This window comes from Marmota monax, unplaced genomic scaffold, assembly GCF_021218885.2.
Source record: "Marmota monax isolate L192 unplaced genomic scaffold, Marmota_monax_Labrador192_F-V1.1 WCK01_AAM20220418_F8-fsc00077, whole genome shotgun sequence".
Classification (NCBI taxonomy): domain Eukaryota; kingdom Metazoa; phylum Chordata; class Mammalia; order Rodentia; family Sciuridae; genus Marmota; species Marmota monax.
The window spans coordinates 5783739-6259777 of record NW_026694610.1 but is presented as its reverse complement, the minus strand read 5'-3'; the positions used below and the strand labels follow the sequence as shown (position 1 = coordinate 6259777).

General features: G+C 42.3%; 2 protein-coding genes and 1 long non-coding RNA gene across 16 annotated transcripts; 1 reads left to right on the top strand and 2 right to left on the bottom strand.

Moving 5' to 3' along the window:
- The first annotated feature begins 63150 nt into the window (after positions 1-63150).
- Pdzd2 (PDZ domain containing 2) lies at positions 63151-428924 on the top strand. 14 transcript variants are annotated; one of them, XM_058572096.1, is made up of 26 exons: positions 63156-63438; positions 166223-166273; positions 193996-194830; positions 327317-327818; positions 337955-338097; positions 341106-341238; positions 345848-346003; positions 369762-369873; positions 376506-376648; positions 380032-380151; positions 381281-381395; positions 385074-385147; positions 385295-385520; positions 386258-386375; positions 389014-389146; positions 394846-394927; positions 396401-396435; positions 397173-397329; positions 398046-398848; positions 401857-402001; positions 407527-411568; positions 412415-412532; positions 415995-416096; positions 416738-417008; positions 419390-419524; positions 426090-428924. In XM_058572096.1, exons 3-26 carry the CDS (start codon positions 194355-194357, stop codon positions 426251-426253), a joined length of 8505 nt encoding a protein of 2834 aa, XP_058428079.1. In that variant the 5' UTR covers positions 63156-63438; positions 166223-166273; positions 193996-194354; the 3' UTR covers positions 426254-428924. The 14 variants fall into 14 exon arrangements, with proteins under 14 accessions (XP_058428080.1, XP_058428079.1, XP_058428076.1 ...); XM_058572093.1 differs by lacking the exon at positions 166223-166273 and adding an exon at positions 143239-143362; XM_058572091.1 differs by lacking the exon at positions 166223-166273 and adding an exon at positions 143239-143632.
- On the bottom strand, positions 198698-200423 carry LOC124077793 (uncharacterized). Its single transcript, XR_006846722.2, has 2 exons — positions 200135-200423; positions 198698-199009 (listed from the first exon to the last, which is right to left on the bottom strand). It is a non-coding gene; the product is annotated as an uncharacterized LOC124077793 (long non-coding RNA).
- Positions 428925-439025: 10101 nt separating the features above from the next.
- Positions 439026-472758, bottom strand: Golph3 (golgi phosphoprotein 3). Its single transcript, XM_046422304.2, has 4 exons — positions 472248-472758; positions 451412-451543; positions 447899-448013; positions 439026-440970 (listed from the first exon to the last, which is right to left on the bottom strand). The coding sequence occupies exons 1-4, from the start codon at positions 472470-472472 to the stop codon at positions 440546-440548; spliced, it is 897 nt and encodes a 298-aa protein (XP_046278260.1). The 5' UTR covers positions 472473-472758; the 3' UTR covers positions 439026-440545.
- Between the last annotated feature and the right edge of the window lie 3281 nt (positions 472759-476039).

Here is a 476039-nt window from a genome sequence, read left to right as displayed (position 1 = left end):
AGTCCTGGATCACTGGCAGTTGATCCATTTTACTGCCAATTGTTCACTGTCAGTTTCAGGTGTGTGCATACAAAATTCTTTTCATGCACTATGTATTTTTTTTTTTTACCTTTTATTTTGTTTATTTGTTTTTATGTGGTGCTGAGGATCGAACTCAGGGCCTTGCACATGCCAGGCAAGCACTTCACCGCTGAGCCACAACCCCAGCCCTGCACTATGTATTTTAAGAGAAAGTGCTTTTGTGAAATTCAAGTAGGTTTTGTTGGACTTCTTTCAGAAATACATTTTTCTTATATATTTAGGGCATACAATATGTTCTTACATATATACATAGTGAAATGATAAGTGTAACGAAGTAAATTAATATGACTACTCACATAGTGTTCGTGGTGGGGGCGGATGGTAAGAGCACCTAAAATTACTCATCCAGCAAAAATCCCAAATATTATTTTAACTAAGTCCTCACGTTGTATATTAGATCTCATCCTGCACACCTGCAATTCTGGATCCTTTAACCTAAACCTCTCCATTTTCTCCTCTCCCCTGCTCCCTGCTTATGATAACCACCGTTTACCATTTTTCTGTACCCCACTCACTGTTCACCTTTCTTCTTTTGGATTCCACATATAAGCAAGAGGATGAGCTTTATAAATCCCACTGTGCCCTGCACCCTTGCCCCCTTCAGTGGTAGCACTTCTGTTGTGCTGGTTCCTCAGCTCCTTTTCCTAGATTGCCTCTGTACTTTCATAGTTCTGGTTGCATTCGTAGGACTACAGACAGCAGCACCAGACTTTCCCTTTACTCTCACTTGAGTTCAACAGATGAAGTTATGATGACAAAGGAGGTTTCCATGAACATTGAATTTTAGAAGTTCTCTGAGCAGTGAATATTCTGATTATATACTAGAAGGATGTGTCTATATTTCTGTAAATTAGTTAGCTGGCATTCTGCAAATTAGTACTTGGAAGTTTGGTTCCTATAATTCAAAAACAGGTTAAGACAAGGCTGAGGCAACACGATTTCACTTCTTTTGAGAGCCTTCCCCAAATAACCAGCCTACAGCTACTTCTATCAGGTAGAGCATCCCTACCATGACTTCTAATTTCAGTACCACTCTTCCACAGCAGTAAGCTCTTTGAAGCCTACTGAGCAGCCTTCAGCACTGCTTAGAGGCCATGGTACTCATTTAAGGTGAGTTATGGCCAGATCTAGCCAAGTAAGACACTTCATGATAGAAATATAAATACAATAGAGCATAGTAGCATAGAGGCCAACTCCTGATTCCAGTGCCCCCTTCTCTTTGTTCTAGCTGTGAGACCTCTTTAAGTTTCAGCTGTCCCCCACCTTTTTTTTTTCCACCAGTACTGGGGATTGAATTCAGGGATGCTTTGCCACTGAGCTACATCCCCAGCCCTTTTTATTTTGAGACAAGATCTCACTAAGTTACCCAGGATGGCCTTAAACTTGCAATCCATCTGCCTCAGCCTCCTGAGTTACTGGGTTTTCAGGAGTATGCCACCATGCCCAGCTTCAGTTTCCCCAATACAACTTCACCCATCAGGATAGTGTGAAGAAGAATGCACATAGAGCCCCTCACACAGGAATCTTTCAGTAAACACTAGCTATTTACAAATTCAGCCCTACATAGAATACCCTGTGATGTCTGTACCAGGTCCCAGCTGCTCTTCTCATATCTCTCCTCTGAATACTAATTTCTTAAATCCCCCCAGGAGTTATCATGATAGTTCTATGAATAGCAGAATTTCAGGAGGTAGACCCTTTCTCATAAGGAAAGAAGTAACAGAGGGCTTTAAGCAGAGTTATTCATAATTTAAAACTTTCTCTTTCATTTGGTGCAAGCAAACCATTTACTCACAATTTTTAATCTTTTTAAATATTTTTTTAGTTGTTGAACCTTTATTTTTTATTTATTTATATGCGGTGCTGAGAATTGAACCCAGTACGTTACACATTCCAGGCAAGCGCTCTACCACTGAGCCACAACCCCAGCCCATGATTTTTAATCTTTATTTATGTAGTCAGAGAGGGTCAGGTGTTCATGATGTTATCTCTTATGGATTAGGTAAGACCTAATAGGAACCATGTTTCACAATACTGTGTAAGCATGACCCAAAAATACACTTAGTTTGAATTTCTGCCTAAAATTTAAAATCTAACATTAGATACTAATATCCAAAAAAACTGTGTATATATAGTTTTGATTCCTAAAAATATATAAGGGAGTGACACTTATTCCTCTCTTTTGAGAGGAATAGAAATACCTTCTGTTATACCTCAGCCTTGTCTGCACTTATACACCTTCCTGGGCAAGGAAGAATAAAAGAGAATTTCAGGATGCCTTCTTGTAGAAGTACGCATTCTCCCAGGCCGCAGGTTTTCGAGGGCCGACACCGTGGAAGAGGCTTACAGTTGCTCAGTGGTGCCAGTGGATGACAGTCTCTAGGTTGCAGCATTAGGAAGCTGTTGATGACAGACTTAAGCCATATTCTCTAACATCAGTTTTATTATTAATGAGGATATACATGTATCTCCATCTGCCTAAATGTGCCAAGTTCTAAGTTATTTAGAAACTTAGTGGAGAATATTGATGATGTCCATTGAGCTTCATTCAACCTCAACATGACCATATTTGCTTGTTAAATACTTTCTAAATTTTTGCAATAGTTTATAAGCTGGTTTTAAAGCATTTTAAAAAGTTTATAAATTTAACAGCTCTTTGGAATCCTAATGAAAAAGGAGAAAATGCTTTGACTGAATTACTCCAGAACAACAAATCTCCCCTAAATAATTTGTTTTTCTGCTATGCGATATAGATATTTTTTAAACTTTTAAGATTTTTTTGCTTTTAAGTGTTTTTCTTGGATGTCAGACTCATCATTTAATTTTTGTTTGACATCATTCTAAGACAACACAGCATCCTAGCAGGATTACTATATAAACAACAACCAGTTATAAAATATCATAGAAAGAAGATTTATTTTGAAGACTTAAAAAAGTCTTTAAAAAAAGATAACTGAATAAACTAACTAGACTGTATAAATAAAACTTTATAGTAAAGTTGGTAAAGATTGTAAACGAAGAAAAAAACTTGACTATGGAAAGATATTTTGTTCCTGTGTAAGAATTAATATTGATTGTAAAGATGTCAATGCTACCTATATCAAACTCTACATGTAATTTCAGTAAATAAACCAAGGAGGTCTTTTTTGTTGTTATTTTGTTGTTTAGGCAGTGGTGGGGATTAAACCTAGAGGTTCTTCCTAGCTACACCCCCTGCCTACTTATTTTATTTTTGTTGTTATTCCATTTAATTATTTCATCATTTTATTTTATTTGTGTTATGTTATGACAAGATCTTCTTCTTAAGTTGCCCAGGCTGACCTTGAATTTGCAGCCTGCCAAGTTTCCAGGATTATAGGCATGTGCCTGCCACTACAGCCAGCTGGCGATTGTATTTTAACTAATGAAACTGATTGTAAAGTTCAGATGAAAAAATGATGCAAGGAGAACCAGAAAAAAAATTTAAAATACCAGTTAATAAAGGGATTAGCACCACTAGGGAGTAAAATACATTATGAAATTATATTAATTAAAGCAGGATAGTACTGGCAGATGAGCAAACATGAATGAAAAAGAACAGGATCCAGAAATAGGCCTAAATTAGTTAAAGTAAGGACAGCTGGCTTAACAAAAATGAAACAACAGCTCATACAAAATGAAAATTATTTCTCATTTTCAAAAAGTCTAATATGTGTCTCTGCTCAGCAGACTCTCCTCTAAGCAATAATTCTGGACTCTTTGAATCTTTGGCTCTGCCATTCTCAACATGTAGTTTCCAAGGTTTTCCTAGAGGACACTTCATCTCACCTAGCATAAAGGTGAAAAGGATGGAGGATTACCTTTGGGAGGCCAGCATGTGCCTGGCCCATCAATTCCTCACTGCAAGGGAAATGGAAATGCACCCTGTTAACGTGCCCAGAAAAAGAAGGGACAGATTTGGTAAACACCTAGCACTCTCTTCCACAAAACCCAACTATATAGTAAAATTTTATATATAACAAAAGTGGCATTTTATATCAGGGGAGAAAGATAAATTATTTCATAAATGATGCTGAAGAACTAAAGCTGGGGCTACAGCTCAATGATAGTGCATTTGCCTAGTATGTGTGAGGTCCTTGGTTCAATCCCTAATTCTGGGGGTGAGGAGGACTAATTGTCCCAGTTGTCCTAGAAAAAAATTAAAAATAGAATTGAACTCCCAATCCTGTCCTTACAACAAAATCAATTACAATTGAATCAAGTTTGAATAAAATGAAAAGTAAGACGGAAACTATTATGAGCCGCAGGGGAGAAAAGGGAAGACCTTTTATAAATAAGCATGCCTTTTCATTTAATTTTCTTTGAAGATTCAAAGGAATATGGGGTTCAAGATTATTTAAAATATAACTCTCCTAGGTTTCACAATCCTACTGCTTCCCTTTTAGTATTGTGACATTACTAACATTTTTATGATTATGTTCTGAGGCTAACAGGCAGCATAGTCCACCCTCCTACAGCAAGAAATGAGGGGCTAATTAAAATTGGCCGTGAAACCTTCTTAGCATTCAAAGCATACCCTGAGTTGGTAATTGCCTGGTGTGCCCTCTAGGAAAGTTCACAAATGTCAGCAACCTCCACAATCCTTCCCGAGGCCAGTGCTTTCCCCTTCTGCTTGTACTTCCTCCTAGATCCTCAGGTGAAAGTTTTGTGGTTTAGATGTGAGGTGTCCCCCAAAGGTCATGTGTGAGACAACTTAAGAAAGTTTAGAGGTAAAACAATTGGGTTATGAGAGCTTGTTAAGTCTAATCAGTGCATTTATCTACCGAACGGATTAACCGGTTGGTAACTATAGGCTGGTGGAGTTTGGCTTAGAGGAGGTAGGTCACTGGAAGCGTACCTTTGGGGTTTATATTTTGTCCCTGTGAGGGAGCACTCTCCCTGCTTCCTGATTGTCATATCTTGAGCTGCTTTCCTCCACCACACCCTTCCACCATGATGTTCTGCCTCACCTCAGACCCAGAGCAATGGACTGAGACCTCTGGAACTGTGAGCACCAAATGAACTTTTCCTAAAATTGTTCTTGTCAGGTCTTTTGTTCACAGTGGAGAAAAACTGACTAAATCATCTTAGTCAATGAGCTGTCACAGCAAGCCATAGGTTATTAGCATCCCTCTTAGACCAGCACGAAGTTACTGTTGCCCCCTGACCAGGTCGTGAGCAAATTTTAAAATCCCATCCTGAGAATCTACTTTCTAATACCATCTCTGGTGCCATCTAAAAACAGACACTGAGGCAAGGAAGGATCTGAGTGCATGTAGTGTACTTGGGAGATGATATCAGGAAGTGAGAGAATGACATTGAGATAGGAAGGTAGCAAAGGGGTAGGTCAATGGTAGAGCACTTTCCTAGCATTAGTGAAGCCCAAAGTTTACTCCCAGCACCACAATAAATAAATCAAAGGTAAATTTAAAAAGGTATATTAATAAGATTAACTGAGCTCTAGTCAGCAGAAGCTCGGTTCTACTAAGGACTCTTGAAGAATTGGCAAGGACATGCCATGTGTTCAGTCAGCTATTCAGGTTGAAGTCTATCAGTGGTAAAAGCTAGACTATTCAAGAAATAGTATTAGGATAATTAGCCATGCATTTCGGAGAAAAGTTGATCTTTTCCTCACACTATGAATAAAAATTACATCTGTATTAAATATCAAAAATAAAAGTATTTTAAGACTGTATTTATGATTCTGGGAGTAGGAAAACCTTAAATAAGAAAAGTTACAAGGAGAGAGATTAAATTTTAAATACGTTTAAATTTAAAACTTCTGTAAAAACTCCCAAACATGAAAAGTTAAACTATAAGTATAGAAAAGAACAAACTGAAAAAAAATATGTGGTAAAGCACTTGCCTAGCATGGACAAGGCCCTGGGTTCCATCCTCAGCACTGCAAAAAATAAGAAAAAGCATCTTCTAGATAGCTGAACACATGGAGGTTCCTGTAGAGTGTCAGGCTACAGAGGACATGGAAGCTCCTCGTCCCTTCTCAATACCTAACCCTGTGCATCTCTTCATCTGTATCCTTTATTAAAAATCAGTAAATATGCCAAAGAATTTAGAGTGTCATTTTTTCATGGAGTATGCAAGAGTTCAAATTCCATTTGTTGTCTCTTTTACCAAAGTAAAAAGGGGGCATCAACCATCAACTTTGTGATAGGTGAGGAAAATATTTTTCTTTTTCTCCTTTACAAAAGAAAAACTCAGTCATACTACTGACCAAGATGACAAAAACTTCAATGTTATATATAATGCTAATGCCACATTCAATGTCAAGTCAAAGAGAAAATCTAAGATTGGCAAGGAGTCAATTCACAATTTTTCTAAGCATGGAACCTGATGTGATTATGAACCTTACCGCCAATATCACAATAGATGCCAAACAAAGACTACAGAATTCCTGATAACCTTAAAAAGAGATGACACTAAGAAATGAATAAAATATGAACAATGAGACTATGGCAAATAACTTTTAAGTTGTTGAGGTTACCCTAATAAAACTGTAGATCACTACATGAGACAGAGACAACGGTGGTCAATTTTATCATCAGATAAGGAAAATACTCCTCATTTAATAAATGGTACCATTTTTTAAAAGTGCATGCATATAAAATTAGGCAGCATCTGATGCATAGTAATTATTCAATAAGTGAAAGCTATTATTTAAAAAAGAAGAACAAAAACCTAAGATTAGGAGCTAAACCCATAAAATCTTTAAGGAAAAATCTTTCTGACATTGTATTTAGTAATCATTTTTGGGGAATAAGAAAAACAAGAGTAATAAAGTAAAAATAGAAAAGTTGGACTTCATCAAAATTAAAAACTTTTGTACATCAAAGGACACCTGCAGTAAGGTTCTCCAGAGAAACAGAGCCAGTAAGTTAACATATAAAACACTATTAAAAGAGTTAAAATACAATCCACAGAATGGGAGAAAATATTTGTAAATCTTATGTCTGATAAAGAAGTAATATCCAAATGATGTAGCCACTGTGCAGAACAATTTGGCAGTTCCTCAAAAAGTTAAAAATGGAATTGCCATATGATATAGCAATTCTACTTCTCTGTATATACCCCCAAAGAATTGAAAATAGCAACTGAAACAATACTTGTATTCTAACGTTCATAGTAGCATTATTCACTGTAGTCAAAAGGTGGAAACAAACCAAGATGTCCATTAACAGATGAATGGGTGAACAAAATGTAATGTACATATACATTGGGATATTATTCTTCCAAAATAAAAAGAAATGAAATTCTGATACATGCTACAACCTAATGAACCTTAAAGACATTCTGCTAATGATAGGCAAGCATTCTACAACTCTGAGCTATCTCCAGCCTTTTTTGTTTTATTTTGAAATAGAGTCTCACTAAGTTGCCAAGGCTGGCCTAGAACTTGCAATCCATCTGCCTCAGCCTTCTGAGTCATTGAGATTACAGGTGTGCACTGCCATATCCAGTATAGAATCTGTACTTCTTAAGAAGGTCAGAAGTTATTTGGTGATATCCTAAAATTGTGGGGGGAAAGGTTTTCTTCGATACTAAACTACTGTCAGTTCGGCAAAAGTACTTATGAAGGTTTGTGTGTGTGCATGTATGGTGATAGGGATTGAACTCAGGGCTTCAAGCATGGGAGGCTGGTCTTCTCATGTAAACATTTTAGTGTCTCTACTTACCACATCTTCAGATGAGTTAACCAAGCCTTTCAGACAACAGAAAATATCTCATCTCCCCGAATCAGAGTCTCTGCCTTATGGTGCCCTATTTGCTCCCATTGTGATCCCTTGGTCTTGAGCGTGGAATACTTCTACACTTGCCTCATAACAGTATACATAGAGTGCACTTGAGCAAATAAATTAATTCATGAAAACAGATCAAACCATACATTAAAAAACATTGTGCTAAGTAAAATAAGCAAAACACAAATATTGTATGATTCCACTTATATGAAATACCTAAAATAGTCCAAGTTATTCTACAGAAAATAGAGGTTGCCAAGGCCTGGGGAAAAGGGGTAATGGGGAGTTACTGTTTCATGGGTGCAGAGTTTCTGTTGGGGATGACAAAAAAGTTTTGGAAATAGGTATGATGGCAGCACAACATTGTGAATGCATTTGATGCCACTGAACTGTACACTTAAAAATGGTCAAAGGGCTCAGGGTGTGGTTCAGTGGTAGAGTGGTAGAGGACCTGGATTCAAACCCCAGCTCTGCAAAAAAAGGAAAAAAAGAAAGAAAAAAATTAAGAAGTTAAAATAGTAAACTTTCTGTTTAATATGCGTATATGTGATATGTGTTAATGTCCATATACCAACAAAAACTCAACATAAAATTTCACTTGAAATATATATGTATTATCATAGTCATTAGCACTTATAAGTAGATGTTTGTTTTTATCTCCCCAAGTTTTCTTATTGTAGTCACCCAAAACACATTGTGAGGAACCCATCATGGAGGAAATGAAGGGTCACCTAGATTGTCTGCCTTATTTGGGTGTGTGTGATGTGTGGGCAATGAGAAAGAAAAAAAGAAGAGGGTTCTAGCCTTGCTATACCAACATGTCATCTTTTTTGCTCTTTGTGGGGAAAAGGAGCACTGCCACAAAATACTTTTGGGAATTCTGCACGCTGATCAGGAAAACAATGAAGGGAAAGTACATATTACCAGCATCAAAAGTGAAGCGGGAGGTGCGGAAGGTGCAGTGGCACACACCTGTAATCCTAGCATCTCAAATGGCTGCGGCAGAAGGATCAAAAGTTAAAACCAGCCTCAGCAACTTATCGAGACCCTGTCTCAAAAATTAAAAAATAAAAAAGGCTGGAGATGTGGCTCAGTGGTTAAGCACCCCTGGTTCAATTTCTGGTACCAAAAAAAGAAAAAGAAGGACATCACTACAGATGGACCTTATACATGTTAACTTCATGCCAATGAACTTGACAAGTTAGATGAAAAGAAAGAGTTCCTTGAAAAACACAATTTACCAAATTGACACAAAAGAAATTGAAAGTCAGAATAACTGCATTAATTCTAAAAGTTAAATTGACAATCGAAAGCCTTCCCTCAAAGCAAACTTCAAGCCCAGATGGTTACCCTTGGGAATTCTACCAAACACTGAAGAAAGAAATAATATTAATCTTACACAGACTACTTTAGAAGATAGAAACTGTTTCCAAGTCATTTTATGAAGCCAATATAACCCTGCCCAAACTTGACAAAGACAAAGCCGGCAAAGAAATTTGGAGACCAACATGTCTCAAGATGCAAAAATCCTTGACAAAATGTTAGCAAGTTGAAAGCAGCAGTACATAAAAAGGGAGGCTAATACATCATAATTATGGTTTATTCCAGGGAGTCAAGCTTGCCTTAACATTTAAAATCAACTGATGCTATTTACTACATTAACGGAATAAAGAAGAAAAATCATATAACCATCTCAATAAATGCAAAGATGCCTGTGACAAAATTCAATACCTTTCATGACTTAAAAACAAAAACTTCTTAATAAACTAGGACTAGAAGGGAAATTTTTACCTATAATATTTTATTTTTCTTTTTTTCTATTTATATATGACAGCGGAATGCATTATAATTCTTATTACATATATAGAGCACAACTTTTCATATCTCTGGTTGTATACATAGTATATTCACATCAATTTGTGTCTTCATACCTGTAGTTTGGATAATAATAATCATAACATTTCACAATCATTAATTACCTCATGCCTCCTCCCTACCCCTTCTCTCCTCTTTTAACCCCTTCAGGAGTTTCTAATTTTGAATTTTTGTGAATTTAATTCTGACTGGATTTGGAATGCCCAGTAACCAAACAAACAAAAGAACTTTACTTGTATATTTTATATATTATCAAGCAATATTTGAGTTTACATCTGCATTTGTTAAATTGAAATGATTTTAAGATTCACTTTGCATTATTTTTACATTCAGTGGGTTTTCTAGCTGAGATCAGTAAACTGTGAGGATTTCTAAACACTTAGTTAATTTTTTAGACATTGGCGAAAGTGATGTTTCTTTTTCTGTTCATCAGTTGCAAGTTACAAATAAGTTTGATTTAATGCCTCTTTATGTAATAAAGAAAAAAAGTAGCATACTTGCCCCTAGAAAAAAATTAACAGACTCTGTGATTGACAGATTAATAATATCCCTCCCCTCATAGGTGCAGTTGGCCTGGATTCCAAATAGCTGTTACATGGCAAGAGGGAATTGCAACTAATCCACTGACTTCGAGATAAGGAGTATCCTAGGTTATCCAGATGGGCCCAGTGGGGTCACGAGGGCTCTTGTGAAGACCATATATGATGCGAAGACAGCCAACTATGGCTGGCTCTAGGACTTTAGGGGCCACCAGCCAAAGGATGAAGGCACGTCCACAGGTGCAAAAGGCAAAGAAACATTCTCCTCTGGGGCCTTTAAAGGAGAGGAATGAAGCCCTGCTGACACCTTGATTTTAGACCCATTTCAAACTTAAGACCACAGAATTATAAAATAATAAATTTGTGTTGTTTTAAGCCACCGAGTTCAGTAACTTACTACAGCAGTGTTGAGGCTCTGGAAACACCACCACAAAAGATAGCATTTGGACATGCTGAGCACTTTGAACTAAAGGAAATTGGAAATTGGAAGGCCTAAGAAGCTGGTCCCTCTGATCTTCCCTTGTTTCCCTTTCCCACAGTGCAGGGAGAAGCTTTTCTCTGAAGTTCCCTTATCTACCTAAAGACAGGATCTACCAAAAAGGAACACAATTGGCTTCAATCCTCTTACTGAAATTTCATTAGCCAAGCAAGATTAAACTCATCAGAGGAAGAGACTGCAAATCAAACATCACACCTAGAGCCCAGCAAAATTTGTTCCAGGCAATTGTCTGTTGTCCAGATCTATTCATCTTCTCTAAAAATAATTTACTACCCCAATACACTGCCTATACCACCTCCCTTATTTTGTATTCCCCTTTGAAGACAGGAATATAAGTTTCTGAATCTCTTTGAGTTACTAGGTACTCACCTTCCTGTGCTGCCCTGTACACATAAGTAAATTGGTATGCTTTTCCCCTGATTAACCTGTCTATAAACCAGTTTGTTTCAGCAGATTTAAAAGACTTGAACCTTCAGAGGGATAGATTCCCTTTGCCCTATAGGAAACTAACACAGAACCTTTGTGACTAAGCTACATAATTGAGTAGTTTGAACACAAGATGGCAATAGACTACTAGATTTATCAAAGGAATTCTTGAGTTTTGTGACATTGATATATCATAGAGGGCAATGATTTAAGTTACTTATAATAAAAATGTTTTTAATAATTCTATCACATTTGCATCTAAGTTTTCTTCAGTCTTATTGATCAGTCACTTAAATTAGCCTTGCCAGATTTTTAAACTGATTTCTGATAATGATTTTTTAATGAACTATGAATAAAAGTCACTAGAATATGTGTCACAAGGATAGAATGTTATTTGTTTCCAGTGCCTTAAACACAAACAACATCCTATAGCAGACACCCAATAAATAATTGAATGAAAGAACATCTTGTGTCCAATTTGCATGTATAAATTGTCAAGTCTTTTCTCACACTAACCTGAATAATCTGGAACTTGAAAATCCTTTTATCCTGGGGCTGGGGATATAGTTCATTTGGTAGAGTGCTTGCCTAGCATACACAAGGCTCTGGGTTCAATCCCTAGTACCACCAAAAAAAAAAAAAAAAAAAGAAAGAAAAGAAAATCCTTTTATCCCAGATTTTCCAATTTAGCACCATTCTTAGATTACTCATTTATTCAAATGTGCTTACAACGCATTCTTCTTTGTGCCAGACACAGCCATTTCTTGTAATATAGAGCCCGTTGTGCCTTCCACCCAGGTGTGTCCAATTCAAACTCAATATCCCAGGCTCACTATTCACCACCCACCATGGGTGATTTGGAGGGATTGTGTGGTTGGGGCCACAATGGCCCAGATGTTAAACATGTTGGGATGCAGAGCCTCTCAGTGCTCCTCCTCTTTCTCTGTACTGTCTGGGCTCTTGGATGCTTTGCACTAGCTGCTCCCTGTCATGGGGCAGGAGGCCTTCTCCCATCACCTGTCAAGCCCTCCAATCACAGAAAACATCCTCTCTGAAGAGCTCTTGCCAGTTGCAAGGAAGGAAAATGATTTTGTCTCTACCCTTCGTAGCTCTAAACTGGACTACCCCGTAACAAAAGAGATCATCAAGAGAAAAGCAAACAGAAGTTTATTCAAAGGAATAACAAGAAATGAGTAAATTGCTAGGGTAGAGCTCAAAAAAAAAAGTCAAGTTTTTAAACATCAGAGTTAAATCCCATCAGTCTTTGAAACAAAGACGTGAATAAGGAATTGTCCAGTCAAGACAAGATGGCCAGGAAGAACATCATAAAGGTAAGACTTTTATGCAGATTTAATTTTTTAAAAATAATTCTGTGATTCAAACCCAGGGCCTTGCACATGTGCTAGGCAAGTGCTCTAACACTGAGCTCCATCCCCAGCCTGGTCTCCCTTTTCTTCCTGGTGAAGAGTGTGAGACACTCTTACAAATGGAATATTTTTTTTTATTTTTAATTTTTTATTGTGGGTTGTTCAAAACATTACAAATTTCTTGACATATCATATTCCACACTTTGATTCAAGTGGGTTATGAACTCCCACCTTCACCCCATACACAGATTGCAGAATCACATCAGTTACACATCCATTGATTTACATATTGCCATACTAGTGTCTGTTGTGCTCCGCTGCCTTACCCATCCTCCCCCCTCCCCCCTCCCCACCTCTCCCCTCCCCTCCTCTCTCTCTACCCCCTCCACTGTATAACCCTGAGGGTCTCTTTCCATTACCATGCAATTTCCCTTCTCTCTCCCTTTCCCTCCCACCTCTCATCCCTGTTAAATGTTAATCTTCTTCTCCTGCTCTTCGTCCCTACTCTGATCTTAGTTACTCTCCTTATATCAAAGAAGACATTTGGCATTTGTTTTTTAGGGATTGGCTAGCTTCACTTAGCATAATCTGCTCTAATGCCATCCATTTCCCTGTAAATTCTATGATTTTGTCATTTTTTAATGCAGAGTAATACTCCATTGTGTATAAATGCCACATTTTTTTTATCCATTCGTCTATTGAAGGGCATCTAGGTTGGTTCCACAGTCTTGCTATTGTGAACTGTGCTGCTATGAACATCGATGTAGCAGTGTCCCTGTAGCATGCTCTTTTTAGGTCTTTAGGGAATAGACCAAGAAGGGGAATAGCTGGGTCAAATGGTGGCTCCATTCCCAGCTTTCCAAGAAATCTCCATACTGCTTTCCAAATTGGCTGCACCAATTTGCAGTCCCACCAGCAATGAACAAGTGTACCCTTTTCCCCACATCCTCGCCAGCACTTGTTGTTGTTTGACTTCAGAATGGCTGCCAATCCTACTGGAGTGAGATGGTATCTTAGGGTGGTTTTGATTTGCATATCTCTGACTGCTAGAGATGGTGAGCATTTTTTCATGTACTTGTTGATTGATTGTATGTCCTCCTCTGAGAAGTCTCTGTTCAGGTCCTTGGCCCATTTGTTGATTGGGTTATTTGTTCTCTTATTGTCTAATTTTTTGAGTTCTTTGTATACTCTGGATATTAGGGCTCTATCTGAAGTGTGAGGAGTAAAGATTTGTTCCCAGGGTGTCGGCTCCCTATTTACCTCTCTTATTGTTTCTTTTGCTGAGAAAAAACTTTTTAGTTTGAGTAAGTCCCATTTGTTGATTCTAGTTATTAAATTTTGTGCTATGGGTGTCCTATTGAGGAATTTGGAGCCCGACCCCACCGACTGTATATCGTAGCCAACTTTTTTTTCTATCAGACGGCGAGTCTCTGATTTGATATCAAGCTCCTTGATCCATTTTGAATTCACTTTTGTGCATGGCGAGAGAAAGGGATTCAGTTTCATTTTGTTACATATGGATTTCCAGTTTTCCCAGCACCATTTGTTGAAGATGCTATCCTTCCTCCATTGCATGCTTTTAGCCCCTTTATCAAATATAAGATAGTTGTAGTTTTGTGGATTGGTTTCTGTGTCCTCTATTCTGTACCATTGGTCCACCCGCCTGTTTTGGTACCAGTACCATGCTGTTTTTGTTACTATTGCTCTGTAGTATAGTTTGAAGTCTGGTATCGCTATACCGCCTGATTCACACTTCCTGCTTAGCATTGTTTTTGCTATTCTGGGTCTTTTATTTTACCATATGAATTTCATGATTGCTTTCTCTATTTCTACAAGAAATGCCGTTGGGATTTTGATTGGCATTGTATTAAACCTATAGAGAACTTTTGGTAATATCGCCATTTTGATGATGTTAGTTCTGCCTATCCATGAACAGGGTATATTTTTCCATCTTCTAAGATCTTCTTCTATTTCTCTCTTTAGGGTTCTGTAGTTTTCATTGTATAAGTCTTTCACCTCTTTTGTTAGGTTGATTCCCAAGTATTTTATTTTTTTTGAAGATATTGTGAATGGAGTGGTTGTCCTCACTTCCATTTCAGAGGTTTGTCGCTGATATACAGGAATGCCTTTGATTTATGCGTGTTGATTTTATATCCTGCCACTTTGCTGAATTCATTTATTAGCTCTAATAGTTTCTTTGTAGAGCCTTTTGGGTCTGCTAGGTATAGAATCATATCATCTGCAAATAGTGATAATTTAAGTTCTTCTTTTCCTATTTTGATGCCTTTAATTTCTTTTGTCTGTCTAATTGCTCTGGCCAGTGTTTCGAGAACTATGTTGAAGAGAAGTGGAGAGAGAGGGCATCCCTGTCTTGTTCCAGATTTTAGAGGGAATGCCTTCAGTTTTTCTCCATTCAGAATGATGCTAGCCTGAGGCTTAGCATAGATTGCTTTTACAATATTGAGGTATGTTCCTGTTATCCCTAGTTTTTCTAGAGTTTTGAACATAAAGGGATGCTGTACTTTGTCGAATGCTTTTTCTGCATCTATCGAGATGATCATATGGTTCTTATTTTTAAGTCTATTGATGTGGTGAATAACATTTATTGATTTCCGTATATTGAACCAGCCTTGCATCCCAGGGATGAATCCTACTTGATCATGGTGTACAATTTTTTTGATATGTTTTTGTATCCGATTCGCCAGAATTTTATTGAGGATTTTTGCATCTAGGTTCATTAGAGATATTGGTCTGTAGTTTTCTTTCTTTGAAGTGTCTTTGTCTGGTTTAGGTATCAGGGTGATGTTGGCCTCATAGAATGAATTTGGAAGTTCTCCCTCCTTTTCTATTTCCTGAAGTAGCTTGAAAAGTATTGGTATTAGTTCTTCTTTAAAGGTTTTGTAAAATTCTGCTGTATACCCATCCGGACCTGGGCTTTTCTTAGTTGGTAGTCTTTTTATGGTTTCTTCTATTTCCTCAATTGATATTGGTCTGTTTAGGTTTTCTATATCCTCCTGACTCAATCTGGGCAGATCATATGACTTAAGAAATTTATCTATGCCTTCACTATCTTCTAATTTATTGTAGTATAAGGATTCAAAATAGTTTTTGATTATCTTCTGTATTTCTGAAGTGTCTGTTGTGATATTGCCTTTTTCATCCCGTATGCTAGTAATTTGAGTTCTCTCTCTTCTTCTCTTCGCTAGCATCGCTAAGGGTCTGTCGATTTTGTTTATTTTTTCAAAGAACCAACTTTTAGTTTTGTCAATTTTTTCAATTGTTTCTTTTGTTTCGATTTCATTAATTTCAGCTGATTTTAATTATTTCTTGCCTTCTACTTCTTTTGCTGTTGTTTTGCTCTTCTTTTTCAAGGATTTTGAGATGAAGTATGAGATCATTTATTTGTTGGTTTTTTCTTTTTTTAAGGAATGAACTCCAAGCAATGAATTTTCCTCTTAGAACTGCTTTCAATGTGTCCCATAGATTCCGATATGTTGTGTCTGTGTTTTCATTTATCACTAAGAATTTTTTAATTTCCTCCTTGATGTCTTCTATAACCCATTGATCATTCAGTAACCTATTGTTCATTCTCCAAGTGATGTATGCTTTTTCCTTCCTTCTTTCATCGTTGATTTTCAGTTTCATTCCATTATGATCAGATAAGATGCATGGTATTATCTCTACTCTTTATATTGTCTAAGAGTTGCCCTGTGACATAATATATGATCTATTTTTGAGAAGGATCCATGTGCTGCTGAGAAAAAAGTGTAACTGCTTGATGTTGGGTGGTATACTCTATATATGTCAATTAGGTCTAGGTTATTAATAGTGTTATTGAGTTCTATAGTTTCCTTATTCAACTTTTGTTTGGAAGATCTGTCCAGTGGCGAGAGAGATGTGTTGAAGTCTCCCATGATAATGGTATGGTGGTCTATTAGACTCTTGAACTTGAGAAGAGTTTGTTTGATGAACATAGCTGCACCATTGTTTGGGGCATAAATATTTATGATTGTTATGTCTTGTTGGTGTATGGTTCCCTTAAGCAGTATGTAGTGTCCCTCTTTATCCCTTTTGATTAACTTTGGCTTGAAATCTATTTTATTTGATATGAGTATGGACACTCCTGCTTGTTTCCGAAGTCCATATGAGTGATATGATTTTTCCCAACCTTTCACCTTCAACCTATGTATATCTTTTCCTATCAAATGCGTCTCCTGTAGGCAGCATATTGTTGGGTCTTGTTTTGTGATCCATTCTACTAGCCTGTGTCTCTTAATTGGTGAGTTTAAGCCATTAACATTTAGGGTTATTATTGAGATATGGGTTGTTCTTCCAGCCATATTTGTTTATTTCTGTTACTAAACATGGTTTGTTTTCCTCTTTGATTATTTTCCCCCCCTTTACTGTCCTACCTCCCACTGTTGGTTTTCATTGTTATTTTCCATTTCCTCTTCCTGTAATGCTTTGGCGAGGATGTTTTGAAGAGATGGTTTTCTAGCTGCGAATTCTTTAAACTTTTGTTTATCGTGGAAGGTTTTAATTTCATCTTCCATCCTGAAGCTTAATTTCGCTGGATACACAATTCTTGGTTGGAACCCATTTTCTTTCAGTGTTTGAAATATGTTATTCCAGGATCTTCTAGCTTTCAGAGTCTGTGTTGAAAGATCAGCTGTTATCCTGATTGGCTTACCCCTAAATGTAATCTGCTTCCTTTCTCTTGTAGCTTTTAAAATTCTCTCCTTATTCTGTATGTTGGGCATCTTCATTATAATGTGTCTAGGTGTGGATCTCTTATGATTTTGCACATTCGGCGTCCTGTAGGCTTCTAGGATTTGGGATTCTGTCTCATTCTTCAAGTCTGGGAAGTTTTCTCGTATTATTTCATTGAATAGACTGCTCATTCCTTTGGTTTGGAGCTCTGTACCTTCCTGTATCCCAATGACTCTTAAGTTTGGTCTCTTAATGTTATCCCATATTTCTTGGATGTTCTGCTCATGGTTTCTTAACAGTCTTGCTGAGCTGTCTATGTTCTTTTCCAGTTGAAATACTTTGTCTTCATTGTCTGACGTTCTATCTTCTAAGTGTTCTACTCTGCTGGTAGTATTCTCCATTGAGTTTTTAAGTTGGTTTATTGCTTCCTGCATTTCTAGGATTTCTGTTTGTTTGTTTTTTATAACCTCTATCTCCCTGTATAGTTGATCCTTTGCTTCCTGGATTTGTTTGCGTAATTCATTGTCGAAGTGATCTTTCATTGTCTGATTTTGCTGTTTAATGTCTTCCTTGATACTCCAGATCATCTGAAGCATGTATATCCTGAATTCTTTATCTGACATTCCATCTGCTGCAGCTGTTACCTCTTCTAAAGTTGCGTTGACCTGCATTGCTTGTGGTCCTTTTTTTCCTTGTCTTTTCATACTGCTTGCGTATCTTTCCTGCAGGTGCGGGCGGCGGCTCTGCTCTCTCCTTATTCCAATTGGGGTGTCGTGGCTACCACGCCGGCAGGTCACTGGGCCTGTTCTGGGCGCTGGCGGTGGCTCTGTTCTGCCGCTACTCCAATTGGGGTGACAAGTGTACCACGCCGGCAGGCCACCAGGCCTGATCCGCCGGTCGGTTGCAGGTTTGCCTACCCTGCAGGCGCGGGCGGCGGCTCTACTCTGCCCCTACTCCAAATGGGGTGACGTGTCTGTCGTACCGGCAGGCCACTGGGCCTGTCCCGCTGGTCGGTTGCAGATCTGCCCACCTTTCGGGCACAGGTGGAGGCTCTGCTCTGCCCCTACTCCAATTGGGGTGTCGTGACTACCCCGCCTGCAGGACGCTGGGCCTGTTCCTGGCACGGGTGGTGACTCTGCTCTGCCCCTACTCCAATTAGAGTGGTGTGTGTACCACACTGGCAGGCTCCTGGGCCTGATCCGCTGGTCTGTTGCAGGTCTGCCTACCTTGGAGGCACGGGCGGCGGATCTGCCCTGCCCCTCCTACCACGCCCATGTACCACTGGGTCGCGGGTCTGCCCACCTTGCGGGTGCGGGTGGCGGCTCTGCTCCGCCCCCTCTCCAATTGGGGTCACGCGGTCACCACGCTGGCGAGCCGCTGGGCCTGCTCCGGGCGCTGGCGGCGGCCCGTCTCCTCCCCTCTGGCTTGACGACAAATTGAGGAGACTCGGGTGTCTGTGCCTCACCCCCCCTACCAGGAGACCAACTGTTTATGTTGCCGCTGGTATTGATGAAGTTCTCTCCTCTGCCGCTTTCTGATGACATCAGATCTCTGCCATGTTGGTATCCTATGCGAATGGCAGCATTTCGTTCCCCTTGCCGGGCAACCAAAGCAACGGGTGAGTCCTGACCGGCCCTCAGCAGGACCCGGACCGAGAAGCAGTTTCCGCGGGCTCCTAGCCCCGGGCCAGGGAAGTTCCGGGAGCCAGAACTCGGCTTCTCCGTGCTCGGTGTAAGCTCCTATAAGTGTAGGCTCCAAGAAGCAGTCCCCGCGGGTTCAGTTCCGGGAGCCGGAATTCGGCCGCTTAGTGCTTGGTGTATGCTCTGATAGGAGCAGGGTCCAAGAAGCAGCCTCCGCAGGCTCCGCAGCCCTGGGCCAGGGCGGTTCCGGGACGGTTCCGGGAGCCGGAACTTGGCTGCCCCGCGCTCAGTGTTCGCTCCGATAAGATCAGGTTCTAAGAAGCACCCAGGCACTGAACCCTAGCAATCTGTCTGCAAGCCGCAGGCGAATTGCTGCCTGAAATTACCTGTTCTATGGCTGAATGAGCTGCGGTCAGTCGAAAACAGGTATGGTGACGTCAGCTTTCCAACATGGTGGCTGCTGGCCTCCTCTGTGGTCTGACCGGTGTGGAGAACCGAGATGGACCGCTTCCTTCCCCCGTCTCGAACCCAGAATTCAGCCCTGAGTACGGTGCTTGCACGGCTGGCAGAAACTGCAGCACTGTATCCCTGCGTCGCTATCTCCTCGTTTCCCAGCGCGCGCTGCAGACCACAAATGGAATATTTTTTATAAGTAATTTTTATTTACTTACTTACTTAGTACTGGGAATACTATAGTCCCTCCACTTAACCACAACCACAGCACTTTCTTTCATTTTGAGACAGTGTCTTGCTAAGTTGCCCAGGTTGGCCTCAAACTTTCAATCATCCTGCTTCAGCCTCATGAGTCGCTGGGATTACAGTCATGTGCCATCAAGCCCAGGTTATAGATGAACTCTTTGCAGCTACTTCTGCATCTGCAATTTCTCAAAATAGCCAGGTGGAAATAATACCACAAGGAGGCATATTTAGGGGGTGGCATATTCTGGTTTCCTATGGTCATATTTTAGGGTGTTATATCCTGAGCCCCACCACAGTATACTCACTCCCTGGACATCTGGTAAAATCTGATTCTTTTGTTTTCTTCCTTTTAATGTTGTTTCACAGTTAGTTGTATGAAGTGGCAGGAGATTGTCATTTCCCTGTATTTTTTTTTCCTTTTTTGTATTCCCAGCACCAGTAAATATTGGGAACATAGTAAATGCTGCTGGAAGGAAGGAGGGAGGAATAAATGAATGAAGGAAGAAAGGGGGAGGAATGAAGGAAAGGCTGGGCCTCAGAAAATGATACCCCAAAGTATGGCACTCTACTATGCTGATTACTTCAAAACCTTGAAGAACTTAGAAAGCAGCAAATGCAGAAAGATGTTTTCTCCAAGTTCCCCTATCTGACTAAGGGAAGTTCATCCAGAAGGGATGCAATTGTCCCCGGCCTCAGAATTTCATCAAATTAAGAATATTAACTCACAGGAAAGGAGACTAAAGGTCTCTATCTCCTTACACTAAACACTCCATTTATTCTGAAGACTGCTGCCTGAGGTATCTTATTCACATAGCAAAATATCCTTTGTTCACTCTGTATTTCCTCCCCTCACCATGCCATGGCCCATGCATCCCTCTGGAGGCACCAGGTCCATATTCTTTCCTGTCACCACTTCCTCTCAAAAAGACTATGCCCCTACTTTCTGTAGCTCAGAATGCTATTTAAGCTGCAACCATCTGGCCCTTCTTTGAGTCTCATATTTTGTGTAGCACCCATACTCAAGCACATAAATAAAATAAATTTGTATGCTTTTTTTTTTCCTGTTAATTTGTTCCAAGTACCAGTTTATTTCCGTGAAATCAATTATCAAACCTTCAGAGGGCAGAGGCAAAGTTCTTTTCATCACAACAGAAGGAAGTAAGCAGGGCAGGAGGGCTGTGCCAACACTGAACTCAGGCTGCAGATGGTAAAATAGCCATTGCTGATTTCTTGATATTTAAATATGGACTTATGCATATATTTTTAACCCAGAAAAAAAAAAGAAGAAACAGGGTTATGTTCACTTGGGTATAAATTTCATTTGCAAATTTTGGGATAATAAACATAATGAGACCTAAAATCAATGTTGGTCTTCCTCTTTTAAAAAGATAAGGAAGGATTTAGAATCCAACTTGTAATATTTTTCTTCAAAAGAGAGTGATTTGCCACTCTTTAATTTGATAGTTTTTTTATGCTTCAAATACAGATTCAGACTTTAAATATTAATAAACCTCAGAAAGCAGGAATCAAATTCTCAACTCTTATGAATTAATTATCACAATTTTAAAACTCTAGTTTTACAAAGCATATCACCAAGTGCAAAACTGCTTTTTCAAATCATGTCTTCGTTTTGGTATTAATGCATGATTAAATGAAATTTTATGTGTGTTAAATTGAGTAGTACTACTGTTATTTGAAGCTTCCTGTTTCTTGGTATTGTATAATTGCAACTGTACATTTTGCATTCAGTGATTATAATAATTATTATTTGGGGGCTGGGGGTACGGTCAGTGGTAGAGCACTTGCCTAGCATGTATAAGGCCCTAGGTCTCATCCCCAGCACTGCAAAAAATAAAAAAGAATAAGAATAAGCTTTTATTTGTATCAAAGTGCTATATTTGAATACTGAAAAATATCAAATATTGTTAAATGTGATTTTAAAAAACACTTCCCTTCAGCCCCCACTCACCCCCACCATTCACCAAATAACAAGGTTTTTTTTCAGCTGTTTTCACTGATTTTACTCTCATTTCTAAATGTGTACACTGCTATCTCTTGATTCATCTCTATCTATTGATTTCCAGTTACAGATAATACAGATTTTAGCTCACTTAAATTCTTTTTCTCCTTTTCATCATGTTTGGTGCTTTCACAATTTTAATTGTGTACGTGCTCATATATGCACATGTAGTTTGCTTTTGAGCCAAGTAGCATGATTATATGTCCTTTCTTGCATAATGTTAGCGTTTTTTTCTGGACTTAATAATTGCCTCATTTTAAGATATTTTACTAATTTTTCTTAACCTCTGACTAAATATTTACACCCTTCACATCTCTGTAAAATGCCTTTTAATTAAATTTTAGAAGACATATTAGGTAATTGAAAATCCCACCTTTACCCTCCTGTCAGTCCCAGACTTTTCCTCCAATTCCCTATTCCAATCTGAGGGGTTTCATTGTGGGCTTGTTGCTTGGTTGGTGTATTGGAACTTCCATTTGCCTTCTTCCTGATAATTCTCTTTGTCTCTGTTGGATCCTCTGTTTCCACCATTCCATGTATTTCAAAATCCCAGTATTCTGCCTCTTAACAGAGTTCCTTAGTGTGAGAGTGGGTATGTGCCCAGCCTAGGCATGTATGTCTACACTTGGGCACACCCTCAAATATCTTCCTAAGAAAGGTGATTGGGAGGTAGATATTTTTGAAGACTTGTATGCCTAAATGTATCTTTTTTTAAACCCTTTTACTTGAGGGAGAGTTTGACTGAATACAGAATTCTTGGTTTTTAAAAAATCATTTTCCTTGGAAAATCTGAAGGCATAGCTCTATCCTTTTCTAAGTCTTCTCATTAATTACCTATCTCCCCTGCTCCCTACTCCCATCTGCAGCTTTTAGAATCTTCTGTTCTCCCCAGAGTTTAAAATTTCTTGATAATCAGCTTTCTGTTGTTGCTTTTATTATTTGTCAAAATTTTTGTTTGTGTGTTCTCATTTTTATTCATTGGGCTTGATTAACGCCCAAAAGGCTTTTTTTTTTTTTTTTTTTTTTTTTTTTGATACCAGGGACTGAACCCAGGAGCACTTAACCACTTAGCCACATCCTGCTGCCTCAGCCTCCAGAGCTGCTGGGATTACAGGTGTGTACCACCATACCCAGCCCCAAAAGGCTTTTTTGAGAAGGAATTCCTGTTCCTTGGCTCTGGAAAGTTCTCTAATTTTATCAATACTTTTCTCTACCACTCTTTCTGATGCTTCTGTTAACTAGCTGTTAGGCCTCCTAGATTGATCATCTAATTTTTGTGTTTTCTTTTATTGTTCAATTATTCACCATCTTGCTCTATGTTTATATATCCTTCACTTTTCTCTTGAGTTTTCCATTTCTGTCATCTAATATTTATTTTCTTGGTGATTAGTTGTTGATATCCAAATATTCTTCTTTTTAAAACTACCATCTTAGTTGTTTTAGGGATATATAATCTTCCCTTACATCTCTGAAAATGGTATATGATTAGTTTTTGTCTATTTCTCTTCTCTGTTCAGTCTTCTCTATTGAATTTTCTGAGTTCTTTTTTAAACTAATTTATTGGAATATAGCTATGTGATAAAATTCACCCATTTAAAAATTCCAGCTTGGCACAGTGGCACACACCCATAATCCAGCAGCTGAGAAGCCTGAGGCAGGAGGACCGTTCAAAGCCAGTCTTGGCAATTTAGCAAAGCCCTAAGTAACCTAGCGAGACCCTGTCTCAAAATAAAAAATAAAAAGGGCTAGGGATATGGCTCAGTGTTTAAGCACCCCTGGGTTCAACACCCAGTACCAAAAAGAAAAGAAAGAAATAATTGTTGTAAATATATTTTTTGAATTGTGCAACCATCATCACAATCCAGCTTTAGAATATTTTTATCACTTCAAAAGATCATGTGACCTCCATTCCCAACACCAGTCCCAATCTACCTGTATTCTGCTTTCTATTTGTGTACATTTGCCTTTTCTAGACATATCACTTAAACTGGATCATACAAAAACGTGTTCTGATTTCTTTCACTTCAAATAATATCTTCAAAGGCCATCTCTGCCGCAGCATTTATCAGCAGGAATTGTTGAAGGCTGTTTCATCGTATGCTTACAGCACATTTTGTTGTATCACTCACCAGTTGACTAGACATTTGGGTTATTTCCACTTTGGGACAATAATGAACATCGTTGTGTCATTTTAATGTTTTATTTTCAACTCTATTTCGCACATTAAAAGGTTTTCCCCAGATGTATGCTATTTTGGCAGACTGCTCATACTTAGCAAGAGAGACCCCAAAAGTTCTTCACATCTATGAGTATAGATGTGAAGGAAGGGAGCTAGTGACATTGAGGCTTCATTATGATTCTTTGGGTAAGAACCTCATGTGAGGTTTTTTGTTTTGTTTTTTTAATCATTTTCTCTTGGGATGATCTAAGTTTTTAGAGAGGATTCCTCCAGTGTCTTTACTAGAGGCTATAATCCTGGTTTCTGGTATTCTAGGAGCCAAGAGGAATTGGAAGGCTAAGATGTCATTAATTCTAGTACATAAAATTTTTGTTAACCGTCCTGTTTTCTAGAAAACCTCTACCTCCTTCAACTGTGTGATATGCCCTCAAGACCAGAGACCTCAGTTTTATTTTCTTCTACTGGGGTAGCTACATGGAAGAGAGAAGATACAGAGATATTATTTCAATAGACTGCAGGCGATCCCTGTATTTCCAGCCCTACAATTATTTGCTCCTCCTGTTCCATTTTTAGAGTTTTCTGGTGCCAATTTCTGAGCCTTTGGGCTTCTGCAGTATAAAGTATGTTACCTCTCTACTTTTCCCACTGCCAGTTTAGGATTAGTTTTCTTGGATCCAGTAATCCATTTACCACTTTCCATCTACTTTTCTGTGTCCAAAATTTTTACTATTATTTTCTTTCCAGTTCTCACTATGGGCTTATGCTTTCATAAAAAATCCTATAGTAGAGCCAGGCACAGTGGCACACGCCTGTAGTCACAGCCACACTGTAAGATCATAAGTTCAAGGCCAGTCTGAGCAATATAGAGAAAACCCCATCTCAAAACAAAACAAAAGCCTTTTACTCTTGTTTTTGTAGAATTTTTGGAAGTATTAGAGTATTTCTTTAACCACTTTTAATAAAAATCTCAAATTAATTCTTAAATGAAAAATAAACTTTTCGATTCCAAATAATTTATGTAAATAAACTACCCTCCAGGAAGTATAACATAGCTCCACGCTTCTTAAACATCTGCTGTATGTAGTGACTTCCTTCCAAGAATACAAATGGGAAGGGATGGGGGTGGGAGGGATAACATCAGAACCAGGGAACTTAACACACATTCTCATCCAGCTCAAGTGAACATCAGTAGCAGATCACAGTGATAGTGCTATCTCTGATCTGATGTGAGGAGAGGGGCACCCCATCCCTGTAGTCTCCTTTCCCCAAACCCACAGCTCCAGACTAATCATGAGAACATGAGGCAAAACCAATAGAGGAACAATCTACAAAGTACCTAAACAGCACTACTCAGAACTGTCAAGGTCATCACAAGTAAGAGAAGTCCAGGAGGAGTCTAGGGAGACATGAGGAATCAATGCAAAGAGGAGTCCTAAATGGGATGCCAGAACAGGAAAAGGATCATTAGGTAAAAACTAAGGAAATCCAAATAGTTAATTAGATTTAGCTAGAAGTAATGTTTCAAAATTAGTTTGTTCATTTGTGACAAATATGCCATAGTAATGGAGAGACTGGCTAGGGGCATGCAAGTACTCTTTATTATCTTTGCAACTTTTCTGTAAACCTAAAATTATTATTTTAAAAAGTTTATTTAAAAGAGAGCCTCTGAACTGGGTGCAGGCATGCACTCCTGTAATCCCTTCAAGTCACGAGGCTAAGGCAGGAGGATTACAAATTGGAGGCCAGCTTGGACAACTTAGCGAGACCTTGTCTATAATTAAAAAATTTAAAGAAAAGGTCTGGGGGTGTAACTCAGTGGTAAAGTGCTGCTGGAGTAAATCCCCAGTAAACCCTACCACCACCTCCACACACACATACAAAAAACAGAGAGAGAAGAACCTCTGCTATTTATCCTTCAACTATATTTTGTTATATTAGTAGCTTTTTAACAAAACAGTAACTCTGTAATATTGATATCTGTAAGAAGCAGAGCCTTCATGTTGGGCTTCTTCAAAAGATGTGGCTCAAGCGGTAGCACGCTCGCCTGGCGTGCGCAGGGCGCTGGGTTCAATACTCAGCACCACATAAAAAAATAAAAATAAAGATATTGTGTCCACCTAAAACTAAAAAATAAATATTAAAAAAAAACTATGTTGGTGAGCCTTTGCTCTTCTATATGAATTTTAGGGACATTATTTCAAGTTTCCTGAACTTGGTATTTTGGTTGCTGTAACTTTGGCTTTATCGATTTATTTGAAGGAATTGACATCTTTATGATATTGAATCTTCCATCTAGCAATATGATATAACTATCCAGTGGGTTCAAGATGGCCGCAAATTCTTTGCATCTCCTGCTATTAATAGGTGTAGTCTAGTCACCCACCTCTTGGATCTGGACTGACTTTGCTATTTGCTTTATCTAAAAGAATGTGACAGAGTGAATTTTGCAGGTTCCAGAGCTTGGGACACATGAAGTGACATAGGTTTTGTCTTTATTCTCTTGCAATGCTGCCTTTAAGCCCCCATACTATGATGAATCCCAGGATAAAAGGCCACATGGAGAGAAACCAAGCCATCCCTGCTGTCCCAGCTAAATTCAGCACCAGCCAATTGCCCTGTCAGCTGAATGCATCTGCATCAATGAGCACAAGTGAAACAGCAGAGAGCTACTGATCAACCCTTAGAACTACACGATATGACGAAGTATTGTTGTTTAAAGCTACTAAGTTCCAGGATGTTTTATCCCACAACAATGACTAACTGAAAGAGAAATTGGTACCTAAGAGTGGGATGCTGCTATAATAAATGTCATCATATGGAGTGTTGGCTTTGGGACTGGGCAGTAGCAGTAGATAGACTCTGGAACAGTAGCAAGGAGACTGTTGTGGGATCTGGAAAATCAGTGAGGAAATTATTACTGAAGTTTGGAAAGATGGTAAATCACATTTTGCACTAGTGAAAAAACTCAGCAAAACTGTTGTCTGAGTGACTCAAATGTAGAAAGTGTAGCATATCATGGTAACTCTGACTTGACTAGTCCTTAGGTGAGAAAAGATTTCTCACCTAGCATGAGTTTTGTGGCTAAGGCCTCTCTAACACAGATTGATTGACAAGAGAACTTGGTACTGCCAAGGTTTGGATGTTTGTCCCCTCTAAAACTCTTACTGAAATTTAATTGTCTATGTAACAGTATTAACCAGGGGTGGGGGGGACAGGGGAGGTAGTTCAGTGGTAGAGCACATGCTTGGCATACACGAGGCCCTGGATTCAATCTCCAGCATCCTGTCCTCCCACAAAAAAAAAAAAAAAAGTGAGGCTTTTCAGAGGTAATTAGGCCCTGAGGCTCTGAATGATACTGTTACTGTGGGAATAGGTTCATTATAAAAGGGAGAGTTCCAGTCCTTTTCTCTTGTGCCTATTCTCTTTGCCCTTCTGCCATGTGATGCCTTTGTCATATTATAATGTAGCAAATGGCACATATGTTGCAGGGCATGGTGGCACACACCTGCCTGCTTGGGAGGCTGAGGCAAGAGGATCACAAGTTCGAGGCCAGCCTAGGTAACTTAGATGCTTAGGCAACTTTGTGTGACTCAAAGAATAAAAAGAGCTGGGATGTAACTCAGGGTAAGGCACCTCTGGGTTCAATCGTCACTACTAAACAAAAACAAAAATGGTATATATGTTATGGTGTAGCATGAGGTCTTTGCCTGATGCTGGCACCTTGATGTTGAAGTTCCCAGACGCCAAATCCATGAAAAATAATTTTTTTGTCCAGTATCTAGCCAGGTGCGGTGGCACACACCTGTAATCCCAGCAACTCAGGAGGCTGAGGCAGGAGGATCACAAGTTTGAGGCCAGCATGGGCAATTTAGGAAGATCCTATCTCAAAATAAATAAAAATAAAAAGTGTTGGGGACAAAACTTAGAGGTAGAATGTTTCTGGATTTAATCCCTAGTAAAACACACACACAAACTTGTTTAGTCTCTGGTATTCTGCTATAGTAGTGCAAAAAGGACTGAGATATAGACAAAATCATTTTAAGTTTTCTGAGTCTTGACACAAAGAAACAGGAAAATGTGTGTATTTATACAACAGTGATACAAAAATTTGATTGGAAGACAAAAATATATAACCTAGTGGTAATAAAAAGGAGGAAACTTGGGAAGGTCTATTTGTTCAAGTTCTTCTTGGTGTCTCCATATTCTTTCCTCTGGGGATAGATTAACTTTAGGGGAAGATCAGCTAAGTTTTATGAACTGCTTTAGGGGAAAATGGCCAGGGGAGGTCAGAGAGCCCTTTCTATTTCTGCTGTTTTCTCTAAGGCCAAAGTGCCACACTGGGGTATGATGTACTAACCTCAGGCAGTCACCAATAACCTCGCCTCTCAGTACCTCCTTCATCGAAGCCAGCAACCGTGACCCAAGCAAAGGCGTGATAAGCACTTGCCCATTGTGACTGGTGGCTTTTTCTTTGGGGATCTAAGCCATTGTGTTTTGAGGAATCAGAGCAGCAGTGTGAAGAGGTCTACATGGAAAAGAAGAAGAACCAGTGGCAGCATCCATTCCCAGGGATGGGAGTGAGGTAGTTTCAAATTTTCCAGCCACCCTAGAGCCACAACCAACACCACCAGAAGCAGAGATATTTGGCCAGCTCAGAGAATCAAGAGAAATAATGACTCATTGTTGTTGCATTAAGACAGGAGGTTTGGGGTGGTTTAATAGATAGTTGAAACATTAACAAATATGTGAATTTGTTATTGAAATGTGTTCCCTCAAAGTTCATATGTTGAAACCTTAACCCCCAATGTGACTATATTTGGACATAAGATTTCTGGAGAGGGAATTAAGGTTAAATGAATTCATAAGTGTGGGACCTTTATCTAATAAGACTGGTGTCCTTATAAGAAGAGAGAGAGACACACAAAGGTCTTTCTCTCTGCATGCTCACCTGCAGAAAAAGCAACGTGAAGACACAGGGAGAGGAAAGTCATGTACAAGAAAGGAAGAGTCTTCACCAGAAACCTTCCTCAATGGCTCCTTGATCTTGAACTTCTTATAGACTCCAGAGCTGTGGGAAAATACATTCCTGTTATTTAAGCCAGGCTATGGCATTGAGTTATGGCAGCATGTGCTGACAAACATACTGACTAAGGAGATTTCCAGGCAGAATGTTTAGTGTGTTCATTAATTTTAATTTTAACTGTATATGATAAATATAGGAAGAGTTGAATTAAAGAAGCAACAGTTTACAAGCAGAATTTATGAGAAATAAGAAATCCCATGCAGGCACAATGGCAGTTGCTTGTAATCCCAATCAATTCAGGAGGCTGAGGCAGGAGGATCACAAGTTCAAGGTCAGCCTTAGTAACTTAGCAAGGCCCTACACAACTTAGTGAGAACATGTCTCAAGATAAAAAATAAAAAAGGGTTGGGAATGTAGCTCAGTATAAAGTACCCCTGGGTTGAATCCAAAGAAGGAGGAGGAGGAAGAGGAGGGGGAGGAGGGGAAGGAGGAACAGCTAAGGAGCTTCATCCATATTTGGATCAGATCAACAGATGCTGAACTCTGATCCTAAAACTATGTTGGATGACGGTTTTGAGACTCTTAGGTGTATTCTGCATGAGAGTATGAGTTTGAACTGTTCCTGGAATCACCCTCTTTCTGACACCCACTACAAGGTCAGAGTCCTTCTCAAAATCACCTTAGATTTGACAATTCACTGGAAGAGTTCAAAGAAATCACTGAGCACTGTTGTACTCATGGTTACAGTTTATTATAGGAAAGGGTGCAGATTAACATGAGCTAAAGGAATAGGGAAGAGCTAGAGAAAGTAGTTAATGCAGAACTTCCCTTGTCTTCTCTCTAGGAGTCAGGATATGTTACTTTCCCTAGCATCTGTGTGTGATGATATGTATGGAATTTTGATAACCAAGGAAGCTTACCCAAACCTTCAAGTTCAAATATTTTATTGGGGCTCGATTGCATAGACATGATTTATTTCCATGTAGTCAATCTCAGTCTTTAGCCCCTCAGGGAGTGACCCAAATCCCCCAACCTCACATTGTTGATCTTTCTGATGTGGTAAGCCCCATACCATAGCACTATTGCATGTGGTCAGCCACCACCCTAAATCACATGTTGCTCTTTGGCTAACACAGGGCCCAAAGAGAAAGATAAACCTTAAAGGAAACTTCCCAGATGTTAAGGGCAAAGCCAAAACTTTTTCTGAGCAAAGTTAAGTTCTACTACTCAGAGAGGAATGTAAATAGTTATATAGAGGATGAGCTGTGAGAGGTTAAATATTTCCACAAATTCTTCACAGAAACTCCCATTAAGAATCTGGACTGACAGCATACCAGATATGAGGCATACATACTCATGTTTATAGCAGCACAATTCCCAATAGTCAAGTTATGGAACCAGCCTAAGTGTCCATCAGCAGATGAATAGATGAAGAAAATGTGGTATATATACACCATAGAGTTTTACTCAGCTATAAAGAAGAATGGAAATTATGTCATTTGCTGGAAAATGGATGGAGCTATAGAACATAATGCTGAATGAAATAAGCCAAACTCAGAAAGTCAAGAGTCATGTGTTTTCTTTCATATGTGAAAACTAGAGAGAGAGAGAGAAAAAAAGACAAAAAAAAAAAAAGTTTGTGTGGGGGGATCTCATGAAAATAGAAGAGAGACCAGTTGAGTAGAGGAAGGGGCCAGGGAGAGTGAGAAGCGGGAAGTGGGGAAATGGCTATTATCTCAGAGAACCCACCAAGGCCAAAAATGTGAAGGTCTTTTCTCCAGGACCATGCAACTTATGCTCAGAAAAAGCCTGTCATTTCTTGCTACCTGGTAGATACCTTGTTGCTGGCCTCCTGAGAGAGAGAGAGAGAGAAAGGGTGGAGATGGGAAAACCAATAGCCATCTTCTTTCTTAATCATCCTAATGCAAAGTCACTGGATAATCTTTTCAATGCCTCATTTAAAATATGAACAGAGGCCCTAAGCAATTTAATGAGACCCTGTCTCAAAATTTAAAAGTAGGGGGCTTTGGGGATGTGGCTCATTTGTTAAGCACCCATGGGTTCAATCCCTGGTACCAAAAAAATTAAAAATATGAATAGAGGCTGGGGAGGGAAGGGATGGAGGGTTGATTGATGAGTTAAAAAGTTATAGTTGGATAGGCGGAATAAGTTCTGGGGTTCTATTACACAGTAGGGTGACTAGAGATAACAATAGTGTATTTTCAAAATAACTAGAAGAGAGAATTTAAAATATTTTCACCACAATGAAATCATCAATGTCAGAAAGGAAAGATATATTAATTGCCCTGGTTTGATCATTAGGAAATGTATTTATGTATCAAAATATTACACTGAACCTATAAATATCTACAATTATATATCAATAAAGAATAAAACAAGATGAAATCAACCCAGATGCCCATCAAGAAATTGTGGAATTTATATACAATGGGAGTTCTACTCATCCATAAAAAAGAATGAAATTATGGTATTTGCTGGTAAATGGATGGAAATGGAGAATATCATGCTAAGTGAAATAAGCTAAACTCAGAAACTCAAAGGTCAAATGTTTTCTATCAAACGTGGGAGCTAAAGTAAAATAAAGGAAAGTGAGAGGGAAGGTAGGATAACATAAAGAACCAATCAAATATATATTAATAGAGGAGCAAAAGGAAGTCTAGTAGTGTTGTAGGGACAAGGCACCAAGACAGCAGGAAACAGTTTTATTTGGCTGCAGCCAGGTTCAGAAGGCACAGCTTTTGCTGTAATCGATCAATCCCCTGAACCCCGAGTTCAGGTAGTTTCAGAGTTTTATACCCAGCGTGTAAGGGGAGAGGCTCAGAAGTTCACAGTCTGCAGAAGTTCACATAAAAGCAGCTTTTCCTTTCACTGTTTTGGGCAAGTTAACCCTTCAAGGACAACACCTGAGAAGGGGAGAGCTTCTTCTCTCTCCTCTTTCCTCCCTCTGCCAGCTGTTACATGAAGCCCAATTGGTAATTTATCTTAAAAATGTAGACATCTCTGTGAAGCCCAGCTCAAGGCCAGAGGCCTTGTTTGTTCATTTCTACAAAGTACTATACTGGATTCGTTTGTGAAAAACTAGTAAGGGGATGTCCAGCACCTGGAGTGCTGGTATCTTCCCTGTTTTACTTGGCCGGCCAGTGGCCAAGTAAAACAGGGCAACATGAAAATAGGAAGTTTATCTGCACTGAACTCTTTTGCAGAGACTTTTTTGCTGACAGTACTAAAATCAGCCATGGTGAAGATTTCTGGAGAAGCCCAGTTAAGATTTTTCTGTGGAGAAGGGAGGTGCCCCTTCAGTAGAGTACAGGAAGGAGAATGGGAGAGGAGAGGGAGGAGGAGAGGGAAAAGAGAGGGTCATGAACTGAAATTAATTGCCATGCATGTGAGAATTGTCAGAGTGAACCCATCTATTATGTATAACTATAAAACTCTAAAGAAAAAAGCAAAAGAATAAAAAAAAATTAAATAATATGAAAATACCTCAGTGAACAATCCTGCTAAAAATATGAAAAAACCTTAGTGAAAAATCCTTCTAAATGCTTAATTCTTTTGTCTTATTTCAAAGGTGAATACAACACTGACCAATATAGGTGTTTTTTGCAGACAGTATTTTATTGGGTATTATTTTTTAATCATTTGTGCAATCTCTACCTTTTAGTTGCTCTGTTAAGTGCATTTACACTTAATGTAATTATTACTATGGTTGGCTTTAAGTATATTATCTTCTTAATTTTTTTTTCCTTTTTGTTGCCTTCTTTCTTTCTTTTTTCCTCTTTCATGCCTCCTTTTTTTCCTTCAGGATCGAATCAGGGCAGGCATGTTCTCTACCTCTGAGCCACCTCCCTAGCCTTCTATTTGATTGAATACTTTTTAGTATTCAATTTCATCTTTTCTATTGTCTGTTAGTTGTAACTTTGTTTTTCTGTTTTTAGTAGTTGCTGTAGGGTTTATAATATACATCTCTACTTTACCATGGTCTATCTTGAAATGGTATTATTTCCTCCATATAAAATGCAAGTGTGCTTTAATTTCCACCTTTTTGTCCTTTGTTGTCAAATTTCTACTTCCATCTACCTTATAAACACCACAATATATTGTTATTAGTTTTGCTTTATATAGTCAAAAAATCCTCTAAAGAAATTTAAAATAAGAGGTAAAAGGCTTTTATATTTACCCACTTTAAACGTTACCATTATTTCCCTTTTTTGCTCCTTTGTATAATTCCAAGTTCTCCCATACCTGGTGGAACATGTTCCTTAATTATTCGAAAAAAATATTTAAGTTTTTGTTTAACAGAAAAATACTTTTATTTTGCTTTCGTTTTGAAGAATATTTTTATTGATTTTTTTTTCCTTTAGGACTTTGAAGCTGTTGATCCTCTGTCTGCTGGCTTTTATAATTTCACTTTAAGATTTTCTTCCTACTTTTAAATTTGAGCCACTTGACCAGTTCGATAACAATGTGCACAGTGTAGGTTTCTTTGTGCTTATTCTACTTGGGGTTCACTAAAATCCTTGGATTTGAATTTGTGAGTGGATGTTTTTCATCAAATTTTCTTTTCAAATATTTCTGGACCATTTTCTCTCTTTTTCTAGGTTTTCTGTTGTAACAGGATTCTGAGATTTTAATTTTTTAATATTTCTAGTTTTTACGTCTTTGTCTTTAAATTCATTGATCTTTACTTCTACAGAATCTACTCTACTGCTAATACTATCCAATGAACGTTTCAGATACTACTTCAATGTTTGTGGGGGACTCAAATTTCTAGTGATCTTGTATACCTATTTACACTCAAGAATGGGACACACACACACAAAAAAAAAATGCTGACTGGGAGCTCTGTATTTGTGAACTAGTTTGTTGACTTTGTCATATAGCAGTCATGCGAGGCAATGATCATTATCTCAGGGAACCCACACAGACAAAAGTGGGACAATAAATTTATTTCTCTAAGACAATAAATTTATTCAGGGAAGAAGTCTCTAATTTCTTGCCTACTTATAGATACCTTGAGGCTGGCCCTTTGAGAAAGAGAAAGGGGTGGAGATGAAAAGCCCAATAACCATCCCAGGGCAAAGAAAAGTCATGAGTCCTGATGACAGACCCAGACTTCCAGATCATCTTTTCAGTGCCTCATTTAAATATATGAGCAGATAATCAAGAATTACCAGTTATCTGCTTTTCCATCAGTGTTATCTTCAGTGTCAGCCTTCTGTCCATTATAACAAGTACCTAAAATAATCAAACTATAATTCTTCTGTGAGAAATTTTATTTTGATTCACTATTTTAATTTCTGCCCATGATGGATTGGCCCCATTGCTTTGGACCTGCGGCAGCACATGGTGGTGGAATTGTGGAGCAGAACAGAACTGCACACCTCATGGCCAGGAAGCAAAAGAGAGAGGGAGGAAGGAGCCGGAGTTCCACAATCCCCTTCAAGGGCACAACCCCAGTGACCCGCAGTCCTCCCAGGAGTCCCTACCTCTTAAACGTTTCACTACCTCCAATACTGCCAGGCTGGGAACCAATCCTTTGGGGAACATTCCAGATCTAAATTCCCACAGCTCTACGTCTCATACCTGTCCATCCATGTGTGTCCAAGTGTTTGATCCCAAAGTTCTCCAAGGCTCTGTCAGTCAAATAATCTTTCTTCTTGCCCAAACTGTCCTCTAGAAACCCTGTATGCTTTGCCTCCCTTTGCCTCTCCATCAGTGAGCACTCCTCTGTGCAGGTTGCATCATATTGCATTGGGGTTTTTGTTTTTGAGGTGGTGAGGACTGAACCCCTGGGCACTCTGACACTGAGCTACATCTGCAGTTCCACTTTTTTCTTCTTCTTCTTCTTCTTTTTTTTTTTTACTTATCAGCTATGATTATAGAGGAGTCTCAAGATAAAAATAAGAATAAACAAGTAGATCAACTATTTTTAATGAAAAGTGTTTGGGCACAGTAAGATCTTTTTCGCAGAGGGTCAAAAGCATCTTAAGATTATAGTTAAATCAAAGACAAATAATTTGCAATAATGTAAGAAAGCAATATTCTATATGAAATCTTATGTGCTAAGTTATTAATTCTTTCTTTACCATCTGCTAGTTATATGATTCAGGACAAATTATTTGATCCCTCAGAGCCTCAGTTTCCTCTCTCTTAAATGTGATTATTAAATGTTAAGAGCACATACAGTGTGTTCCATTTTTGCTTTGAAATGAATAAGCAAAAGATAGCAAGTAGTGAATTTTCATTAAGTCTGGTCTTCTTTGATATAAGTAATGTTGCAGAGAAAATTGGGGACCATTTTACTTAATGACATCTTATTTATTAGGGGGATCTATTGCAAAGAAAAGAGCATTTTCTTTTTCATGGGCTTTAGTCTATTGTCTGGTTAAGTTTTGTCTTTTAAAACCTATTATTTCTTTCTCTTCTCAAGAATTTTCTCCTTTCTTCTTTCTGCTTCACAAGCCTTACTTTTTTGAAAAGAAGGTAAATGAAGCATGTCAGCCATGGTCCCAGCAGGAAGCTGACTTCACTTCAACAAGTTCCAAAGAAGGGACTTTAGTAAGGAACTTCCTTCAGAGGTGTGGATAGGGAACAAACAAAGGCTATTGAGATACTCAGAGTCTAGCAATAGAGGCAGGCCATTACCACATCAAGGGCAAAAGAGACAAGGGGGAGGGAAGAGAATTCCTGGAGATCAGTGACAATAAAGTGTGGAGGAGCCATCCAGCAGAATCTATTGTGGGGGGATGCAGCGGCAATCAGAGACTTAACAAAAGAGAGTAAGGTGGAAAGAAATAACCCAATAGAAAGCCACCTTCTGATCTCCTACGAGGGCTTCCCATTGGTTACTGGAAGCCAGTTGTCAAGGGAACCTGGGAGATGTAGTCCATAGTGGCCAGGATCCCAGGGGCCCTCAGCAGTGCCCAGAGAACATCTCACAGGACAAAAGAAGAATGAGCAATAAAATTCTAAGAAATATCTGTTGCAAAACTTGGGCGGGGGGGGGGGGCAGGTGAAATCAAGATGTGTGAAGAGTCTAAACATTCTCAAAGATATAAAGTGACTAAAATAAAAAGCCAAAAGCCATCTTGTGAAAAAAAAAAGTTCTTTACTTTTTATGCTTATCATATGTAGAAATAGATGAGAATGGAAATGTAAGCATTTCCAATTATAAAATAAGATTATTTCATATTGCATACTTCATGCCTTCAGGTAACTCCTAACTTATCACCTCAGTGATGGAACCAGTTGCCACTGGGCGGGGATGGGGAGCAGGAGCGAAACATCTCTGAACTAGTAGAACTGACCAAGCTTAGGCACTAAGCAACAGTATCTACTCTACTGCTAATCCTATCCAATGAATGTTTCTTTTCAGATACTATCTTCAATGTTTATGGAGGACTCAAATTTTTCAATGTGTGCATGTGTGCAATTCCAGCAGATGTCCCTTCCTTGTCATGGATGCCTCTAAGGATTTACTTAAAAATTCAGATGCCATGGATTTATTCAGTGTCTGCTGAGAAATCCACTGTGCCTTTAGTTACAAGTTCGAGATGACACTTAGTTTAACATATCCTGGAAGTGAGACAATTTACTCTTCACATTTACTTAAAGCTTAATGGAATGCCAGGATGTTTTCTCCTTTGTCAATATAAAAGACGTATTATATAGTATTTTATCCAAAAATCTGTCCCACTTTACAAAGTTGTGGCTGACATTTTGGTGCTTTATATCCAGTATCAATGTCTATTAAGTAGTGTATCTATGGCTTCTTCCAGAAATCAATAGATGGGATTCAGAAGGTTGTGAAAATCCTAAAATAGACTGTAAAATGTTTGGTGTTCATGCACTTTTATGAGAGAAAAAAAAAACCCTACTATTCCCATAATTATCCAAAAGCTGTGTCTTCCTCTGCCTCTAAATCAATTAGCACTCCTCTACCTCCTTTTCATCCATGGACAGCCTTTCTATCTTTTATTTCATCATTTCAGATTATATGTTCTTCATTACTTTTCATTACAAAAAAGTCTCAAGGGAAAAAAAGATAAACAAGTGTGATCAACAGTTTCTAATGTTAAGGACCATGGCTGGATATAAATGTTCCAAAAGTAATACACAGGTGAAAAATGAAAGAGCTGATAAAAGGGTTTTTTTTTTTCTAAATATAAAATTAAATGTATAACAAAGATGCCCTCCCTGGCAGACCTGATGGCTGGCCTTATGTTGCTTTTGGTGAGAGAGTTTTGGTTATAAAAAAGGACAAAGCAAGATAATATTTTTCTAGAATATAATGGTTTGTCCTCAAAAAGGATGATCTCATGATCCTGGATTTTGACCCTTTCTCGTATTGAGAGTTTCATCCTAATTATTCACCATTTACATGATTGTAGGACCATACTCTTCAGTCTGCCAAGATGATCACAGGCAGTCATTTTTATTCTTATTTGTTCTAATTAGTTATACATGACAGTAGAATATACTTTGACACATCATACATAAATGGAGTATAACTTCTCATTCTTCGGTTGTACATGGTGTAGAATCATACCAGTCGTGTAGTCATATATGCACATAGAGTAATACTGTTCAATTCATTCTACTATCCTTCCTACCCCTATACCCCCTCCCCTCCCTTCATTCCCCTCTTCCCAATCCAGAGTAACTCTCTTCTTCCCTAGCCTGCCCCCCTTATTGTAAATTAGCATCCACATATCAGAGAAAACATTAGGCCTTTGTTTGGGGGGATTGGCTTATTTCACTTAGCATGATATTTTTCAGCTCCATTATTTACTAGTGAATGCCATAATTTCATTCTTCTTTAAAATTGAGTAATATTCTATTGTGTATATATACCACACTTTCTTTATCCAGTCATCTGTTGAAGGGGATCTAGATTGATTCCACAGTTGAGCTATTGTGAGTTGAGCTGCTATAAATATTGATGTGACTGCATCACTATAGTATGCTGATTTGCGGGGGGCACCAGGGATTGAACTCAGGGGCACTCAACCACTGAGCCACATCCATAGCCCTATTTTGTATTTTTTTATTTAGAGATAAGGTCTTACCGAGTTGCTAAGCGCCTCGGCATTGCTGAGTCTGGCTTTGAATTCTCGATCCTCCTGCCTCAGGCTCCCAAGCCGCTGGGATTCCAGGTATGTGCTACCATGCCCAGCTAGTATGCTGATTTTAAATCTTTTGATTTTAAGTCTGAGGAGTGGAATAACTGGGTCAAATTGTGGTTCCATTCCAAGTTTTTTGAGGAATCTCCATACCACTTTCCATAGTGGTTGTACCTATTTGTAGGTCCATAAGCAATGTATGAGCGTACCTTCCCCACCCCATCCTTGCCAACATTTATTGTTTCTTGTATTCTTGGTAATTGTTACAGGCAGTCTTATTGATAAAAGAGTGATACAGCATCCTAGGTGCATTGATAAGAAGTAATCATTTCCTGATTTGGCAAGTATTGCATAGACACGAAGTAAGGAACACAATTGCCTATTAGAAGGGCCAGGCATGGTGGAGCACACCATGCTAATCCCAGCTACTTGAGAGGCTGTGGCAGGAGGATTGCAAGTTCAAGGCCAGCCTGGGCAATTTATTATGACCCTTTCTCAAAATAAAAAACAAAAGAAGGGACTGTGTAGCTCAGTGGTAGAGCACTTGACTCTGGATTCAATCCCCAGAACTGAAAAAGAAAACAACAACAACAAACCCTACTGGAAGTCAATGCCCCTATGAGGCAAGCAAGTAGTATTGAACCAAAGAAATCACACTCCATCTGAAGGGGGCAGCCTTTCTCAACTCTACTTTTTGGATAAAAAATTACAATTTGTAGAAGTTGGCAACTAATTCAAAACATTTTAAAACACTACATGAGATGAACATATGTTTTGAGGGTGTATTTGGCCCAAGGGATGCCGGTTTGGGGTTCTGTGTAAAGTAGTCGTTCCCAAGCCTGGCTGCAGATCAGAATCATCTGTGGAGCTTAAAAAACACAGATGCCCAGTCCCCTCTAGACTTGCTGAATCAAATCTCTGAGTGTGATGCTGATGCGCAGCCAGGTTTGAGAATCATGAAAGAGAAGAACTGGTTGATGAAATAGCATTTACCATCCATAAAACTACAAAACTCAAAACACGATCGCAGGGAAGGAAGTCAGAAGACGAAGGGACAAACTGCCCCTCTGGAAGAGCAACTATGGTGAAGACTTATAGGAATGTCTTTATGATGATGAAGAGTAGCTATGGTGAAGACTTATAGGAATGCCTTTTCACACATCCTCTCACACTTCAAATTCTGGTTTTCTGACCATTTTGCAGAGCTGCACTTTCCAATATGGTAGCCATGAGTTATATGCGGCTACTTAAATTTAAATGAAAATTAAAAATTAGGGCTGTGTATATAGTTCTGTGGTATAGCATTTGCCTAGTATGTATAAAACACTGGGTTTGATCCTTTACATTGAAAAAAAATTAAAATTTTTTCAGTTCCTTAGTTGCAGGAGTCACATTTCAAGTTCTAAGCCACCCCATGTGGCTGGTGACTCCCATATGGGACAATATGGATATAAAACATGTCCAGCATTACAGGAAGTTCTGTTAGACATCCCAGGTATAGAGAATATATGTGAAAATCAAGAAAACTTTCAAGCCATTCATGTGGGATTCTGCTATTTCATAGGAATGGTCATTTCTGATGCAACATAGAACATTTTAAAATTAGCCACATAGGCTTAGGTCATTACACAGAGTGATGCTTACCCAAAGGCAGATTAATTAGTAAGAAATGGAGATTTTTTTTTTAAGCAAAAAAGTATTTGTGCAATCACTGGACAAATGTTTATCCAGTACTTTCTAAATACCAAGCATTCTGTTCTTTGTGCTTTAAATTATCCGTGGAATCAAGTAAGGTTTAAAAATTGGCTTAGGTAGCTTCCAAGAGTTATCTTTCAAGGTCTGTTGAAAACCCTTAGTTTTCAGTTTAATTTTTCCTTTAATTCTATGGAATTTCCCTTAATACAACAGCTATTATCAGGTCAAGACATGTTATCTGGTATATGTTTTGTAGCTTAACGGTTAAAGGAAAGAAAAGAGGGCAGCAATGGCTTACAGCAAAGCTTTCTCTTTGTCAAAAAGTCTAACTTGAGGGCTGGGAATGTAGCTCAGTGGTAGAGCAGTTACCTCCCATGCATGAGGCCCTGGGTTCAATCACTGGTACTGGGAAGAAAAACAGTGTAACTTGCCTGGTGAGTTCTGGTCACCCATAACTAGTTGTAGAACATAACTTTCTTCCTAGCAGGGACCGTCAATACATACATCCTACTCTTAGCCAAAACTGTACTCAGTGGGATTAAAATATCCCAAAAGACAAAAGACAGGAAGAACTCTTTTGTTAAGGGCTTTGGATCTTGAGGTTAAGTATAAACTTTTAAATTTGTACAAAAAGCTGGACTCTGGGGAAGTAGAATATCCTAAATTTAAAAAGCAGAGTTTGGGGTACCCCCCCAAATAAAAATATTTTGGAGAAAGCATTGTTGAGTAATGTTAAGAAATGTTAACATTAACACATCTTTATGGAGATTCTGATTAAGGTAAGACTATGCTGAGTGATACATAGTTGTGGGACATGGGGTGAGAATAAAGGGGACACTGCAGGAGTGAAATGGCTTGGTGCCTGGAAGTCTCTTCTCCAGTCATGAACACTTAATGAATTCTTCAGGGGCATATGGATTAAATTTTAAAATGGCTCAACACGGTAAAATATTTTTTGTCTGTATTATAAATCTGATTGAGTATTTTATAGTCTCCATGTGGCTCTTGGGATGATAATAAAGGCTGGGGCTGCTTCTGGAATGCAGTAAATACTTGAGTCTTTATCTTTGTTTGTCTCTGATCAGGTTAAGGAGTCACTACTAAGGGACTTAATTCTGGTAATTTTGCTGATAGTCTCCTTTTATATTAGAAAGCGTGGTTATCTAATCTTAATCTAATAGTATGAGCTATCTCCTTTATAGGAATATTGGCCACGTCTATTGGCTCACCATCATCAATGAGTGTGTCACACTAAATAAGTGTGTGTAGTGACTTGAGTCTCTCTCTCTCTCTCTCTCTCTCTCTCTCTCTCTCTCTCTCTCTCTCTGTACAGGGGATTGAACCCAGGGTACATTACCACTGAGCCCTTTTTATTTTTTATTTTGGGTCTCACTAAGTTGCTTAGGGCCTCTCTAAGTTGCCCCAACTGGCCTTGAACTTTTGATTCTTCTGCCTCAGGCTCCAAGTTACTGAGATTACAGGCTATGACCATAGCCCCCAGCTTGAGTCACTCTTTTACACACACTTACACACATGCATACACACATCTATCTATATCTGTAACATTTGACACATCAGATCCTGTGTTAGGTGATGGGAGCAAGAGATCAATAAGGTGTAGACTTTGCCGTCGAGGAACTCATATTCTCAAAGGGGAATCCTGTGCGTGAATAAATAATGACAATACGAGGAGGCACAAGATCAAGGGATAACATCAGTACAGACAGGTGGAGATTGTGGAAAGTAAGTTCTCTGTGTTGACTTCACAAGAGAGAGAGAAAGAACAAGGATAAAGAGTAGAGCGTGTGGTTAAATCCAAGGCAGCACTTGAAATGGGCTGAAGAAAGAACCTGAAATGAAGCCAGAAAAGAAGTAAATAGTGAATGGAAAGTAGATGCTCACACCCAGAAGTGCCTAGGATATAAAACCTGAAGAGGTGAGTTGAGGATTCTGTGTGGGTGAGAGAGGGCCGTCCTGGGCAATAGGGAACAGGATGCCCGCCACAAAGAAGAACCTAGGCTCCATGTCAGGAGCCTGTCTCTCACACTGGCAAGTGGGTAGCTAACTGGTGAATTGGGAGAAGTGATGTGGAACAGCCCAAAATGCAGCAAGATTCCTTAAAGAAATGGAGAAATAGAAACTCAGAGCAGTGGTTGAGGGGAAAGCCAGGAACAAGAGACAGGCAAGTGAGAAATGAAAGATGGAGACCAGGCAGAGATACACGCGAGAGTTTATTTGTCAGAGCTGACAAAGAAAGGGCTGGGGTTCTGGGACTTTTGTGGGGCAGGCTCAGGAATCAGAGCCGGGCAGGTCCTAAGGCGGTGGTTAAAGGTGGGGTTGGTATGAGGAGTGGTGAGCCTCTCTCAGAAAGGCCCTCAGGCGGGAAAGCGAAACTTTTTTCTTAAAACCCAGTCTGTCACTTAAGATGGCCCTCCAGATGCTAAGCAAGGACCTTAGAGTTGTTCATGCCTGTAATTCCAGCTACTCAGGAGGCTGAGGCAGGAGGAGTTGCCAGCCTCAGCAACTTAGCAAGACCTCTCTCAAAAAAATCTATTAATTGATTAAATTAAATAATCGGCTGGGATGACTCTATTAATCGATTAAATTAAATAAAGGGCTGAGGGTATAGCTTAGTGGTAAACTGCCCCTAGGCTCAATATCCAGAACACCCCCCCACCACAAAAAGAAAAGGGAGAGAAAGACAGAGAGAGGGACGGTGGGAGGGAGGGAGGGAGAGAAATAGAAGCAAAATCCTGCATTTTTTGGCTAAACTGCTTAGTGACATTTGTGACAGGTATATCTGGCCATGGGCAAATAGTCATCTTTGTATCAATACTACAAAAAGCAGTGATATTGGTAGTAATTGCAAAATACCATTGTGGGTAGGGTAATAAGCTTAAATAAATCTTTAATATCTGAAAGTATCCTAAGCACTCTGGTTATTTATTCTCATGTGGAAAGCAAGAACTCTTGCTGAGAACTGTTTATTCCCTGTGTGGTCTGTCCCCACTACAGTTCATTTGGCTTTATGATATTGTCTAAGATGAAGAGTTCTCCAAAGTAGAACTTGTCCTTCAGGTGTAGTACTCACCTTTTAATATCCCAATGTGAGTCCTTTTATCTGTTTAACTGGCAGCATTCAGGCAGTGTGCCTTGGCACTGTGCTTAAGCAGGGTGAGTTCTGATTCGTGGGTGTACTTCCTGTGTAACCCTGCTGTATTGAGAATAGGTTGGGATGTACACAGAGTGGAAGAATAAAATAAGGCAACTAAGTTTAACAGACATAAATTTGTGCTTTCAAGTTGACAAACTTTAAAATAGTCTTCTTGGATGACTATTCTAAAAACAACTTTAAATGCTTTCCATCAGATGTTTCTGGAGGAAAAAAGATTCACTTGGATATATAAGTTATGAACAGATTGTTAAGAAATCATCGGGAGCCTGGCACATGGTAAGTGCACACCTGTAATCTCAGCAGCTCAGGAGGCTGAGGCAGGAGGATCATGAGTTCAAAGGCAGCCTTAGCGACTCAGAGAGGCCCTAAGCAACTTAGTAAGACCATCACTCTAAATAAAAAATAAAAAGGGCTGGGGATGTGGCTCAGTGGTTAAGTGCCCCTGGGTTCAATCCCTGGTACCAAAAAAAGAAAAGAAAAAGAAATCATCCCGAGTATTTCAAGGTGTTCTTGCGCCAGGTCTTGCATTATTAGACCATGGTCAGATAGTGTTAGAATAATCAAATATCTTTCTTTTGAACTGTGCCCCCTCCCCCTAGAGATGGAAAACAGGGCACACATAGTGACAATGTTAAGGTACACCTAAATATAAGCACAAAATCATAACAAAATAAACCCTGGAAGAGCTGAAAGCATGTTATTTTATAGCTTTGTGCTGGGGCAGTCCTGTTTGTGGTTGATGAGAAAAACCTAAGAAGCTGCCCTCATTTTCTCTCTGCTAGGTCAGGTGAAATGCGTCATGAGTGTCTGAACTCATCTTGCTTTCTGGGAAAGCAAGCATGAACCCCATCAAGTGAGGGGCAAGGAAAAATATTTAAAACTCTAGTAATGAAGGCTTCCTGACCTGTCTGCCCTTGGTATTTGCCTTTGTGGAAAAATGCTATGAAAAGTGTTTGTCCATGAACCAGACATGTATTAAATGACAGGCTCTATTCATCTGATGGATTTAGATCTGTGCAAAACTGTGGGTAGCTATACAGCACTTAGTTTTCAAAAAATACTTTTCTACGTACTATCTCAGTATAGGACCCAGGATATCCACCCCGGTACCCCTCACCCCGGTTTTTAGATGATAAAACTTTATTATGATTAATGGTAGTTAAGGGATTTTATTCATGGTCACACATTCAGGGCAGAATTGAGGTCAGACCCAGGTCCCTCGCCTCTCAGTAGTTCTACACCATTCACAGTAATGAGTCAGGCTTCATGGACAAAGCAGGTCCAACGTCAGGGTCCATCAGTTCATGTGGCTGGTTCTGTACTCAGTCTGTGGCTACCCTGGCAGCCAGCCGAGCTGTCCTGGGAAATGGAAGATTCCCACTTGGGCCTATGGGGCTATTACCCATCCTCTTGCAGAGTCAGAATTTAGGGCCTTCTTGGCATGTACCCAAGTTTCTAGTGATGCGCCTGCACACAGAAAGCACCCTATGGATGTCTGAACAAAAAACGAAAATACTGCCAGGGCAGAAAGAAGACAGCTGGCCCAGCTTCTGGGCCACCAGGATTGTAGTCCTCAGCTGTTACCACTATAGCTAGACCTGCCTTCTGCCTGCTCAAGAGGCTGGAAGAATTCTTGGACATGCATGAAGGAGAATAGTTTTTCTCATTAGCCCAATGAGAGTAATTTTGACCGGTCTGATTGCTGCACAAGTACTACCAGTCATGTGGGAAATGAAGGGCATCCATGATGGAAATTTTCATTCATTTAAAACTTTGGCTTTGTTTTGTCATTCCCAAGAGTCTGACTGTAAAGGTGAGATTAGAGAGCAAGGCCCTGCCAAGAAATTGATTTACAGTAGACTGCCTGCATGGTTGGGCCTGGAGTTAGCCCTCACCCTCATGGGACAGCCCACCTGGAGGCTATGGGTGGTGTCTGCATCACCCACTCCACTAACAGGACTCGTCAAGGCATGTCTCCTCAGGGAAAGAGCTCACTGCAGCAGGAGGATTCTCCACCCCACCTCAGTTCTACTTCCCTTGTAACTTGCTGCTCCACTGTGCTACCTCATCCCTGGACCACCACCTGCCAAGCCATCTTGATAAAATATGCCCACGCCAATCACCCAGCTTTACCCCGTATAAGCAGAAAATTGCTCTGGAAGAAAAGCTGAAATACAGGGTAATTTCCAAGTTGCAAAGAGTTCTTTGACAGTTCTTCTCTAACTTCAAGATGGGACCCCCGCACACACACACCTTTTATGTGGCATAGATAATTCTTCTTATAAATTCTTTTAGCTATGCAGGCATTATAATTTGTATCTTTTAAACTGCAACAATTCTTAGTAGACTCCTGGCATACAGTGATTGATTCGTGCATTCCAGCATAGGTCAATCTTTTCCTTTTTTCTTTCTTTAAAATTCCCTATGGAATGCTTCTGTGGATCCCATAAGAAGCATTTTGAAGGGCTGTTAGAAAATGGTCAGGTAGAGGAGGAAGGAGAAATTGTGCTTTTAAAAAAAAAAAATTCTTCATTTCTCACTGTGCTCATCTTAATTTCTAGGTCAGTGGATTTCCTTCAGGGAGTTTTGATTTTTAATTAAGAGAAAAAGCGTAAGCCTTACCCAAGGCCCCTAGTTCATGTATGATCCACTGTGGGAAGATCCCATGAAAATCAGTGTCATTTGAACCTCATAAGGCACCAGGCCACAAGAATACTACAACAACAAAACCTAGTTCTTTGTTGGGCCAGCAACCCCGGCCTGGTGGTGTGGGCAGGCCAGAAGTGGCTTCCATGCATGCCTCTGGCTCAGCCACATTAGCTCCAGCGGCTGTTCTTTTCTACTTTTCTACCAGTATTTTTTTTCCTTGAAAAACTGGGAAGCATTTGTGACTGAGTGTTTGTGTTTTGCACCTTGGCCTTGGTGGAGAGTTGTGGGAAGATTTCTTGGGACAGCATGCTGCTCACAGACCTGCACTGGCCAAGGAAGATACATTTATTTACCTTTGTGTATCACACAGGAAAAAGTGCTCAGGGGGCTCCCAACCCCCCCCCCCCCCAGAAGGAGTGTGGAATGCCCCCTCTGTTTCCAGCAGCAAGAACTAGAGCGTAGGGCGGAACACCTTGTGTTTGAGACTGTTGCTCCCTATGCCAACCAGGAACTGTGAATAGCTGGCAACGGGAGTGAGGCTGCTCATAACAAGCACCTTGTCTGGAGCCTGGAAGGCCTGTGGGTCTCTTTGTTTTTAGGGAGCCTCTGAGGAGTTGCCCACATTTAGTAGAATTCCTCAGGGGCTCTGGAAAAAAGAAAGAAAGAAACTCTGTTTTGTGCCCAGGGTTTGTGGCTTTGGTTTAGTGAACCACCTGACCTGGCCTACACTTTATCTTGTTCCCATCCTTTTATCCCCTCTCCCTCTGGGCCATCCACCTACAGAACTTTCTTTCCCACTTCTCTGCTCAGTGGCTCCCCTCACCTGCCCCTTCTGCACAGAGGCTGCCCTCACCTCCCCTCTGCTCAGAGGCAATCTAGCTCCTTCTGCTCAGTTTCCCTCCCACCAACGCTGTCACTCCTCCTCCCAGAGTTTCATACCCTGAGCTGACTCTGGATCCATACGTCTCCCTGGCCACTGTTGGCTCTCTACTTTCTATTTCCATGGGAGTGGACGCTCACATCACAGCACGGCTGCCCCTCCCTTCTACTCCAGTGCCCCTCCAAGTGCCAGCAACCTTTTTTCTTCACATGCAGTCCAGTACAGAGGTGCTTGCTGTGCCCACCTAATATTGCTGCTAGGTGGGTAGCAAAGCATCTTGGCCAAAGCCAGGCATTAGAAGCTGCCTATGACTTCCGCCCAGGAATGACCAAAGTCAGGATATCCTGCCTTGTGGTATAAGCTAGTTCTGGAGTGAGTTAGGCTGCTAGAAAGAGAGAGGCTCACATTGGCCTTATTCCTTCCCAGGCACTGCCCCTCTTAGCCTGACCCCTGGGAAGCTGCAGGTGAGGGTGGACATGGATAGGTATGGTGAGAGCAGGCGGAACCCTTCTTCCCTTTGGCAGAGTGAGGTGGCTAATCATGCATAGAGGGAAGCGAAACTTTTCCCTGGGAACTGGAGATCAAAGTAATTATGGACCCTGAGTCAGGGAGACGGAAAAGTTGAAATAGATAGGAAACAGAAAGCCTGCTTGGAGTGATTGGGGAAAAGAGGGCTTCACATAGGCTATGCAGAAAGGTAAAGTGGAGAAGGAAGCGCATCCTGAACCCAGTCCTCCAAGAGGCAGACTTGAAGATTGACACTTGGTGAGTTGGTCAGGGAATGTTGCTGCAGTCAAATGTGGAAGAATTGGGCAGAGGGAGGAGCTGGGGTGAGAGGCAATCTCAGCAGAGGCCTCTCAATCTCATGGGGTGTCTGCAGCTGGGCTAACTCTTCAGAGTCCTCTTGAGTTGGATCTGTAGCCTGCCTCAGGAAGAGGCTGTGTCCTCAAGTAAGGCAGCTCTTCCTAGCTAAGGCCATTCCCACAGAGGGCTGGCAGCCGAGTGGTATCTCTAAGAGGGGATCATAGCGTAGCAAGTGAGAATACACCACACTATAGAATTCAAGGAATCACCACAGCCAGAACACTCAGAAAAAGGGTTATAAAGAATTAACACACACACACAGAGAGAGAGAGAGAGAGAGAGAGAGAGAGAGAGAGAGAGAGAGAGAGAGAACTAACAAAGAACTGTAGGGCCAGACAAGAAAAGATCGCCTCTGCCATGTTCCCTTTTTCTCCTTGGAAATGGTGACCACAGTGTTGTAGGTGGGAGGAGAGTGGTCTCACCAGGATTTTAACCCACTAGGGACAACAGAATGGAACCAAATTTCTCTTGTAACCTCAGGAAAATGAACAGATCAGACCACAAAGAAGTCTTAGACTTTATGATATGCTGATACAGGGAGCCACTACGTATTACCCAGGTTCCTGGCATTGGCTTGGTCCCAACCCCTTTTTCTCCAGCTGTCTGCACAACAGGTTCCTGGAAGATTGGCCACTTTCCAATTGTTTGAGGATCATTTGGGGATAAAGACGAATCTGAATGGAACCTGAATGAACCCTTATAACACCCAGCTCTCAAGTGCTGGGATGTGAGTACAGAGAAAGCCATCTGCCCTGATTGATCCCCATTCTCTCCAAGGAAACTCCCGACCTCAGGTGTGATAAGGGAAAGGGCTGGACTGATGACTTGTCATATTATATTTTAATAATTGCCTCATTAATATCATCTAAGTTTCTGGCTTCTCTTGCCCATGCAATCTCCTTACCATATTCATCTCTGCATGTCATTCCCTGCTGATAGTTTCATATGTGAGAAGCTCCTTTCTGGATCTATATTTCCTTTTTTTAGTCTTCCTAGCCTCTTCAAGTCTTACCTTTAAATGTCACAGGTCACCATTTTGAATGCTTGAAGCATTTTTTAATGATTGCATTGTCTTAGGTTTGGTTTCTGAGGCAGGAGTCAGTGAGTTAACTTAAAAATGAATGTTATGTGAAGATCTGCTGGGTCTTGGAGAGCCAAAGGGTGGATATTTCACAGATGCCATACAGACATGACTGGTGAAGTTCATGGGCACATTGACTTCCATTCTTTTCCTTGTCTTCCACTTATTTATGGTTGTCCTCAAAAAATTTAGAGTGTGGAAGAAGGCATCCCTCACAAAAAGCGTGGAACTTGTTTTGGATGATTGGAAGAAATTTGATCAGGTGACAAAACAAAGAGGAGCCCCCACTTGGGGTCACCAGGACAGTAGTTCAGAACCTGGGCTGGAGGGTCAGATTACTTAGTCCTGGCTCTCCCATAACTGAGGCTGAAACAGATCAATTATAGTCTAGCCATTGGAAATGGATTAAAATTTCAAGTAGGGCCAGGTATGGTGGTACAGACCTGTAATCCCAATGACTTGGGAGGTTGAGGCAAGAGGATTGCAAGTTGGGGGCCAGCTTTAGCACATTAGTGAGGCCCTAAGCAACTTAGGGAGACCCTGTCTCAAAAGAAAAAAAGGCTGAATGTGGCTCAGTAGTTAAGCACCAGGGATTCAATCCTCAGTATCCTCCCTCCCAAAAAATTAAACTAAATTAAATTTCAAGTAGAGAAGTTCTTTATTGTAATTATTATCACATATTAATTATATAAAATAATGTGTTTCATTTTGATAATTTTACACAGGCATGCAATATACTTTTATTGTATGTACCCTCTCTATCACCCCCTCTTTAATGTTGTCTCCCTCCCCCACAACTAGATTCCACATATGAAAGAAAACATTTAATACTTGTCTTTCTGAGTCTGGCTTATTTTGCTTAACATAATCATCTCCAGTTCTATCCATTTTCCTGAAAATGACATGATTGTGTTGTTCTTTACAGCTGACTACAACTCCATTGTGTACCTATACCACATTTTCTTTATCCATTCATCCATTCATGGTCATCTAGGCTGACTCTATAGCTTCCTGTTGTAAACAATGCCACAGTAAACATGGGTTTGCAGGTGTCTGTTTTGTATGCTGATTTTATTTCCCCCAGTTATATACCCAGGAGCGATATAGCCAGATAACATGGTAGTTTTATTTATAGATTTTTGAGGAACCTCTATACTGTTTTCCAAGGTGACTGTACTAAATTACATTCCCTCCAACAGTGCATAACAGTTCCTTTTACTCTGCATCCTTGGCAGCACTTATTATTTTTGTTTTCTTGATAATAGCCATTCTAACTGAGATGAGATGGAATTTCAATGTAGTCTTAACTTGCATTTCCCTGATGGTCAAAGATGTTGAACATTTTTCCACATGTTTATTGGCCATTTATATTTCCTTTGAGAAGTATCTGTTCAGCTCATTTGTCTTTTTATTGGTTGGGTTACTTATTTTTGTTAAAATTTTTTAGTTCTCTATATATTCTGAATATTGATCCTCTATTAGATGGACATATGGCAACATATTTTCTCCCGTTCTGTTGGCCGTCTCTTCATTCCATTAATTCTTTCCTTTGCTGTGCAGAAGCTTTTTAATTTCATGTAATCCCCTTTGTCAATTCTTATTATTATTCTTGAGTTTTTGGAATTTTTTTCAGGAAATCATTGAATCTACCTGTGTCTTAAAGTGTTTTCCTCTCATTGTTTCAAAGTTTCAGGTCTTACGTTAAGGTCTTTGAATCATTTTGAGTTGATTTTTGCAAAGGACAAGAGAGAGGGATCTGGTTTTAATCTACAGTGGATGTCCAGGTTTCCCAGCACCACTGATTGAAGAGGTTATCTTTTCTCCAACATACGTTTTTGGCTCCTTTGTCAAGAATCAGATGACTGGATATGTGGGCTTAGTCATAAGTCCTTTATTCTATTTCAAAAGGAAGGTTATTTTTAATAAAAAGTGAAGCTACAAATTATGAAAATAAAATTTATCTCATGCAATAAAACATAGGTTATATATAATTGTAACTGTGTGATCATTCTTAGAATGAACAAAAATAAATGTCATTTGGATTTTTTGGCATAACTTTTAAAGTAAAATTGGATAATAGCTGGGCACAGTTGGCACATGCCTTTAATCCCAGCCACTATGGAGACTGAGGCAGAAGGATCACAAGTTTAAGGTCAACATGGACAAGTAAGACCCTGTCTCAAAAATTTAAAAAGTAAATGAATAAAAGGAGCTGAGGATGTAACCGTGGTGCAGTGCCCCTAGGTTCAATCTCTGATACAAAAAAAAAAAAAAAGTTATGTAATAGCATGATACAATAGCAGAAATTTTTGGCAAACACCTTTAAGAACATCATTCATTTTTCCAAGGAGCTCTCATATATATATTTAGCACTAGGAATTAAACCCAGGGTTGCTTTACCATTGAGCTACCTCCCTAGTTCTTTTTTTATTGGATATTGCCAAATTGCTGATTGTCTACATTGCTGAAGCTGGCCTTGATCTTGTGATCCTCCTGCCTCAGCCTCCTGAATCCCTGGGATTACAGAAGGGCAGCACACCATGCCCAGCTAATCTTGCTTTTTTTTTTTTTTTTTTAAACAATTCACTCTTGCAGGAACTAACTAATGCTCAAGACTAGCATTAATCCCTTCTCAGGGCAGAGCCCCCAGTGACCTAATTACTAAGCTCCACCTCTGAAAAATTCCACCACCTCTTGATATCACCATACCTAGGACAAAGTTTCCCTTGGGGGACACACTCAAAGCATATCCATATCATAGCTGTAGCCCGTGTTTGTGACTCACATCACATTTCTATAGGATAGCACTGCCATAAGGACTTAACAATGAACTCTTATGCCTATCTCCTAGGATTATTGTGAGACTTAAATGAAAATGTTACATAAGGTGTTTAGCATAGTGCCCAACATTAAGTACTAAATGAAAATTGGCCATTGCTGTAGAGGTATACGACCTCTTGACTGTCCTCAGGGGAACTGAAATGTTCTCTTTAAGAAAATCAGGACTTCCCTTAGAAGGAGAGGGACTGCTACAGACACTGAGCAGCATGCTCCTCAGACCTGGAGAGCTTGGGTTTTGTTGAGGGCCAGCAGAGAAAACCCGAAGCTTACATGTGGAAAGCTGGGTGGGTCATTGATTTCCAATGGGAAATTGAAGAAGACAAGCGAGGACAGGGAGGAGCACAAGTTACGCAGGCTGTGGAACAGATGCCTGTGTCAGAGAACCTCTGTGTGCAGGGGGTGAGGAATCAGAGTGGGTCTTCAGTTAGCAGTGTGGGCGTCTGGGAGAGAGGCATCTCCTCATGTCAGGCCACCTGGAGCTCACCCACCCCTTCTCTGGGCTAGTTTGCAAGGCCGAGTCCAAGTCTGTGTATTGCAATGTGCTTTCCCTACTATTCGCATCCCAGGTATATGTTCTTCCTTATGACAGCCAAGATAAAAAAACCAAATTACCTTCATCTAACAATTGGCAGTGTTCACAAAGCTTCCTAGGATCTGTTATTTCACCTTAGAAGTTACTTTGGCAACAGGTAAAAGGTGATGAAAAACCATGGAATTATCAACATTCCAGATGTGTCTGTCTAACCATACAAGGAGGACTATTGAAATAAAAATTTTACTCAACCATTGGTATAGTCTATTGCATAGGAGGCATTGTTCGAAGTGCTTTTCTTGTAACAACTCATTTAATCTCCATATCAACCCTATGAGGTAGATACTACCACCCCATTTCATAGATAAGGAAACAGAGGCACAGAGAAATTAAATTACTGACCCAATATCACACAGCTAGGTAGTGACAGAACCGGGATTCAAACCCAGGTAGTCTGGTTTCAGAGTCCACGTTCTTAACCTCAATTCATCCTGCCTCTCTATGGGAGCTTCATCTTGCCCAAAAAGAGAAGATAAATCAACATTAATTTTGCATTTGAGTTGTTTCAATTGATGCTTTTGGAGATTTTTACTCATTTTAATGTGTGATTGATCCCTTTTTTGAACCAACGATCAGAGTACCATTTTTCAAGGGGAAATTTGAGACATAAAATTTAAAAATAGGATATGTGTGATCTACTTAAAATCTTGAGCAGTCATTTTTAAAAAGGACAATTGATTCATTAAGAGAACAGAGGACCTTCCAGGCTGGCTATCCCTTGGCTTTAAAGAGTGAATTAGTTCAGCTGGATGGATTTGTCTCTCTCTAGTCCTCTGGCTGCCTGTGTTCTGCATGCTATCATTTGCTAAAGATATGACAATGTGCTCTTTGCTTGCATTTGCAGCTAGGAGACCTATGTGTGTTTCTCCACCTCCCCAAGGAATGCAGCCAGAGAAAGGAATGGCATCCAGGAGCCATCTGGGAATGCTTCCCAGACCTGCTCTAAATTGGGGCACAAAGCCATCGGAACATTCACAAGCTTCAGAGTTCACCTGGATTAGACTCCCTGCAAAGGGCTTTATCACCAAGAATGATTTATCTGAATCCCAGCTGTCCAGCTTCCGGTGAGTGGTCCTCTGAGAGGGGAGGGACTGAGATCAAAGCTCTCAGTTCAGTGGGTGAAGGTCAGAGCTGAGGTGCACCTTTGGCTTTGCAACTGCTGAGTTCTGGAAATGTGGCTAGTCACTGACTTTGATTGCTTTCAGATGCCATTGCCCACTTGAGAATTGGGAATAATAACACCTAACCACAGGTAACATCCACTGAGCTTGCAGAATTGCTTAGAGGTAGGAGAGAGATCTACAGAAGCATGTGAGAACCACTTGAAATATTTTCATGATATTTATTTAGGCAATGGAATTGTATGAGTCAGAATCCAATCAGAACAACAGCACACTCAAGTAGGAGTAACTGAGGAGAGTTTAATTGATAAGGGTGTGGATAAGTTAAGGGAAACCCAAAGGGATGGTGAAGCATGCCAAAACTAGCAAGAGCAGGGAGCTATAACCACCCCAGGCCAGAATAATAAGAATAAGCAAGAGAAAGGAATACCTACAGACAGAGGGCCCCAAGAGAAGAGCAGATTAGAAAAGGCCCCTGAGAGCCAGGCATGGTGGCAACCGTGGCTTGGGAGGCTGAGGCGGAGGATCATAAGTTCAAAGCCAGCCTCAGCAAAAACAAGGCTCTACGCAACTCAGTGAGACCCTGTCTCTAAATAAAACACAAAAATAAAGGGCTGGGGAGGGGGCTGGGGTTATAGCTCAGTGGTAGAGCACTTGCCTCGAATATTTCAGGAACTGGGTTTGATCCTCAGTGCCACAAAATAATTAAAAAAATAAACAAGTAAAGATATTGTGTCCATCTTAAAAAAAAAAATTAAAATAAAAGGGCTGGGGATGTGGCTCAGTGGTCAAGTGCCCCTGAGTTCAATCCCTGGAACCAAACAAGATTAAAAAAAGAAAAGACCCCTGAGAGAGCCCAGGGAAAGTAGCAGAATTATTGTGAACCTGCAGCCCAGAGGAGGAGCCCAGGGATTAATGCCTTCCCCCTGCTTTCCTTTTGCCTCCAGTCTCCAGCCAGTGGTGCCCATTGGTCATAGCCACCCAGGAGGCAGAAGTCAAAGGAGCACAACAGGTCAACCTCTGAGGCCTGAGCAGAGCAGAGGAAGGTAGAATTCCAGCAGAGGAATCACATGTTTGTATGAGTCTAGGCTTCTGGGTACATTGGTTTAAAAAAAAAAAAAAATATATATATATATATATATATATATATATATATATATATATATATATATATATATATATAGTAGGTGAACACAATACCTTTATTTTTTATTTTTGTAGTGCCGAGGATCAAACCCAATGCCTCACGTGTGCTAGGTGAGCACTCTACCACTGAGCCACAACCCCAGCCCTACATTGACTTTTTAAAGGTCTTATATTATGAAAAAAACAGATATGCTTCTTATAGACCACCACACAGAAGGAATCAACTGAAGAACAATTCATGCTACATATGATGAGAATAAATTGCTTTTGAGATGCCCTATTTTTTTTTTTTTTTTTGCCAAATCAAGAATCCCAGAATTAATTAAAAGAAAGAGTACAATGATAAAATACAAATGTTATCTAACTCTTGCCAGTACCAGGCAATGAACTAAGTGGTATGTGTATATTGCCCCCATTATCCTCACCACAGTCCTGTGATATTATTGCTAATCACCCATTTATTCAACAAATGTTTTCTGAGTAGCTATCATGTGCCAGACACCAACCATGCCAGGTCCTGAAAATTACTTCTCTAAACCAGATAAATGAAAATTTTCTATCAGGAAGCTTGTACTGTATCTAAAAAAGCAAATAGTAAACAGATGATTTCACATAGAATTAAGGGCAGTAGAGATAAGAACTTGAAAATAAAAGTACATAGAGTCATGGAACAGGGAACTTAACCTAATCTGGGAGAAAGAGAAGGAAATTAGGTTGAAGCAGAGGCTTGACCAATAAGTAGAAATTGAATGAAGGATATGTTGAAGGAGAAAAACAGCCTCTCCTGCAAAGGAAACAAGAATCTCCAGAGTCTGTGGAATGCAAGAACACCGTGTGCTCGAGGAGCCAAAGGTAGACAGCACTACTTGAGACAAAGGGACAGAGGCACAGTGGAGGGTGGAGTGACAGACAGGGCCAATCATATGGGGCCAAGGAGGCTGGGCTAAGGACAATGCATGCTATCCCAAGCACGAAATTTATGCTTTGAAGGGTTCCAAACATGGTGATAAAGCATTTTTAAAAGATGACCAACTATACAAGCTATGAAGAATGCGTCAGAGAACAAAGCATGAAACTCAGGTGCAGAGGGCATTTGGAAGATTTTTGCAATAATGTAGATCAAGGGTTAAGTGAACAAAATTGTCCTGTAATAGACCAAGTAGTAAATATTTTCAGCCATGTGGGCTGTATGTTCTCTATCACAAGTACTCAATTCAACCTTTTAGTAAAAGTAGCCATAGATAATCCATAAATGAATGAGCATATCTATGTTCCAAGAAAACTTGTTTGATGTAGACAAAAGATGAAGAGAGCTTGGACTAGAGTGGTCAACCCTACTATTACTTGAGAAAGAGCTGATTAGCATACATTTTTGGATTGGAGAGGTGAGCAACGCTGGAGCTTTTAGTTTGGACAACTAGGAGTATTAAGTTCTATTTACTAGGATGGCTAAAGACAGAGTCTAAGTTTTGAGAAAGAGATCATGAATTCAGTTTGTACTTATGTAGTTTGAGGCTACTAAGGGATATCTAAGTGGAGAGATGCCAACTCCAGGAAGGAAGAAAAGGTGGGTCTGATTCAGGAAAGACCTCTCAACCTAAAGGTAGAAAGTTAAAGGAGCTCCTATTTCAAAACTTTTATTAAAAAGAATTAAAAAGCCAGGTCCTGGGTGTCAGAAACTTGAATATGCTGAAGAAAGTTTGAAATACTTATTGCACAAATGGGAGAGTGGGTCAGCCAGAGAAATAAGTACTGGACACTGTCATGAGCCACTAAGATGGGCAACCAGGAATTCACCATCTACCCAAATTTCTATTATTTTCCATCAGTGCTTCAGCTGAGAGGTATAAACCCAGGGAATGCCAGGTTTCATCTTGAAGTTTTCTATGGAGATGCAATCCAGGCACAAGTATCCCAATAAATGTGTGCTGGAAGTGACAGGCTACAGAGTATAAACACGGGAGTCCCTCACACCACTCCTGACCTTGATAGTGGAGTCCAAAGACTCCACTAAAGCGAGCTGTATTTTCAGTGGAACATGAAAGTCTGGAGATGGACAGGAATGTTCAGAGAAGCAGCTGATGAAATGGGGACACCTTTTCATTCTGGAGGGGCATACTCCTTGGCACTGTGGTTGGGAGGCAATGTGGAAGAGGAAACCGCATTGAGGTCCAGACAGGGTATGATGGGGATGAGCGCATGGTAAATGGTGGTTAACCAAAGGCTTACATGAGCAGGGATCAGTGAAAAAGTGAAGAAAGAGCTATCATTCAAGTTTCCAACGTCTCCCAGGCTGCTGAGCCCCCCGCCTACCCGAATTTAATTGATGTGTAGAAAATAGAAAGCATGGATGTGGTGGTGCCAGCCCAGCTCTGGTAATAATCTGTGAAGTGTTGACAGTTGTGCTTACTGTGTGTGTGGTCATCTATGAAGGAACAGAGGAAACCAGGGTGGAGACAGGCAGGGCAGGGCAGAGCAGGGCTGGGCACCAAAGCATTGCTTCATGAAGTTTGATGTCTGAACCCAGCTTGTCCAAGGTCACCCCTGAAGTTGTTGGCAAAGCCTACAAAGTCTCTTACACTTGTGCTATTTATTTATTTATTTAGTAGTAGAGATTGAATCCAGGAACACTTTACCACTGAACTCCATCTTGGGTCTTTTTTATTTTTCTATTTTGAGGCCAGGCTAAGGTTGCTAAGGTTGACCTCCAATTTGTGGACCTCCTGCTGCCAACATCACTGGGATTAGAAACATAAGGCCACTTCATCCAGAGACACTTGTGCTAGTAATCACTATTGCTGTGCTTACCTCTGCTGATTAGCATCCAAACCTTCCAAGGTATCTTCTGCATTCAGTGTTCCTTCAGAGAACTGGGACCAGTACAAGGGAGAGGCAGCAAATTTAAGGAGACACTCAGTCCTGATGTTATGCATCCATTCACAGGGCTGTGTCTGCTCCTGCAAGTAGGTGCCTCCTTAAATATTGTGCCCTAGCACCTCTGTTGCCTCACCCAAGTTCTGACCCAGTGGAAAACTGTAATATGCAGTGTTATCCATGGGACTATTCACTCTGATTTTGAATAAAGTTTTGTCAATTAACAATCTGGGGGCAGGGGATTGGTTTTGGGATAACTTATGAGCCCTTATCAGAAAAAAAATATTTATGCATCTACAATAAAGCAAGTTTGATAAACATTGCTACACAACATTCTGCATTATCACATTTCTGTGAATTCTTTTGATCTCTAAAAGCACTTTTTTTGCAGATTCATGCTGGAGATACAATATTGATAAGCTCCATGACATTCTGACTGATAGCGGACATTTCAAAAGATTTTAATAAGAAAAACAACATTCTTTGAGGAGCATTTGGAATTTATCATAAGGAATTAATTTATAAGTCTGCTGCCTTCACTAGAGAATATTTCCTCTCCTAGGGCATGAAACAGATATGTGTGCACCCTTCAATGACAGGGAACATGAATGACCTCGGTCCTTGATATCAGTCTCCATCTTCAGAGTCTTCAGCCCTGAGACTCAGCATCTGGATTGTGAAAATCAGGTGTTATATATTATGCAGTAGTAGAATTAGCATTGCCAAAATGATGGGCAAAATAGAGGTCACTTGACTATCTTCACAGCCTTTCTGAAGTGTGAGCTGTGTCCCCTTCAGGAGTGCTTTCTAAGTAAGTCACAGAACTGCAGTAGGCAAGTTGATTCCCAAGGTGACTCCTGCAGGTTCTAGAATCCCATGATTTTTATCTTGTGTTGACTTTCCTTCTTTTGTTTCTTTCTTCTTTATTTCCAGGTGGTCTAATTATTCCAGATTATGCTAGCAAATTATTTACTTAAAGCAGTTATTTGCTTTGTTGTAAGTATATAATAAGGGGAAAAGATGATTTATTTCTCCCCGAAGTCATGAAAAATTTAACAAAAACAGGAAATGGACATCAAACATTGTGTGTGTGTGTGTGTGGGAAGGTGGGTATTCTATTAACCAGAAATGAGATAGACTCCTGAATTAAATAAAGGCCAACCAAGAACTTGATCCTCTGGATTCATTTCAAGCAGCAACCTATAGGGAAACTACCCTGATAGCCAGATGGGGAGAGGGAGGTGGCTGTTAGCATTTGCTAAAACAAAATAAGTAAATAGACAATGATTTTTTTTTTTTTTTACCAAATCTAGCTTTTCCAAGGTTCTACTTTCTATGGACTTCGTTGACTGGTTCTCTAGGACACAGAAAGAGGAAAAATGCATTTTCTATGCTTGGCCTACTATTCAGACATCATGCAAAGAAATTGTGAATGGTCATTTATCAATGGCCTTATCAAGCTTGTGGCGATTCCTGCTGTACCACAGCAGTTGAGATGAAATGTAAGTTATTCAGGTATATTTCATGACAAACTGAATTTGCCATTCAAAAAATGGCAGCTGTTGTCAAAGTTTCTCATTTGAAGAGTACTTTAATTTTTTTTCTAAGTACTTTCATACTTATGATCTCATTGAGACCTAACATCCTAATGAGACCTTTGAAGGTGGGTAACATTATCTCCATTTTGGAGAAATTCACCCACATTTACACACACCCTGCAGAACATGGCTATTGATCTCTGTTGCTCTTTTGAGCTGGGTATCATTTACCTAACTTTAATTTCTGTGTTCATAGTAGTTGTACCAGTAAAAACAGGTCCTAAGATTGGCAAAAGAGATAAGGAAGTATAAATAAAGAACAAAGAAAACAAAACAGACAATATATTTGTAATTACTTTTTTTAGGTTATTCACTGAGGCTCTCTGGAGGTAGAAGTATCTGAAGGAGTAAATAGCACATTATGACTTAAAATGATGCTGTTTCAAAATGAGTGGTTCAGAGCAGAATGATCAGTAGGCAAGACAGGAAGTAGGAATGAGGATGTGTTACATACAAATAGCTAAATAGTCTTCAAATTTAGATACAGGGCAATTTGACTGAATTGCAGCAGTGTGGGAACAGGGAATAAGAAAGGACGCAAGGGTCTCAATTTCTGGAGAACACAACAGTGCCAAGGCGATAAAAGCCAGGAGCCCCAAGAAGACACTTTCAAGTCCTATCTCTTGTGCAAACATAAAGACAATAGCAAATTATAAGATAAAACCTATATGTCCTGTATAATAACTTATTTTTGATATGTTGTTTGCCAAGTACTGGTTATGCTAATAAAACTGAACCTCCCCCTGCTTTTTAAAAGAATTTAAACTTTATTTATTTGTTTTTAATGTGGTGCTGAGAATCGAACTGAGGGCCTTACCCATGCTAGGCAAGCACTGTAAAGCTATAACCCCATCCTTGAACCTCACCTTTTCTCTCTCATATTCTAATTTTTAGCAGCATTGATGTGCTGGTTCCCTAAATCTGTGGAACATGTAAGCTCAGAGGTGAGCCAAATGTCACTATAGTTCATGACAATTCACTTGAACTTTTACTCTATTCTTATATGGCTTTTACAGAATGATCCAATCATCTATATACATTGTAAAAGTAGTAAGTACTATCTGTTCTTGCTAGTGTATAATTTATTTTTTAAAATATTTTTTTAGTTGTAGATGGACACAATATCTTTATTTTATTTATGCATTTTTATGTGATGCTATAGATTGAACTCAGTGTGTCACATGTGCTAGGCAGCTGATCTACCACTGAGCCACAACCCCAGCCCACAACTTAGTCTTCTTCTCATTTTTATAAGTCACTCTACTTCTGAGCTTCTCCAAGTGTGCTCTGTGGGCCACCCAAACTGCAGTCACTGGGGTTAGGGTAAGAATGCAGCATTAAGACCCCATCCCAAAGACCCAGGGCATGGTGGTGTCGGGGTGAAGGGCTGGGATATCTGAATATTCCAATCTCCTGGGAATCCTTAAGTACAGTCCCGACTTAAATCCACTGAATTCATGTTTTACTGTCATTGCTACTTATTCTTCTTAAGACCCTCTTTGGCGGGGGGGGGGGGGGGGGGGGGAGGCAGGGAGGTGGCTCATTCCAAAGTGAAGTCATGAATGGAAGATTCAGTGGCCAGGAATTTGTGGAAGAAAGAAAGGAGGGTAATGACCTAGGTAAACAGGAAGCTAGAATCTGTTTTGGAGATAAAATGAACCCACAGAGATTGGGGAGAGAAAGGGAATTGAGCCAGTTGTTGACTGAGTCTCCTTCTCCTCCTCCCTAAAAACATACTAGGAAGAGCCCCTGAGGAGGGCAGGTAGAAAGCTGTCTTTTTAAGAGTTAATGAAACTACCAGTTTCAGTTCCAGCAGCCTGGTGGGGAGATTCTTCTTCATAAAGGGAGAAAGCTCAAGGTAAACCAAATGCTATTGCAGTCCATGTGAATCTATGTAACTCACCTAAAGGACACTACATTCTTTTACCTGTCACCAATATACTGTAGCCCAGGATAATAGATTTTTTTCTTTGTTCATTATTTTTATTTTCTTCTCATTCTTAATACTTAGCTTTTGTGTATACAACTTCCTCTTCCATATCATGTATATTCTGAGCAATAAATTAAAATGGCAACCTGGACAGAAATACTAATCTGTGACTAAATATTTAACAAGGGGGCAGAAAGGATTTGCCTTTTGATCTCCAAACACTGGAAAATAAATGCCTTCAGTTGCCAGCTTTCCAAATTGACAAGACTGCAAGGGCAAAACAAAATTTCCATGCATTTGAATGACCCCTTGTGAGTTGAGCTATTATTAGCAAGCAAGAACTTACCAAAAAATAACTGGGAAATATTAGAGAAAAAGTGATTGAAATGAGAAGTATTTTAATCAGGTTAACAGGACAATGTCTGAAGGAGAAAGATAAAATTGTACATCTGCATCTATTATTTTTATAGATAATGTGTAACACATACCCATATATATTTAGCAATTTGTTTTAATTCAGCAAATATTTAGTGAGTAGCTACTGGGTTGGACACTAGGCTTTAGAAACACAAACAAGATCTAATCAGGAAGAAGACCAAAATCAGAAAGAAGACACCTGATTTTGGTGCTAGTGATCAGAGAAGCCTTCCCAGAAGAAATTACATTGAATTCTGAGATTTTAGCAGATACAAAATGGTGAAAATGTCATTCTGGCAGAGGAAACATAATTTACAGGTTAGAAGTATAGGCCTGGAAGCTAAGATCTGTGGCACATGCCTGAAATCCCACTGTCTTAAAATGGGTTCAATCCCATAGCAAGACAAAAAAGAAAAAATGTACATGGATGGAGTGAAAAGCTTTGAATGGGGTAGGTAAGAAATAACAGAGTATGGTTTGAGTGATAAGCCATGTGCATATTCATTTATTCAGCAAACTTTCAATGGGTGCTGAAGTATGGAGGAGGCCTGTGCTGAGAAGACATGGGTTGCCCCTTTGTGGCTCCTGTGATTGGGAGAGAGGGGTGGAAGATGAACCTGGGACTGTGAAATAAGCAGAAAACACCAGTCCTGAACAATCGTGGAAAGATTTTTTGGTGTGGTATCCCAATAACACTTTTCTAGACAATAGTTACCATTTTACTGAGCCCTTCCTAAGTGCAGCACAGAATAGCTGGGCTACTGCTGACCTTTTCAGCAATCCTGCATGGTAGGTGATCTCTGCATTTGCAGATAGGGAGAGAAACTCTGGGTGCCGGAGATTGCAAAACTCCTAATACATGATGCTCGGATTTGTGCAGGCATCAATCTCAAGTAGCCTGGTAATTCTAAAAGCTGAAGAAGCAGCCAGGTGCTGTGGGCTGGCCTGTAATCCCAGCAACCCCGGTAGGCTGAAGCAAAAGGATTGCAAATTCAAAGTCAGTTTGGGCAAATTAGCAAGAGCTGTCCCAAAATAAAAAGAGGGCTGAGGATATGGCTTAGTGGTAGAGTACCCTTGGGTTTGATCGCCAGTAGTGCAGGGTGGGTGGGGGAAAAAGCGGAAGGAGAGCTGAATCCAAGTGCTTCCTCAACCCCAAAGCCTGCTGGAAATACCATATCCAAAAGCCTTCAGACTATTCTGGCTTCTAAGGCTGTTGGGCAGCTCTGTGAAGTCTGTGCAGGTGATTTATGTCTATCTGCTTTTCCAAGAAACCAGAGCCTATTGCCTTGCTGGGCAGAGCCGCTGCCCAACAGTGTCCATCCCCATCCCCATCCCCATCCCCCTCAAAGCAAAGATTTCCAATTATTGCTCTGCAGAAAATGTCAAAAGCATTATTCAACTATTCATTATCCCAGGTTTTGTAATTTTTTATATGTTTTTACTCTTATCTCCTAGCACTTGAAAAAGACCAGCTTTTTCCTCTTAAGAGAGCTTAATTTGCAGAGCTGTGCAGTCTTGCTATTATGTTCTTATCATCCTCTCCCTGTGGTAGGCAGAATGACAAGGATGACAAAAAAAGAACCAAATATATTTGAAGGCCTTCCTGAAAATCACGGAAACCAAGAATCCGAAAGCCTGGGGCTCCTGTTCTTCGAGTGACCTGGAACAAGGCCAAGAGCGACTGGCATTAGCTCTTACAATCCACTCAGCAGGAGTTCCTGTCTAGTGCTCACAAGGTCCCAAACCGCCACCCGGGGGCCCTGGGATTTCCCTCAGGGGCTTAACTGGGGGATTAAGCAGCTCTGAAGTGCCAAGAGGTCCCCTCTCCTGAAATTCTCATACCAATGCGAAATTAACTTTGGTATCCTAAGAACTAGAGGTCAAGGGTAACTTGGGATGGGTGAATATCTCTTCCCATCTCCTTTGGCCTCTCCACCGCATTCTGTGATAAGGCAATTGGCATTTCGATGCTATGTGAAGCAACTTCAAGATCCACGGCTCACACTCATCCACATAGATGGCGCCCCAAGCCCTGCCTGTATGGAAATTATGAGCTGCTGTCTCCCTGGATCTTTTCCTCCCAGGATCCCCAGGTTTCTGAAGCCGGAGCCCGAGGACTGCTGGTTCATCCGGAGAGACTACCTGCCCGCGAGGGGCTTGCCAGGTGGGGTGCGGGGAGGGGGGAATCCCCGCCCACCCTGTCATTCCTACAGGGGAATCCCCGCCCCCCGTCTCTGTCACTCCAGGAAGGGAGTTCCCGCCCCTCGAATCAACCAGAGGGAGGGAATCCCCGCCCATCCTGGAGGCTCGGCGGATCCCCAGCGCTGCGAGGAGCCGACTCCCAGATCCAGTGCGTGCTGGCCCCGGGCTGGGGACGCGGCAGGACTGCTGCTGCAGGCACCCACCGCGCCGCAGGCCGAGCCGAAGGTGCCGGGGATTGAGCCTCACGCGGCTTGCTGCAAACCGCGGCGCTGCAGCTCTGCACCCGCTCGGCGTCGGCGCTGGTGGTAGCAGCCGCGGAGGCTCTGCGCCGGGACCGCCGGGCGGCGCCTGGGTCTAAAAGCGAGAGGAGTAGCGGGAGCCTCAGCCGAGCCGCGAGCAGGTGAAGCGACCGTCCCGCTGCTGACGGGACTTAGGGCTCCGGTTGGGCGTGCGGGGTCGGGGGGGAGCCTGGCACCCCAGAAAGTTCAGTGACAAATCGGGTAAGGAAATCCCAGCCCCAGGTAGGCGGTGAGTCGGGGTCCCCAACCGGGGTCCCACGTTAGGTGGTCCAAACTCCTCTCCCCTCCAGTCGAGGGCATGGGGGTCGCGGTGGAGAGGAGAGGGCTGGACAGAGCGGGATTGCAACATTAGGACCACCGGAGTCGTACTGCTGGGGACACTGAGGACATGGCCAGGAGTCCTTTTCCCATAGCAACCACATGGAGCGGAGGGATTGGGGTCTGTCTCCCGGACCATCCTCCAGCGCTTCTTCCCCCTCTGACCAGAGAAGAGGCGAAGAGTGGAGGGGGCTCCTGAAGAGCAAGGGCATGTGTGGAGCGGTTATTGGCATCTGCTAGGGAGACGGGAACATTCCAATATGGAAATCTTTCTCTCCTTCCTAAGCTCAGTTCAGACCCTAAAATCTGGTGTGTGTCTGCCCCCATCCCTCCTCTCGGATTTGCAAAATACCTTTTACGTCTTCGGCTGCTCCTTTTTTTTTTTTTTTTTTTTTTTGGTATAATCCATTAAAGCGCAGATTTGAGTTGAGCAGGGGAAGGGTCCAGAAGCCTGCCCTCATTAACCCTGATCTGTGCAGGGTTAATGATAAGGGACACTGAGGTGAGAAGAACACAAGGTCTGGAGTGGACTGGTCGCAGAGACTGGAGACAGGCACCAGGGCAGAGTCCAGATCTATTTGGGACTGGAGATTGGCCAGTGCTGGGAGATAGAGCTGGGTCTAGTTCTATCACTTGTAGCTGGCTGCAGCCTCTTCCTCCCCCCACAGGTGGGGTCTGTTGGGTTCATGTGTTTACCTTGATAAATTGTGATAAAGCTACTGGAGGTGGTTGATGAGCAGCTGCAGAAAATGACTCACCCTTGCAGACCTTGCCTCGGACCTTCAGGACTCCTTCCAGGGGAAGTCTCCCACACTCAGCCTGCTCTGGGCTTGGGCTTGGGTATTTCTACTGGGCCAGCTTTTCTGGTCTGTGACTTCTGGGTGGGAGTCAAGTAGGTACAAGTTGGCAGGTGTGGTGTGGGAGGGCTGCTTGTGGGGGTGGAATAGAATGTCTCAGAACACACCCCTGGCTGTAGGTGGTTTTTCTGGCTTCATCAATTCCTTCTTCCATTAGAATGGGCCAAGAACTGCTGCTTCTTCCATAAAAGCTGTATAGTGGTGTGCCTTCATGTGTTGTGGAGGCAGGGGTAGGGGGCCGGGGCAGGTGTTGGAAAGGAAGAATGAGAGCCATGCAAAGTATGTAAATGCATCTCCCTTGACATAGTTAATATGCTCCTGGAAAAATATTGAATCATACTTTAAATCTATCACTGAAATTGATTTTGCATGCACTTACGGCAGTTTACTATTTAAGGAAACTTATGATAATTTCTCTATTCATTTCAATCATTTTATTTTTGGAGTACCTGTGGTTTGCTGGGCTTAGAGTTTCCAGGGGATGTGCATAGATGAAAGAGGCACCCTCCCTACTGTCAGAGTTTTAGTCTAAAAGAGAAGTCTAGAGATAGCTGTGATGCAAACCAGTGCATTTTCGGCATGTAGTAGATGCCCTATGTTTACTGGATGAAGTAATGAAGGGATAAATGAATGAGTAAAGTAACTAAAGTGTGGTCCAAATAAAACATTTTGGCAGCTGGGCAAGGTGACACATGCCTGTAATCCCAGCTACTAGGAAGACAGGAGAATCACAAGTTCAAGACCACCTTGGGCAACTTAGTGAGATCTTGTTTCCAAATAAAAAATAAAAAGGGCTCAGGATGTGGCTCAGTGGTAAAGCATCCCAGTACCAGAAAATGAAAAAACAACATTTTGGGAATATGGAAGAGAAGTCACTTCTGACTGAAGGGATCTAAAAGGCTTTGTGGGGAGGTCTAGGAGGAAGGGGTATGTGCTGAAAAGTTGATCCTGAATTAGGACTAGGCCCTTAGGGATACAGTGGAGGAAGAGGCTGAGATAAGGACTTCAGGAACTTAGTTTTCTAGCCATTGGGGAATGTTTGGGATTTTTGAGCAAGAAACTATCATGATCAGATATGTGCCTTTGGGTGATTAATCTCTTGCAGAAAAAAATTGGGGCTGGAGGAAGATGAGAGGCAGGGAACCGAGAGAAGTTTCGGTAATAAGATGGTGGGGGGAAGCTGTGAAGGTCCGAGTTGGTGGGTGGCAGTGCTAAGAAGAAAAGAAGATTTGTCAGACGTGAAGTGTGGGCACTGTAGGATTTGGAGAGAAGAAACAATGATCCCCTGCAGGTTATGAGAACAAGTACACAGGGGCTGAAATCTGAAGTGTTAACATTTGACAAACCAGAAGCCTGGAGAACTCTTTCCAGCCTTCTCTTTCTTCTACCTCTCCTTGTGAAACCTTTTGTGGCTCTCGGGTCCCATGGGATAAATTCCAGATCCTTTGTGACTCTTCAGACTTCTTACTTGCTGTGTCCCCCAACACACACACACACACACACACACACACACACACACACACGGGTGTAGAACTCCTGACCTGTCATGGCTCCGCCTTTACAAAGCTGTTTTTCTTCAGTGGCAGTGATAGGGTGGTCCCTGGAGTATTCTTTCTTCACTGATCCTCCTAATAAACTTCTTCAAGTCCAGCTCAAGGGCGTCTCTGTGATTTCAGCTGCTCTCTCCAGAAGGCGCTGAGTAGTCCTTTACATGTACCCCTCAGCTCCTACAAAGCCCTATAAGTGTTCATCAGGTTGCCCTCAGCCTGCTTCTTTAGGACCTTATCTTATTCATGCCCAGATAAGGCCTGGAACAGGCCAACTTCCTCAGGCTAGACAGGGAGAGAAATAGAGGGACATCAATTGTACTGTAGGTGCCTCTCAGCTGTGACTTGAAAGCTCCAGGCCTGGTGGACTGGCAAGACAAACTGAGCTGTGGATACTCCCTTGCCCTAGGTTGCATAGGCCTAAGTGACTCAGACCATGACGGTCGGTGGCATCCCTACTGGGAGGTGGTCCCGGGTCCCTACTACACCAATCACAAAGGGAAAAATTCCCAGGAAGATGAATTCACCAAAGGTCAGGACCAAACCCAGAGAGGCTGAATCTCTTAGAGAACATAGATTTGGAGACTCAGCACTTTTAACTTTTTTTTCTGTTTTCAGAGTTATCTCCACAGTGCCAACATGATGCTGAGGACAGTTGTTTCAAGGGTAGGAAGAGCTAGGCAGACAGGTAGACAGGCAGAAAAGTGTGAGAAGGACCACCACTCAGAAGGAGGAAAAAGACACAGATAGAGACGGAGAACAGTGGCAGTGAAGGCTGACCGCGGGGCCAGGGTGCAAGGGATGAAGGAGAAAATGATTGGCAAGACATCAACACTGCATGCAGAGTGTGCAGGTTGCAAATAATCCAGAGTATTTTGAGGTGATGCCACCATTGAAGAAAGGCTTTTCAGGAGAGTTCCCAGATTCCCCTCCCAGTCATTTTTGGTAAGCAAAAGAGAATGGGGAGAGAATAGAGAAGCCATGTAAGTGGTTTTGGGAGGGAAGAGGCCAGAGACAATAAAGTGCAGGGAAAGAAGAAAGCTCGTTTATGCTGTCCCTAGAAAGTGGGAGAGAAGCAGAGGGGGGTGAGGGAGCCTGCAATGTGAGGGGTGGGTAGCTGGGGGGACAGGGAGTGGAGTCTTCTCAGTGAAACAGGAGGGCATCTGCTGAGAGCTAGGAGGCATTGGTGAGGCTGGGGGGCTTGGAGGAAGGATCTGCATTACTGCTGTTGGCCAGGGGAGGTGAACCTGGTGCCTGGCACCTTGTGGGCTGGCCAGGAGGGAAAGGAAGGGTGACTGAATTGGAATCAGAGACTTAACTAGAATCCCGGTAGTGCAGAGAACTTCTTGCCAGCCAGGGCACTGGAATTTCGAAGCCTCTGCTGGCTCATGTGTAAAGATGGTGCAATGGCTGCTTCTCAGAGTTGTTCTTAGGCAGTATGCAGAGAGATACCGAGGTGTGTATGCAGGCCCCTCAATGACAGCATCTGGGTCTTTTGGAACAGTGCATCAAGAGAGGAATAAACCTCTCACCAAAGTCGGCGAGAGCCCAGCTGAATATAGAAGTCAGGGCTTTTGAGAGGTTTTGAACCAAAAGCTTTGGACTGTTCTGAGCAGCCTGGCCTCCTTGTTCCCACCTTAAGGAATTTTTAGGATCTCTCTCTCTCTCTCTCTCTCTCTCTCTCTCTCTCTTCAAATCTGTTGGCTTATAGCAGTGGCTACACCTGTATTTCACTTCCCTCTTATGTAAAGATGTTACGGGGCTGAAAGGGACAGCCTGGGTGACATCCATGTCCTCTGTGGTTTGGAAGGAGGAAAAGCACTCAAACTTGCCTTTGAGGAAGCTAAGGCCCAGAAAAGCAGAGAACTTGCCACATTCAACAACTGGAACTAGAACTGCAGACTGCACTTGCTTATCTGAGGGACTGGTGTCTCAATTGTGCAGGGTGGGTGAGGGCAGATTAAACACCTGCATCTCCTGGGCTTTATCAATGGGTCTTTGATTACACATAGAAAGATTAAATAAATATTCTCACTTGTTAGTGAAGGTGGGGGGAAAGGAGCTCTTAAATTTATTTAGTAACACACTCAATACATGTGTTCAAAATTAAATGAAATTTCGGAGAAACGTTAAGAATTTTTTTTTTTTAAGAAAATTGAGGTATAGAAAACAATTCTCAAATTATTTTTTATTTTTCCACCCAGATAATTTTTGTCTAGATTATGTTGTCCTTTGGGACTCTGCATATGTTGTATATAAAGTGATAGATCCTTTTATGGCATTTCAAACTTTGAAAGTCTTGATCTCATAATATTCATCTTCCAGAAATAGAAAAAAAAAGAATGGAATTGGGAAGGTAAATGTTTCTTATGGGTTCTGAGCAGGGGGATTTGAAGCCAGATAGGGTATTTGATTCAGTCTGTCTGTGAGCTCAAGAGTTCTGCATTCTGTTGACAAATATGTTCAAGAAAACACTGGATCATTTATGGATTGAAAACTCAGTGGGTGAAGAGGCCCTCTGTGATGTGATGGGCAGCTGAGCCAAGAGATGTTTTGTTAAAGCACCAAATATGTGGAGAAGACATCTTCATCTGTGGAGTCTCTTCACCTCTGGGAAGAGGCCTCCCCTGGCCTGGCTTCTCAGATGTCAATAGCACCTTCTCTACCTTACACCCAGTCCCCATCCTTAGAGGACCTACTATACTATGCTTGCCTTGCCCACATGAATACACTGTGAGTGAAATGGCTAGGCTATCAATTTGTAGAAAATCAGAAACTTAAGATTCTTAACTCTCTTTATGATACAGTCTAGTGAAACTAGATAGTAATGAACATCTCGCTGATGAAGTCTTCTTGGATTATTTGTTTTTAGGTTATTGAGTGTTTCGTTGCCTCTTCAAGCCCTCTAGGACACACAAAGATGTTTTGAAGAAGCAGGCTTAGGGGAACTGACTTTGCAGCAAAGTAAACTTATTTTGAACACAAAATTGTTGCAAACTTTGAATGAAATAATAGCAAGAAGGTAGAGGAAATTCTGTTGTGAGAAGCAGCCTGAAATGCCTAGATATTCATAGGAGGATAAAAGAAATCACGGACTCTTAGGAATCTGTGAATCCTTGAAAGAGCATAATCCAATTCTTTGCCTTCAGGTTGCAGTAAATGTAGCTCTTTCCAGATAGGATCTGTGCTGTTTTAACAGCTTCCTGAGGAGAGGCTTCCACGGTATATTTGCACTTAACAGAATGCTGCCCCAGACAGAGTCCTTTGAGGTATTCTGGCAGGAGTGGAAATGAGTTTGGGCTGAACCACTCCTGCTCTCATTTTTATCAATACTTGGACACCTCTAGTACTTGGCTTTGCAAGCACTAGACTTGTACTCTGCTACCTCAACCCACTCGTTCAAGATAAAACACACACACCCTGTTGTCCTGAAGTCTGAGGACTGATCATCCTGCTTTGCTAAAAATAAAGATGGCATTCATACAATGCAGGATAGGATTCCTGTCTGAGCAGGGACACACTTGGTGCTGTGGAAATCCAAAGTCAGTTCCCTGGCTGGGACCTGCCCCCTGAGGCAGTAGGATTTGAGCTGGGAACAGGGTAGGAGAAAGAGCAATTGGGGATCACGGCATACACACGGTAGGGGAGAGAGGAAGGGAACTGGGTTGCAGTGGGGAGGGTTCTGGCCATCCAGAGGAAGCTGGTGGGAGGCCAGAGAGGACCAGGGAGCTTTACACTCCTGGAGTCCTTTCTGACCAAGGAGATTTGGAGATTCCTAAAGGGGAAGATAGAATAAACAGCAACTCTTGTCCCTTTCACAGAAGGCCAGCCTGGCCCTCCTGTTTAAACATTATGAGATGTTATTGCAATTCTGATACTCTATAAGACTGTTCTGAAGAGCAGAGAGACAAGTGTGTCAGCTATGATATCTTGGGGTGACACACACAAGCTTGAACACTCAGTAATGCAACTCACCTGGGAAGAGTTCCAGTGACTTAGCCACCAGAAGTGTCTTCAACAACTCGATCCCTCTGTGCAGTGAACATTAAGTGGTTCTTGAGACTACTGAGGTTTGCATGCAGGTGATCAAAAACAATCCTGAACTCTCTTCCAGTATTCCAACATTCCATTTTCTGCACCTAAGAAGACGAGAAGAGAGCCAACTTGAATAAAACAAGACGTCAATAAACTCTGCATTTTTTGTGAGTTGGCCAATGACACATAAAATGTCTGATTTCAGCTGTTTCAAAACAGACGCCTCCCCCTCTTTTTTGGCACAGTTTATTTTATAGAGATTTGGGTAAAACTAGATTGTGCTATAATGGGTCTCCTGGTGAAGAAAATTAACTTCCAAGGATAAAGCAGCCATGCAAATATTATTACAAAATCACTCAGCATACAAAATTGGCATAGCTTTCCTCCACAGTTTGCTACTGCCCACTCTTCACTCCTACCCCACCCTGGTCACTGTTATTCCCAATATCATTAGGCTAAAAGAAGAGACAGCTGTCCCTAAAAAATGTGCACCGCGTGTCCCCATCTGCATAGCTTCTCATGAGAGAGCAAGCAGTGAGGTGGTGAGATGAGAGGAAGATACTGGAAAGGTTTGTGTTAACCCCTCCCTGCACCTCGTCCTCATCTCTGAAAACCTGAGCAGATGTGAGGATGATTGATTTATTTGCTGGTGAATGCTGTGAAGCATTGGTCAGCAATTTGGGGCAAAGGGAAATGCATATGACACCTGAGCACTCTTCCTATATTCTAGTTCCTCACCTGCTTGTTTTCAGAGGGCCATCTTTATCTGGAGCATCTCTGAAGATGAGCTGTCTTTCCCCTCTGTTCTTCAGGATCCAGTACAATGTCCAGTCATGGGTAGAACTGAAAATGGTTTCAGTGTTCACCGTTCGGCAGCCACTGTTCTAGACACCTTATGTGAATCGACTCATCCAGTTCTCATAACAACCCAATGAGGTAGAGACTATTATTCCTCCTAGGGCTGCCATAACAAAGCAGCCCAAATTTGGTGGCTTAGAACAAGAGAAAGTTATTCCCTCTCAGTTGTGGAGGTCAGAAGACTAAATCAAGGCTGTTAGCCGGGCCGGGCTGCCTCACAAGGCTCTAGGGGAGAATCCTTCCTGGTGTCTTCCAGCTTCTGGTAGCTGTTGACATTCCTGTGACTCTCACTCCCGTCTCTGCCTCTGCCTTCACATTGCCTTCTCTGGGTGTCCGTGTCTTCTCCTGTCATGTCTGCATGGCTCTACTTTGTCTGTTCTAAGGACATTGGATTTGGGGATTGCCAGATAATCCAAGATGATCCCATCTCAAACTCCTTTATTTAATTACATCCTCAAAGACCCTTATACATATCTTTGTGGGAGCCATTATTTAATCCACTACATACCTGTTTGCAGATGGAGAAACGGTGGGGCAGAGGGCTTAAGCAGATTCTCTTAGGTTGTACAGGTCTGAGTTGGAGGGACTGGATTTAAATACAGCAGCCTGCCTCTAGAGCTTAAATTCTGCATTCTTCTTGGAGGGGGTTGCGGGGGCTTCTGGGATTGAACCCAGGGGTGCTTAACTACAGAGCCATATCCCCAGCTCTTTTTTAAATTTTATTTTAAAAATTTGAAACAGGATCTTGCTAAATTGTTGAGGCTGGCCTCAAACTTATGATCCTCCTGCGTCAGTGAACCAAGTTGCTGCTCAGTGATTGTTTATGATATGAAAGGATGGCAGGATGAGAGTAGATAGATGATTTTAAAAAATGCTGATGGCTATAGCTAGTTAACATTCTTCCTCCCAATGTATTGAAAATAACTAATATCCATTGTTTTATGATGTTGTCCAGGGAGATTCCAACTATCTCAAGAGTTTTGCCTTCCAAATTTATGTTTCTATCCTTGTCTTCTCCACTGAATCCCAGACTCATGTGCACTACCTGCCCCTTTAATATTCCCATATGGGTATGTCACATGCATCTCAAAGCAAACATGACCAAAATGATGTTTCTCCTTCAAGCTAGTTCTTTTCCTACTATCTCCGTAAATGGCACCCACCCCCAGACTCACCCCCCTCAATCCAGAAACCATTCTTTATTATTCTTTTTTCCCCACACCCTACATTCAGATCTGTAAGTGGCAGTCCTTTCCTCTAATATCCACCTTCTTCTCCCCATCCACGGCAGCCACATGGTTAAGGTCACTGTCATTCTGTCCCTGGATCCCTGCTGCAGGTGCTTCCTAACCAGGACTCCTGAGGACACTTTTGATGTCCCAACGGGACCTTTCTCCTCAAAGCAGTCAGAGGGTTTTGTTGTTTTGTTTTTTTTTTCTCCAAAGACTTTAGTGTAGTTTTAGGTTCACTGCTAAATTGAGAGTAACTGTGTTAGTCAAGTTTTTATCCCTCTGACTAAAATACCTGACAAGAACAACTTAAAAGAGGAAAGATTTATTTTGACTTTTGGTTTCAGAGGTCTCAATCCATGGTCAGCCAGTTTTATTGCAGAAACATGATGGCAGAAGGGCATCGTGGAGGAAAGCTACTCAGCTCATGGCACCTAGGGAGCCAAGAGAAATAGGAGCCAGGGACAAAATATAGTCTCCAAAGGCATACCCCCGGTGACCTACCTTCTCCAGCCACGCCCACCTGATAGTCCATTCAAATTATTAATCCATCAAATGGTTAGTCCCCTGATGAAGTTATAGCCTTCACTATTCAATCATTGCCTTACATTACCTCCGAACCTTGTTGCATTGGGGACCATACAACACATGAGTTTGGGGGGTCAATCCATATCCAAACCATAAGAGTAACATTCAGAGATTTCCCATATACCATTTACCCCCACACATGCACGGCCTCCCCCATTATCAACATCCTCCACCAGGGTGATACATTATCACACCTGATGAGTCTACACAGACAATGATGTTATCATCAAAGTCTATAGTTTACATTAGGGTTCATCCTGCTATGGCACATTCTGTTTGGACAAACGAATAAAGACATGAATCCACCATTACAGTATCAGATAAGGTGGTTTCACTGCCATAAAAATTCCCTGTGTTCTACCTAGTCATCTCTTACTCACCTCTGTCTCAGAGGGGGTTTATAAAAATCTCTGTTCAAATCATGTCACTCCCGAGCTTAAAACTGGGCCATTCTCATTGTCATTTGGCCCACCTCTCTTACCACTTAGTCTCTTCCCTCTGTGCCCTGACACATCATCACTCCATTCTGCAACAAAAGTTCTATCTCACAAGTGCCCTTCTCTGGGATCCTCCAAGGCATCTTGTCTACAAACCTATAACCTAAATTATAGGTTTGGTAGCACCTCCTGGGGTGCTATCACTGACTGATTCCTTACTGAAATAAAGTCTTTGATTTATTAATTTATTTTCTATCTCACATGTTAGAATGTAAGCTTAATTAAAGCAAAGACCTTGTGTTGCTCTTGTATCTCAAGTGCCTACAACAGTACCTGGTATAAAGCAGACATTAAATAGATAGTGTTTGAACAAATCGAGCACTTTATTTTGGGCCCTGTTCCCAATTACCCTTATTTTTTGGATGAAAAATTGTACTTTCAGAAAGGTTAACCAACTTCCCTGAAGTACTTATCTATTCAGAGCAAGAATATGAATCCAGATCTGTTTGGCCAGTCTCTATTCTCAACAAGTGTCCCATACATAATCTCTAAGAAGCAATAACTGCCCAGGAACCCTGAAGTCTCTACAGAGTTCTGAGCTTTCTAACTCCTTTTCCTACTTATAAATCCAGGACACAGGTAACACAGAGAGAAGAAATATACTTCCTGGACTGTCCAGTGTATTATTTCTCTGAAAAGTTGACCTAGGACTTAAGCTTTGAGAAGTTAAGAGTTAATTTTGCTTTTTCTCTACTTTGGGACTTTTTACGATTCATCTTGAGATTTGATGAATTAAACCCTCTTCCTTGAATGCTTAAAGGAAAGGCAGAGATGGCCTCTTCCTCCTCCTGACTTTTGGTACACATGAGCACGTTTTTGTGGGTTGGTCTTTTCTGACTCCATATCTCTTTTCAGTTGATTGAGCCCTAGAGCAAGAACATGGACTTCACTGTCACTAGATTGGTTGGTAGCAAGACCCTCTCCATTGGGACTTGCTCAAAGACTGGACCATTTTTCTGGCACCAACTTTGGGTCAGTTATGGAAGAGGCCAAAGACAGGTTCTTTCCAGATATGGAGCTTCGAGGCTGTAGATTGGAAGAATGAAAAAGCATCTTCTTCTTGTTGAACCATTTTTTTAAGGGTTCTCTTGTTGCCCACAGTGGCCTCAGACTCTGGATTCAAGCAATTTTCCTGCTTCAGCACCCTGAGTAGCTGAAATTGCAGGTGCACATCACCATGCCTGACTTAGACCCCCTTTTAAAAATCAGGTCCATCTTGGGAATTCCATTAGCATCCTGGTAAGTAAACATTAGATATGAACCTACTCTTTCAGGCAAATAGAAATTGAGAGGTTGTCTAAGATCTTCAAGTGTTGGTTGGGTTTTTATTCATAGGAAGGGCTATGGCAATTGATTATTGCATCTGGCAAATATAGCTGCTTTCTTGCAGGAAGGCAGACTCTGGCCATTGGATATGTCATGCGCTCCACCTCTGCTGTCATGAGTGGGGTTTGCTATGGTAACCAGAGCTTTGCCTGAGGGTTGTGCATGTAAAGTGTCATTCATTGGTAGTACCTTTTATTTTTAGCATAAACCAAAGAGGAGCTGCTCATTGTTCCTGCTAACAGGCAGGTGGGTAGTCATAATGGAGGCTGGGATGAATTGATATGCTGTTCTCCTGTGAATATCAGCACCCACCACAGTCCTCATTTGTTGGATCGTGATGTACTTCTGGAATTCTATTGGTTAAAATCCTTGCTGGAACCCCCACAGTAGGATAGTTGGACTTACTATATTTTAACAACTCTTTGTCAACTGCTGTTCCCATCTCCATCCTGACACAGCATGTAGGTTTTGCTAATAATGGTGATCTTGCAGATAGGAGGAGGGTAGCTTCCTGTAAAGCCATTGAAAGCTGAGAAAGCTCAGCAAACATTTGAAGGAGGTAGTATTTTCCCTCTCAACATGATGCTCAGTTCTCTCCTAGAGCTTTTACTTTGTCCTCAGTGCTCTCAAAAAACATTTTTTTTTCTTTTTCGTTCAACTAATATTTATGTGTTACATGCCTTGTAAAGAAAGTATACATACACTTCTTATTCTGTGCATGGGGAATAAAAATAAAATTTTGACTTTCTTGAAGTATTATTCATATCAAATTGTCTGTTGTCTGGGCCAGGAGTAGGGAAAATGGTGAAATATTGTTTCAAGAAAAAGTGAGTCACCTGAACCTCAGTTTTGTTGAGGGCTTGGAGCTGGCTGAGAACCCCCTCAGCATATTTGCTGATACAGTTTTAGGGTTGAGTGGATCTGGGGCCATTGTGCTCCATTACCTGTTCACCCAAGAATGCAAACTATCATCTGAAGCAACACTGGAGTCACATCTCGAGGTGATATCAGCTAAGGTCAGAAACCGTAGACTAGAAGGTTCTTTCATGGATAGACTATATCCTATGGGATGGATGCTGTGAGTCAAATGCCCAGTGCAGTACTGGACCACAGTAGCCCCATCATGAAGTTTTTTTTTTTTAAATGAATGAAATCAGGTTCAACTGGCATGTCTAGGTGGGAGAGAAGAACCTGGGCTATACTTCAGGTCATACTTACAGCCAATACCTGAGGATCCCCAAAGGCTGATGAAGTCCAACCCTTCACAGCATATAGTCTTGAGAGAGATAGGAAATGCAGAGCTAATTAGGATTTGGGATCTATGGGAAGGTGAATCTTCTGATAAATTCATATGGAGGGTAGTCCTTCCATCAAAAATGTTTTTCCAAACAGATTCCCATTTTACACACTAATCATTTTACTTATTTATTTTGGTACTGGAGATTCAATCCAGGGGTGCTCTACTCTATCCTTGAGCTACATCCCCAGCCCTTTTTATATTTTATTTTGTAACAGGGTCTTGCTAAGTTGCTTGGGCCTCACTAAGTTGCAGAGGCTGGCTTTGAACTTGAAATCCTCCTGCCTCAGCTTCCCAAGTCTCTAGGGTTATAGATATGTGCACTGCTCCCAGCTACACACTAATCATTTAGATGTTGTCATGAGCTACCAATTGAACATGCTTGCTCAGCCCTGTGCATTCATTCTGTAAATCGAATATTTGAGACCTACCATGTGTTAGACGCCTATATTCTAGTAAGGAAGGCAAACATTCAATATGTTTTAAGCTGAGTCCAAAAGAACATGACACCCTAGAGATGTTCTCCAGCCCACTACACTTTGCAAACTATTCTTACAGAGGTCACTAATGAGGTCCACATTTGCTAAATCCAGGATTATTTCAGAGCCTCTTATTAGATCCCTCAAAGCCTTTGGTATTCACAGTCCATCCCTCTTTTCTCCTTGAACGCTCCTTCCTGGCTCTTGAGCAATGGGCTCCCCAGGTGTTCCTCCTTGTGTAACAGCCAGCATTTCTTCTAGTTTGTTTGGCTGCCAGCTCTTCTCTCTGACCCCTGCAGGGCCCAAGACTCAATGCTTGGACTTCTTATCTGTCTTTCTGTGACTGCTGTCTGTGATGTCAGTCGTCCTGGCTTTAAATACTATCTGTAAGCCAAGAACTCTCACCAGTCTCCCTCTATCTTGTACTGCTTGGACACATAAGGACATACTCCACAACTCTGCTGAATGGCTAAGGGTCATCCCAAACTTCAGCATCCAAAACCAGGTTCCTGATTCCCACCCTGACCTTTCTGGATGCTTGTCTCTGGTTAGTCCTTGAAAATATATCTAGAATCCAGACTGTAAAACCTCAGTGGTAAAATGCTTTGCCTAGCATGCATGAGGCCATGGGTTCCATCCCCAGCACCAATGTAATAATAATATTACTATATATCCCTATAATCCAGTCGTTATTAATCACTTCTCATCTCTCAGACCCTTTCAGGACTCTCCTAATTGCTGCTGTTCCCTTTCCCCTCATGGTTTATTCTCAACAGGGCAGCCAGAACGAGTCTAGTAAAATGTAAAGCATTTCATGACACTTCTCTGCTCAGACCTTCCCAATACATCCCGTCTCACTTAGAGTAAAAGCCAAACTCATCACCTAGCCCACCAGGCGCTTACTGAGCTCTGTCTTTCCTGTGCCCTTCCCTATCTGCCTCCACCTCTGCCACTGTCCCACAGCTCCAGCTTTACCAGCTTGCTTCTGCCTCAGGGCCATCACCCCTGCTGTTCCCTTTGCCTGGAATGATCTTCCTTCAGGTCTTGTCGCCTGGTTCTCCCTCACTTCCTTCAGATCTTGATTCAAAGGCTCCCCTTGGTGAAGTCTTTTGTGCCACCTTCCTCTGGTCTAAGATTTCATAGCTCCCTTCTCAGCTTTATTTTCTCCTTAGCACATTGTCAGTCTTTTGATATATATTTTACTGACTTAATTTGCTGTTCCGCTTGCTTCAGATTGAATGTAAAACTGACGGTGGTATTTTTGAGGGGTTCTATTTGGTTCACTGTTCCATCACCGATATTTAGAGTAATGCCTGGCTTATCGTAGACATTCAGGAAATATTTGTTGAGAGAATGAATTAGAATCATGGGTATCTTTAACTTAAATCCGATGCCCCAGGGAGTGTGATCTAATTGGCACGAGGCACAGCCCAAGCACTGGTATTTTTTGACACCTTCCCAGGTTATTCTAATGTGAAGCCAGAATTGCAAACCACTGATTTGTCATCTGAACTCTCTGTTATTGTTCTCCTTCTTGGAAGTTTACCTCCCGTGGCATATGTTGTTGCTTTTCCTAGAAAATCCATTAGTTTTAAATTTTAAATTGCAGTGGATGGTTTTAATGGAATTTGTGCTGTGTGTGATAGCGTATTAGGGTTTTAATTGGAGCATCTTGTTAGAGTGAATACAATGGACATTCATCTCTCTAACACCTTGGCTGAACTTGGATGGGGAGGACAAGTGTGTTCTTTGTTAATTCCCCAGTTGAGCGTCAGACTTTTGTTTTTTATTTGAAAAGTGAGAGGAGATTTGAATCTGGCTAATTGTAAACTTCATTTGCCTAAATGGGCTATTCACATCTATTCTATCTCCCCCAAATGTCCACCTGCCCGCTGTCTAAATTCTATCCCTCCCTCGGGGCCCAGGTAAAGTCTCATTCCCTTTGAAAAGTGTACCCTGCTCCCCTAACCCACAGCCTCTCCCAGAACCCGGGCACATTCACTTGGCATCAAGCCCCAGTGGCTTTGTTTGGCAAACTCTGTGCCTAAAGTATCTTTTTTGTACCCTTCTCAGACTAGACTATAACCTCTCTGAGGGCACGGGGCCATCTTTTTTACCTCTTTATGTTCCCAGCAGCAAGGAATAAACAGATGTTGATGGATTAGTTAAACCATTCTTGTTTAATGCATTGGCAGCATCCACTAAGGACTTTGCCTGGGGAAGAGGACGCCTTGCTCGTCATAATTAGGGATTGAACACCTTGGTGTTTTTCCACCCTGGTTTGATCTGTGTTTCTTTCTCTCTCTCTCTCCCTCCCTCCCTCCCCACCCCCCCCCTCTCTCTCTCTCTCTCTCTATATATATATATATATACACACACACACACACACACATATTTAAAAAAAAGCAACTGAAACAGCTTGCAAGACTTAAGACCCCTAGTTTTCAATACCCTACTTGAAAATGATGTAGTCAAGAAAGCTCAGCTAAAATCACATTTGGCTTTATTCTGAAAATCAGATTTAAAGAATTTTAAATTAAACTGCATTTTAGGACTGCAGAGAGGAAGCTCCAAGACAGGGTAATGGGGCACTTTTTAGGTCTCTTTCTATTTGAAGTAGGGACTTTTCTATTATGTTGTCATTATCAAGTTAACATTCTTTCATTTCAATAGCCTGGGGGAGATCAGGTAACCTGATACATTGGTTTGAAAACTAGGTTCTTAACACCTTTGTGGCCTTTTGAAGGTCTTGGCTTAGAGAAAAGTGATGTCATGGTGAGACAGGAAATGTTATAAAGCTGTAAAATGTCATAAACTGATTTCCATCTGGTCGTAGGTGTATGAGATATAGCAAAGAAAAAAGTGCAGGGTAAGGTTACTAGACCTGTGTATCATAGGAAAGCTGTTGACCTTCCATGTCCACACTTCTCAGCAAGTTGTTTGGATGGTCCTTTGTTTTTTGTTTTGTTTTGTTTTTTTTTTTTGGTACTAGGGATTAAATTCAGAGGCACTTGACCACTAACCACATCCCCAGCCCTCTTTTGTATTTTATTTAGAGACAGGGTCTCACTGAGTTGCTTAGTGCCTCGCTTTTTGCTGAGGCTGGCTTTGTACTTGTGATTCTCCTGCCTCAGCCTCCTGCTGACATCCCTGTAGGTAAGATGGAGAAATATGGATCAGGCAGCAGAGCAGCAGCGCATGGATTGACAGCCATCCAAAGGGGCTGATGGATTGGGGGCCATGAGGGCAGAGTGAGAGTCAGAGTGCAAAGAGTGAGAGTCAGGCACAGTTCTGCCATTGGCATTATCCTGCTCCTTTTCAACATTTTTACCAACAATCTGAATAAAGGCATGGGTGACATGTTTATCCCATTTGCTCATGACCCAGATCTGGGAAGCATAGTGACCTCATTTCACAGCAGAAGCAGATTCTAAATAGACCTACAGGGGAGGCCAAGTCTTGCAGAAGTCAGCCAACGGGCTCAAGTGAAGATCCTGTGCTTAAGTCTGAAAAAGCCAACTTCACTTATTACGGGATGATCAGAAGCCTGTTTTAACAGCAGCCTTTGTGGAAAGGATTTAGGCAGTTCCTTGGTCCACGTGCACCAACACTGTGGTATGACTCTTAATAAATTACTCCCAGGTGTGAGGGGCCCCAAAACAGAGTGCTGAGCTCTGCACTAGGTCCCACATGTCGACACTGTTGTGTGCCACTCTGGGCAAACATGTAGTATAAAGTGACATCTCCAGAGGCAAAGACCCAAGATGGAGAGTCATTTGCAGGAAAGATGGTGGCTGCCTCCAAGTTCTTCCTTTCCAGCTGGTACCCATAAGGGGCATCACTTTATCTGCTCTTTGCTAATGAGCTCCCCATCTCCTTTCCTTTAGCTGCCCCACCTTCCCAAGTCTCTGCATCAAATAAGTTCAACCACCTACATTTTCAGCCACTGTGTCCTGGCTGCTTAATGTTTTTATGAAAGGAAAACCACTCACCATCAGCTCTTTGGATTGGTGTAACTGCAGCGTGATGGTCTCTAAATTCATCAGAATTTAGAGTCTCCCTTATAGGACTGCAGTCATACAAAGGGAAGAAAATCCCCCAGTGTCTATCCTAACTCCTTTGTCCTAAATCCGTAACAATCACGTTACTTAAAAAATTGGTCTCTCCTGGCTGCTTTCACTTTTTAAATCTCTCATTAACTTCTCAATGGACTGTGCAGTCAGATTTCCACTCCCATCCTCTAGAGAAATTACCTGGGGGTCCACCTGTGGGCCCCTACCGCTAATCCACTGGGAGCTTTTCAACACTAACTTCAGTTGACGTGTGACAGTCCCCCTCTCATGAGACCCTACTCTCCTGGCTTCTCTGACACCATCTCCCTCCTAAAGCTCCTCCCACCTCTTTAGTGTACACAGTCTCATCTCTGAGCTCCTCTCCATAGAGCCTGTCAAGTAATTTTTTAGCAACAAACTTTATAACCCCTCTATTTTTTAAATTAGGTTCTGTTTTTGCCTCATAACAATTTATGTTCTCATCTCCCCTGGGCAATTGGAGCCAAATCTGCAACTTCAGCCACCCCCTATGTACTGATCATTCCAAATCTGTAACTTTAGTCCTAACCTCCTCCTGAGCTCTGGACTCACATATCTACCTAAAATCTCCATCTGGGCAACTGAGCTCTTCCAAAGCAACATATCCCAACTGAGCTTATCACCTTCACCCCACACACCTTGCCCTCTTCCTCTTTCCCTAGGTTGGCCAATGGCATCCCCAGCTGTCCCCCAATGAGAAATCTGTAGTCATCCCTGCCTCTCTATGGTTGCCTCTACTTGCACCTGAGAGATTTGCAACTACAATTCATTGCATGACCAAATCAAAAAATATTTCAATGATTTTCTTGAGGCTGCCAAGACTTATTTTTGATCCAAAAGCCTGAACAAGGGCCAAAGTGCCAAAGTTAAGGGCAAGAGAAGCAGTCTCATGTTAGGAACTATCCTTTTATCCCTCTCTCAAGATTACATAGATTGCAGTGAGAGCTTGTGAGCTTCCTTTTACTGCAGACATCAAACAGGGGATAGAGGACTGATGTTGCAAGATTAGGCTGGGAGACTTCTAATGCCTCTACCAACTTGAGATTTAATTCAGTAGCTAATCAGCCCCTTCTCTATAATATGCCTACATAATTTCATTTAGGCTTCGTAATAGTTTATTAGCTCCATTTATGGATGAGGAGCCAGGAGCTCAGAGGGTCAAGTAATTTTTCTATGGTGATGCCGCTGGGTAGTCAAACTTCCATGGGGAGCCTGGTATCCCCCAAAGCCCACTGTTTTTAGTAAGCCGCTACCTTCCTTTTGGCGCTAGACATAAACTTCAATTCAAAATTGAATGCAGTCAGCTGAATATCCTCATCGGTAGCATTAAACATTTGAGGCTAATAAAAAGAAATAATTCTTTGATTCAGAGCTTAAATTCTGAGCCTAAGTTCTCTTTCAAAATGCACCGTATTTATTGGCATGTCACCCTCCCCTTTATTTCTACAAATGCCAAATGCAATTTTCTTTATGACCATCACCTCCAGTTTCCAGAAGCTTGGAAAGACATGAGAAAGAGTTAACTCTTCCCTTTACTTAGAACAGCTTTTAATTAAATGCAGGTCCTAGCTTCAGATGTTCCTGGCTGGAATAAGAGCCTGTTCCATCGTAGGTTTTCCTTTACAAACTGGAAAGAAAAGAGAGGTGCCATTTACAGGGGGAACTTGAACTCTAAAAATAATATATATGCAGATATTTACTTCATTTTAATTTTTGTCTCTAATACTTTGTCCTGGAAGGAACCAGGGGTCTGGTTAAAACTGTAGATAAGCTTCAACATGGGAGGCAGTCAGTGCAGGACTGGATAGGAGAAAGGAGTCCAAGGGGACAGTTGAATCAAGATCTGAAATCCAAGCTGCAGAGACTCGACTTGCAGATAATCTGTGATGGTTATTTTTATAGCACTCGTTGGCGGCCATTCTCAGAGCTCTGAGAGCTTATCCTCTTATACACTCACAGGTAGACAATTGCCTTCTCTCTTTCACCTGATCCCAACCTCACCGTTCAGAGAGCTTGCTCAGCCTGTGTGCCTGAGGGGTGAGCAGTGTCTGAGTAATTAAAATGCAGCAGTACTGCCCACGCCTAAGACAGATAGGAATAACCAGCAGCACCATCGTCTTTTTTCATGTTGAAACTGTACAAGGTGCACAGTGGGAGAGGGGAGAGGAGAGGTATGAAGAAAAGACGGGCAGCCCAGCAGCCAGCCCTGGGCTCAGATCCGATATGTGTCTCTCTAGCCGTGGGACCAAGGCAAGGGGGCTGGCTTTGTGGAGTCCTGGTTTCTTGACACTTAGAAGGAAGCAGTTGCAGTTAATAATTCCTACAGTCTTTTTTATCTCTAAAAGAAGAAAATGTCCTAACATACAGTTGGAGCGTCATAATCCACATATTGCCTGTCTCAGTCCTTTTGGGCTGCTATTACAAAAATACCATAAACTGGGTGGCTTGTAAACAACAGAAATTTATTTCTGTTCTGGAAGCTGGGAAGCCCAAGATGGAGGTGCCAGCAGATTCTGTTTCTGGTGAGGGCTTTTTCTCTCTGGCTCCTCCGTGGTGCCTTCTTGCTGGGTCCTCACATGGTGGAAGGGCAAGGCAGCCCTCTGGGACCTCTATTACAAGAGCACCAATCCCAATAGGGAAGACTCCACCCTTTATGACCCCATCGCCTCCCCAAAGGTCCCACCTCCTAATACCATCACCTTGGAGCCTGGATTTCAGCATAAGGATTTTGGGGTGAGGGGCAGGATATTTAGGCCATAGTACTGCCTGTCACTTGAGAGTGATCATCCCTTTTTTGCCTCACTAAAGACCACTCACATGCCCTCACATGCCCAGTGGCTTGGACCTCACCTTCTGACCTGGATGAATAAACTCCTCTAAATTAAGCTACTTGTTAAAAAAAAAAAAAAAACTGTTTCTGTTAGGAATAAGTTCCATGAATATTAAAAGACTTGTCAGGCATACAAAAATTGGTTTTTCCCTCCATTAAAAGTGATTTCTTCTTTAGACTTTTAGAGATCATCTGTGGTCATCTCATATTTTATAGATAAGCAGATCTAGGCCCAGAGAGCAGAAGCAGCTCTTCAAGGGTCACACAGTAAAAAGACTCTCTTGTAGGACTTTTTGCCATTTCCCTACATGCCAAGAAAAAGGTACCTGGCATTCACTGTTTAAAAGAAAATTATAATTTAATTTCCAAGAGAGCTATTTTTAAACAGGACGCTGTTTCACCTTGGAATTTTTTTTTTTTTGGAAAAAAAATAAACAAGTGTACTAGATTTGTCCTTTTAAGCCAATTTAAGAAGTGTGCCTTCCCTGTGCTGTTGAAATTGGCAGGCCAACATCTTGCAGACAGACTGTTCTGGTCTACTCGGTTAGTTGTTATCCCAAATGCAAATCTGACTCACGGGTGAGATCATGAGAAATCTGGACTATTTTTCTTGATGACTTTTTCTTTCCTGCTCCAATTTTCTTTTGCGGTGTTTGGCTCTCTGTGTGATATCCATGCTGGGCAACAGAACCTTGAAAGGATTGGTCTGAAGATGGTCTCTGCTGCTGCATGAATCACAAGACAGCGGGAGCAGGTTTGGCCATGAGCTGTATGTGACTTTGGTGCATGTGCATGGAGTGGTGTGTGTGTGTGTGTGTGTGATGCATGGCCTTCTGGCAAAGTAAAGATTTCTGTTTAGTGGGATTGGAGCCCTCTTTTTAACAACACAGACTATTTTCATTCTACAAATGTTTGTTGAATAGTCACCTTTTGCTAGGTGTTGATGATAGAACAGGGACTCCTCCCATCTAGAGAAGGTCACCTACAATTAAATAAATTTTACTTGGTCTAGGTGACCATTGGATCTCCAAGTTTTAGTGGAGTTTTATGTTGATTTAACGTAACAAAAAAAATGATTTCTCTGTCACATAACAGCCTCATGCAGGAGTTCTTGGTCAGCAGGTGGGTCTCTTCCACATGGTGGCTCAGGGATGCAGGCCTTGTGCTACCGCAATTTCCTAGGGCTACAAGTACTCTGCCTGCAGCGAGGAAGGGAAGAGAGAGTGGGGAAAAGGCATGTCTACTTCTGAGATGCCTTGGCTTGATGTGTGGTGCTGCCTCTCATATTCCATGGGTGAGAATTCACCATATTTTCCTGGTCACAAGCAAAGGGGGCTGGGAAGTATAGCCCAGGATGAGCCTACACTAGATGGAAGGGAACATCTGGAACTTGGGGAATATATGGAATTTTGGCTACTGGGTCTGCTAATGTACTTCACTGGGATCATCTTTGGATGCTACTTAGGCATGTAAGAGAGGTACCTAACCTAGATATCACGTCTTCCTTCCTTCCCCTCTCTTCCTGAGCTTGATTTCAGCTCTCCAACCTGCCCTGCTCCACCACTTCACACACACACACCATGGCACATTCTCTTGCCTCCCTTGGAACATTTCTTCCACTCCACCCCTTCCTCTGGTTGACTAAATATTTCATCAAGGACAAAAGTCAAAGGCATTTTCTAGGTAGCTTTTCCTGAACCCATAAATCCAGGTTGCAGGTATGTGTTCTGCCTCTCTATGAAGGCAAAGCAAGATTTTATCTATTGGGGTTTGAGAGCCCACAGGAAGGTACTTCTGCTAATCAAATGGGAATTTCATGTTCTAAAGTTTACATGTTAACATTTAGAGAGCACAGAGAGGCAAGAGGACCACAAGAACTGGGGGAGTAAGGAAGGGGTCTTTGCACCTTCCAGTAGCTAGAAGGAGAGCAATCCAGCCCTTTGCGTGTGGAGAGGCTGCCCGGGGGCCCCAGGCCACTTCAATTCAGGAGCCTACACTTCCATCAGAGAATAATTTTCCACATGCTTGTTAAGGAATGAAATATCCAAATGGGGGCAGATGCTTTCCTTGGCTACAGTGTCCTCTTCATCCAGGGAAGAGAAGGAGATGGTTATCCAGCCACCCTTGGACTTAAAGCTGAAGCTGGAGGGCAGAGTGTGGAATCCTCGAGGGTCACAGCAATCATGGAATGCACCTTCCTATTCCAACAGGGTCTTATAAAGGAGCATCAGGTTTTAATTTGAGGGTATACGAAATGAGCATGTTTCTCCTGCAGCTGAATTTATCTCCTTATTCAAAAAATATTTTCTTACTAATTATTTTTAATGATCTCCAGGAAAAGTACCTTGTGTGATTATTTTGACAAGTTCATACATGCAAGGGGCCTGCTGACCTGCATTTACGAGGTGATGACTGTTTCTTCTGTTTAGGTTACCATTAGAGTCACCTAAAAATAGACCAGTGAACTGGGTACTCAGAAAAAACTCAGTAGGATGGATTAGGAAGAAGACCATGTGAAGCCCATTGGCTCTCTGCAGCATGTTGGCCATTTCTTCTTCCCCACTGAAGCAGGGGCTGGGCTAATGAGAAAATCATTTTGCCATGAAAATAAACAGAGATGCAAACTGAAGACAAAGTATTCAAGATAAGGGATTCATTTTTAAGGTCAGTGGATCCCTTCTCAATTAGTAGCCTTTTAGGAGCCTTCAGTCTCTCAGGCACCCAAGTATTTCTTGTGATCTCTCAGCCCAAGCCCAGACATCCATCCTTTCAGTCACCTAATAGTGATAGAGACCTACTGCGTTCCTTCTAGCACTAGGGATTCGGGGATTAGCAGGACACTCAGAACCCCCTTCCCACATGGTGTTCCCATTCCAGGAGAAAGGCACAAGAACAAGTCAATTTCAGTACCTGCCTTGTAACTTCAGGAGAGCCAAGTGCTTCTTGAAGAAAAATAGAGCCATTTAAGGGTCAGGGAATGTTTTAGTCAGTTTTTTTTTTTCTTCTCTGCTATGTCTAAAGGAGCTGACCAGAACAACTATAGAGGAGAAAAAGTTTGTGAGGGCTCACAATTTCAGAGGTCTGAGTCCACAGAAGGCCAGTTCCATTCCTCAGGGCTCAAGGTGAGGCTGAACACCATGGCAGGAGAGGGTGGCAGAGGGAAGCAGCTCACATCACGGTGATCAGGAAGCAGAGAGAAAAATCCAATGGACAGATACAAATATATACCCAAAGCCACATCCCAATTCCCACCTCCTCCAGCCACACCCTAACATTCAGTTCCCACTCAGTTGATCCCTATCAGAGGATTAAATCACTGATTGGGTTAAGACTCTTACAACCCAATCATTTCTCCTTGTTCTTGCATTGTCTCACACGTGAGCTTTTGGGGGATACCTCACATCGAAACCATAGCAGAGAGTGATGCCCCAGTCTTCACTCGTGTGAGTCCAGAGGCTGCTCTGGGACAGTGACGTTTGAGCAGAGTCCTGGACCATGGGATGGAGGTGGCCCCTAATTTCAGGGAGGGGGAGCTGCTGAAAGAGGTCCAGCAAGTGCAAGGACCTGGATGGGGGTGACAAGCAGGGCCAATGGGAGAGAGAAGGATGTGCCTTTACAGGATCGGTAGTCCTCCCCATCACCACCGCTGTCCTCCCCGCCACTGCAGGAGTCCTCCCTGTCATGGCTCCTCTCTGAAGGCCAGTGATGGCATCTGTGACCCCAGATCCAGAAGACAGGAGACAGTGGGGCTGGGGCTACTTGAGAACTGATGCTGACCTCTGCTCCAGGAGGTGGAAGGAGGCGTGTGGAGAGAGCGGAGTTCCTTGACAGATTAATTCTTTTCTTTAGTCTACACATGTGGCTATGGAGGTCTGATGTCTGGACTTTACACTTTGGTATAAAGGGACGAATTGATGGTGATAGTCACTACCCTGTTCAGAGAAGTCCACTTGGAAGTTGGTAGAGCATCAAACTGCTTCTTTCTGTTCCTCCAATCATGGTGCCGTGTACCCGCAGGCAAGCCCTTGGCCCCTGAGGGTGTTCTGACTTTCAGCAGAGAACTCTGGTCTCATGTCCCACTCACCCTTGACCATTGCCTGTAAAATCCTCTGATCTTTCCAGTTAACAGCCGCTCCATTGCTAATAAGTCCTATGCAATCTTCTGCCTTCATTGAGTTTTATGACATATTTGCATGTCAGGATCATTTTGGGTTTTGGAGTTTGTGTCTCCTGCTGTTCCTAATGTCATAAGTGGTTAGTGATAACCCAGGAGGGGGTTATGTTCTGGGCTTATGAGTAGATGAGCTTTAAAAAACATCAATCTTATTTGCAGGCAAATATGGCTAATGATAGACTGGGGAAAACAAAATAATTCTAATTCTGCAGTGAATGCTTGGTTGTTTCCAGAGTGCCTGCTTTTTAATGGAGTGCAGTAGAGAATGAAGGACGAGAGGGAAAGGATAGAAATAGCTAGAGAAAAAGGTAGAAAGTGGTAGGTGTTTCTTCTTATTTATTTATCTATTTATTTTTGCTGTTGTTGCTGTTCTAATAAAAATGAAAACGGAGCGACCAAAGCGAAGGACCAGCATTGGCTCACCCCTGTGTGGGACTAGGGCTGGACCCAGGGCTCCTATCTGCCTGTGGCTTACCTCTAGTGTAGGGGTTCTTCACTGGGGTGATTTTGTCACTGAGTGTGCTGGAGACACCTCGTGAGTGAACATGCTGCTTAATATCCAGCCATGCACAAACAGCCTGCCGTGACAACAAGTGACCAGCCTCTAAAGTCAGTCGTGGGGCGGCTGAGCCGCAGCTCACTGGCTTCTCCTGTTCTGCCTCACCTCCTGTGTGGACTGGCTCTCCTTGCCCAGGGGATCTCTTATCTCTAAGTGAAGGCCTAGAGGGGCCTAGAAATGATCTAACCCTGATCCAGCTTTTACAGGTGGGACTTCAGACAGATTGTGACATTCCTAAGTTCACACAGCTTTTTAGTAATAGAGGTGGGATCAATTAACAGGAAAAAAAATTGGAAAGAACTTTTGCAAAATAAGAGGGTTTTGTCAGGTTTTTTTTTGTGTGTGTGTGTGTGTGTGTGTTCTACTTTTGGATTATCACTTTGTTCATTCAGTAATAATTGGTTGGGCGTCTATTATATAATTGGCACTCTGCTCTCATTCATCACCTGAAAAAACATGAAGACTGCTTAAAATGGGTAATGAAATAATAATGATGCTAATAATAACATTGAAAACATTTATTGAAAGTTTATTCTGGCCGGATGCAGTGGTGCTGTAATCCCAGCGCTCAGAAGGCTGAGGCAGGAGGATTGCGAGTTCAAAGCCAGCTTCAGCAGAGGCGGGGTGCTGAGCAACTCAGTAAGACCCTGTCTCTAAATAAAATACAAAATAGGGCTGGGGATGTGGCTCAGTGGCTGAGTGCACCTGAGTTTAATTTATAGTACCCCCCTCCCCCCCAAAAAAAGGAAGTTTGTTCTGGGTCAGCACTATAATAAATCCTTTTTAACTCCTTTCTCTCATGGAATCTTCTTCACAACCCTGAAAGCAGGGTACAGTTTTATTCCCATTTTATAGGTGACAATACTGAAGCTGGAGGAGATAAGGAAGTAGCAGGGCTAGGAATTCCAGCTTTGTTCTTCTGGATTCCAGAGCCTTCCTCTTTTCCTGCATGATTATTAGATATTTAAGGGTTGCTGTAGGTGGGGACTATTTTTTTTTAAGGAGTTTTGGTTTATTTTTGTAGTGCTTAAGATGGAACCTAGGGCCTCACACATGCTAAGCAAGTGTTCTACCACCCAGTGACATCCCCAGTCCCTTTAGAGTATTTTGACCAAAACTCAAAGAGAAGAAATGCAGTTATTCTGCTGGTTTCCATCACACCAGCCATCAAAGGGTTTTTGCTAGTTTTTTGATTGCTGTTGTTTTAGGATTTTCAAAGCATACTAGGACTTTTTTTTTTTAGTTGTAGTTGGACACAATACCTTTATTTTATTTATTTTTATGTGGTGCTGAGGATCGAACCCAGGACCTCGCACGTGTGAGGCGAGCTCTTTACCATTGAGCCACAACCCCAGTTCCTATATTAGGACTTTTAATACTTTTTAAAATACTGTGTGTGTGTGTGTGTGTGTGTGTGTGTGTGTTGCTACTATGTCAGGGAGGGGGCTAAATACTGGGGATTCAGCAATGAACAAAATACTTGTCTTAGTTTGAGTCCCTGCAAAGCAGACCCTGGCCAGGGATTTGGTGCAGACACTGTGGTGCGGAATGGGGAGGTGGGGGAAGAAGGGATGAAGCTGATAAGGCACTGCTGATGAGATGACTGCAAGTCAGCCAGGGTGCCCTCCCTCTGTGGATCTAGGAGTCTGTGGGGCCCACACCTCAGAATGGCCTCACTAAGATTTGTGGTCTCTGGTTATCCAGCCACAGGCTCCCCCCTGTTCCTTCATTGCATGCACATTGCTTCTGAGGACATTCATTCCCTGGCACCTCCCCAGCCAGAGACCATCCCCAGGCAGAGACAGAAGAACCTCAGGTCAAGTTTGAGAAGTGTCCTTAGGAGATCTCCAGGGAGGGTGACTAGGACCACCACATCTGTCACTGTCCAGCTCCCGCCCTTGAGGAACTCTCAGTCCTGTGGGGCAGGAAGACCACCAGAATTCACAGTACCGTAGGACCAGGGGAAGGTGAGCCCCAGGAATGAAGAAGAACAACACAAGGAGATGCCTTCATCGGGGGACATTAAGAAGGCTTTACGTCTTCCTTGTTCTCATCACTAGGACACAACATCGAACACTGTGGAGTGTTGCCCTTGTTGCCTGAGTGCATTTAGTTCTTTCCCGTGCATTGTCATGCCAGGATACCCTTGTGATCAGCATCAGGACTAGGAACCTGGCATGCTGTGCTCACAGCATGGCACCTCTCTGCCATTGTCCTTGAAGTCGTGTAGTGAAGAGCGTGGTGCCAGCCCCGTGGCCCTGCCTGTCCTCTAGAGCCAACGCTTCTTCAGATCCAGATCTTCATTGTTATCAGTGTGAAACTTGGGCAAGTGGCCGACCTGGGGGAGCCTGAGCTTTGTGATGGCTGTCAGAGGACAGGCCCTCATGGCCTATGCTAATGTTTCTCTGTGCAAAATCTAGAAGCACAGAAATATGCATGCATGCAGATCACACGGAGAGCTTGTTAAAATACATTCCTGAGGCCACCTCCAGGGGTTGTGGTTCAATAGCTGCTGGGCTTCAGGATAACTCCTTCTCTCCTGGCTGTGTCCACCTGCATCAGGGTTTCTCAGCCTGGGCATTTTTGTTATCCGGGGCTGAATAATCATTTGTTATGGGCTGCCTGTGCCTTTAGTCACATCCCTGGGCTCAACCCAGTAGATACCAGCAGTACCTTCTATAATGACAACCCAGGATGTCAGCTGCCACCCGCCCCCTAGGAGGCAAAACTTGACCCCTGACCTAGATGTTCTAGAAGACTGCTTTCCAGACCTCTGAGTACATGTGAATCAGCAGGGGATTTGTTGAAATGCCCATTCAGCAGGTCTGGGGAGGGGCCTGAGTCTATTTCTGTTGCCTTCCAGGTAATGCTGATGCTGCCAGTGGGTGGATACTTTGAGCAGGCACAGTCCACCCTCCAGTGAGTGGAGAAATTTGGTTGAACTCAAGTCACGAAGTTGTCCCTGCAAGTGCTGGTAACTGGGTCAGTCCCTCTGGTTACCTCTGATTCCCAAGGTTGATTAAGTCTGTGGCTGCTGCTTCCCTCCCTTCCCCTCCCCTACCAGGCCCTCCTCCAGCTGTGTTCCTACCCTGCTTGTCCAGGGAGGAGTGATCTTTCCTCTGGGAGAGACAGCAAACCTGTTTTCCCTTGGTAGGTACAGGGATCTCACCGGGACATTCTCGGTCCCCAGAGAGCCCACTTAAACTTCTGAGTCTTGCATTTTTTTTTTTAAAATGAGTTTTAAAGGTGTAAAATAAAAGGAAGGAGCCTCGAAGGTCAGAAGCACAGGTGTGCCAACCTGAAACTCTGGAGGTCTTAGGGAGTCTCTGGGGACCTGAGGAGGGGGTGATTCTCACAGCCAAAGCAGAAGCTGCAATTATGGAGCAGAACCAGGAAGGCCTGAGGCAGATGGGGCTGGAGGTGGGGCTCCCTTTACACATCACTAAACCCCAGGAGTTATTCTAGTAATGAAACTCTTCTTTGCAGACTTCTAGAAATGCTGTCACTTTGCCCATTGTTATTTTTAGCCCTTGTCTGTTTCCTATTGTTAGGAACAGTAAAAATTCTTAGGAGACCTTTTCTGCCAGTGCTTTGGTGAGAAGGTTTGAGATAGTGAGGTGAAAGAAAAGTGGCTACTCTCTGGCAAAGTCCCCCAAAGAAGGTATCCTGGTAAGGGGAGAGGAGAAGGAGCAGCAGGTCTCTACAGGCGAGTGCTGGTGTTCACTATGGGACATCTCAAGTGGAATAAAGTCTCTGAGGTGTGGCCACTGTTTCAGTAGGGTCCTTAGGACAGGCCTGTGTTCTCTACAGTACAGGGTGTGTTGGGGGTGGAGGGAAAACATTCCAGTTTCTAAAATGCAAACTGCTACTTTGAGGACTCCCACTGGCTGGACCTGGGACACTGTGTTTGACGAGCCCTACGCTTAACAACAGAATATGACCCCTTGGTTTTCCAGTAGGAAGGATGTGCACATACGGTGAGTTCTATGAAGATTTATGTGGGATAGAGAGCAGGGAGGTCAGGCAGTGTTAGGGACTGAATTTTGTGTCCTCCAAAATTCATATTGAACCCTAATCTCCAATATGAGGGTATTTGGAGAAAGGGCCATTGGGAGGTGATTAGGACATGGAGGTCGAGCCCCCACGATGACATGAGTGCCCATGGAGAGGAGCACACCAGAGAGATTGTTTCCTCTCTGTCTCTCTCTCCACCATGTGAGGACATAGCCAGGAAGAGGTCCTTCACCAGGGACTGAATCTGCTGGCAGATTGATCTTGGACTTGCAGCCTCCAGAAGTGTGAGCACCAAACCTAGTTTATGGCAGTACTTTTACAAAGCAGCTTGAATGGACTAAGACAGTCTAGAAAACGACCTAGACCCTCAGGCTTCCAAGTGCTGTCTGTGAACAGATACTTACTCAGGGTGAAAATTTTATTCTAGCAAAAAATGAGGGGAGTAAGGTCAATACAGTGAGTTTTTCTTAAAGCTAAACGTATTCATTTTAAAGAATAAGCTTTGTGCTACACATATAGCCTTCCTGCTTTGGAAGAGGTTAAACTGTCTTGTCATTAATGAAAGTATGGTGTTTCTCAGTTATATTTATTTATTTGGTATCTTTTACTGGCAAAAAAAAAGTTTGAAATAGTTTTGTTCCAGCAATAATTTATAAAACTTTTATTGGTCTTTGAAATCCAGATGTCTAGAAACCACTGAATTGGGCAATTAGAAAAGTGGAGGCCAGAAATGGTAATGTCTGCACTTGGCTGGTAGCTGTAGGAGGGGAAGGGATTGAAGGAGGACAGGACAGAGCTTTGTGGCTGGCTTTTTGGATGCCTCTGCATCTGGGCAACTCAGTGACAATGGGAACTTTTACAGAATGCAGAAGTTGGAGAGGGAGAGAGTCTGGGGATAGATGGAACATTTGGAAGTCATAATCATAAAAACATTAATGTCTGCTGTTTGTTGAGGGTACATTTCTGTGAGCTCCATTCCCATGATTTCATTTAACCCATGTGACAGCCATGTGACATTGGTACTGTTGCTACTTCAAGATTACAAATGCGAGTAGAGAGAGGGGAGAACTGCCCTTTGGCACACAGCAAGCCAGTGTGGAGGATTCAAATGTGGGACATTAGCAGCCTAAAGCCCAAGAAGGCACCAAGGCCCTGTTCTGTTGCTCCACCATCTGTGTGGGACCTGGGTGCTATGGCCTGAGAGAAGATGATGGAAAGGGAAGGGGCAGAACAGGGATAAAGAGGAATTTGGTCAGGGGACCCAGAAACCCTCAGATCCCATCTCCTACCAGCCAGTCCCCCTGAAAGAAAAGACTGTATGCAGAGGGCTCTGGCTGGCCACCAGGCACCATTTTTTCTGGTAGCGTTAGCCCTATATTACATTGTACAGTTGTGTCTGGGCTGGAGGTGAACTGAAGCCCGGAAGCTGGTGTCCTCCTTCCTGGCCTCACCCCCACTTCCCAAGTTTACCCCTGAGGTTTGCCTCTCATACTCTGATGGGGAGGAAAGGCTGTGCAGGGCATGCCCACCACCAGGAAGAAGCACTGTGGTGTGTGCTAACCTCTGCCTCTGCCTTCATGGGTTCTAATCAAAGGAATCATAATAACAGGATCAATGATTGGGAGCCGGGCATTGTTCCAAGGACTTTATGTGGAATAGAAAATATACTCCAAAAAGGGAATGAGCCAAAAGAACAGTTGTTCCAATGTAGGTGTCCCTTCCACTAAGGCCTTGCCCTCTCGAAACGTGGTCCATTTGGTGGCTTGAATTCTATCCACTTTCTTATGCCTGGAAGAACTTTGAATTCCTTATCCACAAAAACTTAGGTGAGAAGATATTCCATGTGTACTCAGCTCATCAAAGGAAGGGAAAATGGCCTGTTATGTGCCAAGTTCACCCTTTGAACAAATGTCAGACTGGCTGTGACTTAGCCTTAAGGATTTTTTATTTCATTTATGAATTTATTCACTTAGCAGGAGCTAATCAATCACTCACTGTAAATTTGTAGCACAGAGGATGAAACAAAGTCATTCGTAACTCAACCTCCTCGAAAAGTCAGAACCTGGGATCAATAGAGTGTTCTTGTGTGCACACCAAAGGCCTCAAAGGTCCAGAAGGAGCAATCTGCACAAGAAGGACCGAGGGAGGTAGGTAGCGTGGACTTGAAACAGACGTGAAGGCCAAATAGATGAGTGTACAGCTGAGGTCGGGGGCAGCGTGGGACCTGAAATGAAGGTGAGTGGGAGTAAAGAGAAAGGAACTTACAGAGAAATTCAAGTGACTCTTTGAAGGCATGTGACTTCCCCAGGGGAGGTTAAAAAACAAGCAAATAAAAAGGGCTTGACTTTGATAACTCTTTTCAAAAAGCCCAGAGGCGCAGCTTGGATCTTCTTCCTGCCATAGTTCTGGCCTTCCTATATCCTCAGTGAGGGCCCAACCTGTTTGTATGAAGAACAAAATGAGCTGTGCTCTACTTGGGGAGCAGAGTGGAAAGTGGTTTGGCGCATCCTCCAGTTGGGTTGCTGATGAGAGCCTAATGCTTTCAAAGCTTCAGTGCTAGGAAGGGCTGGGTTACTGTCAAGCCCACGACAGCCCGGGCAGTTGGGAGTGATGACCATGTCCTGCCCTCTCTGGTTTTGTGTCAGGCTTTGGGGAACAATTTCGAGAAAACCATGCAGGAGGTACATCCATGAATGGAATACTACTCAGTAATACAAAGAAATGCAATGGGATGAGTGAATCTCAGAGAACTTACGCTGAGTGAAAAGGAGCCAAATGAAATGAAGACATACTGTATGCATCCATTCATAAGAAACTCTGGAAAGTGCAGGCTCACATTTTGGTGGAGGGTGGGTACTGGGAATGGATCCTAGGGGCACCTTACCACTGAGCCATGTCCCCAGCCTTTTTTAATTTTTTACTTTTGACCAAATATCACTAAGTTTCTTAGGCCCTGGCTAAATTGCTGAGTTTGACCTTGAATTTGAAATCCTCCTGCTTCAGCCTCCTGAGCTGCTGGGATTATGGCATGTGCCACCACACCCAGCTCAGGCTCATCTTTTTTTTATTTCCAAATAAATTATATCTTTAATGTGCTCAAAGAAATAATCGACAAAGCAGAATCCTGTACCCACCAAAAATGTCTCTCTCTCTCTCTCTCTTTTTCCAAATTTTTTATTTTAACTTGATCTGTGACAGCAGGCTCATCTTGAAGAGCAGAAAGCTGACCAGTATTTTCTGGGGGGCTGGGGAGGCTGGGTGGGCAATGGCACAGAGGGGAGGGAGCGAGGGATTATAAAGGGATGCAAGAGAACTTTGGGGGTTAGTGGGTTTGCTCATTATCTAAATTGCAGTGATGGTTTCATGGATATATACTTATGTTAAAAGTAACAAAATGTGTGCTATAAATAAGTTAAATGATACCTCAGTAAAGCTTTTTGTTACAAATGTGTTGGCCAGACGAGCGTTCCCCAGGGCCTGTGTGTGTTGCTGGTAGGGTTCCAACAGGTGGATGTTCCCAGAGGAAGTTCCTGGGAGGACGGTCATGGTCTGACCTCACAGAGAGGGGCAGGCGGTGAGACTGAGCAGAGGGAGAAACGGGGCTGCAAAGTGTCAGCCAACCCTCTGGGACCCCTTAAGAGTTGTCCCGAGATGTGCCCTGGGAACCTGTCCTTCACACTGCCACCTGGGTAGAAGCTCGGGGGCAGTTCCCCCGAGTGCTGGCAGTGAAGGGCTGGGTGACATGATGCTTCTGAGCTGGAGTTCATCCCAGCACCCTCTAGAGGGGTTCATCCCAGCAACTGGGCATCCTAAAGTATATTTCTTATTTTTGCTTTTTGCTGCAAAGGGACAATTAGCCAGGTCCTGTCCTCAGTATGTAATCCCCAGTCCTATTTTGAGGCCCTTGGTGATAAAATGTTTTGCCCTGCCAGACTTTTGGGGAAGGGTGATGTGGGCAAGATGGTTGTCTCCGGCTTCAGAGCCTCCCTCTGTTGAACTAATTAAGGGCTCTCTTGTTTTGTGTGGGAGACAGAGAGTATTTCCCGTATCTGCTGTTTCACTTTCTGTGGTTTCCGTTACCCGTGGTCAACCTGGTTCTGAAAATATTAGTATTTGACATGAGTCTTTTTTTTTTTTTTTTTCCTTTGGTGCCAGAAATTGAACCCAGGGGCACTTTACCACTGAGCCACATCCCCAGCCCTTTTTTGCTTTTTATTTAGAGACAGGGTCTCGATAAGTTGCTTAGGGTCTCGATAAGTTGCTTAGGGCCTCACTAAGTTGTAGAGGCTGACTTTGAATCTGTGATCCTCCTGCTCAGTCTCTAGAGCTACTAGGATTACAGGTGTGCACCACTGTACCTGACCTTGACTTGAGTCTTTTAAGAGAGAGAAACCACATTCATGCAACTTTGATTGTAATACATTGCTATCGTTCTATTTTAGTATTAGTTATTGTTAATTTTTTGCTATCCCCAATTTAGAGATTAGACTATGTTACAGATATGTATATAGAGGAAAAATTACATTCAATATATAGGCATTGTTACTATCTGCAGTTTCAGGAATCCCCTGGGGGTCTTGGAACTAATGCCCTACAGATAGGGGGGATGACTGTGTTTCTCAGAGTGCCATCCTCCTATTTAGATGACTTGCTCTTGACTGAAAGATGCACAGTGAATTGGCAGATTTCACATTTTCTGATGGAAAGCAAAATATTTTTTCACTTTTGCAAAGTAGCTTATGCTTTAAGTTTAAGTTCCAATAGCTCATGCTGTCAAAAGTTTTCCTCTAAAATATTGAGGATTTTCAAAAGTGTGTTAAGGCAGCTGTGTCTTTCACCTGAGAGATATTGTCTCTGAGAAGGACACCAAAGTTGTTCCCAGGTATCTTGTGGGATACCTTGTTGTCACCTGAAAAGATACTCGTCATTGTACTGTATTGTACAATATCCACCTGGACCTAGGGATGCTCTGCCACTGAGCTACCACCCCAGCCCTTTTTAATTTTTATTTGGAGAAAGGGTCTCACTTAGATCCTAAGGCTGACCTCTAACTTACAATCCTCCTGCCTTGGCCTCCTGAGTTGCTGGCATGTACCACCACACCCAGATCCAACCATGTTTTTAATGTAACAAACACTTAGGCCATGCTTACAGTATGCCAGGTACTGTTCCCCATGCTTTATAAATATTAGCTAATTTAACTTACTCCCTCTAGCAGCTGATGAAATAAGTACCTTTTCACAAATGAGAAAACAGATATGTCTAACCTCTAGCAAATGGGCTGTAGACTTAGAGTCATATACTTATGTCTACTTACCCATTTTTAATCTATTTCCTCCCCTGAATGAGTATCAGAGTTTTGAAAATTCCCCTTCTGATTAATTCTCTTAGATCCTATAAATACAGTGACTATATAAACCAAGGATCATTAAACTCATCTTCAAGCTTTCAAAGCAGAGTTTATAGAATTTTGTCAAATTTTGCCTTACCACAATCCCCCAAATATTCAGCTCCAGAAGTTTAAATATATCTTTTACACTTTCTTGCTTAGATGTTAGACATAGAATTATTTTATGTTTATTTTGGGGTTCATGAAATGATTGAGAAACGTGTGAAGTCCTCATTCATTCATTCATTCATTCATTCATTCACAAGTAGATGTGACTGAAGAACTAGCTAGTGGGTGGACCTGGAGAGGACAAGGTCCTCTGCTGACTGACTGCTTATATGAGCCTGTTTTCTGTTACTATAATGAAGTACCTGAGGCTGGATACCTTTATAAGTAAAATGGTTTATTTAGCCAAAAGTCTGGCATTGACTGAGCTTTAGTGAGGGTCTCATAGTACTTGGTATCACGATGATAGGAGTACTTATTAGAGAAAGTGATCACATGGTGAGACACAAAGCCACAACATGACCTAGGGACAAGGCTTACACTTTTATAAAAATTTGCTCTCACAAAAACTAACTCAGAGTCCCATGAAAACTTTAATTCCTTCCAATGACAGCACTCTCAGTGACCTCAGGACCTCCCACTAGGCCCCACCCCTTAAAGGTTACAGGGCCTCTTAACATTACCACACTGAGACCCAAGCTTCCAACACACAAACCTTTGAACATTGCCCACCGCCAGGATCTGCTAGGATCCTAGGGGACACATCTGATGGTGACTCTAGTTTCCCTTTACAGCACAGGCTCTTGCCAATGGAATAGAGTAGGTTTTGAGAAGAAGGCAAACCTTTGCTTTGTAGACATCACACAAAAAGACTTCCTCAGATCCGAGAAGAAGGAAGACTAGATCTGGATAGGAATAAAATCAGGTATATGGATGTGAACAAAGCAGTTGCTAATGGGAGGTAAGAATGGGCTGGCTGTGGGATTTGGCCTCTTGAGAGTTGGGGAGGAACTTTGCACTTGACAAGCCAAATGAAAAAGTCTCCTCATTCATGCCACCTCAGGAAGGTAATCCTTCCTGTGCTGCTGGGAGGAGCTGGAATCACCCTGCACGTGGCTCCGCCTCTGCAGCCAGAGGCTGGTGGGGAACACACGCAGGCCGCCGGGAGCAGGCCTGTGGCTCCACAGCCTGGCCGGCCAGGTTTCTCATCTGGACACATGAGCTCAATTACTCTGCTGCTCTCTGGAAAGCAGGCTGGCTCGACCTTGAATCCCTGACCCAGCGCCAGGGCCTGCCGGGTTTGTAAATGCCGCCTCTTGTGGGTGCAGAGAGCCTTTGCCCAGCTGGGCAGCTTGCTTCCTGCCATTCAGAGAGATGCCCCTTAGCGACTGGTCTAGCTTGAGCTGCTCTGACCGGCTTCACAGACAATGATTGACTATTGACACCCGTCCTGGGCATTGGCCAAATCTGAATTCCTTCTCAGGACTCCCTCATGCTTCTTGTCCTCAAGGTCAACACCTGTAAAATGATTATCACCATATCTGCAAATACTTTGGCTTTTTCCATGAATGGAGACCATTGCCAGATTACCACTAAATGTTTCCAAGCTGCCACTTGGGTGGAAAATTACTTCTGTTTCCTTCCTCAGCATGTGATAAACATTAAAGGCTTAAAAATGTTGGATTATCAATACCTAACATCTGTTTTATTTGTAATGAACTTTTGATTCTGGAATTATTTTAGATTTACAGAAAATTTATGAATTAGGGTTCGCCCTCTTTCTCCCATTTTTTGTAGAGGGGGTACTGAAGATCAACCTTAGGGCCTTACACATGGTAGACAGTCACCCTACCACCAGGCCACATCCCCCGTCCCTGCTGTTATATAACCTGGTACATTTGTCAGAATGAAGAAACCCTAATGGCACATTTCCACTAACTCAACTCCACATTTTATTCAGATTTCGCGAATGTCCTTGTGTGTTCCAGGAGTCAATTCAGGATACACCAGTGCATTTAGTAACATCACTGCTTGGTATCAGAGTGTCTTACTTAGCTCAGGACATTATAAAAGCAAGAAAGAGCCAGGTAAGGTGGTTCAAACGTGTAATCCCAGGCACTTGGGAGGCTGAGGCAGGAGAATCTCAAGTTCAAGGCTAGCTTCAGCAAATAGACTTACTCACAAAATAAAAAGAAGGGTTGAGAATGTAGCTCAGTGATTAAGAATGCCTGGGCTCAATCCCCAGATTGAAAAAAAAAGGGAGGAAGAGGAGGAGGAGGAGGAGGAGAAAGAGAAAGAAAGAAAGCAAAGAAAAGAAAGAAAGAAAGAAAGAAAGAACAATATTGATTTTGGGGAAGTTGTCTTACAGGGAATACATTTTCTTTTCTAATAACAACCAAAACTTGGCTGACATCCATCATCTTGGGCTGTGAACAGCAGTTGTTATTCATTTATTATTGATGTCATAGATTTTTCCATAGAGCTAATTATTCAACTTGAATTTGAATCCTTCTATTTATTAGCTTTTGTTCTTCATAGAGTGTACACATGGATATACATACACATGTTTCTCACACATATGCACATTATGTGTGTGTAACACACAAACATATGTGTCTGTATGTGCCTCTGTTTCTCTGCCTGTCCACAAACACCTTTCCTGCCATATTCAATTCCAAAGGCTATGCAGAGAGTTTTCACAACTATCATCTTTTCAGAAATTAGTTTTTATAACAAAAGGTTTACCTTTTTAAAAAGTTAGATTCGATGTTGTTTTAAGACATTTACAAGTTGATCTTGGCAACCGTTATTGCTCCCAGGGTGTGTGATGCTTTTGGTAAATGTAGAAACTTCATTTAAAAACCCCATCTCACAAGAGCTAGTTTCCCCCAAAGAAGGGAATAATATATTTTAAAGAAGGAATGCTGGAGAGGTGTTTATTCCAACTAAATATATTATAGTAGCACAGTTTAGACTCCTTTGCCAGTGACAGAAAATGCATAGTATAGGACCAAAAGAAGGGTATAATTTTTTTTTGGAACACCACATTCTTTCTTCTCCCTAAGACCCACAGAGATAATTATATGATTGGAAAATTAGACCCAAGAGGGAAATTTAAAGGAACTGGGACGGGCTACATGAGGTGAGTGAGGGCAGAGAGGATGGTCTGCATTTCCTATAGCACCAGGGGGAGGGAGGGAAAGCCACCCAGCTTGGCCAGGGGCCTGGGACAGACTTGGCCATGAAGGGGTTAGTATTTGCTTGGGAAGCTCTCACATCTGTGGCCACATTTCAGGTGGGTGTGTGAGGCCAATGCCAATCCCTCTGTTTGTTCCAAGGTCCCAGGTCCATAGTTGGGGCCTAACTGCATCTCGGGGGATGCAGCTGGTGAAACTGCCTTGGTGGTACACGCTTTCTTCCAATTCAAAAAAGACTTCATTACGACCAGTGAGGCTAGTACCAACTGGTACTATTAACGTTGTAATTTAAAAGGGCACATACTTATAAAGCCTAAAGAAATGTGAAAATCAAGGCTAATTGGGTACCTTCCTTCCCCATTTAAAATTCTTAATAACCATGTAATTAAATCTTGTTTTTCCTTCTCCAAGGTTAAATAGAACTAGCATGTTCTCCGTCTTTGGGGTGTATATGTGCCTGTGTGTGCACAGGTGTGTTTGTATGTACATGTGGGCATGGTTCAGACATTTTGGGATTTCAGGATGACTAAACCTTAAAAACCCCCTCAGGTGAATTTTTGCATGGGCTGAGACAGTCCATTTCCACCACAAGCTGCCCCACTCCTTTTGCACCCTCCGCCATTCCTTGCCCCTTACTTTCAAGCCGAGGTAGGAAGACTCCCAATAGGGCAGGAGTGTGTGAGTCAGCGGTGTGAACCCAGGACACTCTCCCCACCCCGCCCCCATCGGGTGGGAGTCATTTATCTTTCTCTGGACCCAACCAAGGCTCTGACTTTATCTCTTTGAGGCCATCTCCTGTCTGACCCCTGCCATCTGGTGTTTGCTAATAATTTGCTTTCGACCCTTAAGTTTTGCTCATTAAATCCCCTCCTTGGCAGCTCTGTAGCTCCCCTGCAACTTTACAGCTTGGCCTTGGGTACAGGCTGCATCCAACAGAGCCTGAAGGTACAAAATCTCAGTTAGATCAGAACATTAAAAAACAAAACCCCAAGAATTAGAAAAGAAGGTCATAAGATTTTCAAGCAGATTTAAGGTGCTGTGTCCACAGTGTTAGGGAGTAGCACGTGGAACCATACATATTATTCAAAAAATTTTTTTTCTTCTAAGGGTGCTTTAAAAAAACCCAAAAGATGGCTAATAATTTCATTATTCAGATCATTCTTATTGGTCCATTTTCAAATGAAAAATATATACATGATTACAAAATTCAAACAATGCAGACTGATTAAAAATGCAAACTTGAAAGTCTCAGTACACAGACTCACATATTTACATAGAAGAATACGAAGCACAAGAGGTTTTGTTTGCTGTTCTCCACTCAATGTGCCTTGGAGATAGTTTGATATCAGCACATAAAGGTTTCTTCCATTTTCTATCATGTGTAAAGTAGTCCATCTTATGGACATATGATCATTAACCTAGCCAGTCCCCTATTGAAGCACACTTTGCTTGCCCTCTCATTTTTTTGCTGTAGTGAATCTGTGGCAGACATCCTTGTACCTATGTCCCAGGAAATTTCTGCATATGCATCTGTTGTATAAATTAATACACGTAGTAGGATTACTGGAATAAAGTAAACATACATTTTAAATTTGATAATAAAAATACCATGTTATCCTAAAGAAAGGTTGCGTGAATTGAGATCCGTACAAGAGCCATTTGCCACATATGCTCAGGTTTTGGTTTTTGTTTGCTTTGTTTTTTATTCATTTAGAAGTTGTTTTGCTCTAAGCTTGAATTTGGAATTCAAGAGTTTTGGGTTTTTTACCAAATGCAAAATCAATTACCCCAATATTGAACAATCTCTATTTTCCCTAGAGATCTGAAATCTACCCTCATCATGAGTCTGTGCCAATGACTGTCAAATATATATTTCCACAGTAAGCTCCTCCTCACGTAGCAGCCACCTGTCTACTAGAGCAGCCACCACGTAGCAGGCACCTGCCTGCTGACAGCTGTACTCGGATAGGTGTCTCCAGTGATGGATGGATATGATAGAGAGTCTTTGGTTTATTACTCCCACTGACAAACCTGTTCTTGCTCATCTTCTTCCGTTAATGGTGCCAGCTCATCTAACCAGTTACTCAGACCAAAGCACCAGGAGCTATCCTTGATTCCTTTCTTTTTCCCCTCTTTATTTCTAACCAACCAACAACTATGTCAAGACCGTAGCCCACATCAGACTTGCCAACATAATCACTTAATCACTTCCTCCTCAGTGATACCAGCATCACCTTTTGGATGAACCATTGCAGGTGATAGTCTTAGTTTATTTTGTATTGGTACAACAGAATACCTGAGACTTGGTCATTTGTGAAATAAATAAATAAATTGAGTTCTCACAGGTCTGGAGACTGGGAAGTCTAAGACTGAGGATCTGCCTCTGGCAAGGGCCTTCTGACTGCATCATAATATGGTGGCAGAAGGCACCACATGGCGAGAGAGCAGGAGCGAGCAAACTCAGGCCTCTTCATCTTCTAGACTGTTAATCTCATTATGGGGGCCCACCCCCAGGACCTCATGTCATCCTAATTACCTCCCAAAGGCTCCTATCCCACATACTCTCAACCTATAAACTTGGGGATCAAGTTTCCAACACATGAACTTGGGACGACACATTCAAACTGTATCACAGGGGGAACCGGAATTGCATTTCTCTTGTCTTCACGATCCTTCTCTCTTCATAGTAGCTAAAGTCATTGTTTTAAAAAATGTGTAACAGATACAGGGCTCTACAGACTAAAGCCTTTGAGTGATTTTTCCATCTCAATTAGATCAAAATCCAGAGTCCCCATCAGTCCCGCCCTCACCTGCCTTCCTAGATTCCTCTCCTGTCCTCTGTGGCCACCTTTCTGTCATGCACACAGCTCCTTCCAACCTGGGGGTCTCGGTTGGTACCCTTACTTTTGCTGGAATGCTCTTTTTGGTGGCCTGTTCCTAAGGTCTCAACTCAAATGTCACCCTCCTTACACTTATTGCCTTGTTTCGTGCTGTCAACACTTAACACTTTATGGATTTTGTAAGCGTACTTATTTAAGGGTTAGGATCTTTGTCCATTCTGTTAGGTGCCCAATCAGCATCTTCAACAGGGCCCGACACGCAGTGGGCACTTGAACTTTTTTTCTGGAATTTTATTTTGTACCATTGCCCTGTCTATTGGTTCTTCATTGCTAATTTCCTTATATTATTGTAGCTTCATAATAAGTTTTCATGCTTGTAAGAACAGGCTTTCTCTGCCCGATGCCCCACAACCTCCTTTTCTTTCATAATTTTCCTGGCCATTATGTGTTTCCTTTTCCAGAGGAATTTTCTAAAAGTACGCCTTGCTGGCATTTTAATTGGGCTCACGTTGAATTTATGGATTAATTTGGAGAGGGGAAAAAAATCACTGAACCTTTTAATCTAAAAACAAGTTAGACCTTTCTCTTAATTTAAAATTTTTTCTGGTTCCTAAGTAGAATTTTTAAAACTTTCTAATATAGAGAATTGAGAACATACACAAAGGTAGGAAAGTAAAATGAACCTTGCTATATCCTTCAAACAGCCCCTACGTCATCAGTTTCTGGCCATGTTTCTCTCATCTGTACCCTACATGCTCCCTCTCATACAGTTCTCAAACAAACCCCAGACATCCATCTTATTGTTTCATCTGTAAATGTTTCACTATGTAGAAACGATAAAGATCCATCCTTCCTTCCTTCCTTCCATTTTTTTTTTCTTTTTTATACTGGTGATTGAACCCAGGGGTACTCTACCACTGAGCTTCATCCATAGCCCTTTTTATTTTTTATTTTAAGTCAGGGTCTCATTTAATTGCTGAGGCTGGCCTCAAACTTGCCATCCTCCTGTCTTGACCTCCACATCATGAGCCACTGGGATTACAGGTGTGTGCTATCACACTGGGCAGGTTATTTCTTAAATATAATCATAACAGCATTATTATACCAAAAAATCAACAATATTTTCTTATCAGTAGTTCTAAAGTCTTCTTCTTCATGCATGTTTCTTATTGGCTGTCAATATGTATTTGTATATATAAATCTGTATTTCTTATTGAATACTGGTGTGTTGGAAATTTTGATATATTGATATTAGCAAAGCTGTAAGTATTTTAAATTTCTATGGCAAATAGGAATATTTGTTTTCCATTACATTTTTCAAACTGTTATTTTTTATAATATTAAAACTAACAATGTTCATATATTGGCTTTATAATCTGTGTCATTCAATTTTCCTATTGTTTCTAGACTTTTCTAGTTTTCTCACACCTGTAGTTGCAGGGTTCTGGAATAAGTGTGACAAGGGCCTAAACCCCCAGAATCTTTGCACACCTGCAATACACACAGAGTTGTGGAGTTGGTGCAATGGTGCTAGAAGGGACCCAGAACGGATATTAGATACCAGAGGGAATTTTATTAATCTGGGGTAGGACATAAAGTGATACATTTGTGCCAGGTGTGTGGTACATACCCATACTTCCAGCTGCTTGGAAGGTGGAGGCAGGAGGATTACAAGTTCAAATTCAGCCTCAGCAACTTAGCAAGACCCTAAGTAGCTAAACACCTCTGGGATCAATCCATCAGCACCACTACCAAAAAAAAAAAAAAAAAAAGATACATTTACATAATGCAAAAGAAGTTCATTCATGAGTTCAAAGTAAGTCACCAAGTTTCAAGGAAGGGGTGTTCCCAGCAAGATCACATTAATCAGTAAAAGCTCCCAGTTGGTGATGGCCCAAGTCTGGCAGAAAAACACAGGAGCGTGTATCAGCCTGCTCAGGCTACCCATGACAAAATGCAGATCAGCCAACTTCTTTCTGATGAGGATTGCCTTCCCTATATTCCTCGTTTCTATCTGAGATTTCACTAGAATCATCTTTAACATCCATATTTATCACTAACCTTCTTTTTTATGGCAATCAAGCCTTTTCCAGCATGCACCTTAAAACTTTTCAAGCCTCTGCCCATTACCCACTCCCATGTTTTTAGCTATTTGATACAGCAGTACCCTACTTCTTGTTATCAGAATCTGTATTTGTCAGCTCAAACTGCCCGGTGGCTTAAACAACAGAAAGGTGTTTTCTCACAGTTCTGGAGGCTTGAATTCTGAGGTGGTGGTGCCAGCATGATCAGGTTCTAGAGAAAGCCCTCTTGTGTAGTGCCTGCTCCCTGTGTCCTCACGTGACAGAGAAAGAGAGCGAGCCCAGTGTCTCTTCCTCTTTTCACAAGGACACCAGTTCTATGGGATCAGCCACCTCCTTCTCACCATCTTGTTGACTTCATTTGATCCCAATCACTTCTTTAAATGCTGCATTTTATTGTAGTCAAATGGGGTTGGGGCTTCAACATATGAATGGAGGGGGCACAGTTCAGTTCACAACGTGACATCTAACCTTGAGCGTTATATATCACAATTCCTTATTGGAAATCCTTGGAACCAGATGTGTCTAGAACTCATCTTTTTGGCAATATTTAAGAAGGTCACTCAGTACTTCCTAAGGGGTCCGGAGTAGCACCTGTCATCTAATGAATTAAAATTTCAGCAGCCCAATGTCCGACTATTACAAGAGCAGGATGAATAAGGACTGCAAATGGCCTTGGCAGCTCAGATCAGGCAAAGCTTTGCTATCACATGCCTTACAAAACCCAGTAGGGAAAGCTTTTGGATTAGGGAGTTGCAGACAGGATCTGTGCATGTGAGTAAGCAAAGGCCCTGGTGGGACTAAATGCATCTTCCAGGGAGTTGAAAAAGAGATAAGCAGGCCCCTTTCCCATTGTATTGGCTCCCACTGAGTGTCCACTTAGAGCACCCCAGCACCTTAGGCACCACACTCCTTACTGCCCCTGTGGCAATGTCCCAAAGAGTCATCTTCTGAGCCTCTTTCCCACTTCCCCTCCCAGCTCCCAGGGGACCCTGGGTAGGAGCTGGCTACAGCAGTGCCGACACACAGCTTGGGTGCCGAGGGGGATGGCCCAGCTGTCTCCTCACTCTGGAAAGCTGTGGAAAACCACTTCAAGGTGTTGATTACCTCCCAGGGAGCTTCTCTTTCTTTTTTCCTCAATCAAGATTGAATGAATATATGGCAGTGTTGATTTAATATTTGCTCTGCTTGAGAAAATTGGGTTTCTTTAAGCAGGGGGTAGTTAGCCGGGTCCCAATAGGGAGGAACTATTCCTTCAGTGCTTTGCCTTGTGTTGAGTTTACAGATATCCCTGGGAGTAATTAGCATTTTTAGTTACCTAAGCAGCAGCAGCATCAAAGAAAGTATCACAAGAATGTTGCTGTGTATTTGGGGACCAGCAGGACCTGGGAGCTGAATGACCTGGTATCAGGATAGACTAGTCCAGACTCTATTTCCAGATGAAGCCACATCTGGCCATAAGGTGTTTTGTAGAGCAAGTGAAACTATAGGTCCAGCCAGCCAGCCCTTCATGTATACGTGGGCCATCTAATAAGGCAAGTTAAAATATTGGTGTTAGCTGGATACAGTGCGTATACCTATAATCCCAGCTACTTGGGAGACTGAGGCAGGAAGACTGCAAATTTGATAGTAGCCTAGGCAACATAACAAGACCCTGTTTCAAAAATGTGTGTGTGTGTGTGTTAAATTTAATTCCTATGACTGCTCCTCCTGCCCCCTCCACCATACACACACTGACTAGATTCTGCTGAGCCCTGTCTTGATTGATTATATCTTTAGATTCCTGACTGGGTCCAACACTGACAAAGATTCTCCTCTGTTGCCAGAAAAGTTTCAGGAATCTTCTCTGGTGCACTGCTTTCTGGGTCAGAGAGACTTCTAGAAGGTTATGATGCTATCCTTGTAAGCCCAATTTATCATAATCTCTGTTCAAAAAGAGGCCAATGTACGGTGCTATTTTTCTGCTCTGATAGTCAATGCCAAGGCATCTCTGGGTGGGGGTCTTGGCTTCAAAGTCCTTCCTTAGGAAGGAGAAAGATAAATTTCCACAGGCCCATCAGAGCTATTTGGGTGCTGGCAAAACCCTCGAAAAACGCCACTCAGGTCATTTGAGACATTGTCTCCGGTCCCCACAGTTAGTCATTCCCTGACTTTTAGAGCAAGCTAAGCCTCAGAGATAAGTCTGGTAAAAATATCATTTAGGATTGAAAAATCAGTTCAAGTCCTATGTGCAAATTCTTGAGGTGGCTGCAAAGAAGTAGGACACTGTCCATGTGGTCATGGTCATCTAACTGGAGAACAGTCCTGTAGGGCTGTTCCAGCTGCATCCCAAGCCTGGCAGCTCCTCACCCAGCTTCAGTTTGTTCGTCTGATAAATGGAAATAACTCATGCAGTTGCTAGATAACCCTGCACGCTGCCTGGGCCTGGACCACACTGGGTATGCTCAGAATATCCCTCCTCATCACATGCTGAGGATGCTCAGGATGGCACTCAGCGTCTTCCTGGAGCTGCTGGAACAAATAAACCAGGTGACTTCAACCAATAGACACTTCTTTTCTCCTAGTTTTGAAGGCCCACAACCCCAAATCAAAGTGTCAGCAGGACTGCACTGTCTCTGAAGGGCCTGAGGAGGACATTCTTTTTCTCTTCTAGCTTTGGTGGCCACACACATTCATCAGCGATGGTGTGTCCCTCCAGTCTCCTCTGCCCTCCTCTTCTCTGTGTGCTCTGCCTAGTCTCTCTGCACATCTGGAACATTTGGACGATCCAGGATGAGCACCTTCTTTCAAGATCCTGACTTCATCACTTCTGCAGAGACCCTTCTCCCAAATAAGGTGACATTCGCAGGTTTCAGGAATTAGAATGTGGAATTAGGGGGAGGCACCATCCAGCTCACTACACTCAGTAAATAGCACCTGTGACGACAATGATGGTGATAACAAGTGTCACCTGTGATTGTGATAATGGAGTTGAGACCATGATGACGATGATGATGACAATGTAAAACAAAAAAGCAGCAGAGGGGAGCCTGAGATGGCACAAGTATCAGGACCAGGCTCTGGCCTGACTCATTGCCTGCCATTCACTTGCGTTCACTCCTGCTTCTTCAGCTTTGCCCCTTGGGGCTTTCTACCCCCAAGACTAGTAGGTCAACTCCTATCAGCCAGAATGTAGAGGGCCCGTGCTGTTCTGCAGGCCAGTGGCCTCCTGTGTGTTGTAGTTGGTCTACAGAAGTCCAACAGGCCCATTTGATCCAGCCAGGCCCATGGCCAGCAGCTGAGAGGATCTGTGGTGCTGCCCAGGATCCAGCACTTTCATCCAGCTGGCCACCAGCCACTGCCCAGGCTTTCAGGAGGACACCCTGCCATCCAGGCCCTGGAGAGTCAGCGACTCCCTGAGGCTGTGGGTGGAACAGCTTTCCCTTCCAGCTGTGAACGCTGCTGTCCAGATGGCCACTGCTTGGCGTAGGTTTGGTGCCTTGTTTGTTTAACAACTTCAGGGTGGGAAGAGCCAGCTTTTGGATTTGGCAAGGCCCTTGGTGTGCAAAGTGAAATCCCTGGCGGAGAGAATGCAGCGGGGCGGGGGAGGGGGGGTGGCTGCTGTGCAGCTAGTGATCAGATAGAGGCTTTTGGGCCCTCTGCCTGCTCAGGCCTGCAGGTGGTGTTGGGGGCGGCGAAGATCAGCAAAACTCTTTTCTATCTCCTTTACTAATGAAGATTTGGGGCTGGGCCTTCTCCTAGAACCCCCACGAGGTTGCTCAGAATGATGCTCAGTGTCTGTGTGCATTCAGAGCCTCTGAGGATCAGCTTGAAGTCCGAGTTGCTTTCTTATCAAAGTTTACATGGCACTGGAGGAGATCTGCTCTCCGGTTCACTTGTTCATTTCCCATCCACATATCAATGGAGGGGCAGTGGATTTCTGGCCCAGAGTTTGGAGATTTGGAGTCTAGTTCCAGTTCTGTCCTTAACTTTAAGGAAGTCATTTAAACACCAAGTTTCAGATGCCTCACCTGGACAATGAGGTGGGGGAGATCTTAACCCAGCCTGCTGCCCATGCTTAGGAGAGGTGCAAATGGCATTTTCTCTCTTAGAGCTCTTTGGAAATGAATCATCCCTACAAAACTGCACAGGATTAAATATAGTTTTTAGAGAAAATGATAATAATGTGGGCAACTCCTAACTAAAGTGCTTTTGCAATGATAGTGAGTGGCTTTGAAATGTCAAAGACAACAATACTCATAGAATGTTAAAAGCCAGAAATGACTGTAGGGCTGTCTTCAGCCATGGGGTATCTGGGCCTGACATGCATTCTTAGGGGGCATTAGCTCATGTTTTTGAATCCATGCTAACTGGTATGTAGGAGGTGCTCCGGGAAATGCTGAGTGACTCAGTGGTCACCTGGGTCCTCCTACTACATCACTTGTAAGGAAGGAAACCTTGGAGTTGAAATGATACTGGGTGCTCCATTTACACTCTGTAGGTGATTCTTTCCTGAGTGTGTCATGTTCTCCCCACCCCTGCATTGGCTGTGCCCTTGGCCCAGATGACATCTATGTATATATTTATTTATGCACTGTTGTATTTATTTTTGCATGTGTTAGATTATATTTATTCTTCAGAATCTACCTTGAATGTTGCTGGGTCCTCAGAGAAGCCTTTTCCAGCCTCTGAGGCTAAGTTGGTCCTCTGTTCCTACCTCCTCCAGTCCTAGGTGCTCCATCAGGGCTGGGCTGGGAAGAGGAGAACTAGTCACAAAAACTCGGGTTAAATAACTTCAAAAGTTATTTGAAGGCCCATAGTCACAAAACCCATCAAGGTTAATGATATTTCAGTGGCATATTTTTTTAAAAATCACAGTAAATGCCAACAAATCTACATGGAACCTAATATAGATATCTATTAAAATACAGACCCGCTCTCACCCTACAGTTGAATGACTCAGCCTCACCTCCACATATCCCAGCCCTGTCCGTGGACCTGTCTTTATCTAAAATGTTGATATTTTGCTCATCATGCATTTTTGCATTTACTTTGATTTAGTAAAAGGCTGATTTAAGATATTGGTTATCTTGGTGACTGAGTTGTTTTTTTGTTGTTGTTGTTTTGTTTTGTTTTTCCTGTGTTTCTTCTATTTTGTGCCCAAGGCTCCTTCTGACTTGCTTCTTGGCATATACTCCCTTAGGTGCTTATTTATTTTCAGGGTTTCCCGTGAGCTCTGAGGGCAGGGACAGCCACTTTATATTTGGGTGTAATAAAGGTCTGACTGGGCCTCCTTGGCCAGCCCTTGTTTTCCCCTCCTCCTCCTCATCTTGAGTACAGAAATAGCTCTTCCTTGTGTCCTGCCCAGGCCAACCTCAAAAGCGTTTGGTGACGGCTGTGTATTCTATGGAAGGTTCAATGGGGGAGGCAGAGGAGCATAACATCTTTAAAATTCTACCTTACGCATCTTTTAATTCTCTTCTCCAAAGTTCTTCACTCCCACCAGCTGTCCTATCTCCCCCATCCTTCTTTTCATTCCTACAGCCTCTAAGAAAGAAAGAAAGAAAGAAAAGAAAAAACCCAGCATTCCAGTTTCTGTCCTCAGCTTGTACACCCACTGAGCAAAACAAATGCCCAACCATTTATCCTGGAGATTTCAAGTCTTAAATCTTATTCCTTAAGGGGGAAGTGTTTTAGTCAGCTTTTTCACTGCGGTGACTAAAAGACCTAACCAGAAAAATTGTAGAGGAGAAAAAGTTATTTGAAGAGTCATAGTTTCAGAGGTCTCAGTCCATTCCTCGGGCTCAAGGTGAGGCAGGACATCATGGCCGAAAAGTGTGGCAGAGAGAAGCAGCTTACATCTTGATCAGAAAGCAGAGAGAGAGTCCACTCTCCAGACAAATATATACCCAAAGCTAAGCCCCAATCCCTACCTCCTCCAGCCACACCCTACCACGTTAGTTCCCACTCAGTTAATCCCTATCGGGGGATTAAATCACAGATTGGGTTAAGACCCTTACAGTCCATTCATTTTTCCTCTGAACCTTCTTACACCATCTCACACATGAGCTTAGGGGACACCTCACATCCAAACCATAACAGGATGGAGATTGTGGGAGGTGGTCTTGGTGAATCACCACCCAGGGATGCAGTGCTGCCTCTTAGAGGGGCTCAGTGAGTGACTGATAAATGAATGGATTCATGAAGAAAGGAAGGAGGCCTAGGTACAGGAAGTGGGGGACCAGGGGAGGAACTTATAACATTTCTTTCAGGAGATATTCGAGGGGCTTAGGCAACTTGCAGTGGTATCCTTACTGCTTTCTATCAGCAATACATAAATTCATGAGAAGCCTATCCTATAGCCATATGAAGAATTTTCTGTGCCCCTCACCCTTTCTGTTCACTGCTGTTCCTAGTTCTAGGTACCTTTACCCATAAGCACTGGCCAACAGGGACAACTAAAAGAACCTGAATGAGCCCATCCTATGCTAGGGACAGAGTGTTCAGCTCACCTTTTGAAGGCTCTGTGATTTTCTTGGTGGCCCACGAGGGTTCTGTGTCGTCGATGCATCCTTGACTCTCAGGCCACAGAGTTCCTACTTTCTTGCATAGAGATTCCAGAACCAGACTTGGCTGTAGCCAAGACCTGCTCCCAGTCTGTGAGGGGTCAAGGAGTCTGGTCCTTCATGAAGTATGACCCAGGCATTCTAAGTGTTGTCAGGCAGTAAGTAGAAGCAGTTCACAGTAGGAAGCTTAGAAATAAGAATAGAAGGAAAATGAAAAGTCACCTGGAATCTTGCCCCAGGAGATAACCTCAGCTAGGCAGCTCCTCACATTCTCTTTAGGCTTTCTTCCATGTCTCTGCAGAAAGTGGTGATTTTGCAAGAGGAAAGAGCCTATTGCTTGCTCTGCTTCCGATGTAGCCCTCTAGCACTGAACCAGGAGGCTGGGGCAGGGACACATTGGCATGAAACCTCTGCAGCTGCCCCCTTGAGTATAGAGAGGCCTGTGAGATCCCTGTTCCAAGTCAAGGAGCCTGGGGACTTGATGCTGGCAGGATGCTCTGGGTAGTGGCCTTGTGCCTCCAGGGCCTTAGCCCAGGATGCAAGTCTTCGCCTCCTTCCTTATTCCTTTACATCACCTCTCACCAGGCGGGAGGTGCTGATGTCAGTTGTGGACACAGGTTTTATTAGGCTGTGACTCTGTTTTGGTAACACTGGAAGAAAGAGAGAGAGAAGCAGCACCGAGTGTCCACTAAGGGCTAACAGCTTTCCACACATAACTGCATGTGCTCCTCACAACTTATGATGTGGATCATGTTCCCCATATTATAGATGAGGAAACCAAGGCTGGGGAAGTCAAGCAGCTGCCTCAGGGTGACACAAGAAGTACCTGCAGTCCTGTGTGGGTGCACCTTCAGAGGTTTGTCATCTTACTGTGGTTTGTGGCAGGGCTGGAGGTCAAAAAGGGTTTGCCTTTGCTTGTGGTGTTTCCTTTCTCTCAGCAGTGAAGAACACTCCTGATCATTGATGTGCTTTGGGGTTTGATGTTGTTTATTGCACACAAGGCTGCTGGTTTTCATTGACTCATTCCACAGATATTTGTAATGTGCTCCAAGCACTGAGCTGTCATTAGTGATAGGAAGTGAGGTAATCCTTCAATGAATTTGTGTTTTGGTGGAGTAGAAAGATATGTACACAACCCTTGTCTTTCACATGGTAAGTGCAGTGGTAGAGTATAGGAGAGGAATACAGAACCATCTAAAGAAAGTGGATGTGGGGCAGGCTAGGGGATCACATCCCAGAGGAAGCACTTTTTGATCTGAGTTTTGAAGGCAGAGAGGTGTGAAGCAGAGTGTCTAGGAAACCACACAAAGTTCATGATGGCTGAAATTGAGGGGGCAGAAGGCAGCCTGGATGTCTTAGGAGTGCCTGATTAGAAAGGAAACTGAGTGATAACACTAAGGTGTCCAATGGCAGTAATCCCCCCTCATCTGTGCTTTTGTGTTTTGTTGTTCATTACCTTCAGTCACCTGCAGTGGGAAAATATTAAATGGAAAATTCCAGAAATAAACAATGCATGAGTTTTAAATTGCACATCATTCTGAGAAGCAGGACAAAATCTCATGCTGTCTGTTGTTTCCCACCCAGGACGTGAATCATCTGGTTGTCCAGTGTACCCACGCAGTTTACACCACCTGCCCGTCAGTCCCCTGTTGGTTGTGTGACCAGATCCAATGTTGCAGTATTGCTTGCTTACTTGTGTTCTAAGAGTAGTGACGCCAGCAATTCAAATGAGTGAACACAGTAAAAGACATCTTGAGGGAAAGAGAGATCACATTCACATAGCTTTTATTAGTGTATTTTACTTGTTTTATCTTAATATTAGTTATATGTTGATCTCTCACTATAAAAACTAATTTATAAATTAAACTTTATCATAGGTATATTGGTATAGAGAAAAAAACAGTACACACCTGCACATACACACACGAGAGACAGAGAGAGAGAGAGAGAGAGAGAGAGAGAGAGAGAGAGAGAGAGAGAGAGTTCAGTACCTTCATAGTCTTAAGCATCCACCGGGAATCTTGGAATGAATCCCCTGTGGGTAAGAGGAGATGTTTGTGGTCCCAGAGCTTGGGGAGCTACTGAAGGATTTTAAGGATCAGCTCCACATGATAGAAAGACCACCCTTTGGTTTCTGAGTGCAGGATGGCGTGGGTGGGACAGACAAAGAAGAGTCCACTGCAGTGGAGAAGTGATTTGTCCTGGGACAGCTGGGCAGAGGCCATGGGCACAGATGTGAGGAGGCAAGATGTGAGAAAGAGCAAGAGGAGGACTCCGTGCTATGAGAAGGGGAGTTGGGCCCAGAGGGAGCAGCAGAGTAAGAAAACAAAGGCCATACCTGCTTGTGGACTGAGGCCAGCAGTGCATGGTGGGGCCTTTCAGGAGATGGGGGACAGAGGGAGAGGTGAGGCCTTGGAGGGAGTTTGCATAGGCGAGGGCTGGTAGACCAGTTGGAGGAGGATGAGCATGAAGGACATGTGAGTGGAGGGATGGTTCTAGGTGTAAACTGTGAGGACTGTGCTTTATCCCACAACCCTTTTCCCTTCCTATGTCTCTGCTCCCTCCCCCCAGTCTCGTGCTGCCAGTCCTTTCAGTTAGGTGGCCCCTGCCTTATCCCTTTGTGCACTTTGCTCGGGCCTGGGAGGCACACGCCCTGCAAGGCCCTGCTGTTATTCCCAGGAAGGTAGTTTTGCATCTTTCCATTTTACAGACTGAGGCAAAATGTGTAAGCTCTTCTACATGTTTTGTCCATTGAGGGATGGACATTTTCTGACCAGAGAGAAGAAGGGAAGTGGGGGGTATTGTAAGTTGGCCAAGACTGGCCTTGTTTTAGCATTGGAAGTCCCACATCCCAATAAATTCTTTAGGCAAGCTGGTCACCTTAGACTTTGTGGGGAAAGGGGGTGGGGGGGAATCTTCCTGAAGAACCAGGAGTGCTCTGAGCTTCGACTCCCATCTCCCAGGGGTGCTACCTTGCTACAGGTTCCCAATCCCTTTGTCCCTGGGACACAGTTGCCGGGTTTTATAGAGGCTGCCTCTGGCTGTGTCCTAGCGGGGGACAGGCCTGCATGTTAAGAGACCTGAGTCCCAGTCTCCAGGGATTGAGCACATAATGGATCCACCACATTTATCCAGCAACCTAGGTTTCACAAGGAAAAGGGGTGAAGTGGAAGCCTGAATAAGTCTTTCCCCTGACCTCTTCAACAGCTGACCTCTAGCCATACACACAGGTGTCTCTACTTACAATCCCTTCTGCAGACCCAGACCTGATGGCTTCCTGTTTTATTTAGAAAATCCAATACGCATTCTAACTTCCCAAAGCCCACACTCTGCACAGGGCTGCCAGTGCCCGGAGCAGCTTTGATGTCACACATTTGCATCTGGGAACATAACTCTCGTCCTCTCTTGCATTCAGAAACCATGGGGATGATGAGCAGATGTTTTTCTAATAATGAGAAGATGTGCAGGCGCCGACACACGAGAATAGTTTCCAGTCCGTAAGTTAATTAGCAAGCTGGGGAGCCCAGATAAATAAAGCTCTCTGTTTCCTTTCCTGCAGTTTAAAATATCAAATCTGGAGGTTCCCTCCCTGCTCTCTCCTCCACCCCAAGCATCAGGATTTGAGGGGAAGCATTTAGATACTTGGTAATTGGCGCGCATGGAACTGGCTTCCTGGCAGCCACAGGGCCTGTGTGCCTACAGAAGCGCCAGCTCAACCTAGAGTCAATTCTCAGTTTATCATTGGTTGATTTTCTATCTCCACCCCACCCCTAGCCTTGCCTTAGTTGTTCTTCATTTTTACTTTCTTGAGAGCTTTCTAGCGGCGTTACTGGGATAGAGAAGAGGTGGGAGTTATGGGGCTTTGGTGCCAAGTCCTCTGGGAGCACTTTTTTTTGTCTCCTACAATCGTTAAGCAGCTCCATTTTAGGGGCATTGTTGCCTTTCCCCATTGTACAGATGGCAAAACCAAGGCTCAGACAAGCAACTTCAGCTGTCCCCAAATCTTCTCCTTTTTGAAAAGTCCTAAATAAGACCCATACCTGGTTAGGGACTTCTCATGGGACCCTTGCACAGAGAGGAACTTCCCCTTGGACAACAATTGGCTGTTTGGAGATCTAAGAGGTCAGTCTCCAACTCTGGGAGTCCACTTTGCCTCCTCCTCCTCATCCCATCTCACTTCTAAAATTCTGCCCTAATGCTCTTCCCTGTTCCCCCTGAGAAACGGTCAAAAAGTGTTTCCAAGCAGGTTGAATGATCTTCTCTAGAAGTCAAAGAGAAAGAAAGCCTGAGAAATTCTCGATACTTATTCCAGCCCAGAAGAGCCCGTGTTTCTTCTATAAAAATATAATCCTCTGAATTTGAGACTTGGAGTTGAATGAGTGTGTTCCCCTGGTGGATGGTGTGTTTACTGAAAATCCGTGTCTGTTGCTAACCATGCTTTGAAACAAGAGACATGTGTTTTTAATAGAATTGCAAGTTTTATGCCTTGTTAAAAATACCCACATGGACGCTGGCTTGGAGGATGCAGGCGGGATGTTGCAGAGGGGCCATGAATTCCATTCCCAGCCTGCTGGGACCCGGGAGAGGAAGCAGGGAAGGATGGCCTGTGCCCTTGCAGTATTGGATTCTGTGGAGCCTCCCTGTTTTCTTTTGGAAGTGACCACTGGCCGCCAGCTGGCCTTCTCAGCCCCACCCGACGTGGAACAACAACGGGTTTTCTCCTCCCCAAGTGGAAAGGACAAGGGACTCAGTTTTTTGCTTCCAGAGCAGCTTTTGCCCTAATTGCGAAGAGCGTCCATTGGATTTTGTGGAAAGCCTGAATAACAGGGTGCTTTAAAGGAAATGCAGCCCTTATGACTTAAAGGAGCAGGGGTAAGAGCCACACCCCACACAAGATGACTGGTAATACTCATGGTCCCCAACATAGTGCCTGTCCCCAAAGGGATGCCTCAAAGTCATTCTTGGACTTCAGTTGTCAACACAATATGTGTTCTTTTTTTCTGATTATAGAAGAAATAGCTATATAAAAATGAAGTCGATTTTCATTAATAATTTTACACCCATAGATGCTGTTCATTTCTAAGACATTTCTTCTCAATTTTTTCCCGTGTGTATGTATATATGTAAATAGAATGCTAACACAATTGGGATCATACCAACATAACGGTACGTTGTGTGCATATTCCAATTTCACTAAGGAGACTTTAAAATGTGTTTCTTAAAAAAAAAATGAATATGTAATACTCCATCCAGAGGGTACCCCACCCGTGATTGAACTAGTCCTCTTTTTCTCAAGTGCTTTGAATGCAGATTTTTCCTATTATAGAAAATATTGTAATATTCTTCCCTTTACTCTTAATTATGTGAAATGTTTCTTTTGTTTGAAGTATCCTTGCTTTTTTTCCCATGGTAAATGATGGATGTATTTTAGCAATGAAAATCAGGAGAACTTTCCTTACCCTAGTTAAGGAACCATGTATTGTTTTGTTAAGAGGGTCAGATTTTAAAATTAAAATAGTGAGCGCAAAGGAGAGGAAGAATATTTGCACATTCTCTTGCATAACCTAGATTGTATTGTGTGAATTGAGAATACACGGTAGGTATGTGCTACATTCCCTCCCAGAGTTTACTGTCTGCCCCCAAAGAAGCCTGATTTGTACACTAGTAAGAATTAGAGAATAATACTACAAGGTAAAAGAACACTACAAGGTTTCCAACTTTGGTGGATGAATATGTACTAAGAGAAGACTGATAGGAGGAAATCCTTGCATTTTCTGGCACCATTAAAGACTTCTGCAGAGAGATGGGATTTGTAGTTGATCTTAAAGAATATCTGGGCTTTAGGAAGATGGAAAACTACCTTGTATTGAGCACCTACCATGTGTTTTTTGCTTTATACATATCACCTCATTTATTCCCCGCAATCGCCCTACCTATTTATTGTTAAAGACCAATTAAACTCTTAGAAAAATATGGTGTTTAATAAGATTATAGATTTATAAAGCATAAATTTGGAAATATTTGTGAGTACAATGTGATTGAAATAGACACAGAAAGATAATTTTTTTTTTTTAAAAAAAGAAGAAATCAGGGCATAGGGAAAATATGAATAGTAAGAACGAGATAGAGACAATGTAGGATTTCTGCTGGTTTTGTTCACTGATCCCACACAACCGGATTGATGACTGCATGTAGTAGGTATTAATACATATTTGTGGCATGAAAGAACAGATGAATGAAAGGGGTGGTTAAGATGTTTGCCATGTGGTCATATATACATTGCTGGTGGTTAGATGCATTTTTGACTTTGAGCTTTCTTATAGTCAGCACAAAGGGTAACATGTTCCAAAATGACCTCAGTTTGTAAGTAAGGAACCGGTTTAACAGTGTGGAGACAGGATTTAACCTGGTGGCATGTGGGAGAAAGTGGGATTGGATTCCAAGGAGAGGGACAGCTACCGGCGGGGTTTGAAGGGGTGGCTGGGAAGTATAGGAAAGCAGAGAAGTCTGTTTAGCACTTAGGCATGTGGAGGGTGGGGAGCAGCCTCCTTTCTTGGGTAGAAAGCAGACTTATTTAAAAGCAAAGTGGTCCCATCATTTCCTTCCCAGATCTTTACCCTCTGTTAGGAACTAAATGGTGCCCTGGCCCCTGCAAACTTCATGTGCTAACTCACTAACACCCAGTCTGACTGTTCTGGAAGATTATGCCTTTAAGAAGGAAATTCAGGTTAAATGAGACAAGAAGGATGGAGCCCTGGCCCAAAAGGAAGAGTCACTAAACACCTCTATTTTTCCAAGCATGCATCTGTACATAGAAGCAAAGCCCAGCACCTTGATCTTGCACTTCCAGCCTCCAGAACTGAGAGCGAATAAATATTTTCCCTGTTGTTCAAACCATCCAATCTGTGGTGTTTTTGTTAAGGCAGCCGAGCAAATGAACACACCCTCTGCAGAAACACGGAAGACAGATTCACACCGAGCTGTAGACTACTGGAAATGTCACATTTAGTCCCAGAAGCCCAAACATCACAGAGTTGTTCATTTTTTACAAGAGTCTTGAAACAGGATCGATTCCTTTTTCTGTTCCTGCATATCTGGGAGCTGCCTCATCTCCTCTGCAGTAGTAACAGCAGCTCACGGAGGCCTTCATTCTCAAAGGGATGCAACAATACCAGACTAAGGGTGGCAGGAAAGGCCATGCCCATGCAGAGTGGACTGATGGATCTCAGTCTCTTCAATTTTGGTCTGGCATTTTCCACTCTATCTTTTGCAACCTTTTTATCTAAATCCCTAGCCCCTGGTGGCCCATCCCTGCTCCACTCTGATCACAGATATGACTCACCCACAATTATAAATTCAAATTGTATATCATGGGAGTAGATGGTAGGGGGACAACTATGGTCACTGCATACCCCTCACTTATGGCATCTGCTCCCAACCATAAATGCCCATGGGAAACTGGTGTCCCTGGGGTGGGGCCACATGGCAGGAGCCTGGGCGTTTGTTTTACTTTTGCTGTCTTCTGGGTTTGGTTTATACTATTCTTTTCCATCTGGCTTCTAGAACCCCCAAAGCTATTTTTAAAGCAAAATTGTGGCTTCTGTTTTGACATAAGAGGAAAGGCCGTCTCCAAAGATCATTCATTATTTGTTGGTAAAGTTTGTACAGCATGTGCCCTGATCGATTCAGGGGAGTAGGACTCACCAAGTCTACATCACACGTCTGCTAGAATTGTGCAACACCATGGACCTGAATCTGGACTTATGACCCTGTATCGGGTCAGGGTCAGTTTAGGGTCACCCATAGCCCAGGCCTAATCTCATGCTGTTTTTATAAATCATTAAGAAAAGTCCCCAGCTTTAGTCTTCTCCTTTCAACTCCTGTTCTAAACCTCTTCGAGCCTCAACTTCCTCATCCTTAAAGAATTGAGTAGAGCCCCACCCTATCAGGTCATTGTGGGGACCCATGTGCAAAGCACCTAGTATAGCATTTGGCATGCAGCAAGTTGTCATTTGTAATTTTTTAAAAAGTGCAAATTTCCACAAGTTCCAGTGATACCATCTGAGAATAAATGAGATTTGAGGAGTGCTTTTGATCTGCTGAGTGTCTTTGAGATGCCTCCAAGTCTTAGTATTCAGGCCAGGGTCAGAACTCTCAAGGCTTGTCCAGATGCCAGGTCCATCCATGCAGGATGCTCATCAGTGAATGGATCTTGGTAGGAGAATCTGGGCTGCCCTTTTGCTAAAACAAAACCAGAAAAGCTTATCTCTTGTGGCTTTGCACTAGAATATGCAATCCAACCTAATTAAAGAGCAGAGGGTACACATGCATACCACTAAACCAGAAAATGTACTATAATCTGAGCTACTGTGCGTGTGTGTGTTTGTGAGTGTGTGTGTGTGCGTGCGCTAGAGGATAGAAAGGAGGGCTTAAAATAGAGTAGAGGATCCATTTTTCCTGGAGTGAGGTTTTCAATGAGATTTTGCATAGAGAACTGTATTAGTCAGTTTTGCATTACTACAACAAAATACCCAAGGCAACTAACTTAATAAAAAGAAATGGTTTACTTATGTTTTTGGAGGTTCAGTTCCAAGATGGAGTGGCCCAATTGGTTTGGGCCTCTGGCAAGTATGCCAAATGGCAATGGCAAGGTTCACATCAAAGCAAATAGTCACATATCAAGCCATAGTGTAGAGATAGAAAGAATGGGGTCCTATAATCCCCACTGAGGTCATGCCCCCAGGGACCTAAGGACCTCCCATTAGCTTTCATGTCTTAAAACTCTACAGCATCTCCCAATGAGGACACTCCCCAAGTCAAACCACAGCCAGACCCCAGAGCAGAAGCAAACCTGTGCTTAATTGTGTCTACCTGCCCTACACCGAGGGGACCCTAAAAGACACACACAAACCACAGTATATGCAGGGAGCCTAGGGTGAAGTTTTCATGAAGCTTTCCTAAGAGCTCTCCACCTCCATGCCCCTCCTCACAGGGAGGTAGAGGACCCAGGTCACTTCTTATCTGTGACTTATCTGAGGGTGTCTGACTGCAGACCTCACCAATTCCTCTTTGAATCTGAATCCTATGTACAAGTCTCAGGGCTCTCATGTAAAACAAGATGGTTGACCCCTGTGAGCTTAGGGCGACCCCAAGTTTCATCAGCCAGGCACATTCTCGGTGTACCCCGTGGCTGAGGCAGCATGGGGGCATCCACAGTAGCCTTGCAGGCTTTTCTTGGTGGATTAAACCAGTGCTCTCTCCAGTCCCCAGCCCAAGCACTGGCTGCAAGTCTCAAGGGCACCAGCCTCAGAAGGAGGAGATCTTTGCCCTTTGTATCTCTTAAAAATAGAATAACAAATAGACAACCCATGGAAAATTTGTGTCTTGAAGTCAGTAATTAACTTGGGTTCTTGAGAAATTGTACATGTCAACTCAAAGGAGAAAAGTTGGCAGTGAGCCGAGACCAAGGCTGTGGGTGATCAGAAGTGTGGTGTCTTGGTTCAGAATGCAGGTTCCCAGCCTGTCCTGGATGTGGGAAGGCCCTGGGGACTTGCAGGGATCAGCATAAGAACACAGAGCCCAGAGAAGTACTTGCAGTCAAGTGGAGTGGGCGGGGCATGTACACAGACAACGGGGTTAGCCACGCCACAGTACAATCCACCCCAAACTTAGTGGGTTAAGAGAAGAGTCAATGTATTGCTCGTGATTCTTTGGGCCAGGAATCTGGGCAATATTTGGCTAAGCAGTTTTCTGCTTCATGTGGCATTGACTTAAGTCCCTCGACAGGATCCAACTTGTGTCTGGACTGGTCCAGAGGGTCCAGGAAGACTTTGCTCTCAGGTCAAAGGCTAAGCAAGGAGGAGCAGGAAGGCTGAGTATAGCAGGCTTACTTTGTTGTGTGGCCAAGACTCTCTGTCTCTCTCTCTCTCTCTTTTTCTCCCTGTGGTCACAGGGCCTCTTCCTTTCCATTGGGTCTCTCCATCTGGTCTGTTTAGCCAGGTCACCAGATTTTTGCATGGCAGCTCAGCGCTCCCAAAAGAGAGGAAGAAACTGCTAATCTTGTTAAAGGTGAGAAACACACTGGCATAGTGTCCCTGCTGCCATATTTCAATGATGGAGCAGTCACAGAGCAGCTCAGGTTCAAAGAGGCCACCTCAATAGGGAAGTGACATGTGTGCACAGGAAGGAAAGGCATTGCAACTGTCACCTTTGGGGATGAGCTACTACAGGGATCCTTTGGAAGAATGGGAAAGATTCAAAGCCCAGGGCCACTTCCAGGGTAGTCAAGGGCAATGAAGCCACAGTGCCTTTGATGGTGCAAGGGTATCCGCCTACTACAGTACAAGATCGGTATTCCTCTGACTCCAGGAATGAGATAGAGCAACATGAACTTCCCTTGCTTCCCAACCTGGACACATTCAGCCCCAGAGTTACTTGCCAGCTTACTTCATTTTCTCCCAGGGAAAGCAATGATTTTCATCAGGAGTGTCACTCGAGTATTGGTGGCTACCTGGAGCACAGTGTGGAAGATTCTAAGGCCACATCAAGCCTCAGTGCCGTGATGTATTGGCCATGTCTCCCTGGGATATGGAATTGAGGAGGGGCATCACGTGTACCATTCAGATTTGTTCTAAGTCCAACCATGCTATACTCTTACCAGAAGGGAGACAGTTATATTTATTGGCCCCCAAACTTGCCTTGTGATTTCCCACATTCTCCATTTGCATTTCTTTCTGTGATTGCCTGCAGCCTGCCTGGCCTGCAAAGTCAGCCTACTCCTCCAAGCTTTGCAGAGCCACCCAGCTTCTAGATTTCTATAGCTTTAGGCTGAGTGACTTTCCACCATTAGACACTACCAGCATTGTTAATTATCTTTTCATCTGCATGCTACACATTCCCAATTAGGTTGTTGGATATTTGAAGTCAAAGACACATCTTGATACTCATTCTTCCAACTCCAGGTAAGTAGGCTTTTCTCCTGATAGTAATGACTTGAACATCAGAGGAAGTTTTGAATATATGAAATCTACCCCTTCAGACAGGCATCAGTGGTAGAAATGGGTTTATATTCACAGGCTGGGCTCAATAGGGCTTGCCTGGATTGGAAATAGGGTGATCCTATTGGGTCAGCGTCCCCCTGTAATGGACCTGGCTGAGGTGGTTGGGCAGCCAGTGCTGATGCTTTTGCAATTCCTGATGACATGTCCATGAGTTCACGAGTGTCCAGGACCCCACTGTTTCTATTTCCTGTTGTTTGAATTACCTGTCTGAAAATGCTTGAGTCAATATCCTGGTAGATGTTCAAAGACACCAGAGGGGGAAATTGTGTGATCAGGGAGAGGAGAGAGACTTTTGAAGGTCCTGTGGAATGGGAAAGACTGCTTCTTTCTGTCTCTGGAGGGTGGTAGTTTATTGGGTGCTTATACCCCTAAATCTGGAACTCAAGAAAGCGGATTTGGCAGAATTCCTTTGAATCATCTGTTTCTGTATTTGGGTTCAACACTTGGAGCATATAAAACCCCTGGAGAGAAATATGAAGAAACACATCAAAATTTATGTTTCTTTATTCCTAATAATTAAAATGCCTGACTCTGTGGAACCTGGTAGACCCATGGTGGGGGGGGGCAAGGAAGAAGAATCAACATCCAGGTGGGGGCAGGCCTCTCAGACACCCGTTTTCTGTGTATTGCTCTCAGGTCCCTATAGAGAAGGACTTGATAGCATTGCTGCAACATGAAATTGGTTCTTCCCTGGAGATGTACATGGCTGACATGGCTGGGTAGGGTCAGCACTTTGGATGCTCTATGTCATGTTTCTTCCTGGTCCTATGACTCTATGGGTCACCTGATGTCCCCATTGAATCACTAGTGCACATTCAGGAACCAAATAGAATCAGGATATGTTTTATGATCATGACGATACAGAGACAATCAATGTTATTCACAAACATCAGAAGCTGGATGACATCTTACAATGTATTCAGAATCATCCGAGGAAGATGAAATTATATGTAGCCCAGCCATAATGCTGAATGAATTTCATTTTTGATAATAGGTCATTCAAAGATGTTTACTAGAAATGCCACTTAGAGAATCTGCTCACCAATCACTAAGAACAGCAATAACAGGTCTAATTTGTTGTGTTCCCTTGTTGAGTGTTCGCAGACATTGTGGTCACGTGTTTTCTGTAACTGTGATCTCATTTTATCATTCTGGGTTAATGGGAGCTTCTAATGCCACCATTAAGACATAAACAACATAAGAGGGATGCTTCCTTCATCATTAGTTTAGTAGGTTTGTGTGAATTTAATTAATTCATTCCTGAAAAAGGAGATTCCTGACTTTGATACAGAAAGCATTGACTGGATCATCCCACATTTTCCTGGCAAAGGCTAGGAAAAGCAAGGACTTTTCCCAGCAAGGGCTCTTCATTCTTGTTTCCAACCCATGATCTCTCATGAGCTTGGGGACTGAGAGCATACGCATTTGGCCCATCTTCTCCCCACGCTGACTTCTCCTCTAACTTCATTCAATTTTAACATAAAGCAAGATAGAACTAACACCTCCCCTCTCTCTCGTGAAGATGTACTTTGCACTGCTTAGAAGGAGTCATTTGTGAATTTACAGTTACTGAATGCTTATTCACATTTAACCATCTGTTTAAAAAAAAAGTATCCATGATTTGTTTTAGTCGAGTGTGACAGATGTGACTGTCATGAAGGAAGAAGTTTACAATATATATATATGTGTTTACTTATTTATTTTTTGCAGTGCTGTGGATTGAACTAGGGCCTTACAAATGCTACGCAAGCACTGGCCCTGGGAAGAAGTTTCTACTTAATAGGTTTTCTAGAAACAGGAGGCACAGCATGCAGGATGGCATGGGGGAAGCATCAGGGTTGGTCAGGAAGCAAAAGGAAAAAATGTGGGTCAAAGTCTTTCTGTGGTTTCCAAGGGAAGGAATGGGCAAGGCAGGAAATGGGTTTGTGTTGGTTGGTTTGAATAAATTCAGTGGGCTCTGGGGTATAGGGTCTGTCTCTAGTTGTCTCTCCCTGACTGTGGGGTAATTAGGACAGGAGGTGACTGTGTCAGAGAGTTCAATAAAGGTGGTAGCTGATGGTGAGGAGGGACATGGCCCCTTGATTGATCAGGTTGCCTATGAAAGGTGTGCTGAAGGCAAGTGGCTTGCTGAGGACTGGTTAGACCTGGAAGGAAGAGTCTCTCCAGTCAGCAAGGCCCCAGATGCCAGAAAATCAAGAATACAGAGAAGAAGAAAACAAGTTAATATACTATCCTTTCAAATATTTACCCAAAGACAGTAAAAGTGTATCGAGTGCCAAGTATGGTCTGGCCTTGCAATTCTAGTTCCAGTCCTGGGCTCGAAGGAGGCTCTCAGGGAGAGCTTAGTGCTGAATGCATGTTCCACACACCTGGCTTGACCACAGAGCTGTGCCTGAAACACTGGCTCTACCTTCAAGGAGCATGTGGCCCATTCTGAGAAAGAGATGCACAAATATATTTATTATAACTTGGATAACTGCCATTAAAAAAAAGAAAAACCCAAACCTATCATTATTACCACCTTGGGTCCTGTTAGAATGGCCTTTGGTTCTACCTACAGCAGGTAAGTGATCATCACTCCTCATTGTCCCTGCTTCTCTCCTTAACCCCCAAACCATCAAGTCTGGGACCTTTTGCCATGGCCAAGTTTGTCACTACTTCCCCATCTCTACTGGCTATTCAGAAAGAAAGAGATGGCCTCCCCTCTGCCCCGCAGGCCTCTCTAGCAGCCTGGTTAGACAGGATGCCCATCCCTCTTGTCCTTTGTTAGTCTGCAGAGCCCTGAGCGCTAATCCACAGCAGCTGTGCACCAGGCGCTGGTGGGCATCGGGGAGGGGAGCGGTGTGGGAGGGGTGCCTGGCAGGGTAAGGCTGGAGCCCTCCCAGGGGCTGAACCACCCACAGAGCCTCTTTTCAAATGCTTTCTTGTCCCTAGAAACGGCTGTCTCTGGAAGAGGCCAGGAGCCAGCACAAGGCCCAGAGACAATCTTGAGGTAGACCATTTGTCTCAGGCCCCTCCCGCCGCCTCTTGTGTGTGTCTTCTCCTAATTTCCCTTCTGGGCCTTCCAAAGGGGTCTGGTGCATGCTGACTGTGCTGTCAGCCGTTCCGGATAACTCATTCACATTAGTGGAATTTAAAGGTCACTCTTCCCAATGGTATTTGTGCCAGAAAAGAGCCTAAGAAGGAGGTCACAGCGCATAAGCATAAAGAAATGACTTTCTAATGGGGATGGCTGAGCTGGGAATTAGCTGATGCAAAGAGGATGTGTGTGTGTGTGTGTGTGTGTGTGAGCACGCGTACGTACATGCTCGCAAGCCCCAGATCATCAGAATCTGTTCCTCCACCTTTCCAGCCAGGGATGCGGAGAACAAACTGGGGCAGGAGCCCTACCTGGGGCAAGGAGATCAGGTAACTGGAAGCTCCAGCTCAGCCTCCAAGGCCTGTGTCTGCAGGCTCTGATTGGAGGCTGGGAGGCCTCAGGGGAAGGTGTCTCACTGAGTCTGCTCTAGTTGCCACAACCAAGGACCACAGACAACATGGCTTCACAGAAACTTGTTTTCTCACAGTTTCAGAGATTCAAAATCAAGGTGCTGGCAGGGTCGGCCGCTTCTGAGGCCTCTCCGTGGCTCTCAGATGGCACCTTCACACCGTGTCCTCACATTGTTCCTTCCCCGTGTGTGAACAACTTTTCGTGCCAGATTTCCCCTTCTTCTAAGGACAGCAGTCAGACTGGATTGGGGTGCACCCACCAGCCTCATTTTAACTGAATCTCTTCTTTAAAGGTACCATCTCCAAATACAGCCACATTTTGAGGTACTGGGGGTTAGAGTTTCAACATATAAGGGTTTTGGGGGGGGCAGGGGTGGGGGTCACACAATTCAACCTATAAATGAAGGATAGCATATGGTGGGAACTCAGAGCTGCAGTTCTCAAAAAATGCTTGTTTTAGTTAGCTTTTTTGTTGCTGTGACCAAAATACCAACAAGAACAACTTAGAAGAGGAAAAGTTTATTTTGGTTCATGGTGTTCAGATGTTCAGTCCTTGGTTGACCAACTCCACAGCTCTGGGCTCAAGGGGAGGCAGAACATCATGGCGGAAGGGCGTGGCAACCAGGAAGCAAAGAGAGTGCTCTGCTCACTAGGGACAAAATATAAACCCCAGATTCACCTCCTAGCCCATGATCTACTTCCTCCAGCCATACCCCACCTGCCTACAATTACCACCTAGTTAATCCATATCAGTGGATTAATCCACTGATTAGGTTACCTGTCTCCTAATTTGATTATTTTTCATCTCTGAACATTGTTGCATTGTCTTGCACCTGAGCCTTTGGGGAACAACTCATATCTAAACCATAACAATGTTCCAGTGGCTAAGAGTTGGTAAGCTAGGGGCGTTGATTCAATAATAGTTGAATCATTGGATTCCATTATAAGAACTAGGAACAACTTTAATAGCAGAAAATAGGATGCTGTGTTAAGTGTGCAATCTCAGATTCCAGTGAGCAAAATAGGCACAGGGAGAGGAAAACTGTTGAACTAAGCAGACTTGCGGTTTTGAATTTTTGCTACAATATTTGCTTACTTGCACAGTTATTTTTTCATCCATGGCACTTGCTGACAAAACAATAGCAGGTGCCACAGATTTTAAAAGTTTCTGAGAGAAAAACCTGAAACAGACAAAATGCCAAGCTTGTATTAAATAAATTCTGTGTATTTGGGGAAACTCACTATTATTCAGTTTTAGTAACGGGTCTATCATCGGTGTTCTAAAAGAACATAGTTTGAGAATCATGATGGAAAGCAAGGTCCTGTCTTCTAAAATCTAAAAAGTATATATTTTTCTCTCTTTTTGGTACTAGGGGTTGAACCCAGGGGTGCTCTACCACTGAGCCATATCCCTTGCCCTTTTTACTTTTATTGTGAGGGTCTAAGTTGCCCAGGCTGGTCTTGAACTTGTGATCCTCCTGCATGACTAAGACTACAGATATATCCCACCTCACCTGGCCTCCGCATCTGTTTTTTCATTTATTCAACATAATTGATTTGAGTGTCTTCAAAAACGCATACCACTCCTCCAGACATTGGTGAGAGAGAAAGCATGAGATTCTGATCCTTCCTTGAGACCCTGAATTATCAATTCAGAATTTTGGTTGAGGGGCTGGGCAAGTAGCTCAGGTGATCGAGTGCTTGCCCAGTATGTATGAGCCTTGGGCCTGCCCCCCTGCACTGCATAAAAAGAAAAGGAAAAAAAAAATTTGGTCACAAACCACAGAATTCACTGCAGCTGGTTTAAGCCGAGGAGTAATTTACTGAAGAGGCTCCAGCAGAGGAAGAACTAACTAGGAAGCAAAACAGCTGCTGTAGTTAGATCTGAAATGTCTCCCAAAGGCCTGTGTGTTAAACACTTGGTCCCCTGCCAGTGGTGATAGAACCTTCAGGAGGCGGGGCCTAGTGGAAGGAAATTGTGTCACTGGGGCTGTGCCCTTGGAAGGAATATTGGGACACTGGCCCCTTACTTTCTTTTTTACTTCCCAGTTGCCATGAGGTGAACCAACTTTTGGGTCTGACTCACCACAGACCCAAAAGCAATAGGCTAACCAACTGTGGACTGCATCTTCTGAAACCAAGAGCCAAAATAAACCTTTCCTCCCTTTACATTGATTTATCTCAGGTATTTTATTACAGCAGTGGAAAGCTGACTCACATAAAAGCAAATGCAGGCAAAAGCACTGTTCTAGTGGAAACCTTCCTGAGCTCATTGACACCTAGCCAACAATGTTTGATGCTGAGTACAAGACAGCATTTTAAGATGTCTTAGTCTGTTTTTTGTTGCTATAACAGAACACTTGAGATTGGGTCATTTATAAAGAAAATTTTATTTTGGCTGGATGGCCCTGGAGGTGCAAAAGCATGGCTTCAACATATGTTTGCTTCTGGTAAGGGCCCCGTGCTGCTTCAACTCAGGCAAGAAATTAGAAGGTAAGTAGGCAAGTGCAAAGAGAAGTCACATGATGAGAGAGGAAGCAAGAGAAAGCCAAGGTGGCCAACTAACTTTATATGAGTATATATGTATGAGCCTTGGGCCTGACCCCCTCCACTGAATGGTAACTAATCCAATTCCTATGAGAGGGAGAACTCACTCACACAAAATTGCATTAATATTCACGGGAGCTCCACCCCCATGACCCAAACACCTTCCTCTAGGCCCCACCTCCAACACTGCCATCTTGATGAATTAAGCCTCAGTGAGTTTTGGTGGGGACAAACTATATTCAGACCATAGCAAAGATCCTTTGTTGCCCCTGTCTCAGAAAGGTGGATACCTCCAGCCACCTTTGCCAAAATGGCGTCCAAAGACAGCCACTGCTTTGTGCCTTTCACTTCTGATTGGCAGAGTCCAGGCCACATGACTGTACCATAGCTTCAAGAGAAGGCAGGAGAGCAAGTTTCTGATTTCTGTCTTAAAGATCTATGGGATCATAAGATGGGAAATTCTGCAAACAGAGTGGGGAAATGCTATTATTGATAACATGCTTAGGCATGGTGGGGACCAGGACAGGGACCGCTAACAGCATGGGATAATGAGGGAAGACTTCCTGGAGGAGGTGATTGATGATTGAGCTCATGTTGATGGATAAACCAAAGGGGGACATCTTGGAGTTAAATTAGACCCCCCACTGTCTGACTAACATGCCTCTACTGTGAGTGTGCCAAGTTCAGAAAATGGGAACTGATGAAGCAAGAAGAAAAGGCGGGTTGGAATCTGCATATGTTTATGGGGGACCCATGTAGGAGCTCCCTGGAAAGTGCTCGGGGCATCCTCTGCTGGACTATCTGAGCAACTGACTTGGGTTCTGTCTTTTTTCCTCCCAACTGTGCTCCCTTCAGGTGTCCTAATAGGTTATGGCTTCCATTAGGAAGTGTGCAGTGTGTTTTCAGAAGGGCTTTTTGGAAATACAAAACTTGACTCCAAAGGAGTGCTTCTGTTTTATCTCTTCCTTCTTTTTGTTATTTTTCTTTCTTTTTAAGTTAAGTGTAAATGGAAAATACAAATCTATCCATAACTAGCACCTGTTTTATACTTTATCTTTTAAAAAGACCTCTAATGCAATCAAGTTATGCCTACCATTTTGTGATTTTTTTTTTTTCTGATTTCTTTATCTTAAATTCCCTAAAAAGTGAGTCTTAGTAGCAGTTCTTTGAAATTGTATTTGGTCAATAAATACTTTTTTTCCCATACTAGGGATTGATCCTAGGGTGCTCTACCTCTGAGCTGTACCCCCAATCCTTTATATATTTTTATTTTGAGACTGGGTCTTGTTGAGTTGTTCAGGCTGGCCTCCAAGTTGTGATCCTCCTGCCTCAGCCTCCTGAGTAGCTTGGATTACAGGTGTGCACTGTGCTGCCCTGCTAGAATGATAATATGAGTCTGAGGTTGGCTTAGAGAGTAGGAATAGGGGCTAACCTTCCCCCTAAATCTGTTTCTCAGGCTTGGTAAATGCTATCACTTTGTGATTACCTTAAGTCACAGCCTTTGCTCCCCTCTCTTACCCCCTGGACATCAGCAAGTCCACAGGCTCTGCTTGCAGTTCACCTGGAATTTGTCTCCTCCTCCCCAAGTTCACTACCCCGTCCTTATGCAGGGCCCCTGCCCCAGCCTGAACACTCCCCATTACTGGTCTCCTTAAGGCCACTTCTCTCACTATAGCCAAGTGAGACTTACAAACAGAAGCTTGTCTGTTGCATCTGACTCCCCAGTGCTGGTTTCTCATTGCTTTTAGACAAAACAAGGCCTTTCGCAAGGTGGCCCTGACCACATTGTTTGGTGGTCCCCTCCCTCTCACTCTTGGCCAGCTAGCAGCCACAGGTGGCCTTCCAGCCTTGCCTCAGGCGTGCTGTGGGCTCTGACTATTCCATCCTCTGCTCTGCACAGCTGGGTTCTTCTTAGCTATTAGGCCTCTGCTTAAATGTCATTTCCTCTGAGAGCATCTCTCATCTTTTGTCTATATAGTGCCCTGCTCTCCCCTAAACTGGTATTTTCTTATTGTAGCCCCCTGTTTATTTCTCTTCTGGCATTTAACACAATAATCCGTATATTTTTGGTTTACTTATTATGTACCTCTCCTTCTAGAATCTGTGTTCTGAGGAGGTGGAGATCTTATCAGCCTGTACCCACAGCATCTGGCCTGAAAGTGCTCAGCAAGTATTTCTGGAAGGAGCGAAGCAATTCAGGACCTCCAAGCCCTCTGCCAGACCTCTCCCTGCTCCCCTTGGAGGGGGACTTTAGCTGGGGAGGTTACCACTGGCCTCTCAGAGTTCTCACAGGCTGCAACCCTCCCAACAGCAGACCCCAGGGTGTCCCCAGGCTCTGAGCTGCCCCTACCCCCTGCTCAGTGATGGCAGCCATGTTCAGATGACCCACATTTCATCCAACCATGTCTCAGCCAGCCTGTCTCACTGGATGCTTCCCAGCTGTCTGGGTCTCCACTCCCTGCTGCGTGGGTAGTAGAGGTGAAGCAGGCTCTCCTGGGTCTTCCCTGCAGGTGTGTAATGCAGTGGAAAGAGCACTGAACTTGGAGGCTGGGATGCAGCTTTGGAGTTCCTTCCTCCCCTGAGCTATATAAATTCAGGAAATTCACTCTGTCCTGAGCCTCCCTTTCCTAATTTACAGAATGTTAGCTGAGGTCCCTGCTCTAGGTTATCTTTCAGGGTTGCCAAATTGATGTTCGTGGCTGTCTGTGGCCAACTATAAGTACGTAGTAGAGGCATTGCCCAACATGCCATAGCTTCATTTGGAAAGAGGAAGGTTAACTTGAACATGAGGAAGCCAGATCAAAAACATTGCCTGGCAAGGATGTGGGAGAAAAGGCACACTCATACGCTGCCGGTGGGCTGCAGATTGGTGCAGCCAATATGGAAAGCAGTATGGAGAATCCTTGGAAAACTTGTAATGGAACCACCATTCGACCCAACTATCCCACTCCTCGGTTTATACCCAAAGAACATAAAATCAGCATACTATAGTGACACAGCCACATCAATGTTTATAGCAGCTCAATTCACAATATCTAAAATAGGGAACCAACCTAGGTGCTCTACAACAGATGAGTGGATAAAGAAAATGTGGTATATATACAGTGGAATGTTACTCAGCCATAAAGAAGAGTGAAATTATGGCATTTGCTGGTAAACAGATGGGACTGGAGATTATCATGCTGAGTGAAATAAGCCAATCCCTCAAAACCAAAGGCCGAATGTTCTCTCTGATATGTGAATGCTAACACACAATGAGTGGGATAGAAGTGCATTGGATTAGACACCGGGAATGAAGGGAAGGGATGGAATAGGAAAGACAGCAGAATGAATCAGACATAGCTTTCCTATGTTCATATATGAATACATGACCAGTGTAACTCCACATCATGTTCAACCACAAAAATGGGATCCTAAATAGAATAACTTATACTCCATGTATGTATAATATGTCAAAACACATGTCTATGTAAAAAGAACACGTTTTTTAAAAAGAAAAAAAAATGTTGCCTGAAAAAAGTTTTTATTCCTTTCAGCAGAAGACTTCCCCAGGGGAAGACTGGGGGGTAGGCAGGGAAGGCTGGATGCTGAGCCTGGGAGTGACCATTCTGTATAAGGCTTTGCCCTGCCCACTGCACTGTGGTCTGAAGCACATGCTTGGTCCAGAAAGCTATCTATCATTCAAATAGTGAGGAGCCAAGGGAGGACTGCCTTGCAGAGGACAGGCGCTGAGTTGTGCATTTTGGTGAGATGTCTTTTGGGTCACTCTGAGAGTGCGGTTGGTTGAAATTCTTTCCTGCAGTAACATCTCCCACTGCAGATACTCAGGCCAGCATCCCATGATCAACTAGGAGGCAGTTACTGAATGTCTATGGGTCGAAGAAATCTGATTCCATCTCTACCCCTACAGCAGGATTTTTTTTTAACTTCAGTACTAGTAACATTTTGGGTGGGATAATTCTTTGCTGTGGGGGCAGTGGACTGTCCTGTCCATTTGGCAGCATCTTCTGGCTTCCACCCACCAGGTACCAATAGCACAGCAACCCCCGACTCCATGATTCTGAGATACATGAATATGCATGCACACACACACACACACACAGACACATGCTCATGATGACTGAATACATCTGCAGACATTGCCCAATGTCCCCTGGGAGCAAAATCCATGCCCTATGCACACACCTCTTAAGAAAAACTGCCCTAACAGAAATAATAAACAGGATAGGTACAAAGAATTCAGAGGAGGAGGACAGGGAAGAGTACTTCAAGTACTTCAAGCTAAATACAAAACACAAATGCATTTATGCAAGTCATCTGACTGCCCAAATATTGGAGAGCCTTGTTTCTGGACATTCCTTGGGTGGGACAAAGATTATTGTGACCACATTAATATGATGCTTCTTTGTAGCATTTATCTAGCCTGGGAAAATTCAGAGATTTATATACTTCTTGGTTGCAAAGATTAGTTTACCTTAACAAAGTCATTGTCCATGAAATGAGACTGCATTTGATAAGGTGGTTGTTGTGGGGATCAAGATAGTGTATGCAGCAGCCTCAGCCTCCAGTCCATGGCAATTTTTATGAATTCTTGCTTTATTTCTATATCATTTGGTATTATCTCATACCTATTATGCAATGTGCATCTTCTCTGGTCTATTTAGATATCTAATTTGATTTATATATGCTAACATGTAATTATATATATTTATATATTAATATATAGCATTAGGTCTTATTTGATGCTCACAAGCACCCTGCAAAATAAGTGGCTTGACACCCATTTTACAGATGGAAAAGTGAGATTTGCAAAGGTATAGCATCTTATCAGGGTCACATAGTCTGCACAGGTTAGAGATGGTGTTTGGACTTGGCCTGTCCACCTACAGGAGCTGCTTTGGGCACTGTACTGAAGGAGTGTGAGGTTAGAAGTTAGAGGTCTGTCCCCAGCTCTTTTCATACCCCTATCAATGTAAGAGCAATTGCTCTTCACCTGAGGGTTGCATCTACAAAACAGAGAGGTCTGTTTTTAATAGACATGTCTTCACCCAAAGAGATGCTAGATTCGAAGTCGACAGAGGGTGTGTCTTGACACCCTTGGCACCTCCAGTGTCATACCCAGAGGTGTTGGATAATAACTATTTGCAGTTTGATTTTCCTCGACTCCAGTGTACTTCTGGCAAGGTTTAGTGTTTGAGGAGGAGTGAAAACTCTTCATTCCTCTTAAGGAATGGAAATTCTATCTTACATCTTAGCTGCAGGGATGAATTATTTCTCATTGTCCTCTAATTTTAGACCCCACGAGGAGCAGCTGTTTAAAGAGTTGCTTGAGTCAGTATCGGCATTTTGTGCATGCACCCTGCTCTTTCTGCAGGACCTGATTGGATCAGCATGTGACTCTGACATGAAGTGCATCTCTCTTGAGTTGGGATGCAGGAGAGGGGCAGCTCACTGCTCTGCTGAAGCCAAGGGAGAAAAATCTATTCCAGGAAAACAAATTCTCAGTTTTTTGTGTGTGAGTGTGTGTGAGTGTGTGTGTGTGTGTGTGTGTGTGTTGTGAGAAAGGGGATGGGATTGGTGAAAAATCTATACCTGGGAGTCCTTACATATGATAGACCTAGAGAATCGGTATTTGGGGGAAGGAGAGGTCCTCACAGGAGTCATAAAATGAGAAAGTCTTCAGCTGTGTCATGATGTGGACCATGAAGTTATTTATACTTGAAAAACATTTTAGACCATTCAATGTGGGCTGGAGATCTAGCTCAGAAGTAGAGCACTTGCCTAGAACACTTGAGGCCCTGGGTTTAAGCCCCAATACTGCAAAACAAAAACAACAAAAAATATTCAATGCATGCTTGCTTTGAAAGGAGAAAGAAACTTTGAGGAAAGGAACAAAAGGGTGGATAATTGGGTGATAGTCCTACTGACAATAATTGTCATGAGCCAGCAATTGCTGATTCTGCCTAAATGAAGTAGCTGGTTGTGAGGCCTTCAAACGCTGGTGTGTCTTCTCAAGGTTGTGTATATCATAATTGGTCTAAAGTGAATTTCTTTGTTTGTTTGTTTGTTTTTTTCTGGTCTAAGGGAAAATATCTGTCTTGCATGTTTGAGCTCCCAAGGTATTTTCAAGCCTAAACTGCCCAGCCTTTTGGCTTGCGTATGACTGATTTATATCTCCTCTTTCTAGTCTGCATGTTGTATTCAAGAGCATTTTCAGGGTAGCTACTGTTTTTGTTGAAGTTGTGGTTTTGCTTTTGTTTTAAATTTCCAAATTCAAAAAATGGCTATAGATTGGGCATGCCTGGTTAAGAGGCCTGAAATGATAAGGCCCCAGATTTGCTGGGTCTCCTAGGTACCCACGGCAGCATAGGGCATGCTCACTGGGCATTGGCTTTATTTATGTATTTTTTTTATTGAGGTAAAATTAACCATCTTGAAGTGTACAAGTCAGTGGCATTGAGTACTTTCACAACATTGTACAACTGTCACCTCTGGTTCCAAAACATCTTCATCATCCCCTAAAGAGACCCCCACTTGTTTCCCACTTGCTGTTCTCCCCAGCCCCTGGCAGCCACTAATCTGCTCTCTGCCTCCGTAAACTTAAGTGTCCTGGATAATTCACAGAAGTGGAATCACACCTTATGTGACCTTTCATGTCTGGCTTCTTTCACTTCGCATAATGTTTTTGTCTATGCTGCAGCCTGTATCAGACCTCCATTTCTTTCTAAGGCTGAATCCTACTCTCTCTTGTATGTATACACCACATTTTGTTTATCCATTTATCTGTTAATGGACATTTGTGTTATTTTTACTTTAGGGCTGTTACAAACAGTGCTACTATAAGCATTCAAATACATGTGTTTGTTTGCATACCTGTTTTTAGTTTGCGGGGGGGGGGGGGGGGGGATATACTTAGGAATAAAATTACCCAGTTGTGTGGTTCTTCTGTGTTAACCTTGTGAGGAATCAGCATTGGTTTTAATGATTTAGCTCCCAGGCTGCTGTTAGGACCATGAGAGGGATTTTGCTAGAATCATGAAATGCAGGTGGTAGAAAAAGCCCTTCATCTTCTCATTCATTTCAGGAAGCCTGTCTGTAACAAAACTTAAGAGAAGCCCTTCCATCCTCTACCTGTACAATTCCCATGTGGAGGAATCTCCACCTCCCAAGGACAGCCATTCATTCCATTGATGGGCAGCCCTACCTGATGGCTTGCTCTGTTTCTGCCCTATTCCTCTACCTGGAATCCATAGACTCTCAGATGAGCTTCAGTGTGGAGAGGTGGTGAAAGAACAGGTAATTATTATTATTATTATTATTATTATTTTGGTGGGCTCCCAAGGATTGAACCCAGGGGTACTTAATCACTGAGCCACGTCCCCAGCCTGTTTTATATTTTATTTTGAGTCAGAGTCTCGCTAAGTTGCTCAGGGCCTTGCTAAGTTGCTGAGGCTGGCTTTGAACTTGTGATCCTTCTGCCTTAGCCTCCCAAGCCTCTAGATTACAGGCATGTGCTGGCACTATTTAAGGAGTTCCTAAATCGTGTTCTGGAGTAATCCAATGATGTCATCTTTCTCTTCTACCCCTGAGTCTTCAAAGATTTTCTGGAAGACCATTGCTTGATTGACACCTGCCCTCTGCTTGCCTCTGACATACAGATGCAAAGACCAGGAAAGGGTAACATTTTCCCAAATGCCTACCTAAGAGAGCAGAGGTGGGGCTGGAAGGCTGTGAGGGAGGAGGTGGGAGGCAAAATAAACAACAACAACAAAAAACATGGCAAGCCCCTCACAGGGGCCCCATTGTCCATGACCTTGGCAGACTGCGGTTCACTGCAGATAGTGGGAGAATTTGCTATCTAGAAATTGTTTCATCTGGAGGGAAGGCCATTTTTGAGAAAGCTGAGGAAGTCCTTGAAAGTTGCACAATTTATGATGTTGATAGGGTACGAAAATATTCGGAGCAACTCTTTTTTAAAGTAAGTCATTTATTGAAGTATAATAGACATACAGAAAAGCATCTATCACAAAATAGAGCCTATTGTATAGTTCTGTTTATATAAAATTCAACAAAAGGCGGGATATTGGCTACTTTTAGATAGTACACACCTAGAAGGGATCTCGCCGGCTACCCTGCAGGTGCTGGTCATGTTCTGATCCTTGATCGGGAGCCACTCTTTGTGACTTAAAAGAGTTTCAAATATTATTTGTTATACATCAAACTGAGGAAGGAGAAATGCTGGGGGTTAAGTTGGATACCCTAAGCCTTGTGTTTGGGGTGTCTTTGGTTTCTGTCTCCCTGGCATCTTCTCCCCCTTCTTTGGCTATAGAGCACATCCCTCCTCACTCTTGGGGCATGTTCTGTGTGGGGTCTGATGTACCCTCTACTCCCAGAGCAGGCACGTGTCAGGGACTGGTTAAGCAATAGGCACGTGACTCAAGTCAGACAAGGCCTCTAACCTGAGATTTTTCCTAGAACCACTGGGGAAAAGGCACTGGATCTCAGCTGGGATATCTAAGTTGTTAGGACAGGAGTTTGGGGCTATTGGTGGGTGTTTTTGCTACTGTGTGGGTCAAATGGGAATGACACCAGCACCGAAGACAGAGAAGTCAAGATTCCTGGTGGAGAATACGTGGATCCCACTGTTCTGAGAGCTACCTCCAGTCCTGTGATGCAGGAAAAACAAATGAACTATTTTCTCCTGCTATGTTCTCATTCGGCAGAACAATGGAACACTTCAGTGACCAAGTGTAAGTTTCTTAATATGAATGACATCAACTGAGTGCCCTACATTTCAATTCTGTTAGCATCAGGCCCCACAGTTGGAGCACTTGGTCTCACAGAACTACTTCAGATGCCTTCACCAGCCTCAGGTTCTTACCAGTACTTCTGACTCTCTGTCTATAAGTCTGGGATCCCCGTGACTTCCTGTTTAGATTCATAATTTGCCAGGATGGCTCACAGAACTCAGGGAAATATTTGCTTCTGTTTACCAGTTTATTTTATTATGAAAGATATGATAAAGGATACAGATGAACAGCAAGATAAAGAGATGGGTAGGATAAGATGGGCATACCTTCCTGGGGTGCACCCCCTCTTAGAACTTCCACATTTGAAGCAACACAGAAGTTCTTCAAACCCTGTCCTTTGGGGGTTTTAGGGAGGTTTCATTGTATAGGAATGATTGAATAAATCATTGGCCACTTGTGATCAACTCAACCCTCAGCCCCTCTCCCTTCCCCAGAGATTGGTTCTCAGAGCCATCCCTCCCGCCATGGCCACCCAGGATCCAGGCATCTCCTTAGTCTGCAAAAAGACACTGACTGTGAAAACTCAAGGGTTTTGTGGAGCTGTGTGCCAGGAAACAGGGAAAACAGCAAAAATATATTTCTTCTAACAAATCCCACTATCACTATTCCTCCTGGGCCTCTCCGTTCACACGCATGAGTAAATCCCCTTTTCTGCTCTGCTCTTCAGGTCGGGTTTCTATCCGTTGCCTCCAAGGGCTCTGAGTGATTAAAATAGGTCAGCTGGACCTGTTTGGCCAGGTCAGTTGGAACCATCAGATATATTTAGATGTAGCTCTCAGTCTCTCTGTGAGCACTGGTGGAAGGGCATGGAGACAGCTCCAAAGTAGGAGGAGGGCTGGGAGGGGGTGGGGGGCTGTCAAAGTGGCCACTGGACTGGAGGGATGGGCTGAGGGACTAGTTCTGAACTTGTCCTGGCATAGCTCAAGCACTGTTTTTGCCTAGTGTCCTCATTTGGGAAGGCATGATAGGGACATTTAGTGCTCTCACTTTCCTCCCTTCTCCTGGTACATAGATAGATCTTGATGCTTTTTTAAGTCCAGTACTTCTGACTCGCTGAAGTACAAGCAATAAGAGCATATAGCTTGATGGAGGCTTACCAGCCTGCTGGAAATAACCAGGAAGAGCCCAGTAATGACCTTCCATTACCCATTTAATATAAACTCTGTGTTTTAAAAAAAAAAAAAAAAATCCCAAGTTGTAAAGCACACAAAGTTGCTCCAAAGTGGCAGTTTCAGGAAAGAAATTGTTAAGGTGCTCCATTCTGGTGAGTGGAATGTACTAAATCAAATCATCGAAAACGGAGATGTTGATAGGATCTTGTGTTTTGCTATTTGGGTCGTTAGTTATTTACTAGATAGAAAATACTCTTCAACAAAACATTTAGTGATTTTTGATAAGTTTGTAAGTCAAAACAAGATAATATCATTAAAATAATCAATAGACTTCCTTGCTTTTGGCTTATCTTTCTATTGTTGCTCATCTTCTGCCTGAAAGTCCGTGGAGGGCTGGTGGGTGCCACATTAAGGTAAGAGAAGCTGTTCAGGAGATGCCTGGGACTCAACCTCACTTGATGCAAGATTTTTGCACTGAATCCCACAAGTCTACTGCAGCCTTACAACCTTGTTTCATTTTACTGTTTAACCTTCTTGGATTCATCAACTCACCTTGAAGTGAACAACTGCAAAGAGACTTGTACAAGATTTACAGGGGAAAATATTTTAGATCTCAAAATTGCTTTAAGGATAGCACCACATACAATCACATGATTGAAAAGAAGTTTAGGGATGACCTCTAATTCTGTCATCTTATTTTATCACAAAGGGGAAATTATAAAATTTGGCAGAATAAGACTAGACCTAGGTCTATGGTGCTAAGCCAATGGTATGGTCACCTTCACCTTAGGGCTAGGATGGACTGACCTATTTCATGGAACTTCAGGGCAGCCTTCCTTATTGGAATAGAGGAAAATAGGGTCCAGAGAATCCTGCAGCTGTAAGTTCACAGTAAGGTATGCCCTTTGTATGGCACATATCCTCTGAAAGATGCTAAATGGGACCTGGAATAACCACAGGTCATTCAATAATATCATTTTTAGCTACTGTTATAAATTCCTCCTCCCCTTCTGTGACTTATAGGAAAGGCTAAAATAATGCAGATGCATCTCTTTAGATTTCATCTCGGTTTTTTTTTCTCTTCCTCTTGGCGGGGGGGGGGGGGTTAGAAAGCAGTGGTATCCAGAAGGGAAGTGTGTTGATAATTTATAGCTGGATAAATCTGCTTTTGAACTATACCATGACCATGCAAATTAAAATTAGCATTTGCTCTTTTTAGACCAGGTGTTCTGATCACTGTTTTATATAGATCATTTCATTTAATTCTCTCAAAACCCATGAGAGGCAGACATTGGTTGAGGCCCCACTTTTTCTGATGAGAAAACCGAGGCTCAGAGCCACCAGGTCTACTAAGTACAATCTTCAATCACCATGGAAGACAGCAGTCTTGAAGATCAGCCACAAAAATCACATTTTTTAGAATGTTGCCAAGATTTCAAGGTATGAAATCCATGATGCATTTAGATCATGGGAATGTGTCCTAGAACCATTTTGTTCCAGAGAGCTCAGAAAAGGATAGTCCTCCTCTCCACAGATGGGGTCCTCAGCTTTAACCTCAAACTTTCTCACGTCTGCAGGGTCTGATAACAGAAATTTTTTACCTGCAGTAAGTAAACACCTTGACGATCCTTGCAGGGGCATTTGGGCAGAGGTGTGTCCTTGTTCAGTTGAGGTTTTTGCTTTGTTTCAGGGGAGGGAGTGCTGGATTTATCAGTGCAGAAGATGCAGGGGCTCCAGGAGGCTTCTGAAGCTGCAGGCGGATTCCTGGGGAGAGGGTGACACTGACGTGCCAGTTCTCCTTACAGTCTGGTTCTGCACTTTCTAAAAATACTCGTGACAAACAGCTAATGGGCATTTTGGCCACACAGCTCTAAACCGCTGCTGCCATTTCAAATGGAATGCTTCTCCTTCAGGCCCGTTCGCCTTGATTTATATGACTGGGATAAGCTCAGCCGTTTCACAGAACTTCACAACAGCCCACTCACCAGAGGCTCTTTAAAAACAAGAAAGTGCATTTCTGCCTCTCTTAGCAAGTGTTGCATGTTTATTTGTTCATCAAAAATGAAATGAAAGCTTCTTTGGGAAGGACACATCTGCAGCCATTGCTTAAGTGTTGTTTAGTGACACAAAGGGAGAGAACCCCATCCCTTCAGAAGAGCTGTTGGCTCTGAAGTTAAAGGAGAATAAGGGACAAATGTTTTTTAAAATTATGCAATTTTAGTGTGAAATGCTGCAACCTTTTTGGAAACGTGTTTGTAGTATGTACCAAGGAACACCTACTAGTCACCTACTAATTCAATTTCTATAAATACATGTTTAAGAACCAATCCGAGGGCTGGGGATATAGCTCAGTTGGTAGAGTGCTTGCCTTGCATGCACAAGGCCCTGGGTTCAATACCCAGCACCAAAAAAAAAAAAAAAAAATCAATCCAAAATAAAGACAGTTTTATATTCATTGAGTTATCATTTATGATTATAAAAAATGAATCATAACCTAAATTCCCAGCAACAGACAATTAATAAATACGGTGGTCTGTTTGTCATAGCATTATAAAGTTATTAAGATGTTAGACTTTGAAGAATTATAATGATGTAATAAAATGCTTAAGATAAAAGAAGTGAAAATACAAGCTTAAATATTGCATACATAAAATGATCTTAATTGAGCATAAAATACTACACACATACTCATACACACTTCAGAAAAAGATTAAAGAAATCTAAAATTATGGTCATCTCTGGTTGGTGAGATTATGGGCAACTTTATTTTCCTTATGTATTTCTCTATTTTGCACAGTTTTTTTTTTCCTTTTGGAAATGGAAATTGATTTATTTAGTTAGGAGGATTCCCTCCTCCTCTTCTCCTTCCCCCTATCTACCCAGGCCACCCTGTGTTTGTGTGTGTGTGGGTATGAGAGAGAGAGAGAGAGAGAGAGAGAGAGAGAGAAAGAGACAGAGAGAGACTGAGAATTGAACCCAGAGGCCCTCTTCCACGAAGCTCCATCCACAGCCCTTATTATTTTATTTTGAGATAGTGTCTCTTTAAGTTGCCCCGGCTGACCTTGAACTTGTGATCTTCCTGCCTCAGCCTCCTGAGTCACTGGGATTACAGGTCTGTGCCACTACACCAGCTCTCCACCCCCACCCCCTTCCAGAAAAAAAGCTCCTCTCAGAATTTTCATAAGGTTCTTGTACATGGGCACCAATAGCTCCATAGTGAATTTGAATCCAGAGCCGGAAAGGTCTAACTGAACAGGTGTGAGCTTTGGTTTGTCGTGGTAAACAAGGGCTTGGCCCACAATAAAAAAGACATGGAGTCAGAGAATCCAGCATCCACCCAACCTTCCCTCTCTTACTGCCTGGGAGCTTTGGGGAAACCACTGGGCAGTCCAAGTCCCACTCATTGCTGAGTCTCTCAGGAAAAGAACAGACCCACCAGGGCCAGTTCTTGGCAAACTCTTGACACACAGTGCATTGCCTTTGCTTCCTTTAGGTGCTTGCTCTCCCCTTGGAGTGCTGCCCAACCTCGGTGCCATTCTTGTGCTATCTGCAACACTCTCTTGGGGAAGGTTGCTCTCAGAAGGATCTGGTTCATTCTTTCAGACACACATTCATTAAATATGAGGTGCATCAATCAGTGAATGCTGAACCCATGACCCTGCCTAGGGAGGGCTACTTTCTTCAGGAAAAAGAAGCATCCTATAGGTTAAAGGACAGCTTTCTCCAGCAAACTGCAAGGGGCAGGGCTCTGTCCAATGTCTGGTGGGGCTCAGGTAGCCCAGCTTTGCTCCCAAGGGCTTGGAATCGACTTTTTTTTTTCCTTATAAGTAAGTGCATTTGCGGAAAGTCATTTATTCTGAAATCATAGGTTCTGCGTCCATACACCAGACCTCCTGAAGCTTCTTTCACGGGGGTGTTGTGAAATGTGAAGTAACGCGAATGAAATGATCCTTGGCGAAGCATAAGGCAGAGGTTGCCCTTGGGAAGCACATGGGCTAAGCTTGTGGCAGATGGTTCTGTTGGGTTTGAAGTGTGGTTCCTTTTTATATTTTGACTGAATTTATTGTCAATATTTGAAAATCAAGGAATTTCACAGTTAAAAGGGTTTTTTTTTTTTTTTTTTTAGGGATTTTTAAAAAATGTGCCTGCCTTCTTGTGTTACGACCTGGCACTGGTTTGCTGGAGCCCAGTAATTGCTGTTTACTATCAAGGGAGTTGGGCCTCTGCGCTGCTGTGCCCCCTGCACTCAGGTCTGTCCCAGGAGGAAATGGTAAAGGGCTGGGGCTGAGGAGTCCCTGCTGTACCACTTCCTGGTTATGTGACTTTTGCCAACACACTGAACTTTAAAGCCTTAACTTGCCTGGGACTCTCTTTCTTCACCTGTCCAATGGGATAATATTGTCTCTCCTTAGAGGATTGTGGCAAGGACTAAGTAAAGCATATATGTGATATGAGCAGGGCCTGCCACAGAGGCTGTTGATCAGAGTTACCCACTTGGTCTCTGAAGGCGTCTGCAAGAGGTGAGTCAAAAGACAGCCATTGTTTCTATTATCTCTCTATCCATCCATCTAATAATTTCTCTGCCATGTTATTTGGTAGTTCTGGATGAAAAAGTAGGCTTCTAAGTAAATTCAGGAACTCTTTCAAATATTCTTTTAGATTAACCAGTCCATCCTTTCCTTGGGAGAATGTTATATGAATAGTATTAGTACTCTTTTCCCCTGGGTAAGTTTTATATTTATTGATCTAGACCTCTTCTGAATCCCTTTAGCTTCAATCTATCTATTTTTTTCTGTTTGTATGTTTGGCAGTACAGGGGGCTCCAACCAGGGCCTCATGCATGCTAGGCAGGCACTTGATCACTGAGCTATATCCTCAGTCCTTTGATATACTTTCATATTTGATTCTATCCTGCTGCTATTGCCACCTACCTTTTCTTTTCAACTTGTGTGATCTCTGTCTTCGTTTTCTGTTATGTATCCTACATGATGCCTAACCTATTGAAAATAATCAAAATATTTCTCATGGAAATAGCAAAAGTTATTGCTTTAAAAACCAGTGAAAGGCTCATTTGGAAACAGGCATGGCGGCCTCCAGGTTTTTTAGGACATCTAGTTCATTCGCCTGTCCCTTCAGCCATCCGTCACCGCATTTTGAAAGGCTGTAGGCAAGAAAATGATATAAATATTTCTAGACTCAGTTAATTGGCTCTAGCTATATGAACTGTGGAGCTTTCTGTCCTGGTTATCTCGTTTTTTTCCCTTTAATTGTGGCTGTTTTATGACCCTTAGCACAGACAACAAGGCACTAATGTGGCCTCAAGCAATAAGAAGGGCTGATCTCCAGAGCCCATGGAACTGGATTTGCCTGGAACTTTCTGAGGCAGTTCCTTTTTAAAGAGCTTATTTTTTCTTTGCCATAGTTAAACCGTGAAGAATGGTCCTTTTAAGGGCTATGGTTTTGTTGTCCACTTGACCCTGTTCTGATCTTGTTTCCACTTTAAGGTCTCCATTTCTAAGTCTTGCATATGTGCTGGAACTTTGAGATTCAGGTGAAGTTGTAAGCTGGGCTTCTTTCAAACCTAGGGTAGTACTTGTCCTACCCATATTTACTGGCCAGAGGAGGGTCAGGAGTAAGTCTGTCATATCCTCACTAGGTTAAAAAAAAAATCTTTCTATCATAGCTGGTGTCCAAGAGAGGATCTCAGTTCATTTCCAAAGCGGGCAGAGGAGGAAAGGAAAGAATGCCTTTGATATTGATATCATTGAAATGAGTCATGCAAGTCTTTTTACTTTTGACATTTATTCTCTCTTCCAATATTATCTTGATGCTAATTCTGAAAAAAAAAAGTTTTTCTCCTTTGTAATTTGAACAGGAAAAGATCCTATTGTAAAAACACTGTATTCTCTTTCTCCTTTTTTTGTATGTATAATTATTAAGGCTAAGGATAGATTAAAATTATTCCAGAGGGTTTTAACGAACTTACTAAAAAAGCTTAATAGTGGTTAAATTCTCCTTCAGGTAGAAGCTCCATGTTACAGGAAGCAGCAGATCGTGAGCCATTTCTGTTTCTAGCTCCCTTTTACCTGGGATACTTTCAGGTCCATGGTCACTGGGGGAGGAGAGCATACCAGGTAACTTATCCCCGAGTTCACTGGACTATGAACCTAGGAGCACTCTACCACTCACATCCCCATCCCTTTTTTATTTTTCACATTGAGAAGGGTCTTGTTCAGTTGTTTAGGGCCTCACTAAGTTGCTGAGGCTAGCCTTGAACTTGTGATCCTCCTGCCTCAGTCTCCTGAGTCACTGGGATTATAGGCATGAGCCACCATGCCCGGCTCCACCTTCATAATTTGACTGATTAGATACTGAAAGTCCTAGAGATGTTCATTGTTTCACATATTTCAGTTCCATCTTTTAAAAGTATTTATTAATACTTAAATAGTTAAATATTGAATCATTTTAATAATATTCATATTAATAAATTTTACTGTATAAAAATTAGAAAATATAGATGGATCCAAAGGGGGTAAAGACCAATAATAATTCTGCCACCCAAATAAAAACACTATTAACGCCTCTGTGTGGATACATGTGTGTCTGTTTCATTTCTGTCTATTCTGTTAGTTGTTTCATCCCAGCTTCTAGATTAATACCTCAAACACAGTAAGTACTCAAAGTTTGTTGAAAAAGCTGGATGGATTCAAGCAGAGGTTGTAAGTCTCCTGCTCCAGGAAGTGCTCTCTCACCACCGGGGGACCTCCTTTTCCAGCTGTCAATAACTGTGCAGTCCAAACCACACTCACTCATGAGGGAAGGCCGTCATGCTCCCCGCCTCCCAGCCTTCCACACTCACACCCATCTTAGTGTCTTGTGCACTTATGGAAAAGTGTGCTATGTTAGTCAACAACTTTTCATTGCTGTGACGAAAATACCCAACGAGAACAATTTGGAGGAGGCAAGGTTTATGGTGGCTCACAGTTTCTGAGGGTTCAGTCTGTGATCAGCTGGCTCCCTTTTTCTGGGCTTGAGTTGAGGTGAAACATCATGGTGGCAGGTCATGGTGGAGGAGCTCCCCAGTTTCTGGCAGCCAGGAAGCAGAGAGAGGAAGGGGCCAGGGAGAAGATAAATTCTTCCAGGGCAGACCCCCAGTGTCCCACCTCTTCCAACTAGACCTCACCTCCCAGTAGTCCATTCAGCTATTAATGGATAAATCCATCAACAAGGTTAATCCCTCTTGATCCAACCTTTGCCTAAAAGTTCCCTCTAAATCTTGCTGCATTGGGAATCATGCATTCAACACATGAGCTTTTGGGGGACATTCCAGATCCAACCATAAATCATGCTACTAGCCTTTTAGCTTTCATGTTTGAGCACCTCTCCCCTCACCTCCTTGAAGGTGAGGAGTTTTTTGTAAGGTCAAATGTCTTCTGTTGCAAGTTAGAGCCTCTATCGCTATATCCTATCTGGGCAAAAATATTCAGTGTTTGTTGTATACTTTTGTAATAATATGTTTTCTAACCTATGTAAATGAACTTTCCCCTCTAATATCTAATACAATAAAGTTCTAGGAAGTAGCATGTGAAATTTAAGCAGAATGTGTCTCAATTGTGCCTTCTTCCATTGCGAGAATCTGAGGGAGGGGGAAGCTAGTGAAATGTGGTCCATAAAGCCAAGTGAAGGGAACTAGAATTACAGCAAGCCACTGCATAGATTGTTCCTTAGAGCAATATAAACAACCAAACATAGGCCTCTAAATAGAACTGTGGTGCTCTGGCTGGTTTGGTCTGATTGGAAGTCAGGGACTTACTGGTTAGATTCTGGTCATCCTGGGTGGGAGCCACTGCCAATCCCCAAAGGAATGAGAGAATAGTCTTAGCTTTGGCCAACACAAATGCCTTGGTGCAACCAGCATAGGGTTTTTATGGCTTGCCCACATGTCCTCAGACAGTTGAAGGCTTCTTGAGTAGCTTCCTGAACAGATGAAGTGTGGATCAAAGAGGGCAAAGCAGTGTCAACTCATGAGGCAACTTATTTTCTTAACTAACTGGAGAAGAGTCATGAGAAGATTCTATGGCTTCATCTAGCATCAGGGGAAAGGGAGCCATGATCCATTGATAGCATCTGTTGTGGGTACAGAAGTGGGAATTAGACTCGTGTGCAAGGTATGTATCATTGTTGGTGCACACCAGACAATATGGTCAAAAAATAGTATTTTAAATCATCACCCCTAGAATAAAATACATTTCAAAAGGCCCTATGACTAGGGTGGCCATATGATTTTTCATCAAATTAGTATATTTTTGACCGTGAAAGGGGGAGCTATTGTCTGAGAACAACAGGAGAAATTAAGTACCTGGAATACTTTGTTCATTGCAGAAAACCCTCAACCTTGCAGTGTTATCCTCACCCCAAATTTCAGGGTCTACTTGGTCAAGATCTCTTCTACAATGCTCTGTACTCTTCCCAGGGGCCCTTTGATTTGAGTGAGTTTGTCTCGTAGAGGGTCCTTTCTTATCCATCTTAGGTCCATGGATGAGGCCCCTACAGCAAAAGACAGATGAGTAAGAGACTAGTCTACAAATTTATTTAATAAAAGTTTTATGTGTTTCCCAATACAGATAAACTTGTGCATCTTGATGAAGAGCCATAGTCAGAAAAACAGAATTGGACCAAGGGGCCACAATGTAATGATATAAATGGGGTAGAGAAGGCTAGCAAGGCCTGTTTGTTCAGATTCTTCTCTGTGTCTGTGTCAAAGGTAAAGATGTCCTTTGCCCTGGGAGTGGGAAGGCACCACGTGAATGAGGGAGGGCCTTGGGCCTTGCTTCCAGGGAGAAAAGCAAGGGGAGGGTGAGCGTGGCCTACCTGTTTTCTCAGATGCCAAGGTGCCTCACCTTGGGGTAGCGTGTCCTCGATCTCATCGCTATTCACCCCCCAACTTGACCCAAGTGTCCACCTTTTGTCCTCAACATGCTAGATTAAGGGGTTCACATTGAGAGCTCCCTGGCTTGGTGACTTTTCTGCCAATGCTGGCAGGCTTCCTGGGCAAATTCAGCATTGACTTCAGCTCCCCCTGGTGGCAGAACCATCAACTACTGCACTCGTTCTGTGTTTTCCAACTACCTGTTGGAAGGAAGAGAGACGGTTAACTAGAGCGAGTGGCTGCACAGTCCCACCTCAGAGAGCTATATTCCCAAAATTCCAGGCCCATTATCCAGCCCTGAGACCGGTTGGTATCATTTTCTACCAGGGCAGAGCACTCCTGCCTGGCCCACAGCCATGAACGAATGATTGCAGAAGCCGATTAGCCGACTGTGAGCAGGTGGGGAATTCCCTGGGTATTTATTTATTCTTCTTTGTTACAACATTGAGGATATATATATATATATATACACACACACACATATATATATACACACACATATATATTTATATGTGTATATATATATATATATATTCACATCTCCAAGAAGTGCCCATTTCTTATTCTTAGATTACCACAAATAAGCACAAGCTGTATGGGACTGAAGTCACCAACTAAAAATGCTGCAATGGGTAGCCAACCCTTAATGGCAGAGATTCCTTCTGAAACTGCCTAGTTGGTGGTATTCCGAATAAGTGTGTTGGCCCTGCTCAGATAAACCACCTGAGGTCATTCCCAGACTGGACAGCAAAATATTTGATCAGGCAATAACGTCTTTGACCTGCCATAATGCCCATTTCTTTTTGTGGTTGTTACTTGGTTTAGTTTTCATATTGACATGAGCATGTGGGAGTCTGGAGATGCTGGAACTGGCTCTCTCACACAATCTGACTCCCGGCTTGTCACTACCCCTACTCACAACTCATCCTGCATCTGGAAAGCAGCTGTGTGGGCCAGAACAGTGGTCATCGAGCTGTTTCAGAAATGGTAGTCCTTTTCAAAATACTGCACATAATCACAACATCAAAACCAAAGCTGCCCTGATTAAACCCAAGGTTTCTCTTCAGAGGAAGCAGGAGGGGTCTTTCAGACTCCCCCAGCAGTGGACTCTGTGATGTCCCTTTCCCGCTGCCTGCCTTCTGGCCATCTTTCTGGGAAGGATGTTCCCTGATGTAGGCACTCCTGGCAGTGGGGGGGGGGGGGGGGAATTAGAAGGAGAAAAAATTTAAATCTCTCCAGTTTGCTACTTGTGCTTGGTTGGGGCAGAGGTTGAAACTAAAGACTCAGAAAAGGTTTTAGGTTATCTATCTATGCATTGAAATTCCAGGTATGAGGTTATCTATGCATTGCAATTCCAGGTGTGAGGTTATTTGTGCATTGCAGTGACAGATTTTCTGTTATCTATGCATTACAATTCTGGTGGGGCTGAGATTGCTGTTGCCAGGAGTGGGTAGTATGTGTGGATGTCCTGTTCTGTATCTCACCTTAACACTGTCCTCTAGGAAGTGGCTACCAGGTCTGGAATGACACTTGGAAGAAACCTGATCCTGGAATACACTAGACCCTTGTCAGCTTTTATTAAAATTAGAAGCAGCCCTAAGCAAGCAAGTGAGACAGAAGTGACTTCATCGACTCACTATTTTATGTGGGTCCCTTGGTTTAAATCCACTTCTTAAATCCCTAAAACACTCTGTGAGATAGAGGTAGGGTTTCTTATTTTTTTGGTTTTTGTTTGTTTGTTTTTTAGTCGTAGATGAACACAGTAACTGTATTTCATTTATTTGTTTTTATGGGGTGCTGAGGGTCAAACCCAGTGCCTCACGTGTGCTAGGCAAGTGCTCTACCCCTGAGCCGCGACCCCAGTCCCGGTGTTTCTTATTTTGAAGTCGTTTCCTTATCTGTCTCCTGGTGGAACCTAACATGGCTTAGGTGGCAGGATGATGTACTATTCGGGCATCTTGGGGCCTGGATCAGTGGCACATAGGAGGCTCACAGATCTTTGTTTTCCATGAGTTGCCCAGGTGAGTGAGAAAGGAGACGGAGCTGAGAAGGTCAGGTAATCAGCTTGCCTATAAGTATGGGATGGACATCTGTCTCCATTATTCCCTCGTCCCCAGTTGATCCCAGAGTGATGAGGGTGACGGTATGATCCTAGTTCTTCCTCTTGCTGGTGCTTCCCTGCATTGCTGGGTGCCCTCCCCCAGGAGCCCCTGGGTTGTCCTGCAAGCTTTTTCCACCCCCCTCCCACTCCCCCCCGTCCCCAGGACTACTCCTCCCCACAACTGAGTTGTCCCGGTCTCCCCCTTCTCAGTGAGGCTCTCAGCAAGAATTACAGTGTTTCTTAGGAAAGTGGCATCCTGCTGTGACATCATCTGTCTCTGGGCTTACACACCCCCTATACAGTGGCTCACAGCCCTGTTAGAGCTACAGATTCCCTGGCCATCCAGGCTGCTGACTCAGGGTTTCTGGAGATGGCAGGTGACGTTTAAAGCAACCAGCTCTTGGAAATCATGACAGCGGATCCTGCCCTGACTATCCAATGTCATCGTCTGCCAAGAGTCCCCAGAAAATGACCTTTGGGTCACATGGGCCAATTTACCCCTACCACGCTAAATCCCACTTCTATTCTTCCAGTCATGGCTTTTCTCACATGTAAAGATACTTGCTCTCGTCCTCTTTGGTAACCTTAAGTGGCCTTGGAAACCCAGCTCATGCCTTCCGACTCCGCCTGACCACCTTCAGCTCACCCATCCATCCCCTTTTCTGAATTCTGCTATTTCCTTCAGGCAGGGCCCTGCAGATTAGTCCATATATCAGTCCTTCAGTAAATGGTGAGCAGCAGTGGTATGTCAAGCACTCATAAGATGCAGAGACACTGCAGTAAGTGAAATAGATGAAAGCCCTGTCCCCGTGAGGTTTGTGTTCTAATGGAGGAGACAGACAATAAACATAATGCATAATTTCTGTGCCGCAGTCTGGCTGGGCACAATCAGGAGCCACTTGTCAAAAGAAACTAACTTTATTTTTAGAACCACACACGCCAAACAAAACAGCCTCTCAGAAAAAACCCTCAGAGCCTCAACTGCCACCACCGGCTTTCCACAAGCCTCTCTCTCCCCCCACAAGCTTCTCTCCACCTCCCACAATCCTCCTGCTCTTGAGGCTGATTGGCTGGGTCACGTGGGCGGAGCCAAAAAAGTCCCCCAATGAGCAGCTCCGTGGTCTGAAAGGGCAGGGAAACAGCCCAATGAGCATCACCGCAGAGGAGCCAATCAGCTAGATGTTGCTGGGGCCGCTGTGAGCCAATCATCAGCCGGCAGCTGGAAGTTTGCTGGCAGCTGGAAGTTTGCTGGGGCCCCTTTGGCTGTGGCTCTCAACATAATTTCTGCTAAGGCTAGGGCTAGGAGGCAACCAAAGGGGGATGAAGAGCTGTGTAATGAGGGGTGCAATTCTAGGTAGGGGATTTGGGAAGGCCTGAACAGCGTGAGGGGAAGATCCGTGGTTTCAGGTACAGGCAACACCCAGTACAAAGGGCCTGAGGCCGGAGCATCTTCATTGCACTTGATCAAGAACAAGGGTCCATTGATTCTACTGTTTTCCTAGCAGCAGGAGGGACTGCTGGGCTCTTGGTAGACACCAGGGAAGTACCTGAATGCTGTGGCTAGAATGAAGCGACTGGGATGGGGTGGGAGAAAGGGAGTCAGGGGCAAGCTGTTCAGCACTTTGAAAGTCACTATGAAGACAACCTCAGATTTTATGCTAAGTTAGACGTGATGCCATCTGGTGGCCTTGAGTAGGAGGGTAAGGTGATGAAATTGGCCTTTTCTCCATTGTGAGGAACAGACCATGGGCACTAGGGCAGCTGGGGGTTAGGGCAGAGGTCCCAGTGGGAGATGACGGGGCCTTGGGCTAAGCTGACAGCAATGAAGATACTGAGCAGATTGGCTCAGGATGCATTCTGAAGGCAGAGGAGAGGGTTTTTGAGGATGGGCTAAATGGGGAGCCACAGCTGGACAGGGCTTTTCACATCAGCACCTGTATGCAAAGATGATGCTAAAACCATGCGCTAGCTCTTTTCCTGCTTGTGAGTTTCCTTTATGAGGACAAGGACCATGTCTCATACTGAGGCATACCCCAAGAAACTGGTCCTAGTCATTGCTGCCTTAAACACCAGGATCCGTGAGCAGCCAGCACTATGGAGTGGTAGCATTGAGTTTCACCACTCCATGGCATCAGCATACCAGGAGGGGGTTTGGGTGCTCTTGTGTTTGAGATCTTTGTGAGGGTGGCTCTGTGAGACACACAGCAGTCACCAGGTAGTTAAGATGCCACCTCTGCCTATCTGAAGCTGGGCTCGGGGAGGAGGTGGGAACAGAACCCAACGTTCCACTACCTAGCCTCTCCCTTCCCAAGTCTATCAGTCTTTAGGGCAGGGTTACTCACTGTTCCCTGCACACCCCAGTGCTTCTCTGCCTCTGCACATGTTCCCCCCCACTCTCTGTCTCTCTCCAGCAGATTTCTCTTGCTTTCCTCCTCTACTTGTCAAAATACCACCCGTTCTTCGAAGCGAGTTCCAAATACTATTTCTTCCATGTAGCTATTCCTGATGTCCCAGCCAGATGTGGTTTCTGCCTCCTCTGCATCTCATGGTGGTTTGTGCCTTTCTTATGACATCATCTTCTCCAGTGTCGTACCCAATCTTCTGAGCTGAAATGCCCACAGTGAAAGCAACGGTCCTCCATTATCCTTGAGCCCCTCCCCAGTGCCAGCCTAGCCTCTTAACCCCAGTAGGCACTTGATGATGGTTATTTGGATTGAAATGGACTTTCTTTATGACTGATATTTGTTAGCAGCTACAGGAAACTTGTCTCCTAAAGGAGATTTGGATCAGAAATCAAATAGACAAATGTCCAAGATGTATTTGGTGGAATAACATAAATAAATGCAAGCCGGATAAATATAAGAAAAGCAGAGTTACCATTATAAGAAAAATCTCACTTTCTTCATAAGGTTCAATAAGCATGAGGATAAAGGGCATAGATGTAGGTTCTCTGTGTCAAGAGACAGTAGGGAGTGGTGGAGATTGGGTGAACAGAGACTGCATGCCCATCCATTTGTCTCAAGTTGACATCCAAGTCTTGGCTCCAGCCACTGCCACCATGTTGCTGGGTAACTGCTTTGTCAAGAGCAGCTTCAAATTCAGACTTTTTGCATGGAAAATCCTGATTTCAAGATGCTAGCAAGTGATTCCATTCTTTTAATTTTGTCTGCTTGTTTGTTTTATTTCTCCAGACAGCACCATAGGGAGGGCCTGGCTACCAGTGTGAGACTTGATTTACATGGAGGTATTAGGCTTTCTCCCCTTTGAGAAAAATCAGTAAATTAATTTTGAAATCCCTCTAGATGGTTTTTGGTAAAAGGAGATGTTTGCATCTTGTTTTATGCTCTAGCATTTGTGCCTCATTGTCCTGCTTCCGTCTGAGTGGGAACCCCAGGGTTACTATTATCAATGTGTGCCCAAATCTCAGCTTCATGTGGCACAGTGCTTCTGTCGCTTGCCTTGAACTCTGCATCACAGGCTTTTTATTTTCCTCCAGGAGTGGTTTAAATGCGGGCTGCAGTCTTCTGCAAAGTATAATTGGTTTTAAATTGTAGGTTTAATAATAATGATGCTGGGCTTAATGCAGTGCCTTTCAGCCTCAGCTTGCAACCCTTGGCAACCAGGAACTCACTGATCCTCACACTCTCCTCAGGAGGGGACAGCTGTTAGGGACCTCAATCCCCAACCCCATCCGGATAATAGTGATGGTAATGGGGATGGGTGGTGAGGGATGGAATGCTCCTCTGTAGCCAAGAACCATTGGATGAGGAGGCTGATGGGAACCCCTTGGTGCCCCTAAGGGTGGGGGTCCAAGGCTAGATTTTCAAGGTTCTTGGTTGCCTCTTTCCTTTCTTTCTTCACTCTGGTCTCTGCGTAGCTCATTAGGAATTCTACTAGAAGATAAACAGAGAGACTCCAATTCCATGATTCTGTTAATTGGAAGAGCACATTAACCTAATTGGCTATCGTCAGCCTCCTGGCTTTTTGTATTTTAAGGAAGTTTTTCTCATTTTCTTTTACCACAGCCAGTAAAGCATGCCTTTAAAAGATTAGATCTTGTTCTTTGGTCTCTCCGTGAAAAGAGCTCCAGTTCTGAAGTCAGAGAACCTGGATTCTGATTATGAATCTTTCTGGAATGATCTGCACATACTTTAGTAGGGTACTCACTCACCTTTCCTGACCTCATTTCCTCACTGGATAGATGAGTAGGTTACATTACACGACCACAAAAGTCCTTTCCTGGGCTCGCAATGGATGACTTAAGTGTTTCTGCAAAAGGACACCAAACTCCTCCTTGAACAACAGTTGGTGTGTTTCAAAAGTCAATCAAAATGCCAGTCTACATATGTTATACACAGACTAACCAATGCTTGGACAAGTGAGGGCTTGTTCAGCAAAATCTCAGCATTTATGTTATAAAAAGCACAGAGAAGGATGTGGATGTTGTGTGATGTGGGGCGTCCTGCTTGAAAATTACAGGCAGCAGAGTCAATGACAGGGTAGCAGCGGTCCACAGCCGACTGGGGGCCGCCTTCTGTAGGTTTCCCAGGGTACACCCTCAGGACAAACCACAGATGTTCAGAAATTGCAGTCTGGTTCACCATCAATGACAAGCAGCTCCTCATTTGTGTTGGTTTCTGAGCTGCCTTTACTGCCACCACTGTTTCTGGATGGTTTTTGGTTTTTGCTGTAGATAGGAGCAAATTATAATGCAAGAAGAATGGGTGGGGGTCAATACAGAAACACTGAGCTTGAAGAAGTTTCTGTGGCCTTGGAAGTCTGCAGTGGCTGCTGTCATCAGCATCTGGGGGGATGTGGATCTTGCAGAGTTGAAGTTAACATTCATAGGATATCCTGTTTTGTACGAGCATTGACTAGATAAAGCTCATCAGGTGCTGAGTTCTCTTCTGCTTTTGACTCTCCTTCTAAAAGCACACTTTGTTCCTGAAGGCTCCCAGTCTGTGCATCGGTACATCTTAGCTATCGACATCACTTTTACTTCATAAAATCATTAGGTGGTGCCTTGCATTTTTTTTCAGAGGAACATGAACAACAGAATTTAATAGATCTTACCCTTTCAAAGTAAATATTCTCAAAAAGGACTGAGCCTAACATAAGGGATTCGGACACTGGGAAGGGAAAGCATGACCTTTTTCCAGAAACAATTTGCCCATCTCTCTGTGAAATGGATTCACAGCTTCTAAAAGGCAGACATCCAGCAGCTGATGAGATGGCCTTGCCCAGCTGTGCCATGCAAGAGGAGAGAGGAGCATAGGCTGAGCAGCCTGGAGTAGTGGCTGTGCAGTTATGGCTCTCGGGAGTTAGAATTGGCCATATACAGCAGCTCATGGTGCCTCCAAAGCTGACAATTTAGGTCAACATTTTTGGGTCTAGATCTTAGCTACAGAAGCCTATTGTCTTCATATTTCTTAAGGCAGCTTTAAAAGCTGATGGCTGCTAATGTGTGAGAGTTGTTGCATTTTAGACCTTCAGAAATGCCCCCAGGCTGCAGAGGAATGTGACACACAAGGGGACAGGCAGAGGATGGATCCAGGCAAAGTCTGCAGGCCCAGGCTGATATCTGCTGCACCATGTGTGGCTTGAGGCCATGCATTCACCTCTGACATCACAGACCCTGGAGAATAAGGCCTGGAGTGAAGATGAGGTGGAGAGAACTTAGGATTTTTCTACAGGCCAATTGTGCTCTCTGAGAAGAGCCAGAGGAAATCTCCTTTTTCAAGATAAGCACCATTGCCAGACTGTTCATTACCACATCCCCAAGGCCTACCAACAAATATTATTAGTTGTTAATATTTGGTAAATTATTAAAGAAAGGGCGGGAACCGGAGAAGACCTTGCACCGGTGCTGACCAGCCATTCTCTCGAGCACATGTGGAGTCCTGTAGCCAATGGGGGGGTCTGTGGCAGAATCAGATCAGGGGACTCGCTGGTACCCAGTGGAGTAACAGGCCTCCTCTGGATACTTAATGCAGAAAAAGAATGTAGTAGAAGGATACTGAGCAGCCCTTGAGGCCAAGAGGGAGACTGCATATATAAGAAGGTACGTACCAAGCAGAGGTAGGTGGCTGCAGGATGACAGCCAGGGTCACTTGCAGAGATGGTCTTGGGGACACCACTGACCTGATACCCATGCACTGCCAGGACTGCCGGTTGCCATCACCACTTCTCACATGGGGAGCTTTCTTCCATGTTGGCAGGGAATAGTGACCAAGCAAGGACCCATGTACCCTGGGGACAGGACTTGGAAGGGTCCTCAGTGCCATGAGAAATCCAATTAATGAAGCAAATACAGAGAAAGGAAATTGAAATACCACTGCATACATATTAGAACTTTATTTTGTGTCAAATCAGACTGGACCAGGCCAGTAGGTTATAGGATATAAAAAAGAATGTGAATGGAGGTGCCCAGGGCTTCCAGCTTAGTGCCCAGGGCTTCCAGATTAGTGCCCGAGGTGACATTCCTCAGTTGCTCAGCACATTCTTTAGGAAGAATCTCCCCACAAAACAGAATGGTCAAGGTGGTTTTGCTATCAGCTCAAGTCAAGGCAGATCCCTAGAGTCAGTCTCCCTGTCCAGGCTGTGATTTGCCACTTAGGGGATCAGTGCCCACTCTGTCCCCTTTCTATCCCCAAAGCCACCAGCTGTGCCTGGCTGTTGCCTTTCTGTGGGCCCTAGGTCAGGAGGAGGAGTCAGCCAGGCTTGTCAGCCTCGCCTTGTGCCCAGTAAAGTGCTCTGGCTTCTGAGGGTGAGTTAGCTCTGTTTTTATTGTACTGTTAATTCCAGCTCCTGTCTGTCTCCCTAATTCATTCCACATGTCTGGTCCCTTCTGCCCATAGTAGGCCAGGGCCTGTCCATTTTGTCCTTCTTGTCCAGCAGGCTCTGGGGGCTCCATATGGGAGCTCTCGAGCTTCTCAGGCACCTCCGTCAGGTGCTGTCTCCTCTTGCTCTCGACCTCACCAGTCTAACCCTCTCCAGGGCTCGGACCTTAACTTTGTATTTTATACTTCTCTGAATCTGACACTCAGGTTTGAATGATTCAAAGCGCCTTGGAAGACCTTCACCTTAAGACGTGCCAGCCACCCTCACAAAGAGCATGCTTGACTGAAGTCATCCTGGCTCGGAGAGGAGCAGTTAGGTCATATAACCTCCATGAAGGAACACCCCACAGCATAGCAGATGCACATAGATCAAGAAATAGACTGTGGAGGAGCAGGCCCATACTCCACCTTGCAGTGGGCGGCACACTTGGGGTGATGCAGGCTCCTGGGCTGGGAGGTCATCACCCACCTTTAGGGGGTGGTGATAGGCCCTGAGAGGCTTTCCCTCTAACACTCAGGCCCTGGACAGGCTCCCCTGATATAATCCCAAAATCATGTGCTTTCTTCAAGTAGGAAAGGACCTTAGAAATCCTCTAATTGCAAGTTTTCCAAAATTCAATCCCTGGAGAGACATCCTTTCTCCCATATTCTCTCTCCTTCTCTTCTTCCCTCCCTCCCTCTCTCCCTTTATCATCTTAATCTACTTTTTCCATCTTCCCTTCCCAAAAGTGAAAGGATAAAGAAACATCCCAAGGTTAAATGTGTCTGTTTTAGAATCTAGCCATTCCCTCCCAAAATATGGAAAGTATATAGCCTCTGCCTTAAAAGCGAAATGGTAGCCTAAGAAAGTGTCAGAGATCAAGAGTGCTCCTGCCCCTCACCTGCCTCCCCAAGTCCTCTCGTGACAGTATGTTCCTGTCCCACTTGACTGATTCCCACTCCTTCCTCCTCCTCCTCCACCTCAGTCTCCAACAGGTGCTTACCCCCGTGTGCCATTAACTTTGCCCCAATTTTAACCCCATTAGCAAGACTCTCAGAACCCATCAGCAGTGAACACCCCCTACGCCAGCACTTCTCACCAGCAGCCCCCACTTCCCTGGCTGCACCCACCCGCCCCCCACCTTCATGCTCTATCATTTCCATTGTTGTTATTTCTGGGTGCCTGGGAGGGAACAGCGTGCATGAGCTGCTGCAGGATCACAGTGTATTGTGACCACCCTACTCATAACCACCCTGTGCTTTGAAAAGGATACATTCCAGCAGCTCTTGGTGCACACACACCAGACTCTTTCAGGAGACTCGGGGGGATCAAAGCTTCCTGGTGAGAAATGAAAAGATCAATTCTTTATTCCTTCATCCAAAACTTTGCTTTAGCCTGATTTGCTGGCTCTCTCATTGGAGTCTACAGTCTGATCTGTGGCCTGGAGCGTTGTTAGGTGATTCTCAGAAATGGAGGTGGGTGGGTGGGTGGGTATAATCTGGGAAATCGCAGTTCAACAAACAATCCTAAAATCCCTTTACTAAGGGACTTCTCAGAATTTTAAGAGGCTCAGTTTGTGGAGGGCAGGAACTGGGTCTCTATTGTTCATCCCAATGCCTGAAAGTAAAAGATGATTTTTTAAAATGAGTAAATGCCTTATGAATTCCTAAAAGAGTGTGGCTCACAGCACTTTCCAAATGCAGGACTCTGCAGCTGAAAAACATCTCGGAGGTGAGGCTTGAGGATGTAGAAGGATAGGAACAGTGTTTGCTGTCACCTCTTTAAAGAAGTCAACAAAGAGGAAGAGGAGGAGGAAGGTTATCCTTTTAGTGGATCAAGTGGCCCTTGGGTTGGTGGTTGTGGTGGTGAACAGAGACACAATTGCTCTACAACCTGTTTTTGCTGAGCTTGTGCAGGCTACATGCTGGGTGCCTGAACAACAGAACCAAACACAGCTCCTGATGTGAAATAACTTCAGGAGTTTCATGAAACAAGCCTAGAGGAATAATCAGAGAACAAGTCAAGTCAATACGATGCCAACAGTAAGTGCTATGAACAGCAAAAATAAGGGAGAAATTGGCATGCCTGACATTGCCATGCAGATATTTGGAGGAAGGTGGATCTAGAGGTGGATGTCGAAGAACAACATGGACACGGATCATACAGCAATCAAAGGCAAGCATCCCAAGGGAAAGGCTTTGTGCACTCCTGTATTCTAAGCACTCACCCCTCAGCACAGAGTAGCTACCATGTGCACTGGCTGATAGAGGGAGAAAGAATATTCCAGAAGTCAGCAGTTGAAAAGAAGCTCTGGGGTAGGAATGTACTTACTGCATGTGAGTAGGGTGAGCAGTAGTGGGGTGAGATTGCGGGATGGGGTGGTGGTGTTCAGACGCCTTAGGGCGGAAAAGTAAGGTCCAATTACAAAGAAGTCAGAATACCAGGATGGAAAATTCAAATACGGTGCTGTAGGCTCTGGATTTAGGAGATAACATGGGAAAGCAACGACAATAAAAAGCCAACAACACAGAAAAATAGAAACAGCAGCAGTGTTTTAGTCTGGACTATTAGTCCGGAGACTGCAGGATGACAGAAGAACTAGACTTTTCCATATGGGGTATCGGCAGCGGGAAGAGAGAGGATAAAAGGATCTGAGAGGCATTTCTTTTGTATCTGGCTTCTTTGACTTGGTTCATAATGCTTTCAGGGTTCGTCTGTGTTATAGCATGTATCAGGATAATATTTCTATGGTTGAATAATAGCCTACTACATGGATATTTCATGTTTTGCTTATCCATGTATCATTTGATGGACGTTTGGGTTGTTTCCACCTTTTGGCTACTGTGAACAGTGCTGCTATGAACTTTCATGGACAAGTATTTGTTGACACCCTTGTTTTCAATGCTTTGGTGTGTGAACCTGAGAGTAGAGTTGCTGCGTCATGTGATAATTCTATTCTAACTTCTGGGGTCTTGCAGCCCTGTGCCTGTTTGAGGGGCAGGGGCTAACCCCAATGGCCATCAATGGAGAGAGCAATTTTCCTCCCGATGCTTCATGTCGTTCACCTTCATCACTACCCAGCAGTTACCTTCCTGTTCAGTCACTCCTTATGCCTTCCTTGCCTTCCAAAGCTCCAGAAACCACAAATGAGAAAGTATTACAGGGACTTCTCATGCCAGAATGGGCCTTGCCTTTTCTTTGCTGTGACGGGTCAACACTGAAACCAGTTCATAGTTGCACATGGACTTTGATGAGAGCCATGTGTCATAGTGGCTGTGGAGTGAAGTTGGCTGAGTGCAGCAACAGGCCACAGATCTGAAGTCTTCGTGGGGAAGCATTAAATAATATCAGGGTTGGGGAGGGAGGAGATCTTCAATGGAGTGTTCAATCCAAGATCTAATCTGGTCGGCCTTCCTTAGTCCCTTCCCCAGCTGGAGGGCTCCCTTCAGCTGTTTAAAGTCAGCCTGACATTTATAAGCATATTTTAGCCACAATCCTGTCCCCGCCTCCCCCCACCAGCCCTCTACCACACACTTCCCCTCAGCAATGAGCACTCTGGGAATAATTTGAGTTGAAGTCAAGGTGGAGTTCAGTAGAGCGAGTAATTAAGAATGCGATTTTTAAAAAGTGCTTAGAGGGTTATTTGAAATCGGAAATGTCTTTTTTTGTTCGAGTAAGAGTTCATGGTATATGAGGGCAGTGACTGAGACATCATTGTCCTTGTTCTCAGAAGCTGAGGGACTCTGACTAGCCCTCAGTAGCTTTTAGCATCAGGGTGAAGCTTGTCAGAGTCAGCATGCCCCCAGTTTCTGCCCAGAGAGAACCTCCGTGCCAGGGCCTGCAGCCCCAACTGGTTCCCGGGGACCAGCCTGTCAGGCTGACGCGCTTCCTAAGGGAAACTTTCCCCCTCTGCATACTGCACACTGTCTCCTTCAGCCATGGAGTTGTGCCCTAAATGGCTGTGCGGTTTCTTGATTAGACCAGAGCAAAAAGAAAGACAGAAACTCATGAACCCCAACCAAACAACAACCGACCACAAAGAGCAAATGATGTTTACGAGCTGCACCGAAGGGAGAGAACTCAGAAGGAAAGAACCACTTTGGCAAATTCTTCATATAAATTTTAATGACATGTGTGTGTTCTTAAATATAACTTGAAAATCAGGAGCATGGAAACTTTGAGAAGTGGAGACTGAGTGGGAGTGACGTCAGCAAGACGGGAGACTAGGTAGCCCCACATCCTCCTTCCCCAGTGGAGACTTCCAGTCAACAACAATACACAGACCAAGGCCCTTGGAAGAGACGCAGAAACCAGTGAGGAGGCCCCTGGGCCTCGGGCGGGCTCCTCACCAGCCACATCCAAGCCAGTCATCTGACTACAAGTTGCAAACGGCCAACCACACGCAGTTGTCAAGGAATTTGAAAATAAAGGACAGGAGGCAGCCCACTGACAGTAAAAGACAAGCTCAACCCATGAAAGGTTGCAGTGGAGAACTCGAACCTCTGAGGGGGTGACTCAGGCGCCGGCTTGACCAAATGCATCAAAGTCAAGTGGAGGGTCTGGTGTTGGAACCCCAAGGAGAGCACCACCTGCTGCCCACCTGAATGCCAATCGCCCCCGCTGGGAGGAGCACGGGGGCTCCCGGGACCCAGTGCCTTTCCACATGCTTCTATCTGTCTCTCACCTTTCACTTCTCTGGTCCACCTGAGGGCCGCATTACTTATGATAAAGTAAGCATGACTCTGATCTCTCAAAACGTCATCATGGGAAGGAGATTCTTTACTTTTTCCTCCCTGAAGACTTGAAAATAATTCGGGGACTCCAGCTGATTATTTTTCCATGCCAATTTCTAGTTTTCCTCCCTCGTTTATTTCTTCCTGCCAGACCTTTAGGATGATCTCCTAGATCCCCTAGGAAACTCACCTCCCAGGGCGAGGGCCCCTCCTATACATGTTAAAGATGAACAGACCAAACCTTCTTCATCTTCTTTAGGAGTTTTCTGGGAATCTGAAGGCAGAGGGGACTCTAGTTTCCTCTGTGAGAAAATATACCTTCCTGGGAAGAAGCATCCCCTCATGCCAAAATGCCCTCTTCAGACTCATGTTCTGGATTTTTTTTGCCCTCCCCATTTTTCATTGCATGTTCCTTCAGCAAACACCAATTCCAGAAGCACCATGGTAAGATTGTCACCACTGCTTCAGGACTGCCTGAGGACAGAGTGCAGAGACTAGTACCCTGGCCTGAGCTGAGGGCTCCTCTCCTCCCTGCCTTCTCTAGGCTCAGCCATCACCCTGTCCACACAGCCACACCTGAGGGCCGCTGGCCTTCCCACCACACTGCTGCTAATGGTGCCCGGATTATCAGAGCCCCCGAGGGGACACTGCACCTGCTTGTCCATGGACAATGCTTCCCCTCTCTCCCAAGTTCCTCTGATTCCAGCCTCAGCCTTCAACCTTCAGCCCAAAAGTTACCATTGGGAAAGGATTTATTGTGTTAGGTGAAGGGTTTTAAAGATGATAATCAAGTTTATAATGAAGATTAAAAAAAAAAAATTCCTGCGCATGCGCTCTCTCGCTCTCTCGCTCTCTCTCTCTCTCTCTCTCTGGCTCTCTCGCTCTCTCGCTCTCTCGCTCTCTCTCTCTCTCTCTCTCTCTCCCCTTCTTCTTCCTGCTCTATTCCCTGAAAAAAAAATGTGGTTTGAGAAAATATGACCCTGGGGAATAATGGATGTGAGAAAGCTGTGTAGCTTGAGCCACAAAGCAATTAGTTGTCCCCGTGCAGGCAGAGGCCATCCCTGCGCTAGGGAGATGTCACCATGATTTAGTTCTGTGTTGGCTGGTTTGCTGACAGCATGCTGTGTGTTCTGGGGCCCCAGGAGAAGTAGCTGGCAAAGACTGAGGTCCCGCTTGCGTTTTAGACACCCAAGAGTCAGTGGGTAAGAAAAAGAAGACCAAGGTGGATCTAGACGTGAGCTGTTGCTCAGGTTTAAAAATGGTACATTAAGAGCTTTCCACAAATTAGAACTAATTAGTTAATTATTTTTAAAAAGAGTCTTTCTGCTTTTTGATTTTTGCTGATCCCTTCTTTGTGTTTAAAAAAACAAAACAAAAACTCGCCTTAGTAGTATTTCCCACAATGTGAAACCCAGATATGCACATCTGAGAAATGCTAATAGATAAATATAAAAACAATTTTATAGCCAAATAAGCATCAGAAGCTCTGGTTTAAACCTTGAAGGAGCTTTCTACTGTATGGGACTTCCCAGACACTTCCATAGGAAGGGGGACTCAAGAAGACTATGCAGTGGAGAGCTGTTCTCACAGGTGGCTGATGACAGGAACCCTCCTTCAATACAGTAGCTCTTGGAACTTATTCTGTAGAAAATGTTTTGCTGCTGTCCACCAGTTGCTCTATCCCAAGACCTGCATTTTCCTGCTGATGGTTCAAGCTAGCTGACTCAATGCCTTGTATTCACTTCTATTACAAAGTGAATATTTTGAACAAACCTGCCCATTTCAACCATGTCTTAGAAAAGATCAGTGCATCAACTCAAAGTAAGAAGAGGATTATTTCAAGTTTCAGACGGCCTTATCATCTGCCACATGAGGAAACCGAGGCCCAGTGAGATGAAGCACTTGCCTGTGGTCATGCTACTGGCCAGGAAGTGCAGGGCTGAGTTAAGCAGCCAGGTTACCTGACCGCTAGCTCAGTGTCCTTCCTATGGCCTCACTTTTTCCATGTAGGATTTCCTTTGAACCTGAGGACGTGTCCCCCGGGCTGTTCTTTATTTTGTTTTGTTTATTTATTTACAGTTGTCGATGGGCCTTCATTTTATTAATTTATATGCGGTTCTGAGAATCAAACCCAGGGCCTCACACATGCTAAGCAAGTGCTCTACCACTGAGGCACAACCCCAGCCCCCCTCCAGGTTTTTCTTGATCCCTGCTCCTTGAGAGGATTTATACTGGTCTCTTATGCCAGCTGTAGTTTAGACATTTTTACTTTGCCCCATTTTGAGTAGGGAGATTCCTCAACAAATATTTTTTTTGGAAACTTTTTGAGGGCAAAGTAATATGTTAGGAACAACGGGGCTCTGCAACGGCCTCCTCCTTGCAAGCCTTCCCTTTCACCTGCGGGTCAGCTCTTCCTTCCAGGGCTGTCACCACATCTTGGCGAGACAATGGCGTGTGTAGGGAATGACATGGTGTGGACTGCAGTAAGGTCTCTCCGCAATGGCGGGTGGGCAACATTGCATCTCAAAGGGTCCAGCAACGGCACTGGTCCATCCGTCTCCAAAGGCTGATGGAACTCAGTGAAGGGAAGGCCAGGCAGCTTGGGACACGCTCCAGCCATCAGTTCAAGGGACAGGGTGATGTTCCAGATTCTCTTACGGGAACCGACATGAGAAAGAGGAGACTTCAGTGGTTAGAACTAGGACCGGGATGAGGACTTCAGCATTGATGAGGCTAAATTGATGCAGAGTCCAAGGGCATGACTGAGCAACTCTTCAGTCTTCTCTGCCTAAGGTCACAACTGCACCAAAGATGACCACAGTGCGGAGCAGAGACGAGGCTAAGGTGGCTGAGGAGATGACATGTAGGGAGAGGGGAAGGCAGAGGCTGGGAACCAAGAGCACCCTCTATTTTCCCTATTGCAACACCTCAGTGCCCCATCTTCACTCACAATTTCTCTAGAGGTCGGGATGCTGTTGTGCTCATTTTTGTATTGCCTGTGCTGAGCACAGTGCTGTCCCCCAGTCACCAGCAAACAGTTTGGAACGAATGAGTGAATGATGTGAGCTATTTAACTGCAGTGGGGATGGAATGAAGTTTGCAAGGGAGGCAATGCTCGGGAAGTTGGAGGCCCACATCTTCATGTTGCTGAGGGCAGAGTCATCTGGTGAGCCCCACTCCGACACAGTGGCTTTCTGGGGCCCCGGGGCCTACTGTTTCAGTCAGTGCTGACCAGACAGGCTGGCAGGAAGCTCAACTAACCTAGATAGAGGCAAATACAGCTGGATCCCAAGGCTGCAAGTCTGTTTCTTTTGAATAATTTGTCTGGTAAACATTTAGCAGACTCTGTTTCACCTCACTGAGGATAAGAGAAGCTTTGGGTCAGAATCCTAGTGCCAGAGTTTCTGGCTAGCAATGACATTTCTAAAGTCACCAAGCAAATGTTTCCCAATTACCACTTGTAATGGGAGCTTCAATGTCAGAAAAGGACAGCAGAACAAACATTAAAAATGCACAGCCTCCAAGGTAAAAATAGGAGGAAATGTCAATAACTTAATTTTGACTAATAGAGCCGGGTTTCCACCCAAACTGGGTGCTTGGCTTTTATTTTTAAATTGTTCCTCCTGATCCTTTAAAACCGTGATGTGCTCTGAGTCATTGAAAAGTTGGGAGAAGTCAATCTTTAATGCAAAATGCAGAGTTTGGAAGTTCCTGAGTGGGTTTGGGAGTGTGTCAGAATTCCAGGCCTAGGCCACAGAGTCTCTCCTTACAGGTCTTGGGCTGATTTGAGGAACTATAGCATCACTTGGCTAATCCATAATGTTTCGAGCCAAGCATGGTAGTACACTCCTATAATCCCAGTGGCCAGGGAGACTGAGGCAGGAGAATGGCAAGTTCAAAGCCAGCTTCAGCAACAACTAAGGTGCTAAGTGACTCATTGAGACTCTGTCTCTAAATAAAATACAAAATAGGGCTGGGGATGTGGTTCAGTGGCCGAGTGTTCCTGAGTTCAAAAAGACAATAACAACAAAAAATGGTACTCCCTCCAAAATAATAATAATAATAATAATGTCTTGATTCTTGTTGATGAAAACTTTCAGATTAAATGCAGTTTGCCTCCAAGGGGCCAGATCTGGATTTTGTTCTTGTTTTGTTTTGTTTCCTCATGCTAGGCCAAAGTCCCTTATAGGTCCCCGAGTGAAGTCTTGGTAACTCCTCCACCCTCCTGGTCATCACCAAGACTTACACGCTCAGGCAAGAGGATGTGAACTCTTCTTTTCCAAAAGCTGAAAAGCTTGTCACTGAAAATATTAGTCAGGCTGAAGACAAAGCTTTGCAAGTTCTGCATAATCAGAGAGCAAGGGAAAGTAGGTCACATTCGGAGCTTGTTCTGTTTAGGGAAGAAAAGAAAAGGGGATGAAGAAGGAAATGTCAGATAATCCAGCTTTATCACAGCTTTTTTATGCCAAACTGGAGGTGGTAGAGACCTGAGATCTGACGCCATCACTCTCTCTTGCGTCTCCCACAGGTTTAAATAAAACCTTCCTGAGCTCAGAGATACCCGACATTGGAAGCCAAGGTAACCATTGAACAGGATCCCCCAACCCCCACCCCAGCTCTGGACTTCGAGGAAAATTTCCATTGCTGCTGAATTGGGAGACAGTATCTGGGGGCTTCTCTGGGGTAGGATAACTCATCTGGAGTTGTGTCATCCTAATCCCAGGTCATCCCCAGCTCCTAGTTCCCAGTTCAATGGCTGCTATGTTACTGGGGGTCAGGGATGGTAAACAGAACCGGAATTCTCATCAGGTTCAGAATCTAACTCCTCTAGTCTTTAGGGTTGTGGGATCTCTTGGACCAGGCCACATTCCTTGAGGAGGATGTTAAGAGCATGCGATGACCACCTCAGAATAGCCTGATCTTAACGGAACCCAGCATTGATCCCCACACTCAGGGGTTTGGAGGGATGCTTGATTTTTCGTAGCACCAAACCAGGGCAGTTTCTGTGCTGTAGCTATAGCTCACTTAGAGCCATAACTTGACAAAAATCATCAAGATGCCATGAATGTCCTTAGCTCTAGGTTTTGCCTTCTTTTTCATTTCTTTCTCTTATTTTTTTTTTCATTTTTAAGTGCACATCATTTTTTTTTGTTTTGTTTTCTTTTTTGTTTTTGCAGGAACTATGATGTGGCAAATTTGCATGCTTTTTTTTCTTTCTTTTTTCTTTTTGTAAAGAAGCATGTATGATTGAATCCTTAGGGAGGATTGCTATTTATGGAAACACTGCAGTGATACAATTTGTAAAGGAACAAATCCTTTGGTTGTGCAAATGAGAACGATTTAAGACACTGCTTGGGGATAAGTCTAATGTATTTGCTGTTCATAAACTGGGAACCTCTGTGACAACACATATAGTTCTGCTACTCTGTATTTGGCAAAAGAGGAAATAGAAAATGATATAGGGACCATCAACGGCTATTTTAAAATCCACTTTAACTACTGAGAACTCTCTGGGGATCTCAGTCTGTGCGTGGCTATTGCAATCTGTCTTGGTGTTTATCTCATGCACAGCCCTCCAGTCATCCTTGAACTTATCTCAGCATCACCAGTAATGTGGAGTCCGTGTACATCAGACCCCGGGCACTGAGTCGAATGTAGTCTACCACATCCTGGGCTGATGGGGGTATTTTGGCAGGACCAGGGCCACCAAAGTTGATTGTCGATTTGCATGGTGTAGAGTGAAGAGGGCCTGGCAAGTCTGCTGTTGGACTGGCCAGGGTCCATGAACAGGACCTCTAAGCCAGCAAGTGGGCGAGCACAGGTAGTGGAGCCAGGTCCAGAGCTGGAAACTATGAGATCATTTCCTCACTGGCAAGAACAAGAGCAGCAGCTCACGAGGCTGAGGCCAAGTGCCTGCCAAGTTAAAGCACAGTGAGGGCAAGAGTGACCATGGCCTTCGTAGGAAGACCTGGTTCCTTCACTCACTGCGTGAACTTCACCTCCCTGAGCCTCCCGTGCTTCAATCTTTTAAATAAGATGCTTAGATTAGAGGAATGTTTTTCAAACTTACTGTTTGTTAGGTACTGGAATCCTGTCTTAAACCAAAGTTTTTTTAAGGAAGTCCAGTGTATAAATCAATAAAGGTGAGTGGGCCCCCATTCGGTTGGCACTACAGGGAGGATCAGGATTAGGCACCTGAGCCCCAACTATGTTGGTCTCTCTCTTACACATCAAGGTGGTCCCCTAATCTTGACGGAGCAGCATTAGAAGATAGTAGATTGGATAAAATTTTAAAACCCCTCCTATTCTAGAAGGTTGGTCGATAAGTCTTTGGGATTAGTGTTGCCTTTTTTCATGGTTTCCTAGACACTTCAACCTGGAGGACCTTCTCTTATTTTTAGAAGGGCCACATCTTCACAGAGTCAGGCCTCTTTGTCACTCGCACATGAGCCAGAAGTTTCCGCAGGCCAGCTGAACAACCAGAGACAGGAGGTCATGGCATGGACCTGTGTGCTGTCCGCTGTCTGTTGGAGAAGGCTCTGGAGTGCTGGACAGCCCTTCCTGTCTCAGCCTTCTCGTGACTGGGAACAGGACTTTGGAGGCAACAGGTAGGCCTTGAGATTCACGGATTAGGAAGTGAAAGCTGTTGAGAAGCCGCCAGGCAGTAACACCAAATCCACCCCACACTCATAAAGTCTCCCACCCAAGCAATATGTAGGAAGGAGGAAAAAATAAGGTGGGAATTTCACATACCTTCCTGCAGAGACCATAAACTGGTTCCAAAACCAAATCAAAATGGGGTTAGTAGCCCCCTTAGGCTTAGTCATGAGACAAGGGGAAATGATTTTATTCTAACAATACAGTGGCAAAGTTGAGATCTCAAGACACATTCAGTCCAGTCTAGTGGGGGGAAAAAAACCCTCCGAAATTCGGTCTTAATACCTAAATCGCTGTCCCAACTCTAAGTTGCTTGGGCTTCCTGTGCCTAGGTTTACATGTCTGCTCTACTGGGAGAGCACCCCACTGTGGCGAGGATGCAATGAGATCATGTGATGTTGAGAGTGGGCATCCTGCTCCACAACTGACAGGAATACAGCTGATGAAAGTGGATACCTGGGGGACACCACCGAGCCCCAAGGGCCACCCTGTGTCAGATTCCTGTTATCCTTAGTGGGTCATCCCTCCTTTCTTCAATCTCCAATAGCAGCCACGTGCCCAGGGCAGTCGGAAGCTAGCTCTCTCCAGCTGCTGCCTGGTGCGGGCTATTTGGGCTCTGTGAGCTTGAAGTCTGCTCTCTCGTGACACGGATGCCTGCAATCCTGCTTGGCCTGCAGGTAGGGGAGTCGTTTGTATTTCAGCACCACCCTACGCAGAGAAGAAAAACCAGCAAGCCCGGCCAGCAGGAGATTAAAGAGGAAGCCTGAGGAGAGGAAAGGGTGAGTCAGAGACCTCAGGAGGGAAAGAAAGGGCTCCCTCTCCCCTCTGCCAAAAGATTGGTTATTACATAAAGAATGCATACTCGTTGTAGGAAAAAATACAGGAAGTAAAAGAAAATAAAAACTACTTGTTAGTCTCACCTCACCTCCAGAATTAAGTGGCTAATGTGTTAGCTCCTTCCTGACTTTTTACATGCACATCAATTCAACTATACATAGACTTTTAAAAATGAAAAGAGATCAGACTGGGTTGAACGCTGTTAAATGTTTAACACTGACTGGAGGGAAGGGACCGCCCTGACTGGTAGCACTCACCAATGTCCCTGGGGTTAAGTTTCCACCATCACTGATTTCAAACTATCAACATGAGACGTTGGGACTATAGCTCAGTGACAGAGCGCTTGCCTCGCAGGTATGAGGCCCTGGGTTCAATCCTCAGCACCACATAAAATAAATAAACAAATAGAGATATTGTGTCCATCTATAACTAAAAAATAAATATAAATAAATAAATAAAAAATACCAACATGATTTCAACCAACTTGCAGACTTCCTGAAAATCAAACAGGTAGCTCTTGAACCAGCAAGAATCAATTCCAACACACTGCCAAGTAAATTTTTTTTAAGAGAGAGAATCTTTTAATATTTATTATTCAGTTTTCGGTGGACACAACATCTTTATTTTATTTTTATGTGGTGCTGAGGATCGAACCCAGAGCCCCCGCGCATGCCAGGTGAGCACATTACCACTTGAACCACATCCCCAGCCCCTAAATTTTCTTTTCTAATTAGTCTTTCTCCCTCACAATATAGTGCAAAAAAAGGTCTTTTTTGCCTAAATTTTGGAAAATTGTCATCTTTATCAGGTTACTTTTTTTGAGTCAATATTATTTCCTTTGGGAATTTGGAACTGAGTCACAGTCTATTCAACCAATTTTAAATAGTATCCTTTAGTTAGAATACGCCTATTTTTTATGTTCCATAGATCCTTACGTGAGTGGGGAGTGGACCCATACATTTTTATTAGGTGGCAGGAATAGAAATGTAGTTGGGAAAAAAAATCAGATTAATGAGATCAAGCAAAAGAGTGTGGCATTCTCTAACCCATTATCTAAGGACACCTTTGACTTAATCAGACAGTTTTCTCCTTTGCAGTCCTTCTCCTTGGCTCAGCCAGCTCAGTTCTAAAATTGTCACTCATTTTCTTTGGCTTGTCCAATGGAAATTGGCCCCTTCTCTAGCCTGTCTGCTGAGAATAGGGTTGCAACTGTTTGGCCCAAGCGAGGCCTCCTAATCAAATCCACGTTTTCCTTTGTCAAATGGGAGCTTCAGGAGATTGGATGGGATAGGGGGAGGGAAGAGCTGTGCTCCCAAAGCAGTGTGCATGTGGAGCTGTCTCCCTGTGGGCTCTGGAGCAGGTGCACCATTAGGTCTGTGGTCAGGTCTGCTAGGTAGAAGAAGTGGTTGGTACCAGAGGTCTCTCACAGAGGTTTTTCTTGCCCGAAAAGAGCTTCATGAGCTTCCAATAATGAACCTGGCTGTTGCAAGCCCAGTGAGTTTGGGTAGAATTTCAGACTCAGACCTCATGGATGTGGAGAGCAGTGTGCTGAGGGTGGTCTTTGGGGAGGCAGTGAGCTCCTGCCATGTAAGAAGGAGAGACTTGGCCTCTCCCTCTGCTGGGATCACCCGTGTGAACAGAGGAAGGCATGGAGTCTGGTTTGGAAGACCTGACAAGAGGGCCATATGAAGACTTCCAAAGTGTCAGAGACAAAATGTCAGAGCTAGTGTGATAAGATGCCTTTCACTGGGTGGGCCCCTAGGTCTCTCTGGTCCCCTGGGTCATCTTTGACTTCTCCTTCCCCACCAACCTAAGTGGTCCCCAAGACTGGTCAGCTCTGCCTCTGAAGTGGCCAAGAAGCCACCCCTTCTCATGGATCTTAATGCCACTCCCTAGTCCATGCAGAGAGCTCCAGAGCTCTGAGGAGTGTCCCCCACCAGGACTCGCCACCGTCTGGTCCCACTCAGTCCAGAGACTTCCCAACAGCATCCTGACCCCATTGCCCACACTACTAACTAAAAAATCAGTTAACCAATATATGTTCACAAGCATCTGGAAAATCCAAAAGTGGGGAGATGAGAAACCACTCATGAACTAACTTATCTGAGATGAAAACAGTTATTTCAGTGAATATCGTTCCAAGAGATTGTTTACACTTGTAAACAAAACTGACATGCAACCAGAACTACTTTGTTACGATGGTGAACCTTTCCCCATATTCATACTTTTCTGAAATGAAATCTCGACTCTGGCTATAACATTCTCCTGCTTATAAATAAAACCATCACCAACCCACACCCATTGTCTACGTGAGGAAAGTCAAACTCTCGGAAAGGTCAAACTCCAGATGTCACCTGCCCCTACCTACAGCTTCATGGTCACCCTCTGTGCTATTACATGGTGCCTGTCCCAGGAAGTCACCACCTACGTGTTCACTAGGACAAGGCCATGCCAACTGAGCTTGTGTAAAGATGCCAACCACCCTGGTTTCCAGAGCATGAAACTTTTTTATCCTTTAAGGTTCATCTTAAGGAATTTATGTCTGTCCCTAGGAAAATCAGAAATTTCCTGAAGGCAAAAAGAATGTTTTCATTTTTTACTTTTAGCAATTGTGTAATGCCTGGCACCAGGTCCTAGGCACTCAGCAAATATTTATGGAATGAATTGGCCTCAATTTGGTGTGTCTGTTTTCATCCTTTTGCTGGTTTCTCATGTTTGTTTTCATCAGGGTCCATGATTGATCTGTATTACATATCTTTTCCTCCTTTCCTGCCTTGCTCTGCAGGGCTAAGAGCCTCTAACTCAGGGCCATGCATCACTTGGCTGTGTCTCTGCTGGTGGGTTGGAGAAGTTATTGATTTCTATTGGCTTTGCCATGGCGTTTCGAAGCTCTGAGAAGCAAGTTCACTTTTCCAGAGTCAACAGACCAGAGTCAGGCCACCAACTATCTTTAGAAGAGTTGATTTAGAGGCTTTACTGAAACGCTAGAAGGTAGAAAGTTTTCAGAGTGGGAGTTCCAGCCTCAGAGCCAGGGGCCAGACCAGTAGTCCCTGTAGGAGAAGTGAGCAGCAAAAAATGCTGAGAGTGTGTGGGTAGCGTGGGTGCTGAGGGCCCAGGGTTCTGCCCATGGCTTGTGGGATTCCGTGTCTTAAGAATGCCCTCAGGACTCTGGCCTCTGCCTGTTCCTGTGTTCTACCAAAACATGCATAACACAGTTCAGACTCCATGAGATGTGTGTGTGTGTGTGTGTGTGTGTGTGTGTGTGTGTGGTTTTGAGGATGTTTAAATATGGAGGTTTTGCCAGAGGGAGGAATAAATTTATCTCCCATATTTCATCAACATTAAAGCAGAGCTATTTTTTTTTATTCAAGCTCAAAGAAAGGAAAAAGTTAGTGTCTGCAGAGAAATCAGATGAACACTTTATTTCTGCCCTCTGGAATAGAAATAAAGGCAGGTAGATCTGACTTTATTGCTATGAATCTCAGAAGTTTAAATTTGCATCTCTGACTTAGACATTCCCATTTAATGGAAGCTCCAAGCACACAGCCACAAAAATAACAGGATGTTTTCTGGATGCAAGTTATTGAAATTTAACCTTAACTAGCTTCAGCAGAAAAGATACTAAGTGGTTCCTCAATGTCCTCATGTCATCAAATCCTAATTTCATCTTCTCTCCCCCTGCACTAGCCTCAGCATTAAGCTTCATCTTGGGCTGGTAACCAGAGGCAGCAGCAATTCCAGGCACCCCACTCAGATCCAATGACATCCAGAGCAAGAAGAGAGACCATGGCTTCTGGGTGCTTTCTCTTAGGAGTGAGGCAAGGTCCTCCAGAACACCCCCAGAAGTTAACCAATATATGTTCACAAGCATCTGGAAAATCCTCCCCTCGGGACTCCTTAGCCAGCATGGGTCACTTGTGCACTGCTGAAACCTTCACTGGCAAGGTCAGGGCATTAACATTGATCACAGAGGCCCAGCTCTCAAGCTGAGGCACCCACTGTGTGGAAGAGGATGACCGGTACAGGGTAAATGGTTTGAATTGGCCAGGAAGGCAATCCGCGGCATTCTCTACAACTCAAAATCAGCTTTCATAGAATTGGTTGCCAACTGTATTCTCCATTGGTTTTTAGTGTTTTAACTGCTTAACCTCATGCAAATAAAATCTTGCCCCAAAGAATAAGCAAATGAAACCAACCAAATCAGCACATCTGCTGAAGTTGAAAACCTGTGGAACACTGAAGTTTGAAAATTGCTTTAGATAACTTCTTTGGTTACTTCAAACAGTTTCCTATAATCTCCTTTCATCTATGACAGAGTTGTATTATGTGGGACAGACATGTCCTTGTGTCAAGGGCTATTCCAAGAGATCAGCTGACCATAGGGGACCAGTATTTACAGGGTTTGGGCAAATAGGGGCATTCAGGGAAGGCAGCTGGGCTGGGATAGCAGATGAGACCAAAAGCTGAGGTGACAGGGAGCCAGGAAGAGAAGTCCCTCTGCGTGGGGTGGGGAGCTGTGACCTCGGAGCTGACTCACTTGCTCTCTGCCTGTGCAATGTGGGTGGCCTGGCCCTGGGTGATACTGACTTCCAGGAGGAAGTGAAGACCGGCTTTGCCAGGGCAGAGACTCTTCCATATGTCACACAGGGCAAACAAAGCAGGCAGGTCAAAAGCTCTAAGAGCTTCATTTTAGCATGGAGAGGGTGTGGATTGCCACATAAAATAACAGATACCCAGTTAAAATTTGAATTCCAGATAAATGAATAATATTTTAGTACATGTATGTTTTGAATATTTCAAGGATAATATTTGCAATATTGAAGAAATGCTGTAATATTTGGGACACACTTATATTAAAACATTTTTGTTATTAATCTAAAATTCATATTTAACTGGGCACCATGTGCTCTTATTTGTGAAATCCATCACTCCTACCTGGTGGGTAATGAAATATCTCCTGAGCCAGTAGGAAGTGAGAACTGACTTTCTTCTTGTGGTCCCAGTGTCAGTCCAAAATCATGGCATTTCCAGAACCTCCCATTCCACCTGACCAATAGTTTCCAGGATCCGGTCACATCAGTTACTCAAAACGCTCATTAAAAATAAAGATATGTAGTATGGAGATTCCTCAGAAAATTTGGAATAGAACCACCATTTGACCCAGTCATCCCACTCCTAGGTTTATACCCAAAGGATTTTAAATCAGCATACTACAGTGATGCAGCCACATCGATGTTTATAGAAGCTCAATTCATAGTAGCTAAACTCTGGAACCAAACTAGGTGCCTTTCAACAGATGAGTGGATAGAGAAGTTGTGGTGTATATTCACAATGGAATATTGCTCAGCCTTAAAGGAGAATGAAATTACCAGCACCTGCTGGCAAATGGATAAAACTGGAGAACATCATGCTAAGCTAAATAAGCTAATCCCAAGAACCAAAGGCTGAATGTTTTCTCTGTTATGCAAATGCTAATTCACAAAAAGATGGGGGAGGGGTAGAATAGAGATACTTTGTACTAGACAGAGGGGAGTGGAGGGAGGGGAGAAGGCATGGAATGAGAGAATGACTCGGACATTAGTACCCTATGTGCACATATAATCACATGACCTCTGTAACGCTGCATCACGTACAACCAAGAGAATGAGAACTTACTCCATTTATATATGATGTGTCAAAATATATTCTGCTGTCATGTATAGCTAACTATAACAAATAAAAATTTTTAAAAAGTACAGATATCTGCATGACACCACATCTCCCAATTCTTGTGAATCAGAATCTCTGAAGAGCAGATCTGGCCTGTCTTGAATAGACTCAGGTGATTCTGAGGCTCAGCCGGCTTGGGACACCCCTTCAGATTTTAAATTCCCGAGGTCTTGAAGATGTTGCTTTACTTACTGCACTCAGTAAATATTTGCTGAATGAAGGAATGATTCCTTGCCATCTTAACCAGTGTTTATCTTGGAGAATCTGGGAAGACCTGAAGCACAGGCCTCTTCAGTTCCATTTCTTTTCTGGCCTTGAGACACTTGGGAAAGGATTGGGGGGGAAGGTGTAATGGAGAGTCTTGGAGAACAGTGGATAAAGACAGGATAACAACAGGACTGAGCAGGAGAGAGAGAACCTGGGCCTGCCAGGCAAGGGGGCAAGAGCATCTATGTTGGGACACAGGCCAAGATTTTAATCACCTCCTCAGGCAAAAAGACTTGGGATTTCAAGTTGAGAACAAGTCTTCTGTTATTTTCACATGATTCCTTTAGAATCAGACTTGGCACAGTGCACATGCTCAGGACCACAAGGAGAATGCTGCTGAACTTGGAGTCATCTAACCAGGGTGCTTACAGCATGTTGGAAGTGCTTCCACGGGACTTGGTGGGTGGCAGGTAATGGCCACTTTGCTCATCTCAGTAATTCCCCAGAGCACCAGGGAGCAGCCATCTCTCTGTAGGGTTCTGCAATGGCCAGACAGCCTCCATCCTGAAACTGAAACCCAGAACCTACCACTGCCCATGTTCTGTGGAAAAAAAACGTGCCCCCGTGCCTATATTTTCTTAATACCAGAACTAAAAAGGTTTTCGGTTTTTAAATTTTTGATTTCCCATTTTCCTGGAGGGAGACTTTGCCTAATGGACAAGAACCTGCCTTTTATCTGAAGAGAGTGTTTGCCAAGTGACGTCATGGGCACATGGGGCTCTGTCAGTGGCATCTAGGGTCCCCTCTCAGTGTGTTCCCCCATCTGTGCAACAGGGATGCTGAGCTCTGGGAAATGCTGGAGATGTCTGGAGTTTCAGCAGCATAAGTTTCCTCAGTGGGACACTGGGTCAGGAGCAGAAAAGAGAACATAGATTCCCTTGGCTTTTCTTTTGTGACTCTAGTTCTGTCCCTCCTGTCCTCACCTCCTTCAGGCACTCATGCGCACCATTCTGAGCAGATCAAAACAGCTGGCACGTGCCCACTGGGAGACTGCTTTGTGGTCCCCTGTAGTTATGTCCCCTGTAGTTAGGCCTCCTCTGCCCATCTGTGCTCCTGGTTCTGAAGTTTGTCCTCTGCATCCTGCCCTCAGGGAGTGCAGGCATTGATTGGGTCAATGCAAACATTATGCCCACTTAATAATTGTGTTCCTGATTGAAAATCAATGATTGATTGAAAGATGTTTGAAAGATTGAAAGATGCCTATCTTAGTCCCTTGTGCTGCTATCACAAAATACCTGAGACTGGGTCATTTATAAAGAAAATTTAGTTTTCATGATTCTGAAAACTATAAGTCCAATATCAAAGTGCCAACAAGGTTCCTGTCTGGTGAGGGCTGCTCTCTGCCTCCAAGATGGTGTCTATTTGGGGCATCCTCTGGATGAGATGACTGCTGTGTCCAAATAACAGAAGAGCAAGAGGCCTAAGTTAGTTCCCTCTAACCCATTTATAACACACCAATTCATTCACGAGGACAGAACCCTCTTAATCAACTTCCCAAACCAACTTAATCACTTCCCAAACCACCCCACCTCTTAATACTACCACAGGGGGATTAAGTTTCAACACAGGAATTGGCAGCCACATTCAGACCATTAGTACTTGGGAGCAACAGTGAGACCACCTCCTCACCACCCAGAATGCAGAAATAAATAAGACATGCTTCTATTTTGAGAATTAAACTGGTAAATACAACATCCATGATTAAAAAGCCAGCCTTGGAAAGACCCAAAGTAAAAACAACTGTACATGAAAACACAGAATCCAAAACCGAAGTCACAGTAGTCTTGAAGAGGATGGGCCGAAATGCAATCGTGCCTATAATTCAGAGAAGAGAAATTGGTCTTTATTGATGTCAAGGTGGGCAATGTGGAGAAAGTGCATGGGAATAGAAGGGGGTGATTAATACAGAGGACAGGAAAGAAAACCTGTAGGAGCCAGGGTTGTCTGTAATAAAGGGGAGTCTTGGCTATGCAGACAGTTTCTTTTGCAAAGTGCAGCCTATCTATGGTGGGGGGGGGGGAGAGGCTACTTAATCTGGGAGGCCTCCTCTGCCCATCTGTGCTCCTGGTTCTGAAGTTTGTCCTCTGCATCCTGCCCTCAGGGAATTCAGGCATTCATGGGGTCAATGTAAACATCATGCCCACTTAATAATTGTGTTCCTGATTGAAAATCAATGATTGAGCTCTCTTGCTGGTAACAAGAGAGTGGATACTTTTTCAACGTGCTAACAGAATTCATGATTCTAAGCCCAGAATCCTAAAGATAGGAATGATGGGAAACTTACCAAGATCAAGGTCACCTTATAGCATCTTTCTGTGTACCAATGGCTTTCCCCAGCAATATTGCCCCTCACCTCTAACCCCCAGTACTGGGTCATTGAATCCAGGGGCCCTTTTTATTTTTTATTTTGAGACAGAGTCTCTCTAAGTTGTTAGCCTCAAACTTGTGATCCTCCTGCCTCAGCCTCCCAAATAACTTGGATTACAGGTATGCACCACCACACCCAGCTCCCAGCCATATCTTGTAGCTGTGCACATGCCTCTGCAAAGCAGGATCTTAAATGATGATAGTCCAACCTCCTCCTTTCCCACAGATCCCTCTTGAGGGCAATGTGGAACACCCAGAGTAGAACTTACTTAGGTCATTTTCAGTTTAGTTCGTCTCTGCAATGCCATTCTTGTTTCCTTCTCTGTACTTCATTTGTTTCCCACCCCTATGAAGGACCAAGAGGGTGTCTGAGTAGCTGTGGGGCTCCTGAGGGAGTCAGGGCTAGTGTATCTCAACCCTTCGCGGTCATTTCTTCTCCTTAACTCTGAGTTCATGAATGGAAGAGGTCAAGTGAGGACTCTTCTTTCTCTCACTCCCATGGACTTTGACATGCTTTCTCATTGTCTGAGTCTTTCCCACAGGAAGGATGGGAAAGGGGAGTCTCCCAGAGAGGCACATGGTTGAACCTTTGTGCTCTGTGATCTTGCCTTTTCCTCTGAGGATTCTCTCTGCACCAGGAGCTCTGGCCAGAGCCCTGGAACCCTGTGGTCCGGCCGAGGCAGGGAGGGGCTGGAGCCTGGTCTCCACACCATTTAGGTCCTTGCCAAGTTGGAGAGTGGATGGGGCCTCGGAGGAGACACCAGATTTCCTACATACCCCACCCTCCAGGCAAGCTCCTCCCACTTCATGAAACTTTGGTTCTTTCTGCTGCTCCAAAGAGTCTTTATTTACGAGGATATATTTCTTCTTTTCTTCCAAAGAGCTGGACTAGGGTTATAAGCACATGAATGTAAAACCACCCCTGGGGCTCCCCTCCTCCCTTTGTCTTGGCAGATACTCAATATCTGATAAAGCAATTTGGCCCATCTCCTCTGCAGTTTAAAACATCCATGTGTTGTGTGTGTGCTTCTTAAGGAGGCCAGTAACTCCATCCCTGACTCACTAACTCAGCTCTGAAGTCCGAGAGAATGCCGGAGCTGGAAGGAAACTTTGTAAAACCACCTCATTTGGCAGATAAGGAAACTGAGTCTCAAAGATTTTAAAGGACTTGCCTGGAGACCTATAGCTAGCTAATAGTAAAGGGCATTCCTGACTATTATACATATTTAAGTTTTGTTATTAATAATGAGGTCAGATCTTGTACAGTTATATCCAAAGAATTTAAATACAGTAACTAGATTAGGTACCAAAAAGTCTACACACAGAAACATCTGAACAGCATGATCACTCTAAAAGGATTTGTGCAAGAACCATTCTTTGTTATTGTTGTTGTTTTAACATCATTCCAGGGTAATGGAAACAGAACTTATTAATGCATGCTCTAAGTTGAGAGTGTGATCTACAGGGTTGTAGATGACAGGTTGGTGGCATCATGGCTGCCCAGTCTGTTCAAGGTGGACAGGACAGTCTGATTACAGTAGTGTGTCACAGTGAGCTCATGGATGTCTGGCAATTAACACTGCTGCTGTCATTGTTCTCAGCCATTCAGCAGAGAGCAGCTGTCTCGAGGTGTGGGATGGCCATTGTATAGATGTACACCTGCCATCGATGCCCTTTCCACAGTTATTATGCAAGATCTTTCAGAATCCACATACCTGAGCTCCAGAAATAGTACTAACCTGGAACATGCCAAATCCTGACATTTCAAGTAAATGATCTTAAACTGCAGGTTCATAAACGTGTTTCAGTATTTGAAGTCACAGCAAATATATTTTAGAAGTGGATGGGGAACCGAAATTACTTCTAATATTCATTTTGATTATCTGGACCCAAACCATTTTCTTGCACTCAGCTTATTTGAGAGGAAGCACTCATAAACCTACCTGCAATTTCCATTCATTCCCATTTTTTGTTATTTGGACAAATGGTTCATTTTTTGAAGATATACAGTATTTGCAAATAGTAGAATCTCAAAACAGCTGCCAAGTTGGGATTTTTTTTTTCATTTTATTCATTTTTCCTCCTTTCCTCTATTCTTCAAGGGTCATTGGACCCAAGCACCAAAGGAACTCAGGCCTGTCTTGAATGAGTCAGATGAGTATGCTTCTCATCTGTAAAATTAAAGGCCAGATGGGGTAATTCCTGAAGTCCTTCCTAGGTCCTCACCTTCTATCATTTATCTGGGAAACATCTCTCATCCCAGCAGCCCCTGAAAAACCATGCTTCCCAAATCCATCATGCATCCTCAAATGCACCTTTCATGACCCTTACCATACTTCGCTGTAACTGCTTCTTTTATAGTCTCTTTCTGGTGGAGCTCAGCCAACCTGGGTCTGCCCAGCCTCACACAGCACCTGGCACAATCAATAGTGGTTGCATGAAATAAAGTGGTGATCAGATCCTTCTCCTGTCTCTTGGGCGCATCCTCCAGTTAGTGGCCAGTCAGCCATGTAGAGAGATAAAAACCAGCCAGTACTTTGATCCTCCAAAACAAGCCCACTTCAGGGAGTCATGAGGGTTTGTATTTGCAATGTTTCTCAATTTCTTGTAAGTTTGTCATAACACCTGGGGCTTCACAATGGTGCTGACAAAACATTGGAAGAATTCATGTGTGATTTCAGCTCTTATTTTATTTGTTTTGGATTCTGGTTGTTTTTGGTGGTTTTTGTTTTGGTGTGGTTTAGTTTGGTTTTTGGTGTCCCAAAATCAAAATAGTAACTCAACTACTATGAATAAAGTAGCAGGGCTAAAGTTGAAAGACTCAGGATTATATTCTAGGTCTTGAATCTAAGGGTAAAGAGGGAATTAAAATAATGAATTTATTAAGGGTTTTATTCAACTGTAACAGAATGTCTAATTAACAAGGCTTTAATAAGGTACATTTTTTTATTGGTTGTTCAAAACATTACAAAGCTCTTGACATATCATATTTCATACATTAGATTCAAGTGGGTTATGAACTCCCATTTTTACCCCAAATACAGATTGCAGAATCACATCGGTTACACATCCACATTTTTACATAATGCCATATTAGTAACTGTCGTATTCTACTACCTTTCCTATCCTCTACTATCCCCCTCCCCTCCCCTCCCATCTTCTCTCTCTACCCCATCTACTGTAATTCATTTATCTCCTTGTTTTTTTTCCCATTCCCCTCATAACCTCTTATATGTAATTTTGTATAACAATGAGGGTGTCCTTCCATTTCCATGCAATTTCCCTTTCCTCTACCTTTCCCTCCCACCTCATGTCTCTGTTTAATGTTAATCTTTTCCTCCTGCTCTTCCTCCCTGCTCTGTTCTTAGTTGCTCTCATTATATCAAAGAAGACATTTGGCATTTGTTTTTTAGGGATTGGCTAGCTTCACTTAGCATAATCTGCTCTAGTGCCATCCATTTCCCTGCGAATTCCATGATTTTGTCATTTTTTAGTGCTGCGTAATACTCCACTGTGTTGCAGTAATTCACTTGCAGGTCAGCATGGGAAAAGAAAGAAGAAGCAGAGCAAGCAAAGCAGCAGCAGAAAAAAAGTCCTTTATTGTGTACAAGCAATCTTTTTATAGTATTGTGAACAAAGAAGTCAGCCTTCCAACATCAATAAATCAGGTCTTTCAGCTAATTAAACATAGCATACAGAAGTTTTACTTTCTAATCAGAAGTGACCCGCTTCTCATGGCTAATCTATTCTCGGCCGGGAGTATGTTGAGCTCTGCTCTTTGTTAAGAACAGATAATAAAATTTTTCTCAGCGCCCTCCTAGCCCACTTGGCAGAACATCCCGTTTGCAGGTAAGTCCTCCCAAGGACAGCAGACACCTTGTTTTCAAGCATGTCCACAGTTACCTTATCTAAACCTTGAAGGAGCCTCTCGTTTGCAAGTAGGCCCTCCCAAGGACAGCAGACACCTCGTTTTCAAGCATGTCCACTGTTACCTATCTATACCTTGACAGAATATCTTGTTTGCAGGCAGACTCCATCAAGGACAGTAATAGTAACGCAGTTACATCTGATTCTCTACACACTGTGTATAAATGCCGCATTTTTTTTATCCATTCATCTATTGAAGGGCATCTGGGTTGGTTCCACAGTCTAGTTATTGTGAATTATGCTGCTATGAACATCGATGTGGCAGTGTCCCTGTAGTACGCTCTTTTAAGGCCTTCAGGGAATAGTCCGAGAAGGGCAATAGCTGGGTCAAATAGTGGTTCCATTCCCAGCTTTCCCAGGAATCTCCATACTGCTTTCCAAATTGGCCGCACCAATTTGCAGTCCCACCAGCAATGTACAAGAGTACCCTTTTCCCCACGTCCTCGCCAGCACTTGTTGTTGTTTGACTTCATAATGGCTGCCAATCTTACTGGAGTGAGATGGTATCTTAGGGTGGTTTTGATTTGCATTTCTCTGACTGCTAGAGATGGTGAGCATTTTTTCATGTACTTGTTGATTGATTGTATGTCCTCCTCTGAGAAGTGTCTGTTCAGGTCCTTGGCCCATTTGTTGATTGGGTTATTTATTATCTTATTGTTTAATTTTTTGAGTTCTTTGTATACTCTGGATATTAGGGCTCTATCTGAAGTGTGAGGAGTAAAAATTTGTTCCCAGGATGTAGGCTCCCTATTTACCTCTCTTATTGTTTCTTTAGCTGAGAAAAAAACTTTTTAGTTTAAGTAAGTCCCATTTGTTGATTCTTGTTATTAACTCTTGTGCTATGGGTGTCCTATTAAGGAATTTGGAGCCCGACCCCACAATATATAGATCGTAGCCAACTTTTTCTTCTATCAGACGCAGAGTCTCTGATTTGATATCAAGCTCCTTGATCCATTTTGAGTTAACTTTTGTGCATGGCGAGAGGAGGGGATTCAGTTTCATTTTGTTGCATATGGATTTCCAGTTTTCCCAGCACCATTTATTGAAGATGCTATCCTTCCTCCATTGCATGCTTTTAGCCCCTTTATCAAATATAAGATAGTTGTAACTTTGTCGATTAGTCTCTGTGTCCTCTATTCTGTACCATTGGTCTACCCGCCTGTTTTGGTACCAGTACCATGCTGTTTTTGTTACTATTGCTCTGTAATATAGTTTGAAATCTGGTATCGCTATACTGCCTGATTCACACTTCCTGCTTAGAGTTGCTTTTGCTATTCTGGGTCTTTTATTTTTCCATATGAATTTCATGATTGCTTTATCTATTTCTACAAGAAATGCCGTTGGGATTTTGATTGGCATTGCATTAAACCTATAGAGAACTTTTGGTAATATCACCATTTTGATGATGTTAGTTCTGCCTATCCATGAACAGGGTATATTTTTCCATCTTCTAAGATCTTCTTCTATTTATCTCTTTAGGGTTCTGTAGTTTTCATTGTATAAATCTTTCACCTCTTTTGTTAGGTTGATTCCCAAGTATTTTATTTTTTTGAGGATATTGTGAATGGGGTGTTTTTCCTCATTTCCGTTTCAGAAGTTTTGTCACTGATATACAGAAATGCCTTTGATTTATGCGTGTTGATTTTATATCCTGCCACTTTGCTGAATTCATTTATTTGTTCTAGTAGTTTTTTTGTAGACCCTTTTGGGTCTTCTAGGTATAGAATCATGTCATCCGCATATAGTGATAATTTAAGTTCTTCTTTTCCTATTTTTATGCCTTTAATTTCTTTCATCTGTCTAATTGCTCTGGCCAGTGTTTCGAGAACTATATTGAATAGAAGTGGTGATAGAGGGCATCCCTGTCTTGTTCCAGATTTTAGAGGGAATGCCTTCAATTTTTCTCCATTCAGAATGATGCTAGCCTGAGGCTTAGCAAAGATAGCTTTTACAATGTTGAGGTATGTTCCTGTTATCCCTAGTTCTTCTAATGTTTTGAACATAAAGGGATGCTGTACTTTGTTGAATGCTTTTTCTGCATCTATTGAGATGATCATATGGTTCTTATCTTTAAGTCTATTGATGTGGTGAATAACATTTATTGATTTCTGTATGTTGAACCATCCTTGCGTCCCAGGGATGAATCCTACTTGATCATGGTGCACAATCTTTTTGATATGTTTTTGTATCCGATTCGCCAGAATTTTATTGAGGATTTTTGCATCTAGGTTCAGTAGAGATATTGGTCTGTAGTTTTCTTTCTTTGAGGTGTCTTTGTCTGGTTTCAGAATCAGGGTGATGTTGGCCTCATAGAATGAATTTGGAAGAGCTCCCTCTTTTTGTATTTCCTGAAATAACTTGAAAAGTATTGGTATTAATTCTTCTTTAAACGTTTTGTAAAACTCTGCTGTATACCCATCCGGTCCTGGGCTTTTCTTGGTTGGTAGTCTTTTGATGGCTTCTTCTAGTTCATCCATTGATATTGGTCTGTTCAAATTGTGTGTATCCTCCTGACTCAGTCTGGGCAAATCATATGACTTAAGAAATTTATCGATGTCTTCACTATCTTCTATTTTATTGGAATATAGGTTTTCAAAATAATTCCTAATTATCTTCTGTATTTCTGTAGTATCTGTTGTGATGTTGCCTTTTTCATCCCATATGTTAGTAATTTGAGTTCTCTCTCTTCTTCTCTTCGTTAGCATGGCTAAGGGTCTGTTGATCTTATATATTTTTTTGAAGAACCAACTTTTAGTTTTGTCAATTTTTTCAATAGTTTCTTTTGTTTCCATTTCATTGATTTCCGCTTTGAATTTAATTATTTCTTGCCTTCTGCTACATTTGCTGTTGTTTTGCTCTTCCTTTTCTAGGGCTTTGAGATGAAGTGTGAGCTCATTTATTTGTTGTTTTTTTCTTTTTTTGAGGAATGGCCTCCAGGCGATGAATTTCCCTCTTAAAACTGCTTTCATTGTGTCCCATAGATTCCGATATGTTGTGGCTGTATTTTCATTTATCTCTAAGAATTTTTTTGATTTCCTCCTTTATGTCTTCTGTAACCCACTGATCATTCAGTAACATATTGTTCATTTTCCATGTGATGTAGGATTTTTCCTTCCTTCTTTTATCATTGATTTCCAGTTTCATTCCATTATGATCAGATAAAATGCATGGTATTATCTCCACCCCTTTATATTTACTGAGGGTTGCCCTATGGCATAATATATGGTCTATTTTTGAGAAGGATCCATGTGCTGCTGAGAAAAAAGTATATCCACTTGATGATGGTTTATATATTCTATATATGTCAGTTAAGTCTAGGTTATTGATTGTGATATTGAGTTCTATAGTTTCTTTATTCAGCTTTTGTTTGGAGGATCTGTCCAATGGTGAGAGAGGTGTGTTGAAGTCACCCATAATTATTGTGTTGTGGTCTATTTGATTCTTGAACTTGAGGAGAATTTGTTTTATGAACGTCGCAGCACCATTATTTGGTGCATAAATATTGATAATTGTTATGTATTGTTGGTGAATGGTTCCATTTAACAGTATATAATGTCCTTCCTTATCCCTTTTGATTAACTTAGTCTTGAAGTCGATTTTATTCGATATGAGGATGGCCATCCCTGCTTGCTTACGAGGACCGTGTGCGTGGTATATTTTTTCCCAAACTTTCACCTTCAGCCTGTGTATGTCTTTTCCAATCAGATGTGTCTCCTGGAGGCAGCATATTGTTGGATTTGTTTTTTTAATCCATGTTACCAGCCTATGTCGCTTTATTGGAGAGTTTAGGCCATTAACGTTTAGAGTTACTATTGATAGATGGTTTGTACTTCCAGCCATGTTTGATTATTTATCTTTTTTTTTTTAATTTAGTTTGTTTCTCCATGATTAGCTTTCCCCCCGCCCTCTGTCTTTACTGAGGCACTTCCCACTGATGGTTTTGGTTATTGTTTTTCATTTCTTCCTCGTGTAGTGTTTTGCTCAAGATGCTTTGCAATGCTGGTTTTCTGGCTGCAAATTCTTTTAACTTTTGTTTATCATGAAAGATTTTTATTTCGTTGTTGTACCTGAAACTTAATTTTGCTGGATACAAGATTCTTGGTTGGCATCCATTGTCTTTCAGTGTTTGAAATACGTTGTTCCAGGATCTTCTTGCTTTCAGCGTCTGTGATGAAAAATCCGTTGTTAACCTTATTGGTTTACCCCTGAATGTAATCTGCCTCCTTTCTCTTGTAGCTTTTAATATTTTCTCTTTGTTCTGTATATTGGATATCTTCATAACAATGTGTCTTGGCGTTGGTCTACTGTGATTTTGTATGCTCGGTGTCCTGTATGCATCTACAATTTGTATATACATTTCCTTTTTTATTTCTGGAAAGTTTTCTATAATTATTTCATTCAGCAGGTTACTCATTCCCTTGGTTTGAACCTCTATACCTTCCTCTATCCCGATGACTCTTAAGTTTGGTTTTTTTTTTATGTTATCCCATATCTCTTGGATGTTTTTCTCGTGATTTTTGAACCAGCCTTTCTGAGTTGGCTAGACTCTTTTCAAGATGATATATTTTGTCTTCATTATCTGACGTTCTGGCTTCTACTTGCTCCACTCTGTTAGTGATACTCTCATTTGAGTTTTTAATTTGGTTTATAGTTTCCTTCATTTCTAGAATTATTGTTTGATTTTTTTATAATCTCTATCTATCTCCTGATAAAGATGCTTAATTTCTTCTTTTATCTGTTTATGTAATTCATTTTTAATGTGTTCTTTCACTGTTTGAATTTGCTGTCTCATATCCTCTTTGAGGTTACATTCCATCTGTCTAAGGTATTCCTTGAGTTCTTTATTTGACCATTTTCTGATGCCTCTAGGTCCTCCTGAATATTTAGGCTGTCCTGCATTGTTTGTACTCCTTTTCTTCCTTGCTTTTTCATGCTGCTCATGTTACTTCTTGTTCTGTTTGACTGCTGAGTTACTGTTTATTCCTATAAATTTATTTGATGCTTGGGAGGAAAGGTATTAGAAGGGAAGGGAAGAAGTCACTAAAGAGAATGAGAGTAGGCAGGTAGAATCAAGGAAGGGGGAATAAGGAAATTGAAAAGAAATGAAAAGACAAAAGAAAAAATAGAAAATAAAATAAATTTAAAAAATAATTTAAAAAATTTTTTTTAAAAATTTAAAAAACAACAAAAAAATGAAAATGAAAAAAACCCAAATTAAAAAAAAATTAATTAATGCAGTCTTAGAGTTTGATTAACTTCTCTTCCAGTAGGTGGAGCTGTTCCCACCGGGCCAAGATTCTCCTCTCAATACGCGGGAACCAATCACTGTGCCGCAGCTACTCCTCCCAGACTGGGCGGGTCTCCAATCCTGAGTGCCTAGGGCCTTCTCTTGTGTCTAGTCACTTCCCCACTTTTCCTCAAGCCAGGCCCCGCTCACCAGTGACACTCACCACAATACTGGCTACACGCCAGGTCTGCTGCTCCCGGGAGCCCTGTTTTCATGAACGACTGGGCACACTCTCCCTGTTTGCCATTCCCTCAGACCCTCAGTTTGTAGAGCTTGGGGCTGAGAACCCTCAGCGAATTTTGCTAGCCCTCCGGTAGCCACGCCCCCGGTAGCTGGTGCAAGAGACCTCAGTTGTCAGCACTGGAGGGAGCGGTAGCCAGGAGTTCCACACCGCAGGTCCCGAGCCACTCCTGATTCCCTCCGTCTGGCTATCGCGCTCACCTGAGAGCTGGGAGGGGCCCTTAAGGTTTCCCCACTGTGTGGAGAGGGAAGGCTAGGGGTTACACACCTGTTGCCGCTGGTTTCAATGGAGTTATCTCCTCCGCTGCATTCTGGTGACGTCAGTTCTCTGCCATGGTGGTATCCCATGCAAATGGCAACAGTTTGTTCCCTTTGCCAGGTGACCAATGCAATGGGTGGGTCCTGACTGGCTCTCCCAAGTCCTGTTTCAATCCTGTGGCCACTGCCTATGAAGGCTCGGTTGGCATTAACCTACGTAGGTTCAGAAGGGCCCACCAGTTGTTTCAGCGGGATCGTTTAGTGCTGAGTCACAGCAGTTTGTCTGCAAGAAGCAGGCGAACGGGAGCTTGAATTCAGCCGATCCGGGCTCGGTGTGTGTTCTGAGAGGCCCAGACTGTTCACCCCAGATCCACGTCAGCTCAGCATTGCCTAGTGATCCTGAGCAAACAGCATTTAGACGGTTTACGACTCCCTATGCCTGCACAGCTGAAGAGGTCAGAGACTTGATCTCTCTGCGCCCACCGCCATGTTGGATCCCAGGTACATTTTTTTTAACCTCACATAACCTGGAGGTAGAATGGCTGGGTTTGGCACAGCTGCTAAAGAACACCAGACCTTTGCCTTATCACAAGATGGTTACCAAAAGCACCAGTCATCATGTATGCACTTTAAGCAAGAGAAAAGGCAAAAGAGCTTGCATTTATTTTTATTTTTTTTTTAAATATTTTTTAGTTATAGATGGGCACAATACCTTTATTTATTCATCTTTATCTGGTGCTGAGGATGGAGCCCAGGTCCTCACCCATGCTTGGCGAGCATTCTACTGCTGAGCCACAATCCCAGCCCCAAAGAGCTTTCATTTAAAGGAACTTTCCTGGAAACCCTACAGACAACTTAATGGGCTAGGACTCTATCTATGGTTTCCACTCTCTCAAGCAAGAAGCAGATCTTTGGCTAGATACTTCCTCCTCAAACACAAATTGGTTTCTAATAGGAAAGGGATAGACGGGATGATGGGTAGGTACTAGCAGTCTCTGCCTCAGTCCCCTTGTTTGGTTTCCAACATAGCTGACTTTCCATGCCTGAAATAGACTCCCCATTCCCAGTGGAGATAGCACCCAGGCCTATTGAGTCAGCATACCCAGATGAGAGCCCTGGGTGTCTGGTGGTGTGTGGCCCTCTCCCTCAGTCCTAGATCTCACTCCCTACAACAAGCCCCAAAGCACTCAACAGACACTTCTGGGAAAACATAGAATGACTACAAAATGAACCTGCCTTTACAAAAGAAGGGATGGAGAAGACAGCAGTCACTGTGGGTAGCAATGGCTACAACCTCCAATAACAGTGAGAGTCCACAGGCTGGCCAGGCAGCAGCCCTTGCTCTGGTGAAAGGAGCGCTGTCCATTGCCCTCTGTGGCCCTTGCCTCTGACTGGCAGGTTATTCCTCCTTCATTAACCTCTATGGTCTCCTCTTTCCCAGGCTATGAATTTCAGGGGAGAAAGTTTCAAGGTTTCTAAAGGAATTGAACCACCCACCCCAGGCTGTTGCAAACCAGGTTTGGGGTGCTTCAGGCAGAACAATTCCCTCAAGTGTAGTAGGTGTCTAGTCTACGTGTTTCTGGTCAGTTCCTGATGATGTGTAGCTTCACTTTCTAACTCAGGGGCTGTGCCCTCTCCCTGCATTATAACTTCACACCTGCTACTTACTGAATGTATGCTGCAGGGGACAGTTGAAACAATGGTATTTGGTGCATTTTTCCAGGAGATAACCAAATCCCAAACCCATTACTCCAGACTCATTTCCTTCTGATAAAACTGGTTTTGTAGTACTCCAAGGTCTGTAATGCAGGTCTCTTGGGCAGTTTAGATTTCAGGCTGGATGTCCAGAGTGCCTTCCTTAAGAAAGTGGTACTTCTCTCCATCTCTGAGTAACTTCAGAACTGAGGCTCTAGATTCTGCTTCAAGAGACAAAGTACCTACCAAAAATCTAATTTTTCCCTGCCATTTTCCCTAAGTCCATGACCTCAGTTGACACATATATGACTTTCCAGGGTACAGTTGGCAGTGTGACCGAGTACTTCACATCACATTGCCAGGTCACCACTTTCCAATCTGCAAACCCAAGTTCTTTACATCTGCTTCCTAACTTCCCCTGCTCAGCCAATTCCATGTTTTAGATTCTGTTACTTTTAGTTCTCCCACTTCCAGCTACCAGATTCTGTATTTATTTGAGGCCTCATTGAGCTAATTGATTAGATTTAGAAAAATCCAGGGAAAAGTGAGTTAAAGAAGATGGGGGTGATTTTTTTCTTTCATTTCTGTCTTATTCTCTAAGGAGTGTTGGTGTAAGCCCCACCCCAAAATTTCACTTTCATCTCATTGACTAGAAATTTTCTGTATAACTAACTCTACCTGCAAGAGAAGCTGTGTTTTAGTTGAAACATTGCCACTCCCACAAAATGAAGGAGGAGGGTTGGGTATCTGGTGGTCTGTCACAAACTTCTGGCATAAACTGTGTGTTTATTTATCATATGAGGCCCATGGGAGCCACCAAGCTGGGAAGGTGGTAAGTAGGTCAAGAGGGTGAGATCAGAAGCAGGCAGGATGCTGATGGAGAAGAGCAAGGCCAGGACAGTCCCCATCAGTATGCCATCCACTCACATCCAACCTGGCAGCTGTGTGTGAAAAGACCCCTTGGAAGGTTGCAGGAGGTTCTGAATGTGTTGAAGACTTCACATTCCTAGAAGTTAAGATCTGTGTTTATTTGCCTTGATCAGCCTAACTATACACCCAGGAGGACTCTTCATTCCAGAAATAATCCTGGATAATGCTAACCAAAGGAGAAAGCACCAAGTAACTCCACAGGGAGATTCACTGTGTCCTAGGGCATCCCCAATCCTAAGGTGACTCCTGGTTCCCATCTTGATCATGTCGATTTGGAGGGAATTGTGAACCTTTGCCTCCTACATTTAGTCTCCTCTCTCCTTTTCCTGTGGTAAATTGTTGAAACCAACCAATGTTTTTAGGCTAACCCCAAAGTTATCTTCTCCAGAGAAACATTTTTCCGAAGGTCTGGGTAAGAAGACATGGCCCTTCCTTTACCTACCTTGTGATACCACCCATCAGCCCGTGTGGCCAGCTGTGGCAGGTGTGTCTCCCAAACACAGCCTGAGCCATATGCCCTGAGTTCTGCCCCGTGTCTGGCACAAAATAATTCCCCAGTGAAAGGTTCATTGAATCAAATTGCCAACCAGCCTTCTCCATCAAAGAAAGCTTTCGCCTCCGTTCTCCATAAATATAGAAAAATGATCCCTTTCACTCTCCTCTCTGAATTTCACTCTCTCCCAGAGAAAGTCAATATAAACCATGCCATCCAAGGTGGAAAACATTCTCCAGCCTGCTCAGGAAGTGATTTATTTAACAAGGAATAATAACACATGGGCCAAGTGTCAGAAGCCCTGTCAGTAATAAATGACCTTATTACTCAGACACCAAAAAGATATTTCCAATAGAGTGTGTTTTGAGTTTCCAAAGAACTTGAATGTCAACTATTAATTGGTTCCAAATAAATCAAAAGCTTAGCAAATACCTACATAATTATACAGCACTTAAAAAGAAATGCAAGATCAAAAAAAAGATAATTCATGTATGTGCAAAGATTGAATGTCTCCTTTGGCCAAAATAAGTAACACCTCTCACTGAAAAATAACTTTACTCACAGATATATTAAAATCTTATGAACAAATCAAAACATTTTCATCAGGTCTAACGGCTCTTATGAGTCTCCTTTTTCTCATCTGTACAATGATCCGTGAGGTCTCTCAGACCCAGCAAGGTTTCCTTGAATACAGGGATACTATCTTCTTCTTCAGCAGCGTGTTCCCTTCCTCAGCTTAGCACCTATCACATTGTAGACGATCAATAATTTAGAAAAAAACATTCTGAAGGTCCTTTAAATTAAATGTTTAATGTCTTGAGATTCAAGGTGCTAGTCACAATTCAGATGATTCCATACATAGAAAACAGGTGTAAATATCATGGGCAAGCTGCTCTTTAAATAGGTCTGAGGAAAACCAAACTTAAGAGTAGTAGAGAATTTCTTTTTCCTAGTGTCAATTTGTGTTCACACATCCATTCATTCACCAAGTATTTATAGAACATACATGAATAACCAGGCCTTGAATGTGTCACTGTGAGTGTGCTATCAATATGGCAAATGTCTTACCCTGGAGGAATTCGTGATATAGCGGAAGCACAAATAAATGGAAATTATAGGCTGGAGGTGTAATTCAGTGGTCATATACTTAGCATATACTCAGCCTAGGGTTCAAACTCCATAACCCCCCCCAAAATCTTAGAATAAATGAAAATTAGTATATAATATATATGACAACCCTCAGCAGAATCAAGAAGTTGCTGGGTGCCAAGTTCAAATAATAATGCACACCCGCGCGCACATCAGTTCATGAGTCCATGTCCATTGGTCCCCAGCTGGGTATCTCATCAAAGCTGGGACAGAGTTCTTCCTTGAAAATCGTGTGCAGAGACTCAGAAGGTCCTACTGCAGGTGGTAAACACTTTTGAGTGTTTGGATGCTCTGAATGGCAATATTCCTGCCTGCTGTGTGCACTGAGATGCAAAGAAATCATCCTGCCAAGAAATAAGGTCAATCCCTGGAGTGCAGCGGTGCAAGGCTGGGGAGAGAAAGCACCCTGGCACCCCCCAGCATTCCTGTTCTTAGCTTCAGGAGCCTGGATGAGGCTGCCTTGCTGCCCTCCCCCTCAGCCTGAAAAAATGCATCAAACTTTACCTTACATTACATTTTAAAATCAAACTACTACAAAGAAAAAGAAAAACAAAACTTTAAGTGAACCTAGAGTTAAATAGACTGGAGTCAGTTTCTGATCTTGGAGGTGAGCAAAGCCGATTGGCTCAGCTTAGACCAGTTGCCCATCTGTAGTCCAATCAGCTTTGGCCAAGGAAGTGCAATCAAAGATGACAACTCTGCTGAGAGTCCAAGCTCCGACTCTGAGAAGTGGTGAAGACAGGGAAGCCGTTTTCAGGAGAGGAAAAATTGTTGAAGCGCAGGACATCCTCACAGTCTTATTCTTATGTAGGTGTTCATAGGCTCCATAATCTTTCAGTTCCATGCCTATAATTGAGAATTTTCCAGTAGTTCTTCTAGTCCTTTATTCTATGTACTCATTTTTCTGGGTTTTTCTATTAACTAGAGAAGTAGAGGGGCCTCATTCACTTGCAACGATTTGAGATGATTCAGGGCACAAGAAAAGTCTGATGATTTCACAATACAGGTGGAGCATCCCTAATTCAAACATCTGAAATCATCCAGAATCTGAAGCTTTTAGAGCACTAATGCGATGCCACAAGTGGAAAATTCCACACCATGAAACTTTGTTTCATTTCAAAATTTATTACAATCGTCTGTAAAGTTACCTTCATCCATATATAAAAGGTACATAGGACACAGAAGTGAATTTAATTTTAGACTTGGATCCCAACCATAAAATATCTCAATATATACTCAACCTGTACTATGAAAAGAGTCATTCTTCAAAAACATCTAATGAAACATCCCAGTAAGCAAAATGTTGACCCTGAGAAGACAGAGACCACAAACCTGAATTTAAAAATATGGATGTCCTCCCATGACTGATCTGTGCAAAGATCTACAAGTTCTCTGGGTTAGTCAGTTTTTTGTCACTGACACAAACAACTTAGAGGAGGAAAATTTTATTTCGGCTCAGAGCTTTCAGTCTATGGTTGGCTGGTTCCATAGCTCTGGGCGTGAGGTGAGGCAGAACGTCATGGTGGAAGAGCATGGTGAAGGAAAGCTCAGGACAGCTGGGAAGCAGAGACAGACAAAGGAAGGGACTAGGGACAAGATATAGTCCCCAAGGGCATGCCCCAGTGATCTTCTTCCTCCAACCATGCTTTGCCTACCCGTGGTTTCCACCCCCTCCCAGTGGTCTGTTCAGCTATTTGTGGGTTAGTTCACTGATAAGATCAGAATCCTCATGATCCAATCTCTTCCCAAAGCTCCACCTCTGGATATTGCTGCGTTGGGGACCAAGCCTTCAACACATGAGTTTTTGGGGGACATTTCATATCCTAACTGTCATAGTCTTCCAAATACAGTTCATTTCATTTGTGAGCAGAACTCTGGCCACTGAGGCCCACTGTGGCAGTCCAATCTATCACATGCAATTCTCCAATTAGATTCCCATCTCAAACAAATAGCCATGGTAATTTAAATCAGTTTTGAGTAGCTTGAAGCTGACAGCCTTAGCATTCAAAATAGATGCTTTGGTTACTGAGGTAATCTATTACCACACTGTTGAAATCTACCAGCTTTCTTGGATCTTCTTTCAGCTCAGTCATGCATCTTCAGGAGAGGTGACATTATTGTCAACAGAGTGGACACTGGTCCAGAACTCTCTGTGACCTTCCAGGGGAGCTTTCCACACTGCCTTCCAGTTGGTTGTGAGTTAGATGGTATGTTGGTGGGGGTTGATGTAGCAAAAAGCATCTCACTTCTTTGCTGATCAGGGACACTTCCTAGAGAAGGTCAGGGTTCCAGAAGCTTCTGCCTGAAAGAAGTGTGTGTTTGCATGGGTGTGGAGGGAGCCACACTGGGGGATGGAGAGAGGCCTTAGGTTCCAACTCGAAAAGCAAACATGGTCCTCCCAAAGCCCAGGGGCCTTGTGTCCTGTGCCACCAGGCTCACTATTTTGATTTTTTGTTTGTTTGTTTGTTTCCTCTTCCTTTCCTAGATGCCAATGAGCCCAGGAAAGGACACACTGTTGCTGCTGCAGGAATACCCAGCTTCCATGGGACGTGTATGGACCCTGCTGTGAAATGAACTCAGCAAGGACTTGTTGGCTATGTCCTCCCTTCCCCTGAGGAGCACCCAGAGCCATCGTTCCTGGGTTTTCCTAATTGTGTCCTGTCCTCTTCTTGCCAAGGTCAACGGGCCAGTCTTGAGTAGGCGTCCCTAGGCTCATCTGCCAGCCTCAACATGCACACAGGCACAGCTGATGACAGCCAGGGTTCCCAAGGGACGTGGGGCCCCACGGGGTCCGGCCCCCAGCCGCAGGACCTTTCATGATGCGGGTGTCCGGGAGTGAGCACCATGCCCATCACCCAGGACAATGCCGTGCTGCACCTGCCCCTCCTCTACCAGTGGCTGCAGAACAGCCTGCGGGAGGGCGGGGACGGGCCCGAGCAGCGGCTCTGCCACGCGGCCATCCAGAAACTGCAGGAGTACATCCAGCTGAACTTGGCCGTGGATGAGAGTGCGGTGCCCCCCGACCTCAGCCCTCCAGAAATGGAGATCTGTACTGTGTACCTCACCAAGCAGCTGGGGGACACAGAGACCGTCGGCCTCAGTTTTGGGAACATCCCTGTTTTCGGGGACTACGGTGAAAAGCGCAGAGGAGGCAAGAAGAGGAAGACCCACCAGGGCCCCGTGCTGGACGTGGGCTGTATCTGGGTGACAGAGCTGAGGAAGAACAGCCCCGCGGGCAAGAGCGGGAAGGTCCGGCTGCGGGACGAGATTCTCTCCCTCAACGGGCAGCTGATGGTCGGAGTGGACGTGAGCGGGGCCAGGTGAGTGGGCGCGGCCCCGGCCGGCGCAGGGGCTGGACCGACCCGTGGTCCGCTTGGGTCTGAAGGGCAAGTCTGCAGCTGCAGCCGTGGGCCCTGTATTCTTCCTCTAAGGGAAGAATACACTGAGTCCAAGTTTCTCTGTATTTCTTTGTTCTCTTTCTTCACTTATTCATGGTATTTCTGTTTTCCCCTGTAACTTGGGATAAGAAAGAGAAGGAACAGGATGTGAAAGGAGTATGAGAAAAGCCACATTGAGTTAGAAGAGGAGGGGACAAGATTGATTCTTTTTCAAGGTTCACTTCTTAGCTCTCTTGAATAATTATGAGATAACATTTATTGAGCTGGGTCTACTGCAGTGGGCATCTGCCAGCCAGTATCTCACTTCATACCCACCTCCAGAGGACAGCTTAGATGAGAAAACTCAGCTTCATGTATCTTGTTCAAGGTCACTGAAGTAAGAGACCAAAACAGACTTGAACCAGTGTCTGCACCACAGTCTGTGCTCCTGACCACTGAGCTATACTTTGTTGTTTTGTGGCCTGTGCACAATTTCATGGATGGTTTATAGCTGCACCAAATACCTCCTTAGCATAATTGCAGACATCAGCAAGGAAATTACTAGAACAAATTAATAAGGCTTCCATCTACCCCCCCAAAAAAGGAAAACAGAAGCCATTTATCAAAGGAAATTCAAATTTTTATACACACCCTGTATTAGGCCAGTCATGGTAGCACACACCTGTGATCCTAGCTACTCAGGAGTTTGAGACAAGAGGATCACAAGTTCAAGGTTAGCCTGTGCAATTTAGACCCCATCTCAAATTTAAAAGTAGAAAGGTGGTAGTGCACATCTAGGTTCAATCCCCAGTACTTCGGGGGGGGGGGGAACTGTTAGTTTAATTTACATTACTATAATTGAAATATCTGACAGAGACTACTTATGAAGAAAAGAGTTTATTTAGTTAAAAGTTCTGAAAGTCCAAGATTGGACAGTCCATTGGTTCAGATTCTGGTGAGGGCCTAATGGTAGATGGTGTCATGACAGGAACAGATAGGTGAGGGGGAAAAGCATGCCACCAGATGGGAAGCAGGAAAGAGACTGGAGTCCCACAGTCACCCCAATCCCAACCTCCCACTAGGCCCCCACCTGTTAATAGTCCACACCCCCTCCCAACATTGCCATACTAGGGATCAAAGCTTCAACACATAACTCTTTGGGGGACAAACCACATCCAAAGCAAGCAGAATCCCTTTGGCAAATTACATCTAGCTTTAGGGTAGAATCTCTTTGAGATTTGGGTACAGTTGTTCCTCCTTTTCTGATGGATATTGGTTCCAGGACCCCCAGTGTATTCTAAAATCCAAGAATTCTCAAGTCCTTTACATACAGTGGTGTCATATTTGCATAATTTCTATAAACTTTAAATAATTTTTGTTTACTTATAATACCTAACAGAATGGAAATGGCATATAGTGGTTCTTCTGTACTCTATAGGGTATAATAACAAGAAAAAAGACTGGCCAGGTGTGGCCTGTAATCCCAGATATTCTGGAGGCTGAGGCAGGAGGATGGCGAATTAGAAGCCAGCCTCAGCAACTTAACAAGACCTTATCTCAAAATAAAATCAAAAGGGCTGGGGATGTGACTCAGTTTGTAAAGCACCCCTCAGTGCAATCCCTTGTTCCAGACACACACACACACACACACACACACACACACACTGCCTGTTCATGCTCTTTTCCTTTTAATATTTTGGATCCACAGTTGGTAGAATCCTCATGAATAAGGAAGACAAATTGTAGTGGGGAGTTTAAAGTGTTTGAAATGTTCTCAAAATGTTTCTTTTTCAATCATTGTAACTGACTGTTTCTATCAACACCAGAATTTCCAACTACCCATGTGGATTTTATCTTAAAAGAGTGGTGATCAGAAATTGGGGTTTTGTAGGGACCCAAGGTATTTCCCTGCTCCTCAGCCAACAGCCCCCTCAGCCTCTTCATCATTATTTGTAAGCAACAAATTTCAGGGGCCAACACACCGACTCCTTGCCCACACTGCCAATCTGATGAAATCATCTATAACATGAGGCATTCTTTTGGGCAATTTGGTCTGTTCCCTCTCTTGAATTTGATTTTAAGTTCAGAATTATCTTCGATGATATTATCAGTTATCCCCCAAAATTCGTATGTCAAAGTCCAAATCCTCAGAACCTCAGAAGGCAACCTTGTCAGGAAGTAGCTCCGTAGCAGATGTGATGAGTTAAGATGAGGTCATACTAGAGTAGGGTGGCCCCTAATGCAATCTGACTGGTGTCATTATAAAAGGCACATTTGGACACAGACACAAGGAGAATGCTAAGTGAAGACTGAAGTTCTGCTGCTGCATGACAGAGAATTACCAGAAGCCGGGAAAGAGCCCTGGAACAGATCTTTCCCTGCACCAGGGGAGTATGGCCCTGCTGTATCCTTGATCTTGGACTTCAAGACTCTAGAACTATGAAATAACACATTTCTGTTTCTTAGGCCACCCCATTTGTGGTGCTTTGTTATGGTGTTAGAGTTAAAGCTTCGTCCCAGGGTTTCATAAACTGACTTCCAGACCACTCCGTATAATCGAATCAAGCCTTTATTGAAGCACACCGGTGGCGGCTGACCAGAACATAAAGCTGTTCCCCTGATCAGCCCCGAACAATTGCAAGGGCACTCGTTATAAGCCTGAAAACCTCAAAAGGGATGTTCAGGGGGTCTAGCCAATGCAAGCAAGCCAGGTTGCAGAAGCGGAACAGTGCAGTCAAGTGGAGGGAAGCCTAACCAATCACAGTTAGCCCAATCACCCCAGTTACAGAGTCCCGTTACCCTAGTTACAGAAACAATGCCCCATTAGGTAGTTCCGTGTTCTTAAAGGTTTCTATAGCAAAAGGAAATGAACATCTTGCCCCAGTCATGACTCTTCTACTTGGCATGGTTGTTTTACAGGATGAAGTCATAAAACAAAATGGAGTCACATTTGCTCCTACTATCACAACGGCAGCCTTAGGAAACTGACACAGGAGATACTTTGACCAGTCACCTTATATCAAGTCAAGTTCCAATTTTCTCCCTGCCACAGGTTCCTTTAGAGCACTGTGTGTTTTTGGAAAGGACACTGAGAATTACGTGTGCTCAGCGTGGGAGGATCAGGTGCACCATGTGCAAGATGAGGTCATGGATTGCTTCTTTCAAAAATTAGTTTAGATCAATTTGGAATGTCCACCTCTGAGGAAAGAACAGGAAATTCATAGACATGGGTGGGTTCGACAGCCTTCTGTGCCCCAGACCCTTAGGAGAACTGAATCCATAACTGCCCCTGAATTACAGGCACTATTCCTGCCTTCTCAACTGGCCCACACGCCTGAGGACCACAGCTGGGTGCTAGGCTCCCGGAGGACTTCTGGGAGGTCCTTGTTCCATATCAGTGATAATGACTTTATCCTGGTGTGAACTTCCAGAGAACTTTCTAGGATGGGGGAAGGACATCAGTTGTGTTTGATGTCACACACCCCATCTTGCAGCCATAGCCCATAACACATCCGAAGAAGGTTCTGTTTGTGAGCTCTATCACCACCCTCTGAGGCAGATAGTGTTTTCTGGAATGTTCTATTTACCTCTGTTTGGTGCAAAAGAACTGCAAAGGTTTTTAGCTTAGTTCCTACAAGGAATACTTTGTAATCCCAGTTACTCCCTCCGCTAGCTTTCTATAAGTAAACCAGATCTGTTCCCTGAGGACAGATTGTTCCAATTGGTAACGAAATGTGGAATTAATTAAAATGAAACCCACACACCAAAACCAAAACAAATAGACTTTTCTAAAAAATAGAAGGGCCCACGTTTCACTTTTAGAATTTATTTATTTTTTTTCAGAATGTGAACTTTGGGCATTTTCATACATTAATAAACATGAACAGAGCAGAGTGCAGAGGACTCAGGCCCGAGAGAGATGGCTCCGGCTTCCAGAACTGCTTGTTGGCCGTGTGACTGTGGAGGTGGATTCCGTTTCCTTAATAGGGCCGTGTAGTGGACGAGCAAAGATGATTTACTCGATGTACTGAGTACAGCATCTGGCACACGGTAGATGTTCAGTCAAAATAGCTTTTCACACCCACCCAGTGGACCTCAGGCAACCTGAACCCAGAGCACATCCTGCAAATGAGAAAAGGCCTTTGAGTTTTGAAAAAGAGAAAAAGCCTCAAACTCTGCCAGTCAGTTCACAGAGAGACAAAGAAAAAGCTTCTGTCACCAAACTGGGGAGATAATCAAATTACAGTAGTCCCCCTTCATCCATGGGGTGCATTCTAAGACCCTCGGTGGATGCCTGAAACCACGGGTAGTACTGAACCCTGTACATACTATGCTTTGTCCTATAGGTACCAATGACAAAGTTTTAAATTAGGCACAGTAAGAGATTAGCCACCATAAGTAATGATCAAATAGAATAATTATAACAATTTACTATAATAAAAGTTATGTGAATGTGGTCTCTCCCTCTCTCAAAATATCTTACTGTACTGAACTGTATTTTGGGATCGTGGTTGGCCACAAATAACTGAAACTATGGGTAAGGGCACTACTGTTTTGCACAACTGGTGTGGCATGGCACCAACCACTTGGAAAGGACCCTGGCATTTGTAGAAACAGTGTCCCTGAGCCCACTAGCCAGAGAGTACTGGAGTGTGAGGAGTGTGTGGTCCTAGAAGAGCCAGGTTCAGGGGCAGGCAGGGGGTCAGAGGGACAAGCTGCCTGGCCCACAAGAGTTCCATGCTGGAAGGACTAGCCGAGTATCAGCCCTGGCCAGAAGTAACCTTCAGCACGGTTCCCCCGTTGCCTTGAAATTGTGTGTAAAATTAAATTTAGGGTTGTTTCCAGCTTAGACTCCGGTTACCCATGGCAACCTAGAGTTCTGTCTGGATTATAGCAGATTTGAAACAGAGTTTCAAGAGGCTGCAAGAAGGTGTTACTTGGAGAAATGACACAGAGAGTGATATAGGCAACAGAGAGGAAGAGTGGTCAGTTAGAGCTTTATTCTAGTCTCTGGGGCCTGCCCACCTGAATGTGCCCAGAGTACCTGATATTCCACGAAGCACTATACAGGTGTAAGAGATGGTCATCCTGATGACCCAGGGACATTAAGGAAAGGCTAAATTATACTCAGCATACTGTTTAAAAAGCCAAAGAAGCGTGTAATACACTTTAGAAAGATTTCCATTACAGAAGGTTAAAAGAAAAACAAGCTTCAGCATTTAAAATTCAATTATCTGGAAAACTCACCATGTGGAACAGCCCATTCCCCGAGGACGTGGTGTAAATGAAGCATTGCAGGACCGTACATTTGCACCCTACTTCATTCTTTTCCGCTTGCTCTCTCCTCATGCTATTTTGTTTCATGCCTGGGTTTCTGGAGGGTGTCCCAGAGTTCACCCAAGTCCTGTTTTCTCATTGTGGCAAGGAGGAAATCGAGGCTTGGGGAAGTGGCTTCCTGAGGTCAAGTGTCTTCGTAGAGAAGAGCAAGGACTGGAATTCATGCCCTCTGACTTGGATTCCAGAACTTTCTCCTTAACACTGTAAATAGGAACCAATAAAATTAGGAGATTTTTTTTGTATAGTTTATTATTTATAATGAAAACAGAAATCAGTTTGCTTTATATGTTCTGTGAGTGGGTGGGGATTGCATCTAGAACCTTCCATTCTTAACAAGAGTTTTGCATATAGCAACTTCATGAAAGGTGTAACTGAGAGCTGGAAGTCACGGCTGGAGCTGGCACTACTCTGGCTCTGAGTGCCACCAGGGCAAGGCTGCAGAGGATCAGAGGATCAGAGGGCCATCGCCTGCCACCTTGTGGTGGAAATCAAGCACAGTGCTTGGGAAAGTGCTGGGAGTTGAGGTCAGGAGTGTGATTCATTGAACGGTGTGTGCTTCACAACTGTGCCATTACAGTGATGCTTTTGGCCTTCACGTCTCTCCCTAGAATGGCAACTTCTTAGCCATCTGCAGGCGCCATGCCCTCCTCTGACTGATGTTCTCGTGTTGCCCAGGAAGTCGCTCCATCCCTCCTAACACACCCTGGTCCTGAGGTCCCCCCACTGGTAGTAGATGAGGAGTGATCCAACAAGCTCTTTGTGGCTGATGGAATTAATTAAAATGAAACTTACCTGGTTTCTCTAACTCGAGCCTCGGGAATCAGGGAGTTTCCAGGGAAAGTGTGAGTGGCAGCAACTAACAGGATGCCAGTCAATGGGTGGTGGGGGGGGGTCTGTTAGAAAACTGGCAGTGTTGGCACACCAAGATCATTGTCACAGCCCAGATCATCATCCCAGCCACTTACAGAGAGGTTTCTGAGGGCCCACTTATGATGGGATAGTTTACATTAAAAGGATAGACTTCTCATTATTTAAGGGTGGAAGTTCAGGGCTACATCCACAGATGCTCTTTGATTTTTATTCCAGTGACCTGTTTCTCTGATGGTACCCAGTCAGAGCTGAATGGGGCATTGCAGCCACCGCTAGGTGACAGACTCCTGCCCTGGAAGGTGGAAAACCAAATATCTCACTTAAGACACTCACTTTTAAAGGGTTAATATTACTTCCACAAATCATAATTGTAAACCATAGAGAGAAAAAAAGATCAAAGTGTCTTAGTGTGATTATGGTGTTAGCTCTGGCTTCAGAACCTTCTGTTTATGGGTACCCCTGGGCCGTTTTCAGGAATCTTGACTTCTACCTCACCTTTCATGTCCAGGTATTAAATAAGTTACAAGCATTTTTATTCTCTCATTTGAGTACCAAATGCCCCCTCATGACTCTCAAGCTTTTTTTTTCCCCCAAAAGAGCTTTGAATTCCAAGCTTTGGCACTGGTTCACCTCTGGTCTGTCCCTTCCGAAGTGGAGGTAACCACATCGCTTGGCTTTGCTTTCATCCTACCCCGACTTGCCAACACAGAAATAAAATGACTTGAGCCCCTGTCTTCTGTTGTTCAGCTGAGGGTGGCTGCCTTCTGGAGAGCAATAAAACCTGATGCCTTAAGGGCCCAAATATATATCACTTGATATAATTTAAAATAAAACAAAGGCCGGGATCTAGTTCAGCGGTAGAGTACTAGCCTGGCATGTGAGAGGCCCTTGATTTGGTCCCCAGGACTGTATAAAATAAAATATAGGTTTTAAGCCAGGTGCAGTGGTGCACCACTATAATCCCAACTACATGGGAGGCTGAGGCAGGAGGATCACAAGTTCAAGGCCAGCCTGGGCAACTTAGACCCTGTCTCAAAATTAAAAAAAAAAAAATTAAAGGGCTGGGGGTGTGGCTCAGTAGTAGAGTACCTCATTCCCAATACCATGAGAAGGAGAAGGAGAAGGAGTTGTTTTTATATAGTTTGATTTCTCCATGAGATTCTTCTTTGAAATGTGATCTTCCTCCAAAGATTTTGAGGACGTGAGTTTAAATCATGCTAATTTAAAATGTTCATGGAGACATAACTACTAGTAGCTTTTAGGGGGACGTCATAACAATGTTGAAATGCACAGAGTAGTACACAAAGGTGTTGCGTATCTTGTGGATTCTGCCATCTTTGATTCTTAGACTCAGATGCCAACCCTATTACATTGGTCTAACAGCCAACTCATCCCACAGGTGCCTATGCAGGGTTTTCTTCACCAAGGAAACAGGAAACGATGACTCTGTCATTTATAATGTCCCTTGGCCTTAAAATGAGCCTTTTCCCTTTGGGGAGAGAGAAGAAGACAAAGTCTGGGTTATTTCCAAGGCTGGAATACAAGGTCTAAGATCAGATGGTTTAAATGGGACTGGGATTTTATTAAGACGCTCTTGACCCGTGGGATCCCAGATGTGTATTCTCAAATGTCCCCGAAAGATGTTCTAACTATCCTGGGGTAGGAGATGGAAAGTGTGTATCCCTAAAACTTCCACTTGGAAAGTACAAGCCTCTGTCGAATTGCGTGGCAGTTCTTGTTTTTCCCGACTCCTGGGTTTTCAGAAGTCCAAGTGTACTTTTCTGCAGTCCTTTTCTAACCCAGCAATGTAGACAGAAAGGACTTCCATGGTGGTCCACCTAAAAATGGCTCATGCCCTAGCACAGAGATTGCCAAAGTGGAAAGCCCAAGAAGATCCATGGGGAAGCAGAAAAAATATTTGCATCCTGAAGTATATTTTTTATCTTAAAAAAATAAGAAATTGAGCTCGACTAATATTTTCAGTATGGATTGACGACAACCTCCTTATTCAATGGGTACATCAGAAGGTCCCTTGTCCTGTATGACCTGTGATGTATTGTGAGGAAAGGGGGAGAGATCCACAAAAGGCCATCACTGCTTAATTCACTTCTGACTTATTTCAAAGGACTGTAGTTGATGTAGGTCCACTCAGTGAAGTAGGTTTATGGATTAAATGACTTTGTTTTAACTTATCAACCTTCACAAAATGGGCAGATAAAATAAAGAAATTCTAGAATGGAAAAAGAGGATTAAAAAGAATGCAATGAATGCAGACACAAGCAAACAATAAGAACATGGCTTAGTTAACTAACACTTCTCTTTCTGCCAGTATGTCCTTGGCCACATTATGAAATGAAACAGCCTGTTCATATTGCCAAGAAGTCAGACAAAAAGATAACATTGGGAGCTAGCAAGCGTCTATATGAAGTACAAATTTATAACCACTATCATTAAAGAAAAAGTTCCGCCTATATATAGATTATGTATTGAGATACTACTTAGTGATGGTATGAGGCCATCATGAATAGCAAGATATTTAAAATCTAAATATGCACAACAGGGATGCAAATAGTTTAAAATATTCTAGCAATGTTTAAAATTATGCAATACTAAATCTAGTCCAGAATTTTACTAAACTGAATATTTAAGAGCCTGTCATGAGGGTGTTGTTTTTTTTTTTAACTTAATTGCTTATCACAAAAAGCCACATACCATCAGGAAAACACTCATTCTTCCTGGTGTGGTAAAATAGCTAGACTAATACATGGAAAACAATATAGGTACAAAATAAACTGCATGGTTTTGTTGTCAGCAATTTCTTTTGGAAGATGCTCAGAAACATCACTGAAGTTTTAAAGAGAGAGTGCTGCAGTGTTGGGAATTTGCTGTGCAGTTGGGCAAAAGTACTGCTGATTTTCATGTGAAGTAGGTTTATGGATTACATGATTTAAGGGAATGTGCTTGGTTCTGTTTCAGTAATGAAATAGAGCTACTTATCCATGAGTCACTAAAAAGGTACCAAAAATAAGGGCTACGAAAGAGAAGTCTCCTTAATTCACACTCCCACTCTCTTGTCCCTATCAATTACTGCACCCCAAAGCAACACTCTTACTGGTTTTAGAGTTCCTTTTCAAGAATTCTCTAAGCATATACAAGTGCATATTGGCTATATTTTCTCTAGTGAGAGCACACTGTCATACTGTTCTGCATCTTAACTATTTTAACTTAAAAACCTATTTTAGAGATTGTTTCAAGTCAGAAGATCATTCTGTTTTGTCTTTCACTTTTGAACAGCTATATAATAGTCCACTAAAGGTTGCCAATGTGATTTTAATCAGTCACCAATTAATGGGTGTTGTATTGTACAGTTTTCTTTTGCAGTTTTAACAAGTCTGCAGTCAATTTTATGTTCACATGTACAAATGTATGTGAAGGATAAATTCTAGAAGTGGGATCCTCAAACAGATCACTTGTTAAATTTATTACTCACATTGCAAATTGCATCCCAACTGACTTTATATATAAAAAGTACTGCTTTCCCTCATAGCTTCCCCAACACTCTAGTATCTTTAAAATATGGGATCATGCTACATGCAGAATTCTGTTTGATCCTTTTTTCACTTAACACATTTAAACATGTTCCTCCTAATTAAATGGTCTCAAGGTATGCTCTTCAATAATCTAGGCGAGCATGCTCTTTCTGTCACTGCCAGTCTTTCAATATTATACTTAACATTGCATCTAAAATGTTTGTACCATGGCCTTTTCCCCCTTTGACCGTCCTTTTTAGACACATTTCTTGGAATGACGTTATTGTGTCAAAAGGACATTTTTGTCAAATTGCTTTTCATAAATTGTTTTTACCAGATTATTCCACTACCAATAATGTTTGAGCAGCAGTATACTGAGCCATTTCCAGATTGGACATCACAAATTTACATTTATGTATGATTTTTTTAAAAAAATCTGTACTTAGTTGATCAAGGAGTTTGGTTATTTCCCCCTAAGGGTTCTCTTGTTTGTTTGCTGGAGGAAAGTAAATGTCCCCATCGTGAGCAACAGATGGAAGGATGCAGCCTCGGAGCAGAGAGCAGTTCCTGGCTGGCATCTGGCAAGGAAACTGAGACCTCAGTCCCACAACTCAAAGAACCAAACCCTGCCAACAGCTGGTGAGCTTGGAAGAGGTCCCTGAGCCCCAGATGAGATTATTGGCAGCCCAGGCTAACACCTCATGCCAGTCTTAGCAATACTGAGCCGAGAGCCCAGGCAGTCTGTGGCTGCTCCTCACCTGCGGAATTCAGAGCTAATAAGCGGGGGAAGCCCCAAAGTCTGTGCATTTATGGCACTTTGTTGTGCAGCAGGAGAAAACTAATAAAATGGAAACAGACAATAAAGTACTTAATCCCTCTCATGTCATTTACTCCTTGATTCACATGTGGAAATCTTGTCTCCCTTAGCCAGATTATAACCTCCCTGAGAACAAGACTAGTTGTGATGTTTCTCCTGCGCCAGCCCCATTATCTGCCTGCCATAGGGTCTACACTTGGGGGAGACAGGGGTCAGTGGGAGTAGCCTAACTATTCCCTGCCTCGGCTTAAACCTTGACTCAACCTGTCTAAACTTTGGTTCCCTCATCTTTAAAATGCGAATAGAATGCATCAGAAAAATCATTGGAAAAATATGCAAATGTGACCAGCAGTCACTTCTGAAAGTGGGCAGTGACAGAATCAAATTCCACAGGAGATTTGTGGGGATCAAATGAGACAATTTTAAAGCCCTTAGTGGAGTTCATCGTGGTACATGGTTGGTAGAAAAAGGCCATTTGTTTGGTATCATGTTACTCCAGCCCTTTTTCCCTACACGCACACACGCACACCCAATAGCCCCAACAGCCCCGCTTCCACCCACTGGCCATCAATCAGAGGTAGATAACCTAAATCCAGCCTTTGGCACTATTGGCAATCAGTTTTATCTCCTGGGAATTTGGAGCAACCATGCTGAAAGTTCAAGTGGAACGGGGTCCAAAATCTGGTCCAGAAAGAGCCAGAGCCACATGCACACACTAGAGTTAAAGAAGGACAGACATCAGGAGGAAACCTATTCCTTTAGAGGAACATAGAGAGATTCAGGATCAAGAGAATGTCCCCAGGTAAAAAGTATGGGATAGTGCTTCCAGGGGCCAGGGGACTTGCAGTTCCCAGCACAGGTTCCCACAGTGCCTACCCGGACTTGATTCCATGAGACTTGTGTGTGCTCACAATGTATCCTTGTAAACAGATAAACCTGGCCAAAAGGTTGCTGGTGGGGGACAAATCAGACAGCTGGTCAGGTTCTAATAAGCCCTAGCACACCAAGCCCAAGTGAGTGCTGATTCCACATAAATCTTTAAAAGAAAACTAAATTGTGTTTCTCTTCCTCCAGACCGTCCTTCATCTGTCAGCAGATGAATTCCCAGTGGCCTCTGGAGGGCACTATTCAATTAAGTTTATTGCATGGTAGCGAGCAGAGCACTGTACCGACGGAGCATTTTAGGAAGTGGGTGTTTGAAGGAATCATTACCATTTATTGAATCCCTGCAATGCGCTTGCTGGGTGCTCTGTATATATTACAGCTGAAACAATTACAATTCCTCTTTCCACCCACCAATTGTAGATTCTTTTCTAGCTTTGTTTCTTGTTTCTATAGACATGTCATTAACAGGTATCAGGCAAAAATGAAAGCTTTTATTTTTCCTTTTAATGAACAGGAAGACCTGAGGTTACTGCTTCTGTTGGGAACCGGTTCAGGTTCAGTTGGCCTTCAATTACTTGATGTACTTGGACATCATTTGCATTTTTATGGGCATGTGCTCCTTTTTAATTAGAAAAACAAGGAATTAAATGTAGCACCACTATAAAACAGAAAGAAAAAGTATTCTGCTGACATGGGTATAATTGGCTGTGACCTTCTCTCTCAAGAGGAGGTGAGGTGCTTCCTGTCTCATCTCTTTTATCCTCCCAGAGACTTGGCTGCTGGGGTGTGGGAACTGGGCAGGGCGGGGGGGGGGGTGCTTTCTCCACTTTGCCCAATACCACGGCAAACAACCACAAACCTATCTCCATCTTTTTCTTTTTCATTTCTTTTTAGTCTTTAATTGAGATATTTGGGAAACTTATCTATTCATTAGATAGTATCAATTTAATTGTTTATAAATATTGACCACAAAATTTGATCCCCAGAACCCCCCACCCCCCCACACAAATATACACACACACACACACACACACACATACACATACCTGTTGTTCACAGGAAACATCTATTACAGGTACTTTTCTCATTTAATTTTTACAACAACCCTATGAGGAAGGAGGTAAGTATTAGTTTTTTTGAATTGGCACATAATAATTGGACATACTTATGAGGTACCATATGACCTGTATACATTTTATAATAATTGTATACATTATATACAATAATTTGAACATTATATTATGATTATAATGTTCAAATCAGGTTAAACATATATATCTCATCTGCCACTTCCTAGTGATGAGAATATTTGCAATCCTTTTTTCTGGCTTCTTTTGAAGTGTGCAGTACATTAGTGTTATCTGTAGTCTCCGACTGTGCACACCAGAACTTCCTGCTCCTATCTACCTAATATAGTACCCTGCTCAACCTTTCCTCCATCCCCCTTCCCCCTCTGTCCCTGGTCTCTGGTCACCACCATTCTACTCTCAACTTCTGTGAGATGAACTTTTTAGATTCCACATATGAATGAGATCATGCAGTGTCTGTTCTTGTGCCTGCTCATTTCGTTCAGCATGTCCTCCAGCTCCATCCACGTTGTCACGAATGACAGGATTCCACCTTTTCTGTGGCTGATTAGCATTCCACCACGCACATACCAAGAGGGAAGCATTTCCGTATTATTGTCTACATGCTTCAGTGGGAAAGTGCAGGCTGAGACAGATGGACAAACCTACCAGGTTGCTAAGGGGGGGAGCCTGGGATCAAGCTCAGGTTTACCTGCCTCTAAGACCTGAGTCTTTTATGGCCAGGATGCTCTATGTACTGCTATCCATCCCACAAACAGCATATCTGTCCCAACAGAGGGCACATCCATACAAGTAACAGCATGTCAGTCCCCAGTAAGGAGCATGAGAATTCTGTAAATTTATCCTGATCCAGGCACCTCACTCCTTATTTTTGACATCACTGTCTTTCACACGTAACCACAGTAGAAGAGAAGAACCCCAAATCAAGAGGTCTGGGTTCTGAGACGCTTCTTAATATATTTATATTCTTATTCACATAAGGATATTTATTGATCACCTACTATGTTTTAGCTGTGATGCTTCCTCTCAGAGGAATACTAATGCACAAAACGTAGCAGGTCCCCTGTTGTCTGGAGCTTGCAATCTAGGCCTTGAGGAACTGCCTTCCTTTTGTAGGAGTAATTGTGACTAATAAGGATATGAAGGACTTTTTAAAGTAAACTTTCTTATAAGAGCTTTACTTAGATATAGTTCACATATTGATCAAATTTGTCCTTTAAAATGTACAAGTGGTGCTGTACATTCACAGAGTGAAATATCACCAACCGCTAAGTTTAGGATGTTCTTCTTTTTCAAAAGAAGTCCCAGCCCATTGCCAGTCGTTTCTCATGCCCTTCTTCTCCAGGCCCTGAACCACCAATCTCCTTTCTGTCTGTTAGAGATTTGCAATCCATTCTGTGCATTTCGGTTGTGATCTTCGGTCACGGGCTCCCTTCATCTAGCCTGATGCAGTCCATGTTCACTCATTTTGCAGCCTGTCTTATTAGAACTTTGCTCCTTTGTGTTGCCAAACAGTGTTCAGAGGATGTTTAGCCACAGTTGTTTGTCATCTATCAGTTGAAGGACATTGGGGTCATTTCCTCTTTTTGACTGTAACAAATAATGCTGTGAACCTTGGTGCATGCTCTCTTTTGGATGTGGTTTGTCTCTCAAGGGTTCATGTGCTGGAAGCTTGGTGCCCAAGGTGTTGGGATGGTGGAGGAACCTTTAAAAGAAGCAGTCTAGTGGGAGGTCCTTAGGTCATTAAGGGTCCTGCTCTTAGGAGGAATTAAAGTAGTTCTCATGGGACTTCTTGGAGGTCCTTTCAAGAGGATTGTTACAGAAGCCTGAGCCTGGCCCCAGCCAGCTCTCTGCCTTCCTGGATCAAAAAGAGATCTCTCACCCCCCCCCCACACACGGTCCTACAGTGATGTGATGCTATCACCAGAGGCCAAACCAGTGGGGCCATCCGAACGTGGGCTTTGAACCTCCAAAACTGTGAGTTAAATATACCTCCTTTTCTTTATAAGTAGCCTGTCTCAGGTATTTTATTATAGTAATAAAAATCTGATGAATAAAACTTACAAGTTTTCATGTGAGCATGTATTTTCCATTTTCTTGGGTGCATACCTAGGAATGGCATTGATAGTTATGATAACTTTACAGGTAACCTTTTGAGGAGCTGCCAAATTGTTTTCCAGAATGTCTGTACCATTCCCACCAGCAATATTTAAAGGTTCTAATTTCTCCCTGTGCAGATGTCTTTTCTTCCCCTGACCAAGGTTTCCCAACAATGTAGAGCCTTTGTTGACCCAGCCCAGTCACAGGATGGAGGCCTTCCTTGGGGTGATTTATGAGGTACAGAGACCCAACTCCCTTCCACTGTTTTTCCTTATCATGGATCATTAACCAGTAGAAAGAGAGATGTTCGAGGGGGATTAAACTAGATATAGTAGTGACAGTAACGTGGACATTTAAGAGTGATTGCTTGAGAAGTAAAAAGGGGTCACAGTAGTTGAATTTAGTGGTACAAAGACTAACCAAAGGGCGGGAAGAACTGTAAACTGAATAAAACTTTGGGCAAAGATAAGGGACTCCAAATAACTAACAAAAATCACTAGGAACCAATTCTGCCTTTTAAAGGAATTTGTCATTATAATAGGAGATAACTTGCCTTAAAATATAACAAAGGCCAAAATTTTCAGAGTCCAAACTAATATACTATATAAACATTTTCAAAATTTTAAAAATTATTTATTTTTTAGATTTTTTAACCTTCATTTTATTTTTATGTGGTGCTGAGGATCGAACCCAGTGCCTCACATATGCTAGGCGATCACTCTACCTCTGAGCCACAACTCCAGCCCTATTTTTTACATTTGTTCTACAACTTTTTACCATGAATAGCAAGGAAAATGAAGTGTGCAAGATGGTATTCTCTAAAACTTAAATGTAGAATTACCATATGATCTAGCAATTCTAATTCCAGGTATATATACCACCCCAAACTGAAACAAGAACTTGAACAGATATCTATACCCATGTCCATAGTTGAATTATTCACATTAGCCAAAAGGTGGAAGCAACTCAAATATCTATTGATGGATGAATGGATAAACAAAGCTGTGGAATATACATTCATATTTTTTCAGCCTTAAAAAGTGTATTAGGGCTTCCAAGAATCACAGAGGGGAGTTCAGAAATTTATTTTCTCTCAATCCTAGAGGTTGCAGGTCCAAGAGCTAGATGGGTTTCTTCTGAGGCCTTGCTGCTTGGCTACCTTTGTGCTGTGTCCTTACATGGTCCTCTGTGTGTATGTATATGTGTGTGAGTGTGTGTGTGTGTGTGTGTGTAATAAGCCACCTATGAAAGATAAGCATGTATGATTTCACTTATGTAAGGATCCTTGAAGAGCCAAATACAGAGAGAACATGGAATGGAGGTTACCGGGGGCTGGGAGTCTGGAGTTGCTACCTAATGGAAGCTGAACTAGTTTCAGAACTAGATGATGAAAAAGTGGTGGGGTTGTACTGTGCTGACGGTTGCGCGACACCATGAATGTTGTGCCTTTAAGAAAAATTAAAGTGGTGAATATTATGGGATGTATATTTTACCACAATTTTGAAAACGTACAGTAAGTACGAACTTAGTTGTGTGAGGACAGGTCTGGGTCAGAGGTCTGAGGAATGTCAGGGTCTTATAGGTCTTCCCTTGTCCCTCCACTCTACCCTCAACTCCTATACGCAGGTCTTAACCAACCCAGTGCCAGGGTGTTGCTAACACTCTTGGTTCTAGTTAACCAGTAGCCATGTCTGTACCTGGTTGATTAATAGGACAGTACAAGGCTTCCTCCCCAAGCTGGGGAAATGAGACAAATATCAAAGGTCAAGACATTTGTTGTATGCATCTTGAAAGTGACCACTGGGAGCAAAGGTGGAGGAGGAAATGTGGATACTTTCTGATTTCCTGGAACTTCTAGACACCCTGAGAAGCTGTTAGAGGAGAGCTTTCCATCTTTCCTCCTGAGCAGGGAAGCAGCACATGGGCTGGGATACCCTGATGAGACCTCAGCTGGGACCCTGGGAGCCACACTAACCTGGCTCACACTCCCCATGTGTGGACCGTGGCCATGCAGTGATGTCTGGGCCAGCCAATGCACACTGGGCCTGCATGGCCCTGCAGGGCAGGGAGAGGACAGGTAAGCTGTCTGTGGGTAGCAATGCCAAAGCAGTGGGGGTGCCTCAAAGGAAGAAGGTTCTACGGGGTGCCCACTATTTCTCCTCTGATGCACCATCCATTGTGATGGCTGGACATTTATAGGACATTTTCCAGGATGGTAAGTTTCATTTAATACAAAGTAACTTCAGGAACAAGCAGCACCAGGAGCTAAGCCAGGTTTCATTGCCAAGAAGAGGAAAGAAACAGCTCTAAGGATCTCCCTGGCCCATTGGTCCTTCTCTGTGGGTCTCCAGGTCTGGAGAAGCATGTGACCAGTTGGAGCGACTGCCCACCACTCCTCCATCACTATCTGACCACCAGTCCACCTGTCCCAGAGCTTCTTCTTGAACAGGACTCCTAGAAGCACACGTGATTTCATGACAACTAGCAACAGCACAAAGATGAAGCAGCAAAAGTTTTCTTGAGTTTATGGATACTCTTTAAAACAAATTTTGGACTACACAATAGAAATTAAAGCTAGAAAAATGGCTCTAAGCTGTGACTTTCTGGTGACATCTCTGTGTGTATCTTTCTGCTACCTAGAACATTATGTGGTACTCAACCCTGGTGACTTTTCACTTTGACATCTCAAGCCTGAAAGGGAGTAGATGGCCTCAGCTTGTAGAGGATCCAAAAAGGTGACCAGGAAGCACATCTTGAAAGATTTCTCTCACTCTGTTATTAATTGAAGGAATGATTAAAAAGAAAGATCCTGAACTTCTCAGGAATATCTATTGGTGTTTCCTAACCCTTCCCAGTCAAGAGGACTCCACCATTGATGCTTTTGAGTTAAAGAACATTCTGTGTGTCACAGTAAGACACTCCAAGACAAATATGTACACATTTTTGTGTACGTAATCCAAGGATAATGATATTAGAATTGTCATCACTGGTGTGTGGATATTATTGGTTGGATTGTTGTTACATGAGATTGCTGCAAGCTACCATCCCTCAATATCTTCTATGCCTTTTTTCTATGTGCTGTGTCACTCTATTTAAAGTTTTTATGAGTTTATGTTATAGCCTCCAGGATCCTGCCTTTTGTAAGAAGGTAAGGGTTCATCTAGGTACAGTTATATAAACTGTCTTCTTTCAATAATTTCTGGAGCTGATATTTTTTCATCATTTATACTTGGAAAATAAGAGCTTCCTTGTCTTGGACCACCATATATACCACACACATAACACATAATGAAAGCTTAGCAAGCATGTGTTGAATAAAATAAATGTTCCTTCTTAAGATGAAAGTGTGTTAATCAGCTTTCTATTGCTATAACAAATACCTAAGATAATCAAGTTATAAAGAGAAAAGGTTTATTTTGGTTCAGTTGTACAAGTTTTAGTCCGTGATCCATTAGGTCTGTCGTGGCACATCATGGTAGGACATATGGTAGAGCAAAACCACCCAACTTACAGCTGGGCAGCAGGAAAAAAAGAGAAAGAGAGCAGGGTCGCACAATCCTCTTTGAGAGTATGCCCCCAGTGACCTGCAGACCTCCTACTAGATCCCACCTCTTAAATTTCACAATCCCTCGCAACAGCGCCACACTGGGGAAACAAGCCTTTAGCACATAAGTCTTTGGGTACCATTTCAGATCCAAACCCAGAGCAAAAAGTCTTGGGTTTGTCCATTTCTATAACTGGTGCTGAGTCAGTTCCATTATTTCTGGCAGACACATCAGTCACTGAGAATGTCTTCTTAAACCCTGGAGGGTCCCAGATTGGAACTTCCATAATTGTCCACCTAAAAATAAACAGAAGTGTTGTATGTTATGTGCTTTATAATCTGCTGTGTTTGCAAAAGGGGAGGGGGCGTTTTACATTGGTGTTCCCAATTTACCAATCTGACTTGTATGTTTTAAAATAGGATAAAAGCTATTATAAAAAATAGCACACGGATGGTATTTGTGTGTGTGTATTTCTTTGATTCTATAAAGTAGGGTTAATTTTATTGTTTCTGTGTGGGGAGGAATGACTTTTACAATTTCTACAACTCAATCTAACTCCTTCCTTCTTTTGCAACCTCTGCTACCCAGGTGGCTTGGTACCCCAGTGACAAAACGTGAGGGGCAGGTGAAAAGGCTTCTGTGATCATCTCTAGAAACCTCATTTAGAGAAGGAGGCCTAATCGGTCCAAGCTTGTTTTAAAAAGCCATGCATACTAATCCACTTTTGGAAGAAGAGGAAAAGTACACTGAAGTAAATTCTCATTGTGTGATAAGAATCTGTATTGGATTTTTAAAGCAGAATACAGGAGCATAGGTCCCTCCCCACAGAATTCAGGCTCAGGTGCCTGGGTGTGCATTCTTCATGGTGAGCTAGGCAGACCCGCTTGTTATACTGATGAGAAGCTCCCAGCCTAGGAGGTGAAGGGACTCCCTCTAGATCTCAGGGAACTGATGGCAGAGCCAGTCAAAGCCACCAGGTCTCCAGACGCCACCAGCACCTTCTCGCCAGGGGGTAGCAACTCCCACCTGCCAGCTAAGAATGGTTTTTACATTTTTAAAAGGTCACAAAGAGTATGAGACAGAAACCATATGTGGCCGGCAAAGCCCAAAATACTTAATCTCTGGCCCTTTTACAGAAAAGGTTTGACAATCCCTGCTCTGTCCTTTGTTAGAGATAAAAATTTTCATAGCTTTTCTCTGGGTCGGAGGCCCTAAAAGCCCTTGATTAGAAGCTGGATAGTGAAGCTGGAGGCTAGGGTGGGTTGGTTTTGTGTTGAATTGACCAAGCCTATAATGCTTTTCCCCCGAAGTCCCTCCCTGGCACATTTCCAGGTTGGTGTGGGCCACAGGAGGTGTTTGGGTGAGATGTGGAATGTGGGAGTAAAGCAGCAGCCACACTCTCTGTGCCCAGAAGGGCAATGTGACAATGTGATGTAACTTACTTTTGGGAGTAGAGCAGCAGCTGTCTGAGCTCCTTCCCTGTCTCCGTCCTCAGCTCCCCTGGCTCTGGCCAGGGCAGAGGGTGAGGTTCCTGGGGCAATGGCTGGGCCTGCAGCCCCTACTGCCCCTGGTCTCCTTTAGCTACTCTGATTCCCAGACCAGAAGCTCCACAGATGTTCAGTTCCTTGATGATGGACACCAGCTAACCCAGTGGGTCAGCAGAATTATCCAGGCTGGAGGCTAGAGGCAGGGAGAGGGTGCCTGGCCCCTCTCTTGGTTCTGGCTCATTTTTACACATTTCGGCTTCTTCTGACTCTCCGCCCCTTGACTTCTGGATTCCCTTCCCAGTTGCCCACCTGGCTGGCCTTAAAGGTACTGCCGAATACAGACTATTTACCCAGTTCCATTCATTGACAGGGTCTCACTAGTTTGCTTATCTAGTGAGTTGCTAAGTCACTGAGGCTGGCTTTGAACTTGCAATCCTCCTGCCTCAGCCCCCTGAGCCATTGGGAGTACAGGCGTGTGCCAATGTATCCAGCCCTATAACATTAAACATTAAATTCTGTGTTTCCAGACTCTCCAGGCCTCAGGAGACCTGTAGATCTGGAAACACTACCTGTAGAGAGCTGTACAAGCCTCACTCTAGAATCAGAGTCTGGAAGACTTTGAAAACTAACCTCTTTTTGAAAAAGAAAATTGCCCAAATTCGAAGAGCTAAACACTCATGCAAATGTGCAGGTGGATTTTTAAAAATGTGTCTGGAGGCACTGTTCTCTGAAAATGGATTAAATAGGGACAAAGACTCAGCCAAGAAGTCTCTCCTTTAAAGTGTCTCTTATTCTTCAAAAGTTCATGGTTTCTCAGCAGTGGTTTTTCATTGACTTAGTAGTTCAATATCACTGTAAATTTGACTAGACCTCCCTGCCGTCCTCATGCGACAGCCCAGTCAGGGCATCCCACCCTGTTGCAGAAATCCAGCTCTGGGGCATTCACAGGACCTCAGGCCTGTGAACACAATCTGGGCCTCCCTGAGTGGAATGTAGCTGAACTCCCAGCCATTGCTGTCCCGAGTGCCCTTTACCTTCATCTTCCAAGTGGTCTCTATGGTCTGGAAGGGAGGCACAGCCTCTGCATTGCCAGCCTCTAACTTGACTTGTCTGCACACCTCCTCCAGCCCCCAGATCATCTGACTTAGGGGGACCCATAGAGCTCTCAGGGGTCCCCGCAGAGAGCAAAACAAGCATCTCTTTCTTACCTCCTCCTGCATTGTTACAAACTGCAGGAAAACAGGAAAAGGTCATTGCTTTTGAGTTCCTTCGATTTGCTTTCGATTCCCTTACTCCCTCCCAGAGGTCATCTTTGAAGACCAGCTCTGTTTATAGGGGGCGTGGAATCTTAATTTATCATTGCGGTTCTCCTGGAACCGCAGGGTTTGGAGCAAACAGTTAAGACAAATGTTTGCTTTGGTGATCCTTCATCATTTTAACCTTAGTAATGACCATGGAAGAGAAAGAGTTTGTTCCTCAATGATAAATAATCATGCAAAGGGAAAATGTGATCAACAAAGAAAACAGATTTTAGGAACTCGTTGCTGATGTTACAGAGTACATAACTTGCAGATCTTTGGGTCAGTAATGCTCATGCTCAAATTGTGAATACATTCAAAGTTTAGAACTCAGATCTACCACCCCAAAGACTGAGCTAATAGAACCTGAGCTTTTAGGCCACAGGGAGGATATAATCTTAATTTTCAAGAAGTTCATTTTATTCTGAAGGTTTCTCTGGGGTGGGGAAGGGGTACCGGAAAGTTTAGTTATAATGGTCCTTGAAAATGCTACATCTGACATATCATATTTCATACATTTGATTGAAGCAGATTATGAACTCCTATATTTACCCTGTATACATACTGCAGATTCACATTGGTATATGATATGTCAAGAGGTTTGTAATGTTTTGAACAACTAATAATAATAAAAAAAAAAAAGAAAATGCTACATCTGTGTCTTTCCACCCTGCCCCTACTGCTGTCCACTGTGGACTAGCTATTCTCATTTTTAGGAGCCTAATTTTGACTTATTTTTTAAAGTTTTCTATCAAAATGAAAAACATTTTTAAACTGTAGAACATGCACATTCAGTTCAGTAAGGCATAAAGAAGAATGTAAACGTCACCTGTCAGCCCACCATCCGGTGGTGACAACTATAGCTGCCAGGTAAATTTTCCTCTAAACTGAACATACACACACCATAGAAGCATCTGCAAGAATGGTTTGATTGGGCTTCAAGTGGCTAAGAGCAGGAACTTGCTGCATCCTGATCCTACTACTTGAGAAATGTGTGACTGTGGGCAATTTCTTAACCCCACTAAGCCAAGGTTTGCCTAACTGTAGGATGGAGTAAAGAAAAATCCATAATTCACAGAGTGATGAGAGACTAAAGGAGGATGTGCATGTGAGGGTTTATCACAGGGCCTGACACACAGCACTTAAAAAGTGAGCCATGCTGCTGTGGCACCTGCCTGTAATCCCAGCTGCTGGGGAGGCTGAGGCAGGAAGATCAGGAGTTCAAAGCCAGCCTCAGCAAAAGTGAGACACTAAGCAATTCAGTGAGACCCTGTCTCTAAATAAAATACAAAACAGGCCTGGGGATGTGGCTCAGCAGAAGAGTGCCCTTGAGTTCAATCCCTGGTTTTAAAAAAAAAAAAAAAAGCCAATATTAATTTGTAACTTTCTGTTGTCATTTAAAAAAAATGTTATAACTTGGTAAGCCTTGTGGTAGCTTTAGAAAACTACCAGTTCCCCTCCATTTCATCCTGATTTCAGTGGAATTTGCATATATTTGAACTCTTCTACACAGTTAGGTTCCTGAACCTACAATTATAGTCATTGTTCAAATAATGTTTATACACATTCACAGTTACGTGCCAGCACTTGATACATGCCAGCTCATTATAGCTCACAACACCTCTGCAAGGTAATTGTCCTTATCCTCAGTTATAGATGAGAGAATCCAGGCTGATAAAGAAGAGCTCAGATCCAAACCCAAGTCTCCCAACTCCAAGGCCTTCCCTTACTGGGCTGCTCGCCTGACACTGCCCAGTCCCCAATCAATAGCACATCCTTCCAGGGACATTGGAATAAATCTTAAAGCAGCTTTCTGGCCAGGGTCCAGCCAGTTCCCAAAAGAGCTAACAACTTTGTGCCAGGAAAGGAGGACATACCCTGGAACAGAAGTCAAGACACCTGGGTTCCAAGGTGGGAGGATCACAAGTTCTAGGCCAATCTGGGCAACTTGGCGAGACCCGGTCTCAAAATAAAAGGCTGAGGATGTAGCTCAGTGATCTTGCATGCGCAAGGGTTCAATTCCTAGCACAAAAGTAAGAAGAAAAAGAAAACCTGGGTTCCTGAAATTTTTATATCCTTCAGAGGCATTTCCATCTGTGGAGTGGGTACAATCATATCTATCTTTCCTTCCTTGTGGAATGAAGTGATATCCAGATAAAAATACAATACCTTTTTATCACAAATTTCTAATGCTTTTATGACTACTTACTAATACTTTCATTACAAATTGCAAAGTATTAACAGCAACTTATTAAGTTGCTAAGTATTAGTAATAGCAACTTACCATCTTTACCACCGTGACTGTGTTTAATGATGTCATTCATGACTCTAGTAATTCAAAATGCATACCGCCCCCTACCATCAATCCTTACACTAACAACTTTCTCTTAATCTCATTAATGTCCTTCCTTCAAGGCCCAGGCTGGCCTTGAATCTGCAGTCCTCTGCCCAGCCTCCCAAGTAGCTATGACTACAGGCATGCACTGCCACATCCAGGAACAATATGGACTTAAAGGTTGAGATGCCCCGGGGGCCTACAGAGGAAGCCAGCTTTATTCATTTCTGAGAAAATTACTGGAGGCTTTGCCTGGTCCTTTGTTTTTCCAACTAGGAGCTTCTCTAGCTGATGAAGAGTAGTGGAGAACAGATCAGAACTGAGGTCAGAGACCTGAGTGACTTTTCTGGAAGGATTTCTTGGAGTTGGAAAGTGTGGAGTAATTAGGAATAGGAATGCAATCCTTGAGGTCAGTTTGGAAGAATTGGGGCTAGACTATACCTGCTCGGTATTTCCTTAATGTGGTTCATTGACTTGTAAAGAGGAGACATTTTGATATAGCATCAGAAGAGAGCAAGTCAAGGTGAAGCACTCAGTGGAATGGTAATTGCTTGGGAAGGGAAGAGGGTCAAAGTGGTTGAACTTAATGATGCAGAAAAAGTGATCATGGAAAGAGAATTATAAACGGAGTGAGAAAGGTTAGGCAAAGGTGAGGGACTTGAAGTCAGCTATAAAGAAAATGATTAAAAGCCTCTCCTTGTAAGAAGACATCCATCAGTGAGGGACAGGGACCACAAAGAATGTTTTCAAGGGTCCCAAGTTCTGACCAGGTGATATGTTCTATTTTCTCTGTATTTACCCATTAATGAGTATAGAAGGGATTTTTTTTAATAAAGGCAAAGTATAAGTACAAATTAAGATTGTCAGATTTAGCAAATAAAATTTTTCATGTGCTATTTGGGACTTACTAGAATAAAAATTTATTCATTTTTCATCTGTAATTCAAATTTAACTGCATTTCCTGTATTTTGTCTGGCAACATGAGCCGGAACCTGTGTAGGGAAGGGTACCAGCCATGCTAGATGAAAGTTTGTAAGGAAAAGAATAGCCTCTGGGAGACTCTCCAGATTTAAATCTCCTTAAGAGTTTATTGTAGGACCTTCTGGATAACACAGTGCTCATTATTATAAAACCATCTGGTAGGGCCAGTGTGGGCTAGGCCTAGAGAGAGGTAGACAGTGGCTACATTGGATTTTCTGCTCCTAGGTTCATGGTGTCCAATGCCCAGTTCTCAGGGGCAGATTAAAGCCAAAGACTTCTGTGAGCTGGAACAAGTTTTTTTGGTCCAGGAAACAAAGAAGGAGGAGCTTGAGTATTTGGTACAGACCAGAGAGGGAGAGACGAGGATTTGGATCTGTAATGCCCTGATATTATTTCCTGGGAAAGCAAACACTGAAAAAACATCAAATCATATGCAATTGACAGGACCACGTATTAATGGGATTAAGGTTGGGTAAGATTCTGAATCAGGTTAGTTGGAGTTCATGAATGCTTCTTGCAGATGGGAGACTGTTTTATTTTACACTTAATATGTAATGAAATGGACGCAGGATATCTGAAGGGAGGCAGAGGCAACTCCACTTAAATGGGATTACCACTGGAAAACTTGCTAGGTGGTAGAAGAGGGACCTCTTACAGCTGGGGCCTGTATGGAGTCTTGACAAGATGAACTAGTAGAATGAGCTGGGCCTCAGTGAAGAAAAAGTCAGCATAGGGTATTTAGGGGACTACGAAGACTAGAATCACGTCTTCCTATGGAAGGAAGTAGAGTCACTCTATACCTTGGAACATCTAAATGTAAAAAAGAGTATAGTAATGGGTGAAGAGAGGTTTTTTTCAGGCAGAGAAGATGGAAGTAAGGGTGGAGTGAGGTTAGGGGCCCCGGTGATGAGGGATTAACAAAAGTAAATCATTTTGCACATAAAAAATTCTGACATTCAACATGCACAAACAACCCTTTACTAAAGGTTTTACCACCTGTGGCCACTGAGGCTCCAGCAATGAGTAGAACAGTCCCCCCTAATCTGTGGTCTTGCTTTCAGAGGTTTCAGCTACCTGCAGTCAGTCATGGTTTGAGAATATTAAATTAAAAATTCTAGAAATAAAAATTTCATAAGCTTTAAATTGCATGCCATTCCGAGTAGCAGGATGAAATCTCATGCTGTCCTGCCCCATCCCTCTCAGTACATAATTGTCCCTTTGCCCAGTGTATCCACACTGTATATGCTACCTGCCCATTAGTCACTTAGTAACCATCTCAGTTATCAGATCAGTTGTTGCAGTACTGCAGTACTTGTGTTAAAATTCATTATTTTACTTAACAAGGACCACAAAGTGCAAGAATAGTAATGCTGAAAATTCATAGATGACCAAAAAAAAAAAAAGCCATAAAGTGCTTCCTTTAAATGCAAAGGTGAAGATTCTTGACTTAAGGGAAGAAAACGTGTGCTAAAATTACTAAGATCTGCTATAAGAATAAATCTTCTATCTATAATATTATAGAGAAGGAAAAAGAAATTTGTGTTAGTTTTTCTGTCATACTTGAAACTGCCAATGTTATAGCCACCATGCATGATAATTGCCTACTTCAGATGGAGAAGGCACTAAAGTTTATATATATAAGAAAAACTGAGTACCTATAGGGCTTGGTACTATCTGTAGTTGCAGGCATCCACTAGGGTCTTGGAACATATCCCCTAAAGATAAGGGGATACTACCATAAAGTCCGAAGTCTGTCCCTAAGAGACTGCCAGTCTAGTGGAAAGGGGGAGCCTATAAATAGTGCAATGCCGGAGTGTCATTCCACACACCAGGGAAGCTTAGGCCAGGCTCCATCTTTCCTTGCCTGGTTTCTTATGGCAACATCCTCACCCCTCTTGCTGCCTCTGCCCAGGATATTCTCCTAAGATATTCTCCTCCTTGAAGCCCATGTGATCTTTCCAACTGGAGAATCTGTCCATACCGCTCTCCTGCTAAAAGCCCTTCAAGGATGAAGCCCAAACCACGGCCTTGTGGGCTCTACCTCTCAGCCCCTGTTCAGTTTCCACTCTCCTAACACCAGCCCCAGGCCAACCAAATTTGCAGCCAGTGTGCATTTTCTAAGGCCACAGAACATGACCTCTCCTGTCTTGGCATGAACCTTGGCACTTGCCATTTCTACTTCCTGGACTCTTTTCTTTACGGTTCATCTCATATTCACTTGTTCTAGAAGCCTTCCCTTAGCCTTTCAGGTCTAATTAGCAGCCCCTAATGGGATTCTGCCAGCTCCCTGGATTTAACATTATCCCTTAATCTCTGCCTGTCACTTCATTTGCCCACCTCGGCCTCTAAGCTTATGTTGCTCATTGGCGCCTCCTCACCTAGCATGGCACCTGGGTCAATAAAACATATTCTAAAATAAATTCCTAGTAAATTAGAATTTTTCAGGGTGCACGAAGAGACCTGCCCATGTTTTCATAGCCAATTGGGGTTCGTAAGAAAGATCTCAGAAGAAGCCATTTGGGCAACTCTCAGAGATCCCAAAAGGAGGTGATTTATCAAGAAAGCCTTCACAGTAGGGGGGATTTTTGAGCCCAGTGTTGAAAGATGAATGGATGTTTGCCTAGCCAGGGAAGGGGACCCACCTGAGCTGCCTGCTCAACAGTTGTCAGGTTCTTTTGTTCAGCATTAATAGCCTTAAATTATCAGGAAAGATTGAGAACTACCTGTCCCCTGACCATAACCTTACTACCAGGTGGAAGGTTACCAGGAATGCAAATCCTTGACTCTGGCCATATGAAGAGTATTAGTGACCAGTCACAGAAATAACCCTACCTCCTTTGTAAGTCTGGAGATATCACCAATCAGCCCCTTCCCAGCAGGTTCACTCTGAAGCTCATGCAATAGCCCCCTGAAGGAAGAATCAGCTGACCTTATCATCAGAATCCTGCCTTACTGGGGGACGCTGGTCTCATCGCCACAGCTGAAGTCAACACTAAGAAGTATGAGGAAGCTGGTTCCCTGATTCTCACAGCCCAGCAGGCAGGGACAGGGGTGTTTGTATGAACTTTCCTAACCAAATTACCTTGAAAATTTTCATGCCACAAATGAGAAAAATTTGTTTCCAACTTCCATTTTGTTATCTACAGAACCTGCTGTAGATGTAGATAATGGTATTTCAAGAATTTGATGCAACCGTGGAATGTAGACTCCTGACAAATGTCCTTCACACGTCAGTTCACAGTCTCTAAAGTGTGGAGTGTGGTTGACACTGCTTGACATCACACAGCGTGCATCAAAATATTTTAAAGTAGATTTCAAACAAGATGAAGAGTGAGTAGGGACACTCTAGGCAAGGTGATAGCCACCAGCAAAGCACGGGAGTGAATTCATGGGTAAACTTGTCTTAGCTGGTGTGAGTTAAACCCATGTATGTAGAGCTCTGAAAACTTAAATGTTAGAGATTTGTTTACATTAAGGTCCATGTGAATGACTTTCTTCATGTGTACAGTAGGAATAATAATAGTACCTGCCATATGGGTTTGGGGAGGAGGATTACAAGAAAAAAAAAAAGAGAAGAATTCAACATGATGCCTGGTACCTAGGAAATGCCCAGTAATCATTAGCCATGGTTCTTTTTTATCACCATCGTCATTGTTAATATTAGGGTAGTAATAGTTGTTCTCCCAGTGCCTACCCCTGTACCTGGTTCACAGTAAGCACTCAATAAGTAGTTGCAGGAATGAATGCATTTGGAAGTCTCCTGGCTTATACTCATTCATTTGGCAACTATTTCCTGGGCAGCTGTATGTGCCAGACACAATTCTAGGCCCTGAGAATAAAACAGTAAGCAAGGCCACATGACCTTCCCCTAAAAAAGCTGCTAGTCTACAAGGGTTACAAACAAGTGCACAGGCAGCAAGGCTGCTATGGGGTCTGAAGAAGAGCCCTGAATATATTCAAGAGGAAGGTCAAGATGGGCCCCCTGACTTGGGCATGGGAAGGTGGTTAGAGTAGGGAGAACAGCCCCAGCCCAATGTGTACAGAGGCCCCAGGGAAGAAAGAACTTAACTTGCTTTCACCAGCTCTGGGCAGGCAGTTAAATATCTCCCCGAGAGGCTTAAGAATGACTGGAGACTAAGGTTTTAAGTTCTCTCATATACAGCTGTACCAAAACCACCTGTGTTTTCTGACTGTAAAAGATACATCTAGAAGATATGGTCTTCAAATCTAGAGAATGGGGGATGCAAGAATGGGGGATTCTCTCTCTTCCCCTCCCTCCACACCCCCTTTAGTCTTCTGGTTAATGTAGTGTGATTTGTGCTCTATCTAAGAATGTTGGCCTTTAATCTTAAGTTTCCAGGTCTCTGACCCCATTTCACTGACCCTGTTGAAATCTACAGGTCATGACTGGACCATCTTGCTGCTCCCACATGTTTTCCCATCAGCAGCAGGAGAGTTCTTTGGCTTGAGGCTGCTGGAGGCTCCAGGTTGTGTGGTTGTGGTTGGAGTGGGTGGTGGACAAGGGCTGAGAGATTGAACAAATCCCTCCATGACCTTCTGGCTCTTTTGCTATATTTGTTCTTTGAAGCTGGGTGAAAATCAGCTGGGGAAGTTTTCACAGCTTAATAGTGCGTCACTGCAGATGCCACCAATAAGGAGGAGCTGACCTTTGCCCAAGTGTGTCAGTTCTCCTAGGATCAACTTCGACATCCCTTGCATTGGGCTCAGGCTCCCAGTGTGAGATTGGGTTCATTTCAGAATTCCCTTCTGGGCACTGGGTATTGGACGGTTCTGGTATAGATAAATTAACTCCCACCCAATGCCCTGCCATCACAAGACCACCCTCAATTAAGTGTTTCCTGCAAAGGATCCTGGGAGTGGCAGTCATTCAGCCCTTTCTTTCATGTTTACTCAACCAGTATTTACTGAATTCCTACTAGAAGCTTGGTGCTGTAAGAAAAGAGAAAGAAGATGGGAATTTACATTTTTAATAGATTTTTAAGAGCTTTTAGCGGTTTCTCCACCTCTGCATATTTACATTTCGAACTGGATAATCCTTTGGGAGGCTGTCCTGTGCTTTATAGAATAAGAAGGGTTTTGTGGGAAGTTCGTAGGTCAATGGGGTTGTGAGATCCCATCCTGTTCCTCTCTTTTTCCTTCCTTTCTATAAGGTGAGCAGTTTGTCCACCACACACTCCCCACCATTGTCATCTGGCACCCCCACCAAAATCCTAAAAGCAATGGGTCCCCTCAGTCATGGACTGAAACCTTTAAACCATGAGCCAAAATAAATCTTTTCTCTTTATGATTCATTCTCTCAAGCATTTTGTTACAGTGACAAAAATCTGACTAACATACACTCTTAAGATTGTAATAAGGATTTATTGAGGAATAGATGAGTGATGTGGCACACACCTATAATCCCAGCTACTTGAGAGGCCAAGGCAAAAGGATCCCAAGTTCCAGGCCAACCTCAGCAACTTAGTGTGACCCTGTCTCAAAATGCAAAATATAAAGAGTGGGGAATGTAGCTTAGTTGTAGTGTGTCTCTGGGTTCAATCCCCAGGACCACGAATAAAATGAAATAAAAATTAAAATGTAAAGAGCCTAGGGAAGAATTTGGCTTCCAGCAAGTCGTCAGTAGATGTTAACTATTTTGTACTTGATTCTGTTGGACTTCAGAGTTTAGAATCTATACTATTAATAATAGTGACTTTTGAATCAAAGCCTGCAACTCCTCCTCCTGTATTTATGGCAAAAACACAGTAGGTATCTTTGGGTTGGAAACCAACCTCTGGTCCCATGCACTGTTTCCAGGGTACCAGTGTCAAATGGCTCAGCCCCTGTTGGAGCTGTGGGCTGTGCAGCATTGATGACATCTTCCCAACCTAGATTCAAAGGGGCAAAGAGGAGGCACCAGCATCTGTTGAGACATCTGCACACTCATCCATCCCTTCAACCAACTTTACCAAAGATCTTTTTGATTCTGGGCATCATGTTTCTATTAAGTGCATCTGGAATGCCAGTAAGTCACCACTCTGTCCATGTGTTAACTGAAAGTTTATTGGGTAGAAATGTCATTGTTTAGTTTCAGGACAATTCGAACTTATTTATGTGGATTGTGTCAAAATACTGAGGTTTCTTTTCGTGCTTTGCTTGATGTCACAGTTGGGCTTTGTATGTATGGAGATCCCATGGCCTGGATGTGGTTGGGGATCTCCTGGGAATTTCCGCTTTCTTCCTCTCTCCAGCTTTTTATAGCTACATAAGGTTCAGATCTATTAACAAACACTTTTATAATTACGCCCTTCTCTGTTTATGGACTCAGGATAAATCGTCTTGATGGGAAAATATCTATCCTTTGGAGTAATTTAGATCAAGACTTTTTAGTTTTTGTTTGCATGTGGTTCATTTGCCCTTCTAAAAATCATTTTGATGTCTGTTTCGTGAATCATCTACTGTGGATAAATTACAGTATTCAATAAGCCTCATTAAAAATCTCGTCTTGACCTAAAAGTAGTTGGCATAAAGAAAATATGTGACCCATCCATATGCTTTCTCATGGAGCTAAATCAAAAGAAATAGTTGAGGGCCGGAGTTGTGGCTCAGTGGTAGAGCGCTTGCCTAGCATGCGTTTGATCCCCGGCACATAAACAAATAAAATAAAGGTATTGTGTTCATCTACAACTAAAAAATATATATATTAAAAGAGAAACAGTTGAGTTTTAAGATTCTTAGGGGACACCCATAGGGGACTCCCTGGAAATGATCAACCAGGGCCTTGGCCACCAGCGTGTTGGAAAAGTTTAGTTCAGCTCAGTTTGTTTTGAGCATCACAGTCAGAATACACTTGTATTCATAAATTCAACAGTCACAGAACCATTATATGCAAGGTGAGACTATTTATGGATAAATTTTTCTATATGTTACTAAATTTCAATTTTACTAAAACAGACGTGACTCTCATTTGGATTTTTCAGCCCTGTGGAAGACAGGCATACACCCTCTGAATCAGAAGGTCAATTCCATCCTTCTCTGTTATACTGGGAAAAATTGACTGTGTTCCTCCAGTAATATAAACATGTAGAAGACTTGACTTTTAGTCCACTTGGGCCAAGAAGCACGAATTATTTCCCCAGTGTTTCCTCCCTCTGAATAGCTAAAAATGTTTAATGATGGGAGGCAGTGTTTTAATTAAGTACACCCTTTTGAGTCAGACTAAATGTGTTTGAATCGGGACTCCCAACATTTACCAGCTGGGTTTCTTAACCTCTTGGTGACTCAGTTTCTTTGTGTTAGAATAAAGCTAATAATTATTTCCACTTCACAGAGCTACTGCAAGAAAATAAATGAGAAAGGTAGCCTACATGAAATAGATTGGGCACTGTGCCCAACATAATTATAGTAAGAGCTTAATAATTCATAGCTATTATTATCATTATCATCATCAACTAATATTTCTTTGCCCACACAAAAAGCAATGCTTCCTGTATACTGAAACATAAATTTGAGAGTGTATCTATGAGATCTTCTTATCATCTATCCAGTATGTGAAGTTGGGCATATTTTTAGAGGTACCCATTCCAATAAAGACACAGGCTCAGTTTGGAGATCATTACATTCTTGGGGCACCTTGTTTGTGAGTTAGGAACACAGAGATTCAAGGTCCTTGCTCCTACATGGATGGAATAACTATCATTCAAGAAGGGGATAGAGGTTTTTCTTTAGCATAACTTCTGCATAAACAGGCAAGACTCAGATGACATCTACATGAGGTCTGCAAAGGAATGGCAAATGAGACTGTTCTGATGTCAAGTCAGTTACCATTAGGACAAGCAAGATAAATCTGACCCAGATTTAAAGTGGTATTTTGAGTCTCTTACCTCTTCTGTCCTCTGGAGAGATGAAGAACAGCTGGTCGGTATCCTCTGTATAATAACCCTTCAAATAGAAGACTGAGTTTGCCTTTAGGTACTTTTCCTCTCCAGACTAAACAACTCCAAGTCCTCTAACCTTTCCTCATAGATTCTATTTTCTGTCTCTTTAATCATTTAGGTTCTCCTTTGGAAACTTTCCAGTGTCTCACATCTTCCTTAAAACAAGGTACCTCAAAAGGGACATACCTCCTCATAAGATTCTGTCTGCTACCAAATTCTTTATGACAGGATAGGGAGCAGTGGGGTATTTCCCTTCCGTGTCACCAGTGTGAACACCCCAGTGTTGGGTTGCCTGTTTCTTATCAATATGGGGTGCAGATTCCCATTTCATGCATGATCTTCCATGATCCCCATGATCCTCACCACTTTGTCTGTTTTCCTTGAATGTAGATATTAAGCCTCATTTGAGCCCGTCCCGCTGATTATCACCCCCGAGGATACTACTTTGTAATCAGCCATCATGCTGAATTCTAAACTGTCTTTAATGAACCATTCCTTAATGTGTTGAAGCCACTTTGGATTCTCTTAACATATTAGCAGTTCCAACCTAAATTCCTGTTGTTTGTAGAGTCTGGGTGTGCATGGAGCAATTTCAAGTATTATTTAAACCAGACCCAGGATGAAATCTTAGAGTACATTTTAAGCACTACTTTGTTTACTGAGCCATTGATTTCTTTTCCAGGCAGCAGTGAAGCCTGGGTAGGGAAAAGACAGACCCGATCCTATCTTTCTGACCTGCTGATGAGAATGGCATATGCTTTTTAAAGCCTTCCTGAAGCTAAGATATTACACAGATGTGGTTAGATTTTTTTAATTCCCAGCAATACACACACTAAAGTGATATTAAGCAACAAAGATGGAGTGGCGGGGGGGGGGGAGGGGGGGGCAGGATATTTATTTACATTATACTTAAAGCCCCTGATTTACTTTAAAAGGAACTGATTTACACATCATAATTACACACTGGATTGAAAGAATAAAGAAGCAACAGCATTAGGAAATCATCAGTGGAAAAGGCTCTCAGAAAGGAAGAAAAGGAACACTTCTGGAATTATTTAAAAAATTATTCAATTTGAACATGGTTCCCATAAAACTTATCAAATACTGATTTGCCACATAAAAGGATGCTCATGAATCTGCTTAGAACTTCCACCCTATGTCAGGAGAGCTGGAAAAGGGGAGGGAGGAGGAGCTAGCATTCATTTTAATATGTGAAAGCCAGATACTTTGCATTGGCATCATGATACATTTGGCTTTTTTTCTGAAGTCATCAGCCTCTAACTTGCCTTGACCCAGGAATTGCAGTCTTCTGGGGACTGGCTGGCAAAGCTTGTCTCCCTGGACATGCATAGAGTTCTCCTCAATTCCATGAGGTTGCAGTACACACACCTCCTTGAGACAGATTTTATCCTGAGGTTTTGTTTCCTTCCAGTACTTCTAAAGGAGGAATGCCACAGCCTGGCACTCCTGCCTGTTTCCGGTTTCCTCTTGCACTGGCCTGAATGAAGCAACTGGAGGTAGCAGTTCCAGGACTGGTAATTATGATGAGTATTTACCGAGTGCTCTTGGGATGCTTCTCAGAATGGGCAGATTTCCAGCCCGGGCTTGACATGGGCTGGCCCCTCCTAGGCTCTAATTACCTATTCCAGTGTCAGTAATGGTACTGGGAATTGAAGCCTTCCCTGGCCTCCTCCATTTTAATTAATTGCTTTGAATTCCACCAGATCTGTCCATTGCAAAGTTCATTTGCTTTTAGGGGCTGCTAGATGCCTAGGGAAAAAAAAAATAGCTTAGAGACACAGGGGCAGGTTGGAAACCCGGCAAGATTTCGGTGCAAACCCCAAGGAGAGGGGAGGGTGTGTACCTGTCCATGCAAGTCCCCGGAAGGACTCACGGGGCTGGAGTGAGTTTATTTGTGCCATTTAACCCCAGGCGCTCTCCATACCTCCAGCTCAGCTTCCCCTGGGAGCTCCAACTTGGAGCCCTCCCCAAGCCAGGTGAAAATGTGTTTTGAGCAGAAGTTCCTTAATGGTTTGAGGTTTGGCACAGCAGTGCTCTTACTTTTCAACAAATGTTAGAAGTGTAAAAATGGAATAAATTTACAACTGAAGTTTTGAAAAAGCAATGAAAAGCGACTCCCCCCTGCGCCCAAACCCCTCTCCTACTTTTGAGAAAAGCAAACACTCTTTTCCTGTCTTATTTGTATTACCATTAATTTAAGACAGGAAGCCCTCAGTGGGTGTGATGTAAACAATTGGGCCTCGTGGGTCGGGCTTCCTCATCAGTTTGCAGCTGGAGAGATGGTTGTGCAGCCCAAGCCCATTCGGGCCTCTCAAGGGGTTGACTTGCTGACTGAACCCGCTGAAGGTGGGAGGGGCAGGCGAGCAGGCGAAGGTATAAAGGAAATGCTTGAGTCGTGCAGTCACGGGCAATTGTAATTCAGGGGTGGTAAATTTGGTTACTACTGCAGAGAGGATCTGACTGGTGATTTCTGGAAAGTTCCCTGACATCCCACCCTGTGTGATAGTTGTGATTTTAGTACCCCCCCCCCAAAAAAAAAAACACCCATGCTTCTGCTGATTATGAAACTGAGTGGTTATGAAATGAATGATGTTAGGGAGGTGGAGCCTCTTTTAGGGTGGCTCTGAGAGAAAACTTCGAAGCTGGGTGAGGGTATCAGGGTACCGGGAGGGCGTTTTCTCCTTCAATCCTGCTCCCAGTTTGCAGCAGGAAGCTCCTGAGCACTTGACATAAACAAAATCGTCTGCCTAAGAAACCCCAAACTCCTTGCAATCCTTCCCGGGGCGGTTTCCTTTTCCCTGCAAGAGGAGGGGAGTGTCGGGGAAGGGATTCTGGAATGCTGTGGAGTTTTGACAAGTGAGCCCGGGAGTGACGAGCCGCGTTAGGATTACATTACAGTCTTTTCATAACCTCCTCAACCGGGGCCCGAGGAGGGAGGGAGGGGGTCCTCCCACAGATCTGTAGCCAGCCGAGGGGAGCGTTCGGGAAGTCCTGCACGGATCCTGCTCCTGGACTGCCCGCCGCCGTCGGGACCTCGGGAGGGCGGCGGCCTGGGGCGGGGAACCCGCCTCTCGCCCGCCCCTCCCGACTGCCAGCAGGTGATTAGGCTAATGACCGGCCCCTGGGGGTTGCTAAACCCGGCCCCGACGGATTACCCGAGGCCAGCTGCTCTGGACGCAGTCTCCAAGGAAGCTGCGGGAAGGGGTCGGAGAGAAAGCCTCCAGAGGTGACTTCAGAACTGGAGGTAGGAATCTGCCTGGAAAACCCTCCCGCTCACCGATCTGATCCCGGCTGCGGTGCAGATGGAGGCTGGATCCCTCAGCCTGGGAATTTAGCCACAGAAGGCACGAAACCGAGCAGCCGCACGCTCGCCTTCTCCCAGATCGCTTGAGTGTTTGGTATTCCACCTGGGGAATTGCGTGTTTAGAGGTGGTTTGTGTTCCTCGGGAGGAGTGATTTGGAGCTCGTTTGTCAATTACTGGACGGAAGGAGGCGCCCTGTGTGTGTGTGTGTGTGTGTGTGATGGGCAGGGAGGGGGCGCGCACCAGGAGGAACCCCAGGGGCTCCCGAGCCACAGTCCTTTCCTACTACACCTTTTGTGAGAATGCTGATGAAGCCCCAGAGGGGCGGTGAGGAGGTTGCAGCCCAGGCACCTGTCCTTATCCCTTGCTTCTCACTTTGGCTAGCAGGCCAGCAAATCTGGGGCCGAACAAAGCTGTGGTCTCTATTGCAGGGAGCTGTGTTTTTGACCCCACAAGAGGTCACAGTCTCATTTGGGACAGATCTTTGCCCCAAACTACTGAACATCCTGCTTGGACAACAGCCCCTCCACTGATTCATGAAATGTTTTGATTAGAGTATCCACTAATGAAAAGATCTTTTAAAGATGAAAGATGTTTGGAAAGATAATGGCATTTTCTATCATGTAGCTTCTCTCTATTAGAGTTTATAAATACTAGGAGTGAAATGAAGTCAATTTTCTCTCATGACATGAAGGGAAAGGAGGAGGTAACTTAAGCTGTCATTCTGGGAGAAAATATTTTTTTGAATGTAAACAATAAATGCTTTTCATAAAAATAGGTCAAGCTGTTTGATATAAGGGGATAGCGTAGACTCTAATATGGAAGTACCTTAAAATACACAAAATATAGAAGTATGGGTGTTTTTGCAAGTGTAAATTCACATTGCAGATGAATTTTTAAAATATAGTTAAATTTTTTAAAATGTAGCAGGGCACAGTGGTACACACCTGTAATCCAGCAACTCAGGAGGCTGAGTCAGGAGTATTACAAGTTCAAAGCCAGCCCCAGCAAATTGTCTCCAAAAGAAATGAGGACCCGAGGCTCACTCCACTTGCTCCCAGGCTTGTGCTTTGAGGCTGCACAGCCAGGCATAACTGTCCAGGAGGTGCATTCAGCATCCCCCCCACCTCTGGCCCCATCCAGGGTGAAAGGGAGAAGGCGCAAAGCTGCAGAATTACTAAGCACTGCCTTTCAGTTTGCCTTCTTGCTTCCATAAATTACCCAATGCCGTGCCTGGCATGGAGTTGAGCTTCCTTTCAGCCTGTTCCTGCTGATTCCATATGCTCCAGCAGGTCACACTTGGGAATTGTTTCCTTGAAGGGACCCCACTCCACCCTGACTCCTGGGACCTCCAGGTGTCGACTCTGCCGCCATGGTACTTGGCTGGTCGTCTTCATCAAGGCTTCTGTTTCCCAGGGCATTCAGTACTCAGGCACCTGTGCTCTGCCTTCTAGAGAGTGGGCGCTCCAGGGTGCTGCTTGGGAATCTTTCTGATTCTTACTCTCAATCTGAAACCCAATTCCTAGTCTGACCTTCTCTTCTTTCCCTCTTATATGTGTATCAAAAGGACACATATACATACTTTTAAAAGTGATATGTTTCTATAAGACTTATAACTAGGGACCCCTCACCAACCGCAACATCTATGCCCCAGAGACAATCACTTTTCAAGTTTCTGTGCATTTCTTAGTGCCACATGTATCCTGTCCTCTGGTTCACCTCTTGTCCTCCGGTTCTACTCTGGATTTGCTGTCTGCACAGACACTATCATGGGATGTCCTTTCTGTATCATACTAGGGAGGCATTTTGTCTCTTTCTCAGGTGGCATCCCCTGTCTTCTAAACCTCACGACTTTCTTCTTATATTCACTTTCTGAAAAACACATCTTCCGGAAAGAAGGTCCTGACAAAAACCACATGTGAGGTGATTTTTTGAGATCCTCCAAGGTTAACGGACAGTTTGTATGGGATATGGATTCTATATTGGGGATCCCTTTCCCTTTGAATTGGGGAAGCACTACTCTTCCAGATTTAATACGGTTCAGATGTCTGATGTCATTCTAAGACCTGAGGCTTTGAATGTATTTCTCTGAAGGTTTTTAGGGTTTCCTCTTTGTCCCTCGTAATATTCCTTTCTCTTTGTAATGAGACTTCATTGTATCTCGGTGGTACTCTTTTTTCATCACATTACTGGGCTTCCAGTGGCTTTTCTCTCTGGAAGCTCTGCCCTTTTGTTCTGAACAGTTTTCTAGAGTTTTAAAAACTAAAATTTCCATTCCTCTCTTCTGTACCACTTATTGATTGGAAGGAAACTCTTATGGACTGACTCCCTTTCTTTTTCTATTAATTTTTCTATCTCCTTTAAAAAATATTCTACTTCCAACTGTGCTTGGTGGTCCTGGTGGTCATGAGTGTAATCCCAGCTACTCAGGAGGCTGAGACAGCAAAAGGATCGCAAGTTCAAGGCCAGCCTAGGCAATTCAGCTCTTTTTTTTTTTTCTTCACCTTTCCTCAACAAGACTCTGTCCCAAATAATAGTCTAAAAAGGGTTGGGGACACAGCTTATTTGTAGTGGTAGAGCCTTTGCATAGCATGAGTGAGGCCCTGGGTTCAATCCTCAGTATCACGCACATACAAAAAAAAAAGTACAGAAATACTTTCTGGGAAATCTCTTCATTTTATCTTCCAACCCATATATTCCTTTTTTTATGTCTGCCATCAAATTTCTAATTCCCAAGAGCTCCTTAAAGATCTGTGATTTTCTTACAGCCTCCTGTTATTGTTTCATGGATGAAAAGCTGCTCAACTCTGCAGATCTCATTACAGCTTCTTTGAAGTATTTCTCTCCTCCCTGCATTGTTTCTGTTTCCTCTGATTTCCTCTTAGTTTTGTTTTTGTTTTTTAATCTCCTCCATGTAAAGACTTTCCTCACTTGTCCGATGACCCCTACTGACTACTGAAACCCTAACTGTAATGTCTGAGAGGATGGAACTTGCACCCAGAAATAGCTCCCTTCCAAGAAGGCGACCCAGGAAAATCTCAGAATCCAGAACAATGCCTGGCACACAGTAACTTCCCAGGGACATTTGCAGAGTAATGGAATGACGTATGATCTTGCTAGGTCCCAGGTGGTGGTGATTATTAATTAAGAGTTCTGCAGGTGACTTGAATGCACAGCTAGTGTGGAGGACCTCTGCTGTAGAATTAGCTCGCTGGTGGTTTTACTGGAGGACTCTCATTAGGGGAGGATCTTGTATCTGGAGAAACTATCCAGGTAAAGAGAAATTTCAAGACACAGAAGAGTTGATTGGTTGTAGCATTATGGAAGCCAGATGGAAAGAAGACTAGGAGTCTAACCATTTGGTATGGAGACTTTCTCTTATTCTGCTGTATTTAGAGTGGTATGCCTTCCACAAGGTTGGTGTCTCCAATCCATAGCTGTCCCGACTCAGCAGAGCAAACAGGTCACAGAATGCAAGCCCTTACCAGGGATCAACAATTAAAAGAGGGGTGTGGCAGTCTGATGGCTTCATATTCAGATCTTCAGCGTGCCCTCCTGCTTTGGGTGGGTCCCCTGCTTCTTCAGTGCCTGGTGCTCACAATTCCAGAGCCTCTCTGGAGTTCTGGCTGTGAATCTCAGACTTCCCACACTGCTAGGCTAGGTTTTGGCTTTCTCTCATCTACAAAGTCAGTTATCACTAGTTTGTGTGCTTTCCAGCAGCCAAAATTTTGTTGCAATCATTGTTTCTCTTGTTCTCTTTATTTTTGAGAGTTTAGTGCTCCTCCCTTCCCCAGGCTTTTAAAAAATCCTATACTCTCCTTTTACTCCATCATGCTTACTGGCAAGAGTCTTCCTGCCTGGGACCCCGCTTTGACTTGGAACCCTCCTCTCAGTTCTTTCTTCAACATTTATACCCTGATACTGCAGGTGCCCACTTGGCATGACTATGCAAATAGGCCACCACCCCATACTGAGGGATTGCCCCCAGGGGTACAGTACAACTGAGCTACATCCCCAGCCCTTTTTATTTTTTTAATTTTGAGATAGTCTTGCTAAATTTCCCAGGATGGTCTTGAATTTTCAATCCTCCTGCCTCAGCCTTCCAAGTAGCTGGGATTACAAATATGGGCCACTGTGTCTGCCTAGACCATGTTATACTTTGATCTCAGCCAGTAGTGCTTAAAATTGCCCCAACAGGGTGGTTGTTGAGCATTTATATTGATGTGCCGGAGAATTCTCCTTTTGGTCATTATGCCGCTGCTTATGGATAAAGTATCAGGCAGAGGGCATTTGATCCTGTGGCTTATCAGGGCTCCGTTTGAGAGAATAGCTGTACAGCATGTTAACTTCTTTGAATTAGGGTCATGCTTATTTCCCTCTTTGGTCTTCACCAGCAGCCCCTTGGTGGGTGGAGTGGATTTGAACTGGGAAGCATTGTTCTCTGAGATGATTAGCCCATTCCGGTCTGGTGCCTCCATGCCACACCCAAGACACAAGTGTAGGAAAGTGCCTGCCACACAATTCTGGCAGTGGAGTGTGAAGACCTCCAATCTGTTGGGGAGTTTTTAGGGAAGGTTTGCTCATTCCTAAGAAGGACACAAATGGGTGGTCTCTTTGCTTCCTCTGCATGTTGCCATCTTGAACTGCTAACAGGTCTTGCTTCCCTCTTGGGATGAAGCCAGTGTGCAGGAGAAAGCAGGTTGTAGAAAGCCCCAGAGAAGCCCCTCGAGCCCCTCCCCATGCCCCCTCTCTTCCGGTCTTATGAGATGGTTCAGTTCCTCCCTGTTTAAGCCATTTGGAGTCAGGGTTTGGTATCATTTGCTGCCAGACTGATACAGGTGGAGATTTATTTATGCCTCGCCTTATCTCCAAAAAGAATTAAGGAGACGGTGGGCTCACTCCGATTTGAGCAGTCCGATTCCTTATTTGATTCTTATTTTGATTCCATATGAGATTCCTCTCGACTCTGCTGTTTTCTAGGCAGATGAAAGTAATTTTACTCTCTCTTCCAACTTCAAAGGTAGGAATGACTATGAGACATTTGGGGGTAAAAAGGTTTCTTTGCTTTGGAGCTTGCTAGCCAGTCCCCATGTGAGAACGTCCCAGGCTGTCTTGGCAGTGGAGACTGTTTTAAAATGACATGGCACTGCTGGAGTGAAAAGCCAAACGGTGGCTCTGACTCACCCCTGCCTGCACACTGGCCATTGTTCCCTCTGCCTTCCATCCTTTGTGCATGTCAGCCTCTGGGAAGCCTTGAAGATGAAATAAACTCCGGAAGTGCTCAGTGGCGTCAGGAAGACCAGAATGCAGGAGAAAGTGGACTGTTCATTTCTGTGTTTTCCGGTTGGGCTCAAGTGCAGTGATGCCCTCTTTTTTTTTTATGAATGAAAGGCCTATTGGAGCCATTCCATTCCTCCTAGAACGTTGGTGTGAAAGGAAGTTCTTAATTGCACTTAGCATTGTACCATCATTTTCCTGTTTATATCTGTCTCCTACTAGACCCAAATTTTAGGAATGCAATTTTTATATTATAGCCAAATTTTGTTGAGCACTTACTACTTACCAGGTACTGTTAGGCTCATATATTTGATGCTTCTATCTCATCCTCATGAGGATTCTGTGAGCAGAGATTCAAATATCAGCTGCTGTAATCCCAGCAGCTCGGAAGGCTGAGGCAAGAGGATTGCAAGTTCACATCCAGCTATAGCAATTTAGTGAGGCCCTAAGCAACTCAGAGAGACCCTGTCTCTAAATAAAATATTTTTAAAAATGGCTGAGGATGTGGCTCAGTGGTTAATTACCCCTCGGTTCAATCCCTGATATAAAAAAAAAAAAAATCTGGTTCTGGAGCCTACTAAATACTATATAATGTGTATACTTTTCACTATGTAATTCATTATTTTATCCTGAACACCTTTATACCATTGGTGGTATATAACAGGAATTCAGATGTTATTGTGAATGAATAACACCAGGATTTTTCATCGTATTATAGACACTCATTAATTGTAATGGTAGTGAATTTTCCCACAGAGGCAAAGGACCGTAATATGGGCAAGTCTCCTCCAGATCTGACATATAAGTAGCATGGGCTATAAGAGCTGAGACTGTCCTGAGAAATCTCAAACACACAATCACTAATTGGGAGATGACCAAGAGGTATTTTATTTTTAATTCAGCTTTTCCTTCTCTTCCCTCGTGTTACCTTTCACCCGCTAAACCTCCACCCCTAGAAGGGGCGCTAATCCCAGTTCCAGATTTCCATTGCCATCAGTAGAATCCTGCACAAAAGCAGATGGCATTTTGGAGACACTAATATTTTGGAATCTTTTTCCAGGGGAGCCTGTTAAAGGTTAGCATTAGTTGGCAGAGAATTGCCCTGTGAAAGTCAGATCCCTGAAATGCTGCCTGCTGAGTGCCGTTTTCCAGGTGGTTTCTCATAACATGTCTTATTACACTTTGGAATCAAGAGATAATATATGACTTTCATTCGTTATTTAAGACTTTTGGCTGACCTCCGAGATTCTTATTTCAATTGCCAACCGATAAAATATATAAATGGAAAAATGCATTAGTATGCAAACTTTGGAGTTGGTTTTATCATTTGAAATTGGGGGGAGGCCTCTGTGGATAGATAAAAGAATACTTGTGAACCAATTTTGTCTGGTTAGGAAGCTGTCTTCTGAACAGTTTCACTTTTTAGGTCCTTTGGAAACAAATACACTATGTCTTAAACAATACAAATGTCCTGAAGAAGTTATTTGCACTTCAAGAAGTTCCCATTTTAATAAATTAACTATATCAGATATTCTAGAAGACCTTTATGTTTCCCTTTAGATCGATTCTATGGTGGGAGCCATTTTGCAGAACAAATTATTTTTTTGAAAACTCAAAAATGTATTTGTCCTCCATACAGCATAATTATGGACATGTTCTTGTTCCTTCCGGTCCCCAAGGTCAATTGCCGCCTTCCTCTATGCCATGTGGATCACTTGTATGACCTGCAGCATCTAGGTTCTCTTGCCTTCTCTTTCTGCTTGGGTTCAAACAGTGTGATCTGTCAGTGGGAGGCAAGAGGAGAGAGCATCAAGGTATTTATCATTCCCCTCACTGTCCTGCCCGCCCAGCTGAGGTTCTGACAATGGCTGACTTCTTCCAAGTTCTTGAGGGGCAGCTCACTTTCATGGCTCCAGCTCCCACACAGACCACTACCAATGCTTCCTTCCCTTGCCTTTCAGATCTAGAGGTAGCAACCATTTCCCATGGTTGCTGGCCTCTGTGTGCTGCGCCCTGCCTGACACTTCTGTAAACAGTCCCCTTTAATTAAACCTTTCTGATTGTGCCTTTGGATTCCTGCTAGACCCTGACTGACAGCACACCACGTCCATCTCTTTCTCATTTATAGTCTTAATTGTCAAGTCTGGCTCTAAGATGCCAGTTACATTTACCACATTTGAATTGGAATCGTACCTTGTCTGAGATTTGTCATCTTCTGCCTTTTTTGGTTTGCTAGTCCCAGGTTGCTGTGGCAAGTGAGGAAGATTATTCTACCCTCTCCCTACAATGTCTAGCACACTGCCTGACCAAGGTCATAACACTTTGCAACTCTTGAAGTAAAATAACACATCTGGGAATGTGTATATGTGAATGAATATGGTGCACTGTATCTGTTAAAGAATTTTCTTTTTTAAAAAATGTATTTCTAGTTGTAGATGAACACAATACCTTTATTTTATTCATTTATTTTTTATGTGGTGCTAAGGATCAAACCCAGTGCCTCACATGTGCTAGGCAAGCACTCTGCTGCTGAGCCTCAGCCCCAGTCCCTGTTAATGAATTTCCATAGGCTTCCTTTATATCCTTAGCAGCATTGGTTCATTCATTTATGCAGAGAGCAATTATCCAGCACCACTGAGAGGCAACAAGCTATGCTAGATATTAGCATTCATGTTTCATCAGTCAGGGGGTCTCTCTCTCTTAAAGGACCAAACTACTAGAATTTTCAAGCTAAAAGGGATCTCAGAGCACATCTAATCCAATTTCACTCTCTCGAGGTAAAGTTCAGGCTGAGAAGTTCAGGGCTTCATCTGGAGCACATTTGGTAGACGGTAGGGATGATACCAGAACTTGTGTTCTGACTCCTCCTGGGGTCCTTTCCCCATCTTCCTCCAGCCACACTGCCTGGTCATCTTCGAGGTGCCTTCTGGTGCAACAAACTTCCACCAGGTGTCTTTTAAATAGCCCTTCTGCTGCTCCTTATTGCTTCCCTCTGTGCCCCAAATGCAAACCAGACAGTCATGCCCTGAGCTCATAAATGGGCCTAATGGGATGCAGATGGTGGATTCCAACCCAGGCTCCAACATTAGCCCCAAGTGTAGACAGCGGGGGATCATTCAGAGCAACCCACAGTCACTCTTGGAGATGCCTCTCCACCAACTTTAAACTTGGAGCAACAATTTATGTCGGGGAATGAGGTGCTGGGGTTGGGTTGAAGGAGTTCGTTAGAGTTTCTGTGGTTACAGGAGCCAGAGGCTTTGCTCTCATCTGCAGATGTGGTCTCCTTCAAGCCAGCCCAGGGCTGCTGGTGAGCCTTTGGGGGACAGGGGTGGAGAGTGTTGCTGTAGAGGGATCAGTGCTGCTGCTGTCATGGTGGATTTTCATGGGTCCATTTAGCACAAGGATCACAGTATAAGGTGTTCCCTACAAAACCCAAAGTCTCTGTCTCCACTAATTCGCAGCTTAAAGTTGGCTTAAGATGGACGGGAAAAACATTTTTCCTTAATGAATAGAAACAAAGCAAATTAGATAGACCGCTGAGAGCAAGATTAGGTCTTTGCATGATGAGATGATTGCCCAGTTAGTGTTCCAGGCTCGGTCTCTCCTGTGTCCCGATGAATCCTTACCCCATACCTGTGGGACTTATGTTCAGAAGATTAGGGAAAGCAGGGAGGGTTGGTGGCCTTTCCTGAGCCCCTGTTCTTTGTCAGGTTTTGTGCTGAGGTTTTTAACTAAAGGATCTCATGCTTGGATAGCTCAGTGTTGTCCTTGTTTTGCAGCCTTGGACCTTAGGCTCAGAAGGACAGTGCCCTACAGAGTTACACAGATAGTGTAAAGTGGTGTTATGGCTTAGATATGAGGGGGCCCCCCAAAGCTCACGTGTGAGATAATGCAAGAAAGTTTAGAGGTGAAACAGTTGGGTCATGAGAGCCTTAACCTCATCAGTGCATTAATCCCCTGGTAGGGATTAACTGAGTGGTAGCCACAGGCAGGTAGGGAGTGGCTGGAGGAGGTGGGTCACAGCCAGCATGGCTTTGGGGTTTCTGTTTTGTCATTGGTGAGGGGAGGAGTCTCTCCCCTCCCAGCTTCCTGGTGCCGCGTTCCCAGGTGCTTTCCTCTGCCACACACTTTGGTGTGATTTTTGTCCTCATCTCAGACCCCAAAGAATGGAGTCGGCCATCTATGGACTGAGACCTTGGAAACCATGAGCCCTAAATAAACTTTTCTTCCTCGAATTGTGCTTGTCACATCTTTCAGTCACACCAGGGAAATAGGGGACTAAAACAGGTGGCATAGCACATACTCAGTTCTTTTTTTGTTTTGTTTTGTTTTGTTATTATTTATTTTTTTTTTATTTTTATTATTGGTTGTTCAAAACATTACAAAGCTCTTGACATATCGTATTTCATACATTTGATTCAAGTGGGTTATGAACTCCCATTTTTACCCCGTATACAGATTGCAGAATCACATCGGTTACACATCCACGTTTTTACATACTGCCACACTAGTGTTTGTTTGTTTTTTTGATACTGGGGATTGATCGCAGGGCTGTGCACATGCTACGCAAATGCTCTATCAGAGAGCTCTATCCCCAGCCCTTTGTATTTTTTATTTTGAGATACGGTCTGAGTTGCCCAGAATGACCTCCAGCTTGTGATCCTCTTGCCTCAGCCTCTCAAGTAGCTGGGATTACAGGTGTGCACCCTGCGCCCGGCCACATACTCAGTTCTAGCTCTCTTGTAAATGAAGTACTGACTTTCCAAGCCCAGTTGGTCCACGTGACTTTGGGGAAAATTAGTTTTGCCTTGGTTTTCTTGACTATAAAGTGGGGATGAGGTTTGCCTCTCCCTCATAAATTAGTGCTAAGTATTAAGTGTTCAATACTATGCTGGGCACATAAGCTTTTTATTTAAAAAAAAAAATAGACCCTTGAGCTGAGCTTTCTGCTTCTCCTTTCTCCAGTGTTCTTTGTCACTTTGGAGCCCACTGTTAAGGTCCCTGAATTAGTTTCCATGTTCATCAAATGAAACGTGGGTTAAAGATCAGTTTTCCTAATGGGGAAAACACCAAGGAGAATTAATCAAATCTATGTTTTCCATATTATAACTATGAAACTTCCTGATGTGCCTGGTCCATATGTTACTTTGGGACCTTATTCATTCATGTCTACTGTGAGAATCTAGACTTTGTCAGTTACCCTGCAGGAACCCTTTGTGTCTCTAGCTGTCTCAGTCTGTATTCTGTTGCTATAACAAAATATCTAAGATTTGATAATTTATAAAGAAAAGAAGTTTATTTTGGCTTATGGTTCTAGTGGCTGGGAAGCCCAAACTCAAGTGGCCACATGGAGCAAGGACCTTGGGCTGCTTCAACTCATGGTAGAAAGTGGAAAAGCCAGTGCGCATGTGAAGGGGGGAGAGAGAACCTGAGGGGAGGAGCTGCTTTATAAAAATGCACACTTGTACCTAATATAGTCCTGTGAGAGTGAGATCTCACTGCAATGAAAAGGGCATTGATCATTGATCCACTCCTGAGGTTCTTCCTTGACTCAGACACCTGCCACTAGGCCCCACCTCCCATCACTGCAGCAGTGGGATCCAGCCTCCACATTAATTTTAGTGGGAACAAACCATATGTAAACCATACCACTGGGTAAATCCCAGCAGCACTCAATTCTTTTATTTTTATTTATCTATTTTTTTTTGGTACCGGGAATTGAACCCAGGTATGCTTTACCACTGAGCCACATCCCCAGCCTTTTAATTTTTTATTTTGAGACAGAATCTCATGAAGTTGCTTAGGGCCTTGCTAAATTGCTGGGTCTGGCCTCAAAGTTATGATCCTTCTGCCTCAGCCTCCTCAGTCTCTGGGATTACAGGTGTGGGCCACCATGCCCAGCACTCCTCAGTTCTTACTGCTTAGGTTTTTTTCTCCTTTATGACTTACTGTCCTTGCCGATACCCATTTGTCATTGTTATCAGCCTCCTTTATTCCTCCTCTTCTCCCTTCCATTTGAAAAGAAACGTATTGGTTGTATTGAGCCTTGTTTACAGCTTGGAATGCTATCCATTCTTTCTTTCCACTTCAGTCAGTGGTGACATAGGTAATAGGCTGGATAGGTCTCCAGTGAAGCTCCCAAGAAAGTTAGGCCCTTCTTGAGAATGTTCCAGAAAATTCTCCATATCTCTTACACACAGCCTCCCTGGCTCATGTTGCTGTTGGCAGTGCCTCTGGCAGTGCTGCAGCTGAGCTCAGATTCTCACTTCTGATGCTGTGCGCTGGGGCATCTGAGGGCAGGAAGGGTGGGTCTAGCCCCTTCAGAAAATAGTGATGGCATCCGGGAGTATTCATGGCCACACAGCTGCTGCCCAGGAGCCTGCCCCCAGCAGATACTTCCTGCCATCCTTAAAGGCGTCTTGCCACACTGCACAAATCACTTTAAAAGGAAAAAGGAAGAAAGACAAGTCGAGACAGAAATCCAGTGGCCCTTCCAATGCGTCTCAGATGGCAGTACCCATCTGCACTGTGAAAGAGGCACCTGTTTCTGGATCCTCTGCACCCAAAATTTTGGATTCCTCTGGAGTTCCCAGAGCCTCTCTGAGAGAGTCCACTTATGTTTTGTGCCATGTTGCCATGGCTACCTGCTGGGGAAAAGAGGCAGAGAGGAGAGGAAATGTGGGAAATGAAGTTATAATTTACCTCATATACTCAGATATAAGGCAGGGTACCCCAAAAAAAGTTACCAGAAACGAGAGATTTGGCTGAGCACAGCGGCACACACATGTTCTCCCAGCTACTTGGGAGGCTGAGGAGGGAGGATCACAAGTTTGAGGCCAATCTGGTTGACTTAGCAAGACCCTGTCTCAAAATAAAGAGGGCTGGAGATGTGGCTCAGTGGTAGAGTGCCCGTCTGGCATGGCATGTGTGAGGCCCTGGATTCAATCTCCAGTACCAACAGGGAGGGGAGGGGAGAGAGCAATGCCTTATGTTTAAATCTTAATGAATCTCTCATGTTGTGGGAAGATCTTGCAATTATTTTATTTTGGAAATCAGAGTCTTATTTAGGGAACACCCATTAGCCTGAAATGACCTTAGTGCTGGTTTTGGCTGTTTATGAAAGTCAACTGAGAAAATCATATTTTTAAATGAGGGAAGTGTTAAAAAAAAAATCTAGTAACATTACAGGGCATCTGACCTCACAGTAAGAAGTGTTGGATTTCTTTGTCAACAACACTTTTAAAGATCCTCTGTAAATGGAACCAGTTAAGAACCTTATTCAAATAACTTAGCACAAAGTGAAAAGGGTATGTTCTGGAAAATTCAGAATGAAGTTGTAATCACAGAAACAGGTGTAAACTTGCCACTGACACAGAAGAACTGAATAAACGTCTCCTAAAGTGTGGGAGCCAGAGGTGGAGGAAGCCAGAAAGCTTCTAAATTAGCAATAACTTCTATCATGTTGACATGCTATTTGTACATGCATAATTCTGTATATTGCTATTTTGAGATCTTCAAGTAAATATCTTAAATGTAGCATATTTTAATATCTTAAATAGAACATTTATATCTATGAATACAAATTCTTTCATTTATATCATTTATGTTTGTCTAATCAAATTGTCCATAAAACATTTTCAGTTATCATCTGATTGGGACAGTTGATGATCACTTATATTTGGAGTCACCTTATGATCCAGTGAAGGGGTCTTTAATTTACCCCTCATTGTAAAGGAAGTGAAATTTGGTGTCAAGTATTTATATGAGACATATTGTCACCTTGAATCACTGCATCAGTAACTCCATTCTTGTTTCTTACTTGAGATTTTTTTGGTGTGCAAGAGGCAAATCAAAAAAAAAAAAAAAAGAAAATGAACAGAAATGCAGAAAATTAAAAAGACTCAAACATATTTTTTTCTAAAATCAATAAGGACTCCAGCTGGGCATGGTGGCACACACCTGTAATCCCAGCAGCTCGAGAGGCTGAAGCAGGAGGATCGCGAGTTCAAAGCCAGCCTTGGCAAAATCGAGGTGCTAAGCAACTCAGTGAGACCCTGTCTCTGAATAAAATACAAAATAGGGATGGGGATGTGGCTCAGGGGTCAAGTGCCCCTGAGTTCAATCCATGGTACCAAATAAATGAATAAATAAGGACCCTATTCTAGGAAAGGGGTACCAGCTTATATTTGGGGGTGGTGTGGTTTAGATATGAATATCCTCCAAAGTGTTAAAGGCCTGGTCTTCAGTGCAGCAGTGTTCAGAGGTGATTGGGGAAGTGATTGGATTATGAGGACTCTGACTTTGTCAGTGGATTAATCCATTGATAGCTGGGCAGTGGTAGAGAATGTCCTCAGTGGGACCTAGCTGGAGAAGGTAGGTCATTGCAGGCAACCCTGGAAGGGTATTTCTTGTCACTGGTTTGTCTGTCTGTCTGACTGTCTGTGTCTCTCCTGGCTGTCATGAGCTGAGAAGCTTTTCTCCTCCAGACCCTTTGCCATGATATTCTGTCTCACCTTAGGCCCAAAGTAATGGAACCAGCCCACCATGGAATAAAACCACTGATACTAACCCAAAATAAATCTTTCCTACTCTAAGTTGTTTTTCTGAAGACTTCATCACAGCAACAAAAAGCTAATAACACAGGGGGTCACTTTGTACCCAGGATATGTGGCATTTGGAGCTGCATTAGGCAGATTATTTTCGGTTGTGTGCGGCCAACCCACTTGACGTATTTGATAACAATATGAGCAAAACAGAGTGCCATCTGCAGGAGAATCTGTCTCCAGAGAGTAATCATCCTCAGACAGCATGTCAACCTGTGGTTTTGTTGAAGCAAGCATGGAGAGTCCCCTGTGGAAGCCTCCTAGGGACAGGAAGGACGGACCTCCCTTCTCCAGCTCTTCTTCACCCCACATGGGGGTGTGGACTTCTGTGCTCCCCACAAGGCATCTTGCCAATAAGTCATCACAGGTGGAGAGAAATTTCCACCATGGGGAAAAAAAAAAAAACCCATATCCAACAAGAAGCCACCTCTCCAAGAGCTTTATATTCTCATGAGATATATATTCTTCCAGAAAATAAATGCAAGATGTGTTACATCCCAGTGTGTCAGTGTTAACTGGACTATCATTGGCCCTCCCTCCCACAAAGCATGTTTTTCTACCCTTGGCAGTGTTACAAAAATTGTGCGCCATTTTAGTTGTTGAGAGACCATGGCTGCCCCAAAACTTGCAATGTTGGTGTATTAGTCAGGGTTCTCTAGAGAAGCAGAACTGAGAGGGTATGTATATCTGTGTATATTGTGTACATGTGGAGAGAGAGATTGAAATTTATTTTTTGAAAATTGGCTTGGAGTCCAAATGGCAGATATTAAGAATACAAACAACAATAAGTGTTGGTGAGGATGTGGGGTAAAAAGGTACACTCATACACTGCTGGTGGGACTGCAAATTGGTGCAGCCAATGTGGAAAGCAGTATGGAGATTCCTTGGAAAATTGGAATGGAACCACCATTTGACCCAGCTATCCCTCTCCTCGGTCTATACCAAAAGGACTTAAAAACAGCATACTACAGGGTCACAGCCACATCAATGTTTATAGGAGCACAATTCACATTAGCTAAACTGTAGAACCAACCTAGATGCCCTTCAGTAGATGAATAGATAAAAGAAAATGTGGTGTATATATACACAATGGATATTACTCAGCATTAAAAGAGAATAAAATCATGGCATTTGCAGGTAAATGGATGAAGTTGAAGAATGTCATGCTAAGAGAAGTTAGCCAATCCCCCAAATCCTAATGCTGAATGATTTCTCTGCCTTAAGGATGCTGATTCATAATGTGGTGGTGGGGGGCAGGGGGCATGGGAGGATTAGATGAACTCTAGATCGGACAGAGGGGAAAGGGGGAAGAAGGGGAAAAAGGGGGCATGGGGGTAGGAAAGACGGTGGAATGACATGGACGTCATTCCCCTAAGTACATGTATGAAGACACGAATGGTGTGACTCTACTTTGTGTACAACCAGAGATATGAAAAGTTGTGCTCTATACGTGTAATATGAATTGTCATGCATTCTGCTGTCATATATAACAAATTTTTAAAAATGGGGAAAAAAAAGAAAAGAAACTGTCTTAGGGCTGGGGCTGTAGCTCTCAGTGGTGGAGCGATTGCCTCACTTGTGTGAGGCACTGGGTTCGATCCTCAGCCCCACATAAAAATAAACAAATAAGTAAATAAAGATATTGTATCCATCCACAACTAAAAAAATATTTAAAATAAAAACAAACCAAAAAACTGGCTTGTCCATGTGATTGTGGGGCTGGTAATTCCAGTATCTATGGAACAGGCCAAGAGGCTAGAAATCAAGGGAAGAGTTGATGTTCCAACCTTCAGTGAATTCCACAGGGATGTCTGTGGGTGTCTGTGTTGAAACCTCGAGGACAACTCTGTGTCCTTTGGGAAACCTTAATCTTATCTCTCAAGGTCTTCAGCTGCTTAGATGAGGCCCACACACATTTTAGAAGGTGATTTGTTTTGCTCAGAATCTGCTGATTGAAATGTTAATCACATCTAAAATCCACCTTGATAACAATATCTGGGCTGGTGTTTGATGGAGCAACTGATCACCGTAGCCAGCCATGAAGACATATAACATTAGGTATCACAGCTGGGATCTGCACTGTTTATATTTTATATTTTGAAGTGAGAATGAGATTATAAATAATCGAGAAAATACTCTGTGGGTTGATAGAGAAGTTGATGGAGAAACACTAGATTTGATGATTGTGTTTTTGAAGATTCTTTTAAAAACTTAAAACGTGACAAACTGCAAAAAATAATCTAGCAAACATCCATATTCCTGCCACTAGGATTTAGAAGCCATTAGTATTTTGTCATGTCCGTTTTTAGGTTTTATTTATTTAAGCAGAGAATTATTTGGTTTTAACCAAAGTCTCTATTTTTGTTTTTAAAAATATCTTTATTTTGTTTGTTTATTTTCATGTGGTGCTAAGGATCGAACCCAGTGCCTCCCATGTGCCTGCAAGCACTCTACCACTGAGCTATAACCCCAGCCCCCAAAGTCTTTTTTAATCCTGGGGAACCTAGCTCCATCTCACCCCAGTTTAGTGCATATCTTCCAGTCTAGATTTTAGATGGATAAATATTATATGTTACCTAAAAGTAAATATATGCATTTTTTTGTGTATTTTAATTTATGTAAATGCTATTGAATTGCATCTTAATTTTTATATATAACATCTTTTTGAAATCTGGCTATGTTAATGAAGTCATTAATTAATTAATTGATTAATTAGTTTTTATAGTATAGAGGATTGAACTTAGGGCATTTTACCATTAAGCAACATCCCCAGTCCTTTTTATTTTTTATTTTGAGACAGGTTCTTGCTAAGTTGCTGAGACTGGCCTCCAACTTGTAATCCTCCTGCCTCAGCCTCCCGAGTAGCAGGGATAACAGGTGTGCACTACCACAGACCACTTGGAGTCATTCATTTTAACTATCTTTTCTGTTTTAAGAAAATCCTCTACCCTCTATATTTTTCCTTCAGCAGTTTTTCAAATTTAGGGGAGATCTTTTGGCTTTCATGTGGAAAATATATAATTAGACACTTAACTCACTCTGAAGAGAAAAACAAATTTAAAATGGACTAAAAATAAATTTCAAATGGATTAAAAATCATTACAGTGATTAACATGTTCTCACTCCACATATATCATGTAATCCCTAAAATATATATAGGTCTCCTAAATACATATATAGATAGGGCTCCTATTCCCTTCTGATAATTCATCTAATCCTGCATTAATATCACCTTGTCTTAATTACTATAGTTTTCTAATGTATTTTAATGTCTGACAGAGGGAGTGCATCCTTTTGCATTCCTTTTTTTTAATGTTATTGTATTTTTATACCTTTATTTAATTATTTCTATGTGGTGCTAAGGATTGAATCCATTGCCTCACACATGCTAGGCAAGTGCTCTACCACTGAGCCTCAATCCCAGCCCCCTTTTGTACTTGTTTTTTGGAATGGTCTTATTCTTGGTTCTATACTGCCCTACATAGTTAATAAATTTTTTCAAGTTTTCTAAAGATTATTGTTGAGAGATTTGTGAAAATTTCACCAAAGATAATCGATTAATCGGGGAATATTGGACATTTAAAATATCTCTTCTCTCCATAAATAAGGCTTATCACCCCATTAATCAAAATCTTCTTTTATATCCTTCAATAAAGTATTATAATTTCTCACTAAAGTTGCTTTAGAATTTTGCCTTTGTGCTGGGTGCAATGATGCACACCAGTGATCTAGTGTCTTAAGTGATTTGGGAGGCTGAAGCAGGAGGATCAGAAGTTCAAGGCCAGCCTCAGCAACTTAGTAAGCCCCTGTCTCAAAATAAAAAAAAAATAAAATAAAAATGATGGGGATGTAGTTCAGTGGTAGAGCATCTCAGGTTCAATTGTCCAGTGCCACCAAAATAAAAAAGACTTGTGCCTACATAATTTACAGTTTTGGCTACTATGGCAGCCAATTTTTTTCTTATATCATCTGGTTGCTGCTGGTATAACATAATGCAACTGATTTTTTAATTTGAATTTTTGTTTTCAGCAATCTTGCGGCATCCTCCTAATTGCTTAGAGGTTAGTCTTGGTAATTAAGCATGAACAACTGACTGCAGGTCTAAAGTACCTTTTTAAATTATAAACTCTGTAATTACATTGTCATCTGTAATCACACAAATTTCCCTGAGCCTAACACAGCACAGAGAGCATTGCCTCCGGAGCCCAGAGGTGTGCCAGGGCACACACAGGCAAGATCAGTGGAGCTCCAATTGTCATGGCCTCAGATTCTGTTAACAAAACTGCAATGTCTGTGCAGCTCTTCAGACCACTGGGTCCTATGCCACCCTGCCCAGTTTTCACATTTTCACAGGAAATGGTCTATGTCTCAGATTTTCTTTTTTCTGTAAAATGCTGCTAATAATAATATCTCCTCATAAAGGACTATGAGGAATCAATGAGTTATTGCATGGACCTGGCCCAGTTTAAGCTTTCAACAAATGTTAACTATTATTTTAGGAGAACATTACTGCATTTTTAAAATTTCAGCTATTTTAGTAGGGCTGGGGATATAGCTCAATAGTAAAATGCTTGCCTAGCATTCACAAGGCCCTGGGTTCAATTCCCAGCACCAAGAAAAAAAAAATCAGCTGTTTCAAAACCTCTCTTGAGTAGCATAGGATTGTTAGTAGTTTAGACTTACAAGTGCGTTATCAGAAAACCAACCTTTTCCCTTTCATAACTTGTTTTAAAGTGCTGTGCTTTGTTCTTTTGTAATCACATCATTTCTGATAAGATCATGCCTGGTACCCTCCACACAAGTCTAAAGGAAAATCACTTCACAGAAGTTTGCTTTGCAAACGTTGCTGAAAGGCTCCTTGTTTTGTTGTTGAAGATATCTCACAGCTCTGTATTAATTGGCTCTGTCATAGTGCCTGAATAAAATGATAAACTAGAGTCCAGAGATTTGAAGTAATTTGCATTTTAGTTTCTGAGACAAGAAGGAAAATCCCATGACAGTGATCTGTATGCTCGGCAGCCAGAACTGCACATGCTCAGATTGCTTACGATTGTGACAGCCCATGCCTGGAAGAGCTGCCCTGGCCCCCTCTCCATTCACTGAAAGTACGCCTATATCTCCCTTAGTGACTTTGTTCTGGGTCCCAAACAACGGACGGATGCCATCCCTTCCTATTGTCCCCTGTCAACCAACCTGTCTTCTTCTAAGAATTTGGATTCAAAAGCACTAATCTTCTTTTCTGAACCTCAGAAGAACAATCCCAAGACCCTGAATGGCACAGGTTGCTGTGAAGTTCCCTGGCCTCTTGTTCTAAGGGCCACAGCAAGGGAAGAGGGGAGAAGTGCTTCAAAAGGTGCAGCTCTTATTCTCCAACATGCATCCCCCCAACCCCCACCCATGGTGCCAGGGATTGCACCCAGGGCCTTGTGCTTGCAAGGCAAGTGCTCTACCACTGAGTCACACCCCCAGTCCAGGTCATTTTGTCATGGTTGAATGAATGTGATTGATTTTGGAATTTGATAGAAGTTAGCTAACATAGTATTTAAGTGTCTGTTATTATACATCCCTCAATCCTATCGGCAAACTATGTAGACATGGCACCATCTAACAATGAAGGTGTCAGACAATGTCAGTAGTCTGGCTATGACATTGATGTGGTCTTTCTTTGAGGGTAGCCCAATATATATTCCAAATCTTCTCAGTGTTGGATTATTCAAATGGATATTGAAATTTGACATTTCTTCTCTAGTATGACCCAGTAAGTTGTCACACACTCTTGTTTTTTAGAGTAGAGTTTGAGACTAGGAACAACTCTAGTTTTCCTGATCACTGTTTCCTGAGACCCTTCTCAGCAGGAGAGGCAGCATCCAATGTTGGTTCTAGGGGTTAAATCCAGGGCCATGGACTTGCTAGGTAGGCTCTTCCCATAAGCTGTACCCACCAGCCCCATGTAGATTTTGTACATTTCTTTTCCTGCCTACATTTTACTTTCCCTCTCCTTTTCTTCTTTCGATGCAATCTTCAGAGCTCTGTAAGGATTGAGATATTTTTCCCCCTTTCCTTTTGAAGCAAATTTTAAAATGGTTTCCTTACTATCTGTCTTCGTGCCTTCAATATCTGTTAGGTTAAAAACAAATCCTTCTGGTATGAACAGAAGGGTGCCTTTAGCGACCAAACAGATCCCCAGTTCAACCCCAGATGGGATTTTGGCTATGCTGTTGATGGGGTTCTGAAACTCCTCACAATTTTTCTCGTAACATCTGTTTTAAAAGACCAGAGTGACGATAGACCTTTTGGCTGATGCTTTATGCTAAAATTCATGAAGATATTTCATATTTGGTCAACTTGAAGACACTAACTTTTCACTTATTTGAAATTATCACCATACATGGATCCCCTGTGTTTCAACCACCTGGAACCATCTCTGAATGGACAGAAGCAAAAGTGTTCAAAATTCTGTGGACAGAATGTTCTCTCTCCTTTGCTTCTCCAGAGTGACTGTAGCTTTTATCCTCATTTGCAGAGATCAAATCTGGTCCTCAGGAACCCTATTTGTATTGGCCGTTGGGCCCTCATACCTCTGTAACTAAATACCAATATATGAAATAGTTATTGTTCCCTGGAGTGAGGGCCCTGGCCAAAAAACATTCCTTGTGATTTTAAGGAAGCCAAATGGAAGCTGTAAATGTCCTGGCAACCAAATCGGGTTAACATGAGCTCCTCTAGCCTCAGACACAGAGATAGGAAGGTGACTTTGGGGCTGTGGTTCAGGACTAGGATCTCTGGTCAGCAGGTTGGCATTTAACTGAAGCTTCCCCATCAACCTTCCCCTCTGCTGTACGAAATCTAAGACTTAACGACTAATATCTGCCATTAGGATTGGATTTGACTTACTTTGTAAATTAGAAGTATTTTCTCAGGAATGTATTTTTAATGATGTTGGTTCATCCTGACCCATTTTGCCATATTGACCGTATTTTGATGAGTCCATTCTCTGATTCTAGGCCTGTAAAAACTCCTCCTGAAAGTTGACAGCTCTGCGGACTGTCTTTCCTGAGCCAACCAAATAAACTCCAGTGATTTCATTCTTGTGGCATTATGCTAAGCAATACCCTACGAGGAGCAGAGCCTATTATTGAGTCCCCTTGACAGAGGAAGGACCTGACACAAAAACCCCACAATTAGCTAAGTTCCCACAGTTGGGAGATGGAGCTACTCCAGGTGAGAGGAGGATCTCAACCAGAAGCACACTGACTCAGGCTGTCCCGGCTCCCTGGGGATTTTGCCAAGGGGCCCTCAAGTGCCAGATTCCTGTACAGCACAGGCATAAGGATCAGAAGACTGGGGAATTCCATAAAGAAGGAGGAGGAGGAGAGGCAGCCATGTGTCTTCAGCACTGTCACTCTCTCTTCCATGTGGGTTATCCAGACTGACTGGTTCCCCCCACCCCCTGCATTCCACATTTTAGGCCACTCATTCATGGATAGCTAGTCTAGCAAAGGCTATATTGGTACTTGCAGAGAATTTTTTTTTTAAAGAAAAAGGCAAAGTGCATCATTTTTTGATTATTTTCAGCTTTGTGAATGGTTTTAAAAGTAATGACTGGTGTTATCATTCAGCACCCATTCACCGAGACCAGTCATTACATGGGTCCAGCTCTGGGTCTTGGGAGCACAAGAAAGAAATAAAAGAAAGGAAAAAAAAAAAGACAAGGATTCTCTGCTCTTTTCTCATTTAGCTTAAAATCTAGTATAGAGAAAGAGAAAGTTAACATGTTGGTAAATAATTAGACAGCAATGATAAATGCATATTTCAATGAGTTGTTTTTTTTTTTTTTAGTGAAATTATCAGTTAGTTTCTTTTTCTTTGATGAGAGAAAAGTACATGAATCAGACGCAGACTTGCCAAGTTTTGTTTTCAGGTCAAATCTCAAATCATCTCCCCCGAGCAATTTAAATATCGGGCTGGCCCACAGACACAAAGTGGAGACCTGGGCCCTGACTGGTCCTGTCTCTGTTCGGAGGCCTCAGGCTCGCCTCTCCAGCCCCTCTCTTCTTGGATGTCATTTGTTGCCTGAGGGAGCTCTATCACTCTGTGGTTCCAAAGTCTGCTCCTGGGAGCCCCAAAGGTCCTTTCAGAATCAAGAAGGGGAAGTTGATGGGACTCAGGACACCCACTCGACCTCTGCCAGAACAATTGTGCCGTTGTCTGTTGGCTGTTGAGGATTTTCTTGCATTGGAGAAATAATTCTGCTACTGGAAAGAACCGTTTGGCAGCCAATGAGTTGTACGTGAGAAACTGCCTTTATCCTTTGTGGGAAAATGCCATGACTCAAGTTTTTAAAAGTAATAGACTGAGAGTTATATCAATAATTGCTCCCCATCATCCAATCTGGACAATGTGAAGGTTAAGTTCAGGCTTAGGTAAAAATGGACAATGGATTAATAGCTCATATAAAAACCTATGAAGTAATGAAATAACATGGGAGAATCCAGAAAAGGGCAGAATACAGTTGTCTCTTGGTATCTGCAGGGAATTGATTCCTTACAATGCAAACGCCATTTAAGTAGTTGTTAGGCTGTATGGTTTAGGGAATAATGACAAAGTCTGTACATACTCATTAAAGATGCATCCCCCCCCACCGTGCCCCCAAGTATTTTTGATCTGGTTGAATGAATCCATAGGTACAGAACCCACCAGTATGGAGGGCTGACTCTATTGGAGATGGTAAGTCAGAAAAGAGAACATGCAAATGCCCAAAAAACGTTTCTAAAAAAATGCATTTTTGTCACTGTGACTAAAATACTTGACAGAAACAACTTTAACGAGGAGGAAAAGTTTATGTTGGGTCAGAGTTTCAGAGGTTTCAGTTCATGATTGGCTGACTCCATTGCTTTGGGCCTGAGACAAGGCAGAGCATCATGGTGGAAGAGTGTGGCACAGGAAAACTTCTCAACTCCTGGCAGCAAGAAGCAGAGATAGAGAGGGAGCAGGGGAAGGGATAGGCCTGGGACAAGATATCGTTTCCAAGGATGCATTTATAGTGACCTACTTCCTCCAACCAGGCCCTACCTGCCTGCAGTTTCCACCACCTCCTAGTAGTCCATTTAGCTATCAGTTGGGTTATCCACCTCTGGATACTACTGCATTGGGAACCAAGTCTTTCACACAGGAGCTTTTTGACATTCCAGATACAAACCACAAGAACTCAGATCATCAGGAAAATGCAAATCAAATTTGTTGCTTTTTTTCCCTACTGCTCTCCATCATCCGATCTGGACAATGTGAAGGTTAAGGTCAGGCTTAGGTAAAAAGGAAAAAGGAACATTGAATCAAGTCTAGTTAGATTAGGGAAATGGGTATGTGCATGCTATCAATGGGAGTAAAACTTGTCACAGGTATTTTGTCACTGTCTATTAATATTTAAATTGCACATATTCTTTGACCCTGGAATTGCACTCTAGTTAAATTCTTGCACGTGAACACACATTCACTCCAAAAGTGTTTGAATGGGGAAACATGAAAATTAAACATTTATCAGTGTAGAAGAATGAATGAATAAAATATGGCAAGTCTGCATTTTACAATACTATGTGGCTGTTTTCAAAGAATGAAGTGGATCTCTGAATGGAATGATCTCTAAAACTTATTGTTAGGTGAAAAGAAGTAAGTACAACATGTGGCCATTTAAAGTAAAGGCATGCATTCCCCCCGCCCCCAATGAATCTAAGAGTAGGTAAATGCTGCGTCCAGAAGATCTAGATGAAAAAAGAAAACAGTGGTTTGGTGGGGGAGAGGAGAGTAGAATTAAGGAGGAGATTAAGCACTCTCTCTCTGGTTTGAATAGAGCACTGAAGGAATGTCTGGGTACAGATCTTCAGCAATTAATGATACATTTGTTAACGCATGCTCTACCCCAGAGGAGCTCCAAGATGGTCACAGCTCAGAGGTCTGATTGCCCAGCTGTTTATCTGCCTGCAATAGGCCCCTTCCTTCCCTGCCTCTCCTCCTTCCTCTGGCTTGCTGAGTCCACTGCCCTGACTCCCTTCCTCTCTCCTCCCCATTGAGGATCTGCCAGCTGGAGACATTCTTCCCTTGGCCTTCCACCCTTCTGAGAACTGTGGGTTGGCAAGGGCCCAGCAAACTCCCTGAAGGAAACTGCTTCTGTGACGGATGCTGTGAAATACAGGCCCTTTGCCATGTCCGGGGACCTCTCCTTGGCCCTCCTGCCTTGGTGCCCAGGGTAGATTTCAGTTCTTACCTTGGGACCCAGTGACTCCCTTAGGCAGAGCCCGGAGGCAATTAGGCACACAGCAGGTTCTGTAAATGTCTTTTGAGTACTTATGGTGTACAAAATCCGGTGACTGGAGCCTTACAAGTACTTGGATCAGCATATCCCTTCTGTCTGAATCCTTAACATTTTGATATGGGCAGGACTCGTGCTTACAGTGGATTTTTGTATAACCATCACTCTGATAAGTTCTAAAAACCCTGCAAAGTGGATAGTTTTAAGTAGGGGCTTGATAGTCAAAAACAGATCACATACACAAATTATGGTCTGAAAGGAGCCGCAGGGACAGAGAGGCATTGTTAGGAAATTGACTCTGGTCACAGAAATGCATGTGCCCCGGGGTACACGCTCTGGAGGAGGGACAGGACTTAGGGTGTCAGCAAAGACCACCCACACTCTATTTTGTTTCATTTTGCTTTTTGCGATTGAGAAGTAGTCCCGCAGGTGAGGATGGCAGCTTTTCCAATGAGAACCTTTTCAACAGCAGGAAAGGGCCGTTCCTGAGATCTGCAGAATCTGCTTCCCCTGTACCTCTGTCCTTACTATCAGTTACCCTTGGAACAATGGAGCTAATTTGGGGGGGCTAGGAATCTGACAAAATTTAGTGTAACTTTACAGAGACCTGCCAATTAGGGGGATAGAGTGGAGAATAGCCAAGGACAGATGCAGAGGGTGGCCTGCACAGACACTCTGTTCTGAACCTATCCCCTCTTTGGTTTCAGTCATTAATTTTGTATTTTTTTTTAATTACTTTATTCTAAGGGAAAAATGAAATGGATTGGCCTACTGGGGGCCACACATAGCTTTGAAAGTTTGCTTAGTTGAAAGGCACTGAGAGTAGGGAGGGGGCCGTTCAGCACTGTTAAGTTCAAACACACACTGAGTATTTGGGGGCACATCAGAGAGAAACAAGCTTGGTTTCCAGGGGTGCAGTTGTTTCGGCCCATTGAGAGCAGTGGAATTTGGCTGGAGCAGATGATGCCCAGAGAAGCTTTCTAAACAAGAATATGGGGTCGGGTTGGTCAGGACTGTTCTAGGATTTGTGAGGTGGTGAACTCCTTGTGGGCTTAGCTGTTAATTTGGTGGTTTATACTCTACAATGCATGTTAAGTGAATGTGGGGGTGGGAGGGCAGGAGGGCTGCTTATCCACCCGTTACTTTAATGCCTCACACGCAGGGGGAAGTCGGTAGCCAACTGTTGGCCATGCAGCTTTTCTTAACACTAAATCACTCCCTGAGAGAAGCCAATGAGCTTGACTGATTTAACTACCTGCTACTTAGAAAAATTCTTATGCTGAACACCAGGAGGGGTAGGAAGTCAGTCCGCCTAGGATCTCACCATTTGGGAGAGTGGTCCCATTCATTGATAGATAAACAAATGTTTGGGTGGAAATATTCAAAATGGAGAGACCCTAACATCCCGAGCCAGGAAGAACTTGAGCCCAACCTCCGTGTTCAAATTTTCCTTTTTTCAGCTTGCTTGACCCTCCTCCCCGTCTCCCTCAATCGCACACATTTTACAAGTTGTTCTATTGTTTGTCTTTGAAAAGATTGATTTATACATCTGCACAGAAAATACCAGAGCCTTTTCCTCTTAATGCTATAAAGTTGCCATTTAATGAGGCGTTTGGAAGGCCACCCAGCCACTTGAAATCTGAAGTGTCACGCTGAGGGATTGTTACCAACAAGTATTTACGTTGGAACCAGGGCTCTAACTCTCTTTTGGCAATTGATTAATTTACTGCAAGAGCCAATAAATCGTTGGACAGATGAGGAACAGATTGGAGGGGCGGAGCTTCTGTTTGAGGTCATTTTCTTTTGGAATGCTTTTAACACTTGGCCCATGGAGGATTCTGCTCTTTTGTTTTGTTAAATAGTTCAAGTTGACCATTGGGTGGGTGCTACGCAGAAAGACCTGCCAGGCCAGCAGGAGGGAAGTGACTGGGGTGTCCTGGGCCCGGGCTTTGCATGGACCTGACACTTCTATGGAGAGAATATTTCAAAATGCATTTCCTTAAAAGTAGGACTGTATAAATTATAGATCAGGTCTGAGAGGGTGATCTGAGTGGAGCAGGCTGTAGGAGCCGTGGGAGAAGAGCCCCTCGCTTGCCAATGCTATTTTATGTGATGGGAAAAAAAAAAAACTGCTGCTTTCTTTGAAAAATTTGGAAGAGGTCCTGGTTGTGGCCCTGGCATGTCACTGTGAAGGACTTTTCTCTTTGCAGTCATTAAAACACATGTGGCGCATGGCCTCCTGAGTGTTGATAGGGCTGGGGCGTTCAAGCTTTTGAAGAGAGGAATCCAAGGGAAGCTCTAGAGCCACATTGTGCAGTAGAACTTTCTGGATGGTGGCAATGTTCTCTTTTTGAGGTGACCCAAATGGCAGACACTAGCCCTGTGTGGAAGGTGACTAGTGTGATAGAATTTCTTCTTTTCCTGTGGTGCTGGTGATGGAATCCAGGGCCTTGCACTTGCTAGGCAAGTACTCTATTGTCGAGTTACACCCACAGCTCAGTAATTGAATTTTTAAATTTAGGTTTAAATAGCCACATGTGGGGAGTAGATATCAGATTGGCCAGTGTGTTCTGGAGGGCTTTATGCTTTTTCTAAAGAACTCTAAGTTAATCTTTGATTTTCACACTGCTGGTGAGGAATGGAGGTTTGGTAGATAGTCTGCTCCCAGTAGGGAAAAAAAATGAAGAAACCAAGACCCAGAAAGCCAAATGAATGGCTCAAACCGTGGACTAATTTATACAGTGGAGCCAGGACTAGAGCCAAGGCCCCTTCTGCCCGGACTCCCACCTCTTCCAGTCTTCAGAGCCTGGCTTTAGATGTTAATTAGACGTACTACTTAGCAGGGGACCCCAATCACAAAGTGAAGGCTTGCTTAACATCTGGAATCTTGGCTGTGGGCCATGTATTTAATCTTCTGCTTTAAAATCAAACAGGCTTAATGAGCAGCGAGAGTTGGGAAATCCCTCTGGGCCCTTAAATCCAAGGAGGGGTTTCTGGGGAACCAGAGGAAGTGGGCCAGACAGGTGGAGTAACTCCCCTCCTCTTCAGCCTCTTTCACATGGCCCTGTCTGTGGCCATTCCAAGCAGGGAAGGACCTGTGTTGATTTGTGGTCCTAGTTTCCTATCCTTAATTTGCTACAAAAAGACCAGACCCCAGGACAAATGGCATACACTCAGATAATCCTGATTTTATCAGCGCTTCTGGCGACTATGTATCAGTGTGCTTTTAGCAACAATATAAAACCAGAACCCTCAACCTCCAGGGCTTTAATTGGCTCCAGCTCTTTCCTCGCCTTCCCTCATTCTTTCTGCTCCATCTCATGCTTGAGAACATAAGAAAAGCTGAGAGATTTTTCCATTTCTAAAGGGTACCTGTAGCCCCTTAGAGGATGACTCTGGGGCAGGACACTTAGCCTGGGAGCAGAGAGGTCTGGGTGGCAACAGTGAACACTAGCCATCGCTGTGGAATTCTCAGTAATCCTGGTGTAGGTTTAATGCTGGACTGGTTTTCCCCAGTGCCACCAGCATGTGTTTACCCTTGCCAGCCTCACTCACTGCCCAGATTAGTCCAGTGTGCTCAGAGGAGCAAAAGCAAGGCAAGATTGATACTGCTATTAAAGGATTGGCCAGATAATCTGGGAAAGGGAGGGGAAATCTGCTGAGACAATTCAAACCACCATCATGCTTTCAAATTCTTAACAAAATTCTGTATTACAAATCCGCAGAGTCTGTCTACCAATCTCCGTACCTACCTACAAAAATCAGAGCAGTTAATGGGAACATGACCTTAAAAACAAATTTCATAAAACCCAAAGCCACATTCGTTCACTGTTTATTGACCGGATAGTTGTAGAATTTATCGTACATACCAGGCCACTTCTGAGAGTGAAGAGAGGTATCAATAATTACACTAGAATGACCAGTTTAAACTAGGGTGAACCAAGAATAACAGGGCAAGGTGAGCTTCTGCTGAGGGCCAGGCTGTGTTTGAGTTGGGGATACACAGGCGCAGAAAGCTTTGCGTATTCTCTTAAGAAACTTACAAATGGCAGTAGAGACAGGTGTCTAAGCACAGGCAGTGCTACGGCTGAGTATGGAAATATGGATCTCAACAAGATGGTGGAGTGGGAAGATAATGGGGAGGGGAAAAGAGGGGGAAAAGAGGCAAATTGTCCTGGGGACTATTAAACTTGCGTTCACTGATCAGAAGGGAACTTTCAACCTCATCCTTTTCAGGGTTATTTGTGTAGAACTTGGTGAAGACCATATATATATATACCAAGAGTCATCCTTGAATGTTCAAGGATGTTCTACAACGTTCAATCCAACATTAACTGTGGTTCATGGGGAGGGGAATACTCTACATATATGAGTAATGAAATTTAAAGGGTGCAGATGACTTTCCATTGGTGAATGTAAAGTGATCAGTTTGGCCTGAAGTGTGTCTTATGGTGTAAGTCAGGTCATGTAGGTTCTTTGTCTCTCCTCCTCCTTATACTAAAGACTGCCTAGTTCCATAGCAGAGATGCAGGTGCATCTGCGTGTGTTCATCTGTGTGCTGTTGCTGCTACAAACTTCAATCTGGTTTTTTTTTTTTTTTTTTTTTTTTTTTGGGGGGGGGGAGGAGGTTTATGCATTTGTTGGAATGAAGTTAGTTAGACCAGAAATTCTCAGATCTAGTTTGAGATAAGTATTTTAAAGGTGTTCCATAGGATTGGAATTTGCACTGAAGTTCTGACCAGAAGAAATTGAGTCTTTGGTCTTTCATTCCTGGAATCTCTGGACTCTGTGGGCTGCAGCTACATCTGGCCTGTTCTTCAGTGGATTGAAAGCCAGGCATGGTGTAGTGTGTGATTTCAACAGCAATCTTGGGCCAAAGGCTCCTAAGGCTAAGAGGCATGGATAGGATTGGACTGGGCCTGACTTGATATGTTTTTCCCTTCTCAACTTTTACATAGTACACTACTGAGATCATAATAATGTAAAAAATATTTTAAGGGGAAAATTCTCAGTCCTACTCTCCAATGCATAACCACTGTATTTTGTTCTTCCAAGCTTTTCCAGACCTCTGTCTGCATGCACACTCTTAAGAAGTGGTTATATAATGGTGTATCCTGATTTTATTTTCTTCTGGTTTTTCCATAAAATGAGATTAAGTTTGGGGTGAGCTGGTGTGACCCAAAAGATTGAAAGATAATGTCCTAAGTGTGGTCCTGTCTTCATCCCAATGATTCCTTAATGATGATTGAGGGAGATATCCCAGAAAGTGAACTGATGGGTTATTCAAATGCTGATAGTGTTTCTGGAATTTATTGCCTCATTTTCTCAATCTGGCCCCTTTTTTCCTTTTTGCCAAGTGCAATGGAACGTGTGTTTATGTTCCCCTAAAATCCCTATGTTAAAATCCTAACCCTGAAGGTAATGGTATTTGGAGGTGGGGACCTTTGGAGTGACTAGGTATGAGGGTGGACTTCTTCATTAATGGGATTAGTGTCCTTATGAGAGAGTTCTCATCCCCTCTACCATGTGAGGACACAGCAAAAAGACAGCCATGTATGAAGAAGGCCCTTACCAAGCACATTAGCCCTTGATCTCAGACTTCCCAGCCTCCAGAGCTGTGAGAAATACATTTCAGTTGTTTGTAAGCCACCTGATTCGTGGCATTTTGTTATAGCCACCAAAACGGAATATGACACCAAGTGACTTTTAGTTCACTGACGTGTCTTCTGTACAACTCGTCAGAAAGAGGATTTTCTGTTTTAGCTGGGCCAAGGGAATGACTTAATTCCACCTGGAATCTTACATGAACATGTCGTGCATCTTCTTCCTCTTTTTCACTCAGCGTACCTCTGGCACAAAGGCCTCTCTACCTTTTCCTTTCCTCACTCCGTCTGCTCCCACCCATCCCAAAGACTGCTGTGTTCATACCTGAGCAGGAAGCCCTGGCTGAGGGCCCTTTTCACCTTGGCTTTCTCCTCCGTTCTTGACTGTGGATCATAAGCTCCACGTTCCTGCCTCTGCTAGGGATCTCGTGCCGTGAAACACCAACCATGCCTCAAGAGCTTCTGCCTACACTTGCCGCAGCCCTTCCAGAAGCTCTGTGAGATAGCTATTTGTTCCATTTTACTAATGAGGAGACTGCAAGTTGGAATTGAGGAAATGTGCCCGAGGACACAGACTCAGTACTGGTAGGATCCGTAACTGGCTCACTGAACCCGTCATTTTCCACTGGGCCATGGTTGCCTCTGGCCCTCGTTGACACCTCCCAGGTACTGTGACAGAAAGGAAAACACTTGCACAGAGAGTTTGGCAGAATGTCATCCGCTGGGCAGAGAAGGGATTGAATAGGGTGCATCAGCTAGTTTCCTGGTGGTAACCATTGGCGGAGTTGGCCCATCCCAGGTGTTTGATTGCCTCATCAAATTCCTATTTGATACCCTCATGTGATCCTTAAATCCAACTGCTTGGAGTCACAGTTCAGTGCCTGCTTCAGCTTGCCCACCTCAGCCATGTTTTATACTCTGGACTTGACCTAGCTCCTTTTCCCAAATGAATTCATCTATCTAAAAAATGTTTACTGCCCTCTTTCCATGCACAACGCCCATTGAATAGATTACAGTTAAGTTTCTCAAACAAGGACTTCTGAGTCTTTAGAGATGCATAGGAATTTTTAAAACTGTATTATTACCATTATATTTTTTTAAAAAAAAATTCACGGATTACTAAGAAATAGCTTCCTCTTTTAGAGCAATAATTTATAACTGAAAAGAGCGATAAAATAAGATTTCATTTTCTTAAGTCAGTGTTATTCAAAATGAAGTCTGAATATACAGTGGGGGTCTGATAAGACTGTCTTTATAACGCATCATAGGATGGGGATGTGGCTCAGTGGTAAAGCACATGTCTAGTATGCACAAGGCTCTGGGTTCCATCCCCAGTATTATTCTTCTTACTTCGTTAAAATAAAATAGTCAATACTTTACTCATGTGAAAAATAAAAGGTTAAAATATTTTTCCTCCTGCAGAAACATATTTCTGTTTTACGATACATTCCGAAATAGCACCTAAACCCATGGAAGAGCTCAAATCTTTGAATTCAGGGCCCCAGAACGTATTGGCTAATGAAAAGCTGTTTCTAGAAAGTGAGCCCTTGGTGTCCCGTCACAACATGGAAGCTGTGTTCCTGCCTTGTGAAAATCTATAGGCACATGGCCACTCTCTATTCTTTGTGGTGCTTTCTCAGCTACCCAGTATGGTCCCTCTGTCCTCTCAGCCCTCAGGGGTTGTACTCACTTCTGATCTCACTCCTCTACTTTGTCTGGTCTTCAGATATAAGTCAAGAGTGATATGCGTTCAGAAGTATCACTGGCTGTAGTTGCATAGAGATCACAACTGTGATGACTTTGACACTCCTTCCCTTCCCCAGTGTCAGCAAGACAGTGCCTTCTATTGCCACAAAAACAAGGCAGGTAGAGAACTGTTGCATGCAGAAAGTCCCAGCAACCAGCAAATCACCATCTAGCTGGGTACAGAAAAATTGCACATGAAACATTCAGGCCATGCAAGGTCTCATTTTGCTTGACCACTGTTTTGTCTTCACCCTTGGACACTCTTCATCATTCATTTCCTCTCTGGAGTTGACTAAGTATTATGAACATTGTGTTTACTGATGAACTAAAATGAATCATACCCAGAAAAGTATGGGGTCTGGTAAGATCCAGACCTGCTTTGAAACCATTGGCCCTTGCTTGTCTGTAGAATTACCTGCTTCTATCAATTTATCAAGAAATCGCACCTAATATACGGTTGATGATAGAAGTGATAATAGACAATGAGCCCTTAGTGGCAAGACTCTGGGAAGGAGCAGTGGCAAACTAGACTCTTCCAGCCAGTGGCCAGGGACAAAGGACAGTGATGGGTTAAGTAAAATACTGACAGTCCAGCTCCAGTACAGGCTGTTGACAGAGGGTGGAGGCTTGGTGGGTTCAGTGCAGAAAGCTTTCCAAAGCTGCTCCGCCACCTTTTCCTTTGGAGCTGAGCCTCTCACCTTCTGCCCTGCTTCTATGAGCTCTGCTCTTGGCAGCCCTAAGAGACTCACACCCCTGGTATGTGTGGTGTAAATTGTGCTCCCCTCACCTGGGAGAAGATGTCCACACGCACAGGTGGTCTCAGAGCTTCCTCCAGCTAAGCCTTTCCTAGCTCTCTGTTTCCTTAAATGTGTGGGCACTCGCTGGGCTGGTCACCCAGGATGGCCTCAGGGTCAGGCTCAGGGATGGATGGAGCCTCTTTTGCACAAGAGGAGAAGCACTGGACTTCCAGCACTGTCCTGGCATGTTAGAATCTCCCACCTTCTGCATCTAAATATTTTAGCTTCAAGGTCCTGGTATCACATTACCAAGTTCAACCATGTCCTAATCATGTAGCCTTAGGTGAGTTAATTAGACGCCTCAGTGTATTTGCTATGGTCGGAATGTTTGTGCCTCCAAATTCATATGTCAAAATACTTTCTTATCCCCAAGGTGACGGTATTGGGAGGTGGGCCTTTTGGGGGATGACCAGGTCATGAGGTGGAACCCTCATCAATGGAATTGGTGCTCTTATTAGAGTGAATGAAGGGAGCTCATTTGCATCTTCCATCATATAAGGACATGGTTACAAGGTCCCAACTGTGAACCAGAAAATGACCCTCCCCAGACACTGAGTCTGCTGATGCCTTGATCTTAGACCCAGCCTCCAGAACTATAAGAAATAAATCTCTTGTTTATCGGCCACCCTCCTCAAGTGGTGTTATAGTACCCTGAACAAATTAAGTGTTTATCTATAAATTGAAAGTAACGACTGTGCCTCCCACTCAGAAACATGGTGGGCTGGAATGGAAGAATGCGTGTGAACGGCTGACTTGGCTGTGGACTAGCACACAGGTGAAAATGGCAGAGGGCGCATTTGGGACCCGTGGTTGTGCACTTTCTGGTGTGTTCCCTCTGGCTCCTCCTCTTGGCTCCAGATTCCAGAAAAGCATAGATAGCGCCACATTCAACCTCACCTGGTCTTGGGCCAGGTCAGGCAGTCAGGAAAAGCTCATGAACAAGTGTGATCTCGACTGATTTAGGCATGATGTGCCGGCTCTTACCCTTACTCCCGAGGAGGTCACCTTCCTGTAAACAGAATTATAAACAGCTCACTGTTGACACCTTCCTTAACAGAAGGAGATGGGCAGAGGACTTTGGGCCTGGCAGGAGGTGAGTTCCAGGTTTCCCAAGGCCAGCTCTTCTCCTGGAGAAGGGGGAGGACCGCCTCGGGCTGCTGTGGAGGTCGGGCCAGCCATCAGCACCCACCATTCCTACTGTCAAGCATCTGTCTGAGGAATGGCCTTGGCCTGAGGAAGCAAGGTCCTGCCAAGAGGAAATGAGGAGACGGGAGATCAAAAGAGGGACTCTCACGTGTAAAATGTGTTTAGTTATTTCTTATGGCGGAGGGGACAGAAGGATTTGAGCCCCTAGCAGTCCTGAAGCTCGCTCTCTCTTTTATCACCCTGATACTTCCCTGAATTTTTGGTACTTTATGTAATAGACTTGTTGTGTCAGCTCCTTGGAATAAGGAAACGAAAACCTCTCTTCTTTTCAGGGCCCCAGGTTTGTGTGGGGTCATCGGGGAAAGAAGGAACTACCCAGCAAGAATGCTTAGATTATTTTATTTATTTACTTTCTTTAAAACACATCTTCATCAATCTGAGTAGATACTTTTCTTTTTAAAATGTAGATTTCTTTTTCTCCCTAGTTTTGTCTGACCACTGTGTGTTGCTGGTTTAGAAAAGAGGAAGGCAAAGCAAAAAAATGACCTTCCTGAGAACTTTCTTCTTGATGAGCATTTAAATATGCATTTAGGCCAATGGCTATAGGAAAGGGGGACTTGAAGTGAGATAGTATTAGTGGATCTTGACTTTTGCCTGTTTCAAATTCAAGAAGTAAATATTTCTTCTTCATCAATCAATTCTCAGTACCTAGTAAGAGACAGATAATCTTAGGGAATCCACATCTGTCCTCCTAGGATATTTCTTAATAACTTTGTTGATATAAAATTATTATACGTACAATTTATGCACTGAAAGTCTTCAATTAAGTGTCTTTTAATATAGTCACAGTTATGCAAACATATAACTATTAATTTTGGAACATTTATATCATCCCCAAAAGAAACCCTACATATTAGCAGCATGTATTAGTTAGCTTTCTATCAGTATAACAAAAGAGTGCTACGTGCAGAGTAATGAGAGGCTTATTCTGGTTCATGGTTCTGGAGACTCAGGTGTATAATTGGGCAGCCCCTTTAGTTTGAGCCTCTGGCAAGGTGGCACATCATGTCAGGAGCATGTAGCTAAGCAAATGGCTCATATCATGAGTCAGGAGGCAGAGGATTGACCAAGGTCCCATCATTCCCTTTGGATCATGTCCCCAGTACCCAAGGGCCTCCCACAAGGTCCCACCCACCCATAGTAGCACCCTCGGGACCAAACCTTTAATTCACAGGCCTTTGGGGGACATTACACAACCAGACAATAGCACAGGTGTTCCCTATTTCTCCCCAAGCTTCCCCTTCCTGGCAACCACCAATCTACTTTCTGTTGCTTTTTCTTTTCTGGACAGTTCATATAAATTAAATCACACAATATGTGGTGTTTTGTGACTGACTGCTTTTCAAGGTTCACCCATGTTGGAGTATATATCAGTACTTCATTTCTTTTGATCACCAAATAATTGTCTAATGTCTGAATATAGCACATTTTATTTATATTCTCATCCATGATCAGTATTTGGGTTGTTTCTACTTTGGGGCTATTACGGATGATTCTGCTATGAACATTCATTTACAAGTTTTTGTGGGGACATATGCTTTTGTTTCTCTTGGGTGTATATTACAGTCTCACCTGCAATGCACAGGGATTTCAGTTTCTCTACATCTTCACCCGCACTTGTTAAAATCTACCCTTTTAAATTATGGTCACCCTAGTGGGTGGGAAGTGGTATCTCATTGTAGATTTAGTATGCAATTTCCTAAAGACCAATAATGTTGAGTATCTTTCTATGTGCTTGTTGTCAGTCTGTCTCCTTGGAAAAACATCTGTTCAAATCCTTAGCCTATTTTGAAGGTTGTCTGTTGATTATTGAGAACATTGAGTTATTAGAGTCTTTAAATATATATTTAGTACTGGGGATTGAACCCAGGAATACTTAACCACTGAACCACAACCCTAGGCCTTTTTATATCTTATTTTGAGACAGGGTGTAAGTTGCTCGGGGCCTCACCAAATTGCTGAGGCTGACTTTGAACTTTCAATCCTCCTACCTTGGCCTCCCGAGACTCTGGGATTACAGGCATGCACTACTGCACCCAGCTAAATATATTCTTGATGTGATTCCCTCATCAGATATGATTTGCAAATATTTTATTCCACCCTATGGGTTGCCTTTTTCTCTTTCTTGATGATATCCCTTGAAGAACAAGTTTTTAATTTTGATGAAGTCCAACTTATTTTTTTGTCACTTGTTTTGTTTTTGTATCTAAGAGGCTTTTGTATAACTTAAGGTCATGGAGATTTACCTTTATGTTTTCTTCTAAAGGTTTTATAGTTTTAGCTCTTACATTTAGGTATGATCCATTTTGTGTTAATTTTTACATATGGTGTGAGGAAGGGCTCCAACTTCATTCCTTTACGTGGGAATTTCCAGTTGTTCCAGCAATATTTGTGAAAAGGATAAGACAAACTATTTGCAAACCATGCATTGATTAGGAATTTGCATTCAGGGGGAGAAAACTCCTACAACTCAATAATTAATATCATACAATTTAAATGTGTGTATTTTAATGAGTCAAATGCAAGTAAAATCAAATCAGCAAAATGCAGCCAAGTAATAACCAATAAGTCTTTATCATGATATATTGATTCAGCATTGAGTTATGCCATTTCTTACAAGCTTAATTATTAATAAGAACTTACCATATCTACAAATTACAAATTCATCTGGGCTGGTTTGAATAAATCAGCCACAAATGTTAAAAATTTACAAAAAGAAGTTTATTTAGTCAGTAGTCATTCAATAAACAAACATTTATTGAGTGCTTGCTGTAGGCGAGATTGATCATGGTTCATGCCAAGGAAATAAAATAGATCTCTGTCTTCCTAGGACCTTTAAAATGAACCCGTGTTTGTAAACATGCCAATATATCCCCTGGGAAAACAATAAATATTACCGTTGTCAGAACCTAGTAGGTGAGATATGGAAACTTGAGTCCAGATAGTTTAACACAAGGTCTGGAGGGTGCATATCATTGGAAAGGTGCAGATAAGGAATTCTGGGAACAATCACACGGAATAAGGCTGAAGTTATAATTAGGCATTGGAAAAGAAGCAGCCCATTTAAATGTTGCTGCTTGTCTTTCAAATTAACCTATAAAATGATGCAAGTGAGTCTGCTTTTGCCTAAGGGGACAGGCTGGTGATTAGGCAGCAAACCTTTCTTGCATCTTTCTTTAACAGTTGAAGCAATGCAGAGCCAACCTTTTACTCCCTTGCAGTGTTCTCACTTAAGCTTACGTGGTTTATTAATCTCTTTCCCCTTCTCTATTCAAAACCAGAGGACTCTGGGATTGCTTTCTTCTAAGTCAGCTAATGGGATCTTCCTCCTTTGGGGTTGAATCCAGTCTGCCGCTGGAAGATGTTTGCATCTGCCAACCCAGTCCCCAGCTAGACACCACGAAATACAGTGCAGATGGCTTCACGCTGGCCATGTGCATTTTCTTCTTACTCGGAGGAAAAGTATCTCATCGGGACAGAGTTTTGCCTTCCTGCTGAGAACTTCCCAGGCAGAGGAAGGGTGCCCTCTGTGAAGTGGAATTGTGGCAGCATTGATCCGTCCCATTTCAGGTGACTTGAAAAGCTGGGGACAAGGCATTCATCGACTGGAGGCCATGACACATCTGCCACAGGTTGACAACCTTCCTCCCTGGACTTGGGAAGGGTAGGGAAAGTTTGTTTATTGTTATCTATAATTAGCTTTCCTCAGGAGAATGCCGTTATATACATCGCCCCCCTCTTTTAAATCAGTTCCCCTTCCCCAGTTCTTGGCTAAGTTCAGCGATTCTTCTTCATTTTTAAAATTGAGGGAATTTTTACTGAGATTCCACGCGTCAAATATTCCTCATGTTATCAGTGTCTTATTAGTTTGGTTTTCCCAATGATTTCAGAAATGTATTAAGAGGTTACTGACAATATCTAGAACAGAGACAGGCGTGGTGGCGCACACCTGTAATCCCAACAGCTTGGGAGGCTAAGGCACAAGGATCAGGAGTTCAAAGCCAGCCTCAGCAACGTGACAAGACCCTAAGCAACTTAGCAAGACCCTGTCTCAAAATAAAATTAAAAACAAAAGGGAGTATGAGAGCCATGCTGAGGATGTGGCTCAGTGTTTAAGCCCCACTATAAAAAAAAAAATTAAAAATACCTAGAACAGAATGTTTGGACTTCTTTTTTCACGTTTATATACTGCCATGTGTAGTAAGAATTATATTGTTCTTAAGTCTAGCTTGAGTGTGGAACCAACCCTCAAATTCTGGGCAGAATTTTGGATTAGTGCAAGTTTATAATCATAAAGAAAACTGAGAAAAGACCAACATCAAAGGGTGATTTTGTTACAGTGGATGATTGTTCTGTTGGCAGTTTGGTGATGATGACCTCTTAACGTTTTAAGTGGCCTTGCTCCTTACCTGTCTTAGCTTCAGCTACCCTAACAAAATACTCTAGAAAGCATGCCTGAAACAACAGAAAGTTCTAGAAGCTGGGAGTTCCAAGATCAAGGTGTCAGCATGGCAAGTTTACAATGAATCTCTTCCTGGCTGTGGAGGAGACCTTCTCACTGTGTCCTCACATGGGAGGGAGGGAGGGAGGGAGCAAACCACCTCTCCAGGATCTGTTCCTACAAGGGCACCAATCCCATCCTGAGGGCCCCACCCTCCTGACCTCATCTAAACTTAGTTACCCCTTAAAGGTCCCATCTCCAAACACCATTACCCTAGAAGTCAGAGTTTCATCATGGGGGACGCAGTCCACAGTGCTACCTGTCGGGTTCTCCTGGTCGCCAATGTTGTTGGGGTTGTAGTCAATGTGCCAGAGTTATGGTTCATTTCCTTCAGGAAACCTATTCAAAGCCACATGGTATGGAACATCAGGCTGAATTCATCCATTTCCAGTGAGGAGGAAATGAGATAAGATATTGTGAAATATAATATTCTCTGTGCCTAATGTTCCATGCTTTATGAAGGAAGAACATCTTGTTCATTTAGTTGGATTTCATTACTTAACCCTGCCCCCACTCCCAATATTGAAGGCATAAAATAGGGTTATCAGGTAAAAACAATTGAGTGACAGTCTTAGCCTTTTTGAAGATTGATATACATTGACGACACATGAAGATTTTCTGTATTTCTCTCCATTTTATTTTACTTTGGTTTGATCTTTATTACCATTTAAATCTAAGTAAAAATCAGGAATGAGAGTTGTAAGCGTGCTAATTTAGGGAGCAGAGGCATATGGTTTGAGATGCTTCTTGATACCAGTTTGATTTTTCTATGCAGATTTAAAAGAATAAGGATATTTTCTTTTACCATATGTAGTGGAATATAAGCCCCATACCTAAGCAAGAAGAGCCACAAAAAGGTTTTGTCCAACATAAATACAAGTGAAATAATGCATCTAGTATACAGATAAGATATAATCTGGTGTCCCAATAATGACACAAAGATATACATGAAATAGTCACGTCCGTCTTTACTATTTGTTTTGTTAATTTAATTCACATGCATGTGTGAAATCACATTTAAATTTTAAATATAATTAATTTTGAATATTTCTTTGCCTACTCATGTAGGCTATGAAACAAATTCATTCAAACTCAGGGCTATATTTTGAACATTTTTCCAGGCATATCACCTCCACTTCCACCTTTATTATTTGAAAGACAGCAGTTTTCACATCCTTGTTCATTGGGCTTTTTATCCAAGGCCACATGTATCCATTCACATAGCTCTTGCATCATTCCCCATCCTTCATTCTATAATTGCAAATAGCTTACATACATTTATGTATATATTTATTATGTGTCAAACATTGCCATAGATGATTTTCACGCACGAAGTGATTTACTCCTCAAGGAACTTCATGAGAAAGATTCCTTTATTGTCTCATTTTACTGAGGAAATTCAGGTCCAGAGAGGTCAAGAAACTTGCTCCAAGTCACACAGCTCATGAAAGAGCCAAGATTTGAACACAGATAGGGAGCTCCAGTATTCCTGCTTTTAACCACCATGCTCTCTGCCACAAGGAAATCCAGCACTTAAGATTATGAGATCATTTCCCCTAGCAGTTATTGTTAAATTTAACATTAAATTCATTTCCTGCCTTTATTTTAAACCAATTCTAAGCATCTAAAAGTTGCATTGATTGACTCTGAGATAATTGTATCTTCTCCAAACAGTAGCTCATCATCCAAATTGAGAGGTTCATTGTGTAATTTGTGCAGATTTAAATATAAAATAATCCCTTTCTTATGAAAATAATTTTAGAGAAGAAAAAATATAACCTTATGCTTTTGTCTGAAAAGGCCTAAGGGCACAGTCAGTTGATGAAGGCTTCATAGGAAAACTGTACTGTTTCTGGACCAGCTACTGGTCCCGAGGTGCAGCATTAAGTGGTTTGCATACATCACCTGGCTTTGTTTTCTCCATACCCTATAAGGAAAGTAGCCTTGTCCCAGTCTTGTAGATGAGTAAATTCAAGCTCGGAGAATGAGAAAATTGCCCAGTTCAGATTTAGAGTCTGCACAGCAGCCTGGAGATTTCAGCCTTTGTGTAGCCAACTCTGAAGCTCGTGCTCTGCAGAGGACACCATATGGACTCCTGGGCATAAAGCACTGGGTTTAGAAGGCTCTGCCTTACAGCATGTGGGCACTGCATTACCCACACCAGCTGGCGTCCACTGGCCTACTTCTTTTCATTTCTCTGCTTTCTTCCCTGCTGATCCTGCCCAGGGCTTTTGGCTGCAAACAGCAGAAATTCCCGTAGCTAGTTTAAACAGAAAGGGGTATGTTAAGGGATATTAATTTGGTGGCTCACAGAATTTCTGGGAAAGACCAAGGATCAGACTCAAATGTTATGGAGCCAGGAAAAGAGCCCCAGATCAGACTGGGGGACTATTCTAGCAGAAAAACCACACTACCTCTACTTGGGTCTTCAGGGAAGAAATGCCTCAACTGGGCCTCCTATCCACAGTGCTGGTCAGAAGGCCTGTGTCCCGCCTGCCTCCTGTCACTCACCTCTGCATCCAGGCCCTGCTCATAGTCACGACTGGTGACTATGAGCTCACCTGCCAGTATCCTGGCCACAGGGAGTATGGGAAAGGTGGGGTTGTGTGTGGGGGGGCGATTTTTGGTTTGTGTTTCAGATTTTCCACTAAATGGGGATCGAGTAAAGCAGTTTTCAGTGTCTCCCACAATGAACCCTGGTCCTAGCCCCAACCTTGGCTCTACCACATGAAATCCAAAAGTGTTTTAGTTCATTTGGGCAGCTGTGAGAATAAACCCAGGGGTTTATAAATGAGAGAAATTTCTCAGAGCTCTGGAGGCTGGGAAGTTCACAGTCAAGACACCAACAGATTTGGTGTCTAGGCCTATTTCCTGTTTCAGATATAGCACTTCCTGCTCTGCCCTCACAGGGTGGAGGGGCCACGTGGCTCATCTGTAAGGACCCCAGTTCCATTCCTGAGGGTTCCACCATGATGACCAAATCACCTCTCAAAGGCCCATCTCCTGATATCATCTCCTGGGGTTTACAATTTCAACACCTGAATTTTTTTTTGGGGGGGGGGCGGGGCGGGTGACACAAATATTCTACCACAATAAATGGCTAGTATGGTGCCTCGATGTCCTTGGTGAATACAGAATGAACTGCCGAGTGACACATTTGTCCAGCCTCCACAATTCACGCGCTAGGAAAGGTCTCCCTTGCTCTCCTTCTGCTGTCGCTGGTACAGGCCACACTGAGGCCAACCGGATGGTCCTACCTAGCAAACTACTTAACTACTCAGAGGAGACTCGCCCCATGGAGGTGCCTCTCTGACATGACAGTATTTTCTGAAGTTATATTTTGTTTTAATGGAGGAAGTCTTTCTTCTGAAGCCTGGTGTAACAAATTGGAGTTCATTCAGTGAGGACCATAAGTTTTCATTGCTGAATTTCTCTCTTGAAGTTTTATCTTCTGGGTCCCACATCCTGAGCACAAAAAGCAAAAGTTACAACCAAGCAACATTTTAGCATCTTTCTTATTTATAAGAAAAACATTGAGTCCTTTAGCCTTTGGCTTTTCAATTGCTTTTGAGAAGGGTATCAGGTATAGACCTGTATCAGTCAGTTTTTTCTGTGTGACCAAAGTGCCTGATCAGAACAACTTGGAGGAAGAAAGTTTTATTTTGGCTCAGTTTCATGGGTCTCAGTCCACAGGAAGGCAAATCCATTGCTCTAGGCCAAAAGTGAGGCAGAACATCATGGCAGAAGGGCATGGGGAAGGAAGCTGCTCAGAGAGGTGTGGGGAGCCAGGTGGGCAAGATACAAATCCTTAAGGGCATACTTAACCCAAAGATCTACTTCCTCAGCCATGCCCTACCTGGCCACAGGTACCACCCAGTTCAGTAGTTTTTTCAAGTTATCAATCCATCAAATGGGCCAATCCACTGATTAGGTTACAGTTCTCATAATCACTTCGCCTCTGCAATAATGTAGGAAATTGGGGGGGACACCTCGTATCCAAACCAAAACAAAATACAAGATCTGAAAATAATAGACTTTAAGGAAATATGTTGATTAGAAGACTAGAGAAAAGAGAAAGGAGCATGAACCTAAGATTTGGCCAATGGTCTGCCTATTGACTGGGTGACTTCAGACAAATAAATTCATGCCGGACTCATTACCTACTCTATAAAACAGGAAAAAAAATACAAGACCCTAAGAGTTACTGTAAGAATTAAATACTCAAACTCTGGCCAGTGTCTAGTGCATAATTTTATAACATTAACCTCTTGACCTTTTGAGAAATCACAATCCCCCCGGGTTGGGGCCATTCCCACCTTAGCTCTTACTGCTAACTCTGGTTCCTGTCTTTCCTAGGTTGATAATTTACAAGGGTAGTTTGCAGCGTCAGGTGAATAAGCAGATCAAAGTTTAAATAATTCAAAATAGGTAGGGGAAGAAACAGGTCTGTTTCTTTAACATCCTTGTTCATTATGACTGGAGTTCAGAGCTTTTACAATATTAGAAATAAAGTCATTAGGAAGGATTATAGTTGGCAATTTTTTTTTTTTCTGATTACCTTATAGTCTTGATTTTGCCCAGAGCTTGCAATATATGTCTGAATTTTCCTTCAGGGTTCATTTAGCAGCAACAAGGAGTGAAGTCATTTGCATTTTAATTGGGTCACTCTCCATCCTCTCCCCCCACTCCAGCCTTCTCTCTCTCTACCACTGAGAGCTGGTGCCAGATGTCACTCCCTGCATCTCTGTGACTTGAATGTAAATGTCTGTGACTCTACAGTGGCTACCATCCCAGGCACCGGGTGCCTTGATGAACCTCTCCAAAGCCCCACAACTCCAAAATTAAAGAGCTAGGACAGTCCTCAGTTCAAGTGGCACGTGCCCATGCAGCTCCGACACAGGAAAAGCTCGGAGTTCTTGAAGTTTAGAATTACTAGTAGCAAAAGTTTATTGCATTTTGATTCCCAGTAAGTCATCCTCAAGACTCTTCTTAAGGATCTTGTGTTGAAAAAGAGAGTTTTACAAGTCGATGGTATGTGTCTCGGAGGACACCTTTGAAACGTTTGGAGGACAAACGTAAATATAAGAAAGGTGACACCTGGTACCATGGCCTATCCTTAGATGAAGAAACCGAGGCAGCAATCTATGGCAAAGGTGGCTTCTTTCTCTCCAGCTGGAGTTTCTATTGAAATTGAGGCTACGCTGTGCACACAGCCACTTCGCAGCCCAGAACTGACACAGAAAGCTGGTGAAGCAGACCTGAATTCAGTCCAGCAGCCTCCGCGACTCTGACATTACTGTGCTCGTAGGGAGCAGAGGCAGCATGAAATATTTACAGGAAGCCGGACGGGGATGAGTGCCTCCAGAGGTCGAGTTCAGCAGAATGTAGGACGTGGAGAAAGCCGGACGTGGTGAACACTTACCTAGTTGTCCCCCAAAGAGGCACAGTCTTTGCGATGAACGCTCTCTCTCTTGGAAGCTCTGGGGGTGGGGAAAGCAAGGGTTTTCATTCCATACCTTTACCTTCTCCCCAAAAAGGAAGCAGGTGTTGGATGTTGCAGTGACAGGAACATTGGGGGACAGTTGGTGCCCATCTTCCTGTGACTTGTGTACTCTGGGGGAAACGTCTCTCACCTGAATTCACCAGCTGCTGTTAGATCGCGGCTGTCACATCCAGCCAAAGGCAGTGGTGATGCCCTGTCACCTACCCTTGGTCCTCACTGGGTCAGATTTACCTGATGGCCTCCCCTAGATTGTGCTTATCCTTGGTGAGCCAGTCACAGACCTCCTGTGCTGGATAGTGTTCCCACAGAGGCAATGCACCCCTAGACCTGTGGTCTCCCATACTCCCTGCTACTGGTCCCCTGGGCTCTGGGCCAAGGTAACCATCTTTGTTTTGTATCCAGACAGTTCAGCCTGGAAGCCGGGAAACTCTGCCCCCAAGAGGAGGCCGTTTCTGGGCGTGTCTGAAAACACCCCCGGAGACTCTGAGGACGCTACAGGCCAGAGGGTTTCAGAGATCCTGAGGCCAAGGATGTGAGAGGAAGGGAATTCTGATGGTGTGTTAGTTATTTGTTGTTCTTGTTACTTCGACATTTATCCTGTTAGAGACAATATTCTTCTCAGGTTTTTGTGCAGATGAGTTAATGAGCGCTTGGCCCTTCTTTCTCTGAGCCTGTCCTGTGTTCATTCGTCCGTGGGGAAGATTTCCTTTTTAGGGTGCACCCTCAAGGGCTTTGCTCACAATCCCTTCACGTGGAGCCGCTTGTTTTTGAGGAAGCATTTATTGCAGGTCAATTTGGCAGGGGCTGTGGTTGTCAAGACATGAATGTTTTGGGGGACCGTGGGAGAGAGCATGTGGGGTATGGGGCTTCCTATGCACTCAACAAATGTTCAGGAGATCAAAATACTAAATCCATCGAAGGCAGACAACTGTTTGGATCTTTTTAATGCTAGAATTTTGTGGTCCTCCCCCCTTTCCTCCTAGACATGTTTTTAGATTTAGAGTGCTATTTTGCAAAATACAAGGCCTTTAGTGCTTCCTAGAGCAGTCACTGGAATCTGTTGTTGCCCTCTTTGGGACAAGCCCATCCCACTGTCTATCACTCAGAGGAAGCTGGTCGTATTGAAGGGTTGGCTTCCACGCTCTAGCTGCAATTGTGTGAAGCAGGCGCTCTAGTCCCAGGGAGAGTCCCTTTACGTGCCCTCCTAATTCAGGCCTGAGCTCTCCTCCCATGGAGTTCTGATTGCCTTTGAGCCTGAGGCCAGTTAGTACACCTGTGTGTCCTAATGTTGCCACATACGTGGGGATGCAGGTGTCCCAACCCGGTGAACGAGACCAGGTGAGCTAGGCGTGGTGATGTTTGCCTTCTGAAACTGTCCTATGTCCCAACTCAGGTGCATCTATTTTTAGGACGGGCTTGCCCTCATTGGAGGGTCACTTTTACAAGGCCATGAGCTGTACCTGTGCTGTTGTTTCCTTTAAGGATCCCTATGTGTTCACTTATTGTGATCAGAGGCCTTAGTATCCACAAAGTGCTAGTGTAGAAACCACTTGCTTGGCTGCCCCTGGGCCAGAGCGTTTCATTCAGCCAGAGATGAGAGTTAGTGTCCAGGTGTTTGGGGAAGGGAGGGGCTACAGGAATGATGGGGGCCATTTACTGGAGTGTGAGCTGGGAAAGAGATGTGAGCCTCTTACCAACATCTCAGAATTGACTGAGGGCCTTGCGCTAATTGTCAAGTAGCAGACCTGGGGCATTGTTTGTGGGTAGCTATTTATACACTCTATAGCACTGGATGTAAATGTGGGGAGCTGAGAGCCGCCAAGGGTGGAAGGCCGTGACTGAAGACCGCATGGATGCTTGAACAAGGAGGGCACAGAGGTCTGACATGGGAGATGGAGAAAACTCGGTAACCTGGAAAGGAAGACAGGTCAGCAGGTTGAAGAGTTTGGACATAGGATTGGGACACTGATTGCCTCTGGATCCTGCCAGGTGGAGAGCACTGAAAACCTGTGTCCATGGAGAGTGGAAAGGAAATAAAATAAGGTCCTTTCCACTGGAGGGTATAGAAAGAAGAGATTCTGGTGGGGTTTCTCGAGAGCTCAGATTGGAGGTGCCCGTGAGGCAGAGGGGTTGCCTTGGGGAAAGAAAGGGTGTTGAGCTGGGTGAAGGTCCTGGGCACATTCTGTTGGAAAGGTCAGCTCCCTGCAGATAACCTGGAACAATGAGGGTTGCGGGGGAAAGGGCTTCCAGGATTGAAAGGTTAAGATGGAGAAAAACTTGGGGCTGGGGTTGTGGCTCAGTGGTAGAGCACTCACCTCGCATGTGTGAGGCACTGGGTTCAATTCTCAGCTCCACGTATAAACAAATAAATAAAGATCCATCAATAACTAATAAAACATTTTTTAAAACAAGTTTATAAGAAGATGGAGAAAAACACCTGGAAACCATTCCTGGCTCTCTTCTGGGTGTTCAGGACCACCACCCCCCTCCAGGGTACTACATTCAGCACCTGGATAGCACCAGGAAAGGTGTGGGGTTCTCCCAGGTTATCCGAGATCTGCTTTCTTTAAAAATAGCATAGTTAATCATGCTAGTTCAGCCCTCTTTTTGATCTTTAGGGTAGCCTTAGTAATTATACTTCTTTTTCCTCTATTTATCAGTTAAAAAAGAGGGGGGTGAGAAATAAGCCTGGGCTCCTCTCTGAGAAATAATTTAGGAAGTAAAAAAAAAGATGAAGTTCATGGAGCAGTTCCCATCCAAGGGGGAGCCCTGGACCTGGTTGGTGGCAGGACTCCTACCCAGAAAATGACCAAGATGTCTTTCGGTGAGACTCCAGAGAGTGTTTAGTGTAGCTTTTCCTGGAAAATGCCGGGTGGCTTATGGTTCTGCTCCCCGCCCTCGTCAGGTAACGGGTGCCTGATTGGAGCTGGCAGCCCCTTTGGGGACTGCTCCGTGCTGACTTCAGAGTCTTTTAACACAGCTGCTCCCACGGCACTCTATTTTCCTTTCCCAGTTTCCCCTTTGTCACTTTCAATTAAACCAGGAACTTTTGGAACCAGGACAAGCCATGCATAATTTGGCCAGTGATGTCAGTAAGCTAAACGTCGGAGGGGGACCTGAGACATGAAGACACAGGGGTGGAGCAAGGAGTCTCTACTCAGAGTCACTGTAAACCTTGGTTGATCAAATGTCTCCTGTACAGTCGGTGCTGAGACGGTCCAGAACATTCTCTTAGCCCAAACTCTACAGATGCATTACATTCTGTCAGATGAGGAAACTGAGGTTTAGAAATAATATTTACTAAGCATTCACATAGCTGGTAAGCAGAGAATGCTGTAGTCCATGATTGCCTGGCAAAAGCTCTTTTTCCTTTTTTTAAGGAAAATTTTTAAAGAGAAGTTTTAAGTTCATAGCCAAATTAACCAAAAGATATAGGTAGTTCCTATCTACCCTCTTTCCCCACACATGCATAGCATACCCTATTTCCAACACCTCCCAAACACCAGCATTTTCATTGGTTATACCCAGTGGCCTGCTAGGAGGACGATAGACTCTTATGTTGCTGGTGAGACTGCAAATTGGTGCAACTACTCTGGAAAGGAGTATGGCGATTTCTCAGAAAACTTGAAATGGAACCACCATTTGACCCAGTTATCCCTTCCTCAGTTAATACCCAAAGTACTTAAAATCAGCATACTACATTGATACAGCCACATCACTGTTCACAGCAGCTCAATACACAATAGCTAAGCTATGGAATCAACCTAGGTGCCTTCTACAGATGAATGGATAAAGAAAACATGGTATATATTCACGATAGAATACTAGTCAGCCATAAAAAAGAATGAAATTATGGCATTTTCCAGTAAATAGATGGAACTGGAAAGTATCATCTAAGTAAAATAAGCCAATCCCCCCAAACCAAAGGCTGAATATCCTTACTTGCAGATGCTAATACACAATAGGAGGGGGGAGAATAGAAGTTTATTGGATTAGACAATGGGGAATGAAGGGGAGGGAAGAGGGATAGGATTAGGAAAGACAGTAGAATGAATCGGACATAACTCTTCTCTGTTCATATATGAATACACAACCAGTGAAACTCCACATCGTGTACAACTACAAGAATGGGATCCTAATTAGGATAAGTTACACTCCATGTATGTATAATGTGTCAAAATACGCTCTGCTGTCAGGTATATCTAAAAAGAACAAATAAAAAGTAAGTAAATTTTAGCTGGGCATGGTGGTGCATCCTATAATCCCAGCAACTTGGGAGGCTGAGGCAGGAGGATCCCAAGTTCAAAGCCAGCCTCAGCAAAAGTGAGGCACTAAGCAACTCAGTGAGACCCTGCCTCTAAATAAAATTAAAAATAGGGGTGAGGATTTGGCCCAGTGGTAAAGTGCCCCTGAGTTCAATACCCAGTACCAAAAAAAAAAAAGTAAATAAATTTTAAAAAAAGAACAAACCATACAGGCATTACCTCAGTACTCAAAGTACTAAAAAATACTAGCAGTACTCTGAGTACTAGAAGTACTCTAAGTTTCACACCTCAGCTGCTGTTCTTATTGCCAGAATTTGCATTGTTACAGGCTAACCAGGCACATTCTTGGGTCTTTTGTTTCTAAATTGTTTTAGAAAAAGTTTAAGACCTGGAAGTCACTGTTGCCTGATTCCCATGGGAAATCTCCTCCAATTATTTAAAGAAATTCTTGTGGGAAAAAAAAAGGGGGAGGGAACAAATAACTGATTGTTTGGAGACCCATAGAAAGAAATTTCCATATACAACCCAATTTCCTCGACAACATTTCTGAAAGCTGTGGTTTTGTAAAGCCAGTTCCTACCACCACAGAACTGAACGTGATTCCAAGAGAAGATTTCTTCTTGGTAAAGATGAGAAATACCTTGAAAATACAGCTCTGAGCCCAAACATGTCATTGAGCATTATGTGGTTTTTGATAGACTCTTTTCCTCCAAGGACTTGACTCCACCCTTCCTCACTTGAATGAGAAAGGCTCTCATAATTTTTAAGTGTAACGGAGACTTGGTAAACTTAGAGTGGGCTGAGATCTGGAAATTACAGACCAGCTGCAATGAACTCTGAAAACTCTGTGCTTCAGGGGCTGGGGTTGTGGCTCAGTGGTAGAACACATGCCTAGCATGTGTGAGGCACTAGGTTCGTTCCCCAACACCACATAAACAAATAAATAGACATAATACCTTTATTTTATTTATCTACAACTTAAAAAAAAAAAAAAAAGCTGCACTCCACCAGGAACTAAGCATTGGCTCTGTTGGGTTTACAGAAGAGCAAGGAAGAGACGGTGAGGGTAGGAATGTACTAGTCGCAGAAACTACTCTGAAATAAATCCCATTTCCAGTTCACAGAAGTTTCACTAGCCCTTCTCAATCACACCTGCAGGCAAGTGACTGGGCTGCAGGATTTGCATAACCTCAGTGCCTGCCCTGCACCTGTTTAAGTGGGGCCATGGTGGAGCCCCTTTAAGTTTCTGAGAACTGAATGAATGGCAATGCTTTCGCTATTGGACACTGTCATTGTAGTAAAAATAAAGCGGAAAGGGTTGGAGTTTCCAAACTCCCCCACCGTTTTTGCTTCCTCCTACGAAGCTTTAGTGGAATTATGACAGTGACCTTCATTGTGCTTTTCCACATCTGGGCTCCAAGATTCATGGGCAGCAACCTGGTTGGCCATGCCCTTCGCAGGGTGTCTGTGCAAGAAGCTGCTTTTTGCTTGTTCCATGCCCTGAGGTGCTGTGCCAGGTGAAGAGCTGGAGCCAGAATGCCCTGGTCTCCAGGGGAGCAGCCATGAGAGGAGCCTCCTGTCCTTTCATAAGTAAAGGGGAGAGCTCAGAGCTGGGAATGTATCAAAACTGAGAACCAGCCTTTAAGATTTTCCTTAAGACCCACTTCCTCTGAAGTCACTTCCATTTTCCCAGCTGTGGGGACACCTCCCTGTGGAAATCCTGGAGCTTCCCCCACCGTTATCCATCCTGTCACATTTCACGTGCATCGCCTTATGGTGGCAGGAATTTTCATATGTGTAGGGTCTCATCTGCCCTGCAAGTCTGCATAGCCCGTGTGATTGGAGGAGACCCTCATTAATCATCAGCCCCTGATTTGGGGCTCCAGTGGGATCCTGTGCTGAAGCTCTGGGGGAATGGATATCTCCATAGGGATGTTGACAAAACTGACTTCTTAGAGATCCCAGAGCCTTGAGTGGCACTGGAGAGAATTCTGTACCTGAAGGTGGCTGGTGACATTGGCTCAGGAAATTACTCATTCCCCCTGTGCTACTAATTATGAGTTTTCACTGACCCCTGGAGCCTGTCCCTGGGGGCCATCAAGTGTATGGCAGGATTTCTCAGAGTACATTCAAGTCTTGATAGAGCTGGATTTAGTTTCTAAAACCCAAACTGTCTCCATTTCTGTGAAGGAAAAAAAAACTACCCCCAATTCAAAGGACTAACTGGACTGACTAGCCAGGCTGGGAAGTGGGGACCGAGTGGCTATCTGGTAACTGAGATGACCAACTGGTAGGTCTAAGCAGTCTGTCCTTCTCCAGGGACCAAGGAGGCACAGGCTGGGCCAGTCCAGCTTTCTCTGTGGACTGCAGCAGGCAGGTATTCAGAGGACCTGTGGACTGTCTGCCCCTCTGAAGTTAGACTTTCTTTTCCCAAAAGTGATTGATCCTTTGCTTCAACTATGTCTGGAAGAAATATGCTTTTTAAATGAAATTGACCTAATCCTCGTTAATGGAACTTCATTCTGAAAAGTTGGCTGGAGGTGACCGATGGCCCTACAGACACATCTGTCCCAGCCCCTTGGGGTACCCTGATTATAGTTCTTCTGTTTGGCCACATGCCCTTTCCCAAGAGGACCCTCTCTGCTCCCTCCATCTTTAGCCACGATGGCTCCTTCCTGAGGTTAACTGAGCCATTTCAAAATGCCTATGTGAGGAGGGAAGACAGGCGGATGAGTACAGGTGAGGAGAGAAGAGGTCCCTAGTGGAGGGGTGGGGACTGAGGGACAGGGAGAGAGCTGGTACTTTTTTGCACACAAATGGAAGTTTAAACTGAGAGCACTCCGTAGCAAAGGGAGAATAAATCAAAACAGCCAAGGAGAATGCTTCAAAGTATATTTCAAAGTCCTCAAAGTACTTGCTCCACAAATATTAAGAAATTACACTATGAAAAAGGCTGGGGTGGGAACTCCGATACAATCCGACCTGGACATAGCAGTGGAAGGAAGAACTAGTAAGGGACTTATTTGACCATGGAGTCTTTTTTCCATAGAGCATCTCCCCAGAATGATATTTTATGGGATGTATTTTTAGAAAAACTAGATTAAGGATCACTAGAAAAATTACAGAGAAAGAGACCTAGAGAAGAAGATTCAAAAGGATAGCAAAACCGTATTAAGGGTCTGAGATGAAGAGGGTTTCATCCTATTTTTTCCATTTATTTACTAGAACTTAGGAGTCTTCTGGGCTCTGAAGGGAAATATAAGAGAGGACTTTTCAATAAATATTGATCCGATACTTCCAATAAAGTGTGTGCCAGAGAGGAAAACAATCCCCAACCCTTGCCCAGGAGCCCCGTTCAAGCTATAAACCAGGTCTCTTGCTGCGTGATTGAGCTCAGTGTTTTTAGAGTCTTGAGACTGAATGCTTTGGAAGGGCATTCTGCTCCAGTCCCCAACATCCCCCTATTGCTTTGCTTTACCTTTCCTCTCATTCATATAATTTTTTTTTGCACCCTGCCAACATCTATGCTTGCAGCCCCTAGAGCAGGAAGCAGTCGTGGTAATTATAAATACAGTATACTGTAGCATTCTAAGAACCCATCTGGTGCATACTATCGATGATTCTTGGTCGTGGGGCCCTGTCTTGTGCAGAAGTGTTTACAGCATCTCTGTCCTCTACCACTAGATGCTAGCAGCAAATCCCCACCCCCACCCATCCCCATTTTGACAACTAAAAATGTCTGCAAATGTTGCAAGTGTCTGCTGTGGGGTCAGAACTTTTCAGTAAGGATCTCTGGTTCATGTAAAAGCAGATACATGAAGAAGAGCAGCAATCATGTATGTGTGTGCAGTGGGTTTTTTGGTGAGGGCACTGGGGCTGGACCAAGAATGGTCTTAGAACCATCCAGGGATGCTTAGGCTCTGTCTTTGGGGCCAAGGAGACATTGCTAGACAGTGCTAGACAGCACTTGAGCACTTGAAGCAGATTTTCTGTATTTGCCATGGGAAACCTCAGTGTGCAGGGTAGACAGCTGAGGAAGTGAGAAAAGTTAGGAATCAAAGCCCTGAAATCAACATAGGGGAGGGGAAAGGTGCGAGAGTCGACAAGACCTGAACTTCTAGGGAGGGAGGAGTCAAGGACGACTCATTTGTGCTTGGGTGACTAAGGACTGGCATTCATTGGAAGAGGAAGTCCCGGAGGAAGAACGTGTTCCAGGGAGAGCATAACTGGCTTCATTTCAAGGCATGCTGAGTTTGAGGTATCTGCAGACATCCAGCTGAATCCGGGTAGGGGGTAGGCAGAGGTCTGTGTCTGAAGCTCAGAAGAAGGATGGTGACTGAGGGTTGGTGGCTCTTACATGGTTATTATAGCCATGGAAATAGAGGGCATCACCCAGAGAACAGGAGAGAGAGGGTGAGGGGGAGAAGCAGGTGCCCATCCACATCCCTGCCTGGCCTGGCAGGGGGAAGGAGGCTGAGAAGAGCTGGTCAGAGAGCTGGAGGTACCTCTGTCCCCCAGAGGCTTATGGCCTAATTGGGCAGATTTGACAGCTAAGAGACAGATCTGTGTACAATTAAATACCAAAAAGCACTCTGACCTCAGCATATGCTGCCAGAGCTGCGAGGCGAGTGGCATTGCAAGCTCTAAGGGGACTTGGTGGAGGAGAGAGGCAGGCCACAGCTTTCTTGGAGGTGCTCGTGAACTCTCTGCAATGGCTGGCCAGGGCTCTCCTAGCTTGCAAAATCCACAGGGTGTTCCCCGTCAGCACTGATACTCCATCTCCCGTCACAGAACAGGAACACACACTGAGCACCCTGTTTGCTTTCATGACTGTGACTCGTGTGGAGTGGGGCATGAGGAAACGGAAGGGGGAAACCTTCGTGCTTCCTCTTATTTCCAAGGTCATTTAGGAGTTTTATTTAATGGCGTGTGATAGCCTTTACATTTTGCAACTTTGATAATGAGACGCATAATAGCCATCGAGGTAGGCGAAGGGAAATTATAAAGAAAATCCAAGTTCCATTGGCTTTTTAGAAAATAATATACATACTATAAAAATTAGCATTTTGACTATTTTTAAGTATACAGTGTTGTGGCATTCACATTGCTGTGCGAACCATCACCACCGTCCTTCTCCAGAACCTTTTTCCTCTTTCAAAACTGAAGCTCTATACCCAGTAACCCCACCCACACCTCCGCTGCTGGCAACCACCGTTCTACTTGCTGTCTGTATGAATTTGACTAAGTTCTTCACATGAGTACAATAATGCAACACTTGTCCCTTTGCAACTGGCATATCGTCTTAGCATGTCTGTTCGGGGCTCATCCACGCTGTAGCATGTATCCAAATTCCCTTCCTTTTTACAGCTGAATAATATTCCGTCGTATGTTTATACCACATTTTGTTTATTCACTCATCCATCAGTGGAAACCTGGGTTGCTGCCACCTTTTGACTTTCTGAATAGTGCTGCTGTCAACATGGGTGTGTAAAAGCCTTTGTGTTCCTGCTCTCAGTTCTTGTGTATACACCCAAGAATGTCCATTGGCTTTGGTGGTTTAGTTCATCCCCCTTCCCTGCTGGGGACTGCTGGAATCGCTCCGTAGCCACCTGTCCTCCTCACACTCCCCACGTTACTGTTCTGCTTTTGCTGTTAGGAGAGTCTTAGGTATATCCCTAGGCTGGGCTTTGGAACCAGCTGGAGAGCCATAACTGAGCTCCTGCCTGTAGCTCTTGACTACAAGATTCACATCTCATCCAACTGGCCTTAGCATGCAAGTTAGCACATGACTCTAACCTTCACTAATATGCTCTGTGACCTTGGCAAGATTCCTCATCTCTCTTGGGGTCTTGTTTCCACATCCCCACAGTGGGAGGTGGAACTAAGTGTACCACTCGACCCTTACCAGCTCAGAGAGGTGCACACTGGTGTCCTACGCCTGGGGACCAAGGGGGACAATCAGAGGGCAGAGCTCCTAACTGCTACCATGGACAGCTTTCCAGAAACTCCCCAGAAACCTCAGGTGGAGAGATGGCTTATGTACTTCCTGCATTCTAGTATGTGCTACGTGGCTAATGTGGGTAGTCAGCAGCAGTTCCCCTTAAAGCAAAAATTTATGTTCTATATTATCCACCCTTTGTTTGAGAAAACAGGACAAAGACAGGTAGAATAACTGGTTTTACCATAGATTTTTGGCAGATGTCACACTAACACTGAAGAGAATATTCTATAGGCAGATTTTACCTCTTGCTAGGACTGCAGTTTGGTCATGGGCCAAGAAAATTTTAACCCTCACTTTGCCTCTTCTTCTTTAAAAAAAAAAATAGACTTCCTTCTCTTGCCTTTTTTTTTGGGGGGTGGGGGTCCCAGGGATTGAACTCAGGGGCACTCAACCACTGAGCCACATACCCAGCCCTATTTTATATTTTATTTGGAGACAGGTTCTCACTGAGTTGCTTAGCACCTCGCCATTGCTGAGGCTGGGTTTGAGCTCACCATCCTCCTGCCTCAGCCTCCAGAGCAGCTGGGATTGCATTCTCCTTGCCTTTAACTCAGCAGAGTCCACTCCCTCCTGAAATAGGAAGGGAAGTCCCAGGAAGCCTCTTGCACTGCATGTGAAAATTCAAATGGGTCTGGGGTTCCCTGAGTGGTTGGAGCCTAGGTGCTCATCTTCCTTTCAGTTCACTCTTGCTCCACCACATACACTATGCCTCTGTATCTTCCCTGTCTCTGCCATAAAACATAAATCACCTGTTTTCTTTCTTTCCTTCTTTATTTTTAAATTTTCTTCCAAAGATGTTGCGTTGGGGTGTCAGGATGAAGGGAACCCATTTAGAGCATATGCGAAAATGTATAAGTTTCTTCTTAGGAGATATGGTAACCATCTAATAACAACAACCAAAAAACCAAGACGAGTCCAGCTACCAATCTATCAGAAAATGAAATAATTTGGGGGTGATTGGAGCTAGGATATGACAATATGGAGTTCACAGAAGGAAAGTCTGTATCAGATAAAATTCCAAAATAAATGGATAGATTTAAAAAGACAGTAATCTGGGAGTCCTGATTTTTCTGCAAGCATGACCTGAGAATGGCTGCAATAAGGAGAAAGTGTTGGTGCCTCTTTTGTCCCTCCCAAATGTACATTGGAATTATTTTTAACGGTGTCTGCTTCTTGATAATGTCGTACAGAAACCAAATCGGTCTTTGTAATTGTTGACATTGTGGTAGGATTAAGTGTTCTCACGCGTTGACAGATCATCTCTGGTTTTGCTGGTAGTGGTCTTAATAGAAGATGGGAGCTCAGTTGGATTTGAAAAGTTGTAGATTTGGTGTTATGGCGACAAGTAGCTCTTATTCACCAATGAATTTATTACAAAATAAACGCTCCATTCTTGTACCCATTTGAATGCAATAGAAAAAAAAAATGGCCCGTTAATAGGTGTGAAATATTTTGAATTCAATGTGAAGTGTCAGGTCACTGGGTGGAAAGTTTCTTGGCATTGTCCTGGCTTTGCCTTTTTAGTATATGTGAAATATACACTTTGGTATATTTTTAGTTGTCTCATGCCCGAACTCTTCAGTCCACCTCCTGGCCTGTACCTGTATTACAAAGCTGTTGTGCTTCTATTGCCAAGGTGCATGTCCTTTGCTGATGGAAGAGCTGATTTGCAGATACCTGTAAGAGGAGGTCACGGGTGACTTCTGCCAGGGTCTCGTTTTCCTCTGTACTCCCAGAAAATTAAAGCTGTTTTTAGCAGCACAGATCCAGTAGGTTGGCAGAGCAAGGATTGGCTCATTCTCTTACATGCACGGAGTAGCTGGATGCACTCATAAATGAAAAATGATCTGAGTGCTGAGGGTGGGTGGGGCTCTGGAGCTCAAGAGGTGAGATGGGAGGAGAGAGAGAAAATCTGTTCTATGCCCAGCAGAGCATGGGGCGCTGGCAGGAAGTCGGAACACACACTGGCATGGCTCACGTTTTTGTTGATAGTCAATAACCCACTACTTTAAAGAAACTGAATGGAGAAGGGAAAGAAAGCCTAACAAACTTTGGAGTGTGTCCTGTGTAAGTGGCTACGGAAGCCCAGCGGAGGACATTCACCCGATCAGCTCATGAAGCAGGTAGGAGAGACATGCGCAGCACAGAGAATCATATCTTCTCTCTAAACACAACTTTTGCCTTCGGAAAGTTTATTCTTTTTTTAAAAAAAAAGTGTATGGAAAATGAGCAGATAATATTGACATAAGAAACAGACGTAGCCTGCATTGTGCTGATATCTGCCTGAACAAGAGTTTTTCTCAGCCACTAATTTGATAACCAAATGTCAGTTTTATATTCTGAGGGTTGCTTTAAAAAGAAAAACACAGAAAATCATGCAGAATTTTAGTTAAAAGCAATTTTTAAGCTGGCAGATGATAAATGAACCGTAGACATTCTGTTTTAGAACAAATACTTTGAAGAGAATTGACCAGAAACTGATTTTCTGACTTGATTATTGCTACATTTTCATATTTCAGAGCCAATGAGGGGCTTGCTAATTTTTGCTGGCTCTTGTAAGAAAAGAGGTGGATGTCTAGCAGCTGTGAAATGTACAGCAATTGACTGGGATCCACAGTGAAGCCCAAATGCACTAATGTTTTCTCCATTAAGGTAGGCAGCCTCTGCCCAGTCTCCAAGTCAGGGAATTGAAAAGTAGGGAGAAAATACGGTGTGGATCCTGAATATGTGTCATGGAGTGGGTTGGAAATTGTCACAGTGATGTAATTGCGCTCAGCAGCAGAGAATAATCGGGGAAGACCATGGTTGCAGCCATATACAAGGATAATTTAAAAACCAACTCATAGCTCCGGTGATTGTAGCCGAGTCTCAGAGCACACTTTCTGTGTCAAGGCTTGGCGTTTGTGATAAGAGAAGCAGAACAGAATAAAGACCATCTTAGCCTGAGGTTCAGAACCATTTCCAGCTGACTTCTCCCAGGCGTTGGGGTAATTTGACATGCTTCCCCCTCCACTGACATGGTCAGAGCACTATAGAATTGAGCTGATGGGAAGAAGGTTGGAAATGGTGTGTTCCGGGGAGGGGGGGACATCAGAGGTAGGTGGAGAACTGTGTTTTAGTTAGAATATTGCATCCTGAATATAAAACTCCTTGATTTGAGCTCTTTGAGGAAGAGTTAGCCTTAGGGCTGTGTCTGTGCATGCAGATGTGGGAGTTTGGGTTACTGTTTACTGGCCAGTTATCACCCTTGTCCTGCAGTGGCCAGCTCTTGGGGCTTTGCACTTTAGGACAGGAAGGCTGGAGAATGGTTGTGCACAGTCAAGGCAAGCTACCTGGCTGCTGTCTTTTCCTCTGTATAATTTCTTTCCTCTGTTTAGCATTCCACAGCTAAACTTCTGTGTCACACCCTTGCTCTTGCCTACTGTCCACCTGTTCACCCTTTGTCTCCCATCCTTCAGACTGAGCTGTCCCAGATCACCGCTGTCTGCAGTGAATTAAGCTGAACTGAGAGACAGGATCCTTTTCAGGGTCCATTCTGGAAACAGTCAGAGGTCAGCAAACTGGCCCAAGACCAAATCCAACCTAACCTAGACTGTTTTGTATGGCCCAGGAGCTAAGAATGTGTTTTGCTTTTTAAAAAGCTGAAGAAACAAGGCAGAATATAAGATAGAGGCATCTGTGGTCTATGAAGCCCAAACTATTGACCATCTGACCTTTTAGAAAAAAATGTTTGTTGTGAGTAGTGTGAACAGTGGGTCAACACAGCTCATAAGGTGCCCAGCAGTTTGAATAGACTGTGGTTTGAGGAACTGCTTTTGGTTTCTTGTCTGTACTAAATGGCACTATTACCTCCAAAAGGTTAGGTTTGGAAGTCAGAATGTTGACATTTTTCTTCAGGGTTCAAACAGTGGTGAACAAGTATCAGATGAAGTGTGTGCCTGTGCTGGATTTTCACCCTGTCCCCTGATTTGTGAACCCACATGACACCAACCATATGCCCCACTGAAGGAACCCAGTGGAGAATAAAACTCTGCTAACATGACACAAAAATCACTCACTTCCCTCTTTCTCGATGGACTGAATGCTAGCCAGACTTCCACAATCTCTGAGTGATTGGTGTTGTCACTTTGAAAAGGTATTTTCTGTAATAAAAAAAAGACAGAATGTTAACTGAATATCATATTTTCTTGTATTTAAAACAATGTTTCTTTATGGCTCTCTAAGAAAGCTTACTGCAAGTCTGCCAACCTTACCCCTGAACATAGTTCTCTACCCAGCACAGTATTTCATTGTTAATGTCATTTCCAATAAGGGAAGAGGAAAATCTGGTGACCTTGTTTATGTTTAACTTGTGTCAAAACTGCAGGCCTGGATATAGAGCTGACTTGTGTAAGGAGCTTATTGTCCATTGCAGAAAGTTGGGAAAGCTTCTCACAAGGAGGCTGTCGTTGGAAAAGGAGAATAAAGTGGCTGAGGCTAAATTATTTTCTCCAGGACATTTTAGCCATCTATCCTCCTGTATTTGGAAATTGGATGCTGTCAGTAGAGAAGGAGGAGGGAGGGGCTTAACTTGATGGTGGAAAACAAGGGAGGAAGGATGAAGATAGGAACAGTATGGCGCCTTGTGGGAGGTAAAGCCTGAACAACAAGATGGCGCCTGTACTGTTGAGGAGTCGGGTTGTCAGCGCGGGAGGGTGGGTCCTTTAACCTACCATGAGAGCCAGGCAGTGCCTGGTCTGTATTTAGCAAAGGGGTTGGCTCTGAATTTAGAGATTAAGCAACCTGCTGTTCCTGTATGCACTGGAATTTCAGACACAGTCAGAAACCTAATTTGCGTAACTGCTGAAACTCAACTGGAAGCCAACCAGACTGAGGCTGGACTCCCCAAGTGAGGGGAGGTAAGGACTCTGAGCTGGAGCTTATGAAGGAATTCACTGAGTTTACCCAAGAGGTAGTGTTGCTGCGTGGCCAGGCTCGGTAGGGCAGACTCTGGGGCAAAGAGTCAGCTTGGGTTCCCAGAAGACCTTGAGTAGAGCAGCAGTGACAGCTTTCTCTGAGAGTTGACGGTGCATATGCCAGAGCTCTAGAACTTCCCAGTGTCTCAGGGTAATGAGGAGCCCTTTCACTTCCTCGCCAGGCAGCCAGGTTGGGTAAAGACACAGAAACACCAGGCAGTAAGAATCCGACCCCTAGAGTGCAAGCCATGCACAATCATCATGAGCCAGCTCACTTTCACAGCCTTGGGAGGGCTAAGTGTTTGGCTTAAAGCAGGAGCATCTGCCCCTTCCCTCTGGCTGTTGAACAGGGCTGGAGTCTGACATCTATTAGTCAAGTTTTTTATGGCAGTGAATGGAATAAAATACCAAACTAGATGTGCATATTATATGTGCAAAAGTGTGTAAATCTAGAGGAAAGGAATAGCCTATGATTCTGACTTAGAGAAAACCCTCAATATGTCCTTGAAGGGGAATCAATAATTTCACAGCCAGCGGCTAGCAGGCAGTGTTTTGCCAGGTTTTGTGTTCCCACACAAGTCATGCCCCCTTAAGGACTTCTTTAGATAACACATTCTCCCACTTCCAAACATGCTCTCTCTACATTTCCTGCAGTGGGGACGGAGAAGCATAGGTCTACTCCTGCATCAGTGGTTGGAGAACAAGATGTCATCTTAACGTGGTATCTGCTCGTGTAGCAGAGCAGGAAGAGATGGAGTGTGTGCCACCATAAGGTCTTCTGTTGGCTTTGCTGCCTCCTGCAAAGGTTTGTTAAACCCAGGAGTGCCTGGGTGCAAGGCCACACTGTGACTCCACAGGTAGCCCGGGTAGGGCATGGTGTGAGCTCCCAGTCTCTGTTTAAATACAAGGTCCCTGTGCAACGAACGAGTCAGGCCAAGGAAGTGGGTGACCTGGGAGTCTGGGTCTGCCCTCCATATCATGATCTCTTCCTGAAGAATCAGGACACCTGTATTTTTCATGTGCCAGTGGAGCAGCACTGAGAGGGACCAAGAGTGACTCATTTGCTAAAAAAGAAGGCTCAACCCATAGTCCATACTTTTTATAATTTCATGATTTGGAGGCTATCAGACAGGCTGAAAGCCAGATGCAGTTGGACCATCATTTTACCTTTCTAATTTCACACTCATTTTCTTCCCAAATTAGAAGTAGAAACCAAGTTGGAAATTGGCAGAACGGAGGCTCTGAAGGAGGCATGGGGAGGCCTGGAGAATCCACTTGGTGATAAGCCTCCATTTCAGCGAGACTCCTCAGACCATGGGTTTGCAGGTTTGCAGGCTGCTCCTTTTAAAGAGAGCAAGTGGTCTTGTGTTCTAGTTTTGCAGGACGTGCCCTCACAACAAAAACTTGGAGCAATGTTCTTACAAACTCTCCTCCCCACCTCCCAAAAGAGTGGCCCTGCAGAGAACAAGTTAGAATTCCTATGTAAATCAGAACATGAATGGGGAGCCAAGCCAGTGGGGAGCAAGAGGGAATTCGAATGCTGCACCCTTGGCCTTCCTTTGAGCTCAGGAGTCCCATGCGGTGCTCATAATGGGACAGCAACCTTTCACTCATGCCTTTTGCTCCTATTTCTGCCTCTTTGGCCAAAGTGTTCATATTTTTCCCTGCTGGCCGACTCCCTCAGCCAGAGGAGGCCAGCCTCCCAAGACACCTCCCATTTGACTTGCAACTTGCCAAATTCCACCTTCGCTTTCTGCTTGCAACACTTAGACAAGTTCCCCAACTGCTGCCTGTGGGGTAGCCCGTGGACTGTTGGCGGTAAGCTGCTGGCTTTGGAAAACATCACAGGTATTTTATTGTAACAGAGCAAGATAGTTTTGGCAGGGGAGCAATAAAGACCTGGAGGGGAAACAGAAAATTACCTCTAAGTGCTGCAGGAAAAAAGGTAGTAGAAATAAAGGATGCAGTTTGGATTTGTAACGCTAAGCCCTTTGCACAATCCATTTACAGGCTAGAACTTGCTTGACTTCAGTTTATCCCTCAAAGGAGTCCAAGAACACTGAAGCTGAGGAACTTACTTGGGGAGATCTTGGTGCATGAGGATTATATTGGGATCCCACTACCCTGACCAGACTTTGGTGGACATCCTGCTGCTTTCATGATACTAAGACATTAGACACACTTAATGAATTTGTTAGGGTAGCAAAAATGTAACATTGCATCTTAAAAGTGAGCCGAGAATTACCAGTCAGCTCTACAGTGTTCTGGTGGCTTAATTAATTACATTTGTTGCCGTTGGGATTTCAGAATAGGAAGAGAATCTGCTAGTTCCAGTGGTTTTTTTCTCCCCCTATGGGTTCTTTATCCATTCTAGAAGTAATCTCAAAGCTGAGATACCAAAGCTTGCAAATAGTCACCTTTCTAAGCCAGTGACAGTAAATAAAACGGTGCCAATTTTACTGTGATGTGATTTGCTGCGATACGTTCTTTTTACTCACAGGCTGACTCTTAAGTCTGTGAGGTTTCCTCTGCTTCCACCTTATGACCACATCTTAGGTTATGTATTAATCAGAACCAATCGAATACGTATGAGGGGATTTATTAGATTGACTCATACCATCAGAAGCTGAAAAATCCCACCATGACTGTCTGCAGGCCAAAGAGCCTGCAACCCAAAAAGCCAGAAGCCTCAAAGCAAGAAATAGAGAAGCCAGTGATGAAACCCTCATCTGAGACCCAAAGCCCAAAAGTCCCCAGAGACCCACTGGTGCAAGTCCATGTTCAAAGGCTGGAGAACCTGAATCTGGTGTTGATGGCAACAGAAGCTCCAGGAGGGGTATGCAAGCTGGAGCAAACGGCTCCCTTGTTCCAGGTTTTTGTCCTGTCTGAGGCTCCATCCCGTTGCATGATGCCGCCCACATCCAGGACAATCTTCTTGTCTAAGTTTCCTTATGCATACACCAGTCTTCTATAGATACGTCCTCTGCGACACACCAAGAGTATGCTCTACCAATTCTCTGAGCATCCCTCAATCCAATCAACTTAACAACCAAAATCAACCATCATGGATTATTAGCCCTGGAATCGTGGTAGATGCAGAACTAGATAAAGATAATGCAACTAAATAATGACACGATGTTTGGACCATTACGGTTAGAAATCTACTTTTCTGGTGAGCAAACTTAGGTGAGGAAAATGTGAGTGTGAGTGCTCTCATGCTGTGCACGTGTGCTTTCATGAATATGTGCACATACACACTTACTAGGAAAGTACAAGGGCTATGGCTGGCTATTTCATGGATCTGGGACATAGCTGGGACATTTTTGTGTAAAGCCACGTGTCTCCATTTGTAGTTCTTTTCTTTGTAAACACCTGGTCCAAACACACTGGCGTGATTTGTTTTCTCACAGAAATGCCTCCTTGGTAGCAGCTATCCTGTGAGAGTCCACACCGAGAGTCAGATGAACCTCCAAAGGTGGTGTGCCCAGTTCATTTTGTTTTCATGGTACCTTGATGACTAGGAGGGGAAAAATAGCTTCAGAGCGATGAAGATGGGTGGACAATTCTGAAACCCAGAGACAAATCTATTTTGGCTTTCCCTGGAAATGAATATGATTTTGAAGGCCACAGTTGATAAGGCTGTGGGAAGTTTTGCTTTCTCTTGGCACCAAAACTACCCAGGAAAGGTGCTTTTGATCCAAAAGGCAGGGAGCCTGCTCCAGGTGTTGGGCAGAACAGGGATACCATTCAGCACTTGATGTCAGTGATTATTAAAGTCGCATTTGAGAAGAAGCACCTATGCGGATAGAGAGGGCAACTTCCTTACAAAAACGAGAGGATTTTAGTTTCCCTGGGCAATGGTATTCAGAGTGCAGTGTGACAGGTCTGTTTCAGAAATATTTAGAATCCAACCTGAAGAGTTTGATCCCCAGTACTTGTTACACATCCAAGTGCTTATCTAGTGTGAGGATCTTGTGCGGATGCTGGGTGACAGAAACTGACAAGGTAAGAGCGGGAGTAATCAGAGAAGGAAGTGATTTGATCAGTTCATGCTCAAATTAAGATTAGACCAAGAGACAGAGCACAACATTCTTTTCATTCCTCTTACATAAAATCTTTAAGCATCTCTTCCTTTTATTATAGATTCTATTAAGAGATTTTAGGGGGCCGCGAACTGGGATGTGAAGAAAACATAATGTTTATTGTCACTCTAGTTCAATTTTTGTGTTTTCTTCAGCTGTTGATGTAGGCAACAAAGTACAATGATATTAGCAGTCGCTCTTTGTGGCCAGAAGAAAATGATGCATGTGATTTGTGGCATTTGTCTCCTAACTTCATACTTGCTCATTACTACTGTGAAAACATGCCAGCTAGAAAACTTGTTGCTAGATCTTGGAATTTAATGTGGTAACAAAGAAGCACACGTAGGTTACAATATTAAGCATTTAAAATATTTAGGATATCATATTTCAGCCTAATTGGTTTTCCTTGTAATTCTATTTATCTTATGCATTTTAAAATACTATTTTGAGCCTCCACCAGATCGCTAGAGAACTTTATGGTACAAAATAGTAACAAAGAAACAGACTCCCTGACCTTAAAGGCTATTAGTACTCAGATTTTCATTTGCCAGGAGGAAAAAAAAAAATTACCCAGGATATTGTGGTATGTTCTGGCCTGTGAATCACCTGGGAATTTTAATAAAATTCAGGTTCTTATATAGTAGACCTGGGGTGGGGCTTGAGATTTCTGCTTTTCTAACAAATTCAGATTAGCCAGGCTGTAGACTGTAACAACCCCAAATAAAGGCCTGTGCTTTCCAAATTCACTTCCCAAATGTTCATAAATCTTAGGTGTAAGTAATAGCTTAACTATTCTAATACTTGGTTAGGGGAAGACTTGTCCCAGGAGGGGAAAATTGAGAAAACCCCCAAAGACAACTTCACCTGTTTCTAAGTACATATGTTGCTTCGTTTGGAACTCACAGTTACTGCCAGGTTGGGAAATTAACTGGATGGAAGCTCAGCCCCTGGGAGAGAGTGCCATGTGAAGGGTGGGGTAGCAGAGTAGCACGTGTCTCCTGGTGTGACATACATTCCCTGGGAAGCCACTGCAGCTGAAGCCTCTGAGGGGCCGTTTCCTGAGCTCTGGGGCAGGTGTGAACCAGGTGAGCTGTGCACAGCCGGCAACAGCTGCCTGTCTGCAGCCAATTACCTCCGCCAGTCTCAGACTGGAGGAAGACAGGATTACCATCCGATCCCTGGACATGTGTGTGGTGGATGTTCTGCACTGAGGAGCACTGCATGAGGCGTTTTTCTTTCCCAAAGTATATTTTGATAAGTGTATTCTTAGATGATGATGCAAGTTGTATATCTTTGTAAGGTTTTTTGGGTTTTGTTTTTGTTATTTTGCAGTACTGGGGATTGAAGCAGGGGCACTCTACCACTGAGCTACATCCCCAGCCCTTTTTATTTTATCTTGAGCTAGGGTCTCAGTAAGTTTTTCAGCCTGGCCTCAAACTTGGGATCCTTCTGTCTCAGCCTCCCGAGTTACTGATATTACAGGCGAGTGCCTCTGCTCCCTTCTATCTCTGTAAAAAATTTTATAGATATTTGTTAATTAGAGTAAAGTCCTTTGGCATAGGATGGCAGTGGTGAGGAGGGGTAGGCACTGTACCTAAGCCACTCTCTTTAACTATTCCAGAGCCCCCAGTCCTGACCAATATTTCCTAATAGTATGCTATTGACCTTGGTCAAACCACTGTCACACAGCCAGCTGTGGCTTCAGGGTGGCCACAGAGGTCCAGATAACCTCAGGCATATAGACAGCATTGGATATCAGTTGCTTGGAGACTGACTTACGCTAATTTAACTCCCGGGAGACTGGCACCAACCAATCCAAACCCCAATTATTTATTAATTCCTAGTGGTGGGATCCTTCCAGTGTGACCAGATATGCTACTGCCACTTTTCTTTCTTTCTTTCTTCTTTCTTGTTTGTCTCTATCATCTTAGTCCTATATTCCCCAGAGAGAGGTAGTGGAATATAAAAGACATGTTCACATGGAATGAATCTTAAGGAATGTTCTAGAAATCTAGACTTAGTGTCTTCTCTCATATATAGGACTGAGGAATCACACCAGAATTTTCAGTCTTTGGGCTGCCTTTATTGAGACCCTCCCTCCCTTGTTTTCCCTATTCTGTGGGGAACCCCCACCCCCAGATATTCGGCTGAGCCTTCCATATTTCCAGGCTCTGCCTTCCTGAGACCAAAGCTAGCTGCTCCAGTGGACTGAGTCCAGATGTCTCCTGGGTCTCCTCACCCACACACCCACCCACTGGTGTGCAGGTTGTCTCTGAGAGGAAGGATGTAAGGATGGGGTCAGGCACAGAGCCATTGCAGGGCAACCCTGACTCCTTCTACTATTCCTACTCTCTTTCTTAGTTTAAAAACAAAAGCAAAAATCTTCCCACTGTTTTCTACTGTGGGGTCAATTCCCTGTCTCCCCAATTGGGTCAGTTCCAGCCCTGAGGAACATAGGTAGCACCTTGTGCCTGAAGAGTTCTCCCAGACAGAGGTGCTGCACACATAGCAACATTTTATCAACAACAGATACAATGGGGTCCCATAGATTATACTGCATAGTTATAGCAGAGCCATATAGTTAGTTTATGTACACTCTATGATATTCTTATAAGAATGAGTGTGTCATGGAGCTGGGGTTGTAGCTCAGTGGTAGACTGCTTACCTAGCGTGTGTGAGGCACTGGGTTTGATTCTCAGCACCACATACAAATAAATAAAATAAAGGTCCATTGACAACTAAATATTAAAAAATAATAATAATGAATGCATCACAAAATGCTGCATCTCTCAGAACAGATCCCTGTTGATAAATGACTACCGATTTCCACAGGAAGCATGCTTAAGAATCATCTATTCCCCCAGTTCCTAAATACCGTTCCCGGGAGACAGGATGCCTCACAAGAGACATTCTATGAAACATGAATTGCTGGGCCCCATCTCATGGGTCTGCATGATATCCAGAGTCACATCTGCAAAACATTCGTCAGGAGCAGAGGAGTCCTTGATGGTGGCCACCTGTTTCAGAATAGTTTTGTAGCACTGCCGTCAACAGTTATGGGTTCATTGGCAACCACTTATCTTATTTATGCTTCTCTGTTTTGCTTAAATCTTTTACATGATGAACATGTATCAACTTACAGTCTTTTTCCCCCCTTCTTCAAATAAAAGACTCTCCAGATTTTTCTTTTAATCAGCCAAATTTGGAAACCACTGCTGTGGATCTGTTACCTCAAGCCCACAGCCCTCATTTTAGGAACAAGGAAAGTGAGGCTACAAGATGAACTGGCTAACTAGCATGGGGGTTCCAGGACTGAACAGTTTGGAAACTAGTAGGTGAAGAATATGAAAACCACACTCAAGATATACTCCTTTCTTCTTGACTAGACTCATGGTTCTAAGCCCCAAGGGGCTTTGTTTTGTGGTGATTGCATTAGACTATGATGATCAAGTGCCCCAATATGTAGGGTGCTGGGACAGATTCAACCCAAGCCTCATCCCTTCATTCTAGACTAAAACATGAGTGACATAAACCATCCCGATGCTTCACAGCTGATGAACTAGAGCCCCCAGAATAGCCAGGGTGCTCTTCATTAGACCCCTTCATCCTTCAGTGCCTCAACTTCTCTGTAAAAGGAGGATGCATCTATCTGCACTGATTCCCTTAAAAAGTTGGTGTGAAAATCAAGTGAAATTCCGTAGAAGGATTTGGGAAAGAAAGTACCAGCCAAGTATGTCATTTCAAGGTGGTCTCAGCAGCATCAATATTATTATATTATCTCCCAAATCATTTACATATCTTCTGAGTGACTTAAAGTGAAATCATTACAGGTAGAAGAAATGCCTTACCAAACAAATGAAGGACTACTGGGGACACATAGAGGAATCAGGATTCTCATAGAAATATATCATTTCTGTATTTCCTGATTACAGTAGCTCTGATGACCCATTACTGAATCATTTTCTGCCCTCTGCCCATTTCATAGCCACTTCCTGTCTAAACTCTAGAGCCAGGAATCCTTTGGGTGAGCAAGTTGGTACAAGTAAGTCAGAGGATGTTGTTCTGTCTGCTGAAAGGCAGTAACTGTCTTTCGTGCTTCTGCTGTTCTGGGTGGTGACATACTTTCAAGATCTGTCATTTTGAGAATGGCAGGGTTCTCGACCTTGTGTTCCAGCCTACGTTAAGAACCAGACAGATCTGAATATCTGTCGAAAGTTTCTGCAACTGTTCCAACAAAGACTTATCCCCAAATGGATGAAGTCTTATTTTCTCTCCAGAAAATGATATTGCTTGACAACAAAGGAACTTAGTCATGATAATTAACTTTGATGTTAAGCATCAACTATGTCTTCTTGGAATTGCTTAAGGAAAATGTGCAGATTTGGAGAGACATGGAATACAAATACAGAGAACATTTACATAGAATGTAAAATTAATCAGTATGTGATTCAATGACATGATAACGGATGCACATGCTTACTTACTAGAGGGTGCTTCTATCTCTGATCATATAATTCTCTGCATGGCCTGAGGTTGCAATTGTTAGGAAAGAGTTCATGGAAAAAGCTGTTCTTAAATAGGACCTTGATTCAAAAGCAGGATCTGTATAGGCAGAGCAAATGTGAAGTATATTCCCAGACAGCACAGGTAGAACAGAGGAAGCAGGTGAGTGGGATGGGGTGGTTTCATGTGACAGCAGGCTGACAAGGAGAAGTGGGAAAGGAAATGCTGTCGATGCTTGTAGGCTGGTCAAGTTTGGTCTAAAAAGAAAAATAGAAGGTTGAAAAAAAAAAAAAACCTTAGTAAAATGGTGCAAAAAGATTTTAGTAAAATTCAACACAGAGACATTGTGTAAAATGGTATCAGTCATTTTTCTTTGCTTAGGAACCCCATTTGCCAATGCTCAACTCCTAAAAGTCTGTGTTAGAATTACCTGGAACTTTAAAAGAGAGAAAAAAAAATGTGCTTCAGGCTTTTTCTCACCCTCGCCCCCAGATTTATTCTTTCTGAATTTTGGGAACAATTGGAGGAGGTAGGGGTAAAATTAGGAAAGAGAACTTCATTTTTTAAACAAGTTGTCCAAATGGAAGCAACATTAGGAACTATGGATTTTTCTAAAAATTTCACCCTCATGTATGACTAAGGACAATGCAAAATAGCAATTAAAACCCCAGTTCTCCAATCCTAACAGGATTTTCAGGTTACAAGGAACAGAAAACAGTTCTGGCTCATTTAAGCTAAACAAGAAACTTAGTGACAGAATACAGCAAAGCTCACAGAAGCCACCAGGAGTGTTGAGTCTGGACTTGAAAAAAGGGACAAAAAGCGGGCTGGGGTTGTGACTCAGTGGTAGAGCGCTTGCCTAGCACATGTGAGGCCCTGGGTTCTATCCTCAGTACCACATAAAAATAAATAAAATAAAGGTATTATAAATAAATAAATTTAAAAATTAAATAAATAAAAAAAAGACAAAACCTAAGGGAGACGAGATGGCCAAAGACACCAATCATGTCACAGACACCCCTCCTCCATTGTTAGACTCTTAGGTCTAGTTTTGTCTGTCCCTGTCTCTTGCTATCACCCTCTCATGGGTCATAGTGCCAGCCAGGGTCCTCCAGTGGGACAAATCTAAGTCATGTGCCTGTGGACAATTGCTTGGGAGTCGGGAGAGAGGACAATGGCCTTCTCCACCACCTGTCACACAGTGGGGACTTACACAGCTCCGACAGGTGAATAACCACAAAAATGTCCACCTCCCTACCACCTGGGCCAAGTGAGTTGGAGAGACTGGGCTCCTCTTCTCCTCCATCTTCCCACGCATAGGGAAATGCCCTTCCTCTTCTCCTTCTATGCCTTTCCCAGACGCCCAGCCCCTCATAGGCTTGGCTTTGCTGACCCACCACTGAGCTCAGTGTGGTTGGCTTACTCTTGGGCATTTTTCTTCATGTTAGTCCTTTCACCCAGCCTCCTACTAAATCAGAAACCCTGGTGGCAGCATCTCTGGTGGCCTCCCTACCTCGGATGGCAGCCATTCCATCAAGTGACAGTGCCAGATGTGTGAAAAGTCTTATTTTTTTTAAGTCTTTTATAAACCCAAATGTCTTCCACCATTTATCTTTTTCCTGTTGGTATCAATTCTATAATCTGTGCCGCACCGAAGTGGCCTGCCCCTTTCTTCATGTAACCCTGCCTGTATTTGTGTGTGAGATCATCCTCTCCCTCCCAATACTCATGATCCTCCTGCATTCTCTTCTCCAGAATAAGCAAGTTTAGTCCTTTCACGGTTCATGGTAAGATAGAATTGCCATTTTGAAATTTTGGTGCCAGAACTGAGTCAATTTCTCTATATGCAGTCTTACCCGGAACAGGATTATCACCTTCTCTGGTGACATGGACAGTTTGCTTCCCTTAATGCAGTGAAGGATTACAGTACTTTTGTAGTTGGTTCACTCATGAAATTGTTCACGGAAGCCCCTTGGTTTTGCCTAAATCTATATGAATCTTATTTAAAACATCCTATGGGATCAGAATCGGGAGCCTGTAGCTGCCATTAGCTGCAGCATTAACACAGTTAACTTGATTCACTTGAGAGAACATCCCCCATGGATCTGTGGGAGAACTGAGCAGTGAGATCTAGGTGGCTAGAAAAATGAAGAACACTAGCTAGGTGCAGTGGTGCTATAATCCCAGGTACTGGAGAGACTGAGGCAGGAGGATCATAATTCAAGACTAGCCTGGGCGACACAGTGAGACTCCATCTCAAAAAAATAAAAATAAAAAAATAAAAAATAAATGAACAGCATTAACCTATGAGCAAGACTCAATTGAGTATACTTTATTTCCATGAAGTGGATCTTCATATATAAGCAAATAAGTAACTGATATGCTATTGATGGATGGATGGATGGATGATGTTAGGAGAAAATGGGGTGAAGGTTTAGTTTGCAAGAGTGTTTTTTATCATTTTTTTATTAAGCCAAGTTCATTGATGTATAATTTGTGTATGTTCTTTAGCATAATGAATTTTAATTTTCCCCAATTCCAGAAAAGAATAAATGGAATACACTTATATTATAATATGCTAACATAAGAACTAAAGGAAGACTTTTCTTATTGTACCATCTATAAATTCTGACCAATACAAGTCATGTGAATTTGCTACCACACTTGACAGACAGCCATTCTGTCACCCTTAAAAGTGTCCCCCCAAAGTGAACGCCTCACCTCACTCTGGCAACCACTGATATGTACTCTGTCCCTATTGTTTTGTCTTTTTCAAAATGCCATATATATTTTTTTAAAAAGCCATATAAATGGAGTGTCTTAGTATGTTTGGGCTGCTATAACAAAATATCTTAGATAGTAATGTGTAAACAACAGAAATGTATCCCTCCTAGTTCTAGAAACGTTAAGTCCAAGATCAAAGTGCCAACAAATTCTGTGTCTAGTGATGGCTGTCTTCCTCAGAGAAGGTGACTTCCTGCAGCATCCTTCACTGCAGGAGGAGCAAACAAATTCCCTTGAGCCCCTTAGACCAGGGCACCTCTCCCGCTCATGAGGGTTCTACCCTCATCCCCTAATCACCTCTCAGAGGTTTTTTTGATATTTTGTTTTTTAGTTATATGGACATAATATGTTTATTTTATTTTTATGTGGTGCTGAGGATCAAGCCCAGCGCCCCACAGGTGCTAGGCTAGCGCTCTACCACTGAGCTCCAGCCCCAGCGCCAAAGGTTCTAGCTCTTAATACTATGGCCTTAGCGATCAAGCTTCACCGTATGAATTTCTGGAGTCACAGACATTCCGACCCACAGGAGAATCATACTGAATGTAGCCATTTGAATCTCCCTTGACCTAGCCCAATACATTAGAGACTGTCCATTTCATCTGTGTTGATGGTCCACTCCTTTTACTGTTGGTAGTATTCTCTTGTGCAGACGTGGAGCAGCAGGTTTGACATTTGCATCTCGAATGTTCTGTTACATCAGGAGGCAATCCACATAAGATCTAATGGAGGGGGTCTCTGTGCACCTTCTCTTCTCAGACCTGTGTGGTCTGTTGGACAGTTGTGCTGTCCTTTGTGATCTCTGCACGTAGTCATGCTAGACTGTCATTTTCTTAATATCTCCTGAAACACTGAAAAAAAAATATGAAAAGTCAAGTATTCAGATGGAGTAGGTATGTTTTCTTTTGCTTTGCCCGCAAGCATCAGCACTGGGATTTTTGTCTATTTTGAATACAGATCTTATTTCTATATCTTATTACACTTTGGAACAAGTTTAAACCCTTCTTGGATTTTGTTTATTTATTCTTTTTAAAGAAAGATCAGGTCAGTATCTTTAAGGGAAATCAGTCAATGTTCTAATATTATAGCTTTTTTTATTAAATTGTAATTATTACATGAACAGGGATGCCAGAATTTAAAATCTCTTTTAAAGTGCTGTTTTCAGTTTAAAATTGGACTTGGTCCACGGAATGTCTAAGGTAATAATTTTGGGATATCTGTGCCAAGAGACATAGTTATACCATAAACACTGCAGTCAGTCTGAAACTCAGGTTCGAGAAGGTTATCATAGAATAGGATGATGTGAAGTAACTATGAGAGGGCAATGTCTGAATTTGTAACCTCTGCATGCCTTTGATTTATGATCTGGTAAACACAACATTTAAAGAAAGCCTTCTTGAATTTCACAATCTCAATTGAAAATTTGTGGGCTGCTGATTACAGCATAGAGATTCACTCTAAAGATTCAAAACTGGCCACGGAGTGAATTAGCTGTTGCTTTTTAATGGGGCGACTTTAACTTATTGCCTCCTTAAGTGAAGAACATTTGTTCAGGTTATGTATCTACACCCCCAGTTCTTGTAAGTAGTAAGTAGACTCTGTAGACATTTTGAAGACACCAGATTCTGCTATCTTCTTTTTCTATCTATAAATAAGAGCAGTTTCCATCAAAATCTGAAAAGAATTATTTTGGAACTTAAACAGGTGAATTATAGGTCATCCGGAAAGAGGAGAAGTGATTCAATAGCTGAGCAATTCTTGAAAAATAAGAACAATGGGGGTGGGGAGAGGTATGTTCTTACCAGAGAGCAAACTATACTCTGAAGCACTAGTAATTAAAACAGTGTGGCCCAGGAACTGACAACAGAGCAGCCAAACAGAGCAGGAATCCAAATAGACACATATGTATCAGAAAATGCTGTGCATGAAAAGGAGGTATTTCAAAACAAGTATAAATGGCAGTCTGTTGAGTAAATCTTATTGAAATAATTAACATTTTAGGGGGAAAAAAAGTATAAAGTTACATCCCACACAAAAGCAAATTCCAGATGGGATGAAAATCTAAACATAAAGAAATCTGTGGCAGTAATAGAAGAATATAGGATAATATTTTTATTATCTAGGGTGGGGAAGCTTTCTGAAGTGAGACTATAAATGCAGGAAGTCACAAAGGAAACAAAAATACACTGAACTCTTACATATGATGGTGTACCTTCAAAGTTGAAAGTCAAGTTTTTGGGATGATGGAAAGAAGTGATTTTCCCATTCTACTTGATATACTTCTCCACCATATGAGTATATTTACAAGAATGTGTTCACAAATTGCATAATTTTCTCAATGTGCTTGCCACAGTGTGTGGACTGTAGTAAACACTCATATAAATTATAGCAGCTATTACTATTTTTAAGTTTCTTTCCTCACAATGATTCACATTTAGAAAATGTGGTTCCCTGTCTAAATGTATTTTTTAAATTCTCTCACGTTTGGAAAGCATTGCCTCTCTGTTGTTACTGAGTGAATTTTTCTACCATTTGTCATTATTGCCCAATGCAGAAGGTAAAAGATTTAATTCTGTTATTAAATGCATGATGGCTGTTGGCTTACAGTGTGCCTAGGAGTATTCTGCATACTGGGGGAGGATGCACAGACAGGAGGTTGTCAAAGGACCACAAACCCTCCTCGAGGTGTATAGTCTTATTGATTGACATGATGGACATATAAAAGCCACCAGAGAGCAAGTTGAGAAGGTTTTATCTAAAGTGCTGAACTGAGTGTAATCAGCCCAGCGTTGGGCACTGAGGAAGCCTAAAACTTTTGCCCTGTGGAACTTCTCCCCAAGACCTGACTCTCCAGGAGTCGGGAACATTTGGACTCAGGTACACAAACACTCATGGAAACTTTCCCAGTCCTCTCTGTCCTTTTAAGTAGGCTTCTTTCTAGATGCACCTGTGCTCTGATACTGAGGTGATTCACATGTGCCATAATGCCAAGTTAGAAGGTGGATTTTCTTGGGGGGATGGGGGGTACACATCCTTTCAGGGCTGCGGTGGATGCATGGGTGCAGGCTATGTGCTGGAATCCAGCTGCCCAGCATTTTCATCTTCTCCATGTGGGATTTCATTCCTTCCCTTCACTGGGGGTGGGGGGGGCGGGGTAATATGTCTTTGACTTCTCTCCATGTGTAGATCCATAGGCTTAGATGAAGTCATCGTTACATTTCTTAAGTATTGCAATGTTATGCCTTGTGCTTTGTGTCTAGATATCATTTAGTTCTCATAGCAATCCATTTCAGAGGAAGAAACTCAAGCAAAGAAAGATAAAAAAAAAAAAACCTCTTGTTTCATTAAACTTTTCTATTATTTTTCTAATCTATATGTCACTAATTTCTGCTCCAATTGTTGACATTTCCTTCCTTCCACTGATGTTGGACTTAGATTGCTCTGTTTTCAGTTCCATAGGCAGAAAGTTAGGTGATTTGTTTGAGATCTGACTGTTTCTGGACGTAGGCAGTTATCACTCTACACTTTCCCCTTAGAATTGCTGTTGCTGTATCCCATAAGTTTGGGAATGATGTGTATCCATTTTCAAGATATTTTTTGTTCATACTTTTGATATTTTTTTTACTCTGATTCAAAATGTGTTACTTTTTACATATTTGTGAGTTTTTAAATTTTCTTTATTATTGACTTCTAGTTTCACACCTTTGTGGTTGGAAAAGATACTTGATAGGGTTTCAGTCTTTTTAAGTGCACTAAGACTTGTTTGGGACCTAACATATGATCTCTCCTGGACAGAGTTCCATGTGTGTGCTTGAGGAGGGTCTGTGTCCTGCTGTTGGAGGGAACACTGTGTAAGATCTGCTAGGTCCATTTGGTCCGTAAGGGTTGCTCAGGTCTGCTATTTTCTCATTGGTTTTCTGTCTGGATGATCTATCCATCATTGAATGTGGCATATTGAAGTCCCAACTATTATTGTATTGCTTCCTATTTCTTCCTTCAGTTCTGTTAATATATGTTTTATATGTTTAGGTGCTCTGATATTGGGCAAAAAAAAATCATAGAAATGAAACTAAGAGTCTAGATAAAGGCTTGTTAAAAAAAACCCTGACTTAAAGAAGAGTGAGAAAAGATTCAAATAAATATAATTATAATTGGAAGAGGAGACATTATAGCTTATAATACAAAGACTGCTATGAACCATTGTATACCACCAAACTGGAAATTAATGTTTTGAAGAGATTTTATACTCCCATATTTATTCCAGAATTATTCACGGTAGCCAAGGTACAGAATCAACCTAAGTGTCTGTCATCAAATGAATGGGTAAAGGCAATGCTGTAGATATACACAATGGAATATACTCAGCCTTTAAAAAGATGGAAATCCTATCATTTATGACATGGATGGACTTGGAGGACATTATGCTAAGGAAAATAAGCTAGACACAGAAAGACAAATACCACACAATTTCATTTGTATGTGGAACCTTAGAAAGTTGAGCCCATGGAAGCAGAGAGTAGGATAGTGGTTGTTGCTGAGAACAGGATTGGGGAGATGTTGATCAAAAGGTGCAAAATTTCAGTTAGATACAACAAATACATTTCAGAGATCTGGGGCTGGGATTGTGGCTCAGCGGTAGAGCGCTCGTCTAGCACGTGTGAAGCCTTGGGTTCGAACCTCAGCACCACATAAAAATAAATAAACAAAATAAAGGTATTGTGTCCAACTACTTCTAAAAAATAAATATTAAAAAAAATCCATAGACCTATTTTATAACTTGATGACTATAGCTAATAATGTATTTTATAACTGAAAATTGTTGAGGAAGTAGATCATAAATGTTCTATCCACAGAGATAAGTATGTGAAGAGATAAACAGTTTAATTAGCTTGGTTTAATCACTTCACAGTGTGTACAGACATGCAAACATGTTGTACGTTACAGGCACAATTTTATTTATCAATTATGCCTTAATAAAGTTGGGGGAAGAAATAACAATATAACTAATCACAAAAAAAATGCATGATTTGCTTTCAGGCCACTCAGTTGGTAAGTGATGGAACATGGATTCAATTCAGGTCTCCAAGTTCTAAAGCCTGTATTCTGTCCAACAGGCTGCTGGATCTAGCCTGGTCCCTTCTTAGGGAATATTGCACACTTCCTGCAGCACAAGGAGAAATCTGGAAGATCTTCCTGGCCAGAGTCCAGCTAGTTCCTAAAATAGTAGCTGCTATCTTTTAACCCTCTCTACGGGGGGAGGAAGGAGCCTAGAGTACAAATGAGCTGCATGAAGCTCTTTCATTTCTACTCCTGAATCTTGTCACTTATAGACCAGAGAAAACACGTCGTCTTACCTATCTCACATTTGCAGCGGTCAGATGATGATGATACTACTACCGACAGTGACTCGCAGGAGATGAAGAGACTTCTGTTAAAGTAGGGCAGGACTAACAATAGCAGTGAGATCTAAACTTTCCTGTCTCATGTGTCAGCCTAGCAGTTCTGATTGAGATTTTATCCTTCTGCTGATACACCTTGCCCAGGACTGTCCTTCTGACAGTTTCCTTAACTCTCTCCTAAAGATAAGACCTTGAGTAACAAATCCAGACCTCCTTGTATAAGGAAGGGAAAAGAGCCTTGTAGATGAAGGTGCCCATTAGAAATGCGGACATGTCTTCAATATGCACGTGGCCTCCTCCTTTCATGAGACCTTTTGAGTGAGGCCTCGGCAGAGCAGGTGTCCAGTCTTTTATTCTGTTATGTAACAGGTCTGTCCATGCTTAGTTAACAAGATTAGCATTTCTTGTGCTACAGCAAAATGAGGGAGTTGCTACTGGGTTAACATGGGCTGAATAACTTTTTGAAGTACAACTAGGACAGAGGACAAAGAGGAAATGGACCATCCCAAAGCGTAAGCTCCTTTAGCAACCTGTGCAAAGTCTGGGCAATAGACTCTGACATCCTCATTGGGTTCGTTCGCCTCCTCAACAAGCTCTGACAGGTGCTCGGTGATAAGACAGGTTGAAGCAACAGCACAGTTATGCCCACTGGTTCTTCAACCCAGGGGAGGTCACCAGTCACTTGGTTCTTTGAGCTCTGGGCAGCTTACTCCACCACAAGATCTCCCCCCCTGGGCAGGAGTTCGCACATCACAAACTGAGGGCTGGGAGATCACCAGGGGTGGGCCCAGGGCACTCCTGAGGCTCATGGCATAAAGGTGAGTGGTAATGAGTCACTTCAACATATCACCGAAAATCAGAAGATAAAATAATTGTTTAAATATTTTCCTTCTACAACAGAAAGGGGTGAGTCTCGAAGCAGGTGCTGGATGAGAGAACAGCTGGTGTCTTATTGATGCTGCTGGTTATTGGTGATGAGTTCTGCTTCCACACATGTTGAAGTTTGAACCTTAGAGAAGCCCGCCCAGGCAAGCATATGAAGCAGGGTTCATTTTAAAAGGGGTTAGACTTCTCCTGGAAGGGAGAGGGAGGCCACAGCTGGTGTCCTGGTATCCCCAGAAGCCAGGTGTTCTGCCCTTTTTGTATGTCTTAGGCTTCCTTTGTTCTCCTTCTCTCTTCCCCAGGACAGAGCAGCCCAGGACATATTAATTAACCTTACGGCTCCCCGTGGGGAGGGGCAATTCCTGGAACAGGTTACCTCAGCAACAGGTTGGAGCAGGGAAGAAGTTCTTGATAAGGGTGGAGGAAGGGCTCTGAAGGAAGTAACATTTCAATCTCTCAGGGGACAGTCTCCAACTTCCTGGACTCATTCAAAATTAGCCTTATCCTTGATCTGACCTGACTTGATTTACCTATTTATACTGACTGCATTATTACCGACCCTCAGTTCATCCCAACCATCAGCTCTGTGAGGGCTTTGCCCATGTTGTGATCTTAAATGACTTCCTCCACTTGGTAACATCTTAATGAACCCATAAGAGACCATTGGTTAAGACAAGAAGTGAAAGGGACACTGATGATTCAAGTTAATGAGGGCCATGGTATGATGATTCTCTACATCTCTCTCACTGTCTTCCCCAGACCTTTAAGTTAGAGTCATCCAATCAAAATGTTTATATAACAGCTGTCTCTTATTCTGTCCCAGGTAGCTTCTGTTGGTTGAGGTAAAGACTGTTCATCCCTACAGTATGGTAGTTTCCCCTTATCTGAAGAGTATATGTTCCAAGACCCCAATGTATGCTTGAGCCCACAGATAGCACTGAACCTTAATAGACTATGTTTTTCCCACATGTGAATACACAGGTTTCATGCTTTTTTCATCTTAACTAAGCATTTATCATGCATTGTGGTTGAACCAGCTTCAGGTTTAACAGAGGACTAGCACGGATTTCTTCTTCCTTCTTTGTAATTACATGGATGGAACAGGTTTTGGAGTATATTCATAGATAATCTAATATGTCAATATGATTTCATTCTTAACATTGGTCTTAGCAACCTTAGCATACAATTTTTTTTTGCTAAGTTGAGAATTTTTATCTTTTCACTTAAAAGAAGCACTTTATGGCTTTTCTTTAGCATGTCCCAATTGCTAGCATTGTTCCCCTTGTGCTTTGAGGCCTCATTAAGTAAAATAGGAGTTACTTGAACATAGTGCTGCAGTACCACAAAAGTCAATCTGATAACTAAGCTGCCAAGTAACAAATAGCATATACAGTGTGGATACACTGGACAAAGGGATGATTCTCTTCCTGGGCAGGACAGAAGAAGGTAGCCAGAGATTTCATCATGCTACTCAGAACAGCAAGTGGTATAAAACGTATGAGTTCTTTATTTCTGAAATTTTCCATTTCATATTTTCAGACCCTGGTTGAGTGTGGATATCTGAAACTGCAGAGAGTGAAATCATGAGTAAGGAGGGCTAATACATATAGTTTGAGAAATGATTACAAATCATAGCTGGAACACTTCCTTCTCATCTTGTCATTTAGACAGTAAACATCATACTTTTAAAAATAAACTAGGAGATTTTATACAACTCAAATGCAGAAATTCCTAACATACAAAAAGACTTAAGGCATCAGGATTGAGGGTTTTTTTCCCCCCACCTCCAATTCCTGCTGTAGCACATAAGTAATTTTTTTCTAACTTTTAAAGTATATATTTTTAATATATTTAAGTGATATATATTCAAATTCTATCAGTAAATCGTCTTCACTCTTATAGATTAATGTGAACTAGCCAGGCTCAGTAGTACACACTTGTGAAAAAATCTCAGCTAATTTGGAAGGCCAAGGCAAGAGGATTGCAAGTCCAAGGGCAGCCTGGGCAACTTAGCAAGACTCTGTCTCGTAATAATATAAGAAGACTGGGAACGTGGCTCAGTGTAGAGCTGTTGCCTAGCATATGCTAGGCCCTGGGTTCAATCCCCAGTACCAGGGGAACAAACTCAATGAAACAACATTTGTCATTTATGAAACAGGGAAAATAATCTTTTATTTTAAAGATTATATTCAAACAGATTTTAAAATACATTCATAGAGAATCTAAAATATTAATATGACTTTGTTTTCATGCAAAACATGATAAAAATCATTTTAACAGTCTTAGGGATTTTACAAGATTACATCTTATTGTAAAAGTTCAAGAGGCTTCCGGGCATGGTGGCACATGCCTATAATCCCAGCGGTTTGGGAGACTGAGGCAGGAGGATCACAAGAAAGCCATCCTCAGCGACTTTTGGAGGCCCTGTCTCTAAATAAAAAGTGAAAAAAGAGTTTGGGATGTGGCTCAGTGGTTAAGTACCCCTGGATTCAATCCCTGATACCAAATATAAGTTCAAGAGGCACCAAAGGCTTGGAAAAAGACTTTGTTTCCTAACAAAGCACCACAGACTGTATGGCTTACAACAACAGAAGCTTAGTCTCTCTCAGTTCTGGAGGCTGGAAGTCTGAAATCAAGTTGTCAGGCGGTTTCCCTTTTAGGAGCTTCTAAAGCCAACTGTTTCTATTGGATTATTCATATAATTAATATAATTTTAAAATTTACATAATAAAAAGTTTATTTATTATGGCCTAACATACAATATTTAATAGCTATTGTCTTATAAATAGATAAGTTTACATTTAATATAATTTATATAATTAATCAATCTCTTAGGAGTTAATACTGACTGTGAGTCAATGAGGGCAGGAACCGCCTGCCATATTCTCTGCCTTGTACCAATATTGAGCCTCTGGCATCTGTTCAGTTTTTGAATGTTATGTATTTATATCCTCTTTTTATTTTTCAGAGAAAATATTCTAGGTCTGCTGCTGCCTGCACCCCCAGGAATTGCCCTTGGTGGGTGGGGCCTGAGGGAGTTGCCTGAGGTCCAATGAAGCAGGGAAGAAAAGGCCTCCTATTGGGTTTGGTGTTGTCTGGGGGAAGCATACATTGTCTTGAAATCTGAGGTGGGGCAGGTGCATCTGAATTAGTTAATCCTGTTGAGATTTAAGAAAGATTTAATGAAATCTGAAAGCTCACTTTTCTAACTTATCCTTCCTCTCAGTTGTTTTATTTTTATTTTTTTAATCTTCCCTCCCCCCACTGTGGCCTCAGGTAAATCAGGTCATCTTAACATTAAAAGACAGCCAGGTGAGGTGGCACCAACCTATAATCCTCAACCACTTGGGAGACGGAGGTAGGAGAATTGCAATTTCAAGGCCAGCCTGCACTCAAAATAAAAAGGACAGGGGATATGAGATGAGAGAGAGAGAGAGATTTGCCTAGCATATATGAGGCCAAGGCCCTGGGTCCAACCCCAATACAGGAAAAAAATTTTTTTTTCTTTAGACAAAACAGTTAGGATCTTTGATTTGGAACTTTAGCCATTTGCAAGGATCTTATAAAAAGGTCTCCTTGGACTTAGTCAAGTATCTTTTTTTCCAGTACTGGGGATCAAACCAGGGTCTCATGCATGCTAAGCAAATGCTCTACCGTGGTGCTACATGCCTAACCCACACATTTATGTGATTCCAGTGAAACTGGATCTTATAAACTTTGTTTCTGACAATTTAAAGAACACTCCTTTTCAGTTCTTTAAGAGACAACATAGTGGGCTAGGGCTGGGGCTCAGTGGCAGAGCGCTTGCCTGGTACTCATGAGGCACTGGGTTCGATCCCCAGCAACCCCATAAAAAAATAAATAAATAAAGGTATTGTGTCTACCTACAACTAAAAAAAAAAAATAGTTTTTAAAAAAGAGACAATATGGTGTAGTATTTATACCATACTTTTAATCATTAAGTTAAAGTATACACCTACTTATTTTGAAAAATGTTCACTGTAGCACAGTATGCCATGCAATGCCAGCCCCAGCCTTGTAGTCCCCTGTTCTCTGTGTCTCTCAGTTCCATCAGGAGGCCGCCCTGATCGGTGGCCTTCCACCATCTAGGCCTGAGTAAGTGCACGCTATGATGTTCACACTACCATGAAATTGCCCAGCCATGCATTTCTCAGAATACATCTAATTTCAAATGTGACTAATTTCAAAAGACCACAATCAGTCTCGTTAGGAGGAAACCTCTGAAGAGGACTTGGAACGTACAGTGTTAAGACAACAACTAACCCCGTTGTTGAGTGTTGCCCTGACCCTGCAATACTGTGTCCTGGGTCTGCCCCAGAGCCCAGGTCCCGCCCTTTAAGCAGCTGATATATTGTGTATCCCCACCTTGAACGGGGACTGCTGCCATCCTCATCAAGTGCCAGTCTGTGTGAGGAATGAGCGCAGTTTGCCCTGAGCCTGGGGAGCCGGAGCCAGCTCAGATGCCTGTGAGAAACATCTGTGAGTGTAAATGGAAAGCTGCCGCCACGGAAAGCGCTCTGTGTTTGCCCCCAGAGGTTCAAGAAGGTCCTCTGGTCAAATGCTTTTTGTTTCTCTTCCCACTTCCAGATTCTCCCAGGTCACACTCTTCCTGGTGTGCAGTGCAAGACATAACTTTTCAGAGCATTTGTTTTTTTCCAGGCAGCCCAGGGTTTTGGTTTTGTTTGTGGGTGCTTTCCGTTTGCTCTAAGGAGGGTTGCAAGGCTGGTGTTCGCCTGCCAGCTATTTCCTGCTGAGAACACTTGGTAACCAGGCGAGTCCCTAAGCACTCGAAAACACACCGGCAACTCAAACCCCCTCACCTGCTTGTACCTGTGAAGCCAAGCCAGAGCAGAGGCTGCCGTTCATGCTGGGGTGGCAGGGTTCTCCTGGTTGACATCTGATGTCTGCAGCTCTAAATGCTTGAATAACATTTTACTACAGACTCTCTATTTGTGTTGTCATCTGTTGAAATATTTAATGTGAGAACAACTGAGTTTTTGAAACTCTTGCTTTATAAAAGTGGAAAAGCCCTTTTAAAGGAGGCCAAAGAACCCAAAGGGAAGCTTATCATCCAAGTATTCACGAACAGTGAAGGGAAGATAAAAACAGTTGCTCTGGCTACAGGTCAGAGCGGGGTGGACGCCAGGAGAGGCAGTGGCTCTCCTGTTCACTTGTGCATCTGATTTATCTGTGGCCATTGTTTGTATCGGTGTGAATGGCCCATGTATTTTACAGAATAGTCGGGGGTCAGCTCATCTTGCAGCCTGACGGGATGGACAGCCTCCAGACTGTGCCTTAAGTCCTGGGACAAGTTTAGGACCTCTGGGACCCACCTCAGAGTTCAGATCGGGCCAGAAATCTTGCAGTTTCTCTGGGAGCTGGGAGTCTGCTCCTGACCAGATGGACACAGAAGTGAAACAAAAGGCCACCACTGGTCTGCGTTTTGGGAGCTATCTGTCTCATCTGTCTCTGGAGGAGAACGCGACCTGCAGCTAGCCATACTCTGGCTGCTATCTACACTAGTCTGATCTCCTCCCACAGATGTGCACACGAACCCCTCCTCAGCACAATGACTTAGGTCATGTAGTCCCCCAAACGCCTCTGTGCCTCAAGGGTGCCTTCATCTCTAAGGCCTTTTAGGTCTTTGGTTTTAGTATCCATTTTTTTACTCTCTTCCTGTCCAAGTGAATTTGATTTTTCCAGAAATTCTTTTCCCCTAACTTAACTTAGCTCCCTTTGCCCCATTCCTATTACAGAATCAGGTCTTGACCTTCCCCTTGGTGAGTTCACCTTCAGTGGGATTCTATCCAGGATAGTAGCAGCAGATAAGTTTAACTAGTTGACCTATGATTACCTAGTTAGTTTCTGAAAGGGAAACAGACTAACATTTATTGACATTTACTATGCGCCAGGCAGGAAACCAGCTATCTTGGTCCGTTATCCCATTTAATCCCCCCACCAACCCCACAAGTAGATGATACTGAGGAACGAGTCTCTGAGGTTGGTGTCTTGCCCACATGGCAATACTGGAACGTGAGCCAAGGTAATCTTAGTTAATAGTTGATATTCAGGTGAATTTTGACAAAGTTCTTTAGTTATTAATTCAAGAGAGTCCCAATCAGATGGAGCTTTTCGCTGTTGGGTTTTTGTTGTTTTGTTTTGTTTTGTTGGTACCAGCGGTTAAACTCGGGGGCACTAGACCACTGAGCCACATCCCCAGCCCCATTTTATATTTTATTTAGAGACAGGGTCTCACTGAGTTGCTTAGCACCTCAATTTTGCTGAGGTTGGCTTTGAACTCATGATCCTCCTGCCTCAGCCTCCTGAGCCACTGGGATTACAAGTGTGCACCACTGCGTCTGGCTGCTATTGTTTTTTTATGCTACCAACCAAAAGATTGAAGGGAAATCCTTGTGAACACCATTCATCTGACCTGATTTGTCAAAAATGCCTTTGGGGCTTCTTTTACACCCAGATTAGCTGAGTCCTGTCCATTCTCTTTCTGACTATCCCGTCCTCTCCTTTTGGGGAGATACCTTGTTATCCTCATCATACACTCTCTTACATTGGGCTCTCTAGGAAGCAGATACTGCGTTGGAGTGAAGAGTGGGAATGTTTGTTGGAACTGTGCCAGTAAAAGAAAAGGGAGAAGCAGGACCCAGTGGGACTGGCACCCCATGAAACAGACCTGACCCACAGGGAGCTCAGGGATGAGGCTGGGCATGGGGGGACATGCCTTATATCCTGGCCTTTCACACCCATTACCCAGGTGTCACCCCAGAAGAGCATGACCTTGACTTAAAAGCTGAGGTGGACCCTGAAGAAGCCGACAGCTGGAGGTCAGGAGCTGACCACCCTGGTCACCACTCGGAAGCAGAGCCTTCCTTGAAGGGGATCTGAGTGGTGTGTTTGTGTCAGCCACACATCCCAGGGATTGGCCTGCTCCTCCCTTGTTCTGACTTCTCTTGGCCCATCACCACCTGGCACATCAGCCTTCACGAGAATCCATAAGAAAAATGAATATGGTGTTGAGGTGCTCTACAGGTGTGCGTAGACTGTATACAATCAGAAAGGACCTTTATTTCAGAGGGAGAGATCTCCAGTACATGTATTGTTTGAGAGGGGCCACGTTGGGAGGTGCAGGAAAGAGAGGAGGTGACTGGGTGTCCCTGAGGGAAGAGGCCAGCCTTGGAAGGGCATATCCTGTGGGTCCATTTGCTTGGCCTTGGCTAGAGATTGGGTTCTTAGTCAGATGGATTGGTAGTCCTCTGAGTCTAGGTGATCTGAACCAGTATTGCTACAATAAGGATTTAGAAGTTGCTTTTTCTAAAAACCCTGACTCTTTATTACAAATGTAAAAAATATATATATTGCCTAAATATGTAAAAAAAAAAATTAGCATCTATTCCTCCATTTTACATCTGTCTCGTTTCTGCATCATCTGGGATTCCAGGAACAGCAAGTCTGATTGATAAACCCTGTGTGAGTCAAAACGACCCCACCCCCAGGCAACAGCAACTTTCTTTTTTTCTGTCTTCTTATCACCAATAAAGCCCCACCTGACCAATCCCGAGATGATGGTCACCTAGACCACAGCTTGACCAAGACTGCTAAGCATATTCTGAGCCCCTTGTCTGTAGAATCTGAGAGCTCCTATCAGTACCCTCAAAGACAGGGCTGGAAATGCTGTTCCCTTGTCTTCCCATTATAGTTAGTTCCTTTCCTGCTTTTCACCATTGCTTTCTTCATTTGGTTTTGGAGGAAAGTGGCCAAACCTGACTTGTCGGGACCCCCAGAGTTGGGCCCTTTGCCTAGTAACAATGCCTCCATTTGTTCTAGCATTCTTGGGGACTAATGCAATCTCATTATTGAAAGACGGAATGGAGAAGTCCACTTCCACCCATACCCTGAGAAACCACTTGACCTCCTCCTGCCCCATGGGCCTGCCTGAAAATACCTCTTGTCTTCTCTGAGGCCCCTTTCTTATGGTTCAAGGCATACTTGGGGTGTTAACATACCACTAAAATGAAATTCCTTATAATGCTAATGTAGGTGGAGGCCTTTCAGGCTATCAGAAGGTACAGACTTTATCCAAACCTAGTCTCATGAACCACAATTGGATGGACCTTTGCCTTGAATTCCAAGGTCACTTCCAGGGTTTGTTTGGAATCAGAGGAGGACTTGAATCATAGCTCCACCCTAACCAGTTTTATGAACTTTGACATCTCTGAAAGTTGGATCATAATGCATACTTTAATCAGGTTATTTAGGTTGAAATGAGATGATATGTGCATGCACGTAACACAGTAAACAGCATATGGGTAAGACTTAATATTGGTATCCATCCCCTTGTCTATTATAAAACTCACATTCATTTTGGGAACTTCTACTACAAACACACCATTAAAAGGAAACTCTTCAGTTTCAGTGTTTGTACTTATACATTGATTTTTTTTTTTTTTTTTTAGTTTTTAATGCTTCACTTGAAGTTATTTAAGATTTCTAGTAGAGAAATACAAGTGCTTCTTCATTTTCCTAAGAACTAAGAATTAGGGGACTCGGAGAGCTCAAAGATATATGTTTGTTGGAACCATGTTACAACTGGTCAACAGACACAGGAAGAGTGCCCAGATTGGCAGCCAAAATTTGAAAAGTTGTTCTGTCCACATCTGTGAAAACTTGCTCTATCTGCTTTTCTAGGCTAATGTTCTATTGATTTGGCTTTCTTGTAATGAAATTCCTCTGAACCAAAAAGAGTCCTTCCTAAAGAATCATGAGGAGGCACAAACAATTGGGGGGAATATCCAACATTTTCTTCAGCTTCTAAACTGCACCCTTTCCTGAGGATGGAGGGTTACAAAACTTAGTCTGCTTGAACCTTAGTAGGTTATGAGGCCCCTCTAGCCCAGCCATACCTGCAAAGGAAGAAAGAAAGAAATCAGATTAAAAAAAAATCCTTGGTAAAAGAATAGTATATGACATTAGCTAGAACACGTGGCTGGGGATAGTCATCTTGCCATTTCTCCAGAATCTTTTTCTCTGCTGATTTCAAAATAGTAAGAGCAATTTGGAAAAGAGGACCACTATTTTGACGGAAGCTGTTTTGACATAAGTGAAACCAGGCTTAGCACAAGACAGGGGCAGGATCCAGCCAAGCCAATGGAATGGACCCTGGAAGGATTGAGGAGAGCTGGGGAAATTGTTTCAAGATGGAGCTGGATCCACTTGAAAGGGCAGGAAAGTGGAGGGTACAGACATTCCGTCAATGTCTGAGGTGGTATGTGAGAAGCATCCTGCGCCTTCTGAGATTCATGGATCCACAGGAATCTCCTTTCTCATAGAGTCACCTCTGAGGAAGGGAAAGGGGGTGGCCCACTCCTTTTGAATGGAGCACTGTTGGGGAGTGAGGATTCCCCTCTGGTTGTGAACCTTTGGGTTTGGCTGCTTGAGGGAAGGGTAACCAAAAAAGGAGAGTGTGTGTTCTAACTTTTATAGCTTCTAGCAGCTTCCACATGGGGAACATGGAAGATGTAGTAGGGGCAATATGGAAGTCCATCCTTGGGTCATCTTGAACACATTACTTAGGGCTTGATGCCCCCTAAATATACATCTGTCTTCTTATCCTTGAGAATTGATAGTAGCCTCTTGCAAGGCAGGCCAAGGGCAACAACACAGGTGAGAAAACACAGGCATTGCTGTAAGCTAAGATTATATCAGGCCAGAATCAAAATTTCTTGACTACCCTGATTCATCACTTGTATTTCCCTATCCAAATTTTATGATAAAATTAATTAAATTCATATGATAAAATTAATTAAATCCATACATTTTTATAACAGATCATACTCGCTTTTCCACTTTCTCTTCTCTTGGTTACAGATAAGGGAGAGGAGAGAAATGTTAATGAGCCCCAAAATTCAATGACTCCCCATTTCCTATTAAAGTCTTTATGGAAACATACAAGGCTTTGTAGGAACTGGTCTGATACCTCACCCGTTTCCTCTTCACTCCTTTCCAGCCAGAAAGCCCTCCTTGCTGTTTCCCCAACCCTCCAAGTATGCTTCCAATTTACCCCTTTGGCACTTGCTATTCCCTCTGTCTGGACCATTCTTCTCCCAGGCAACTCTATGGCCAACTCTTAAGCTTCTTCATGTCTTTGCTCAATGGAGTCTTCCCAGTGGGGCTAACTTACCCACAGAATTTAAAATTCATCCTGGCTTTTCAACTCTTAGCATACTTAAGGTTCTTTCTTATGCTATGTTTTCTATTTTCCATAGCACATCTCACCCTCTAACGTGCTGTATAGTTGGACACACATTTCAATAGGTCTCTTATTTGTTACTTGTTTGTCCCATCTAGATTGTAAGCTAGACTCCACAAAGACAGGAATCTTTACTTTATTCAATGCTGTACTCCCAGGTGCCTAGAGGAGTACCTGGCACATAGTAAATAACTATTTGTTTAACGATTGAATGAACAAATGGAGAAATCTGTAATGAGCAAGTAGTAATTTTATAAAAGAAAAAGAAATAGCACTGGGTCACAAGAAAAAAAATTTAAGTAAAAAGCATTTCCAGGTACATTGTCTGAAGCTCGTCAATTCCCTGATGAGGTGAGATTTAACTCTTTCATGTACAACAAAGTCTGACTTTATAGCATTCCAGTAAAGTCTTCCCCAATCTCCTAAACCAGGAAAATATGTTCCATCATATCAGGAACAGTGGGCAGAGTTATGTGACTGCAGTTCTAATTAGATTTCCTATAGACTGCAGGTTTCCCCCATGTGATTTTAAGAAACATTGATCTGCTCATAGTAACCTAATAATGAAATGCCATCCATTGCAACTAGAAAGCTAGAGATTCTCTGCAGGGTCAGTATCTCTGTAGTATATTTTATAAGATCAGTTCTCATTGTTGATCAGGAATATTCTATTTGTTTCAGCTTGTGAATTCCTATTTCCAACAGGTGTATGAGTTCTTTAAAAAGCTTTTCTTGACTCATGCAGAAATGAGGTGCATGAAAACCTTTGAGGAAAACAACCTTCACATAAGCCTACTGCTCGATGATAGGAGGGACCATACTTATGTTTCCTTCCTGTGTCGTTCTCTTCTTATTGAAAATGTGTGATGCATTCTAGTGTTAAATTTGCCATAAGGGCTGTGAATTGGAGTCAACCTTGTTAGTTTGAGTTGTGAGCTTTCAATATAAATATGACAATCAGTGATACCTTGTTGCATGGAAATCATAATAGTTGATCCTGTGATTTAGCTACTTTTTACCTAGTGTTTCTCTATGTTGTCCCCTCCTCCACCCTTTTGTACCCAGAAGCTCTTAGCAGGAGACAGAAAAGAGAACCAGCTCTGCTTCAGCACAGAAGGGCTATCAGGCTGGTGGTCTAGTGGTTGCAGGAGATGGAGCTGAAGCAGGAAAAAGACAGAAGGTGTTTGTTTAATGCCAACAGACACAAATGTAGCCGTCATCTTAAAGGCTGATACTCTGAATTTTATCAGAGAATTGTGGACTCACAATTCTTATTCTCTTTGGTATAATTCTACCTCTCTTTCACTTTACCTAAAAGAAAAATCTATTCAATATTGGCAGGATTCAAGATGTGTCTTGGTTTACATTTGTAGTTACTGGCTTTAAGAATAAAATTTTAAGCTCCTTTTTTAAAGTTTGATATTGGGGAACAAGTCCAATTTTAAACTGAGTTATTCTGTGTATTATCCTACTATATGTCAAGAGCTGTGATTTTACTCTGCTGGTAAGCTACCAAGTTAGCCTGCCATAGTTTCATGGACACGGTCAGAGATTTGAAACTCTTGGGTCAGAGATGAAAAATAGTTCATTATTCACTCCCCCTTTATGCTCAGTCTCTTTTTTTGAATTTTTACTTACTGACCATCTATATCAGTCTAAGACTATTAAGTAGGGAAAAAAAATCCAGAAATAAGTAATTCAGACATTTTAAATTGCACACTATTCTGAGTGGCATGATGAAAATGAGTTCCATCCCACTCTACCTCTCCGGAGACGTGAATCATCCCTTTGTCTGGTGTAGTCATGGTGTCTATACTACCACCTGCTGCCTAGTTTACCATTTGGTTTTTCAGATTGACCATCCTGATATAGTAGTGATTATTTCAAGAAACCCCTATTTTACTTAATAATGTTCCCAAAGCATCAGAGTAGTGATGTTGGTGTTTCCTTTAAGTGAAAAGTGAATATGTATATGTAGGAAAAGAACAGAGTATTTAGGTTCAGTACTGTTTTTAAATTATACGTTCATTGGGGGTCTTGGAACATAGCCTCCCTGGATGATGGAAAGCCACTATGGCCAGAGTATCAGTTCCAAGCCCTCATTCCCTGAGGGTAACATGGACCTCTGTGCTGATAGTCAGATAGGTATGATTTACATTTCACTGCTAGACTATGGCAGTGGTTCACAGTCTGTTGCTGATAATTTGGATTTTTAAATGGCTAAGATTATATCATAGAACCAAAATTTCCTTAAATATCCTGACTTATTATTCTCAACTTGTGTTCCCCTCTCCAAGTGTCATGATAAAATTAATTAAGTCCACATATTTCATAACGAACCTAATATATTCATTTATTCATTTTCCCTTCTTGATTCCAGATAAAGGAAAGAGAAAGAGTTGGTGAACCCAGCCATTTCTGCTCCGTAGAGGAAGTTCGGTAGTGGAAATTGGCTTCCTCAGTCTGTCTCTTCAGCTCACACTTGGAATACAGTGTTGTAGTCAGGTCTACTTCCAAGCCCAGCTGAGACCTACTTTCAGAGCCTCTTGGTGCCTAAACCCATCTTCCTCCACCTAGTCAAGACTTTCTTTCCAGAGTAGCAAAGCAGTACATTGATTTCTCTTCAGAGAGGGCCTATGAGCACAGGAAGAATGTTACTCTTGTCATCATAATATTTAGGGAAAAAAATTCTACCTTCAGAGTCCCCCAAGGATAATTTGACTCTTACTAGGAAAAGCTGTGGAATCCGTGAGGACTGTCTCCAAAATTCCAAGATAACTAGGAGGCAATGCCTGAGAGAGACTGTCCTCGGACAACCAGATCCCATCCCCTTTTATGAAGATGTTCAAACTTGTCTCCTCTGTTTCCCAGCCACGCCTTTATTAGGAAATTAGTCTCTATATATTTAACAGTTCTTCTCAACCTACAGACTCACAGCCCCAGACAGCCCTCTGGAGTCATTACGCCTCACAGGTTTTCAAAGGTCTACAAACAGCTTTTGGATTTCTCATTACATATTAGGGGAGAAAAAAATCATGGGGAAGAATAATTGACCTCCGTTGGTCCTGTGTGCTAGACAGGGTAGCTATTAGCAGTTGGTCCTGTTCTATAAAACTCCTACCCAGTCATGATAACTCATCTATAAACATCCTCTTGCAGTCAGTGTTTATGCTCTTGTTGTCTGTACCAAAGGCCTGACATACTCAAATGAAGTAGGAATGTCTGCTTTGGTGAAAAGTCTGAGTTCCAGAATTGTTTTGTGTGTTCTTGAGTTAGACAGTATTTTTATGGCATTGTGTTGCAGGCCAGTGCCCGGGTGACAATCCAAGTTGCTTTGAATCACACACACATATATACCCCTGGTTCAGCTTGGCAGCACCCCTCTGTGAGGTTATACTGTGTGCCAGCCGTCACCAGTGGTTGGCTGAATGCCCAAGATGATCTTCAGAGGCACCTGGAGATGGTTCCTTCCAAGGATTTAGGCAGAACCATCAAAATATCAAAATTGTACAGCTGCCTCAAGCCCTGTTTTGATAGAATCGGGACATAGATAAGTGATGTGTGTCTTTGGCTTTCTAATCCCTTCCTGTATCTGCCCTCTCTATTCTTCTATTTATTTGTTGTTTTTCAGTCTCAGATATCTTTATCCTTCCAGCTTTTCCAGACATCCAGCGTCACCTGCCAACTCCTTCCCAGTCCTCCTACGCCTGGAGGGTGCAAACTCCAGAATTATGACAGTAGCAAGGAGCAAAAGAGATACTCAGAACTTCCCTTTGGATAAGACCTTGTGATGTGTGTGTGGGGTGGGGGGTGGAAGAGAGAGGAGATGAGCTCAGAAAAGGCTGAGGGAAATAAAGAACTACGACAAGTTTCAAAGGAAAAGTTCTAGGCTAATGAGTTGGTCTTTCTTCTTAAGGTCATCTTAGGAAGGTTAAAATCAACTAAATTTTAATTGAATTAATAATTTCACTTGCCAGAGGACAATCTCAAATTTGGGGGGAAAAATAATTATCTGGGTTCAGTGGCACACCTGTAATCCCAGCTACTTGGAAAGCTGGTCCAGGAGGATTGCAAGTTGGAGGTCAGCTTGGGCAATTTTGCAAGAAGGTCTCTATTTTTTTTTTTAAATTTTAAAAGGTATGGGATTTTAGCCCAGTGGTAGGAGAGCCCCCAAGTTCAATCCCCAGTACCCCCAACACACACAAATAAATTCTACATAGAGAAGCTTTTAAAAAGCTAATCGTTGTTATAAAAAGGAAGCTTACTATTTTTCTAAATCACATGATTTAGAAAATTATCTTTTTCAAATATTCTGTTATGCTTTGAATATGGTTTATTCCAACCAAAACTCATGTTGAGACAGTGTCTCCAATGCAACAGTGTTGGGAGATGGGGCCTGGTGGGAGCATTTGGGACTTGGAGGAGGAGCCCTCATGAGTGGATTTGTGCCTTTTTCATCTGACTAAGTTCTCATTTTCGTGGGACTGGATTTTGTACTTTGAGAACTGACTGTTAACAAGTAAGTCCACAGTTTGTATTCTTGCTCTTCCACATGCACCCACTTTCCCTTCTGCTTTCTACCATGAGATAAAGCAGATGTTGGGCTTCCCAGCCTCTTGAACCATGAACCAACATGAACCTTTTTTTCTGTATAAATTCCCCAGTCTCATATATTCTGTCCTACCATAGAAAATTGACTGTGTCATACTGACTTTAAATTTTAGTGTAAAGATTATAATATCAGGGGCTGAGGTTGTGGCTTAGTGGTAGAACGTTTGTCTAGCACATGCAAGGCCATGGGTTTGATCCTCAACACAACATAAAAATAAATAAAATAAATATTTTTAAAAAATTATAATATCAGGGCTGGGGCTAGGACTCAGTGGTAGCGCACTTGCCTGACATTTGTGAGGCACTGGGTTCGAGTCTCAGCACCACATATAAAAAAATATAATAAAGGTCTATCAACAACTAAAGAAATATATTTTTTAAATTATAATATCAAATAAGAATTCTACTGAACAAAAAAAGTGGGGGGGCTTGGGGATACAATTAGCCAGAAGGTACTGGAAAAGTTAGGTAAATCATTTGAATGCAGATGGATACAGATTATGGAGTGATTAGGTTGAAAGTAATTTGAATAATTCTAAGAAAATTACTCTGTACCCCAAAAATCTCTTTCTCTCCATCTTGCTACAGTGTCCATAGTTCATTCATTACCCTTTGTCTTTGGAATGACCTCAGAAAATTCCAATCCAGGAAGGAATAAAATAACTTGTCATATAGTTCCTTTAAGGTGTCAGGATCTTATTTATGGCTAGGAAGCCAGGAGAGGGCAGGGAGATGGTACTGAACTAAAGATAAACTCGTCTTGGCTCTGTAGTTTTGCCAAGTATGAACCCTGCAAAAATACAATATTGTCTCAACCATAGGCACCTTCAAAGATTCTTGGCACTTTCCATGAGAATGCATATTTAAAATCTTATACTCCAAATCAGCTAGCCTTTTTGTTACCAAAAAGGTATTATTTCTCTGCAAATAATACATCAAATTGTTCAGACTTTTTTTGTATGAAAGGTAGGTTTCCAAAAGCAATTTTAAATGAAATGACTCTGTACTAAATCCTTTTGCATTCAATGTTAAGTATCCAAGGGACCTGTATTAGTCAGCTTTCTGTTGCTATAACAAATGCCTGAGATAATCAACTTAAAAAGAGGAGAGGTTTATTTTGGCTCAGGTTTCCATCCATGGTTTCTTGGCACCATTGTCTCTAGGCCTATGGCAACACTGTGCATCATGGCAGGAACTCATCGTAAAGAAAGCTCTATTACCTCATGGGATAGGGAAACAAGAAGACAGGAAAGGGTAGAGTCCTGACATCCCCTTCCAGGGCATGTGCCCTTCTACTGGACCCAACCTCTTAAAAGTTCCACCACCTACCATTAGTGCCACAGGCTGGTGACCAAGTCTTTAGCATGTGGGCTTTTGGGGAACACTTATCCAAACCACAGCAAGGCCTAAGACAGTTTGGACACAGAGTGGATATTTTGTTTTTCATTTGTGTTTTGTCCTCAGCACTGCACCAAGACCATTGAGATGACTTGATTCTTTATCCCCAGAACCCTGCCTGGGAAACTAGCACTCACAATTATTAGAATGTGAAAGCAACATAGAGAGGACCCATTTCAACACCCTCGCTTTACAGATGAGGAAACCAAAGCACGGAGTTGGGAATGACAGCAGAATTGCACAGCATGAATAGTGTGGGCTTTGGAATTGGATAGAATTAGTCCTGCCTCTTAGGAGCTCTGGGAACTTGGGCAAGCTAATTAGTATTTCTGAGCTGCAGTTTCTTCTAAGACAGTTAGTTCATAGGGAAATGGGGTCTGTCAAGCACCTACTCAAAGAATAAACTCAAAACTTGCCCAGATTATTACATATTTGCTACTTTTTAAAAACCAAGGTAGAATTCATGCCATAGTTTGAATAAGTGTCCCCCAAGGCCCATACATGAAAGCTTTGGTTCTTAGTGTGGCATTAGTAGAAGGTGGTAGAACCTTTAAGAGGCTTGGAGACTGGTGGGAGGTCTTCTGGTCACTGGGAGCATGTCCTTAAATGAGATAGTGTGTCACCAGCCCTTTCCTCTTCTCTCTTCTGTGTCCTAGTCATGAGGTGGATGGTTTTGCCATACACTGCCACCATGATGTGTGGTCTCACCACAGGCCCAAAACCAACAGGTGGTTGAAACCTCCAAAACTGTGAGCCAAAATAAAACTTTTTTCTTCATAAGGTGATTCTCTCAGGCATTTGTGACAGTAACTGAAAGCTAACACTATTGCTATAACAAATTCACCATTTTAAAGTGGGCAACTCAGTAGGCTTTAGTATATGTCTAACCATCACCAATGTCTAATTGCAGAACATTTCTATTCCCTGCCAATTTAGTCCCAATACTCCTGTCTCCTAGCTCCTGAAATAACTCCTCTTTTAGTCTTCATGTGTTTATGTCTTCCAGATATGTTATGTAAAGGAATCACGTCACACAGGGCCTGTTGTGGTCTGAGTCCTTTCACTTAGCCCAGTGACTCCAAGTTTCACTCAGGATATGGCATATGTCATTTCTTTTTATTACCAAATAATATCCCATTATATGGATGTGCCACAATTTATTTATTCATTCATCCATTGGTGGAAATGCTGTACATTTGTCATTGTTTTAAATGGTTGGGCCAAAGCCAGAATGAGAACTTGGGTATCCAACTCTTCACCTGGTCCTGTTTTTACTCCCCCACCCTTTTTTTTCATAACAATTGAACATGCATGTTATTTTAAATGGCACTGGTCAGCTAAGAGAAACCCTTATAACCTGGCTACCTAATTTTAGGATTTTACACCTTTTTTCCTTTTATGTAAAGTTTTTATTTATATATGACAGTAGAATGCATTACAATTCTTATTACATATATAGAGCACAATTTTTCATATTTCTGGCTGTATACAAAGCACATTCACACGAATTCGTGTCTTTATACATAAACTTTGGATAATAATGATTATCACATTCTTCGTTAATAACCCCATGCCCCCTCCCTTCCCCCTCCCACCCCTCTGCCCTATCTAGAGTTCGTCTGTTCCTCCCATGCTCCCGCTCCTTATCCCACTATGAATCGGCCTCCTTATATCAAAGAAAACATTCAGCATTTGTCACACCATTTCAAGAGTTTTTTTTAGGCGAGGGGAAAATACACACAATCCAAAGAAATGAAATTTAAACATCGTAGGGCAATTGTGCCGAGAACCAGGTTTAATTGCTATTTTTCTGCCTCCTTCACCCTCCTGCCTTTTACAGAATCACCTGAGATCTGTACAGTGTCTTTTTTCTACTTGTTTTATGTGTGGCTTCACTACCACGATTTATAGCTCAGGATCAAAGAAAGTTTTTATTAGATTTAGTTGCTGTTTGAAGAACTTTCTCTCTTGTTCGCTGTGACAAAGATGGAGAAATATTCCCTCCTTTAGTCATTCACTGTTGCTGCACTATCTGCCGATTAGGCCTGGGGAATATGTGCCTCTGGGCCAGAATCCAGTGCATTTCAAACACAGCCGTCACCTCTTCTCCCCTCCCATTGCCCACTACCTGAGGGAAAGCTCATGGTGAGATGAGAGAGGACCTCAGTGACCTGGCCTGTTTCCCACATGCTGGCTGCCCCAGCTCTCAGATCTGGTTTTCCCTGGTGACAAGATCACAGAAGGGCACCTTAATGTCTGTTTACCTGCAGTCCTCCTTTCTTTAGAGTCAGCCTCATGCCGGGGGCTGGGGAGCAGCTGGCTTGCTACACTTGGAAAGGTTCTGTTTCTCGCTTACTGAAGATGTAGGCAGCGCAGCCCCAGGCCTTCTCTTTGTAGGTGTAGGAAAACCGGAAGCAGGCCCAAATTGTGAAGGATTTGGTTGTTGACACTCTTTGTTTGGGAACCTGTGAGCTGTAGGATGCGGCAAGATTCCAGCTGGGAGGAATCTCCCTGGGTTCTGCGAGGATGTGTGCTTCTTGATCTCCCATGGCACGCGGAGGGTGGGGCCCAGCCTCGCTTCCTGACTGCAGCAGGTATTTTCTTTGTTGAAGCTTTAATGACCTGAAATCCTGACTGCAGCTAATTACTCACTTTATTCAGTGTTCTATCTTCTTCATATTCTTGAAGCTCTGGAGCATTCTTGCATATTATACTATACATACATACTGCATTTATATTATTTTCTGTTTCTCAATATTTGCCCATCCTCAAATATATAAAAAAAAAAAAACTGACCCTGACCCTGTCTTCTCTGCTGAATGTCCCTCATTCCCCTGACTCCTCCTGGTTGACATAGTTTCCAGCATCCTTCCTTTTCCTGGTCTTCTATGTGCTTTCCACTTTGTTCGGTGATCCTCTTAAAATGATGCCCAAATTGGGCATGACTGTCCTTGTGTGCTATGAACAGCTCACATTAGGACCATACTAAGAAATGAACCTGATACTCATTCTGTGCAGCACATGGCTGCTAATGCTTCCTTAGCGTCTTCATATTAGTCTGGCCCCTATCCAGTATTGGAGCTTTTTGGTACACTTGGAAAGGTTCTATTTCTTATTGAAGATGTAGGCAGCATAGCCCCAGGCCTTTTCTTTGTAAGCGTAGGAAGACTAGAAGCAGGTCAGATTTGTGAAAGACTCAGTTGTCATCACTCTTTGCTTGGGAACCAGTTGCTGTAGGGCAGAAGCTCCTAATGTGCAGTTAATCTTTTTGATCCTAGAAACAAAAGTTAACATTTCCCCCAATCCACGCTCTCTATTCTTTCTTTACCCGGGGGACTCAATATCATTCCTTCAGCAATATATGGATGGCAGTCTGGCTTAATGCCAATGTCAGATGTTCTTGAAGGAGTAAAGAGAGTAAAGAAAAAAAGTTCTTAATTTTTATTCACCCACTTCTTTTATTAATCATAGTTAGCCTATTGTGCTGGAGAACATTTGAAGTTTTTAAAAATATTATTAATTGACATATAAGTATATTATGTGTGTCAATTATGTGATGAAATGTGACATTTCAATGCATGTACACAATGTGTAATGATCAAGATAGTTGGCATACTGTCACCATAGACATTTGTCATTTCTTTGTGTTGGGGTTATTCAAAATCCTCTCTACCACCTATTTAGAAATAGACAATTAAATGTTGCAACCACAGTTACCCTACTATACTATAGAACATTCGATATTATCCCTCCTATAAGAATTTTATTTCATTTCAGTGACTGGGGATATAATTCAGTGACAGAGCATTTACTTAATTTGCATGTGGCCCTCGGTTCAATCACCAGAACTGAAAAAAAAGTTTATTTTTTAATATGTTAGGATTGGCTCTGTCAGTAGAAAAACCCTTCTCTGACTCCTAATGCTAGGGGACTTAAATTAGTAATTTCTAGTTCATGAGGTTTTTTGTTTATTTGAGGGCTTGGGGATCATTTATCAATTATATAAACAATTATATAAAAAATATAATATTAACAATTATATAAATTTAAAAAGTTGAATGGTGAGCTCTCTAGAAAGCTCAAAAGTACGTCAGTATGTTGGCCAGGGTTTTCATCACCAGGTCCCGTGAGGTTTGTCCAAACTGGGTGTTAAGAAGGGCGTTGGCGGCTCTAACAGGCACCTCTGTTTTTGCAGTTACCTGGCTGAGCAGTGCTGGAATGGCGGCTTCATCTACCTGATCATGCTGCGGCGCTTCAAGCACAAAACCCAGTCTACTTATAATGGCAACAGTGGCAACAGCTCTGAACCAGGAGAGACACCTACCTTGGAGCTGGGTGACCGAACTTCAAAAAAGGGGAAAAGAGCAAGAAAGTTTGGGGTCATTTCCAAACCTCCCACCAGCAAGTCCCCGGAGGAATCCAGGAGCAGCGCCAGCTGTGAGTTGGCCGATGACACCAGCACTGAGCTGGAGAACGGCACTGACCCTGAACTTGGAAACGGGCATGCCTATGAGCTAGAAAATGGCCCGCATTCCCTCAAGGAGGTGGCTGGACCCCATCTCGAGAGATCAGAAGTAGACAGAGGAACGGAGAACAGAACTCCAAAGACAGATGCTCCTCTGACCACAAGCAATGACAAACGTCGCATCTCAAAAGCTGGAAAGACGGACTTTCAGTCAAGTGACTGCCTGGCTCGGGTAAGGCTCCATTTGCTTATAGAACCTACATTTTTTTTTAAAAAAAATATTTTTTCAGTTGCTTTTTAAATATAGAAAATATGTCTAAGATGACCTTGTACTTAGAAGCCAACAAATTTATCAAGATAAATGATCAGAGCACATAACAACAGCAACCATGAAAAGATTCAAGTCATTTTATCCCATTTAAATAAAGAGCTAGTCAAGTGATCATAAGTGGAAAAATTCAAGCCTTCTCTGGTAAAGTGTGTGTCTTGAGCTGTGTCATTATTTATCATTGCTGTCACAGTGAAATGGTCACTCCAGGGCCAGGAATTCCTGGTGGTATTTGAGAACACAAACATCCCATCTTCAGTCTTACACAGGAAAGGAAGCAGCTGCCTTTATTTTTAACAATTCAAAACCAGTGGTATTTTCATGGGATCATATTCTTGCATTGGTAAGTTCCAGTGAAATGGGAAGTTTCACAGAAATCTCTGACACTGTGATATTCAGTTGCGATGGTCAAGGTTGGTCTTACCTAAAAGCAGAACAGATGTGAATATTCTGACAGGTGATGGGTGAGCTTCTCGCCTTGATTGTCTCCTTCATTATAACCAACATTCTTTCATAGCCGAGTTACATTTCTCTAAGGTAAACATGTCAGTCCCAAGAATCCCCTGGCAGATGTTTTGATGAACCCTAAATGAAACAATAGCTTCCTAGGTGAGTGCTGATTGGTGTCTTCTTTAGTCAGGAGACACCATCTATAGAGATGGAAAGGTGGGAAAGGACACAAAAGAATCATGTTCAGTTTTGCATTGAGAAAGGGGTGCCCTGGGAGTGAAAAAAAATTTCTCAAAAGGCTATTTGATGCAATTATTTCTATAATTTCAGCCAATCTACATGATGAATTGAATCAAAATAATACTTCTCTCAAGGGATTGTTTTCCTTCATTTTAGGAGTTAAATGATCCCCATAAAGCCAGAGGAGGCATTATTTATAAATGGGATATGTAAACAAACGAGAAGGGAAACCTTGTGTCTTTATCAGTGATTTTCCTACCAATTTTATGGGATTCCCCCCAAATTAAAAGCAATGAAAATACTATATGCTCCTTATCAGGGACTCTGTCTTGCTATGATTTTTCTTCTAATGATTGGATTACAAATACCCAGAAAGTCTAAGGTGAAAAATAGAAAGTAGGGTGTGTTTCTTCCTTAATAATTTTGAAGGTTCGGGCACCAAAAGAGGGTGAATCTTGCTTATAATCCAAAGAACAGGCTTTGATTTGGCCTAGGACACAATGGAGATAATTTGAAATGATAGTAAAAGAAAAAATGAAAAATGCCACCAAACTTTGAAGAGTACCCCTCCTCCACTCATCTTAATTAAAATAATTGATATTATTTTTTGGATTTGGGTATCTGAAGACTACACACATGTCAGAGTGTCTTTACCCAATCTTTAAAAATTTTTATTTGTTCTTTTTTAGCTATGCATGACCGTGGAATATATTTTGACATATTATACATACCTGGAGTATGACTTCCCATTCTTGTGGTTGTAGATGATGTGGAGTTACACTGGTCTTGTATTTACACATGAACATAGGAAAATTGTGTCTGATTCATTCTACGGTCTTTCCCATTCCCATCCCCCCTTTCCTTCATTCCCTTTTGTCTAATCTAAAGTACTTCTGTGCCCTCACACACATACTTATTGTGTGTTAGCATCCACATATCAGAGAGAGCATTAAACCTTTGATTTGGGGGGATTGGCTTATGTCACTTAGCATGACAGTCTCCAGTTCCATCCATTTACCAGCAAATGCCATAATTTCATTTTTATTTATACCTTTGCTTGATATTTGTGCTCTTTTTGTCCCAGAAGGTATAAATGAAAGGGTGAAAAAAAAATTCAAGACTTGATTGCGTTTGGGGCAATTGGTTTGTTTTGGAGCCACATTGCTATAGAAGGGAGAGACTGGCCATTTGGAACTTGCATTCTTTGTACCTGTCCATTAACCATAGACTGATTGTTGGCCCTGGGTCAGACTTTTGGACTTGGTAGGTAGGAAGGGCCCGTACTCCTTCTCAGGCACTCATGTTTTACCACACTTTTCAGCCCCAGAAGTAACCTCATTAGATGGCTTTGCTCAGGATTGACGGAGTTGGCAAGGAGATCTTCATGTCCTCATAGCACCTAAATTGGAACCAGTCTCCCTTCATAAAAGATTGCTTAGGTTCTTGGGCTGGAGTGGATTTTTATTTTTACTCTAGGATAGTTGAGACCAAGGTCATGCTAAAATGGAATTTCCAGGAAAACAGAAATTAGCTATTTACCTCTTAAGCCTTTGGGGGGAAAAAAATTCCATTGCATTTGAAAAATGGGAGATTAACTGTGTCAGCATTGTTCCGTTTCTGCTTTATTAATGATTTAATATATCTACAAAGACTTAATAAATTACAGAAAAGGCCTATAGTGCTCATTCAGACCAATTCTGTTTGCCAGGTACTTCACTTATTTGTTCTAAGAAAATATTCCATTAAACTAAATCCTGTCTTTGTTTCCCTGGTCTATTCTCTCTTCACAGAGCAATAGGAAATGTATTTCCTTTTAACAAATATTTTCTTTTTTTAAAAAATGGTATGCTTGTGTAAGATAGTAACACACAATGATACATAGACAAGCACATTAATTTTTAAAAATACAAAAGTTGGGTTCATCTTCTAAAACATAAGGATTTCCTAGGACATCAACCAGTAATTTTAGAAATGAACCCAAAGTTCCTTACCACCTTTTCAGCAAAGATCTTCAGTCATTCAAGATGACAGATTTCTCAAGTCTGTTTATATAGAAGGTATATTTTTGTAGTGTTGTGTGTTGAAAATGTGTACAACCAAACAGTCTCATAACAAAAGGAAAAAAAACCCACTGTTTGTCAGGCAGGCAAGTTTATTCTCGACTGGCATTTGTATGTCTCTGGGTACATTTGAGGCCTTACCCCAGAAATCATAATCACCCGTAGAATACCAGACCTTTCTGCTGTGTTGTCTCCATAAGTGCTTCTTCAGAGAACTCAGGCTGCAGGATGGAAAGCTAAGAAGGCAATTCACACCCAGGACATCCACTGATGTTTGCATCAAACAGGGGCACCATGAGGATGATCCTCTTCTAGGAAGTCCTCAGGGCCACCTGGTGAACTCACATTGTCCTAAGGATCATATTCCCTAAGTTCATTTCTGAGCTCTTGCCTATCTCCAGAACCTGTAAGCTTTATGCCAACTCCCTACAGGATGTCCCCATCTTGGATGTTCCACTTCACACCTAAAACTCGATGCATCCACTGTCTGCACCATCGGACCCACCCCAATGTTCCAGGTCTCACCATCCACAAGTTGTCCAATCCAGAACCACCTGAAATTCAACTGAAGTGGCCTGGTTTGTCCAGGTTTTACTATGGTTTGTCACATGGTTTATCCTGGGAGAGTCTCCCTGGTCTTCCTGGTGTCCACTGAAACTCTGTCCTTTCCTTTGTACCAGATCCAGTCAATTACCAAGTCCTGTCAACTCTAGTTCCCTTAGAGATGCACAGATCTGGCCACTCCTTCCCCACTCCCATGCTGCAGGTTCAAGGCTGGGCTGCTTTCATTGCTCACCTGGGAGGTGTGGTAGTGGCCTCCCACCTCACTGCCCCTACTCCCCTCCCTTTCATCTATTGTCCCCTGCAGCCAGAGGAACATTTCTGAAGAGCCAGTCTCATGACTCACGTGCTCGCACATACACACACACACGTGCACATGCATGCATGCCATGCACACACACATAGGCACACTGTAGCTTAGATCCTTTGGGGAAGTCCACTTTCCCTTCAGGGTAACATCCAGACACCTTGCCGTGTCATCAGAGGCCCTTCATTATGTGATCCCTGCTTAACTTTCTGTCTCTATCTCCTCCTTCCTTTCTTTTATTTTTTAAGCATATTAACCAGTTTATTAGATAATAAAGGATATGATAAAGGATGTAGATAAGCAGCTAGCTGAAGAGGTCCACAGGATGAGGTCTTCAGGGTGCCCACCACAGGAGCTTCTATCTTTGTGGAAGCGAGACACACCCCCCTTCTGGCACATGGTTGCATTACCCAACCCAGAAGCTCTCCAAACCCCATACTTCAAGAATCTTGATGGAAGCTTCACCACATTGGTGTGATCCATTGTTCACTTCCAAGCCTTTCATCCTCCCTGAGGTTGGGGGCGGGCTGGGAACTCCAGCTTCCTTATGACGTGGTCCTTCTGATGGCCAGTGCCTCTCCTGAAGCTGTCTGGGATATTCAGTTTCTCACTGCTTGCTTCCTCTCATGGCAGGGTCCTTCAAAGGCTGTGTTTGCTTTGCCACTGAGCCATGTGGGGACTGCTGTCTCTGCCCAGTCGCCCACCCTACCTCCACCCCCTCCCCTCCATAGCTTGGCTTCTGCCTTCCATAGAGACCAAGCATCATGATGCTCTCTTCTTGGAGGCTTTTTGTGACATTCTTGCCACCTGCTCCATCTTTAGACCCCTCCTCCCTGGGCTCCTGAAGTACCACCTGCCATTTTCACTGATGCACAAACCCCACATCTTCCAATTATCATTGGCTTGTTGTGTCCTCAGTAGACTTTTAAGGTTGGGCCTTATTTGTCTGTCACGGGTCCCAGCTCAGGGCCTTGCACTTGCAGGTGCTCTGTAAATCTTTATTTATGAAGATGCTCACAAGCACCATGCCCAGGAGCTGGGACAATGGGTTCCAGCCCCAGTTCTTCTATCCCCAACTGTGTGGCTTTGGGGCCGTCATCACCCTTCTCTGGGTTTCTATTTTCTCACCTATAAACTGAGCATTTGGGCCTGATGACTAAGGGACTTCCAGCTCTGACATTATGATCACACTTTTCTCTGATTTCTCACTGACCTTTCTAATAAGAAGGGGAAAGCAAACAGTCTCAGAGTAGGTTTGCAACAAGAGCCAGAGTATTTGCTGCAGTGAAATTCAAGTTGGATGATGTGTCTTCTCACATTTGGGGCAAAGATGCTGTTGTAAAATGTTATTTTTGGTTCCAGCAAAAATGAGGTCATTTAAATGCTGCAAGACAGCTCCCTTTAATGTTCCGCCCCTGTTTTAGTAAATAAATCCCTGATTGGCTCCGGGGAAGCAATGCACGTGTGGACTTACACAGTAGTTGGCAGCATGCAGGAGAGGGTAACGCTGACGACCTTAGTTCAGAAGTCCACAGCACCTCCTTTTTCGTGGTTTGGCTTTTTCTCAATAGGCTAACAAAGTTTCATTGCCCTTTAAGCCAATGTAAGAGAAAACAAATGCCCGAACCATCTGCCTAGACATAGTCTGTTTCAGAACTCAGTTGTCTCTACAACTGGATCGGTGTTCACGTGTTCACATATTGAACGTTGGCGAACACACAGGTCTCACATCTGGTTCAGCCTCTTAACAGTCTCAATTGTCCAAAGGACCATAAGATTAGTGGATAAATGTTCCTTTTTGTGTATTCCATCGTATTTGTGGAAAATTGATATTATGTGATAAGACTCTGTTCCTGAGGGTAGAAAGTCTTCAGTTGTACTGATAACTAGCTTCTTTATCAGTTATGCTGATAACAAGGAAACCTGCACTGATTTCTTTGAACATTCCCCTTAAAATTTTTTACTTTCAATTATGGGGGAATAATCATTAATGGATGAAGATGAAGATCTGGTTTCACTGCTAAATGAGGTAACAAGGTTCCATGTCCTGTAGTATTTATACCATAGAAGGGACTGTCAACAACACATAAGCAATGAATCATAAGGTCCAAAGGGGACAAATATAAATGAACTAAACGGGGTGAAGTGCACGATGGCTGGGCAGTGTCATAGGTAGAGGGCTGGTTGATATTGGGTGTCGGTGAAGAAGGACCTCCTTATAGAGGTGATGTTTGAGCTGAGCCTGAGAGTCAGGAGAGGGCAGCCCTGTGAAATCATGGCTCAGAATGTTCCCAGGAAGGAACCAGCAAAGACAGCAGCCCTAAGACAGGAACAACAGAGTGTCCCAGGAGTGAAGAAACCGAGTGCCAGGAGATGATTCTGAGAGTGGACAGGGCCCCCTTACAAAGGTTCCCAGCTGCCATCCCAGAGTTTGGACCTTCCTCTTGGTCTGTGGGGAGTCACTTCAGCCATTGGAGCATCTACGCTGAGTGCCTCATGTCCTGTGCTTCTTAGTCCCCTGGGTGTTTAATGGAGAACATTATAGGAGGTGAAGAATGAAACAGGAGACCAGATCAGAGGCTATCATGGTCACCACGCTGAAAATGCTGGTGGCTTTGATAGGGTGCTTATGGGGAATATGAGCAGAAGCAGATCTATTTAGGGAATAGAACCTACAGATGTCTCGCATGGCTATGATGTTGGCAGTGAAATATCATTTTATTTGCATGCTCGAGAGCTTTTGGCTTGCATATCCTCTGTAGCTTGAGTAGATGACAGTCCTGTTCTCATTGAGATGAGAAATCCAGGAGTAGGAGGGGAAGAGTTTTGTTTTGACTGTACTGAGGTGTGAATTAAATACCCGTGTGGAATTGTAAGAAGGCAGTTGGAAATATATTTAATATTGTTATATTTAAGTTAGCCTATTTGTTTTGGACAAGTACCAGCTTTAGCCTAATAAACTTCAGACACTCATTTTATTTTTAACTGAACATTGCTTTTGCTATAGGCAACTCAATTTAATACTGGCAATTAAAACTGATAATGTTTGCCTCTTGCTGCTTGTGTCTTCCTTTCTATTCCTCTGAACTCCTTCATTAGATGATCAAGAAATCCCAAGGCAAGGAAACTTGGCATTGATTTCTTTGAACATTCCCCTTAAAAATTTCTATTTTCAGTTATAGGGAGAAAACCATATCATTGGACGAAAGTGAAGGAGATCTGGGTTTTTACTGGAATAGTTAGAGATATTACAGACTGTCCTTTCTACCCTCTGAAGCCACTTGTATTCAATATATGTTTTGTCTTACTTATTTTTATCTTTTATTTTTTTAATATGTTTTAATGCCTTCATTTTTATTTATTTATATATGGTGCTGAGGATCGAACCCAGGGCTTTACACTTGGTAGGCGAGCGCTCTAACTCTGAGCCACAACCCCAGCCCTCTTACTTATTTTTAACTAGCTGTAAATGTGTTGGGACAGGGGAGGGTGTGAAGTGGGTATGTTAGTGCTCTTGATGAAAATTGTCTTAAACTTCTCTGCCAGAATAAACATTTAGGTCATTTATCTACCTATATGAACATAGTTTTGCAAGTTTCTTATCACAGGTTCTAATTCTAAAAGCATTTTAAAATTAAAAGGAGCATATCTAGTGTTATTGCACCTACTGTGAATCATACAGGTTCTGTTTATAAAAGAGGAGAGTAAACGGGTGTGGAGGGGAATAATGGCATAAACCAGTAATGGAGGTAGATAGGTTGTTATTACTTTGGGGCTCAATCTAAATAAAAGAGTTTCTTCTTTCTGGACTCCAATCACATACCTTGGTGCTGTTTGGAAAGAGTTGCCCAGCTTTTCTGTGCTGGGGAGGGAGGACTGTCTCTCCTCTGCTAGAACCCAGGAACCATGATATCTCTTCCATAGAAAGAAACAGGTCAAGCCACTGTCCTGCTCTTGTGTCTCTCACTGCACCATGAGGCCCAGGGAGACAGCCACAGGCTGTCTGGGATTCTGGCGTGGGAGACCCACAAGCCAGGACAACTAATCAGCCCTCCTGAATGTGTTGTTTTTGGTGATATCCGCCAGGCATCGGAGTCTCTTATATTAGAAGTGTTGAAAGCTGCCATCTTGGTGATCACATTGATTCCCAAGGATGGCTTTCTGGAAGTAGTGGAGCAACAAGAGACTTTAACGTCCAGGGGAGAATGTTTCTGAATGGGAAAGAGAAAGGTGTTCCAGAGGTCAGAGGCAGCAAACCAAAAACTGTGAAGTCCAAAGTGAGACTACTGGATGAAATAGGGATCGATGACAAGTTCATGAACGAGTGTGGTAAGCCAGTGACTTCTGAAGTTACATTTGGCCAGACAAGCTTCATTTGTCTGTGGTCAGAGGATGCAGGAGACACTTGGCACCACTGCCTGTTGCTGGAATGACGGAGTCCCACCGAGCAGCACTGTGCTAGAAAAAGTGTAGGATCCAGCAGGTCTCTGTCTGCTAATAATTTCCCTAGACATTCCTATTGCTGCACATCAGTGACTGCTCAACATCTGGTTTTTTCACTTTTGCATAAAGTTTCATTTTAGTTTCTGACAGTGTGTATTTCAGATTTTCCAAATGCTTCACATTCTTCCTCCCTTGCAAGCAGCTTGAAAGGGCAGGTTGCCTATTTCTAGGGGGCGATGGTTCCATTGGGCCTTCATGATAGATGAAGAAAACAGAGAGCTTTTGTTTTATATGGTGAGAAATATATGGTGACCCAGGACTAAAAGAACCACAGGGATGAGCCTAGATTAAGACCCCCCAAATAAATCATTTTTCAAGATTTTGCTTTCATTTTTCTGAATAGCTAAGTATCTGAAAGAATTCAATGAGTTTGCAGTGAGTATGCTTGCATCCTCAGAATAAAATAAGGATCAAAGGGAAGGATTAACCAAAGCAGAGAAGCTATCCGCAATCCGATAACTTAAAGACATTTATTAGTTTTTAAAATATTTTTAAATGACAGATTGGTATAGGGGTTGGAACAGTTTTTAAATGTATTTAAGAAACATGTAGACCAATGTCACCAATCCTATGAACCAACAGTTGATATCAACATTAATTTTCTGTACAAGGTCTCATTTGGATTGAATTCAATATGCTTTCAACATACATATATGTGCGTGTGTGTGTGCACAATTGCATATGTTCATATAAGTACAGATTGAGCATCACTAACCTGAAAATCTGAAATCTCCAAAATGCTCCAAAATACAAAAACTGTGGAGCACCAACCTCACGACACAATTGGAAAATTCCACACCTAACTTCATGTAATACATCACAGTCAAAACACAGGTGCACTAAAAATATTGTATAAAATTACTTCAGGCCATATGTATAGGGTACATATGAATCATAAATGAATTTTTGTTTAGATTTAGGTCTCTTCCAAAGATATCTCATTATGTATATGCAACTATTACTACACCCCCCAAAAAATCTGAAATCTGAAACACTTATGGTCCCAAGCATTTCTGATAAGGGATACTAACAAATAGTATATGATTGGGGCTGGGGTTGTGGCTCAGCGGTAGAGCACTTGCCTAGCACATGTGAGGCCCTGGGTTTAGTCCTCAGCACCACGTATAAATAAATAAAACAAAGATATTGTGTCTAACTACAACTAAAAAATAAACATTTAAAAAAACATAGTATATGATTACCTATATTCATTATGTAACTGCTAGGTGTTATGCTGACACCTATTTCCATAAATATCTCATTTAACCCTAACAGCCAACCTAGAAATACCAATCCTTATTCTCATGTTAGGGGCAAGGAAACAGATTTGTACACATTACATGACTCATAAGTTACAGATGGCAGAACTAGGTTCAAACTAGTTGAAGTCTCCTGAGGCCAAGACATGATCTTTCTTCTTTTATTAATTAGTAGCTATGAAAAATAAAAGGATTCAGACTAAGCCACTGTGTACCTACAGAGTAGCATGTAGGTCTCAGGAAGAAGCAGTTTCATTTAACAGGACCCTGGTCAGGAATTCAGTAATCACACTTGCTGGGCTGTCCAATATCAAAGCCACTAGCCACAGGTGGCTATATAAATTTAATTAGAATTCGGTGAAATTAAAAATTCAGGTCCTCTGTCACCACCAGGTGCATTCAAACACACCATCGCCACCTGTGGCCAGTGGTTCCATATTGGGTGGCACAAACAGAACATTTCCACTATCACAGAAAGTTCTATTGGACAGCACTGCCAGCCAGAGGCTGGTCCAGTCCACAGGAGCTTTTCCTTCTGGGATGAGCTGTGAGGGCTCTTGCTGAGCGACGGATATTTGGCGAGACATGACAGCTCTGTGCTCCGGGTCGGTGCCACATGTCTGTTAGCGTCCTTCACGCATGTTCACTTTTTCTTCTAAGGAGGAAGTTGGTCGGATATGGAAGATGGAGCTGCTCAAAGAATCAGATGGGCTGGGAATTCAGGTTAGTGGAGGCCGAGGATCAAAGCGCTCACCTCACGCTATCGTTGTCACTCAAGTGAAGGAAGGAGGTGCCGCTCACAGGTGACTAGATAACTCTCCCCTGTCTCTCTGTCTCCTGTCCTCCCCTCCCCTTTCCTGGGTGCTTGTCCTCTTCCGGTTGGTCAAAGTCCTAATAATTATAGTTTATAAAGATCCTTTGGGTGCATGGGAGGAAATCAGGCAAGAACAGTACTAATCACACCTCTCTGAGCACAGGAAGTGGCTAATTGGTGAGGAGAGTGCAGGATTTTCCAAACCACAGAGTCAAGGTTGGGTTTCTTTCTACACCAGACGTAGTTTCAAGCAGATGTTATTGATCCTACTTCTTGGAGGCTGGTACTATGGAATATGTGGTTACTTATCAGGAATATGCTGGTAAGCAGAACACCACATCCCTGACGTCTTAACTCCCTGAGACTGTGACTGAAACTCAGGAAAGCGATTCCTTTCCACTGTGACCACAGTTCATGCACTAGGGCTTCCCTTGTCAGGTCAATCAGGATTTCACACACACTTAATGCACATGTGTCTGTTGGGCAGATGTGGAAGGGAAAGAAATAAATGTGAATTCCTTTCCATGTGACCTGAAAACAGTTCATGATTAAAAGCTTATTTTTTAATCTGAACAATCATCGGACATAAAAAGAAGCATTGGCTAGAGCATGTGCAAAAAAAGGAGATCAATTTGAGTGTGAGGGATGCAGCTCAACCAAGATATCAGGCATGTTCTTTGCCCTGCTAATTGCTTCCATTCATGTAATGGCGGGGTGGGTGCAGGTGCTACCTTCCCACATGTGCACAGTAAGTATATAAAGAGAAAGTCACTGATGAGGGAGGAGATTGACTTTTATCTAGTCTGGAATTGTTCAGTCCAGGTACCCTGATTCTAAGGGGGATATGACCAGAGCAGGATCAGCCTCCCCAAGAATGAGAGGGAACTCAAGTATGTCTCATGAGATGTAGTTGAAGGAGCTAGAGGCATTTAGTCTGAGAATGCAAAATTAAGAAGAGGACCAGGAAACAGCAGCAAAACGTTTCCTGCTTCTCAATCCTCTTAGAGAGGAAGAAGCTAATAACTAAAGTAGAAAAAGGTTAGCTACAACTGTCAGTTATCTGGGTGACAGGAATTATTAAAAGATTAAAACCTGAGATGGTTTTAAACCAAGTGAGCATTACCAGACTTCCAATGACACATGCTTTAATGAACTCCCACCAGGTAGCCATTTTCCCACAAATCCTAAGCTTAGGTTCTAGTCTATCTTTGGCAAGTTGGCAATTAGGAAATTCCTGTGCCCAGAGATAAGCTTTGCATGGAACTGTGTTTTGTCTGTTTCCCACCGGAATCCCTTCTAATGGCTCTCATCATTTTCCGTTCATTCTCAGCATGGAGTTGTATGTCTAGCTTTGCTCCGGGGTGTTGACTCCCAAGTGGAACATTCTGGCTAATAACAGGAGAAGAGAGAAATGAAATTAGAGTGAAATAGGAAAGGGGCTGGGCTGAGGCTGGTCTTGTGGGTAATATTATAGATAAGCAAGACCAGGGACACTGGCCAGAGCCCTTGGATTTTTTTATACCAGAATCCCTCTCCTCGGGATTACCTACGGAGTCCACCCACACTCCTAGTCTTGAGATTCTAGGGGTTTTCTTCCTCCATGATTTTTCTATTCCCTTCTTCTGCCTTTTCAAGCAACCAGAGGTGCCCTTAGCATTTCTGTGCTTCAGGGATATTTTTCCCCCCTGGGGTGCTGGGGATTGAACTCAGGGCCTTGTACATGCAAGGCAGGCACTCTACCAACTGAGCTATATCCTCAGCCCATGCTTTGGGGATTTTTGAAGGACAGCAAATAAGGCTGTCAGATATCTGTGCTGCCTTCTGTCTTCTGTTAAAGCCTGAATTTATAAAAATAAAAATAAAAAGATTATGATTATGTCCTAAAGAAAGGTGACAGAGAGAAACAGCTGAAGACAAGAGGTAAGGATGAAAGGAGAGAAGTTGGTTGAAAGAAAGCAAGAGAGAGAGAGAGAGAGAGACAGACAGACTAGACTAGACTAGAGAGAACAGAGTTGGCTGGATCTGCCCACAGCAGCCCCTGGGTGCCCCTTTGAAGGACACTGTAAACCCTAGGTGAAGGTTTGTTCACCTTATCAGATTTGAAGCCATCTGTGGCTCCTTTGGGATTTCAGGATACCAGACCATTGGAGGCCCAGTTGGAACCCATGGAAGAGGCCTGCCCAGTGTTCTGGCATAATGTGCCACGGAGAGCCCTGAGTTCCAAGGAGACAATTTCCAGGGACAGGAGAGGTTCCTTCCATCCCACCAGGAAGAAAGCTCTGGATCACCCATAGTTTAATTTAAAGGAAATCAAGAAACAGAAAATGTTTGTACACCCATGTTTACAGGCCAGGTCTGCTACCTACCATAGCAAATTAAAGTTTATTATTTTGATTTACCCTTCTCCTTAGGAAGCTTGGTTGTAAGGATCCAATGATTAAAAACGAAAGTACAGAAAGATTTCCCCCCCAAGGTCCTGTAACCTTGTTGGGGGTGGGGGAGGGCAGAGACCATAGAGTGTGGTGGTCACAGGTTCCCCAGAGGAAACCTGGTAAGGGTCCTGTCATCTGGGAAGAGAAGGGGCTGTGGGTCAGGGAAGGCTGTGATGGGCTTAGGATACCCTTGCTGGCCCTGGACTGAGCTCAGTGACTGGGTTGTGGGGACAAGATGACGGGTTTAGAAAGAGGATGACCTGACTTCCCCAAAACCCTGGGGTCTGGGTTTCTCTGTCCCCCTCCCCACCTAGTTGGGTGCTTCATGGACACCGATGTCAATAATGGGGGAAAGCTGAAATTCTAGAAATTTTCCCTCCTCTAGTGGGAATCTGGACTCAAAATATAAGGCTGTTCCATCCCAGACTGTCTGGTTGTCACCGCTTCCTCTGTAGCCCGACTTTAACTGTCCCTTCTCATGACCTCCTTCACTCCTGGAGAATGACCCTTCTCAGGCCCAGGACATCTTGATGAGGGATTTTTTTTTTCATCTCCATTTCCTCAGGGATGGCAGACTGTCCTTGGGAGATGAGCTGCTGGTAATCAATGGTCACTTACTGGTCGGGCTCTCCCATGAGGAAGCTGTGGCCATTCTTCGTTCAGCCACCGGAATGGTGCAGCTGGTCGTGGCCAGCAAGGTAGGTAGTTTTGTTCAGTTTTTGAAAAAACTTCGAATGGTGGTGGTGGGTTTGGCATCGAGCCCTCCCCCTGCCACACCCGGGTGCGGATGTGCCTGCACACATTGACCCTGGGCCCTGATCCGCAAGCCAACGTGGAGGCCCTCCTCAGCTGAAGTACATTCCATTCGTTTTGCTTTTCTTTGAGAGTCTTTAAAGATACATGTTGCAGGGTGAAAAGATAATAATAGAACTAAGGAAAAGGTAAGAACGGTAAGGTGGAAGGAAGGACGATGTGGAGGGAGAAGCAGTTCTCCCAGGAGAAACTAGAAAGGGGGTATGGAAACCTGGACGGCAGGGAAGAGGGAGGTGGGGGATTGTATCTTCAAGTTCAGAAGGAAAAGAAGACCCGGGGTCCTCCATGGGCAGGCCAGGGGCCTGCTCCTTAAGGCCTCGCTGGGGGAAGCCTTGGGGGGTCTTTTGCTCCCTCCACCCTGCGCCTTTCCTTCCTCCTAGTTCTACAGATGAAGAGTGAGGCCGAGCCTCCATTGGCTGGCTTCCATGTTGCAGGGGCCGGGATGCCCTGAGCATCTGGCCATCAGCAGGCCCCCAGCATCTGCGCCACTCCCCCAGCCCTGGTCACCAGTCTTTAAGTGCTAGAGAAAGAGTGCAGGCTCCACAACTCTGATGAGAAAGGGAGGCACTGACCTCTCTCCTTCCTGTCACCTGATTGTGCTGTTGGTGAGACTCGGAAAGAGTTCGTGTGAATGAGCAATTAGTGAACGGAGCCTGGGGACTTCCTTCCATTTCTGGCAGGGAGACTGGGTGTGAGGCCTTGTGCACCTTAGCCCCTTCTCACACTAAGCTGTTGCTGGTCAGGGTGATTCTTTTCCCATCATCCCTGCTGTTTTTTAACCTTGCATCTGAGGTTTATATATATATATTCCCATTTAGATTCCAAGATTGGTTGCTGATTAGAGGAATACAATTGGTGCTTCTTATCCATAAGTTCTGCATCTACAGGAAGGACTAGTAACCTAAGGATTATTTGAAGTACGTGGGAGGATGTGTAGGTTATATGCTATACACTATTTTATAAAGGGACTTGAGCATCCTTGGATTTTGGTATGGGGGAGCGTGTCCCAGAACCGATCCCCCAGAGGTACTGAAAGTCAACTGTATTTAACCAGTAGATTAGAAGAATACTTGGAGCTATCTGAAAAAAAAAAATCTGCTTTTATTCCTTTTCACTTTTTACCCCAGATCCTTGACTGGACTTTCAGGCTTCCAATATGCAGAGCCTTGGTGAAGGCTCAGTGGGAAATGCAGACATCTGAGCCCCCGGAGGCAGGAGCTGAGCCCATTCTAGGTCCTTTCCTCCCCTTCCAGAAGTTCCATGGGGTCCTCCGGGGTATCCTAAGTCCCTGGAGCTCCACACAAATGCCTGCCTGAGGGCTGTCTATACCCCTCACTGGGGACAAGGAAGGACAGCGGTCCTCAGGATGTCCCCTGTCAGCCTGCCGAAGGCCCCTGGAGGGAAATGCTGCCCCAGAGAAGGAGAAACCATTTCCTCATTTTTCCAGACCTACCAGAGCCGGAAAGCACAGCTCCCCTCCCCACAGCTGCAGCTCGAGAACCTGGGGTCCTGCCTGAGCTCTGTACCGTGTGTCACCAAGCCTTCATCTCTGTGCTGCCTAATTTTTTTCAGCTAGTTTGGAAAATAAGGAAGGAGGGACATCTTTTCTACATCAAGCTGTTATCCACAAACAAAAAATATACACTATTAAAACAAAAAGGGCCCCTCACACACAGAGCTAATAATGAAGGGGGATCCGCTGGGCTCTGAAAACTAGTTCCCAGGGGATGCCTGGTCTCTGATCTCACGCACCACCTTAAAGGAAGAGAGGACACTGCCAGGGCTTCTCACCTATTATCTATTATCTCCTTGGATTCTTAAGAGTACAAATCCCATGGTACAGGTATGGGTTCTTTTTATTCAAAGGATGGAATTGAAACGCCAGTTAACTTGCGTGTGGTCATGCGGCAGTAGATAGCAAACGCAGGGGTTATGCCGAGTCCTCCAGACTTCAAAGTTCATGCTGCTTCTCATACTCCATGCTGCCCTTCAAGCAAATAAAATATAAAGGACCCCAGACCCAATGGTATTAGGAAAAAACATAATGTGTTCCTGCCAGAGGCATTGACTTTTAGGGACCCTTGCTGGGTTCTTATAGGGCTGAGCAACGTGCGGACAACAAGAATGGGTGTCCATCCCAGCTCTTGAGCATCCAGCCCAGTTCCCAAAGGCGTGGTTGGGCCCCTTTTGCAATTAGACAATGAACTGTGGAGCCGCCACTGCTGCTGGTGTCTAACCTCGGCCTCCACCAGCCAAGGTGTTCATCCATTAGGGGGAAAAGAAGTGTCACTTTAGGCTCCTCTGGGCACCTGTTCCTCTCTTGTATCTAACAAGGGGAGATAATCCACAGACTTTGTTGTTGTCTTTGTATTTGAATGAAGGAAGCTTCTAACTTGCTGAATAAAGAATAATAACCATGTAAAATGTCTTGCTGGACATGATGGCATACACCTATAACCCCAGCTACTCAGGATGCTGAGGCAGGAGGATGGCAACTTTAGAACCAGCCGGGGCAACTTAGAACCTGCCTCAAAAAATAAAAAGAGCCAGGATGGAGGTCAGTGGTAGAGCGCCCCTGGGTTCGATCCCTAGTACCAAACACACACACACACACACACACACACACACACACAGAGTAGATTCTTGTTATTCTAGATAACAGTCACCTTGTCACAAAATTTTAAGGCATTGTTTGGGAAATACAGCAGTTACAGCAGAGAGGCTGTCTCATGTTTCTGCACAAATAGGTTGTATGTTTATAGTAGGAGCTTATAAAGTCTTTGTTGAAGGAACTCAGAATTTCCAAGTTAGTTTTGCTATTTCTGGAAGCATCACATAGTAATACAGAACTCTCTCTGTCACTCTTTTTTTTTTTAGTCCTGATTTTTATTACCAAGTAGTAGATTTTTATTATTTCTAATGTAGAAAACCCAGAAAAAAAAATAAAGAGAAGAAAAAGATGAAATTTTGATAATGTCACCAATAATATAATCCACTAAGTGGTGTGTCCTTCCAGCTGGGCACATTTCTTTTAAATGGAGTCAAACACAAGGAGACAGGGTTCACACTGGGGGCAGTCCCACCTAGAATTAAGTGCCAGCACAGCCCTTGAAAAGCCATGCTTCCTGGGCACATCCTTGCAACTCCAAGTCTCAGTTTTTTCTTCTGTACAGTAAGAGTCAGTGACCACGTCACAAGGATGTCATGGAGACTGTAGGAGATGGAGAGGGCCCTAAGCAGTGGAGGAGCGTTTGGCTTTGTGACTTTATTACCTCTAATTCATTATTACATGCCTCATTAATATCATGCTCATTACTGTCGTTTTAATCGGCTCGTTCAAGGAGCAGGGTGCTGTAAGATCCTGCCTTTCCACCCAGGAGGTGATTTCTACAGCCCCCCGTTGTCATGGCTATGGAGTGCTCCTTCCTGTGGCTACCGTGCCATTTACTCACCGACTGGCACCTTTTTTTATTCTTCTGTTAATAGTCCAGCAAAGTTGACATCCCAGAAATCAACTCACCTTTTATTTAGTAACTTTTTCATTTCCGTGGTTAAGAACTAACAACATAATATTCACAAATTGCAAATCTACGATGAAAATTCTTTAGGTTCCTTAAAGGTGGAAGCAGCATCAAACGAGTGACAAATGCCACTGTCATTAGGTGTTCAAGCACTATGGTTTGTAAAGTCCAGTGTTGAATGTGGGTGTTTTTTGTTTTTTGTTTTTCTTTGTCTTCTATTCTGTCAACCTCAAGGCATATGATGATGAAAACTCACTTGTTTCCTTCCCTGAAGAAGTGGCTGGTGTGGGAGGGAGGGGAGAGAGCACAGTTTCTCACTGGCCTCTGAGCAGCTCTGCCACTGCACCCCTCCCTCCCTGGACCCCAGCCCCCCATTTGTGGCATTTCCCAGGAGGGTGCCAGACTGCCACGTGTCCTCATTTGCACTCATGAGCACTTAACGATCTCACCCGCATCCCACAGCCTGCTTTGGCCTTCTCTGCACAGAGGAGCAGAGGGCTGGGCTGATGAAGCCTCTTGGAGTCTGATCTTAATGGAGTCTGATTCTATGAATTGTTGTTGACCTTTAAAGGTTGTTCAAGGGCTGCTTTCATTGAAAAGACATTCTCGTGTCTCCAAGTTGGCATTTTGATTCAATAAACAATCTAATCTTTTTCTAACGGGCATATGCCGCTGAGATGGTAGCAGGGCAGGGAGGAGGGGGTCATAGATACTTGAGCTCTGTGCTAGGTCTGGGGACGTGGATATGGGTAGAGATGGTGTGAGGTGGGAGGAACACTCATACAGGCAGGGCAAACAGACAAGTGAAGTTAAACATACACGCAGGGGAAAAAATAAATAATCAAGGCTATTAGAGAAGACGCCTCCAGGATGATCCCAAAGGAGGAAGCTAGGCTTTGCCCAAGCAGCGGTGGTCAGCAGAACTGGTTGGTGCCAGGGGATAATTCCTGGACCTTTCCTTGCATCCCCACAGGAAAGCTCTGCAGAGGACCTCCTCAGGTTGACCTCTAAGAGTCTGCCTGACTTGACCAGCTCGATAGAGGATGTGTCCTCATGGACCGACAATGAAGACCAGGAGCCAGACGGGGAAGAGGAGGAAGGGACCAGCTCATCCGCCATCCAAAGAGCAGTAAGTGTGACTCTGGTTTCTCCCAGGCTGCTCTTTTGGAATGGTTTCCCTGAAGACATGGGTGTCAGGATCAGAGGAGAAATACTTCAGAGACTGGAATAGACACCAGGAAGGGAAAGGATCTCAGTGCACTCTTTTTGATATTTTTCTCAGAATCTTCCGGAAACATCTGTGAGGGGAAGGCGTTTCATTTCAGAAAAGAAAAAAAAAAAATGAAACTCCAAACAAAATGCATCTGGCTATTGAGTTCAGTGCATAGATCAGGTCTAGGATGCTTTGTGATATAAACAAGGATTTTGTTGCTGCTGCTTCTCGATAGTGTTTGAAAACAAGTGTTCTTGAATCTAAACTTAGATGGCAAGATTTCTGGTTCCGAGTGGAATGTTAGCACAAAGATCACTCAGACAGATTTGTGTAGAAGACAGCTTACCATTTTAACTAAGCCAGGATACCCCGCACAGCTTGGGGCTCTTCCTCACATGGCTGGTGTCACTTCACACCCTCACGTTCTGCACATGTCACCTGGTGTACATGAAGCTGTCAGAACAGCTTCTGGCTCCATGGTCTCCTCTTTGTATCCCAGATCTAAAAAATGTGTCATTTTGTGTGTGTGTGTGTGTGTAAACTCTTATTAGTCCTTTTTCTCATCCAACTAACCTTGGGGAAGGCACCCTCTTCTGCCATTTGGAACCTGTTATTCCTTCCCACCAGCTTTGAACCTAGGTAGCATAGATAGTGTTGGAAAATCAGCTTTGTTGATCATAAGGCCATCAAAGGCAAAAAAAAAAAAAAAATGTATCTCATCTTATTTGCCATAACATGCCATATTACTTTAAGAAGAAAAAGATTTTCCTCTTTACTTTTGGTCCCTGGAGATCAGGGCCACTGTGTACGGTTTTACAGGTTGTAGGCTGCACAAAGGTATCACATCTCAGGAATCACGATTACATCATAAAATTTAGAAGCTTTTATAACATGTGTTCTATAGAACCATGATTGATTTCAAACATTTTTCCAGCTGCTTTTCCCTCAAAGGAGGGAGCTTTCTCAGAAGACCAACCTGCAATAGCAGGCACACCTGAACTTAACAAGTGGGGCCGAGGTTGACAGTTTGAAACAACTGTGTGCTGATTCCTATCTTTTTGCGTTATGACCATTCAGTGGCTTTCCTTTGACTTTTGGTAATAGTAGAGACTCAACTAATTTTCATGACCTATCATGCCCTCCATGATTGACCCCTGACTGCTTCTCAGACCTCCCTGTAGACCAAACTGACCCCCAGTTCTATGCAACCACCACAATGCCCATTCCTGAGCCCCTCATGGTGACTACACACTTTCTTGCCACAGGACCTTTGCAAATGTTGCTCTGTCTCTATGGAATCCTCTTTGCATAACTGATTCATGTTTATCTTTTGGGTCCCATAATGTTACTTCCTCAGAGAAACTTCCCGAATATCCTTTTCCAATCCCTCAGCTCTAGCACCACGACCAAGCATGTGCCCTCCTGTGAGCTATTTATCACAGATCTGTTTGATGCCTGGGGCAGGTCAGACTAAGGTGTGTTTCTCCTACCCCGTGGTGAGCTCCAGGAGGTGAGAAAGCATGATGACTGTTTGGTGGATCTGTAAGACTGAGGCAGTGATCTGGTTGTTGAGTTATATGAAACTAAATTTAACAGCAAGGCTACTGCAGCAAGCCTGAACACAGCCAGCAGCTTGCGGCCCAGCAGCCCAGGTAGCGGATAGGGGACGAGGGTGTAGGTTTAAAATTTAAAAGCAGAGCGGACATTCACTGAATACCTGCCATTTTCTCAGCTCTGTGCTAAGCCCAGAAAATAATGAAAAATGACAACAAAATCCAACTAGATTTACCTACCATCAATTTTATGGCTATTCCCCTAGCCCACAGCTGACCACAGCATGGCAGCCTCAAAGGGCCTCAGTTTCCTGTGCATGTCCCCATCCCATTGACCTCAGGGATGCTCCAGGAATAAGCCTTGAGCACGTCTAAGCATTGTGTCTTCTCCCCACCACCTACTCCTCTACTGTCTACCCATCCATCAAGGCCAAGGTCATCCTGAGCTCTTCCTCCCTGAGACCTCCAGCCCCAGGGCTCTGGGCTCTGGGCTAACTCAGCAGTTACCCTCTGCTCCTTGTGGTACAAGAAGGAGCAAGGGCTGTGTCACCATACAGCTAACAACTCCAGCACTTCACCTCTCTAGCCAGACTCCCTTCGCTGCTGGCTCTGCCAGCCCTGCACTAGCCCAGGGAGTCCCCTTGCTCTCTCCCTCCCTGTGCTCCCAGTCTGGACAGTTCACCCTGGCTGAGCAGGAGCCATTGGCTGAGCTGCCATGCCTGGGGGGAGGTCAGCTAGATTTCAATGGAAAGCTCAGTGAGCTCAGGGTCTTCTCCAGAGGGGAGAGGGGACCTTGGCTGCACGTCTGATAAAGCCCCCAGCCTTGGCGTAGCACAAAGGCTCTTTATGGGGAAGGTCACAGTCCCATAAATTTTTAAAACTTCGTAAGTCATATTCTCTTGCAAAAAAACTCCAAGCAATTATTTAATTGTCTGGGAATTTTTTTATACCAAATACTGCTTTAATAAATAACACATTGACTATGTTAAATATATTACATGTTGTATATTATAATTTAAATTATAATTTATGCTTACAATTTTTATAGATTTCTTTTGGGAAAATTACACTAATGAACATGTAAAACAATGTGATTAATAGGTAAACTATTTTGTTGTTGTTGTTGTTTAAATATATTATTGGTGATCTTCGGAACTGGCCACTTCTAGGAGTATAAGTATCACTATAGCTCAGTTGGTAGAGTGCTTGCCTTGCATGCACAAGGCCCTGGGTTTGATCCCCAGTACCACAGAAAATAATAATAATAATAAGTATCATCTCTCTAGAGAAAGCCTTTGACCAAGAAATTCTGCTAGAGGAGAATTACATCAAAAATATGCACAGATATATACAGGCAAAGATATATATACATAGATATCTACATAGAGATAATAAATTTTCACAAATTTATTATGATTTAAGTTATTACATATAATTTAAATGAATTTCTCTGAAAAAAATCACAAAAACAATATACAATCCTATTTAAAGATAGTCATCTAGAAACATTTTACTATGCCTTTCTAACTGAATTATTATAGCCCCAAAGGCCATCTATTTTTAATTAAACTTAGAAAACCATGCTTACAAAACATGCTGTGATTTTAGTGATACAATCCTGAGCATGTCCCTGTATTAAAGCCTCTTCTGAAACCATGGTTTATAATGGCTAATATTCCCTAACATGGAAGTGCCAAAATTTGTGTCACCAATTTACATCACTCACATGTATATTCAGGTTTTTTTCAAAATGATAAAGATTCTGTATATCTTTGCTCATATATGCCAATGCATATTTTTAATGTTTTTTTTTCCCTTAAATACCTTGTAGCAGAATTGCTTGATCCAAAGTTTTCTCCAGAGAGGTTATACTAACATTCATAGCAGTGGCCACTTCTGTGATCACCAATAACATTGTCTTTAATTTAATTGTTTGTCAATTAATCACATTGTTTTACATGTTTATTATTTTATGTGCTTTTCCAGAGGAATTTCTGTGCATGCTGTCATACACATCTTATCTGGGATACAGTACTTTGTTTGCAAAGAGGCGAGAAACAATGAAACAATCTTTTGTGTGTGTGTGGTGCTCAAGATTGAACCCAGGGCCTTGTGCATGCAAGGCAAGCACTCTACCAACTGAGTTATGTCCCCAGCCCAAGAAACAATCCTACTTCAACAGTCTCCCTTATCTGGGCCCCTTTTCCACTCTACCCCTCACGAAACATTCACGGAGAAGGGTCCCAGTTTGTCCCCTGGACCTGGGCACCAACCATGTCTTAGCCACTCTGGCTTCACACCAGGAGAACCAGTCCTGAGGCAGAACTGTGGGCAGCCTCCCTGCTCCCCTCCCAGTGTCTGCCCTGATGCGCCTTAGACAAGGGCTGAGCTAGTGAAACAAAAAATTCTTTTAGTTATGGGTTCACAATCCAAGACTCTTGTTTTGTAATTTTTAAAAACTAAAGAACCACTGAAATGAAAGAAATCTGGTACCATTTTAATCAATAAGTCACAAAGGCTCTGATTCCACAGATGATGATGGCTACACCTGCTGCCCAGGTCCACTCGGACACTGACTGCTTTTGCACCTGTCCGTTGTGGTGTGCTCCAAGTGCTTCCGTTGAGCAAATGTAAGATAAAGGCTAGGGATCTGTCGTGAGTGTGCTTTGATTTACTTTCCATTGCTACAATAAACAGCAATGAGATTTTTCCTTTCAAAAAACTTAGTATAAAACCATATGTTGAATATCAAGTTTGAAGAGTGTAAACTGGATCAAAAGAAACAGGAAAGGATGGTGGGAAAGACAAGCATTTGCACAATTGCTGTCCTGAATGGGCCTGGCTTCAGTGCTAGGGCTAACTCTCCATCACCTGCTCCCAGTGTCACCACCAGCGCATGCATGATTACAGTCTTTCAGTTTTGGTCTCAGAAGTCCCTAAGTCTAGACCCCTCCTCCACTCCACCTGAGGTCCTTGAGCCCCAGATGGGTCTGTCTTCCTGGAATCTCTCATCTCCATCTCATCTTCTGCTCAGCCATAGTGTTTTAAATGAGAGTCTAGTTCTGTCACTTAAGCAAGTAATATAATTGAGTAGCTCTCAATTACCCTGAAGTTAAAATCTCAACTCCTTAATGTAGAATAGAGTCATCCTTCAGCAAGCATGAGCTCTGCATCAGCAGGTTCTACCAACCACGGATGGAGAATAATTTGAGGGGAAAAATTGCACCTGTACAGAACATGGAGACTTTTCTTCTTGTCGTTGTTGCCTAAATAATATTACAACTATTTCCATAGCATCCACATGGTATTAGGCATTGTAAGTAATCTAGAGGTAATTTAAAGTGTATAGGAGTATGTGTATGTATGTATGTATGTGTGTGTGTGTGTGTGTATATATATATATATATATATATATATGTAGGTTTTATGCAAGCACTAAGACATTTATATAAGGGACTTGTACACCTTGAATTTTAGTATCCAGTGGGTATCCTGTTACCAATCCCCAGCCTATGGCAAGGGAAAACTGTGCTGCCAACCCCAGTCTGGCTGTGCTGCCTGTCTCCTGTGTATGCTCCCAACAGCTCTATGCATGCACACACGCACACACGCACACACACACCACACCACTAGCACTGTGAGCTCTATGTTTCCCCCGTATTCTAGAATTCTCACTACTTGGTGCCTCACACCTCTGTTCTACCTGGAAGACCACCTTCCTTTCCTCACCTGGCAAGATCCTTGGCAACCCAGCCCAACTGTCACTCCACCCCTGAAGCATCCCTTTCCCTGAGCCCTCGGGTTATTTAGTCTATGCTCTGCACTTAGGTAGCACTCTGTATCTATCATAGTGTTTATCATCTTTTTTTGTATCATTTATCTTTTTACTGCTCTATCTTCCTAATTGGACATAAAAGTTTCAAGAGCAAGGAGCAGGAGGGATTAAGCACCTCTCTCTCTAACCTCTCTCTCTATCCTGAGGATGCAGTATAGTACCTGAAGTGTAACAAGGGGTGAGGGTAGGGAAAGATTCTCCTGTGATTTTTTTTTTTTAGTTGTTGACAGACTTTATTTTATTCAATTATTTACATGTGGTGCTGAGACTCAAACCCAGTGCCTCACACATGCGAGGCAAGTGCTCTACCACTGAGCCATAACCCCAGACCTCTCCTGGGATCTTCTGACCATTCAGAAAAATGTGTGTTCTGTCCCAAGTGTAAATAATCATGGTTCATCTGAAAAAAAAAAAAAAAAAGATGCTTTTTCAGAGGGGGGAAACAAAATCCATGTCCTACCCCTCTGAAAGTGACTTTTTTTTAAACAAAGAAGAAGACTTTCAGAATGACGGGGCGGAATATGGGTGATATCTCTTCAGTGAATCAAAACTTGTCTCCCTTTTTTTATATTTTTAACAAAGAACAAAACCCTCAGAAATGGAAGTCATGGTTGTCTCTGCCAAATGTACAGTTGTCACCACTCAGCTAGGAAGAGCTTGTTTAGCACATCAATCAGGAGACCTGTATCCGGCTTCCTTTGGCATCAAGAGAATCAGTTCCAGCGTTTCTGGAATCACAAGTTTGGGGAAATCTGGGAGAACTTTGGGAGATTGGGATTTGGGAAAGATCTCATCTCTCGAAAGGAATGAAGAGCAAAACTGGACCTTGCAACTCTGTAAGTCTGATGTGGGTGTGTGATGCTTTGTCGTTGTGGAGGTGAGAACCTGGAAGATGGTACCCTTCAGGTAGATATTCAATTTTGGAAAGAAAGGAGAGGGCCTCTTGTGTTTTGTTTGGATAGAGTAGTTGAGAAAATGTCCACTCTGTGTGTTTGCAGAAGTGTCTGAAGACTTTTATCACAGCATCTGAAAGTGTCATTTCTGGTTGAATCAAGCTGCCCTGGCTGGGGAACTGTCTCTCCTTTGGGGTCTGAACTAGATTTTTCTGGTGAATCAAACTTAAGCATCTGATACAAAAAAAACAAAGAGCACCAAGCGCATGAAGCTGTGATTCGTGTTAAAGCGGTTAGACGTGCCTCCTGACTGGAAATCAGATCTTCACAGGCTAAAACAATTAACACAGAGAAATACTGGCACAGGGGAGCCAGTGTTCTTTCCCCACAGCTTCAAGGGGACAGTGTGAAGACTTGGCTGCTTCTCTGAGGTCCTCAGAATTCCTCTAAACCCAGGGCAGTTGCAGTCTCTGCTTAGAGATTCACGCAGGTGTGCAGGTGGTCCCTCGTCTGTCTAATGTGCAGCAGGAGGGTGTGGTGTACGTAGGCTGGCGTCAGATCCCCAGTGCCATCTGGAAAGGCCCATTCCGCAGCTCCATGTGGGGCAGGCCTATGAGTCTGTTATCAGAAGCTTCCACAAGACCCTGCTGCTCACCCAGACTATAAAAATGAAAACAGCAGGTCTCTTAGGAGTCTCCTATTAGGAGCTGGTTGAAACTCTGGGACCTCTCTGTGCATTGAGACAAGAGATTTTAGGCCCCCACCAGCCTCCCTCCTTTTTGCACTTTGGGAACAGAGGAGCAAGGCCACAGGGGTTGTAGTGCTCATGGGACACTTGGCAAGCACAGGTCCCCAGGCTGCTCCAGCTCCTCAGGCATGGAATTGGGCATGTCATCTTCTCCTTACCTTCCCCAACACCAGCTTGTAGTGTATAGACTGTGCTGTGGATGCAAGAACTGTCCCAGCACCTTGTATGCTGATCCTCTACCCTGAGTTCTGCATTTTTATCTTCCCTGCCCAGATCTACAAACTATTCTTTCTCCACAGTTCTGCACTCCTCCAGCTAGGTCTCAGTTCACTTTGAGGTTCCTTGAGCAACACTTTAACTGGCATGAGACAGACAGAAGTCATTGCATGAAACTGAATGCAGTATGCGAAATTGCCAGAGCGAGATAAGAAAGAAAAGGCTTGCAATTGCTGCTGGTCTAGGAAAATAAGATTTAAATTTGGGGGTGGTTTTGATTTGGTTTGGTTTCATACTTAAGGAGATGAAGTGATTATTTAAAGGGGTGGCTGAAGATAAGAATAATTATTTGGCCAGAATGAATTGCCCCCAAAACTGCTGACATTTGAGTTAGGCTTGTCCTAGTGGCACTTTGTCAAAGACTTGTTCCAACTTGCTACCTGGCTCAGTGCTGCGTTTCCACCCATGTAGTTTGCAGTTCTCAAGGAAGTAAACAACTCATGTTATTGACATAGAAAAGCAAGTATGGTATTCCACGTGGAGTCTCTAAGCCCAGGGCCTTCCAGAGAGGAAGCCAGGTGGTTGCTGAGAGAATGGGAGGGAAGTATTAGAACTTGCCTAGATCTTATCGGTTTCAGTTGCTTTGTGTCTTATTGTGCATGTAGACATGAGTGCAGTACTGTAGGCTTGTGATTTATGAATCTGTGTTGGGAGCTTCTCAAACTAAAAGGGCTGACATCAGAGCATGCAGCCATAGGACATATAGATCAAGAACTCCTCTTCATATGCAGTCAACTTTATTTGGACTTGAAATTTTCCTTCAAATTTCAGTGAAAAGAAAATACAGCCCTCTAGAGCATAGCATAAGGTTTCTCTGCCCTCAAGTTAATTTCTTTTATTAAAAAAAATATTGTAGAACTCATAGGGTGACTATTATTGCTTTAGGTAAATTGCTTCCTGTCTTTGCATCTTCGGGCACAATATTTCAACTCTGACCCTTATTAGATACTTTCCTTTTTTCTTAATATCACCCTGTTTTCTTAATTTAGATCTGCATGTCTTTGGGGGGTTTGAATCTGTGGTCTACACATTGAAACATAAAGTAAAATCCATTAAGGCTTAAAAGAAGGTGACAATTCAGTAATGAAACTGAAATTAAAACTGTCTTCAGCCATAGACAAAGTGATAGCAATAAATACTGTGCACTGTGTATCTCAGGATAACTTTATGAGCTTGAAAGTCTGAAGGTCTAGAAAATTCCTGAGGTGCTTTCTGAGACCACCAGTGAAGGTAAGGCACACTGAGAATCTTACACCAAGAGGAACAGGAGGTCCCTCTTTGTTTCCATTCCAGTTATTGTGCTGGTCTTTAGGCAAATGACAAAATAACCTTTGACAGTATGCTGATGTTAGATAAATAGGCCTTGAGTGCTAGGGAAAAACACATCTCACTTAAAGGCTTCATGAACCTTGGAAGATTTGAAATCTTTTGATATTTTTTTCTGTCTACTCACATCTTATGCAACATGTAGCACAGAGCCTGGGAAATCAAAACAAAGCAAAATACAAGAGGTCAGAAGTTCCCCTGTGGAATCCAGGGCAGAAATTTCTCAGAGAAGCAGAGCTGTGTAGGACCAATAGAATTCTCCCATCCCCGCCCCCTGGAGGTACTGTTTGCCTGCCTGGCTTTTTGTTTGCTGTTTGTTGGCTTGTTTTTGCTTGCCTAGCTTTGTAAGTACTGATTTAGTTCCCTAGATGACATTTGCAGAAAAAGAAGGCCATGATCCTTGCTGTTTTTATTCCTTCACTTGAAATACCTTCCCTTCCATGCCTTGACTATCAAGACTTTAAAGCCCCTGTCCCTCAGAGACTTGTCTAATTACTCCAGCCTTCTGTCACTTCTACCTTCTCTGATTGCCAATTTTGCCTGTTTCTTGCATGTTAGCGCTTAAAATCAGAAAGTCAACTCCTGATTTCATAACTGGGTGGATGGAACACATGTATTTACCTAATAAAAATTTGTGGATATATCTTTTAAGCTAGGAGTCACAAATAGGTGGTCTGCATGTCACACACACACACACACACACACACACACACACACACCCCTCCTCTTGAGCTCCTAGGGCAGACATCTCTAAGTCTTGCTAATGTTCTTCTCACCTACACCACAGAAGTTTATAGCAGGTGCCCCCCAAGCAGCCATAGTACGATTCAGTGCTGTTCACCAGCCAGCGCTACATCTCTATCCACATACCTACAAAGCCCTGTGCTGGGTACTCTTTTCCTCTCTAACAATATCTGTTATTCCAAAATGAAATATTATTTCTGACTTTTTCTTTTTCCTTCTTCTGTATAATAAATTCTTTGGAGCCATAGGCTGTATTGATTTGGAGGAAAGAGAGAGATCTCATTTTTTTCTGGAGATCAGGGAGGGCTCAATAGATACAATAATATTTGACTATTTCATAGGATTTCTGCAGGAGCACTCCCAGAAATGAGTGACATTCTAGTGCAGAAACATAACACAGACAGTGGTCCACAAAAAGAAAATTTTAAGGCCCGTTCAAAGATCAACAAAGGGCCAATGTTCAGCCTGTGCTCTCAGTTCCAGACTAAGGAATTACAGATTCTTTTATGAGGACGGTGACTCATTGATGGCTTTTTATTTGTGACAGGCTCAGGGTTCCTGTGGTGAGGTTACTTGGGCAGTGGGGTAGAGAAGGAGGTGGAGAGAGAACAGGCAGGTTGGAGGCACAGAGATGGATGTGGAGGCCTCTACTATAGCCCCACTGAGAAATAACCGGATCCAGGGCTGAGGGAGAGGGGCCATGAAGCTAGGAAGAAAGAGAACAGTGGGAGTGGGTGGTCAGAGGAGAGAGGGAGCTAAGTTCTCCCAGCATTTGGGTGCTAGGTTCTGGGTTGTCTTCTTTTTCTTTTTCTTTCTTTTTTTTTTTTTTGTGGGGGGATATGTTTTTTATTTTGTTCTTTTGTTTTTCCCCCTGAAGGCAGGGCCACTACTGTGTTTTGACCAGGTTTCTGTTTACTTTTGAGCCTTCCTGCCTCCAGTCCTCTCCTCCTCTTCTCTCTTGCTGGCTCCCTCTACACAGGTTTCCTGGAGCCTAGTACCCTCCAGCTGCTGTACACTGGCTCACCGAGGTCCCCACAGCATCCTCCGTCTTCTACAGGGTTCCAGGCCCCCAGGCAGCCTCTCTTCCCTTCTCCTCCCAGCCATTTTCTCTATCTCCTTTCATGACCACCAAGAAACAAATGCTTTCCGTTCCTTCCAAACCATGTCAGAAAAGCAACCTGACTTCAGTGATATTCAGTAATCCTATGACACTAGCACAGTGTGAATATTGAAGAGAATCCTTGTTGTTTCAAATGAGTCTAATTTTTTATTTTTTATTTTGGATAAAATTTTAAAATTAACTTTAAAGATAAAATCAGGCAACCTGGATGAGTCCAAAGAGGAAATACTGTGGTAGACCAGCAAGCCTTCCAGCTTCTTACCCACTTGCCAATTCCTTCTGATTGACTTGCTAAGTCATGTTTTCTAAAAATGCTCCAATTTCTTTGCCTTGACTTACGACTGGAATTTGCACCATTCCTGTGGATGAGGAGTCAGCACCTGTGAAGGCCAAACGGTAAACATTTCATGCTTTTGCTGTCAGGAGTCTGTTGCTCAACTCTGCCTTTGCATTTCCAGAGCAGCCATGACAATTAGTAAACTAGTGAGCGTGACTGAGTTCCAGTTACAAAAACAAGTGGTGTGCCCCCTTGGGCCCCTAGGCAGCCGTTTGCAGAGCCCTGGCTGATCTTTGGTGCATCTGGGTTAGCTTCTGGGCCTTCACTTAGCACATCCCTGTTTCTCATCAGATTCTTAGAGAAATATATACCCAGCAGCACATACTCAGTACTGCTCCTGGAAATGAAAATTCGGCCTGTACTGATCTAGAAGAGGCAGTAGAAGGCTTAAGCTTTAAGGTACTGCCTAGAACCTAGCAATGAGCCCAAACTGAACCACGATGATACCTTCCTCTTATTCTAAAAACTGCCTCTGATATGCCCCATTAGGATGACCTTTTTCTGTTAGCATAGGCCACATAAGAGTATGAAACTTTCTCTCAAAGTTGTATATGTTTGTATATCTTATACATGTTTGTGTGGAATACTGTTACTGCAGAACTGGGTTTGATTAGCTGCTGTCTCAGGGCACCTCTGACAACTCATCCCGTATTTTCTTTCCCGCTAATCCTCTTACTTACCTCTTTTAGAGGCCATTTATTTGTATTTGTATTTTTTTATTTTTTCTGGTGCTAGGAATGAAACCCAGGGCCTTTGCATGTTAGGCAGGTACCACTGAGCTACATCCCCAGTCTGTGCCTGTTTTCCACCCTCCACCTCTATTTCTTATATGTCTGAAGGTCTTCCTACACACACACACACACACACACACACACACACATCTGATTTTATCATTCTGGAACTTAGGGTAAAGCATGTCACAATCCTGCTCTGAGAGATCTGTCAGTATCAGTGAACGTTGGCAGGTAACTCCTGCTGAGAAATGACCTATGTGTCTTCCCTTCAGTGAGCCCACAAACCCAAAGAAGAATGTCAGACCCCACCATATCTTCACCTACTAGGTCACAGGGACATGGCAAAAGTGAGGGAGCCCTACCTCATAGACTGTCTGTCCTTGCCTTACCTCATTTTGAAATCTACAACCAGGAGAATGTATGCAGATTCCCCCTGACATCCACATTCAAAGAACCGAGAGTCCCTGAAGGACACTGTCCTCTCTTTAGGAAAGTGACACCAACTCACCATGAGATGGTCAAACAGGGCAATGACTGATGTCTTAAAGGTGACTTCTTTACCTTGAATTTCTTTTTTTCATTCTTTCTTTCTTTCTTTCTTTTTACACACTGGAGATTGAACCCAGGGGCACTGTACCACTGAGCTATATCCCAGATTCTTTTTATTTTTTACTTGGAGATAGAATTTGGTTAAGTTGTCCAGGCCAGCCTCAAACTTGCCATCTTCCTGCCTCAGCCTAGCAAGTCGTGGGATTAGAGGTGTGTGCACCATGCATGGCTGTCTTTACCTCAACTTTCTTTTTTTTTTTGGGAGGGGGAGCAGGCACCAGACATTGAACTCAGGGGCACTCAACCACTGAGCCACATGCCCAGCACTATTTTGTATTTTATTTAGAGACAGGGTACCTCAACTTTCTGAGCAACCAAGAGATCTGTTTAATTTGTATGCATAAAAATCATCCAAATAATCACCAACAAAGTCCATTAAGCCCATTCAGCTTTAGGGGGATGATGAAAGGGAAGAGACTGGGAACAGGCTCAGATAGAACAAGGGCAGTATTATCTCATTTGCAAAGCTACAGCGTCAGCTGTGGCTCTTCCCCCAGCTGCATCTGACGGGGAAGAGTGCACATGTTTTACACTCTGCATGTACCAGGGCATGCTGGGGGCTGGAGAGTTTTACTTTCCAGTTTTACTGTTCCCCTCTTTAGTCCTGAGTTACTGTCTTTGCAGGAGAGCAGTGGGTCTGGCATAGCAGTAGGTTCACGGTTTTAATTTCTGCAGGCAGCTTGCAGGCTTCTGGCCACTTCGTGCTGATTTATTGTTGTTCTGATTCCTTCTTTCTGAATGGTTATTCATTTCCAGCCCTGGCCTCTCTGATGGCCATCTGGTTCTCTTTTGGTCACTCGAACATCTGCCCCAGAGATTTGGAAAATGAGCTTCCTTTGGCAGCCTAAAAATAATCTTAGTGTGGCTGAAGCATGAAAGGGAAATCACCAGGCTCCGTGGTCCTGTGGACACTGATGGGAGAAAAGCCAGTCAAGCTTCCTGGGATTCAGAACTGAGATGTCTTCTGTCACATCTGCATTTTTTTTTTTTTAAACAAATGCTGGGAACCATAAAAATGTGGTGTGACCTGGGTACCACCAGTCCTCCTGAAGTGTTCCCTGGGACTAGATATGCTTGCACAATGGGATGAGGTAGAAAGAAAGGCCATGTTTCACCTGGTTTGTTTGTAAGGCCTCAAGAACTAGCTGAGAAAGACAGATGATGCTCAGAAGTTAGACATCAGATTAGTCACAGTGTGTTCAAGGAGCTCTCACAAATGCTTTGAACAGCAGTTAGAGGACATTCCTAAGTAGTCGTCTTTAGCTTGAACCCAAGTGGCCTGTCTCATGGGAAATGGCTTGCTCCCCACTCCCAGAAGACGAAATTTTTCCAGAAGCTAAAACTCTGGTCCCTATGATTTTTCTTATACAAAAGTGCAGCTTGTCAGAAGTTCTGCAAATGAAATAAAATGCCACCACAATGATAATCAAGCAAATGCCAACAAATTTATATCTTTTTGCAAGTCATGATCCAAACATGTTAAAATCTAAAGCAATTAACATTCAAACTTAAATTTCCTTGACTTTGTGAGTTTAAAAAAGCATTTAATAGCCTCCTTTGATCTCTCCTGTATCTTATTTTTCTCCATCTAAGCTAATGAGATTTTTGATGCTGAATGCTAGAAAGAGATTGTATTTTTCAGTGTCTGTAACCTGAGCTATTTTTTCCTGGAACAAATATGGTTTCTCCAGCTCCAATAACATGGAACTCATTCAACAGCAAATATCTCAGTGACTTGTAGATGAACAAAGAGTAAGTGAACACACAATGATGTCAAAACATTGGCCCCACACCCACGACATTTAGAAAAATGAGCCAAATCCCAACCCCAAGATAGTTGTCCCAGGTAAAAAAAAAAAAAAAAGGAGATTTTACACTATAGTTTTAAAGAATCTTCTTGGCAGAAGATGAGATTCCTGGGTTTAAGACAAATGACTTTATTACTCATGGTGCAACAACTGGATTTTGGCTTTCTCTATCTAGTTTAGGATCAAATCCCAACTTAAAGTTCCACCTTCACATCACAGCCCACTCCAAATCCTGCAGCTGTAATACAGAAAACTCAGGTAGAGACACGTGCAGTAGACTTGCTCACAGGTAAAGAGTCCTGAGGATAAGTAACTTCAATCCTTCGTGATGGACTAGACACAAGCCTAACTAGGGTTTACTTTGGAGGGAAAGAGAGATTTCGTATACCAGAGAGCAAACAAACCCACACCTTCCTCCTCGTACTCTATCTCTAGCTTTCAAGGCTGTTCACACTAGGTACATCCTTGAGAGATTGATACCTTGGTAAAAACAGCCTGTGCCTCCATTCACAAGCCATGTAGAAATGCACAAGATCTGTGGAGAGTTGTCTCCCAATTGGCTATAGCCGAGAAATTCAGTAACATCAAGTAAAGAAAGACAGATGATGAAAATATTCTTGACTTCTCTTGAAGATGCCAGTCATTCTGTGATTATTGTCAAGAGTGCATAACCATGAACTTAAATTCAACTGGCAAGGAATCTTCTCCCAATTGGGGTTGAGGGAGATCAAACTGGTCCTACTTAAAGCAATTTTAGTGCATTCAAAAGCTTCTTGGTTTGCATTTTACACTTTGACACAAAAATATAGGCCTTCCTGGTGTACTGTATTGAGTATAGATTGTGCCTCTGATAGCGCCTCAGAGTAAGAATCTTCCATCCTGGACCATATTTTCCATTTATACTGCCTCTTGCATAGAAGTGCTAAAACTGAAGAAGCTACATCTCTCCTCCCCTATTTATTTGCTCAGCTGGGAAAACACCTTCTGCAGATTCATGAACCAGACGTGCTGTTGATGATTCTACAGCTTCTGCCCCTAAAAAACTATTTGAGGATAATAATACCTCTGCCACCAACTCCTCCAGATTCATCTTTCCTCAGGTTTTAAATGTTCAAAGGGTCGAGTAGTGTTGCTTTCTGTCACATATTCTTGGTCAGTAATTGGATGCCTCTAAGGTTTTATATCCCTCCCCTTTGGGGAGGACTCCACTCCCTTGAATTTCTTTTTCACCTACTGCTTAAATTGGTTCCTTTCCTTCTTTCACAGCCCTGTTTGCTGGATTTGGATGCCTTTAAATTTTTTCCTTCTGTTCCTTTGCTTTCTAACTCAGAATTTTTTTTTCCTAAAATACTAATCTAGATTCTGTCATATGAAAAGATGGAATCAATGAGTCCCCTAAAAGTCTCCATTATTCTAGTGCATCTTGACCATCACCTCCAGCTCAGAATTAGCCAGGGCTCCCTCCTTATTTCTCACATTTACTCCCTCTGGATTTCTAATTTCATACATTTCTCAGGTCCCTTCCGTTAGGGCAACAACAACAACTGTGTCCTTGTGAGTTTTACTCAGGAGTTCTTTTTATTCTTTCTTACCACCCACCTTTAAACCTGTACACTTTCTGATCTCTCTTGGTGTAGCTATCCCAAGGCCTTTTACTAAAGCATTTCATTTGCAGGGGTTTTTGTTTGTTTTTGTTTTTTATTTTGTATTGGGGATTGAATCCAGGGCCACTTAACTACTGAGCCATATTCCCAACACTATTCTGCCCCCCACAATAGGCTTTTTTAAAATGATTCTATTTTGAGACAGGGTCTTGCTAAATTGCTTTGGACCTCCCTAAGTTGCTGAGGCTAGTCTCAGACTTATGATCCTCCTGGACCCATCTTCAGTTTTAAAATCACATCTCTCTTAGTTTTCTGGGCCTAGGATGCCACTCTCTTTTCTCTGTTTTTGCCTCTGTTCCTTGGTTAGATTTCTCTTCCTTTCTCCTCCTCCTCCTCCTCCCCCCCCTTTCTTCTTTTTCCCCCTCTTCCCCCTTTCTTCTTCTTTTCTTCCTCCCCTTCCTCCTCTTCCTTTCCTTTCTCCTCCTCCTTTTTTCTTCCTCCTCCCCTTCCTCTCTTCCTCCTCTCCCCAGCACACATGCTTTCTTACTAAAGGTCAAACTCAAGGCCTTGCTCATGCCAGGCAAGTGCTCTACCAATGAGTTACTCCACCAGCCTGCATACACTTATGCCACAGTCTGGCTGGGCACAAATGCCGCAGTCTGGCTGGGCACACAATCACGAGCCACCACACAGCTTGTAGATTCAAACAGCAACTCTTTATTCCCGAACTCACACCAGCCATCTACCAACAGGTTCTGGGGAAATCCACGTTCTCTGCCCAAATCCACCTCCACTGGGCTTCTATCTCCAAAATATACTGTCTCAATCCCGTGAGAACTGAAGGGGAACTCAGGCAGCAGGATACGCCCTATTCCCAGCAGGAATAATCTTAAACCTTAAACCTGGAACCTAAACCGGGAACGCCCTAATCCGCCTTGGTCCTTGAACAAGGTCACCTACATTCAATGTCACTGCAACATGGGGTACGCTGGCAAGGAAATTGTCATACCTACTTGGCTAATGGCTCCCAGCACACTTATGTGCTTGTAGTCCATACACTGAGTGGGACAGGTTTCCATAATTGCTGTTCAGAATACACATATTCTAGGGGTTGGGGTTATAGCTCAGCAGTAGAGTACTTGCCTCGCACATGTTAGGCACTGGGCTCAAACCTCAGCACCACAGAAAAATAAATACAATAAATAAAGATATTGTGTCCACCTTAAAAAAAATCTTTAAAGAAAAAAAGAATACATATATTCTAGACAGCAGCATGATGATGATAATTCCCCGTCAGTTTTTGCCTGATGGGCTACTTCAGTGTAGCTACTCTCCATCTCTGGAGTAACTCATGAAATAACAGGGAAAATTGCAGGTCAATTCTACATCTCCTTTGGCTGGTGCTTCCACCTAGGGTGGTGAATTCTGAAGGGCAGGCCTGGGCCTTAGTATGCTTTAGTGGCTCTCCAGGTGATTCTTATGCACACCAAAGATTATCCAGGCCAATCCCAGCCTCCCAAAAATCTCTGTAAAAAATCAGACTACTATAAATGCTTGCTGCAATCACCTTGAACTCTTGGCCATTTCTTGTACCATTGTTCCAGCCTTACCTTTGTGCCTGCTTCCAGAGGTCCTCTGTTGGCCACTCCTGAGTTTTGGGAAACTTTCTATGCAAACTGGGTTTCTATTCAGTTTTCTCTAATCCCTACTTAGAGAAATCCCTACTCAGCATAAATCAGATCTGTTACCACCCATCTGATTGCTTACTGGTTTCCAGCATTTTGTTGCTATTGTCTTCTATTCTTTTTGCCCTTGTAGAATTATTCCTTCCTCCCTCCTTTCCCCACCTCCTCCCTCCTTCCTTCTCTTCCCTGTCTTATAGCATTGTTTTAAAAGGGAAATCTATCACCATTAATCAGAATCCTTTACCACTTAATTCTTAAATGCAGACCTATGTTTGAGATGAAGATAATAAAATGGTGTAACCAGGATTTGTGCTCAGGCAATTGGACTCTTAACCATTCTGCCCACCAAGGTGCTAGAAGCTAAAGATGTTTCTTCACTGAGAGAGAGTTTCACAGGTTACAGATACAGAATAGGACAGAAAGAGGGGGACTCCATGGAGATTGGCAAATATTATTAGATTGCAAAAATCTAATGGCATTGTTTTCTAACATGTGGATTAGAAACTGCTCATGAATAATACATTATATCAACTGTTTCACTGAACTGAAGGTCTTCCAAGAGAAATTTCTGCAAATTTCATTTTAGAACAACTAAAATGATATTTTCAGAACAGTTTGATTTGTTCTGTGTATCAGGGCAAAATTCACACAGCAAAGGGATTCTGTTAGAGTGTGGACATTTTTCAGACAATAGTCAGAAGACTAAGGAAAGGTTCATTGTAATCAAAATTATACTTTGTACGCTGCTACTTCCTGCTTTAAACTGGAAATAATGTGGCTAGGTAGCCACTTCCTGTTCACTGAGTTACAATCCATCTAACATGACAAACCAGTTTTCTGTTACAGGAGGAAATAGTCCCATTTAAATTCAGAATTCTATTGCTGTGGTTTGAATAAATTCATGTGTTGGAAATCTAATCCCGGTCAACAGTGTTGGGAGGTGGGACCTAAGAAGAGATGACTAGAGCCCTCATGAATGGATTAATGTTGAGAGCCACAGCCAAGTCAGAATGATGCCTGGCATATTGCCAGAGGGAATGGTTGAAAGGTGACACCAGCAAACCATTGAGATGATGATTTGAGTTAAGCTGTATATAACTGCTTTGATGCTGGATTGATTGAGTTGTATATGGACCCTGCTCCGGGTGAATGGGGTGGCTCGGGAAATCTGCCTTGGTCACCTGCTACTTTGGAGTTCCCGAGCAGTTCTTGTGGGGGTTCGGGAGATTGGGCGCCTTGAGCCCAGTGGAAGGAGTGTGTTCCCGAGTAGTGTGTGTGCAGTGCCGTTGAGAGTTGGGGAATAAAGAGTTGCTGTTTGAACCTACAAGGCTTTGTGGCGGCTCTGTTATTTGTGCCCAGCCAGACTTCAGCAGATTAATGTCATTATTGTGGGAGAAGATTACTTATTGCAAGAGCAGGCTTATTGTAAAGGTGAGTTTGGCCTCTTGTTGCTCCCTGTCCTTCTGCAAGGACACAGCAAGAAGGTCCTAGCCAGTTGCTGGCACTTTGATATTGGACTTCCCAGGCTGAAAAACTGTGAGAAATACGCTTCTTTTCTTTATAAATTACCTATACTCTGGTATTGTGTTATGGGAACACAAAATAGATTCAGAAAGTTTTGCTAACACTTTCAGTAGGTTCTGAAATAGAATTCACTCCTACTCTGAGCTCACCATTTATAATATTTTGAGATGTCTCTAAATCCATTCTTATTGGGTCTACCCACAAGATTGGGTAATAACATGCACTGTTATTAGCATAAGATTTCTCTGGCCTTAAAAAAAAAATCTCATTACTGGGCTGGGGTTGTAGCTCAGTGGTAGAGTGCTTGCCTCGCATGTGTGAGGCCCTAGGTTTGATCTTCAGCAACACAAAAAAAGTAAATAAATAAAAATAAAGATATTGTGTCCATCTACAACTAAAAAAAATTTTTTTTTAAATCTTACTGCCTTCTTGTAGAACACGGAAACAAAATCTCATTTCATTCTTTCATTGAGGGATTAAGAGGAAAAAAAAGCATTGTTTTTGTTTTGTTTTTTTTGTTTTGTTTTTGTTTGGTTTTTAACCAGGGATTGAACTCAGGGACACTCAACCACTGAGCCACATCCCCAGCCCTATTTTGTATTTTATTTAGAGACAGGGTGTCACTGAGTTGCTTAGCACCTGTCCATTGCTGAGGCTGGCTTTGAACTCAAGATCCTCCTGTCTCAGCCTCCAGAGCTGCTGAGATTACAGATGTGCGCAGCATTGTTCTTTAAGGCTCTGATTCCCTTACTTTTAAATGCCTGCCCTCGACTTCTAATACTAAAGAAGAGTTTACAGTTTTTTTGTTTGTGTCTTATGGACTTCAGGTTTGACATAGTACATGTAACCTCTTGTACAACTCAACACCACTTTTTCTGTACTCTTTCTTTCTTCATAAACAATCTCTTAGATCCCAAATATATGTCATGAGCAAAAGAATCTAACTTAAGGGTCTTGCTTTTATTTCCTCATCTGTCAAATGGAGGTGATACTGTTTACCATGGGATATATATTTGCTATGAAAATTAAATGGAAAAACAAGTGGAGTGAACTAAATGCTTGTTTGGTATTAATAATCCACATAACTCGTTTAGTTAAACGCATCTTCAGGTTGAGGGGGAAACATCCTGGTAATATATGAGCTGGTGTTTAGAAATGGAGAATTAAGCCGTGGCCTTGTCTGTATGGTGCTAAGAGGCCCTGGCCGGCCACTTACCTCCCTGGGTACTCAAGAGTGCTTACGTCATCTCCAGAATCCACTCATTCTGTGAAAACTGGGGGTTCTTTGGGAAGATGGAGGGGAAGAAGGAGGTCACTTGAGGAGATCAGAAGCAGGAGGCAGGGGCAGTTTTCTTCCCTGGACAAGAGAGCTCAGGCAGCACCGTGTAGTAAACTGCTCACTTAATGGGCACCAAAGGAAGGAGTGACCTGCCGTCAGGGGAGAGCGGCTCTCTAAAGGCCGGCGCCTGGGTCAGGAGGTGTAACCAGAAGGAGGGGGGAGAACAACAACCAGTGTCCAGTGATTGCTGTTTATAGCTGGGTTCAGGTTCTTTCCATAAAGTCTTTAAGCCACACAGAGGAGAAGCCCTGGGAGTCCTCTCTGGACTATTCCTATTTGTTCCTCTCCTTGTCTCATGAGGCTCTGATCTCTGGCATATCTCAAAATGCTTCTTTTTCACTGTTTGCATCAGTGTCAGGTTTCAAGGTTGGAAAAATCATCCCTCTAAAAAAGTATCTAAAATTGTCCTCAAGATTCCATTGTCTCCCCTGCCCCTGTCCCCACCCCTCATACTGAAGATTGAATCCAGGGATGCTTTACCTCTGAGCTACAGCACAAGCCCGTTTCATTATTTTATTTGTTTGTTTGTGTGTGTGTTTTTATTTTAGTATAGATGGACACAATACCTTTGTTTTATTTATTTATTTTTATTTACTGCTGAGGATCGAACCCAGTGCCTCCCACATGCTAGACAGGCGCACTACCACTGATCTACAACCCCAGCCCCTCATTTTGTATTTTGAGACAGGGTCTCACTTAGTTGCTTAGGACCACATTAGTTGCTGAGGCTGGCCTGACGCTTGCGATCCTCCTGCCTTGGACTCCCCAGTTGCTAGAATTATAGGTGTGTGTTACCACATTGGCTTTGCCTTTTCTTCAGATTTAAACCTGGACAACTACCTGCTAGCCCCTTGTATTGTAATATGAATGCACTAAATTTGTTATCTTTGTTTTGTATATCAGGGTTAATTTATTTTCCCAGTGCTCCTTATTCAACTTTGCTTATATCTCTTCCTTCTCAGACCTTTTATTCCTCTTCCTTATCCAGAAAGATACTTGAGCTTAAGAAAAAAAGAGGAACTTTTTCAGATATTATTATATATAAACCTATATAAATAATATCCTCTACTTCATATATTTTTATACACTGATTTTGAGATACAGGATATAATACATTACCTGTTTAAATCCAGGTAGGGCTTTTTTGCATTATTATCACATGATTTTTCATTGTCAAAGAATATCATATATGCATTTTAAAACATGTACATGTTCCTTCGTATGAATCTTATCTACTTTATTGTTAGGCTTTTTCTCCAAAACCTCAAAGAAAAATAACTTTTCAAATAAAGAGTTTATTGTTTCATGTATCTCATAAGTTTGTTTTGTACAAATTACCCACTCCACGTTTTTAACAAACCAAACACACAAATTTCCTTCCTCCATCTTGTAATTGTACTTTTTAGCGTTTTTGGATTTTCTAGGATGGAGAGCCCCATGAACCTTGGGAGCACCCTTCCCACGTCACTCTCAGGATCCAATTCTACACACACGGCTTACAGATGTGGACCGAGTCCTGCACATAACCTGGGTGGTGCTTGTTTCTGGGAGGTGTTTAATCAGGGCATGGGAGTGTACATGGAACATCAGTGACTGAAGGTATGTAGTCAGGTGACGCACACTTCAGTGAGTGACAGACTGCACATGTGACTGTGGTCCCGTGAGATTACTGTGGAACTGAAAGGTTCCTATTGCCTAGTGATGTCATCAGGCAATGCATTGTGTGCTCCGGGGACTGCTGGTATACATAAGCCTGGGCCATCAGTCATGTAAAAATATGGCATATGCCATTATGTACAGCACATAATATTTGACAGTAGACATAGTTATGTTACTGGTTTATATTTTTTTAACTTTATTTTATTTATTGTCTGTGATGCTGAGGATCCAACCCAGTGTCTCACACATACTAGGCAAGTGCTCTATCACTGAACCACAACCCCAGCCCTCTGGTTTATTACATTTACTATGCTTTTTAGCATTATTTTAGAGTCTACTCCTACTTACTAGAAGTTTACCTTACAACAACCTGCCGTGTGGTGCTGGCAGCAGCCTTACCATCTCTTGTTTACATTCGGTTGTATCAGGAGGCCACTCAGAGTGGTTGACTAGACCATCTAGCTTTGTGCTAGTACACTCTGTAGCCAGGCATGGTGGGGCACACCTGTAATCCCAGTGAATCAGGAGGCTGAGGCAAGAGGATTGTTAAATTGAAGGCTAGCCTCAGGGGGTTAGCAACGCTCTTAGCAATTTAGGGAGATCCTGCTTCAAAATAAAAAGGACTTGGGATATAGCTCAGTGGTATAGAGCCCCTGGGTTCAATCCCCAGTACCAAAAAAAAAAAAAAAAACAATAACAACAACAACAACATTCCATGATGTCCTTACAATGACAAAATTGTCTAATGCCACATTTCTCAGCGCACATTCCCATCATTAAGCTATGCATGCCTGTAGTGTTTTTTGACTGCTACAAAATCAAAGTTTTGCTATATTTTAGATGTTGCCTGCTGAAAACTCGGTTCTTATCCCCAGTGCCAATCCAATAATGAGGACTCAGTTTGGGGAAAAAGAAGGTTTATTGCTTTGCTAGCAAAGGAGAAATACAGGGGACTCCTATCCCAAAAGCTGTGATTCTTCCCATCAGCAGCAAAAAGGGGCTTTTAAAGAGGTGACTCAAAGGCTACATTCCTCGGGTTCTGTGTTGGAATTGTAATTCACTTGTTAATTTGGGAGATTGTCATTTCTGAGATCTTCTGATGCCATCCCCAAAGTCTGGATTATTTCATTCCTATGGTGGGTGTGTGCTCAGGGACAGATAACTCTGCCTAGGATGGGGAAGTAAGGTAATCTGTTTCCCCTGAGATTAGGAATAGGGAGAGAAAAGGAAAAGAAACACGTCCATTTTAAAACTCAGTTGCAGGGCTGGGGTTGTGGCTCAGTGATAGAGCCCTCGCCTTGCACGCACGAGGCCCTGGGTACTACATTAAAAATAAATAAGTGAAATAAAGGTATTGTGTCCAACCACAACCAAAAAATAAATATTAAAAAAAAGATAAGTTTAAATAAATAATTAAATAAAAATCAGATGCAAGGGCTGTATTCCAAGCATAAAGTGGACCTCTGTTACCTTGGAACCTTAGAATTGGGTTTTAACTTCTGGTTTCATATTTGTTGCAACTTGCATTGTAGGAAAGCACTGACCCACAAGCCAAGAGACCAGGCTATGATTTTGTTTTTGCCATTGACTACCCTGGGTAACCTTGACCTACAGTTTCCTCTAATCTAGAATGAGAGACAGCATAGTCCAAGGACTGCCTCCAGTTGAAAACCTCCCCGTGTGCTGAGGAAGGACTTCCCAGCAGATGCTGCTGTCAGGCTGCAGGTTATCTGCAGGTTATCAAGTGCTTTGATCCTCTGAAATTTTTTTCTCACATGATACCTGCTCCTTGAACTCTATTGAGATAACTTCTTGGAGGGGTAGCATAAGTGGTTCCAGGACTAGCTTCTCCCACCAGCTCTGTGTCCTCTATATTTCAGATGCCTGAGTCAGATGAACACCAAGATGTGTGTGGCCCTGAGGATTCCAAGGGGAGCTTGGAAAGTCCCAAACAGGGCAACAGTAAACTGAAGCTCAAGAGTCGTCTGTCAGGTAAGTGTCAACTCTGCCTGCTGAGGCCTGCCCCAAGATGAGCTTTCCGCCTCGGGAGTGGGGAGATAATGCCATTAACGGAATGAGCACTTTTATTCCTTAACCTCAAAATTGTTTTTCCTTAGATGATGCATGTTCCTGGCATAACAGCGCCATTAAGCCTGGCTGCCCACGTAAATATTTTTATCTGAGTCATAACAAAGTGAATGTCAACATTGCTGTGTGTCTCCACCAAAATGTAAATTTGTTTGGTTCATTTATTTCTGTAGGATTTCAGGTGACCCCTTCAGTGTGGAACACCCCTGATGGTCCATCTTCCCCACCCTCAGCCAACCAGAAAAAGGGACAAAGAGCCATTTATCTAATATCAAATTTGCATCTCAACTAATCAAGAACAAATGGGATGGAATTTCAGCTTTTCAAACAAATAGATTCTGTATTCTCTACTTCCTGGGCATTTCCTTAGAGTCGCTGGCCTGTGCCCTGAATGCTGAAAGCGGAGGCCAAGTGCAGGAGACACAGGATGACTTTCATGGGTCTCAGGCACTTTTGCCCTAATGGGGCATTTCTTCCACCAAAAAATAAGAATTATATTTTATACGTGTGTTGGTATACAGATACAGTCCGGGTTCATGTAAATCTATTTGTTGTGATTATGTTCGATTTTTTTCTGCATTTAAAAAGTAATTAAAATGTTCCTGTGGGTCCTTGAAAGTGTCATGGGCCTCTGGCACTGTATTTTCTGGCCTAATTGGCCTAATGGAGAAGTCGATCCTGGCTGCCCACCCATGACAGTCATCTGGAATGACTTTTCTTTTTTTCTTTCCTGGAAGGAAAATAAAAAGGAAGACACAGAGACGAGGTGCAGAGGCAGGAATGAAGTGACTACCCCTACATGTTCCTCTTCATTTTGACTTTTTTTGGAGGGGGAAAGTTAACAGAGAATTGAACCCAGGGGTGCTCTACCTCTGAGCTACATCCCGGCCCTTTTTATTTTATTTTGAGACAAGGTCTCACCAAGCTTCCCAGGCTGGCCTTAAACTTGTGATCCTCCTGCCTTAGCCTCCATAGTCTCTGGGACTACAGCTTGTTCCAACCCTCCTGGCTCTCAAAGCAAGAGCCGTGAGGCCTGGCAGCGCCAGGCTTACCCTTCAGCTCTTGAATTGCCTCACACCCTTAGGCTGATTTCTGAGCCTCCCCAAACTTCTACTCCCCACCTGAAATAAGAGAATAATACCCTGACTTTGAAAGGTTGGGCAGATGTGTGTTTTTAATGTACGTGATTCATCTAGGGCAATGCATAGTGTGTTGTAGCCAAAAACCATCCGCTTTGTCCTCCACCACCCAAATGGATAGAGGGGGCAGTAGCCAGGCTACCAGCCAAAGTCTGGTGCCACCTCCCTCCCTTCCCTCCTCCCTCCCTGCCCGGCCTCCGCTGAGTCTATTCTCAGGCAAGATGGCAGGTATGGGACCATAGAATACATCACTTTTTCAACAAAGTAAACAAAATCAATTGTATTTGCCGCTCTGCAGACTTAGGTGGTGTTAGAACATTTGTGAGAAAAGAGACCCGTGAAGCCAGAGACTGATGAGGAGAACCAGTGCAGGTTCTCACCTGGAGGCAGCAGCCAACAAAACTGCCCCCCTCCCCCCAATCTCCAGTCCTGAGGAGTGGTTGAGAGAAACATTTAAATCCTGTTTGCGTTTGGGTGGGGAAGGCCCTGAGGTCAGCTCTCTGACACCTTATAAACAACCCCCAGGGAGGCTCACAGAGCTCTGAGGAAATACAGGGACCTTTGAAACCAACCTGGTCACATTCTTCATTTTATGGATGAGACCTGAGAAGTTAAGGGAATCCCAAAGGTCACTCAGTCAAAGTCGCTCTGGGAAAAGGAGCTGCCCCCATCCCTACTCCCACCCCCACCGCAGACATTTCTTCCAACCCTTGAGTTTCCTGATCATGAAAGAATTCTGTCCCCTGTCTGGGGCTTCCTAGATCCATCTACATAGGGAGTGGGATATAGCAGGGGCCGGGTGGGGGTGGGGTGGGGGGGAGTGTCTGCTTCCGGATGTGTGATTTTATAATTCTGTTCATGCTAGTGTTAGTCAGCTTTGTTGCTGGGACAAAATACCTGAGAAAAGGAACTTAGGAGAGAAAAGATTTATTTTGGATCATGGTTTCAGAGGCTTCAGTCCGTGGTTGTCTGGCTTTGGGCCTGAGGTGAGCAGAACATCATGACCAAAGGAAAGGGCGTTATGGAGTAACACCTCATGGCAGTCAGGAACCAGAGGAGGGAGAAGGAGGGCTCAGGGTCAAATGTACTCCCCAAGAACGTACACCCAATGACTTACTTCTTCCATTCAGCTATGATTAATCTGATGAAATCAGAGCTCTCCTATCCAATCATTTCCCAAAAGATCCACCTCTGGACATTGCTGCATTGGGGACCAAGCCTCCAACACATGAGCCACGAGGGGACATTCCAGATAGACTGTAGCAATACTGTAAATTTGGAATGAGCAGCACGTCCAGCTGATCATTAAATCCAGAACTGGCCACTGTTTGTCATGAAGGACTGCCCCCCCCCACCCCCCGTTTCTTCCCGTGTCCTTCTGGGGACATCCAAGGCTGTGACATGGAAATGCAGAACAGGGAGAAACACATACACATTATCCAGAACTGTATTCAGTTCCCAGCTATGCCACTTCTGGTGGGACAAATGACCTGGGACAAGTGACTTCTCTGGGCCTCAGTTTCTTCTCTGTCAAGTGAGGGTTATAATATACACTTATCCTGACAGTACTTGTGAGACTCTTCCAAGGGCCAAGTCTGGTTGACAGATCCAGTCAAGAGTATGCATGTGGCACTGCCATTCTGAGTGTGGCAACTGCGCCCTTGCTTCGTGGTGGCTGCCACCCTTATTACCCTCATCATCTTTAATACCGGGCTCATTCTCATCATTTTCATCTGGATCCTTCTCACCTATTACCCTCTCAGAGAGAGACCTGCTTGAATGGATTCAGGCAGGAGACTTCCCAGGAATGCCTGGTCCCAGGGTAGGCTGCCCACAGGTACACAGAGCAGTGGACACCATCAGCCACTCACCAGGCCAAAGACAGGATCTGTCCAGGTGGTGGCGCTGTGGGGAGACATCAGAAGACACAGATGAAGGGGCGCCAGGACTCTGGCAGGATTTGAAAGAGAGATTTTAGGGACAATGGGGGAGAATGTATTAGAGAAGTTTTGGCCACTGTTTTTATTCCTCAGCCATTTGAAAGAGCCAAGATGATCTGACAGCAACAATGATTCAGGGCAGCAGAGCTCGTCAGAGGGATTAGGAGAAACGAGGCCATAGAATCCGGGGGTGGGAGGCAAGGGGGCAGGCGAACGAAGGTGGGAAAAACTGCATGTGACATCTGTGTGTCCCAGTCCAGAAAGGAGGGGGAAGAGGACAAATCCTTTCCTTCGACAGTCATCAGCACAGAGCAGGGTAGTAGGAGATAAGACTGGAAGTGTAATCTGGAGACATGCTGAAGAGGCTTAAAGAACCGGGCCTCGTTCAGTCCTGTGAAATCCATTCATTGTAATGACTTATTTGCATACAGATTTCCATGAGATCAGCTCCTAGTTTGTACTGTGAACCTGGATGTTGATTTCATATTTTCTTAAATGAGTCACTCTGGCATTGCCCTAGTCAGTGTTTTATCTCTGGACACTACAATGTGGTTTCTGTCCTGTTAGTGACAAGAGCCTCCCTGTCAGCTCAAGGGGAATTTTTTTCTAATAAATCTTTTTCAGATGAACAAGCATGCCAAGAGAGATTAATCGGGTCATGAATTATTAACTTATAAACTATTAAAGAGTATCTGTAAGGAGGTTCCAGCCATTTCCACGAGGGTTTTGCCCAGTCTGACTAGAGCAGCAGCGTCTCTCCTTTCAGGGAGAATTTTTCTGATATTTGCACCTGAGTTTTTCCTTACTTCATGCTTCCTTTTTGTCCGCAGGGTTCCCCTTTAATATTGGTACTTTCAATTTATCTATGTTAATCCCTTAGGTTTGTGATCTTTTCAAATGCAAAATTTTCCTTGGTTGCAAAGGAATTTCAGATGTTTGAAAAAACCTACTTCACAGAGTTAGTATTTAGCTTTTGAAAAGTCAAGGCATTAGTGATATCCATTATAATATAACTGTATCAGCACTTTTCTAACTTTTTATCACTATTAACAACTCATCAATATATTCTTTTTCAAAGTACCAAATTACCTTGCTTTATTCTATGAAAAATTTTCAGAGAAAGTTTTAGGTAAATAGAAATTTTAGGTCATCAAATGAATCATCACATAGTACAGAAGAACTTGATATTCTAAATTATCTATATGTCAAGATATATACACACCATACATACACATACATACATGAATACATATATACTGTATATAGTAAAAACATTGCAATAATATTATAGCTGTATTCATATTTAAATGACCCATAATTTAAGATTAAAATCTCTTCCATTATCTTTCTTTTTTTTAATTTCTGGTTATAGGTGGACACAATATCTTTATTTATGTGGTGCTGAGAATCAAACCCAGTGCCCCACACATATTAGGCTAGTGCTCTACCTCTGAGCCACAACCCCAGCTCTCTTTCGTTATATTATTTTGAAACAACATACAATGTAAATTGGAAACTAATAACGCTGCCTTTCAAAATCATTAATTTCTTAAACAGGACATTAAAGTTTTAGCCATAAAGGTGAAAAATGGTACATTGTCATGTACTACATGACATTTCTGTGCCCAGTGGCCCATGTATATGGCTATGGTCCCATAAAACTGTATCACCATTTGACCTTGTAGCCATCTTAGTTGGTGTAAGTACACTCTATGGCAGTCTCACAACAAAGTCACCTAACAGTGTATTTCTCAAGACATATACCTGTCATGAAGTGATGTATGATCATCTTGTACTGAATTAAAATTATGAACTCTGATTCATCAAAAAATACCACTAAGGTAATGAAAAGGCTGGTCACAGACATGGAGACAATATTTACAATACATTGATCCCACAAAGGATTCATAATTTAAGATATGTTAAAACTAAGTAAAAACTATGACTCCACAAGAAAATGACAGAAATCCAATAAAAGAATGGGCAGAATGGGCTGGGGATGTGGCTCAAGCAGTAGCGCGCTCGCTCGACATGCGTTCGGACCGGGTTCAATCCTCAGCACCACATACAAAGATGTTGTGTCCACTAAAAACTGAAAAATAAAAAAAAAAAAAAAAGAATCGGCAGAAGCCTCCCACAGGCACTTTACAAAAGAAAAACAGCCAATAAATACATGAAAAAGAAACTTGGTCACCTGTGAAATGCAAATTAAAAACCACAGTGAGATACCATTGTGTACCCACCAGAATGATTGACATCAAAGACTGACACTATCAAAGACTGGCCATGAGGACATGGAGAAGCTAGAATTCATACATTGATTGCTGGTGATACAACACTAGCAAAGGTGAACAGATGCCTGTACCCAGCACCGCCACTCCTACGTGCCACCCAACACAAATGACTTGTGCAAGAGATGTGTATGAGAATATTCAGTAATGGTATACCTAGATCAGAGGTCAGCGAACTACCTCCCACGGCTATTATTTATATGGCTAAGAGCTAGAAATGCTTTCCACACTTTGAGTGGACTATTAAGAATGTGTGACAAAGACCATTCATAGCCCACAAAGCTAAGAGATGTACTATCTGGCCCTTACCAAAAAAAATTTGCTGACCCTTATTCTAGTTCTAAAACTGGATACAAGGCAAATATCCATCAACAATAGAATAAGTAAATAAATAGTGGTATGTTTATGTGATGAAATATTATGCAGAATAAGAACAAACAAGCTACTGGCATACAGACAACAGGAGTAACTCTCACAATGTTAGGAACAATGAGCCAAACACAGAAAGTACATATTGTACACATTCATTTATATAAAGGTCAAGAACAGGCCAAAATCGCCTGTGATGTCAAAGTCCAGATCATGGTCATTGCTGGGGGAGGGGTGGGCAGTGGCATGATGGGTAACCCTGAGGTTCTGGTTAACTTTCTGTTTCTTGACCTGGGGGTGTTGGTCACTGGTACGTCCACTTTGTAAAACTTCATGGAACTGTCGGTTAGGATTTATAAGTCTTACTTGCTAATAAAAATTTTATTTAAAAAGTTGTGCTACACGTAGGTTAAAAAGTATCTGCCCCGTGATGGAACTGTACCAACCACAGAGTTCTGCTGTTCCACCACTGGACGCAGAAAAATGTCAGGCCTTCTCCCTGACATTCCTTGCTTTTCCACCACACCTATATCTGACTTGGATCAAACATATCCATGGCCTCTTATCCAGTCTGGTCACTTAACTGGCAGTTTCTTCATAACCTGGCATTAATAGGCCTTACTACACAACAAGCTTATGCAGAACTTGGTCTGGGACTCTGTGGGCTTGGTACTTTGGGTATCTTGGACACCAGGCCTTCTGAAACTGTGCGTATGGCATAAACACTACAAGTTTATGTCTGTGGGTACTTCTTATCCCATATCAAGCCATATTTCCCACCCCCTCTATTTTCCAAGGGGGTGTCCACCGTCTGGAGTCAGTGGAAGAATATAATGAGCTGATGGTGCGCCACGGAGACCCCCGGGCCAGGATGCTGGAGGTCTCCCGAGATGGCCGGAAGCACTCCCTGCCCCAGCTGCTGGACTCCGGAGCATCGCAGGTCAGTCCTGGGCCACGGGGTGTCTCACTCAGTCACAGCCACAGTTGCTTAGTTAGAGAGCAGGGTTACCAGCCTCTGGGTCCCCAGGCTTTCTTCTTCTTCTTCTCCTAACACATGGTCTACTGTGTGAAGAAGAACCTTCCATCTGTGTGGGCCATGAGCATCTGGGGCCAGAGAGATAGTAGAGACAGTAGAGAGAGGGAGGTCCACCCAGAGAGACTGGAAGGAAGAACCCTAATAGGTGAAAAAAGTTAGAAAAGAAAGAGAACCTCCATTGCATCTCAGCCTCTCATTCCCCCTGCTGCTGTGGATTTTGGAACTAAAAGTCACTTTCAACTGCCAGGAGACAATGGCGTCTCACAGTCTGTGGTGAACCACCATCGCTTATTTAATAGGCGCATCGGGTGTCAGCATAACAACTGTGGGGCTGGGGTCTGCTCGAGCCTGTGCCATGCCTGGGGCCTACCTACTCCATGGTGACAACTCACACAGCCAGGGTCAGGACGGGCTGCCCAGAGCGGTGAAGTAGCTGGTTGTTAATATTCCAAGCCTGTCCCCTCAGAGCACTGGGCTCCGTGACCCTGTGTGGGGGCTCCTCCCCAACTGTAGTATCCCCAACCTACTAGAAACTGGGTAGACGGTCTCACAACTGAGTTGGCGGCAGGCTCAGTTTCTAGGGAACTTGTGGGGTTCTTTGAGTCCTGGTCCCATGGGCCAGAGGACAGTAATGGAGACATTGGCATTGTATCCCCAGGCCGACGATGAAGCAGAGCTGGAGGAGGAGGGATAGCACCAAGGACACCCTAAGTGCCTAGAGACTCGCAGATGGTATTCTTACGGTCTTGGATCAGGTGTTCTAGGTTGAGCCCTTACTTTTTGTGTGTTATGACCATTTTGCAGCTGTGACAACTGAATCTCAAAGAGGTTAATTATTTCACTCAAGGTGATTTGCCAGAGTCTCTTTTGTTTAAAAGTGCATGAATACAGGTGGCTATATATCAGGGTCAAGTATTTCTCTTGCTTCTGTTGCTTTTTACCTGAACCAGGAAAAAAATAGAAGTGTTCATGTTTCAGAGCCAGTTACTGATCAGGGTCTTTTGTATTGCATTCACCCAAAGGGGAGTGAGGCACTGAGAAAGAGCAGCAAGAAAGAATTGCATAGAGCTGAGCATTGTGGCACACACCTGTAATCCCAGCAGCTCGGGAGGCAGAGGAAGGAAGATTGCTAGTTCAAAGCCAGCCTCAGCAACTTATTGAGGCCCTAAGCAACTCAGCAAGACCCTGTCTCTAAATAAAATATTTTAAAAGCCTGGGGAGGGCTGGGGTTGTGGCTCAATGGTTAAGCACCTCTGGGTTCAATCCCCAGTACCAAAAAAAAAGAATTGCGTAGGATCTGTTAAAGCTCATCCAGACCTACAACTAGGGACAGACGGATCTGTGGCCTGGTCAGAATGATCCCATCGGACCCACTGAGAAAGAGAAAGACCAGAAAGCGGTAGGAGAGAAACAGGTCAGGCTCTTTTAGTGTGGAAGATGAGAGAAAACGGTTACTACCATCAGGGTCACAGATCTAGCATTAAGGTGGTAATTTCATAACTGACTTGTTAGGCGACCTGACCAGATTTATAGTCCAAGAAAGGTTCATTTCTAATCGATCTCCAGAAATCAGGAAACTTGTGCTAGTAAAGAAAGAAAAGAATTTTTCCTTCTTCAGATGTCCTTCCTCTTGATTCCTTATTTTCTGCCCGCAGGATTCACCTTTCTTTTTATTCGGTTTTCTCCTTCCACTAAAAAGTATCGTTACCTGGAGCTGAGTTATCCAATGACACTGCCCACATGGTTGGAAGTGCTTTGTATCTGTACTGTCCAAGATGGTAGCCACGTGTGACTACTGAGCACATGAAAAGTGGCTAGTGAGACCAGGGAGTGAATTTTTAATCTTAGCTCACTTTATTTTAAATATAGACAGCCAGTGGTGGCAGGTGATGACCGTATTAGGCAACACAGGTCTTGAAAATGGAAGGGGACCCCTGAAACTCTTGGAGAGACCCATGAAGTGGGCAGGCTTTGATTCTCACTGGTTCCCAAAGGGACATGGAAGAAGGTAGTGCTGAAGATTGGTCATCAGCAGAAGAATTCCCTGGTCAGGTCACACGGAGATCTCTTTATTTGAGGGTTGGAAGCCAATAGGCTGTATCTGGTGCCTCTGCAATGGTTTCAGTAAAAGGGTAGCGACCTTGCCAAGCCCACCACATCGTTTATTTAATGAGCCCAAGTCTGGGAGGCCCACATTACTGGCAGGTATTTTGTAAAACTACACAGTATAATTTTCTAAGCTGCCAGGAATACAAAAATATTTTTGGGGGACATCTCATTTCTATCTTGGAGGGTAGCATATGCGAATGAAGGATAAAAAGCTATTTTGTGATATCTCTTTTCTCATTAAATATGAAATGATTTTTGGGGGCTTGTGCTAGAATATCTGGGTCATTTAAAGCATTTATTATTTTAAGAAGAATAACAAGGAGCTAGAGTGCAAGAGTGTGTTAGCCAGAGTCACTTAATCTCTTGTTTATATTGTAAATCGTGCACCTGGCTAACACACGGGAATATCATGGGTGAGGGACATGAAAAGGGGATTGAGATTTGAGCTGCTGAGTGCCAGGAAGGGAAAGTGGGGCTTATGGGAAAATATCTTATTTTCCAAATGTGAGGGATTAGATCTTAAGCGGCTGCCGTCTCTCCGCGGGATGTTTTATGTGGAATAAGTTGTCTGGGTTTGTGGTTTGCGCTTTATAAGAAACAAGGGCTCGCTGAGTTTTTGAATGAGTGAATTAAAATGGTGAGAGACTTTCTAACCATGACTGTGAAGTCGGGATTCAGAAGGGGGGATTTCTGAGGAGGGACTGACCCTGGGCAGTCATCCTGTATCTTTGAGGCCTCTTGGTTCCTAGTTCCTGACTTCATTCCAACACTGCAGTCTGTGGAACGTGGCCAAGAAAGAACACAAGGTGCTCGTGGGCTCCAAGCAATTCTTTTTATTTTTTTCTTTTTAAATTTTTGGAGTTGTAGGACAGAATACCTTTATTTTGTTTGTTTATTTATATGTGGTACTGAGGATCGAACCCAGTGCCTCACACATGCTAGGTGAGCACTCTGCCACTGAGCTACAACTGTAGCATCTCTCTTTATGAGGGAGAACACCTGGCTGTCTGTTATGGCAGAGGTTTCTTTAAGCCACTGAACCAGGGGATGCACCCCAGGGAACTTGCTGTCCAACACAAAAGACAACTGAGATTTTCCAAGTTTTGGTGATATATTTGCATACCAGAGCCCACGGCAGGATGAGTGAGATTATGTCTGGTTTTGTCATATGCTTGTAGGAATACCACATTGTGAAGAAATCCACCCGCTCCCTAAGCACCACCCATGTGGAATCTCCCTGGAGACTCATTCGCCCGTCTGTTATCTCCATCATAGGCCTGTACAAAGAAAAAGGCAAGGTGAGCTCTTCCCACAGTCTGTTTTGCCCTCTAGGTGGTACCATCTACTTCTTAAATGGCTAATTTTAATTTTATTTTTATTATTTTTATATGAAATTAAAAGTAACAAGTATAAGGAAGGATAGACCACGTGGCCTTCATGTGGTTTCTCTGGCATTGTTTCCTGTGGACCTCAGAGTGTGAGACAGTCATACCCTCTTTGCCCTTGTGTTGTGAGGAGTCACCAGTGCCCAGCTGCTAGGGAAGAATCCAGGGTGGAATGAATGACCCCCAACCACTTTTGTTTGTGTGTTTTGAGAACTGAGTCCATGACCCCTAATTTTTACCTCCTTTGAAAGAAATGCAGAACCAGTTTTGCTTCAGGGAATACTTCCCATGTCCTTCCAGTGAATTTCTTGGCATTACCACTATCAAGGAATTATATGAACAATTTACTATTCAACAACTATCAAAATATCCACTTTGATGTTATATAAAGTGGAAACACTGAACCAAAAGGGAAAAAAAAGTATGGCCTTGCATAGTGTGAAATGACTCTCAAGCTATCCAGTTGATACATATGAAATCGGCTTTTTTTTTGGGGGGGGGTACTGAGAATTGATTCCAGGGGTGTTTAACTACTTAGCCACATTCTTGGCCCTTTTTTATATTTTAGAAACAGGGTCTCACTCATTTGCTAAGTGCCTCAATAAGTTGCTGAGGCTGGCTTTGAACTCACAATCCTCCTGCCTTGGCCTCTCAAGCTGCGGAGATTACAGGCATGTGCCACCATGCCCAGTGAAACTGGCATTTTAGGAGGTCAAAAATTGTCAAATATTAGCAGGTTCATGTGTTTCAACCTATGATTTTCTCCCTTTAATGTAATGCATAGCTAGTGCAATGCAAACAGATATGAGAAGTGACATTTATAAATTCAGACTTGTCACTTGACATAGTGACAAGTCTGAATTTGTAAATTCAAACTTGAATTTACAGCTAATTGACTGGCTTAACACTGAGCCTGATTAGAAAGGACACCTCAGTTGAATACTAGGTAGGAGAGATGCCCTTGGTTAAGTACTGCAACAGGAAAGATGTCTTTAATTAAGTACTGTGATGTCTACCTGACTCCCATCTGCTTTGAATGTAGGGCCTTGGCTTTAGCATTGCTGGAGGTCGAGACTGCATTCGAGGCCAGATGGGGATTTTTGTTAAGACCATTTTTCCAAATGGATCAGCTGCAGAAGACGGAAGACTTAAGGAAGGTAGGAGAACACATCTTGGTGATCTGCCAAGACACTGAGCTTTGATCCCATGAGAATCTGCCCCTTTCAGAAAATGGAGCCAATGGCCCGCAGCTGAGGTCAGGGGCATGAGAGTCCTGTAGACCAGCACCTCCTCATTGTGATCTTGAGCAGTTGTGTAATCTGAGCTTTCCTTTCCCAGTGGTGAACTTGGAATGTTAATACCTGCCTTGAAGGATTGTTGTGAGAATTAAAAGAGACATACTCAAAGTGGCTTGATATGTGCATTGGGGACCACAAGTGCTTATTTTGTCCACCTGGTCCGTGGTCCTTCATTGTGTTCCTTGTCTGTACTGTTCCTGAGAGTTCAGTCCGTTCTCACCTTGGGGCTAGTGTGAAAATAGAGAACCTAATCTTTAGTTGCCATTTACTATCCTGCTGTTGAAATCAACCATCATGTAGTTTGGTTCCTAAATGAACATCTTTTACAATTCTCTCTAGCATCTACCATTTTGCAACACAAAAATAACACTAAACAAGGGCTTTTGAATGCAAGTTAGAGTAATATTGAGGTGCCAAGTTTTACCTTGAGAACAAAATTTTTAAATGCTTCAGTACATCTTATGTCTTGTAATGCTTTAAACATTTACTATACATTTCCATATATTTCAATTATTTCATTAACTGTATTACAAGCCTATCGAGTTGGCATTTTGGACTGATCATACAAGTGAGGAAACTAACACTCGGGAATGTTAAGCGACTAAGATTTTGTCCCACCCTTAGTAATGATAGCAGTGAAATTCAAATCCATTTTTCTGATCCCAAGTTCAATTCTCCCCACCTTACTACCCAAGATTAACTCATTTCTTCCTTCTTGAACATGATACTTCAAAAAACAAGATTTGAATACACCAAAATTTCCTTTGTATACAGACATACTACAAGCTGCTTTTAATAAAGGTAGAATCTTCCTATGCATGTTTGCATATTTGTATATTTGCCACAGAATATTATTCTGGATTAAGACTATTTTTTCTTTTTATTGGTTCATTTTTGTTATACATAACTTAGGATTCATTTTGACATAATTATAAAAGCATGGAATGTAATTCATTCTAATTCAGTCCCCAGTACTTTCCCTCTCCCTTCCCTCCTCCCTCCCCCCTTCCCTTGCCTCTGTGCCTCTGATCTTTCTGCTATTGTTTTATAGTTTTGTTTTGTTTTTTAATTAGTGTCTTGTGGATGTACTCAATGGTGAGATTCACTGTGAAATATTTATATACAAACATAGGAAAGTTAGCTCCAATTCATTCCACTGTTTTTTCTCATCCCAACCCTTGTTCCCTTCCCTTCAATCCTGCCCCCACCCCTTTTGTTGGCAAGGATGTGGGAGGAAAAAGGTACACTCATACATTGTTGGTGGGACTGCAAATTAGTGCAAGTGCACTGGAAAGCAGTAAGGAGATTCCTCAAAAAAACTAGGAACAACCATTTGACTCAGCTATCGCACTCCTCAGTATTTATCCAAAGGATTTAAAGTCAGCATGCACAGTGATGTAACCACATCAATGTTTATAGCAGCACAGTTCCCCAACAGCCAAACTATAGAGCCAACGTAAAGTCTTCTACAGATGAACGGATAAAGAAGAATTCATAAAGAAAAACTTTATGGCATTTGCTGGTAAATGGATGGGACGGGAGACTATCATGCTAAGTAAAATAAGCCAGACTCGGAAAGTCGAAGGTTGAATATTTTCTCTGATAGTCAGAAGCTAATCCAAAATAAAGGGAGAAAGTTTAAAAAAAGAAAGACTATCTACTTTCATAAAGCACATTAACAAATTCTGAACATATTTTAAATAACATTCACCAAATTGTCAATCATAATTTTCCCTCCCTTATTATTATTCATCTTTCATGAAAGATTAAATCAGAATTTTTCTAGATATCTTCGAAAATGAACTGCTCTGACTCTTCAGTTCATTTGACCCAAATTGTAGCCACTGCTGTATTTTACTGATTTACTTTTTTTTTTTTTTTTTTTTTGGTGGTGGTGGTCCTGGGGATTGAACCCAGAGCCTTGTGTATGTGAGGCAAATACTCTACCAACTGAGCTATCCCCAGCCCCTCTCCTTTCTTTTAAGGTAGAAAAACCATAAAGCCTATACTAACAACAAGATGTGGCCAGGCTTAGTACTCCTAGGGCAAAACATTTATTTCTCTCTCTTGGAGGAAGGGTTAACACCCAGGTGGTGTTTATGTCTAGTTTCAGAACAATGTAAAATTATCATGTGTTTATTGGATTGAAAGACATCCTTCAAGACTGTTTTCTTTTTTCATATGTGTTCCTTTATAAGAAATGTAAGTCATCAGAACAGATTTTCAATCTGTTGAGTGATGTGCCTCTTAAAAACTTTTGTATAAATTTTAAGAGCATGAGAAATCATGTTAATGTTTCTATTACTTTTCCCATATAGACAAGACCTCAAAACCTTATCTACAGAATTCCTTTTTTTTTTTTTTTCTGTGATTGTAAATGGACAGAAGGCCTTTTTTTGTTTGTTTGTTTTTATGTGGCACCAAGGATCAAACCCAGTGCCTCACTCATGGTAGGCAAGCACCCTGCCACTGAGCTACAGCCCCAGCCCCTACAGATTGAATCGTACACACAGTATACTTCTAGGATTGGCTATCTGTGAGAGGTGAAATGTGTGTTCCCAAGTTGGTTGGCACTTTCTCTTAGGTATACAAATCTCCCTTCCCTACTGGCACACGAAGTTCATCTGTGCTCTCTGGGGCTTCTTCAGAGTGTTTTTGATGAACTGGCATTCAGAAAAAAACAAAAAACAGCCCCCGTCATAAGAGTTCATACCAGAAATGAGTTCTTACAAATCGACAAGGATGACCAGGGTCTTTTGGATTCCCAGCAGACACTACCCACAGCTTGAAAAATGACCTGCCCTTCTCTCCTTAGTGTTGGAGATTGGAGTAGCTTTAGAAGGCCAAGAGGCAAGCAAGCATGTGCAGGCCCATGCCTCACCATCAGACATCACCTTAGAGTTATCTGACATCACCCTACAGTTACCTCTGAGACAGAAGCCTACAGTCGCTTGCTAGCCTGATGGTAGAGAACCTGGAACTGCATCAATAAGACCAGACATCTACACTATTTCTGAAAGCCAGGCTGCCGTTTCCCAATAATATCTCAGCAAGTTTTTTGACTCTATTATTGAAAATATTTTTCATACACTGTGGATTTGGGGAGCTTGTCTCTCAGCAAATACAGGAGTGGCTTCTCAAATGTTGTGTGTGCACATGCTTCATTGCCAGTCTTTAAAAATGACTGTGAGGAAACCCTTGCAACTTTATATTTGCAATTTGATTCTAAACATAGGATATGTTGTCAAACTTGACAATGACTAAAATAATAATAATAATAAGAAGAAGAAGAAGAAGAAGAAGATCTTGTGATGTTTTCATTGAAGACTGGAATACAGAATTACTGCAAAAGAAAATGAATTTTCATTAACTGTCCCATTTTTGTGACATGCCTGGGAGTGAACTGTAACAATAAAAGTTACTTTATAAAGTAGCAAATCAAGGACCATATTCTGTCTCATTCTAGCACAAACCATGCACTTAGATTCCAGTAAATCAAAGCTTAATGTTAATGTGATTCTTATTTTATGTCACTAGGTGATGAAATTCTAGATGTCAATGGAATACCAATTAAGGGCTTGACGTTTCAAGAAGCTATTCATACCTTTAAGGTAACACCATACCTGTTGATTGATCTCCTTTGTCCTCTTTCTTCTTCCTTTATTTCCTTCTGGTGTGGGTTGGATGAAATGTTTTCCCCCCTTTGCCCTAAAAAACAGTCTGATTGTTTGAGGCCACCTTCTTTCTTGTTTTTGCAGCAAATACGGAGCGGGCTGTTTGTCTTAACAGTTCGCACCAAGTTACTGAGCCCCAGCCTCACACCCTGCTCGACCCCCACACACATGAGCAGATCGAGCTCCCCAAACTTCAACACCAGTGGGGGAACCTCAGTGGGAGCCTCTGATGAAGGCAGCTCTTCATCCCTGGGTCGGAAGGCCCCTGGACCCAAGGACAGAATTGTCATGGAGGTCACTCTCAACAAAGGTGATTCTAGCTGTTCCTCCCTTCCACTGGGTTCTCTTGATAACAATTTAAAATCTCTTCTTACATTAAGTGTTTCTAAGTTTCCTTGGAATTGTTCCTTTGGGACCATTTGCTATCAACAACAGACAGTGTTCTCTAAGTGGACAGGGGAATCAAAAGTAGAGATTTCAGTCATTTTACAAGTGAGGAGAAGTTACCCATAGCAGAAACTCTCTGAGCTCTCCCCAGATGAATCACTGTGAATCAGAGACTCATGTTAAAACAAAATTACTGAGTAGCTTAAGTCTAGGGTTTATATATAAAATTTCAAAAAACTAAAGATTATAGTTAAGAATACAGTTAACACCAGTAACTAGAAGTTATGGGTGATCACCAAATCTTACTGCCTTTCATCTTTGTTTGCTTTTCTTCCCTACCTATGGAAATATGATCAGCAATTAAATAACCAAGAGATACATTGCTTAAAAAGAGGCAACAAAAGCCTAAAAGTGTGTACATCTAGAATAAAAATGTTACTGATGCTCTGCCTATTTCCAAAAACAGATTTGAGCCAGCCTTAGACTAAGCAGAGAATAGACACTTGGATAAAAGAAAAGCAGGATATACATTCTGATTCTGACCCAAAACTAAATGCTTACCTTCTGAATGTATGTTAGTACAGTTGCAAATAAGTTAACTTCTTTTCCGGTTACTGTGTGATTTTTGCTTTTGTTTTCTTTGAATTATGCCTCTCACAGAGCCAAGGGTTGGACTAGGCATCGGTGCTTGCTGCTTGGCTTTGGAAAACAGTCCTCCAGGCATCTACATTCACAGCCTTGCCCCAGGCTCAGTGGCCAAGATGGAGAGCAACCTGAGGTGGGTGGTGCCCCTGAGAGGAGAGGGTTCTGGCCTGTTTGTGAATATGTGAATGCACACACATATCTGCTGTGCTACATTCCTTTGTAGAATTATACATCTTTGAATTATTTCCAGTAATATAGCCAAGACTACCATTCATAGCCTCTCTGAAGACAAAAAGCTGACATAAATGAAGTGTGGCTGAATCTGAGAACTCTGGATCTTGGTTTCCCTGTCTGTTCTGTTCTATTTGGACTCAGAAGTTTAGTTTTTGAATCCTGACAAAACACAGCTCTCTACAGATATCTCTGATTATCTCAATATATTCTTTCACTTTTATATTCACTTATACAAAATTCAGACAAGGTACCGGAACTGCTCACAGTGGTCCAGAATCACTGGATGCAAAAGAATCTTGAAATCATCCCCTTGAATGGGAGGCCTTTCTTGTTATTATCTCTTGAACTTTTTCCATTGCTTTCATTCCTGTGTGAGCGGTGATGTCTAGGTGCCTGTGGTCTGAGATCATGGAGCGTCTGATTTCTTAATCCAGGTAGTTGAGTTGTATCATGAGTATTCTGTTTATACAAGAGATGTCTAGGTGTTCCATTAGACAGGAATTGCAGTGGGTTGGTGCCCGCCTTCACAGGAATGTACACGCACTGCACAAAGCACTCTGCAAACAGTACCACCTCTCTCCCCTATAAGCTAAGACCTTCAGCAGTTGAAGAATTGTCACAACGGCATTCCTTGAGGTTGCCATTTTAGGGCCCTGTTAATAGGTGATATTATATTTTTAGTTAATCTTCACAGTGAATTTTCATATTTTAAAAAAACTTAGTAAATCATCCAAAGTACATTAAAGAAAATATACTTTTAGAACCAAGGAAAAAAGAAAAAAAAATCCTTTAATGACATCCCAAGATGATGTTTCTTTCTTGAATGGTTCCATATGTCTGGAGGCTGCCAAATGAACATTCTTCAAACCCCATGTAAAGAGTCTTTGTTCTCTCTTACTGAGTTCTCTCCCTATAATTTCAAGTGGGCAACTTGTCCCCAATTTCTCATTTTTTCAAATTTGAAACGTTTTTACAAATTCCTGGGTAACCTTTGAGCTCCAGATATTTCCTCCTTAAATTATATTACAATAATCATTTCAAGATGGTGGGAAGAAAGAAGAAACTGATGGTGGTCGAGAGCCTGTCACATGATGATCAAGAGGCAAACAGAGCTGAGTTAGTTCAACATAGTGTGACATCTGGGTGACCTACTGAGCCTGTAGCCTTACCTACATAATGGAGCAATAGTTATACCTTTTCAAAGCATTGCTACATAAATTTCTTGCTATAGGGCCTGGCATGCAGGATATGCTTAAAAAATAGTAGCCTTCCTTGTTTCCTTGTTAACTATGTTATTTAGCTTTATTACTTCTGAAAATGATATGGATAATTGCCTTTGCCAGTTGAAAATCGTACATGTTTATATGAATGTATTGCTTTTTTTTTTTTTTTTAAGATGGGTGCAGAAACCTTTGTTTTCTTTGCTGGATCCCCACCATCTTTATAAATCACTGAATTTTTGTACCTTTGTCATGACTGATTTGTTTTTCATGGGCCTGGAGATAGAACCCAGCCCTCATGCATGCTAGGCAAGTACTCTACCACTGAGCTACATCTCCAATCCTCATGACCATAATTTTTTTTCTTCTTCTTTTTTTTTTTTTTTTTTTTTTTGGTACTGGGGATTGAACCTAGGGACACTTAACCCTTGATCCATATCCCCAAGTCTTTTCTTTTTTTGTTTTTTTTGTTTTTTTGTTTTTTTTGAAATAAGGTGTCACTACGTTGCTTAGGGACTTGCTAAATTGCTGAGGCTGGCTTTGAATTTGTGATCTGCCTCAGCTTCCCAAATTGAGAGATTACAGGTGTGTGCCACTGCACCTAGCTCATGACTATAATTTTAAAGCAAAAACACAACATCTTTATTTTCATCTGTCTGTATTCTTACAAGTGCATGTGTAGGTTCATGTGTGGTATGTTTTGGCAGCATGTATGTTTATAAATGTGTTTATATATTGTCTACATTGTACCACACAGTTCTATAAATATTAAATACCATGCAACAAAAAAACACACAACTTTTCTCTCAGAATCACAAAAGTTAGGAGGTTTTTAACTAAAAATGAGAAAATTAACTGGTTGTAACTGAGAGGAGTTAATAAATGTAATATTAAACTATAATTATGTTTTAGAGTGCAAACATGTTTGCTTAAGTTTTCCAAGTCTCTTTGAGAGCTACACCCTTAGTCTGAATAAACTAAATGAAATGATAGCTATTCAGTGACTACGTAGGACACTTCCAAATAAGATAAAATATTAAAATAATCATTGCTAAATCTAGGTTTGCATTTATCCACCTTTGGCTTTGTTACAGGTGTAAAAAAGATGCTAAAAGATGGTGGTCATGGTACAATTAGGAACACACAAATTTAGGCCTAATAGAAAAAAAAATATGTATGCAAAGATGAAAGGATGATATTTACTTCTTGAAAGTATTCAGAAAAGATTTCATGATAAATCTCTCATAGAAGGAAGACTTCTTGTCTTTTAAAATGCTGATTTTTACCACAAACTGTTGACTATGTCGTCCTCCCTAGCCGCGGAGACCAAATCCTGGAAGTGAACTCAGTCAACGTTCGCCATGCAGCTTTGAGCAAAGTGCACGCCATCTTGAGCAAATGCCCCCCAGGACCTGTCCGCCTGGTCATCGGCCGGCACCCTAATCCTAAGGTGAAGTGTTCCATTCTACTCTGAGCATGGGAAGGTGGCTTAGCCATTTGTCCAGCAGTAGTGACTCATATTCCTAGACTGACACTAAGTATGATGCTAACTAATTGGTTTTTAAAGTAGGTTCAGTGAACTTTAAACTTTTTTGAAGAAATGAGAATGTGACAAAATGGAAATAGTATGAAATTACATTTCTATAATAGTTGGAACAATGATTATTCAGAATGTAATTTAAACTTGAACGATATCCTTAATTCACTTATACCAATGACTGTTTTTGCATTTCTGTAGGATGTCTAGAATACAGAGTTTTTCAAGGACAAATGTCTTTTAGATTTGAAGAGAAAGGTTTCCTTCTTAATGCTCATTTAGTTGTTTGTTGGGTCAAAAAACTACCTATTTATTCTGTCAAGTGACTGTCTCACACAACTGAAAGAAATGAAAGTAAGATGAAATCTGGCTTTGCAAACCAATTGCTTCCTTGCAAATATTTGTGGATTTTGCTTCCATCAAAGAAAATGAGAGAGCACAGCATTTCAAATAAACCATAGTGGAGAAGTTGTTAAGTGTATTCAGTATTGCAGAAGATCCTATTTTCTGTCCAGTGGACCCAGACTAAATTTTTAAGTTCATCATTGTGTCTTTTCCACTAACTACTACCACAGATGTTCTCAAACCAACCTATGCAGCATGTGTTAGTCAGCTTTCTATCACTGTGACAAAATACCTGAGAAAATCAACTTAGAGGAAGAAAACATTTCAATCCATGATCAACTGGCTACATTGTTTCTGGGCCTGTGGTGAAGCAAAACATTGTGATTGGAAGGCTGTGGCAGAAGAAAGCTGCTTAGCTCATGCAGCCGGGAAGCAGAGAGAGAAAGAGCACAATAAAGGGATGGAGGACAAGATATACTATAGGGCACAATACCAATGACCCCCTTCCTCCAACTAGGCCCCACATCTTACATTTCTACCACTTCTCAATAATGCCATCACATTATTAATCCATCAGTGGATTAATCCACTGATGAAATCAGAGCCCTCATGATCCAATCACTTCCCAAACTTTCCACCTGTGTACACTGCTGCATTGGGGACCAAACCTTTAACATATGAGTCTTAAACACTTCATATCCAAACCCTAACACAGCGTAAATACATACTGAAGTTCTCCCAGACATTTAGCATATATTCACATTATCCAGCGCTGGTTTTGCCTGTTCTGCTGAAGACACAGTCTGAAAGTGGGGAGTCTTTTCTTGGCATATCTCATGAAAGCAGCCCCAAAGAAGAGAACAGGAACCATGTGCAATGTGGAGTCAGTAGCACATGCAGATCACTGCAGCTCAGTCCATTTTCTGGTAGTAATGATGCCCACGTAGTTTTCTATTGAGAATGAACCATTAAATGACCTTTTCTTGGTTCCAAGGTCTACTTAATTAGGAAAGAGGAAAGATCTAACACTAGTAGCTCAGCTGTAAGTACCAGCAGCCTGTGTAAACCTGATACCAAACAGAAGAGGCAGAGTTCCTGACAGACCCTGTGGGTGAGCTGGAATGGGTGTGGAGGCTGGAAGCAGGCAGGAGGCCAAGCATCCAATTAGTGGAGCAGACAGCCTGACCTTCCCTGTCTCCACGCTGCCCGTGTGATCCGATCCTCATCAATCCCTGTCCTATGTCAAATTCATTATCTAACGTTTATTGTACTTCCACTGTTAACATGCCGGAGCTGCACAGAGGAGTTAGAATGTATCCCAAGTCCAGAAACTTATATTCTTAATCTGAAGGTGTTCTTAACCTGAAGTCTGTGGACCTTTCCTGGAACTTTACGAATGACATAATTTGGGAACATATTTACATTTGTGGATGAAGTCAACAGGTTGCATCAAATTCTCAGTCATTTATGACCCCTGAAAATGTTAAGGTGTTAAACAGATGAAAAAGGAGACCCAGCTTAAAGAGAGGCCTCTTCCTCTGTCCAGGTCATCCTTGGCCTGCACAGATACTCTGTCAATAAGACCAAAGAGTCCATTAATTTTTTTTTCAACAGCAGCATCACATTGTTGATCCATACTGAACTTACAGATAATTGTAACCCATAAATCATTAGTCTCTGCTATTTGGTTCCATCTCTTCTGTAATTCCATAGTTGCTTATAATTTTTTCAAGTTAACCACAGGACCCTTCAGCAACTTCCACTCAATCCACTTAGAGCACCATTTTTGGTTGTTTTGAGTCCATGACATAAAAACATTTTAAAGTTAGTTTGCCCCTAATATTACAATCAGATCCTATTTAGCAAAATCTACACCTTTCCTTTAAACAACTCAAAATGTCCATTAAGAACATTGGAACCCCACGTCTATAATATTAAAAATATTATAATTGAATAATATTACAAATTATATCATTTGTAATATTATTCAATTATATCCTGAATGGTCCCAGGCTACCAATGTTTGATGGATTTGTATGCCACTGTAAGAGTAAGAAGTCTGTTCCAAAGGATCTTGTGGGTTCTCTCATGGGCCACATCTGATATTTCTTGACAGCATCATTTGTAAATTCTCAGTGATGCTCCTGGGTTGAGCTGGTGCTTCCCAGTGCACATAAGTGCTATTGAGCTATAACTCTATGCCTCCATCTGGGGGGTGCAGCAGCAATAACAATGCTAGGAATAAGGTGGCCCTTGAATGATTCAAAGGCAACTGCCTTTGCACATTGTGTTCTGTTACCTATATGCATTCTCAGAAATGTCTTGCATCAAAAATATTTAGTATCATTAATATAAAACCAGGTCCTCCTTCTACTTTTTTCCTCCTTCCCATCTTTCTCCTGTCTCTTCTGTGATCCTGATACATTCTTTAAGAATCTGCTCTACTTTTTAGAATCTCTCCACTGCTGTCCCCATGGCTCTCTCTGGGTCAATTTTAACACCATTTTGACTCACAGTTACAGAGAGAACAGTTCTCAGCTCCTTTCTCCAGGGTCTCCACTTGGGTTCTGTCACCCCCATCATCTCTTCCACCTCAGGAAACAGACCAGTCAGTAGTCGGCTGTGGCTGACCTAATGCATCCCTTGGCAACATTAGAGAAAATTAAGTTTTCAGTGGTTTGCAGTCATTGGCTTCAAGGCATGACTGACTTCAAAATCCTTCCAGCATAACATGGGCCATGATTTGTTCAAGAGACCATTCATCTCGACCCCAAAACATTTGCCTATTTGCCAACACAATCAAAAGTCAAGATAGTGTTTCAGTGCAAAGCATAAGAATCCTGATAGACTGATGGTCCGAGAGTCTGTTGGACACAGGTCAATTTGTGCTTCTAGTCACAGTAAAATGGGCTTTCTGTGATAGTGTGGAGATGTGTCCGGCAGAACCACATTTCAGTATTTGACTGGATTTCACGTTTCTTCCTAGGTAAACATGGTGTTCTTGGTTGTAACACCATACTATATTTTTCTTTTGGTCAAGATTCTGTTTTATGTTCAATGTATTCTTTATACCACTTATCCCAGCATTTCATGCCAACAGAACATTTTGATACTGAATGTATGTGCTCCCTTAGTTTTTGTGTTGTTCCAAGAGAAATACCACAAGGATTTTCTTTTTCTTCGGTTTCTCATCATGTCTGGTGCAGCAGTTGCCCAATTAGGATATTTGAACCTTCCAGGTCTAGACAGGCTAAAATCTGGACCTGCTAGGGTAGCAGCTTCTAGCTTAGGTTAAGTAGAAAAAAGTAACAGAAATCCATTTTTCTCCCACTCCGAAAAACTGTTGTAAATATTGAAAGCCCAGTATTAAGAAAAATAGCAAGCACTGTTTAAGCTCATATTTTCCCTGGCTCATTTGTACAAAATTCTTCTTGTTCAGGGGTGGGGGTGGTGGAAGTATATATATGCCTGTGTGTATGTATACATGTTTTATTTCTTGTGGCACCTACTATAAATTATTACATAAAGGCCGTGATGTGATTATGATTTATCTATCTGAAATGTAATGCTGAATCCTATAGAGAAATATTTATAATTATTAAGACAAGTCACTATACTGATGCAAATATTTACTTATGCCATATGTTATTTTAGTGCACAAAATTACCACTCTAAGTTTGAAGTATTCTTACCTTTAAAAAAAGAAACTATAAGTTTTCTAATTGAAATGGTATCATAGTTCAGTATATGTCATGCTTTAAAAATATCTTCCCATGAATAATGACAAGGAGAAAAACTGATAGAAAAAAAAGAATTCCATAAATCTATAATAATACTAACAAATATAGAAGGAATAGAAAAGTTACAAAATAGTTGATTCAGTTACAAAATAGTTGGTCATAATTGATTCAGGCAAGAATAATCGATAACACTAAAATCGTGGGGTAAAAATAAATTGAGGAGCAGGGTATCTACAGTCTCAAACTGTTTCCTCACAGATTACTCATTAATGACATTCCAGTGGAAAAATCTGTCAAGTTGCATCTTAACCAAACAAATTCAAGTTATCATCACCATTTAAGAGACACATTGACCCTTAGTGCCTCTGTAAGTGCTGAGAAGGAAACTTTTTGTAGTTTTTCTGCCAAAAAAAAAAAAAAAAATTAAAAGCATAATCTGAATCTAAGCATGAGGAAACTATCAGACAGATCCCAATTGAGGGTTTGGGTTGGCCTGGGTTTCTTCCAAAATATCTGTATCGTGAAAGACAAAGAAAAGCTCATAACAATTTCTGATTAAGAAAGACTAAAGATGCGCAACAGCTCAAATGGATTATGTTCTGAATTGCCAGAAACGATTTTTCTGTAAAGCACTCTTATGCAGAGAAGCTGATCCATGATGGTCCCACACAGGTTTGAAACAAGAAGAGCTTGCACCAGGATGTAAACCAGTTACCTCACTGTACATGCCATTTGGTTCAGTTGACATTTTTCCCCTTGGCAAGACTTCGTTGATGAAGCAAGCCGGGTTCTAATTTGCATTCCAGATTACAGTCTTTATGTCACCACAGGTTGGTGTCAGACTTTCTGTGAACTAGTTGCAACCCACAGATACACTCAGAGTAGGTCTTCTGAAATTAGGATGGTATCGGAACAGTTTGACAGAAATTGGAATATGACATGTAAATTAAAGAGTCATCTGGGATGAATTTCCTGAATCAGACAATAGTATCATGGTTTTCTGAGAGAAAGTCCTTATTTTTAGGAGTTACCCATTAAAATATTTACAAGTGAAAGATCATAAAGTCTACAACTTGCGTTTGGTTTAACAAAAAGTTGTGACTCTGTGTGCATTCACATGCATGCATACAAAGAGAGGGCATATACATAAATGTGGCAAGTTGTTAAAAATTAGTGAATCAAGGTGAAGAATGTACTATTCTTGTGCTGGTCTTCATTTTTTGTAGGCTTAAAATTGTTTAAAAGAAAAAATTGGATTGAGTGTTCTAGAAAGAGAAGATGCAGTCATGGCATGGTACCTGAGCTTGGGAAGTTGAAGGTCTTATTATACATTCATTCTTTGAAACAACCCACTAACCCAACTGTACTTACTGTCCAGAGTTATTGCTTCAGAGGATGGTCATAATCTTTGACCATGTGATTTGCCTTTTTTATCTGCATTCAACTTGGACTCTGGTCTCAGCTACTTTTATTGGGAGAAAATAAATAAATAAAACCATCTAATTTGTGCTTTCTGCTGAAAATCAGGTTTCCGAGCAGGAAATGGATGAAGTGATAGCACGCAGCACTTATCAGGAGAGCAAAGAGGCCAGTTCCTCTCCTGGCTTAGGTACTGTAATTGCACATTTTCATTCAACATTCAGAAGAGTGTCTCATTAAGTTCACCCAGGGGGCGCTCCCCAGTGCAATAGTATTGGATTCTGTAATTATCAGGGTTGGTGAAAGTAGCTGTCAGAGAGAACTAGTGCTTTCTCTTAGTTGGTACTTTTTCTTTCCACAGTTATTTAATGTGCTTCATTAAAGATCTAATCATGCATGCTTCTTGTACTACTCTCAAATACTTTGCAAAAGTGAGTTAACAGCATTTCATGTATTTATACACGATTCATCCAAAATGCTGTAGATGAAAGTAAGATGATACCAAAATATGAGTAATTTGATAGATGCAGCGTATTACTCATCTAAAAGCCTGAGATTTCTTTATATGAATTTAAAAAGTTTTAATGTACAGAGAGTAACAGAGGCAGCAAAAATCATGATCTGTAAGTGGAAAAAAGTTCAAGCGGAGAAGGAGTGGCCAGGAGTTTCATATGAATTTAGAACATTGTCTTGCATTTTAAAACTAATGTTTCCTGTAGCATGGAAACCTAAAGAGACTCTTCAAACATTTCTGAGCTGGAGATTTTACTGATGTTCAGATTGATGTCCCAGAGGGAAAAGGAACTGAAATATGAGTTACTGGTTGTCAGAGAAAAAGTAAGGCATAATATTTTTTGGCAACCATGAAATACCCTGATTATTTACATCCATAATTAATATATTTGAAGTGGACTCAGCCATAATAGACTCTTTATTCAACCATTCAATTATTCTGACCTGCCTGAAAGCTGCAGTCTCTTAATCCCAACATTTCACTCTATCAGTTAGAAAAGATTTTATTAAGCATGATCCATATGCCCTAAATCGCTTTTGCTTGTGGCATAGAATTTTAAATCTAAATGCTGAGCTTTTCATCCTTTAGTTAAAAATTAAAATAGATATCCATCCCTCTCCCTAGTTCTTTCCTAAGTTTCTTGAATGATGTTCATTTGTCCATTCATCCTTCAACCCATTCAGCAGATACCAATGAACACTTACTAGACAGCAGGTGCAATGCCCAGCTCTGGGGGTCCAACCAGTCAACCTCTCTGCTGTACCAATTGTGAAATAGTCAAGCAAGGCAGATGAGATACATCCACTCATCACTAAAATTTCCTATGTATCTGGAAATGGAGGTGTGTTGTCTAAAAGACTTTGAAAATTCAGAGAAAGAAATTACTTCTAACTGGGGTCATTATGGAAGGAGGTAACATTGGAGTCAGGGCTCAGATCATGAGCAGAGTCTTGGGAAGTAGGATGGGGTGAGTCAGGGACCCAGGTAGACTGTACGCATCTACCTATGTGCACAGTCCCTCTGTACCCTGGCAGCAAAGGGAGCTTTTGTTTAATATGCTTGGTGCCTCCTTTTCTAGTTAAGTGTGTGAGCCTCTTAGTGATTTGAACTTCATCGTTTTGACAATACGGTGAATTCTTCCCCATGCAGGTACTCCCTTGAAGAGCCCCTCTCTTGCCAAAAAGGTGAGTCAAGACATGTTACTACCTACCCTGCTCAGCGGGACTCTAACCAGGAGCCCCTAAGTCAAGCCAGAGTGCCCAGCACATATTTCTGCCCATGAGTCCTTTATGTCACTTTTTACAGGAAATAGCAACCATGCTAATTTGAGAACAAATCCCCAAGTGTGTTTTTCACTTATTAAATATTCATCCAGGAAAAGAGTAGAGCAATAAAATTAAAGAACCAGAACTGCAGTTTTTAAAGTAGTTTTTTAAAAAACTGCTCCATATTAAAGCAGGCCTGAGTTTTGGGGGACCTGTGACTTTAAGGAAATGGTGGAACATCTCTAAATCCCACTCGATCTGGGCGCAGAGTTCTCCCCACCCCCAATCAACTGGCTGGGCCCGTTGGCTTGGGATTTCATTCTGTGTTCTTATCCCTTCCTCCAGTGTGTTTCCTGGGATGGTTGATAAACTACTGCTGTGGCTTTCATGATCATTGCCAAAAATGTGACCACCACCACCCCCAAACCTCTAAAACCAGGGTCTGGCAACAGCAGTCACCTTTTTATTCTGTAATCGTTAATTTAGCCATTCTGAAAAGTAAATGGAGATGGGCGTTTACTATCACAGCTGTTTTGAATGACCGTGGATTAGAACAAAGTGTTCTTGCAAAGATAGGAAGTAATTAGTTTCAAATAATCTGCTTCTGGTGCATTTTCTGAGAAAGCGGAGACATCCAGCATTTTCTTCTCCAACAGGACTCCCTTATTTCTGAATCTGAATTCTCCCAGTACTTTGCCCACGATGTCCAGGGCCCCTTGTCAGACTTCATGGTGGCCGGCTCTGAGGATGAGGATCACCCAGGAAGTAGCTGCAGTGCCTCCGAGGACGGCAGCCTGCCTCCCAGCTCCTCCAGTAAGCAGGAAGCCCCAGTGGGCCCTGGGCTCTGCATTCCAATAACCAAGTGCTAGTTTGCACCTCTCCACTGGAGGCTATGGTGGTTTAACTTCCCTGGTGCTAAAATGTGAATGGAGAACTGGAAAGCATGCCTCTGGATGAACAGAGGTCATCTTTCCACCCTGACTAAACACAGTTTACTCTTGGTAGATGCAGCCACTGTAATGATGGGCCACTCAAGTGGACAGTAAATGGGCTGAGTGCAGACTCCATTCCCAGGTGGGGAAGGTTGGCTACCCCATGATGCAGATGGAGGGACCTCAGGTGATGGAAAGGCCCAGGTATGGGGGACACATCATTGGATAATTCCTTCTAGAGAGGAATTATCCACAGCAGCATTTAGGTTGGACCCCAGCAACCTGTGAGACATCATGGAAATCAAAGAGTTACAAGTCTCTGTCTCCAGACAGCACACAGTCTACGTTAAATTATCCAGAGGGCTAGGGATAAAAGGGTGGGGGATACCAGAAGGAAAAGGGGAGCCATAGGCTGGCCATCCACTCTGAATAGAGCCTAAGACGTCATGTCACTTAAGCACGGTGTCCAGGGGTCAGAGGTTGAGTGTCTGCAGTTGTGAACACCGAATGCTCCTGTGTTGTGATGGGATTCCATTATCAGACCAGGCCAGATTCAGGAACTTGGTTTCATTTGACTTTTCTCTCTGCCTCCTCCAGCTCACAAGGAACCAGGAAAAGCCAGGGCCAACAGCCTTGTGTCTCTGGGAAGCCAGAGGACCTCTGGGCTCTTCCACAAGCAGGTGACAGTTGCCAGACAAGCCAGTCTTCCTGGAAGTCCACAGGTCCTCAGGAACCCTCTGCTCCGCCAGAGAAGGGTGGGCTGCTACGACGCCAACGATGGCAGCGATGAGGAAGAGTTCAGCAGAGAAGGTGACTGCGTTTCCCTCCCAGGATCCCTGCCAGGTCCCAGCAGGCCTCTGACAGAAGACCACTCTAAGCATGCCTTGGTGACGTCTCCCAAGATCACGGATGTCAACAAGCAAGAGGAGCAACGCCAGAAAACACAGGTCAGCAAGGCCTCCTCAGTGCCCCTCCTGGGCAGCTCGTTGTACTTGGAGGAGAGTGTTCCAGAGGGTATGGTGGATGCTGCTTCCCAGGCAACCAGCCTGCTGGGTTCTGCAGAGGTCCCAAGGAATAGCCCTGGAGGCTCAGGAAGAAAGGAACTGTCAGGATCCAGAAGTTCACCCAAATTGGAATACAAAGTCCATATAGATACCCAGAGTGTGAAGAGCACAGAGAACCCTATTCCCCCCCAGAAGAGTGAAAACCTGATGTCCAGGCACAAACCAGTGGCCAGGGTCAGCCCACACTGCAAGAGGCCCGAGGCAGAGTCCAGCTGCTCAGAGACAGAGTCCCTGACTGACAAGGCTGATGGACCATGTGGTCAGGATGTAAAAATCCAGGCCACTGCCTTCAAAGAGACTGTCACTGGTCTTCTACCAGATGGAACTGCCAAGGAGGTAACTGACTTTCTCTTGGTTACTTTGAATCTAAGTGAATATTGTGTGACTGAATAGGGGCTCTGTTGGTAAGCACAGGGAAATCCACCTCAACAAAAAGGATGCTGGTCTGGGGTGTAGCTCAGTAGTAGAGCACTCGCCTTGCATGTGTGAGGCACTGCGTTCGATTCTCAGCACCACATAAAAGTAAATCAATAGAATAAAGGTATTGTGTCCATCTACAACTAAAGTAAATATTAAAAAAAAAAAAAGATGTTGACAGGAGAAATATCTTTCGGGAGAGTCATTCATTTAATGGGAGCCTATTAGCATATTGGTAGGTCATCAGTCCTGAGGTCATTCAGCTAAAAGCGATTGCTCCCTTACCTGTACACAGGGCCTCTAGTGGAGGATGGAAAGGCAGTATGGTGTGGGTGGAGCAAAGCCCTGGGCCTGGTACCAACTGCTCCACTGACTAATTGGTATAAGTTGAGTGACTACTTAGGCAAGTTACTGAGTCTTTTTATTGGGGTGGGGGGGCGGTGGGGGGTGGTTACCGGGGATTGAAATCAGGGGCAATCAACCATTAGCCACATCCCCAGCCCTATTTTGTATTTTACTTAGAGACAGGGTCTCACTGAGTTGCTTAGCACCTCGCTTTTGCTGAGGCTGGCTTTCAACTCACGATTTTCCTGCCTCAGCTTCCCAAGCCGCTGGGATTACAGGGTTATTGAGCCTTTTTGAGCCTCCATTCTGGCTGTAAAACAGGGCTGGTGCTGTCTGCCTGGTCAGGTCGGAGTTGGGGGAGCCACCAAATCTATGTTCGAGGGGATTCTCTTCCACTGATAAGGTTATGAGTGGTCCTTACTATAGCTTGATTATTATTATGTCACGTGAATAAGGGGGGTTATAATCATTTAGAAATTTATAATGCACCCACATTAGATGCAAGTTAATTTTTTGTTACTACTTGGTTAGAATTATCAAATTGTTCATTTTTTTATATTTTGATATATACCTCTTCTTTAACAAGGAGAGAGGAATTAATGTTGTTTATTAATCTGCTCAACATAAATAATTTCTCTTTATCTCTGAGCAAACAACCTGAGGTGACTTAATCAGGCCATATTTGAAGATGTTAATTGGCTTATGTAAAAATACATGTAAATAGATCCAGAAATGAAAAATCAAAAACACTATATGAGATCAGAAGTCCTTTTTTCCAACCCTATTTAAAACAAAAACAAAAACTGGGTGTCATGGCACATGCCTGTAATCCCAAAGACTTGAAACGTGGAGGCAGGAGGATTGTAGGTTCAAAGCCAGCTTCAGCAACTTAGCGGGGCCCTAAGCACTTAGTGAGACCCTGCCATAAAATTAAAAATGAAAAGGGCTGGGGATCTAGTTCAGTGGTTAAGCACCCCTGGGTTAAATCCCCAGCCTCAAAAGTAAAATAAATTAAAAGTAGAAATATACATCTTTTTTTCCCCTCAAATTATATCTTACCTCTAACCAGCATGAGTTTTGGTTTTTTTCTTTTTCCAACCTATATTTTATAAAATAATGTTTAAACAATGGGTATGTTCCATTTTTTTCAAAAAGTATCATAATCAGTTTTGGATAACTATAGAACACCAGATCAGGATTTTTATTCATAATGATGTCTATCTATTAAAAATAGGAGCCTTTTGTACTTTTGAAATTATATTCTCAATAAGAACTTTTGAGCAGCATTTAAAACTGATGCAAAAGAATTTTTCTCACAAAACTTTTTGTTCCAAAATTTAATTTAATGATATACAAAAAAAATAGAATGCATTGCTCTGAAGTATCCTCAAATATTGGAAGTTGAAAGCAAAGCCAGGGGGCTGGAGTTGTGGCTCAGTGGTCGAGCGCTTGCCTCACATGTGCGAGACACTGGATTCGATTCTCAGCACCACATATAAATAAATGAATAAAACAAAGGTCCATCAATGTCTAAAAAATATTTTTAAAAAATCAAAACCAGAGAAAAGCTTTGATGAGTAGGTTTTCTATTGCTTTTATTTAATTCTTTTTATTCAGGCAAAATGTACATAATGTAAAATTAACCATTTTAAAGTACACAGTTCAATGGCCGTGGGTGCATGTGACGGCCACCTCTGTCCCATTCCAAAACTCTGCCACTGCTTTTACCTTACACTTACCTTACCTTACTGAACCTGAATGGAGTTAAATGCTAGGAAGGTTCCCCTCCCCTGGTAATTGACATTTTAAAAAATGAATTTTTACAAGAGTTGCTCGGACACACTGTACCTCTCACTTCTCTTCTTTGCCGCCACCCTTGGGCCACTTTCTGACTCAAATTCAGTAGATAAATTCCAAATAAATCCGATTTAACTTTCTAATAAGTTCAAAAAATAATTTTTTTTTCCTCAACGAAGAGTAGGATAGAAGAAAGCAGGATAAAGTCATTGACACTTGGCCTGAGAGAAATCTTAAAATATTAAATGTCAGTTTCATTTAGCCAGATTTGTCGTTTCCCTCACTACTAAGCTAAGGAATTGACTTTACAGTCTTGGAAATCTCTAAATAGTATTATAATAATACTGCCTTCCATCTCGGGAGCCTTTTATATGCCATTTTATAGCTATTCTCACTTAAGCATCTTTTATTTAAAACCCCATTGTGAGGGCTGAGGCTGTGGCTCAGAGGCAGAGCACCTGCCTCACATGTGTGAGGCCCTGGGTTCAATCCTCGGCACCACATAAAAATAAACAATGGCATTCTGTCCATCCACAACTACAAAAAAATAAAAAATTAAAAAAACCTCCATAGTGAGACTTATCATTCCCATTTTAAAGCTGAGGAAACTGGGTCTTGGGTCAGAGGAACAAGACCACGCTCCTTTCAGGTCCAGATCTCCTGGCTCCTACTCCAGCCTCTTCTGACTTTTCTCAAACCACTCTCCTCTGCTCTGTATGATGTTGTCTTATGATGCAGAAAACCTGAAAGCCATCAGCAGTGACTTGTGGTTGTAATTGTACCAGGAACCTCTGGGGAAGCTGACCCCTGGGGATGGATGTGTCCCGATTGACTGTGGGCCAGCCAGTATTCTGTGTCACCCTGACCCCGGACATCTCACAGAGAACCCACCCGAAGCTGCACCAGAGTGGGGGCAACAGCCTGTGACTGGTGAGATTAATTTATCATTTGTTAAATTTAAAAGTAGCAAGGCACACACCCTAATAAAAGTATTACAAGTGGATAATTTTGAGGAGGGAAAAACTTCTTATGCGAATTTATGATGTTTAAATGCTGCCTTCACTTAACAATTTGACTAGACCATTGTGTCTAACTTTATACCTTTTTTTTTTTTGGTATTGACGATTGAACTCAGGGGCACTTGGCCACTGAGCCACATCCCCAGCCCTGTTTTATATTTATTTGGAGACAGGGTCTCACTGAGTTGTTTAGCGCCTCACGTTTGCTGAGCCTGGCTTTGAACTCAAGATCCTCCTGCCTCAGCCTCCCAAGCCGCTGGGATTCTAACTTCATAGTTTTAATTCCATGTCGATGGCATCCATTTTCAGGCATCAGTACTATTTTCCCAAAAATGTGTCACAAATGAGACATGAGATAAAACACAAGGATTTTCCACCCTTCAGAATCTCAACACACTGCTTATGTGAAATCAAGTGCACTGAGAATGGCGACAAAAACCTCCACCAGGGAAAGTAAAAAAAAACAAATATTGGAAAAAGTGTTGATGAGAGATGGAGTGATGTTGTGGAAGCAGAAATCATGTCAAAATCAATGTGACCACCTAGCATCTTGTAGTCATCCAGAATAATGTTGCAGAATGAGATGTTTCTAGTCAGGCTGAATTTCAATAACTTGTCAGCCTTTTTAGTGGAAGTTGCAAATTTGTCTTCTAAACTTGCACTTTGGTGGGGACACTTTTCTCAGTGGCTGAGAACCGCTGGAGGGCCTCTGAAGTGCTGGCAATCCCTCTGCAGCTGCCACCAGAGAGTCTTTGCCTATTGCAGTTCCTGCTCTCTGGTGAGCAACTATGGCAGAAGAGGGACATGAGAAGCCCCACTTGGTAGGGCTGTCCTTATAAATAAAAAATTTGGAAACTCAGAATATCCTCCCGATATTTTGATGGCCACTCACAGAAAAAATACAGGTCCCTGATGCTTTGTGATCTGTGGCTCTTTGTCCTCCTGTGGATGAGGCTGTTACCCTGGTTTCTGTTCTTTACGGTTCACACTCACTCACTGACCCAATGTGAACAACCAATTTTATTAACAGCCTGACTTTTGCAAAGTGTGTTAGCTTTAAGGGGTTTTATTTGAGGGAAGATAAGTTATATGGAGGAAGCCCTCGGGGTCACCTTTCAAAAGAATGCTTGATCTGAGGCCAGCATCAACCACCCATTTGAAGAGTGAATATTCTATAAAAGGATCCTCTGGAAGTTTCCTTGGAAGGGACATTTGCTCTGGAATTGAAGGGGAGGGGCAACAAAGGGGCATTTTTTTAATCACCAGCCTAATGCAGAAATCCTCTCCTTTCTCTTTCCACATGAGGACGTTTTCCTTAATTCTGTGCGTTTGTGACTTAAATAAGTGGGTGTTTGCATGTAAATTTCTCCTGGGTTATATTCCATGTAGAGAGACATCAAGCCTACCCCTCCCCACTTCCCCCCCACAGAAGAACTGCCTTCCCCGTGTGTTACAGCTTCTGACCCTTCCCACTGCAGGTGTGTGGGTGCTCGCCTGTCTCCCCCTCTCTGGACTCCCTAGAGATGATGAGCCCTGAGAAAGGAGCAACTTGTCTCCTGGGCATTCACTGAGCAACCAGTTAACACTGTGCCAGGAACCGATACTTAGTATTTGTGCTATGTTCAATTAACATATAATTCATGATACCCATTATCACCCAATTCTTAAATGTCAGGGTCCTCATTATGAGGACTGACTGTTGAGTTATAGTGACACCCTGGCACCCTCTAGGCTTTTGGGGTGTATGAGAAGTATTACACATTTTACCTGGTCCCAAGCCAGACTTGATGGTACACACTGCTAATCCCAGCTGCTCAAGAGGCTGAGGCAGGAAGGATCGCAAGCTTGAGGCCAACCTGGGCAACTTATCAAGACCTTGTCTCCATGTCTCTTTTAGAGGGGAGGCAGGGAGGTACCAGGGGTTGAACTCAGGGACACTCAGCCACTGAGTGTCCAGCCCATTTTTGTATTTTCTTTAGAGATAGGGTCTCATTGAGTTGCTTAGTGCCTCACTTTTTGCTGAGGCTGGCTTTGAATTCGTGATCCTCCTGCCTCAGCCTCTTGAGCCACTGGGATTACAGGTGTGCACCACCACACCTAGCTCCATATCTCTTAATAAAATAAAAAAGGTCTGGGAATGTAGGTCAGTAACAGATCACATGCTTATCATGTGTGAAGCCTTGGGTTCAATTCCCAGCATGGCAAAATAAAAACAAATAAATAGATAGATAGATAGATAGCATCATCCCTACAATTTTATCAGAGCTTCTGAATCCTTTTTGTGGATTTCTATTTCTCCTTCCTAGTCAAAAAGTTGGTCCTGCCGAGAAATTGACTGTTAATCAAAGCTTTCTTTCTTCTCATTTGATTATAAGTAGCTTAGCTACTTTTCAATATGTAGGAAGAATATTCTTCAAAATATATTATTTTTTTATGTAAAGATCCCAGAATGCTTAACTGATAAAGAAGGAACACCTTACCTTTTTTTCTTTTAATCCTTTTTAAGATTCCAAAACAATGTACGTGCAGCATGATAGTGAAGCCTGTGGCACCACCTGCAGGCTCCCTGGGTTCAAGTCCAAGCTTCAAAGTTTGACCAGGGAATTGACCCTGGGCAAGTCACTCATATCCTAGGTTGCCCACCCCATGGTTTTAGGGGTGTTTTTTTTGTTTTGTTTTGTTTTTTGGAGGAATCAATGAAGTTTTTCACAGATAACACTTGGAGGCCTGTCTAGTATACAATATACACTCAATAAATTTTATGCACATGATTTTTCTAAGGAAAAATACACATATTTCACTGCCTAGAATATAATATACATGCAGTTGGATACATGCATGTACACAGACATGCAAACAACACGATTTTTCGAAGAAACTTTCTAGAAAGGAATAAAGATCCACTTGCTATTGTACACAGGAGTGATCGGCCAACCAAGCAAATGTACCGGTGGGGAGGTCTGACGTTGAGCCCAGGCAGATGGAACTGACCCCTAGTGGGTAGCTCTTAGAAACCAGGAGGAAGAGGCAGCCCAAAGCAGTGTGGGGAGTGTAGAAGTCCTTGTTTGCCACTAAATTTTTAAATAACTCTCATGAAATGCATACATGATTATTATTTTTAAAAACTGAGAAAATAATAGTTAATAGAGAAATTGTTAGCATAAAAATCATCTAAGCCCCAGGGTGGGGAAAAAACTCTATTAACATTTTGCTATACATCTTTTTTTTTTTTTTTTAACGTATGCTGCTAGTATGGAACTCAGGTCCTCATACACTCTGGTCAAGTGCCCTACCACTGAACTATGTCCCCAGCCCACTATCTAGTCTTTTAGTCCTGTTGTGCATACATGAGTATGTGTAAAATATATCACTCACAGTCCTATGCTGTTTCTTGGGAGGGGGGGGACAAAGTACTCCAGTGTTCACCTGTACCTAACAACCTTTTTTTGCCTCAGACAGAAGATAATTGAGCAGTCTGCTGGGGTGACAAGACTGATCCTAAGCCTGTGTGATCAATACAGTCCCCTGCAGCCTGTCCCATGCCCTAGCCCCTCCACAGCAGCACAAATGCAGCCTTCTTGAGTGAGGAAGCTACACTGATGTCCCCAAGTCCTTCCACACTACAAACCATGAGTGACAGCTCCTGGGCCTTTGTCCCAGGGCTGTGCCCATTACTAGGCATTTGGGGAGTTTCCAAATGAAGCATTATTTTGGAAGATGATATAAGGCTGCCTGCACGTAACTTAATCTCCCTCAAATAAAACCCTTCAAGATTCACACTTTGCTATTGCACAACTTGCCTGGGAGGGGTGTATTCAGTGAGTGAATCTGAAATTGAAAACTCAATCTGCTCCTCTTGTCTCATTGCTCCCTGTATTTGGTGTTAGTAAAAGCAGGAAAATTATGCTTTGGGAGTCCAGGAAAGGCTGAGCAGAGAACACCACTGGATCTGGCTCTCTGAAGGGCCCTGGCCTCCCCAGAGGATCCAGGAATCTCGGTGCCTGTCTCAGAGATCCATACTTGCTATTGCCACATGCTGTCAACACAGAGGCCACAGGGTTAGGGTTCAGTCTACAGCGTGGCTGTAGATCCAGTTACATCACCTGTGAACTGTGACCTTTGACATGCTGCTGAACCACTCAGCAGCTCCATCTTCGTCTGCCCAGGGCCGATGGTCACAGGGCATTCCCCACAGTGTTGGGAGGAAAACTAAGTGCCTGAGGGAGTCTTAGCATGGTGCCGACCTTCATTACTGGAAAAACTCGTAGTGCTAAGTCCTAACAATTACTTCATAATTATTCACAAAGGAACTTCAGGAGGGGGGAGAGCGTAGTTAGGATGATTTTATGTGAGAGATGAGGGATGAATGTGACATTTGGGGTAGATGACTGTTCTCAAACCAAGAGCATTCATGTGACTGAGCTTTGCACTCCGACCTATGACCCCAAGAAAACTGCTAATCCTGGTTCTTTTTTATGCCAATCTCCCCACCAACCCCGTTGCCAGGTGCTATGTACCAGAGGTGGATAGATTAGCCCAAGAGTATGCAGGGCTTTCCAAGGAGCCACCTGCAGGATAGAGTGGGTCTTGAAACATGTCCCATGAGTGACTTAAGTACCCCGTTTCCTGCCACCATGAGCGTCCATGCTTTCTTACCTCTGTGCTTTCATTCCGTTGCCTTTCTCACCTTCCTTCCCATCGCTGTGCCCAAACTGTCCTCGTGAGCACCCCTCCAGCCCCTACCCGCTCCGTGGAGGCTTCCTGCAATAGCTCAGCCTTCTAGCCCCACTGTGCTGAGCCTCAAGACATGCCAAGGCCCCAAGTAGACGTAGCCCTGAGTCCCATCCACAGCATCTGTCTCTGGGTAGCATCTCTTAAGCTAAAAGGAGGCCTCTAAATTCAGAGATTAGACTTTCTTATGCTGTACCCTGTCCCTCCCGTCTCACAGCCTGAGGGACAACCCTCACCTGATGGGCCAGATGCTGGGACTGGGTGAGATGCGAGGCTCTGCCGAGTCCACCCCAAATCTCAGGCATCGCACAGAACAACCGCTCCACTCCTCCTGAGCTTCTGCTGTCAAAGAGCAGATGGTGTAAAGAAACCCAAGGATTTCTGGTGTCCCCCGTCCTCAGAAATCACCAAGAAAGAGAAAAATGGGCAGGCTCACACGCTCATTCTGCCAGCTCGTCTGAGTTATTTTGGGGCCGCTGAAGCAGTGTGGTGTTTGCTGGATGTGAGCGCTCTGTAATTTGAGAGACAAAAACAGACAGACAAGAAGGCCCACGTGTAGGCTGTGGAATGTCCTCCTAAAAAAAAAGAAAGAAAAGAAAAAAAGGCTGAGATTGTTTATGGTTCTCTTTTCATTGCAAGGGCTTCTGTTTTCCTCCCTTTGCCCCTTCATCTTCTCTACCACTCCACTTTTTGTTCTCCACACAGGACCAAACAGCCCTCCGGCCCTGCTCCCTTCCCCAGGAAAGGAGGCCACCCATCCTGATCTCAGCAAGACCTCCACGGATGCATGGCAAGTCAGCAGGCCTGAGAAGGCTGGCCAGCCTGTGTTGCCCAGGCTCGTGGAGCCTGAGGCCCAGGGCAGATCTGCTGTGATGGTCCCCCACGAGTGCAGCACACCCCCAGAGGAGAAGGCAGTGACCCCTCCTGACTTCAGCAAGACTCTGGCCAGCTGCCACGGCACCACCAGAAAGGCAGCTGCCCCCAGAGTTGTGGGACCTGGGGCCGAGGAAGCAACACCAGCCAGTGCCCTCCTGCCACAAGACCTCATATCCCAGGAGCAGAGTCGAGGAACTCCAGCCACCCACTGCAAGGGCTCCAAATCCTCAGAAGACCAAGCCCCTGAGACCCCCCAGGAGGCCACTCTGCTTGAGGTCACAGATGCTGTGTCTGCAAGGGTGTCACGGGCCAGCCCCTCCCTGCCAGTGCCCTCTGACAAGACCAGCGACACGTGTGATGGGGTCTCTGGGCACTGCTGCCCACTGGGGAGCAGAGAGAGCCTGGTGACAGACATTGACAGATTCATCAAGGAGTCAGAGGCTTCTGAAGTGAGGCCTCAGTCTTCTCAGAAAGGGGGAGGCAGGGGTCACCAAGGCAGTTCTCAGGTTATGCTGCAGGCAGGAGCTGGAGGTGGCAGTTCCCAGCATGCTCTTCCAGTCACAGGTGACCAGACATCCTCCCCCAGGAAGGCCTTGGCCACTGCTTCCCCAACAGCCCCACTGTGGGCCTCCCAGCCTTCAGTTTTAGATTCCATTAATCCCAATAAACATTTTACTGTGAACAAAAACTTTCTGAGCAACTACTCTAGAAATTTTAGCAGCTTTCATGAAGACAGTAACTCCCTGTCAGGCCTGGGCGACAGTACAGAGCCATCTCTCTCCTCCATGTATGGAGATGCCGAGGACTCCTCTTCCGACTCCGAGTCACTCACTGAAGCCCCACAAGCTTCCACCAGGGACAGCTGGTCACAGCCTCGTTCTCATGGGTCTTCTCCCAAGGAAGATCCTACGGAGTCTGAGGAGGAACAAATTGAAATTTGTTCCACGAATGGTCACCCCAATCCACCCTCGACGACTCCCGCTCAGGCTGCACCCTGCCCGGCGTTAGCCAAAGTTCTGCCGTTGAAGCACAGTGCGCTGAGCGAGTCCCTGGGAGACCCCTGCGAGACAGCGTCCTTCTTGCCAGGAGCCTCCTGCACTTCCAGCCCAAACTCTCCCCAGATGTTTTCACTCCTGGATCTGAGGGCTCAGGAGCAGGAAACTCCTGCGGAGATGAGCATTTCACAGAGTCACAGGACTCTGTGTGCAGAAGAAACTATGGAAGTGAACGGCCAACCTTCTAAAGTTGTGAGGCACGACCCACCAGTCACGCTCGGCTCCCCTCACGTGGTGAATGGTCTGGGACATGACTGGCTGGATGACAAAAACCCAGACAGACAAGAAACAAAGGCAGACACCACTGAAAACGTGTACCCCTTCAGTGTGGACATCCCAAAGAACGGAGAGTCTGTTTTGGCAGACCTACACATCTCGGAGAGTCAAGACCTGGATGACTTGCTGCAGAAACGAAAAATGATCTCCAGGAGGCCCATCATGGCCTGGTTTAAAGAAATAAATAAAAATAGCCAAGGTTCACACGGACAGAGCAAACCAGAGAAGGACTACTCCACCATGCCAGCCAGAAGTCCCGACTCCAAAATTCAGATGTTGAGCTCAAACCACAAAAAGGGGGTTGCCATACCTAATAGCCCTCCTCCGCTCAAAATCAATCTTGAAAATAAAGATTCAACTAAAAAGGGTTCGGTGGAAACACTTTTAAGTAACTGTCAGAAACCCAAGTGCGGCCCGAAGCTGAGGAGACTCAGCATCAAAAGCAAAAGCAAAGTCTGCTCTGAGGCCCCTGCTGCTAATCCTGCTAAGGCTGGTGGGGCAGACCACAGGAAATCCTTAATTTCACCCCAGACCTCCCACAGAATGCTTTCCAAGGGAGCGTCACACCGGTTTCACATAGCTGACCAAGAAGAACATGACAAAAACACCACAGACACCCCCCAGGCTCCCCAGTGTGTGCTGGAGAGCAGGCCACCACTGGCTGCCTCCGGGTCACTGAAGGCCTCCGCATCAGACACGAGCATCAGCACATTCATTTCCCCCCTGACCTCCCCAAAGACGCTTCCTGAACAAAGCACGTATAACCGGTTCCACGCGGCTATCCACTCAGAATCCACCAGAGGTTGCCCAGCGACCCCCAGATCTCCCAGGTGTGGACCAGAGGGCAAGGCACCCTGTGCTGTCTCTGGGCTGGTGAGTCCCGCAGCGTCCAGGAGCAGTGTGTCCCTGGCAGGGGTCAGACAGAGTGAGCCACGCACATCCAGTCAGATGGTCTCAGTGTCAGATGCAGCCCAACCCAGGGGGACCAGTGAAAAAGGAAGCAAGAGAATTGCTAGTGATCCCCTGGAAAGAACAAACCAGCTGAAAATAGTTGAGATTTCTTCTGAAAGAATGCCAAAGAATGCATGTGGTGACAAGCCTGCTGAAAGTGACAGACAGGGAGGGTTCTTGGCCCAGGGCAACTGTCAGGAGAAGAGTAAAATCAGATTCCACCAGTCAGTGGAATCATCCCCAAATCATCCATCCTCACTCGTGCCTCCTGCCCCCCAGGTGGAGCAGGAAATGCAACGATCCTTCAGTGTGGCCAAACTGGCTTCCTCCTCCTCCCCTCAACTGCCTGCTAAAAAGGCAGATCCCTCCCAGGGAAGATCAAGCCTGATGTCAGACTCCCTCCGGATGCCCAAGAATGACATACCAATGGCCCCTGCTGGGGAAGACCATCCCTACTTCACCCCAAGGCCAGCCACCAGGACCTACTCCATGCCAGCCCAGTTCTCAAGCCATTTCGGACGGGAGAGTCACTCCCCGCACAGCCCTGGTCGCTCCCCTAGGAATGGCCAGGTCCCTGTAACTAGCACGGGTCTCCCTGAGGCAAAGGCATCCAAAGGCAGTATTCTCAGCCTGGCCAATGGACAGGCTGTATATAGTGTCAAGCCTTTGCAGGAAATGTCAAAGAATGTCCCAACCATAGAGGAAGGCGACATCACCGCAGTCCAGGAGACAAGCTGCCTTGTCACAGACAAAATCAAAGTCACCAGGAGGCATTACTACTATGAGCAGAACTGGCCCCATGAATCTACCTCATTTTTCTCTGTGAAACAGAGGATCAAGTCTTTTGAGAACCTGGCCAATTCTGACCGGCCCACCACCAAGTCCGGGGCATCCCCATTTTTGTCTGTAAGCTCCAAGCCTCCCATTGGCAGGCGGTCATCTGGCAGCATCACTTCAGGGAGCCTTGGCTACCCAAGTGATGCAGCAGCGAGGTCACTGAGACGCAGCTTGAGTTCCTGCAGCGAAAGCCAAAGTGAATCCGGTGCTCTTCTCCCACCGATGACCAAGTCGCCGTCTAGCATGACTTTGATTGTCTCCCGGCAGAATGCACCAGAGACCAGGAACAAGGTTCCAGATTCAGACCAAAAGAAATCGCTTGTTCCTCTGGGAATCCCCACCCCAACCGTGACTCCAGCCTCTCCCATCAAGAAGAACAAGTCCTCGGTGCGCCACGCCCAGCCCTCCCCTGTGTCCCGCTCTAAGCTGCAGGAACTGAGAGCCTTGAGCATGCCCGACCTTGACAAGCTCTGCAGCAGCGAGGACTACCCCGCAGGGCCCTCCGCCATGCTCTTCAAAACCCAGCTAGAGATCATCCCCAGGAGGTCGCTGGGCTCCCCCAGTGGCTCCCCAACTGCAGGCCTTCCTGGCCTTGATGGACCGGCCACCCTTTCATGTCCGGGGAAGGGTGGAAACAGGGCCTGTCCAGGAAGAAGCAGTCCTACAGCCAGTGAGCCTGCAGCACCCAGTTCAGCCAACGAGGTGGGTAAAACCACCCAGGACCTGCCTTCTGGAAAAAGCTGGTCAGTTAAGTAAGTATCTACCCTCCCTTTTGTTTAAATAAACTTACATTATTTTGGAATAGTTTTTAAGTTCATATGAAAGTTGCCAAGGTAGTACAGGAAGCTCCCATGTACCTCTCACCCAGCTCTAACTGTTGTTAACATCTCACATAACCACGGTCCATTTGTCGAAAGTAAGAAATTAACATTGAGCAATCCTATTAACCAAACTACAAAGTCTATTCAGATTCCGCTAAATAAATTCCACGAATGTCCCTTTTCTATTCCAGGATCCAATCCAGAGTACCACATTGCATTTAGCCTCCTCTGTTTTCAATATAGTTACGGGAAACAAGTGCCTGCAGGGAAGAGTTTGTCAAAATGCTGCCCCGAGTAGCACATTCCCCAGGCACGGCACTTACTAAGCAAAAGCAACCTGCAAGGGAGATGGGAAGGAAGAGAAGGCTGCACCTCAGGGGGGAACCTGGGCTGTGGAAAGTGACTGCAGTCCAATGGGAATTTCCAGCATATTTTAAATGTTTCACCTGAGCCTACATATTAAATATTTTACATGTCAGAGTGTCCTATTAAACCCCTGTATCCATCCCCTAACATCTTGGAGGAATCCCTGAACCCAGAGCACTCCTATTACTATTGTCAAAAATTGTCCCAATAATTGTCAATGTGAAGGACATTCCTGCTCAGCATTCAGGGCCCTTAGTTTGGAGTGGGAGTTACAACGAGAAGAAAACATAAGCAGCAGCACCTCAGAAAATAACTGCCATATATTTGAATAGCATTCATTTCAAATGCATCCTTAGAAAATGGAAAAATTGCTTCCTCCTTTAATGTTTTCAAAATATACTTGTTATTTAGTTTGGATCAACTTGAAGTCTCAGTGGGGGACCAGCAGAGATTACAGGCTGTTTTGTCATCGGTGGGATCAAAATCTTCCACCCTCACTCTCATTCAGGAAGCGAAAGCACAATCAGAGGTGAGTGAAATGCAGAGGGTGCACAAAAACGGCAGCAGCATTAGTGGCCAGGTGCCCGTCGCCTGCTCTGACAGCCAAGGAGGGCGCGTCTGGTCCTGGAAGGCCTGGCTGGGCTGGGAATTCTACATCTCAGTCGGACTCTTGCCTCGTTTGCTGCCAGCTGGCTTCAGAAGCTAGACCTTCATGGAAAGTTCACATGCCATATTGGTGTCACTGCTACTTTAATTCCCTGGTAGCAAGTTACCACCTTTCCCACCCCAAGATTTGGAGTTTGTCTGCAGAGGGGCTTCTAAGCAGGACTGTGAAATGCTTCCAATGACAAAGTCCCTCCAGCCACTTCACTGTGCACATTAACTAGTGAAGGGCGCCACCTGCAGGTAAAAGAAACAGTTACACCAATACAGTCCTCCTTGTATCCTGAGGCCTAGGAGTTTGGGAACCCCTGTATAAGACAAAGGAGCTAATTACAAATAAAGTCTTTAAATGAATCGGATGTAACAATAACAAAAGAGAGGATGGCATCACATATAGAATACTACTCTGAAGAATAAAAGCTTCTCAGGACTGTTCATAGAAATTCGAAACCTAAGAGTTGAATATTAGGAAAATGCAAATATGAACAAATTTTTCTTTCCTAGTAATGTATTTGGCTTACTAACTTCATCTACAAACACTGTTCTAAAAATTAAAATATTACCCAAAGGATGCTATTTGAGGTTTATTATCTAACAGTCTTGCCATTTTTTTTTTTTTTTTTTTTTTTTTTTTTGGCCATACTAGGAATTGAACCCAAGGGTGCTCTACCACTGAGCCACACCCCCAGCCCTTTTTAGTTTTTGAGACAGTGTCTCAGTAAGTTACCCAGGCTGGCCTTGAACTAGCAATCCTCCCGCCTCAGCTTCCTAAGTGGCTAGGGTTCCAGGCATATGCCACCCCACCTAGCCAGCTCTGGCAGCTAATAAGCTGGCAGGGACGGTGAGCACGGGGGGAAGAGGGGAGATGATACCCTTTTAGTTTCACCTCCCCTCAGAGTCTCAGCCCACTGGTTTGGGTGTGTGCAGTTAGGAAACACCTGGGCACCAAGCAGTTTTCACTTTCAGTGAAAGGAAGTAGTCCGTCTCTCGCTGCCTTCTCGGACTTGTCATTACAGTAAGCATCTCACGCAGGAAGAGTCTCCGATCTCTATCAAGGTGGGGAGGGTGGGGTCACCCTCAGCCAGGACCCTCTGCTCCGGACATTTTATTTACAGTGTTAGATAATGTGGAGAAAGAGAAAAACAGTCTAAGCCAGCCTCATACACCAGGTGCCCATTACAGGAACCAGAAATAAAGTGGTGACTTTTTCTATGGACAGGATGCCCAGCGCTGCCATTGCAGCCATCGTCGGAGGCCTCCCTCCCTCTGGTTTGATATACATCCCCAGTGTGGCTCGGTGCTGAAGATCAAGCCTACTTTCATCAGAATACAGCTCTCTCGTGCGTTCTCTCTCTCTCTCTCTCTCGCTCTCTCTCTCTCTCGCTCTCTCTCTCTCTCGCTCTCTCTCTCTCTCTCTCTCTCTCTCTCTCGCTCTCTCTCTCTCGCTCTCTCTCTCTCTCTCTCTCTCTCTCTCTCTCACTCTCTCTCTCTCTCTCCCGCTCTCGCTCTCTCTCTCCCCCCGTCCTTCCCCCTTGTTTTCTTATTGTGTTCCCAAGCTGATTTCAGAGAGGAGGGGTGAGCAGAGACCGCCTCATTCTGCCATCTTCACACTAGCGGTTCTCTGCCTTGTTTTTTTTCCAGGGAGTATGGTTTGCAGGTGCCAAAAATGGAACTGTACAAAACTACTTCACAGCCTTTGGTGGTGCTGTGAGAGATGACAGAGGTCATCTCACAACCATCCCTGGTCTTCTGACTTCAGCACACCCAAGCCTTGAAGAGCACTTCATGGTTCATCTGGCTTCCGGGGTACTGTGCTGAGCTTCTCAAGCAAAATTTGGCCGGTTAGCCAGCTTCTAGCACACTGGTATCCTCACACACCCTGGAAAAAAACAATTTGAATGAATTAAAATATTGGTGACAACAAGTACTGCATTATAGGAGCTCTATCTTCAAATGTTCTGTCGCTTTGTGGTTAAATACCGGGGAAATACTCATATTCCATATTCATATTTCTTTACCTTCCAGAAGCTACACAAAAATCATTTACTGCCCACGTGTTTCCATTTTTGTTTAGAAGCCCAGTAGACATCCTTCTGTCTACTGATGTGTGCTTGGGCACAGGTATGGCTGAAGGACATTCTGGTATCAGCACATGTGCCTTGGTCCAAATCAGCTTCTTAGGAGAGAGAGAAAATGCTTAGAAATTAGCCCTTGTGACTTCCTAACAGGACCAAACACTTTCTTCTACCAGGTTCTCTCCCTTGCTGTTATAGAGTTGGTCTTCTGTCTCAGCTGTTTTCTTTCATCAAATCCATCTTTAAGGGTTATTCTTAGACTCTTGTTCTAGTGCTATATTTGAGAACACCTTGAAGTGATGGATTATCAATCACTTCATAAGAAAAAAGAACAATGCAGAGCTTTAAAATGTTGCTGAATCACATGTCACATGTGGGTGAAGGAAATAAGTTCGGAATAATTAGCCCAGCCAGTTTATTTATTTTAAAATCTTTTATTCCAAAAATATCTTTGGATGCGCGAGACAGGGACAGTCTTCTGGTAGTCCTACAATACTACTAAGAATGCTTTAGTCTCAATATCAGTTGAGTATTAGTTTTAACATAGTTTTTAGGTATTTTCTTCTTTCCTTCCCAGGGATTGAACCCAGAGGTGCTCTACCACTGAACTACAGGGTTTGTTTTGAGACAAGGTCTGACTGAATTGCAGTGGCCAGAAATTAGGGATCTTTCTGCCTTAGCCGTCCAAGTCACTGTGATTATAGGTGTCCACCATCACCCCCAGAAACATACTTTGTTTTTTATATTCTGAGTATTTTAGGACTGCTAGTTAATTTGCACCTGAAATCTAGTAACTGAACGTGCCAGAAGTGAGCATATAAAACACAAGGCCTCTGTCACTTAATCTTTTTTGCGGCTGTTGAAATTGGCTTTGCTAAATGTAGATGTAAAGAATTCTAGAATAAGGAATTCCCTTCAAGGTGAAAGTCTGTGCTATAATCAGATTTAGGAAGATACAATCTGGTGCCTCAAATGGCTTGAAAACGTGGGAATGCTTAATGCCCCTGCCCACATCCTGGTTCACGTTCACCTTCCCAGGGGTTCCACAACTGCAGCATAGACCCTCAGAACTTTCCACTTAAGCACTACCCAGAAGGGGTGCAGGTTGACCTGGGGACTTCTCTGACATTTCTGTGTGAGCTGGGGAATCACTGAGGCCTGGGATGGGCACCTACAGGAGGATTTAAGTTGGAGCTTCTCTTTCTTGGCACTGGGAATATACAGTAAATTGTTTTCCTGTTTCTCTTGACTAGAATAAAGAAGATATTTGCTTCATAGTCTTGAATAAAAAAGAAGGCTCAGGTTTGGGATTCAGTGTGGCAGGAGGGACAGATGTGGAGCCAAAATCAATCATGGTAAGTGACAGTGCCATTAGGATACAGATTGAACAGGATACAGATTCTGATTATAACATTCAAAGGCTACTGAGTTGTGTTAGCTACTACTTACACAGAAATGGAAACATGGAGGAAGTAGTTCACAGTATTTTCATTGACAAAGAAGACTGACATATGACTGACATGTATAGACCACATGTCAATACATATAAGCACAGTTATCTATATCCTTATAACTTGCCTAAATATCTTATTTAAGCACTAGAAAAACCTGAGGATCAACTGACCTAACTTAAATTCACTTATAAAATCACTTCTTTCCAAAGAATAGTAATGTAAGATATTGTACCACTCAGAGGCCTCGAGATCATGAAGGCCACTTTCATTGGTCTCATTTGTCCTTGTATTCCTGTTGCCTCATGGATGCCACACACATTAGACACTAACAAGAAGTTGAGTAAAAAATATGTGCTGGTATTGACATTTGTAATTCCACGTCCCGCACTGAATGATTTTGATCAACTTAAATATTTGTCATGAATAAGAAAACTTGTCATGAGGAACTTGTCTTCACTACAGAGTAGCAGTTGCTGTCTTGCCATCCCTGGAGGTCATAAATGGATTCTAGCTTTTGTTCCCCTTTCCTTTCTCCTTTCCAGGTCCACAGGGTGTTTTCTCAGGGGGCGGCTTCTCAGGAAGGGACTGTGAACCGAGGGGATTTCCTTCTCTCCATCAATGGCACCTCGTTGGCTGGCTTGGCCCACGGAGACGTCTTGAAGGTTCTGCATCAGGCACAGCTGCACAGACATGTCCTCATGGTCATCAAGAAAGGGAATGAACAGCCCAGATCCTCCTCCAGGCAGGAGCCTCCCATGGCCAATGGAAAGGGTTCGCTTTCCAGAAAGACCATGTCTCTGGAGCCTGGAACTGGTAAGATATCAGTTCAATAACCAGCATTCTGGTTAGACATTAAAAAAATAATGGCCAGTTCCTGAATCAGAAAAAGTGAATGTAGTGAAATATAGTGTTTGGGGATGCTTCCTGCAAAAGAAGTATTACAAACAATTTTGTTTAAAACTCCGTAGTGAAAGCCACACTGCTGAAAATTACTTGGCAGCTTCTCTCAACATCCTAAGGAGACACCATCATATTTACATCTCTTTGTTAGAACCTAAGTGGCTGGTAAGTAAAATCAAGGAATTCTTGTGACAGGGAAAATCCGTATTGAAGGAGAAATTCAAGAATGAGATTTGTCCCTGGGAAACATCAAGGTTGAGATTTTTTTCCTGTTTTGTAAGAACATAAGGAAATGAAAGAGCAAACATGTTTTTGTGTTTGAAAACAGACTGCAGCCTTCATCTGCTGAGAAGTATTTGCTACAAGGGATTCTCTGTGCCCCTCTGCGAGGTACTGCCTCAACACCAAGTACGCTTGTTTCTGACCACAGGCTGATTTCAGCCTCCAGAGAAGCACTGCACCCAGTGTCCTCCGCCTCTGCATTTGGGAATGACCTCTCTCTAGTCCAGAAGGCAGACAAGATCTACTGGAGTTGAGTTAGGCCACTGCCTTCTGGGAGGGGCCTTTTGCTTTCTTTTCAGCATCTCCCCCTGATGATCAAGGGTAGCTGAATGTCTCTGCTAAACTTGGCTTCACTGTGGCCTGAGCAATCTGTAAAGATTTTGCTGAAAATGGATTTGATTCCATTGAACAAATGAGAAACTCTACCTGTCAAGATTCCGACACAGTGGCTCCCGTGTCCTCGGCTCTTCTGTTTTCCACTCCTAGAGAGCTGACACCTTTCCCAACACACGGAAACACCTTCCTCATCAGACTGATGGCTCACCTTTGCCCCAGCACTCTCCAGTGGTTGGAGTATTTTCAGTGGGATCCTGGGGATTCAACCTATCAAAGGAAACATTTGGCACTTAATCCTAATAGCTTCCAGAGTTTTTGAGATTTACAACTCAAGAGAAGACCATCTCATTATCACTTATAATCCTGAAGTATTTCTGTAGCACCTCCAGACCACTGACCTTGAACCAGACCCAGCAGCATTATCCAGCTGTCAGCACCTTGAGGGCTGAAGCTCATTGCTATTCTTTGGGGTTTCCCTGCCCTGGGGCTCCCTGGTCCTATGCAGTTATTTTTTGGCAAACACTGACAGCATCTGATTTAGGCCTGATATGATAAGTTGCACATTAGAGATACCTGGAAAGCTTTGTCCAGAAAATTCCTCAATGAAATCAGAATGCTAAGGAGTGGGGACCTGGCATCAGCACCTCTTTAATGTTCCAAGTGATTCTGGGAGGCAGAGCGCCCCTGGATGGGTTTTTTGTTTTTCTGTTTAACAGGAAGTAAAGTCACCTATTGAAAAATTGTGCCACTCCCTGTATTAGTAAATGTCCTTCAGACCATGTGCTTTGGCTTTAAGCCGCAATGATGGTTTATGTTCAAAGGTGATGATGCTAGCTAGCTCCGCCTCCGCCCTAACAAATGTGGTTAAGTGGGCCCTTTAATTCCTTTGTGGTCCTTCCCCTGCCTCCCGAGCAACTAAGTGCACCTTTCCACTCAACTCTAATATCCTTGGCTGGAACAGCACAGAAGAATCATTAAAAGGCGAGTTTACAATTCCTACTCGGACCTCAGCCTGGCCTCTCCAAACTAGCACAGAATGGGCGCCAGTTCCTCGCAATGGAGGAGGTGTAACCATGGAAACGCTTCTCTCCACTGTGGAGCCAGATGCCAGTGAAGGCAGCCATGCCTGGAGGCAGGATTTCCCCTCATAGGAGCATGATGGATGCAAGGAAGGAAGCCCTGCTCAGTCCCAGGGAGCTTCTGAGTCAATTATGACAGCCCTCATGTGAGGCCAGGCACTTTGGTGCTGCTGCTTTTAGTACCAGACGGTGACACTCTGCGGCACAGAATTCAGGGTTAGCAGGAAATCCAATTTGATTCCCTAAGTGTTACTTCCATCCTCACTAAGATGCGTACCATCAAGCCCTGGGCTTGGCAAGAGCAGTATTTTCTGGGGATTTCTGCTTGGGTGTAAAAGCATTCTCCACACTTGCGGGAAATACACAGGAGAGCAGAATACGTAAGCACAGCAGGAACGTAGCCAGGCAGGCAGCCACATGCTGGAGACCAGCCTGAATGCTGAGCCCAAAGGTTTTGCTGAAAGTACTTCATGGGTTACAGGACTTGAGGGTGGCAGGAGACTATAGTGGGAGTAATGCATTTGGGGGCGGGTCATTGGGCACGTGGCACAATGAGCAACCCTGTCATTTTTATCCTGATAAATATCATTGCTGCAGGGAGAAGCGGAGCTGCTCCTGGTGCTCTGTGTGTTGAAGTGCTAAAGACCTCAGCTGGGCTGGGACTGAGTCTGGATGGAGGAAAATCATCCATGTCTGGAGATGGGCCCCTGGTCATTAAAAGGGTGTACAAAGGTAATGTCCGGGGAAGCTCAGCCAGCCTCCTCCTACCATTTCCACATGTCTCCATGAAAAATCAGTGCCTTCCATTGGAAATCAAACTTGATTTGATTTTGTTATTTTTATTTTATTTTATTTTAGTATTGGGGATGGAACCCAGAGAGACTTTACCACTGAGCTATATCCCCAGCCCTTTTTATTTTTCACTTTGAGACAGGGTCTCACTAAGTTGCTGAGGCTGGCCTCGAACTTCAGATCCTCTTGCCGCAGCCTCCCAAGTCAGGCATGCACCACTGTGTCTGGCTTCACACTCGTTTTTAAAATTCTAAAATGTCTTTAATGCTTTTGACATGTAGGGATTATTCTGGGTCATCCATGTAGTTTTTTACACATATTAAAACTCATGCTGTATCCATGTAACAGCCTGTCAGGTGACTAACAAGCTAAGTAACGCCATCAGACTCACCAGTCAGGAGTACTTAATACCAGCCAAGATCTCTCTAACTGAAAATACTAGACTGCAAGATGGGGACTGGGGTTGTGGCTCAGTGGTAGAGCATTTGCCTAGCGTGTGTGAGGGTTAGGGTTCAGTCCTCAGCACCATATACAAATATATAAAAATAAATGTTCATTGACAAGATTTATGTATATATGAAAATAGGAGGTAGATCTTATTGAAATGATCAGTAAAGATGAGGTTTCTTTGTGAACTTGGATAATTCATTTTATGATCTTGAGAAGCTTTCAAAAATCTCTTCAGATTCCTAAACTGAATAACTATATTAATGATATAATTGTAATATTATTATGTATTGACATTGTTGGTACAGAGTAGAAACCCATTAAAGTGGGCTGGGGTTATGGCTCAGGGTGCTTGCCTAGCATGTGTGAGGCACTGGGTTCGATTCTCAACACCACATATAAATAAATGAATAAAATAAAGGTTCATCAACATCTGAAAAATATAATATAAAAAAAAACCATTAAAGTTAAGAGAATGTTACAAAATAAGTAAGTCAATAAATAGTAACATCAGTTCTTAGCTAAGGATTTTTTTTATTATTTTAATGACCACAAGTCATTAGTTACTGACCTTTAGTGTTTTTCTATAATTATATAGTAATTTTGAAGCCTTTCTCCACTCCTGACACACAGCACTAATAGTGTAAAAAAAAAAAAAAAAAAAAAAAAAAAAAAAAAATTCTTCAATATAGAGCTGTGCTTTAAAAAACAATCTCCAGTGCTCTCAGCCTTACCCCATCTTCTAGGAAACCTTGAGAGCCACATGGAGAAAGAAGCAAATGCACAGGGTGAAGTGCTTGTGAACTGCTCACCTGTTTAACCCAGAGGCCACAAGAACCAAAATAAGGGCCTCTGGGGGCCAGGGAGGCTGGCCCAAGTTGTTGACGGCATGCTGCTATGCTGCTGTCTAGAAGTTCTTTGAGTGGATCTAGACCTTCACTGCCATCGAGTTGCCAAGACTACCTCTGAGAGCACCTGCGCACACAATAACCTTCTCTGTTGGTCATTTGCCCTGACCTTATGACATTCTGAACTAGTTCTATTCTCCATTGTGGCCAAGAGCAACACATGAACACTAAATTATCTCTTCTGCTAACTTAGCTGAAGAATGGGGGGGGGGGGGGGGCGGGGAAACCTCTATGGATCAAAAGTTGAAGTGAAATCCATAGTGACAGGTAAGCAGGGCTGCCACCCTGTGGCCCAGAGGAAGCAGGAGATGGGAAACAGGCAGTGGAAGCTGGGGCTCCAGTGTCCACCTAGGAGTAGGAGCTGAGCACCTCCTGAATTTCTGGACAACTGGAACCAGGCATCTTGTGAAGGGAAGGGCTGATCTGTTCTCCACCAGTCAGCTGTCTGCCCTTGGCCCTACCAGCAGGCAGAAGACAGGCACATATCAGGAGTCGGGCCTCTGCTACGTGGTGTCTGAACTTAACAGTGCCAAGGTAGAGAAACCACATTCGTTACTCATCTAGTTGACAGAACAGTAGACAGAGAGCTGAGCTAAGGCAAGCATGAAGCAACTTAACTATAACAGCACTGGCAAGGGACAGCTCTCAGAGTACACAGGATGTGGAGATCCATTGCCGGGAGCCCCATGAATAGGAAAGCCCACTAAAAAATAAAGGCAGGAATAATATCCAAGCATCAAGAGCGTATCCAAAAGGAGCAGAGATGTTAAAAAAACAAATGCCCACACACACCTTTAATGAAAATGAAGTCAAATGTATTTTTAATTAATAAAAAAGTAGACTGAATTCATATAAGGACAGAATTTGTAAGAATAGTGATAGAAGAAACAATTTAAACTACAAAAGGGTAAAAGGGATAAGGACTTTCAGAAGGAAAAGACAGATGAGAGGAAATATGAGGAGAAACTGTAACTAAGACTTTTCCAAAACTAAAAACAGGAGTCCTCAAACTAGGGCGGGGGAAGGGGGGAGATACATCATCAAGGGCAAAACAGGCTGCATATATAAAAACCCAAATCATGTAAAGAATAATGTGGAAATCTAAATAGCCAACAGATCAGTTCCTCAGCATGAATGCCAAAAGTTAACAGAGTAACACCTACAGAAGACAGAGGGCAACTGCTGTCCATCTACCCACTAAGCCATCACTCCAGAGGAACAGCTGAATGGAACTCATGAAAGGAGCTGGAGTCGCTGCCTCCAGGGCCAGTCACAGGACAGCCTCCACAGGCTAAGAAGCACACAGCAGGCGGGGTGGTGTTCCACTCCTGTAATCCCTGCAGCTCAGGAGCCTAAGACAAAAGGATTGTGAGTTCAAGGTCAGCCTCAGCAACTTAGCAAGGAAGGCCCTAAATCTAAATAAAATATTAAAAAGGGCTGGGGATGTGGCTCAGTGGTTAAGCACCCCTGGATTCAATCCCTGGTACCAAAAACAAAAAAAAAGACATAGCTTAAAAAGGTGTCCAAGGCCAATGTACCCTAATCCCAGAGCTACAACTGGCTTAGCACCCAATCTGACTGGGGAGCCTGTGCTCAGTTTTAGAATTTGCAGCATTTTCAATTTTCAGATTAGAGATGCTCAGTTGATAAAGTCTATCCACATATTCCAAAATCTAAAATACTTCTAGTCCCAAGCACTTCAGTTAAGGGAAATTTAACCTGTACTAACTTTTTGTGTAAATCTAATCTATTACCGCCCCCCCCCAAAAAAAATTTTTTTAAATAACTAAATATTGTATCTCCCTTAAAGGTCAGAAATTGTATCCATGACCAAATTAATAAACAGTTATTTTTAACTCCTTATGTGCAGCAGCAGCCACCCAAGAAAAAGTTAGAACATCGTCACTAGTACAATTCTGGGTCTGGGCTTCTTCTGAAATGTTTCTCCTTTCATCATTTTACCAAATAACTCAGCAATACATAATCCAAAAACAAAAAAATTGAAAACTGGAAGTATAGGAATATAATTGGAAAACTGTTCATACTTCCTGACGGGGAGGAGGGGAGAAGAAGAAGAACCTAAGATAATCTAATATCAGGCCAATGTGAATAGTTCACCAAACTGAGGAGTTCACAATCAATATACAGAGATCAACAGAACTTCTCATACGTTAGCAATAACCATTATTTTTAATTCACACGGGAAGATTTATTCAACATAACAGAAAACCATCTTTAAAAAAAAACAATCATATATCACTTAACAACAGGGATAGATTCTGAAAGATGCACTACTAGTCAACTTAGTTGCCACAGGAACACCACGATGTACTTACATTAAGATAGCCTTGCCACTCTAGGTGATGTAATATTATGGTACCACCATTGTATATGCAGCAAGTCACTGACCAAAATGTCATTATGTGACACGTTTTGACAGCAGAAGGTTTAATACATGGGGGGGAAAAAAGTCTGAGTAGACATAAAAATACAAGTGACTGACTAGAAGAACATCTATTGTATTTAATCAAAAAAAGGTTACTGAATAAAAAACTATAATTCAAGAAAAATACAAAACATCTGGTGCAGTGGTGCACACCTGAATCCCAGCTACTTGAGGGGCTAAGGCATCAGGATCTCCAGTTCCAGCTAGCTTGACAACTTTCCTGTTTCAAAATGAAATTTCTTTAAAAGGACTAGAGGAATAGCTCAGCACGAGAGTGCTTATCTAGTCTGTACAACGCCCTGGGTTCGGTAACTGCAAAAAAAGAAAAGGAGAAAGAAAGGAAAGAAAAAGAAGGGGGAAAAAACACAACTAGACTGGGTCCAGCAGCACATGCCTGTATTCCCAGCTGCTGAGAGGATGAGGCAGGAGAGCTGCAAAACCGAAGCCAGTCTGGGCAGCTGAGCAGGACCCTGTCTCAAAATTAAAAGAAAAAAATTTTACAGGGATGTACCTCAGTGGTACAATGCTTGCCAAGCATACCAGAGACACAGAGTTCAATCCCAGGCACACTAAAAATTAAAAATTCAGGTTACAAGGAAGCATAGAAAATTAACAAATGTCAAAAAAACCTAAATGGCCAAGAAACACAGAAGGGCAAACTTAAATTAATTGTGGGATGAAAATTATGACAACTATCAGGAATCGTTTTTAATGTCAGGTTGGCCAAAAATAACAAATCTCGTATGTTGTCAAGAATGCAGAGAAAAGAAAGCCCTCGTTACTTCCAGTGGAACCACTTATTGGGTCATCTCTTGGGGGGAATGTGGTAGGACTTACTAATATGAAGCCATGAAATAGCTTACCATTCTGTAACAGAACAGAAGACAACATAAATTCATAAAAAAGGAAAGCAATATGGCAACATAAAAAAGGAAAGCAATATGGCAACTTAAGAAATACATTAGATCTTTGTACACTAACCAAGACCAGCTCAAAAACAGCATAAACTGGGTAAAAAAAGCCAAATGCAGATTCTGCTCGGTTTAATACCAATTCATAATAACAACAGCAAAAACCTAAGAAAGTGTTAAAATAAACCTATGGAAGATGATTTGGAGAAATAGCATAAAAGCCAGATTCCCAAAGGATGTTTTTTAAAACTCAGTAAATGAGGAGAGAGACCTATCCTGCTCAATCAGGATTTGTTTGGCCTCATGAAATATCAACCTTAAAATAGCAGAGGTATAAACCAAAGAGAAGTTTATTTCTCACTCCTTTAAAGTCCAAAAGCTGGTATCACCTTTGGTTTGCACAGTATGGAATGTTTCCTGAAGGATTTTCATGTAGTTCATCTTATTCAATCCTTTCACCAACCTAGTAAGATAACAGGGCAGATATTACTGAAACCATATTTTGCAGATGAGAAACTTGTTTAGAGGAATTTGTAACTTGCCCATAGACACAGACCGGAGACCACAACGCAGCTGTAGTCCATGTAGGTGTGCCCCGTAGGTGTGCATCCCACTAACATAGGCTTCTGCTTTGGTTGTTTGGAACACTCCACGTCTTAGACCCAGGTGAAGACTCCAAATCACTTGTTTTCATATGACCTTCTTGAGGCCTTCAGTTAATATTCTAGAACAGGAATATTGGATATACTAACATAACTATAACTGGTTATGCCAAACAACAGTGCTCTGGTTCCTCCAGGAATTTATAAAAAAGCAGTGACTGCAACCAGCTCCTTCTTTTTGTTCCACTATGGAGCTGATGTGAGGCCTAGACTCTTCTATGATATCTGCCTCTATCATTCCCATAGAAAATACTTCTGTCCTTGGGTGGACTAGATTTGGACTTACTTTCTTCCAGGCTGTATTTTTATCAAATTTGGTTAAAAAAAAAAAAAAAAAAAACCTTTATGTATAAATATTTAATGACTTTTAGATCATCACAATGAAATACATACATCTACTCAGTCTTTTGAGATCTAATTAAGATTTCTAAGAAAATGAATTTTTACTTTCATACTTTGGAATTTTTTGATGTCATTTTGTCATGATAAAATGATTCCAGCCAATGTGCATTTTTTCTTCAATGTGATGTTTGTTTTCGATGTATATGTGCAAGAAAGTAGGTGGAGAAAGCTTAAACTTTTTTTCAAAGCTCACGAATTTGCTATAACCTACAAAAAGCTGTAATGAAGAAATATTTGTTTGCAGAGAATCAATTAAGTAGCTTCCAGTCACTGGTGAGCAGATGATTCCTGCTTCTCAGAACTTGAATGTTTCAGCCAATATCTGTTAACAATTGGAAGTTGAGCCTATTTCCCTGAATTCACTGGCTATTTAACTACTGATTTCCTTTGCCTAACTTTTTTTCATTTTGTATTGTTTTATTGGTTTGTAGTTCTTCATCTAGTAATGGATACTAACCCTTTGTTGAATACATTTAAATTCTCACCCCCTTGTCAGTCGCTTATTTTTGTCTTGTATTTTGGTGGTGGGGGGGGGGGATGAGAAAATTGATTTTTTTTTAATGTAATCCAACTGATTTTTTATTGGTATTTGTGTTTTGTATCCTAAGAAATAGTTCCCTATTTTAAGAATATAGGCATATATCATTTAGAGCTTCTCCTCATTTAAATTTTAGAAATTTTGGAAAGCTATGAAATTTCCAAACCCTCATTCTGCATTTGTTCTGACAGGTGGTGCAGCAGAACAAGCTGGAACAATAGAAGCTGGAGATGAAATTCTCGCTATTAATGGGAAGCCCCTGGTTGGGCTCATGCACTTTGATGCCTGGAATATTATGAAGTCTGTTCCAGAAGGACCGGTGCAGTTAGTAATTAGAAAGCATCGGAATTCATGAATTTCAACATGACTCTTTGTTTTCTCAGTTCTTTCCTCATTTTAGCAAATCAGAATGACTTCTTTAAATGACAGGTTCTTGAAACGACAAATAGTATAGACGAAAACTATAAAAGTCTCCAATTTTTTTGCTTTTCCACGAAGCCTGACCTGTTGTGTTGCAGCAGCAATGAAGTTGAACTCTGGAAGCCTGCAGGGGTCGTTTGGTTCTAGTGCCTATGCCCTCCTTTTATGTTTGCATTGAGGACACAAGAGGTGACATGCTCTTCTTCATCTGAAACACCTAGCTACACCTTCACTTCCCTCCTGCCACCTCTCCCAACATACAGTCCTGGTGCAAAGAGACCGGATGGGTAACACAAATGTCACAGCTAAAAAGACTAGTTTTATATAATTTTTTAAGTAAGTGACATGCTTTTAGGCACAGTCAATGGAAGGAAGAGCTGTAAGTCTATATATGTTATCCTGAAAAGAAAATAAGGCTTAGAAAAAAAAAATGAAATTATGACCTAATCATTAGGCTGAGCTCAGGAATTATCTAAATAATGAAAAGGCAAAATAAAGAAAGTAATATTTTTTAACTAGTGTAATGTACAATATATGGGTGCAGAGTTCAATTCAATGGGTCCCTGACTATGAAGTAATGATCACCTTCTAGTTCTCCAAGGTTAAGTCAAAGGCTGCTTTACAGTATAACAGTTCCAAAAACTGCACTAAACAGCCGTGAGCTTCACTGCCTACAAGGAGCAGGGAGTTGCAGATCTGAAAGCACCTTGCATCTGGTTTTCAAACCTGTCTTGGATAAGTGCTTAAATTCAAGACTGGACAACACAAAGCAGACAAAACTATCAGCCATGGGTTTCCACTTCTATATTTCATGCACTCCAACCACTCATTTCAAGTAAATTTTTAGAAGTATCTTTTTAGTGTCCTTAGATTTATAAGCAAAGGTATTCTATTTACAAATCCAAATTGAGCAGCATATATTAATCCTTTTGAGAAAAACTTTGGGTTGGTTTTTCTCTGCTTTCCCAGCACTTAAGAAATGTGACGTTTCTAGTTAATGGATCTCTTGTTTCTAGTTAATGGATTTCTTGACCTGGTATAACAAAACTCTATAATGACTGAAGTTGTTGCTATGTATTCCTGTTTTGCAAATTCTTCCTTTTGCTAAAAGTATTTTCCTCCAGAAGAATGTGACTCATGCTGCTTGTGAACACCCCCCAGCTGCCATAAGCTTCTTCAAAGTACCCATTCTTATCCCATGTGCCATTCCCCTGTGACACAGTTGGCTTTTCTCCCCTTGCACTATACCTTATTTTCCTAAATTCCAAAGCCTCATCAGCTTTGTTTACCAAAATGTAAAAACGAGGAAGAAAATGGAAAAACAGGGTGAGTCACTGTCAAGGTGAAGGAGTATGTAGTATTTACAACTTAAATCCTCGGGTGGTAAGAAGCCAGCCCACTGAGTCCTGGAAATACGGGTGGAGATTGTATTTGTCATACCTGCATGCATGATTCTAAGATTTTATGTTGGTGATTTAAAAAAATAACCTACAGCCAGGTAAAGGGCTATAAGTCCCAGATCATGGAGATACTTGAGCTGTCATCTATATACATCATTTTTCTGAGGACCAATTCTGCTAAAGATCTGTGAAGTTGGCCCAGTGAGGTCCCTCAGATGGGAGTAAAATACCTGGCTTGTCTGAGCCCAGATTTCTCATTTTTCAACAGGTTATGCAAAGGAAAATATAGTGCAGCAGTTAGCTAGAAAAACCTGATTGATTAAGCTTAGATTCTAATTTTCATTACAGTTACAGGTAGGATATTATAGGAAGTCAGTGCAAGGTGCATGCTAGATTATTTTTGAAGTCTCGGGGTCAATTTCATGGTTTCTACTTCTTGCCTAAAAATTAAGAGACTACTTGAAGTCAATACTGAAAACCATTTTTTGCCTCTACTTTTACAGCTTTGCCTTTAAGAAATGTAGAATCCATCATAAAACTCTAATAGTAAAGAAATGCACACTTCTATGTGAACAGACAGAACTTTCTAGAGCAATGGCATTACAAGGGTGGACCTCTGGCTTCTCATACCAAGTCATCAGCTATTTCTATTCCATCGTGCCAGAAGGATTCCCTGACCAACAGTAGGAATTTAAGGGAAGAAGCAAAAGCTGAATTTTGATCCTGAGAGATAGAAAGCTATTTATTTGTCTTCAGTGTTCAAGGCATGACTAGTGTTTCTAATTAGTCTAATAAGCTCCCACACTTCCTGAAGTGAACACTATAGTATTGTCCTACTAAAACTCGTTTGTTTTTTTTTAAACTGGTCAGTCATTCACAGTAAGCTATGAGGGTAAATGTGTCATAACATGTAAATCGTAGTTGCAAGAATATACCGTGAAAGCTGAGGAGGTTGGGTTTCATTTCCACCCTCCCACATGCATCTCATTGAATTGTATGGTTTGACTATAATTGGCACCACACTTGTTGTATATTATACATTATCCTTTATTTATGTAAAATAAAATGCCTTATATATTAAAGAGTAAGTGCAATAATATGAAATAGCCTGTACATTTTTAAATGTTGTTGCCAAGTTATGTAAATCCACATCTCTGTAAACAACTTTTTTAAGTAATTTTAAAAAAATAAACACTCTGCTTACTACTTGGCCTTTTTTTCCCCAACTGTTCTATATTTACAGAGTAATATCAAGATAAACAATGTCTGCTATAACCTAAATAGGTGAGAGGTACAAAGGCAAGATAACTGAAGTTAGCCATTATTTTTCATGGTTACAATCAGAGCTTTGACAGAATCTAAAACCACTCTGCCTTTAAAATCTTAAACATTACCACAACCTCCTGGCTCTGGTCATCTCCTGGCTTCAATTACAACAAGGCCTTTAATCTCCTGACAACTGTCTGTTTTCTCCCCATCAGAATCCTATCCTTTCTTACTTCCTTCTCTTTTCAGACCAGACCCCATGGCAGAGGACAGCCCAGAGACTTTAGATCCTGTATGCCACTAACCAGTCTTTCCAGAAGTCCTGGATCTTCCCGACTGTCACATACCAAAAGTTGCCACAATAAATTCATAATTTCCAACTTCAACTGGGCCCTTGATGCTGCTCAGTAACTGTTTCCTTGTCAGTTTTTTCTCTCATTTTTCACAATGACTATGTTCTTTATTTTTCTCAGAAACCCTACTTACTCACCTTCCCCCTCACACATGCATCATCTGGGATCCTGGTTCAGAGTGAAATAAAAAGCATCTATATTATTTAGGCGTTTTTTGGTTTTAAGATACAGACACCAACCTAGAGTAGCATCTCAAGGAAGAATGCAAGATGGAATCTCATAGAAATTTAAGAATGGGACCCAGCATGGGACTACAGGAACTCTAGGGTTCCGGGTTTTCACCCAACTCCTTCTACTGGTAGAGCTCCATGGTTGTGGGTCTCTCTCTGCTGGCCTACTATCTCCCAGCTGGCATCCTTATCCCCAGTCCTTAACTGTCACCTAGAAACCTACCATGAGTGCCATATTGTCTTAATTTGGCCTACTTAATATCCCAGAATCTCTCTGGACATATACACCACAGTCTGCCTAAATTTCCAAAATATCCCAAATATAAGGCTCTGATATATTGGCTCATATATCAAATATATTGGCTCAGCCCACCCCTACTTGGGTAATTTTTCCTCAGGAGAATATCTATTTACATAATTCTCTTCCCTGAAACCCACTGATGTGTGAAATGAACAAATACAAACAGGAAAACTCTACAGATATGGTGCATACCCCTAATCCCAGCAACTTAGGAGGTTCAGGCAGGAAGATCATCAAGGTCAACCCAGCAACTTAGGGAGAGCCTGTCTTAAAAAAAATTTTAAATGGGGACTAGGGATGTAGCTCAGAGGTAAAGCACCCCTAGGTTCAATCCTCAGTACCAAGAACAAAAAAAATAAATTTAAAAAAGGAAACTGGAAACCTAGTTCTAATATGGAAATTGACATCACATATTCTATGAATGTGGAAAACTATGATATTCATTGTACAATAAAACCTAACACCAAACTGAAGAACAATGGAATGGGAAACAATTCTCTCTAAATGAAAGAAAGCAAAAGTGGTATGAGAGTTTTGAGGAATGCCACCAAAACACTTAACCTGAAGAATGGGGTCTACAGAAGGTAAACCCTTAAAGAAGCGGGTTACACCCAAGTCATCTTCATGCTTTGTGATCTAAGGGAAGCTTCCCTCAGTCGGGATCTTGCAATGACAGGACTCAACTGGCTCAGTACGACACTAGCTGCCCCAGGTCACCACTCACTGACAAAGGCCACAGTGACCACCACTCCCCACACCCTCCTCCTGATACTCCTGAAACAGCTGAGCACCTCAGTAAAGATTAACATCAGGCTGAGTGCGGTGGAGCACACCTATAATCCCAGTGGCTTGGGAGGCTGAGGAAAGAGGATTGTGAGTTCAAATCCAACCTCAGCAATTTAGGGAGGCCCTAAGGAATTCAGTGAGACCCTATCTCTAAATAAATACAAAAAGGCCTGGGGATGTGGCTCAGTTGGTTAAGCACCCCTGGGTTCAATCCTTGGTATCAAAAAAAAAAAAAGATTCATATCAGCAAGGACATAGCTTTCCTCTCTTGGCCTAAGGGACTTATTGAAAAATACTCAAACAGAGCTATGAAGAACCAGCTACTGACCAATCTTGGGCCAAATGGCAGGCTTATAAAGAACTTAACCTAATTCTACCAAATGTGAGTCAGCAAGGGTCTTACTTATGCAGAAATAACAGGTAAAGAAAAGGGCATAAAAGAAAGAATAGAAAATAGAAAGCAGGGAGAGAGAAATATTAACATGCAAAAGGTGCATGCACACAACTGATACAGAAAAACCACAGTAAATTGCAGCTGAAATTGCAAGTTTTTCACCCTCTCATAGTAGTCAAGTGTGTGAACTGGGTGGGATGAAGGAGGAAAAGGGCTGATACAAGCTGTGCACTCTCAGACTCCATAATGAGGAGAAACCACGGGAAACAGAATCCAAGTTCAGAAGGACAAGAACAACAGGGAACAAGAATAAGAATCAGATGAAAACAGGTAAGGTGAACAGTGGCAGAAATCAAACAGCCATATATCTGAACACTCCACCAAAACAAATAAGAGCTAGACAATAGTTGAGCTGCTCTCACATCTCTCTCCTAAAAGAATAGGAAAAGAAATTCAAGAACCAGAGACAGAATATAAACGAGGTCAAATCCCATAAAAAATGATAAGAAAAAGTAACATGAGAAGCAAATACACTATCTGCAGACACTAAAGTACACCAGAGCTGGGGATGTAGCAAGGTGATAAAGCACTTGCCCAGCATGAGAGAGGCCCTGAATTCAGTTCCCCAGTGTGGTACCAAAAACAAGCACACAAGAGAGATGCACAGGAAGCTATTAAGAACCTGCATCAAGTACATCAAGAAAATGATCTGAGACAGGTACAGTGGCGCATGCCTATAAGCCCAGTGACTCAGGACGCTGAGGCAGGAGGATCACAAGCTTGAAACCAGACTTGACAACTTAGTGAGACCCTGTCTCAAAACAAAAAATGTTGAAAAGATCTGGGGATATAGCTTAGTGGTAAAGCACTCTTGGGTTCAACACCAGTAACAAAACAAAAAAAAAGGGGGGGAAGAAGAAAAAAGTCACAAAATATGACTGAATAACAAACATAAAAAAATTTTAAAATGCAGTAAAATTTAAGAAAAAATTAAATGATTTTAGAAGAATCAACTAGAAATATTATTCTTGGTGAATAAACACAAATAACACCTTGAGAGACTATAACAGGAGGGAAATGTTGAAAGATCAGTAAGAAAGAAGAACCCAAGAAAAACGGACAGAAATAGAGTATATGACAGGAATCCCCAAAGAGACAATCCAAACAAGGAAACAGAATACTTTAATCTTTAATTTTACTGAAATCAAGAATAGAAAAAGAAAATTGACACTTTTTAGTAAAAGAACACACCAAGACCAAAACATCCTCTTAAAGCTGGAAAAATACCAGGGAAGAAAATCCCATGGCCATTCAGGCAAAAACAAGAAAGCACTCATGAGGGATACAAAATCATGATTCACAAAGCTCTACAGCAATGCTTTTTGTCAAAAATAGAGCACACTTGGGCTGTGGTTGTGGCTCAGTGGTAGTGTGCTTGCCTAGCATGTGTGAGGCACTGGATTCAATCCTCAGCACCATATAAAAATAAAATACAGCATCCATCTAAAACTAAAAAATAAATATTAAAAAAAAAAAAACCACTTAACCCATTAATCCCAAGTTTCTAATTCTGCGAATATTTCAAGGATGGATGTATTAAAATTGGTTAATATTTACTGTTCAGTTTAAGTTTTTATTGGTGTTACACATCTGAGACAATGGGCAAAATGGATTAAGATACTCAAAGAAAATGTGACCCAAGAATCTTGCCATCAGCATACAAAATCTTAGGAATATTATTCTCACAAGCCCTTTCTGAAGACAACCTAAATGACTCGATAGACTGCGACATCAGGAATGGTGATAAGCATTAAATATTGTGTGTACTTGCAGAGTTTAAAAAAAAAAAATCAAAGGAAGAGTCAAAGGAGACTTAATGACTTTGTTCTTGCAATGCAGATGCAGCATTAACTACAAAAAGGGTTGGAATGAAGAGAGCATATTAAAAAAAAGTGTTGCCAAGATCATTGTAATGTCATGTGTAGATAATAAAAAAAAAAAAAAAAGAAAAAAAAACCCAACTCAAAAACAACAACAAAAAATTGTTTTTGTTTTGTTTTCGCAGTGGTAGGGTAAATATAGTATTTTTTAACTCTCAGTAATCATATATTGCTGATATTGTGGCAATACTGTTATTTTGAGGATATCATGAGTGTAAAGATACAAAGCAAATTAATAATTTATGTATTTTAATTTGATCATTACCAATTCCTTGAGAATTAGGATTCCTGATATGGAAAAGTAGAGATACAGAAAACCTTACAGTTCTAAATATGAATCCAATGTAAACTCATAAAGTATCTGTATTTATTTTTTTATCATAGTAAAATACAGATAGTCCTACCATTTTAAGTATACAACTATATATTTACTGTATACTGTTAGTGTCACTGTATATAGTGACATTCAGCCACTGATATTGTAAACCATCACCACCATCAGCTCCCAAACTTTTTCATCTTCCCAAACTCAAACTCTGTATTTTATTTTAATTTATAAATTATATATATATCCTATAAAAACACAATTTCTTTGCCTAGAAGCAATGACCATGGCAATAATAGTAAATATTCTGAAAGCCCACATTATGGTCTTAAAATACCAATTTATGCCAGAAGAAATCACAGCTTTTTGAAGAAAGTGATGATTACGGATATGGGGAAGAAAACATACAAACGAATTTAGAACATCTGACTGTAACAGGTCATTAAAGATGACTAGGATTATACCAGAAAGACTAAGGATCTCTGAAGAGGGGTCCACTGGCCACAGATAGGTAATCCCAAGCATTAATAAAGATAACCATGGTAGATCAATACACATAAATGTTACATGATGCTGTGAAATAAACAGGCACAAAAAGACAAAATTCTGTTATGATCTTATTTATGTGTAGATTCTCAGAAGAGAGTAGAAAGGTTATTACCAGACACTTGGGTGTGGAGGTGAACGCTGAGAAGATGCTGATCAAGGAATACAAAATTTCAGTTCAACTAGAAGAATAAGTTTTACAGTGATCCACCACACAGCATGGTGACTAAAAGGGGTAATCTATTTCAAAAATGCTGTAAGAACAGACTGTTGATATGGTAACATTCTCACCACATACAAAAAAAAAGGTAAGTTATTGAGGTGACAGACATGCTAATTAGCTTCTTTGAATCTTTCTATAATGTATACATAGATCAAAACATTATATTCCACATATATATACAACAATTTGACAATTATATAGATGACAGTTTCTTTCCATAAATTCTTTGGAGAAGACAGACAAGTGTATTTTGAAAATTGACAAGTAAATTGTGGAATTTATCCAACCTTTCTTGTATTAACTTTACTCAAAGGTAATGTAAAGTTTTTCTTTTTAGAAACATTCTAGCTAATGAATAAAGAAGAAATAACAAGAATTTTAAAAGCACCACTCTGCAGCCCCAGTTAATCACAAGATCGAAGAATTCAATGGCAAGGCTGCTAGTACTGCCAAATGAGAGACAAGGAGGCATTATTTGTCCTCTGGTGGAAGTACACACCACACAAAGAAACCTGAATGTCATGAACCCTCCAGAGCCAATCACCAATTCGTAAGAAATATAAAATCAAAGAAACATATTAAATTACACCATGCAGATGCAACTAGTAGAATCTAAACTTTAGAAAACTCCACAGGAATCTATAAGTCTGTAATCCCAACAACTCAGGAGGCCGAGGCAGGAGGATCCCAAGATGAAAGTCAGCCTCAACAACTATTTAGCCCGGTCCTAAGCAACTTAGGACCTGTCTCGAAACTAAAAGGGGTTAGGGGATGTGTCTCAGTGGTTAAGTGCATCTGGGTTCAATCCCAGATACCAATAAAAAAGAAAAAAAGAAAACTCCACAGAACAATTGACCCAATTTCACCAATAAATATTTTGCAAAGGAAAAACCAGAGAGATGCAGGGAAGAACCTATAGATTAAAATAAACTTAATAGGGCATAGCAGATGAAAAAAAAAAAAAAGAAATAAAACAGAATAAACCTATTAAGGATGCACACTGGGTCAGGACAAGTGTTTACTCTTAGGAGTTAGGAAGATAGCTGGGAGGAAGACACAAAGCTTCAGGGTGCCTGAAAAGGTTCTATTTTCAGACCTTAATGATAGCTATAAACATATCTGTGTTAAAATAATTATTGAATCTATACATTTATGTTTTCCCATTTGGATTTTAATCAAAATCTTAATGAAATGTTTGCATATAAATGTATCTACAAAGTTTTCATTTGTTAATTTAGTTGTACCTCCTCCAAATTTATACCTTTCTGAAATCTGACCACCAGGCATACGGCTTTAGTACAATTAAGATCTCTACCAACTCCATGCTTGCGAAGTGTACCTTATACTTCTGAATACTAATGAAAGAAAAGTAAAAACTTACCATAAGCTAGTTCCAAAGACTGGGAAAACCAACTGCATCACAAACACAGGGTTAAGTCCTGGTGAATCAATACATAATAACATCAATGCCCATTAGGAAAAAAAAAAAAAAACAGATAAAGAACATGAACGGGTGGGGGCTGGGGTTGTGGCTCAGTGGCAGAGCACCTGCCTAGCATGTGTGAGGCACTGAGTTCAATTCTCAGCACCACATATAAATAAAAGAATAAAATAAAGGTCCAGCAACAACTTAAAAAAAAAAAAAATATATATATATATATATATATATATATATATATATATGTGTGTGTGTGTGTATGTGTGTGTGTATTTTCAGAGAAAATACAAATTACCAATAGAGACAGTAAATGATAATTAATTCCTCCATAATTAAAACAACTTAATTCTCCCCTATTGCTTGGCAAAGGCCAGGTTGATAATATCTTCTATCTGCTTAGTGTACAAGGAAGCCAACATCAGCATTATTGGTAAAAGCAAAGAAGTTAATATGAATCTTATTAAAAAAACTTCACTTTTACATTTTCAAAGAATATTCTTTGATCAAGTCCTTTTCTATTAATTCCATCCTATATCAAGACAAACGTACAAAAACATACAACACTATTTGTAATAAAGAGAAATACAAGCATAACTCATATGTCAACTAACGAGAGGTGTTTTTTTCTTTTTTTGGTACCAGGGATTGAGCCCAGGGAGGCTTTACCACTGAGCCATATCCCAAGCATCACCAACAACCTTTTTTAATATTTTTAGTTGTAGATGGACACTTTTTTAATGTGGTGCTGAGGATTGAATCCAGTGCCTCACACGTGCTAGGCAAGCACTTTACCACTGAGCTACAGCCCCAGCCCCCAAGCCCTTTTTAATATTTTATTTAGAGGGCAGGGTTGCCGAGGCTGGCTTGAGCTGCTGGGATTACAGGAATGCACCACCACACTCAGCCAGCCGGGAGATTTAACTAAGCTGTACAATGAAGCCTTTCAGAATAACGTGTACTTATTCTGAAAGGTTTCTAAAAGCAAGTCGTACATCAGTATGTAATGACGCTAGTGGGAGTTACATTATACCACTATTCTATTAGGAGTAAACACCTATACAACATTGGGCTAACAAAGTGTTCATATCAATTTAATTAATCTGTTTTACCCACACCCTACTGAAGGATATCCTGCAAGGTTATGAATACAACTTTTCCAGTGTTATTAAAGAATACATGACATTTGTGCAGAACTTACACAAGGCAGCCATATATATTACCCTGGGACTCAATGGGCTGACAGACCTTAGTCTGTCAGTCATCTTGATCTAAATGAAGTCAAATGGAGCAGTACCATCTGACAATAAGTTAATGGAAGATGGAGAGGCCATGGAGTTGAAAATTTAACTTCATAAAGTAAACACCTCACATAAACATGTGACTGGCCATTTCCAAACTGCTGAGGCAAGAAGAATAGCCATGCCCAGTGGTCATAGACCCTTGTCAACCTCAGGCTAGGTATCACCACTCACTGGTCCTGTGCTGCTACCACACCATTCAAGACACCAGCCCTTTTCATTTTCTTTTGAGTAATGACCAAATTCAGGGGTTTACTAGGCTTAAAAAGATTATTGTACCCATCTATTCACAAAAAACGGGAAGGACAGATTGGTGGTGTGAGTCAGAAGTCATTGTTCAATCCTGCTTCAGCGGGCCAGTGACATTCATAGCCATTTGACATGTCAATGTTTCTTCCTTTTTCATCCCCAAAAAGATAACACATGTAAATTACACCAGGATCTTCATTTACACCACTATGTGAAGCTTTTGCATGCCTGTTGTTCTGGTTCTGTCTCTTAAAGAATCCCCCTCCTCACGCCCAAATAAAATGGAAAAATTATAGTTGAATGCATCACTATTACTCAATCACTTTAGGATCAAAAGCTTGAATAGTTATTGGATAATGGGAGACTGAGCAACTCATCCTCTCTGTGCCTCTTCTCTATTAAGTAAAGACTGGTAACTGAGTCTGGGGAGATCAAAATGAAATATAAAATACTTCACTAGCACAAACCATTTGTTTAGTAAACTTCTGTTAAGAGTACTACACTAGATAAGGTTATTTTCAGGAACACTCATCAATTAAACACTATATAAATAAGTCAAAAGGAAAAAGCAACTACGATTTTTTGCACAATATTTACATTTTACTATAAAAATACACTGCCTGATTCTGCGTTCTGACAGTATTTAACCAATATGACAATAACCTATGAAATACTGCTCCTATCACATGGAATAACTATTTCCATAGACACACATGTTTCCCACTGTAAAGAGACTACAAGCAATACCTTTTATAGAAGACAGTTCTAGATAACACCTGCTCCGTGCAATTTTACTACTTTTCCTATCCTCTGGCTCTAGAAACAGACTGAACTGATGAAACACACAGGCAATGGTTAAGTATGAGTGTGCACTGTTTTGAAACAAATACTGACAAACAATAACAGATGTACAGGCCAAGCCCCTTTTCCCTTGCTTGAGAGTATCAATGCTGCTGCTGAACTATGTTAGAAATCCCAATAACTTTGCTTCTAAAATCTTTCAATGGAAAAAGATTAATTTTTCACCTGGTAAGAAACTTCAGCATACTGGTATGTTTCCAATATCAATTTTATGGGGAAACAAACTTTCAATTGATTCTACATGTAACTACAGTAATATCACTTTGGGGGGGAAAAAGGAGGTTTCTGCTTTTGAGACAGGGTCTCTCACTAAATGCTTAGGCAGTCTTCAAACTCAAGAACATCTTTGCCTCAGCTTTCTGAGTAGCTGGGATTATAGACAGGCAACACTACACCCAGTCAAGGAGGTTATTTGAATGGACAGAAAAATGTGTCTTTTTTTCATGCATTAGTACAGGGGCTGGCAAACTGTAGGCCATGGAGAGCTGATTGTTTCTGTGAAGTTTTATTCCAACACAGCCTAGTCTCTTATTTATAATGTCAATGACAGCTTTCATTCAACAAGTTGAGGAGTAGCTGTAACAAACAAAATATGTGGCTCTAAAAGCCTAAAATAGGGGCTGGGGATGTGGCTCAAGTGGTAGCGCAGCGCTCGCCTGGCATGCGTGCGGCCTGGGTTCGATCCTCAGCACCACATACAAACAAAGATGTTGTGTCCACCAATAACTGAAAAATAAATGTTAAAAAAAAAATATTCTCTCTCTCTCTCTCTCTCTCTTAAAAAAATAAAATAAAATAAAAAGCCTAAAACGTATATCTGGATATTTAAGAAAAAGTTTTCCAAGTCTTGCATTGAAATTTGACAATTCTATACTAGGTAAAACTTCATTTAAAAGCAAACTCAAGGGGCTGGGGTTGTGGTTCAGCGGTACAGCGCTCGCCTAGTATGTGTGAGGCCCTGAGTTTGATCCTCAGCACCACATAAAAATACATAAAATAAAGGTATTGTGTCCAACTACAACTAAAAAAATAAGATATTTTTTAAAAAATAAAAGCAAACTCAAAACACAAAAATACAAATGACATGCTTGCTCTGATTCAGGCACTTTCAAGATCATAGTTTATTTATTATTTCAGATAAAAAGATAGTATACATATTAGGGAATCCCTTAAAATTCAACTCTAGAGTTATACACCATCTAGTACTTTTGCAATGAATGTTAACCAAAGAAATTCCTAAACACCTGAAAGCCCCACTATTAACATGAACTATAGTAATAAAAAATTGACATTTAATTTGTTCAATGTATAGTATTTACATTATGAAACCAATGGTGGTATGATAAACAGTGATAAAGAAATAGTAAAAATAAACTTTAAAAGCAAAGGTTTCTAGTCTTACAATGTGCTAATTATCATATTATCATAATTGCATATAAAAAATTAAAACAGCAGAGCTTTCTGTTACAAAATTCTTAATCATCTGAGTTGTAGTCATTACTTGCTACCAATTTACATGCAACATCTGCTAGGACTGACATTTGATTTTTTTTTTTCCCCCAAGGAAGTGTAAGTAGTTAAGTGACATTTCGAAGCAGACATTAATTTACTTGTTGACAGAAAAAAACTGTACTCAAGATTAGTACTGGTCACAAGCCTCTTCCCTACAGAAATCATAAGGACAGTTAAGACACACCCCCTCCAAAAAAAAAAAAAAAATCCAAAAACAGATGCAAAGGCAAAGAGTACCATGAACGGCAGAGCTCAAAAAAATCCCAGCACCAATCAGATACACATTTTTTTCTCTCTTTCAATGATGAGAGGTCTATTTTGCCATCAAATAACAATGACTGAAGCTAGTAAGGGGCACCAGGTGTACAACTAATCAAATCTTGCAAAATACTAAGATGGAGGCAGGGTGGCCAGAAGAAGGAGTAATTTATATATAATTCAAACTATATACAGCTTAACTGGAATGCAGCTCATTCCAAACTGGCTTTGTGAAACAACTGGACCTTTATGATTTAATAGTTAAAATTATAACAAGAATAATAATACAATAGATTTACATGGGAAGCAAAAATCCAAGGGGCATTTTATATTAAGTATTTACTGTGCTGTCTCAATTTAAAAATAATTTTGCTAAGTATACATCTCAACTGAGGTCTATGTATAAAATGTCCTAATAGATACAGATATTTACCTTTGGTGAGTTGAAGGCCTTGTTGTGACTTCTGTCTGAATTGTAGGCAGAATGATATAGATGGACATGCACATGTGGGAAAACTCAAGTTGAGGTAATCCAGAAACTGTGCACGTGAGGTGACTGGAAGTACTTTGAAGACAAAGTACATCAGAAACCCAAAACAGGTAACAGTGAGAATGGAAACGGGGAATGGAATGCCAATATGGCAGTAAATTTGTTAAAAACAGAAAGAGGAAGGCCTCTCGTACCAGCAGAATCCTGCATACATACAAAAAGAAAAAGCCACCCACCATTTTATAAAACAAAAGCCAATTATAGTGTGGGAAAGTACAAACTGCAGAAAACCAGAAGTCAATAGAAGAAAAACTACTGGTTTACATGAAAGAAAGGAAACATTTCATTCCGACAGAGTTACTTGGTGAATGCCGCCACCACTGCCCACAGAACCTCGTTGGTGTTGGCCTTCAGACATTCTACCTCGGGGTCTAAGTCAAGAAGCTGCCGCACTCTCTTGGTAGCTAAGTCATATTGCTCGTCCAGAAGAGGTGCAAAGGCATTCTCCAGGACATCCGAGGCATGGGCTAAGTAAATGAGAGCCAGCAAGCGCTTGTCCATGCGGTGAGGGTCATTCACCCATTTGTCAAGAACAGCTTCTTGTACCTTCTTGATGAGGCGCTGCTTAATGTTGTTATTGGTGAGAGGATGTGTCGTCATGTCAAAAAGTAGGAAGTTCTGTTTCTCTGTCGTCAGTACACCCTTTTCCACCAGGTTTTTAGCTAATCGTTCCCTCACGTTTCTTAATTGATAATGCAATTTTAATGGATTCCATGTCTCACCTAAACAAAAGATTTTGGAAGTTAGAAATGAAATGATGAGTATTACTTGCTAATTTTGCAAAGTTTAATAGTAATAGAATGAGCAGTAAAATTTAACTTTTCCCCCAAGAAATAAAAAAACTCAACAATATTTTGCTCCCCAATAAGACCATGAAGCATCTGAGGCTAGACCTTTGAATTTTAGGCACCTGACACATTCTCAGGCACGGTATTCACACAAAAATCTAATCAGAAAATAGTCTTCAAACCATAGTCACCCTTAGTCTAATGGGAAAATGAACTCAAATTATATTTCTAGTTCACTCCAGCTATTGCCAAAAAGCAGCCAACAGCAAAATACAAACTTTCTCTACAAAACACCAGCCTGCAACAAATGGACAAAAAAATTGATGTTTCCATGATATTCCTGGAAGTGCCAAACACATAGTCTAAAGGCTTTCCTGTGCAGGCTTGCTTTGATGACAAATAACATAAAGCTAATTGTAAGAGGACAACAAATTTCACAATTTTAATCTTGTGCATACTTCCAAGATAAATATTTTAAATAAAAGCAAATATTTTTCACTACAAGTTTTTTTCTTTATATAAGATTGAAAGAAATATAACAAAATATTAACCTTGATTATCTTTTGGATTCTGTGTGACAATTTTTCTTCGTATTTTTCATTATTTTCCAAATGTCTCAAACAAATGTTAACTATTTTTGTAATTTGAAAAAAAAATACTACAATACTTTCCAAAATTAGGACATGACAAAGATCAACCACAGCTATCATTAATTAGTTGCAAAAGCTCTAAGGTTAAAATTTTATAAAACTGAGAAAACCTTTAACTGGAGTGCTCACAACAGACCAATAAATACTCAAAATAACTAAATTAAAAATAAAAAAAAAAAACACAGTTCCTCAGTTGCACAAGTCACATTTCAAGTACAAATAGCTATGTGCAGCCCTTGGTTACTGACTAGATGGCATGAAATAAAATATTTTCATCATCACAGAAAGTTCTAGTGGTCTTAAACTATGTTCAGTTAGCCATGGACAAGTATGTTACTATATGATTGAATACTAGTGAATACAGGCTTCTGACAGAGTAATCATTCAATCCTAGACTTGCCTCACCATAAATAGAAATCTGGAGGAAATCTAAGCAACCCCTATGATGTCCAAACTTACTACCTGAAGGCACACACAAGACAACAGAGCAGAATAGTCACTCTGGTCTGAGATCAGAGGTCAGAGAAGCCAAGGAAGCTGGAATGTGCAAGGCAGAGTACTGAAGCAAGATCTATGCACAGAAAGGAAGTCTAGAACCCTGCGTGGTATACCCTTGAGTCTCTGACTAAAAACTAAGCCACACATGTTAAGGTAAGAAATTGGGCAAGGTTAGACAAAGAAATACCAGAAAGTTTTAGCTGAATAATTCCAAGAGTTCACATAAAGATCAGAAAAACTTTAGGTGAAAAGACCTCAATGAACACATAGGATGTGCAGAAGAGACCACAGAAGGATGACACTTTAGTAGTGGGGTTAAACTAGATCAGACCACCCAAGATTGGCTCTAAAATAAGCTGATCCAAGCCAGGCACAGTGGTGGGTGCCCGTAATCCCAGAGGTTTGGGAGGCTGAGGAAAGAGGATCCAAGTTCAAACCCAGCCTCAGCAAATTAGCAAGGCCCTAATAAGCAACTCAGTGAGATTCTGTATCAAAATAAAGAAATGAAACAGACTGGGTATCTGCTCAGCAGTTAAGCACCCCTGGGTTCAATCCCTGATACCAAAAAAAAAAATAAAATAAAAATAAGATGAAGATGATCCACAAGTAGTTTAACTATTTACTCCAAAACAAAATTCAACACTCTTCAAAAAACAGCACTCAACAATCTAACATTCACAATGTCTGCCATTCAGTTAAACACAAAAATCATTAGATTTGCAAAGAAGCGAGAAAATATGATCTAACACTAAGGGAGGAAAAAAATAAAGAAAATAGTAAACCAAATCAGACATCACCCAGAAATGACAGCGGTAATGGAATTAGCAGACAAAAAAACTTAAAACAGCTACTATAAGTATCTAATTTAAAGGAAAATATGCACACAATTTTTTTTTAAAGGGCTTGTTTCCTCTTAAGGAATGATACAGAATTGTCAATTTTGGATTTACTTTGAAAAAGCAGGGAATTCAAAACTGTCAAATATTATATGACATCTAGGCACAACTGCACAACCCTATAATCCCAACTACTCAGGAGTCTAAATAAGCAGGAGGATTACAAATCCAAGGCCAGCCCCAGCAAATCTGCAAGTCTCTGTCTCAAAATAAAAAATAAAAAGGGCCAAGAATGTAGTTTAATCATAAAGTGTTCCCTGGGTTCAATCCCCAGTGCCAGGAGAAAAACAAACACACACACACACACACACACACACAGGTACCTAACTCACTAATAATTAAAGTCACTCCATGGATTTAAAGACAGCAAACAAACAAAAAGTAGTCCTGGCAAATCAATTTCCACAAAAGAAAAACAATTGCTACATTCAACGTCTTTGGTACTTTCAAAAAGAAAAAGCACTGAAATATATTTGGAGCCATATTAGATTTAACAACCTTACAGTATGAAAGAAAAACAGTGAGTAATAAACATGATTCTTATTTCAACTTCTAGTGTCAAACAAGCTCATAACTACATTCAATGTCAAGAAATTAGTAACTGCTGATGAGGCAGTATAACAAAACAAGATTAAGAACAGGCTCTATAGCCAAACTGGTTCAGTTTAAACCCCTACTTAGGCAAACACCCAGCTGTGTAGCCTGTGCAAGGCTCAACCTCTCTCCTCCATTTCTTCATCTGTAAAGTAAGGATAACATTGTATCAAGCTCAAAGGGCTATTATGAGAATTCAATGAGACATCAAATTCTCAGAATAGAGCCTGATACACAGTTAAGTTCTCAATAATTGTTAAGTATTATTTACTAATGTGCAAAATCAATATCCTGGATGAGAAAATTTATAGTATTCACAATGTTCTCAGCATAGAGTAGGTAACAAGAGTATAAACATTAAGACATATTTTTTACCCTGAAAGAATTTAAAATCTAATTAAAGACACATTCATGTTAGTGGATAGAATAAAATGGAAAGAGGGCCCTATGAATGACATGAACAAAGTTCCCAAACAAATGAGAAATGACTTGGGTTTAATATTAAGGGGTATTTCTAAGAAAGTTAGAAAAGAAAGGCCAAGCTAAATCTAGAAATCTGAATTTCTAGAGAATCTGGATTTCCAGAGAAGAACAGCCTGGACTATGGACCAAAGAAACAACAAAATACATAGCCAGTGATTATTAGCGGGCTATAAGTCCTAGAGGAGGTACACATCTTCTTTCAAAGGTATGGGACATCCAATTTTTTATTGTGCCAATCCACTGTCTCCCAATAAATGCCTGTCTGCTGCATCTTTCACCAGACAGCATGGGCTTTATTTTGTGTTTCCTATGGCAACAATTAGAGTAGAATGGGTTCTATTAATTGATTTTTAGAAATTTAAACTAATACAACATAAAATACTAGCCAAATTTACATTAGTCTGTTTAAAAAACTACAGTTCAATTCTAAATTAACTAACCATGCAGTTAATATGTAAATTACCAAAAAAACACTACTATCCCCTGGCAATTCTAGCTAATTAGGTATTATTGCTTTAATATGTTTATGTTATCATCAAACCAAAATGTAGCAGAACAAATAACAATCCACCCAACTTTAACTTAGTAAGTTAAACAGGAAGGAATTTTATGCCCCACAAAACATCTTGGTCATCTATTCCCAAACAATAGGAAATAGAGAAGTATGTAATTCTGAAAACCCAGTTAAATTTCTCTTTGTAAGCATTTAAAAGAACACTCTTCTAATGCTGCTACACAATGGTTTGTTTTCTTTCTCAAGGGAAATAGATAGGATTAACAGTTTATGACTACTGCTTATTGTACTGAAGTCATACGAATATCTGCCCTCACCATATCCTTAATTATATCTTATATATTACAACCAATGGAACATGTAATGCTTACAAAGTTCCTGTGAAAAATTTCTCAACTCCAAAGTATGCTACCTTAATTGTTCACTGTTGCAACTAAAATTGAGAAGAGTCTATACACAGACCCACCTTCAATAAGGTGTTCCATTTATGATTGGACCTTCTCATGGGCAACCATTTCTGCCTCAGAGGAAGTAATAAAAAGGGACCAAGTCATCATCTTCTTTTGTAGCAATTCCCTGAAAGAGGGCAAACCATGTGTGCTCACTCAAGAAAAAGTGAGTTATTCAGATCTCCTCAGATATAAAAACTTCAAAGGGTTTTTTAGATCTCCTCAAATATAAAAAATAAATTTCATAAGCAAAAGGTTGAAACCATAAGGGAATATCTCAAGTGCTATATAATATTTCTTGTGATACACAAGAAAAAAGATATAATGAAATAAATGAGTATCTTGGTATCCTGAAATTTCTACCTTTTATTTTTAAAAACAAAAAAACAAATTAAGCCAAGTGCAAAGGATAAAGTCACCCCCAAGTTAGGCATAATTAAGACAACAGTATAAATTGGGATGAGAGGAGTATAGATGGACTAATGAAAATATAAGGTTTGATCTATGCCAGCTACTAAAGATTTAGTTACTTCAGTTTAAGAATATTAAAAATCTTTTCAAATTTTTGTAATAAATGCTTGATGAATTAGTGTTTGAATTACTACATTAAAAGATATTACTGTGATCCAGTCCCTAAATCACTGTGTGTGTATGTATGTATGTATGTATGGAAAGACTTGGTAAATTATACATGCAAATTTAAAATATATAGAATTTATTTGTAGTTCATTTTTTAAAAGAAAGTGTGAGAAGAAAAGTTCTTAAGAGATAATATTCACCACCCAACAATCATACCAAAAGAGAATGACATACTAAATAATTTCTCTGCAAAGAACTCCTAACTGCCTGGACATCATATTAAACTATAAGCAGCTTCCCCCATACATGTGGCAGTCTAGTGACACCCTGTGACCAAACTGATCAACTACTTAAGGTTTCAGAAGCCAGAAATTTTATTTTACTAGAGTTTATAATTATATATAATTGTTGGGTTTATCCCCTACTCATACATGCATACAAATTAATTTCAGTTCATGACTAATTTTATTTTTAAAAACAGTAGTTTTGTTAAAAACTTTTAAAGTCTGTCTTGCATATTTTTTATTAATTTTAAGAGATGTTTAAATGTTTAAAATGTTATCAATAGTTTTAACATTATATAATAAAAAATGAGTCCCTAGGTATACCATCCATCCCAGGTAAATAAACTTTTTTGTTTCTTAATGAAAATATTCTCTAATTGCCTTCTTTATTTCTACATTAAAAGCCTCCTGTGTACCATCTCTACTGCTGGTTGTAATAACCACCAATAAACCTGTGTTAATCATTCTCTCTTCTTACATATGATCACACATTTCTGTTAACAATGCAACAGCATATAATCTTTGGAACAAACACAGACCCAGCACGTAAGGACAGATTCACCAATTTTACCACTACCTCTAATCCCTCTAAACAGACACACTTCCTTTTGTGTCTCTTTTTTACTCTTTAAAAAAAAGTCTAATCCAAGTATGAAATATGATATATCAAGAACTATGTAATGTTTTGAACAACCAAGAATAATTAAAAAAAAAAGTCTAATCCAATGTCTACATCTTACTTCAACTACTAAAGATCTCAAGGATTTCTCTTTTCTGAGCTACCGAACTTTCAAAGAACCATACTGTTAAACTGTTAAACTCTAATCTGTTATCAAATTATTTAGACATATACAATTGTTCCAAGTGGACTTTAAGATTCTTTCAATCGTTTTTGAGTATCTCTTTTAAAAAAGTTTCATAGCACCTATGTCTGTATTGTTGAAGCAACTGGTATTTGATACCATATACTATCTTAAAGCAACTAAACATTTTTAAAATTTTAAAATCAGAAAGCTGGCCTCAGAACTATACCCTTATAAATGATTAAAATGGTAAATATTACATTATTTATATTTCACCTAAAGAAAAGAAATTTTAATCAGCAAGCAATATTTTGGTACATTCACTAGATGGGAAACATACATTTGCTTAAATTAAATCTTAACTGTATTTAAATACTTTTGAGAAAAGCTTAGAAGACTTCACATCTTTTCAATGTCCAATCAAGTGGGAAGAGTGTAACAGCTGCTCAAGTTAAGAATCAAGTTCAGTTACTAAATAAAAGTCACTCATAAAATGTTAGGTAAATACAAGTAGATAGTCATCTTAAACGTCAACCCAACACCCTTATGTGACATACTAATTTATACTAATTTCCTCTACCAATGCATATACTGTCAAAGGACATGTGGCAGTCAAAGATATGCTATTAAACCCAATGTACTATTATATTAGTATGTATGATGTAAGATCAAGAAATGACTTATGGGCGGAGCATCTGAAGATATCTCCACAGCTTAACCCAGCCTACACAGAATAAGAAGTGGACTACAATTCTGATAAAGAATGATGGGAGCTGGAAGAAAGAATATTACATCTCATCAATAAATGCTCAGGGACTAGGTATATAGCTCAGTTAGTATAGTGCTTGCCTCACATGCAGAAGGCCTAGGTTCAATCCCCAGCACCACCAAAAATACATATATTTATATATACATACATACATACATACATCATAAGATGAAACTGGGAAAAAAAAACACTTTTTTCCCCCTTAGTGATAAATAACCTTTAAATCTGTCTCAGTGACTAAACAAGATTCTGCTATTTTTTATGGGCTCCTTTCAAAAGAATTTAAAATTTTATAAATGCTTTTAAATGAAATTCATTTTTTAATTTTTCTACAGTGGCTTACCACTAAGTAATTCAATCCAGTTCTGGACTGTTTCTGGAGGTTGAGTCTCCTTAACATGCTTTAGAGCTTCATCCAGAAGAACATCCCCTGTTGGTGCATCGGACTTACAGATCACCTAAAACACAAGCATTAAGACTGTTTTCTGACATAAACTCTTTAAATAAAAAAAAATCAACAACTGTGCAAGTAATTCACCAAGCTCAAAATGTTCATTTCATGCAGTATCAAAGTTCAAAGTTTAAATTAATTCTGTGTTAAGGAAATTCTGTATTTAACTTAACCAGATTAGGTACAAACAAATGAAAATGAAGCTACTATGCAATAACTAGTAAGGCAAAATGCTAGAATAATTCATTCTTAATACAATTCCACTTATTGAACCTTGGGCTATTTGATCCAGAAACTCATTTATAAAACATTATTAATTCAAAAACCAATCTTGCTAGGTGCTGTGGCACACACACGCCTGTAATCCCAACAGCTCAGGGGGCTAAGGCAGGAAGATCACAAGTTCAAAGCAGCCTCAGCAAAAGCAGGGGCTAAGTAAGCAACTGAGTGAAACCCTGCCTCTAAATAAAATACAAAATAGGGCTGGGGATGTAGCTCGTGGTCGAGTGCCACTGAGTTCAATACTCAGTACCCCTACCCACCCACCCCCCAAAAAACAGTCTCAATTATTTGAAAGAATCTCATATACAATAAAGGTGACATTTCACATCAGAGAAAGAAATCTGAACATCATTAAGTTGACTAATGAACTGGAGGCAAAAATCAAGTAAGATTGACTCCTCTGAGCTTCTTCCACAATAAAAGATTAAGATTCAAATAGGAAAAATAATTTTAAGGATGAGAAAGACTTTTTTAAAACTGCCACCACTAGTAGAATAAAAATTTTATTAAATCCCCAGCACTGCCCTCTGGGGAAAGAAAAAACTAAAAACAGAACAGAAGCAGATATAGACAGACACTAAAGAACAACTGGAAGGCTCTCTCGGGATGTGACTCAAGTGGTAGCACTCTCACCTGGCATGCGTGAGGCACTGGGTTCGATCCTCAGCACCACATAAAAATAAAATAAAGATATTATGTCCATCTAAAACTAAAAAAATAAATATTAAAAAAAAAGAACTGGAGCAACCAGAAGATGGAAAAAGCAAGGAAAAGATTCTTCCTTAGAGACTTCAAAGAAAACACAGCACACCTAGATTTCAGACCTCTGGCCTCCAGAACTGTGAGGGAATAAATCTATTTTTTTAATTTATTTTATTTAATTAGGTATATGACAGCAGAATGCATTTTGATTCATTGTACATAATTGCAGCACAACTTTCCATTTCTATGGTCGTACACACTGAAGCGTCACACCATATGTGCACTCATACATGTTACCTAAAGTAATGATGTCCACCTTATCCCACCATCTTTCCTGCCCCCGTGTATCCTCCCTATTTTCCATCCCCTTTGCCCAAAGTTCCTCCATTTTTCCCATGTCTCTCCCCTCCCAATTATGGATCAGTCTCCACTTATCAGAGAGAACTTTCGACCTTTGGTGTTTTGGGATTGGCTTACTTTGCTTAGCATGATATTCTCCAACTCCATCCATTACCTGCAAATGCCATAATTTTATTCTTTTTTAATGCTGAGTAACATTGCACTGTGTGTGTGTGTGTGTGTGTGTGTGTGTCACCATTTGTTTATCCATTCATCCACTGAAGGGCTTCTAGTTTGGTTTCACAGTTTAGCTATTGTGAATTAAGCTGCTATGAACATTGATGTAGCTACATTACTATAGTATGCTAATTTTAAGTCCTTTGGGTATAGACCAAGGAGGGGAATAGCTGGGTCAAATGGTAGTTCCATTCCAAGTTTTCTAAGGAATCTCCATACTGCTTTCCAGATTGGTTGCACCAATTTGCAGTCTCACCAGTGTGCCTTTTCCCACATCCTTGCCAACATTTATTATTGTCTGTATTCTTGATAGCTGCCATTCTGACTGGTGTGAGATGAAATATTAAGAGTAGTTTTGACTTGCATTTCTCTAATTACTAGAGATGTTGAACATTTTTCATATATTTGTTGATCAAGTGTATATCTTCTTCTGAAAAGTGTCTGTTCAGCTCCTTAGCCCATTTACTGATCAGGTTATTTGGGTTTTTTTGGTGTTACATTTTTTGAGTTCTTTATACATCCTGGATGTTAGTTCTCTAACGTGTGTGTGGCAAAAATTTTCTCCCAAAATGTACTCTTTCTTTTGCTGAGAAGAAGCTTTTTAGTTTGAATCCATCTTATTAAATAATTCTTGATTTCATTTCTTGCGCTTTAGGAGTCTTGTTAAGGAAGTCGGGACCTAATCTGATAAAATGAAGAAGATTTGGGCCTTACTTTTTCTTCTAGGTCCTAGGTCTTTGATCCACTTTGAGTTTTGTGCACGATGAGAGATGGGTTTATTTTCATTTTGCTGCATAAGGATTTCCAGTTGTCCCAGCACCATTTGTTGAAGAGGTTATCTCTTCTCCAATGTATGTTTTTGGCGCCTTTGTCTAGTATGAGATAACTGTATTTAAGTGGGTTTGTCTCGTTTTCTATTCTGTACCATTGGTCTACATATCTATTTTTGTGCCAATACCATGCCATTTTTGTTACTATAGCTTTGTAGTATAGTTTAAGGTCTGGTATTGTGGTGCCTCCCACTTCACTCTTCTTGTTGAGGACTGCGTTGGCTATTCTTCCAAATGAATTTCATGATTGCTTTTTCTATTTCTATAAGGAATAATGTTGGGATTTTAATTGGAATCACACTGAATCTGTATAGTGCTCTAGGTAGTATGGTCATTTTGACAATATTAATTTTGCCTATCCAAGAGCATGGGAAAGAAACCTTTCCATCTTCTAAGGTCTTTTTAAATTTATTTCTTTAGTGTTCTGTAGTTTTCATTGTAGAGGCCAATATGACCTCTACTGAACCACACCACAGAAATAACTACTCAAACCTTCACAGTGAAGACTGATATCTGAAAAGCACTCAAGGTCTACTAAAAAGATCAATAGCCAGGGCTGGGGTTATGGCTCAGCAGTAGAGTGCTTGCCTTGCATGTGTGAGGCACTGGGTTGGATCCTCAGCACCACATAAAAATAAACAAAACAAAGGTACTATTTCCATCTACAACTTTAAAAAAAATTTAAAAAAAAAGATCAATAGGGTAACTTACACAGAAACCTTTTTGAACTTCTTAAAGTTATGTCAAGTCTTTGAAAATCATAGCTTTTAGAAGCAGCAAATAAACTTGGGCATATATCTACATATATAAATAGCAGTGGTCATTGATCCTAATAATGAATTATATTATTCATTATATATGAAAGAATCAGGAAACCAAGAATACAAAAAGGATAAGGAATGCAATCCAATAAAGATAACATTTAAATCACTTCAATTTCTGAAAGCTAGTAGTAGAAACATTCTTTGTTTTAAGCAGAACAAATTCAATAAAAGGATGTTAGCAATCCTCTTACCTTTCTTGTTAAAAGACTTTTACGTCTCATTCCACAAGCCTCTAGTTGTAACCTTCCTCTCAATGCTAATTCAATTAACATACAGCCACGTAATCCAGATGATATACAGTCATTCCAAAATGATGTGTAACCCTATTTTTAAAAGAGGAAAACAAAATTTGCCTTTAATTAAGAGTCAGAAATACTTTTAGCCAAAGTCATTTTTTTATTGTCTTTTACCTTTCATTATCTTTCTACAACAAAATACTGAAAAAACAGAATACATATTATTAATCTAAAGTTACCATGGTCTTTTGTCTTTTCACCATATATCCTTATATACAGATAAAACAACTTTGATCAAAGACTTAGAAATATAATCCATGCTTTACTGAGCTGTGTATTAGACTCTTACTGATCACAAGTTCCAGGAAACCTGGAAGTTAACTCAGACTAGTATTTAATTAGTAGTATGCGAGAAAGTTCAGGAAATCAGGAAAAACAATCTAGCCAATTAGGTCTCAAGGAGAATTAAAACATCATTTATTTGTTGCTATAAGATAAAAACACAAAGTTAATTTTGGAATACATCAGAAAAAGACATGCATAAACCCAAGAGTGGAAAGGACAATTATATGCCTAAAGTTCTGGGTAACAGTAAAAATATTATCTTGGCCCTTAGAGAATAGAAGTGCAACGTCCAAGCATCAGGGAATACTGGTCAATCAGGCATCACACCAGGGTACTCTTCAAGAGCAAGAAACAGGGGTTGTTCAAATTATAAAGCCAAGAACTCTGCCAGCAGAGTTCACAGCTATCAATTTAAGATTCTCAGTTCTCATAAGAAAGTGGAAACTTCACTGGTTCTAGTTAAGCCCCCTCAGAAGTGGATAACAAATAATTTTGGTAGGAGAGAAGAACATGTCAACTGAATGACAGAAGAGTGGACAGTCAGAATTAGGATCTAACCGGGATTGAGGAGGCCTGGACCCTCATATCTGGCACTTTTATCAGGGGTAAGGATGCTAAGGATTGAATAGGGGCCGGAGGTTACCATTGAGCTACATTTCCAGATCTTTTTTTTTTTTTTTTAACCTTGAGACAGGGTCTTCCTAAATTATGGAGGCTGGTCTTGAACTTATAATACAATCCTCCTGCCTCAGCCTCCTGAGATACTGGAATTACAGGTGTGCACCACCATACCCAGCTGTATCTGGCACTTTTAAAAATTAGTCCTGGAAGCTGGGGTTATGGTTCAGTGGTAGAGCACTTACCTCACATGACTGGGGCACCACATAAATAAATAAATAAATAAATAAACAAACAAACAAACAAACAGATAAATAGATAAATAAAATGAAGATACTGTGTCTATCTACAACTAAAAATTAAAATAATCAGTCCTGGTACTTTGTAAGGTCAGAGTGGTCAATTATGGCCCATGAATCATTATTGATACAAGACTTACTTAATACAAGTAATTAATTATTGATACAAGTCTACTTAAAGTAGACAGAGAAAGCTACCATTCTTAAGAATGAGGAGGGCTTTGGGAAAATGAGAATTTAAGGGAACCCTAAGAGAAAAACAAAATTATAAGTTTGGGGGATTTTTTAGAGGTCAATTTAAATGTGAGGTAGATGGGGAAAACTAGATTTAAGAGACTCCTTTTAGACTTGGTAAATGTAAATGATCTGATCAAATTAATACCAGCAATTTTGCAAGTGGTTATTAAAACTAATAATAGAGATTAAGTAAAACACACAGAAATTAAAGCTGTAGGAAGACTGGAAATAGATTCTACATGAAACCAAAATTACAGAATAGATTCTACATGAAACTAGAAGTACTAGAATTACAGATATGTGGCTCTAACTGACCTGGACACACAGATGGAGTTCCTAGAGTTACAGTTCTACAAAGAAAGTACACCTCATGAAGAATGGTGTGGAAGGATCTACAGCCTGAAAGTCCCAGCTGAACAGAATTTAGAAGTTTACATTTGATAGCAGAGGACTAAATAAACATTGGTCTCAACTGATCTCGGGATATCAGTAACCCAGAGATGTTAGCAAAATTGAGTTTTTATTAATAGACTTAAGAGATTTATACTTAGTGAATGGTTCTGGAAAATTCATGTTGGAAAGCAGATGAAGGACAATTCTATAGCAAGGCTCTGGGACTCATCAGGAATATTCCAAAGATAAGTGAAGCCAGGCATAGTAGCATGCACCTGTAATCCCAGAGACCTGGGAGACTGAGGCCCTGTCTCAAAATAAAAAATAAAAAGGGCTGAAGATGTAGCTCAGTAGTAGTAGTTCCCTGAGTTCAATTCCCAGTTTAATAAATAAATAAAGGCAACAAAAGACAAAAATAAGCAACAGAAAGTCTATTATTTTGTGACCTTCTGCTAAAATCCATATCATAAAAGCATAATCAAGAATTAAATGAGAAGGGTTTTAAAAAGAGAGGTTAAACAAAAATGACCAAAAAAAAAAAAAAAGTATGACTGATCAGATGGCAATAACACACGGGAAAGGGAGAATGCAATAGAATGGGAGAGTCAAGTGAATTTGGTCATGACATAGGCTTGCAAGGTTTTTGACAATACAATACAGACTACCAGCTGGCAGGGGAACTTTACATAAGATAATCTTGCCAAGTGCTGAGTTCTTTTATTTTTTCATCTGTCTTGTGCTAACCTTAATAATATATATTTTATCAACTTCTAAAAATATTATTTCTAAGGTTTAGTATCTTTGAAATTCGAGTGCACTTTTAAATAATAATGGCACCTTAAAGGACATTCAGTATTACAGCTATTGAACTGACCTAAATACATGGAAGAGAGAGGAAACCTGTGGTCTAGGACTGCTGGGTACGCAGCAATAGAGATGAACTTGTCAATTACTGTACAGTACTTAAAATGTGGTACAAGATTGGGCAACTGAATACCCAGATCTAGTCATGCTGACAATCTGCCCGATTTATCAGTGAATATGATTTTATAGGAGTGCATCAATAACAACCAGACAGCCCAGAGGATTTCAAACTGCTACTCTCTATGAAGCAATTAGTAGTCTGTAGTCTAGGCAGAATAGTTATGTATTCACAACACTTGTTTGTGCCCAGCAAAAATCTTATACCCATCTATCAAGCAGAGAAAGCCACTACTTTAAAATGGTAATTAAAATATGTGGGGAAGACTAGTGATTAACTGGCAATATCAAGCTATTATTTGATTTAAAAATATGGAACCATACTTGAGAGGATAAAGAATTGATAATGTATTCAGGGATGGTACCCAACTCTTGCTCCTGGAAGCTAATAATCATTTCAACCTTAAATGGATTTGAAATTCTACAACCACTAATGGAGGGGATACCTTCATGGCCTCAGTCCACTAGTGCTCAACATTCAGTCACCCTAAGGACGGACCACTAGACAATCAGCTGGTTGATGAAGCAGCAGCAGCTGCACTAGGATCCACAGGACCTTGAGGGTATCCCCCATGCACTGTATAACTAATAACTCAGTCCTAAGACGATCACAAAATAAATAGTTTGGAGCACTACAAGTCCAAGATTATGATCAGAAATTAGTCCATATATTTCAAAATATAAGGAGAAGAACAGAGACATCCCAAAAAGGAATAGGTCATATCCACCCACAAAGAATACAGAAAAACATGACTTTACTAGGTTTATAGATCCAAAACACAACAAAGCATGCAGAACAGAGTATGCCATTAAGACCCCAATATGCTGTGCTGATGTACTGGGATGCCAGAAAAACCTATAAACAGGCACATTTGAAAGTTATACCATGTGCAGCTCAGAGATATCGAACAAAACTGGGAAGCGAGACAGGAAGAAACCCCTGGAGACCAATTTATTTAAATAAAAAAATAAAAGAAAGAAAAGAAAAACTACTTGCCTTTTACCAGTCACCTCTTAATAACCATTAAATCCCAGAAGGCAAACACTTTGCAATGGAGCACCCGTCTGCAGACTTCTATACCAATCTGTTTAAAGTTTCTAGGGTCAAAGCCTCAGACAAATGGCCAATCTTCAGGGCAGATAACATTAAGGTTGTTCAAAACTAAACTGGGATAAACTCCCTTTTTCATATAGCATGCCATTCAAAAGTAAGGAGCCCAGAAGAAAAAATGAATGACACAATAACAAGGGAATGACCCAGGGAACATGTTCTGCAGACATAATACTTCCCTCAATGGGCAGGATCAAGGTCAAAATTTGGGGAGCAGAGATTATAGGAAACCCAATGTGGTTTCACATATAAGCAAGAATCAACTGATTTTTCTCAGTGATAATATTGATACTTATTTGGATTCCAAATGCCTGATTTTCATTTCCCCCTCAAAAGGCCCAACCTGAATGGGGAAGATATTTTTACTGGGTCCCCTATAACTGCAAACATTGAAATGAGGTCTCACCACTGATCTACTCTTAAGTGCCTAGTCTTCTGTTAAGAAGGAACTCACAATTTTAATAAAATAAATACATATTATATAAATGTCATATGAGAGATATATTCAGATGTGTGTGTTTGTTTTGGTTTGGTATGGTACCAGAGATTGAACTCAGGAATGTTTAACCCTGAGCCACATCCCCAGCCCATTTTATATTTAGAGACAGGGTCTTGCTAAATTGCTATGGCTGGCTTGGAACATACAATCATGCCTGAGCCTCCTGAGCCACTGGGATTACAGGCATGCACCACCCACCTAACTGTAAGATTTTCCCTAATGTGTTTGCAATATGGAAAAATGGGGGGTGGTATATCAGGTAAGTTCAGTATTTCCCAAACTTTCTTGACCTTGGAACACTTATTTTTGGTATGCCTTTAACAGCTTGCAGATTACAATTCTATGTAAATCAGTTTTTTTTTTAAATCCTGGTGCAAAAGATCAGTGCAAAAATAAGAATTACATTATCAAATTATGTGTGTGTGTATAAAATGTTTCCATTTTTAAGTAGATAAGAAATGTTAGCAGTAGAAATGGTTATAGTTAATTTTATTTCAGACTTTATAAATTAAAGAAATAGTTAATTTTAGTTTAGACTTTATAGACTAAAGAAGACTGGAAAAGACCATGGTTGTTCAGACATATAAGGTAATAATTAACACAGTATGAATAACAGTGATAAAGGCAAAATATTAGAAGCACTAAAAAACTTCCAATGAAAGGCTAAGGACAAATTAAAATAGAACTGGGAGGTAATAAAGAACAGAGCTTAAGAGCCCAAACTATGAATAACACCTGAAAATTCAAATCAACCCCCACTCTGCCACATACTATGTAATTAAATTTCCAAGATTAGTTTTCTTTGCATAAAGAGTACATATAAAGCAACTCCTGGCAAACAGTAATTTTTAAATAATGACAAATACATACAACTACAATGGAATAGGCGGTGGGAGACTGCAAACTCAAATACTTAGAATGTACAAAGAACAAACATGATTGAATAAAGAGCCCAGGTATAGACTACTACAAATGAGAATGTCCTCCCTACCAAATGCAGAAAAACAACTCAGTTCAAAACAACTACTGGCATGTCACAGTGGCGCATGCCTGTAATCCCAACAGCTCAAGAGGCTGAGGATCACAAACTCAAAGTCAGCTTCAGCAACTTAGCAAGACCTTGTCTCAAAATGAAAAATAAATAAAGGACTGGGGATGTGGCTTTAACTGCCTCTGGGGGGTTCAAAAACCAAAAAACCCGCTGCCATGTGTAAAATGTGCATACTCTTGCCACATCTTTTAATTTTCCAAGAGAATAAAAATGTCTTTGTGTAAAATGTCCTATCTTTGAAATAGTTCAACAAGTTTTACCACTACATAGATCAAACAAAATATACCTACAAACCAGTGTGTAACTTCTAAATTAAACCTTTTACAAATATACAGTTCTCAACTACCAGTAATATGCACCAAGAACAGATACAGTTTTCACATACAAAATATTTCAAAATGAAACCACTAAAACACAACACTGTATCTTCCACATAATATTTCCATAGAGTTGAATTCTAATATAATCAATGTTCTGAAACCATCTTCCTAAACAGACTTTCCCCAACAAAAGAAAATAACATTACCAAAACGTGGGGTTTACTACCAAACCCAATCCAAAAAGCAGTGGTAATGATGCCCCATCTATAGAACGAGGTGATTGTGCCTGAGACATCTAACTAGACTAGAATGTGCAAATTAAAGTCTTACTCAAGAACCTAAACTTGGGGCTGGGGATGTGGCTCAAGGGGTAGCACGCTTGCCTGGCATGCGTGGGGCACTGGGTTCGATTCTCGGCACTACATAAAAATAAAATAAAGATGTTGTGTCCACCGAAAACTAAAAAATAAATATTTAAAAAATTATCTCACTTAAAAAAACAAATTAAAAAAAAAAAAAAGAACCTGAACTTGGCACACTGGGTCAGTTATGGAGGCACTGGAACTATAATTGTGTATACAGAAATTACAAGTCATTTTATACAAATGCAAGAGTTTAAATAAAGCTAAGCAGAGATATTTTCACAGTAAAAACAGGGGATTATACAATGTGAAGCAGAGAGACACACAAACACACACACCCTAATAACTAAAGCATACCTATATGGTTGGACTAAACCTTGTTTCTACAAGATATACCTACCTGTATCTACTGTTACTTGGGCTACTTTGAGAGGTTTTTGATCTTACAAACACATAACTTTTTTTTTTTAACTTTCACTCTTAAATTTTTTTATTTAATAGTGTTTCACATTGAAGGTAATAACACTAAATGCCTGCATTAAATTACCTCCAACTGAGCCACACGTGAGGTGGACACGCCTGTAATCCCAGTCACTTGGGAGGCTGAGGCAGGTGGATTGCAAATTCAAAACCAGCTTCAGCAACTTAGCTAGGCTCTAAGCAACTTAATGAGACCCTGTCTCTAAATAAAATATTAAAGGAGGGGCGGGATGTGGCACCTGGGTTCAATCCATGATACCAAAAAAAAAAAAAAAAAAAAACCCTCCATCTGAATTACTGAGGCAAACACATAACTTTCAAGAAGACCAAAAGGAATCTAGTGACACACTGGACTTATAATATTAAATCAGTGATAATATAACAAAGGCCTTTTCTATTTCAATTACAGAAAATACAACTAAAAGGTTCACTGTAAACTAAGAAATGCTATGCATGACCAAGAAATTCAAATTTACATGGCTATACCGCTAGGATCTATTAATTAATAGATCCTATTAATATTAATAGGAAATCAACAAGTGTGATTATCACAATAAATGCAGATACTATTAACCAACTACAATTCAACCAATCAATATAATCCACTTGTCTGAGAGTAAATAAGAACTTGTTACCCAACACTGCCTAAAATTTAATGCCATGTTAAAATCAGTCTCCCTAATTCCAAGCAAATCCATAAATACATACACACACACACCCCACATTAAAAAGGATTTATACAAATCCAAACTGAGAAACATTCTACCAAATAACTGATAAAGAACTAAAAGAAAACATGTTTAAAGAATTACAATGGCTCTTAAAAAAAATGATTCATCAAATACAGAAACTCTATATAAAGAGATGCTAGTTTTATAGTTGAACAGTATAGTGAGATGAAAATTTCACTATAAGAGTTCAACAACAGACCAGAAATCAAACTTTAATTTGAATAACAAAGAAAAAAGGAGAGACCATAGACACCTTCAAACATCCCAGAATAAGAGTATCAGGAATCTCACAGGGAGATGAGGAAGCAGAAAAAATAACAGGTGAAAAATTCCCACATTTGATGGGAATACATTCATCTAAGATCCAAATGTTTAACAAATTCCAAAGGAGGGAGGCGCAAAGAGAGCCTCACCTAAACACACAATAGTCATATTATTGAAAGGCAAAAACAAACAGCACACCTTGAATATTCTGGTTTCTCTTCAAATCGCATATATCTTTCACCTTTTACTAAAGATTTCCATGGAGAAACTGGGCCATGGCACACACCTGTAATCCCAGCGGCCCACACCTATAATCCCAGTGGCCCAGGAGGCTGAGGCAGGAGGATCACTAGTTCAAAGCCAGCCTCAGGAATTTATCAAGACCCTAAGCAACTTTGTGAGACCCTGTCTCAAGATAAAAAATTTTAAAAGGGCGTGGCTCAGTGGTTAAGCACCCCTGGATTAAGAAAAATCACACCTTAAAAGCAGCAAAAGAAAACTGACTTACCACATCCTAGGAAAAAGGAGATTACAGATTAATAAATTCTCACTGGAAACACTGAAGGAATTAAAGATAACATTCAATGTACTGAAGGGAAAAAAACTGTCAACGAAGACTTCATACACAGCAAAACTATTCTTCAAAAAAAAAAAAAAACAAAGCATTTGCAGATAAACGACTGAATTTGCTGCTGGCAAGCCTACTTTACAAGAAATAAAGGACTCCTGTTGGTGAATGTAAATAATATCAATCTTTTATATTAAGGTAAATAAACATAAGGCTATATATTTCCTCACTGGCCTTTTAAAACTGACTTAAAAGTAGATGATTTCATAGAACAGCATTGTTAGGGTTATAACTTATAAAGCTGTAATACTTCCAACGATAAGTTCATACAGGAAAGGGAAGTAAATAAAGCTTCCTGGAGCAAAATTTATATTTCACCAGAATTTGATTAGTATTAATTTGAAGAATATAATAAAATGAAGGTGCATATTGTAATTCTTTAGCACAACCACACACACACAAAGGCCTCAAATAGATATAAAACCAAAAAAGTAAACAGAATAATTGTAATTTTCTATTTAACACCAAAGGTGAGAGGCAGTATACAGCAAGACAGACTTCAAACATTCCACAAATATGATTCTGTCAATTAAGAATTTACCCAGAGGGATGGGGTTGTGGCTCAGCAGTAGAGCACTCAAGGCCCTGGGTTCATTCCTCAGCATCACATATTAAAAAAAAAAAAAAAGAATTTACCAAGAGTGTGGCTTAGGGCAAGACACACATATGATCTATTTTAATAGTTATTTCTAAGTTGGGCTGGGGTTGTGGCTCAGGGACAAGAGTGCTTGCCTAGCATGGGTGAGGCACTGAGCTCAATTCTCAGCACTGCATATAAATAAATAATAAATAAGTAAAAGTTAAAAAAAAGAAATATCAATCTTTAAAAAAAGCTATTTGTAAGTCAACTAGGGTATTTTAAAAACTGATGAATAGCATATAAAGAACTGAGGAACAAAGTTAAAATACACTATACATATCTAATGGGGTACCTAGAAATTGAAACTTAGCAAATACATAAGAACTGGAAAAGGTGTGAAACTATGTACATTTGCACATGATGTAATTGGGTAACTAGAAAAAATGACTGAGAATAAATTGGCAGGATTATAAAACTGATATCAGCAGCAGTTATATACAAAATATAAATGTGAACATATAAAAAGTTAAAATACAATTGAAAAGACTTCATTTAAAAATAGCAACAAAGTGTCTAGGCAAAATCTAGCTAAAAAGGGCCTTAAAAACTCTTTTGAAAGACTTAAAAATAGACTTGGGCAATGAAAAGATTTCTCATTCTTGGATACAAACTCAACATTATGAAGTTACGAGGTCTCTTTAAGCTTACTTATAAATTTAATATGATCCCAATAAAAATAGCAACAGATGTTTTCCCTCTGGAGCTATTCAAATTTAAAAAAATGTCTGAAGAATAAAAAACAAAAAAAAGAAAGACTAAAGCCAGGAAAACTTAAGGAAGTAAAAAGCAATATGAGCACACCAAAGTGGAAGCTGTCCTAGGAGATACTGAAAAAAAATTTAGAACTCTTTAGAACTCTAGTGCTGGGATACTGATCCGCACAGGAATAAAGAGACTAAAAAAAGTAAGTTCAGGGCTGGGGTGGTAGCTCAGTGATATAGCGCTTGCCTACGATATATGGCAAGACAGCGAGTTCAATCCTCAGCACCACGTAAAAATAAATAAAATAAAAGGTACTGTATCTGTCTACAACTAAAAAGACTTTTAAAAAAAAAAAGTGAGTTCAGAAACAGACCCATGTATTTTACTGAAACAAATTACATGATAAACGTGTCATCTCAAATCAATGTGAATTAGCCATTTTAATCAGTAATGTTGAGATAATTTGATAGCCATTAGGAAAAAAAAATGGGATCCATACATCATTATACTGGATGAACACACTGAAAGATATTCACATAATAGAATACTATGGAGGCACAAAAGATCTCTATATAGCTGGGCACAGTGGCACATACCTGTAATACCAGCAACTCAGCAGGCTCACGCAGGAGAATCACAAGTTCGAGGCCAGCCTCAGCAACTTAGTGAGACCCTGCTTCAAAAAAAAGAGCTGGGGATGTAGCTCAGTGGCAAAGCATCCCTAGGTTCAATGCACAGTACCAAAAAAATGGAAGGAAAAAAAAAAAAAAAACCCTCTATAGTGATAGATAACAATCTTCAGAATATAACACATAAAAAACAAAGTACAAAATGGTACCTTTTTTGTATATTGGGAGAAAAGCACGAATATAAAAACATACATTCATATATAATCATATATATATAGTCCTGCTAAAAAACACACCTTTTCCCATGTTACTCAATTTCCTTTTTAAGCAATCTGCAAATCAGAATGCATTCCTCCACAGGAATAATAACCAGGCCTCGGATCACTAGGACCTCTACTATCTCCAATTTAAGTCAATCCCTTAACAACTTGGCAAATCTATCTGCTGCTTCCCCTGGTCAAAGTTCTCACTACTCTCTATCACAGCTATTTCAAAATTCCATTCTCTCCAATTCCTGAATTCAGCTCATCTGCAGATTACTTCACAGAAGCAATAAATCAACCCAATAAACTCAATCTTACCCATACATGTTCCTTTGTCTGGTTACCAAAAGAAAACTGCCCTGCCTAAAGCTAATCCTTCTTCCCATTCTCTTAAGACTTACCTTTGTTCACACCTCCTGCCTTCCTAAATACCTTAAAGTTCTTACATATACACCAGCACCTCCCTGTTATTAGCATTCAAAATTTTCAAGTTTGCCCATCATATGAAGGAGATTAAGGACCAACCCTGTCCTAACTTCTTTCCATTCACACCAAACTCAAAGTACAGTCAAAAAGAAGTCTCCCTTTTACTTCCCAGTCCAGGGCACCATGATAAAATTCTTAAGAAAAAGGTTTCACTTAACTCCTCCACATTCACTGCTGATGGCATTCCCTTAGCTTCTACAACCCCTCTTCTGGCTTTCCTCTGGCAACTACTGCTCAGAGTCATTGACAGGTTACTCTACCTATTCCTTAAAAGTATTGCTCACTGGCCTTTTCTCAGCTCATTTACACACTTTCTTGAGACATCTGAAGCACTCTCACTTGTTTAGAAAAAAAATTCAAATAGAAGTACATGAGAGAAAATTAAACTACCTCCTCCCTCCCCTTCCATCCCTCACCTACTTCTTCAAGGTAACATCATTAACACTTGGGACATATCCTTCCAAATCCCTTTTTAAAATTCACATAGTCATACTCTGCCATAAACTGAGTACCTACTATATGTTAAAACTATGCTAAGCATTTGATGTATATCATGTCCAAAGATTGTACATCCTTAAAAGCTAAGAAATCCTTAGAAGATTATACACTTTATTCTTCTAGTTTCACAAGATTGTGGAACTCAGCTCAAGGAGAATGAGGAACTACCAATTATTCATGCCCAAGAGCAGTGGACTCTAGATATAGTAATATCACTACTACTTCACACTGTCAATATTTGAAGTTGAAACACTTTGAAAAGTTCTATAGAAGTATATAGAATAATGGAGGCACATAAATTTTCTATCTAGTCAATATAACATTTATTATATAGTGGTCTCTGCATGCTTTTCTTACAGCAGAAAATCAACCCCACTTAGGAGGCAGAAGCACAAAGTTGTATACAAAGTTAAAGGCCCAGTTCATGACTATATTTAAATACAAGGATCTAAATTACCATATATCAAGGAAGATGTTCTAACATGAAGTCATTACAAATAATGAAACATTTTACTTCTGAGTGTGCCAACTGAAATTTTTCATGAGCACATACCATGAAAAATTCTCTTTACTGACATGAGAAGGTGATCACTGTGTGTCATTAAGAGAAAGAATGTTAATAGAACATGTGTCATAAGATAGTCCACTCACTTTTTAAATAAAAATGAGCATAGGCAAACTCCTTTAAAATAAGACTATAGAGTTGGGCCTTAGCACATACTTGTAATCCCAAAAAGGAGGCTCAAAACTTATCTCCAGAAGTGCACAGTGGTAGAGTACCTGTAGTCCCAAAATTTGGAAGGGTGACACATAAAGATCACATGTGCCCAGGAGTCTGAGACCAGCCTGAGCAATTCATTGAGATCTCATTAAAAAAAAAAACAAAAAACTTATCTCCCCAAAGTGCTCATCTCCTCTCCAACATTCCTCTTTGGTCACCCCTCACCTACAGGTATTTATTCCACTCCTTAGAGTACTCAACACCTACCCATTCTACCACTGACAACAGTCACTTTTCCCTTCCTCATGAAATCTGGGAAAACAGACAATGACCAAGAGCTCCCTCCCTTCAAAAAATTCTCTTAGCTGCGCAGGGCGGTACACCCACATGCCTGTAATCCCAACAGTTTGGGAAGATGAGCGAGTTCAAAGCCAGCCTCAGCAATAACAAAGCGCTAAATAGCTCAGTGAGACCCTGTCTCTAAATAAAATGCAAAATAGGATGTGGCTCATAGGTTGAAAGCCCAAGTTCTATCCCCAATACCACCCCCAAAAAATTTCTCTTCTCTTACCAGTTATTAATATAAAAAATTACAAGTAGAAACAACCCAAAGCCCATGAATGGATAAATATAATAGGTACTATAATGGATGATTATTTTAATATTTTATTAGTTGTTCATGGACCTTTATTTATTTATATGTGGTACTGAAGAATGAACCTAGTGCCTCACACATGCTAGGCAAGCGCTCTACCACTGAGCCACAACCCCAGCCCCTATAAGGGATTATTATTTGGTCTTAAAAAGAATAAAATTGTGATACATGGTACATATGAATAAACCTTGAAAAGATAAAGTAAAATACACACAAAAGGGCAAGTGTTGGTTTCATTTGCATGAAATACCTAGAAGAGTCAAATTCATAGAGACAGGAGCTGGGCATGGTGGCATACACCTGCATTCCCAGCAGCTTGGAAGGCTTCCAAATTCAAAGACAGCTTCAGCAATTTTAGAGAGACCCTGTCTCAAAATAAAGAATAAAAAGGGCCGGGGATGTGGATCAGTGGTTAAGCATCTCTGGGTTCAATCCCTGGTATCAAAAACAAAAACAAAAAATTCAGAGACAAAAAGCAGAACAATGATTATCAGGGACTGAGGGGAAGGGTAATGGGGAATGAGCACAGAAATTTCGGTATAGGATGATTAAAAAGATATGGGAATGGTGATGGCTGCAAAACAATGAATGTATCTAATGCCACTGAATTATACACTTTAAAAAAAGACTTAAAATATTTTGTTATGTATTGTGGTAAAATTACCACAATTTTTAAAAGCTTAAAATTATTGGCTTTCCTTTCACTCTCCTAGACTCTCAGATTAAGAGTATGAAGACCGTGGAAGGGAGCTATACTCCTAATGTTTCTAGCCTAGAACTCAGGACACTGCAGTAAGGTCCTGGGTTCCATTCCAAGCCACACAAAAATATTAAGATTTCCAGCTAGTACACTGGTGCACAATCATAATCCCAGCTACTCAGGAGGCTGAGACAGGAAAATCACAAATTTGAGGCCAACTTGGAGACTAAGTGAGACCCTGTCTCAAAAAATAAAAAGGAGTGGGAATAGCTCAGTGGTTGAGTGCCCCTGAGTTCAATCCCTGATAGCCAAAAAATAAATAAATAAAATATTTACTGAATGGTAGATATGTGTCAGGCTGAAATAATACTGAAAAATCTGAAGAGCACCATAATTAAGTTTTGTAGTTTATTGGATGAATTCTGACATACAGAAAGGAAATAAACTTTAAAAACAGAGATTTTCTAACATTTGTACCTATAGTAAATGGTCTGGCACAGAGAATGTGTTCAATAAACATTAAGCTCAATAAACATAGACATGGTTAGAATCCTAGATGTGGTAATTACACTTCTCCTAAATTCACTTACGAGAACTCTGGAACAGGCCATGGAAATATTGACTTCATATTTCAAATCTTTTTTGTTTGTTTGTTTGGTACTGGAGATTGAACCCAGGACTACCACTGAGCTCCATCACCAGAGCTCATTTTCTTATTTTGAGACAGGGTCTTGCTATATTAATTAGGGGCTCATTAAATTGCTGAAGCTAACCTCAAACTTTCAATCCTCCTGGCTCAGCCTCCTGAGTTGCTGAGTTTACAGTCATAAGCCATCACACCCTGCCACTTGTAACTAAAAATCCAACTCACTACAACCATGAAACCTGAAATTTTCTACAGTCAATTTCAGGAGGAATAAGAAGAATGAGACAAACCAAAAACAAAAACCTTAAACTAAAACAAAAAAAGAGCTCCATTAGGTCAATTTTGACTTTTGGGGGATCATGAAAATGTTTTGACTATTATTGAAAGTTACAGCCTTTCCCCAGGAAAACACACACATTTGCTCAAGGATCACAAAGTTTCTAAACCCCATCTGTTGACTCCAATTTAGGAATCCCTCCATTAAAGGAATATGTAAACTAAATACAATTTATTAAGTATAAAAATAATTTTAGTTCAAAATGTATTCATGATTAAAAAAATATGAGGGAAGCCCGGCATGGTAGCACACCCTGTAATCCCAGCAGCTCGGGAGGCTAAGAGGAGGATGGAGAGTTCAAAGCCAGCCTCAGCAAAAGTGAGGCACTAAGCAATTCAATGAGAGCCTGCCTCTAATAAAATACAAAATAGGGCTGGGGATGTGGCTCAGTGATTAAGTGCCCCTGAGTTCAATCCCTGGTACTCCCCCAAAAATAAATAAATAAATTATTTATGTGTGTATATATTTTTATTTATTTATGTATAACTGCATAGTAGAGGGACCCTGGGTTCAATTCCCTAATACAAAAAAATAAAAAATAAAAGTATATTTACCAGAAAACTCTTTTGGTAAATGCTGTACTTTACTCTTTGTTGTATTTTTAATATTTATTTTTTAGTTATAGGTGAACACAATGTCTTTATTTTATTTTTATGTGGTGCTGAGGATCGAACCCACTGCCTCTCACATGCTAGGTGAGCGCTCTACCTCTGAGTCATAACCCCAGCCCCAGTTATATTCTTACAGATCAGGTTTATCAAACAATTAACAAGAAAACAACCTGTTTTCCATTTTAAAATTCAAAAACTTCAAAGTATACTAAATGACATTTAAATACTATAATATGATACTAAAACAGGTTGCAGTCTTTCCAGCTTTGAAAAGAGAAACCTAAACCATGTGCATCAGCACAGGCATGAGGGGACAGATAGACATCTCAGAAGGCTTTATTAGACTTTCGAATTACTAAAAATCTTCGACAACATGAAATTCTGAATATTTGTTGAATGTAATTCTCATTTACAAATTTGTCACGTACAAATAGCATACATCAACTGCAAATGTGGAAAGAATTTTTAAAAATCAAAGTTATACATCTTGACAAGTACTATATTTCAAAGTAGCGACCATGGAAAATTTTTCCCCATTTTTGGAGCCAGTGTAAAAACCACAAGTCAGTCAATTAAATTCAAATAACTGAATTTTAAATTTAATTATTATCCAGCTCAAGCATCTACTTATTTTTTTAAATTCAGTTGTACTGAAACTGTCTACAAACATTAGAAATACAACCTCTAAAAAAGAAACTTTACTGAAGGTGTTGGAACTTACAAAATAAAAATCAGGCTAGAAAAAGACGGCACCAATGAACTAGAAAGAAAGAAGCTCAAAAAAAAAAAAAAACAAGTCAAAGAAGAGTTTGATTCATACATGGACACTACTTTGAAAAAAATGTCCAAAGAACTGTTGCTCTTTCCAGACCCAAAACCTAAGGAAAAAACATCTTGACTAGACAATTCTGGCTGCAGCATAAAAGGTTAGGAGAAGATGATTCAAGAGGCCACCACAGAGTTACACACAATGGGGAACTCTCAATGACAGAACCAGGAAGACATTGTGGAAAATTAAACAAATGTCCACAACACTACAATCAAAACCATTTTACATGAGAATTCCAAAGCTCAGAGAACTTCAATATGTAAAGCAAATAATACATTTGGACCACAACTACGCTTCTCTTCACTTCTCTATTCCATAGGCAAACTATGTAACTGGCAGTTTAAAATAATCAAATCCAAACTTAAAACACTAAGATTTAGTGCTTGCCTCACATGTACAAGGCACTGGGTTTTAAATTCAGTTGTATTATTCAGTGTCCCCAGGACCACAAAAAAAAAAAAAAAAAAACTAAGATTCGCCACTAAAGTTATTCAAAAGTAACCTGAGGGGCTGGGGATGTACTCAGTAGTACAGCATGGGTTGAGTTGTTTCAACAGGCACACACACGTTATATGAAAATAACCTATTAGTATAGGTAATTATCAATAAAATGAAAATGCTCTATTGGAGGCATCTATAGGGAAAAAAGAAATAAGGATCACTAGCTCAAAGCCAGCCTGAGCAACTTAGTGAGGCCCTCAGCAACTTTCTGAGGTCCTGTCTCAAAAAATAGAAAAGGGCTGGGAATATGGCCCAGTGGCAAAGTACACCTGGGTTCAATTCCTGGTACCAAAAATAAGTAAATAAATAAAAATAAAAAGGTTGGAGATGTGGCTCAGTGGTTAACTGTCTCTGGGCTCAATCCCTGGTAACAAAAATAAATTCAAATTAAAATAAAATGGGAGGGGGTGGCCTGGGATGTGGCTCCATAGTAGAACTTGCCTGGCATGTGTAAGGCCCTGATTTTCATACCTAGCACAGCAAAAAATAAATAAATGGGGAAAGAAAAAGAAAAACACCTACCACTTTTGCTCTCCCTCCCCCTCAAATACAAGGAGGGAAGGGCAGGGATAACAGAAATTAGCAAATTAATTGGAAGGTGAATTCAAGTGTAAACCTAAACCTATCTGCAATCCTTGAAATGCCATTGAAGTTACCTATGCCACTGATTCTTTACCCAGAGTGAGCAGCAGAATCCCCTAAGGGGCCTAGGCATCTGTGTTTTATAAAAGCTGGGAAGGAAAATCACTGGTAAAAAAATCTGAAATGTGCACTTAAAAAAAAAAAAAAAAAAATCAATCTCAACGACTTTAGACTCACCCTTAATAGGCATTGTGAAGCCAGACCATCTGCTTATTGGCAAACTGAACCTTCTGTTCAGTAAAAGGAAGGAAGAGACTTGACTCAGAATATCAAAGTAATCTTTAAAATATTGTAGATTGTGTTAAAAGTAAATTGGTATTACCCTAGGTACATGTATGATGACATGAATGATGTGACTCTACTTCGTGTACAACCAGAGAAATGAAAAATTGTGCTCCATTTGTATACTATGAATCGAAATACATTCCACTTCCATGTATAACTAATTAGAACAAATAAATGAATTTTTAAAAAAGAAAATAACAAGATTTTCGGCAATAATATTTAGTGATAAAGGGCTGGGGCTGTAGCTCAGTGGCAGGGCACTTGCCTCACATGTGTGAGGCACCTGGGTTCGATCCTTAGCACCACAAACACATAAAATAAAGGCATTCTGTCCATTTACAACTACAAAAAAATAAAAAATATTTAGCAATAAATATTTGAAAACTAAAAAATATTTTCCTAATAACCCATAGGTCAAAGAGGAATCCCAAAACAATTTTTTAATATTTTAAATTGAATGAAACAATGTAATTTGTGATATATTAAAAAAATAAGCAAATTGGTATGACAATAAGAATAAACAAACGACAATTTCACACAACATGGACTGACCAACGAAGAACAAAAGCCAGACACAAATAAAAGTACAAAAACCAGGCAAAAGTAAGTCTATCCTGAATTTTAAAGTTAAGCAAGTGGTTATTCTCAAGAAAAAGATAGTGACTGGAAAGAAATTCAAGTGAGGTTTCTGGAGAGTTGGTCATAAACTATTTCTTGCCCTACATACTGATTTAACAGGATTCAGTTTGTAAAAATTTATGTTTATTTGCATTTTTCTGCAGGTTTATTGTCATCCAACATTTTTAAAGAGCCAAAATATGTAATTAATAAACCTGGGTTTTTTAATCAGAGTAAAATTTCATTATTAAGAAATTTATTTAAATGATTTTAATTTAAAATAAGGCTATAATATATGCACATATGTATGTATATATACATATATGTAATACATGTCCAACAATAATGACTTGCCTAAAGTTTAGCTTTCAAATATCTTAAAAGTACTCAGATATTACAAAAGTGGTTAAGTTAAAATAAACATAGTGCATTTACTAATCCATATTACTACAGTTTAGAATTTATTAATAACAAATTTGGTAAGTTGAAATCTAATATTAATAAGCATAAATGCCTACGTTTGGGGTAAAAAAGCAATTCCTGCCCCCTAAAAAGGGTGATATAAGACATGAGAGAGGGGGAACTTACCAAGCAGGAAAACATGAATGGATGAATTTACAGTACAGGTAATTACTATGTGAGTATGTGATGAAAGAAAAAAATAGAGGTTAATTTCTAAAACCAAAATCTAAGACAAATGCAAAACCCCAGATCACAACTCCTCAGACCTGCCTACAAAAAGCAGGGGAAGGGAGCCCTATGTGGTTGTTGAAATCAGCAAGAAGAATTAGCTATTGTGGACCTTGTCCATGACTTGCAAAATATAGTGACTAATAACAAACATATCAGATGATTTCAATTACCTTCCAAAGAACTTCAAATTGTCTAAATAGTGTAAGTATCATTAAACATCAACAAATTCTTTAATTATGTTCTTGAGGCCCAATCACAGAAAACAGCATGGTAATAGCTTTAAACATGAAGAGTTAATACATATTTGGGGGGGGAGAAGAGGTACTTACTATAATTCCTCACACTTAGTGACTCAACACCTAAAGCTACTTTTTGTTTTAACATTTCTTTATAATTTAGTTTTACACAGTTTTATCCAAACAGAAGTACCAAAAACTAAATTATTAACCAGAAATGCTTGCTTTCTTCATTCTGCTTTTTTGATATTTTCTAAAATGGGGGTGGGGGGCTTAAATAAAAATGTTTAATAGTTTACTAACAAGATTCCAAACTCTGAAACCTAAAAAAGGTCAAGTTGAATACTTTCTAAATCACATTTCTGGACATTAATATCTAGTTTGTTTATTCATCCTCAGAAAAAAGGAAATTCACATATGGCCTACTTTTATCATCACAACTCGGCAATAAACAGATACTGGGGACCCTTTTACAGTCAAAGAGACATCAACTTTTTTCAAAGTGGCTGTTATTTATTAAGATCTGAGAAATCAAGATATTGCAGACGCCCTAGACATTTCTATGAAGGTAAAACTTAATGCATTAGATTACTAAATTACAAACAGTCCATAAAAAGACTCATCTATGCCTGATAAAATCTGGGGCATTAGGAAAAGAAAGTTTTATTGGGATGAAATCTTTTGCCCACCTTCCCAAATGAAAAATTAACTTAAAACAAAACAAACTTCTGCATCTGACTCTCAAAAGATGTTGTCTAGTTTCCACATTAAGGTAAAAAAGCTCCTAGGGCCACACAACTCATCATTTATAGAATATACAATCATGTATTTATGTACAGATCTCTTTAAAATTCAGTTTTGTAGCTGGGTGTATATGTGAAAAAGCAAATAAAACAAAATAGTTCTATTAGAGTCTAGACATGAGTATATATAAAGATGTTCACTGTAGTTTTTTTCCCCAACTTTTCTTTGTGTGATAATTCTGGATATTAGGATGAAAATGATCTATTTCAAAAGTCAGAACACAAATATCAATCGCAACTACAACCTATCTAAATCTTTGAGACCTTTCATCAAATTACAAACCTAGCATTTCAAGCACTTTACGAAAAAAAGCCATTCCTTTAAAACGTCAAATTTTTTTTCTTCATAACAGTCAACTAATAAAATTTAACAGCAATATTAAAGATAAACTCTCACCTAAAGCAAGATCATCTAGAAAGTCGTTTTCCAAATTTCATGACAACTTATGACTTTCAACTTTAATAGGAAAAATAACTTTTTCCTCCGAATTTTTTCATAACACCAAGTGGTATACCTTAATCTATTCAAAAGAAAATACAAATTCCCTGACAAGCGGATCTGTGGACCCCTCCCAGGTCCTAAAACCCGCAAAACCCAAGAGTTCAGGGCGCTGGAGGTCCTGGTGTTCGGTCTAGCGGGCAGTCTCCAGGGTGGAATTGCAACCTAGGATCTACTCAGGCTGAACAGGCAGAGAAAAAGCGAGGAACAAACGCAGACAGCCGGGTGTCGAAATGGAAAGAGACTGTGAAAGGGGGAAGGAAAAATCCAAGCAATCTGTGCGAGGAGGATCTGGAAAGCACCGGGCGGCGCAGGAGGGAGCCAACTCAACACTCCTCGGGGCAAGCTGGGCGCTCCTGGCCTCCGGGCTCAGGAGCGAGGAGGGCAGGTGCGCGGGCCCAAGGCCGGCGCCCACCTGGAGCCCACCTGGGGTCCGGGCCCCGTGTCGCCGCCCCCGCCCTGCCCGCCCCGCCCGCACCTCTCGGTCCTTGAGGCCCAGCAGGAGCACCTCCTCCATCAGGGTCAGCCGCGTTTCCTTGGAGTCGCCCTTGTCGTCGTCGTCCTGCTCGTCGCGGCGGCTCTGAGCGTCGTCCTCGCCGCTGCCGCTGCCGCCGCCCGCCGCCCGCTCCTTGTCGGCGGCGTTACGGGAGGCCTCGGTGCGCCGCTGCACCAAGCCCGAGCTGCGTTGGGTCAGCGAGGTCATGGCTCGGGCCAAGGAGCCGCGCCGGGCCGAGAGGGACGCGGGACCGACCGGGTCTCCCTCCTCCTCCTCCACCTCCTCCTCCTTCCCCCGCGGCCCCCGACCCGGGCTTCCGTGTTAAATCACTGTTCTGGGGCGACGTCGGTCGGCAACTGGTCCGGGAGCAGTCATGAGGAGACAGGTCGGGGTGAAGCGGGTGGGACCGGCGTCGGCAGGGCGGGAGATGAGCGCCTTCCTGCTGGCGGCCGCTGCCCCAGCACAACCCAAGCTCCCCAGCGGAGGCGGCGGCAGAGGCCTTCCAATATGGCGGCGCTGGCTGACGTCACCAGAGGATGTGGCAGAGCCAGCGAGGGGCGTGTCCGGGGCGCCGGAAGCGGCTGGATCGGGCGGGACTCTTGGTCTTCACCGCCCACCGCGAGGTTCGCCCAGCCTCTTAGTCCCTACGTAGCCTGGCGTGTGCTCCCACACTCTAGACCTCCCGCGTCTGTCCGCCTACCCGCTTTGCCCCTCACTACTTGGGCTGGAGCCAGAGGCCCCCAAGACCCCCTACGGGTGCGGTCCGATCCCGGGCGCCCTAGGTGGACCCTGCTCGGCTCGTAGCTGTCCCCTTAGCACTCCAGACACTGTGGCCTTAAGAGGAAGCTCCTGTCTTTGCGTCTGGGATCCCGCTTGGACGCCCGGATCCCCGCGAGCTGCAGGAAGGACTTTGTTCGCTGCTGGTGAGGTGCCAGAGGTGCGCTCTCTGCCGGGACTTCCTGGCCCTTAAGAAGGAGCACCTGCATCCAACTGGCTCAAAGTGGACTGGTAGTGTTTTCCAGGCGTAGAGAGGTTAAACAAATTGACCACTGACTACTGCTGGTAAACCTTTTTTCCTTCCTTGCCTTCGACTTGTCCAGTAAAGTGACCAGGGCTCGGTGAGTGCTGTACACTTAGTACTGAACGCGGTAATACACTCGACCTTAACGATCCTTTTATAGAGACAATAAACCTGTTGGGTTTCATGCCACGTCTTTGTTCACATTAAATCTCTAAGTAATGACTAGGTTAAATCCTCTTGGCGTGCTTGACAGTTTGTTCAAACCATGTTCGAGAATAGCAGTCAAGGGCTGGGATTGTGGCTCGGTGGCAGAGCACTTGCCATACACGTATGAGGCACTGGGTTCGATCCTCAGCACCACGTAAAAATAAATTTAATAAAAGGTGCTGTGTCCATCAGAACTAAAAGAAAGTGAGAGAGAGAGAAGAAGAAAGAAAGAAAGAAGAAAGAGAAAGAAAGAAAGAAAGAAGAAAGAAAATTTTAAAAAAGGAATAGCTGTCAAACCAGAAAACCTGAGGGATTTGGAGGAGTAGGAGAGGGGAGCTGACATTGTGGGTCATCCAGTATTTCAAATAATGAACACAGGCTGTGGCTGAGCAATGGTAGATAGATTTGTTTCCCCCTCCACAGATCCGGAACTCCTATGTACCAGATCATGCCCAGGAAAGTGAGAATGCTCAATGACGCCACTGTGGAAGGGTGTGCACCAAGCCTACCTGACCTTTTTCCAGTCTGAGCAAAGTCAGTTTCCCCTCAGCCAGTTTCTCCCATCCAGGTCCTTTCCAACTTTTTGTTCTTTCATCTCTCTTCCAGTTCTTTACCAAATAAATTAAAGCATGTTTCTTTGTGAAAGAAATGTAATTAATTTATTATGTGACTTAGTCAAATCCATAGTTCAAAATGTATAAAATTGTGTGTACATAAAGATGAAATAGTGGCATTAGCAGGTAAATGGATGGAAATGGAAACCATCATGCTAAGGGAAATAAGTTAGACTCCAAACATAGTGTTGAGTGATTCTTTCATATGTGGAAGCTAAAGTAAAATAAGGGAAAGAAGGCAGTGTCACAGATTGGATATCAAATATATAGGGAAGATTAGTAGAGTAGGAGGTGGAGAAAGGAAGGAGGAAGTATGAGAAAGGGGAGGAAATTTGGAATGAATCTTTATCAAAATCACATTACATGCATACATAAATGTGCCAAAAGAAAATCCACCTTTACATGTAGAAAATATCAATCAAAAATAAATAAAAGAGCCAAAGAGAGAGAGAGTAGAGGAAGGAGAATAGGGGGAAGAAGGAAGGGAGTGGGAGATAAGGATTGAAATCAAATTCCTTGCATGTATGACTTTGTCAGAATGAACCCAACTACTATGTGTAATGCTCTAACTTAAAAAAAACAATGTGTGTGGGGCTGGGATTGTGGCTCAGGGGTAAAATGCTTGCCTTGCATGTGCAAGATGCTGGGTTCAATCCTCAGCACCACATAAAAATAAATAAATAAAATGAAGGTATTATGTCCAACTACAACTAAATACACACACACACACACACACATATTTTTTAACTGTGTAGCCAAAATCTTCTAGCACTGCTCCTGTTTATCCAGTTGGCCCTACCCCCCTGCTCTCCTGAAGATTCTACAATATGCCAGCAATTCTCTGATACTCTTCCCTTAAAATGTGAAGCCAAACATCCCTCCGCTTGAGTGTGGGCCAGACTTACTGACTTTTCCAATGAAGTGAATGTGGCCAACATGACTGCGTGTGACTTCTCAGACTAGGTCATAATATTCTTTGCAGCTTCTTTCTTTCTCCCATAATCCCATCATTCACTTTCGGGGAAGCCCACTGCCATATCATGAAAACAATGGGAGAGCTATTCACTAAGAGACCACTGGGCAATGACAAAGTCTGTATGAATTTATCACAGTGAAGCTTTTGAGAAACATATAAAATTTCCAAAAGGATCTATCATGTAGGTGGGTATATACAGGGACTTTGTGCCTTAACCCAATAAAAAGGCCTTGTAAATTAAGCTATAAAAATACAAGAAGAAAACCATGGATGAATTATTTTATAGCAATAGAAAGGAGAAGCATTTATCACCATGACACAAAATCTGATTTAAAAAAAATTTTAAGATTACATATTCACATAAAGTTGCAAAATTATTACAGAAGTGTCTTGCATGCCCTTAATCCGATTTCCTTCAGTGGAAACATATAACTATGATATGCTGTCAAAACAAGGAAATGAGAAGTGAACATTAGCACAATTCACACATTATTCAGATTTCATTGGTTTTTGTATATACTGTGTGTGTGTGTGTGTGTGTGTGTGTGTAGGTCTATGCAATTCTACCATATGTACTCACCATCACAATTAAGATATAAAGCTGGTTCATCATAACAATCCTCATGCTACCCCTTATAGTCACAGCTGTCTCCAGCCTCTCACCCCACCCTATTTGTAACTTCCGGACCAGTGATCTGTTCTCGATCTCTATTATTCTGTCATTTGAGAATGTTACATAAACGGAGTCATACACTTTATAGACTTTTGGGATTTGCATTTTTCTTCTGCATAGTTCTCTTGAGATCTATCCAAATTGTGTATATCTATAGTTTGTTTCTTTTTATCTTTGAGTAGTATCGGATAGTACACGTGCAGTACGGTTTGTTTATTCATTCATTGAAGGACTTTTGAGTTGTTTCCACTACTATGAATATTTACATGTTTTTGTGTGGATA

What these genes read in the sequence shown, in the direction of transcription:
- Pdzd2 (XM_046422305.2), top strand. Translation starts at nt 194,355, where the DNA reads ATGCCCATCACCCAGGACAATGCCGTGCTGCACCTGCCCCTCCTCTAC. An exon ending in TGGACTCCGGAGCATCGCAG is followed by an intron (nt 376,649 to 380,031) that starts GTCAGTCCTGGG and finishes ATATGCTTGTAG; the next exon opens with GAATACCACATTGTGAAGAA. An exon ending in CAGATGGAACTGCCAAGGAG is followed by an intron (nt 398,849 to 401,856) that starts GTAACTGACTTT and finishes TAATTGTACCAG; the next exon opens with GAACCTCTGGGGAAGCTGAC.
- Golph3 (XM_046422304.2), bottom strand. Translation starts at nt 472,472, where the DNA reads ATGACCTCGCTGACCCAACGCAGCTCGGGCTTGGTGCAGCGGCGCACC. An exon ending in TGGGCCTCAAGGACCGAGAG is followed by an intron (nt 451,544 to 472,247) that starts GTGCGGGCGGGG and finishes TTTTAAAAATAG; the next exon opens with GGTTACACATCATTTTGGAA. An exon ending in AAAGTCTTTTAACAAGAAAG is followed by an intron (nt 448,014 to 451,411) that starts GTAAGAGGATTG and finishes CTTGTGTTTTAG; the next exon opens with GTGATCTGTAAGTCCGATGC.